The sequence below is a fragment of the Diabrotica undecimpunctata genome, chromosome 8 (genome assembly GCF_040954645.1).
Source record: "Diabrotica undecimpunctata isolate CICGRU chromosome 8, icDiaUnde3, whole genome shotgun sequence".
NCBI classification, from domain to species: Eukaryota; Metazoa; Arthropoda; class Insecta; order Coleoptera; family Chrysomelidae; genus Diabrotica; species Diabrotica undecimpunctata.
This window is the reverse complement of record NC_092810.1, coordinates 99,189,377-99,753,675: the sequence shown is the minus strand read 5'-3', so window position 1 is coordinate 99,753,675 and position 564,299 is coordinate 99,189,377. Positions and strand designations below refer to the sequence as shown.

General features: G+C 33.0%; 7 protein-coding genes, 14 non-coding genes and 1 pseudogene across 24 annotated transcripts; 13 read left to right on the top strand and 9 right to left on the bottom strand.

Annotated features, from left to right (window-relative positions):
- Positions 1-15,939: 15,939 nt before the first annotated feature.
- On the bottom strand, positions 15,940-16,758 carry LOC140449024 (uncharacterized). Its single transcript, XM_072542166.1, has one exon. The coding sequence runs from the start codon at positions 16,756-16,758 to the stop codon at positions 15,940-15,942; it is 819 nt and encodes a 272-aa protein (XP_072398267.1).
- A 68-nt stretch (positions 16,759-16,826) lies between these two features.
- LOC140449023 (uncharacterized) lies at positions 16,827-56,378 on the bottom strand. Its single transcript, XM_072542165.1, has 2 exons — positions 55,937-56,378; positions 16,827-18,547 (listed from the first exon to the last, which is right to left on the bottom strand). The coding sequence occupies exons 1-2, from the start codon at positions 56,376-56,378 to the stop codon at positions 16,827-16,829; spliced, it is 2,163 nt and encodes a 720-aa protein (XP_072398266.1).
- A 41,831-nt stretch (positions 56,379-98,209) lies between these two features.
- LOC140449022 (atrial natriuretic peptide receptor 1) lies at positions 98,210-368,532 on the top strand. Its single transcript, XM_072542164.1, has 20 exons — positions 98,210-98,463; positions 200,622-200,787; positions 211,562-211,639; positions 220,232-220,388; positions 239,305-239,424; positions 252,580-252,689; positions 256,872-257,060; positions 262,523-262,658; positions 263,293-263,529; positions 288,644-288,695; positions 300,455-300,566; positions 310,332-310,490; positions 310,563-310,739; positions 317,860-318,019; positions 329,470-329,628; positions 330,901-331,069; positions 331,135-331,405; positions 340,139-340,207; positions 353,738-354,011; positions 368,081-368,532. The coding sequence occupies exons 1-20, from the start codon at positions 98,210-98,212 to the stop codon at positions 368,302-368,304; spliced, it is 3,273 nt and encodes a 1,090-aa protein (XP_072398265.1). The 3' UTR covers positions 368,305-368,532.
- On the bottom strand, positions 107,852-107,923 carry TRNAC-GCA (transfer RNA cysteine (anticodon GCA)). Its single transcript has one exon. It is a non-coding gene; the product is annotated as a tRNA-Cys (tRNA).
- Positions 112,086-112,157, bottom strand: TRNAC-GCA (transfer RNA cysteine (anticodon GCA)). The gene has a single exon. It is a non-coding gene; the product is annotated as a tRNA-Cys (tRNA).
- On the top strand, positions 123,741-123,812 carry TRNAC-GCA (transfer RNA cysteine (anticodon GCA)). The gene has a single exon. It is a non-coding gene; the product is annotated as a tRNA-Cys (tRNA).
- On the bottom strand, positions 130,689-130,770 carry TRNAS-GCU (transfer RNA serine (anticodon GCU)). The gene has a single exon. It is a non-coding gene; the product is annotated as a tRNA-Ser (tRNA).
- TRNAC-GCA (transfer RNA cysteine (anticodon GCA)) lies at positions 130,931-131,002 on the top strand. Its single transcript has one exon. It is a non-coding gene; the product is annotated as a tRNA-Cys (tRNA).
- Positions 131,376-131,447, top strand: TRNAC-GCA (transfer RNA cysteine (anticodon GCA)). The gene has a single exon. It is a non-coding gene; the product is annotated as a tRNA-Cys (tRNA).
- TRNAC-GCA (transfer RNA cysteine (anticodon GCA)) lies at positions 141,593-141,664 on the bottom strand. The gene has a single exon. It is a non-coding gene; the product is annotated as a tRNA-Cys (tRNA).
- Positions 142,148-142,229, top strand: TRNAS-GCU (transfer RNA serine (anticodon GCU)). Its single transcript has one exon. It is a non-coding gene; the product is annotated as a tRNA-Ser (tRNA).
- On the bottom strand, positions 148,858-148,929 carry TRNAC-GCA (transfer RNA cysteine (anticodon GCA)). The gene has a single exon. It is a non-coding gene; the product is annotated as a tRNA-Cys (tRNA).
- TRNAS-GCU (transfer RNA serine (anticodon GCU)) lies at positions 149,166-149,247 on the top strand. The gene has a single exon. It is a non-coding gene; the product is annotated as a tRNA-Ser (tRNA).
- TRNAS-GCU (transfer RNA serine (anticodon GCU)) lies at positions 156,329-156,410 on the top strand. The gene has a single exon. It is a non-coding gene; the product is annotated as a tRNA-Ser (tRNA).
- On the top strand, positions 172,215-176,603 carry LOC140448236 (uncharacterized). Its single transcript, XM_072541341.1, has 5 exons — positions 172,215-172,440; positions 172,500-172,793; positions 174,484-174,747; positions 175,408-176,487; positions 176,544-176,603. Exons 1-5 carry the CDS (start codon positions 172,384-172,386, stop codon positions 176,601-176,603), a joined length of 1,755 nt encoding a protein of 584 aa, XP_072397442.1. The 5' UTR covers positions 172,215-172,383.
- Positions 176,557-177,608, top strand: LOC140448497 (uncharacterized). Its single transcript, XM_072541581.1, has 3 exons — positions 176,557-177,023; positions 177,079-177,308; positions 177,360-177,608. Exons 1-3 carry the CDS (start codon positions 176,749-176,751, stop codon positions 177,578-177,580), a joined length of 726 nt encoding a protein of 241 aa, XP_072397682.1. The 5' UTR covers positions 176,557-176,748; the 3' UTR covers positions 177,581-177,608.
- Positions 179,991-180,062, bottom strand: TRNAC-GCA (transfer RNA cysteine (anticodon GCA)). The gene has a single exon. It is a non-coding gene; the product is annotated as a tRNA-Cys (tRNA).
- TRNAS-GCU (transfer RNA serine (anticodon GCU)) lies at positions 232,731-232,812 on the top strand. Its single transcript has one exon. It is a non-coding gene; the product is annotated as a tRNA-Ser (tRNA).
- TRNAM-CAU (transfer RNA methionine (anticodon CAU)) lies at positions 233,325-233,397 on the bottom strand. Its single transcript has one exon. It is a non-coding gene; the product is annotated as a tRNA-Met (tRNA).
- LOC140448235 (uncharacterized) lies at positions 239,897-251,621 on the top strand (annotated as a pseudogene).
- A 32,125-nt stretch (positions 368,533-400,657) lies between the features above and the next one.
- Positions 400,658-513,761, top strand: LOC140447798 (uncharacterized). 4 transcript variants are annotated; one of them, XM_072540659.1, is made up of 4 exons: positions 400,660-401,037; positions 460,118-460,521; positions 491,332-491,409; positions 507,166-513,761. In XM_072540659.1, the coding sequence occupies exons 1-3, from the start codon at positions 400,833-400,835 to the stop codon at positions 491,404-491,406; spliced, it is 684 nt and encodes a 227-aa protein (XP_072396760.1). In that variant the 5' UTR covers positions 400,660-400,832; the 3' UTR covers positions 491,407-491,409; positions 507,166-513,761. The 4 variants fall into 4 exon arrangements, with proteins under 4 accessions (XP_072396758.1, XP_072396756.1, XP_072396760.1 ...); XM_072540657.1 differs by lacking the exons at positions 491,332-491,409; positions 507,166-513,761 and adding an exon at positions 483,449-483,775 and having other exon boundaries at positions 400,658-401,037; XM_072540655.1 differs by lacking the exons at positions 491,332-491,409; positions 507,166-513,761 and adding an exon at positions 468,156-469,715 and having other exon boundaries at positions 400,658-401,037.
- A 24,949-nt stretch (positions 513,762-538,710) lies between these two features.
- Positions 538,711-549,772, top strand: LOC140447797 (ejaculatory bulb-specific protein 3-like). Its single transcript, XM_072540654.1, has 2 exons — positions 538,711-538,945; positions 549,576-549,772. Exons 1-2 carry the CDS (start codon positions 538,759-538,761, stop codon positions 549,770-549,772), a joined length of 384 nt encoding a protein of 127 aa, XP_072396755.1. The 5' UTR covers positions 538,711-538,758.
- The last annotated feature ends 14,527 nt before the right edge of the window (positions 549,773-564,299 follow it).

Genomic DNA, 564,299 nt, shown 5'->3' with positions numbered 1-564,299 from the left:
GCGGATTGCATTACTCAAGTGCTGCATATAATTTTGTTTTATTAATTATTTTACTAACTCGATGCAATCTAAGGAAAATAATTACAATAATAATTTGAGTTATTTCTAAAAGATTTTCCAATAAATTAAAGATTTACTAAAATTTGTATGGACATATCACCTTTGTACTACATAGACTTTTACAACTCTGGACATGGAACAATTGTTTACTAACTTTTTTTAGTATTCTATAAAAAGTCTTCATCCCAAATAAATCCTGATTAGGATCTTTTACTTTGAATTCATCAAATATCACGCATTTATTTATATTATAATTATTTCCAGGTAGAGTGTTTAATTAATAATAATTAAAATAGTGAGACCTAGTAGGAATAAAATAAAAGGTAAAACATGTCAAAATAAGTCAAAACTTGCGTTATATATAATATATATATTTTAATTAAGTAGAAGTCTTATAACTTATAAATACATTAATTAAACACTAATAAACCAAATTAATCGTAGTCCGAATCCTCGTCTTCCTGGCAGTTCCACACTGCCAAATCTTTCTTTCCTCTAGCCGAGGGCAAGTTGTTATAAAAAAGTGAGTATTCTCGGGGTATCACGCTATGCTTCAGAAGGCTTAACAAGTCCCTTTTTTTTTGCAATTGAAATGTCTAAGCGTTTGTGATATTTCCGTTTTTTTTTTAAATAAAAATATTTTCCCATTGGATTTCTTCACGGTTAATTTTTATATAATTAAATTCCCCACGCACGTCATCGTATTTGAAGCCAACTTTGTCAACATCTTTTTCGAATCTGAACAATTTAACCTTTTAGCCAGTTTAATATTGTGCCATCAATTGCTTTTTTTCTATTTTGCACTAACTTGTTTGACAAATCCTCTGTCATAAATGTCGTCGTACGCTAGCTGCTGGACATTGTATGGAAATGGACGTTTCCTGCTAAGTTCGATTAATAATTATTCATTGGTGGTGTAAATATTTTTTGAATGTCGAGATCGTTCAATAGTGGCGTGAATGCTGTCGGCCTCAAGGTAGCTATGGCCACTTTCCATAAATTTAATATCAATCAATTCTAAATTAGATGTATTCACGGCGTAAAACATACTTGCAAGTACATTGCGATTTCGATTTTGCCCTCCGCAAGTATCTGCGTAGAGCACGAGATGTTGTATATCTGGATCTAATGATTCAATGTACTTTAATAAAGAGGTTGATATTTCGGCACTTTCCTTTTTTCCTTGTGTCTCATCCCATAAAAAACAGTGCCCTTGATTAAGCGAACCAAAGATAGTAAAATTAAGCAAAGAAAGCTTCCGCTTATAGTAAATTTGACAACCCCCAGCATACGGTATTGTCATAACTGCCTGAAGGTCAAAACTACCGTAAATAATGTTTTTATTGTCCTGTGCAGCTTTTTTATCCTCATCTTTCATAACCTTTATTGCATTTTTTCTTTGGACATGCTGTTGGTATTTTTCCGTGTTCGTTTCTTTGGTTCTCTCTGCCTCGTTGCACAGGGAACATTGGTCCTTTTTTGGTATGTAAATTGCTAAAGGAGGTTCATGTTCCCTGAATATCTTTCGGAAAACGTTGTTTTTCACTGCTTGTTCTCCAGCATCTTCCTTATACAGGCCGTACATTTTCTCAATAGTAAGATCATCGGGAACTGCGTTGGCGGCAGTAGTGTGATGAAACCTTCGGAAACTTCGAAAGAAATGCCGATACTTCTCGAATACGAGCTTGCGGAGTAGCGTTACTTGCCGATCTTCCTTTTCTCTTATAACAACCATGATAGTTGCCATTCGGGCTTTTAAATTTCAAAGCATCATTTGAAATTCTTTTTGATATTGAAAAAGTATTACAGAAGAACTTGAGGCAGACTCGTACTACATTTTCACCTTCGCCGTTGGGAAGGGTGTAAGCTCTGCTGACTTCTTTGTTAAAATTGGAGTCAACTTTTCTGTTTCGTTTCCTGGCAACAGTTGTTTCTTTTATTATGGAGCATAGGAAGTTCTTCTGTCTAGATGAATCCCTCAAATTCCAATATTCTCGAAATAATAGTTTCTGTTGTTCAATACTTATAGCAAGTCTACATTTAAACCGACATTTGCAATCATCTAGATTTACTTGCTTGGCATGAACTTCTTTACTTTTTCGACAGTTGCCGACAGTGATTAGGTCAAAGTAAGCAGCACAAATTTAATAATAACACAGCGACAGCTTATATTAATAATATGTTTGTCATTGTCTTGATAACACAAACGTTCTATGTCCGGACATAGCACAAGTGTTCACTTAAACGATCCAGCAGGTGGACATGGTACGTATGTGCACCCCTATATTATTAGAAGGTGGACATAACACTTTTTTATTTAACTTTATTAAATTAACTTTAGATTATTTTTGGACATAGATCAGTTGTGCAGTTGAAATATATTGTATCATTCTATCATAAATGAATGTCATCAATATTTAAGAAAAAAAAAAGTGGACATAGCACAATTGTGTTCTAAGGTATCGTATGTTGTAATCAGGAAAAAATAGAGAATTCATTTTTTTAAATTAAATACAGGGTGTTCTATTAGAGAACCACAACTTTGGTTTGACACCTTCTTAGAGAAGACTTGGTACCTCCATAATTTTAAAATGGGTAGGAGGTCTAAAACCTTTATTAACTTTTTTTTATATATACCTAGAAGGTATTTTATAATAACGTAACCAGTACTTTGACTATTTTAAATTAAATACTTTGTACTTATTTAGCCACTTTTTATAATTTTTTATTTTTCTTAGCCAGATTTTGGCCAAATAGTCATTTCGGTCACTTTTTAAAGTCAAAGGTTGCTCATCTTCAACACCCTTCCCTCCTTGAAGCGTTTGTACCACACAAAAATTCCTGGCATTGGTTAGATTGTAATTCCAGTACATCCTCTGCAAAGTTTTATACCTTTACTAGGCCAACTTAAAACCGAGTTTTAACAAAAACTTCACACTGTTCAATTTTTTTTATCTAACATTTTGTCGATGCGAACAATTTTTTCGCTGCCGTTATTTGCTACATGTACTGAAAAAGTTTCTTTTATTAATTTAACTTAATAAAAGAAACTATGAACCAAGCTACAGCTACATACTACCTAAATGAAAATGAACACACGAACCCTGTACCATTAAACAGGGGAGTCAAACAGGGAGATACTTTATCACCCAAACTGTTCACTTTAGTTTTGGAGGACGTTTTTAAAAACCTAAATTGGAAATATAAGGGAATAAACATCAATGGCCGCTACCTCAGTAATCTACGATTTGCAGATGACATAATCCTGATAGCTACTGACCTACAAGAAATGCAAACCATGCTTTTAGAACTACATACCGAATCTTCTAAAATAGGACTGAAAATGAATTTAAACAAAACAAAAGTCATGCACTCCGAAGACACCGTGACAATAATAAACGATAAAGTTATAGAAAAAGTTGAAGAATATATATACTTAGGACAAAAAATAATACTAAATAGGGAAATTCAAACTGAAGAAATAAAAAGAAGAAGAAAGTTAGCTTGGGCAGCATTCGGTAAACTGAACTATATACTCAGAAATCAACAAATTCAATTACATCTTAGATCTAAAGTTTTTGATGCATGCATTATTCGGATATTAACTTATGCGGCACAAACATGGACAATCACAAAAAAGAATATGAATATACTTAGAGTCACTCAACACGCGATGGAAAAATCACTTAAGGACAAGAAAACAAACACATGGATAAGACAGAAAACCAAAGTCACCGATGTGGTGCAAAAATCATTAAAGTTGAAATGGGAATACGCTGGGCATGTAGCTAGGAGCGATCTAAACAAATGGCACAGATCAATTTTAACCTGGAGACCATACCAACACAAAAGACCCAGAGGCAGACCTCCTATGAGATGGACAGATGATCTGAAAAGGACTGCCGGGAAAAATTGGCTACAAGTAGCGTACAATAAAAAACAATGGAAAGGAAGACTTGAAGAGGCTTATGTTCAGATGTGGACGTGAATGGCTAGACGAAGAGGAAGACTGAAAAAGTACTAAAGTCCATGTAAAACAACGCATCAGAACCTGAATGTATAGCGGCAGCACTATTAAAGAAGCATGAATTACGCCCATTGACAACAAAGATCCAAAAGACTGTTATGGAAACTAAAAATGTATCCTAAGTGACAATTACCTTTAGTTGACTATACGGAAAATTTTGTCGAAGAAGCCGTATGAAAGCAAGATTCCAAACTGGAAGATCGTGTCTCGATCATGTGTTTACTATAACTCATCTGACTGAAAAAAAATATCAAGGAAGCCAGAGATTCATCTTTTTATTGATCTCAAAAAAGTATACGATACTGACCAGTAACAAAATTATAAATTAAGAAGTTTGTTTTTACTATATTTTCAAAGATATAAAAGCAAAACGAGAATATCTACAATTACATACAAAAATAAAGGTTTCACCTAACGTCTAATTAGAATTAAGCACTTACTAATCTACTCAGAGTCGCTGTTATCACTAGTATCTTCTAAATTTATAGTTAGTTTGGTTAATGCTGGTAAATAGTTAACATAGTCATTTTCCACTCCAATTACATTTTTCCAGTTGGTTGCTGTGACCTTTGTGAGTTCTCTTCTAATTAACTGGAAAACAGTAGACGAAAATTTAGGAGCCATGTTTCATCTCCTGATATTTCCTTTAAGATGGGCCCATATTAACTCTATTGGGTTCAATGTACAATAATATGGAGGAAATCTAAGCATGGTATGACCATTATTGCGAACAGTTATCAACAAAATATTCCTTCTGATACTGTCTACTATGAGCAACCTCCAACAATTGCTTTTTACTATATATAATATGATGCCTCAAAATACAAATTTTCCTCAAATAAAAAATCCTGAATTTGTAATTTGTTCAAAGTTATATTTGGAATATTTCTCATTAATCTTGAATGGTATGATGCGTTGTCCATGACACACACACTATATTTAGGTAATTTCAGAAGAAGAGATTTTTCAAACCAAGATTCAAAAATTGAACTTTCCATATACTCACGGTAATCTAGAGACGCGTCTTTAATTTTTTTGCAGATATTAATAATGCATCGTCGATCCATCCATTTTCTCAACCGCAGTGTAAAATTATAATTCTTTGTCCTTTATTGGGCGGTAGTGAATTAGAACACTCTGTTATTAATCGTCCAACTTTTTTTCACGGTGTCATGTCGAATATCATACATATCATACAATATTTAGTTTCATTTTTCGATACTCAGTTATCTGCCTAATATAATTGTTTCTTAAAGAAATTATTCTAGTACTTTCCATTAGTGATTGGGTTGAAACGTGATTTTTTCTGATAAACTACTTTATGGTTTCAGTCGCTCAAGCAAATATTGTTGTATCCTGTATATCGGAAGCATACCGTCCTAAGTCCAATTTATTGATTTTACAGGAAAATGAATTAACGGTTTTCGATGAATATTTAGAGTTATTTCAGATATAAATAAATAATGAATAACCAGTTTTTTAAGGCAATTAATAGTACAGGTAGAGTATTATAATCCACCAATATTTTAATTTTACAAAAAAATGGACTTAGGACTGTATGCTTCTAAGTTTTTTTTTTCCCGAAAATATTTTTTATCTTAAGTCACCTGTCCTTATTAACAATAAGTAAAACGAAGATAGATATACTAATTTAAATTTATTAAGATTAAACAGAGTTACAACAGCAAGTAAAATAAACATTAAATTTTAGATTACGTATTAGCTTAAATAAACCAACAATAAGATCTCATTAGCATTTTCGATCTTACAATACCTATACGTTGTTCATGGAATAGTTTGTTTTGTCTGTGATTAGTAAACGTGATAGAGCATTAGCATTAGAGACCAGTTTGCCTTTTTTTGTACTCTATCTCATAATTATAACCACTAAGTAAAATAGTCCACCTTTGAATACGCATAGCAGCAGATATAGGCAAGCTCTTATTTCTTCCAAAGATAAACTTTAATGGTTCATACTCTAAAATAATGTAAAACTTTCTAGCAAATAAAAATTTATGAAACTTTTTGACACCATAAATCACAGCCAAGGCCTCACGCTCTAGGTTTGAGTATCTTTTTTCTGCAGGTGACAAAGTGCTGGAAGCAAATTATATTGGTCTATCCTCCTCAATTTATTTTATGGCTTAACACAGCACCAACCCCATGACCACTTGAGTCTACTGTTAATAATATAGGTAAAGATGGGTTATAATGTGTTAGTATCTGATCAGAAGTTACAAATAATTTACTATTTCGAAATAATTTTTCAATATCCGATGTCCATGATTTCTTAAAATCAGTGCCTGATTTACATAAATCATAAAGTGGTTTTAATTTAGACGACAACATGGATATGAAACGACCATAATAGTTAATCAAACCTAGATATGACTTTAATTCGGTTATGTTGTAGCGTTTTAAATTTGGTGTAATATTTTCGTTTTTCTGTTTGCAAATGAATTTTAAAACGATCAATATATTATGACATTTTAAGTTGAGATTCTAAATATCAAGTTTTGGTATTCAGCTGTTTTTTCTTTTGTCGTTAAAACGCAATAAACTGGAATATTTAAAAGTTGTTTCGAGTCCCCTAAAATAATATTGCAAGTCAGGTATACGGTTTTTCTAAGACGTATTAATATTTTTTTGTCTTTGTTTACATTAATATTCCCCTATTCTCTGTATGTATTGTGAGGTAAAAAATTTCCAGTTTAACCAATTTAAAAGTAAATACTCAAGAAGTTTTTTGTCGGTTCGTTGCTAAGAACGAGGTCAAAAAAGGGTGGATTGTTTGTTTTAAGTTTGTAGGCAAAAACTAGCTGTGAGACGTAAAGGGAAATTTATTTTGCGTTGAAATTTGTAAAATGTAAGGCATCGAGGAGTCGACATTTAAGCCCCAAGCAAAGCAGACAGAAGAGATTTTGAATCGCGAGTCGATTCAATTTTTTTTGTGTAATATCTTAAGACCGGTTAAGGTGATGATACTCTATGCAATGTGGCAATTTAGATCAGAGTAACCACCCATAAGATTTGTGCAGTACACCGGCACCGATGAAATTTGGAAAATGTTTATATAGAATGTCCCCGTCGACAGCTTGATTTCCTCCATCAAGTTTCTATTCCAATCGTTCCTGCCTACGTATGGAAATGGTTTATTTTTATTCAAGTTGAGAGTTATGTCCTTTGCAGCTCCAGTCCCATAGATGTTAACAAGTTTTTTTTGAAAGTTAAGTGCTAAACTGTGAATCCAGGTAACAATTAACATTTTAATTTTTAAAGTAAAGACAGACAATTTTTTTTGATAATTATTAATAATTGCTTTCATTAAAATTTAAAGGATTTGTAATAAACAATAAATTGTAAATTTTATGGTTTAACAGCTGTCATTTTAATTGTTTTTTTAATGTTATGTTAACATATGACAGCTAGCTTTGTTCTTTTCGATATTCATTTGTTTTGTTTGTTAAAAAAAAGGTTAATCTCTCTGTGCGATAACATTTGTAAGTTTTGTAGTATCTCCAACCCCTTTGTAAACGGACACATGTAAGTTTTTTATTCTGTATTTGGCAACTATTTATATAGTATATTTTTTGTGCCATTTTTATGTTTGATAACTGTTTGTATGAGACAAAAATAAACGTTTGATTTGTTTCTCTGATCCTTTGTTTATTTTAGTTTAGAAAATCTCCTAACCCTTGTATGTATTTTTGATTTTAGGGAAGAAGAAATTTTCTTTCTTTTTCCAGCAGGAAGTTTTCTTCGAAGCGGCGTCCAAATTTAAATAGCTAGAGGTAACCTTGTCTGCCATATCTTATTTCATTTTCTCCAGGAGATTTATGTAAGTACCCTTTCATTTTTTTTGTAGCTACCCCAATCCGACCCATTTATTTCACTTATCCACGACCCCAGCTCTCCAACAACCAACTGAGTGTCGTACGCACTAGTAGCGTTTATTTTGCTTGCCCTATCTTCGCCCCATAGTTTTTGTCCCCTATTTCTACCCCTATGTTCGTACCCTGAGGTAGGCAAAATATTTTCGTTACAATGTTTTGCGGCGAAGACACTTTATTAATACTATCTACTTTGTCAGACTTTGGATGAATACCAAACTCATCAATTCTATACCCTAAAAACTCAATACTAGTCTCATAAAAAATACACTTTTTCTCATTTACCGTAACATTAAACTCATACTCATACAAACATTTTTATGACATTCTTCCAAGGTTTCACCATACACAAGCATATCATCTATAGAGCGTTTCACGTTAAGAAAATAACATTAGGCTTATGGAGATCAGTGTTGGCAAAACTCTCAGGAATGCGGTTTACTAGATTGTCGATATATTTTTAGAATTTCCATTTTCAATTAACATTTAATTGTAAAGTCAGAATAACAACTGAAGAACCACAAAGCCTTATTATCATTATGTAGTCTCAGAGAACGACATAAAATCGCTGACATACGCCCACCATATTATTTTAAGTTGCAATTAGTAATTAGATATATGCATTCCAAGCGGTCCGTTTATTTGCTTTTAAATCTTTAATAGCCGGCAAAGTGCAGGATTTAATTAAGCAATATTTTCTACTGATTTCTATGATTCATGGTATATGATATTCTTACCGAAAAACAAATAAACTGTCGTTACTATAATTAAAATAAGATAAAATAAAATTATCTTTTGTAAATACTATTTATTTAATTAAAATCATTTTCCCTACTTTTCATCTCTTGTTTCGAATGGGCACTTTTGGTCAATTACGTTAATTTAATTCATGTCTGTGAAAAGAAAAATACAAATTATACAACCCTGAATCGTGCTTGCGTTCATCTTGGCATCGCTGCGCTTCTATCGTCCATAAGAAATACATGGCCCTATCTCCGCAATGTTATTTTCTTAACGTGGAACGCTGTATAGATAACATTTAGTTTTTTTCAACCCTACTAAAATACTATCCATAACAGTCTGAAAAAGACCGGATGCAGCAATAATTCCATACGTTAACCTGCTAAATGTAAAAAGACCCATATGAGTGTTTATAGTTAACAGTTCTTTAGACTGTTTCATCATCATCATCATCATCATCATCATCATCATCATCATCCAGCCTTAATTTATCACGTCCACTGCTGGACATAGGCCTCCCTTAAACTTCTCCATTCTTTGCGATTTTTTTCTCTCTGTTGCCAATTTTTCGTGATACGCCTGGTGTCGCCAGCCCAACGTGTAGGTGGTCTTCCTCTACTACGTTTGTCTGCTCTTGGCCTCCAATGTGTAATTTTACTCGTCCATCGTGAGTCATGCATTCTCGCTACATGGCCTACCCAATTCCATTTAAGTTCCGCTATGCGTTTCACAACATCAGGTCAAATACTTTTCTTTTGAGGCTAATTGGTATGTTGGCCTTAAGTGTGTCTTGCAGTTTTCCAAAGGCTGCCCACGCTAAAGTAATTCGTCTTTGGATTTCGCGTGCTTGGTTATCCCTGCTGATTTTTATTCTTAAGATAAGATAATAAGAATTAGACTGTTTACTTACTTTTAATTGTTGGTAAGCCCCTTTTAGATCAATTTACCTCAGCCTCATCAACGTGCCTCAGTAATAGTAAAATATTTACTATTACTGAGGCACGAAAAAATGTCCTCAGGAAGAGGAACACAATGATCCGCATCTAATACTTTATTAAGTGCCCTTTTGAAGTCTGCAGATATTCTAATATCATCACTATTCTTTTTAGGTACAATTACAATAGGACTAGCCGATTGACTATAAGAAACCTTTTCTAAAATACCTGATTTTACCATAGAGTAGACCGGGGTCGAAAGTAACATTTTTAATTCAAACACCAATTTCGGGAAAACTATAACAAATATAAACAAATTTTCTCGTTCAGGCCTTAATTGCATGTTTAAGCAATATTAAAATAGGTTATTAAGGTTTTTAAATAATTATAGTTTTTTATTATTTGTGAAAAATTGTCGTAGCGGCAAATGTTACAAATGCCCCCATAGTAATGCCCCGATAGAAATAGTAGTTTTAACAGTGATCAAAAGCTTAAACAAATGATGTTTATTCAATGTAAGTGCAAAAGTTATACAAAAGTACAAAAGAAGATATATTCTCGCGTAAAATAAAAACAAAAACTTATGCTATAGGTACCAGGAGGAACAGTAAATTTAACCTAACGAATTTTATGCTATACGGAGAGGAACAGTGAACTTAACCTAACAAATTATGGATCAATCTGATTCGCAATTATGGCAAACGTATAAACCTTCTTGGCTTGTGGCGTTGTGACCAACGTTTACATTCAATGCATTGAACCCAACCTTCCCCTGGCTTACTTGAACCATTTGGTTCACATCATACAAGGCAAAAACACTCTTCATCTTCTTCATCCCTCTCTTGTTGTTGTTGTTTTTTTAAATGATTTCTTTTTTTTTTTAAGATTTTTTGATTTAGTTTAGGGTCAGAAAAAATTTTCTTAATGCTTTTTTTCTTCTTCTCTTCATATTCTGCCCTAATCTTTTCCTTTTCAGGGGTATCTGTGTATATGGCCAATTTTCTTTTCTTTTTTCCTTTATTTCATTCTTTTCTAGGCGGGGCTTTGGGGAAAGGTCTGACTGCTTCAGGTGTAAACTCCTCAGCTGAAGAAAGGCGTGAAGTTGACGCTCTAGGAATATTATTTAGTTCATTGTTGGTTTCAGCTGTGACAGAAAAAGATGTCGCTGGTGCGGGTTCTTTATTTTGTTGATTTCTCTGGTTATCTGGTGTAGGTTCATCGTCTCTTTTTCCTGATTCTGTCGTGTTAATTTCAACATCGTTGGTCACTTTATTTGCTGGTGGAGGTCGATCTGTGATATAAGACGGTGCATAATCTAAAGGTGTAAATATATTCCTATTAAAAGGAAATATTCCTGTGCATCTAAAGCCTGCTTGGATGTTGCTGTAGCTACTATGGATGGGATATTATAAATGGTCATAGTTTTCCCTGGATTGCTTCGGATCCATGAATCGCAGCCCAAATTAATTGCTTTTTTTAATAGCTCATATACAGAGCGATCCAACGGTTCTAACTTATGAGAGCAGTGAGGCGGGAAGGATAACACAACAATGCCATTCTCAGAGCAATAGTCCAGTGCCTGAATAGAAATATGAGATGCGTGATTATCTAGTAGCAGCAGGATTTTGTGATCGGTAGTTGCTGACGTATATTTCAGAAAGTGTTGTAAGAATTTAAGAAATTCACTTTCTTGCATCCACCCGCTTGCGTTTCCCGCGCCTGTACTTCCAGTTGGACCATCTCAAATAAAATGTTCCTGGTACCGAATCCTCGGAAATATAAACATCGGAGGAACAAAATTTCCAACAGCATTTACCGCGCAGGCGTGACTAAGTTACCACGTTCGGCAGACATCAATGATCCAACTTGCCTTGTTCCCTTTTTAGTGACAATTCTATTGGGCCTTTGGACTGTTGTGATCCCAGTCTCATACTGTGATACCTTACTTTTTAAAAACTTTTTAATTTTTGACAATGAACAACGATAAATGTAGACAGTTACTTGTGTTTATATTATCTTCAAATATCTAAACTAACTATATATGCAAGATAAAGTACATACCTGAAACAATAAAGCTTATATTTCACTTAGATATCACACAAAAATTATTACTAAGGAGCACTAAAAACAATTGCGGTCTTGTACACAATCGAGACTGGCGCCGATATCGCTCACGTACGAATATATGGTAGTCGGCAGTTTTGTCAGTTTACAAAACTAGCGCAAGCGCTGTTATTCTTTTCGTGGTTTCAGATAATATTTGAGTTGTTACTTTCGCCGCCTGTTATTTTTGACCCCGGTCTGCCCTACTAGATATATCCGACTCAATTTTAGGTTTTAATGCATAAGGCATACTGTAGGCTCTATGAAAATTGGTTTGATATTTTCTTTAATTGGTAAATCTATTGTAAAATTCCTAATAAACAAATTTGGCTGATCTTTAAAAACTTCATTGAATTGACTCTTTATATCCGCAATAAAATTTTCTTTAAGTTTACTATTGACCATTGACTCACTAGACACATTATGACCAACTGACCTACACTTTGATTTTTGACTTACTTTTGTAGCCATGTGCTTACTTTTAGACTTTAAGTTTGACTCTCCAGACTCCTGGCGTATTTGAAGTATATTTTTCCAGTCTGGGTTCAGAATACTCAACCAGTTTCTTCCTAACAGTGGATTGAGCTTGTACTGGCAATCTAAAATAACAATAGGTAAACAAAATGTACAGTTTTTATAGACTACCACAACATCAATTTCTGCTACTATTCTGACATTATCCCCCGTTACTACTTTAAGACTATAAGTTACCGGAAAAAGTTCTAAAAAACCAAAACGTTTTTATAATCTGACAAATGCATTACAGATTTACAGGCACCTGAATTAATCTCAAATATTAGACTTATATTTTCAACACCGAGACTTACTCTATGGGGTTTTTCATTCTTACTATGAATCTGGCCAATGAAACTTAATTCGAATGAGTCATCACTAGATGTAGAACCTGCCGCTGAATTTTCTTGATTTTCTGGACCTTCTAAATAGTTGACTCTTTTACAGACACGGCTGGTGTTCCCTTTCTTGTGACAATGAAAACATTCCCAATTTTTCGCAGGACAATTTGCAGGATTTTGTCTCCTTGCACATTTGGGACAAGACTTCCAACGCTCCTCTCTATTATCAGTCTTGACGTTACTTTGATTTGGGTGCTTATCGAACTAACTGGACTTTTTACTTGAAAAATTTACTTTACAGACTTTGTTTACATCTCCTCCTACTAACTTAGCTTGACCTTCTGCTACTTCTGTTGCTAGAGCTATTTGCAGTGCTTTAGGGTATGTCAAATTGTCTTCGGCTAACAATCGTTTTCTGATATTTTCAGCTTTTAGCCCACAGACAAACTTATCGCGAAGAGCCTCATCCAGAAATTCGCCAAAACTACAGTCTTCAGATAAACTTTTTAATTTCTCAGCAAACTCTGTGAGATTCTCATGAGATTTTTTTTTATTTAAAGAAACAAAGTCGCATCCACCCAAAGGTTATTAGCGACATTCCTGTAACATTTGTAATAATATTAAATTTAACATTTGTAACAATCTATCATTGTAACAATTAATTACAATTTGTGAACAATTGAACATTTATATTAATTAAATAAAGTTAAATTTTGTGTAATATATTTATACATTTTAAGTAACCTAATACATTGTTCGGAACTAAACTTTTGTTGAGGAGTGCTTTCAGGTTATTTGGCAAATTGTAAGACTGTCTTTGATTTACATATTTAGGACAGTCTATCAAGAAGTGCTTTATACTGACTACTGTATTGCATGTTTCGCATTTTGGAGGTTCACTATTTGAGAAGAGATAGGCATGAGTATACCTGCAGTGTCCAAGTCGTAGACGTGTAATAATAGTTTGGCATCTTCTACTTCTGGCTGTGGACTTCCATGAAAAAATATCACTTTTGATGGTTCTGAGTTTCGAACTAGAGTCATTCCACTCCCGATTCCACGCACTTAACACCTTATTTTTGAAATAAACTTTTAGATCGCCTGCGATACTCCGACACTCTGTTTCTGATGCGTCACTGGTGATAGCGTTACGCGCACTAGTATCTGTTTCTCCCTTCTATGCCTATATGAGATGGTTATAGGGGATGTAAGATAAATCTTATTAGAATTTCACGTAATATAAAAACAAATCACTAAAACTAAACTGTATTGAAGATATAAAAAAAGGCAAATGTAAAATATTTCGTAAGTATAAATTAAAAACTAGCGTCCTTATTGTAAAGATGTTGTGATGAGACTGTTCTGTCCGCAACTACCTGCAGCCCCTCTCTCGGGGTGTAAGCCAGAGGTCGGGTAAAATTCCAACTAAAAGTATATTGTACAGGGTTGCTCGAAAGTTTTAACATTTAAGCCGTCTCCCTTGAACGCCTGTAGGGGTTCAACAAGTAATCGAGTTGAGTTAAAAGTTTGTTTCACCGTTTGTTTCACTGAAGCTTAAGTCACTGATCTGTGGGTAGGACGCACACCTTTGTCACTGGTCGCTTGAAACAACCTCTAATATTTTTAATTGTCACTGCACGAACTATTCCGTCACTACCCGCATGTAATTGAATCACTCTACCCAGGCACCATCTTAAGGGTTCAGTCCCATCTTACTTCACCGTCACTAGACTTCCAATTCTAAGAAGACTGGTGAAATGTTTTTTCACTTAACTCACTGCTGGAGGGATGAAATGTATTCCTTGGACCACCTAGTTCAATAACCTTGGATCATTTTTTGAAGCCTTTGGAATCTGCTAAGGCTGTTTTCGTTGACATCTAAGAAATTCCGTTCAGGTATTGCGGTAATTGTGGATCCAATTAAAAAGTGTGCAGGAGTAAGAGGAAGTAAGTCGGAAGGGTCATTAGACATTGGTGAGAGTGGTCGTGAGTTTAGGCAAGCTTTAATTTGACATAAAACAGTGGAAAATTCTTCATATGAAAGAATTGTATTGCCAATGACACGTTTTAGGTGAAATTTGACAGATTTTACTCCCGCCTCCCAAACTCCTCCAAAGTGAGGTGATCGTGGCGAAATAAACTGCCAATAAAATTGATACCTTCGGTAGTTAAATTGTCCCTAATAATTGAACTAGAGGTATCAAAAAATTTGAGGTCATTTTTTGCGCCAACGAAGGTACTACCATTGTCCGAAAGGATGGAAGCGCATTTTCCGCGTCGAGAAATAAAGCGTTTTAGCGTTGCTAGAAAACTTTCCGTAGTCAAGCTGCTCACGACTTCTAAATGTATGGCCTTAGTTGCTAAACAGATGAATAGAGCTATGTAACCCTTGATAGTTTTATAATTACGGGTGTGTCGATCCTTTAACAAAAACGGTCCTGCATAGTCAAGTCCACAGTTGTAGAATGGCCTAGAGGGAACAAGACGTGACGAGGGTAAATTACCTATAAGATAGGTTTCTAATTTAGGAGCCACCCTACAACAGATGATACAATCGCGAACGATTTTGCGAACCACTTGACGTCCATTAATGGGCCAAAATTTTTCACGAATGGAAGTTAATAGTAATTGAGGACCGCAATGATTTAAGGTGAGATGCTCATTTCGTACAAGAATAGTAGTAAAGTGGTGTTTAGAATCAAGGACAATGGGATGTTTTTTATCGTAACAAAAATCAGAATTATGCAATCTTCCACCAACGCGGAGTATGTTATCCTTATCGATAAACGGATTGAGGGTAAGTAGTTTACTTTTAGAGTCAACGTTACCATGTCTCTTAAGGTGTGTTAAGTCGTCATAAAATGTTTCATTTTGTACTAGTATATAATTATATATTTTAAAGCATTATCTATTTCATCACAAGAAAGGTTGTCGAAGTTCCTTCGTTTAGGAGAAAATTTACAATTATTTATAAAGCGTAATACATAAGCGATAATGCGCTGTAGTTTTACAAATGAGGATATTTTAGTGATGATGTCCAATTTCATGTGAACTCTTGCGATAAGGGCTGATGCTGGTCGAAGCTCAGGGAGTTGAGAAGGTTCGAATGTTCTATTAGGCCAATGAGTTTCTGGTTTAGTTAGCCATGATGGGCCATGAAACCACATTTCAGAAGTGATAAGTGATGTAGGAGAAATTCCCCTTGATAGAAGATCTGCGGGATTCTCAAGTGTATTCACGTAACGCCATGTGTGAGATTCGGTCAAAGTTTGAATTTGAGAAACTCTATTTGCCACAAACGTCTTTAACAAACCCGGAGAAGTCTTTATCTATCCTAGAACAATAGTGGAGTCGCACCAGTAAGTGATTTCTTCGAAATCTAATTGCATGTGTTGTTTTACTTTGTCTATCAACTCAGCTAGCAAGTAAGCTCCACAAAGTTCTAGGCGCGGTACCGTGAGGATGTGTTTTAAAGGAGCTACTCTGGTTTTGGAGCAAAGTAGATGACAACGAAAATTTTCGAAGTTTTCAGATGAACGAATATAAATGCAAGCACCATATGCAGCGGTGGATGCATCTGAAAAACCGTATAGTTGAATTGACCTGTAGTTTCTACAAATTACATGCCTAGGAATTTGTAACTGATTAAGTTTAACCAGTTGAGTCTGATATGTAACCCATTTCGTAAAGATATCCATGGGAACGACTTCGTCCCAGGAAATTTTTAATTTCCACAAATCTTGGAGAATAATTTCAGCTGTTATAGTTACAGCCGAAAGCAAACCTAGTGGATCAAATATTTTTGATATAGTGGAAAGAATAAGTCTCTTTGTAACTTTACACTTGTGCTCTATAGGTTGAACATTGAAATGAAAAGTGTCAGATTTTGGACTCCACAATAAGCCCAAAGTTTTGATAGTATCGTCAGCTCCAATTTCCAAGGAAACATTATTTTGATTGTCAAAGTTTAAAGTAGGAGCGTTTGACTTCCATTTTCTCAATTGGAAACCATGACGAGATAATAATTCGGAAGTAAGTGATTGAATGCGTTTGATATCTTCTATTGTAAAACCACCTGTGTGAAGATCGTCGACATAAAAGTCCCGTAAAATTATAGAAGATATGTCAGGAAAACCGGTTGCATACATATGTGCCACTTCTTGAAGACATCTCGTGGCAAGAAAACTAGCAGAAGCAGTACCGTAAATTACGGTGTTTAAAGTATAAGTTTCGAGAGAGTTTGTATGATCAGATCGCCATATGATTTTTTGTAAGGAGCGTTCTTCATCCTTTCCTGACCAATACAAATTAAATTCCAGAAGATGTCTGCACCGATAAGAAGATCAATAGGAGATGAAATATTGAAGTCTGGATCGGCCAGAGTAATATTAGAAGGGATATTAAGTGTTTTCTTATCGAATGTGATAGAAGGTAAATTTCCTGCAATTTCTGGAAGTACTAAGCAAGAAATTACTTGAGAAAAGTTTAAAGTTTTGGATTTAAATTTTACTGATGTTCTATAGCTTACAATATAATTTGTTTGGTTTATACCAGAAATAGAAAAATGTGTTTTGGTTGTAGGCAACCTTAGAAGATTTAATAGGCGCTGGGAAATGAAATTACTTTCCGAGCCGTTATCTAGTAGTGCACGAGCCTCGTATTCGTTACCTGAGATGTCAAAGACTTTTATTTTTACAGTTGACAGCAAAGTAGTAGAGTTGTGCTCAAACGAAATGTTACGTGCTGTCAGTGCATTAGAGCCTTCTGATGTACCTGGACTTGAGCAAGGTAAACTGCTGCTGGTTTGATTACTGGTTTCAATAAGCTTTTGTGAGTTACCTTGAAAGTGTAAAAGTGTGTGGTGTATTTTTCCACATTTACGACACCCGGAAGATTTGCATTCCTTAGTGAAATGATCACTACGCAGACAATTTATGCAAAGTCGTAAGCGTTTTGCTTCATTATGTCTTAATGACGTTTCTAATTTGAGAAATTCAGTGTAAATTAGATGTTTTTGTTTGCATAAAGAATAGTTAGAAGAATTATTAGTTGACAAGAAATTTTTGGACTTGGGATTGCCTGTAGATGGGAATTTGGGACGAGATTTTTCTTCTTGATGATTAATAGATTCTAAGACTCTACATTTGCTTTTTAGAAATTCAGTTAAGTTACTCAAAGTGGGTAATGTGATCTTATCGTCTTTAATTGACAGTTCCCATTCTTTGTGTGCAGCATTGTCTAGTTTTGTGGTGATTAGATATATGATAAGGGCATCCCAAGATGTTGTGTCTAAGTCTAAGGACTCAAGAGAGCGTAAATGTCTTTGGAAACCACCAAGTAAGGTGCGTAGATTATGATGTGAATTTTTTGAAACATTTGGTAAGTTAAATAATTTTTTAATATGATTATTAACAAGAAGAGATTTGTTTTCGAATCTGTCTGTTAGTAATTCCCATGCAGTTTCATATGTTGCTTCAGAAATGTCCAGGTTACGTATTGTTTCTGCGGCAATAACTTGTAAGGATAATCTTAGATAATGGAATTTCTGAATGTTGGAAAGTTCCGTGTTGGTATGTATGATAGAATTAAATGTATCTCTAAAGAACAACCAATTATCATAATCACCCTCAAAGGAGGGCAAGTTGATAGCGGGTAACCTAATGTTAATAGACCGGTTTTCGGACGAAATTGTCGAATTTGAAGCTTGAGCAGCCTGATCACGGGGTTTTGAAAGATTGGTGTCAATAAAGTCTCGCACAGCGCTAGTAATATGAAAAAACAGCGTTTCGAAAGACGACCTTTCTATACCATGGATAGTATCTGCGTTGGCAGTATAGTCCTCATCAGAGGCCTCAATAGATTGAGCGTTGTCAAAATCATCAAAAAGTTTCTCAATTCTATCAAGTCTAAGTTGTAAATCTCTAAAGTTAATTTGTTCTAAAGGTTTGTTTTGATAGAATTAAAATGCGTACTAAAACTAGTTACAGAACCTTTGATTGAGGAGCGTTTAATTTTTGCTGTAGCGATGTCAGCCATATTGACAATATAATTTTATATAATATATTCACAAAAATAAAAATTTGTGTATGTATAAGCAAAAAAAATTGAAAGCAAATTATGTAATGTTATGTGTATAAAAGTTTTGCGAGTGAATAAAAAACGTTAAAGATAATATTTCAACTTTGTAATAATTTATAAATGAAAATGAATAAATTGAAATAAATTTAAGGACGCTAAGTACTATATTCGTGTATTAATGTATAAATGAAAATATTGAAATCCCTAAATGTGTTATAAATAACAGTAAAATACGTGATTTTAAGGATAAATATTTTCCACTGAATTGAATCAAATACAAAATGTACCCTTTTACGACCATAGGAATAAAATGGGTAATAGGAAACTAATTATGCACTAACCTTGACTTTGACGATACCTGCCTTCTTCCGATGCAAGTTCGTCGAAAAAATACAGCTTCGAATGGAATGTATGTTGATAACTGATTAATCCGGCTCGAACAAAGGACCATTAGTGTAGGGGATGTAAGATAAATCTTATTAGAATTTCACATAATATAAAAACAAATCACTAAAACTAAACTGTATTGAAGATATAAAAAAAGGCACATGTAAAATATTTCGTAAGTATAAATTAAAAACTAGCGTCCTTATTGTAAAGATGTTGTGATGAGACTGTTCTGTCCGCAACTACCTGCAGCCCCTCTCTCGGGGTGTAAGCCAGAGGTCGGGTAAAATTCCAACTAAAAGTATATTGTACAGGGTTGCCCGAAAGTTTTAACAATGGTATCCATAGGAAGTGGACTATTCTGAAATTTTCTTGATCTTTCATTAATTCGGCCCTGATAATTTTCTTAATGGGGTGTTTAGGGTATACATTTTGCATAGCTTTGACTGCGCTGAGAGAGTCAGAAAGGACTAGCCAACGAAAACAGTCATATTGGTTGGAGTTATATTTTTTTTGGGGGATTCAGATTAGTTTCCTGTAGGCATATGACATTAGGAGATTGTTCACCAATTAGATGATGGAGCATAACAAGGCGATGGAAAAAACCATCAATATTCCACTGAAGTACAGACTTGAATTTAATGTTGGCTTAACTGAGATGTGTCACTTTCCCCTTCCGATGCCTCACTGTTAATATAATTATGGATTTTTTTCCTTATAGACGTGAATTTACGTTTTATGGATCTTTCCTTTAAATGGGAATAAACTTGACTGAGCTAATGGGACAAAGCTGGTAGGTCTGTGGTATATTCTTGAATTGTGGTTATAGGATCTGTTGACCCCGTGATATTCATTAGGAGCATGTTAAGTTGATCAACGTTTAGAGGGAAAGGTAGAGGGTGATTTTCTATGAAGTTTTTAGCAGGGTCAAGTGAGAGAGAAAATGAGCATTCAGAAGTGCTTGCTGAACTAATTTTAGCTTTTTTAAATTTTGCTTGGATTTTAGGTGGTGGAAAAATGTTACATTCTTTTGAAGATGGATCTGCTTCAGGTGAAATAATTTCATCAAAGTTTCTTTTTGGTTGATTAATTATGCGACTGTCCTTATTTGATGCATCTACTTTGTTCGGTAACTCCAGGGTATTAGAAATAGACATTTGTTCACACTGAGAAGGGTTTGCATCATTGGATGCTTGCAAGGATATATTTGTTGCGCCGGATACCGATGCTTCATTGTTTTGGCTGGGGTTTAGTTAAGCTAGTGGTTCGGAGCACTGTGAAGCGATGTGTCCTGGCTTCTTGCATCTAAAGCAAACTAAACTGTCTAGTGGCGTACCGAGGGGGGGGGGTTTTGGGGGGTTAAACCCCCCCCCCCCAGGACCCTATTCCGACACTGCTACTTACACATTTTAAGGACTTATAATGGAGCTAACCTCATAAAAAAAATTTTGGTGACCAACCAAACCCCCCCCCCCCCAGGGACAAATTCTAGGTGCGCTACTGAAAATGAATATTCTCTATGTCATGTTGTCAAAAACAAGAGTAAATGACTCTGGTAGTGTTAGATTGTGAGGACTGATATAGATTTGTCTTCGAAAACTAAGGATGTGATTGTACTCAGGCATAGAAGCACTTATTTTGAGGACATGGGGGAGACAGGAACTATGCCGATTTTTTGTAACTCATTGATTAGCAGGTCGTGCGGTATTGAAGGACATACGCCGGAGAGCACAAGTCGTTCCGCTGGTGTAACTAACCTTCTTGCTCTGACAATTTTACTTTGTATTTCTATTTGACCATGATTATTCATAAAATCTCCACTATTTGTTTATTGGATATATACATAAATACACCAGCCGCATTCATACAGGTAACCACAGTCATTAGTGATCCTCTTTCTGCAGAATTAACGGCTCCTACCTGCTTTTTACCTTTTATGGTGATTATTTTGGTATGTTTTGATTTTACAGACGTTATACCTGTCTCATCTACATTATAGATTCGACAGGGATTAAATTTCACCTTCTCCATCGCAGGTTCCAAAATTTCAAAAAAATTATTTACGTTTTCTTCTGTGAATCCTTTAGTTCTGGCAGTTGATAAACCCTGTGGTCTACTAAACGTTAGTTCAGGATGCCTCTTTAAAAATGAACGCAACCATTTGTAACCTCCTTTTTTCTGATTAGTTGAAAACGGTTATTTTAAATTGTTCCGAATGGCTAATTGAAAGGCTAATCTTCGAATATCAGAAAATCGCAGTCCGTAAAATCTTCTATCCATTTCTAGGCAATAATCGATCAAATCCGCTTCAATTTCTTTGGAAAACACTGGTGGACGTCCCATATTGGTTTGAATAAGTTCATCAGGTGACTTTTTTTTATTTTTTTGTAGTCTTCCAACGTGCTCTTGACTATTTTAAAAGTTTGTGAAGCTTGCAAGTACCCCATTTCTTTGATTTAACTGCAGTAACAGCTGCATGCATGGATTTACTATCCCATTTCTTTCGTTTTCGTTTGAATTTCGATGACATTTTATTTCTCAAATTAAAAAAAAGCGTAAGAAATGAGATAAAATAAGCAGACATAGTGCAAAAGTTATAGCATAATTCTTTCTCTTTGTCGACGAAAACATTAAAATGTAATTGTTAACACGACCTTAACTACGTAGAAATGATAGTAGATTTTCTATATAAAAACAATTAAGAAATATTTTATCCTAATATCGGATATCTGATATTGTGCGACCATCTGATATTAATTAGTCAAATTATCACCTGTTGTGAAGGTTATGTTTATGGATTAAAAAAACCTTAGTAATCCACTGTCCACATGCACTTAATTAGAGTAGACATATTATAGACTAACTTAAACTACATAGTCAAATTTAAAAACTTACCTGAATGTGTAAAAATTGCGTTTTCTAGCACGACTAGCACGTGTAAAAACTCGTAATGCAAAAATTCGGATAACTTACTCTAGTGTCCTCTATGTTTTACTAGAGACGCTATAATATTATTCGGCGACCTAGGTTTAGCTCCATGCTAAACTGGACATAGGTTTCTTGTTAATCAGATTACAGGTTTCTTTAAAACAGAACTATCCGTTAATAGCATCGAGCAAAAAGACAAAAGAGGGAATCTAAAGGCCGATTCACATTAGACGTTCAGGTCACGCTCCGCTCAAGTTCCGCTCACGATCAAGAATTGTGTACACTATTCACAGTAGGCGCTCAGGTGACGCTCCGCTCACGATCAAGAATTTCGGTATACTATTCAATTTGGCGGGACTCAGAGAATAGGCACAGTTTTTTCTAACAGTGATTTGGCTGACATTGCTTTATGTTTGGACGAATAAGAGCTTCAGTCAACCAATAAACAGCCAAGAATATGGGTGCACAATATTTTAAAAACAAGGAAAACAGAAGGGGAGTTTTTTACTCTGTATAAAGGTCTCTATGACGATGAAACTAAATTTTTTCAGTACTTTCGAATGACAAAACATAAATTTTATTGTACCGTATTGTATGTACCGTATCAAAATATAGTCTATCTCCCTGGTTGTACAATTCCTTACAGCAGCGCACCAATTCAATCAACTGTTCATCATACATCGAGCTGCGAAAATCGTACCTTCACCTGACTGTTACTAATTCACACTACCCTGCCGCTCCACTCCACTCAGATCAAGTCACGATCAAACTATTCTCCAGGAGAATCGCCCTGGTCAAAAGAGCGGGACGGAACGTGAGCGTTGTGTTTACTGTGAATAGCACCATTTAAGATGCGTGTAATAATACTTGACCGAACCTTGAGCTGAGCGTGAGCGGAGCGTCACCTGAGCTATAATGTGAATCGGCCTTAATCGTTATGAAAAGGCGACCAAAAAAGTGGCCTCTGATGGTGGACATATCCGGAAATGCGAATGCGCCAAATTTAAATTTACCGATACTTATTAACAGCAGCTATAAAATAGTTTTCAGAATGTGTCTTAGACGAGAAAATTTTAATTAAATATTAACGATAACAGTCTAAAATGTGAAACAATTGTTAAAAAACTTTAATATAAATAAGATTTCATGTGACAGTTGGGACAAATAATAACATAACCCAACTAAAATGTGATTTCTTAAACAAGGAAAGACTCTCTTTCCTTGTTTAATTTGGCCTCTCAAGATGGCACTTCCTGTCTAACAATATTTTTGCCCCCACTACCTTTACATTCCCTCTTTTGTCTTTTTGCTCGATGGTTAATAGGCAACTATCCGATATTATGACACTTTACTCTCTTATATGTAAAATGACCTTAAATTTATGTTATTTAATTTTTTAATGGTACATGTGATGCCACCATTACTCTGCATAAATCTTCATTGTACTGAAAAAGGCTACTTTTTAACGACTGCTGCGATGTCCTCGATTCTAACTTATTTGTATGTTTCGCACTTGGGGCACACTTCACTTTTGACATATTTAACAAACACAACTAAATACCTCAACTTTACTGCTGGAACTAAAGGTCCCACAGGTTTTAATATCTGAGGAAATTTTATAATTTATTAAAATATCAGTATAACATTAAAAATGCCTTTGAATATAAGAGTGCTAATCCCTTAAAGACATACAGATATTGGATTGTACCTATTTCGAAGACTTACTGAGAATAAAATTATAGACAAAGTCTATATATTGTTAATTGAAAAATCGTAACAGGGCAGCTCAGATAAATTTGATAATATATTTGATAATAATTTACAAAAAAAATTCAAAAAATACATTAAAATGCAAGTTGCATATTATCCTTAATTAAGTGATAAAATTCATTTATTTCTTTTTATTTCTCTGTCTAAAAACATAAGTAGCATAAGAATGTGATATAAACATTACCGTCTAAGATTGATTATACTACAATTTAATAGTAAGTTTTCAATTTTAAAACGCATTTCATTCATTCTACGACGACTAAAAACGAACTTCTCGTGAAAAACCCGCTGGCTATCGGATGTCGAACTTCCGCAAACTCTACGCCGGTCCTGAGAGGGCGGTCCGGCAACTTCATCAAAGGGGTTGCTCCCTGGAACACGCACCAAGGTGTATATCAGTGCGAGGCGCAGCAAGTGGTTTTCAATGTGCGTTTGATTAGGATAGAAAATAGTTGAAGTGAAGTTCCGGTCGAATGGGCTCAAAGAGAATCCGCAACTAACAGTTTTTTGAAAAAAAATTACGTGAGTTTTTATAAATTTTTCTTCATATACTTTTACATTATTTAGTTATCAAAAATTTATTTAGATTTAAGAGATTATAGAAAAAAATGTTTTCCTAGACATTAATAAAAGCTGTTTACTAAATCACGACACTTGTTTCGGTTACAGCACATATGTTTCAAGTGAACTTTTTAAACAAATTTCTATAGTTAAAATTTTTAAACATTCGTACAACTATTTATCTACTATCGGTTAACAGTATTTAAAGAAAACTGTTGAATTAAGTTAATAATTAATTTACTTAAATAACCAAGAATACTTTGTCAAATTATCTTACTAATGCACCTTTTCCAAGTTAAAATTTTAAATATGTCTAAGCGTCGGATACATGTTGGACGTTTCGGTTTTATTTATTAACAAATAGTCCATTGAAATGTTAAATTTTTATATGCCTTAGATCACTTCTTAGAGGACGCAATTTTATTTTTTTTTATGTGTTGGGAGGGTAAGTATAAAATTAAGTTTAAGTTTGTGGGATCACCACCGTTATCCTCCGGCCTCCAATTTGGAAAACGGGGGGAAAGGGTTTTCGCGATGTGTCTCGCAAACTAGCAATCCTACAGAAAATTGGATTAGACATTATTTGTAGCAAATTACTTTGTCTACAACTTTATTTCTATTACCTCCAGTTGTTAAGTTTAAAATAAAACAGTTATAAACAAAAATAACTAAAAATTTTGGACCAAATTTTCTTTTGGGCCTTATAAATTTTTTTTCTGGTCAGTTAACAATAAAATGACATTAAAACAATATCATAGAGGGTTTTTCATTAAATAATTTTTACTACAAATTTTTTTAATTTCATTAATTTCTCTAGTTTTTACAGCGCTCCAAAATTGGCCGGATTTTTGAATACTCTCTGTCTTAGAATAAGGAACGCAAAGGAGTTTCGCGCTGTATCTCGTAAACTAGCAACCCTACCGAAAATTTTCTAAAACATTATTTGTGGCAAATTAAATTTTACATATATTTATTCCTATTACTTTTTACGGTAAAATGGAAAATAAACAAATTTTTTTATACAATAAAATTTTCTTATACAAATAAACAAATGGAAAATTTATATTTTACAATAAAACTATGCCAAAGCAGTTATTATAGAAGAGTTTTGCAACTAATCATTTTCACTAAAAATTTGTATAATTTTATTAAATTGTCTGGATTTTCTGTTTCTTATGAGAATATGATAAAAACGAATCATTAGACTCAATTTTCTATTACATATTTTGTTATTCATATTATTTTAAAACAATTTATTATTTTCTTAACATTCCTATGTTATTAATTTATTATCGACCCATTCCGCCACCACAAAACTTACCCCACCTCGTGCAATTTCGTCTCACGAAAAAGCACCAATGGACAGAGATCAAGTTTAATAAGAGCACCGTACCAATATTATTCCAAGATAAATTTCTTGGTAATGAAAAAAACAAAACAAACTTAATAGATATTCTTAAAACTCCTCTGTTGGAAGTGGGTTTTAGTGTCGACCAGGCTGAATCTGATGCAGATCCAGTCATTATCCATTCTGCGCTTGCTGCATTCCAATCCTAGGGATCTTCTCCCTAAGCAGAGGACATTGACATTCTTGTCTTGCTCACGGTGTTAAGAAGAAAGCAGTCCGATGTTGTGTGTCCAAAGTATCATATTTTTTTAAACTTTCAAAAGGGTGTAAGTCGCATCAATTATACTGTCTTTGCGGAGAATTTGCCTTTTCTGGATGCTTTTACAGGATGTGACACAACATTAGAAGCTTACAAAATCGGCAAACTTAAATTCATCAAAATTTTATAGAACATCCTGAGTTGGCTTGCGAAACACTATTATTTCTCAGTGAGAAAGCCAAGCCATCTTTGCCTACTGTCGTTGGCGAACACTTTCTAGTCTCTTTATATGGTGGAAATAAAGATGATTCTCTAACAGCATGAAATACAAACGATTCGCCAAGACAGTTACAAAAATTACATTTAACTTATCGTCGCTTTCGCCAACACAAGATGTAGCTCGTTTCCACAGTGTTAGAGTTTATCATCAGGAAACACTGCGATCCTGAAGAATGGGGCTGGAAAAAGCATGGAAACGTTTGGATACCAATCAAAACTTTCAAATCTTCAGCACCCCCCGAACTTCTTCTTCTTCTTCTTCTTATATAGACATGACTGTCTGTTTTTCAATGTGCCTTCAGTAAGTTATCGTTCCATCGTCTCGTGGTCTTCCTACTGATCATCTTCCTATTGGGGAACCGTCTCTTGCCGTCCTAACTACTCTATTTGCTGTCATTCGGCTCATATGATTGTTCCATTCTACTCTTCTATTTCTTATCCAGTTCTTTATGTTCTCAACCTTGCATCTTCCTATTGGGGTACCGTCTCTTGCCGTCTTTACTACTCTATTTTTTGTCATTCTGCTTATATGATTGTTCCATTCTACTCTTCTACTTCTTATCCAGTTCTTTATGTTCTCCACCTTGCATCTACGTCGTATATCTGTACTTCTAGCTCTGTCCCATAGTGTCTTACCATAAATTTTTCTAAGTGTTTTCATCTCTGCTGTTTTTATCATCCTTTTGTCCTTTCTGTGTCAGGTCTTATTTCTGCCGCGTATGTCATTATTGATCTGATGACTGTTTTGTAAATTCTGCCTTTCGTTTCTTTCCCTATATTCTTATTTCTCCATATTGCTTCATTTAGGCAGCCTGCGGCTCTGTTTGCTCTATTCACTTGATCTTCCACTTCAGTTTCGAGCTTTCCGTAGCTAGATAATGTGATGCCTAAATATTTAAACTCCATCACTTGTTCTATTATCTGACCTTCCAGCTAAAATTTACATCTTAGTAAATTTGCTGTTATAACCATGCATTTTGTCATTTTTGGGGAAATTAACATGTTAAATTTTCTGGCGGTTATATTATGTTGGTATGGTTATAGTATGTATATAATATTAAATTGGTGCAGCATACGTTGTAAATCATCTTCACTTTGAGAGAGTAGTATTGCGTCATCTGCATAGCAGATTATTTTAAGTTGTTTCCTACTTTTTTATTATTTCATTCATAATCATGTTAAACAATAGAGGACTCGAGGAATCTCCCTGTCTTATCCCATTGCCTGCTTCAATAGGGTCGGTTAGTTCTTCTTCTGCTTTTATTTTTATTGTGTTGTTTTGGTAGATATTTTTGATTGTTTTGGTTATTCCTAGAGGTATCTCTCTTGAGGTAGAAGAGGTCTGAACAGAAAGAAGAAATTCTGGCTGAAAACTTGAGAGAACGGTTTCAAATACCAGAAGCTGCGAACATAATACATGCGGCACAAAACAGAGAAACCTATCGTTTGATGGTCGAAAACCTTCGGTAGAAGACCTCTCTTGCGTACAGTAAGTGGATAACATCTTTTAATTTCACCCGATCAAATGCCTTCTTAAGGTCCACGAAACATAGATATGCCGATTTGTGGTATTCTAATGATTTCTCTTGAACTTACCTCATTATAAAAATAGCGTCGGTGCATGATCTTCCCGACCTAAAGCCTTGTTATTCTTCTGCTAGTGTTATAATTTCATTCAGTTTATTTGTTATCACTTTGGTCGTTAATTTTATTGTTGATTCGTTTATAGTGGTTGTACGTTTGTTGGGTTTGCTGTATTCTGTAATGTAAAAAGTTTTTCTTCTTTTCTTTAATCTAATATTTTATTTACAGCGATCTTCTCTGATATTCTTTTCCTGTGTAAGTATTCCGTAGATTCCGTATTTAGTCTTTCGACTTTGATTTTTGTTTGTGTTGGCGCCGCTCTCTTGAGTGGGAAGTATTTCAATTCGAACTTCTGAAATTAATTTTCTACAGATGAAAGGAAAACTGTGCAAGTACGTGTGTTTGCCGAAAAACACGCCTCAAATGCTCTGCAGTATGCCTCAATTGTTCTGGTGAAAGCTGCAGTAACATCATGGAAATATCTAAATTAATCTTTTCTTTAGAAAACATTCACCTTCGATACTGAATTATATCCTGAACCGCAGTATGGACCATCACAGAATACGAAAAAGCAAGAGCTGAAAAACAACTTATTAAATATATAATTATACTCAATATTATCTCGCCTGGAAATTGTCAGTTGATTATGTGTAATTGGGATAACACTTAAAAACTCGCCTTAAGACTCTATCTCATTGGTGGTCAGGAAAAAGGTCGATACTAAAATAATAATAACAAGGAATGTTAATAAAATGACAAATTAAATGAATAAAAAATATATAATAGAAAACTAAGCCTAAGATTCGTTTTTATCGTATTCTTACCAGTATTCAAGAACCCAGTCCTCTTCGGAGTGCTGTAAAACCCAGTGAAATTAATGAAATTAAACAAATTGGTAGTGAAATTTATTTATTGAAAACTCTATATAATATTTCTTTGATGTATATTTATTGTAAAATGATCAAAAAAAAATTATAAGGTCCAAAAGAAAATTTTTTCAAAAATTTTTAGTTACTTTTGTTAATAACTTTTTATTTTCCACTTTACGATAAAAAGTAATACAGTGAAGTTGTAGAGAATTTAAATTTCAGCAAATTATATCCAATATAATTTTCTGTAGGGTCGCTAGTTTACAATATACAGCGCGAAAATTGTTTGCACTCTTGCTACAATTGAAGCGCTGTAAAATCCAGAAAAATAATAAAATTAAATAAATTTGTACTAACAATTATTCTATGAAAAACGCCCTTTAATATTTCTCTAATGTCATTTTATTGTAAAATGATCAGAAAAAAAGTTAAAAGGCCTAAAAAAATTTGTTCAGAAATTTTTAGTTATTTTTGTTTATAACTTTTTTATTTTCCAATTTACAATTAAAAGAAATACAAATAAAGTTGAAGACAATGTATTTTGCTACAAATAATATTGTCGATAAAATGTTATAGTTTGCGAGATACAGCGTAAAAGCTCTTTGCACCCCTTTTATCGAGATATCGGCTTTTAATACATAAAAAAAAAATAAAGTTGCGTCCTCTCAAAAATGCAATCCTAATGTAACTTTTCAATGGATTAAACTATTTGATGGACACATATATACGGGATATAGACTGCATCCTTGTAGTTACTCATAAACTTTTTAAAATTTACAAGTGTTTAAATACCTGACTGAGGATTTTTATAAATATACAGATAGTGAAAAATTTTCAATTTTAGATCAAAATATCAGAGGCCTAAATAAAAATCTAGATCAATTATAGTTGAAATCCGGAGATTTCTTCGGCGAAACTAAAATTCATATATTTGTCTACTGTGTTTTTTACAATATATAAAGCCGACATATTGATGAATTAGATGATAAGGAAATCAATAATTTGTATTCCACTATAATGAGTACATAAATAATCTATATCAGTTGAAGTTAAATTTACAGCAGATGACAATGAATTTTGATTGTATTCTTGATGTATAATTATTAAGAATAGAACATTTTAATATCTTATCATGAATGAGACATAAATTAAAATGACGGTGTCATTGTATATTTGAAAAATGATTTAAGATATACGAAAATGCGAAATATACCATTTTCGTATATTTATCGTCCTTACTCGACGCAATGAGTACAAGAAAGATGGTAATTTATATGGGTAAATTGTTGATGCATAGTGGAATATAAATATTCCCAGCATCGCTCTTAATGGCTTGATTAAGCGTGAGTATACAATTTACTTTAATTGCTATCGACACATTTAACTTCATCTTGATTTAAGATATACCTGCAGAATTGTAAGGCTTTCTACAGGCTGTCCAGAGACTCTCCTGACAAACGAAGAGTGAAGATTCCTTAGATAATTTTAAGACAATTTAACCCAATTCACCTAGTCCGAAAACGCTTCTTAAGAGAGTTAGAGCTATTTGAAGATGGCGCCTTGTAATTAGTTTTTTTAATACCTCCAGAACGATTCTAGTTGAAAAAAAAACGAAAACTGGTACGATTATTTATCATCTAGAGTTGAATCGATTACATCAATTGCGAATTTCTAGTACCGGTCATAGGCGTTCGTTTTGGAAAGGTCAACGGTTATTAAACAACTTTTTAGCATTCTTTATACTAGATTATTAAATTTTCAGGTATTCTAGTACTAAAAGGTACTCTTACTTTAAGTCGGTAGGATACACAATTTTCTAAAAAAATCGATTTGAAAATTTTTCGTTTTTCGTCACGAAAGTTAAATTAATAGGTACCTTGATTAATTTTATAAATTATCTTTTGTTTAAATCAGCACAAAATTCATAAAAAAAGTTTGGGAAAAGAAGCAAAAAATCAAATTGAAACAAAATTTTATTTAAATGTTTAAAAATCAAAGTATTAACTACGATGGAATGAAATTAACACAAAAGAACAAATATCAAAAGTAGATAGTTACAAAAGACGTTCGATATGATGAACATGAGTCTCTATGCATAAATTTGCCCTTCTGCTTAGGCTACGCCGAATTCTTGCAAAAATTCCAAAGTTATTTCTAAATTCATTGCAAGTATCTTGTATCCTTAGCCAGAGTTGTGCATGATTTTGTATCGGAACGGAATAAACAAATGCTTTTTGATAGAATAAACACATACTAATACAATAAAACTTCTGTTACCCGACACTACTCCAAAACGGAAACCTCTCTGAGGAACAAAGTTTTTAGGTCACCGAACATTTCATATGCGTGTAAATAGGAAAACACCTCCGAACAACGGACCCTCTTCACAACCACTCCAGACATTTGCCTTCAGTTTTTCTAAGAAATTATTGTAATGTAGTTTTACCTGCCAACAACGGACAGTCGGGTTAAGGCATTTTAATTAAAAGATTAAAATTGCGGCTCCGGAAATCCAAATATGTACATAACTTATTCTTGGATGCTTGGATGTTATTTCTCCATCGCATTCTGGGACGTCCGAGTGGTCTTTTGCCTATGGGAATCTCCTCGTCTGGTCGAATCTGCTTGTTCATTACCGGATTAATACCTCTATGGAAGGTTGTCACTCCATCTTTTGCGCGGTCGTCCGATCCTTCTTTTGCCGAATGGTGACTTATTTCTTGCTATTTTGACGACACGGGTCTCCTCCATTCTGTTTATATGTGGTTATTCCATTTTTTTTCTATTTTGTGTCCACTCATTTATACACTGTACGTTACATTTTCTTCTGTCTTCACTTTTCCTTTGATCTCACAGCGCATTTCCTATAATTTTTCTCAGTAGGTACTCTGATCTCTGCTGTTTCTAGTAGCCTTTACGTTGTGGCTGTGTTGGGTCTTGTTTCTGAGGCATATGTCATTATTGGTCTTACATTGGCTTTATAAATTCTTGACTTCATCTCAGTGTTAATGTGTCTGTTTCGCCATATAGTATTATTAAGGCATCCTACCAGTCTATTTGCTTTTTGTACTTGATCTCTCACTTCTTTTTCCAGGTCTCCATAGCTGGACAGTGTAATTTCCAGGTATTTTATTTTCATTACTTGTTCAATACTGATGCCATCAATTTCTATTTTACATCTGATTAGTTCTTTGCTGACTACTATTGTTTTAGTTTTCTTAAACTCCTCTTCCTTTGTTAAAGCTTTTGATTTCATCCATGATTAAATTAAAGAGCATGGGACTCAATAAGTCCCCTCGTCTTATTCCACTACCTATTTTTATAGGTTCTGTTGTCTATCTATTCTGACTTCCATTGTGTTGTTTTGGTAGATGTTCTCGATAGTTTTCATAATATTTAGGGAAACTTTTCTATTATACAGAAGATGGATTACATTTTTAAACATACTCTGTCAAACGCGTTCTTTAGGTCAATCAGACTCAGAAATGCTGCTCTATTATACTCTAGTAATTTCTCAGTAATTTGATTTATAACGAATATTGCATCTGTACACGATCTTCCACTACGAAAACTCTGTTGTTCATCTGCTAAAGTTATCCTCTGATTTATTAGTACTTGCAAAAATTTTAGTTGTAAGTTTTAGGGTAGTATTTAACAAGTTTACACCTCTGTAGTTTTCTGGCTGTTTTTTATCTACTTTTTTGAATAGTAGAATTAGTTCGCTCGTTCTCCATTATGCCGGTATTTTATCGTGTTTCAAAATTTTATTAATTAATGTTATTAATTGTTCTGTCATTGCTGTTCCACAATATTTCACTATTTCATTTGGTATCCTGTCTTTACCTGCTGCTTTTCTGTTCTTTAGCTTTTCAAATATTTTACAACTTCCTGTACATTTACGTTAAGTTCTTCATTTGTGGTAATTTTTGGTGTCTCCGGTTCTAGTGTCATTTGTTCGTCCTCCGCATAAAGCTTTTTAAGGTAGTCAATCTACTATCCTTTTCTATGTGTTTTGGTTCTATTAGTTCCTTTACCTCCGTTCTTTGACCTCTTATGAAGCGCCATATTTCCTTTTGCAGACCCTAAAAATCATGTTCCATTTCTTTCGCAGTGATCATTTTTCGTACAAGTGCATGTGTTTCGTCTCTAATTGTCTTTGTAATTGTAATTATGGTATGCCTCTTGTGTTTTGATTGACATGTATTTCAGATAAGCTGTTTTCTTTTCTTTACATTTTTTCTTCACTTCTGTACAAAACCATGGAGTTCTTTGCCTTGGGAACGATTTATTTTTATTTATATTTCTTTCACCAAGAACTTCCTTGGCCGAGACTATGATATTAGACTTTTTTGCTCTGCTTTGTTCGACTCCATTACTTTCTGTAATATATGTGTTTCTGCTTTTTTCAGTTATTTTTTTTGGAATAGGTATCTTGTTGTGTCATCCTGTAAGCTTTCGACTTTTATCTTTATGGTGTATTCTGGTGTTTTGTTACCACATTTTTTGTGTTTTTATTTGGATTTTGCACAATACCAATTTATGATCGCTTCCTATTTCTCCTGATGTTAGTGCTCTTATATCTAAGTACATAACTTATTGTAGCCATAAATTACTTATATAAGTACATATTTATGGTCATAAAACTAGGTACTTTAGGTACATCGAGTTTGATTTGGAAAAACCCATTTTAGAATTTATTCATCCTTTGTACACATTTCTAATTTAGTTACGATATTCTTATCTAAGTGTAACAATGTCTTAGATTAACAGAAAGGTTTTAAGTTTGGAAGAAAAAATATCGGTTATAGAAGCATCTGAAAAAAATAATTATAGTGTTCGAGTTTTAGCCGAAAAGTTTCAAATAGGAATAACTCAAGTTAGTGACATTAGTGACAAGAAAAAGGTCGATTTAAAAAAAGTGGTTCACTAAAAGTGGAAATGTTTAACAAGAGGATTAAAACTGAAGGTGTTGCAATCGACGCTATAGTGTACGATTGGTTTTGTAAAGTGAGAAGTACAAATATTCCACTATCTGGACCGATAATAAAAGAAAGAGCGTTAGAGGCAGAGAAAGAACTCAATTTGAATTTTAAGGCTTCCAATGGTTGGCTTGACAAACCATTAAAAGAGCAATTTCTGGAAAAGCTGCAAATGTTAACCTTGACGACGTTTCAGAGTGGCAGAGAAAACTGCCAGGTTTTCTATGAGTGCAAAATAAAACCTTTGGTAATTTTTTGTCAACCTATTGCGAAAGTCATGAAGTTGAAAATTTTTTGAACTAACTAGAGATTAATGCAGACCTATTGACGGAAAATCATGAAGTAAACTTAGCTAGATGTGTTAGTGATTTTAAAGAAAACGAACAGGTGTCCAATTTTTCTGACAATGGAGTGACGATAACCTAGAACTTACTACAACAGTAAGTAATTTAAATTATGCTCACCTAAAACTAAGGGACTTAAAATTATTTTTTATATATAAAAGTGATGCAAGAGTAAGTGAAAAAATATCTGATGTAATTCTAAATATTGAGTCAGAAATTGTGAAAAATAATGTTCAAGACAAAAAACAAACCAAAATTGATAATTTTTTTAAGAAGTAATACCTACCTTTTTTACATTAGTATTTTATTTGTTTTATTTGTGTATATGCTTATGCAAATATGTACAAAAATGTATAATTAAAGATCAAGCAAATCTAAACCTATTTTTGAAGTTATACTTCTATACGCGCGCTCCACGTTGGAAATTTGTATGGGAGTGAATCTGTGAAATCATTACATATGTAAGATAATGAGTAAGAGAGAGACAGAAGATATATTTTCTCTCTCTTCCTCTCTCGAATATAAAAATGTTCCTTTTGTATATATCATTTAATATTATATATATTATATAAAGATAATATATATACATATAATATTATATATAATAAAATATTTATTAATATTATTATTTATGTGATATGTTTTGTATTATTTATTAAATGTTCATAATTATATTAGTCTTTTGTATTTCAAAATAATAATCTGAATAAATCACTGTATGATCCAGAACTGTCAATTTTGAAATAGGTTTGTGTCATATCCTCGGTAGTATAGTAGTCAGTATTCCCGCCTGTCACGCGAGAGACCAGGGTTCGATTCCCATTCGGGGAGGACTTTTTTATTAATATTATTACATGATAAATTAAACATATGCGTAAGTAGAAAAGTTATGTATATTATTGTCATTTTTAAATACTTATGAATATTGCATTTTAATTTGTATTGTATTATTATATTAATAACAAAATAAACAATGAATTTTACTGCAGAGTATGTGTAAAAACATTTTTGCATTCAGCTCCTTTCATACATACATGAAAATAAAAATATACATTTTCATCAAAATATTGATTTAATCCTTCATTTACTATACTCCTATTACAGGTCAAAAGTTGTTTATTAATTGTTAGTAAGTTGTTATGTTATTAATTCCGTTTCTCTTTCTGCTATGTCTTACCTATAGCATTACATATGTAATGATTGTTCAGATTGACTCCCAAATAAACTTGTAACGGCGAATGCGTGTATAGAAGTGTAACTTCCACCGGCAGTCCCACTGGACTGCCACACCCGTTTTTTATTTCAATTTCAAACTTTACACAACGAACAGCTTTACACAACGGACAATTATTTCCCCCGTTGGTGTCCGTTATGGAGAAGTTTTACTGTAACTATAATCTATAGACCACCATCAACTAATGAAAATGACTCTTCTGTTGGTTTGGATGATTATTTGAAGAATACTAAAACTAGCTGTATTGGTATTTGTAACTGAAGTATTTTGTAGCTCATCCTCTTTTGGCAAGTTCATAAACTCTTTAATTTGGTGAGTATTTCCTTATGACCTGGAGCCCCTACCAATGTACACTGTTATGTTTCGCTAGTGTGTCCAGTTCTTCTCGATTTTATGACATTAGCCTAGAGGTCACCTTAGAGTTTCTAAGAGACCTCCTAGCCACTTGCCTATCTGTGAGTATATTGATTCGCTTCTATTTCAAAACCTTAAGTTAATTACTTTTGAATAATCCAACTTTGGTACAGAGTACAGAGGTATATGTTCCTAGTAGAATACAAATGTTAACATTTCCACCACTACTTTATATTCCTACACCCGACTCTCCGGTAGTTTTAAACCCATCTGTAAGCTTGTACTTGCAGCCAGGGTTATGTGTTTCTCTGCATCATCTATTTCGTGGTAAGAAGTCCACTTCGAAAGGTACTTTAGGAAATTTTACGCCTCTCATAGGAAGTCATAATCCATGAAATCCGTGATTTCATTTCATAATATTTCATTCTCACCTCTCCCGTTTTAACCATATGCAGGTGAAAGAGATCCAGCACAGTCTCCATAGCTGCTCTTGATGTAATCCTCAGAGCCGCTGTTATTTAAGAGAAGCAAGTCTTTGCACCTTGTTTAGTGCGAGGTTTACAATCAAAACAAGACAATATAACATGTCTGGTTTTAACCCTCCACGTTTTTTATAGGTGAGTCTGGGTACCATTAACGTAGTCACCGCTCTCTTGTCTCGAGTCTTATATTACCTTAAGGTACTTTACTCTACTAATACTAATAAAATATTAGTACTATTTTTACTTAGAGGACCTAATCCATCTAACTTGTTCCTGCTGGTAAATTTTATGATTTTGAACTTCAACGGGCTTATGTTAAGAATTACATCTCAAGTCCATTCTGTAACTACAGTCAGAACCTGTTGAATTTTCTCTCTGGATATGCAATTAATCTTTAATGTGCCTATCGAGCATTTTTTTTAGATTCTTCATTACAAATGATATGACTATCGGCCTCACGGACAAATGGCGAACTTATTGTCCTTTTCATTTTTTCCTGATCTACAACTGCTTTTCCAATACGCCAGCTTTCTCTAGAACCATAAGATATAGTATCCAGTCGAGTGTGCTGCTATGAGTCTAGTGGTACGTTTTGTTTCAGATTCAGGAAAGTACAAACTGCGAACTTCTTTAGGGTGGAATAGCTCTTAATTCTTTACCGTCAATCGACAGACTAGAATTTTTCCGTAGAATTTTGTGATTTTTCGTTAACATCAGTAGTCTAAAAGTAATTAAAAATTGACCTACCTCTTATGTTTATATCTCTATTGCTCCATATGGTGTGGTGTACCGATTCCCATAATTAATCACCTTTTTTCCTTATTAGCATATTCCACAAAGTTCTCTAGTTAATTCCTTATAGCGGTTCTGTTGAATCAATTAGGAGATAAAGAAATACTATTTAGACCGCTTTTAGTCTGGTGACTGGCAGGTTCACTTTGCAAAGTTCTATAACTTGCACAAATTTCAATTCAGACGTAAAACAAGAATAATGCATTAGGCTTTCACGGCCATCGTCTAACTTATTAAACTGTTTATTCGGGCTGTTGGGCCGTTGTCTTCTGTTGAGATTTGTTCTCGACGTTTCGCCAACACTAGGGGTTGGCATCTTCTGGAGATGTTGATGCTTCGCTTGTAAGCAGAAACTGACGACGCGTTGTACTACGGAGGCAATATTTATAATTCCCACTCGCCTCCCCTCCACTGGTTTCGGCTTGAGGGGGCGTGTCGTTGTTTATAGTAGCTTTTCTATCTCCGTGTTTGGCGGGAAGGGCGTTTGTGGATTTTAATACTGGTATCCATGTTTTGTTGATTTTTGGTCCTTCTTCTATCCTATTGAAATTGTTTGGGTGCTTGTATATTTCCACCGCTTCCCGATATAACCGTGGGTAGTACTGTGAAGTTTTGTCCAGCATCTGTGTTTCTTCAAATAGTATTCGATGTTCTCCGCTTCCCAAAGCGTGTTCGGCAACGGCAGATTTGTCGATATGTCCTAAACGACAATGGCTTTTATGTTCATTTATCCTGGTGTTGGTGTGTCTCTTTGTGGTTCCCACATATACCATTCCACATGTGCATGGTATTCGGTATACTCCGGCCGTTGCTAATGGGTCGCGTTTGTCTTTTACCGATCTTAAACAATCCTTGATCTTCTTTGTAGGTCTGAAGATGGTCTTTATGTTGGCTTTCTTGAGTATTCGCCCAATTCTGTCCGTTACCCCCGATATATAGGGCAAGAACGCTTTCCCTTTACATTCTGTTTCTTCGTCCCTTCTTCTAGATACGTTGTTCATCGCCTTGTGTATTTCTCTTCTGGTGTACCCATTAGAGGTGAGCGCTTTTTCAATATAAAGAAGTTCACTTTGGAGATGTTGTGGTTCACAAATTCTCTTCGCCCTCTCTGCCAAAGTTTTGATGATACCTTGTTTTTGGCTAGGATGATGATTTGAGTTCCTGTTTAGGTATCTGTCTGTGTGTGTAGGTTTTCGATACACTTTATGTCCTAAGTGACCTTCCTTTCGATTTACTAATACATCCAGGAACGCTAGTTATTGAGCTTTTTCTGTTTCCATCGTAAATTGAATATTTGGATGTAGTGTATTTATATAAGCCAGGAAATCGTTTAGTTTTTCTGCTCCGTGACCCCAAATCACAAAGGTGTCATCAACGTATCTGAACCATACCCTAGGCTTGTATGCTGAGTCCATTATCTTCTTCTCTAAATGCTCCATGAAAAGGTTGGCTACGACCGGGCTTAGTGGGCTTCCCATTGCTACTCCATCCATCTGTTCATAAATTTGGTCTTCCCATGAAAAGTATGTGGTAGTTAGGCAAATACGGTATAATTCCACCATATCCTTGGAAACTAGTCCCTCAATTAAATTCAGAACGTCTTCTAGGGGGACTCTTGTAAATAGGGAAACCACATCAAAACTAACAAGAATGTCAGATTCCTGCAAAGTTATTCCTTTGATCTTCTCAATAAAATGGGCGGAGTCTTTTACAAAGGCATCGTTTTTTCCTATATGTGGTTGTAAAATATCGGCCAGATGTTTTGCAAGGCTGTAAGACGGAGATCCTATGGAGCTCACAATAGGGCGGGGAGGTACATCGTCTTTGTGTATTTTCGGCAAACCATACAAGCGTGGTGGGACTGCTTCGCTGTTGCATATTCTTGGCTTTATCTCCTCTGGTATGGACGAAGATTTAATAAGTCTGTTGATTTTCCGTAGGGTGACTGCTGTGGGATCTTTTTTAAGTTTCTTATAAACCGTAGGATCTAGAAGATTTTGTATTTTCGTTTTGTAGTCGGCTGTCTTCATTACGATCGTGGCGTTTCCCTTGTCTGCTGGTAAAATTACAACATCTTTGTCTGCGTTTAACGATTTTATGGCACGTATTTCTTGGTGGCTCAAATTATTTTTCGGTGTCTTAGCTTTATGCAAAATTCTTGCTGATTCTGTCCTTATTTCTTCAGCTGCTTCGATTGGTAAGTTGCGGATCGCAGACTCTATATTAGCGATGATGTCTTCTTTGGGTATAACTTTAGGCACAATCGCAAAATTTCCCCCTTTGGCTAACAATGATGTTTCAGCTGAAGTTAAAACTTTATCTGAAAGATTGACCACTGTTCTTTCTGTGTTTTGTTTTGATTCTACCTCCTTATGTTTGGTTAAGCGTTCGTATTTGTTTTTCTGGCGTTCAGTGTTCCTTTCTAGTTCATTTTCCATTTTTCTGTAACAAACCCTCGTGTTGGCCTCCAACCCCTAGTGTTGGCGAAACGTCGAGAACAAATCTCAACAGAAGACAACGGCCCAACAGCCCGAATAAACAGTTTAATAAGTTAGACGATGGCCGTGAAAGCCTAACGCAATTTATCAGTCGCCTCTACGGGGAGGAGGTAACTACATACTACAGAAGACTAGATTGTCTACGGAAGAAGAAAGCTCAACTTCTTGCGTCGTTAGCTTTTCTATCACGATGTCGAGACAACGGGGTACTACCGAACTTCTTACGAACGAATCGATCCATCAGAACAAGTCAAGCCAACAGAATATATACACGCATGGAAAAAGCACTATTACGAGAACGAATACATGACACCAGACGAAATTTGGCGAAGGTTGACAAGGAGCTTCTAGATTTGTTTTACGTTTTGAGCAGCAGGTTGAAATATGAAGATTGGAATAAAATTGAATCCATTTGTTACAGAAAAATGGAAAATGAACTAGAAAGGAACACTGAACGCCAGAAAAACAAATACGAACGCTTAACCAAACATAAGGAGGTAGAATCAAAACAAAACACAGAAAGAACAGTGGTCAATCTTTCAGATAAAGTTTTAACTTCAGCTGAAACATCATTGTTAGCCAAAGGGGGAAATTTTGCGATTGTGCCTAAAGTTATACCCAAAGAAGACATCATCGCTAATATAGAGTCTGCGATCCGCAACTTACCAATCGAAGCAGCTGAAGAAATAAGGACAGAATCAGCAAGAATTTTGCATAAAGCTAAGACACCGAAAAATAATTTGAGCCACCAAGAAATACGTGCCATAAAATCGTTAAACGCAGACAAAGATGTTGTAATTTTACCAGCAGACAAGGGAAACGCCACGATCGTAATGAAGACAGCCGACTACAAAACGAAAATACAAAATCTTCTAGATCCTACGGTTTATAAGAAACTTAAAAAAGATCCCACAGCAGTCACCCTACGGAAAATCAACAGACTTATTAAATCTTCGTCCATACCAGAGGAGATAAAGCCAAGAATATGCAACAGCGAAGCAGTCCCACCACGCTTGTATGGTTTGCCGAAAATACACAAAGACGATGTACCTCCCCGCCCTATTGTGAGCTCCATAGGATCTCCGTCTTACAGCCTTGCAAAACATCTGGCCGATATTTTACAACCACATATAGGAAAAAACGATGCCTTTGTAAAAGACTCCGCCCATTTTATTGAGAAGATCAAAGGAATAACTTTGCAGGAATCTGACATTCTTGTTAGTTTTGATGTGGTTTCCCTATTTACAAGAGTCCCCCTAGAAGACGTTCTGAATTTAATTGAGGGACTAGTTTCCAAGGATATGGTGGAATTATACCGTATTTGCCTAACTACCACATACTTTTCATGGGAAGACCAAATTTATGAACAGATGGATGGAGTAGCAATGGGAAGCCCACTAAGCCCGGTCGTAGCCAACCTTTTCATGGAGCATTTAGAGAAGAAGATAATGGACTCAGCATACAAGCCTAGGGTATGGTTCAGATACGTTGATGACACCTTTGTGATTTGGGGTCACGGAGCAGAAAAACTAAACGATTTCCTGGCTTATATAAATACACTACATCCAAATATTCAATTTACGATGGAAACAGAAAAAGCTCAACAACTAGCGTTCCTGGATGTATTAGTAAATCGAAAGGAAGGTCACTTAGGACATAAAGTGTATCGAAAACCTACACACACAGACAGATACCTAAACAGGAACTCAAATCATCATCCTAGCCAACAACAAGGTATCATCAAAACTTTGGCAGAGAGGGCGAAGAGAATTTGTGAACCACAACATCTCCAAAGTGAACTTCTTTATATTGAAAAAGCGCTCACCTCTAATGGGTACACCAGAAGAGAAATACACAAGGCGATGAACAACGTATCTAGAAGAAGGGACGAAGAAACAGAATGTAAAGGGAAAGCGTTCTTGCCCTATATATCGGGGGTAACGGACAGAATTGGGCGAATACTCAAGAAAGCCAACATAAAGACCATCTTCAGACCTACAAAGAAGATCAAGGATTGTTTAAGATCGGTAAAAGACAAACGCGACCCATTAGCAACGGCCGGAGTATACCGAATACCATGCACATGTGGAATGGTATATGTGGGAACCACAAAGAGACACACCAACACCAGGATAAATAAACATAAAAGCCATTGTCGTTTAGGACATATCGACAAATCTGCCGTTGCCGAACACGCTTTGGGAAGCGGAGAACATCGAATACTATTTGAAGAAACACAGATGCTGGACAAAACTTCACAGTACTACCCACGGTTATATCGGGAAGCGGTGGAAATATACAAGCACCCAAACAATTTCAATAGGATAGAAGAAGGACTAAAAATCAACAAAACATGGATACCAGTATTAAAATCCACAAACGCCCTTCCCGCCAAACACGGAGATAGAAAAGCTACTATAAACAACGACACGCCCCCTCAAGCCGAAACCAGTGGAGGGGAGGCGAGTGGGAATTATAAATATTGCCTCCGTAGTACAACGCGTCGTCAGTTTCTGCTTACAAGCGAAGCATCAACATCTCCAGAAGATGCCAACCCCTAGTGTTGGCGAAACGTCGAGAACAAATCTCAACAGAAGACAACGGCCCAACAGCCCGAATAAACAGTTTAATAAGAATAATGCAGTTCTAATTTTAGTATCTCATATGATTCTTGAATAAATACCACGTTTATATGGATTAGTTCTTTTTCATGCTTACTGGGTTATTTGGCCACTTCATCGATAATGTCTGCATGTTTTAACTTAAGCTTTGGTCAATTGTGTCCCCAGCTTGGATTTTTTTTTCGTTTAACTGTATAAAACTGGTAAGTTGAAGTAGATAGTAAGGCTTGCAGTGCAGCCTATTTTATTCCATTCTGACGCGTTCTCGAGTCGGAGATTGACATATAGTAGACCTTTGACAGTGCGGACATAAAGCCCAGGATTGACGATTTTCCAACGCTGTATTCTTAATTCTTTATTTTGTTTCCCAAGACTGCCACTTTCAGGTCTAGACTATTGATATCTAGAACTACCTTTAACACAAAGGATTTAGAGGTTTAGTTAGGATTATTTTTTTGTCTCTACTTTATTTGCAATCTATTCTTATCATACGAGCAATCAGTAAAATTGTTTGACGAAGATTGTTTAGGATATGTAGGAATTTTCAGCGAGAAAATACCTTAAATATTAGCTTATAATAATAACTTACCAAATCTACTTACACTTACCTCTTATCTCTTACTCAAGTTCGTTGGTTTGAATCGTCTCAAGCGACGCACTTTACTTGTGGTTTCGTCTAGCTCATGCATTAGCACATTACCGTAAACAGTGGCTTTATGTTTGTGTTATTTATGTTTTTACTAATGATATTTTTAAGTCTCTCTCGATAAGATGATTTGGCACGTACCACGGGGCATCTGTTATTATGCGAAGGATCTTATTTTACAATATTTGGAGGATTTCAAGATTTGAGTTATCAGAGTTCTATTCCGTATGTCGATACCAACTTTAGGATTGATTTGTAGATTAAGAGTTTATTTTCTATTTTTAGTCTAGACTTTCTACCAATTAACCAGTACATTTGGTGCAGTTTCAATCCCAATTATTTACATTTTGTAAAGATATGTGTTCGATACAAATGCATACCAAGGTACTTTACGTCATTTGTTTGTTGAAGCTGTATACCATTATACCATTCATTGTGAGTGGTGGGCACGTATTCTTTTTCATTGTGAAGGTAACGTGTTTGGATTTGGCTTCATTTTCAATTTGTTCAGCCAAAGTTCGATCTTGTTGAGACAATGTTGTAGGGTTTTCGTAGCAGTGTCTGCATTTTCATGTGATGCTAATATTACAGTATTATTTGCTCATGTACCTACCACCATGAAATTCATGGTGTATAGTAGCTAAAGCACAGGTGCAAGAACACTGCCTTGTGGTACACCTGATTCAACTGGGTACAAGTTAGTGAATTCCTCTTGGTATCTACTAGGAAGTATCTGTTTATATAAGATTCTAGCATACCAAAGAATCTATGCCATAGATGCTTTTTAATTTTATAGAGTAGGCCAGTGTACTCAAACTTATCAAAAGCCTGACTTACATTTAGAAAGGCTGCAGAATAATATCGTCAATTTTCTAGATCCAATATTGACTAATAAAAAAAACTGACTGGGAGAGTTTCAAAATAAACCTTAAACACAAGATTAATCTTGCTGTGCCATTGAGGAACACTAGGCAACTTGATGACGAATTAGAAGTTTTTATAAAAAATATCCAACAGGTACCTTGAAAAAATACTCCCACAATAATTTGTAGAATAAAAGGGAACAAATATTAAAAAAAAATTAGAGAACTCATAGTAGAAAAAAGAAAGTTAAGAAAAAAATGGCAGCCATACAGAGCTCCACGAGACAAAACTAGTCTAAATAATGCTACACAAAATTACTAAGTAATTTAATAGCTGACCAAAACACAGATTATTCGTTATGGAAGGAAACAAAAAGAATGAAGAGATCAATTATTCATTCTTCTCCTATTAAGTTGGAAAACGGCAATTGGGCTAGAAGTAATGAACACAAAGCAGAACAATTTGCAGTTCATTTAGAAAGCACGTTCAAACCCAAAGACAATGATGGTAAAAAACTGAGATGGGAAAAATCATTCTAAACCGAAGAAAGAATAACTTTGAGATCATGTAGAGAAGTATTAACAGAGATAAAAGAGAACATAAATCCTAAGAAAGCTCCAGGATATAATCTCATTACAGGAGAACTATTAAAAAATTTACCAAGAAAACCACAGTTAAACTGACACACCTAATAAATGCTGCTTTTAGATTGAGATATATTCTCAGACTCTGGAAAATAGCCGAAGTCATTATGATCGCCAAACTATACCCTGGCCGCTTAAAACAGGGAATCCAAGGTCGCATGATCACTCAATGCAAGCATCGACAGGTGCTCGAAACTAGACCTTATGGGAAACTGTTTACACCGTCATTATTTGTGTCATGATACTATAACTTAAATGTTTTATGTATTATGATTTGTGTTTCACTTTCGCTGGCAGGTGAATTTTGTGAAAATGTTTAGTTCGTTTTTGTTGAGCGGTGTAAACGTGGGAAAAGTGGTAACATAGGAAAAGGAATATTTTAGAGTGCGTGCCATTCACATGATCATTCCATCTTTTCAGCGGCTCAACTATAGGCTATCCTATCGACCAATATCACTCTTTCCGGTGATGTCAAAACTATTTGAAAAACTTTTATTGAAAATATTACAACCAATAATAGAAACAAAAAGTCTGATACCAAATCACCAATTTCGTTTCAGAAATAAACATTCCACTATAGATCAAGTTCACAGAATAACGAATATAATAGGAAAAGCATTAGAAGAAAAGAAAGTCTGCTCTACAATATTCTTGGACGTAGCACAGTCTACGACGAATCTATGACGAATCATACATTGCAAATAGATATTACAGAGTAAAACAAGAAAAAGTGTATACCGATTTAAGGGAGATCAAAGCTGGTGTGCCACAAGGGAGTGTATTAGATCTGGTCCTGTACCTGTTGTATACGTGTGAGATTCTAGAGCTAGAACAAAATACTATTTCCACCTTCGCGGATGATACAGTCACACTAGCGATAGGAGACACTTGTGAAGAATCGACTGATAAGTTGCAACTATCAGTAAATATGATCCATACTTGGACCGGAAAATGGCGAATAAAATTAAATAAGACTAAATTTGCACACATTAACTTTAAAAAAATAGATATATATATAGTCTTTTTAATAACAATTCCCCAAATATTTTGGATATAATTGGCAATAGACTGATTGGCCATATGATGTAATTTTTTCAGGTTTTTCCCTGACGGTTCCGACGGCGTTTTGAGTTCCCCTACTTTCCACTGTTGCGGAAAATAACCAAATCTTAAAACACTGTTGAATATCTGCAGAATATAACTCGTACACTTACTGGGTAGCTTTTGTAAGACTAAACCCGTTATTAACAGTTAGAAACAATGAGTAGACTTCTTCTGTGTCGGGAGGCACATGTATTGTTATCAATAATCCATATTAGGGTGTTTTTTATAGACCATATTTAATTTTCGGACACTATTTTGTACCAACAATCACAGTTCTTGGCTCCACAAACCATGGTGGGTCTTGGCCTGCTCAAGGATAAGTCTCCATTCTCTCCTATTCTTCGCCTTGGCTTTCCAGTTTCGTACTCCCAACATTCTCAAGTCTTCCTCTACCTGATCCTTAATTCGTGCTCTGGGTCTGCCTCTCCTTCTCACTCCATCTATTCTTTAATTATAAATATGTTTTTGCGGCTCCATCCCATTCATTCTCTTCATGTGACCTAACCACCGCAGCCGGTTTATTTTGATGGACCTAATAATATCAGGTTTGTCATACAGGCGGTAAAGTTCGGAATTATAGCGTCTACGCCATAATTTGCCCTCCTGTACTCCTCCATAGATATGCCGGAGGATTTTACGCTCAAAGCATCTTAAACGTTCTTCATCGCTCTTTGTCATCGTCCACGTTTCCGACGCGTAGGTGAGGATGGGCTTGATAAGAGTTCTGTATATCACTAGTTTCGTTCTTTTTGTAACTAGGCTTGTTGTTAAAATTTTTTTTAATCCATAATAGGCTCCATTTGCCAGATATATCCGTCTGTTAATTTCTGCACTTAGTGCATTATTCTGATTAATTTGTGAGCCTAGATATATAAACTCTCTTACTCCTTCGAAAGTATACGTTCCGATCGTTAGATCTTCGGGTTATGCTGCTTGTATATAATTTGATACTTTCATATACTTCGTCTTACTAGTGTTAACCTCTAGTCCCATTCTTTTTGTTGCTGCTTCAAGCGCCTTGAATGATTCGACCACGTCCGCCTTTCTTCTTGCAATAATGTTGATGTCATCGGCGTACGCTAGTAATTGTACGCTGCGATTAATAATAGTTCCTCTGGTTGTTATTCGAGATTCTCTTATCGCTTTCTCTAGTGCAATATTAAGTAGAAGGCATGATAGGCTGTCTCCTTGTCTAAGTCCTATCTGAGACTGAAACTTTCTGGAAACTCCGTTCTGCACTCTAACTTTACAGTTCTTGGGGATCATTGCTGTTTTTATCTCCGTTATAGCAGTTCTATGACTTCCACTCCAACTTTTTCTCGAGAAATAGTTGAAGGTTTCTGTGGTATGATGGGCCTGCTAGTGTCCGATACCTTGTTAATCATTCCTTCGTTTATACAAATATTAATCCTTTTCATGGATATGTCTCAGTTAACTATCTCTTATCATCGTTTTTAACCTTGTCCTAACCACAGAAATAGTTAAACACTACCCGCCGTCCTTATTGACTTTCATTTCATTTTATTATTATATAATATAAAAGAACCAAATGATAATTCATAAAATAATATTACTTTGTCGTTTGTCACAACCACTGTGTTATCTCGAATCACGGTAATTTCAAAAACAGTTTTATTAAATTATGTTCAACTGAAACCAGTTAACCTAGATTCTTTACTGTCGAGTACTTTCTTGAGTAGAATGAAATTGATTATAACAACTGATCCATAACTCTCATATTTAATTTAAGCCCTCAAGAATAAAAACGGTAATAGGGTGTTGAGGATTTTTTATCATTATATTCCCTTGCTGTGTTTGTTCGTACGCTAAATAAGTATATAGAGAACAACCTAGAATATGAAAAATTTTGTATTATTAAATAAGTTTTAAGTAAATTTCGTATATATATATATATATATATATATATATATATATCTATATATAATATATATATATATATATATATATATATATATATATATATATATATATATATATATATATATATATATATATATATAACTAAGGAACACTCGAAGAGTGGTGGGTTTTTCAGTCAATGTGGAGAAATAAAAGACAAAGAAGGTGGCTACTTCATTTATTTATTGAAGACGTTTCGCTTTCTACTCTGAAAGCATCATCAGTTCATCTAAAAAGAACAATATGAAAAACCAGACATCCATAGAAAAGTTATAACATGTGTGTTACCTTAAAAAGACATGTTGCAGTCAATGATATTAAATGTGTGAAAAAGCTTACGACAATGTACATTTAGAGATAAAGTTGTATAAACAATTAATTGAGACTAGGTACAGTTTACAAATTTACAAACTTAGCACAGCAAAAGAACATGTGATAATCATACATGTATGTAAAAAATTATTCTAAAAAACTTAGTAAAAAACATTAAAATTGATATGTAGAGAACTAGAAAGATCATAAGATGCACTTCCAACAATATATTATCAGTTAAATTTAATTTTGACTTTAGGTAACATTATTGAATAGGTTAAGATTAAAATATAATATTTAAAAGTAAAATGAAGTTACCAGTCTTTAGCTTACTAAGTGCCGCAGGTAAATGAATTAACAGGTGTAACACCCACGCCAACAACGTGAAAAGACAGTGGCCTTGAGGTAAAAATATGACAGAACAGCAAGGCGAAATACCAACAGCTTTGTTCATTGGTTTTCTAAACCAATCACTGGGGGGAAAATGGTGATCTTAACCACCTTTTCCTTTCATTTTTTGGCTTTTTAATGACAAGATGTCACCCAAATTTATCATATTCTTTAAATGTACCGCCCTATTGCACTAGAGGTTGGTATTTTGCCTTGCTGTTCTGTCATATTTTGACCTCAAGGCCACTGTCTTTTCACGTTGTTGGCGTGGGTGTTACACCTGTTAATTCATTTACCTGCGGCACTTAGTAAGCTAAAGACTGGTAAGTTCATTTTACTTTTAAATATTATATTTTAATCTTAATCTATTCAATAATGTTACCTAAAGTCAAAATTAAATTTAACTGATAATGTATTGTTGGAAGTGCATCTTATAATCTTTCTAGTTCATTCAATCATTTTTTGTATGATCGGTACTGTCATTCAGCTGTAGTTGTCACGATGGTTTACAGTATACCTACCGTGCTTCGAAGGTCACGTAAAGCCGTCGGTTTCCCTGGGCTAGTGTGCATCGACACTAGCTACTTGAAACAGGGTTAAAGATGCAATTGGCACCGGAGCAATCCGAAAGGATCTTCCCGGCAAAAAAGCCATACGATATTATTATTACAGTATACCTGAACGCGTGGAGATCATTTTCATATTTCCCTTCCAGAACCAGTGTTATTTACGAACAGCTCAAACATTTCACGAAAGGAATCCGGACAAAACTGTAAGTCACGTGTACGTCCGCGATTTAGGTGAAAAGTTTAGAGAAACGGGCTCAGTGCAAAATAGAAAAAGGGATGTCCCAAGATTACTGAACGAAGCATCAACACATCAAGTATCTGCAATGATAGGACTTTCACATGAGTCGGTTAGAAAGGTGTTGAAATTACATAAGTTTTACCCTTACAAAACACAAATTCTTCAAGAACTAGGCGATGATGATCCAGACCGACTAATTGAGTTTTGTGAACTCATAACTGAAAGAATTCGCGTTGAACCAAGAATATTAAAAAATATTTGTTTCACTGATAAATATACTTTTATGCTGAATGTTAATGTAAATAAACAAAACTGTCGGTACTGGAGTGATGCAAACCCGCATCGATTCAAAGAAGGTCACACTAAATATTTTGAAAAACTGAATGTTTGAGCAGGAATCTTAGGCGGTGCTATAATTGGCCCCTTGTTCATACCAGTCAATTTAAGTGGCGACATTTATCTCAATATGCTGGGAAACACCATCGAACCTTTAATTGTGCTTGAACTACAGAACCAAAGGACGATCAAGGCAACCTAGCTCTAGGCGAAGATTTTCTGCACTTCCAACAATATGGAGCACCTCATCACTATGCAGCGCCAGTTAGGCACTGGTTGGATACTAATTATCCAAACAAATGGATTGGCAGGAGAAGTCCTATTGTGTGGCCACCGAGGTCACCAGATTTACCGCCACCTGACTTTTTTCTATGAGGTTACCTCAAGTCAGTTGTTTATATAACTCAACCTGCGCCACTTCGGGAATTGCGAGAAAGAATTACGCATACATGTCGCGCTATTACTAGAGCAACATTTGCCAAAGTTCGTGCAGAATTTGAAAATAGGCTGTATTTTTGTTTACAAAACAACGGAACCCACTTTGCACTTACGTAATTGCCAGTTTTAACAAATTTGTAGTTCAACAAAAATCTCATTAAATTTATCGTTTAAGCTAAAGTTTCATAATTATGCCTTCACCCTGTATAATTATTATTTATACCATTGGATAGCATTTTTTATAGTCTTTTCAATGATGTATCACAAGTGGGGGGTTATTACTATCCTAGAAAAGATTTCAAGCATTTTTCGCTATCAGATGTTGTTCGTGAGATATTTATAACCCATTGTAAGTTTTAAAAGTGACACACTGTGTACAATAATACTTTAACCCCATGAGAACTTCAAAATACTACTGTTATTCAAACTGTCAACCTGTCAAACCTCTTTTTATATCATCGATATAATATACTAAGGATGGAACTTATGAATAAATACTTGAGTCTAACTAGTAGAAATCCTCAATTTAGAAGCGTGATTTCATAGTTTAACGCCGAATATCCTCAAATTTAAATATACACAGCGGCCCTCGAGAACTACCCGTTTTCTCAATTACAATTTGCGTTTCCTCATAAGAAATTACAGAATATATAAAGTAGTATATTTATTTGTGCTTCTCTATAGTAGACTTGACCAGAAGTTGTCGTAGAGTGTAGCCAATTCTTGTTCACAAGTAGTAATTATGGTCATACAAAACCTGTATTCCTCCACGCAGCGATTATTACCGTCATAAAAATACCAAAAAACATAATTTTTTCAATAGTAAAAATTAAGCACAAAATTGTAATGAAATAAATTTTATTTATATGTTCCGTTTCGTTACGTATTTAAATTTATAAAATAAAAATCGATATTTTAAAACATTATTTTTCAATCGTTTGGCAACGTTGAAATTAGCGATGAAACTCCGACTTATGACCCAGATATAGCTGTAAAACTAGTTTTTATTATTTTTTCGCCGAAGAAATGCCCATTAAGACATAACCGATGGGTTCATTTACATTGGCGTTTCTATGAGTAGTGCATGTGTTGCATTTTGTGAGTATATTTTATGTGATAAGTTTGTAAACTTATTCTCGTCAATACTGTTTTATCAATACTGTCTGGTAGTATTGATAAAACGTGTTATTGATAACAAGAGTGTTACAGTTTGTCGTTTTATAGTAAATTTTTAGTTATATTCTGTGATTATTGAAATACAACGGACGAGAAACCGAGTTGTTCCAAGAGAAGAGAGCAAAATTCTGATGTTGATTCCAAAAATGAAAAGCCACAAAAGAGATGGAAAATGTTAACGTCTGGAGATAAGGTAATGATACGAAACGTTTATGAAGGAATTGTCGGCAGAAAAATGGCATTAAATGTTAGCCAAGTGGTCGACATTTGTAGCAGTTTAACAAAAGTATCCGTTAGCTGTATTTATCGTGTACTTAAAAATACATTGGAAAATAAAAAGCAAGAAAAAGGTAAAACTAGAGGTAGGAAAAGCATTGTTTTGGATGACAAGACAAGGAATATTATACGTCGAAAAATTAATTCATTTTATTTTCGGAGTGAAATTCCAACACTGAAAAAAATTTCTCAAGAGCTCGAAAACGACGGCTCCTTACCCAAGATATCTCGTAGAGTCTTAATCAGGACCATACGCGAAATGAACTTTCAATATGTAAAACGCAACATAAAAAGTATGCTGTTAGAAAAAAATGAAATTATTCTGCGGAGAAGAAAATATTTAGAAGAAATACGAAAAATTCGCTGCACTGGACGCAAAATATATTATTTGGATGAAACCTGAATTAACGAAGGTCATACAGTTGGAAAAGTTTGGCAAGATTTAAATGTCAAAAGTAAACGCGAAGCATTCATAGAAGGTTGGTCTACAGGATTAAAAGCTCCATCAGGAAAGGGACGGCGTTTAATCATCACCCATATAGGAAGTGATATAGGGTTCCTTGATGATGGTTTGCTTCAATTTGAGTCGAAAAAAATAGGTGATTATCATGAAGAAATGACTTCCAAAGTATTTGAGCGCTGGTTTAAGAGAATCTTACTAAAATTGGAATCTGGGTCTGTGGTTGTTATGGACAATGCGCCATATCATAGCCGCAGACTAGAACAATTACCGACGACGGCATGGCGGAAAGGGAGAATTCAAGAATGGCTTACAGAAAAGGGCATACGAAGAATCAATGCTCAAAATTCAGCTACTTGACATTGCATGGTTAAGGAAAAGTGAATATCTTAAATAAGCTGTGGATGAAACTGCAAAAGATTATGGTGTCAAAGTTTGCGTCTACCATCTTATCATTGCGAACTTAATCCCATTGAACTTATCTAGGCGCAAGTGAAAGAAGAAGTAGCACGCAATAACAAAACGTTCAAATTAAACGAAGTTAAGGAACTTTTAATTCAAGCAATCCTCCATGCAACTCCAGAGAAATGGGCTAAATGTATAGGCCACATAATTAAAGAAGAACATCGTATGTGGGAACTTGACACTCATGTCGAAGTTTTACTAGAGCCAATTATAATTACACCAGGTGAAGATAATGACAGCGATAGCAGCACTGCATCTTCAGATTTAGACAGCGAATAATATTTTCTAATAGTTTAGTAGGAACATCAGCATAAAAAAACCAAAAACAAAAAAAAAACGAGAAGAACATAGTAAGTGTGTATAGTGTTTCTGTTTAAATAGAATAGTACAATGTTTTGTTACATCAAAAATTATTTTTATTTTGTTTTTATAGAATTTTATTTTGTTTTATAGGATTTTATTTTGTTTTGTTTTATACTGTTTAAGTGTTTTGTTCATTTTATTTAATGGGACAATATGGCTCTTGGCGAACACCCATTAAAAAAAAAAGTAACGCGCCACAAGACATACCTTTGGGGTGGTGTGGAAACTGTCTTAAAATTTGTTTTAAAAAAATTTCATTGTGTAACTCTTTAAGGACGGGTCATGTCAAAAGACGTTTTAGCGTAACTTCCGCGACAGGCGGGTGGCATCAGTAAGCTTTCTGCAAAATTACTTGTTTTTTATAGCTTTTTGTTTGTGACATTCTGTATTTTTAGGAGAATGTAGGGAATAAGCCACAAAATATTTATTTATAGGTTTAATTTACTGATGTTTCATTCTCTATATAAAGAGATCATTTTCAAATATACAAGTGATAGTAATATTTATTTTTCTATGGCACTTGCTTGCCGTTCTGTATATTTAGAAATAATGTTAGGAATAAGTAACAATATATTTAATTGAAATGTTTAATTTACTGACATTTCGATCTCTATCTAAAGAGATCGTCTTCAAATATACAAATAATAGTAATATTTATTTTTCTGTGGCTTTTTGCTTGTGGCATTCCGTATTTTTAGGGAGAATGTTGGAAATAAGCCACAATACATCTATTTACATGTTTATTTTACTGACGTTTCGATCTCCATTCCAGAGACCGTTTTTGAAGTTAAAAAAAAGAAAATAAATAATATAAGATAATAATAAACAAATAAAATAAATATAACTATAATTTATCTCTTTGAAAACGGTCTTTGGATATAGAGATGGAAACTTCAGTAAAAACCTGCAGATAAATATATTGTGGAATATTTTGAACAATAACATTTAAACAATAAAATATAATTAACGTTGAAATAAAAGTGAGTGTACGCCACTGGATTTTCATACGTCTTTCCCCACTTCTCCGCCTTCAAACGATGAATCACTCTCACAAATAGTGAAATTAGAGTTCAGTAACAATGACCGGCTCTTCTTTCCGGAATGTCACTGGTGTACGAAAAAAATTCCTTTGGTACATATTTATATATAATAATTATTTACTTTCGTTGTTATTTACATTTGAATAAAATATATAATGATGTGTAACTTTGTAAAATAAAAAATTATTATTATTTAAAATAATTACTTTTGTACGTATGTACGTTCTTCTTGGCAGGGAGGTAAAATTATAAAAATAAGATCTTGGGAAAGCTTGAGGATTACAAATCTTTAAAACGTTTTCGGTCCAGTCGAACCATCATTAGTGAAATAGCTTAAAGTATTTGAAACTAGCTATGTAATAATTATTTGTTACTCTTGTAACTCTTGTATTACATAAAAATCATGATTAATTTTAAAATTATAATGACACTAGATCGATGTTATAAGATTTAACATGAAAGAAACATACACCCCTCCTGATCAAAGGGAGGAAAACTTTGTCTGACTATTAAAACCAGCTAACTGAGCAGTACGCTTTTATGGTTTCACTCTATTTAATTACGGAAGTTGGCAATCACAATGGCTATTCTGATCTTAGACGCTGCCTCTCTGAATAGTTCGATTTATGTGCATCCGTACCATTCCTTCAACCATGAGATTCATCTCGTTCCTACACATCTCTTGTCCTGGATTTTCCCTTGTATAATTAATTGAAGTATGTTGTATCTTTCATTAGGCATAACATGCCTCAGGTATTGTAGCTTTCGTGTCTTGATGGTTTCCAATATTTACATTCTTTTGTTGACTCTTCTCATGACTTCGTTGTTTGTTACATGCTCGGTCCATCATATCCCCAGAATTCTTCTATACACCCACAAATGCTTTTAACTTTTTAGTAGTCGACGTGTTAAGTGTCCATGCTTCTATCCTGTAAAGCAGACTCGAAAAAATATAACACCTTGCCAGCCTAACTCTCAAGTCTAATTTCAGTTCTCTTGCACAAACTACCTTTCTAATTTTATTGAAGTTTGTTCGTGCTTTCTCTATTCGAATTTTGATTTCTTTAGAGTAATCGTTTGGGTGATTATTTATTGTGCCAAAATAATTGTAGTTTTTACCTTGTTCTAAAGTTTTACCGTTAATTGTCAGGCTTTCATCAATATTTTGGGTTTTTGATATCCTCATAAATTTAGTTTTCTTGATGTTTATTGATAATCCATATTCTTCTCCATACTCAACTATCTTGTTTATTAGCTTTTGGAGGTCCTGGAGGTTGTTTGCAATTATGATAGTATCGTCCGCATATCTAATGTTAATTGGTGTTGCATTGACCTTTATTCCTGCTGTTTCTCTCTCAAGAGCTCTTTTTATAATTTCTTCAGAGTATGCATTGAATAGTAGTGGTGACAATACACACCTCTGTCGCACTCCTCTTTTAATTTCGAACTCTTCTGATGTGTGTTCATTAATGTGTATGTGTGCCTGCTGTTTATAATATAGATTTGTTATAATTCGAAGGTCATTCTCTTGTAATTGTTTTGTTTTGAGGACGTCCGTTAGCTCTATGTGGCGGACATATCCAAGCATCTCTGGATTAGTACGTTGAATGCAAAGAGAGCTTCACGGATAAATACGCCTCTACGGAATCCAAATTGAGTTTCTTCAATATCCGTATCAATTACTAGGTAAATGTGTTTATGGATGATCTTTAAAAACATTTTAAGTGTGTGAAACATCAGGCTTATGGTGCGTTGGTTGGTACATTCTCTAGCATTTTTCTTTTTTGGAAGACAAATAAGTGTTGAGGGCAACCATTCATTGGGTATGTCACCCGACTAATAAATTTCATTAAAGGGCTTTAACAGGAGATCCATGTACTCATTTTCTATTATTTTAAGGATATAAATAGCCAATTTATCTGGTCCCGGGGGTTTTTCGTTTCTGGTGTTCTTTAGCGCATACAATATTTCTTTCTTTATAATTTCCATACTTGTTTCTCTGTCCTTGAAAGATATGTCTTGTAGGTTTCCCCTTTCGTCGTCGAAGAGCTCTTCTATATATTCTTTCCATCGTTTTAGCTTTTCGTCACTCGTTATCATAGTATTTCCATTTTTAGTTAAAATAGTTGTGTTGTGATTTCTTTTTTGCAGCCCTGCCAATTCTTTAACCTTTTTCTGTAGGTTGAATAGGTCGTATTTGTTCGGAAGATCTTCTATCTCTTTATATTTTTCCTTATAGTAAGTTTGTTTTGCCTCTCTTATTATTTTTCCTATTTCATTGTTAATGATTTTGTAATTGTGACTGTCTTTGTTCTTAGCTTGTATTCTTTGGTCCATCCTGTCGAGTATTTCGTCGGTCATCCAGTTGTCTCTCTTTCTTAACGGTTCTTTTAATATCCCTTTGCATGGAACGAGGAGGCAGTTTTTTAATGTCTCTCATTGTTGGTTTATCTCGTAGGTGTTAGTATCTAATTTTTTAATTTTTTGGTATATTTTCTGTTGGAGTTTGTTTTTTATATTAGCTTCTTTCAGTTTCCTAACATTTAATTTTGGAATTCTTTGGGGTTTTCTAATACGTTTTAGCTTAAGCGAGACCTTAGCGATTAGTGGGTTATGGTCTGATGTGGCATCTGCTCCTGGATATGTTTTAACTGATTTGATGGGTTATTAGACTTTGTTCTTGGCAGAATTGTATTAGACGATCTCCTCTATCAGTACGTTGCCCTAGTCCTGAATCCCTCATTATTGTTCCAGCTCTTCCCTTGCCGACTTTTGCATTGAAATTTCCCCTAACTACCGTGATTTCCCTGTTCTTTGTCATTTTCAGTGCATCTTCAATTTGTTGGTAGAATGTTTCTACTTCTACTTCTGTAGCATCCATCGTTGGTGCATATACTTGGATTAAATTTAGTTTTGTATGTGATGTCCTTATCTGTAGTAGCATTACTCTTTCTGAGATTGGGACAAAACCTTCTATTGACTTGTTGACCTTTGTATCGATAATATTTGCTACTCCACGTCTATGCTGGTTGTCAATGTTTCCCGAGTAATATAAGTTACTGGCTTCTGTCGAAAGGTATCCTGAGTTAGGCCACCATGTTTCGCTTACATTTAAGATATTTATAATCATTCTTCTCATTTCTTGAAGGCTGGTATGCATTTTACCAGGTTAATACATGTGTTTGACGTTCCACGTACCTATTTTTGCTTTTGATAATTTTACTTTGTCTTGTTTCGATGTTTGACAAGGGTTTCGCCGGTTAACGACCTAGGAGTCCTTGTCTGTTACTCCCCTACCGGATCTAGGGCTCCGATTTCCATGATCATTTTCTTTTAGTATCCATTGCCATGATGATTGTACTAGAGATATCCAATTGGATCTTTAATGGAGTGGTTTCTCCTTGCCTTCTGCATCCTTATGCCGGTGACAATTTACTTGATTCATTCTTGTTATAGATTTTAATAAAATTGGAAAAGTTTACATGTTGTATAACGAATACCCCTCGTTGAGTAAATGGATTTTTTTAAGTATTTCGTGTTTCGAATTTCTTATCTTAACACATCTGACACAATCGAAGGCTTTAGTTAAATCTATAAAGCAAATAGGTATTATACGCAGGTTTATTATATTCCAATGCTTTCTCGACAATTCAATAGTAAAACTATTTTGTCGAAAGCCTTGTTGTTCTTCATTAATTATGTATTCTGTCTTTGTTTAGCCGAGCAAGTTAATGGTATGGTAATTGGTAGGATCTTTCTTGTTTCCTCTCTTGTGTATCCAATATTGTTATACTCGTCCTCCACTAGTCTGGTACAAACTGGCTGCATATTATTTCCTGAAAAAGCTGCTCTATGTATTCGATCAGCATTTCTCTCCCATATTTTAAGAGTTCATTCGATATTTTATCGCATCCTGGGGTTTTTCTGTTTTTTATGTTACATATATCATTCCTTCTTGCCCCTTTTGTGATTTCTATTTCCAGTTCTTTATTTGATTCATCTTTATTTTCTGTTTCTTCTTCTTCAGGTATAATAGTATCTCCCTTGTACTGTTCTTCTGTATATTCGGTCCATTGTTCTGTTTCTACTTTATTTAAATTTCTGTATTGGTTAATGCGTTTGTTCTACCTTTTAGTATTTTCCAAACTTTTTTTGTGTCCCATATAAGTTGTGTTCCATTTGGTAAATTGTGTCTAATATTCTCTTTTTATATTTCTTATTTTAGAATTGATCTAATTTCTTGCATCTCTGTATTATCGGTAGTTGTTTGGTGTTTTCTATTGGCATATTGTAGGTATGCTTTCCTCTTCTCATACGCTAGATCTTATATCTCAGAGTTAAACCCGGGCTTCAATATTTTTAGTGCCCCAAAGGTAATTTTCCTGGATCCTATTGTTCCTTTCCATTTTTTTGCCTTGTAATGGCAAAATTCAATCGACAAAAAAAGGAGATGGATGGGACATACGAATGAAAAACGGCAGGTGGACAAAAAATTGCTTAAGTGCAAGACAACGGGATATAAGCGAAGCCGGAGAAGACCTCTAACACAAAACAACCGACTACCTCAAAAGAATCGCGACCAATTGGATAGTAGAGGCGTAGAACATAAATAGATAAAAATGTCTGTAGGAGACCCATTTACTATTTCGCCTTTTGATACTGGATTTATTTGTTACTTGTTACTTTGTTCTAGACCTCTTTTATTGAGCCACTTTGTGGTCTGATTTATCCAATTATTTGGCATTTGTAATTATTGGTAATAATTACAAATGCCAAATAATTTAGCGAAAGGATGAATTTGACCTTTGATTAAAGCCAAAAATAAAGAAAGACAAATTGAAATTTAAATGAGCAAGAAAAACTCTTCCTCTGGACATCAGAAAGGAAATTTGGGGAAATAGCAAAACATTAAACAGCAGCATTTGCGAAGAACTTAATTTGAATCAAAATTACTTTGGTAAATCCATCTAGGCCGAATTTTAGAATATCACGATAATCTTCAGGAGGATTGTACGACGTTATAAAGATGCAGATATAGAATAGATAACCTGAAAGGATTTCGAATGAGTATGAGAAGCCCTGAGGAAGTAAAACAATTATTTTCTTTGCTAAATGGATACTGGTTAATAAAAGGCAATTGATTGCAGAAATTTGGGGTGAAAAGAAAGTCTAAAGTAGCAAGAGATTTCATAGCGAATAATTGGAGAGGACTATAGAAGATATTTAAAAAATTCTACTGAGATTTCTGTTCAAGACGAAAAAGTTTTAAAAGAAACAGTAAAACAAATACACTTGTGTGACGTTGCTGCTAGGATATATGAGAAGTAGTAAGATACTCTACGAATAACACAACGACCAAAAATATCGAAAAGAATAAAAGAATCACGTAATTTTTATAAATGATATAAATGAAAAAAAAAGGCCTAAACTTGCATGACGAGCTGCCTTTAGGGGGGGGGGGTCAATAGTAGTGTAAATTTAAAGTCGCGGCTAAACCCAACCTTTGCGTTAGCCGCCATCTTGAATTTAAAATAGAACTGTTTTTGCTCAATATCTTCGCCATTTTGAACTTTTCAACAAAAAAAAAATAGTAATGACACATTTTTTCGTGTGACGGATATTTTCCGAGTTGAGGGGGAAAATATTGGAAGAGGGAAGAAGCATTAATTATCTCGTTTATTATTAACTTCATGACATGACTGTACATAAACAAAAATGGTGGAAATTATATATTTTTGCTGAAATCAATATTTGAGGTCGTATGTAAGTATGCGGTAAAGATTGATTTTAGCATTTATTTTTATTCAATATCTCAGCCAGTTTCAACTTTTCGACAAAATCCTACGGACTTTTCTTTTACGATTTACTGCAATTACGAATTCCTACAATTTCTTCTTTGCAAATTTTATCGTGTGGTCGATATTTTCCGAGTTAATGGAGAAAATACTGATTAAGTATAATTATTATTGAATTATCTCGTTTAATATTAAATTTACGACATAAATCTACATTAACAAAAATGAGCCTTAAACTCTGAAAATATTGACCTCACGAAAAACATTGTAGAAAATTGCATTGGTAATAATTTCAGTCCTTACAATTTTTGTCTAAAAGTTGAAAATAATCGAAATATTGAGCAAAAACGGTTCTGCTTTAAAAATCAAGATGGCGTGTAACAACGTAACGAAGGAATTCAGCCGTGATTTTAATTTACAATACTGTTGCCCCCCCCCCCTAAAGGTTAGAATAGTAAAATTTGGGACAGCTTGCCATGCAAGAATAAATGCTATCCCGACTGGACTGTAGGTCCGTTCATATTTGGAAGTCAATTAGAGTTTAGTTTTGATATTAATAATGTTTTTTTTTTTATTTAATTAATGGCTTTGGATAACTTGATCCATTCAGCCACGATAATGTATTTGACTACCTACTTGAATATGTTAATGATGTATTGACCTATTGCATTTGTTAACAAAATAGTACTTCGCATAGAGGTAAATTAAAAATATAATGTAAACATCAGTATCACAAGAATCAGTAGATTGAAAAAAAAACCATACATTCATTCGTTCCATTCAATGCCCTAAGCAACTTTAAGTGAATATTTAGAACCAACAAGGGATTACATAATATAGGAATACTTTTCACGCTAAGGTGCCTTTCATAGCGACTTTATTACAACACAAGACAGGCAACGGCTAGGAGGTAAATATACAACATAAGGATAGATACAGGAAACAAAGCTAGATTTATACTATGAAATGAAAAAGACAGTCAAGATTTGATTTCACGTACAAAGCGTCTATGTATCTGTTTATACGTATTTCGCTTTAATAAAGGTCATCAGAACAGCTATTCATAGGCGTTCTCAACGTAAAAAATAAATCTTTCCTGTCTTTAAGAAGCAACAATAAAATGGCTTCGAAACGGACGCAATAGCGACATCTGATATTAAATCCGTAGAATAGTTTCGAAACACAATTCAGATTTCTGCCTTAATCTGAGCCTTCTAAAAATTGCAAGGCATAGCAGACGTTGATAAAGACGTTAATAGAGCGAGTTATTAAAGCGAAATACGTATAAACAGATACATAGACGCTTTGTACGTGAAATCAAATCTTGACTGTCTTTTTCATTTTATTCGGATCTACTCTGTATGAGTACAAGAAACCAATTCGCTAAAGATTTCTGCTTAGTTGAGGAGACATGTCGTGGAATGCAAATTTTAGACTCCCCATGTCTCTATTAACATCTTTATCAACGTCTGCTATGCCTTGCAATTTTTAGAAGGCTCAGATTAAGGCAGAAATCTGAATTGTGTTTCGAAACTATTTTACGGATCTAGATTTATACATTCACATTACACGTTCCATCCTAAATTTTTCTTTTATTCCTTTTTAAATATTCCCAAAAAAATTGGTTAAGCCTAATATTATGACGGAAGATATATAAAATAGAAGATTGACACTGTGGAAGAGGTATTTGTTCTTTTATCAGATTTTCCAATAGACACTTAATAGCAGCATCATTATATATGCACCCGAACATCCAATGATTGATATCGTCAGTGTTACCATTACAATCACAAAGTTCTGTTTCACTTAAATTAAATCTGTGAAGATAGGGTTTCAGAGTAGCATAATTAACAAGGCATCTAACAAACATTGAATATACTCTTCTATTGGGATGACTTCTTGCAGCAAAAGGCGCAGTAGGTAAAACAGGGTGAATTTTTGTATAAAGGTTGTTACTTCTGTTACAAAAAGCATAACATTCAATTTCCCAGTTTTCTTTTAATTCTTGTTTATGCAGCGAGACTAAATCACTTCTATTGAGCCAGCTAATTTCTAATCCTTTTCAAGCCGCTTTTTTAGCAAAAAATAATCTGCTTATAATTAATATGCATTAATTATGCATTAATAATGTTTTTAAATGTGATTTTTGGTAAAGCCCTATTGTAGAAAATTTATTAATTTTTGTATAAGCTAAAGTTATTTAAGCTAATTGACTTTTTGTATAAGTCAATCAAGTTTTGTGTGTTAAACAAAGACTTATTTATTTACGAAATAACTTGCCTAGAAGCAGTTTCTAGATAAACTGTGAAAATATTCACATTACATTTTCTTTGGTATCAAGTTCAAGGTATAGAGTTACGGTAAACTCATTTTCAGTGAACTCATTTTCTTTTCAATTTTTACCCGCAATGTACAATATTTCGTAAATTGTTTGAAAAATATCTTGTTTAGAATTTTATGATATCAAAGTCGCTATTGAATATTCAAATTTCAAGACCACTTTTATTTTATTTCTAACATTACTCCCAGGGATTTCTCTCTCTTTTTTTTGTACAATTCTGACTGAAAAGCAATATTTTCTTGTCGAAAAGATATAAGCGTTTGATGTTACAATTTCTCTATTTTATGACATATTCTCACCATCTTATTTATTCTCCATTAAGCCCATGGGATCCCTTTTTCAAAGAAGTCGTAACTGAATGGAGAAGTGAATAAGATAATTATACTTCGCAGTCTGTGGAGACTGTCGTATTGGCACAGGTCTTATGAATTATAGATTGGGAAAATAAAAATGTTAATAAAAAACAAAATGAGCGTGTGAGGTGTATCGATATGCCTAATGTATGGAACATTCGTTTCGAGAGAAAATGAAAAAAATCTCAATCAATAAAATAACAAAATTTTATTAGAATTCTAGTAACAGTGGCCTTCAATAACAAGGTAACTGCGAATAAACTCCAATATTTTTTTGCTGTTTCTAAAATTGTTTAACATTAAATGTATATTATAATTTTATATTTAATCGTCTAGTTTTAACAAAGTAGAACCAGAAACAACTCACCCGGAATAGATAATCTCCCAGCTTAACTATATAAAGAACGTGGCCACGATACAATAATGGCATTACAGCAGCTTATAAAAAAATATGGCTACCGAAAACCCTCCCCAATGATTGGAATCTTGGAATACTTTGCACCATACACAAAAAAGAAAATATCTTGTAATGCTCTAACCACAGAGGAATTACGCTTCTAAATGCAGCGTATAAAATATTTTCCACAGTACTATGTCACCGTATGGCACCATATGCAAAACGAATAGTGGGAAAATACCAGGCTAGTTTCAGAGTTGGTAAATCGACAATTCATCAGATTGCAACCCTGGAACAAATTTTAGAAAAAACACTGGAATATGGCATTAATACTCGTTACATATTTATTGACTACAAAGCAGACTACGACTCTATGAATAGAAGAGAAATGTTCAAAGCAATAAAAGAATTAGGAATACTAAATCAGTTGGTAAATTTAACAAAAATAACTCTTGAAAAAGTTGAAAGTAGAGTAGGAATTTATGGAGAACTGTCTGAATCTTTTACAACAAATAACGGGCTGCGCCAGGCAGACTCTTCCCCCTGTATACTGTTCAATCTAGCTCTGAAAAAAGTAATACGTATGTCACAAATCACAACCATTGGTTCAATATATAATGAACCAGTGCAAATCCTTGCCTATGCTGATGAGATCAATATTGTTGGGAGAACGGAAAATGCTGTACGAGAAACGTATGTAGCATTAAAAGAATCAGCTACAAAAATGGGTTTAACACTTTGACCGCCGTGTGTATCCAAAAGTATACACACGTGAGGGGCAAAATCGCTGCGTGTATACTTTTAGATACACATGTAAAGTTTTGACCGCCGTGTATATCCAAAAGTATACACACGTGGAGGTCAAAATCGCTGCGTGTATACTTAGATACACATGTAAAGTTTTGGTTGAAGCCATGTGTATATTCAAAGAGCGCAATGCCTATGTATTTCATATGGGTAAGTAACTAACGTGGCCGGAGGATGCATAAAAATATACTTAGCAGTAGGAAATTATAAAGTTTGCATTTTTTATTACGATTTTATTAGCTATACCGTTTTATACTATTGATCACATATAGTAATACGGCAAACTTTATTATTCAAATGGCCAATAATAAATAAAAATCAACTATTTATTATAAAAGTTTTATTTACGTACAAGGAAAAAAGTTAACAAAAAATTTTATACGATAAAAGAAAGAAAAAAATAAAAAAAACTTAAAAAATTATTTTCTATTATAAAAAACTTGATTGTCAAAATAGCATTTTAGACACAAAAAATGCTCCTCACAAGTTTCACATTTGGTTTTAATTTAAATTGAATTTTTTGTTGCGTATGCGCGCCCATTGGCATCCTTATATTTTTTGTAGCATATAACACAACGTCCTTTTTTTTCAGTTGGGATCAATCTGTGTTTTGGTGGACGTTGCAGTTGGAAGTCTAAAGGATTTTCTTTTTTTCCAAAAGCAATCATTTTTAAACATAGAACTTCTCGGAATTCTGTTAATTGTTTTTGATCTAATTTGTTATTGTTTTAATTGAATAAATAACAAGCATCTACGACACAAGTTCCAGTAAGAAATTCTACTGCAACTTTACGGTCCCATTTAAGACTTCGTCTTACAGAAATTGAATATGACGACATCTGGTCAGGTAAATCAATAAACACTTTTGCTTTATTATAATCAACAACTGCCTTGGGTTTATATTTATTTATTCTGCCTGGAACTTCAACTAGCGTTTTATCATGTTTTGTTGTGAGCATCAACACGTCCTTTTTATCTTTCCATTTGAATATAACTATGCCATCTTTCTCTCTGCCGATAATTTCGCCTTTTTTCAATTTTGTCGACAAAATTTCTCTTGGAATACCTTTTCTATTTTTTTTAAGTGTGCCGACAAGATGGGTTTTTAGACCAATAAATTTCAGAATGTTTCCAATAATCTGTGATTTTCGTTTTTTTGTCTAAACCCATCCATAGCAGAAAACCCAAAAAAACAATACATTTCTTCGCGAGTCACTTCGGTCCATTTACTTAGTCTAGAAGACGGCATGAGGGTCTTTCCGTAATGGCTTTATTATAGTTTATTCCGCATACAAATTGGTTTCGGTTACTATAGTATTTATTAACTTCTCATTAAGAAATAATTTATAGTAAGCAAATATATCTTCACCTTTCATATCTTGTACTTCTTTGGCCAAACCAATGTCCCCATGAAAATCGAAGTCTTTGGGATCTCCAACAACTACGCCCCAATCCGACACAACATCTTGTTCAATATTTGAAGAACCAGTTGTTTCGGAATCCTCTGATACTGAAACAAAAAAAAATGGTTAGGAAAGTTTAGGAAAAGGTTAGTTTAAATTCCTAGTGTTATTGTTAGTCCGAAAAAAATTGCGGAAATTTTTGACGGTTCATTCATACTAAAATTATTATAAGATTTTTTTACTTTTTGATACTAAATTTTTATTACCTATTGAAAAACAATCTTGAGTTTCGTTTTGGTGTACTAACTCTGGTAAATAATAAAATTCCCTGGGTGATGATTTTAAACATCTCAAATTGTATACAATATGCAAAAGAAACTACTAAAAGAAAAAAAATTACTAACCTTCAAGGTCCAGCTCCTCAATCCTACGTCTTTTTACCCTGGATTCACTGGCAGTCCTTTACTGCCAGCACTCGAGCTATCTTGTTTGTACACAGGATCATTATCAGAGTCATTGTGATATGGATCCTCGGTATCATCGCTCATATTTTCATCGCATAAACTCTGCAATCTCCGTTGTTCTTTCTCGTAAGACATTATGCACAATAATTAACGTAAAGCACGTTGCGAATATTTCTTTACAACTGACCTTCTCGAGCTTACTGATCATCAATGTTTTCGTCAAGTTTAGACGTGATAACTTCCCTCTTAAATATGTATATAAAATATACACGTGGCGCACAGATGCATTTTCCATTCTCTGGGCCGCGTGTATACTTTTGGCACACACACCAAACACACATGCGCACTAATATTTTTTGTCAAAAATGGTGTTTACTATTTTAATTACGTAATTTAGAAATAGTTTGAAGAAAAAAAAGTCGTGGACCAACAGAACTCTGCACTGATTTAGCGTGACTGCCAAAGTTTTAATAATAAACACCCACAAAACAAAGTATATGAAAATAAGCACGAAACAACAAATTCTACGACCACTTGTTATAGAAAACTACGTCGTCGAAGCAGTGAATGAAATTGTATACCTGGGAGCGCTCCTTAACACTGAAAATAATACTACCGCAGAGATAAACCAAAGAATTTGCACGGCCAACAGATGTTATTTTGGGCTCAATCTCCTCCTTAAATCCACAATTATATTGAGAAATACAAAAATTAAACTCTACAAAACAATAATTCGCCTAGTCCTAACATATGGTTTAGAGACCTGGACTCTAACAAAATGTAATAAAAACATGTTGATATATTCCGAAAGAAAAGCCAAATTTATGGAGCAGTGAATGACAATGAAGTGTAGAGAAAACGATACAACTTCGAACTTTATAGAATATACCAGGAACCACCGTAAAACATATTAAGATAGGACGAAAATGACTCAGCTAGAAAAGCGCTTTTGATAGACCCATTAGTCAGAGAAGAAGTGGAAGACCCAGAACAAGGTTCCTTGATAACATCGATGAACACATGAGAAATATGGGAACATATGCTTGGCGGAGAAAGGAGATGGATAGGGATGACTGGAGAGAAATTGTTGAGGAGGCTAGGACCCAGGCAGGGTTGTAAAGCCAAAATGATGATGATGATAGTCTAGTTTTAAGTTGCTTCTTCCTCGTCTTCTTTTTAGCCCTTATTCATCCAATCAAGATATTTATTGTATTCTCTTTTTCATTTTGGCTCGATTTCTCTTTTGTTTTTGATTCTATAATGCAGTGATATCCCTAAAATTGCTCTCTCGCATAGCTCTATAATGTTATATAAGTGTTTTCAGATTCTCATCATATAGTATACACTTTTCAGTTCAATATGTGTTTAAATTTTTCAAAATCTACCCATGATAGTCAGGTATATTTTTATTCTTTTTATTTTTTTTTAATTTAAACAAAAATAACCCTGCATCAACTACCGAGAGATATTAGCAGGGGACCAACATAAATTACAAGTTTTCAATTTCTTACAATATATACAATTTAAATACATTATTTTAAATATTGTAAAATTTAATGTCTTTTAAACATTGTCAGTACTTGCTTGAACTGGCAGCTTAGTAGATCCTGCATGTTGGTAGTAAGGTTATTTTTTCTTCTTTCCTGGATGTATGTTTGGTATTCTAGAAGGTTAGATTAACAGTGATTGGGATGTTGCAGTTGATGCAGAAAGGGATGTGTTCTTTATTTATTAAGTTTATATGGGTTGGTATAGTATCTGGAATTTCAGTAATTATGCCATAACTTTTTAATATGTTTTTTGATGGAGGCTTTATGGTCGTGTCTTGTTTGCACATTTCGCTAGTTGGTCCACTGCTTCGTTTTCCTTGATCGCCAGGTGTGATGGCACTCATAAAAAAGTTGTTTTTTAATTTTTTTTGTTGATTGTATTGAGTTCATTCTTTATTAACATTATAATTTCATTTGCTGGATATAGTTGCTATAAAGCTGTTAATGTACTTAAAGAGTCAGATATTATAATGTAATAGGGTGCAGATCTTCTACAAACTTTAAGTGCCTCCAAAATAGCCAGTACTCCTGCAGTAAATATGCTACAGTTCAGATCGAGGCGTATTTTAAATTTGTCTGCTCCATGTATGTAAGCCGCTGCTAACCTTAATTGAGTTTTTGATGCATCAGTGTAAATATCTTCAGACATTGCATATAATAATATTATCTTATGATATAATTGATGTTTTATTGTTGGGTTAATGGATGTTTCGGGATAGCAAGTAAGGGATGTATTTACAATTAATGGATTAGTTAGTTGAGCAAAGGGGGAAGTTTTGGAATATTTTTATGATAATACTAAACTACTCAAAGCCGTAACCCCTGTGTTTTAATCTTTCATGAGAAAGAAGTGTATTCATAGGTCTATTTTAGTAGTTTAAGATAAATTTAGATTTCAAAATATTTGAGTGCACAGGATTTTAATGTTTTGATGATAATCGAGCCGCATAATGTAGTGAAAATTTTGGCGTCTTAAGTGTAAATGTAATTTACACTTAGGACTTTATTTAAATAGTTTTTTTTGCAGTATCATAACATATTGCACCCTAGTAGGCTAGCGGTTTACCCCTCAAAAGACGCTTAGAAACAGAATATACCGACTAAAATTCTTTTTGCATTTCTAATGCATTAAACCTTTTTTATTCGATTCTATATATTTTTCCAAAATGAAATGTATTTTTTTTTAATTTTTACAAGTGGGCCGGCAATTGTTATTAACAAATAACTTATACAAAAAAGCAATTTCACCGAATTGCTTCGGAATTAATTTTTTTAGGTGTAACTCATCAAAATAAACACTTTTTCTCTCTTGATAATTTTTCGAAAAATGCTTTCTTTTTGAGTTATTTGCATTTTTTTTGTTGAAAAAATGCCTTAATTAGAGATTTTTGGGATTTTTTTTCTAAAAAACTACTAAATGAATTGCAATTCTACAAATAGCTTTATAATCTTTAAACCGTCGAGTACAAGTTAGAATATTTTGACAAGGATAATTTTTTTCAATCTTGCTAAAAACGTGGACCCAAATATTTCGAATATGCCTTTCGAGCAGTCTACCTCTAAGTGTGTACAGCGGTTGCGGCGATACAGGCGTGCGGCGCGTAGAAATATTTGTTTAAATTTAAAAAATTAATTCAATACAAATATTACGTACAATTTATTAAAAAAAAGATATTTCTAATTATTTTTATATAGACATATTATAATTAAAACAATTAAAATTAATTTTTTACAATGCTATAATAATGTAATTTTTCTTTTAATATACGTGGTGACTATATTATTGAATGTTTTATTACAGTGAAATACATTAAGCAATATATAATTAATTTTCATTGAAAAATATAATAAAATTAAAATATAATATTAATTATACATCGTTTTCATTGTCAATAATTTGAAAATTTTCGTCAACAGCAACAGGATTTCCATCTAATAAGCTGATTTCATTGTCTTCAATAGAGTCGTCTTTAACATTTTTACAATTCTCTGGTGTACATGCACATACTGCGCAGCATTCTAAATTATAGGAAATACAATTACAATTTTTCGTAGAACATTTTCCGGTACATGAGCAGAAATACTTTTGTAACATATCTAAACTAGTTTCGCCTTCAAAATAATTAAAATCGAAACAATTATTTTCCATTGTCCAACCATGGGTTAATGGATCAAGAGATGAAATAATATTGTTTTTTGCTTGAATCCATTCATTTATTTGCCACTTTGCTCTTAAGTAATGTTGTAATAATGCTGGTTTCGAAGGTGGTAATTTTTCATTAGATGCATTTTTTTTAATGCAATATTATATCTTAATTCATTTATGGATTCATGATATTTTTTAAACTTATTTTGAGGGTCATACAGTTTAGATAAAAATAGAGTCAAAACTGTAAGTCCTTCATCTAAAAGTAAAGTAGGCAAATTTCTTAATTTTTCCAATTGACTATCAGTTAATTTCTGCAAAGCTTTATAAGCCTTCTTTTTTCCCATATCATAAAATGAACTTGTGGTATCACAACCTGTTATAGAATGCATTATTATATACCTACGTAATATTAAATAGAATTAAAATTTCATTTAATCAATTATCAGATATTTGTCATATATATATTACATTATTAAAAAAGTCGAAAAGATTCGAGCGCCTACAGCACCTCAACCGCTGTACACGCTTAGCGGGATACTCTCGAAAGGCATATTCGAAATATTTGGGTCCAAGTTTTTAGCGAGATAGAAACCATTTATCCTTGTCAAAATATTCTAACTTATACTAGACGGTTTAAAGATTATAAAGCTATTTGTAAAATTGCCATTCATTTAGTAGTTTTTAAAAGAAAAAATCCCAAAAATCACTAATTAAGGCATTTTTTCAACAAAAAAATGCAAATAACTCGAAAAGGAAGCATTTTACGAAAAATTATCAAGAGAGAAAAATTGTTTATTTTGAAAAGATACACCTAAACAAATTAATTCCGAAACAATTCGTGAAATTGCTTTTTTGTATAAGTTATTTGTTAATAACAATTGCCGGCCCACTTGTAAAAATTAAAAAAAAATACATTTTATCTTAGTGAATAGTATAAGTTTACTGGTATTCTCTAAGAAACTCAAATCTAATATAAATATATGTATAATTTTTTTTTAAATCAATGTATACATATATATATATATATATATATATATATATATATATATATATATATATATAAATATATATATATATATATATATATATATAATATAGATTATAGATTTATCATATATTATCATATATCATATATTATACATTTTTACAATTTACTACAAAACGGAATCATGGTATAAGCAACCTTTTTATTTACACTTTAATCCTACTTTTTCTTTAAGTTTTGTACTTATCCCTGTTGGAAAGTTTGTGAAGTTGCAACATTGTTGTTTTTATAAGTTTTCTTTGCCGTGTTCCAAGAACTTCAAGTTTGTGGTTAAAGTTCAAAAGAAATATTATGTAGGAAAATAAAAAAGAATATAAAATATTGTGTATTGTAACTTTTTCGAATAAACTTGATTATGGTGAATGAATTTATACTGCCAAATATAATATTAAATATAACTTGAATTTATTAGTTATGTGAATAGTAGATTTAAAAAACTGCCAAGTATTATAATGAATTTTTTTTAGGATAGTCAAATACCGGTTAATTTAAGAATGTATGAATAAAAATTTTTATAATCTGACAAAAATGTTTATTTGCAAATTTAAAACATATAAAAAGCAAGAAAATCACATAAAATTAAAAATATGTTTAATACAAATAAGGAAAACGAAAAAAAAAGACTAAATGAGTTGTAAATACCATTAGCATGTTTAAGGTCACATGCGTGACATTTTTTTTAAAAAGACACCAACCAGGAGAATTCTTCGTGTTACATCAAGGTTATGATTCTATTAAATTTCTAAATTATTATCGCATGAGCAAGCCCAAATTTTGTAAGTTAATTACAAATTTTGAAATGTCAATGTTCCATATTTATCGACCAAACGATCAAAAATTTCAACAAGTCCGAACTTCAAAACTGTTGGTCGATCGTGGACGGTCGGTCTGGTCGAGCAGTCTGATTCCTTCTTTATACTCCGTTAAACTTTTACTCTAGTGTAAAATTATAACGTTAAATTATTACTCTAGAGTCAAATTTTAACGTTAACTTCTTACTCTGTGAGTTAAAATCTTGATCATTGATTTTGAGTAAGTACCACATTGGAAAAAATTATCTATCCGATGTTAAAGAAAGATATTTAGGTGTCTGTTTAGTTTCTCTCCTGATTTGTGGAAATGACCAATAGTGGAACAAATAGAGAACAATTTTTTGGAGCTTGTCAGTACCTTTCCATTTGATGGATATTTACTTATCTGCTCTCATTTATAATGTCTCTTTATAATAAATAAAGATTACTGTGGGAAAAACAATAATTAGTATTTAACCTAAGTGCACGTTGTTTATTTGTTTTTGTGTGCAAATGCGAGGGGGGCGCTACTCTACAATAATTTAGTACTTTACTATAGAACCTGTATATCACGGTGTTTATCATATCTCGCGTTAGCGTGGTGGTTATGTAAATAACCCCTCAGTTATCTTTTTTATGCGGCTTTTTACATAATGCGGCTAAATCCTTTTTTTATGCCCCTTATGAGCAGTCTTAAAGTATAAATATTTTTTACCAATTTGTAAGGATTACGCCTGCCTTGCTAGACATTACTATTCTAGGAGTTCCAGGAGTCATTTTAGAAGCTAGGAGATACTGTACAATTTTGCTGTATGGCCTTGCCAAAGACACCCACATGAACAAAATGAATAAGGTCGAAGATTATTCATCATTACTTGAACAAATGCGATACGAATCCTTTATTAAAGACACAACTAAAAATAGTGCAGTTAAATTATCATCTCTTGTACCAACTGTAAGTGCCCCGGATGAGCATATCAAAAGCGTTTATTTACAAACTCAGATATGGCTTGGAAACAAAGAGATTGATATAACGGATTGGGGATGGTTCAAGAGTGATGATATTTTACAACCAATAAAAATGAAAAGTTCACCTGCACCAAAAGAACTATTGAAAATGATTTTTTGCAATTGCAAAAAGGGTTGCGGCTCAGCGTGTGGCTGTCGTAGACTAGGTCTATTTTGCAATGCTATGCGTGGAACATGCTCTGGCGACAATTGTCAAAACTGTCCTGCAATAGACGAAGAGGTGTTTTTACAATAAAAACATCATGAGTATACTTAATTTTTTTATTTAGACATTTACCAAAGGGGAATTTGTTTCGTGAGCATAGAGGTGGTTTTTAAGGGTTGAAAATAAGCAACCAATTAAAAAATATTTTATTGATAAGAAAGGAATTTTTGAATATAAATGTACATTAAAAACTTTTGAAGTTGTTTAAAAATATTTTTTTATATATTTTGACATAGGGGGTAGTTTTTAAGGGTTGAAGTGTTGCAATCAACCAAAATTATTTTATATAAGCAGAGAATTACATTGTAGATAATATAAATGCACCACAAAAGCGTTTGAACCTGTTAAACGATTTTTTACAATTATTTTTATTAAAAGGGGTGGTTTTTAAGATTATTTAAGGGTTAAGAATATACACAATATCCATTATTATAATTGACAATATTTCAATTACCTAATTTAACACGATTTAAATCCATAAAATGCTCACCTAGCGCATATATAACTTTTGAAGAGGGAGGTAAGATAAGCCTAATTCCAAATTTGTAGCAAAATCGATTCAGTTATAAAAAATTTAGAGGTATTGACCTCTTTTCATCCACAGTGACTGGAGTAATGAGGAGTATTCAAATTTGGTAGCCAATGCAACAATTCTCTCTCTCCTTGATTTCCAAATCATCGTTTATAACCACTTTAAATATTAAAATAATAATTAATAAAAGTTAAAAATAGAAATAAAAACAGTTTTAGCAAATTATTAAACACGCACAAGCAACAGAATGTAAACAAATAAAATTTTTGTAACCTGCACAACCTCATACAGATGATACGCACGTCATACTGACTCGACTGATGTTGTATTGTACTTATAACCTTTTACTTGTCATAGTCTACAACTCATGCGCCTTGCAACAAATAAAAACGTTAAATTAATAATTATTACAGCCATATTTGGGTTACAATATTTTCCAGGTAAAAGAAGAACGAATAACAAGTTTATTTGATGTTTTATACCGTTTAAGACAAATTGTGGGTTACAATTTTTAATCTTTCAAACCGTCGATATAATATAATATTTACAGTACATAAACCTTTGGTGGCCAAGCAAAACTAGTAAGATACAATATCGTGGCAACTAAATTTTATTTGTTGAAAAAATTTAAAACTGGGGTGTGTTTCTTTGAGATGCCGTGAAATTTGTTAGTTTGAAAATTACAATAAATATTATGAAGAGCGTTATATTTTTACGTCTGATTAATATATAATAAGTGGAAACCTCGAGAAAAATGTAGACGGACAACAATATATATTTCCAAACTAATTTTAAGTTATTAACAACACTCTAATTTTCACAGGAATGTTTCATTAAAACATGATGAACGTGTTGGAAGGACAAAATACAGGCTGCATTTTTGCAGTTGGACGCTGCAAAATTAAAGATGTTGTTAATCTAAATAGTTTTATTAAAAAAATAATTTAAAATAAGCGCAAAATTATATTCTAAGGGTCTAAACCACTAATACTTTTGTACGTGAAAATTCTTATCGCAACATTTTATATAATCTTTAGGCTTGTTTCGACTCCTTAGGTTAATAAATTTTAAACTAATATTCACTGATCCCAATCCTATGCAATAGAGGGATAGCATGCATAATTTGATAGACATCAATATATATAATAACTTGCTTATTATGTCTGTTTGTCTATATGTCCGTAACGAAAACCCCAGCGCCGGAATTACATCATATCTCCGTTGCTATTGGTCCAATTGGAGCGTGTGATACGGTAAATAAAAGAAGAAGGGGTAGCAATTATATTCTATCTATCTATCTATCTATACAACCCTTGCTCATCTTTGGACATAGACCTCCTCTTCCTTCTTCCACGTCTCTCTATTGTAGGCAGTTTGTATCCACTTCGGGGCTGCTTGTTTCTTCAAGTCATTTGACCTTCTTTCTCTTTGACCATCTCATTTGTGGCCTTGCTCTTTTTCGTTTGTAACTATATGGTCTCCAGAGTATTATCATCTTATTCCATCTGTCGTCTTTCTGTCTTATGGTATGTCTAGCGAACTTCCACTTAAGTTTTGCTATCTGCGTTAATACATCGGTCACTTTTGTTTTGTTGCGGATCCAAGTATTTCTTTTCTTGTCTGATAGCCTGATGTTCAGCATTTGCCTTTCCATGGCTCTCTGGGTCTTTGCTATTTTTTCCATGTTTTCCTTTGTAAACGTACAAGTTTGAGAACCGTATGTGAGAACAGGAAGTATACATTGGTTGAAGACACTGGTTTTTAAATATTGGGGGTATTTTCTATTTTTTAGTGCATAGGAAAGTTTTCCGAAGGATACCCAAGCCAACCGTATCCTTCTCTTTATTTCTCCGGTCTGATTTTCTTTATTTAATATAACTAGTTGTCCCAAATATACATATTCTTTTACTTGTTCTATAGTTGTATGTGCAAATGTAATTATTAATTCTTCTGGTTGGTTAGTCATAATTTTCGTTTTATTATAATTCATTTGTAGACCTATTTTTGTTAATTCGCTATTTAATTCATCTATCATATTTTGTAATTCTTCCCTTTTATCTGTTATTAGTACAATGTCGTCTGCATATCTCAAGTGATTCAAGTATTGGCCATTTATGTTAATACCCCGTTTTTCCCATTGTAATTTCCTTATAACGTCTTCCAAAGCTTGATTGAATAGTTTGGGTGATATAGGGTCACCCTGTCTGACTCCTCGCCGTATCTTAATGGGCTCCGTTTGTTCAACTATTTTAATGGATGTTGTTGCTTGATCATATATATTGGAAATTAAGTCCGTGTATCTATAGTCTATTCTCCCATTTTGTAAAGACTTATTTACTGCCCAATGTTCCACCTTATCGAATGCTTTTTCAAAGTCTACAAATACCATATACATTGGGATTCGTTGGCCTTTTCAATTAATATTTTTATCGTACGTAGATAGTCGCTTGTACTGAATCCTTTTCTAAAACCGACTTGCTCTCTTGACTGGTAATTATCTAACTTAGTTGTTAATCTGTTTGTTAGTAGTTTAGTTAACAGTTTGTACATTACATTCAGTAGCGTTATGGGCCTATAGTTTTTCAGATCCTTTCTATCGCCTTTCTTAAATAGTAATAGTGTTATTGCCTCGTTCCATGAGGTGGGTATTTGTTTTGTGTTCAATTGAATAATTAAATTAAGATAGAAAAAACAAACAAGGTAACTGCTAAAAAGGGCCCTATACAGTATCTTCATTATTAATGATCTTGTATTAACGAGATATCATAGGCACTATGGATGAAAATACATTTTCTGTAAGACAAATTTTAATTTATTGACTTAAAGAATACCTCTGGCTAAGTACAAAATAAACAATTGATCGAATCCTAACATATTACATATCAAACAAAAGGGGAAGATATAAAGAATATATTAAGAAGGCGAGAAACAAACAAGGCGAGTACCAAAGCACGCTACATCTTATTTTCGGTAATAATGAACGTATAGCGATATACGAGATATCAGAGGGCACTATGGATAAAAATAGATTTACAATAAGACAACTTTTGATTTATTGACTTAAATAAGAACTCTGCTCAAGTAAAAAATAAATAACTGATCGAATCCTAACATGCGATATAGCAAATGAAAGGGAAGGAAATAAAAAATACATTAAGATAAAAAAATTAATTAATCAATGTATATATATATATATATATATATATATATATATATATATATATGTATATATATATATATATATATATATATATATATAATTTGCTATGACCCAGACAAATATAAAACCATAAATATATTAATAAGAACGAAAATCAGAGAATCGAAAGAAAAAGGAGCAAGGGAAACTTAAGGAAGAAATTAAGACTTTGCAGTCAAAGTACGATAGCCACAATGTACATAGGAAAACTAAAGAACTCACAGGGGTACTAAAACGAAGGCAGAAAGGAAATATAACTGATTCTGATTGATTCTGATGGAAACATCATCTTGGACAAACGGAGTAAAATAAGAACGTGGAAAGAATATCTAGAAAAACTATTTGGAGACCAAAGAGATAAGAACTTTGAGCAAGAACGAGAGGTAAATGATGGTCTAAGAATATTACAGCAGGAAGTTTATTCCGCAATAACACAGTTAAAGGATGGCAAAGCGACAGGCCCTGATAATATACAAGCAGAACTACTCAAACTAATGGACAACGAATCAATAGCAATAATCGCAAAGATATTCAACAACATATACAACTCTGGAGAAGTACTACCAGAATGGCTGAAATCTGAGTTTATTGCACTTCCAAAAAAACCAGGACCCAAAAATGCGAAGATTACCGTACTATAAGCCTCATGAGTCATTTCCTAAAATTGTTCTTAAAGATAATTCATAAGAGAATCTACAAGCTGTCTGAAAGTCAAATTTCTCCCAACCAGTTCGGGTTCACAAATGCTGTTGGTACTAGAGATGCTTTGTTCTCAGTACAAGTCTTATTCCAGAGATGCAGAGACGTCAACTGCGACGTATACGCATGTCTGGTCGATTACGAAAAAGCGTTTGATCGAGTACAGCACGCCAAGATGATGCAAATACTAAAATAAGCAGGAATTCACAACCAAGATCTGAAAATAATTAGAAACCTTTACTGGAATCAGGCAGTAAATCTCAGAGTTGAAGGTGAACACACTGAGTATGTGAAAATCATGTGTGGAGTGAGACAAGGCTGTATTTTGTCTCTAATCTTCAATCTGTACTCTGAAAGAATATTTATCGAAGCTTTGCACGAAACTGAAAAAGTTATTCTACGATCTATCAGATATGCAGATGACACCATAGTATTTGCGGACAACTTAAAAGACATACAAGTTCTTATGAACAAAATCACGTATTACAGTCAATAATATGGACTCAATATAAACGTTAAGAAGACAAAGCTTATGATAATTAGCAAGAAAAGGATAACAGAAGGTCAACTCTACGTCAACCAATCCCCTGTAAAAAGAGTGTCGCACTACAACTACCTCGGAGCAAGCATCGGAAAAGCTAGATCCCCCTTCAATCGGATGGGGGTCTTCTTCAAGAGTCACAACCTATCTCTTGATACAAAAATAAAAATGCTGCGATGCCTCGTCTTCCCTGTCCTTTTTTATGGTGTTGAATCATGGACCTTGAACGAAGATATGTGCAGAAAACTGAAAGCATTTGAGATGTGGCTATATCGGAGAATACTTAAGATCACGTGGACTGACCGAGTCATAAATGAGGAGGTCCTCAGAAGAATAAATAAGAACGGAGAGGTACTGACCACCATCAAATCTCGAAAGTTACAATTCTTCGGACATATTATGCGAAATTAATCCAGATATACTCTCCTTCAAGCCATCCTGCAAAGAAAAATATTTGGAAAACGAGGTCCAGGAAGAAGAATATCTTGGTTAAAGAACCTCAGAATCTGGTTCAATACAACACCTGTGCAGCTTTTCCGCGCTACATAAGATAAAGATTGCCATGATGATCGCCAATATTCGTAACCGATGGGCATATCAAGAAGTAGAAGAAGAACTCTGTAGAAGGTGACGATTTGTTTTTAGTTGTTACCACCCGTGGATGATGTTAGTCTCTTTGTTACTAAGTGGCAAACACGAGACTAGCTTATTTGTAGTTTACCGTTTTGTGTGTCTTAAAATGTTTATTTTTCATATGCACTCATAATATCAAAATAAATCTGCATACAATAGCTTTTGTGTGACCAAACAATGGAATTTAATAGAACATCATACGTTCTAGAACCATGATGCGTTCTAGTAAAAACAAAAACCTTTTGTCTATTGTAATAGGATATGAAAGGGTATATTTTAATACCTCTACCTCTTAATTTGTAACACCTTGTCAAAAGTCATCAACGATTCAAGCCGTATAAACGAATATTAAACAAAACAAATACCTTTTACACAAAACGTTACAAAACCTAATAAACTTAGTATTATCTTCTGATACTCATCGTGTACATAATGATTATAAGCTTTTATATTTCCCAACGTTTTGGATCGTATGCTCCAACAATTCCAATGTTATAGCCCTTTAATAACACGCTGTTTTTATTACGCAATATATTGTGTTTATTTTAACAACAAAACGGTAGAAATATTATGCGCGCATAAAGTTAATATAACAGGTGTGGATCTGCTTCGTTTTTTATCAAGTTTACAATTAAATTGGTCAACAAGTTTACTGTAACTTCATGGTTTTCGTAATTAAATTATTTCTGTCTGTGTGGAATTGGTCTGCTTACTGAGGAAACTTGTTAATTAACGTTTTTTTTAATTTTCACTTATTTTAATTCCGATGAATTAGGTACACTTTTGGACATGTACATCGCAGTTATATATTTGGGGAATATAACAATTTATGACAAAAAATAAGAATAATAAATAAAATGGAGAATATTGAATTGGAAACTTTTGAAGAACCATAAGAATTTATTTCACATCAAATAGTCCTCAAATTATTTTAATGGTAAGTAGTGACAATGGGCAATTACTAGTTCGCTCCGGTGGTCAGATTTTAATATATTACAGAAAAAGGTCACAGGTAAATTCGCTCCGGCCGTAAATTTCTTAGAAAAGATAGTTTAAAATGCCTTTAGTAGGTACTCAATAAATAATAATGAATAGCCAGGGTCAGCGTAAATAGAGAATGTTGTCTTCATAAAACAGGTACTTTGATACATTTTATTAATACATTTTTTAATAATTATTTTTCAAACTTTGTAGTTAGCTAAATACAAAACCAATTCTTACTTAAAATTTTATAACGAGATTATCACTAAAGTATTATGATGTTAGAGCTTGTATTCCCTTGTTCAATTGTAACGATGTTCTGATCGTTTAACAGTTCGAACCGTGGGAGTGTCAATATTTGCGCATCCACTTCTACAACTTGACGGCGTAGTGGGAATCAGAACGGCTATTTAAGGCGTGTGAATAGCGGAATTAGACAGTCTTGTAGCTAGCGCTCTAGGCTCCCTGACTCGCCGGTGTAGTGAACCAGCGAGCCATTCTGGACAGAGATAGTTCCGTATTGAGGATCATACTCTGTCCCTAACCAAGCGGAACCCATCGGTATTGCGTATTGAGCATTACCGTGGATCTGCACAGAACCAACCGGGACAGAGATTTCCGTATTGAGGATCATACTCTGTCCTTAGCCAAGCGGAACCCGTCGGCGTTGTGTATTGAACATTGCCGTGGGTCTGCACAGCTAAATATTTTGTTTGCGAGCATATTCGGAGCTTTCGCTGAATTGAAGCGAAAGCGAGTATATTAGTAGTACTAATTAGTTTCTTTTCTTTTATAGACGTTTGCCGGGGAATTCATTTAGCGCGGGACCCAGACGGAAACGTAGAATTCATTTTATTTTTGTTTTATAAGTATACAACGTAGAATTCCTTTTTTTTTAGTTTTTATTTATTGTATATATATACTTAATAGATTTATTTTTATTTCAAACCTGTGTTTTACTGAGTCTGTCGCCCCAAAAGAGCTACCCATCACAAACTGGCGCCCGAGCAAAAATTAATAACATGCCGACAGATAAAGACACAGACTCAGTAACAGGTACGTCGTGGATAAACCGACTTTGCAAAGAGGAATTGCAGAGCGAGGCCGAAAAATACGGCTTAGATCCCAAGGGAACCGTCGACGAATTGAGAACACGACTCAGAACCTATTTTAAAAATCGCGAGGAAGCTACAGGAACAATCCCAAAAGAAAAAACTTCCAAGGGAACAGAATCCGACACACTGGCCCAGGAAATTTCGGGCATCCGAAGACAATTACAGGAATTAACAATAACGAAACAAATGGGGCAACCGGAATTGCTAAATCAAGTACGAAAGTGGAACACACACTTCGACAAGAAACATTCGGATGCAATAGAATTCTTAGAGAGGATAGACGAATTAAGCTTGGTTTACGAGATCGATAAAGAAGATCTACTAAGAGCATTACCTGAATTATTAGGAGACCACGCTTTGTTATGGTACAGAAACAATAACAAAAATTGGAAGTCATGGACAGATTTCAGCGAAGATTTTAAAAAAGCTTTCTATCCCAGGGGATATTTGCTACACCTAGAAGAGGAAATCCGAAACAGAAGACAGAGACAGAACGAACCAGTAGATAGATATATCACGGAGATTCAAACATTAATCAGACGAGAAGGCTCTTTTTCCAAAAACCAAGAACTCGAAAGGATATACAAAAATTTGTTACCAGAATATAAGCTTTATGCTCGCCGCCGGGATTTCGGAAACTTAGCCGAATTACAGGATTTAGCCCAAGAATACGAAGCTCTAGAAGACGAAAAGACCCGAGCGGGGTCTGAGCGGGGGGTTTGATTAGGTTTTTCCGTATTAGAAATTGCAAGTGATATATTTCTTAGAAAAGATTAGTACTTAGTATTCTACCTGAAATTTTATGATAAGAAATAAGGGTGGTGCATGTCTCAATAATGTTACTTTATTTACGGTTAGAACGTCTTTAGGCCATCATGGAGAAATTTGAAATAAGTAAAATGTTAAGCGAAATGTAGAAATCTATGGTAGTTATTGATAATTATAAGTATAACTTATGCTTGCTAATAATAATATAGAAAGAAGTTACAAAGCATTTGTTAAAACACTAAATATTTGTAACAGTGTAGTTGGATGTAGTAATAACCACAACCATGAAAGTTTATCAAAACATTGTTAAACCGGCAAAAATTAAGTAATGGTGTTAAGCGGAAGGCAATGGATAATTTGTCTGAAAAACCAACCTTAAAGTTGATACAGAGCTGGCACTAAAATTCTTCTTCTTATAGTGCCTATCCGTTTCTTAATTTTTATCTGTGATGATGTTCCCCAGTTGATCTTGCAGATTGCTAGCTGTGTTGGATTTTTGAAGATCAGCTGCTTGTCTTACCTTTTTACACATATTAAATGTATCGTGTTTTTGTTCCAACTACTCTATGTCTTCACACTTTATTTTTAACCAATTTTCTTTGACCTTTCGTATTTTGCTTCTTATTTGTCTCTGAATATTTTTGTACATTCTTTTGTTATTCTTTGGTATTGTTCGTTCTTTCATGATTTGAAGTATATTGTCATTCATCCAACTTTTCCTCTTCTCTTTATTTTCTATTAGCTTTTCTTCTCTGATCTTGTTAAAGGTTTCACATATATTCTGAAATGATTCTTTTAGATCATAATTATGTTTGCTCTATGAAAGTACAAAACTCTTACTGTAGAATATTTCCATTTAATTAAAAAAAATATATAATGGCAGAAAACAAGTTATTCCCAAAATTCCGAAGTACGTGCAGGAAATACACGACTCATTGAACTTCATGGCAATGACAACCAAACAAAAAGAACAACCTTTATTAAAAAATAATCCGGTACAAAAATTTGTTGCTTTTTCTTGTGTGTCCAACTTAACATTTTTAAGTAAATTAGAAGCAATTTATATTGATAGAACTTTTAAATTCTGCATTAATTTTTTTACTCAACTATTTACAGTTCACGGACTCAAAAATGGACACTGAGTGCCATTAGGTTTTTTCTTGCTTTTAAATGAGTTAGTAAATTCATATGTAACTGCCTTGACTTATTTAAAGACGAATTGTCAAACATTGAATTTTAGTCCCAAGATTGTGTATGCCGTGTAAAACTTACTGAGGTCACTGATTTAATCATTAGAATCATAACGCAAAAAATGCAGTATTTTGATTGTAAATAAATTAGCAATTAATTAAAAAATAAGAAAAATACCTGGCGTAACTCATTAATGTTATCTGTACAATAAAAAGCACTTATCATTTGAGTTTGGTGTATTAATTGCAGTTAGGGTAGAGAAAAAGTGGCTGAGCGCCTTGGTGGGTAGAAACTCGACGCAGACGAGCCGCGGCGCAAAAGGACGGTCCTGATAAATTGGAGATTTTTACAGTCCGATGTCTCGTTTCGATCTGTGTTTGTCAGTATTTGTAGAGATAGAAATCTGTACCTAAAAATTCTCAAGGGTGACCGTACTCTGGTACATCTACACAGGAAGCGACCCTAATAAATCAGAGTTTTAAAACGGTCGCCCAGCCTTGATACCGCAGAAATTGCATATTCCGCAGAAATCTTATATTGTTAAGATTTTTCTTTGCTTTTGAGGCAGTTAACAAATAACTTGAACACGAGTGATTTTTTTTAACTTGAAAACAGATTACCACGTGTTAGCCAGGTTGACAAGAAGAATTTACTGAATAGAAAAAAAAAATTACTTGTAATCGTTTAAAGCAAATAAGTAATTAAAATATATAATTAAATAAGATCATATTATAATGCAGTAATAAAAGATATTAAAGCACAATATGTAAATAAATACTAAATACTTTCCCAAATACAAACATTGAACCAAAATTTTAGTCCAAAACCAGATTTTAGTTAAACCAGACCAAAATTTCCAATGAAATTTCTAAATCAATTACTAAAATTTTTCAAAATAGGGACAAAAATGAAGTGAATATACTTTAAATAATTTAATTCCACGGCCTTATATCTAAATACGTAAAAACCTAGAGTTTATATAATTTTTATATAAACTACAAAGCTCCTAGTAACAATCAATCAAGTTATCAATCGAACGAAAATAAACTTTGTTGCGAATTGTCTACTTTCTACAACACAAGAAACGAGCCAGAAGTGTTACCTGGCTAAGTATGTCATCATCATCATCAGTGGTGCTACAGCTCTAGTTGAGCCTTGACCTTCCCCAGTCTATTTCTCCAGTCGTTTCCGTTCATCGCCAACCGTTGCCAATTTGCCGCGCCGATTTTCCTTGCGTCCTCGTCCACACCGTCCCTCTAAGCCATCGGCTAAGTATGTAGACAGGATTAAATCTTTCGTCGAAACAATTTTCTGAGTCGAGATGGTAAATATAATGCTTGATGAATTTAAGGTCACTTTATATTTTATGTTGCAAGTTACAAAAGATTGTTGTTTACAAAAGTATTTAACTAACACTAAACTATTTATGTTTCTGCCATGTGAACGAAAGTTTACATAGAGCGCATGTATTTTTACATCAATTTTGAGAGTCTGGTGCACGTGAGAAACGAGAGAGAAGTCTTGAGTGTAACTACTGTTTGGCACGAGGACGGTGGTAAAGTCTGGTGCGAGTGAGAACTAACCCACTTGAGGTTCGAGGACGAAGTCTGTGAATGCCGCTTTGATACAACCTTTTATACGGAAAAGAACATCCAACTTTTAATGGTTTTAACGAACTTTAAATGTCCCAAACGGTGGGTTCGAAAAAGCCACTTTTTTTATACATTTATGAAAAAACTGCATAATGATAAAAAACGTTAACATAACGTAAACGTTATCGATCCAGTTCTAGGTAGACAAAAAACTTGTTTTTACGAGCCAAAAAAATTCATGGCCAGTTGTGGTCGTAAAAATGATAACTTTTTATATTGAGAAAAGGAGAATTGGTGGTAAAATAATATCAAAGTGTGTTTGGATACCAAAAGAAGCAACCTGTTTTAGAGTGAGTCTCAACGAAAACGGGATAGACAAAAACTCGTTTTATTTGAGCTGAGATATATCAAAAATAAATAGAATAAATTTTCGTCTTTTATTAATAATTGTAACAAAATAATAAGGGATTATTGGTGATATGTTAAGACTTTAATAAACATCACAATAATTTTGGTAATAAATGACGGTATTAGATTTTTGTTTCGATACAGGGCAGCGGCAAGCCGCTTATACGTATTTCGACCTATTTAGGTCTTATCAGAGCGTTATATGTCACTACTCTGAATCGAAACAAAATCTTTCCCGTCGTGGGCCAGTAATTATCGAAATAACCATTTCCAGACGTAACAACGCCATCTAATAACAACAAAAGAAATCATACGATTTCCTACCTGGCGAAACCGAATTCAAATTTTTACCACTGTGCTTTCTACAACTTGCAAAGCAAACTGCTTGATAAATTACTCGGCAAGGGAATCTAAAATATGCATTCCACCTGCCGTTCATCATGGTCAAAATTCGTAGTGAATTCAGTTTCTGGTACTCCAAAAAGAGTAAAAGAATAAAACATAATGACGGTATTAGATTATGTAATTCATCAAGCTGTTTGCTTTGCAAGTTGTAAAAAGTACAGTGGTAAAAATTTGAATTTGTATTGTTCTGAAGCTATTTTCTTGTGGCATTTTAAATTAATTAATATTTAAATGGGAATAAGCCACAATTAAAGGTAATACATTTATTGACGTTTCAATTTCCACTTCGGAAATCGTTCAAAAAAATTTTCAAATTTTCAAAAGAACGATTTCCGAAGTGGAAATTGAAACGTCAATAAATGTATTTTAACCTTTAATTGTGGCTTATTCCCATTTAAATATTAATTAATTTGAATTTGGTTTCGCTAAGTAGGAAATCGTATGATTTCTTTTGTTGTCAATCAATAACCTTTTTCAAAATAGGGATAAATGAAGTGAATATAATCTAAATAATCTAATTCCACTGTCTCGTATTGGTCTCGGGTGAAATTTTATTATCTTAAAAGGATAGACCGAAAATGATTTTTCCTTTTTTTGGATCATGATGCTCCACCTATAAAAATCTAAAAAAAATTATGGAGATAATTTGATACTGACCCAATAATACATATATTTTGGGGAGGTTTTCCAGATAGTTTTTAAGAATTTTAAAAATTTCTAATTTCATGTAGACAATAATAAATATCCTTTAAACTAAAAAAAGTTACTACGATGATTAAAACCGAAGGTATCGTTAAAAAATGGAAAAACATGTTTTTATTTTTTTTGTTATATTTGGGTCTAGAGGTCTAAAAATTTTTTTTGGTATTTTTTGATGTAGAACAACATGGTATTTTTATTTTTAGAATATTTTGGCGGGTATTTTACTACCAACCGGCTAGACCGAAAATTATTTTTCGTTATTTTGACTATGATGCCCGACCTATAAAAATCTGAATAAAATCATGAAGATAATTTGATACTCAGCCAATAACATATATTTTTTGGGAGTGGCATAATTTGAATCTCTCTTCAAAAATTTTGTAAACAATTTCATAATGTAGACAATAAAATATCATACAAAGTGAAAAAAGAATAAGTTTCTTTCATGATTAAAACTGAAGATATCGTCAAAAAACAAGAAAACACGTTTTAATTTTTTTTTGAGGTTATCTTTGGGTCTAGGAGTCTAAAAATTTTTGGTCTGTTACTTTTTGATTTAGAGCAAAATAGTATTTTTATTTTTGAAATGTCGCTGGGAGCAATTTTCTTTGTCTTAACCGGCTAGATCCTTTAGATGATAATTAAATACATTTAGAATAATTTTTTTTGCAAGGATGTTGAAGATATTCCCTTGGCTTAATTTTTGAATTTCTATTTTTAACAATCATTAAACTGTGAAGTCATGATAACTACTAAATCACCACAAATCCTTGTTATCATTATAGGTAAAGATAGTGCAAACACTCCTGACCATGGAGCTGCGCGAAGGCGGAGTCAAAATTCACGTAAAGGCAGAAAGGTTCTATTGTAAACCAAATTTCGTCAACTGCGCCGTGGTCAGGAGTGTTTTTACTATCTCTACGAGGTACGAAGATAATTAAAATAATAATTAAAATAATATTAAATAAAATTATCTTTTGTAAATAAAATGAATTTAATTAAAATCATTTTCCCCCCTTTTATCTCTTGTGTGCGCTGAGCACTTCTGGTCAGTCACATTGGAAAACATTCATTTTAATTCATTTATGTGATAAATAAAATACAAATATATAACCCAGCAGTTTTAATTTAAATATTGTATAAGTATTTATTTTCATTTTAGGTTGTTTTTATGTAATCTTAGTGTTTCATTTTCAATTTTTAAGTTTTCGGTGGTATTAAAGGAAGCTGTTATGTATCTAATATTTACTTTTATAATTACTACTGATAAAATTGCAGAAGAAACTCAAGTCATCATCTTCCATTATCTTTGCCTTTATTAATATGTGTAGTTGGATTTCCTAAATTATGAAGCTTTCATGAAAAACTTCCTTATTTAGTATCTTTCATTTATATTTTAAAAGTACTTCTTCCAGCTTATTTTGCGTCCTACTTGAGACTGTAGAAAACAGTAACTAATATAAATTTGCTTTTTACTGGACTAACCAGTAAAGAAGGCAATATAAGTAATGTCTGGTTTTAAGGAGTCTTTAAAAGTCCTTAAGAGCTCAGCGTAAAGAAAATCAATCTAGATAATTATTCCAATTACCCAAATTAAATACTGTCTTCCAATTACACAAATAAGAAAATGGAACGTTTGGCGCAATATCGTCAAGCGTTTATGTCTAAGGGAGAGAAACCGCCAGTGAATACATTTACATTAACATTTAACGATTAAGAATTATATTTAATTTAAGCTTCAATTAGATTTAAGGTATGGTAAAGTTGAAGTTAATTTTATATCAGATATCATAATTTTTATCATATATTAATAAATAATAAACTTAATATTGTGTTTATATGGGACTAAAACACAATTGATTGTAATAAAAATTACATTTGACGTTTGTTATTAACATTTCGATTTTCACTCCGAAAGCCGTTTTTATAAAATATTATTAAGTATTATTAAATGGGAGTTATTTTAACCTTTCGATGTTTATCAATTGGCACTTTGTTTTACCAATTTGACAAATGACTTACTTGACCTCGATCTTGTAGGCAAATAGCCATATTGTAAAAATTCTGGGGTTGGTGTTGTACCCCTGAGTTGACGTCCCATTCTGATTTTTGTGTTAATGTATTATGTGTTTATCTATTATGTGTTTATGTCTTATATAAAGTTGTATATGAATGTTGGTATGTTCTTGTTGCTGACTACTTCTTTTAGTATTGTTAACCAGAGCGTATTACATTGCGTTGATGAATTTATTACAGATTTTCTTCATTAAGTAAGAAGAGTGCTACTTCTTTGATTTTTCTATTTTTGCTATCTGTTTCTTTCATGACTATTGATGCATATTTCCATTGTACTCTGGGTTCATTGTATATTTGCGTATCTGGAATCTGCAAAGTCTTTGCTTTTGATGTATGACTCATGTTCGTTAATCCTGACATTCAGTGATCTTGCGGTTTCTTTCACATAAAAATTGTTACATTCATAAGGTGTTTGTGTTGATCTCTCTTGTGTGTTGTTTTTTTTTTGGTTTTGGAAACAATAGATTTCAGTGTATTGTTTGTTTTGAATATTGTTGTAATATTGTATTTATTTCTCATCCTTTTTAAATTTTCCGATAAGCCCCTTACATATGTTATTGTTGTCATCTTAAAATCCCTTCTTGTGAGCATTTCTGGATTGATTGTGATATTATGTTGTTTTCTTTTCAATCTTGTGAAATTTCTGATTTATAAATGAATAATCATTTTTTGTTAAAACCGTTGTTAGCAAGTCCACATTTTTTTGACCATACAGTATCATTTATTTTTCTAAATGTCCATACAACATCATTTTGAAAATCTTTTCTATTGTTTCTATTATATTACCACCTACATTTATAATTCCTTTTAATGTTATTTTATGTCTCCAGAGAATTTAACTTAATTGGCAAGTAGCACGTCTTCTTTGTTCAATGTTGTTTTTAATGTCTTGCTGGCTCTTTCCGTTATATTTAATGTTAAACCCAAGTATTTGAAGAATAATCAATGCTTAATATTAAATTTTTCTGGTTCTTAATTACCATATATTTGGTCTTGTGTACATTTATTTTTAATTCCCATTTATCATATTCTACAAACAGTTTCATTCTTAGCATATAGCTTGAGTCGTCAGTATCAGCAGCTATCAGTTCTTGATTGTCCGAGAACAGAAGAGAGTAGACTCCGACAAATTTTAGTTTCGATATGTGACGTAGTGTTTCGCGCAGACGGGCGGATCGTTTTTACCAGTTGCGGACGGAAACCGGTAGCTTTAAAATAAATTTTTATAAGTATATTCAATTAAAGTGAAGAATGAATTTGTCAATTTTTATCTTCATAGATTTTAATATTTATGAAGTTTATAGTCAGTTGCATTCGATAAAATAATCAGTAAAATATTAGGAGTATTTTAATAAATAACAAATTACTCAATACTTACCATTTATTAATATTGCCAGGAAGGAAGGAAGGGTTTCAACAACACAAAAAAATAAGTAGTTTATTTTAACACTCTCTGCGATAGATAACTACGACACTACGACACTGGCAAATAGCAAACTGGCCGTTTCCATGGTAACACTAGTAAACAAGAATCACTGCGCATCGTCGAGTTATGAGTCATATTCCCAAACTAAAGTTTGTCGGAGTCTACATTGTGCCATTACCCATCATTATTTTTATTTGGCCACATTTCCGTCGCCATTTTTAAGTGCTATTCGAGATATATTTTAAACAATAGCGGCATTAAGGAACATTCCTGTCATAAGCCTTTTCTAATCCGAAACTACTTTCGGTTTAGGTCCATTTCCTAAGATTGTCCAGCAAGAATATACGTCTACGTCCAGTACTACAGAACACATATTACACTAAATTCCCTTCCATTCTTATAAATGGAAGATATGATAGCTCTATTTCGTTCTTTGGATGGCGGCTTGTCTTGATTGCAAGGATCTCCATTAATGTATCTGGGACTGCTTTTAATAATTAGTTACGTATATTTCCTGTACCAGGAACTTTCCTGTTCTTTAGCCGACATGACATTTTTTTTTGTTTTTCCTACTTTTGCTGCAGCTATTATTGCTTCTTGTTGAACATTCTCTTAATAGATTTCTTTTAAAAAATCTCCCTGAAATTCGATTCTTTTTACCGTTAGGATCGTATGATACTATTTTTTCACTCTTGAATACTAATAAGAATCGCTCTTGTGTTTCCGGCAACCTTATTTACTTCTTCGTATGTTCTTTTCCAGTAATTGCTTTTAGCATTCTTTACTTCACTTGTTATTAATCTTTGCTCTTTATATTTCTATCCTCTGGAGTTCTAGTAGCTATCCATTTGTCGTAAGCTTTCCTCTTCTCTTTCAACAGAGTTTCTAATTCATGGATTCTTCAACGGTATTGCTTTCTTTTATGATTCTCAGTCTTTTTCTCCCAGACCACCTAAGTGGTCTTAGTAGGTAGTCTTTAAGTAACTGTCTCAACAAAAAAACACCCATTTCTTTGATTAATCTGTGTTCTCCGACAACACGACGTAATGACATTATGGTTGTAACTAGTGGCTAGCATGAGGTGGCTAAGAAAGCAAAATAATTATTTTAGTGCAGTAGTACTTAGATGTTGACTAATCATCAGAAGAGAAAAATCATCAAGTCTTCTGATGCAGACCATAATGTAGCTTCGCCTATTTAAAAAAAATTTAAAGTGTTCGTCCTTGTGTAGTGTAGTGTGATGTACAATTTTATGTTTATGACATTCTATAATTGTTGGATAGGCCAAAATTGACAAAATGCCCCTGAAGATGATCTAAGAAGCGAAAGTACTTGGACAAGATTTAGTTGATAAAACTGTGCTCGATATCTGCCTTTTATTTGATCAAAGTTCATGTATTCGAGCATTCAACCTTATATCAATTTCTTATTTAGTTGCAATATTCTGATCTAAGGGTAACAATGTCTTCGACTAAAAGACAGTTTTTAAGTTTGGAAAAAAAATATCGGTTATAGAAGCATCTGAAAAAAATAATTATAATGTTTTGTATGTATAATTATAATAATAATTATAATAATAGAGTTTTGCTTGGAAAGTTTCAAATAGGAAAAACTCAAGTTAGTGACATTTTAAAGAAAAAGGCCGATTGAACAAAAAAAGAGGATTAAAACTAAAGGTGTTGCCATCGATACTATACTGTACGATTGGTTTTGAAAAGTGAGAAGTAAAAACATTCCATTATCTGGGCCGATAATAAAAAAAAGGGCTTTGGAGGCGGCAAAAGAACTCAATTTGAATTTTAAAGCTTCCGATGGTTGGCTTGGCAAGTTTTGCTTAAGACATAATATTAAATTAAGAGCAATTTCTGGAGAAGCTGCAAATATTGCAAATGTTGCCTTGCCGACGTTTCAGAGTGCCAAAGAAAACTGCCAAATTTATTAAGTGGCTATTTACCTGAAGATATTTATAACGCTGCTGAGACTGGTCTGAATTATCGAGCTTTACCAAGTAAAACTTTTAAATTTCGTAATGAAAAGTGCACTGAGGGTAACTCTGCTCAGGAAAGGCTGACCATATTATTGTGTGTAAATTTAAATGGAGTGGTGTTAACCACTCCTTGAAAAACCAATGAGTTTTAAAATTTCTGTATAAATATTATCTGAGCCTGGAGTTTTACCATGTTTTATTCATGTTTTGTATTAAATATTTTATTTCTGATTTTAGTATAGGGAAATCATTTTTGTGAGGTACCTATATGCATGTTTTGTATTATGTTATCTCCAATTAAGTTCTGTATGTACTTCATACATAACTTAATTGAAGACCACATATACACACTAGAACAACTGTTGGAAAAGAAAATAGCAAAAAATAGAGATATACATTTGGCATTAGTGGACTTGAGAAAGGCGTATCTGTACCAAGATCAGAACTATAGGAGGCAATGTACAAATTAGAAATACAGACGGAACTCATAGAAGCTACAAATCCTCTGTATAAAGAAAATAAAATGTCCATTAAAATGGGAACAAGAATCATAGGAGACTTCACCACAACAAAAGGGCTCCTGCAGGGTTGTTCCACATCTCCAACCCTATTCAAAATATACTTAGAGAAAGCCATGGCTACATGGAAAAGAAAACGCGAAGGCATGGGAGTATCGGTACGGAACGAATACCTATATACGTTAAGCTTTGCAGACGATCAAGTAGTGATTGCACAAGACCAAGATGACCTCAGCTACATGACGAAGAAACTACAAGAAGAATATACCAAGGCTGGCCTAGATATTAACCTCGCGAAAACAGAGTACAACTGTAAAATATATGATGACTAATATTCTGTTTTGTTGTAGAAATTTCGCCGGAGGTTCTAGATTCAAATTATGGTGAATTCTCCAACTAGATGCTTCTCGATTTTTCGATGCAAGACAATGCGATCTTTCGATGCTGTTCTAGTATATCAGGATTTCGTATATAAATACAACATTTTTATATGGAGGGCCAGTTAATTCTCAACACCCGCGCTCGCGAATTTGTTACGTACGGATATAATAAATTATTGTCAGATAAGTTAATATAAATAAAGAAATAAATTAAATCCGTAAGTGTTATAAATATTGAACCTTTTAATAAATTCACAACAAATGGTGTCAGAGTGAGATCGAACATAAATTAGACTTATAATAATAATACAAGTGAATATAAAATAAATTGTGAAAATGGCTACGATTTATGAGCTGACAGTGACTAATTTAAGAAGACATCTTGAAGACAGAGAATTATCTTCCACCGGAAAAAAGGCTGAGTTAGTCCAACGACTAAAGAACGCTTTGCTAGAAGAAGGACTAGATCCAAAGACTTATATATTTGAAGACAAACATGATGCTGTCATCTCGTCGATTTCGAAATTGGAGAACAAAGTTTCTGACGATATTTCGAAAGTTTCTTCTGATGTAGCCAAAGTTTCTGGTGATGTAGCCAAAGTTTCTGGTGATGTAGCCAAAGTTTCCGGCGACATCGCATCATTGGAGAACAAAGTATCCGGCGACATCGCTTCTTTAGAAAGCAAAGTTTCTAACGAGATTTCTTCTCTGGAAAGCAAAGTCTCTGCTAACATCTCTTCGGAAATCTCTAAAGTCACTTCTGAGATGTCTGCCCTGGACGATAGAATATCTTCGTTAAAAAACCAAGTTGCTGCCGATATGTTGGCCTTCGAAGAAAAGATATGGAAAGAGATGGAAAAGAAGATGGTGGAAACCGGGACAGCAGAGAGAGAAAACAATCCAATTACAGTGGAGATAAAAGAAGACGAGACGAAATGTAAGTTGGAGACACGGCCGAAATTTGAAGGAAGTGGAGGTTCTATTCATGTTAAAGTCCCAACTTTCGACGGAAAATCATCATGGAACAACTACATGAAACAGTTCGAATCAGCCGCAAGAGCAAATGGATGGTCTGAAAAAGAAAAGGCGGTAAACCTGACTATCGCTCTTCGAGGAGATGCCTTAGATGTGCTTCAGACCATAGCAGTAGAGGAGACCGATGATTTCGAACAACTGAAGAAGAGGTTAAATATGCGATATGGCCACGAACATTTGGAGCATGTATATCAGTCGCAGCTTAAAAATCGTAGACAGAAGAAAGATGAGGCTCTTCAAGAATATGAGGTAGATATTGCCAGATTAGTACGATATGCTTATCCAACAGCTCCCGAAGACATGATGGAAAAATTGGCCGTTCAAACGTTTATTGATGGTCTTCGTGATCATGAAATGCAGAGAACACTACGATTAGCTCGTCACAAGACGCTGGTTGATGTCTTATCCGCCGCCCTCGAATACGAGTCAGCTACGCAGGCCTCTGGCGGGTACAGTAAAGTTAGGACTGTAAAAGAGGAAGGAGATGAAGATAAACTTGACCAGCTCGTTAATATGATGAAAAGTATTACATGCAAGAAAACGAAGACCATAAAATCAAGAAACTCACCATCAGGAAAACCAGAACGAGTCGGCTTTAGGGGAGCAGCTTCGACCCGGAACTTTTCCAAAGACCCTCTTATACTAATAGCTTCTTTGAAATGTCGTGAAGATAGTGTATATGTAGATGGAGAAATAAATGGTAAAAGACATACGTTGTTGGTGGATACCGGAGCGACCAGAACCATTATACGCCCAACAGTTATAAACAGCCGAAAGAAACTGTTACCAACGAGGTTACGACTTCGGACCGCTACAGGTGAAAATGCCAACATTCATGGAGAAATCCAGGTACAATTGGGAATTGGGGCAGAAAAGTTTGTCCATACTGTTATAGTTGCTGACATCGAAGAGGATGTTATATTAGGAATGGACGTAATGAATATGCATGGATTCCAATTGGATTTTAAGAATAAGGTAATCAAAGTTGGCAACGAGGAGGTATTTCTCCATCCACATAATGACAACACTGTGCAAGCAGCCATTAAAGAAGATACAGTCGTGCCTGCGAGAAGCGAAACGATCATAGTAGCGCGGCTACAGGGAATTGTGGACGAAGGGAGACCTGTTATGATGGAGCCTTGGAACCACGACCATGAGGTTGGCCGTGGAATCATAATTGGAAAGGAATTGGTGACTTCGGCTAAAGAAATTCCTGTGAGACTTATCAATGTCAACGACTACCCAGTGACCATAAAAAAAGAGACAAAAGTAGGAACTTGTGTACCTGTGACATCCATAATCCGTCAGGCGACAACATCTGATAATTCCAACGACAAATTCGACCAAATGGTTGCAGTTGCAGGACAGTCTCTAAATCAGATGGAGAAAAGGAAATTAAGGGAATTTCTTCGGCAGTATCGTGATATTTTCGTACCGAAAGGAGGAAAGACGGGAAGAACTACCGTTGTTAAGCATAAAATTGATACTGGTAATGCTAAGCCAATTCGTCAAACAGCTCGACGATTACCACAGGCGAAGAGAGAGGAAGCTGAAACGATTGTTCAGGAAATGAAGAAAGACGGGGTGATAGAACCTTCTACGAGTCCATGGGTCTCTCCGGTGGTCCTGGTTAAGAAGAAAGACGGAACGACGAGGTTCTGTGTGGATTACCGTTTGCTGAACAACGTTACCAAGAAAGATAGTTATCCTCTGCCTCGGATCGATGACACATTGGACACATTGGCTGGAAGTAAATTGTTTTCTACTTTAGATTTGAAGTCTGGATACTGGCAGGTAGAAATGGACCCAGTCGATAAAGAAAAGACAGCCTTCACCACAGGATCTGGATTGTGGCAATTCAACGTTATGCCATTTGGACTTTGTAATGCTCCTGCGACATTTGAGAGGCTTATGGAAAATGTGTTGAGAAGGTTATCTTGGAAAACATGCCTGGTTTATTTAGATGACATAATCGTCTTGGGGGAGACATTCGAAGATCATTTAAGGAATTTAGAAAACGTTTTTAATCGACTTAAAGCTGCCCAATTGATGCTAAACCCCAAGAAGTGCCAGCTATTTCAAGGTAAAGTCAATTATCTGGGTCATATAGTCAGTAAAGAAGGAGTGGCCGTGGATAAGGGAAAAATCGATTCCATTAAGGAATGGCCAAAACCAACTGACAAACATCAAGTGAGAAGTTTTCTTGGACTATGTACTTACTACCGGAGGTTTATTAAGAAGTTTGCAGATATCGCTAAGCCATTAACGCGACTTACAGAGGAAGCAAGAGAATACCGCTGGGATATAGACTGCCAAAATGCCTTTGAAACGTTGAAAAAGCATTTAATAACAGCACCAATTTTGGGGTATCCACTGCCAGAAGGAGAGTTCATCTTAGATACGGATGCAAGTAACGTGGGAATTGGAGGAGTGCTGTCTCAGATTCAAGGAGGACAGGAACGAGTCCTCGGATATTTTAGTAAAGTCCTTTCAAAACCTGAGCGGAATTATTGCGTCACGAGAAGAGAACTTCTGGCAGTAGTGAAATCAGTAGAGCACTTCTATCAATACCTCTATGGAAGGAAGTTTTAATCCGAACCGACCATGCCGCCCTTAAGTGGTTGATGCAGTTTAAGAATCCAGAGGGTCAGATAGCCAGGTGGATCGAACGACTCCAAGAATACGATTTTAAGATTGAGCACCGAGCCGGAGTTAGCCACAGAAACGCTGATTCTCTTTCCAGAAGGCCATGCCCAGCAGAGTGTCCCCACTGCAACAAAACGGAATCCAAGGAAGCAGCAGTGCTAAGAACGACGATTGTCAACGACGACTGGACGCCTACTAAGATAAGGGAAGAACAAGAGAGAGATCCAGTTATACAGAAAATCCGAAAATGGAAAGAGGAAAACCGTCGACCACCTTGGCAGGAAATATCAAACCTATGCTCAGTAGTTAAGACGTATTGGGCCCAGTGGGACTCATTTATCATCGAAGATGGCTTGCTTAAACGAGTCCTGGAAAATGATGACGGTTCAGAGAAGAGAAGACAGTTGGTGATCCCAAAGAGCAGGATAGCCGAAGTACTTCGTCAGTTACACGACAGTCCATCGGGAGGGCATTTTGGTGTAAGGAAAACCCTTCAGCGAATTCGGGAACGGTTTTATTGGATGAACAGTTCCGACGATGTAAAAGACTGGTGTAAGAAATGTACTATTTGTGCCACGAGTAACGGGCCTTACCGAAAAAGGAGAGCTCCTATGAGACAATATAATGTTGGAAGCCCGTTTGAAAGAATAGCTTTGGACATCGCTGGGCCATTTCCAGAAAGTGAAAATGGAGGCAAGTACATGCTGGTAGTAATGGATTACTTCACTAAGTGGGTCGAGATTTACGCACTTCCAGACCAGAAGGCCGCCACCGTTGCAGATAAGTTGATCCAAGAATATATCAGCCGATTTGGAGTGCCTTTGGAGATCCATAGTGACCAAGGCAGGAACTTCGAAAGCGATCTATTCCAAGGAATATGTGATAGACTAGGCATGAAGAAAACAAGAACTACAGCATATCATCCGCAATCTGATGGTATGGTAGAACGGATGAATAGGACAGTTGGCAAATATTTGACAAAGATGGTGTCCGATCATCAGCGAGACTGGGACCAATACCTTCCGTTCTTCACAATGGCCTACAGATCTGCTGTTAACGAATCAACAGGCCAGACACCAGCGAAAGTCCTATTCGGACGCGAAATGCGACTACCTTGTGATCTAGAGTTTGGGTGTCGACCTGGAGAAGATGTAGCAGGTGAAGATTATGTGATCGAATTACGAAGAAGAATGGACGATGTACATGAGTTGGTCCGTTCCCACCTTCAGATCGCTAGCGACCGAATGAAGAAACGGTACGATACACAAGCCGAAAAGGGTTGCTTTAAGAAGAACGACAAAGTATGGCTGTATAATCCCAAGAAGCGAAAAGGTTGTTCTCCCAAATTGCAGCAGTTTTGGGAAGGTCCATACCTCATTATGGAGAAGATCAACGATGTCATCTACCGAATAAGCAAGATTCCGAAGGGAAAGCCGATGATAGTACACCATAACCGGCTGGCGTCTTTCGAAGGTGACCACGACGTAGATGAAGAAGTGGAAGTAAACCAAGTCCACGATGTGTCTGACCTCACGTTTGAGGAATTCATGGGTGCCTATGGAGGTACCGGTAAAGCGAGACATGGTGTTACCACTGAAGAAAAGCAAGATCTACTAGCGCTCCCCGATGACTACTCGCTGGCCCTCACCATCCCGGCCAGTATCAAAGACGCACCAGGGTTGGCATCCGTCTTTCGAAGGAAGTTTGGTCGAGTTGCAGAACTTCAATGCCAGGTGCCAGCTCCCGGTAAAACCTTGAAACTCCAAGATGCATCACGTTACCTTTTCTACCTGGTAACAAAAGACACTGCCCGTGACCAACCTACCTACCGAGATGTATGGGAAGCCTTACTTCAATTGAGAGAGCACGTACTAGAGTCCGACGTGCAAAAGTTAGCCATGCCAAAGTTGGAGTGCCGCCAATTAGATTGGAGGGTTATCCGAAATATGGTGGAGGAGATCTTCAAAGACACCGAAGTCCAGGTGTTAGTCTGTTGCAATCCGCATAGTTACTGGTGCGGAGAGAAAACCGTCCCTTGTCATTTTTATACAACTGGAAGTTGTAAAAGAGGGTCCAGTTGCCGATACCAGCATACAGTTCCGGTTCCAGTCCCGACAAGGTTCCAGGAGGAACCATCTTTTAAGAGGGGGGCAATGTTACGATAAAAATCCTGGCCTAAAAAATAACTGTAAAATATATGATGACTAATATTCTGTTTTGTTGTAGAAATTTCGCCGGAGGTTCTAGATTCAAATTATGGTGAATTCTCCAACTAGATGCTTCTCGATTTTTCGATGCAAGACAATGCGATCTTTCGATGCTGTTCTAGTATATCAGGATTTCGTATATAAATACAACATTTTTATATGGAGGGCCAGTTAATTCTCAACACCCGCGCTCGCGAATTTGTTACGTACGGATATAATAAATTATTGTCAGATAAGTTAATATAAATAAAGAAATAAATTAAATCCGTAAGTGTTATAAATATTGAACCTTTTAATAAATTCACAACAGTAGCAACAGAGATAAAATGCCTGCGTAGATGCTGCAGAGTAACAAGAATGGATAGAAGAAGTAATGACGAAATAAAGCAAAGAACTTCAATAGAAACAGACATACTAACATCCATAGAACAAAAAAGACTAAAGTGGTATGGACCTGTAAGAAGAACTAGTGACAGCAGATGGATAAAGAGAATAAGCGAATGGAGCCCCATAGAAAGGAGGAAAAGAGGACGACGCCGAAAATCCTGGAGGAAGGAAGTAGATGACGCCAAGAGTACGAGAGGCCTAAACGATGGAGAATGGGACAACAGAGAGAGATGGAAACGGTTGAGCGAGGGAAGGCAGTGAATACTGTAGAATCCCTGAATATATATATGTACTTCACCCATTCTCCTTTTATTTGTTTTTGTTAATGTTCTGTTGTCGTCACTTATTAGTATATTGTTAGTTCTCTGGTTTCGTATTCCTACTATTTATTTTTTTTTGTAGATTATTTTTTCGATATGCCTTTTCCGCAAAAACTTTAATGTTGTACGTATCACTCTCATCCAATTTTCTTATGCTGTAATTATTTTCGTTTTTATGTATCTCTTTGTATTTCTCGTTGTTTTTGTATTTTCTTTTTTCATTAATTAGATCGAATATCTCTCTGTTGCTACAAGTGATTTCTGCCGTTTTTTCTGTTTTTTTAAGTTTTGTTTTATAGATTTCTGCAATATTATTTTTAGGTCGTTTCATACTTTTACCAGATCTTCTGTTCCTATACCTTTAGCAATTCTTTTTATTCTTTTATAATTTTCATTCAGTTCTTTTTGTATCTTCTTTTGTGTATCGTTTTCTTTAAGTAATTTCATGTCTATTCATTGCTTTTGTTTTCTTTTGAACTTTTTTCAAAGCTTGCTTAAACTTGACTACTAGTAAGTTATGATCAGAGGGAACATAGGCGGGTTAAGTTTTGTCACACTCTATACTGTTTTTAAATCTGTGGTTTATTATGACGTAATCAATATGATTTCTTATACAGTTTTCAGAATTGTCTTTGGGGATTTCCAAGTAGCCTATGGGCTGGTTATTTGAACCATGTGGTCATAATAGCTAGAACTGCAGAAGTTAGTCGCCTGTCTCATTTCGTTTTCCTAGCCCATATTCACCAATAATATCCTCGATTCTTCTTTGCCCACTTTCGCATTATAATCTCCCATTATTATTCTTGCATATAAAAATGAAGAGTAGATACTTCATTTATTTAACAGACATATATTTATACATTTTAAAGCACTCTAATTATAGTTTTTATTTTAATAATACTCTTTATTGCAGAATGCAACTGGTGAAAATATCAATAAGTACCTTCACCGTATATTTTTGTATATACTTCCATGGCGCTAATTTGGCACCTGTCCGTGTAGATGGCAACAACTTCCGATATTACAACATAGGAGTCCTTATGGCATCTCAATTAAATTATCCTTTTGATTTGGAAAGGTGCGGTCCGGCTATTGATATGGCTTTGGAGGAAATAAATGAAAAATTCTTAGTCCAGCACAGAATCAAACTCACGAAGGTTCAAAGCAGGTAAGAAAATTATATGCCAGTGACTGAAATTATCAGATATTGTTACATTATTGTTAGCTAAACTGCTTTGTAACATTTACAGAACGTAGCAGATTATATTAGTATAGTAGAACTACTGTAGCATAATCTAAGCCACAGATTTTTTGGGAGGAATTTTTCCAATATTTTCCTCAAGATTAGTTAGATTTATTTAGATGTCCATTCCATTCTCTTTGGAATATAATTTTCCTACTCCGAAATGATCTAATTATCATTCTACCAAGCAGTCCAACTAAGACCATTTTAATAAATAGTCTAGCTTATCTTCTCATTGTAAAACCATTTTTATGGGTGTCATAATACTAGGGAGGTCCGATAAGTACTTAGCCTATAGAAGAAAAACGAAAATTTTGGAGAAGTGAAGATTTATTCCTTAACATAGTCTCCTTTTAGCTCGATACACTTAGGTAACCTAGCGATGCTCCAACCTCTTTAACCCGTTTGAAAAATAGGCTTGTGGCGACGATGATCTCCTCATTCGACTTAAATTTCTGCCTGAACAGTACCCTTTTCAAGTTTGAAAACAAAGAGTGATTGTTCGCCCTGTATTTCGACTTTGCAAACAACTTTACGCATTGTAGCCTTAACCAATCTTATCAGTTTATCGGGGATGTGGAATTCATCCATGGCTTCATACAATTTATTTCTTAGGACACTATCATAGGCAGATTTAAAATCTACGAAAAGATGATATGTGTCGATATTGAATTCATTGGTTTTTTCCAGTATTTGCCTTAGCACAAAGATCTGGCCTGTTGTTGATGGACCGGACCTAAAACTACTTTGCTATTCGCCAAGAAGCTCCTCGAATATGCACTCAGGCGACCATATAAAATACTCGAAAATATTTTGTGGAGGGTTATTCCCCTATAGTTTCTACATTCCAATTGATCACCCTTTTTGTGTAACGGGCAAACGATCCCATTACACCACTCTTCCGGAATTTGTTCCTCATTCCAGGCTCTCAGTATGATTATATATATATATATATATATATATATATATATATATATATATATATATATATACATATATATTTGTCAAAGTAGCACCTCCACATTTAATAAGTTCCACGGGTATACTTCCTAATTTTTTAAAAATTATCGTTTATATAAACCTAATTTAAACAAACATCACAAAAAAACATCTAATTTTTGCTGCACAAACTGCAATCGTTCTGAAATATAGATTTTATAGATATGCATGAAATACAAGAATTGTGTTGGTGTACTCTCCTCCAATTCTTTTTTTTATTTTATATATACTTTCGAGACAAATTATCTGGCCCGAAGTATGTCTACCAATAACAATAACTCTATACTGTATTTCTCAAATTTGCGATGTATTGGATTATCGCTAGACACTCGATATCCAATAATCCACTCAATATAAAACAAGTAATTTCTAAATTAAATTAAAAATCTTTAAGAATCTTTTTTACAGTATTGATAAGAAGCTATTTACAGTAAATCATTTTGATTATAGTTCATATACCATGCACATTTTACGCGGAAATGTTTGTTTGCCTAAAATATTTACCTTTTTTGCTCAATAATAAAGACAGTTCCATGTTAACAAGGTTATGAAAACATTTAGATTTTTAAAACATATTTTTATTTTATATTTACCTGCCAAATATTTGTTGTACCCAGATGGTACCATAATAAGTTTGTCATAGTAGTACTTGTGATTAGATAGAGTTTATGTTTGTATAAAAATGTTTCGTCTTGTAATACATATAATGATTGGACAGGATCACCATATAATATAGGTTACGTCTCTTATTACTTCCATCTATATTTATGGTTAACACTTTTACATACTAATCGTTAATTTAAAATAGTACATAAATGAAGTCGAAGAGAACTATATCTCGACATTGATGTTATCGGCCCTACTTATTACACCCATTTAATATTCCAACTCTACGACCCAATTCTAAAACTTAACTCAACTTAAATTAACTCAAATGTTCTCAGTTCATTGTTTTCCGTTTTTATATTCGTCCTTACATTTCGGCGTGATCAATCAATATTGTATGTGTGTAAGCAAGGCTACGATTGGAGTACTTGCAACTATGCAAAACTGCGGTGTTTGTTAAAGTTATGTATTAACTAAATTAGATCCAGTTAGGGCGTCCCCGATTCTTGATTAAAAAGAATTTAAATTACACAATAAGAGATGTAAAAATATGACTATCATTATTTAAGAATTTTAATATAATCACATTTGTGTATTGACAGCGAAAAATGCGAAAGATATTTTAGATCTAAATTAAGTAATATTTAATTTGTATACTTATTTTAACGCTGAACAAGCCAAGCCAATGGAGGCCCTTTGCGACCAGTTCACTCAGTACATAAAGGTTTGTGTAAAGCACTATGTATAAGTGAAACAAAACCCAAGTCAGTTTTGAAAAACTGAAAAAGTGTAAATAGTGAAGTAGTTAGCGGTCGCACAATATAAACCTAGACCACATCCTAAGACTAAAGATCTTCCTGAGGGTTATAAGTTTGAAATTCGAGACATTATATATAATATGCGTAAACCGAAAGAACATGTTTCTATAGAGACGTTGTTAAAAAAATTAAAAGACAGAAATACATTTCCAAGATAAGTCTCTGAAGAGTTTTCAAACAGATTGGCTTTAGGTTCAAAGTGAAAGACAACAGAAAAGCCTTGTCTGAAAAAGTTTTAATAGTGTCATTTACAAAAGAATCGTGTTTTTAAGAAAATATAGTAATTTAAAAAAAATACGCTTTATTTGTTTATTTAGACGAAACGTGAATTTTTGCTTAAGGTGAAATAATTCGGATTTGGCAGGACGAGAGTATAAAATACATAAAACATACCGGTACTGAGGGAAGGACACAATATAGTGCACACGATTGGAAACATGTTTTTATTGATACCCAGAGCGGATCTTGAGTTCTCGTTAAAATCAAAATTGGCTGATTATCACAATAACATGAATACGGAGATGTTTATAAAATTGCTACAAAATAAACTGCTTTCAAGTTTACATGAACCATTTGTTATAATTTTGGATAATGCCCCATACCATTCGGAAATTTTAAATAAGAGCCAATAAATTCTTGGACAGTAAATAAAATAAAAGAATGGTTGATCAATGAAAATATTTTATTTCCTCAGGATTAGTTTCAGTCGGAATTACTAAAGTTAGCCAAAGGAATGAAAAATAAAAAATTTATAGTAGACAAGATTATATACAGTTTTACTCCTCTCCATACTCCCTTACTATTGTAAATTAAAACCCATTGAACATATTTGGGAAACATGCAAAACTTATTACAATAACTATATTGGGCCTAACGGTTATAGTGACGCAGGAGTTTTGGAAACATGGCAAGAAGCATTAAATACTACTACTTCTGTAATTTGGGAAAAAAGTGTCTGAAAGTGTAAAAAGTTAATAGAAGACTATTGGACACGTAAAAATCGCATCGACTCGATTAATTCTTATTCTTTTGGTGCATATCCTCTGTGGATGTTGGCAATAACTTTGGTCCATACAACTTTGTTGACAGCTGCTCTAAATAGATGAATGGTAGTCATTCCTGCCCACTGTCTGATGTTCTTCAACCACGATGTCCTTCTGCGCCCTTGAGATCTTTTGCCTTCTATTTTGCCTTGTAAGATTAGTTGAAATAGTTAATACTTCTCATTGCACATCACATGCCCTAAGTATTTCATCTTTCTGATTTTCAAGACACGCATAATTTCCAGATCTTTATTCATACGTTGGATCACGGTGTTTTTTGTAACATGATGGATATAGGAAATTCTGAGCAAGCGGCGGTAGCCCCAACATTTCGAAGGCTTCTAATCGTTTGGATGTTGCCTCCGTCAAGGTCCAGGCTTTGACTCCATATATAAGGGTAGAAAATACATATCATCTCAAGACTCGTATTCTTCAGGTGCATATTACATAAAATCTTACTGAGACGATTGAAGACAGCTCTCGCCTTTTCTATACGACATCTTATTTCCTGTGAGTGGTTCCAGTCCTTATTTAGGCTGCATCCAAGGTATGTAATATTGTCGATTACTTTCAAGAGTTCATTATTAGCTGTGAATTGGTGCTGTTTTACGTCGTTTTTACTTACTACAAGAATTTTGGTCTTCTTACAGTTTAATTTCCGCATTATCAGCAATCAAAACCGTGACGTCCGCATATCTTAAATTGTTTATGATTTCACCATTGATTTTTATACCTTCTCTTAAACTATCAATAGCTTCCCGGTACAGCATTTCCAAGTAAGTATTGAAGTCGGTGATAAAATGCGGCCCTGACATACTCCCCGTTTTATCGTGAATTCTTGTGAAGTTTCGTTGTCTACTCGTACAGTTGCCCGTTGCTGTAAGTATAAATTTTTAATTAGGCGTAAATCTTTGTCATCAATGTTAGATTCTTTCAGTATCTGAAATAATTTTTGATGTTTTACCTTGTCAAATGCTTTTTCAAAGTCTATAAAGCATGCGTAGACTTCGCAATTTACATCTCGAGCTCTTTGTTTCAATCCTTGTATGGAAAATAGGGCCTCTGGCGTTCCCAGTCTGTTTTAAACCCAAACTGAACACTGCTAATGTTTTCTTAAAGTTTTCTATATAGGCGAGCGTGAATAACAGAAAGAAGGATTTTGTGTGCATAGCTCATAAAGCTTATAATTCTGTAATTAGAGCATCTGGTGGCATTTGCCTTTTTGGAGAAAGGGGTGAAAGTGGAAACTAGCCAATCTGTAGGAAATTCTGCAGTTTCATAGATTTTGTTCAGTAGACTCGTTAGGAGTTTGAGTTGGTTGTTTTCAAATAGTTTAAATATTTCAGCTTGTATGTTATCAGGTCCAGGTGCTTTATTGGTTTTTAGTCTTTTTATTGCATATGTTACTTAACTGAGCATTATTTCTGGCCCTGAACATCCAGAAACACTGACTTCTGTCTCTTGCTCTTCTTTGAATAATTCTTCCATGTATTGCCTCCATCTCTCAAGTATTCTCTTATTTTCGTAGAGCAGATTGTTGTGCTTGTCTAGTATTATGTTATGACTTCGTGATCCGTTTCCTCCCGTTAGGTTTTTGTTCTTTTTATGTAGGTTAAAAGTTTTATGCTTGTGTTCTAGGCATTCTACTATTATAGCCACCTTGTTTTTGTTTCTTGTTGTAGTATCTCCACAGTAGTATATTGTGTGGTTTTCTATTTCGCACTGGCCTAAATTGGGCCATCTAACTTCACTGCATCCAAGTATGTCAATGTTGAGTCTTCGCATTTCTTTAATTACGTTATTCACTTTTCCGGCCTGGAATAAACTTCGTACATTCCATGTACCAATCTTCTTATCATGCTTAAATCTAAATATTTGTGCAACCGGGGGATCCTTAGCACCCTCTTCCCACTTAAAGGGTGCCCGGGACTAAGGGCCGTTTCTATATTGACTTGATCCATTGTGATTATACTAGGGAAAGTTAATTGGAGTGGTTTTCCGTTGCCTTCTTTCGTGTGAGGTTTACTTCTTGGGAATGGATATGTGAGAGGATTTATTTGTTTTTGGTAGGGATCTTGGGACATGACTTCCCCCAGCACGGGTTAGGGGATAGCCATGGTTCGCGTGGGCAGGGTTGCATACCTGAAGTAGATCTATCTCATACCGGAATAGTACAATAGTATTTACCCGCTATCACTTCGATTAATCGATTAATCCAGCCATCATTTAAAATCCAAATGGAGCTACACACGACAGCGATTATGAGTATGGGTCTAATTCTTGATTACATTGTATGGTAATATGTTTTTATTTTCCCATTAAGAAAAATTTTGAGTGTTGTTATTATTTTATTAGTAAATACTTACCACTACAATTTAGAAACAATGAAATTTTAATTTTATTCTATTTTTGCACTATCAGTTGTATATTTCTCTAAATGAATGTACATTTGTCATTGTAAATGTAATTTGCTATTAAATTTCTCAGAACAGCGAACCGTATAAGTCAATGGATATCAACCATAATCTAAAAGCCGCGAATTCGTGAAATATACTCTAAGAAACGAGAGGATTAATTAAAAAAGCTTGGATGGAATAATAATGTAAAAGTTTATAGAAATGTCTAAAATATTTCATCCACTTTGTAGACTTTGTCCATATTAAATAGAATCTACAAACATCGTTACAACAGTAGGCTGTCTGATGAAAATTAATATATGTAATTACTTTAACGCGACCCTAAACGTTATTTTCTGGTGAGGAATATATTAGTCACCCTTAAGGCCGATCTATACATATCCGTGCCGTGTCCGTTCCGTGTCAGTGCCGATTCCGGGTATTTTTAATGTCATATTTACATAAAACCGCGTTGTAGCAGTGTACATACCGGCCCAATAGAGAAAAAAACGTTATTACAAATTTCTATTTAAAAGAGAGTTAAAAATATGGCGGCTTAGATAGAAGATCTCGTCCGGTTGGCATTATTACTTGATGAAGAGGAAGAGCAAGAGCAGAAATGGCGGAAACAAAGAAGATGGAGTGTGCATTATATGTGAAAGCAGACAAACCAAAGGAGAATTCAAAATATACAGAGAATTATTGGATGACGAAACAAAATTTCAGGAATATTTTAGAATTTCGCAGTACTCTCTTTTCTTTTCCTTTTTTCTTTAATACATTTAAAAAACCAAAACATACTAACCGCACAACATGTCCTGTTTGTCTGTTTACGAGTACTCGCGTTCACAAAACAATCAAATCGTGTTTATACACGTCCGTGCGTGACATTTCCATGCATTACCAGTTCCGAAAACAAAAATATCGTTTGCGATTACTTTCAGGCCGGGCATGGACGGGTTCCGTCCGGAAAACGCCAATGTATAAATATACTCATAAGAGTACATTATTGTTTTATTTTGCCGGGCACTGTCATAACACGGAACGGACACGGCACGGATATGTATAATGGTCGATTTAGAAATATCCGTACCATTCCGTTCCGTGTCAGTGGCGAATCCGGTTATTTCTAATGTTATATTTACATACAACCACGTTGTAGCTGTGTATTTAGCAGGCCGAATAGAGAGGAAAACGTTATTCCATATTTCTGTGTAAAAGAGAGTTGAAAATATGACAGCTTGGATAGAAGATCTCACCGTGTTGGCATTATTACTCGATAAAGAAAAAGAGCAAGAGCAGAAAAGGCGGAAACAAAGAAGACGGAGTGTGCATCATATGTGAAAAACAGACAAACCGAAGCTACAAAAATAAGCTAATTGCACACAAATCGATTTTGGACGGTCGATTTTATACCGGCCGTCCAAATTCCACTAGTGAACCATATGTGAGAACGGGACATTGCACACAGGCCGCCCGCTGATCGGCGTCGGTAAAATGCCGGTGAGCGGCCGTCCACTGCCAGTGTATCGCCGGATGACCGAGACGTATTGGTCTACGTGACTAAATACAGTATTGCACACACATCGATTTTTTATCGGCCAATTCCAGTCGACTGATCGGTGAAATTTAAGGTACTACATTTTAATTTTAGTTTTGGTAGTGCTTGGTATATAATTACGATTCCAATGGGTGATTAAGGGTGACGCCCTTAAAAACGATTTTGAGATTATGGAGGATAAAGAAAAAAATACATTTGGTAAGCAGTTTCTTGTATGTCATGTTTTATTCGTCCTAATCTCTTGTTTACAATGCATGGCTTATTAAATGTAATAAATAATAATAGAATATTAAACAAGAAGCTGAAAGTATACCTTACTATCTCAACAAAATGAAATTTATCACACCTTTTCATTATTCATATCTTACTCATTACATTAATATTAATACATAATATTTACGAACAAGCCGAAATGATAGTGACGTTGGGTAATGGAATCGAAACAAGACCAGTAAAAATCAACCGAGGCATAGGACAAGGAGACACAATATCACCAAAATTATTTACAGCTGTCCTAGAAGATATCTTTAAGTCAATAGACTCGGAAAATAGGGGAATCCCTATTAACGGTACTTGAACCATCTTACATGGTTGAGGAATATATTAGTCACCCTTAAGGTCGATTTATACATATCCGTGCCATGTCCGTTCCGTGTCAGTACCGATTCCGGGTATTTTTATTGTTATATTTACATACAACCGAGCTGTAGCAGTGTACGTACCGGGTCGAATAGAGAGAAAAATTACAAATTTCTTTTTAAAAGAGAGTTAAAAATATGGCGGCTTAGATAGAAGATCTCACCGGGTTGGCATTATTACTTGATGAAGAGGAGAAGCAAGAGCAGAAATGGCGAAAACAAAGAAGATGGAGTGTGCATCATATGTGAAAGCAGACAAACCAAAGGAGAATTCAAAATATACAGAGAATTATTGGATGATGAAACAAAATTTCAGGAATATTTTAGAATTTGTATCATTTCCATGCATCACCATTGCCGAAAACAAAAATATCGTTTGCGATTACTTTCAGGCCGGGCATGGACGGGTTCCTTCCGGAAAACGCCAATGTATAAATATACTCATAAGAGTACATTATTGTTTTTTTTTTGTGTATAAATATATGTATAAAGATATGTATAAATCGACCCTAAATCGACCTTTAGTGATTAAACTCCATTAATTATTCTGTTATCTGACTTCTTCTAACTTGTCCAAATGGTTGTTTTAAATAAAACTCATCTTAAAATCTCTGTAGGTTATTCCCAGCAATGTCAAAAATCAGAACTCCTATTATACGATATACTCTCTTTCTTGTCGCTATAATTTAATAACGTGTAGTAAGTGAATTGCGAACTCATCCGTGACAGTCAAGGATTACACTGGGAAATTCAGGACGTTTCACCCCATTTATCTTCTTGATGTTTTGCTAAAATCATTTCTGTTGTCAGGACAGGCGCTAGTTCAAATATTCACAATAAAAATTGCATTTTAATGAATGAGTTCCCGAGTCTTTTCTTCTTTAATTATGTTTCTTTATTGCTTCATAAAATTTAAAATTTATTTAATACAGGAAAATATATTTAACAAAGAAACATGGTAAATAGTTTTATTCGTACTTTTTCTGGACTGGTTATCTTTCAATTTAGATTCTCCAGTTTGTCTTATTTATTATTATCATATAAAGGCAGATCCATTAAAAAGTAATATATATTTGTATTTGTAAAGTTTGTCTTATATTAAAAACATAATTTACAATAATATTATTCAGAAATAAGTCGTACGGGAAAATGCCCACTCTCTCTAGGAGAAAAATGCACTCATTCCAGGTAATTTATTGTATCGATTGTATATTTATGTGTATTTATTTATTCAATATTATTGCAAAATAATAGGGGACACCCGGGTTTGAACCGGGGACCTCTCGATCTGCAGTCGAATGCTCTACCACTGAGCTATATCCCCAACATTTATTTATTATAAAAATTATTTTGTCAAAAAAATTTAGGTTAGTATAAACAAGAAAATAAAAACTAATACTCGTGCGCCATCATAATATTATAAAGCATACGAAATAAGTTGGAAATTTACTCCCACAACAGCAAATGACAGAAAGTGGCTACTGCTCCGATCACGGATTATATTTTCAAATTTGAGGTTATGAAATAAATAGAATGTAAAATGTTAGTTTTGTTTTAAAATTTTTGTACAGAATTACAGCTACAGTCGAAGTAGTTTAATGAATTCTTTTAATATCATTAGTGATTAATAAATAAATAAATAACTTTACAACAAAAAAAGATAATTTAATATAATTTAAGAGTATTCACGCAAAAGTTGATAAGTCCAATTTAACCAATTTTGAGAAACTAGTTTTAGTTTCTAATGAGAAACTAGTTGTTATTGTCTCTTTGAAGCAACTGAATTTTTTATGCGGATAAATAACTTTACAATGTTCATTACTTTAGGTACTTAGTTCATATAATAATTAGCGGTAAATTAACAGCCCTAAAAAACTATGTTACCTTTTGCAATTGACAACTTTTGCTTAAATCTTATGGACTTATTAAGTTTTGTTTGAATAGGTAACATAAATATTGAGTTTTGATTGATTTTATTTTAATTTTCGTGACTATGATCGTTAACAACATATATGTCTTAAAGAATTAGAAAAAAACAAAAAGTATTACAAACAATCAGGATCTTCGTCAAGACATGAACAATGTTATTCAAGTTTCCACTTACAGTTTTCATAACACTTTGTATCATGGGATTTTCTGAACAAATTTTTGTACCATGCTAAATCAGTATCTGCATCCCAATTTTCGCCATATTCTGCCTCCAATAAGGATAACAATTTTTTTAGAGGTTAATAGGCGAGCAATTTTTAATTCTGGAAGAATAATAACGTTAAATATCTTTGTTTCTTTCTTGCACAAATTATAGACATATAGATTCTCCTCTATGTCAAGATCTATTCTATAATTCTAATGTCCTCGTACCGGGATCTTTATTTTCTAGTCTGGAGTACTCTTCTCTATTGTTATTCTTTTCATGTCACTTATTCCTGTCACTTTTTTAAAGGATTTTTCTAGACTTTTAATATCCATAAGTTTCCAATCTTTCCCCAAAACATAGACTTTTCCCACTTCTTTATAAATTTTATGGTATTGTTCTTTTGTCTTGATAAATGGCTCCTTCCTTAATAACTTCTAGACCCTTACAAATGACCTGTCGGCTGGAATCAAGGTATGTCATCTTAGAGGAAATACTATATTAACCATAGTTATAGATGTGGTAGTATTGGCTATCCAATATATTAGCATATGGATAACGTGTTTTTTTTATTTTGTCTACCACGTCCATCACAAAATAAAGTAATTGGATTTATCTCCTGTAAGATTTCCAGATAGTTTAGAAAATGTAACAGTGCAAATGCTACTTCTACGCAGCCTCTTCCGGCTTGATCTTCTGTCCATGAAAAAAATTTTGCGACACCTTGGTGTACTGGTATAATCCCCAAAGTTATAATAACTTATTTGCTATAAGTAGAAAGCCTCCAAAACAGCTGTTTTGGGCAAGGGTTGTTGTAGATCGAAGCAGTAAGCCAAACAATTTTCGGGTTTTTCCTTCATTAACTTGTAGAACTGGCTAGCTCGCAGTTTATGAATTCTTTTCTCAGTCTGCAGTGCAATTTTTAGCAGGATTTGTTTCTCTTTATAAGAGTATTCTTACGTCTTTCACATAAGCTGCATATATTAGCTGACGGAGATTTAAACCCAGTTGAACTCTTTTACAAAAATTCTTTGAAATGTTGAAAATGAGACAATTTTAATTTTGGCAGCTGAGCGGTATAGACAAAAAAAATAATGACTTTCGGTACCTTTCAATCCTTTTAAAAAATTCCGTCCTTTTCCTCTGCTTGAAGTTAACTTATGTGATATATTATCTCCCCCTTCTTTCCTGAGGTACATCGCCTCCTTCTAAGATTTTAGAAATTCTAATACCTTCAGCTCTTGAAAGCTTATATGCCAAAAGAAAAAATCGGGAACATACTGTTTTGTGAGTGTTTTTATAAGGTATCTAAAAATAAAATCCCTTACTTTTAGTTGCTAAAAAAATTATTATTTTCCAACTTACTATGTAACTAATAGAGATTTGCCTAGACTTTTCCCACCTCGTTTTCTAGACGGTTCTCCAACCTACAAATCAGCCTTGTTCTATTTTAGTATTTCCATAATACAATTTTTTCCTCCATTGATGTATATCTTCAAGTGTCAACTCATTACACTGATAAATTTTCTCCTTACTATGGTTGTATTTAATTAGGTCATCGAATATTGGAATCCGATATGTAAAACAACAATATAAAGCTTCATCTAGGTCTCTGGTATTAAATTAGTATTCAGCTATGATTTTTATTGAATGATTCGGTCCCATTGGGATTGTAAGATAAGAGCGCTTGCGCCATAACTGACGTAATAAAATTAATTTATAACTTCAACGGGAAAACGTTTAATAAGAATAAAGTACATTAATAATTACCTTGTTCCCGTTTGCGCTTAGTAATTTTTTTCCCTTTTTTTCGGGAACCAGCACTGCTTTCCCCCACTAAAACGAAGTCTTCATCATAACCATTCATAACTACACAACACACATATATAATTTTGAACCTCAAAACTTCGTGCACCATCTCTATCTTACACCAAATACTACCAAAAACCAAAACGAATATACCGAATATAATATAATAAAATCAAAAACTAATAACGAAATACTGTAGTGATGTATTTCTTCTTAATGACATAGGTTCAGCTACTTGATAACAGGGGGCAAACATTGCCAAAACAATAAAAATATATTACAGTGATCCCCGAAGTGTACTATCAACTTTATAACTGAATCATGATAGCACCCATAAGATATTACTAGGAATTATCGCGTTTTGTTTGAACTTACCTATATAATTATTGAAATATTTACTTTTGCTTGATCATGACCACTTTCGTATTTACTTTGCACTGGATTTATGAACTTTGATAAAAAGCTGACTAAGCTTTTGTTACGATAAATATCATGGCCTAAAATAACTGTAAATATTATGACTAATTCTGTTTTGTTGTAGAAATTTCGGCGAAGGATCTAGATGAATCATCCGATTCAGGTAGGCCGAAATAAGACCGGCCTGAGCTTCTAGGGAGATCGCCGCCGTTCTCGAATAACAGGAATTCATATATAATAACGGAACTTTAATTGAAGGGGATCAGTTGATTTTGAAGACGCGCTCGCGATTTAAATGTTACGTTCGCCTATATAAATTATGTATAATTCGTTAAATAAGTTAATATAAATTATTGTGCTTTTTAATGAATTAAGATAAGAACAATATAATAAATTATTAAAGACATTATAAATTGAATAAAGACATAAATAAATTTCATTTCACTTTGATGAAAATATCGATAGATATTTGCTTTTAGAATCTGAATCCATACCTAACCCAAAAATTGCAAAGTTGGACTCATCCACTTTTGCGTGAATGCTTTTCAATTACAATGTTGATGTAGAAGAAGTAACAGTAAAATTATTTAAAGAATGAAACATTATTTAGCTCAAATAATATTGTTGCAAGATAATATTGATTCAATAGTGAGGTTGGTTGCCATCTAAGTTTACATCTAAATTCTCTTTCGAAAACCACCTAGTTGCACTTCTGGTTTTAACAACTTTTGTAGTTATCCCACATATCGTTAACATCCATTAGATTTTACATACATTTCCATACCCCTTTAAAGATCACAATTACTGATTGTATCGCCGAATAGTTTCGATGTCGACTGATAGTAGGTACGACAATATTGACACATGTCACAAATTCTGGCCCCATCCTCTCTCTCCAAAATGATACCCAGAAGAGAGCAATTGAACTTCTGGAGTCCTTTTTAATAAGCATCCCCTATGACGTTGACAACCTAGTCAATTATTTTAATTAAACTCCGTAAGTTGCAAATTTTTTACATTAAATAATTATCTGTATAAGTTTTTTCTTGACCCTTGTGATTAATTTTGTAAGTTTAATAATTATTTATGTATGTCACGGTATAAGTCAAAATTGTTGCAAAAGTAAAGGGGACACCCGGGTTTGAACCGGGGACCTCTCGATCTGCAGTCGAATGCTCTACCACTGAGCTATATCCCCAATGTTTCTTAATTATAAAAATTATTTTGTCATAAGATTATGGCATTATAAGCAAACAATAAGAGCCAGTGATAATGTAAGTAGGAATATTATTACTGAATATACACTGTGTGTCAGCCAAATGGAATAAATTAGCTCATAAATAAATGAGGGAGTATTTGAAAAAACGGTCGAACACCTCGATTATTATTTATAGTTGCGCTTTGTTTTTCACGAAAACTTTTTATACGGGGTGTATCAGATAACGGTGGCCAATACCAACTTGCTTATTTTAAATAGAACACCCTGTATATTAATTAATTTTTAGATTCCTTAGATCATTTTAGACATTTTTTGAATACAATGTTCTATACCTATCTTTGACTGTTTCGGAAATATTAAGTAAAATGCAAAAATTCACATTTAGAAAAGAAAGTTATCTATTTGCCGAAAGTCGCTATAACGTATTCAAAAACTTCTGCATAATACAAATCTAAACAATAATGTCAATGTAGGAGATGTTCAAAATGCTCCCTACGAACGTCTTGGCAACACCCTAACTGTGAATAGAAATTTCTTCTAACGTTACTCAACATCTCAGACGTGATCGATCTAATCGCAAGCGTTATTCGTCTTCGTAAATCAGCTAAGTCAGTGGGTTTAGTTTTGTATACAATACTTTTCACATATCCTCATAAGAAAAAGTCTAATGGCGTCAAATCGGGGGATCGTGGTGGCCATTCCATCGCTCCTCGCCTCCCTATCCACCGATTTGGAAATATTTGGTTGAGGTACTGCCGGACATGGATTTGGTAGTGGGGTGGTGTTTATTGAAACCATATCGTATTCGTTGGAACTTGTGGGTTTCCTGGATCAGGAATAATTGTCGCCATTCAAATTGCCATCTATGAAAAAGGGACCTCTGATTTGATCTTCAATAATTCCTGAACATACGTTAACCTTCTCAGGGTACTGAATATTGCCCTCTCTCATCCGGTGAGGATTTTCCCTGGACCAATGGTGGCAGTTTTGTCGATTAGCATGACCGTGAAGAGTAAAGATGCACTCATCAGAAAACAAAACTTGTTCTAATTGGATCACATTGCTGTCTAACATTGACATCATTTGTTCACAAAATACGTTCTCCTGTCAAAATCATCTTCCATGAGCTTCTGAGTGTGTATAATTTTATAGGGATGCATTTTGTTTTCTTGTAATATTCGAATAACAGATGAGTAGCTAATATCGAGTACTGGGGCTGCATTTCGAACAGATGTATGTGGGTGTTCCACAAACTCAGGCATATGCCAATTTGGTATACCTTACTGATTGCATTGGCAGCTTCTTTTTTTTAACCTTCCTACCATGGCCCAGCTCGTGAAATTGCTTCTCTATTTTACTAATTGTCCTTTGAGATATGGGCGGCATATCAGAAAATGCTTCGTGAAATAAACGAGCTACTTCCATTTACGTCCGTGTCTTATCTCCATAGCCAATAATCTGCATAATTGTATGTTTTTTTAACATATCAAAAAAAGAAATGCTTAAATAGTTTTTTCTTACTTTATCATTACCAAGACCTAAATGGGCAAGAAGTATTAAGACAGTGGTAGCGACTTTCGACAAATAAATAATTTTCTTTTCTAAATGTGAATTTTTGCATTTTACTTAATATTTCCAAAACAGTCAAAGATACGTATAGGACAATTTATTTAAAAAATGTCTAAAATGATATAATTAATCTAAAAATTAATTAATATACAGGGTGTTCTATTTAAAATAAGCAAGTTGCTATTGGCTACCGTTATCTGATACACCCCGTATTCATCATCCAGCCTCAAGAGTCCACTGCTGAACATAGGCCTCTTCCTCATGTTTCCAACCCCGTCTATCTTGCGCCGCTCTTATCCAGTTTTTATTGAGTCTTCTTAAATCGTCAGTCCATCTTGTAGGTGGTCGAGCGACGCTTCTCTTGTCTTCCCTTGGCCTCCATTCCAATAACCTCTTTGTCCATCGGCCATCTGTCATTCTGGCTATGTGTCCTGCCCATCTCCATTTTAGTCTATCTTCTCGATGATGTCAGTCACTCCGGTTCTTCTCCTGATGTCTTCGTTGGTTATTCTGTCTCGCAGAGTTATTCCTAACATGGACCGCTCCATTCTTCTCTGCGTGACTCTCAGTTTGGTAGCTGCTGCTTTTGTTAAGGTAAGTGTTTCTGCTCAGTACGTCAAGACTGGGAGGACGCACTGGTCAAATACCTTTCTCTTTAGGCATGTGGGCAGCTCACTTTTAAAAGTTTATCTCAGTTTTCCAAATGCTGCCCACCCAAGGCCGATTCTTCTCTTTATACACCCCGTATAAAGAGTTTTTATGGAAAGAGATGTGCAACTATATATTAATTGATATGTTCGACCGTTTTTTAGAATACTCCCTCATTTATTTATTAGCTAATTTATTCCATTTGGCTGACACCAGTATATATCAAAGTTGATTATCTACAACAATGGTTAACGAGGAACGACATACACAAAGTGACTGGTTGTAGATAATTAACTGATTTTTAAATCCATGAATAAATACATATATGTATCATGGTGTAAATAATGCCTAAAACGGCATTATAATGAAATCTACAGAAGACAGCATAATGGCGGCACCACACTTCGCTATGTGTTATTTGATTTGTTATGCGGCTTCGCTATGTGTTAAGATATGATAAACAGCAAGACAACCACCGGTGCGAGCGAAGTGTGGGTAGTCGACACATACATTCGGCGTGCATTCGGCTTAAGGTCGTGGCATATTATCGTGCACGTTACGTTTCCAGCACATAGAGTTTAGTTTCCGAAAAATATAATTTAAATGGTTTTAAATATGAACAACGCACACTGTCGGGAACATAGCGTTTCAGACACTTAACGTTTCCGCTCAGTATATTTGAAAACAATATTTTACTGATGCCGACGGCTAGTTAACGAGTCGTAACCGGTTTGTAAGAATAACGTTAATTAGATGTCCGTCGTTTTCCCCTAGTTGTTTATTTAGGTCTTTGTTTGATTCTGATACAGAGTGTTTAAAAAATTAATTTTCGAGACTATTTTGTCATTTATGCATGTGTTTTTATTGCTTTGTGACAATTAACCACGGAAGTGATAAACAATTAGGACTTTTGTACGGAAGTGATACCTCTTCCTTTTAAAAATACTTTTTGGTTTGATATGTATGGCTTCGTTAAATGTAATATTTTGTTTTTTAACTGAAGGTGAAATTAAATTTAAAACATATTTAAACTGAATCCTATTCATTCTAAAATAATTGTTAAACCTATTAATTATTATTAAATTCCTAATTGTTTATCACTTCCGTGATTAATTGTCGCAATAAAAACACATGCATAAATGACAAAATAGCCTCGAAAATTATTTTTTTAAATACTCTGTATCAAAATCAAACAAAGACCTTGTTGTGTATTTGGTATTTCTTACTTAAATAAGGTAATAATTAATAATACAACGTGGTTTTATATCATTAACCTTTATTGCCCAATAACTGACTAACTTCATTCCCTTGTGTCCGTGAGCGGTGTTGCCTACCTGTGTTGCCAAGTATATAACACCTCCTCTCTTGACCAAAATTCATAAATACAGATTGAAATAAAGATGTACTTACAAATTCATCCTCTGAACAGGTTTACATACTCTACTTGAACGTCTTAACACTGGTTCAGCTTCAGTGTGAGCCTCAGGTACTGTTGGCTCTATTGTATCATTTAGAAGTTCTTGTACATTTGTAGGTGGTGAAACGGAATTGGGTTCAGGGACAGATACCTCCCTTGGAACTATACTATGTGTAACTGTATCAGGAATGAAACAAGTTGGGTTATATTCTATAGGTGTATCCTGCCCAATTACTCTCATTTGGTCAATATGACGTCTCCACGTCCTACCATCATCTAACTCAACTAAATAATGTAATAATCCTAACCTTAGTATAACCTTGCCAAATTGCCATTTGGCATTAAAGTAATCTCGCACTGAGACTCTGGTATTTATAGCAACATTTCTAAGACTCTGGTCTGTGTAAGCATTTTTGTCATGAGTAAAAGGTTTAAGTAAATCTAATCTATTTCTAATCTGCCTTCCTAGCATACGTTCAGACGGGCTTTTGCCAGTTACTGTGTGAGGTGTTCTACGATACTGCATTAGTAACTTGCACAATTCAAGTTTTCTGTCTTTCTCTTCACTGTGCATGGCTCGCAGACAATTTTTTTAGTGTTTGGACATATCTCTCCCCCTGGCCATTCGTGGCTGGGTGATAGGGTGCAGTAAATTTATGTGTGATACCATTATTCTTCATAAATTCTCTAAATTCATGAGAATCAAATTGTCTACCATTATCAGTAACAAATACTGTGGGTATTCCGAAAGTAGTGAAGATTTTTCTACAAATTTCGATTGTAGTTTTTGTAGTAGTGTCTTTCGTGAAATGTATTTCAGGCCACTTACTAAAAGAATCGACTAAAATGAAGTAATAGCCTCCGTTTAAAGGTCCAGCATAGTCAGCATGTACTCTTTCAAAGCAAAATTTAGGTATTTCCCAGATGTGGGAATTGTCCTTAACAGGATTGTTTTTGTGCTTGTTGCAATGAAAACAATTTTTACATAAAGATTAAATATCCTTGTCTATGAAAGGCCACCAGCAGTAACTCCGGGCTAAAGACTTCATTCTCACCATACCAAAATGCGCAGTGTGTAATTCCTGCAGAATTTTATTTCTTAATTTCATAGGTATTAAAACTCGTTGTCCTCTCATTATGACTCCAGACTGTAGTGAAAACTCTGATTGATCTACGTTAAATCTGAATTGTTTTTCAACAACCTCACCAGTTTGTAAACCTAATAGTAACTTTTGTAAAGTAGCATCATTTTTGGTATGAAAAGATAAACTGTTAACATCTGTAGGTAAATTTTCAATCTGATTAAGTTCGAATATGTCTGGTTCATCATGAGTATAATTTTGTTCATTTTTAATAGGTAAACGTGAAAGAGCATCTGCATTAAAATGAGAATCTGTATTTTTGTATCGAATATCATACTTTAGACCTTGTAAGAAAATTGCATAATGCTGCATTCTTGTAGCACTTAAAACTGGTAGACTTTTATCTGGTGCAAAAATCTGAACTAAAGGTTTATGATCAGTGTATAAAATAAAATTTCTAGCATATAGGTAATTGAAGAACTTTGTCACACCAAAAATAATGCTGTATGCCTCTTTATCTATTTGAGAGTACTTTTGCTGTGTAAGGGTTAACATTTCAGAAGCAAATTGTATCGGTCTTTCTGTACCGTCTGGAAAAATATGGGACAGTACTGCACCAACACCATAAGGGGATGCATCAGTTGCAAGGACTAATGGCAAATTTGGGTCGTAGTGACACAAAACATTTTTAGAAGAAATAAGCCTTTTGGCTTTATCAAATGCCATTTGACACTCTCGGGACCATTCAAATTCAACATGATTTTTAAGTAGATTTGTTAAAGGTTTTAATATTGTAGAGGTATGTTGTAAAAAACGTCTGTAATAATTAACTAACCCACAAAAACTTCGGACTTGAGTTTTATTTTCTGGTATTGGAGCATTTACAATTGCATCTACTTTATCTGAGCTACTAGTAATACCAAATTTATTTATTTTGTATCCGCAGTATTCAATTTCGTCTTTTAAAAATTCACTTTTGTCTAAGTTTATATGTAAATTATGTTCAGATAATTTTTGTAACACTTGTTCAAGTCTTTGTAAATGTATATCAGTATTTCGGGCAGTAATTCTTATATCATCTAGGAACACAGAAACACCATCGATTCCTTGTAACATTTGTTCCATTAAACGTTGCCATTTGGCAGGAGCACTTGCAATACCGAACATTAAACGGTTTGGGCGGTACAGACCTTTGTGAGTATTAAGTGTAAGTAAATGTTTCATTTCACTTTTTATAGGTAAATGCAAATAAGCTTTTTTTAATGTCTATTTTTGAATACTTATCGCCCCCTGCTAACTGAGATAGAAGATCATCAGGGGTAGGTAAAGGATATTCGTCCACTTCAATACAGGGATTTAAAGTAATTTTAAAATCCCCATAAATGCGTATGTCCCCATTGTGTTTGACAACTGGGACAATTGGGGTTGCCCAATCTGAAAACTCTACTTTTTGTAAAACACCCTGACCAACTAACGACTCTAACTCAGCTTCCACTTTAGGACGTAATGCAAAAGCAACTAGGCGAGCCTTATGAAACCTTGCTATACTACCAGGTTTTAAATGAATTTCAGCTTCTAAACCTATAATTTCACCAATTGACTTTTCAAACAAATGTTTGTATTTATCTAATAAACTTGAGACTTTAGAGTTCTCATGTGATATTGTATTTACCTCATGTAGTTTAATTCCAAGGGCACGTATCCATTCTCTTCCAACTAGTGATTGACCCTCACCATCCACCACGTACAACTTTAACATTTGCCTTATTCCCTGGTGCTCAACCTCCACTGGAGTTAACCCTAAAACATTTAAATGATTTTTACAGTATGTAGTTAATTTTACATCAGATTTCTGTAATTGTAGTGTAGAAAAATATGTGTCAAATACATTTTTGTTTACAATGGTAACAGCAGCACCTGAATCAATTTCATATTTTAAAATATTGTTGTTTACTCTTAAGTTTATAAAAAATTTGTCTTTTGAATTTACAGTACTAATCTTAAAAATTTCTTGAACTGAGCAAACTGAAGTTACTTGGTTAGACCTAACATTTTTTGATTTTAAACAAACTTTTTGAATGTGTCCAACTTTTTTACAAAAATTACAAGTTAAATGTTTTTTTGAACAAGAATTTGCTAAATGTGAAGGATCTCCACATCTATAACATACATTACTATTTGTGTTTGAAGAATTTGCAGCAGAGTTATTCTGAAATTGCATGCTATTATTATTTGCACTCCTTGCTTTTGTATTTAATATATTGACACTAGAATTATTATAATTTTGATTATGAAAAAATTGGTTACTGTCCTTTTCTGTTGCCTCCATGCTTGTGGCAATCTCAACGGCTCTATCTAGGTCCAGTCCTTTTGATTCTAGAAGTCTAGCTTGTATTCTTTTCGATCGTAGGCCAAAAACAAATTGGTTTCTTATAGCACTTTTAAGATATGTAGAGAAATTGCAGTTAATTGACAACTTTTGTAGTGAATGAAGGTATTCTTGTATTGTTTCTCCTTCGGCTTGCCTTTTTGATTGGAATCTGAAGATTTCTGCAATTTCCAGGGGTGCAGGGTTGTAAAAATTATCCATTAAATTGACAATGTCGTCGTATGACTTGTCTTCCGGGGCTTCTGGGGCTAACTTGTCGCATAGGGTGTCGTAGGCCTCAGAAACCATGTAGTGTAGTAGATAAGGTAATCTCATTTCGTCTGGAATTTTAAATACCTTGTAAGCACCTTCCAGCCTCTTTACCCAGCTGGACCATTTGGTGGCAGACTGGTTGAAAGATTCAACGGAAAATTGAAATGTAGATACTTGTGTAGACATAATTGGGGATGTAGTATAATAATAATGTAAATAACTGTACTTGAAGTTGAAGTAGCAATGGTAGTAGTCGTAATAATCTCTGTAGTAGTTGTTATTACCATCATATGTATCCCATCCTCGTCGCCAATTGTTGTGTATTTGGTATTTCTTACTTAAATAAGGTAATAATTAATAATACAACGTGGTTTTATATCATTAACCTTCATTGCCCAATAACTGACTAACTTCATTCCCTTGTGTCCGTGAGCGGTGTTGCCTACCTGTGTTGCCAAGTATATAACAGACCTAAATAAACAACTAGGGGAAAACGACGGACATCTAATTAACGTTATCCTTACAAACCGGTTACGACTCGTTACCTAGCCGTCGGCATCAGTAAAATATTGTTTTCGAATATACTGAACGGAAACGTTAAGTGTCTGAAACGCTATGTTCCCGACAGTGTGCGTTGTTCATATTTAAAACCATTTAAATTATATTTTTCGGAAATGCTATGTGCTGGAAACGCAACATGCACGATAATATGCCACGACCTTTATTCGTGTCCTTTGAAGTGAGTCAAAAAACCGACAAGTAGACAGAGAGGCGTATTTGCTATTGGGCTATTTGCTTTATTGGGCTATTAGCTTTAAAAAAAATTCAGTTACTAAAAAGTATTAAAAGTTAAAAATATAATATTTTATTTTTTGAGCAGTAGTAATTTGAAGGTGTGGTGTTGAAGTTGTGCGAGAACATTAAAAAAGTAACACAATCCCACAATTCAATCCTGTATGTCCAGATGGCCCGTATGATTGGATTATATGGGCTTTATAATAATAATATTATATTATTATATATAATACTAACATTTTGTTAGATAATGATAAGGTAGATTTACGGTCGAGTACGCAGTAGAGTTTTTTGAATTTTATTCCCAATTGCTTATCTTCATCCAGATCTTTTAATAATGTAGTATCCAGTAATGTTTTTAATTTTAACTGTTTTTGCCTCGTTAATCTTTATCTTCTATTTCTTAGCCTATATTTCAATTAAATGTATGGTTTGTTGTAATATTTCAGCTGCTTCTATGGGATCTGGGTTTCTGATCAGAATTGCAGTGTCATCTGCGAATGTTGTGATTGTGGATTCTTCTCCAGTTGGAAAATCAGCTGTAAAGATTGTGTAGAGAATTGGTCCCAGGACACTGTCTTGCGGGACATCTGCATTTATGTTATGGATGTTAGACACAATTTCTTCGTATCTTGCATAAAATAGTCTTTCTTCGAGGTATGATTTAAGTATCGTGTATAGCGACTGAGATATTGCTTTCTTCAGTTGGAATAGTAATCCTGGATACTAGATCTTGTAAAATGCTTGACTAATATCCAGGAAAATGACATTGCAAATGATATTTTCCTCTAAGGCTGATTATATCTATTCTACCACTCTATGCACTTGTCCAGTTGTGCCCTGTTTTTGGCAAACCTAACTGATTAGGTATAATATTGTTGTTCTGTTATAAAATAGCCAAACATAGAGCAAATAAAGCAAAATATTTCAATCAGATTAGATGTATCCGAGAAGAAAATAGTAAATTATTAATTCACAAAACTGATGTCAAAAAGAGATGGAAAAAGTACTTTGACAGGTTATTAAATGAAGAATTTAACAGACAACCAGTTTAGTTAACGGAGCCAGTAACAACAATGTTGAACGAAATAACAAACGACGAGGCGGCACAAGCAATTCAAAAAATAAATAAAAGGAAAGCAGTTGGACAAGATACCTAATATTCTGGGGAAGTGTGAAAAGAATAAGGAGAGACAGGGACAAATAGATTAACAGGTCTATTTAATAGAATTATGGAAGTTGAACAAATGTCAGACGAATGCAGAAGCAGTGTTTTATTACCTGTCTACAAAAACAAGGAAGATGTACAACAACGTATAAACTTCTTCTTCTTCCTATGCCGTCCCCATTAACGGAGGTTGGCGACCACATTTTTAAAGGCTTCTCTATCTTTTGCAACGTGGAATAATTCGTCTACAGTCACGTTTGTCCAGTCTCGAATATTTCGCAGCCATGACTTCCTCTTTCTACCTATTCCCTTTTTGCCATCGACTCTACCCTGCATGATGACCTGCAGAAGACTATATTTATTATTTCTTAGTATGTGTCCAAGGTATGCAGTCTTGAGTACTTTTATCGTTCTCAACAATTTTTTGTCTCGACCCATTCTTCTCAGCACTTCCTCATTGGTGACCCTGGCAGTCCATGGGATTCTCAACATTCTCCGGTATATCCAAAGTTCAAAGGCTTCAATCTTTTTAACTATTTGCGCTTTTAGTGGCCATGTTTCTACCCCGTACAATAGTTGCGACCAGACGTAACATTCAACAAACCTCAGTCTCAGCGCAATATTCAGATTTTTGTCACAGAACAATTGTTTGAATTTTAAGAACGCTGCCCTTGCCATTTCTATTCGTACCCGGATCTCTTGGTCTGGATCTAATTCTGTGTTGATGTAAGCTCCCAGATATTTATATTTTGTCACTCTCTCTATTTGCTGTCCACCAAGAGTTAGTTGTTCATTATTTATTGGACTCCTTGATACTATCATAAATTTGGTCTTATCTGTGTTGATGTCAAGTCCCATTTGAATGTATTCACTATTTATTGCATCTAGTAAAGTTTGTAGATCTTCTATACTCTCAGCCATAATTACCGTGTCATCTGCAAATCTCATGGTGTTTATGATTTCTCCACCAATTCTTATTCCCTCTTTTCTTTCCCATAAGGCTTTTCTGAATATGACCTGTGAGTACACGTTGAAAAGCGTCGGAGACAAGACGCATCCTTGCCTAACCCCTCTCGCAATCGGTATATTATTTGTTTCTATATCGTATAAACTACAGGGCCATAAAACTACTTACACACACCACGAAAATATGAGAGAGAGTATTTGCCAGACGGATACGTGAAGAAATCGAAGTATCCGATAATCAGTTTAGCTTTATGCAAGGCAGATCAACAACAGACCCAATTTTCATTATAAGGCAGTTGATGAAAAAATACAGGAGAAAAGTAACAAACGCTCATATAGTATTCATTGATTTTGAGAAAGCATATGATAGAGTTTCTAGGGAGATTCTGTAATGGGCACTCAATAAGAAAGGAATCTCCGGTGAATATGTAAAGATTGTGAGAGACATGTATGAGGGAGTAACAACTAGTATTGGGACAGGTGTGGGAGAGACTGATAAATTTCATTTAAAAGTAGGACTGCACCAATGCTTGGTGCTTAGTCCTTATTTATTCTTAGACTTAAAAGTTAGTTCTTCTAGACTTAAAATAAAAACTGGAACAGTGGAGACAAGCTCTTGAGGAAAAAGGTTTAAAACTTAGTAGGACAAAAACAGAGTATTTGGAATGTCCATTTACATATAGAGTTAGTACAAATAGAATGATATATTTGGATGGTGAAATAATTGTAAAAAGTAATAGTATTAAGTACCGAGGATTGATGTTACAGAGTAATGGGGGAATAGATGGAGATGCATGCAGTAGAATTAGGGTTGGATGAATGAAATGGAACGAAGCGAGTAGTGTGCTGTGTGACAGAAAAATTTCAATGAAGCTGAAGGGAAAATCCTATAAAACAGCCATAAGATCAACTATGATGTACGGAACTGAATGTTGGGCAGTTAAAGGAAAAAAAAAACAACGAATGCATATGGCGAAAATGAGAATGCTTAGATGGATGAGTGGAGTGACAAAAAAGGATAAAATTTGGAAATAAAATTGGTAAAGGATCAAATTTTCTGTAGCAATTTTCCTACTATATGTAAAAAATTTATAAGAAGATAGATTTTTAAATTAATCTTTTAACACACATAATAAATAAAGATAAATACATTACACCGATGGTGGTTGATACTTTAATTAAAAATAAAATTATATATTATGAACTCCATCCGCAAAAATAATGAAATATTTTTCTCTGTGTACCAATTCCTTACGTTGGAAGGTCATAGCAACAAGGGGATATAGCTCAGTGGTAGAGCATTCGACTGCAGATCGAGAGGTCCCCGGTTCAAACCCGGGTGTCCCCTATTTTTTGTTTTATAAATAATTTATAATTGTGTCGATGGATAAGGAAAATTGCGATGAACTCACAACTAAGAATATTTTGATGAAATGAATAGTATTTTGTAAACTAAAAACTTTGAAAACCACTTCGAAAACAAAAAAATATATAAAAGAGATCAAAAATTTGTATAACATTTGTTGGTAAAAAATCACGTGGCAAGAATTCTAATAGTAAGTAATCCGTAATAAACAACTAGAACAACAATATATACGCAGAAGTAGAAAGATATACAGAAGAAAAAACGTGGAAATACATAATTTAGTGGACGACAAAAAATTGTACTTAGTGGATAAATTAGTACCATATTGCACTGCTTGAAGCGCTGCTTCAAAAAAAAAATTAAAACAAGTAGGCGCTTTATTTTCTACAACGACCGATAGGATAAAAACTCAAAGAAGCCAACAATCCAAATTTCAATCTGCAATTTGAAACTATGGTCGAAGTTTGTAGACTTATGCGTCCAGTAGGAGACATTGTCATCCATCCTATTTTGGCTTCAATGACACACGATATCACCTTAAAGGAAGCTACGATAACCAGGCCTCAATAGGATACAACAAGGTTTGCCTGAAAAAACTTTAACAAAATATTTTTTTAACTATTACAAATTCATTCAATACTATTTCCAATTTTTGCTATTTTACTACCTCTTCATCAATCAATTAATTTTAAAAATCGATCGGCATTCCTAAATACCCAAAAAGCTTTTAATCAGTTGCGTGATACTGGTCCGATACTAAAACCAAATCAACAGCAAAAACGATTGATAAAACCACTTATAACAATAATTAATTAGAATTAAAATTGCTACTATTGGTTCCCATTTTGTTCCACAGTCTATGAGCATAAAAGTTACTTTCTTAATACCACCTATACTGCAAATACAGCTTTCTTCTGATAACACTACACTCTCGCAGACGGGGCCCTGACTAGCAGAAGCCATTGAGGATCATATTTAAAATGAAGGGTTGCCTTAACACAATCTATAATCTTCATAGTAGTGAGAAAGTATTTCAGATAGTTCCCACGCAACCCACTATGGACTTTATTTCCAATCGACGGTCACCTATCTGGGAGTCCAACAGAAAAGGTCCTGATTTCAAAAAACTGAATTCAATGTAAAAGCACAAATAAAACACTATTCATAAGCATAAATTCATAACTGAGCAAATATCTCTCCTATAACTCATAGGATAAAACCCTAAGGTAAGAGATACGTCTTGAAAACGATTCGGGGAACTAATACTAGAACTCAAAACGCATTTTCGAGGACACATACTTGTCAAAATTTTTAAAATTACAACCTTGTTGAACACTATCGGCAACCAATTACTTGACAAGTACTTTGATTACCTAAAATCTATTCTTTATAAGTGGCGAATAACTCATTAATTTCCAAAGAACACGGGGCAATTGATCCTTTGTTGTTTTCCAAATTTATAAGGACATATGACCAAGATGAGTGATAGTGACATCTACCCCCCACGCCTGTCTATATAAAGAAACTGTTCGAAACAATCTGAGAAGACTTTCCAAACAATATGAATTGGCCACTACAGCCATATATCAAACATCCCCATCCTTAATTGTGTTAAACCATTCAATCCTATCAGTCCAGACAAATAAAACCATCTATGTCCACTACGGAAAAAACCAAAACCATTGCTTAATATCTTCCAACATTACTTGAACAACTATCATACAAAAGCGAAAGCACCTCATTCTTCATGAGAAGCCATATGCCATATAAGAAAAAGTATCTACTTTATATATTAATATATATATATATATATATATATATATATATATATATATATATATATATATATATATATATATATATACGTATATAATTTGAATAATAATATTCTAATATCCAAACCATAATCCCACTTTTAGTTCACGTTTCACAAACGAAGTTGAATTTTATGAAATGAAAGAAAGATTTTTTATTGGATTATTGTGTTGACTAGATTAAGACTGCAATGAAGTTCTTACTAATATTATTGTTTTATTTATATATTTTACTAATGGTAACGTTAACGTTAAACTTTAAGTTACATAAAATTATGTTAATTTTGAAACAAATTTTTTTAATTCATTTAAATTCCTGCTCTTTGTTTTTTTATTACCTTGATCGTAAAATTGTCATTAGCCTTAAATCCGATTGATCATGTTTGAAACATGATAGGGAGACGACTAAGTCTCGGCATATACTAAGGCCAAGAATGTCGGCTGTTCAAAATACTGATATGGTGAAAACATCACTAGATGCGTCAAAACATCAGTAGACGCAATCATAAGGGCACGTGGGGTACGCATACGTTTTGGAGAAATAATCATTTTAATGGTGGTTCATTTTTCAATGTTTAAAACATTAGAAAATATATAACTTTTACAAATACCCCATTTTTGTCTTCAAATACAGCTTCAAAATGTGAGAACAAAAATTTAATTTTAAATATGAAAACGAAATGGAATTAGTTACATAGTAGTTTTAGTATTTTCCTGTAATTTTTCTTAAATGAGTTACAAAAAAATATAAAATATACCTGTGTAAACTTGCCGGTGTGATTGGATTTTGATCCAGATAATTAATGATTTTCTTTTCAATAAAATTTTGATGTTTGTGACTTAAAAAAGCCAATGAGTATTTTGTCAGTAATTGGATAAATTAATTACTATTTAAATGGGAATAAGCCACAATTAAAGGTTAAAATACGTTTATTGACGTTTCAATTTCCACTTAGGAAATCGTTCTCAAAATACAAACATTAGTAAAAAACAAATTTTGTTTTTTGTTACTTAGTGAAAAATTCTTCAAATAATTTAATTTTATCTAACTCATCTATATTGACAATTCAGACATACCTTATATATTTTAAAGTAGACGACTTTAAAATGATATTGCCAATATTGTTGAGTTGCGTTCCTGGGACGACTTTACTTATAAGATAGTTCATTCGATTACATGAAATCAACTTTAACTTGAGAATATCCGTCAGAAAAGATCATAACATGTAATTCGTCTTTAAAAAGACAAATACATGCCATGATGACAGTAAAATTCTCCTGTTAGTGATTCCATAGTAAATTATGAGGGAAAAACCAGGAAAAAACCTCATAATACTATCCCGACACGGTAAGTATTTGATCGTGCATTTAGTTTACCTTCAATAAACACCAAATTCTGATTTTATATGTTTGTTATTTAAAAAACATAAATGATGTATTCTCTATATGTTACTGACTTACCAATACTGGTATTTTCCTTTTAATAACTTCCTCTTTCAATATGCGTAACCAGATCCTACTACATTCTGCCGAGGAATTCGCGACACAATTGGTCTCATTTAGCATAATTAGAGCCGCTTCTTTGATTTTTCTCTTTTTACCATCCGTTTCTTTTAGGACTATATTTGAATCATTCCATTGAACCCTATGTTCATTATCCCATGCGTGTTTATATATTTGAGATCTATCAAATTCTCTATTTTTAATATAGGATTGATGTTCACTTATTCTAACCTTTAATGGTCTTGATGTTTCACCTAAATAAAACTGATCGCATTCACAAGGTATTTTATCAATGCAATTCTTTGTCCTTTCTTGTTCATTGTTAGGTTTGGTTTTGGACAAAATAGATCTCAACGTGTTTGTTGTTTTGAATGTTGTTGAAATGTTGAATTTATTTCCTATCCTTTTAAGCTTTTCCGATAATCCTTTTATGTATGGTATTGTTATTTTCCTCGTATTATTCCTTGCATATGCTATAGGATCTCGTTCTAAGTTGTTTAGTTCTATTCGATCGATTGTTGAAAATTCCTTATTTATAAACGATAAAGGATAATCATTTTTTAATAAAACAGATGTTAACAAATGTTTTTCCTCCAAGAAGGAATTTTCGTTAGAACAATCCTATCGTATAAGGATTTAATAATTCCCTTTTTAATATTAATATTGTGATTTAATTTGAAATTTAAATATCTGTTGGTGTGTGTTGGTTTTTTATACACCTGAGTTTCGTATCCAGTATCGTTCTTAGAGATTAAAACATCCAGAAAAGGTAATGTGTTATTATATTCCTTTTCCATGGTAAATGTTATTGTCTCTTCTTTATTTTTTATATCATTTAGGAAAGTGTCCAACAACTCTGATCCATGAGGCCATATTGAGAATACATCATCTACATATCTCCACCCTACTGAGGGTTTTAAATTTTGTTTAGAAATAATATTTGTTTAAAAATCTTCCATAAATATATCGGCTAATAATGGAGATAAACTAGAGCCCATTGTCAGTCCAAAACTTTGTTTATAGATTCATTATTTAGTTGAAAGTAGGTATGTATTATCAGTACATATTGTTATTAGCTCCATTATAGCTGATATATTTACTCTTGTTCTAGTTGCCAATGTATCATCACTTTCTAATTTTGTCTTGACTATATTTAAAGTCTTATCTAATGGCACATTCGTAAATAAACTATTTATGTCAAAACTTACTAAAGTATTATTTGAATTAAATTCAATATTTGATAATTTATTTAAAAAATGTTGTGTAGTTTTTATAAATGTGTCATTTTTATTTGCAATTGGTTTTAAAATATTTAATAAAAATTTTGATAGTTCACTACAAGGAGAATTCATGGTACTACAAATGGGTCTAAGTGGTATATTCAAAACCCCTCATTTTTATGGAGTACCGAAAATTCATAAAACGAATATACCACTTAGACCCATTTGTAGTACCATGAATTCTCCTTGTAGTGAACTATCAAAATTTTTATTAAATATTTTAAAACCAATTGCAAATAAAAATGACACATTTATAAAAAATACACAACATTTTTTAAATAAATTATCAAATATTGAATTTAATTCAAATAATACTTTAGTAAGTTTTGACATAAATAGTTTATTTACGAATGTGCCATTAGATAAGACTTTAAATATAGTCAAGACAAAATTAGAAAGTGATGATACATTGGCAACTAGAACAAGACTAAATATATCAGCTATAATGGAGTTAATAACAATATGTACTGATAATACATACCTACTTTCAACTAAATAATGAATTCTATAAACAAAGTTTTGGACTGACAATGGGCTCTAGTTTATCTCCATTATTAGCCGATATATTTATGGAAGATTTTGAAACAAATATTATTTCTAAACAAAATTTAAAACCCTCAGTATGGTGGAGATATGTAGATGATGTATTCTCAATATGGCCTCATGGATCAGAGTTGTTGGACACATTCCTAAATGATATAAACAATAAAGAAGAGACAATAACATTTACCATGGAAAAGGAATATAATAACACATTACCTTTTCTGGATGTTTTAATCTCTAAGAACGATACTGGATACGAAACTCAGGTGTATAAAAAACCAACACACACCAACAGATATTTAAATTTCAAATCAAATCACAATATTAATATTAAAAAGGGAATTATTAAATCCTTATACGATAGAGCCAAAATTACTTGTTCTAACGAAAATTCCTTCTTGGAGGAAAAACATTTGTTAACATCTGTTTTATTAAAAAATGATTATTCTTATCGTTTATAAATAAGGAATTTTCAACAATCGATCGAATAGAACAAAACAACTTAGAACGAGATCCTACAGCATATGCAAGGAATAATACGAGGAAAATAACAATACCATACATAAAAGGATTATCGGAAAAGCTTAAAAGGATAGGAAATAAATTCAACATTTCAACAACATTCAAAACAACAAACACGTTGAATCTATTTTGTCCAAAACCAAACCTAACAATGAACAAGAAAGGACAAAGAATTGCATTTATAAAATACCTTGTGAATGAGATCAGTTTTATTTAAGTGAAACATCAAGACCAAATAAATGTTAGAATAAGTGAACATCAATCCTATATTAAAAATAGAGAATTTGATAGATAAACACGCATGGGATAATGAACATAGGGTTCAATGGAATGATTCAAATATAGTCCTAAAAGAAACGGATGGTAAAAAGAGAAAAATCAAAGAAGCGGCTCTAATTATGCTAAATGAGACCAATTGTATCGCGAATTCCTCGGCAGAATGTAGTAGGATCTGGTTACCCATATTGAAAGAGGAAGTTATTAAACGGAAAATACCAGTATTGGTAAGTCAGTAACATATAGAGAATACATCATTTATGTTTTTTAAATAACAAACATATAAAATCGGAATTTGGTGTTTATTGAATGTAAACTAAATGCACGATCAAATACTTACCGTGTCGGGATAGTATTATGAGGTTTTTTCCTGGTTTTTCCCTCATAATTTACTATGGAATCACTAACATGAGAATTTTACTGTCATCATGGCATGTATTTGTTGTTTTAAAGACGAATTACATGTTATGATCTTTTCTGACGGATATTCTCAAGTTAAAGTTGATTTCATGTAATCGAATGAACTATCTTATAAGTAAAGTCGTCCCAGGAACGAAACTCAACAATATTGCCAATATCATTTTAAAGTCGTCTACTTTAAAATGTATAAGGTATGTCTGAATTGTCAATATAGATGAGTCAGATAAAATTAAATTATTAGAAGAATTTTTTACTAAGTAACAAAAAACAAAATTTGTTTTTTACTAATGTTTGTATTTTGAGAACGATTTCCGAAGTGGAAATTGAAACGTCAATAAACGTATTTTAGCCTTTAATTGTGGCTTATTCCCATTTAAATAGTAATTATTTTAAAATGCCACAAGAAAATAGCTTCAGAACAGTAATTGGATAGTTTTTCTTATATCCTTTGATAACAATTATTACTTACTTGGATGCTTTAAAATATTTTAAAATGGATTCGACGAGGATGGGATTCGAACCCACGCGGGCAGAGCCCATTGGATTAGCAGTCCAACGCCTTAACCACTCGGCCACCTCGTCTGTTTTATCTGTTCTTACTCTTATCACTTTTGGTAAATTTCTATATCGTCATGAATATTATAATTATAATATCATTATAAATAAACAATTTATCAAATAAGATAAAGATATAGGGATTTTTTCTTTGAAGGTCAAGGTATATCTGAATAATGACTATCATGGGGATATAGCTCAGTGGTAGAGCATTCGACTGCAGATCGAGAGGTCCCCGGTTCAAACCCGGGTGTCCCCTCTTTTTTGTTTGTTTTGTTGTCAAACCCTCTTATTTGTTTGTTGAGTTAAATGTTAGATGTTGTTAAATGAAGACATAATGTTTTATAATATTTTTATTGTAAATTAGTCAAGAAAGTTGTTTATTATAAAATACCAATAGAAATAATTTAAAATCTTTCTACAACAGAAAACAGAAATCTTAATTATCTCTTATGTGTATGTATGTTATGCATATATAGCAGTTTTGGGAATATTCTTTTCTAAACTTATGTAAATGAATTAGGATATAATATTTTGTGATATATCATAAAATCGCAAATTTTGTTTTCCTATTGAATTCCATCAATTCCCCCTCTCTAATTATATGTACTGAATAAAACATCGCATTTATTGGGGATATAGCTCAGTGGTAGAGCATTCGACTGCAGATCGAGAGGTCCCCGGTTCAAACCCGGGTGTCCCCTATTTTTTAGCCCTAATTAAACCATGGCTTTCCTGGAAATTAATCCAAATAATCACAAATTAAACTCCAACAATTTATTGATCATCTATCCCTGTAATTCCTAACTGAAAGAGAAGCATTGATTATTAGAAGACTTCGAATTATTCACACCAAACTTACCCATGGTTTCTTTAGGACCTTAGGAACTCGTCCAACTTGCCGCCATTGCAATATTTACCTGACCGTGAACCACATCCTCACCGACTCCAAACCATTCACCAACCTGTATAAAGCATTGAACTTAAAACCTACCTATTTTTCAAGAAAATGCCAAACAGGCCTACATCCCACAACAAGGGATATCTTTGCTAGGGTAACTATTTAGTTACGGCAATGCTAGTGGAGATTGTTGTACAAAAAACATGTGCATATGTGAAATTATTATTATAATTTCAGAGTATAGGACTGGTTCAAAACAATTAGAAGAGGTTATAAAGTCAAATCAGGTTTATAAAAAAGTATTAAAAATATTGTGCCACTGTTGGTTAAAGGGTAACCTAGCTATTTTCTTTAATTACCTAGAATCTACTAAAAAAGATGAGAGTTTTCCTAAGGAGTCATTCATCCGTGAAACATATGTAAACACTTTTCTTTTTTTTAGGGGAGGCGCCACTTTCACAGACAGAAAGTGTCTTAATCAAGTGACTAGTTATGTTAAGGTATATGTCGGAAACCTGGTAGTGTATAATTGTTATGTTTCACCAAACATGTTCAACAAAGCTTCGAGTATATGAAGAGTACATTGACTCGATTATGCAAGATGCTAGGGTGGAGCCTGTACCGGTCGTCATAGCTGGTGACCTGAATGCGAAGGATGTGTGCAAGATGGGAGAGAGAAATACCTATCAGAATGGATCCACGCCATGGGGCTTACTGTGTTAAATGACGGTTAGTCACCTACATTCGTGAGAGGTAATAGTGAATCCTTTCTGGACATCACACTGGTTTCAACGACATTTATAAACAGGGTCGTAACCTGGACTGTTTTGGAAGAAGAATAGCTTAGCTTACACAAGTATATCAGTTTTGAAATAGCTAGCAACAGACAGAAACGTAAAAATGGTGATATCAATCTAAAGAGATGTTTAGATGGGGAGGTTTTTGTAGATGCTTTTGGCTTGATTGGTCCGGGATGTGAAAATGTGCGTGAGTTAATTGAGGGTCTAAGTCAGTGGTCGCCAACCTCTTCAATGTGTTGAGCTACATTGTTAATTTTGGAATAAACAGCGAGCTACCCACACGGAAGCCACGTAACGCAACGTAAATGAAATAATCCACAGTTAATCTATCATTATATGTATTTATTTTACTGTTTAACTGGTAATACATAATACATAGGTACTAATAATAAACTAGTAACAAAATAACTAATATTACTAGTACGTACTTGTTCATAGCTACATTCCTACCTATCAAAGGAAGGTATTTGAAAAATAAACACAAACTTTTATCCAGCCACAATGGCATATCACGTATGATTTAAAAATAGTTAATAATAACAACAAAAAAGTAACGCACTATCATAAACATAAACATTGAAAAATAAAAAAGCACGTTCAATGAGAAGGCTGACACTCAGACTCATCGATAATTTTTTTAATGTTTGCAGTATAATTTGATGCAGCCATTCGAATAAAATTATCCAAATGTTCATCTGTAAGTCGATTGCGATATTTGTTCTTAATAAACTTCATATTGGAAAAAGAAGATTCACACAAATAGGTTGAACTGAATAATGCTTTCACTTTCAAGGCAACACGGCATAGAACTGAATATTTGTCTTTACTTACAATAGGCCAGATACATTCAGTACTTGAGACTAACGATTTTAAGGCTAAATCATTTTGAAACTCAATGACTTCCATTTCTGTTGCAGCGAAGTCTTCGCCAAAGTTCTGCATAACACAAGCTGCAAACTGCTGGATATCAATTTCCATAAAGGGTGAAACAACAAACTGCGCTACTAAAGTCATTTCATTGAAATCCTTAAAACGATTTTTGAAGTTACTCTTCAGGGTAGAAATTATTTCTACATGATATTTGTTGTCATAGGGTTCTAATGGATTTTGAGATATTTTTTCTGAAAGAATAGGAAAATGCTTGGAATCGCTGTTAATTAGGTTTTGTTCCCAAAACTCCAGCTTTTTGATAAATGCTTTTATATCAGAAATCATTTCCGCTAGTTCTTTGTCTCTCCCCTGAAGCTGCAAATTAAGTTCGTTTAATTTCTCTGTAATGTCCACGAGAAAACCAAAATCTCTAAGCCAGATTGAATTTTCTAGTTCCGGAGTCGGTTCATCGCGTTGTTTGAAAAATTGAACTATGCCAGATAGGACATCATTAAAACGTTTCAGCACCCGTCCTCTACTTAACCATCGGACTTCAGAGTGAAGGAGTAGGTCCCCGTATTGACAGTCAACTTCATCGGCCAAGGTTCTGAATAATCTTCTTTGTAACGCTTGAGCTCTAATCTTGTTCACAATTTTTACCACCAGTTTCATAACGTTGTTTAGTTTCAGGAAATTTCCACATAATGGTTGCTGATGGATAATGCAGTGGTAACAGAGAAATTGCGGAAAAGTTTCATCTTTACGACATAACGCCACCAGACCCTTATCACAACCCACCAACCGTAGCTGGAGCGCCATCGGTTGTCAAGCCTACCATTTTCGATATTGGAATCTTCTCGGAAGAAATATTTTTTAAATGAGAAAACAACTCCTGTCCAGTAGTGTGTCCTTTCAGTGGAATGAACTTCAAAAGATCTTCTTTAATCGTAAAATCACTAAAAACCATCCTGACGAACACGGCCATCTGGGCAGTGTCAACGACATCTGTTGATTCATCCAGTTGAAGTGAAAAATAAACACAGTTATCTAAGTCAGTTCTTAACTGTAAAAAAATATCATTGCTCATTACTTCTACACGTCTCATCACTGTATTAGCAGAAAGTTGCATAGATTTGCATATTGCGTATTTGTCCCCTTCAAAGCAATCCAGATCGTTCTCGAACACTAACGCGCTTCTCCGGCTGGTCTGTTCTATAGGAATGAGATAAGAAGATCTAAGAAAGAAAGGGGGAGTAACCTGCTTGGGATCTCGAAAGGGATATCTGGGGGCAGGGCTTCAAGATTGTCTGTACCGAATTGAAGGGGAAAAAGATACCCTAGCCACTGCCTGAAACTCCTAGAAACTCCGTTTAATACGGGAACTCTTTCCTCAGGTGGAGGATAGGCGTGAAAGGATTATTGGTTTCGTAGATGCGGAACCTTTTACTTGGAACTCGGCGAGGCTGTTGGACGGATGAAGATCCGAAAGGCACCTGGCATAGATGGAGTCATGCCGAAGATAGTAAGACTCGCCGTACTAAGCATCGCAGGTTTTCCTGAGATTGCTAAACAAACTGCTTGAACAACAATAGTTTCCAACAATGTTGAAAGAAGCTAAGGTTATCCTTATCCCGAAAGGTAGAGGTGAAGAGAAAGAGGTACGATTTCGGCCAATTTGCCTTCTTAGTTCGATAGCTAAATTGTACGGACAGCTTGTAAAAGGCCGCCTTGAGTGAGAGCTAGAAGAAAAACATGCGCTGAGCGACCGCCAATATGGTTTTAGGGCGAAAAGATCTACCATAGATCCGGTCACAGGAGTAACCTCTTTAGTTACGCAGGATACAAAGAGATGGGTGGCTCTTATCCTGCTTGACATCAAGAATGCCTTTAATACGGTATCATGGAAAAAAATCATGTCCAGGCTGAGAGAATTGGCTTCTAGTGAGTACCTGGTCAATGTAATTGACAGATACTTTACTGACAGGCCCATAAGAGAAAAAGATACCAGCATTCCATCCTCTGGAATGTCCTGTACGACGGGGTGTTGAGGCTACAGATGCCAAGGGGATGCACTCTTGTAGCTTATGCCGATGATCTCGCACTGGTTGCGAAGGCGATTCAGAAAACGGGCATGGCTAATGCGGCTAACACAGCCCTGCGTCGCATTAGTAGGTGAATCAGAGAGAACGATCTACAGCTAGCGCCTCAGGAAACTGAGGTGTTAGTTCCCAAAGGGAGCCGGGAAAAATCCTCTCTTCGCTAATATTGGAAGGTGTGGAGGTTGCAGCGGTTAAATCGATTAAGTATCTGGGAGTCTGGTTGTCGGAAGGACTAAGGTTCAGAACAAATCCGAAAGACGGTAGAGAAGGCGAACCGAAATCTGGAGGCGTTGATACGGCTGATACTGAACATTGGAGGCCCAGGTAGCGCCAAAAGAAAGGTGTTAAATGGAGTTTTGCAGTCGGTGGTAACGTACGCTGCCCCCGTGTTGCGTAGCGTACTAAACACTGCGAAATACGCTAAGGTGATGAAGACTTTGCAAACTCGAATGCTTCTCAGGGTATCTATCGCTTATAAGACAGTTTCAAATGAGGCTCTATAGGTCATTGGAGTGGTGATACCGATCGTTTTGTTGTGAAAAGAGCGAGCGAGGGTGTATGCGAGGAGTATGAATGTAAATATAAATGAAAATAAGAAAGAAAGGACAATAGTAGAGTGGCAGAAATAATGGGCGAATGATAGCGGAAAGGCAAGGTGGATGAAGAAGCTTATTCCCGATCTGAGGCCGTAGTGGGAATGTAAGTTCAGGAAACTAGACTACTTACTGATGCAGTTTCTGACCGGACATGGTAGTTTTGGCACCTTCACAAATAGAATAGGCAAATCTGCTTCGGCAGACTGTACTGTTTGTGGGGTACCGGACGCTCCCGCCCACATTTTTAACTGCCAGAGATGGGCAAATGAGAGGGGAGATTTCGAGAGGCGAATGGGTTTCGGGCTGAATGAAAGTATTTTACTCGGACGAAAGATGCCAGGGTGTATTGTTTCGTAACGTAGATGTCTAAAAAATATTTTCCCCACCGTTCCCTGTCTGAATTCAATGGATACCTTCTTAGGCTCTTACTGGAATCTGGCAATACGGCAATTAAAAAAAAAGTTAATACCTAGGATTTTAGTCGAATCATTAAATAAGTCAAGATTGTCTTTTGAAGTGGAGACCATATTACATTCATGTGAAAATGCACGAGAATTTGAATATATTTTATAGAGTTGGAAACCATGAGTATTCATAATCATGCATAGTTGATAATAGAGTATTTAGAGGAGTAAGTAGAGCAACCCTTCCAAGTTATTGGCGCTTGAAAAGATATCGTCAATATTTGAAGAATTTTTTAGAGTATAATATACCACTGGGCACGTGGTTTGATTAGTAAAAGTTTAAATCTAAGGAACAGTAAACAACGGAGAAGGGTACGTTATATTGACGTTAACCATATAAGGAGGCGGCAAGACAGACTGAGCCATCAAAGCCGAAATATTTTTAAATAGTACTTAGGCTATTGTTACTTGGCCCACTACAAATGGTAGGGCAACAGTAACAGAAGAAAAGCCAGGTTCAAATGAATCTAATGAATTATATTGTGGGATTGGGTAAGTACGAACAGTTTGTCTTGAGAGGACTGTGATCGTAGCCGTGACAATACGAGGCTGTGTGAGGAGTATTTGATTTTCGTGTATTAGTTAAGGAGGTATCGACTTATTTGGAGGTGGGATAATTTTCAAAAACTCGACAGAGATACCATCTTTTTCACAAGATGTTGCAATAATAAGTTTAAAGGTTTTGATGTTGGAATTTTATTCAAATATTAGAATGTAGGAGTGGATATTTTCTGAGCTTGAATAGAGAGTTTATTAACCTTGTGTATATTTAGAGCATTTGAAGGTTCATGTAGAGAAAAACCTTAAACTTATATAAGAATTGGGGAAGGTATATTTACCAATTCTACTGGCACACCGCAAGGAGGCAGTACTAGAGTTAAATTTGCAAAAACTAATAGAGGCAAATTGACAGTTGTCAGAATTGGAGCAGAGACTAAAACGTTTTGTGTAGGCAGAGCTTGACTTAAAAAAAGTATTGGATCCTTGCAATATTTAAGGGGGAGAAATGTTAAGAAACACGGGCAAGGCAGATATTACAGTTTCAGTATAATCGTATTTTGTTTTGGAGTAGTTTGAAAAGTGACTGTTTGTGCTGATAGCACATTCCTTAAGAGAGACTGGGCTGTTACATCTTAAGTACTAATGTTATTGGAAGTGATTTCATAAGTCGTCTTTTAAAGCCATTGCGTCTCAGCTTTAACAATAATTGTAGAACTAAACGAAGTACTGATTTATTTCATCTTTTTGAACTGATTAAGAATAGTCATTATTAAAAAATGTATTTTAACTTCTTTTTGTCTATGTATATTCAAATCAGTACTTTCAACAATGTGTTTACTGTAAGTATTCGCCTTAAATTTTGAATCTATTTAGCTTCCAGGTTTTTTTCTAAAAAACATAAAGCATCCATATATTTTTTCTATTATTATAAAAGTAATATTTACTTTTTCATTTTCGAGAAAGTTTCGTCGTCAGCTAGGTTTTCCAAAGCATCCGAATACGATTTAAAAGCAGCCCAAACCTGAGCAATATATTATCTAACTCTACAATTAGAGAGGTCTTGTTCATTAGAACTAACAACGTGAGCAATTCCTGTGATATTTGTCTGTGTAACGTGCATTGCACAAAAATATTTTGAAATTTCTGCAATTGTTTATTACAGTTAAATACAGTGATGAATGCAGTCGCAGCCGCAATATAGTGTTTTATTTTGTGCGTTTCTAATTTTATGCGATTGCGATTTGGATTAGATTAAAAGATTTTCTTGTATGATGTGCATGGTTTAGGTCGTTTAGTTGACTGATACCGACAAAATGAATAACAGTGATCTTTTAAGTATAATTCTTTAAGAAGAAGAGGAAGAAAAGGAATGGCTACAACTGGAATTATTAGAAAATGAAACGATGGGAGAAACACGAAATATTTATTTTCCAACTGAACATGCTTTTTTTTCCACGCATTCTCTTATTAACTAATTCAACTAATTATAATATTTTTATAGTTTTCATGTTTGTAATTAAAAATCGAATGATATTTCTGAACTTCTTCCACCAATATCTTATCTTCATTTGCATTGAATTTCGCCATTTTTACTGAACAACTACGATTTGACTGGTACACCTAGCAGTCGAGTCGCAACTGCTGCGGCTGGATCGTTCTTCTTCTTACGATGCCTATCTTTGCTTGCTGCTATTCTGAATAGACCACTTTCTCAGGTTTTGAAGCCAAGATATTCTTCTTCTCCCTGGTCCTCTCTTTCCAAATACCTTGCCCTGAAGAATTGATTGCAAATTTGATTAACCAGTTCCGCGACTGTAGTCGCAGTCGCTATTGCGATTCAATTGCTGTCGCGAGCCAGACCAACGAGACCGTAGCTTAAGTGTATATTGATATTATAAGTTTTTTTCTTTGTGTGTGAAAATTATTTGGTATCTTTAATTTAAATTAACACCGAGATAATTTTGGTTGATTAAATAACAATTTCTAAGGAGAGAGGTTATTGTAAAAATTTAGTTTGTGTCATCAAGCGATGTCACTGAAACAATTATTATGCTAGAGATTAAAGCCTACTGATAATAAGAGCGGGGAATTCTTGTAAAAATTTATTATTCAAAAGGATTTTCAAACAAACGATAAAAGAACAAATTATGTACCTAAAAGCTTTAAAATTATGTACCTTTTAGATAAGTAAACGTGCGAGAAAACAATACAAGGATTTGAATAATGGGTATTTTGATTTATAAAAGCCTTGAATTTTTACCCTCGTTACGAGTATAGAAAATTGGCTAATTACCTGACTTTTTAAAGTTCTGGAACAATAGAAGTCCCAAAATTGGAATTTAAAGAGGTAGGAAGAATTAAAATACACATGTATAACTAGTTTATTTAAAACGCTATCAGTATAAGTGTACACATATGTATTAAGGAATAATATATATATATATAGAAATAAATATATTCGAAGAACCAAGCGCGTTGGCGCTAAAAAGACATACAGAAGGGAAAAAGATCTGGCTGAACCGAATTGGATCAAAATATGTTCAAGTTAGATGAGATAGAAAAAAGAGAATAAGGATTTAAATTATGGCTCAAAATTGGGCCACACCATGTAGAATCAATATGTGAGAAAGAGAGAGAGAGATAGAGAGAGAGAGAAAGAGATAGAGAGAGAAAGAGAATGGGAGAGAGAGAAAGAAATAATGATTTACATCCGGCTTGAAATTAGACCACAATATGTACAAAAAAGGTGTACATACGTGAAATTATTATTATAATTTCATAGTATAAGAATTGTATTAAATAGGGCTGGTTCAAAATAATTAGGAGAGGTAATAGAGGGTTATACAGATAATAGCCAAATTAGGTTTATAAAAAAATCATACCAATATTGCTGGTACACACACTCACGGTATTTATATACGCAGGCTTCCATTCGCGGTTGTTTCTCCTACGAAGAGAGTCTTCAGCGGTTTTTACACACGTCTCTTGGTAATATCGAAGAGATAGATTTGCGTCTGATGTCTATAAGATTTAAAAGTCAAGAATATTCGCGGTATTTTTCGGAGCTACCATCAAAAATTGAGCTGTAAAACGTCAGTTCACGTTGGACCCAGCCAGGAGAGAGAGAGAGAGAGAGAGAGAGAGAGAGAGAGAGAGAGAGAGAGAGAGAAAGAGAAAATCTGCTGCTACCGGGAGTCAACTGTCGAGAGTGAGTTTATTTTTCATTGTCCAAGTTTTGTCTTGAGGGTGGGATTAGAGTGGGAGTAGGAATTATTATTTTACTAATAGTTATAATATAATTATAACTGAGAATTATAAGAAATAATCCATCAAAAAATATGACATTATTTTTCGCATTTGAAACATTGAACAATTGCAAACAAAACCTTTATTAATCTATTTCAACGAAAATAAAAAGGTATTAAAAAAACAACAAACAGTACAGAAGTGTCATCTGTTTGTCATATAAATATTAAATATCAAGCTATAAGTAATGGAAGAATACTTACTGAATGATTCGATGTTGAGCTTAAACCAAGTATACAAAGTATTTAAAAGAGCTCAAGCTACCTTTGCGTTCCCTTCTCCCAATTGGTAATGGTAATTTACTTCATTATTACTTGGTGTTAGGTCCTTATGAGTTTTTATCCGCTCATTCCGAGTATGGATCAGAAGGACTTAAAAATAGTTCCAGAATACTGAATACTTAAGAGTTACTTTATAAATGGTGTCTAAAATCGTACAATCTATATCTCTCTTAGACTACGGTCGGCAGGTTTCCAACAGAACAATGAGCTCGACTAGAAGGGATGTGTGGCCACAATAGATAACCAAAAAGAATATCGAAGCTTGAGTTTCTATAGAGGAAGTAATTGATTTTTTGGCCGAAGTCACGGAACTGGGTGTATGTGATAAGGATGTGAAAGAATTAGCGGAATAACGCTTTTAAACACCGTCTCATTCGAGTTTAAGGAATTGGAGTACGAGACAAAGAAATCGCACAAGCTTTCCTCGGAAATATTGAACTATGTCACGATTTAAAGAAATCTTGAGCTGATCTAACAATGTTTTTTGGACAGATTTTTAATCGAACTTGCTTAATCTTATAAAAAAGCATCAGAAAGTGGAATATTAAAAAGAATTCGACTTTTCTTATGTAGAATAGAACATTCTTTGTAAATATTATTATATTTTAATATTAAGGGGAGTTAGATATGACTTAAATGAATCGATTTTCTACCGATGATTGAACTATTTAAAGAAAAATCATTTTTAGCGTTTTTAGTGTATACTGAATTTTCAAAGATATTTACTAAAATTGTATACACATTTTATTACAATATCGTATAATCTGACTCCTATTGCTTGCATTCATAATGATATTTTTATTTTAGCAAATTTATTTCTGTACAGTTTGTTTCTTTCTAAATTCATAAACAATATTTTCCGTTTGTTTTTCTCTTTCTTATATTGTCACATTGATTAATTTCTTATTAGTGTAATTCCATGGTTTAATTTGTATTTTAAGAAATATTTTATTAATCTATTTATTTATTTTGGTTTTATCTTATCTGATTACGTATATCAACTAATTTATAAATTCTTCAAAACAAAAGATAGGGGACACCCGGGTTTGAACCGGGGACCTCTCGATCTGCAGTCGAATGCTCTACCACTGAGCTATATCCCCTTGTTGTTATGACCTTCCAACGTAAGGAATTGGTACACAGAGAAAAATATTTCATTAATTTGCTACAATATATTGAATTCATATATAATTTATTTTTAATTAGAGTTTTAACTGTCATCGGTGTCATTGTTGATTTTAATTCTAATTAAATGAGTAATTTTAGTATGTAGTATATTTCGTCGTATATTATATCTTCAGACATATTACAAAATATTGTTCTGAAGCTATTTTCTTGTGGCATTTTAAATTAATTACTATTTAACTGGGAATAAGCCACAATTAAAGGTTAAAATACGTTTATTGACGTTTCAATTTCCACTTCGGAAATCGTTCTCAAAATACAAACATTTTCCGAAGTGGAAATTGAAACGTCAATAAACGTATTTTAACCTTTAATTGTGGCTTATTCCCAGTTAAATAGTAATTAATATTACAAAATATATCGCTTAAAAAAGCATGCCATATTAGGTATCGCTCTAACATGACGAGGTGGCCGAGTGGTTAAGGCGTTGGACTGCTAATCCAATGGGCTCTGCCCGCGTGGGTTCGAATCCCATCCTCGTCGGAATTTTTGAAAAATTTTTTTATATAATTTAAAAACTACTGTGCCCGTACAGTACATTAAAGAAATTAGCCATAAAACAAACTGGGCGAAATGGTGATAATTCGTTAATTTAATTTGATTTTGGTGTAAAATACTAAATTTTGGTTTTGGTATTAGAATAACTTATTTTCCATTGAAGCATACAGATAACTTTGATATTAACATTACCCCTTGTAACATTAAGATTCTTAATCATATCGTCCATTGACATTATTTTGACCTCGATGACTTAGACATGAAGTTTTTGAGAATTAATTTTATTCAATTCTATAAATCTGGAGTTAAGTTTAAAAATTTGGCTAAGATGGTTTGCGAATGTTTGAACTTTAACTTCGTCACTCTTGCCCCAATCGCTACCTGTCTTGTTTTCTAATGGGACCATTATCATTATCACTATCATTATCACATGAGACCAGGGTCAGTCTGATGTTTCAGATGTTATTCTTGAACCTTGTGTTCTCTATTCTTGTAGTTCTTTTTTTCAGCAAGCCATTGACTATTCAATTGAGTTTTGTCATCACGATATATGGAAGCTTGTCCCTTTTTTCTTCAAACAGTTCTTATTATGACAATTATTAACAATCGGTTGACTTACAAAATGAATAATTAAAAACCGGTTGAACAGGCTGTCTTTCGCAAAGGATACATTACATCAGACCATCTGCTGACGATATGAACACTAATATAGAAAACAAATGAGTACTAACTACCCATATTTCTAGACTTCATAGACTATGAAAAAGCATTTGATAGTATCGAGATAAGCAAAAACTTCATGAACAGAAGAGAGCATAAAGTAACATGGTTGATACCTGGCACAACAGATGGCAATCAGATAGATCACATACTAATATCCAAATAAAGCAGTAATGCACGATGTCAGATCATATAGAGGAGCAAACGCGGAGACAGACCGTTTTCTAGTAATAGGAGAAAACAAAATGAAGATAATTAACGCAGAGAGAACAAGACAAAAAAAAGAAGATGGAATCTGGAGAAGTTAAAAGTACAGGAACTAAGAGAACAATATGAGACAACCCTAAAGGAAAATCTAACAGAAGCAAATAACACAGAGAACATATGAAAAAATATAAAAGAATCCATTTTGAATTCAGCTGAAGAGGTGCTAGGACAGAGGGAAATAAAAAGAAGGAAAGAGTGGTTTAATGCAGAATGCGAAATCAAAATCAAACAGAAAAACCAAGCAAGAGATAAATGAATAACAACTAAAGAAGAACATCATCGAAACGAATATAAAGAAAAAAAGAAAGCAGCGGATAATTGTTGCAAGAACAAAAAAAAACTGTGGATGAAAGAGCTGTTAAAGGACCTAGAAAAAAATAGTAAAGACAGCGCCAAACTATTTGGATACCTAAAAGCTCAACAAAGAAAAGGCAGACTAGTAGTTAAAATTGGCAATAGATCATGGGAACCACACTTCACAGAACTATATAGATGCAAAGAAAGCCCGGAAGAGGAAGTAAGCGCAATGGAAGACCTTAGAGATAATGAAATAGGGATGCCAACATACGATCAATATTTAGACATCATTCAAAAAACGAAACAGAAAAGAACACCCGGCCTAGATAAAATTCCCAATGAGCTGATTAAAAACGGAGGGGAAAAGTTATTAACAAGCATCTATAACCTAATAGTTAGAATATGGGAAGCAGAAGATATGCCCGAGGATTGGCAAGAAGGCAGAATTATACCAATATTTAAGAAAGGGAAAGTAACAAACTGTAACAACTATAGAGCAATATCTCTACTGAGCACAACATATAAAATTCTAGCAGCTCTCATCAAGTAAAAACTCACTTAATTCACAGAGAAAAAAATTGGGGACTATCAGCAAGGATTCAGAGAAAGCAGATCCACTACAAATACGATCCACATAGTTACACAAACAATCGAAAAATGCCACGAATACAACATAGAACTCCACATCCTCTTCGTAAAATTCAGACAAGCCTTTGACTGTATTGGAAGAAATAAATTATTTATTGAAATGAAAACTCAAGATATACCAGCAAAATTAATCAGATTAACAAAAATAACCATGGATGGAGCTCGAGCTAAAGTAACAACAGAAGAAGGTAGCACAAAATCAATTGCAATAGAAACAGGAGTGTGGCAAGGCGATTCCCTGTCAACCACATTAAAATTAAAGGAACTATAGCCCACTCCTCAACACAAATAGTTGCATATGCAGATGATTTAGTTCTTATGGGAAGAGACAAGGAAAGTTTAAAAAAAGCAGTAACAATCCTGGCAAAAGAAGCACGGAAAAGAGGACTAGAAATTAACGAAAGAAAAATAAAATATTTACTCTGCCCTAGAAGAGAAGATAACAGGACGAGAGACATCAAAATGGAAAACTACACTTTTGAAAGAGTCCAACAATTGAAATATTTGGGAGTAATAGTGAATGCCCAAAACAAGAGAAGTGAAGAAGTAATGGAACGAATACTAGCAGGTAACAAAATATACTGGAGATATCATAGGCTCATGAAGGACAAGAACTTATCCAGAAATACAAAAGTGAAAATATACAATGTTGCAATCAGACCAGTAGTTACGTACGCAACTGACACGATGTGCCTCACGAAAAAAGATGAAGAAACATTGAGAATTTTCGAAAGGAAAATCCTCAGACGGATTATGGGCCCGATAAGAATGGACAAAGGAGAAATGAAAAGTAGAATGAACCATGAACTAAGAGACATAATGAAGAGAGAAGATATAGTTAGATTTATTAAAGCACAGAGGCTGAGATAGCTGGGACACATGGAGAGAAGGAAAAACGACCTACTGATCAAGAAGATCACCAGATAAAAACCAGCAACTGAAAGACCAAGGGGAAGACCCAGAGAGAGATGGGAGGATCAGGTGATGAGAGATATAAAAATTCTGAAAGTGAGAAACTGGAAGGAACTATGCACATATCGAAATGAGTGGAAGAAAATTGTAACGAAAGCCAAGTCATACAACAAACTTTGACAACATACAAGTGGAATGCGGAGTGATTCACCGCAATAAGCGAATCAGAGAGCTCTAAGTAAGAGCGGCAAACATTCCACCCGGAATGAAAAGCCCTGATGATGATAAGTATCGAGATGTGGACTATAAAACAAGCTTTTAATAATTGTAGAATAGATTCGAGATCCATAAACGACCTCAGATTCGCTGACGACAAGGAACTCGCGGATAGCTTCTAATACGTCGACCTTAAAATGAATATGACAAAAACAAAAAACAATGACCAACAGAGACAATCCCAGGCGTATAACTATAAATGGCAGGGAGATAGAACAAGTCCGGGAATATGTTTACCTAGCCCAAATTCTGAAACTTTACAAAGAAATACAAAGTACGGAAATCACTAGAAGAGCAAGACTTTCATGGGCAGGATTTGGAAAACTCAGTTGGATACTGAAGAACCGCAAAATACCTCAATACTTGAGGAGCAAAGTGTGAACAAATGTATCCTTCCTATCATGACATATGGACATCAAAACTGGACCCCAACCAAGGCAAATATGAATAAACTAGCCACAACAGAAAGTGCAATGGAAAGAGCAATGTTAGGTATTCTACTGTCAGATAAAAAGAGGAACGACTGGAGAAGATCAAAAACAAAAAGTTGACGATATCACAACAAAAATTGCCAAACTCAAATGGAGCTTCGCAGATCACACTGCTAGACAAAAAGACCAACATTGGAACGTCACAATACAACATTGGAGACCTTACAATGGTAGACGACCAAGACGAAGACCATAGATGAGATGTGTAAACGACATCAAAAGAATAGCCGGAACAAACTGGAAGTATGTTGCTCATGATAGAGACCGATGGAAGAAGTTGAGAGAGGCCTATGTCCAAAAATGGACGAGAGAAGGCTAAGAAGCAGAAAAAGAAGTTCACTCGTCGTGTATATTTGACGGCCTGAATTAATATAGGTGGGGTATTTGTGGATTCGGTAACCTTTTTTTTCTTCTTGTATCTGTTCAGTTGCTAGGGAGCCATATTTATTAATGGTTGGCGTAGGTCTCAGCAATCAATAATTCTGACTAATAGGTTGCTTTTTAATTCTCTCCGAAGAACTATCTTCGAATTACAGACGCTCCTTATTGGAAATTAATATCCAAGCTGTATTATTATTATGCTGACGAGATTTTTGAGTTGCTTGGGTGTGTTGTGCTTGTTGGTTTTTTGGTAGATATGTTGACGTGTTTAGGAACCTGCGGATAAGGTTTTGTTTATGTTTATATGGATGATATTAAAGAACATGTTGTTTTTTTTCTAAATTTCAGCGATGATAGAGGACGTTGAGTGAATTTTCTTATAGATTTTATTGGATAGATTCATCAAAGATTTTAAACCATAATATTCTTATCATAATATCTAACCATAATATTTTCAGCATAAAACCCCCAGTATGCTGAAGATATATCGATAATATTTTCTTCATATTGCCTGTTGGATTAGAATCATTGGACAATTTTTCGAGGTATTAACGAAAAACAAAAACAGATAAAATTCACTCTTGAAAAAAATATCATTCTCATTACCCATTACTCTTCTTGTGTGGCTAACAGGCGATACTGGATATGAAACTAAACTAAATTTAACCTAAAAAGTTTTACACAACCAAAAATTAAGCAAATTTTAAGTTGATTTTCTCGTGAACGGATTCTACAATTTTATTTATTATTTTAGCTTTTTTCTTTGGTATTAACACTGTTGGGTAAAGATTTATTCAAACTTCTCTTTTAGGCTTATACTGGGTGGAAGAAAGGAAATGTTTTTCTTATGTTAAGTTTGAGACACTCTATAGAGAAAACAAGAAATAAGAGAGAATAAGAGATTTGTTTTTTAATTTCCCTGATATCTTTAAAAACAAAGTGTTGCGTATTGTACATACGATGACCTCTATGTAACAATTGGGCCCAACACGCTCTCTAACAACAAGAAATAAAAATAACAGATAGGGAAATGAGAACGGCCATTAAAGTAATCAAAAATAAGAAAGCACCGGGACCTGGAGGCATCTCACCTGACCTTATAAAATACGGACCAAAAAAATTACACCGGATGATACAATGGATATTTCAGAAAGCCATATATATATATATATATATATATATATATATATATATATATATATATATATATATATATATATATATATATATATATATATATATATATGTGTGTAAATGCCTATGTTCAATCTAGAACTCCCTGGTTTTTCCCTTTCGGCTTGGGTATGTGCACTACCATAAAAAATAAAAGCAAGAGGACTATATGAAACTCTATTTTAAAAAGTACAATCAAAACACAAGTATACATAAACAGACAGACATACAATTATATTGAAACAAGAATATCTACAATCTTAAATAGTATTTGTAACAATAAAACACTGAAAACTTTGTTTTCAAAACTTCCACAAAATTTACTCTAAACTCTTATCACTACAGCTGTTTCGGCTGATTGCCTTTCTCAAGTTATCTATTTTTGGCCTGCGTTTACACTTTATAGTTCCTAATGAAATAGGTTGAGGAGGGGAGAACTGTTTGTCTCAAGTTGGTCATTCAGAATTATATCTTTGTTTTTTTTTTCCTCAATTCTCCTCTCAATAGATCTGCGAAGAGGGACGAGTATTGCTGATGTTGTGGAACGTATAGCGAATCTAAAATGGACTTGGGCAGGCCATGTAGCGAGAATGCATGACTTACCATGCACGAGCAAAATTGCACATTGGAGGCCAAGAGCAGACAAACATAGTAGAGAAAGACCACCTATACGTTGGGCTGACGACATAAGGCGTATCACCAAAAATTAGCAAACAAAGCGCACAATATCGCAAAGAATGGAGGAGTTTAAGGGAGGACTATGTCCAGCAGTGAACGTGATGACGATAATAATGATGATGAAATTGGAGCTGGACGGTCAGATAATAGAACAAGTGACGGATTTTAAATATCTAGGCATCACATTATCTAGATATGGAAAGCACGAAACAGAAGTGAAAGATCAAGTGAATAGTACAAACAGAGCTGCAGATTGTATAAATGAAACAATATGGAGAGATAAAAATATTGGGAAATAAATGAAAGGCAGAATTTACCAAACAGTCATCAGACCAGTACTGACATACGCCGCAGAAACACGACCTGACACAGAGAGAACAAAAAGGATGTTAGAAATAGCAGACATGAAAACACTTAGTAACATTGATGGTATAACACTATGAAACAGAGATAGAAATACAGATATACGACGTAGATGCAAGGTGGAGAACATCAAGTACTGGGTAAGAAATAGAAGAGTAGAATGGAACGATCATATAAGTCGAATGACAACAAACAGAGTAGTAAAGACGACAAGAGACGACTCAGCAATAGAATGACCACAAGAACGATGAAACGACAACTTAGGTACTGGAGGCACATTGAAAAACAGTCATGTGTACACACAAAGAAAAAAAAAGAATAACTACATAAATAGATTTTTATCCGCTCTGTGAATTTTGGATTTATCTAATACATTATAAAGAATGAAATTCGTTGAAATAAAAAGTAGGGGACACCCGGGTTTGAACCGGGGACCTCTCGATCTGCAGTCGAATGCTCTACCACTGAGCTATATCCCCTTTTTCTAGCGAAGTTCCAACATACAAAATTTGTACACAGAGAAAAATATTTCAGTGTTTCTTCTTATTAGGCATCCATATAAAATTTTACTTTGAATTACAGTTTTAACCGTCATCGGTGTAATTATTAATCTTAATCCCGTATATTAATTAAATGATATTACACTGTAAATCTTTAGATATACTTAGAATATATCGCTTAAAAAAGCATGCCATATTAGGTATTACTTTAACATGACGAGGTGGCCGAGTGGTTAAGGCGTTGGACTGCTAATCCAATGGGCTCTGCCCGCGTGGGTTCGAATCCCATCCTCGTCGGAGTTTTTGAAATATTTTTTATATAATTTAAAAACTACGATCACCTTGAAAAGTTTAAACTGTAGGTATAGCTAGATTAAATTGTGTTAATGAGAGAGAATTATTTGATAATTTTTGGTGAATTTCAAGAGGTGATTTTGGATATTGCTCAATTGTTTGTATTTTTTATATATTGTAGAAAATAAACTTGTCAGAAGCGAACAAGATGATTCCCATTTGTTTATAATAACAAAGAAGAAAATAGTAACTAGTAGAATATATGGGAAACTCAGAAATCTAACACTTAAAATTAAATATAATTATTTCAACAGAAAAGTCAATATTCAATAAGAGTTAAAAATTATAAGTATACAATACTTTGTAAAATGGAATTGAAAAACCGTACAAAAAATATTTCAAAATACCAAGATTAATCTAATAGCAGAAACTGGCAAAATTAGCGTTATATGGAATGAAATTCGATAGCAAGATAAAATTCAAGACCTCGTACAGAAAGATCTTCCTATTTAAAATTCCCCATTACTTCAGTCGTCAGACACGAAAATGCCATTGAACCTCTAAAAATTATACGAACAAGCTGAATTTTGCTGAATTTTGGGACCCCAAAAAGATGCAAAGAAGTTTGCGACATTTACCCCAAATCTTTCCCCTAAAAAAATGGAAAAAAATCGATTTATCAAGAATCTGTACACCGTAGAAAAAAATGTAGCTGAGATAATTTTAAAATAAAAAGGTTTACAAGCACTTTTGGTGTAGAATAAATCGTTCTCTCAGAAACAACGCTTGAAGCGACCGGTGATTTTCAGTAAACTGGAATATTTATTTGAAACGCAGAATATCCCAAAAGCGGTTTCGATCAAAGAAAAGACCAAGGAAAAACGCATCTGTAAAATATAAACAAACTCTAAAAATGTGTTTATATCTACTCGGCGACGCTAAGAGGAATTGAAAATACTTTTTACGTATTTTAACTTGTACGATAGGAACAGAGAATCATGGAAAACATTCTTCGTTATTTTAATAGATATATGAGGGGATTTCAATTTATTACATATACGAGGGGATTTCAAAATATATATTAAGGAAAATGCAAATGCTACATTGTCTACATTTAAATCGGTGTCACTATCATCGCTATCGTTTAAATTATCTGCTTTAATATTATTACACTCGGTTTTAATTAAATCTACAACAGTCGAAGAAAATGATTTAGCAGAATTTTTATTTTTCATTACATTACTTTTAAATTGAGACCACAACAATTCTATTGGGTTCAGTAGGTACACAATAGTAAGGAAGTAATCTTAATACTTTATGGCCATAATTCTCAGCTAGCCTGTCGATAACATATTTTTTTCACATTTAACCAATTTTAATAGTTCTACAAGTTGTTTTTTTTTTGTGTAAGAATCCATAAAATATATTTCATGTTTTGATAAAAATTCTTGAATATTAGCTTTGTTTGAATTAGTGTTTGGAAATTTACTCTTTAGTCTACAATGATACGGAGCATTATCCAATATAATAACGCTATTTCTCTTTAATTTAGGTAGTAATTACTGCAAACCACTTTTCAAACAACGTGCTGTCCATATATTGAAGATAATCTATGCGTCAATCACTTATACTCTCAGCAGAGAGTAATAAAGCATCTGCTACCCATACTGATTCTCCCCCACAATGTAAAATACAAATTCTCTTCCCTCTAGAGGGAGGAACGCAATTTTTACTAGCATCGGTCCAACATTTTTTAACCTTATCGTGTGTGTCGAACCAAGTTCTTCCCTTCACTCCTAAAAGACCTTAGACTCTCCAAATAATCGAACCCCCACTTTATTAAACGGCTGGATTCCATAATTGCTTGGCATTTTTTCACTGTTTTAAACATAAAACCATTAGATTTTAAAAACCTCTAAAAAGTAGTTTTATGACACTCGGGGATTATTTCTTTGTTTCGTAGTTCACTCAAAAGTTTATTTAAAGTTGGTAAGTTATTCACTGAATACATATGATATATTGTTTCCTGTATAGCTGATAAATGAAAATTAGGTAATACTCGATGGGCACCAGAATCCTTTCTTTTTTTTCTCGTAACACTGGACCGTTTTTTATAAGTTCGTACAGAGTGAATCGTGGCACTTGTGTCAAAAAACCGTCTTTTTGATCGCTTCTGATTAAACCATAGTCGAAAGAAGACCTAAGAAAAAATAAGTAATTTTACTTTTTAAGGAATTCTGCTCGGAATTCTGTGTTTTTTATAAATTAATTAATCGGTAAATATGATTAAACTTCCTAATACCGGGTGGGGCGAATTTTGCCCAAGGTCTAACGTTTTTATTAATATATGTAATTAAGTTTAATCAATCGCTTCGACGGTTTAGGACATTGGTAGTTCATGTATTAAGAGCACAAAGAAGTAGTAAAACCCAAATACTGCGAACAGAAAATTAAATATTCTCGTCGGATTTCGCGGAAATGTATGTGGGGCGAGAATTCGCCCCACGTGGTATCGAGTGTTTCCACGTTCTACAAATCTGATTTTATCTGTCTGATATCTGATAACTGCTAAAATAACTTGTTTATTTGGTGAGTTTCTGAATGTGACTGTCTTCTGTTTTTGATTTTTACATCGAATACATAGAATCCTTGCGCTTAAAAGTGAACCAAACTAATGGGGCGAGAAGTCGCCCCACCTGGTACTGGTCGTTTTAAAATTCACCCAGGTTTAGAAAGGTTAACTAAAGAGTGTTTTTAACGAGTACTTACCGTTGTAAACGTTTAAGCACGATTTGTTTTGCATCGTGTGTGAGATGAATATAACCAGAACATTTTTCAGTTTCAGACTCGTCTTATCTTCCTGAAATAGTGGCAGAAATGTACAGGACATCGTCAATAATCATTTCTATGTCACTCATATTTATTGTTCACTGACACTGACTTCTGTTCTAAATGAACGACAAAAGAAAAATGAAGTTCTTTTCAAATAAACTTTCTTCTTAAATACAGAAGCCCATTTAGTGATAATTTGATATTAAGTAAACATTATCCTTTTACCTGAATAAAATTCCAAGAAATTTTCTAATCTCTTATAAACACTGGCTTTACATACCTAGAAATTTCTAATACTGAATTCTAAGTACAAATGCAATTAACTGATTCAATTTAAATAAGTACATAAAATTATGCTTAAAATTTTATTTACCAATTATTGTTAACAACTCAAAATTGAAATACGTACCTGGCTACACCTACTTTGTATCATTTAGTAAAGTACCTATAAACTTTGGATAGAATTTAAAATTGAACCTAATGTAACGAAAGACTAAGGTTGACTATTCGGTACAGCATTAAGGGAGTACAGTCATTTACTTGATATCGGCCCAGTCTCTTAATCCGGGGATATCATCCGAATTATCTTGCAACTGATAGTAGATAGATATATTAATGTCGGCATTTGTTTTACATTTTTTATAGAATCAAATCTAAAACAAATTTTTCAGCAGATAATGACTTGATTTCAAATTAATGTTACATATTGCCCCACATCACTCTTTGTGTTATTTTAACACGGAAAATCCATCTACTGTTTCGATATTTGATTTGTTAGAATCAAATCTGAAACCAATTTTGCAAAAAACAACTGCTTTATTTCAAATTAATTTAACATATTGCCTCACATCAAGTTTTGTGTGTTTTGAACACTGTAAATCCGTATATTGTCTATAATATGTTAATTGTGATCAATAGTTTTGTTATTAGAATTATTTATTTAATCAGTGTATATTCTGTAATTGGAAAATACTTGGATACATACGTGTTTGAACAAAGGACCTTTAGATTTGCAGTCAAATGCTACCACAGAACTATTTCCACCTATTACTTGGTTCTCCAGTGAAATATACTCATACACGTAGAAATCAGGTTTCGAAACTATTTTCTTGTGGCATATCCAAGTTAAATATTATATCTTTATGGAATTATGCCACAATTGATTGTAATTAAATAACCACTCAATCCACAACGTAAACATTAAAAAAGAAATTATCGAATCATTATACGATAGAGCCCGAAACATTTGCTCCAATGAAAATGCATTTCAGGAAGAAAAAACCTGCTAACAAAGGTTTTGCCAAAAAACGACATTATCATTTATAAACAAGGAATTTCACAAGACTGAAGAAAGGAAACATCACAAGCAATCCAGAAACGCTGATAAGTAGGGATTTAAAGATGACCACAATACCGCATTAAAGGGCTTATCAGGAAAATTGAAAAGGATAGGAAATAAGTATAACAACAAAATTTAAAATAACCAACACACTGAGATCTATCCTGTCCAAAACCAAATCCAACAACAAACAAGAAAGATCAAAAACTGCATCTATAAAATACCCTCTGAATGCAACAATTTTTATGTGGGAGGAACCGCAAGATCACTCAATGTCAGGATAAACGAGCACGAAACATACTACATCAAAACAAAATCTTCGACAAATCTTAGAACATACTTATGAAAACCAGCACAGAGTACAATCGAAAGATAAATCAAAAATCATGAAAGCAAGAGACATGAAAAAAAGTAAAAGAAGCAGCTCTGATCTTACTTCTTCTTCTTCTTCTTCTTCCTCTTTATAAGCAATTCTGCTTGTACATTGGCGGATTAATACCTCTATGGAAGGTTGTCACTCCATCTTTTGCGCGGTCGTCCGATATTTCTTCTACCGATTGGTGACTTATCTCTTGCTATTTTGACGGCACGGGTCTCCTCCATTCTGTTTATGTGGGTATTCCATTCTTTTTTTCTATTTTGTGTCCATTCATTTATACACTGTACGTTCCATTTTCTTCTAATGTCTTCCATTCTCTTTTGATCTCTCAGCGTATTTCCTGTAATTCTTCTCAGTACTCTCATCTCTGAAGTTTCCAGTAGCCTTTGCGTTGTGGCTGTCTCGGGTCTTATTTCTGAGGCATATGTCATTATTGGTCTGACAGTGGCTTTATAAATTCTTGACTTCATCTCAGCGTCAATGTGTCTGTTTCGCCATAAAGTGTTATTAAGGCATCCTGCCTGATTTTACTTAATTAGGAAAAATGTGTAGCAAACCTATTAGAAGAATGCAGCAAGCTTTGATTGCCAATACTAAAGAAGTAGTTAACAACAAGAACATACGAACAATAGCGAATTAATAGGAAGTCGGAGACACATCATTTACAATTTATACACAATATATTTGCAACACACAATACACAAACATACATTAATCAAACCAAGGTCAAGTAAGTCAACCTTCAACAAGAAAAATATAACCTACTAACAACTTGTTGGTTATACATTATGCATTAAGACAACATAACGAACTGAGATAAAATATTATATAGACTTGTATGTCCGAGAGAATAATATATAATCACCTGTCTGTGATAGACCCGTAAGCACTATGGGCAGTCTTGTCTGTATATTGTTGACGAAAGAAAGTTTATTTTTTAGTTGGTCTGGGGAAATATTTCAACGATGTGATTACAAGATTTAAAAGCAGGTTCATATCTTAGATTAAATCAAGAGTTTCTTTAATCTTAATTCATAAAAAATAGCATACTAAATTTTTAACGGAAAAAATTAAAACAATTTATTCTAAAAAATAACAATTTTATAATTTTAATTAAAACTATTTTATTGCCTTCGGATGTTCTACAACATTCCGAGTGTTATGCTTTGAAAGGCCTGAATGATTTTTTGATGTAATTTGTCTTAATTTCCGGCACGTTTATGTCGGTAAATTTGTTGCTTCACATAACCCCATACGAAAAAGTCCAAAGGTGCAAGATCAGGAGAGCGAGGTAGCATTTTTATGGTACCTTTTGTTTTAATAACCCTATCTGGAAACGTAATGTTTAAAAAATCTAACACCTCCCGTGCATTGTGAGTTGGACAGCCATCTTGCTTCAACCAAATTTCATCCATATTAACAGCTTATGCTCGAACTACTGGAATTATGTATTTTTTAAGGAGATGTAGGTATTTACGACGACACAAAGTGCCCTCAATGAAAAAAAGTCCAATTGCGTTGTCATCTAAATTACCAACCCAGACGATGACTTTTTGACGGTATTGTGTTTTGTAAGGAACACTTATGCGCCTATTTTCTGTAGAGTACACTACGGTAATAGATGTATTGTGACGGCCAGTTAAAGAAAAAGAAGTCTTTTCTTTAACTGGCTTTTCTTCTTAAAAAGAGTTTTTTGCAATTTGTAGCAATGGTACTTGCTTCTTTTTAAAATATTTCGTACAGTTATAGCACTAATACCAGTTTCTTTTAACATTAGGGTGGTGTTATAATGAAAATTGATTTCAGCTGGACTACATGCGGCAGTTTCACGCTGTTTCCGTTCTTCATTAATTGCAAGAGCTGGTTGATTTTCACCTTCATCACTATCCGTGCATTTTCTACAATTCTTGACACAAACAGTTTTTTCAAATTTAAAAATATTGTTAATTCTAGATTTTGTTAAATTTCATTCTTCGAATGAAAACGAAAACCTACCGATATATCGTCTGCAATACTTCCAGAATAATGCCATATAATAATTTGAATTTGATGTTCAGTTGTAAAGGTTAACATATTCCTAACTTGAAACATCAATTTCTTTATTCTGTTTTTTTGCGAATAAAGCTAGAATTATTACTAATGAAAAAATAAACGTATATTTGACGTTTTTGTTATCAAAAGTGAATGTCACTTTGATAAAACTAGAATTCCTAATGGGTGTTAAATACAAGCTTGTATGTCGGTAATAATTCCATCCTATATTCGGTCTCTGTTAGCAGAACAACTTCATACTGTTTTTTTTTTCGCACTAATTATGCGTACTATATGCAATTTTCATATATATATACAAGGATTTCCACAGTTTTCACTGTATTCCTTCACTCAACCGTTTTCTCCAATTTTTCCTGTTTAGCCAGTCCCCTTCCTGTAGGAATTTTCAGCAATTTCCTGCAATTTTCAGCTTCATAATTGTATAAAAAATGATACAAAAGTCTTTTTAAAAATTATCACCTTTTTGATTATTTATTTTACATGACGAGGTGGCCGAGTGGTTAAGGCGTTGGACTGCTAATCCAATGGGCTCTGCCCGCGTGGGTTCGAATCCCATCCTCGTCGGTATTTTTAAATTAAAGATAATTGAAAAGCAGATAAAAAATTGTTCATAAATGATAATATTATGATATATAATTTAAAATAATATGAGTACATATGAGTGTCATTAACCTTGTTTTAAGGTTAATATAATATATAGGTTATCTTAACGTTAATACGTTAATGTTATTAGGTTATTAGTTTTAAATTGTTTTTCATATTTTTTAAAAGCAGTTATAGCAATTTTCTTTTAGTTGATCGTTATCTATCGTTAGATATCATATCTATCATATTCACTGACAAGGCTTTATTAACAGCAGGTCTAAATAATAATGTAGCCGATTTTTAAGTTTGATTTTTTTTTCTGCCAGAGTGCCAGGAGTACATTTACCTTGGATCTTTCCCTGTAGGATGAGAGGCAAAAGTTCATATTTTTTGGTGTCCATGACAATGTGACCGAAGTATTTAAGCTTATGTCTTTTTATGTTATTAGCCGCTTGAGTTGTTTGGTTCGGATGTCTAAGAACCTCCTCATTTCGGAATCTGTCTATTCGGATTTTAATCTATATCCAGTAATCCAGTACTGGATCTCCGACTCTCCATCGTGTATATAATTTTGTTTGCTATACTATAACAATTTTCAATTGAATGTGATTCATTGGCAACATCACACTTAAATCTAAGACCGATAGAATTGTTAAATTATCATGTGAGTTTTAAGAGGTATCTTATAGTTGTCTAACAAAATAAAGTAAAATTTTATTGTTATTATTGAGTGCCTAATACAGTAGGTACTTTGAAAAACAGAAAACTTAGAAGGTGAAGAGAAAATAATTGAAGGAAACTTCATTTATATAGAAGGTGAACTACAAAGTAAATAAATAATTATCTAGTTATGCTTCTTAAGTTTCGGAATCCAGCGACTCGTCCGAAGAGGAATCCTCAGTCACATTTAGGTTTATTATTATTTTGTCGAAAACAGTGTCTACCATACCGTTAAATCTCCGCATTTTCTCTTCTTCTTTGTGTTCTAAAAAACGTTGCACATCGAAATTTTATACGTCACGTTTTCACTTTAGCACGAACCATTGCATTTACAACATGCTGGTGATATCTGTCATGATGTTGTCTAATGACGAATTAGCCGTGATATAGTGAAATCGTTTTACCCTGTCGTATTTCGAATTAACGCCCGAAAAATAATTTATGACTCTAGTTACAGCCACTCTGTTATGCTTTCCCTTTTCTAACTGCTTTGTATTACCGAACCTCCTACTGGTCGGCTGTAGTACTTGAGGATAAATCAGCGCTACCAAAACAATTTTTTTATAAATCGCGAAAAAACGCAAATTGAATGCTTTATCTCCGAGTGAGCGTTGAATTGTGTTGAAAGTGGAAAATTATTTTACTTTAGAAAAAATCAACATGGGACCAATTACATCAGTACTGGCAGTTCAAAAAAAGACAAGTGCAGCTTGTGGAATTTCAGAACGGACCTTGCAAAGAGTTCGCAAAATGGGTGAGGAGGAATTAAGTAAGAAAAATAAAAGGATTTGTTTGCATCCGAAAACCCTCGACTTGCCACAAGGTATTAAAATCTCAATCAGAAATATCATTTATGACATGTACAAAGCAAAAGAACATGTTACAAGAAAGACACTTATTCAAAAAATAAAGGACAGAGAACTTTGTGATATGGGTTTGACCAGTTTATCAAAAGTATTAAAAGCTATGGGTTTTAGATACAAAAAAACCAATAATCGTAAAGTGTTGTGCGAGCTGTCCAATGTTGTTGGAAAAAGGTGGAAATTTATAAGAAACTATTTAAAAAACAAGAATTCCGAATTTGCCAGACAATTTGTGTTTCTTGACGAAACATGGATTTTTGCGAAAGGAAATAATACCAAATCATCCTGGCAAGATGATTCTAACAAATGCTATTCGAGTACTAGTGCGAGTAATGGCAAAAAATATATTATATTGCATGCAGGAAATACGGAAGGTTTTATACCCAATGCTAGTCTTTTATTTTCTTCGACAAAAAAAACTGATGATTACCACGGACATATGGACGCCGATATTTTTGAACATTGGTTTGAGGAAAAATTATTAAAAAATCTGGAAAATCCGTCATTAATAGTCTTAGACAATGCTTCGTATCACACCAGAGAGGAGGAAAAGTTTCCCACAAGCAGCTGGAAAAAAGAAGACTTAAGAAAGTGGCTGTCAAAGAAAAATATAGAACACGAACATCTAGTTTTAAAAGCTGAATTGACTGGACGAATGACTGGGTATTAGACGACGGATGAAAGGATTCGATGCTTGCTCGCTCTCGACTGCACCTGGTGCAGAAAAAGGAAAGCAAGTATCGGCACACACAACCATCATTAGATGGCCGAACAATATTGCTTTGACCGGTAGTGATAAAGCCAAATGGGCTAACCTACCCATGTATCATGTACCCTTAAATGTAAATACACGGAAATCTTCCATTGCCTGACGGGGGATACCGCGAAATAGTCGAGACCTGGCTCCAAAGACCAGGGGGCGGAGGAAAGCCGGGGCTGGTTGTACCGCAGGAGGACAACCTACCTCGGTGGGTTTGGGTAGGTGTGTGTGGGAAGTAGAAATAAGTCTTTGTTTTATATAGATATATATTTTTATAGATATATTTATAAAATATATAAAAATAAAAATATACAAAATTTTGAACACCTAGTATTAACATTAGCAAATTTTTTTATGCTTAAGTAAAAATAGAGTTTAGTACACGCTGAAAAAGAATTTTTGTATTTTCAGCATAAATATTAACCACAATATTAATTTTTGAAGTTGCATGTGAATATGAAAAATTTTTCAAAAATTTAAATATCTCAAAAACGGCTATTTTTTCGAGAATGGTATCCCAATAAAAATCGATCCAGAATTTTACGTAGATTCTAAAAAAAATAATAAAAAGCACAGTTTCTATTTAAAATAAGAAACTTAATGGCGACTTCCGATACAACCGGAAGTGCTAGAAGAATGCAAATATTAATGAAGAATGCTTTACATAACCCATTATTCCAAGTTTGCAGAAACCAGTGACTACCAGAACTTTGAAAACTTTTAACCAACATGTTGCGTGAATGACCCTGTATATTTCATACTCAATGTTTATCAATTTACGTTATGATATTCAATTATTATAAAACATAATACAAAGTTATTTTATTAAAAAAATCCCTAATGTCGTATTATCAAATTAAGAAAACCGTACATTTTTATTTTGTTAACCGCTGACTACCTGAGGCAAATCTGAACAGACACTTTTATTACTTATGCGACAGGCTAAAATGATCCTACTATAAGAACCATTATCCATTACATATCTTCGTGATAATTCCCCGTTTTTTTGATAAAAAAATTAGTGCACTATCGTCTAAAAAGCCACTCTCACTACCTATATGGGCGACAGTCAGTTGTTGCCCTTTACTGGTTGGTCCCTATAACCCTGTTGATATACCGTCCACAAATGCTTGACGATAACTCGTTACAGAAGTATCTTGCCAGACCTTAGGTGCTCAGCATTCACACACGTTTCGTCCAGATAATAAATTTTTTTGTGGGCAGAACAAACCTCTCTAATAGAGCGAAGATATCTTCACCGCCATGAAAGTAAATCTTCTCTTTCTGTTAAGATAGATTTACGGAATCGTTTGGCATATATAAATTTTAATTCTTCTAATGGATTCCAGTGTTGACGTTTGATTCTCAAAAAAAAGAAAGAGTGTCTAGTAGTGCGTATAAAATTTTTCTGGTACTCGTCCAATTCAATTTTTTTTCTACCACGACAATGTACTTTTGGAGCTTGCACAATCTTAGTCAGCTTCGTACACAATCTTCATATACAATATGTTTAATTGTCGATACGGATACTTCCGTTAAAAATGAACACTGAGCTACAGCTTCCACTGTACGAAATGTATTTTTTAAATTTTCATAAACTTCTACAGACAATCTGATTTTTTCTACCGACATAAACTTCCATTTTCTTTGTAGATTACTTGGACCGGCTACGGCATCCATCGTAATGCTATAAAAAAAATAAACATCAATCATATTATTTCGCTATTTGTCTATTGTTTACTTACCTCAAAAACTATTTTAACCCTTTAACGGCAGAATTTTTTTTGCAAAAAAAAGTAAACGAAACATCAGAGTTATTGGTCAAAGCACTTTATTAAACATATTACTACAAGTATTTTTCTCAAAATATATGCACTTTTTTGAAAAAATGCCGTTACGTTTTGGTAACGGTACCGGCTATGGTATAAAAAAAATTATTGAACAAGGAAAGTATAACTCTGGGCTCTGAAACATAAGGTTACACTCTAAACATGATCCTTCATCACATTTGACATACATGGTGCGAATACTTGAACTACAACCTTCTCCGGCACATCGACGCCTCTTATTATTGGGAATGTTTTTCCAAAAATTTTCTGTTCTGTCATATCTTCAGTTATCTGAAGCACCTTTTAAAGCCATGTCATATTTTATTAGATAGGCTTGAGCAATCTCTCGTCTGAATTCTAGTTGGATAAGTTGTATTTGATGTTTGCACTTCATGGATATACACCAATCATTGAGTATAGCATCATCTAGTAGCCAAGTAAAAATTGACCACCACCACTTTTTTCTAGAAATTGAAATTCTGTATCTGCATATCTGCTGGTCCATGAAGTCAGTGCCTTCCATAAAACATATATTCAGATATATTCAGAAATAAGAAAAGTTTGTGGTCTTCTTCTTCTTATGCCGTCCCCATTAACGGAGGTTGGCGACCACATTTTTAAAAGCTTCTCTGTCTTTTGCAACGTGGAATAACTCGTTTACAGTCATGTTTGTCCAGTCTCGAATATTTCGCAGCCATGACTTCCTCTTTCTACCTATTCCCTTTTTGCCATCGACTCTACCCTGCATGATCACCTGCAGAAGACTATATTTATCATTTCTCAGTATGTGTCCAAGGTATGCAGTCTTGCGTACTTTTATTGTTCAAAGTTTGTAGTACTTGAAAAATTTTTTTTCGGTTCGAGAATAGCGTTTAACTTAAGTTAACTGGATTGACGCCATGACATGTAGATGCTATTGTCACTATGTTATTATCCATTCACTTTCGTTTACCAAATTCCCATCAGTAAACATGAGCACGTGTTGATATTCACCGTTTCATTCGTCAAGAGGCTATTAAATATAATTTATTACCTTAAGCGAGACAGATTCTCATGTTACAGATCCCAACTTGACATCATTTTAAATTCAAATTGTATCGTGTTGATTTTTACGTTAATATATTGTGTTATATTTATGTTATAGTTATTGTTAAGTTATTTACTGGTCGTGTTATTTTTTAGAGTTTAGTTTAATTGTGATATAATGTTTAAATTTCAAGAAATTCTTACACTAACAGTTTCAAAAGTAAATATTTTTAAAAATCATATGATACATAGGTCGTACATCAGTACGACCCTGTTTGGCTTACACGTGGTTCTATTGACGATTGGGAATTTGTTAAATGAATACGGTTTAGTATTATTCCATCTTCTTTGTAGATGACAAACATCACGTCTCCTTTTTTGGGTCTCGAAATCATGTTTGCTTAGGTAACTCGTAACTTGTAGGAAGTCTATTTTTCCTTACAGTTTCCGTACCTTCATAACGCCTTTGTTTCAGGGAAAATAGCAAATTAAAGCTTGTGGGAAGATTATCGAAGTAAAATGTGAACGGGAGCTTTTTTACATCATCCGAAAAGTTCTCTATCATGCAAAGTAATGAAGCAGCACATTTTCCAAGATCCGGTTTAGTGCAGAAAAGTCTCCATAAATAGTTCAATTATTTCTCTATCAACAAACATCTCGAATATATTTAAGTAGTCCATATTACTATATTTGCTATAATCTGGTTTAGGAAAATCTCTGCTCACACTTTCAAAGTCACCTTTAGTCCAGGATATTTTTTCTGCCCAAGGCGGATGATATTTGAAACTGTCTCTGATTCAGGTACGTCGATAAAAGCTCTGACAGCACGAGGAGAGACTAATTCAGCTGCTGATGTCAACTGTAAACTGCATAAATTATCCAGAAATCCGCCACCATCTTCATCAGTAGAATCCTCGTTGGTCAGGACGTTAGTATCAGGTGACTCGATGAATATTTCGTGAACGTGCAAGTTTTCTTTATAACCCATTTACAGTGCTTCCTCCAGCGTAAACCCATGACTGAAAGTATCAAATGTAATTTCTACAACAAAACAGAATATTAGTCATCATATATTTTACAGTTATTTTTAGGCCAGGACTTTTATCGTAACAGTATATACTAGACAATATTATCAACACACAAACAAGACTCCTAGATTTTCTGATCGCATATATACCTTATATGTAACACGCAAGACGTTTATACACATACAATATTTTTTGTCTCCCTGGACCAGCTAGTGTTACCATAGAGTAACACCAATATTTTTAATGATATGACAAAACTTGAAATACTTTCATAACAAAATTTGGTCTAGAACTAAATAATAAGTATCTATTACTTAATACCCTTTTGTAAGTATTTTTCATAACAATTTAAAAACCAAGTTTTTGTAAATACTTAGTTTAGACGTAAGTCCATGTTCGAGATGTGCTTGTAACGGTTATCACAATTTTTAAAATTTAAATAAAACTGTCAAACATATTGCACGTTGACGATGTAACTAACAACGAGTTCTTTTAGTTACTAAAAGCGTGTTCACAAATAACCAACGCATTCCGATCGAATCAAAAGCCGTGTTGCCACTTCTAAAATAGGGTTGTCTACCGTTACTATATGGTAACGCTAGCCATTGAAGGGTTAAAGTTAATAAATTGATATAATAAAGTCTATTTAATACATATAAAACAAGGTAACATTCACAAGAAACGGAACACACCTCGCCTAAGCCGATATCGACGCTTAATGATGAAGAAATCGAACTAAAACTATTTCTCTCATTCCCACTCTTTCCAAGGACATAAATATATAGACCAGGCGAATAGTTTATAAGTTTACCAACGTTTTAAAGTATTCAACGAACTTGTTTAACTATTGCTCGTAAATCGCACCTTTATGCAAATGGTATATTGTTATGGGGGCAAATTTTATGGAACAATCCTTTTTAACTTATACACATTTGGGAAACGTACTCAATAAAAATGACCCCGGTAAGTGACATGTAACATTATTGCCGTCAGCTCTCAGTACAATTTGTAGACGAGTCACCTTCAATTGAAAATTGTTGTAGTATAACTACCATTATATTAAATTTTCTTTACGTTGAGTTTTAATCCATGCGGATTACAGGTCTGCTTATTTGTTCACTAAGTTTTGACTGTTTAATTTCACTGAAATTAAACAATACTAAGGTATTGTCGGCATATTTAACGTTGTTCATGATTCCGCCATTAACTACAATGCCTTCTGCTGCCTCCATTAAGACTTCTTTTAAATATAAGTTGAAGAGTAGAAGTGAGAGAATACGAGCTTCGCTCACCCATCTTTTTATATTTTTTTAAGTCATAGTTCTTTTTCTTATTCTTGTCAGTTGATGTTAATAAAGAGTTGTAATATTCATATGTGTTTATCGTCCAATCCAGCTGTTTTCTCTATTTTTAGCATTTTGTTATGTTGGACCTTGTTAAAAGCCTTTTCAAAATCGTTTGGACAGATGTAAATATTTTGATTTAAATATCTGTATCTCTGCTAGTACTGTGCAAATTCTATTATGTATTACTCTCACCAATATCTTTAAACGTGATTGATCAGATTTATTGTTCAGTAATCACTGCATGCCCTTGAAGGTGTTTCTTTAATATTGTGACAAAAGTCGACGTAAGATAATCATTTGGTAATATCTCTGTGTCATAAATTAGGTCAGTGTGGTCCAAACTTTTAGTCTTTGCGGGCCGTATTAAATTTGAAATTATTATGAAGGGCCAGAGAACTCCACTCGTTCAAAAAAAGTTTATTTTAAAAAATAATATACAAACGAAATATTATTTACAAGTATTTTATTATGGTTTACAATTTACATGTTATGTTAAAAATTTAACATAAAATAAAAAATTAATGGGATATTTGAGGCAAGGGTTTATCCTCTACTAACTTTTGCACATCTATATCTATGCTAGTCGTAGTGAGTCTAATACACGTTTCCAGAGAATCGTTTTCGATGCGATTACGTGTTTTAGATTTAATACGCTTTAAAGCAGAAAATGTACTTTCACATATATACGTACTACCAAACATTGAATATAGTTTCAACGCAAAGTTACGAAGTTTAGGAAAACGATCCTTGGAGACTAACTTCCAAAAGATACTAATGTCTTAATTTTTCTTTGTTTGAAAAAACCAATCGGACTCTAGTTCTCATAGCTCTAATTGGTATTCTGCTGATTACTTCTGGGTGTTTACTCTCATTGGATTGTTAAAAAGTTCAAGATCGGATTTTAGTGCATCAAATTCCGAAAACCTTTCATCGAATTCTCTTTTTATTTCTTTAAGAACTTTCGCAAACCACAAGAAATCGACCATGGTTTCTTCTTGATTTACTTCGAAAGACGCAGAAAAATGTGTGAGGTCGTTTATTTTCATGCCGTTCTAGAAAAGATCAAGGTTTTTGTGAAATGTCTCAATTTGACCAACCAAATGTGATACTGTCTTATTTTTCCCCTGGAGTTGTAGGTTTAATGTGTTCAAGTGAGAGGTAATGTCTATTAGAAATGCCAGTTCATGAAGAAATGATTTGTTCTTAAGCTTTATTATAAATACGTCCGTGTTAATAACAATTTCCGTTTCAAAAAACAGTAAGATATCTTTTCTTAAAGAAAAAAAAAAATTCTAAGGCATTTACCTGCACTCAACCAGCGTATCTCTAAATGTAGGGGGACGTCCTTATATTTAGTATTTAATTCCTCCAAGAAAGAGATGAATTTTCGGTGTCGCTGTGCTCTGTTTCCTCCTCTTAAGCTGTTTACTATCTGCACTACAGTTTTCATAGTATCGTTGATTTTAATTATCTTTCCGCAGAGAGCCCCTTGATGGATGATGCAATGAAACATAATACAGTTAACACCATTTTCCCGCAAAAGTCCAGCCAATCCCGTTATGCGTCCACTCATTGCTTTTGCTCCGTCGGTGCAAACGCAAGAGCACTTTTGAAAACCGCCTATACACACTTGACGCCTTTCACAGCGTCACTTACTGCTTCAAATATATTTATACCTTTGGTCCCGTCTTTCATGTGGTGCAGTTTTAGAAGTTCATCAGTTACACAAAAATCTTCACTGATGCATCTAACAAAAATTAATAGCTGATTTTTGTCAGTAATATCAACAGATTAGTCCAGAAACACATGGGAAACTAAAACACATTCAAAATTTTTGGCCATCTTTTCATCTCCAAAGGATCGCGCTATTTTAACGGCACACAGCTTGGTCATTTCTCCATCTCTAAATGCTTTTTTACTGTTGACAAGCTCTAAACATACTTCATATGATGCTGCTAAGCCTGATGATTGAACAACTGTCTTTAAGTTCTTTTACAAGAGTATTGCGAGCTTCACCTTGATGTTCGTCGTATTTTGTTTTGTGCTGGGTTTCATAATGCCTACTAATATTGTATTCTTTTGATACCGCGAGTACTTGACAACAAATAATGCACTGAGGTTTGCCTTTTAATTCGATGAAGAAATATTGATTTTCCCATTTTCCTTGAAACGTACGATTCTCTTCGAAAGTTTTGCGTTTGTTGGCACTACCCATTCTGAATTTAACATTCAATTTATTCGACACTGTTAATTCAACATGACACGTGCAGCTGACTGAAGCTAACTGCCCGCTTATCGGGAGTGGGTGTTCAAGGTTAACTACTTTCTTAAGATTACGGAAAGTTAGACAGGGTTAGAACAGGTAAAAGTTATCAATGAAAAGACCACACTGAATTAGGTTAGAGATCACACAGAGCTTTAATTTCGTTTACTAGAATAAAATCACTTTATTTATGACACCTATATTACAAATTTTTACTCGTAAACAATATCCCTATTCTTCTTCTTCTTCTTCAGTGCCTTATCCGGTCCGGATGTTGGCGATCATCAAGGCTATCATGGTTTTGTTGACTGCTCTGCGAAACAGCTCCGCTGAGGTCATCTCAAACCATTGTCGGAGATTTTTCAACCACGAGATACGACGGCGTCCCGGTCCACTTCTGCCAAATACTTTACCCTGCATAACAAGTTGAAGAATTCGAAATTTTTCTTCGTTCCGCATCACGTGGCCGAGGTACTCAAGCTTGCGTTGTTTAATTAAATTAAGCACTTCTTTTTCTTTTGTCATGCGCTGTAGGACCTCAACGTTGGTGACATGGTCCACATAAGATATTTTTAGTATCCTTCTGTATATCCACATCTCGAAGACTTCGATTCGTTTTTCAGTGGCTTGCGTCAGTGTCCAGGCTTCAACTCCATATAGTAACACTGGAAGAACAGAGCACCTCACTATTCGCATCTTGGTTCCCAAACTGAGATCACTGCAGCACAGCAAGGATCTCAACTTAATAAATGTAGACCGTGCCATTTCAATTCTGGATCTAATCTCTTGAGCGTAGTTCCATTGTACGTTGAGGGTAGTTCCGAGGTAAGTGAATCTGTCGACTCTCTGGATCTCTTCGCTACCTGCCATTAGTGCCCCGGGATCTAAATTTGTACGGCTGACAACCATGAATTTAGTTTTCTTAATATTAAGGTTCAGACCGTATGATACGCTCACAGTTCGCACTCGGTCTAGTAAGGCCTGCAGATCGTTTAGGCTGGTTGCTAGTAACACAGTGTCATCGGCGTAGCGGATATTATTGATGTATTCACCGTTCACTCGGATTCCCATGTCTAGGTTTGTGAGGGCTTCATTAAAAATCTCCTCAGAGTATATATTGAAAAGATATCCCTATTAAACTTAGTCAATTATAATTGGTTAATTAACTTGTCTGTGTCCAGAGGATCGGCTAAAATACAAACCAGAGAAGGCAACGGGAAACCACTCTGGTATATATTTCCCAAGAAAACTACAATGACAGCACAAACAGAAATGGCCCCTAGTCCCCGGCAGATCTTAGATGATCAAGGGGTGCGAAGAATCCCCGGGAGGAATAGCCTAAATATTTTAAATACAAACTTTAAGATTGCAACATGGAACGTTAGAAGTCTGTTCGAAACAGGAAAACTAGCAAATGCATGCCACGAAATGAAACGTTTAGGGTTGCAGATATTGGGTTTGAAAGAAGTTAGATGGCCAGGTTCAGGTAAAGTTAAAACCATGAACAAAACTTTCTATTACTCGGGTAATAATGATCCGGTTCATCGTAACGGGGTTGGAGTAATTTTAGAAGACAAATATAACAATGCCGTCACAAACTTTGTGCCATTTTCGGACCGATGTCTTCTTATTCAACTATCCGAAAAGCCAGTAAATATTAACGTCATTCAAACTTATGCCCCTACGGCCGATAAACCCATAGAAGAGCTAGAAGCGTGGTATGCTGACGTAGAAAAACTTATAAAGATAACCAAAAAACGAGACCTAACATTTATCTTAGGTGACTTTAATGCTAAGTTAGGTAGAGGAAAAGTTTCTGGATTGATCGGAGACTTCGGACTTGGAGCAAGGAACGACAGGGGAGAGAGAATGACCGAATTCTGCCAACAACATAACATGGTAGCGACAAATACATGGTTTAAATTACACCCTCGCAGATTGTACACTTGGACTTCACCACAACACAATGAAAACAGAGTAATCCGTAACCAAATAGATTACATATTGGTCAACAAAAGATATCACAATGCAATCATCAGTGCAAAAACATATCCTGGAACTGACATCAATTCCGATCATAATCCTGTTGTTGCAAAAGATCGCGCAAGATGGAAACTAATAAAGAAACAAAAACCTCAACACCAACTATTAGACATCCAATTATTGAAAAACGACACCATACATCAGACAGCAAATAAAGAATTAAACAAAAATTTAGGAAATATCGACCACAATAGAATTAGCGAGTACGATGACATAAACGTTCTGTGGAAAACTATTAAAGAACAAATGAACAAATAACGGAAAAACATCTAAAAGTAACACCTAGAAATAACAGACAGGAATAAATGACAGAAGAGATTTTACAATTAATGAACAAACGAAAAGAATCTAAAGGAAAAAATGACAAGGACGGAGAATACAAAAGACTAAATAGAATAATTCGAAAAAAAATAACCGAAGCAAAAGAGAAACGGCTGGAAACAAAATGCGTGGAAATAGAAGAACTACAACAAAGGCACGATTTTTTTAATTTACATAAAAAGGTAAAAGAGTTTACATCGACTACCAAGAGAACGACTTTTCACACCATGCTGAACACGGATGGCAAACTGCTAGAATCAACGGAAGATAAACTGAAAGAATGGGAAAACTATATTAAAATTCTTTTTCACGACATACGAGAAGAACCAAGATTAGAAAAAAAACAACAACGAAGGGCCAACAATTCTGAAATCTGAAATCATAAATGCAATTAATCATCTTAAAACAAATAAAAGCCTAGGTCCAGACGGAATATACCCAGAAACGTTAAAATTAATCAGCGAAGAAAATATCGAAATATTTGTCCTTTTATTCAATCGCATTTATGATACAGGTAAAATACCCCAAGATTGGCTGGAGTCAATATTCATCCCACTACCAAAAAGCCAAACCCAAAACACTGCAAAGAGTTCCGTCTGATAGGCCTTATGAGTCATGCAGTAAAAGTCCTACTAAAAATCGTACATAATCGTATCTATAGAAAGTGCGAAACAATCATCGGAGACGATCAGTTTGGATTCAGAGCCGGCATGGGAACGAGAGCAGCCCTGTTCAGTTTACTAGTTCTCGACCAAAAATGCTACGACCAACAGAAAGATATATTTATATGCTTTATAGACTTCGAAAAAGCATTTGATAGAGTAAGACACGACCTACTATTAGAACGTTTGCAAGAAGTCAGTTTAGATGGAAAAGACATCAAATTCTTAAAAAACTTGTACTGGAACCAAAACGCCAGAGTTAGGATCGAAGGTTCCACATCCGCAGAAGTAGAAATTAGGAGGGGAGTTAGACAGGGATGTGTTTTGTCGCCTCTGCTGTTTAATCTTTACTCCGAGTTTCTATTTAAAGAAGCATTGGAGGATTCCAAGGATGGAGTCAATGTGAATGGCGTAAATATCAACAGTATCAGATACGCCAATGATACAGTGTTAATTGCGGATTGCGACTTAGGTCTACAACGACTCATCGACAAGACCAACTCGACCTGTGAGCAATTTGATATTAAAATAAACATTAAAAAAACCAAAGTGATGTCAATAGATTTAAGTACCTGGGATGTTGGATCGATAGCAGCCTAAATCCTGATCTAGAAATAAGATCGAGAATAGAACAGGCCAGAAAATCTTTCGAAAAAAATAAAAAAACTGCTTTGTGATTCTCGAATAAAACTCGAAATTCGACTACGTTTATCAAAATACTACGTCTGGTCGACTCTTCTATATGCAGTTGAAACGTGGACCCTTAAAACATCAACCGTAAATAAATTGAAGGCCTTTGAAATGTGGATATACCGGAGAATACTCAAAATTTCATGGACATCGCATACCTCAAACGAAGAAGTGCTGCATAGAATAGGCAAGGAAAGAGAACTTTTTAACACAGTAAAAGTTAGAAAAACATCATACCTAGGCCACATACTGAGAAACAATAAGTACCAATATGCCCAACTTATAGTGAAAGGAAAAATCGAGGGAAAGAGAGGCCTAGGAATGAAAAGACTATAGTGGCTCAGAAACATCCGACAATGGACAGGGCTAAATTTGGAACAGCTAATAAGAACAGCTGAAGATAGAGAAGAGTTTAAAATTGTAGTAGACAACCTCCATTGAGGAGAGGGCACTTTAAGAAGAAGAAGAATTAACTTGTGTTTGAAATAAAATGCTATTTTGTTACTTTTTGAAACGGTTTAAAAATTATCACAGTGAAAATACTTCAAAAACTAAAATTTTTTAATCATTTACTTAAAAAATTTGACTAATATTTTTCGTTATCTTTCACTTATAAATAATATATATACATTTATATATATATATATATATATATATATATATATATATATATATATATATATATATATATATATATATACGGCTATTCCAGATGATACCCACCCCGGTATATTATACAGATTAGTGGTGGCCCGGCATCGCAACGTAAGAAGGGAGGTATTTTTCGCATATACTAAATAATATAACATACATATTAAAGGAATCCTCAAATATATGATGGATTTTTCGAATCCCGTCTATATACTAATCGTTGTGCTCTTATGCTTGTTCGCAGCCCGGCGATGTTGCCAATTATTAAATAGGGTTATTATTGTTATTTGCTTAGTAAGACATTTTTTGTTGAACACATTGATCTTTACTTTCGACAACTTTTAAATAAATGTGTAGTGTGTAGTTTTAAGTTAGTCAAGTGTTTTAAAAATGAAACGTTCTCGTTTCTTATTAGAATTGGCGGCTCGAGATCAAACGGGTAAGTAATCTTATTTACATTTTATGTATAGAAATTTACGCTCCAAAACGTCCAAATTAAATAATAAAAGTCCGAGTACATTATTATTCATATTGTCAGTATTTAACGTTTTTGCATGGGACCTTTGGTATGATTTAAACTTTTATTACAGGGCGTCGTCGAAAAGTAACTAAAATTAAGGTGTGGATTTTTAATATTATATTTTAAAATATTTCAATTTGGACATTGAAGAGATTATCTTACAATTAATTAAGAATTAGTTAGTTATTCTCACCTCTACGTATCCAAAATTTGTTTTCAATTACTACTAATTTAAAAAAGTTGGTGTCAACCGTTACAATTTGTAATATTATATATATTATTCTGTTCTTATATTGTTTACACATGCCCACAAGTGCCTCTAATTATTAACTCTCTTTCCAGACTCGATATTTGGCATATTTTCTGAAGATAAGTGTTCCAACCAATTTCATATATTTTTCCTATTTTGTTTTTTATCGGTGCCACTGCTAAATGCACCTGTCTCTTCATTCCTGTTCTTTCCATTTTAGTGTTGCAAATACCCACCATAACATCTTCATTTCTACAACAATAAATATTCTTTTGCATATGATTCATTTCCATATATCCTCTTTGGTTTTACTCATTACAGTTTTTTATTTATTTTACAGAAAGTCTGCCGTCAGTTAGTACTTTGTCAGCTTTTCTCTACTTCACTCACATCACTCTAATTTTCGTTGATACACCGCACTTATTTTCCTCTTGAATACCGATCACAGGCAGCTAAACTTTTCCCTTTCCTCTAATTTCTTATTTTGTAGCTTTTCCCGAATTACCTGACTTTATATTATATGTATTCTCTGTACATTCTATTTAACGTAAGTCCTTTTCTTCTATGGCCCTTCATTATTTTTCCAATAAGTCATCTATCTTCTTCACTTTTTGATATTTAAAAAATACCAACAACTGTTACGTCATTAATGCCATTTTTGTAACAACTAATAATATCTCTTAATATTTCCACCGTTAATAAACAACCTTCTTTTATATTAAAGGATATGTGAGTGAAGGAATTGAAGTAATTCGAAATGATTCAGTATGGAAAAATAATGATCAAGACTCATTAGTATTAGCTTCCGAAAGTGAACTTTACGAAGACTCCGGTTCAGAATATATTCCACCAGAATCAGAGGATTACAAATTTCCAAAAAGGCCTAATATACTTAAAGTATTATGATAATAAATTCTTGTATTTAAATACTCACATAAGATTTGTTTTAGTATAATGTTGAACGGAGTGTATCGCCAGGAATGAGACCAAATCAATCCAAAATTAATGTGATTGAAAACGTTTTATTAACTACTGTAGTAAGAGTAAAATTTAAAAAGTTGTATGTACATTCTTTCTCAAGTGTAAATGCTTCTAGGATAACAAGTGCCTACCATCAGAAACAAAAGTTCTAAATTACTTGAAAAGTATGAGAGGATCAGAAGTTACAGAATCGGAAATTTTAAGTAGAGAAGTAAACATTCTTAATAAACTAGATTCAAACCTTATTCAAAATCTAGAAAACTGTGCTGAGACAACCGAAACTCTTTTTTTGGGTGAAGATATAGAATTTGAAACGAAAAGTGAAAAATCTAAAAATATTTCTAAAATAGAATTAAATATCAACAATTCAGAAAATAAAGAAAACTTTGAGATGCCATTTTATGAGGACGTAAGTTCCTTTTTTCCCAAACTAAATTTTCTACAATATTTAGACTAATAAATTATGTTACATTAGTGTTTTTCGCTTTTTTCCTCATACAGTTTTGAAACTTTCATTTCGTTCTGTTCTGTGTACCACAAATATTTCTCGTTTTTGCGTCAACAATCCTACCTTTGTTCTTTGGTTTATTTGTTTGACCTTAAGTAATTAGCTGATCTCGTCGTCTTTTTACTATTATTTTGTCTCACTTTTTACTATTTATTAATATTATTCAAGCAAAATGAAATTACTCGAATCAGTGAAAATTAATACGTTTTGATGGTACAACAAAATCTCGATATGTTTTTCTAGAAGAGTAATTTTTGCTGACGGTAGAAGTTGGTGTTGCTAAAGGGTACTAGTTTTGTAATTAATAATTAAAGAGGCAAAATAATAATGGTTGTAGAAAAGGGAAGTTTTTTGTATTCTTATAGTCATATGTTTTATCAAATATCTTGCCTAGTACTTTTGATTGTTTTCTATCATCAATGCAGACCTTTAGAAGTGGAAACTACCCACAGTAGAAGAAACAAATGGCTTCATTATAACCATTATTTTACACCCTACTTAATTACGAATGGCACAATTCAGAGCTTTAAAAAGCATTTTAAGTCTTATCTCCTTGCGGATAGACACTTTCAGTAGAATTAGAATACTTTTAGTAGAATTAGGACACAAGATATGTAGGTAAGACAGCGCCATAGTTCTAACGGTTTATTTCTTATTTAAACAATTGAAAATGCAATGTATGATATGTATGTTAGCGACTCCTTTAGGGCTAAGTGGAAGAGCAAGCCATTGATTCCTATGCATCAAATAGTTTGAACTTCGCCTTTTGTTTCTATTGTAATATTTGTTTTTTTTCTTTGGAAATAATAAAGACATTTATTTTTAGTATTAAATATAATAAAAATATTACATAAGAGAAAAATTATGCTAACAAACAAGCACGTTAAAAATTTATAGACATATGTTAAACGGAAATACCTAAGAAGTGTATTTCAGATTGTCATTTGTCTATCAATGTTTAACATTTGTCTTTATTGGCATTTTTTCTTTGTTTGTAATATTTTATAAAAATTTTAAACTTTTCGCAATGTATTTTTGACTATGTGACTCACTCTTAAGTAGGATGTCTGATAAACGATATGATGAAATCATTTGTGTCTTCTTCCACTTCTAGATGACTGCCCTGATGATGATTGAAAACAATCGAATGTACTAGGCAAGATAATTCATATAAACATATAAACCTATAAGTTCAAAAATTTCTTTTTTCTGATAATAATAATTTTGATTAAGAACTTTCTTATCGCACGCTACTACTTTAAGTGATTATATTTTCTCCCCTAAAAATATTTCGTGATCTGTCACCTCGTCAACTAATCAAACAATAGATAATATGTATTTCCTCCTTTTTTTTATAACTTTTATACCGTTTTTAGATAATTATGGCCTATGTTTCTACATACAACCTTAGTTATGTTATACAAAAAATCCAGAAATTTCTCCTTGCAATTTGCACATATTTTTTCAACTTCCTGGTAATAAAAAATAACAATTAAAATTAGATTAAGTAGAAATGAGATTGCAAATATTTTAATATCTATTGTATAAGTGTAAAAATTTTCCTAGTTACTTCAATATTAAACAATTTTAGGAAGACCTTACTCCGCCAAAATCAGAAAATTTATGCCTATTGCAAAATGCAGATTTATCTGAAAGTCCAAGTGGACAAATGATTCTAGAAAAACTTGTTTCAAAGGATACTTATAATCCAGAAGAAATTGTTGACAAAGCCGGACCTTCTCTTTGGAACCATTCAACAGATAAAACAATTAAAAGTAAATGTTATGAACCAGAACATATTAATATCCAGAATCAAGAAAACAATGCAGTGCCTGGGACTTCATTTAATATAACCGTAATTTATTTTTATTACATACTTAATTTTCGACCAATAAATTAATTATAAAATATTTAAAATTCAGTCCAAAAATTTATTTTGCTGACCACAGTTATTCCAAAAAGAAAAATTTTTATCATTTATGTAATCCTAATAAAGTGTGTCAAATCTCTTGTTACCTCTACGTATTTATGTCATTTATTATCTATTATCAGTGCCGTAGTCCAGAACTATTTGTTTATTTCTATCACTGCCTCATTTATTTGGCAATAAACTGCATCATCCTGCAATGCCTCAGTCAATTTCACGCTAATTTTTGACACTTTGAATTACGAATTATCATATTTTTAACCAAACTAGTAAACATTTACCGTCAATCCAACAACAATTTTCCATCATTATCTTTCTCCCTTGCGTATGCTTCATTACCAAGCAAATACCTATGGATCCAAACTATTTTCTGATACTATAGATAAAAAGAAAGTAAAATAATTTGTCTTGTTAATATTTGTTAACTGAAAATATTAATATTGGTTCGCCCTTGCACAAACTTAAAAATTAGAAATAAGTCAGTAATAATTGTTAAAACTTAATAGTTGTTAGCTATTAAACGTACTTAATATAGTCATCTGACTACCTACAGCCAAACAGAATAACTTAACTCTAACCTATTTTCAGAATGACATTCATAATTACGAGTACAAGAGAAAGTCATCTGCCCGAGAAAGACCAACAATTTGTCCCATTTGTTTTGGTGATGTAATTACACATTTTACCAGACATTTGTTCAGACATCACTCTAATAATCAACAAGTGATTCAAATTAAAAATCTGCCACCGAGAAGCATAGAACGATTGTCGATGGTGTCTGCTTTGAGAAAACAAGGGTACTTTCATTTGAAAACTGAAAAAAATTTAACAAATCCTGTAAGAACTTCCAGTAACCCCGAAACGGAATATTTTGCATGCATATATTGCCTAGGGCATTACTCAAAAACGCTTTTATATAAACATGTAAAAGTTTGCAAACAAAAACCAATCGGTGAAACAAATCCTGGGAAAAGATGTTTAACTAAAAGCCAAGATTTTTTGGTGTCGATGATTTCTAAAAATCGAGATTTTTTGAAAGCAGCACGGCTAAAAGAAGAAGTATTTACCATTATGAGAGCAGATAATATAAGTTTAGTTGCAAAAAGCGACACACTTATTTGTTTATATGGTGAACACCTTTTGAACAAACACAAAAGACAACAAATCTCTACACACATATCTAATAAAATGAGGGAAATGGGAAGACTTTTAATAGCTCTTAAAACTATCGATAAATCAATTGTGGGACTTTTTAGTGCAATGAAACCAGAATGTTTCCAAAATCTTATAACTGCAACTAAGGAAATAAGTTCCTATGATCCTGTGGAGAAGTGCTACAAAGCTCCGTCATTAGCATTACATATGGGTACCAATTTAAAAATAATGTGTAATATTGCCCTAAAACTAGTAATTGAGAAGAAACAATTACCTAATATTACATGGGAAGATAGGAATAGAAAAAAAGAAGAAATAAAAGATCTTAGAAAATTAATTCAGGGTCATTGGTGTAGTGAAGTTTCAAGTATAGCTTTAAAGGTGTTAAATGAACGCCAATGGGAAAAACCTACAACTCTTCCATTAAGTGAAGACATACAAGCATTTCAAACTTACGTACATAGTTTGGCAAATGCTGCATATAATGAACTGTTAGATAACATCAACATTAACGTAAATTATAAGATATTAACAGAGTGCGTTTTAGCATTAACTGTTGCATTTAATAGAAAACGTATTGGCGATGTACAATATCTCAAAATATCCACTTACAACAGAATTCTCGATAATACAAATGAAAATGCTTTTCTTGAATCACTAACAACTGTTGAAAAAGTATTAAGTCAACGATTCAAAAGGGTAGTTACTGGAGGCAAGGGTTCTAAATGTATAGCAATTTTATTTTCTCCCCAAATACAAAAATTCATAAAATTAATGTTGAAAATTAGAGAGCAAGCAAATGTTGTACCCACTTCTAATCCATACATGTTTGCGAATCCTGGTTCGGCAAATAGATGGATGGCAGGATACCACGTAATTAGAAAATTAGCTGCAGCATGTGGTGCAAAACGCCCTACTCTCTTAACATCAACCAGATTTAGAAAACATATAGCGACAACTTTGCAGCTTATGACAATGGATGATAGCGAAATGGAACAAATTGCTACATTTATGGGGCATACTAAGAAAACTCACTCTGAATTTTACAGGTATTTTTATTTATATTTTCTATGTCATAAAATTTTCATAATTTTTTTAATACAGGCTACCACAAAATATATTTCAAACAGCCAAAGTTGCAAAGGTATTGATGTTACTGGAAAAAGGTAAAGGAAAAGAGTTTAAAGGAAAATCATTATCAGAACTTAAATTTGAAAACGATGTTTACATTAGTTCTGAATCAAATGACGAAGATGTTTCTAAAATTGGCTTGACAGATATTGCAGCAGAACCTTCAAAATTAGATGAAACTGACGATAAACAAGAGGAAAATGGTAAGTATTATTATATGCTTTAGTTGAATATTTTACTTCCCTTTCTTGCAGATGAATATCAGGAACCCTGTATTAAAAATGGTCGAATCCGATGGAGTGCGCAAGAAAAAAATATTGTAAAGCTTTACTTCAAACATCATATTGAGGAAAAAATAACCCCTAAAAAAGAAGAATGCGAGTCATTCATTTCAAAAAATAACAAGATTTTAAAAAATAAGGACTGGGTTCGAATAAAAACATTTGTTTATAACACTTTTAGATTGAACACATAATAATGTATGTTTACCGATAGTTTAGAGATTTGCGTTATTACTAATTTTTTCTTTTTTTATTAATAGAAAAATACTTTATTTGTAATTTTATAAGTTTTTGAAATTTAGTTTATAATAAAATATTTTAAAAAATATCCTGGCTCATTAATTACCACCTATCAATATTAGAATTCTAATGATAATGTATGATTTGGATCCACGTTGATTGTTGCCTCACAAATTGTAATATCAGTTGTAATTGCCAATTATACATAATAAAAATATTCTTATAGAAGTATAAAAAATGAGTTTTGTATAATTGTAATTTATTTAATTTTTATTTGTATAAAGAACACATTAAATAAAATTTAAATTTTTTTTTTTGATAATATAATAGCTCTATTCTTAACTAGACATACAATTTTAACGGCACATAAGTACCGTAATAATCTCAAATTTAAATAAACACAGATACAGAATTAATTATATTAAAAATGTTAAATTGTAACTATAGAAATTCACTGCTGTTGAACCAGCAATGCATTCTACCTGACAATTATTCCCTTTTTTAATAGTGAATGAGCTCCTCACAAGGACCAGCGAAACGTTACTTCTCAACTCTAGTTTAACACGATCAATACTTTTAAGCGGTTTATTATTTTGTGCAGAGATTGTTTTTAATATGAGTAACGAAGTAATTAAAGTCTGACAGCGTCTAAGTGGGGCATTAAATCAAGGTAAAGTGTTAAAGTTAAATTAAAGTGAGTGGGCCATACGGTCATAGGAAAAACGAAAAAACTGGTAGTAATAGTAGCTGTTGTTGTTGTTCTTATTAGAAATTCGCATTTATTAAAAATAATTATACCTGACCCACAGGGTAGGGTTTTCACCTCGCCAGAAATCCCTAAACGCCTAAACGCAATTGTTTTAAGTAATATTTGAAGTCGTCTGACGGGGTGAAAGCCCCACCCTGTGTGCCTGGCATAATTTTTTTATTAATTGTAAATGCCAAAAAACAACTCCGATTAATTTTTATCTAGTTTCCTATGGTCCTATGGCCCCCTTACTTAAGTTAACTTTAACATTTCACCCACTTAGATCATAATTTAATTACTTGATTACTTATACTATAGAAAAGCTATGTTCAGATTTTTAACTTGATTCACTTAACCCGCATTTTTGTCCTCGCCTCACGGGCTAGAAGTAACAGCTTACTGCCCAAGTATTACAGGTTTGTGCTTATAGAATACAATGTGTTTTTGAAAAATTCCAATTTTTTTTCTTACACATAACAAATATTGTGCCCAATATAATAATATGTTGGTATTTCATATAATTTTGCACAAATTAAATTATAAATACCATATTATAAAAGATAGGGGCAAAGTTTTGATCTACATAATTGCGTTTAAAAATTCTCACTGTTTATTTTATGACAGAAATAAATTACGAGTTCACGAAATTACATTTTCCCATTGTTGCCAAATGAGCGGGCTTCACTTAACAGGCCAAATACTTTGGCTCGCATCATTCGGAATTTATGTACACCTCTTATATATATATAAAACAGCAGTGCCGCCTTACAGTTTTATCGTGAACTAAATCTGTATAACTTGAGATGTGTATAAGCCCATGAGAAGCCCTCAAAAAATTTGAAATATCGATATATTTAAAAAAACTGAAGATGTAGTGTGACATGTCATAATGACGTATATTTAAGAGGGGTAGGGGAATCCACTGCTATCAATTATGAACTCATCAAGAGTACGGCTAAGCAGATATACACAGAAATCTTACGAAGCCCGACTTCGGGCTTCGTATGCACACTATGGGCTGCCTATATGCGGTGAAGTCTAGCGCAAATGGCTTCCTTATGGTGGTTTACACGTCTATATATATATATAAATATATATATATATACATATATATATATATATATATATATATATATATATATATATATATATATATATATATGTATATATATATATTTATATATATATATATATATATATATATATATATTATATAAATGTATATATATTATTTATAAGTGAAAGATAACGAAAAATATTAGTCAAATTTTTATATATATATATATATATATATATATATATATATATATATATATATATATATATATATATATATATATATATATATATATATATATATATATATATATATATATATATATATATATATATATATATATATATATATATATATATATATATATATATATATATATATATATATATATATATATATATATATATATATATATATATATATATATATATATATATATATATATATATATATGTATATATATATATATATATATATATATATATATATATATATATATATATATATATATATATATTTACATTTTAACTAAATTTTATTTCGTAAAAATAAAAAAAGTAGGGGACACCCGGGTTTGAACCGGGGACCTCTCGATCTGCAGTCGAATGCTCTACCACTGAGCTATATCCCCATTTATAAATTTTTGAAATTATATACAATAGTCAAAAAAGTTGAGTTATTATAACTAAAGGTGTACCATATTAAACACAAGAATAAATTTGTTAACATACTAAAATCCACTTCTCATTGATTAATTTATTATTTTCCTCTCTATCCTTTTCCTCTAAATGTTAATCTTTTCGCGTATTTATATATATATATATATATATATATATATATATATATATATATATATATATATATATATATATATAATATATTAATCTATTAATTAATTATATATATATATAATATATAATTATAATTATATATAATATAATTTATATTATTATATAATCTATTAATGTTGTTATATTCTTGTTGCTGACTTGTTCATTTAGTGTTGATAATCAGAGCATGCTATATTATGTTATGGGTTTGCTACAGATTCTTCATTAAGTAAGATGAGCGCTGATTTTTTGAATCGATCTTTTTGCTGTCTATTTGTTTCATTACTATTGATGTATATTTCCATTGTACTCTGTACCAATTGTCCCATGAATGTTTACATATCTGGGATTTGCCGAAGTTTCTGTTTTTGATATATACATATAACCACATAAAAATTGTTGCATTCACAAGGTATTTCGTATATGCAATTCTTTGATCTCTTCTGTGTGCTGTTTGGTTTGGTTTGACAGAAAATATCTCAGTCTGTTGGTTGTTTTGAATCTTGTATTTATTTCCTATCCTTTTTAATTTTTCTAATAAGTCCTTTGCATATCTTATTGTTGTCTTCAAATCCCTTCTTGTAAGCCATTCTGGATTGGTTATGGTATTATGTTGTTTCCTTTCTTCCATCTTCTAAAATTCCTTGTTTATAGAAGACAATGAATATTCATTTTTTATTCAAAACCTTTGTTAGCAGATGTTTTTCTTACTGAAATGCATTTTAATTGGAGCAGATATTTTGGACTCTTGTCATAAATTCTGTTAAAGATTAATTCTATTTATAAGATAATTAATTCTATTTTCTTAAAATAAAAGCACTGTGTGATCCCTCTAACAGAATTTATTCTATTATGCGGAATAAAAGCATTGTGTGATCTCTTTACGGTAGATTCAGCACAACCTTCTGACTACGTACTATTAGTGGCCGTCATAAAGATCGCTCTTTCATGCAAGAACAAGCCTGAAACTCAACAACAGATAGCACTGGACAAACTGAAAGACCCAATGATACAAGCAGAAATAAGCTATAAAATAAACGCACAAATTCAAATATTGACGACAAACATTGCCGAAGATCTAACACCAACATGGAATACGATTACAAGTGCTGTAACAGACATCATGAAAAACAACTTAGGGTACAAACAAAATAACAAGAGGCAAAAATGGATGACAGAAGAAATACTATTACTAATGGAAGAACGACGAAGACACAAGAATAACCAAGATGGCTGCAATATGTATGAAAACATTAACAGGTAAATAAAAGCAAAAACAAGAATAGCAATAAATGAATGGCTTAAGCAACAATGTATCAATCTAGAACATTTACAACGACAGCACGACGACCGTAATTTACATAAAAAGCTTAAGGAGACTGCTGGAATATAAAGAAAACGAAGACTAACTACCATAGTTAATCAGGATAACCAGATAGTGCTGGGTGAAAAGGAGAAAATTGATATATGGGAAAATTATATCCAGGAGCTCTTCCATGACGAAAGACCCATGAGGGAAGTTTATACAGACGACCAGCTGACTGGCCCTCCAATCACCAAAGAGGAGATAGAAAAGAAAATATTAAATTCAAAAAACAATAAGGCACCTGGACCAGATGAAATCCCGTCAGGAATACTCAAATTACTGGATGAAAGGGGAATTTCAGCACTACACAAAATATTTAACTTAATTTATGAAACTGGCTGCTATCCTCAACAGTGGTTACGCTCTACCTTTATTCCCCTGCCCAAGAAAGTCAATGCAAAAAGATGTGAGGATCACAGACTCATTAGCCTGATGAGTCACACTTTAAAGATATTCTTAAAAATACTACATCAAAGATTATACAAAAAATGTGAATGGGACATCAGTGACTCCCAGGTCGGGTTTAGGCAAGGTTTAAAAACACGAGAAGCAATAGTAGCAACACAGGAGCTGGTCCAAAATTGTTACGATCAGAAGAAGGATGTGTTCCTATGCTTTTTAGATTACCAAAAAGCGTTTGATCGTGTCCAACACCACAAGTTAATGCAGATCCTCAAGAAAGTTGATATAGACCAAAAAGACATAAGATGCATTGAAAACTTGTACTGGCATCAAACGGCACAGTTAAAAATAGACAATTCTATATCCAAACCCATACATATAAGAAGGGGCGTTCGACAGGGATGTGTGCTTTCCCCTCTTTTATTTAACATTTATTCGGAAGCCATATTTCAAGAGTCTTTGGAGGATGCAAAGATGGGAATCAAAGTGAATGGAGTATTGATCAACAACATACGATATGCTGATGATGGTGTCTTAATTTGTGACATAGTCGATCTTCAACAACTTGTCACTATAATCGGAGAATACAGTAAGCGAATGGGATTAGAGATTAATACCAAAAAAACCAAATTTATGATCATCTCCAGAAACTTGGATGCACTTGAAAACTCCACCATAACACTGAATACTAAGTCCATTGAAAGAGTGAGTAAATTTAAATACCTGGGATCGTGACTTTTTAAAGACTGGGCATCGAACAGGGGAGTAAAATGTCGCATTGAGCAAGCTCGACAAGCTTTCGTAAAATTCAAGAAGATACTGACTTGTTTAGAGTTCGATCTTCAGCTGAGACTAAGGTTTACTAAGTGCTACGTGTGGTCAGTGCTGCTATATGGCGTAGAGGGCTGGACACTCAAAACGAGGGATATAAACAGATTAGAAGCTTTCGAAATGTGGCTCTATCGCCGTATCCTAAAAATACCATGGACAGCGAAAATCACAAATATAGATGTCCTTAAAAGAATAAACCAAGAACGCAAACTTTTCGAAACCACCAAGAAAAGGAAAACGGCGTATCTAGATCACATCATGCAAAATGAAAAATACCAGTTCCTCCAACTTATAATCGAGGGTAAAATTGAAGGCAAGAGAGGAATGGGACGCAAGAAAATGTCCTGGCTCCGAAACATAAGGCAATGGACAGGGATTGACGACATTTAATCTCTGATACATATTGCAAAAAATAGAGAATTAATGGAAAATGTGATCGCTAACATCCATTAGTGGATTTGCATCTGAAGAAAAGATCTCTTTAACAGAATTTATGACACATTAAGTTGATGTTTTTAAAATAAAATAATGTTTTTGTTCCTTTAACGGTTTAAAAATATTTTATATTCACAGTGAAAACGCTTCAAAAATTAAAATTTTTGACCTATTTAGATGATGATTTGATTTGTTTGTCGTTGTCTTTCAATCATAATAAATGTTTGAACCGTGGACCTCTCGACCTGCAGTCGAATGTTCTGCCACTGACATTGACACTGATCATGTTGAACATTTAAGCCAGGTTTACACAGTGACTGACACGCCAGTGCTTGACTAGGACAGGCTGGACAGGCACGTTTACACGTATCCAGTAGCTAACGCCAGTCTCACCAATACGCCAGTTTATACGTAATGAAGTTAACCGTTTGTTGTACGCGTGACAGGGGCATTGGTATAAAAAAAACAACAGGTCTCTATTCGAGAGAGCGCTGGCAGACAGCGCTGAAGTGGCCTAAAAAAGTGTTTACATGATGCTACTATTATGCCAGTGCTGTCGTGTCAGTGCAACTGGCGCCTGTTATTGGATATGTGTAAACCTGCCTTTACGCAGTTTCGTAGGAAGAACATTCTGTGGCAAAGTGCCATCTTGAACATGCGTAGATGTGAGCAAATATTCTCTTATAGTGAAAAGGAGAATTTTCAGTTTCCATTGAAGCCAGTCTAATTCGAATCGATCTTTCTATCGCTATCTACAGTAAAGTACTTACCACAATTGTAGCAAGTGACTCATGTTTTAATGATTTTTTACAGGCCAGTAAATTTGGATGTTTATCTTTTAGAAAAAAATAATTTTGTTCCGACAAATGGAGAAAATTCGATCATTTAATAAATAAATTAGTGGATTATTGCAGAATCTGTTGGATCTCTTTAAAATTGACAAAAACCTTTTTCTTCTGACTACTCAAAGAATATACGCTCAGATAGAAGAGATCTTATTTTATATGAAATACATTTCAATAATTTGACTGGTCTATTTTTAAACTGTTCAAATGTTTTGGCAAATATTTGCGTTTTAGGGAAAATGTAACATTGTCAGCGTGTACGATTGAACTTGAAGTTATCTGCAATGTTGTAGTTTATATCTTTCTCTAACGGTAGATAATGTCTGAGATCTCAACAACATAGTCGCAAATTAAGGCGATATAATAGACAACAACGCCATTGTTCGGGTAGCTATTTTATTGTCTGTTTTCTGTAAGTCGGTTTCATAAGCGCACTAACAGAGGTTTCATAAACCAGAGAACAGAATTGTTTGTAGTAATATTATAATATTATATTTGTTATATTATTGTAGTGGAAGAAGCTTTTACGTTTACTTTTTGTGAATTGTAAGTAACTTAGTTTAATTCAATTTGGTGACAAATAATAAATGTGACAGACAGTAGTAATAGTAATTCGTATATCAAAATAATACGACACAATTTAACACCCGAAGAAAAAACTGTGATCGGAAATGTGTTTGAGAGACTTCGAGCCAGAGAACAAAATATAAATATAAGCGATGTAGTTACATTATGTAGTATTTTGACAAAAGTTTTCTAAGCTAGTCTGTACAAAGTAATTAAAACAGACGATGAAACCAACGATAATAACAATAACATTTGAAAGTTGAGACAAGAGGAAGGAAACAAATAAAATTGGATAATACAATCAAACCAGAAGGTCATTCCTCGTGCAGTACATGAATTTTATTTTAAAAAGGAATTACCAACTATAAAAAATTTGCTTCGTCTCTTCAATCTAATTAAAATATTTCAAAAATGTCAATACATGTTTTGATACGTACTTCACGTGAAATGAACTTTAGATATTTAAACAGAACGAGAAATAGTACACTTATTGAAAAAGAATAAATCATTTTATGAAATGGTTACAAATTATATAAAAGAAATAGCAGAATTTCGCAGAGATGAAAGCATACAAATGAAACATGATTCACTGAAGAACATACTGTGACAAAAATTTGGCAGGATTTAAATGTGGAAGTAAACTTGATCCTTGAATCAGCTATAAGTTTTTTAATTTAAACGGATGAAGGGTTTTTCCCAAAAAAATATATTTAATAAGCATTGGTTTTCTTCACCTACAGCATCTATCCTCCTCCTCCTAAGTGCCTTCTCTGTTGAGGTTGGCGATCAATATGGCAAATTTCTCTATGTTCTGTGCTTGATGAATTAATTAATTTCCTCTTTTGTGGGTCCAATCTCTGATGTTTTGTAGCCAAGATTTTTTCTTTCGTCCTATGCCCCTTTTACCTTCAATCTTGCCTTTTAATATTACCTGGAGCTGCTCAAATTCCCTATGGCGCATTATGTGTCCTAGATATGACGTCTTTCTAGTTTGGATAGTATTGACCAGATGAGGGCGTGTGTTCATTGCTCTCAGTACTTCTTCATTCGTAGTTCTGCTGGTCCAGCTTATTCTTAGCATTCGGCGGTACATTCACATTTCAAATGAATTTAATTTGTTGACGTCATACTGTTTTAATGTCCAGGTCTCACAGCCATATAGTAATAGAGACCACACATAACACTTTAGTGTTCTAAATCTTATTGAGACTGATAGCTTGGGGTTACAGAGCATTTTACGCATATTTATGAAACCAGATGGACCACTATTTCAATGCGTCTTCTAATTTCTTTTGAGTGGTCTAGTTGACTATTTAGTTCTCTGCCCAGGTATATGAAGCTTTGGGAACTCTGAAGGGTGATACCATTTATTTTTATGTTAGGTGTAACTTGTTCATGGGTTTTTTTGTGGAATACCATAATTTTGGTTTTGGAAAAGTTAATGTCCAAGCCCAGCCTGTGACTTTCTTCTGATAATATATTCATCAATATTTTTAGTTGGTCTTCTGTTTCTGCTAGTACTACGGTGGCATCATGATATCTTATATTGGTAATGATGATTCCATTGGCTCTGGTACCTTCAGGGCGATCTTCAAGAGAAGCTCTAATTATATGTTCGGCATATACATTAAATAATAGGGGGGATAAAATGCACCCTTGACGCACTCCTCGTTCTATGTTGATGTACTTTGTGTTTCCGTTCTCTGTTCAAACGCATCCTGTGTGGTTCCAGTATGTGTAACTTATGATAGCTATGTCGTGTCCGTCCAACCCTACTTCTTTTAGCACCTCAATCAATTTTCCGTGTATAATGCGGTCGAAGGCCTTTCTATAAACGACAAAGCACACATACAGCCATTTTTGAATCTCAAGATACCTTTCTGCCATCAGTGCCAATCCCATAATTTATTGCTTTTCTAGTCCTGTACCCTTCCTAAAACCATACTGAGAACGACTCAGGTATTCTTCACAGTTATTGTGAATTCAGTTATAAATTATTCGCATAAAAATCTTAGCGGCATGACTCATTGGGGATACAGTTCGATGGTCTTCACATTTTCTTGCTTTTTGTTTTTTAGGAAGAGGTATATATGTAGATGTTAGCCAGTCATGCGGTATTATGCCATGTTCATATATAATGTTGCAGCGGTATTTTAATTTCCTGACAGCATTATCACTTAGGTGTTTAAAATGTTAGGCTGTTATTAGGTCTTCGCCGGGTGCCTTGTTGTTCTTTGCGTCTTTTATTGCCTGCAAAACTTCTTTGGTGAGAATGTTTAATTTTTCATCTGTTTTCATCCAAGACAGTATTTATAATTTTCCCTCACATGTCTTAAATGTTTTCTTTTATTGTCTTCTCCTTAGTGGGAGCTATTGTCTTAGACTCTAACTGCGTGTCTACTATGTCTTCATACTTCTGTTGCTGTCCTTGGTCTGCACTACTCCATGCTATTCTCTGACTGGATTTAGCCTTGTCTATTCTTTTAAGTTTTAATCGGATAGTTGCGACTACAGGATTGTGGTCTGAATTTATGTCACAACTTGGGTACGTTTTTACATTTAGAATACCATTACGGAACCTTTTGTTAATTGTAATGTAGTCGATTTGGTTCCTCACAATATTAGCATCTATAAGCACACATACAGCATCTATAAAAAAATAAAATAATTTTTATGACAATCAATTGGTTCTAAAATCCTGATTATTTTTTTTAATAATAACTTCATGCCTATGATTTGTCGATTTTCTTTCCCATTAAACCCGCAAAGGTCTACATTGAAAATATGAGTCACTTGTTACCATTTTGGTACTGTCGTGTAATCAATCATAAATGCGTGTGACAAATATATTTTCGTTTTAATTTTATTTCACCGTATTGAATATTTACGGCAGCAGATTTATTTAAAATCATCGATAAATTTTTAAGCGAGTTTACCAGTACTGCGATAAATGAAGTAGAAAGGTCTCTGTGTATAATTTGCCTAAAAATGTTGGCTGCAGATAGTATGAAACGACATTTGGCTTCATAGTGAGTATGTTAACATTCCCAGAGAATTGTTCTAGTTTGAATTAAAATCTTGTTATAAGAAAAGCAAAAATCACTTTTTAAAAAATCTTTGTGCATGAAAAAGCTTTATTTGTCTCTTGATAAAGTTTTATATAAAATAGATAGATGTAAAAAGCCTCACATCGTTGGTGAAGAGCTTATTTTGTCAGCAGGAATTGAGGTTGTTGACACTATGTTTCCAGATAATTTTGCAAAACAATTGCAGTCCATAACCAATAAAATTGTACTGTTACCTTTTAAATTAATGATATAGCTGAAATTGTACAGTGTCAGCTTAATGTATACGTAATCTTGGGTTGGGTAATTTAAGGAAGGACTTAGTAACAGCAAAATTTTCGTTTTGACTAAAATCAAATATTCTATCTCTTCTCTGAGTTCTAAAGCCCAATACAAATCCTTTAATGTGTCGGTCCTGGACAAATGTTTTCCTGAACAATATTGGTATTGCCTTCTTAACGATTTTAGTATCTATCAACAGATCTTGTTGCATCTGGGATGTGTACTACCCTTTTTTCATTTCATAAATAAGAGTCTTTCTTTTTCTTCTTTTTGTGTAGACATGAATCTCTCTTTTTTTTAATGGTCTCCAGTAAGTTATCGTTCCATCGTTTTTGCGGTCTTGCCATTGATCGTCTTCCTCAACTAATATATTTGTTGCCATTTGGCTTATTATGGTCGTTTCATTTTATTTGTCTATTTCTCAGTCCTTGATGTTCTCTACCTTGCATCTCTGTCGTATATCTGTACTTTTAGCTCCGTCTCATAGAGTCTTACCCCTGATTTTTCGAAGGGTCTTTATATCTGCTGTTTCTAGCATTATTTTTGTCCTCTCTGTGGACATTTCGTGTTTCTGCCGCGTATGTCAGATATACTGTCACTTTATAACATGTTCTAAATGAACTCCTCCTCCCTCAAGGCAGAATTCATACCGATATTTCAGATTTCTCGTAATGTTATGGAATAAAGGTTGTCTCAAGTCCGCGAAGAAGGTTCTAACGGCATCCCTTAACTCGTTGATGGTTTGTGATGCCCGTTTAAAAATGGTAGTTTTAACCATGCCCCAAATGTATGCGTCTGGAGATGTTAAGTCTGGAAAATGTACAGGATAGGGGAAGCCAGTAAATCGTGAAATAAATTTGTTTGGAAAATGTCCCTGAAGAAATTGACAAACTGTGAAAGCAGTATGGCAAGTTGCCTCATCCTGCTGGAAAAATTGGTCTCGAAATGCCAAATTAAGTGCACGACAAAATTGACGTAGATCAGGGATAAAGTGTGTTAAAATTTGAATGTACCTCTGTTGATTGAAGTGTGACTTGTCTACCATTTTCTTCGATAAAGTATGGACCAATGATTCCGTGTCCCGAAACTTCACACCAGACACTCACTTTTGCGCTATGTAAAGGAACTTCTTGAACTTCATCTGGTCTGGCAAAGCCCAGAAATCGATTTGTGCTACGATTTACATGGCCTGACAAATGAAAATGTGCTTCGTCTGAAAACCATACATTTTTCAAAAATTCAGAATTTTTATACTGTAGTGCAAGAATTCTCGCACAATATTCCACGCTACTGTGATAATCCCTGGGATGTAATTGTTGATGTACCTAAATCACATACAAAAATGCACCCAACTCCTTTAGGATTCTTTGCAAGGAAGTTCGTTTTAAGCCAAGATGCAACACTGTTCTTGTCTGGCTAGCTTTCGGATTTTCCAAAATTCGCTCACACGTTCATAGTTGTCGTTGTTGTTAACTATCCTGGGACGTTCTGAGTTTCCTTTTCGTTGGCACAATATATTACCCGTATTTCTAAACTTTTCAACAACCTTCAAAATTACAGCATTACTTGGAGAACGTTTATTAAACCGTTATGTGAATTGATCACACACGTATTGCAGACTTGCACTATTACGTAGGCCCATTATGTATGAGCGAAAATAATGCTCCACAACAAACACTTTCTCCTTTGTATTTAACACCATAGGCCTTAATAATTAATTGTTTAAGGAATACTTGACAGATCTATACTAGTTAATTTGAATATGACAGCGCGCACAAAGAGACATCTATGTTTCAGTTTTAGTACTGTTTATTTTGGGCAATACTGTATAATCATCTAACAATTTTAACTGTACTAATGCCCAAGTATCAATTTTCAAGTTTTAAACTGATTGATCTACGATGAGTAATACGGTTGTAACTATACCGGCATGTGCCTTATCTAAGGGACTGGGCTTGCAAATTTTTAGTTTAGCTGTATCTTTGCAACTAGCTTGTTTAAAGATAGGTGTGCAAATGTGCATTGTGTTTTGCCTTAATTTTGAGTTGTGTTGAATTTTTTTTGTGAGTAGTTATAATAATTGTAGTATTTTTTTGTTCTCTGTTATTTCGAAACTGTCTATTTGTGTATAAAGAAAATGTTTAGACCATGGGAAAAATCGTATACAGTTTTTCGTGCATGGGAGCAAAAGAGCAAGTAGTAGTAGAGAAAGTGTAGTAGTCAACAATCTTTTAAGTGTAAGTGATACAAAAAACAACGCCACTGAGACTGTAACTGTAGAAGTGTGTAAGACTTCCAAAGAAAAGGAACGTTTACAAAAATCTTCAAAATGATCCTGAAAATAGTTGTAAAGGCAATATTATAAGAAAAGCGGCCTTTCTAATAGGAATTCCGAATTCTACCATGCGCGACATCGTGAAAAGTGGTGTTAAAAATAGAAAAACAAGATCGGATGCTGGAAAACCTAAACAAAAATAATATCGTGACTGCTAAATGTTTAAGGAATTTGGTTTACGCGAAATACAAAAAAATGTGATACCAACAATTGATATTATATACACCAAGCTTGTTGCGATGGGAAGAAGCTGCCCTAAAACTACTTTACTTAGACGGCTGAAAAAACTTGGGTTCAAATACAAAATCGTTGATAAACAAGTGGCTATTATGAAAAATACGTGGATAGTACACTGGCGTTTAGATTATTAAAAAAAAATTCCAGAATATCGAGACCAACAGCGGACTATATATTATTTAGACGAGACATGGTATGACACGCATGGTACTGCTAGCAAGATTTGGACTGATGGTTCACTTAGGTGCCAGTTGAAAGGAGTACCTCCGAATAAAGGTTCTCGGATGATTATTGTGCACTGTGGATGTGCAAATAGTTGGGTGCCAAATGGGTTAATGCGTTGCGGAAAAAAAATAGAAAAATGTAGTGTAGATTATCATCAGAATTTCAATTCTACTATATTCGAAGAGTGGTTTAAAAATATACTACTTCCCAATATAACACCGGGCAGTGTGACAGTTATGGGCAATGCTAGCTACCACTCAAGGTTTCTAAAAAAAATTCCAAACAGTTCGTCTTCAAAACAGGAACTAAAAGATTTCCTCTCAGATAATGATTTGTATTTTGAAGACAACTATAATAAGCAACAGTTACTTGAAGTGTTTCGTACGAAAGCTTATAAGAAACAATATATACTGGACACTACTGCAATACAACATGGCCATACTGTTTTGAGGTTATCACCTTATATTTGCATATTCAATCCTATCGAAATTATTTGGGGACTAGTAAAAAAACGATTCGGAGGAAAAATAGTTTTCCAAAATTTGACGCGAAAGTGGTCGATTTAATTCGATATAAACTATCAGAGATTACAAGTGTCGACTGGAAAAAAGCAGTAAACCATGTAGTAAAAGTAGAAAATGAGTACAGAAGACTAGGACAATTATTTTCAAACAGTGGACAACTTATTATTAATCTGGTGGATAGTGACGATGATGAGAGCTCGTCTGCAAGAAAAATATTTTACACAAGGAACGCTAATATGATGATTATTTCAGTTAAAACAACTCAGTTTTTCATTATAAATTGCTAACTTTGTTTAAAATTTTCTTAAATGTAAAATACTTTTCCACAGTTTTGTCTATGTACGTCATCGGTAAATGCTAATAGGGCTTTTTAACTCATATGTTTCAGGCGCTTGTCATAATATGTCGTATAATTTTAATATATCTACGTCATACGTTATTAGTATATAGTATATACCAATAACTATACATACCAAAGATGTATGACGTAGATATATGAAAATTGTATGGCAAAGTAAGTACCTGAAACAAATGAGAAGAGTCGAAAAGCCCTATAGAAGATGCCGTTGTATCTTCTTCTTCTTAGTCGTTGTCCTGATGCAGGTATCGTGATATCATGAAGCCGTTGTATCACCTAGTATTTTTTCCGACAGGATGGTAGAGTAATAATTTTTTTACATTTAACTTTTAACCATTTAAAAAACAAAGAAATATAACGTTTTGTTTGTTTTTCCAAAATCAGATTTTCTTCTCATTGACTATATTATACACATTACACATTGTTATTTTATGATTTAATACTTGTATAAAAAAACTTGTGTCGGTGAAACAACCAATATCGCGGTCTCTGGACATCGGTTACTCAAATTTCATAACATACATACAAATATTACCTGTTTGAATTTGCCGACGGACGAAATATCCATGGACCCGACTTTACCTACATGCAGCTTCTATCATCAAGACATCTTTACATACACGAGGAAAGAAAAATACGATCTTTTCTTTCCTTTTTCTATTTCAAAGTGCTTCCACAAATTAAGTGTACATTGTCGATAGTGTTGTTCACTCATTACACGTCCAGACATTTTTGTAACTGATATTGTGCAGTAAAATATTTTGTATTTTTACATGTCTTGTAATTTATACTGTTTGAATTTAATTTACATTTACAGAAAATTAACCTCTATGCCCGTTCGCATTAAAATTTTATTAAAGTTCGTTAAAAATGGGTTGGGATTAAACAATAAATGGGAATCCAGGGATTTATTCTCGCGTCAACGCTTTTCATAGCCGACGCTTTTTTTATCGAATTGTGTCTGTTTTAAACACTGAGAATTGATTGTTATACAATATATCAAACAATATTTTTGTTTTTGTTTAGACGAGAGATGAAATTTTGAATATATACAGATTTATTCTCGACGTCTCCTATAACTAATATACAATAAACAATATTACAACAATTAAACAATTGTATAAGTCAATTAAGTTACTTATCTACTTCAACAATGAACACTAGCTTTTTGTTTTTTTTTATTCAAATAAATAAATAATTAAATTACGCTTAAAGTACGCTTCGTCGCATTCCCCACATGTAATCTCGTATACTCCTTGATTTTCTAACGGTATTTTTGTTTTGGCGTATGGTAAAATAGTTGAGATTTTTCTGTCGGTATTAAATATCATTTCTATTTTGTGTTTGCTTAACACCCTCCCTATTTTTTCGGTTTTACCCTTTACATATCGTAGACTAGCTTTTTCAGTCGGTTTTGTGTCTTCTGTTGGGTCCTTTATTGTTTCTTAAGCATTATGAGCCTTTTCAATTTTATATGTTGAGAAGCTGTTTTTTCTTAATAGTAGAATATCAAAATATTCTTGGATAATGAAATGATCTGTCTTTTTTTTTCTTGAGTATTCCACAGCTTGCGGTTTTTTTCTAAGCTAAGTTGGTAACGTCTTTTAAAACTCTCGAACTACTCATCACCAGGAGTGTTATCCTTAAATGGAGTTTTTATGTCATTTTTGGTAACAAATTCGCGAACAATCTCTAGTAGTTCCAATCTGGATATTCCAAATCCCCACTGCTACATAGTTTTTAGTCCTTGCCAATCTAGTCTCATCTTGGAGTGGAATCGCTGGAGCCCTCCCTTGCGATTTTCTTTTAACTCCTCGAGCACCGGTCACATGGTAGAATAATGTTGTTTTAGGAATATTATACAATTTATGTGCTCGGTATATCGAACAAACCCCTCTTTTTATCTCTGACACTGCGTGATTTAAATTATGTTGGGTATATTTGGTTGCTCGATCCGACTTCCGTTTATAGTTTCTCACCATGTTCAATCTAGAATTAAAAATTAAAAGATAGTTTTGCAAGTTCACAGTTGCCCCAGTACACGAGGTCACATTTACCCCAGTAGGCAATATAAACGAAGTAAGTGTGACGTAAGTCATAATTCAGTTAAAAATTAAAATTGGCAATTTTTTTAATACATACAACGTAATATAGTTATTAAACAATCCTGCATACCATAAAATATTTACTTACCACCTAATACTCGCTTCCCACAAAATTTGTAAACAAAGTCTGCACAGATCGCTGTTTCAAGAACTTAAGTTTCTACTCACAAATGTTTCTACTTTCTACTACGCATGGCAAATGCGACATTTATAAATAATTTCCGATACACTTATGATACTGTTTATCTTGCCGATAGTGCAAAAGGCCTTCATAGACTAATTAATTGAATCGAAATGACTAGCCGACATTTCGGAATAAGTCTTAATATCGATAATAATTTATGTTAATTAAATGTTAATGTTAATCAGTAAAAACCTTAATGTAAACTTCATATATCTACGGTGCAACTTAAATAAGGATTGAGATCACACTAGAGGAATTGGTGTTAGAATTGAGAAAGCCAGAAGTATGTTTTATCCCTTTGTGGCCGGAGTTAATTTTTTTTAATACTGATTTTTTTGGTTGATTTATGAACCGGTACACATAATAAGAGATATTTTTATAGAAAAAAAATTTATGTTTATTTAGTTTTTTCAAAAACATGTGGTTCCATAAAGTGACCACTAGGAAACTAGACCAAAATCAGAATTAATTCTTTTGGTGAAATTTATAAAAACAATTGTTTTTTTCACTTAAACAGAGTCCAACACGACATGTAGAACAATGCCACCTAGAACGATGTGGTTGCGCACGCGTACTGCAATGGGCACAACGAACCTTATTTCCGTGGATTGGAAGATGGGCACATTTATCATATTTTATTTCAGGGGGAACTATAGTCTTAAATTTATTTGGTATACCTTGAGAACTCCTTTTGCCCTTTTTTTCTGGATCTGGTTGTGCTCCTTTTAATCCCAACGATACAGCCAATCTAAAGTCTTTCAGAGAAAAACTTGTTACGTTTTCTGCCCGGTCTCTATATAAAATATAACTATTTACTACAGATAGATCCAGAAAATGCCAAAACAACCTATGCCACCAATTCTTAGACTTGCGATTTATTTTGTATAAAGAAATATACATATCTGACTGGTCGACATACCCCATATGCTTGTTATAGTCTTTGACTATTTGAAGACAAGCATCTTGAGAGGTACCATCTTTGTTTTTTCTGGAAACAGTTTGGATATCATTTGGGTTGTGGAAGTTACTGAGAAATAGAACTGGCTTGCTGTCCATCCACTTTAGATATACTAGACCTTCTTCAGTGATCCTCCATTCTAAAGTTCCTCTTGCCATTTTTGTTTTATCGTTGACTAAATTTGTTGGCAGATTCTTATGTTTCTTTCTCATAGTTCCACATGAGTAAATGCCATTTTTCAAAAGGTCACTGGCTAACTGGATAGAATTAAAAGAATTATCAAAATATATTTTATGATGCTTGCCTACAAGTAGACGGGTTAAATCTTTTACTACTCTGGAACCTAAACCTTCTTCGCCAGAGCCAACTTTTCCAGTATAAATCTGGAACTGCGATACAAACCCAAAACTATCTGCTCGTATCCAAATTTTATACCACCTTTTTATTGACTTGAGAGGCATATATTGACGAAAACCTATTCTCCCTTTATATTTGACCATCGATTCATCGATACTTTGATTTTCACCAGATTTATAGCAGTTTGCAAAAGTATGTGTTAGCCTGTCAATCATTGGTCGTAACTTGTATAGCTTATCATAGCCCTCGTCACCTTTCTGGGGTTGTACTGTATTATCGTTCATATGCAAATTTCCCAACATTCATGAAAATCGATCCCTGGACATGACCGATGATAGAAAGTGATCCCTTACTTGAAATTTAGATGACCAATAGTCTTTATAACTAGGCTTCTTCGTAAGTCCCATCATCAAATTTATTCCAAGGAAACACTTCATTTCGGCAACTTTCGTGGGAATAATACGTTCACCAAATTGCTGCGTTGCATACAGATTTGTTTGAAAAACCATGGTTTCAATTATTTCATTCGGAAATAGACATAAAAACGTATCTATAGGACTTTCAATTTGCTCAGGTATGCTGGGTCCAAAACTTTCGGTTAAGGGTGCAGTTGTAGTAAAAAAATTTGCATTACTCGTCCATTTGAATTTTTCATTTGGAGCTGCCTCAATGTCAACATCCTCGTCATTCTCACTGTCGGTATTATTTGATGTGACTTGAAACTCGTCATCCTCAAACTCATCTAATTCATCCTCAGATGGAGCCCCTGAAGTGACAGATTCTAAATCTGATGGTATTTCGTCAATCAAAGCATATGCCTCGTCTGAGGCCAACTTCCTAATGTCCATGACCAACACCTGAAGTAAAACAAAAACAGAGATGTAGGCATATCCCACTGACCTGGTGGTTCCATAGGTGAACCACACATTTTATTTGCAAATAGTAAATTTATGCTAAGTTTTACAAACACCAAATTATCAAATATCATAAAAGAACCGCATAACAAACAGAAATAACAAAAAACTTAACGAATAAATTGCTGATTTCAAATAAAATATATTGTTTGTCGTTCTTCACTTCACAACACTCGTGACTTATACAAAACAACTGCCGATTAGTGTGTCTGAACAATAAAATATTACGGCGGCAAGAGTTGTATGAAGTGGAGATATACACAGAAATGCACTCCGAGAGTGTGGTTCCAAGCAATTACTTCTAGGCCGTTAACAACAATGATTTTAGTTGTGGTATCTTCATGGAACCACTAGGCCCCAAAGGGATAATGAAAGCTGTTCTTTGCAATCTAGGCCTTGGTACAAACAACAATTAAGATCCCAACTTACTTTTACATCCCAGAGTATAACCACAAATTGTCTGAAGATTAAAGAGATTAGTTACCCAGCATACATGCAGATAAACTAGGACTGCAGACAAATCAGGAGATAAGCTATCAATTCAAAAATTTGAGTTGAAGAATGTAAAATTTTCTCATTTTTAAATAAATTAATACAATAAAAACGTATTTTATCTTATAGGAGCGATTTACTTCCACACTTCGTATATTACTACCATAACGAAAATTACTATATATACATACTCTATAATAGCAATCATCGCTATTATTGTTATATGTTAATATGGTATTTTAATATTCTGTAATTTCTTTATAATTTTCTTTCTGCTCCAACTTAAACTAAGCAAAATATTATTTATTTTTATCGACTTCCCTAATTATTTACTCTGTGTTTAACTGTACCCGGATGCAAACACTGATGTTAGTTAATACAAACTAACTCACATTTGTATACTCGTATGTCTTTCAAATGACACGTTTCAAAGTGACCAACAGCGGTGAATGCTGCTAAATTAGATGGGGTATAATTATCCAGAGAAGAGAGGCATGTCAAATTCGCGCTTAATATAGAGTAGGTAGTTTACTTTTTATTCGTTGCTGAATTTCACTGGGTTTAAACAAAGATAAATGCAAACAACATAATATAGGGTGGTTTATGAAGAACCGATATTCTTTTACCTTGTATAAGATGAAGCCTATATCTTTTTATGAAGAATTGCTTATCGATTCATTTGGTATTGTTAAGGGGACTATAACGGATATAAAAAATCTTTAGTAAAAAGTGCGAACACACCTCACAAAAGCACAAAAACATCATCGTATGAGGATGTAACAAAAATTTGGAAAACTGGACTTATGCCCATTACAAACAATACCCTAAACATACATACCGAATTAAAATATTCATTAAAACAACATTTGATACATGCTCAGAGGTCATAATTACAATGTAAAAAGAAAATATTTTATACATTATTTCCCAGCAGACGACTTCTTTGCTCTGAAATTAATTGTCCAGATTTTGAGAATGCCACTCTCTAATCATAAAATGATCTTCTTGCATTGCGACGCCAACAGTAATATCGTATCGAAAACCTTTTAAAAATATGTCACCTTATAATAGTAACTTTTTCGACATCGCTAAATTTCATTCCCAATTGAGCTTTCCTTCGAGTCTAATGTAATAATTGTTTTTCATCTAATTCTTGTTGTTCCCGGAGTGATAAGTTTACAATTATTTGAGATGAGGGACGAAGATTCAAATAGTTCTAGTCGGAGTAATGAAAGTTGGAGTTATTGATCTAAAAGGCCTAAAGGAAATTTGATGAGTTTTTCGAAATAATTCATGCATCTCAAATTGCTTTGTGTAAATTGTGCCAATATAGAAAGGTTGAAATAAAAATAAAAAAACAGAAACACGTCAGGTTTAAGGAAGCATTGAATATTTTTACACAAAATGGAATCATAAATATTTCTTCCTGAAAAACCAAAATTCGGTGGTGATATCACAAGCTTTAACCGCTGGAAAAAAGTGGACATGTAAGAAAAAATATACTTATTACACAATTACATATATTATGTACCTACTACTTTATTTTGGCAAATTACTGCAAATACTACTTTATTTGTAAGTAGGTATCTCCTTAATTTAAAATAAATTCTTTTGATTATCATTGCTTTTTTTACCTATTCTTTATTTTTTTTAAGTTATTTTTTTATATAAAAGTAGAGCTACAACATTTATTTTGCTTTAATAAGTGGATTATAGTTTGTTCATATCACCTAAAGAATCTGTGCCTTTGATATATTCTTCTTCTTCTTCCTTCTTGTATGTAGGCTTTAAAGCCCGTTTCTTCTTCAATATTAGCCTCCTAGATTATGGCACCATATTTTTCTTGGTCTGCAAATACATGGTCCATTTGGCGACTTATCTCGTGCTATTCCTAGTCTGCCTGTTGGTTATGAGCGCGAGGACTGGGTGGATTAAGTAGCTCAGAAGCCGCGTTCATGCCCACAACCGGTCCCAAGCCCGGATAAAAGAGGAGGGTTGATGGGCCAGGTTAGCATCCTACCCATTGTAAAAGAAAATAAGGCTCACAGAACCGATATAAGGCCCTTGATACATGTATGTGTTTTTTACCACATACTGATCTTTTTTTCCAAAAGATTTCCATTTCATATATGATGGCGGTACATCAATCCCTTTCTAGACAGATAAGGTTTTTTAAAATACAGTCAAGTTTATGTCATTAATTTGGTTTTTTTGTGTTTTAACCATGTTTTAGCACATGTAAGCTTATTAAATGCAAACGTTTTTAGAAACAGATTATTAAATTAAGAAACAGATTGATTCCCGTGGGGCATGGTATATAGCTGAGTTAGTTAGAGCATAGGCACGGATCGCTTAAGATCATGGGTTCAAACCCCAGCCGGTGTTAGTCGTTTAGATATTTATTTATTTACCCTGTTACGTTGTTCTAAAATCTAAAGTAACGTTTAATAAATAGCAATAGGTTAATGGGTAACAGCGAGCCTTGCAAGAGTCTTGCTGCAAGACCAAGACCAAGACCGGAAGCGCAATACCAAGACCAAGACCAAGACCAGGTGTACTGGCGCAAGACCAAGACCAAGACTGTCTAAGTCTCGTCTTGTTTTTGCATTTGGGCAACACTAGTCAAAACTTACCTCCACAAGATAATACTTCTATCTACAGACAAGAGTATCGTAACTATTCCAAGAACAAGTCAATAATAATCCCTGAGTTAGGTAACATGTCAACAATCAACCAAGTTGCCACAGGGATTTCTAAAATTGAAAGTTTTCTTCAAGAAGTTTCATCTCTCCAGTAGTACATACTTCATACTAGAATGCTTCCCCAAAGAATCAAAATAAAATGCAGACTAATCAGAGAGCAGAAAAGATTTTGACACCTTCTCATCAAAATATTGACCTCTTGGCGTCAATAAGGCTAGAAGTCAACAAACTGAAGCAAGAACAGTGGATACAAGTTATAGCCAGCCTGGACTACCGAGACGGTTCTGCATAATTCTGGAACAACACACACACACACACACACACACACACACACACACACACACACACACACACACACACACACACACACACACACAGGCGTACAATCCAGCCCCGAGGGACATGTGTGTCTTCCATTGGAATAGTGGGACCCATATATGGCCGGTCACACACTCCGTCATGGAGTGCTATCTGTTTGACCTCCAAGCTACGCCACCACCCCTTTCCATCGCAACTAACTTTTACAATAGAACGAAATCGACATAATAAGAGATATGCAGTTCCTAAGATGTTAGTTTAATAAAATAAGGCAATCTTAGTGAGAAAAATAAAGCACTAACCGAAAATAATTAAGAAGTAATTAGGTAATTTCAAGAGAAAAATACAATGAATAACTGGAAAGAATTGAGAAGTAATTAGGTAATTTCGAGTTATGGGTATTTCCAATAAGTACAATTTTATTATTTATAAGTAATTACAGTGCATTCTTGTTATAATTTGTTAAGATTTCATTTAAATATATTGCAATATAATAGTTAAATATAGAGAAATAAGTATTTAATGAGTATGTTATATCTTGAACACTAGAGCTGATACAAAAAAAAAATATATTTTTGGAATTAGCATAGTTAAATTAATCAAAATCAGTTAAGTACTTTTTTTTCTGCAACAAGACAAATTTTATTTTGTTCTGTTATAGGTCGTATACGTCTCAAATTTATATTTTTGAATAGTCAGTCAAAATAATTACCATTACATTTTACAAAAGGTCATATTGTGATATTGTGTAATACGTTCTGTTAATTAAACAAAGTAGAGTACACGATAATATTTAATTTGCTATACAGTCACAAATATTGTTTCTTGATAATTATGATTTAATTTCATAATTTTAAGCTATCCAACGTGCAGCGGCTCACTAGCACCAGGTTTGGCAGGAGACATGCATTTTCTCTCCGATGTTATTGCATTTATTGGACCTGCATGCTTATTTGCCTTAGAACCGGTCGCCAGATTAGCTTCTTACTGGAATATTCCTATTATAACTGGAATGGGAGATCAGGTAAATCAGTTCACTTTTTTAAATTACCTTTACAATATAATATATCGATGGCGTAGAGTGAAACCCTCGTATGTCAAAAAGTGCAAATTTTACAGGAAACCGCTAAAACTGTTTTTTGGTTTAGAATATTGAAAAATTTAAATATATTATTGGATAGTATGTTTAAAGGGCAATACTTTTTTAGGTTACACATTACTTTTTTAAGAAATCATTACTATGGAGTAGTATCGTGACTTACGTGATTTTCACGCAACGTGAGTTAGTATTTATACGAGTATTTCATGCATTATAAAATAACCAATACAATATTAAGCGTAAACTTTTATTAACAGTTTTTAAAAAAATAAGTTCATAATGCATTATAACTAAAACTGATTAGGGTAAGTCCGGGAGAGATGGGCCATCGATATAGACGGGCCATTCTTCATATTGCATATCCTCTGTTTATTGTGCAGTGCGACAATTTGGTGAATTTTCAAGTTGTGTAAGTTTTGACAAAAGGTAAGTTTTTTTTTATTATTTATATATTCAACTGTTGTATCGAGATTAAACAACTGAACCTAACCTAAAATATCCTTATGAAATTTAAACTGTGTGTTCGATGGCGTGGCCCGTCTCTACCGAACCTTTGGGATAGACGAGCCACAGTGTATCGGTATAGATGGGTTAATAATAAGTATTGGGTTTGTATTATTCAACAATTTTTTTTAATAATAAGTATTATCAATTAATTTCTATATTGTTACAGGTTACAATATGCCTTCATATTATAAGCGGAAATCTACTGTTGAAAGAGGTAAATGGAGCGAAGAAGCACTACAAAATGCGGTTGCAGCTATCAGAGAAAATCGCATGGGACTAAATCGAGCTGCATTAGCTTATGGCATACCTCGAAGTATCATACAGAGAAGAATGAAAAATAATGATCTAAAAAAAGTATGGTTTTGCACCCACTGGTGACCATGTACGAACTGTGGCATTTGAGTTATCAGAAAAATTTAATGTAAGCCACAAATTCAATAGAAACAACAATAAAGCTGGTTTTGACTGGTTGCAGTCTTTTTTACGGCGCCATCCAGACATATCAGTGGGAAAAGGTGAAGGAGTTTCTTTGGACAGGGCAAAAGGATTAAACCACGAGGTAGTTAAACAGTACTTCGATCTGCTGCTAAGTATTTTAACCAATAGTCAACTAATAAATAAGCCGGGGCATATTTTCAACGTAGACGAGACAGATTTGCAGTTAAATAACAGGCCTGGACATGTACTCGCGTCTAAAGGAATAATGTCCCTGTTATTACATCAGGAGAGAAAGGAGAAACGATTTCTGTGATAAGCTGCTGCAATGCTGAGGGCGTATTTTTACCTCCGTATTCTATTTTTAAAGAAAAAAATAGAAAAGAAGAATACGCGGATGGAATTCCACCTACAGCAATATTTGTAATGTCCGAAAAATCGGCCTACGTAAATGCAGATATTTTTTTACATTTCCTAAAAAATCTATTTATTCCTCGAAAGCCTCAAGGCAAAGTTTTGCTGATATTAGATGGACATACGTCCCATACAGTAGCAGTGGAAGTATTAGAATGCGCCGAAAACAACGAAATTATATTGTTGTGCTTACCCAGTCATACCAAGCATTTTCTGCAGCCGTTGGACCGAGCTTTTTTCAAATCTTTAAAGGCTAATTTTTACTCGAAATGTCAAAACTATATCAGAAATAACCCAACAAGAATAATTACACGTTACCAGTTTGGTGAGTTGTTAGGAAATGCGTGGAAAATCTCAGCAACGGTGAAAAATGGAACATCTGGATTTGTTGCCACAGGAATTGTACCGTTTGATCCTGATAAAATTCCAGAGCACGCTTTTTTGTCCACAAATGAGAGCTCCTCAGCTATAGTAGAAGAACAAAGTAATACAGAAATAGATCTAAATATTTTAGATAAACCAGGCCCTTCACTTGCAGGCATTACTCTAGTCATTGATGAAGAAACTGCAGCTGGTACGTCTAATGTTGAAGACTCAAGTGTAACACCTGGAAAAGTATTGGACACGTTATCGCCTGTACCCAAAATTAATGCTGCAAAAAAGAATGTAAGGAGCCGAGCAAGAAGAGTGGCGGAAATTCTTAATTCTGCAGACAAAATTCAAGAAAAGAAGATAAAGAAACAAGAATCAAAAAAGAAGACAGTGCCAAAGCAGCAAAACAAAAGGCGTCAATATAAAAAGTATGAGTTAGATTCGTCTGATGATGATAAGAATGCAGATGTGCCAGTTTTAGATGACAGCGAAGACGAAGACGAATTTAATGAAAATAAGTGCATTGGTTGTGGTAAAGATTAGAGCAAAACATCCAGAAAAGATGACTGGGTTCAATGTTTGATTTGCAAACACTGGTGCCATGACAACTGTACAAAAGTTGAAAATGTTTGTGATTCATGTGGAAAAGTTGCTAGTAAAAAGAAATAGGTTAACATCATTATTTTATGTGTTTCAAATTAGCCCAACTCTACCAATAGGAATGGCCCATCTGTACCTACGTATTGGTATAGATGGGCCAATAAGAAGTATTTATGTTAATTTCTATAACTTTTATATTCCTCAAGTTACAGGTTTTTTATTTTGCATAATAAATATATAAACTATAATAAGTATTCTTTTCCAAAAATCGTATCATACACTAGTCAATTTTTCAAGTAATCAAAGTGAGAAAAAAAGTGGCCCGTCTTTCCCGGACTTACCCTACCTTTTATGATAAAACAAACAAATGATTAATTCTTAAACCAAACAAAATTAGGAAAAAGTTTATTGTTAGTGTGGTAGCTCATCATAAAATGAATGAATATATTTTGGAATGACCATCTTTAATTCTTGAAGATGACTGAATTTCTGTATTTTAATAGAATTTCTTTTGGTGTATAATTTCATAAAGTTGTCAGAGACTTCCGGTTTTTTAATGCGCCTGGGTAAATTCTCGTAAGGATCTGAGAATTTTTTCTTCACTTGCATTGTACCTTCAGGATGTTATTGTATTGCACACAAATCCACTACAACAGAATCTCTAACAGGGTTACCAGGACGTATTGAGTTTACATAAGGGATATCTTTAAATTTTAAGAAAAAGTCGTATTCCAAGTACCTTACTTGGTATGATCTTGGATGCGTACGAGCTGTCTTGCACACTTCTACGTATCCTGCTGGTGAATAGATCTCCCTATTTCTTAGATGTCGTTCAATCGTGGAGTGCATCGAATCACACCCCACTTGGGTGTGACACTTTTCTAAAAACTTTTGAGTAATAATTAATCCTGTTTTTACTGACGCCAGAAGCAATCCATTAGATAAAATTACATTGCGGTTTTGGTATGTGCAACCATCGCTGAAGAAAATTACCTCTTTTACTACAGTTCTGCCAATATTATGGATAATGAAATCATACAAAATACTGCAAAATTCGTCAGCATTAAGGCCTCCATGTGTCTCGTCCCACAAAAATCAAAATCCGTCATGATTTTCTAGATTATAAATAGTTAGGATGTGTACCAGAAGTTTCGTTTTGTAATACAGTGCCAACGCTTTTAAAAAGGACTAAGTAGTACGGCTTGTAGGTCAATCGTAAACACCACTACAGATGGATCTTGATTTTTTTTGTCCTTGTCTTTCTCCTTTCTCGCCTCATCTTTACGCTCAATGTGTCTATTATAAAAAATATCAGTAATATTTTTTGTTCTGTAGCCACAGCACTGGTCTTTTTTTGATCGGAATAAAGATAAATTCATTTCATCAAAAATTTGCCAGAATACAAATTTAAATACTGAATGCTGTTGTTCATTATTTACACCAAGGAAGTTTACGTATTCTGTATACAATTTATATTTTGATTGCCACATAGGTTCTAAATATAATTTGGCGGTATCTTCCACAGTAATGTGCTTCCAGTTTTAGTAAACTATCAAGAAAATAATAAACTTTTTGTCTATTGGTGTTCTCATTAGTTTTGATGACAGGATATATTGTTGTGCTAATTTTATCTTTAATACCGACCCAAGCATGTACGGTCCATTCTCCAACGTCTAATGTATGTAAATACATTTTTTTACAAACGTGAAAGGTGGTGCCTACATCTTTTAAATGGTACTGAAAGGAACTGCCTCTACGAGAATTTGGATTATCAGTTCGCCTTTGTTTAACCTCCTTCTTCAAAACTAGCACTTTTATAAAACACTTTTTTTCCGGACGACTCCTTTTCCAGTAAGTAGTAAAAATATTCTGCCTTAAATTATCACTTACAGAACTGCACTTAAAGAATGCAGAAATTGTGTGGTTACATCGAAGTTACAGTTGTCTTGAAGCCCTAGGTACATCAAAAATAATTTTTCCTTGTTCTGTTTTCATTCTACCAAAATATTCTTCTTACTTATTTCTTTGTTTTTCCGAAGAACAGTTGTCTTTACTTGCTTGTCCTCGTTTTGCTCGTTTTACCTTCGTATTAGTCATTATTGGTAAAGGTGCTTCATTTGATAAATTTTGTCTTTCTGCATCAGGTTCAGACTCCGATTCTGTCTCTTCTTCTGGGTTGAATAGTGGATTAGCATTAGAGTCGTCATTATCTTCCAACAATTCCATTGGGGAAGCCCTACAAACACCTGTAGACGTAGAGGATATGATATTATCTCTTTCACTATGTACATCTTCTGACGATTCATTTTGTGCTAAAGCTAGCTGCACTATAGATTGTCCCCTAGATGACCTGAAATTAAATAATGTAACGTTGTATTTATAATACGGAACATCGTCGAAGTGGATTGGATGCATAAAATACTCGTATGTCAAACACTAAACATTCGTGGGATGTAACATTTATTATGGTTTATACGTGGTTTTCAGAGAGTTTAACCAAAAACATTTTTTATACCAAAACTATTTTATCAAGAGACTAAATAATATAAAATTATGAAACAAGTGTCATGCATTTACTAGTTTTTAATTAGATAAACAAAAAACTTACATTATATAAACCAATGTTCAAAGATTTACACAAAACAATTACCACGTCGTTACATACAAGGTTTTCGTTTTATTTAAATTTTACAAAATGGTTACGTGGATTACATTCACGTCACTAGATGTCACCGCTCTTAAGATAGAAAAACCATCTTTATTCCACTAAGTTACGAGGTATTCATTGAAATAACATATTAAGTTTTTTTATACAAAAATTGAGATACGAGGGTTTCACTCTACGCCATCGATATGTATATCTGTTGTTGAGTCGCCAGATTTGTTGTTGTGTTGAGGATTGTAAAGCATGGAATAAGTCAAGCAATACTTAAAGTCAAAATAAATAATAATATTAAAAAATAGCATATAAATAGCTAGAAATATGCTTAATGACACAGCATTTCAGGATAGAACGACTTCAGACTTCCTATAAACTTACGAATGCAGATATGTAGACGCCAGCCTATACACACTATCCAGACTACACACAGTAGATCCGCTGGATCTTTGCACATTGTCATAAGAATTAGAAAATGATTAACATGAAGGTTTCTATACTTCTCTTTTACTTCACTTATTCCATTCTGAAAACTGGGTATTTCTAAATGTAATTTTCCATTTTTTAGAAACCTACAGGTTGGCAAATAACATCTACAGTAAATAAATATTTAAACCATAGTAATCAGAAATAAAAGAGTTTTCATTGCATGTAATCAAATACATAGGCTATGATTTAAAAAATTGAATAGAAATCTACCTCGAGGCTCCATCATCTTAATAATTTATGTATTCAATGTTCAGTGTGATTTCCAGAATTAATTAATGACTTTGTTTTTAATACTGTTGAGAAGATTATTGGTTTCAAGATCGAAAATCTTAAAGCCTAGGATATTATTCATACAAAATGACTAAAACTGTAATAATACTAGATGCAGGTTACACACTTTATCAAACTAAATTAAAAAAAAATCTACATACAAAAATTAAAACAAAATTCAAACAAAGAGACCTATAGGTTTGTTCCAACCCGTCAAATTACCGTTCTCGGAATAGTTACGCATATGCGCTGTAAAGAAAATGCGTTTCAACCGTTTAGTGTTGATAAACGATATGTATTTTGATAAACGAACATACATTTCAATATGTTACCTGTTGAACAGATAAAAATTGCTCCAAAGGCCCTAAATTCATTTTTTCTAATTCAAAATTTTCCAACCAATTTAACACAAGTTGTTGTTCTTAAGAATTAAAAGGTTTACCGGGCATACTCAATATAAAAACTTTTAAAAAATATTTCATATTACTCCGTTGATTTGGTTTTAGCCATATTTGCATAATTAAATGTCAGTTTAGATGTTCGACTAAATATGATACTATTCGTCATTAACTAATAAATAAACTGTTACCCTAATAAATCAAACACGAAGGTACGGTTAGTCGTTATAACAACTGTTTGTTAAAACATATATACAATGAAAATTTAGTGATGTAGTCAAAAATGCTGGACCAGCTAAACAAGAAAATGCAACAGATGTTACACTTAGATTAATATTAGAAAAATTAGATAAGATGGAAGAGAATTTTAATACCAGGATTTCTCGTCTGGAACACAGCACCAAAAGAGCTATTCCAAAATCAAGTTATGGTCCAAGAAATTAGAATAATTGAATGGAATGCCAATGGACTGCTGAAGCATCATAGCGAGCTTCAAGCAATCCTAGATATTGAAAAGATAGATGTGTGTTTAATTTCTGAGACACACTTCACCAATCAATCATACATTAGAATTCATGGATATAAGGTATATCACACAGTACATCCGGACAATGTAGCGTAAGGAGGTAGTGCAGTGATAGTCAAAGACAACATCAAACACCATGAAGAGATGAAGTATGTCACCGAACACATACAAGCTACTACAGTATGTATTAGGATTAAAGACTCAGAAATAAACATAAGTGCAATTTATAGTCCTCCTAGACATAATATTAAAAAAGATCAATATATTGATTTTATGAAAAGTTTAGGCAATAGATATATCATTGGGGGTGATTTCAATGCGAAACACATTCAATGGGGGTCTAGGCTTACAACTACTAAAGAAAAAGAACTATTAGCAGCTGTCAAAGATCAGAAAGGACATGTAATATCTACAGGGAAGGCAACTTATTGGCCAACTGATAGAAATAAAATACCAGATTTAATAGATTTCTTTATAATTAAAAATATCTCATCCAATTACTTGGACATTTGTGAAGGATGGGATATGAACTCCGATCATTTACCCACAATTCTAACCATGAGTGATATGATTATTAGAAAAGAGAACAACCCAACCTTAACTAATAAGCTTACAGACTGGGAAAGATTTAAAGTAACTCTTGAAGAAAAGATCATTTTAGCCGTGTCACTAAAGACAATTGAACAGATAGATCAAGAATTAGATTTATTTGTCAAAGATATTCAAGATTCAGTATGGGATTGCACTCCCATACTGAAAACAAAAGTTAAAGGGAATAACTACCCTAAAGAAATTCGTGAATTAATAGAATAAAAAAGAAAACTAAGAAGAAAATGGCAGCAAACGAGAGCCCCTCGAGACAAAACTGACCTAAATAATGCCAGCCAGCAACTTAAAAAAAAAATTCAGAAAATTAAGAATGAATCTATTAAATCTTATCTGGAAGAGTTACCAAACGACAGCAGCACAGAGTATTCGCTTTGGAAAGCTACAAAAAGAATTAAAAGGCCAATATTACATTTTCCTCCAATAAAACTGGAAGACGGTAGTTGGGCCAGAAATAATCAACAGAAGGCAGAGAGATTTACCACTCATCTAAAGAACACATTTAAGTGGCAAGATGACCAAGGCGATGACCAGGATTGGCCTGAACCAAAGCAAATAGATGAGAATATCAAGCCAACTTCCCCAAAAGAAGTAGCGCTGATTTAATTAAAGAACAAATCGACCCAAATAAAGCACCAGGTTATGACCTCATTACCGGAAGACTGCTAAAAAATCTACCAAAAAAAGCTATCGTAAAATTAACAAATTTAATAAATGCTGCCTTTAGACTACAATATGTTCCAGATTTATGGAAGATAGCTGAGGTGATCATGATACCAAAGCCTGGGAAACCCCCAATGAGGTGACATCATATAGACCAATATCACTCCTACCTGTGATGTCCAAGGTGTTTGAAAAACTCCTCCTGCGAAGAATCCTACCAATAATTGAAGAAAAGAAAATAATTCCAGATCATCAATTAGAGAAAAGAAAAGTCTGTTCTGCAACCTTCCTAGATGTGGCACAGGCGTTTGATAAAGTCTGGCATAAGGGTTTGATACATAAACTTAAATCATTCATGCCTAAACAATATTTAAATATATTACAATCATATCTAGCGAACAGACATTTTAGAGTTAAACCAGAAGATGCATACACTGTTCTCAAGGATATTAAAGCAGGTGTTCCACAAGGGAGTGTATTGGGTCCAGTCCTATACCTAATATACACGTGTGATATACCTGAACTAGAAGACGACACCATAGCTACCTTCGCAGATGACACTGCTGTCTTAGCGGTAAGTGACACCGTCGAAGAAGCTACAGAAAAACTACAAAATTCAAAAAAATAAAATCCATGAATGGACCAAAAAATGGAAAATTAAGCTGAATGAGAATAAATCAGTCCATATAAATTTTACCAATAAGAGAATTAATAATATTCCTATTAGAATAAATGATGTCCAAGTGCCTATTGCAACATCAGCAAAGTACTTGGGGATCACTCTTGATGCGAAACTTCGCTGGAAAGCTCACGCGAAGAAGAAAAGAGAGGAACTAGGCATCCGCTACAAGAAAATGTATTGGTTAATGGGAAGACATTCCTCTCTATCCATAAATAATAAACTCCTAATCTATAAACAAATACTGAGACCAGTATGGACCTATGGCTGCCAACTCTGGGGCTGTGCCAAGCCTAGTAACATCAAAGTAATCCAGATATTCCAGAATAAAGTACTGAGGAACATTGTAGATGCGCCTTGGTACGTTAGGAACAACGACCTTCACCGGGACCTCAAGATGGAAGACGTCAATCAGATAATCAAGAAATTTTCAGGGAAACATGAACAACGACTCCATCATCATGTAAACGTCGAGGCTATCCAGCTCCTCGACAATACGAACCTAGAGAGAAGGCTCAAAAGAACAAAGCCTTTTGAACTGGTATAATGAGTGAGTGAAAAGCAGAGTAAAGTGTTGTGCGAGTATGCATGCTAAATTTAATGCTGCTAGTTATTAGAAATAATAGGAAAGATACTAGTGAGTAGACACCTAATTTTAAGATTTCATTAGTAATTTAAGTTAGAAACAAATTGATAATTGGTCTTACTGACCAGATTTTAATGTAAGTACACTTCTGTGTCTTTAGTAAAAAACAAAAAAAAATTCGTCATTAGCTAATAAATAAACTGTTACACTAATAAATCAAACACGAAGGTACGGTTAGTCGTTATAACAACTGTTTGTTAAAACATATTATATACAATTAAAGTACGAAAAAGGATTGTATATTTAAATGTCACGAAAATAATTTATAAACACACTGCAAACGCTGTCAAAACAAAACTTACAATTCCCAGTAGTGGAATCAAATACAGCCATCGTCCTATGGCTGTTTGTTCGATGTATGCTGTTGTATACGAACAGGCGGCTTAAGTTCATTTATTTAATTTCTCAGCAAAGACACGTAACATAAAAAATAATTCGTGAATAATGTCATAATTATGCAAAAATCTAGCGGAAGGACTGTACCTATCTTGATAACATTATTTTTAGATTTATAAATAAACTAGGTAATATAAGGATACAAGTCGAAGAATAAGCTATTAATTTCGGATTCAATAACCTAGGACAACCAATGGGCCAAGTTTTAGCACTTTAGTATATTCCTTAAAAAAAAGAACAGGCATAAAAATATAAGAAGAAAAGGAAAATACGTATTAATTCTAAATTAAATGGATTTTTTTTCTTAAACCACAGGAAAACTATGTACAAGCTATGTATAACTATGTACTGCAAGAATTTGGAAAATTTTTTTCAAGAAACAGAAAAAGCGTAAGAACATGAGGAAAAAGAAGAAGATATATAAATACCAAATTTAATAATGTCTTGAACCAAGGAATTTCGACCTTAATTTCTATGTACCTACCGAGTCTCGATAAGTATCGAAATTATTAATACTTAAGATTCTAGGACTCTTTCTTTAGGAAAAATTAAAGGCATAAGAAGAAGAGTTGTTAATTACAAATTTGGTAAATAATTTTACACTTCACGACCCTTCTTAAAAATAAATAAATAGGATAAGAAACCAAAAGATGCAGAATTACCAATAAAAAAATATTGTACATACTAGAAAACTCTTGGCAGAAACTATAGAAACGTAATCAAAATCTTAATTCAAGAAGTGTTCCAAAACTGAACTAAAACATCTTATGTCCTGTTTCACAGAACATCCTCCTGACTTCAACTTACTATGCCAAACCTGTTGCACATTAAATCGCATCTGCATTAAAAATGGTCTCTACTACACGAATATGACTGCAAAGTATTTGAAATCACTAAACAAATAATATAGGAATATCTTCAAATATCACACAAATGCGGATACCAAGATACTCTTATTTTTTGTATATTATATTTTCTCGGTTTTAAGAAACTAAGTATACAGATCTTTTTATATTTTAAATTGTATTTTTACTTTCAGCCGCAGTCGGAAGGACAGATATCAGTTACCTCTAGATTGCTAAGAAGGTATAACGCAAAAAATAAAAGTAATACTGCGGTAAGTAGATACATTTACCGATTTTCATCATTATTTTTTTCGATTTTTTAACCAATTTGACTGATTTTTTTATAAAAATATCTAATTCCCAACTGTATAATGTTCTGTTTTTTTTCTACATGTTTTATACATTTTTGTTACTTTGCTGATTGACTGATTGATTGATTTCTTTAAATGCTTGTTCAAAATATTTCTGAATATCTGCCATTTTATATTTAGGGCTTCTACCCAGTCGCTCTGATGAGTCCTGCTGAGACGAAATATGTATAGACGAATTGTACAGGCATTATACATGAAATCTAATCTTAACTGAATATTCTGTATCTTTATTTACTCGTATCTTTATTAGAAACTAGTTCGCGAAAGGTTCTTGTTTAGACGAATCGATCTGTTGTGGAATGCAATTTTAGATTCTCCATGTCGATCCATTCATCGTCTGCTTGCTTTGAAAATTATTGAAGGCGCAGATTTATGGAAAAATCTGAATTTTTGTTTTGAACACCTAGAAATCTTAGTATTTCTACTTTTTGTCGTATGTTTCGCACGGATGCGCAACAGATAAGTAGAGGTATGAGACAAGGTAGTGTTCTTTTACCATTACTGTTTAATTTATACTCCAAAGAGTGATTTACACAAGCACTTGAAATCTTTACAGAAGGGATCAAGATGGGTGTTTAGAATATAAATAACATTCGTTATGCCGTCGATACAGTCAAAATCGCTTGTCGCTGAAAGTGAGAAAGACCGGCAGAAGCTACTAAACACAACTGATACAGGGAAACAGTTTGGTTTAATAATAAACTCAAATATATTTAAAAAAGAGAATAACAATAAACATAAAGAAGAGAATAAAAACCATGGTTATCAGTAAGAGGGGTTAAAGTCATAACAAGGATCCAGATAGAAAAATGAAGATAGGAGAGAAGTACTTGTGAAAATGAATAAAAAATTATATAAGAAAAATTGGAGGACACTTAATAATTCCTAAAGTGAAGGTGTGTTAGTATTATGTATGAATGTGAAATGTGAAATTAAATTATTAAATCCTTTATGGTCCAAGAGATTATGAATCAAAAAGAAATTTCAATAAAGAATTGAACATTATTAAACAAATTGCATTTAACAATGATTATGATCCATCTATTTTAGATAAACTTCAACACAAAAGAGAGCTCAGACTCCTTCAACAACCTGCCTTTCCCTCAATTTTCAATAATTCTCCCATTTATGTTTTTTTACCGTTCCATTGTTTCAAATTATCCAAAAGAATAAAAAAAATCATCACTTCTTTTTCTAACAACAACAAAATTTCATTTAAAGTTAACAACACCCTTAATAGAGTTTAACCAATATCAAAGATCCCATACATTATATGAACCCAGTGGTGTATGTAAAGTCTCTTGTTGAGATTGTAATGCTATCTATATTAGTATAACTTACAGATCTTTATCTATCAGATCCTCCGAACACTCCAAGAGAAAGTCCGTATTACGTATTCTTCTATCACTATCACTACCATATTTGATCTTATGACCCTTTCAACTATTTTCCATCTCTTAGCATCAATAATCCTAGAACACCCTCACTTTTTTAATTAAATTCAAATATTCTTTATTTTACAACAATTACAATTTAAATTCCCCTTACACATATATATACAACCTACGCTACAGTTGACCATCAAATTTTTAATACAATTCTTTTTACTTATTTATTATTAACATTACCTTATTCACACACAATGAGTTATAATACAGTAGACTCCCTCTATAACGAGAACTGAAATGGCAGACTAATTACCTCGTTATAAGCGGATCTCGTTATATCCAACAACAATAATATTGTGCATACATATGAATATGTAGTTTTCTAAAACATTAACTTTCTATAGTGAAGCCATTCGGAGCAATATAAGATGCTAATAAATATTGTTTGAATGGCGTTTTTAAAACAAAGTTGTTTACTTTTATTATCAATGAAATGCATTAAAACAAAAAAGAGTTGTTTACTTTTACTGTCAATGATATATGTTAAAACAAAAAATCTGTATTCTGTAAATATGTATAAAGCGTATAAAGTTATTTTGTCATTTTTGACCGCTTTAAATTGTCCAGTATTCTATCTATCATATTTTCTAAAGATGTGAAACAGTTTTATGCTTCTTCATTTGCATTTTGTCCTTGGATAAAGTTTCTGACAACCTTTAAAACACTTTCCACATCTTGTCTATTAGGACCCATATTATTAGGTGTGAATGGTCAACCCAATACAATGACACTTGTGAATCATAAATTTTACATTTCCGACTAAGAATCATAAATTGTAAGAAGTTTATTGCGGGCGGCCCGCAGTTAAAAAGGGTATTTATTTATAGCTACGGCCGGGTCAAAACGTAAAAAACACGTTTTGCAATCTTATTTTCTCTCGTTATAAGCAAATTTACCTCGCTATAAAGGGTTATAGTTCAATAGAAATTTCACGGGACGTCTAATGTACCTCGTTATAAGCGAAACCTCGTAATAACCGTGTTCGTTATAAAGGGAGTATACTGTACTTACACTACAGGATATTATAACCTCTCGCAGTGGTCTCTAGAGGATAAATTTCTTTTCTTTCACATTTAGTTACTCAATCCTCAAAACTCATTTTTTGTCTCATCATCACATTTTAATTTTTATCTTTTTTTAAAACCAGCTTCCAATTTTACTGATCAATTTAATTTTATAATCAATTCATAAGATACAAACAAAAAGGTATAAATGGTAATAAAAAGAATAGCTAATGTCTCAATTTTAATAAACTAATTTAATTTAAATTTATAGAGAGTTCAACATATGGGCCCTAACTAAAAAATGTACCATCAATCTTGTTCTAAATGTAATTGTCACTGTAAATAGTAAATTATCACTTCTGACATATCAAATTAATTTGCAATTAAGATTTCTACAGTTCGAATGTAGAAAGCTCTTTCGAGTAGTGATTTATGTTCCCTGTAGTCAATCTAAGTCCATCGGCATATTGCCATATAATATAATAATTTGAATGATTTAAATTTAAGGTTATTTTGCAAGTACATACCACAAAGTGAGTAGTTAAGTTAGACTGATTAGTCCGAAAAAGTTTTGAACTTGATCCTTATGGATTTTTTTAAATGAAATTTTTAATTAAATATACCAATTACAACAGAAGTACTTCGATATTTTAGTTTGTTAACTACGTGGTAAACAGACAACTCCTGGGAATTATCCATTTTTAAGTTTATAATGAAACTTCGAGTTTGACTGAAAATAGGATTCATAGAGACTTCTCACATTTCAGTTATGAACGTGACTTAAACATTCGTATCAATTGTTAGTTCTATGTAAATTTGTGTAATTTCTGCAATATGTATTCGTTGTTCTTTTCCTTTTTATCTCAGCAAATTATATCTGAATTCATGACCTAAATATTTATATAATTAATCTTTCGTCTTTCAGTTAGCAAATCTCTTTTCAAACTCAAAGACCGAAATGCGGTAGAAATATATTACAGTCGCATTTGTGGTGTGCATTGATAAAGTTCAAGCATTTAAGCTAATGACATTTGAAATAGAATTAACTGGGATGATTATTAGATTCTGTGTTCGAGGATCTCATTTGAGAATTGCCCTGGGGACCGTTTCTACTAATACAAAAGACGATTTGTTTAACTTCTAAGATAAATAAAAAGTAATGGAAGGTAGAACGTTCATTACAAGTGCAATTAAGTCGAGTCAAATGTAGTTTGTCTCTATTTTTTCGAATTTTTTTTTCTCTTTTAGTGCAATATTTTACTTTTATTTTTCCGTTAGTGTTATAATCAAAATTGCACTTGGTGTAGGAAATTAAAATTAATTTTCAGATATTTGGGATTCCTCACATTTATCCTTTGCTTTCTTATTTTCATGGTTGTTACTTTAATTAGATTTCTGGCTGTGTAGCATGATATTTCTATTATTTATTGATAAGCCATTACCATTGAGCGACCCTTCAGAAACGGTGGATGCCAATGGGAAAAAATATAACTATCTCCTAAAGTTGAGAGCCAATGTAGAACAATAAAACTCACAACTTTCTTTGGTAGCCAATTGTTAAGCCTCGTTTAGCTCAGTCTCTTATTCTTCTTCTTCTTTTTATATAGACATTACTCTGCCTGTTTTTCAATATGCCTCCAGTAAGTTGTCGTTCCATCGTTTTCGTGGTCTTCCTACTGATCTTCCTATTGGGGAAGCGACTCTTGCCATCTTTACTACTCTATTTGTTGTCATTCGGCTTATATGATCGTTCCATTCTACTCTTTTCTATTTGTTACTCAGTTCTTGGTGTTCTCCACCTTGCATCTACGTCGTATATCTGTACTTCTAGCTCTGTCCCATAGTGTCTTATCATCAATTTCTCTAAGTGTTTTCCTCTCTGCTGTTTCTAACATCCTTTTTGTCCTCTCTATGTCAGGTCTTGTTTCTGCAGCGTATGTCATTATTGGTCTGATGACTGTTTTGTCAATTCTGCCTTTCGTTTCTTTCCCGATATTTCTATTTCTTCATATTGTTTCATTTAGGCAGCCTGCGACTCTGTTTGCTCTATTCGCTGGATCTTCCACTTCGATTTCGAGCTTTCCGTAGCTAGATAATGTGATGCCTAGATATTTAAACTCCATCACTTGTTCTATTATGTGACCTTCCAGGTCCAATTTACATCTTAGTAAATTTGCTGTTGTAACCATGCATTTTGTCTTTTTTGGGGAAATTAACATGTTAAATTTTCTGGCGGTTATATTAAATTGGTGCAGCATACGTTGTAAATCATCTTCACTTTGAGAGAGTAGTATTGCGTCGTCTGCATAGCAGATTATTTTAAGTTGTTTACTCCCATTTGATATTCTTTTTTAGTTCTTACTTTTTTTATTATTTCGCCCATAATCAGGTTGAACAATAGAGGACTCAGGGAATCTCCCTGTCTTATCCCATTGCCAGCTTCAATATGGTCGGTTAGTTCTTCTTCTACTTTTACTTTTATTGTGTTGTTTTGGTAAATATTTTTGATCGTTTTGATTAATCCTAGAGGTATCTCTCTTGCATACGGTAAGTGGATAAGTTCTTTTATTTAACCCCGTCAAATGCCTTTGTAAAGTCCACGAAACATAGATATGCCTCTTAGCTCAGTTTTTTAGGTTAGGTTAGGTTAGATTTGAGGTGTGAGAATGTCTTATCTTAGAAGTAAAAATGAAAAATGAGTTTGGCTGGAACAAATAAACGAAGATATTACTAATCTAATCTAACTAATCATATTTATTGTACTTAGATAACTATAAAAATTAAAAATTTTAATATTAAATTATTATTAAAAAAAAAAATCACAAAATAAATTTTGCCCATAAGCTTTACAAATATAAAATGATACTTATGGCATCACTGGTTAATTTGTTGTTGGCTTTAAAGGATTGCAGGATGTAGTGGTTAGTAGCTGATGATGTAGTTTAATTTAGATACATTCATCTTCAGGTGGCCATTGAGTTCTACTTAGCTCCTGCAGTTATTGCTGCATGGTCGACCATGTGCTCCAGAATTATTCAGCCAAAAAGGTCGATAAAAATTAGTAAGGCCAAAAAAAATCCAGGAAAAGATTTATTAAATAAAATGAATTTTCAATGGGAGCACCAGCTTATATAAGCAAAAGATATTATAAAAACTAATCTCTTATAAAACATAAAATATGTTGCTAAAAAATGCTTGACTGAAGGGGAAATCTCCATGACCCCTAATTATGGCTGCAGATTGGTGTTTAACGAGGGACAAGAACAAAATTTTAAAGGGTATTTGGAAACCTGTAGCAAAATGGCGCATGGAATAACGACTTCACAGATGTTCGTAAACTGGTGTATGAAGTTTTTGTTGTAAATAAACTGAAAACGCCAGAATCATGATATTCAACAAAAATGGCAGGTGAAGTTTGGCTACGAGGTTTTATTCAACGCTGCAAATCTTAAGCATAAGCCAACCAAAGGCTTGTAGCTTATCAAGACTGACTTCTTTTAATAGACACAATGTAGGAATTTTCTTCGAAAATCTCCGCAATATATGAATAAAAACCCTTCACTTTCCCAAGGATCGAGAACTTTTAATTTAGATGAAACCGGGCTCACCACTGTTCAAAGCCCTAAAAACATTATTGCATCAAAGGGTGTCAAGCAAGTAAACCATTGTACGAGTGGTGAACGAGGTGAGCTGGTTACAATGTGTGCCATTGTTTCTGCTGCTGGAACTTCCTAGTACCAGTCCTTATATTTTCTAGAAAATTTTTCAAGCCGCATATGTTACAAGGTGCTTCCTCCGATACATTCGGGATGGTAGCACAAAGCGGCTGGATGAATTTTAAATTATTTGTCGAGGTATTGGAACATCTTATCAAACAAACAAATAGTTCAATAAAAATTCCTTCTCTATTGATTTGTGATAATGCAGAGTGTCACATGTCTCCAAAACTAGTTAACAGGGCTAGAGAGGCTGTAATTTTTATATTAACTTTGCCTCCACATTGTAGCAATAAAATGCAGCACCTTGATCTAACAGTTTTTTGGTCCATTTAAATCATATTGTAAAAGAGAATGTGAAAAATGGATGCTAAACAATCCGGGTATTCCTTTAACAATTTGCAATATAGCTGAGTGTATTCGCCTTGCGTTTTTGGATGCTTTTACCCCCAGCAATACAGTTAAAGGATTTGAGAGATCAGGGGTTCATCCATTTAACCCTGATATATTTGGGGAAGCTGATTTTCTTCCAGCAAGCGTAACTGACAGACTGTTAGACACCGATAAGAGCACAGATCTATCTAATGCACCAGGTCCAAGTCATGTAAATGCTGCTGTAATAAATTCTGTTAGCGGAGATAATGATGTTGAGACACCAAGTCGACAAGCTGAAGTAACTAAAGTTGCTCAAGTAACCGCCAGAAGAAGGCATTAAGTTTTAAGCCCTGAAATTATACGAGTGTTTCCTAAAGCAAGACCAAATGCCAGACCAAGAAGAAATAAAAAGCGCAGTGTTAACAAATACGCCTGAGAAATTACTTACTGAAAAAAAAGATCATAAGAAGGCAATGAATGAATTAAAATCGTTTAAAATGGGAAAAAACGTGAAGGTACTATCGAAAAGCAGAAATATTTCAGAAGAAAGTAATACAAGTGAAAGTGAAGAGGAAGTCGAATATAAAGAGGATTCCTCAGACATGGAAATGAATGAAGAAATTTTTATGCTGGACCAAGATTCGAAAATTTTAATAACAAAAGGAAAATTTGTGCTCATACGGTTCCCTGGTAGAATACATAGTTTATATACTATGTTTATATATATTTTTTTTAAATTACAGAAGTAAAAAAGCAGGATGAAGAGTTCAAAGTGTCGTTTTTGAGGAAAAGCAATAAAATAGACAATGTTTTGTCTTTCCTAACGTAGAAGATGTCGCTTTTATAAGAAAACCAGATGTGGTATTTGTGCTTCTAGATCCATTGCCAGCCGCCACCAAGTGACAATGCAACATTTTTAAATTTGGTATAAAATTTTCGATAAGGTCTCAATAACGATGTTCGATAAGAAACCTGAGATACCCATGTCTCACTGTGTACTGTATACTATCTCACTGTGCCTCGCATGAGGTACACAGTGAGATAGTTTTCATGAAAAAAATAAACGCTCGTTTACAATTTCTGTTAGGTGTTTTTTTTTCAGTTTTAATCTATCGTGTTTTTGGCGTATCTAAGCCGTAGTTAAGGAATTAAATTTAATTTTTGAAATTTTCGAGTTCTATTTGAAGAAATATGATTTTTGTCTCACTGTGGACTACCCTCCCCTACTACTACGTTTATGTTGTCGCGACTTTTTGGTGAAACACATTTGTACTGCATTTATAACTTAGGTAGGTAATACAAAAATAATCTTGTACAAAAATATTGGTACCAGGATCAGGGAAAATTTTTTATTTTCGGAAAACTTTTTTTACATTTTCGGCAATTTAGCACAGTACGGCATTCATATACAAAGTTTCGGCCGGAACAAAGGTGAGAAATCTAAGGAGCAACCCCTAATTTAAACCCCCATGTTTTGATTACCGATAAGTACTCGAGCATACAGAAGAAAACGCATGAGAAAATAGAGATCAGAGAGTTAATGTAGTTTGTCTGTCTATTTTGAATTCCGAAAATTATATGACTAATAAGGATATTGGGCTTCACCAGATCGAAACAAGCGAGATAGATAAGACAATCTTGAAACAGGGTAGTCAACTATGAAAAACCTTGACACATGGTAGATAGGTTTGGAGAAGGGGATTGAAAAGACAGTTCCCAGTTGTAGATTGACAAATACAATTGACAAAGTACAAAATTACCCAGAACTAACCCCGTATTTGAATTTTTCGATAAATTCAAATGTTAATTACATCTGCAGCTTAATGATCTTTTATTTGCTTTTTTTATTACTTTTATCTTACTCTATTTTGTCTTCTCTTCTTTATTTGTATAGCCCTTTTTTAATATTACTAATTATTATACCTAGTAAAACTGTTCTTACTATTACAGGGCATTTTAAATGATAAAAGCAAATACTCTACTTTGACAAGAATGTCATACTGTCAATGCAGGCTAAAGAAAGTATTCGAAAGCATATTTAAACAATTTGAATGGAGACATATAGCACTTATTCTTGATAGATCAGATTTATTTTCGCTGACTGTGGGTAAGTACTTGTGCCTTCTTTATAATAAGTTGTAAAATATTAAATATTTATCTAATATAATTATTTTTTTCACTTATTAATTTTTAATACTTTACATGTTCTTTAGAAGACATTATATTTATAAAATGGGATATGTAAATTATAAAATACGATTTACCCAGAATCTGTACACAGTAGAAAAAATTGTTTCAAATAAAAACTGTACCTGTGATAATTTAAAGCAAAAATGTTATTTCGCACTTTTTATGTAAAATGGATCGTTCTCTCATAAACAACGCTTGAATCAACCGGCGATTTTGAATGTCAGTTACGCGCACGAATTAACTCGGTACAACAGTAAAAATTCGATATCTTTTGATCAGAATGTCCCATCGACAAAAATCAAAATGCATTTTAGAGGTGAAGAGAGCAGCTTTCACATACATTTTTTGTATTTTGAGTAGAATATTAAAATTTAAAATCGACGAATTTCAGATTCTTTTACAAAGGCTTTTCATTTAGGATCTATTAAATTTATTCTAAACTTGAAGGACACGTTGTATAGAATCCTTTTTAATAATTAATATTATCTCTCTGTTAACATTTCGATTATCCCTCATCACGTCACGGAATATTTTAAATAGGATTTATAAAATGTAGTTAATTCTCATTTTGACTATAGCGTTATTCGGAAAAGGTTGCTCATTTTAATGTAGGAAGAATCATGATCCCAGTTGTACAGCTTATTTCAAGTCGAGTGGCGAGCCCTTCCACGAAATAGTTAATCGCGCAGACAATAGAATATCTATGATCAGACCCATGCAGTGGCGTTGCAATATTAAACAAATTAAATTATTTGAAATCGCACTAATTACAAAATTATTACAAAAAATATAATATTAATTCAACGAAAGAAAAAATAAACAGAACTAGGCTTGTTGAACTTAACTAAAGCTAAAAACATTAATATTATCTGTTAAATGAATCAATAACATTGTAAAATTCTTAAGATAAAAAGTAAGTCATGTTTGTTTAGCTGATTAAAATACATTCTTCCCTTTTCTGAACAAAATTTTTTTTAAACTTGGAGATCTTTGTATTTTGCCATTGGAATGTGCAGTGACTCAGTATAGGATCGAGAAGAAAAAACGAATTCTTTTTCAGTATACGGTGGTGGTTCCCTACCAGTCACTTTTTTGTTAATGACAGCAGAAACCATTGTTCCATTGTAGGTGTCTCTAAAATAAATTAGTCTGGGATGTTGCTTTGAAATGCTTAATTCTCTTATTGCTCTAGTTTTAAAAGGTGCTTTTGTAGCATACATAGGTGTAATAAAAGTGTCCCAGCTATGCACCAAGTAGTTATCAACCACTTCTACTTTATAAGGCGAAAGTTTTTGAAGAGCCAATTGTAACACTGCTTTTATTATCCGTCTCCATGTAGGAGTGACCTCTTACAGGAAAGGTCACTAAAATAGAGTCAAATCTGTTTATTTTATGGACTAAATAATGTAGAAACCGAAATACCGTCCAATTTTTATTTTGGCCTCCACACGAATCACAGAAATTCACTAAGTTACGAACTTCAGGAGGAACCTGGATTGTCACATAGTCATACAGAAATGAGCAAACTTCATTAGCACCCTTTCGAGATACTGTCTCAGGGTACGAGTACATAACAACATCATTATCACTAAGTCGATGTACATTAAAGGAGTAGAGCCTTTTATAATACACGTCGTTACTCGTAATATTAGGCATTGGAAGGTTTTTATTATAGTCCATGGCTATGACTTCATATCCTTTTGAGGTCCTTGTTCATAGTTTAGCTTTTTAAGTAGTTTAATTTTTCATCTTTACATTCCCGTATTTTTATTTTGGAAGCATCACACATGCTGCAAGTGTCGGTTCTGGGATACCCAAAGAAGCGTGTGTTGAATGTTTTTCTATATATTTCATAGCACACTGCTCTGTTGAGATGTTTCTCAAGGAACATTTTGTATATCTTTTTAAAGTTAAGTTTCTCTGGAAGGTACTTCCTGCTAGATTTTTTTTAGGCTGTAGTGACTCATGCGCCCTTTGAATGATTTTATGTGATTTAAAATTAACTGCATAGTTTCTTCAGACATTTTATTGGGTCTTGAGCCATGTTTACCTGTATTGTCCTTGGCAATTGTATCATGTTTTAGGGCTTTTTGCACAGTTTGTAATCTTCTCGTGGATATGCCATGAAGGGCAACAAAAGCTTTTTGACAAAGCTGAACGTTTTTTGCAGGTGATGTACGCCCCTTATCATTAGTTACCGCAAGGCGAATTCTGTAATAAAAAGAGCTATCTCTTACGTTGCAATTCTCTTCGTCTTTTCTTAGCCTTCTTTGAGTTACAGGAAGTATGGATATTAGACCACCCAAATATACACTTTACTTGTCCCAATTCAGCATATAATTAAAATTACGAATAATTGTATTTCTTTGTGCAACCGTTATATTTTCAAAACACTGATAACGTTTGCAACAGCCGCAGCAGTCCTCGCCTGTTTCGTGAGTTTGCACTTTTAGCGCTTTAACTACATCACGTATTCACCTAAAACTTTTTCGTTTTCTTCTAGTTTTTGACTGTAAAGGCTCTTCAATTCCACTGTCCCCACTTTCCATATTAATAAACAATAGTTCAAACTTACTAAACGTTAAAAAACAAACTGGGATTATGATAATAATGATACTAAAATAAACAACTTGTATGAATGCTGAACACTGACTGTGATTTTCTGTTGTAAATTGTCCCTACGGACAGGCGCATTGAGCACCTAAATCTGACTTATAGCATTGTTGCCCAGTTTAACATTGACTTGCAGCGCTCTTCTATCGTACAGCGTTATTTTATTCGTTTGTAACGTTTGACTTATTCACTTTTATTTTGTTTGGTATTTGTGGATTGTACTACGTGTATCCAAGTATCGAAAAATGTATTCATTAAAAAATCGATAAAAATTGACTTACAGCGTTCTTCCCCTGTAGTCTTCAATTTGATTTAAATCATAAGTATTTTTTGGAACGCCACTGCTTTCTTTGGTGAGGCTCTACTGTTCCTAGAAATTTCCGCCACTACAGTTGAAACATACTCTATAATCCTCACTAAACTTAAACCGACTCTCGTAAAAAACTTATTGCTAAGAATTAGTTTATGACCTACCAAAAAGACTATACTTCTAGGAATGCGCAATATTTACATTTTACCATAACAAAAAATTATCCTCTAAGGGTAACTATAATCTATATTATGGTTTCAAAGAATTGTAAGAACAAAGAGGAGTAATCCAAAAATTTAAATTTAAGTGAAAATTTACTATTAATCTCTACACTTAAATGTTTTTATTGTAGCTTATTTCTCAGTGTAAACTTTGTTAAATCCTACATTAAGAACTACTAAGATCTACTATCTGGTCATAATAATGCAAAGTTGGCATCTCATTTGAAATTTATATTAAACTATCGTAATATGTACATCTATATAGTTTCTAAGCAATACAAATATTTTTTTTTGGCTTTCTTTAAGTAAGGTTATTTTAAAAAGACACATCATTTCAGGACGAACACTAAAACATTATGGTAGTTTTTAAACAAAAATTAAAATAAACTGTGAATGAAACATTTTTAATTTCACCTACTTATTCAGACGTTTCCTCACGGTACTATGACAGAATTTCTATACCTGTGTGAAAAGAATTGGGTCTATTTCCTATTATTTTCTATATTTTACTATTCTCTTGCTTGATTCGTGTTTTCGATCTCGGCCCGGCTCGGCTCAAACTATTATCTGCAAAAGTAGCAACTTTTGTGTTATTGCTGGATTGGAGGGCTGCAGTGAACATTAGGAACAAAATAGGTTCTAGTACGCTTCCTTGTGGAACACCTGTTATGATATGGTGAAGCTCAGTGTATTCATCGTGATGCTTTACCAAGAAGTGTCTCTCTGATAGGTAGGATTTTAGGAGTGGGAAGAAAGAATAAGACAACTAAGATAGAGCAAGCAAGCAAGCAAGCAATAGTTCAACCCGGCCTGAGAGACTTGCACAGCGTTTAATTATGACAATAGTAATTCATCAGAAATGTGTAATCAGAAATCACCCTCACCGCCCCAATGCTCCAGACTATCCACTCACCCTACCCCGATAGCGCATAGCGCTCTGATGGGGTATAAAGGCTCTCTTATCAGCAAAGTGCTTGTCATGTAAGAGTTCTGGATACAAGACCTCTCACACGACCTGCTACCCCGAACAATGCAGGACAGCGTAAGGCGCTATCATCGATCTGTATTACTTGCTCGGGCCTCAAGTCTTCGCTCTGGATTACGCCCAGTTCGGTGACACTGCACTCGAGTGCTTGCACCTTTTGTCGGTGTTTAATTAATTTTTTTTGTGGCGAAACCGTTTTTTGTGTTTTTTATAGATTTTTTTTTGAGAGATGTCTAAAACATATAAAATCAACATTACTAAATACACTGTCGCGTAAAGGTAAACGCGTTGTCTTGTCTTCTTTTGATAGAGCTACGATTATCTAGATTTTATTACATGTTTTCTGTTTAAATGGTTTTCCATCTATGGTACACAACATACCTTAATATCTCTCACAGGATCCGGTTTGGGTGGTCTTCTAACTCAGCGAATTTTGTTCTGGTTTTTTCCTCCATCATATCTAGTACCCTTATTTGTTTTAGATCTCTGAATAGGAACCGTTCAGCAATGTATCTGGGCACGTTTGCAGCTTCTTGGTAATTGTTGTATGCTGCTTGAATCTTCTTTTTGCTGCCGGGACTTGTATGCCCCATGCAAAAGATGCATATGTAATTATTGGTAGTATGATATTGTTTATCAGTCTTAATTTTGTTTGAATAGCTAATTTGCCTTTTCTTCCTGTGAGTCCTCGTATTGCGGCTCTGGCCGTTGCTGTTTTTTGGACTGTCGCGTTAGACAGTCTATTAGACATTGCGACTCCTAGATATTTACTTTTGTTTTCTCATTAGATGAGTCTGTCTTGCACTGTTAGCTGTTCTTCTGGTTTATCTCTTCTCCTTCTGAAGACCGCTTAGATTAGATATTCTATTTTCCATCGTATCCAGTGCTGTCTGTAGATTTCTTATATATATATATATATATATATATATATATATATATATATATATATATATATAACAAGTTTATTACAGCTGCCGCCGATTCTCGCAACCTAGCTTCCAACGCTAGCGATCTTTCCAGTCATCTACTTGTAGTAGACCCCTATCTTCCATTGCACCTTTTACTTCTTGTCTACACGATCTTCTTGGTCTTCCCTTTTTCCTGCGGTTGGTGGGGATCCACTGTAACATTCTCTTTGGCCATCATTGATCATTCATCCTTTCTACATGGCCATACCATTTCAGCCTTTTGCATTCTATAGTTTCCAGGACGTCAATGTCTATGCCCATACGCTCTCTGTAGATTTCTTTCTCTGTAGTCTCTTAAACTGAATGAAATTATAACACTAACAAAAGAACAACAAGGTTTCAGGTCGGGAAGATCATGCACCGACGCTATATTTATAATTAGGTAAGTGCAAGTATATCTATATTTCGTGGACCTTAAGAAGGCATTTAATCGGGTCAAATTAAAGGACGTAATCCACTTATTAACGTAAGAGAGATACCTCTAGGAATAATCAAAATGTTCGAAAATATTTGCCAAAACAACACAATAAAAGTAAAAGTGAAAGAAGAACTAACCGAACCTACTGAAGCTGGCAATGGGATAAGACAAGGAGATTCCCTGAGTCCTTTATTATTAGACGATTTACAACGTATGCTGCACCAATTTAATATAACCGCCAGAAAATCAACAAATGTTAATTTCCTCAAAAAAGACAAAATGAATGGTTATATCAGCAAATTTACTAATATGTAAATTGGAGCTGAGATAATAGAACAAATGATGGAGTTTAAATATCTAAGCATCACATTATCTAGTTACAAATAGACTGAAAGCTCGAAACTGAAGTGGAAGATCAACTGAATATAGCAAACATGAATGAAATAGAAAATAAAAATATCGAGAGGGAAATGAACGGCAGAATTTACAAAACAGTCATCAGACCAATAATGACATACGCGGCAAGAACACGACTTGACACAGCGACGACAAAAAGGATGATAGAAACAGCAGAGATGAAAACACAGAAAAATTGATGGCAAGTTACTATGAGACAGAGCTAGAAGTACAGATGTACGACATAAATGCAAGGTGGAGAACATCAAGAACTGTGTAAGAAATAGAAGAGTAGAATGGATCGATCATATAAGACAACAAATAAAGTAGTAAAAACGGCAAGAGACGGTTCCCCAATAGGAAGAGGATCAGTAGGAAGACCACGAAAACGATGGGACAACTTAATGGAGGCACATTGAAAAACAAATTGATATAAGGTTGAATGCTCGAATAAATGAACTTTAATCAAATAAAAGGCAGATATCGAGCACAGTTTAATAATTAAATCTTGCCCAAGTGCTTTCGCTTCCTAGAGCATCTTTAGGGACATTTTGTCAATTTTGGCCTATCCAACAATTAAAGAATGTCATAAACATAAATGTTTAAATTTTAAAATGATAGAAGTATAACATATATATGTAAAATAAAGTTAAGGAAAGGAAATGATGTAACCAAGTTCACATAAAACAGTTATAAGGCAAGGGGATTCCCTGAGACATATTCTACTCAATTTGGTTACGGATATAGTTTATGAATAAGATTGGAAATAGAAACGCCAAAAATAAAAAAATTTAATTTGAATACATAAAATATTAATTGACCCTGGATAAAATTGTAATGAAAGGAAGATTATAGAATGGGATGAAAAGAAGTCAAAAATATTCGCTATGCACATAATTGATTAACTTTAATAGAAAATGATACCACCACTTTACAATATAACATGACAATTTCTTTATAAAAAAAAAACAACAATTATCGCAATTTCAGAAGGCCCCATACTTATCAATTTGGAAATTGAAGACACAATAATTACACAGGTGCTGGAATTTGAGTATCTAACAAAAAAATTATACAACGACGACAAAATAGAGAAAGAGGAATACAATAAATAACTAAAACAAAGAGAATATCTGGATGGCTTCCTAAAAGAAGACTCTATTTGAAAAAATCAGTTCTTATTAATGTAAGTAAAGGCCAGCACCTGTAAAATATAAGAAGATTTTTCGTAGAATATATAAAACATTAACATAAAGAGTACGAAATGAAGATATTGCACATATTTAATTATCATCATCATCATCATCATCATCATCATCATCATCCAGCCTTCATTTATCACGTCCACTGCTGGACATAGGCCTTCCATAGCCCCCTCGATTCTTTGCGATTGTGTGCTCTTTGTTGCCAATTTTTGGTGATACGCCTGATGTCGTCAGCCCAACGTGTAGGTGGTCTTCCTCTACTACGTTTGTCAGCTCTTGGCCTCCAATGTGTAATTTTGCTCCTCCATCGTGAATCATGCATTCTCGCTACATGGCCTTCCCAATTCCATTTTCGTTCTGCTATGCGTTCCACAACATCAGCAATACTCGTCCTTCTTGGCAGATCTTCGTTTATTATTCGGTACCTCAACGTCACTCCCAACATAGACCGTTCCATTCGTCTCTGTGCCACTGTCACATTTTGAAGCCGTAGTCTTGGTTAGAGTCATAGTTTCCGCCCCATAGGTCATGACCGGTGTTTGACATTAATGTAAGATAGGCTTAACGTAAACCTGGTAACTATGTCAAATATGTCAATGTCAAGTCAACACCACTTCCCAACGGGGACAATGGGCGACATGATCATGTTGTAATGTATGAATATTATTAATATATGTTCAGCCAATACAGTAGTTTAATTGAGACCTTATTAACATACTTTAAACATGGCGCAGTCAGTAGGATAAAGTTAAGTGCTAAGTTTATTAAAAAGAAAAATTTAAGTGTTCCCAAAATGGCAAGTATGGTCAATGGAATAGGTTATGTTAAGTTACCCCAAGATTTCGACCTCCAGGGTCAGAGTGCCGCTTCTGAATGGAAATTTTGGAAAATTTCATTCGAAGATTATTTAGTAGCAACAGGACAACACGACGCTGTAGATCAGGTGAAATTATCCATCCTGCGAAATATTATTGGCCATGAATCAGCACGGATTATGGCTACTTTTGTTATCCCTGATGAAGAGCTAAATAAGTATGAATTCACAATGCAGCTGTTAGATAAGTATGTGAACCCAAGAGTTAACGAATGCTTTGAGAGGTACAACTTTATAAAACGAGTACAAGAAGATGGGGAGACATTTGAACATTTTTTGACAGAGTGCAGACATTTGGTTAGAAGTTGCAATTACAATGCCCTAGATCCCGATGAGTCATGTGAAGACAAGGCATTAAGAGACAAAATTGTTATGGGAATTAGGGATCCGACCACACGAGAAGCCCTCCTGCGAATAGACAAATTAAGTTTAAATAAAGCTATAGAATTCTGCAGAACAAGTGAGCAAAGTAGATCTCAAAATTTACAGTTTCAATATAACACAGGAAATATTAATCATACACAGAAGATAGAGAAAAAGAAATATGATATAAAGAAGAAACCTTGGAATGAAGAGAAAGAAGTTGAAGAAGAAGTTTTTTATGCAGAAGGTGTGCAAAAAAGCATGGTCCGAGGGAATGCCCAGCTTATGGGAAGAAGTGTAACAAGTGTGGACTAAAAAACCATTATGCAGTTGCCTGCAAGGTCAAAAATATTAAAAGTACTGAAAAAGATGATTGTGAGTCAACCTCTTCTAATGAATTGTTTGTAAGAAATGTTAACAGCAGGAAAAAGGTATGTAATGTTGATTTGATAGACACTTGGGAAGAGTATATAGAGGTTGAAAATTATAAATTGAAAGCTAAGTTAGACACAGGGGCAGATGTAAATGTTATTCCTTTAAATGTTTATAAAAAATTTAATTGTCAATTTAAAACCAGGCCTACTGAATATGTGTTAAAGGCATTTGATGGAAATGTGTCTCATCCTATAGGTGTAGTAAATTTAAATATAAAATGTAAGGGTAAGAATATTTTTGAAGATTTTGTCATTGTGGATGGTGCAAGTCAGGTTCTGATATGTGGACAAACATGTTTAAATTTAAGTTTGGTAAAACGAATTGATTCTATAAAAATAAATAAGATAGGCTGGTCTGATTTAACAGATAAATTTATCAATGAAAATTTTGAAGTTTTCACAGGGTCAGGCAAATTTCCTGGCACATATGAAATTACAACAAATGATAAATTTGAACCAGTTTGCTATCCACCTACCAAGTGTCCAATAAAAATTAGAAATTCACTTAAAACTGAGCTAGATAGATTAGTCCAAAGAAAAGCAATTGTTAAGGTAGAAAACATAGACCCCAGGGCAAGTATTAATAGAATGGTGATAGTCGAAAAGAGTAATGGTAAATTAAAAATATGTTTAGATCCCTCAGATCTGAATAAACATATAGTACGCAAACCTAGAGTTTTGCAATGTGATGCATCCAAAAATGGAATTGGGTGTTGTATGTTTCAAAACTATGATGATATGTTGAAATTAGTTGCATGTTCATCTAGGTCTATGAATGAACATGAAATAAATTACAGCCAGACAAAGAAAGAGTTATTAGCCATTTTTTATGGTACACAAAAATTTCATAACTTTATTTACCAGTGTGATGTTGGTGTCCAAACAGATCATAAACCAATAATTTCAATTATGCAGAAACCAATATGCAAAATATGCAATATGCAGGTCAGTAAGGTTGCAGCGTTTAAGGCTAAAATTATTAAAGTACATATTAAATATTTATTATGTTCCAGGAAAGCATATTCAATTTGCAGATATGCTTTCTAGAGCTAGTTTAAAGGCACAAACCCTTGATTTAGAGATGTTTGATATGGTTCATTCAGTCTCACTATACTTACCAATGACAGATAAAAAAATATATCAGTTCAGAGAAGAAACCTCTAAAGATAAAGTTTTGGCTACAATTGTTGATTTTTATTATAAAGGCTGGCCTAAAGAAAACAAGATTCCAGAGTATATAAAGCCATATTACAGTATTAAAAATGATATATATGTTGAAGCAGGAATTGTTTTTGTTGAAAATAAAATAATTGTACCAAAATCTCTAAAACAGGAAATGATTACTCTGTTACATAAAGGTCATATAGGAACTAGTAAAACTATTAATAAAGCAAGATCTTTATTTTTTTGGCCAAACCTTAGGGATGATATTGTCCAGTTTATAAAAAAATGTAGAATTTGTGAAAAATTCATGCCAAATAATTATAGAGAGCCAATGTTAGCACATTCAATACCAAAATTGAGGTTTAATAAAATTGCGGCTGATATTTTGGAATTTGGTGGTAAATCTTACTTAATTCTAATAGATTATTTTTCCCATTGGATAGAGATGCTATCATTAAATAATAAAACATCTGAAGCCATAATAGATGCAATGCAAGATGTTTTTTCCAGATTTGGCTATCCTCAATTTTTAATTGCAGATAATTTACCATTTATATCATTTAAGTGTAAAAAATATTACGATGATAAACAAATTACAGTTCTGACATGTTCACCTCATTACCACCAAAGTAATGGCCTTGCTGAAAAGGCTGTAGGAATTTGTAAACAAATTTAAAAAAAAAGTTTTACAGAAAACTCTGATTATCGTGAGTTAGTTTTAGAATATAATAATACTGCTATTATTTCATTAAGTGCATCTCCATCACAAATATTAAATAGTAGATCTTTGAGAACAGAAATACCAGTAAATAGTGAACAATTACAACCTAAAATTCAGATTGAGATTTATAAACTGTTATCGGACCAACAACAAAAAACAAAAGTTCAGTATGATAAACATAGTAAACGTACACCAACAACTTATAAAAGGGGGGATAATGTAGTTGTTAAGAGTAGTGTTGATAAAGTATGGTATAAAGCTGTTATTGTAGAAAAAGCTAAAGAACCCAGATCGTACTGGATAAGAAAGGAATGCAATAATAGGATAGTTAGAAGAAACACAAGACACATAAGACCATCACATACAAAATCAGATGTAGCAGACATGTATCTTGAACCTGAGTTGTATCCACACACAAACCCAAATAGTTATAAGGATAATGATAATAATGATTTAAATAATGTATGTATTCAGGATAATGATTTAACAAATTTGTTTAATGAACATAGGAATACCGATATTGTAAGTCCTCATTATAGCTGCTCAAAAAATAATGATAGTAAGAAATGTAATGTTTCAAAATTCGGACGTACAATTAAACCTAGGGTACGCCTTAATCTTTAAAGGGAAGGTGTTTGACATTAATGTAAGATATGCTTAACGTAAACCTGGTAACTATGTCAAATATGTCAATGTCAAGTCAACACCACTTCCCAACGGGGACAATGGGCGACATGATCATGTTGTAATGTATGAATATTATTAATATATGTTCAGCCAATACAGTAGTTTAATTGAGACCTTATTAACATACTTTAAACAACCGGTAATACGCATTGTTCGGTCAAATATTTTTCTTTTGGGGCTAATTCATGGGCTAATTGGTATGTTGGACCTAAGTGTGTCCCGCAGTTTTCCAAAGGCTGCCCACGCTAAAGTAATAATTCGTCCTTGGATTTCGCATGTTTGGTTATCCCTGCTAATTCTTATTTCATGGCCTAAATACGTATATTTCTCTTACAGTTCTACCACTTTCTTTGGATAGTTAAAGGGTTATTGAGGACTATATTTGTCATAAACTTAGTTTTGGTCAAGTTTATTCTGAGGCCCACCTACGAACATGCAAAGTCCAATTCATTTAACATATCTGTGGCTTCTCCTAAATTATCTGTGGTAAGGACAATGTCATCTGCGAAACGGAGATTAAACATATTTAATATCGAAGGTATAAACAGACAATTTCTGATACCGGGGAAGAACTTGAAGGACAAACATATATGTATCTATCTGTAGAGAACAGGCATCATCATTAGATGTTTTGAGTCTACTGCTAAACATAGACCTCCCGTAAATATTTTCATTGCAGCAATTGCGTTGTACAGACCAGTAAGAATAAGAAGAAGAAAAGGACCAGGATCAGATGAAGATGGATGACACGTTAAGTTTTATTTGCTCCAACTTTCTTGGTGAAAATTATATTAAAATACATAGGTATCGTAATGTTTAATATTAGTGTGAAATATAACAATATTCTTTTATTTGAATAGTATCTATACTGATACACCAACATGTTCCACTTTCGTACGTGACGAGGTGGCCGAGTGGTTAAGGCGTTGGACTGCTAATCCAATGGGCTCTGCCCGCGTGGGTTCGAATCCCATCCTCGTCGAATTTTTTGTTAATTAAGTAAATATCCGTTTTCGAAATGGTGGTAATTTGTACCATTTTTATTGGGAATTAATCAAAATTTCATTTTAGAATACGTTCATTTTGACGTTTCGATTTCCACTTCGGAAATTAGCATTTTGAGAACGACTCCCGAAGTGAAATCGAAACATCAAAATATAATATACGTATTTTAAACTGAGTTTGTCGTTAATTCCCAATAAAAATAGTAAATAATACTGAAATGCCACAAGAAAATAGCTTCAGATTAAGGTTATTATTGGTGTTATAGGATAATAATTAAAAATTAAATACACCTCAACATTTTTGTCTAGAAATTTAATGAAAATTTCCTTCAAGAATTTCATCAAATTTTAATTGTTTAAAGACTCAGGTGGATTAACTGTAAAAAATCCTTCTAATTGGTTTGAAATTATATTCCGAATAGATTATCAGAGTACAAGTTAACATTAATTCTGCAATGAATTCTTTTTATACGGAAAAATACAAAAAAGTTGCCCCGGGTGAGGATCGAACTCACGACCTTAAGATTATGAGACTTACGCGCTACCTACTGCGCTACCGAGGCTTCAAAATATGCATTTTATACAGACTACATACTCATATCCATCTAGGGAAAAGGAGAACAGAAAAAATGTGAGCAGATCTATTAACGGAGTAAGTAACAACAAATATTCAAGAGATTTTAGTTTATGAATAAAATATTTGTCAAATAGTATAGTTGCAAATTTAAAACATAACGGTAAAGGAATAAACGCCTCTAAAATTTTCATGGTAAGTGCTAGGAACCAGGATCGGAACTAGGAAATTTTTTAGGGAGGACAAAGTTTTTTTTGCCGCCCATTTGCCGATTTTTCTTCCTCACCAAATCACACCTCCAACATATAATAACTCTGTAAGCTATTTTTTAGATTCGGTAGTTGAAATTACACACCACATGTATGCTATTAAGAAGTTTTATTTATGAAAACCATTTAGGTATATGAAAGCACTTAGGTATAGGTACATATTAATTTATGCATTAGGTACACTTATATTGAAACACACTTATATTACAGAATATTTGTCGTCGACCAGAAGACGATTTTCTTGGAGTTGTTTTTTTTATTTCGAAAATATGTGTCTCGACAGCTAATGGCCATTGACACAGGTACAATTTCCTTTCATGTTTACATGGTTAATACTTTACATTGGGTACAAATTGGTTATAATACATTTTTATAATAAATTTTGTTTTAAATTAAATTGTACAACTTTGTGTTTTTTAAAAAGTTTAATACATTTTCATAGTTGCTGCTGTTTGAGATAACTATGTCTTATAGGTTGTTACCAAGATTGTATTTTCTTCTGGCCGCTAGGTAGTGTTGGCAATCAAGAAGTACATGTGTTACGGAAGTCGTGGTGTTGCAGTACTGGCACAAAATCTGATTACTGGAATTCGTTAGGTGTCCATGTATAAGGCGTCTGTGCCCTATTCTCAATCTTCGAATCCCAGATTTGTCCTTTCTTTTTATTGGTGGAAGCTGGTGGCAGAAAATGTTTGGTTGTAGAACGCTTAACTTGGTATTGCTTCTTTTCTAATGATCATTCCAAAGGACCATTATTTTATGTTTGAGTGTTCTTTTTGCATCTGATGATGTTTGAATGTCTGTTGTTACGTTAAGAGAACATGCTTGTTTTGCTGCTTGATCGACTTTTTCGTTACCTGGAATACCAACGTGTGATGGGACCCACAATATTATTACTGTAATTCCATTAGTTTGAAGGCGATTACGTATACTCTGGACTTCTTGAACTATTGGGTGGATAGAATGTACGTTTCTTATGGACTGCATGGAGGACAGAGAGTCCGTACAGATTGCTTGTAGTATTTCATAGAATCTTTGTTTACGGAAGGTGATATTTCATTCTTATTATATTTGGATAATTCGATATCGAAATTTGGAAGTTTACATATCCATGGAGAAGTTTGAGGGACCGTAAAAGGGCTGGTCGACAACAGATTGATATCTAAATAAGAAATTAACATTTGTATAGTGGACGGTACCATTCTAGGATTATTAGTAACTGGTAATTGTCTATTACAGATGAGGTTTCTTGTGGGATTTGCTGAAACTCTAGCGAAATAGAGCAGTAGAAGTTGTTGTCGTCTTAGATGAAGCGAAGGTTCGAAACATTCTACATGAATGCTTTCCACCGGACTGGATCGGAATGCTCCTAAACAGAGTCGAAGGGAAGTATTTTGGACTACATTTAGTGAACGTAGTAGTGATTTACTTGATGACATGTAGAGAACACTACCATAGTCAAGCTTGGAGCGAATAAAATCTCGATATATTTTCAGTAGTGTTTCCTCATCGGCTTCTCAACTATAATGAGCTAGAAATTTAAGAAGATTCATTCTTTGAAGGCAGCTACCCTTAAGTTCTCGAATGTGTGGTCTCCAGGAACGTTTTTTATCGAAAATAATGCCAAGAAACTTTATTTGATCTACTACTTGGAGAAAATTTCCATTCAGAGTAATGGTTGGAGATTGCGTGTTTTGTCTTCTGGTAAAATGAATAACTTTGGATTTGGATGGGGAGAAGTTAAGGCCGGATTGACTGGCCCAGTTGTTTATTTTACTTAGCGTGTTTTGTAATAAAGTATTTGTACTGGATGTGACCTTTCCATGACAGAATAATATTATATCGTCAGCATATATTCCGTATTGTACAGGGTCGTTTATGAATGAACTAAAATCGTTAATACTAAGGAGAAATAGTGTGCTGCTTAGGACAGACCCTTGTGGGACACCGTTTGTGATTTTGTGTTGTGAGGAAGTTTTGCCATTAGTAATTACTTTAAAGGATCGCTCTCTGAGAAAATTTTTTATAAACGAATATATATTGCCGGATAGCTTGTTCTGGTTTAGTTTGTTTAGTATCACAGAAATCGGTATAGAGTCAAAAGCGCTTTAGATGTCAAGGGAGATTGCAATGACTTCATTTTTGTTAGAAAGCGCAGTCGCAGTTGTTGATTACAGAAGTATAAGATTGTCCATGGTGGATCGATTTGGTCTGAAGCCTGATTGAAATTGGTCGAGGATACTATTTTGTTCAAGGTACCAAAGCAATCTTTTATTAACCATTTTTTCTAGAAGTTTACATAATTTACAAGTGAAAGAGATTGGCCGTATGGCTGTATGAGTTTAGCGTATCTAGGGATTGATCGCCTTTTTTGATAGGAATCGTTATGGATTGTTTCCATAGTGATGGGTATTTTTGGGAAGACCAAATGTTGTTGAACAGTTGGAGTATTTTCTCGTGTGTATTTTGGTGAAGGTTTTTTAAAAAGATCGAGGGTATATCGTCAGGGCCTGCAGCTGAGCTTTTAGGTATATTAATGGGATGATTAGTATTGCAAGTAATGTAAGTACCATCAATTTCGTTATGTGGATTAGTAGGATAATTTGATTTATTGAGAAAGTGTTGAGAAAGCATATCACTGATTTGTTGGTCATCTGTAATTATTTTGTCTTGAATGGTGAGAGCTGGAATTTTGTATGATATGTAATGTCCTTTCATTCTCTTTATTTTTGACCATACTTGAGTCGGTTGGGTATGTTTTGTAATAGAGCTGGTAAAATGATTCCATGAATTTTGTTTACTGTTTTTTATTATGCGTTTTGTTTTTGCTCTGAGCCTTTTGAAATCTATTAAGTCAGCTAGAGTGCGCGATGTTCGGAATCTGTTTAAAGCTTTTTGCTTTCTTGAATTGCTGTTTTGCATGAGTCATTTCACCAGGGAACCTGTTTTTTTTATTGGGTTAATTTTGTATTTGCCGATACACTCCTCTGCGGACGAAACTATGCAATGGTTTAGTTGTTTTATGTCTTCGTCTCTGTTATTTTGATATTTGAGTACATCTGTGCGTCCTTTTACAGTTAGTTTGAAGAGTTTCCAATTAGCGTCTGAGATTTTCCATCTCGTTTTTGTATATTCCGATTTGACTGCATTGTTAGTAATGATAATGGGAAAATGATTGCTATCGAATAAGCTGTCTAGAGTATGCTAAGTTAGTAACGGATGTATTTTGGGATCACATAAGCTTAAGTCTATTGATGAGAAGCTTCCTGAATGAATATGAAAGTATATACTATTTCCTGTATTTAATAAAATAATATCAGTATTGTTAATGAGATTTTCGATTATTTTACCTCTACCATATGTATTTTTGGAGCTCCATATAATGTTGTGTGCATTAAAATCTCCAACCCTAATAAATGGGCCAGAAATTTGAGATATTAGGTTTTCTAATGCAGTGCTTGTCAATGTATAATTAGGAGGAATATATAAGCTACATATTGTGATTTTTTCTGGACACCCTGCTGTTATAGCAACAGCTTCTAATGCAGTGTTTAGGTGAAGTTTACGGTGAAAAATTTCAGTTGATATTCTTGGAGTTTACCCTTCATAATCAGCTGCAACATTCGTACTTCGTAAAATCGTACTTATCATTTTTAAGTATGTGCCCCAAATATGCTGTCTGTCTCCTTTTAATTGTTGTCAAAAGTTCTCTGTTTCTTTTCATTCTTTGCAACACCATTTTGTTCATAATATGATCGGTCCATGGTATTTTTAAAATTCTCCTATAAAGCCACATATCGAAAGCTTCCAGCATTTTCAGTTATACATACGTAATAGACATAATTTGTATTGCTACTCAATTACGCAAAAATTTGTTATGTATTATACCTCAAAAATAGAATTCTTTGAGCTTTCTTAGCTGCAAATGTACTGGTAATGTCGTCAAGGAATGCTCGTTTGTGTTCAATTGATATTATACTTTTCATATTTTTTGATGATTCTGAGTTTGCTAAAACTTCGTTCTCCAGATGACACTGTGACTGGCAGTGTGAGAAACATTCTCAATGTAGTAGTATTATTAGGCGAGGCTTCCTCTAGTTAATTTTTATATTTGCTACACGTGGGAAAGGCTTCATTTAAATTGTCGTCAACTGTTAAAGACACGTGGTGCCTGACAACTTCTGTTTCAAATTTAAATTCTTAAATCAGATCAACAGACTAGACGTTTGTAAATTCTTCTGCTTTCATTTTTAAACCGTTTATTTGCATTTCTTTAATTCAAACTCCACTAAAAAAACAAACTTGCTGTTTATATTATCCAAAGCCTTAAACTTATCAGTGAGTTCCATAATCATCCGGTCAATAACCTCTACTGGAATACTTGGAACACATTCTCAGCACTTATCAGAGCTTCATCGCTACACAGCTGAATAGATTTTATTCTTTTGACTTTGACTTTTTTCTGACAACTCATATGGTCGTCCTCAGATATGGATTATATAATTTCCTCGGATAAAGCAACTCTCTTCAAGACCTTAAATGTTTCAGGTAGACAAATTTACTGTTAAATTAGTCAGACCATATTGTCTTGTATTCTTCTTCTTCTTTTTCTTTTCTTCTTCTTTTTATGTATACATGACTGTCTGTTTTTTAATGTTCCTCCAGTAAGTTGTCGTTCCATCGTTTCCGTGGTCTTCCTACTGATTGTCTTCCTATTGGGGATCTGTCTCTTTTCGTCTTTACTACTCTGTTGTCATTCGTCTTATATGACCGTTTCATTCTACTCTTCTATTTCGTACCCAGTTCTTGACGTTCTCCACCTTGCATTTACGTCGTATATCTGATTGGCAGGATTAGCAACCTACAATCGTAAAAACAAATACTGCTCAAAGAAACAATGTACAATCTTGTTTTCAGGTTACAATGTTAGTGTTACATATTTTCAGACAACTTTACAGCGTGAAGTTAAAGCAGCCAAGAAAGAATAGATAATGGGATAAATAACGGGATAAATGGTATTAATGACATTAATGACTTTGCTAAACGTCATTTTATAATTTTTTATATTTAGTTATAAAATATCATAAACTGACGTTTAAAAAACGGATCAAATCATAGATAAATAATATAGTATGGATCAAATGAACTAAAACTGTAGAGGTGAAGTCATATAAAACATTTTAAATTTACAATTAAAAAAATAAGGACCATTCATCGTGATAAAAAATATCCTATCTCCTACGTTGGACCAACAAATACACTTTCACAAAATTTTATTGCAATCGGTTCAGTTTACATATATATATATATATATATATATATATATATATATATATATATATATATATATATATATATATATATATACATATACATGAATAATTCTTTTTTAGCTCTACTGTTATTGTGCAAGTTTCACTTCCTGTGTACTGAGAGGAACCGAGGGGGGAACTAAACTAAATATATATAAAAGTGAACAAAATCAGTCCCAAATAGATCACTTATCTAGATATTTAGATAGAATAACAAGAAAACATTTATTTGTTATTCTCTATTTGTTATTATCACCTGTTTGATTCTTTTCATTATTCTTTTTAGCAAGGTTTTCACATGTTCAAGTTTTTTAGGGAAAATTTTGTCGCACGGCCTAAAGAAGGACGGAATGTTGGCATATGAAAAAGAATTGGATGGTAGCGAAGATGATCCGCTAGAGAGTTACCTGAAAGATGCTAGTATGTATTCCAGAGGTATGACGTATAAATCTTAAAACCAATATTTAATGACATTTTTGTTATTGTCTCTTATCTGTGAATATCACTAATTTTTATTATTTTTATTAATATTTTATTTTATTTATCATCATCGTAATCATCACCATAATCGTTGGTGCTATAACGCAAGTTGACTCCACCTTAATAATCTTGTGCTTCCATTCGGTTTTATTCCTTGAAGTTTAAGGGCCCTATTCAGATGCGTATTTGTCCGGAGGATATGTCCGGCGGACAGATCCTCCGGACAGATCCGCGTGTGTATATCCATGCGTACGACGTACGTGTCCTGCTCGCCGTCCTTGGTTCAAGACGACGAGAACGGACAGCGAGCCGGACATATACGCATGTTTGTGAATAGTTTCAATGATTTGTATGCCGGACGAGGAGTAGGTACCTGTTAAAATTGTATCAAGTTGCTATGGTAGGTAGTAAATGTGTATTTTCTAAAATGGCATTCGCGGATAGTAAAGCATTTTGAAAAAGTTTTATTTCGTTATATAAGTTGAAGCCATGCTTGTGGAATATAAAAAGTAAATACTATTCTAACAGGCAACTGCGAAAAAACGCATATGATGAATTGGTTAAAAAATGCCAAGAAATTTGTCCAGATGCAGATGTAAAGTATGTAAGAATGAAAATAGATTCCTTGCGTGCTGGATTTCGACGTGAATTAAGAGAAATGAGGAAGAGTAAGAGAACTGGGTCATCTACGGACAGTGTTATGAACTCATCTTGTGGTATTTTAACTTACTGTTATTTACACAAGATCAAGAATAGGTTCACCATGGAACATCTTCAATGGAATCCCAGGAATCCGAAGGGGATAGTCAAAGTGAAATAATGGTAAGTCATATATTTATTATTCTTTATTTTTGATCCGGTTTAACAAAGAAAGAGACACAGACAGCTTAAAAAAAGATAAATATGGTGGACCTTTTCGATTAAATTATTAATTTCCGTTGATCATGTCTTCTTGAAATGATATTCGCCCTTCATTACTATAGTATTGGGTAAATTCTTTTCTGATATTTTTGGCAATATCATTGTATTAGGTCCTTCTGTTTTGTAAACCTTGTAATTATTAACGAAGTTCTTTACGCCAGTCACCATCTCGAATGCTCTGATTCTGATTACTGTCGTAGAGATCAATAGAGCGACTGTGTATGTAGGTAGAGCTCTTCCTTCTTAAAAAATTATGTAGAACACAACATGCCATTACTACTTTATCAACTTTTTCGACATTAATAAATTAAATTGTACTCAGTAATACTCTGAACCGAGAAGCCAATATACCAAACACATTTTCAACCACACTTCTTGCTCGACATAGGCGATAATTAAAAATTTGTTCATCGTGACTAATACCAGTTCATGAATAGGGTTTCATTATATTTTCTGTGATGCTGAAGGCCCCGTCTCCAATAAAAATGTATGAAAGTTTAATTGGTGATTTGGCGAGATTATTAGGAGGCGGTATATTTAAAGCATGGTTTTCAAGTTTGTCGTAAAAGTCGGTCTCTTGTAGGACACTTCCATCAGAAATTCTACTATTTATTCCGGAATATACGTATATCAATTCATAATTAGAATTTACAATGGCAAATAAGACGATGCTACAAAAACCTTATATAATTATAGAAAAAAGACCCACTATTGGCGGTTTTTTAATCGCAACATGCTTACCATCCATAGCTCCCAAGCAATATTCAAAGTCACATGAAATCCATATGCTATTTCCAACCAATCATTTGTGCTTGATTAAAACTGTAAAAAAATTATAACAAGAGTAGGTATATAATAATATAAAATCTTTTTTTTTTTCAGGATGAACAATCACAATCATTAAGCGAGCCATCAACGCCCTTAAGTAGTTGCCGTTTACTGAGTAGTGAAAAGAAGAGCAGGTTCACAAATAAAAATACTAGTTTAGCTAAAAAAAAAAGCAAAGTTTTTAGAAACAGCTAATATTTTTCTTGCAGCTCCACAAACACCAGCATCTCCATATGATCCGTTTGGAAAAAGTGTAGCACTGGATCTCGAATCCATGGACATACGACAACGAATTTTTGCACAGAAAATGATTTCCGACGTTTTGTTTTATGGAAAATTAGGAAGGCTTACGGACAACTGTGACTTTCACTTACCAACTTATGTATCACCAGTGCCTGCTTATTCAACCCTTGCTGTTCAAGACACCTATGATTACAGGCAAAATCAAATGAATTATTATGGCAACCAGTTTGCAACACGACCGATCACATCAGTTTTTCAGCCAAATTCTTTCTCAGAGCAATCCACATCAACTACACCACACTTATTAGCAGCTAATCAGCCACAACGTGTTCCTCTCTCTCTCACTCTCAAGGTACATCATCAACAAGTAATACAATAAGGGAAGATACTACGGTTAACCTTTTTGAGTTTGTAATTATAAAAAATAATACTCCTAGTACTAACTAAGCACTTAAATTATTGTACTTACACAATAAAGCTTTTAAGTAGGTAAGTCTTTTAATTTACCAAATAATAGCTAATATCTGTACTTAAGAGAATAAAGCACTTACAAACCTTTAAGTATTCGTCTTTTAATGCCATAAATATTTCCCAACAAGTTTCGGGTATTATTTGTCCAAGAAGCTGTGGGGAGATTGCACAACTGAACTTTAAATCTTCACCACTTCGACCAGTCGCTAAGTATCGTAGCGTGGCGATTAATCGCTCTCTGCTACTTACCGAATCTCTTATGTGTGTGTTCTTTCTTTCGATTCTAGGGCCAACATACCCTAATAATGTTTCAAATGCTTCATTATTCATTCACAGAAAATTGTGTAAATCATGCGGTTCTCTTGTTTCGAGTTCTCTAATTAAATTCATATGTGAGTACTTTCTTCGTTCTAATAACCATTGTTTTGACCACAGTCTTTTCTTTTTTCTATCATCAAATAAAACTATATATCCTCTAATTATTGCTAGTTGCTTTTTATTATTCATAGCACAGTGGAAAACAGGTAAACGCACAACGCAGAAACCAGTAGAACTGAGAGATTTGTCCGTGAATGTGTAGCGCCAACAAATTTGTCTGTAGACACATCTGCCTGTATGTATAGCTAACAATGGATATGTCCTCCGGATAAATACGCATGTGAATAGGGCCCTTTGATTTGGAAACATTCAACGAAGAAACGATTGCGTGTGAAAAACAGTTCTAATAAAAATAGTCATTTAATCACGGTAAACAAAGTAAATAGATATCTTGGCTCGAATAAATATGACACACATACAGTTCGTCAAAGTTAGCTCTGTCTTTCAGTTTAAACTCTAGCGATGCGAAAAATAAACAGAGAACTAATTCGGAGTAAAGAAGATAGCAAATGCGTTCGGATTTTAAAATTATTTTATTATGGAACTACGACTGGGGGAGGGTCAATTGAACTCAATAGTTATTGAAATTTAAATAATTAGGAGTAATTATTCCACGTAATATTATGCAATAATGGAAATTATCGATTTTTATTGTTTTTAAAAATGAAATATATTATAAAAGATTGATATTTAGAAATTTTTATTAATAAAATCATTTCAAATTTTGTTTGTTTGTACAGAAGAATAGATTTAAATTTATTTTATTTCATTACGTTACACACATATAAAATACACGTTTGTAGCAAGTCAAAATAATATATATATATATATATATATATATATATATATATATATATATATATATAAACATAATTTAACAACTTGAAAACTAAAGTTCATCTGACTATGGTAATCACCAGTTTTTAAATTTGATTTAAATTTTAAGTAGGAATTTTTTATGAACCCCATTTCTCCTCTTGCATGAACTATTATTAACCTCTGTCCTTTAGAGATAGGCTTACGCAAACGATCGTGAATGTGTGACAATAGTGGATGTATGTTTCGTCCATGTATACTATAGGACGATTTTCGTTTCTGTACCTCTTAATACTACTTACTCTTAATACGCAAAAAAGCTATCCTTTTTTGTTGGATGTCAGGTTTTTCCATAAGCAATTTTTCTTTGTCTGAGTTTTTCGCCAACGGAAACCAATTTTATGTAATACTCTTCGTAAACTTTCATACGATCCTGTGTAATTAATTTTATTGACAAATTTCCTGTGTATGCCTCTCAACGTAGGAACTTTTTTTTCGTGGACATGAAAATTTATTACAAATCTCCGAAGAATTTCCTTATCCATATTATCCAACTTAGTTTTGGTCGCACTTTTTTGTCTTTTAATATTAGGTGTATGAAACGAATCACTTTCACCATCTTCAACTGATCTCGTTTCCTTTGAAATTTGCTTTACAGAACCAACACTAACACCCGTTGCGCGCGAAACACGTTCTTGAATTTTCGTTAGTTCTATTATCTGATGTTTAGCCTCCGCTTCCCGTTTCATAAAATATATCACATTTGCTATAATTTCACGAGATTGACCACTCAAAACTTTACGATGAACTTTTGATTTAAATTCCATTGTAACGGAACCGGATTAATAAGTCCTACACCAGTGTAATTGATATGCGTCTGATCTGTTTGCTTCTGCTAACAAAATGGAACTGAGTATATTCGGGCTACTGACGGATCCTCCCCTCCAAATTTATATTCTTGTCAAAACTCAGAGACATTGCAATTCTTGACGAGCTGTACACACATATACACATACACCAGTAGGATAGTCTGAAACTTCATCAAAACGCTCAGCTACGACTTCACTGACATACACAAACATACACTCACATCAGTAAGATTGCATAAAAACTAATTAAAAAGCTCAGCTGCGCGTTTACTGAGACAAGGTAATCACAAAATAACACCAGACCAAGCAACTTGCCAGCTACCACAAATCAGACGGCTCAGCTCAAAACCAACACAAACCAAAAATAATTAAAAGCCCCAATGTGAAATAAAATGCTACGTGATACTATTGATAAATTAAGGACTAAACCGAATCATCCACTCCAATAAAGGATGGTAAGGCAGGTCTGGACGATATCTATGTAGAAGAAATAAAAGACTTGGGCGCAGTCTCCAAGAGCTAGAACCTGGAGCCTTTTAGTAATTAACAGGATAGCTGCAAGATTCTAAAAATTTAGAGGAAAGTTGAAGCTAGCATTTTTGAAGGCATGTTATGACCCAGACATACCCTAAAACTATCCACCGTTCTCTTTTTTATGGGATCTTCCCAAGATACAGGAAGGACTTTTCCTTAATCGCGTGGAAAATTAGTCGACTAGAATCCGATATCGCATAAGTTGGTTTTAGACCAGGTAAATCACGCATCAAATTTTCAATCTCACAAAATACTTAGAGGAGAGATGCGAAAATAAACAAATAATAGGGCTTGCACTAGTCTACCTGAGTTCTGTCTACGATATGATGAATCAAAGATAAACACCCAGTAATATTGTTCGGCTCCTTGCTACAAAACAGGCAATTTTATGTCATTCTGGAGGGAAAGAGAAGCCGGTGGAGACAATCAAATTATTTTCTCCTGGCCCTTATATCTTTAATATATACATAAATGACCAAACAACAACCATTTATAAAAAACACTTTCTATATGCCGAATACCTGGCCATCGCTGTACAATAAGAAACCTTTAAAGAAATGAAAAATACATTAAAACAATACCGTATTGAACTACTACCGAATTAACTCATTTATACTGAATCCAGCCAAGATACAAGTATGCTCTATAAATCTCTGCACTCGTCTACATCATCCTTATTCATGTCTTTCTCGTTAAAAACAACATTTTATCATAAAATCAGTTCGGCTTTTCATCTAATAAATGTACCAGTGATGCTATATTTTCTATACATAAGGTTTACCAAGCACTAACCAATAATTTACACTGTCATTGTTTTTGTGACTATGCCAAAGCTCTTGATTGTGTAAATCACGATATTTTTATAAAAAACTAAATTTTTACGGAATTCGACGTATTTCTTTATGACACTAGTCAGAAAAGCATTATACGTGGAGTACCACAAGGTTCAGTATTGGGTCCTCTACTGTTCCCTATCTTTATAAATGACATCACTAATTTAAAAATCAGTGGAAAAATTTTTGCTGATAGTACCAGTATCACCTGAAGAAACTTTAAAACATTGCAAGTCTTCGTGCAACTATAACTTCGGATTCCCTAAAAATAAAAACCTGGTCCGACTTTAATTTATTCTCTTTTAAGGTAAATAAGACAGTAGCAATATCGTATAAAGGAGTGGTCCCTTTCTATTGATTTCTTAAGTAAGAAACTAGCCTCAGCTTCATAATCTTCGATATGGTCTTCCTTTTTGGGGCTTTAGTAGAGCTCACCAATCTGATATTATTTTTAAATTACAAAAAAAGCAATACGGTATCTGCTTGGCCTTAAAAAAACAACCCATTGCAGAAGCTACTTCAAAAATTACGAGATTTTAACGCTTCCCTCTTTATGTATTTTAAACATAAATTTTAAGCAAAAAACTGTTTGCTAAATTCGTATAATTCGTAAACACGTCCATGTTTTTCCAGCAATCATAACTTCTCCACCAGACATTCAACCTTTGATGCTTATTTACCGATCCCGTCCACTAAGTTACTAAAGACATCTATATTATATTCTGCAAAAAACTATACATATCTCTCTTTATAACTTAAATCTGCAACATCTTTCCCTAAGTTCCGTAAAATGACAAAAGACTATAGATCTGAAAGATATATTATTCGGTAGAAGAGTTTCTAAGAGTTTCTAGACATAACTAAAAAAAAATTACAGTACCTTTATATACAAGTAGTTAAAGTATTTTTATCTATATTTGGGTATCATATGCAGCAACCTCAACTTCTTAGTTTGTAAAGTTTTATTATGTAATTTGCAATTTATTTAAATTTTGCAATTGATAATTTATTTTATTATACAGAGTGGCCCACAAGTCTGGAAACGGCCAATTATCTCGTAAATTGCTAGTCATAATTGTACAAAATTTGAGGTACACCAATTTTGGGATACGGAGATTCCATATTTGATATTTGCAATATTGCCAGATTTGCCGTTTCTTTTATATTATTTGCAACTTTGGTTTTTGAAATTTATTTTATTTTATTTTATTTTAGTCATTATTGGAATCTCCTATTGAATACGAGTTTAATCATATGTAACACTTATAATTTTAGTTAGTTTGGAAGGTCTTAAATACATAAAAGAGAAGTCTGGCAATGCCTAATTGTCTCAATAATACATTAAAACGCAACAATTGATAGATTACAACATTTTTTAACATAATGATTACTTTATCAAGTGTTCAAAATGTGCTCCATTTGTGAGTTGACAATACCCTAACCGATGGTAGAATGCTTCTTTTCTCCATGATTGTCTAGAAATTATTCGAGATTCATCGATAATTCGTTGCCTTAGCTCTGCAAGACTTGCTGGTTTAGTTTTGTAAACTGAATTGTTCAAGTATCCCCAATAAAAATGATCTTTAGGATTGAAATCAGGTGAACGTGAATGCCTTTCAATCCTACTTCGTCTTCCAATCCATCGTCCGGGAAATATCTCATCTAAATAATGCCAAACATTTACAACAAAATGAGCTGGAGCTCCTTCTTGCCGAAACCATATCTGATTAAAATTGGCCCCAAACAAGTTTCTCAGTGTAGGAACAATTTTATTTCTATCTGACGTTAAATTTCCTTCGATAAAATTGGCTCAATTAACTAAGTACCTACTATACCTGACCATACATTTCATTTTTGTGGTCTTTGAGTATGGTTTTCACGCATCCAGTGTGGATTTACGTCACTCCAGTACCTTAAATTGCGTCGATTTACACTTCGACACAGTGTAAAGGTTGCTTCATCGGAAAAACATATTCTATTAACGAAATTTTCATCATTTTCAATTTTATCCATCATTACCACAGTAAACTCATTTTGTATGAAATCCGTAAAATAGTTTCGAAACACAATTCAGATAACTGCCTTAATCTGAACCTTCTATAAATGCAAGGTATAACAGACGCTAATAAAGATGTTAATAGAGACATGGGGAATCTAAAATTTGCATTCCACGACATGTCTCCTCAGCTAAGCAGAAATCGTTAGCGAATTGGTTTCTTGTACTCATACAGAGTAGATCCGAATAAAAATAAAATTAAAGACAGTCAAGATTTCCTTTCACGCAAAAATAGTCTATGTATCTGTTGATACGTATTTCGCTTTAATAAAGCTCATCAGAACAGTTATTCATAGCCTTTCTCAACGTGAAAATTAATCTTTTCCTGTCTTTGTGAAGCAGATTAAGGCAGTTATCTGAATTGTGTTTCGAAACTATTTTACGGATTTAATATCAGATGTCGCTATTGCGTCCGTTTCGAAGCCATTTTATCGTTGCTTCACAAAGACAGGAAAAGATTAATTTTCACGTTGAGAAAGCCTATGAATAACTGTTCTGATGAGCTTTATTAAAGCGACATACGTATCAACAGATACATAGACTATTTTTGCGTGAAAGGAAATCTTGACTGTCTTTAATTTTATTTTTATTCGGATCTACTCTGTATGAGTACAAGAAACCAATTCGCTAACGATTTCTGCTTAGCTGAGGAGACATGTCGTGGAATGCAAATTTTAGATTCCCCATGTCTCTATTAACATCTTTATCAGCGTCTGTTATACCTTGCATTTATAGAAGGTTCAGATTAAGGCAGTTATCTGAATTGTGTTTCGAAACTATTTTACGGATTTAATATCAGATGTCGCTATTGCGTCCGTTTCGAAGCCATTTTATCGTTGCTTCACAAAGACAGGAAAAGATTAATTTTCACGTTGAGAAAGCCTATGAATAACTGTTCTGATGAGCTTTATTAAAGCGAAATACGTATCAACAGATACATAGACTATTTTTGCGTGAAAGGAAATCTTGACTATCTTTAATTTTATTTTTATTCGGATCTACTCTGTATGAGTACAAGAAACCAATTCGCTAACGATTTCTGCTTAGCTGAGGAGACATGTCGTGGAATGCAAATTTTAGATTCCCCATGTCTCTATTAACATCTTTATCAGCGTCTGTTATACCTTGCATTTATAGAAGGTTCAGATTAAGGCAGTTATCTGAATTGTGTTTCGAAACTATTTTACGGATTTAATATCAGATGTCGCTATTGCGTCCGTTTCGAAGCCATTTTATCGTTGCTTCACAAAGACAGGAAAAGATTAATTTTCACGTTGAGAAAGCCTATGAATAACTGTTCTGATGAGCTTTATTAAAGCGAAATACGTATCAACAGATACATAGACTATTTTTGCGTGAAAGGAAATCTTGACTGTCTTTAATTTTATTTTCATTTTGTATGGTTTAAATTTATTCTTACCTAATACACGTAGGAGTGAAGAACGACCTACATCATGTACTTGTGCAACCCTGCGTGAGGATGTATGTGGATCTTCAACAAAACTTTGCATTATATCTAACGTTTTGTTGTCATTCATAACTCTTTTCGGTCTACCTGATCGGTATCTATCTTTTACTTCTCCAGATTCCTCAAATCGCTTTACAGTTTTCTGTACCGTCGCCTTGACGGATCGCCTTGATGAATAGAACGGTTTGGGAAAGTATCATTGAACAAGTTGGCTACTTCACAATAAGATCTTTTTTTGTCACCGTACCCTCTCATCATTAGAATAGTAATTCGTTCTTTGTCGTTAACAGCCATTTTAGAGCAGCAATTTATCTTTCAGAACGTTTCGAAACACAACCACTGTTAGTTTTAGTTAATAATGTAAATGGTGAACAAATTTCAAAAATGACAGCTTTCTACATTTAAATATTTAAATTTATCAAAATCTACATATTTTGCACTGTTTTATGTATTTAAAACCTTTCAGACTACATAAAATTATAAGTGTTACATATGGTTGAACGCATATTGAATAGGAGATTCCACTAATTACTGAATATACAGGGTGATGAATTTGAAAAACCAAAGTTACTAATAATATAAGAAAAACGGCAAATCTGGCAACATTGCATTTTATTTTGTGGTATTCACGATTTATGTACTTTCAGTAAATTGTAATTGTTTCTATTATTTTCTCACTTTTTGTAAGCTTTGTCCATAAAATTGTACAATTTTCAGTGACAATAAAGCATATTTCTATTCTATTCTCTCCAGTGCGCACCTAAAATTTTCCTGTGGGAGGGGGGTTGGTTGGGCACCGAAATTTTATTTATGCTACCTTCATTTTGAGTCCTAAAAAAATTTGTGAGTAACAGTGTCGGAATAGTGCTTTGGGGGGGGGGGGGGGTTTAACCGCCAAACCCCCCCCTGTGTGCGGCACTGATTCTCTTTCCTCAACACAACATTGGTTATTCGCTTTGTCTAGTTTCCCCGTGTTTCGTCAATTTAGCGGTTAACTTTCACTTGCTCTGTTATAAAATAAAATAAAATATTAATTATTTTTGCTTTAAATATATCATCAGATTTCTCACTGATCCTTGATTTGCTTTGTTACGTTAGGTACTTGCAGTCGTTTCAGGGGTTACTCTCTTAGACCATTAAAACTTATAGACACGCCTTGTACCGAATTGTTGAAGCCAACACCTTCTGCGCAAGTGACGTGGCACTGTGGCAAGAACTCTTAACATTAGATTGGATTTTTAGAAATGCCCTAATAAAATTATCTAATTTTAGATGAGTTTTAATAAAACTGCAATATTTTGTAAAATATATAGAACATAAATCATTTAGCAAAGGAATTAATGAATATTTTTAAATTAAAGTAATTTTGTAAAAATAAATGTTTTATTTGAAAGTGTACCTACCTCTTCTTGTTTGACAATAAAAAATAAATTTAAAGGATAGAAATTTTACTTGTGGGTGAAAGTTTCATTTTAGGGGAAAATTGTGTATATAAATTTATTTATTGACCACAAAATAACATAGTTTTTGTTAACTTACTTTTAAGTCTATTTACATTATTATTTAGTTTCTCACCTTCATGGTACAACCCTATATTGCAATAATGAAAACAAATTTTATTTATTAGATTAAATAAATGGTTAGTTTCAAAATCATGATCACACATATTATGTTCTTTGTATTCATTAAAGACTGAATTATCCGCATTACTCATGACATTTAAGATTGATTTTGTCATTAATTTTGAATCCTTTAATTTATTTGAATCATACCTAATTCTAATTTCACTTTCGGCAATTTTGCAAATATGAGTAACATCTTTGGAAGATTGAATTAAAAATTTATTATTATATACTATAATTTTTGTGTGTTATGAATGGTGATTGTAAATTATCACTTTCAATTGCATACAAGCATATGCCACAATCTAATGTTTTCTTAATAACTACAAACCCAGCGAATAGTGTATCTAACATCACAAATAAAGGCGACAATGTTTTTGAAAAACTTAAATTATTTAAAGTGCAATTATGGTCACTAGTTATTTCTCTTTTATTCTCATCAGTCCAAAAGTTTTCAATAAGTTGGTAATCAATAGTTTCACGGTACGTGTTGTACTCATTGCTAAAATTATCGAAGGTTCTATAGCCTGTTCTATACAACTAGACTGGGAAGATCCAGTAACATTTGTGTGCATTAAGAGCATTTTAAACGTAGCTTTAAATTGTTTAACCGTTGGGTTGTTGTTGTAACCTCCTAACCTAATTTTAATTTGTTTGTTTTTTTTTAAATAAGTTGTTTACTACCACTTTATATTCCTGATCTCTGTTAGATGATCCTTGTTCAACAAAATCACCAAGATGATATCTTCGCTTTTTCAAGGGAAGTTCTAAGGTAGTGTTACGATAAATATTATGGCGCGTAAAACTGTAAATATATTATTTCTAATTCTTTTCTATTCTAGTATTTTCTCCGAGCCGCTATAAAAACCAGTCTGAGTTCCCGTTCATTCGAGGCAATTTAGGTCAACACCGCTGCGACCGGTCTTCCCCCATGTTCGAGCCAATTCATGTCTGCTTCGAGGGAATTCCGGAACTAACGGCATTTTATATTTAAAGAAGGAACTTTGCTGAGAACAATTACTCGAAAATAAATTGTTGTATCGAATAAATTGTATAATAAAGTAATATAAATTATTGTGTTTTTAGGGAATTAGAAAGTGTAGAAGACTGTAATAAAGTAGAATAAGTGAAAATAAAGATTAAATAAACTTGTGTTTAGAAAGTGTTAGAACATTTTAATAATAAATAAAGACAATAAATTAGATTTAATAAAAATACCACAGTAGTTTCCTCTGGAATTTCTACTCGAGTCTTAATGGTAGAAGATTTACTCGTTGTTATATTTATATTTTCCCTTTTAGAGCCTGTTGTTTTGTCTGAGACAGTTTCTCTTTTTACTGAAAATTTTCTAGTTTTAACTTGCTTAATTAAACGATTTGGAAAATCGAAAATGCTGGGTACAGCATCTTTTTTCAGTGGTTTTTTTGAACTCCATCAGCTAGTAATAAACGAATCCGCCGGGAAATACTTGGAGAAAATTTTAGAACTATTTGATGGTTTAAAATTTTCACGGCGCATCGCTATAATCCATTTTTTTGTAAACAAACAATGTATTTGCTTTATCCTTCAGTTTTCAACGTAATTAAAAAATGAAAATTATATAAGACTCTCATATATGTATCTGTTTGAAACACTTTGAAAGAGAGGAGTAAATTAATATATGCTAAATTTCTGGTAGGATTTCCAAGTTTAATTTATGAATTTATTTACCCATGAAATGATATATCTGTCCCCTTTTTGTGTGCTGCGTACAATTAAATGCACTGCAAGATTATACCATAATTAAAAAAAAAAAAAAAATAGTGTATTGGAAAAATATTAAATTTGAACTGAACACTTATAAAAAGTTTGCAAATACCTGTAAACATTTCTAGTTTCTAACGTTTTCTGCCATATACTGACGTCACGCATAGCTGCGCAAAGCAATTTATGTTGGCTTCACTCTTCGAAATGGGGGTATAGCATACGGCGTGTCTTATAAGCTTTAAGTCTAAGGTTACTCTAATACTATATCAAGACTGTATGTGATTTTTTGTTACAGTGAATTTAATTATTTTTCCTAAATTTTCAGTTGTCATTTTATGTGTCAGAGGACCTTTGGTACGAGAATTTATGTTGACAGCCCACACTCTTGGCATGACTAGTGGAGAATATATATTTCTGGATGTAGAAATTTTTCAGGTAAATACTTATATTTTTTATTTAGCATATAAAAGTGTACATTACAGTCTTTTCTTCATTTTTAGACATATCGTTATAGTGGGTTTAAACACTGTACAGGTGAACTAGAATAGAAATAAACGTGAGCTGCGTACAAGCCAGAGGAGGGATGCGGAATTCATTTGGGGCTTAAATTACTGGGTTGCCAAGGGTTTGAAAATTTTGTTTACATGAATTACTGTAAATAACAAATTGCATTTAATTATTTAAAATTTACACTTACCTGAGTATGATAATCTCCATCGTCTAGTGGACACAATAATATGAACTATAAAAAGCACGGACTCATAATAAAAAATATAATTGGAAATCAAATCAAATGCACATCGCTGTTGCCAGTGTCTATGTCTACGAATATATCTCCGCTATCAGAATCTGCACCTAAATTAATATTCCACGATTCTATGGCAGAATCAATTAATGGTTCCATTGAAATCAACTCATCCTCAATAATTTTTAATTTGTCTACAATTTTTTCTACTCTTGTATGGACAATATTTCAAAGAATTAGTTAGAATTAGAAGTGTAGAATTAGAAATCTACATTTCGTGTTCAATCAAAATTTTTTAGTGCTGCCCAACAAGCTCAATTGGGTTTAAATTTGGATGATAAGATGGGAGCCTTAATATGTCATGTCCGTTATTTCTAATGATAGAATCAACAGGAAAGGCTATAGCGGGAGAAGATGGTCAAAAGTGCCCCCGCATCGATCAGCAACGCGACTTGTGCTTTCAATAAAGTATATAAAAACAAGACTTCATACAAATGTTTAGCTTCTCAGAGCCCACAGAACTTCTTAAATCTAAAAAGAAGCTTGTTTGGATTTTCTGGGCGCAATTTTGCTTTAAAATATCTGAAAAAATTCATGAAGATGTATCTTTCGAATACAAAAAATTTTGTGCAAATAAATGAGTAAAAAACAGTTTCTTTGATTTTTCGATGCTTTCGGCTCAGAAATTGAAAATTCTACCTTGGCCATTTAAAAGAACATAAAAAATATATAATAAATTACAATTCAAAAGTTAGCCAAAAATTATTAACATAACCTAAGAAATTATTGAAAATTTCAAAGATTTTTCCTGAGCTCAATTTTCAATATAAAAATTTGAAAGAAATCAGTCTATTTTGTATTCGAAAGATACATCTTCATGAATTTTTTCAGATTTTTTAAAGCAAAATTGCGTCCCGAAATAAAAAAAGTCAAAAAAAGCTTCTTTTTTTAGATTTAAGAGGTTCTGGGAAGCTAAAAATTTGTATGAAGTCATATTTTTATATGCTTTATTGAAAGCACAAGTCGCGGTGCTGATCGGTGCGGGGCACTTTTGACCATCTTATCCCGCTATAGCCTTTAACATATTTCGGTTTATATAATTTTATAATGGCATACAGATCTAGTCTGAGCATGTTACCAGAAAAGAAATATTTCTAGCTTTTAGCCAATCTATCATTTTACTCTTTGTTGATGCGGATGTTGGTGCTTGATGCTCTTGAGTATAATGATAAGATGCAGTGTCCAATACGATGACAGTGTTGGGAGGTAGATTACTTAACAATTTTTCTTCTAAGCCCTTTTTGCATTTGACAAAATTTATGTCATCATAGTAATCACCCGATTTTGTTTGAAACTTTCATCTCACATAAGATCCACCGACAAAACCTGCTTCGTTCCCTGCATCCACAATAATTAAACGTTGTCCCCTAAAAACTGTTTTTCAAGCCCAGTATTCGTTTCATCAGTCCAACTATTACTGCGACTATGTATTTACTGTATAGTAAATACATTTATATCAGTAAACATAATAAATCTATGTTTTATGTTTTTAATTACTTATTTTTTTTTAATAACTGTAAAGAGGTAGAGGTCTTAAATGGATTTTTTCCATTAAAACTTCTCGATTATTCTCTGTTTTTTTTTTCCAAAGAAATTTGAGATTCTGAATTTTAAAACCCATACGTTTTTTGCCTCCTTTATAATAAATTCTTTAACAAATCTCCCATGAATTTTATTCACAGTGCGTACTTGTTTTTTAGATATATGAAAAGTAATACTTTGGTGACGTAACAGACCTTGTTCAACTTTGTATTGTAATTTGTAATTTTATTTTCTAAGATTTTTGCCGCATCTCATTAGGAGTGACAAAACCGGATACAAGAAACTCCTGAAAATGTAACGCAAAATCGTCAGATTATTTCCTATTCTTTATACTAGATTTTTATCAAATTACCTGTCACATTAGCCACATGCTTGTGCATTTTTTAAATTCAATAATAGGTTTATTAGCAGCTTTTTCTAGTTGAGCGAATTTTAACACAGAGTGCATTATTTCACGAGCTTGGGTAATCAAAACCTTTCACAGCACTTTAAACTGTTGATCTATTTTTAGATTAAATGAAAAATTAGAAGATTCAAAATCTCTGCTATTAAAAATTATTAAAAATTGAGATCTTACACAAAACTTGTCAACGTCGCGAATCGCTTCTTTAATAAAGCTATGCACATAAACAGCTAAGCGGTTATCGATTAACTAAGCTTTTAGTGCCGTAATTTAAAATCTGCGAGCGGGCATAGTATGTTCACGTCTATTCCTATTCTGGTTCAACTGTACTTCTGAGTCTGTCGAAAATCATCTACGGTAATTTGATTCGTCTATTAATTTCGCAGCTTTGCTATTTGAATAGCAGCACGATATCGCCAAGAAAGCGTAAGAGATTTATTCTTTTACCATCGATGTTTCGTATGTTCTCCTACTTAAATTTGTTGTGGCGAGAGGTATCCTCGTTCCATTTGAAATTTTATTGTATTTATTCGTGTAAAATTTTGCTGTTGGACTTCTGTATATATTTTTAATTATTGTTTTATGTCTGTGGTCTTTTTTATAATCACTAGTACAGAAAATATTTTGTTTTGTGATGACACTGAGTCAAACGCTTTCTTTTGGTCCAGAAATACAAAGAACAGTGTTTTGTTGTATCCCACTGTTTTTCTATAAGTGTTTTTATAGCTAGTAGGTGGTCGTTTATAATATAAGCAAATCTGAAATCTGCTTGCTTTTTAAGGGTAATAGTAATATAATTTGGCAGTTAATCGTCTTAAAAAGAGAAGACTGATCGTCGATAGTTTTTAAGATCTGTAATTTATTCTTAAGCATGATTATTACGATGTCATTGTTTTATAACAGTGAGATTCTTCCAGTTTCTAAAAATCTATTAAATGGGACTTTGAGAACACAGATTAATTTTTTTCTTGGTCTTTATTTTCCATCACAATGACATAATCTGCTAGCATGGTTATTTTTTATTTCTCTATATGCCATTTCATTTTCTGATGATGTAATTTATGGCATATCTTCTGAGCTCTTATTTCGAACTGTTGGTATATTTATTATGTCATTGTAAGTGTTGACATTTTTTGTGTAGAACACGCTGTAGAAATCTTTCGATTATTTTTTCTTTGTCCGATATCACGGACTTTAGTTATATCTTTTATTCCTTCTATTAGATTTCTTCTAAATACTTTTTTTCATTCTGTTCTATTACTTTCGAAATAGTCTCTGTATTGTATTTTTGTACATCTTCAATACTTGTTTTTTATTATTTCTTGCACATTTGTGTATATTCTGGTCTGTGTTTCCATTAGATTCGTCTTCGTTTTTCAATAAGCTCTGTTATGTGTTAACTTCAGAACACTTAATATTTGGTTATTTATTTCTTTTACATGCTTTTCAGGTTTTGAAGACTATCGTCAACATATTCTATGTGTTTAGAAAGGTTTCCTGAAAAAATGTATTCACTATGTAGAGTTTTCATATATGCAGCAGTGATGTGCCTCTTTCGTTCTTTGTAATTATTTATTTTGCACCTTATACTTTTTCACTACTCTTTTTGCATTGGAATTACCAATAATAATTGTGTAGTTAACTTGTGAATTATTATGAAGAAAATATTATACCAGCAATATTCATATATCTACATAGAATATATCACCATTTTCATCGCTATGTGAACCTGTTGGAGCGCAGTTACTCCGGTGTTTTTGTTTTTTATCTTCTCAATGCTTTTCATAATTTGTTTATGTATAAAAAAGCGGAAACACAGCAAATACAGCAAATATAATTTTTTAAAACAGAGATTATTTACTTTTAGGGTACTTTTTGGGGTGACCATGATTGGAAAGTAGGGGATATTAACGATACTGTTGCTCGAATAGCTTACGAAGCTCTTCTTCGAGTTTCATTACTTCAACCAACCAGTGACAAGTTTCAGGAATTTGCCGACAAAGTTAAACAGAGGTCCATGGAAGATTACAACTATACTATAAGTGAAAATGAAGAAGTAAGTTGATTCAGTATATATATATATATATATATATATATATATATATATATATATATATATATATATATATATATATATATATATATATATATATATATATATATATATATACAAAGTGTAAGTAAATAAGTGCGATAAACTTCAGGGGATAATTCTGCATAAAAAATTGTGACAGGTTGCTGTGTCTAGTTAAGAGGTAGTAATTGTGCATTTTATGATATACAATTAAAAATTTTTATATTCATCATTGGCGCGCATACGGTTAATGGACTTAATTTTTAAAGAAAAAAATAATACGCGAGAGAGTTATTTCAAAGTAAAAATTTAAATCATTTTTGAATTTCTCGTTTAGTTTGTAATAGAAAATTTTTTTCTGCCTTATTTTCATACAAGGCGCCGTTTATATGCAAAAAAATGAAACACCTTAATGCGTATTTTTCCTTTATTTAATAGATTATCAGGAATTTGTAACAAATATGTGAATGGGCGTTGGACGACAATGTAACAAAAAGGTAACAAAAATATATTTAATGTAACGAAAATGTGTTTTGGGCCAATGGCACAAATTACAATAGAGCGCCAATGTAACAAAAAACAAATGAATTAAGGCTGGCTAGCGGACTGTGCCGGATAGTGACTACTTGACACTCAAACGAGGATTCGGACAATTAGCATTCCCTACAGAGACCGTTAAATGAGAAAATAGATGACAAGGTAATCAAATATATATATATATATATATATATATATATATATATATATATATATATATATATATATATAACTGTTTTGGATGGGTTGGAGTCAATAATAGGGCTATTGGTTAACTATTTTTTTATTCTCGAGCTTTCAATTGTGTTTACAATTATTATCAAGAGCTAAAAAAGACAAAATACTTACAAGGTTGAACTAAAAAGAAAAAACAATTTTTGTTAACTTACCAAATAAAAATTAGTTTGGTAAGTAAAAATCACTGCTTACATGTTCAAAATATTTAATACAAAAATGTTTTTATCTAATAAATGTTTCTCTGAAAAATTTTTATAATTTTGAAAACATTTTTTTAATATAAGAATAATTGAATTTATAAATAAGTTCAAATAGCAACCAATTACAAATAGCCTCAATGTCATAAATGCCAACATAAAATTTTTATTTTTGACAATTATATTGCCAAAAGTAAAACTTCGTTTAAACATTCTTTTTTGTTTAGTAACAAAAAGAAGAAGATTTATTCACCCTTGACAGATGTCTGAAAGAATGTGACAGATATATGGAGAATTAAATATGACATTTTACAAGTTTTATATATAAATCATAAAGAAAGAATATAATTATAAATTTTGCTTAAATTTTGAATTTCAGATCTTTTGTTTAAACTCTTATCATTTTTGCTAATACAAACCATTTCCAAAAAAGTCCTTTTAAATTTATTACTTTCACTACATAAAATTTTAATGTTATCAAAATCCATAATATGGTCTTTATCGATTACATGTTCTGCCAAAGCACAAGATGGTTTTTTAATTCTGCAATCACTTTTGTGAGAAATAATACGATTTGAAAGATTTCTTCCGGTCTCACCAACATATTCAGCCTCACACTGAGTACAACTAATGCTGTATACTAAATTCGTTTTTTCAAATTTGTCTATAGGATATTTAGTTTTAGAATATAAAGATGAAATAGTTTTGATGTTCTTTGTTGCTATTTTTATATTGTCAATAACCTTTAGTGTTTGTATTAATTTAGGTGTTAATGATGGTATAAAAGGTAGTGAATGATAATAGATGTTCTGATTGTTAGATACAATGTTTTGAGATTGAGCAAAAAATGGTGTTAAATTATTTATATTACCAATATTAGAAAAAAGCATCCTATGTAGCATATCTGGAGGATAAGAGTTTTCAATTAGAATATTTTTTAATAACTGAAGATCTTCCTGTAGATAATCTGGATGAGATAGATAATCTCTATACTTAGGGGATAAATGCCAAAGGTTTAAATATATGATAATGAAAATACCAATAATGAACTCTCTGATTAAATGTGTACACATAAAACTGTACAATCTAGTTAATAGGGGAATTTAAAACCTCTTCCTGTAGTTGACAATTAGTCTTTAAATGTTATTCAGTATTATTAAAAAAAATGACGGGTCTGTTATTATTATATGCTATAGTATGATTTTAAAATAGGAAAAAATATTATAAAAAAATTAATAAAAATTGTCTGAAGTTGTCCAGGAATAGTCGGATAGAGATCTGGACCTCTGAAGGAACAGCTAAGGATGGACTATAATCAACACTGGGGAGCAGGTCTAAATCCAATAGGAATAACTTAATCCTTTTGCTTTAAATAAATCCCCCCAAAAAAATAAGAACTTCCTCCATTGACTCTTGCTTAACTCCTCGAGTAGGCTAAAAAGAACATTTGTATTAGCGTTCCTTCTTACTATTGAGAAAAGGTAGGAAAAAACACAAGGTTTAATAACATTAACCTTGAAAAGTAATACAAAAAATTACTAAAGAACCTTGTATGAAGGCAAAAAAAACTTAATGGTTTTGTAAAACTGTGACTTTCTAATGTTTTGACAATACTTTATGTGAATAATGATTGGGTAAATAGATAATTTTAACGAAAAGCATGCTCGAGATATATTTTAGAATATAATAGAACGGTATAAGACAGAATATTTTTATAGATATTCTTAATAGATAGTAGAGAGCTTTAAAGGTAGATAATTATGTTTTTAAGGCTGGGAAATAAAATAGAAAATTGACATATGATTTTATATAGTTAATAAATTTCGATTTAGAATGGTTCTAAATGAAATGATATGAAAAATGACAATATTTTAAAAAGTCAAATGGGCTAATGGTTTTTATACTTCTGTATTGATAATTGGGTTTACTTACCGGCTCAGAGTGGCTATAAACCAAACGGGATATCAAAAAAAAACAAACCAAAATTTTCTTTAACTTCTCTTCCTTCCAAAAAAATTTAATATTCTTAAAAAAAAATTCTAGCGCATCTCTGGCCGCCTACTAACTTAAATCCAACTTTTCTTCCCTGGGGTCAAAACAAGAGTGACCCGATTCGGAAGAAGCGTATATATAGTTTTCCAAAACTGCCGCTTGGAGTCGCTGCTTAATACCAACTTAGAAATTACAAATTACTAAGAGATATCGACTAAATATTGATTTCAGATTTTATTTAAAGTCATGCAAGGATTATTGAAGTGACGGACTCGTTACAAAATATCTAACATAATATTAAACCGGAACAATAACAGAAAGTAACAAAAACATAATTTTAGATTAGCGCAAACCTACAACAAATGTTCAAAATGACCTTCCTCAGACGTGACACAAGAATCAACTCTTGGCCTCATTGATAGTCGTATTCGCGCAAATATTCCTGCTGTATTATGATGACCTTTTTTAATGACCTGTTTTTAATTTTAAAAATACTTGCCCTCAGAATATATTAGACTGGCGTACAATAAACTCAAGGATAACAAAGCACCAGGTTCAAATATGAGCACATCAGAAATGCTGAAGCCACAGAAGAAACCGGAATAAAGAAAACTGAACTTGCTCTGTAACAAAATATGGTATTCCAAGCAATGGCTTGACGACCGAACAAAATCTACAATAACGACAATATATAAAAAAGGCAGCTTCCATAAATGCGACAATTATTTCTGTTATCTCAAATGCCACCAGAATAATGTTACACATAACCAATAAGAGACTGAAAACTTTCCTACAAAGGGAAATATCTCAAGAGTAAATTGGATTTACCAAAGGTAGAGGTATTCGAGAATACCTTCTCAAGACAATTAATAGAAAAATCTAGGAAATTTAATACCCCACTATACATTTGTTTCATAAATTATAGGAAAACATTTGACAAGGTCAAATTGCAACACTTATGACGAATACTAAAAGAAAAATGCGTACCAGAACACTTAATTTTTGCTTATTACTGAACTATATAAATATACTATTGGAACAGTTAACGTTTTTGACACAGTTTTAAAAGAATTCCATCGAGAGCAGAGTATCAGACAATGATGTACACAGTTTCCACAGTTATTTAATATATATGGGGAGCATAATATAAAAAGAGCGCTTGAAGAATGAGAAAAAAACATCTCAATAAATTGCTGACAAATACACAACCTATAATAGATGTGAATCTTGAATCCTAAGACAAATAAAAAGAAGAGACATAGATGCCACTGAAATGTTTTGTTGCAGAAGAATGTCACGATTTCTGTGGACCAACCACAGCACGAATAGTTTTATTTTAATTTTAGTTTAGCTAACAGCTCTCTAGCCAAGCCATCTTCAATGATTAAAATATTTTATAAGAGCAGACCCAAAAAACATGAAAAGACTTATCTAAAAAGGTTTGAACGTCGAAGATCACGTAGAAGATATTAAACAATATGGATCGACCAAATTACAGGAATATGCAAAAGACCTATGCAAGAGTTAAGAAATGTTTTCGGAATAATAATTCGGAAAACGTTGTGTGATGTAGCCCAATAAGGTGTTTTAATATATACCTTTTATTAAGGAATTTTTAAATAAATTTTTTGTGGTACATGGTATACAGCCAGCTACAGGAACTTAGTTACCTTGTGGATTTTAATGTTAAATGTTTAAATAATATTTTTATTAGTGGCAACCATGGTTAACCAGTGTATCAGTGACGATCACCGGATAAGAACAGTAGCACTACTACAACGAAAGTGAAAGGAACCAATTGTATGGTTGACAACACATGGATTGTTCCGTAGTTGCCACTTCTATCCAAAACAGATTCACTGCAATGTCGAATTTTGCAGTTAAGTAAAATCCATCAAATCTGCAAATATGTAACAAAATGTAGCAATATGGCTGTTTTTGGCGTTCAAAATCCCGATACCAACGACGAAATCACGCACTATCAAGTTGGTCGATATGTGAGTTACAATAAGAAAATTTGTTCTTCATCATAGAACATAGCGAGTATATGTTGTATCATGAGGCTGTTGTACATTTGGCGATCAAGCTGGAGGAAGTAAACAAGTTCATTTATCTCCATCGTTGCCAAACGATCCATTTTCACGAACGCTACTCTACTCTGAGATCCCACTTAGAATTGGTTATTACTCTTAAAACGCTTTATCGATGAAATTTCAAGGTAGGAAGAAAAGCGAAGCGGTTCTATATCATTCAGATATGCGTTTAACTAATACTCTTGGTTACATTTAAACAGTTGATCCGATAAGTAACGAATGCTGCTTCCGGTTATTACTGGTAAATATCCGTGGACCGATTACTTAAAACTACCAACGGTGATTTCTTTTTATTAGATATAAAAATTTATAGACATAAGATAACTCGACATGTTAAGTAATCGGTAAAAATTCAATTATATCAAATTTATTTTTTATTATATTTTAGATCAATTTTGTGATTGGAGCTTTTTACGATGGCGTTTATTTACTAGGCATGGCACTAAATGAAACATTATGGGAAGATGGAGATATAAGGGACGGACGAAGTATCACTGCTAGAATGTGGAATAGAACATTCTCTGGTACGTAAAATACACATAGTCCTTTTGCTTTTTTAGTACCTACGGCTGTAGTTTTCATTTTTGGAGCATATGGCTGTTCAATTATTTAAGTATTTCCCTTAAAGTTGCTCTTGCTTGAATACTGCACTTACGTTGCCTTATATTATTTATTTGGAATATTCTCGCGTTATCTTCAGTTTGCATATATTTATTTCCCCAGATCATACCATTTAGGGTTTCTGATATCGCTACAGGTTTTTTGACAGTTTGTTTTAATTTAATACGTATGTTTGCTTCTAAAGGTATAGTATATCTTGTAATATAATATTTAGATCAATAATTAAAACTACAACTATTGATCAGCAATATAGAACTACTTGTTCTATCTATCGTTTTTCTCTTTAGGGATATGCCAGGCAAATTTTTTTTGACCAAAGGATGTAGCTGAATATTTTAGAGAGGGCAGTTACTTCGGTTTGCATGTATTCTTTGCGGAGATTTTTAGTATTTTCTATATTATTCTGTATATTTTGTTTTGTATTTAGAAATATTACGGTCAATTCGCTAACATTCAGTATTCACAGCTTCTAAAAAATATTCTTACGCTATTTTCTATAGTGTGTAACTATTTTATAACAAAAAATTTACCTTTTAGGGATTACTGGGCAAGTTAGAATAGATAGTAATGGCGACAGAGATGCTGACTATTCTATTTTAGACTTAAATCCCATTACTGGAAAATTTGAAGTAGTAGGACACTACAATGGCTTAACCAATGAATATTCCCCAGTTCCTGAAAAAAAGATTCACTGGCCAGGAGGAAGAACAGATTCTCCCCCGGATATTCCGTTGTGCGGGTTTATGGGAAACAGCCCTGAGTGTCGTAATTACGGTAAGATATTGTGACTCTGAATTGATAAATTTTAATACCAAATTATATTTGTTATTTGTTCATTCATTTAATTCAATCTCTTTATTTTTGATATTTTGACTCATAAATTAGTTCTTATAGTAAAATAAAAAAAAACTGATTTCTTGTGGGACATTCAATGTAAGCGAAGCTTTTCACGATGTATATAATCTATATAATGTGTATTGAAATCCAATTACGATCGTCCAGGAAGTAAAGATCGATTGAGCATCACGCGCTATTCCGATCCTCCACTACTGCGACGTTGTGCATGCCTGTTACCATTGTCTGTAGCATTAGCACAGTATATTGCTTTATAAAGAATATACTGTAGCATCAGTGTCAGCCAGGTCTCATTATTGGATGGCAATGCGTTTTTGTTCTACAATAACTTGAAATAGCGGTGCCCGTTGAAAATCCCACCAAATGTGAAGTACGCAGTGTGGTTCGGTTTTTGAATTCGGAAAATGGTCTGCCTATCGACATCTATAGGCTAATAGTGGTTTATGATGAGAATGTAATCAATCTTCATTAAGGAAATGGTGCATTATGTTCAACCAAGGAAGTACCAGTGTACACGATGGAGAACCAAGTGGGAGGCCATTTTTTGTTACTGAGGAGTTGAAGTTGTTGAAGAAAAAAGTTAATGACAAAATTCAGAGAAACCGGCGATTCATTTTAACCACATTGTATGATTCTTTTCCAAAAACTTCTCGATCCCTCTCGACATAAAATATGACTGAGTACCTTGGCTATAAAAAATGTGTTCTCGGTGTGTACCAAAGGTTCTGCATTAGTCAAAACGAATGGAAGCAGCCGTTGATTTTTTACCCGATATGGCAGTGAGGGCGACAAATTTCTCGACCGCATTGTAACAGGTGAAATTTGGGTTTCTTATAAAACTCCTAAAACAAAGCGACAATCCATGAAGTGGTATCAGGCAGACTCATTCTCTAAACTCAAAAAATAAAAACTGAATCTAAACATAAGAAGAAAACTGATAGCAACTATTTTTTGGAACCATAAGGGTTTAATCCACGTAGAGTTTATGCCTAGGAGTAAAAGAAAAGGTGCAATCTACAATAAACGACGTGGCACGTTGTCGACGAAGGTGTTTCTGATTCACTACAATACTTGGCTTTGCAGGCAGCAACTTTAACGTCTATAATGGGAAATTTTCAAGCACCCTCCCCATAGCCCAGACCTTTTGCCTTCCGCTCATCATATGTTTGAAAAACTCAAGGAATTCTTGGATGGAAAACCGTTTGGAAACAATGAAGAGCTCAATGATAAAGTAGTATCATGGCTTGGATGTTTGGCGGTGGAAGACTACAACACCGACATCGAAAAACTGATTCCACAATATAATAAATGTCTTGACAATCGAGGCAACTACATCGAAAATAGCCTAAGATATTTTGACTTTGTAAATACAGTTTTGTGTTAATAAGTTTTGTTTTTAATTTCTTATACCAAATCTTTCTTTACTTTCTGGACGACCAATTTATTACCGTATATTTTCGACGTATAGGTAAATTGTGATTTGGATATTTTTTTAAATACAAACAATACTAGCATTTATGTATTTTATTTCACTATAGTCTAGCAATTAAAAAATGAAATGAGTCATAATCGTGATCACTTGCTTTTACCGTATCGTTCAGTTCTAGCTATTACTATTATCAAAAAGCATGTCAGTAGCGAAGAAAGTTGCGTAAATGGTCAGTATATATTTAGTTTTCTCAACGTATAACTAATTGCTTTGGTTAAATATTGTTTAATTTAATAAAAATGAAAGGAGCTAGTTCTAGCAGGGAGAGTATAAATGTGAAAAGTTCTCGAAACTAAAAGAATAGTATCTAATGTGTATGAGTATTTGAGAAAAACATTCTCTCAGGCGAAGGCAATAAGTCGTTGCGAAAGAATAATAGAAGTATCGTCATCCGCTGTTTACAGAATTTTCTGTTAAAACAAACTCCCGGTAAAGATCATGTCCGACAGACACATCTACGAGGTCGAAAACCAATTGAATTTACTGAACATAATAATTTAGAAATAAGTCGTACCGTTTATTCTTTTTATTTTAATAGGGATATTTCTACTCTAGACAAAATCTTTTCTGAATTAAAAACTAATAAAGCCATTTCGTAAAAAGTCTTAAAACTTTACGTAAGCACTTACACAAATTTGAACTTACTTATACCAAATACAAGAAGAAAAGCATCTATATGCAATGAACTTCTTTTACAAAAAGAAGCCCCAACGAAAATGGACTCGAATCAGCCCTAATGGATCCATAAAAAATGAGATCGACTACATACTGTCCACGGAACGATATATCATTAAATATGTTACAGTTCTTAACAGATTCACAACAGGTAGCGATCAAACGACGATCAGAGCAAAAATTAGTGTTGATGGTAACTATGAAATGAAAAGAAAAATAATTAGAAACTGGGATCTAGTAGATAGAAACAAACTAGGGCAATATAAAGAGATATACAAAGACCTATTAAAAGAACAACTTACCCAAAAATTAGACAGTGATGATAAAGATATAGACGAAATAGACAACATACTTACAGCAACGATGATTACATTAGGAAAAGAAATAGCAAAAAAGGATCTAAAAAAGAACAACTATATATCAACAGAAACAAAGAAGCTTATGGATAAAAGAAGAAAGCTAAACGAAGAAGGCAAAAGAAAATCTACAGAAGATGTAGAAATCAATAAAACAATAAGCAGAATGATAAAAGAATAAGAAATAAAAATAGAAGAAGTAATACAGAACAACAAAAATATGAAATGCTTAAGACCGAAATTAGGTAAGTGTGAAATAAACAAAATACAAGATGTAAACGGAGTAGAAACAAACATTAAAGATAACACATCATAAATATTATCCACTATTTCTACTCAGAATTATATAAAACAAAAGAGGAACCACCAGAAGACATTAAAAACCAACTTAAGGCTAAAATAAAAAATGTCAACTCAGAGCTACATCCAGAAATAAGCAAATCAGAAATAAAGAAGGATTTGAAAGAAATGAAAAACAACAAATCTCCTGGAAAAAAAGGAATAACTGCAGAGATGTTGAAGTATGGTGGAAAAGTGGTAATTAACACTCTACATTCCCTTTTTAACAAGATATTAAAAGAAAAAAGAATCCCAAACAACTGGAAGGAATCCGTAACCATTATCCTACACAAGAAAGGGGATAAAACAGATATAAAAAACTACCGTCCTTTAACACTCCTCAATGTAATGTATAAACTCCTAACAAAAATTTTAACCAATAGATTGACGACAAAATTCGACTGATACCAGTCGAAAGAACAAGTGACCGTTTACTAAGTATACCACATTCCTCTATATATAGCGTTTATAGATTTCGAAAAGGCTTTCGACAGTGTCGAACATTGGGCAGTGAAAAGTTCTTTGATTAACAGCAGAACTGACCACAGATATACGATATTAATAGCCAATATATATAAGGAAGCCAAAACAACAATTAAACTATATGAAGTAACAAAATCAATACAAATAAATAGAGGCGTCAGACAGGGTGACACAATATCACCGAAACTTTTCAATCAGGCTCTGGAAGATATTTTTAAAAGATTAGAATGGGAAGAAAAATGTATAAAAACTTGTGGACAATGCTTGAACCATCTAAGGTACGCTGATGACATCGCATTGATAACCAATAAAAAAGAAGAATTATTTGAAATGATGAAAGAACTGGACGTAGAAGCTGGAAAGAGGCCTTAATATGAATTACAGCAAGACCAAAATCATAACAAATACAGATGAAGACATCACAATGAGGATCGGATAAGATGAAATAGAATAAGTTCAGGATTATATATATCTGGGTCAAATTATAAAACTTAACAAAGAACACCAAACAGCACAGATAAAAAGACGAGTTAGACTGGCATGGGCGACATTTGGCAAAATAAGCTACATTCTTATAAACAAAAGATATCCACAGCATCTTAAGATCAAAGTATACAATCAATGCGTACTCCTTGTTCTCACTTATGGTTCCCAAATGTGGACATTTACAAAAGCAAACACGGACAAAATCATAAAAACCCAATGAGCAATGGAAAGACAAATGTTGCACATAAGACTAATGGATAAAAAGAGAAACGAGTGGATAAGAGAGAAAACAAAAGTGAAGGATGTTAGACAAGAAGTTGCAAAATTGAAATGGAGATTTGCAGGACACACTATAAGACAAAAAGAAGACCGATGGAACAAAATTCTTATAAGGAGACCGTGGGAATATAAACGAAGCAGAGGAAGGCCTCAAATGAGATGGGCAGATGATATCAAGAAGCACGTGGGCTCTAGGTGGATGACTACAGCGGCAGACAGAGAAGAATAGAAAAAGATTGGGAAGGCCTATGTCCAAAGATGGACCTAAGAAGGCTAATTAGATAGATTAGATAGATAGATATACCAAATACAACAGGAACTCAGCGTTAATAGAAAAACCTGAAATTATTATATGGCTTCTCAACTTCCTCTTCTTCTTTACATGCCATATCAGTTATAAGAAGTTAGCGATAGCCACTGCGAAGGCTTCTCGATTTTCTGCCATATGGAATAATTCTATCGACGCAAATAGTTGCGTCGCAACTATCTGCGTAAAATGTCTGAGTTCCGTGAACAAAATAAAAAAAATCTATTATTTAAACGAAACATGACGCTTGCAAAATGTAAGTGCTTCATTGCATATTTGCAGCAGTCGTTGATTTAACTGCTGATTCAGCTGTTGATTTATCTATTGTGTCTTTATTTTGCTTTGTGAACACATTTCGACTATAATGTCAGGACATTAATTAATTACATTATTAAATAGGCTAACTCGGTTATTTTGACCCTCAAGAGAATTGAATTGTTCTCAGAAAAAATCTTGATAATTACCTTTCATTTTGTTTACTGTTGAATATGTAAGATCAATTGTGGGGAGGATTGTATTTGTAACAATATGATTCGTGTAATGAATGACTCGATGGATAACATTTTTCAAATAAACTCGTTTTGGCATGTTTATAAAGTCATTATATACATACAGACCAAACAAGTATCTACGGTTGCTAAAACTCTTTCTATTGTTAGACTAAATAATTGAATATTCTTTTGAAATAAAAATAATATACTAATTTGAGTATTTTACATCTTTAGGTCGGCTCTCGCCCATCCGTGAGCAGATAATTCGCGACTCTATGGAAGACATTTTTAATGTAAATGAAAACTTATTTTATAAACTAAATCTTATGTAATATTTTTATTCTTATTAGCAGAACTACAATATTTTTAATATTGTTACAATGTAAAGTGGAAATTCAAAATTTCCGAGAATTCATGATTGACACGTGATTCCGGTTACTTTTGATCAGTTACGATGCGTAAGTTTGGATGACTTATTTCATTTTTTGTTTGTTAAAATATAATATTATTTAATATTAATTTATTTGTTTATTATTTGTCATATTCTTTCTTGCCTTTATAAAAACGAGCCGATATAACTAGTACAAGATCGCACTGCACAATCACTACGTTCATAACGTAGTTCAAGATCGCACTGCACAATCACTACGTTCATAACGTAGTTAATAAAACTCACATTTTGATATACAGTAAGAATTATAACAAGTTGCCAGTCAAAAAGTAGCCGCAAATAGTTTTAATTCAATTAAAGGTAATTCATTTTTGAACAAAAATTTCGTTCTGTTATTTTTTAAATAAAATACGCTACTCATGACGTATCTGCATCTCTTTATAAATGGTCGCATATTAGGGTTGCCGGCTGTTAAAAACGTGAATTATCAAAGATAAAGTAAAAGAGAGCTAGTGTCAGTTGTGTGAGTTTTAAAGCATGTCTCGATAAATAGTGTTAATAATATACATATTACCACTTGTCAAACCGATGTCGTTGAGCGATAACTCTATTTTACCTTTATCTTTAATACCTCGCGTTTTTAACAGCTGGCAACCTTAATTTACGACCTATTTTTCTCTGGCAGCCTTATGTTACAATAAAACAAATATATTTTATATAAAAAAACATGTATATACGTTATGAGCAGTGTATTTTATTAAAAAAAAAAATAAATTAACAAAATAAAATGTTTGTTCAAAATTAATAACCATTAATTAAATTAAAATTATTTTGCGGTCCCTTTTTGAGTGACAACCTGTTATTAATGTATTCTTATATTTATAAATGTATTTTTACATTTTTACACTTCGTTATAAATATAATGTATATTACAGTGGGATCTTAGACTAACACAAATCATAAACAATAAACACGCTCAATATACACGTGATTCTTGTATGTTTGGCATTATATCCAAATTTTCAACTGGTAAAGGTCGTCGTTTGATTATTACTTGGAGTTACGATGTAGCCATTATGATCTTATTATTGCGAAATTAACCCTATTGAACTAATGTGGGCTTAAATGATGGGATATGTCCCGAGAAAAAAATACCATATGTTAACTTCAAGTTACACGTAAACTACTAAATTTCTTCAAATTAACAATTTCATCTGACAATTAGCAATATGCCATAAAAGAGATATGGGAACAGAGGAAAACAATTTTGGAAACTTCACATATTTAACTAAGTGAAAACTGAGAAAAGTCTCGTGATATTACTCTGACATAGTAATTGGTTCAAAATTAAGCATATTTTTATTGTTTCACGCTGCTAAAGATTATTTTGTCTTTTTGCACGGGTCTCTGGTATTTGGAGCAATTTTTGGATTTATGGCTATAATATACTGTATTTATAGGTAAGTTATATATTTTTGTTTAAATAAAATTGATATAAAATAACACTGCGTTAAAGTTTAAAAAAAACTTGACCTATGACAATAGTGAACTCCAATTAAGTTATCTCGTTAATAAGGCTGTTGGTTTAGGTTGGACGTTTGGTAAGAACGTTTTTATGACTTTTAAAAATCGCTTTGATGCTACCTTATAATTGAAGACACAAGTGGATAAAGGTGTCATGTACTAAAATCATTATTTCCAGACAAATGAGTTTAAAGTTTATTAACTGGAACTTTCTTGCGCTGTTTTTGATTTAAAATTATATCAAGGTGTTTTTGTATGTATGGTTGTAGTTTTTTGAATTAACTATAAAATTTTAAAAAGGCATTATAATTTTGATGAAAATAGACTTTGAATGTACAAAACACCTTTATCCAGCAAAAATCAAACGCTGGTAGTATAGGTGGGAAATGAAAAAAGAGGCTATGTACCAAAAAATATTGTATTTTCAAAAATAGAACATTGTAAAAGAAAATTATATGCTACATTTACTAATTACTATTTAGGTTTTCTCATTTTCTTTGTGTTTTCTTGACTATCTCCTATAATATTTTCGTAAAACCACTTATATTTCATCCTTAACAAATGCAAGCTGCTCGCGCAAGTTGTTTCTTTTTTCGGAAGTAATACTGCCCCTTTTTTCTTCAATTCGTCTCAGTGTGACGTGATCTTCGTTTGTTAGTACCCTGCTTCCTTTTTTAATAGGTCTACCTTTTGAAAAGGTGAAAATTCATCTACAGAAGTTTTGTACAGGTAGCTACCAATTTCGTCTACTTTTATCACTTAATGTCGTCCCTAAAATTGACTTTGTCTCCTGTCAGGTTTGTTTTCCTGTTAAACAGATGTAACTTTGCTGGTAACTCTTCAAAATCATAAAAATAATTTTCCATATTGACAACAACACTATTTTTAGTGCTCGAGGACTTGATAAGATCACTATATTGTTCAGGCACATAGATGTTTTTAACTTTCCGTATTTTTTTTTCTATTCGCCCGAAATTTCGGTCTGAATCGAGGTATGAATGACCCACCTCAGGGAATTTATGGTCGATAACCCTAAACATACCCTTTAATACCAAAAACTGATAGAGACTGATAAGCGTAAAGTTTTTGTTTTGTCCTGCGCACGAGTCTGACTAGATAATAAGGTGATCAATATTTTTTTGGCTTTATTTGAGCAATTGACAAAACCTAAGCAAGCAACTAGCCACTTCAAGACTGCCTCGATTGGCCATATTTTCCGTCCAATTAAAGAAAAATGGTTGTGCTTGCTCAGAAGTTATGCAGTGAATCCCAAAATTATAATACCACATTTGACGCAAATAAAACGCCTTATTTGTTGTCAGTTTTGGAAGAGGCATTGTTTGCTGAAGATCCATAGTAATATAGCAGGTGTTAGGTTGGATAGCTGGTTTTTCTCTATCCAGTTTTTGAGAATCAAATGCCGATTTGTACTTCTCTCTGTAAATTACTGTATTTTGTCCCGAGTCACAGACACTACAAGTGTCACTTCTGGGTTGCCCAAAGGACAAGTTAAATTTAGTTAAAAATATTTTTACGTAAGATGAAAGGGTTACTCTATATGCCTTATCCAGTTGATTTTGCTCACACTCTTTTAAGTACATCTTGTACATCTGTGTAACATTCAAGAGAGGCGAGAGATATTTTTTGTGTCCATTTTTGTTACGCGAGTAATGGGACTGTTCTGCTGGAAATTTTTTAATGTGTTCTACAATAAACGTCACTACTTCTTCCTTTAACTTATGAGGCCGATTTGCATGACGACCAATGCTATCAGGCGATGGAGCATTTAGTCCCCTTTTTAACGTTTGTTGAAGAAGTTCAATCTTTTTTCTGCCATTTTGGTAAAGGGAACACAATGCATCTCGACAAATTACTTCAGTTTTCTTATTGAAAGTTACTTGTCATATGTCGCGCAACTGGTTTTATAACAACTCTTTTAAATAACAAAGCATTTTTTGCATTGCAATCCAGTGAATAATATTTTTGTAAAATAGCCTTCCTCGCTTCTGTGTCAAATTTAACATGACAGTTGAGTCCACATTTCTCTTTACATAATAGTCCTGTATTAGCTTCCTTCTTTGCCACAATCTTTCCCGTTTGAGAGCTATATTCTTCGCCCCTCTCTCTAGCAATTGCCGCTTTTCTTTTTTTCCATCCGTCAGGATTTCTCGGACGAATTTTTGACGTTTTTTCTTTTAATTCAAATACTTTCCTTTGATCTGCAGTCCTTTGTTGAAACGAACTATCTACAGTAATGTGAGTGAAAGTTTCGTTATCTGATTCGTTTGATGATGAGGTTCCACTGCTTTCAGGGTTATACTCACTACCAGAGTTTATGTCTCTATCATATAGAGAGTCGTCAAATACTGCATGCACGTCATCTAAAACAAAATGCAAACGTTTTATCTATGAGAAGAAACCCTATTCCTTATGAACTAGTTTGCAATATTAGTATAGTTTACTTACTGTTTTCGCCAGACGTAACCCTGCCAGTACCGTTTAGATTAGATGTATTTGACCTTTTTTCTACAGTTTCGTTGCTTGTTCCAGACTGATCAGCAGTATCTACAAATGTATTTTTAACATTAATAAAATATAGCAACAGTATCGCGCAGCGCAATAGTAGCCTAACTGCATTCATTTTAAAAGCTATTAAAGAAAATGTTTGTTTTAGCAACAACGTCACAATGTTTTGTTTAATTAGAATCTGCAATATTAAACACAAGTTAACTAGTTACTAGACTATTAATAGAGAAATTTAACTTGCTTTAAAACTTAACACTTAAATGTACACTTGTTACTAGTTTTATTGATTTGATTTAATATTATTTCCTTTTTAGTATTGTTGCATAACCTCAACATTCTGCATTTAACTAAAAAACTAATAAGTTTACCTACCTTTTTGTTGCAAACACGTTTCTGTTTGCAGTTTTACTAACAAACATAGAAATGATCCTCTGGGCCATTTTGACATCATTTTAAACTATAAACACTACACAAAGCAAGACAACCTCCTATCACTTTCGTGAAATAAAAATGTAACATAACCTCAAATTAAGGTGTCAAGTTGGGTGGCACCTAAATCAAAAGTAAATTTTTTCTCGTGGATGAAAGTGTCATGTTACCTTGTCACCTTTATTCACTACAGAAGGCACCCTAGTATGACACATGACACCTTTATCTTTTAGAAATTTAATAAATTGTTTAAAATACATGCACAAAACCCTTACGGAATGAAAATACAGTATATTTAGGGAACATTTTGGACAAAAAACAATTTTTTCAAAAATTGTTACTTGCCACCTTTATCCAATTGTGTCTTCAATTATTTTTATATAATTTTTTTAGTATTTTTCACTCGACTTTATTAAGTAACGTTTTCATATAGTTTTTCCTAGCTAATTGTTTATGTATGATTATCAGTTCATTTTCAGTCGTTCTCTTATATTTCCATGGCAGCCAATATGTTATCTGTTGCTATCCTTATTGCAATTCTCGTCATTGTACAGTATTTATGTAACTTGCCAAATGTATATATTATATATGTATATATTATAGCTAAAACCGATCAATTTTATTCAAATAATATTCTACCCGCAAATTTATAATTTAATAAAATCTTGTGTTCTCACCAATTATTTTGTCCAATGGTATAATCTGCAAATTTTCATTTGTTTTTCTGTATTGTATGTTCCGTAATGTTTCCCATTTTTGTCACTTATTTAACTTTATTTCTTTTGAGACCATTTTTATTGTATGGTTTTTTAAGAGGCCTTCAATAGCTAATTGAAGAATTTTTTCTCTCTTTTTAACTTTACATTTTAATTTAACAGATTTTCTTCCAAGAATACATTATTAAAATGGTCGGTTGATTTCGTGCATTGATTTTTAAAATTTCAAAAAGGGATTTGACATTTCTGGTAATAATTTTATTAATCGTTTTGCTCCTCCGCCTCATATTTCTCGCTGTGTTTAAGACAGTAAAATTATAATTGTTTTTTTGGCCTTTAAGTGCTTACCCCAAATCACCTGCTTATTTGAGATTTATGAAAATTTAAATAAAGCTTAAAATATTTAAATATAATTTGGTACTACATACTAAACAAATTCGTGAAATCAACGGTCATAGCTCTCCACCCAATAAGTCCCAGGATATGTAAAATCAAAATAAGGATAGGTTCTTTAACTACAGTATCATTAATATCCACGCTCCTACTAAAGATAACGATGACGAACACAAGCACCCATTTTAAGAGAAACTTGAAAGCTATTACAGGAAATGTCAGAACAACAACATAAAAATTATTATTGGCGATCTTGGCAAAAAACCATGACCGTGTGACCAAATTGACCATTTACGTGTTGATAGTCGACATTTCTTCGAAGTATTCGACGTAAGAGCATGTAGAGGTGCTAATATTGACTCTGACCACTATCTTGTTAAAGAAAATCAGCACGTATATTTAACTCTAAAAAAGGTCACAACACAACATCTATGAAATATAATACTGAGGTGCTAAAATGAGAAGCCGCTAGGAGTAGTTACTTGTTAATTTTAAACGAAGTATCATTATCAAACATCGAATAAAATTTAAGTATAGAAGAGCACTGGACTAAATGTAAAGAAGATATGCACACAGCGGCAAAAAGCGTTTTAAAATCTAAGTCTGAAGAAACGAAGATTGGTTCAATAAATAATGTATATCCATTATCCAACAAAAAATAAAGCATATAATAAACTCTGAAAGATTATGAAAATCTTCGACGAGAAGACAATTAAGTGTTTAGAAAGAAAAAGAAAGAACAATTCGAAAACGTTCTAATCAAGATTTAACCGCCATAATAGAAAGGACTCACGGAGACTCTACCATCTGATAACCAGTTGTAGAAAGGAATTAAAATCCAGAATAATAGCATGTGAAGATATTGATGGTTTTGCAATTACTGACGAGGATCTAAACTTCTTTTTCTTCTTCTTAGCCTTCTGTCGTCCATGTTTGGACATAGACCTCTCCCAACTCCTTCCATCGGTCTCTATCCTGAGCAACATATTTCCAATTTGTTCCGGCTATTCTTTTAACGTCATCAACCCATCTTATCTGTGGTCTTCCTCTTGGTCGTTTACTTTCGTAAGGTCTCCAATGTTGTATTGTAGTATTCCAACGTTGGTCTTTTTGTCTAGCAGTGTGGTCCGCGAAGCTCCATTATAGTTTAGCAATTTTTGTTGCTATGTCCTCGACTTTTGTTTTGGATCTTACCCAGTCGTTCCTCTTTTTATCTGACAGTCGTATACCTAACATTGCTCTTTCCATTGTTCTTTCTGTTGTGGTTAGTTTATTCATGTTTGCCTTGGTTAGAGTCCAGGTTTGACATCCATATGTCATTATAGGGAGGATGCATTGGTTGAACACTTTGCTCATTAAGTATTGGACTACTTTGCGATTCTTAAGAATGCAACTAAGTTTTCCAAATCCTGCCTATGCTAGTCTTGCTCTTCTAGTAATTTGCGCACTTTGGTTCTTCTTGGTAAGTCTCAGAATTTGGCCTAGGTAGATATATTCTTGGATTTGTTTTATCTCACTGCCATTTATAGTTATACGTCTGGGGTCATCTGTGTTTGTCAGGATCTAAACAGATGGGGCAAATTATTTTGAAGAATGCGATCGTGGCAATTATGAAGATGAGATGGAGGCTTCCATGATTCAAGTCATTTTTAAACCGAGAAATAACAAAGCCTCCGGTTTGAATAGTCTAATAATTTCATAATATGCATAAATTAATAACTGAAATATGGTAATAAAAAGAAATACCCGCAAACTGGACATTAGGTATACTGTATCTAATTAATACAAAAAAAGACATAATGGTGAACGATAATTATAGAGGCGTCACTCTTCCAAACATACCTTATGAAGTACTGTCCAACTTATTGCACAAAATAATGCTACCCTATTCCGAACCAATAGTGGGAGGATATTACTTCCGGATATGGCTTCCGACCCAATAAATTAAGAATGGACCAAATCTTTACAGTGAGGCAGAAACCAAAACGATATTTCAAGATCCTTTCATTGCAATAATTTAATGAGACAGGGAGAGTGATGGGTTATAGGGCCTTTTATTTAATCTTACTTTAGAAAAGGTAATTCAAAACCCTCAGAATAGCACAAATAGCACCATCTTTAACAAATATGCAAAAGTTGTCGATTATGCAGATGACATCAATGACACACTCAATGTCTCACGAGTGTCTGACCAAATGATTGCGGTCGTTAAAGCAAATGTAAATGTTGTACTAGGTCAAGTAGCCAGAAACGGCCAGCAATATTAGCGATAATTAACGATCTAGAACTGGAAGGTATGGCGACCTTTATATACCTAGACTCGCTCTTAATTAAAGATAACATCCACAAAGAAATTAAAAGAAGAATAGTGCTTGCCAATAAGTGTTACTAGGGCTTGAGAAGAGTAATGGATTTAAAACCACCTAGAAAAATTAAAATGACCATGTATAAGACACTAATAAGACCAGTGCTAACTGCAGCAGAGATGAGGTCACTTACACAGAAGGACCAAGAACTGCTTAAACGTTTCGAGTGAAAAATCCTAAGAAGAATATATGAAGAAATTAAAAAGCAAGGTTTGTGGCATAGGCGTTGCAACTTTGAGTAAATAGGAGTTTTGGAGACTCAGGTTGTAAAATTAATAAAGATAGCACGCCGTAGATGGATAGGGCATGGAATCAGGCGAGAGAAAAGTACAGCAGTCCAAAGACCGGAGAGGGCCAATGAGACAACGAGTCAGGAGAAGACCGAGACCTAGGTACTAAGACTACTTAGAGGATGATTTAAAATCTATCGGACTTATAGTATGGAGAAGAGTTGCCAGAGGCAGGGATAAATCGATGATTATTCTGAAGAAGACTTTGGCTTATAACAAGCTGCAATGCAACTGATGCATTTTCCTTATTTATCTGCTTTCTTTGTCAATTTTATCTGCAATTTCATTAGTTTGTTATCTCTGCATGGATTTTGATCCAGAGGAATTAAATTCTTGTATAGTATTCTTGTAATTTTTTTAAAAATTGTTTGTATGCTAAAAATAATATAATTAAATACGTATATTATACTCTAGTCCTCAGAGACGAAAATGCCAATGAAACTCTAAAAATCATACGAATAAGTTGAATTTTGCCGAAAATGTCAATTTTAGGACGCTAAAAAAGATACAAAAAAATTAACGACTTTTATTCCCGGCCTTTCCTCTACAACCTCCCACATAGAGGAAAATGGAAAAAAATCGTTTTATCAAAAATCCGTACCCTGTAGAAAAAATGTTTCAAATAAAAAATGTAGCTAAGATAATTTTGAACATAAACGTCTATTAGCATTTTTTTGTGTAGAATGAACCGTTTTCTCAGAAACAACGATTGAAGCGTTCGTCGATTTTGAATGTCAGTTACGCGCACGAAATCATCAGCTCGACGGAAATTTGTATCAACTCGAAGGTAAAAATTTAATATCTTTTGATCCGAGTGTCCTATCGACAAAAATCCAGATGGGTTTTAAAAGTCAAGAGTGCAGCTTTAGTACGCAATTTTTGTATACTTAGTTTTTATAAAGATGTTAAATAAATAAACTTGGCACGATTTTTGCCATTTTTTATGATTTTCATGAGATTAACACAATATATTCCTTTCATTGATAGGCCACTAAGAAGTTTCCATAAATAAAACCCAATATTCATAACCTATAGGATACAATTATTTTTGTTTTGAGTTTTGGCAACAAATGTGAGGCATTTAAAATATGCTTGAGAATCGCTGAAGTTAAACTTACACATTACAAACGACCTAAAACATTTAAAACTACTCTTTATAAATTACACTAGTACGTTTTTCAAAAGTACTTAACTTCTGCTACAAACTACATCCAAAACTGTCTTCTTAAAGGCATTTCCAGTGGCGTGCGATCATTTGTAATGTAAAAGTTAAAATTCTGCATTTTTAGTCATATTTAAAATGCCTCATATTTGTTGCCTCATATTTGTTGCCAAATATCAAAATCGAATTTTAATCTCATAGGTTTTGAAGACTGGTCTCGAACAATGTAAATTTCGCTACGACCAGTCAATGAAACTAATAAATTTGATTGATCTCACGATAATAGTAAAAAATGGCAAAAATCGCGTCACGTCTATTTATTTAACACCTTTATAAAAAATAAGTTCATTTCCGGCAAAACAAAAAAATTTAATACAAAAGTTGCACTTTTCACCTTTAAAACGCATTTTGATTTTTGTTGATAGAACACTCTGATAAAAAGATATCGATTTTTTACCGTAAAGTTGATACAAATTTTATTTAACATTGATTTCGCGTGCGGAACTGACATTCAAAATCGCCGGTCGCTTTCAGCGTTGTTTCTGAGAGAATGGTCATTTTTGTACAAAATATGGATGATTTTCGTTCCCCTATTACGAGGAGGATTAAAGGGGAAGCACGGTGGTAAGAGGGGCAAACTTCCTTTTGAGGTCCCAAAATTGGCATTCTTGGCAAAATTCAATTATTCGTAGCATTTATAGAGGTTCATTGGCATTTTCGTCTCTGACGACTGGAATATCTAGTGTTTTCTTTTTAATTTGTATTACCGCAGCTATGAACCTAGACAAATCTTTATAAAGCTTATATTTTTTGTATATGCTTTGGTATAATGAGGTAACAACCAACCTGCAATTTCAATGTTTTTTTATCCATCGGTATAAATTGTAGGGTAGTTTTAGAGTTGTTTTAAAATTTGGTTTGTAACTATATTATTACATACCTATGATGTTTAATTAAAAAATGAGGAATATTCACATCACAGAAGGTTAAGTGAGCAAAATAATCGATTTCTTCTTTTGTTAGTAGTTCTAGGATCAAGTTTCTTAACTCTTCACAAATAGGAAAATAAGTTTTTTTGCACCTAAAAGGAGGGATTTAACTCGTATTTGTTAAGCTTGGTATATTATTATACATTTTGTTCGCAATTACTATTATAACTGCCTGTGCTTCTAGTCACGAAAATCTCCTTTTAATTTAGCACCCAAAAGCCACTGACCACAAATTTGTAGCCAGCACCTCCATTTTCTCTAATTCCTTTAAGATTAAACTGTTGAAATATTAACTAAACACTGCCTAGAGTAATTTCGAGGTGAATTGAGTAACCCTGTGGTTACCACAGCCGTTATCAAGCCCGGATAAAATGTGGTGGGTGATTGACAAGAGTAGCAACCTACCAATTAAAACGAATATTGCTCAAAGAAACAATGTACAGCCTTGGAACAGGATAAATACTATAAAGATGATCACGGCAATAAATAAGGACTAGCGAAAAATATCCAAAACTCAGATGAGAATTACTATATGGAATATCAGGGACCAAGAAATAATCCAAGTGCTGAAACAGAAACAAATGGACATTTGCACTCTACAGAAAACAAAAAAGAAAGGAAAAGAACAATCAAAATAAGGTAAATACATACTACTCTACAGTGGTGTAGTAAAACAAAACATGGTCAAAGAAGGTGTAGCCTTACTAATACACCAAAGGTACCAAAATCACATCAAAGGGTGTCAATACATATCAGAAAGGATTGTAACAGCAAATATAAGAATGGAGAAGACCTGAACATCATTGCAGTATACGGCCCAGAAAATAATAAGCTCATCAAATAACAAGGAAAACGTTTTATGACGAATTGCAATCAGTAGTAGATCAATTCAAAGGGAAGATGATACAATTGGGTAATTTTAACGCTCCAATAGGCAAGTAATACCCGGAATTAAGCAAAAATGTTACGAGAATGTTATAAACGAAAATGGAGAACTGATGATCCTTCTGCACAAATAACGAACTAAGAATAAACAACAAATTTTTTGATCACAAACCAACATAAATATACATTTACTAACACACGTTAGTGTTAAAAATAATCGACGTAAGATGCCTCAACTCAGCAGATATAGGCAGCGACCATAGCCTAGTATTATGAAAAATAAGAATCGTCATGAAATACTTTATACCTAAGAGAACGTCGCTAACACAAACAAAAATCAGAGTCGAAGGACTAAATAAGGAATCCACGGTCCACGGAATACTTATACAGAAAAAGAATATCAGAGAAAATCGCTGGGAATGAAATATTAGAAAACGATAAGATCGAGAAAATCTGGAAAAAACTCAAAAATAACTCAAGAAAGGACCTTTTTACAATACAGAACACAATAAACACACCAGGCACTCAACCACTATAAACAGAAAGAAATATGGAGAATAATCAGAGGTCAAAGAAAAGAGATGAACGAACTAATAAAAACAAAACACATTTAAATGGACACAAGAGCAGACTACTTTCGATCCCTATTTGCTAAAGGTAACAATAATGAACTACCAACACTAGACAGCAAACGAAGAAATAAATATTGAGGAGGAACACGTAATGAAGCATTAAGGAAACTAAAAACTGCAAATCACCAGGAGTGGTCAGAATATCGAACGAACTCATCAAGTACGGAGGACCAGATCCGACTAAACAACTACTAAAACTAATCCAAAAAATAAGAGAAAAAAACCGAATTCCTCAAGAATGGAGATCAAGCATCCTAATACCTCTCTTTAAAAAAGGAGAAAAATCGAACCCGAAAAATTACAGAGGAATTAATTTATTAAACACAACACTAAAATTCACAACCAAAGTGATAACAGATAAACTGAATGAAATTATAATACGAGCAGAACAACAAGATTTTAAGTCAAAAAAATCATACTCCGACGCTATATTTATAATGAGGCAAATGAATGAAGTGCAAGAGAAACAATTAGAATACAACAAACAGAATTTATACAACAATGATCAGAGAATAAAAAGGATGTTAGAAACAGCAGAGATGAAACACTATGGCTCAGAGCTAGAAGTACAGGTAAACGACATAGATGCAAGGTGAAGAACATGAAGGACTAAGTAAACAATAGAAGAGTAGGATGTAACAGTCATATAAGCTGAATGACAACAAATAGAGTAGTAAATACGGCAAGACATGGTTTTTAATAAGAAGACGATTAGTAGGAAGACCACGAAGAAGATTGAACGATAACTTACTGGAGGCACATTAAAAAACAGACAGCCATGTCTACATAAAAAGAAGAAGAGTGAAGTAGATATTAATGACAAACTAACTTTAAACGATAAATACGTTTGCCCTATATATTTCTACTAACACGCTTATATTTTTTACTGATGTTAATGAGTTGTATTTTCGTCTGAAATATAGTCGGGCCGAATATAAGTGATTTTGAGACCCCTTGAAATTCAGCCGCGTCACTGCTTATTGGAGGTTAAAGTAATCATAGCCTTATTAACCTATAAACCATTTCTAAATAATTCCAATGAGCAGAAACCCAACTATTCTTTTAGATTACTCATTCTGTACATTATGTGCCTGCACGGGTTTCTCCTTCCTTATATCTTCCCCTGAATAATCAATTCAAGGAAAGCAAATTTCTTCAGTCATACTTTTTGACCCAAATATAGTCGGCAATCATACTGGCTATAATAACTTTGTTTGCGACAGCTCGAGGTAGATCCTTCTCCTACTCCCAGCGATATTCTTTATATTGTGAGGTTTGGAATCTTATATTACTTTAGAAGCCTTTTCCGCAATTTTCAGCTCCTGAACCTTTATTCTTGTAGTTATTTATTGCTTTAATGATTTTTGTTTTTTTTTATTCGACGTAAACGTAGGGGAAAGGCTGGTACAACAGTGGCCACCTTTCGAGTAAATTCAAGATAACTTTGACATAAATCATAATATATTAATGAGTATCAACTCAAACAAAGTCAAAGCACTTGGTAAATTAAAAATGTACTCTGTAATCCCAAAAAAATACAGATTATGAAGGAGTAACTAATTTTGTTTTTTTCAAAAAATGTGGCCACTGTACCAAACTAGATGGTACAGTGGCCACAAAGGTAAGGTACAGTGGTCATTACTTGCAATTCTTATATTTTTATTTATAATGTTCATAAAAAAGAAAAGTAATATTAATCTTTAACAAATATTATAAATCCGCTTTAAAAGTAAACAAGTTTGCTGTTCGTTGTGTTGCTGCAGCACTTTTTGGTTGGGTTAAAATAAGTTCATTGTAATTGTGGCAGAATCTGTAACTGTAGGAAATGAAAACTGTATTCCGTGACGCCTTAGAAAATTTACATTGTATTCTTGACCAGAAGAAAAAACTTCTGTAACTTGTGCAACATAAAATTTTGAAGTTTGCTTTGTTTGAAACCTCACGAGAACAAATGAATTCACTTCCACTATTCGCGAGGATATGTCTTCGTCCGAAATTTCATCTACTTCTGAAAATAGACTAATATCGTCGGAATCCACAACATCAGACAATTCAATGTCACTGTTACTGTCATCACTTGTTTGAACTATCAATTTTTCGTTTTACTGTTGTCTTAGCTCTCTTCACTCTACTTTGCATTGATATTCTTTCTGCCGTTTCCGCTTCTATTCTTTTATAAATTGGTGTATCAGTTAAAATTTCAGTAGTCTTTATTTTCCTTTGTTTTTTAATGGCAATACGGTAGCTTTAAGGTATGGTTGCAGTAATACAGGGGAAATAAACCGATTTTCGGGTGTGTCCTTGGAAGTTGCCATCGCTTCATAAGCAACAGTTTTTTTTTTCAGGTGTTTTTTCCAATGAAAGTTTCTGATTTGTTTCTGCTATTTTATGTGGACAAGTTGATGTTGAAGGGAACTCAATGTCCATTTGTGGTATATCACTAACATTTGAATTATTTGGTTGTTGTTCTTCTTGATGTATGTTTGGCATGTATGTTACGGTTGAAGTCATAAAATCATCGTCAATAAAAATGTTATCATTGAATGGAAATACCCCAGTAGCTTTAAAAGCTGATACCATATTTTTGGGACAGAAATTAAGTGGATAAGCGTCGCTCGAAATCTCTGCTATGTCGTAAATTGTTATCCTCTTTCCATTTTTTTTTCCTCTTACAACCATGTGAGTAATATTTCTTCAAAGGACCAAATACAGCTTTATCTAGTGGCTGAAGGAGATGACTAGTATGTGGCGGCAAAGTCAACAAGATTATATTATTATCTTTTGCAAATTTAATAGATGCTAAAGAAAGATGGCTCTCATGGTTGTCCATGACTAGTAAAATGGGAGATTCCTTTGTATGACTAGTATGTTTGAGAAAAGTATCATCCACTGTTCAAATAATTCTGCTTTCAAATAAACTGTGATTATTATTGTTTAAATAACTATTTAGCTTATAACCAGAAATTTGGTATTGGACGCGTTTTAGCCCATATTCATTGCATGCTTCGATCACCTTGCTTATGAGTAGTAGCAACTCTAGTTATCTTAGAATATTGACAATAATTCCATTGATCTACTGCCTTCTTTAATTTGACCCAAAACTTATTTGAACATAAACTTGGAGTATATGTTAACAAGTAAACGCCATATAATATACTATAGCCCCACTAAACTTTGTAACACCAACATTTCTGTTGTATGTTGACTAATTTGGATATTTCTATATTCGTGGCAATAAAAGTTTTTAATAATATAATCCTTTTACCCTATGACGGCCGACATGTAATGAAGATATGATCAGTGGGCCTCAGAGTGGATCAACAGTGGGGCGTTAATATTTTATTCCGATCGCTTGAAAAGTAAAAATATTTAATTTCCTGTATTTTATGTTCAGTAATAATATTGGATTTTACTATATCAAAGGCAAATAAAATGAATATAATATGTATATACAGCACATCTTAAAAGAAGTGGGACGGAATATTTCGAATACTCAAAATTATTTGTTGACGTGAACTGTTCATCAAGGTCTCTATAAGTCTATATTTTACGTAGCGTGAAAGTTATACAAATGGTTTTGCATGCAGTTAAATTGGAAAATACTTGCCAAGTTGCTGGTATGTCCAAATTTGAATAAAATGCATCCAAGTCTTTACTTTCTACAGACACTGTATTAAATATAACCTTGAAACAAATTGGCACTAAATCACTTCCGAGTTTTCAGCAAACCAAAATGTTTAACACGTGTAGTCCAGTAATTAATATCAAAGCTATTGTGAGTATGCAGTCCAGTAATTAGACCGAAGGTACTTTATCGTTTAACTAAAACACACCACAAAGTCCGAATTAAATTCCCGAAACACTTTTTTGTTACTTCTTTTTAGCAAACGATTTGTCTTATTTACTGTCTGATATTTCACTATCAGAGTCGTCACTATCTGAATTGTCTATCCGAATAATTAGAGGCCGGACCTCATCTATAACTCGCTCAGTTTGAAAAGACTGAACGATTATGTCTTCCGTAGGTCTAATTTAATTTTGTCATTGTTCTGCCTTCATTTTTTCTAGCGATTCTTTCCATAAACTAAGAACGGTAGCGTCATCTGTTGTTTTGGATGCATGTTTATCATAAAAATTTTTGGCTATACCCCAAACTAACTCAATTGCATTATAATGACAATGGTAGGGCGGAAGTCGAAGAACTTCATGGCCATATTTAAGAACCATTTGGTCAGTAACAAATTTCTTTTGAATTTTGTGCTCTCCACAACTTTGAAGTAAATCGAATTTTAAAAATATGTCACTGTCATAAATTTTCTTTTCTGCCAACCACAACTTTATTTCTTCTTTTGTGCAGCTGCTTGAAAGAAATCTTTCTTCTACTCTTGAGTGGTAGGATGCATTATCCAACACTATTATGGTTGGCCGCTCAAATTTTTTTTAACAAATTTTCTTCAAACCATTTTTCAAAAATATTTGCATCCATATTTCCATGGTATTCACCTGTATTCTTTGTGGACGAAAAAATTAAATTAGCGTCTGGAATAAAACCCTCATCATTTCCAGCATGAAGTATAATGTAGCGTTTACCATTACCGGAACGACTATAAGAGTAACATTTCATTTTGCCATGATGATTTTGACATATTTCCTTTAGCGAAAAACCAAGTTTCAACTAAAAATCGGACTATCAGACGTTTTATTGTTCATGTATTTTCTTAAAAAATGCCACCGTTTTGAAACAACATTAGATAGTTTACACAATACTTGTCTATTAACTGTCTTTTTATATCAAAAACCTAAATGTGTCAGCACTCTCTACAAACTTGTTAAACTAATATCACACAGTTCCTTGTCTTTTATTTTTTATAACACAGCACTAACTGTTACATGTTATTTGGATTTATACATATTACATATAATATTTTTTAACTGCAAGTTTAATTGACTGGTGCAAATCTAAAGTTTTTAGATGTCGACGATTTCTCTTGCTTACTTTATTTGTTTCATTCTCACTCATGTTATTAATTCATCGGAATGTCCTCTCTGAGATACCGCAAGCATCGCATGTGCGTTTCTGAACTGCCATAACAGATGTTGATGGACCTACATTATTTTTTTTCCAAATTGATATAAATTTCGACTTTTAGAACTAAACGCCGTTCTTCTGGAGATAAAACTCTACGTTTCGACTGTGTTTTATTTTCTTCCAAATTACTCATTTTGCTTTAAAGAACCGCTTCACTACACTACTCTAAAAATAGGTACTTATATACAACTACTACACCCTAAAAAGGACGAGGGTTGTACAACAGACAAAACAATCGAACACAAATTATTTAACAGCCAATGCTAAACAAGCATAAACACTGCATTGATTGTGATTTTAAAAACCGTTCGCATGTTTTAAATAAGATTTTTGCTGATTATGTATTTTGTTAAATTATTAAATAACACCAATACAACCCAAGACCATCAATTAATTTTTAACGATAAACAGAAGAGAAATATGATGTGGAACCTAACCAAATTGCAAACGCAAAAGCGCCAATTGAAACCTAAATAAAATTTAGGGGGTGGTATATGGAGAAGGAGATGATAAATTAGAGAAGAAGTAGCAAAGAAGTTATAATAAAAAGAATGGCTTAGCTCAAAAAGACACAGAGACACAAAACCTCAAGCACGAATTCGGGCTAGCCTCACTACACTAGAATTTGGCTTTGAGATAAGGGGAAAAGAGGTCTTTTAACCAAAAGAATACAATATAATAATGCATCGGAAAACCTGGAACTATAAAAGGGGTAAGATAAGAGAATATACGGAGATGCCTAGGAAAATACTAAAATGGGCGCCAGCTAATTTCTGAAGGAAATTAACAAAAAAAATAAATGAAGTTATGAACAACAAGGAATAAAGTACTATTGATTTAATACCCTGTAATAATGTTTAAAAACCGAAAAGACACTATTGACCTTGTTCTGCTATATTATAACTGTAAGCAGGAACTGAAATAAAAGCAAAACTATTTGTAACAAATATATTTATAATATTAACAACTAACAAAACTCACCTATATATATATATATATATATATATATATATATATATATATATATATATATATATATATATATATAGAAAATATAATTACAGTAGTGGGGCTACGGTATGCGAGGACCAAAAAGCCACGACAAAATTAAATATCCCCACTACTGGGCCAAACGAAAAAGTGTATTAGTAAATCTATAATCTAAGTCCATGGGAGAAGCGAAATCTTAACACTAAGGTTAGTTACGAAAGTTAAATCCTAGATAGGTAAGGTAGGGAATATAAATACTAAAAAAAACCGTGACGGTTATACAAAAGAAACTACCTTACCTAACAAATATACGACTAATATGTGTCGAAGCAGCTAAACACCAGATCTATGTGTAAGTGTTATGCTTACACATAGATGCTGGGAGATATCTAAAGTGATCAAGTGTGATGAGTATGGCCAACAGACTCGGAAAGATATATATATATATATATATATATATATATATATATATATATATATATATATATATATATATATATATATAATTTTTAAAAACCCTGATACATAAATTTCTTCCCTTCCCTTTTAAAAACCGCTATACAAAAATCATGAACCCCTTCCCTAACAATGAATCTAATTTAATTAATTAATAACTATTTACCTAACTTTTTATAGATGTTACAAAAACTGTAATAAGTACTAACCTTGGTATATGCATATACAAAGTTGTAAATTACAAGAAAAACCTTAACCCTGAGAAACTAGTTGTTACTGTCTGTCACAACACTACAGCGGTCCTGGATAAGTCCCCTTAAGACTCTGACGATCCTTGAGGCTCCGAAAAAACGAATGAAGAAGAACGCTGTGGTTCTGGAGACAATCGGTTCCTGGTTACCAATGGGTTGAATTAGGTGTTTGGTTAAACTAATTCTAGTATTAAACGTTATCCTAATCGGGTGAAATCTACAAAAAATAACATTTAGAGAAACATCAAGGCACCCAAAGATGACTGTCAACACATACTCTTACATCGAATTACCACAATAAACAAACATTTTATTTCATCAGCTGACTGTCATCCTGTCTATTTATTGCGTCTGCGCATTTAAAGAATATCTAGTAAATTAGGCATGACAGTTTTTATACCGAGTAGGTATACAAAAAAAAAACAGAAAAACTAATTAGGTGTCCGATAAATTTATGATCTAGGCTCAAGGCCACATGATACATATGAGAAAACTCGGATTTTACACTTTTAATATTTCAAAAGACAATGAAAATATCAATAAAATGATAGGCCTATAAAACTAAATAATTTAATTGCTCACCTGGGTTTTAAATAATTATTTCAGTAGATTTGGAAGCCGGGTCTTAAATATTCACTTCTATAGATTTGGAAGTCGGTTTTTCAATCAAGATTCTTTATTATCTGTTCTAATTTCTCCCTTGATGTTCGGGGAAAATATTAAATCCAATCCCAGATTTTCTACCCGATTTAAAGACAAAAAAATGCCGGTTAAGGCTTGGAGAAATACACCTCTCTGCGTGAGTTGTTGGCCAAAACTCTTTAGCGAGCGCCTCTTGACCTGTAGTTTGCGCATCGTACCGTCTATTGCCCATGAACGTTTCATAAACGGGATTCTGAGGGGTTTTAGGATTTCAATAATAAATTATATTAATTAATTATATGTTAGCAGTTGTGACTGCTACATCCTCCCTCAACTCCAGAAAAAAAAAGGAAAACTTTCCACTTACCAGAAGTTTTCTTTTTTTTTTATTGTCTAGGACAATCTAGCCTTAAAGACAAACCAGACGATGAATATGATGAAGCCGAAACGTTGTGGTATCAACCACAAGAATTTTGAGCTTATCAGCCACACTGTTTACTCATTAGATGGGATAAAAGTAATGACACTGACAGACGTACAGTAGACAGACAGCATGTGATCTATTTAATAATGTGTAATTTACCAAAAAGAATTAAAATAATTTAATTTATTTAGACAAAGTATTAAGAAAAGTAAAAAAAACATATAACCCAATCACTTAGGTACTTTCTAAATATAATTCAATAACTTTATAGCAATATCAATCTCAATACCAATATATTCAATATAATTCAATTCAACCTTATATAGAGTAAATTAACCTTCGACAATACTTAAATTCTATATTTCCAAGTATTAGTAAAACTATTAATAAACTACACTACTGAGGTGTGTTAACAACCTCTAAAAGATAGGACCAAGAACCATTCACAACACAAACTCAAACAAAGTCCTATCAAGTTTACCCAACGTTGACACTAGAGCGAACAGATTCTATTAATCACCCAAGAGTTCAATGAGGGCTTAATTTATTAGGACTAGTTGAAACTATATTACTACAAACCTAAACATCTATATGATATGGTTCTGGATATCAGCAACATATTCGAAAATTCAAGGTAAAAGATAATTCAATACATCTACTTGCTTTAGCAGCGGTAGGAAAAACACACAATCGGTAAAGGCACTAGCAAGCCTAGATACTAGCAAGCCCACTATACTCATGGTATAGGGTATGCTAAAAAAAAAATAAGTAAGTTAACTGCAATCCCAACTCGTAGTAAAGAATATGCACAAAAGGTAAAAGATAATTGCAAGTCCAGATCTACTCATGGTAGAGGATATGCACAAAACTCACTTCTACCAGCTATACACTTGGTAGAAGGAAAGGTAAAAGAGATCCTAACTGTAATACCCAAACTGTACTATTGACGTGGTCCAATTCTTTACTCACGACAAGAACAGTAAAGGACAGATTTTTAGGACTCCATAATCAAGATAAAGATAAGATATATATTCATAAGATATAGATAAGAAATAAACTTATCAAGGTAAAGGTAAAGATAACTAACTTAAGGTAAAGGTATGAGATAAACCAATTAAGGTAAAGGTACGAGATAAACTCAATTAAGGTAAAGATAAAGGTACACTCAAGGTAAAGATAAACTCACATCTACCAATCCGTACGAATGGTAGGTAGACAGGTACAAACTCAAGATACTAAGATATGTTAAACTCAAATTCTTGAGAAGATAACAACATAGGAGATAACAAACCAAGTTAAACAGACTTACTTATTGCTGAATATCAGAACGATCCAATTCTAAATGACACATTCTAATTTCAACCTAAGAGACATTCAAGAAACAACTAATATGTATTGATATATTTCTGAGCCAAGTGAGGGCACACATCCAGGGTGATCAATCCTGAACCCACGCTAAAACACCGACACAGTAAGTGAATATGAATGCATAAGCTTTATGGCCATGGTCCACAAAACCATACAACACTATTAAAGAAAATATTTGGAATGTTTTCCGCATTATCCCTGTAGATATCTATTCAACTCAGAACTCAAGATGGGGAAATTCCCATATATCCATCCTGTACTCCTATGATATGCAGTTGGACTTTTTAGAGAAAACAAACAACAAAATTAACAAGTCCATAAACTAAGATAATAACCAACATTAAGATAAGATAAAAAAAATAGAAGGCAAAATAGCACAACTCTTATTGTTTTGCCAGGTAAACAAAAATAGATAAACCGATCTTAAACAACCAAACTGGTACAGCATTGATAAGGGACCAGTTAATCTTCATCTGAAGATGAAGAATCCAAATTATCTGACAAGTTATGTGGACCTACTGTCTTGTCCTCCAGTAAGTCTTTGACATGAAACCTTCCTAGTTTCCTGCCAGTGGAAGTTTCCTTCAACTCATAAATTAAAGGAGAAATGACCTTAATAACTGTGCAAGGTATGTACTTCTGACATAACTTGGCCGATTGAAAGTTCACTTTATCAGATTTGACAAAGTTTCTTTTCAACACAGAATCTCCAATTCTGAAGGATAACTCTCGCTTTCTCAAGTCATAATGGCATTTATTTCTAGCATAAGATGCTTTCAAACGTTTGCGAACATCCACATAAATATCAGGAAGATGCTGGATATCTTCTAAACGGTGTAATTTATCTGATATAGTGGGAAAGTTATTGGCATTTTCTGAAATTGTACCAAAATAATCACCAGAAAGAGGAACATGACGACCAAACATCAAATAAGATGGAGGACATTTGGTTATTTCGTGAGAAGAAGTCCTGATAGCCTGTACTATAGAGTGGATATGAGTATCCCAAGCTCTTTGATCAGGAAAGGAATATGACCTTAAAGCAGTCACGATTGATTTATTAACTCTTTCGGTATGATTGACTTGTGGATGATAGTTCGCATTGTACCAGATCTTTTGGACATTATATTTAGACATGAGGTCGCGAAAAGCCTTAGCTGTGAACTGTGGTCCATTATCGCAAGACACGATCTGTGGAACACCATAAATTAAGAAAACCTCATTCTCAAGATACTTGATAATGGATGGAGTAGTTGCCTTAGACATAGTATGAACCAAAGGAAATTTTGTAAAATAATCAACAACTACCAAGGCATACTGAGAACCTTTATAAGACCTAGGATAAGGACCAATGAGATCTAAAGATATAAGTTGAAATGGAAAATCAATCCGTCGATAACTACCCATTAAACCTGGTTGGGGAAGATTTGTCGGTTTGCATGTAGCACAGATTTTGCATTTAGCGATATAGCTACGTACAGTTTGACGCATCTTCGGCCAGTAATAGAGTTCCGATATACGACGGAAAGTTTTGTAAAAACCAAAATGAGCTGCAGTAGGATGGTCATGAAAAGTGGCCAAAACCTCTGCTCTATTAGGAGTTGGAACGACTATCTTCCAATCCGACATTCCAGTGAGGGCATCCATGGAACTTAAGACATGTTTATACAAAACACCATGTTCAACTTTAAAATCAGGAAATTTACCTGGTACATTCTGTACATCATACAACATTTTTCGATACCAGTCATCTGGTTGCAAGGAAGATAAATCTAACAAATTAATATCGAACGTTCTAGAGAGTGCATCAGCGACTACTACACCTGCAGCTTTACGATGAATAATCTTATAATCATATTGTGCCAATTTTAAAATTCACCTAGCCAAACGAGGAGATGGGTTCTTCATATTCTGTAATCACACCAAACTACTATGGTCAGTTATGACCGTGAAAGAACGACCCTCAAGAAAATATCTGAAATGTTCAATACCAGTAATTATAGCTAGCAACTCTTTTTCAGTTGTAGTATAATTTTTCTGGGCTTTATTTAATTTCTTGCTTGTATAAGCTATAGGGTGTTCTTCTCCATCTACCATTGGATAGAGTACACCTCCAGATGCAGTGTTAGAACAATCTGTCATCAGATAAAAAGGCTTAGTCAAATCTGGGGCTACCATAACAGGAGAATTTGTGAGAGCCTCCTTGATTTTAATGAAAGCTTCATTAGCCTCAGGAGTCCACACAATATTTTGTCCCTTTTTCCGATTTTGAAGTAAATCTGTGATAGGAGACAACAAGGTCGAATAAGACTTAACAAACTTCTTATAATAACCAACCATTCCTAACAATCGACGGACCTGAGTGGTATTTTTAGGCACAGGAAAATCCCGAATCGCTGACATCTTATCAGGATCAGTACGAAGACCCTGAGAATCTACAACATATCCTAAAAACTTAATAGAGTCACGACAAAAGCTGCTTTTATCCAAATTAATAGTCAAATTTGCGTCTTTTAAACGCTGAAACAACTGCTGCAATACAGAGATATGAGTTTCGAAATCAGGAGTAATGACAAGAATGTCATCAAGATAGTATTGACAAAATGGGTCTAAAGCAGGACCTATTACCAAATCCATTAATCGACACATAGTCCGAGGAGCAGACACAAGACCAAAAGGCATTGTAGTGAACTGATACAATCCTTTGCCATTTACTGCAAAGGCAGTAAGCTTTTTACTCTCCTCGCTGAGAGGAATCTGTAAAAACGCCTTCTTTAAGTCGATAGATGAAATAAATTTTGCATTCTGTAATTTACTTAGGATGATATCTATACGAGGTATAGGATAAGCATCTCTGTTCATAGTTATACCGTTAAGTTTACGTCCGTCAAAACAGACACGAAAAGTCCCATCTTTCTTTTTTGTCAGCCACAGAGGGCTACAAAAAGAAGAAGTACTGGGCTCAATAATACCTAACTTAAGCATTTCATCTACCTCCTTTACTAAACTTTCATGCCAGGCTTGAGGCAAGGGATATTGATATTGCCTGAAGGGCTTAGACGAACCAACATCAATGTGATGTTCGATGAGATGAGTTCGACCTAACTGATTTTTCGATGAGATAGAAGAGAATGATGTGATGACACTATTTAACTGCTCTAATTCCTGAGCATTAAGTCGACCCATATCTTTAACAGCATTGACACAAGAGATATTGAAAGAAGACACAGATAAGGAAAATTCAGTAAAATTTAATTCACTATTAAAAGTTTTCAGAAAATCCATACCTAGGATGACCGAATTCTTAACTGAAGGAATAACAAAGAATGTAATCATTCTTTTACAAAAACTAACAGAAATCTCAGTAGTGAATTGACCTAAAATTGGTTGAATTTGACCATCAGCTGTAGTCACTTGCAAACTTTGATCTATTCCTATATTAACATTTGAATTCTGGAGAAATTCCAGACCTAGAGAACCTAAAATAGAGATATTAGACCCTGTGTCTAGTAAAGCTAAACAAGAATGTCCTAAGATAGATATCTCAAGATATGGACGATTATCCTTGTTTTTTCAAACTAACAATGAGTTTATATCTAAATCAACAAACGACGACAAGAGATTACTTGAAGAAACTACAGAAGAATCACGGTGTTCATGCTCAATTAACGTTGTCCTCTCTTCGGTTGGTATTTGCCGTTCTGTGGTCTTTTGTCTTTCGGTAGAGCGTGAGATGTTTGGCTTGTGGAAGCTTGGGCATCCAGACTCGAGAAACTGGTTCCTTGGTTTTGAGGAGTTTGGACAGTGTTTATATTCCCTGTATTTTGACGAGGAGTAGGAGCCAGGGCCAACCCACCCCTTCTGTCGTTTCCCGAACAGGATTCACACTCAAATTTACGGACACCTTGACGTCCACAACCATAACAGAACCGAATTCTAGGCTCAGAACATTCGTAATACCCATGTCCTGACTGACAACAATTCCAACAGGTAAGCTTCGAATTAAAAGAAGAGACATTACCAGACCGAGAATAGTTAGGCCTACCAGAATAGGATGAGTCATTATTTCTGAAATTTCTACTATTACTAGACCGTGAATAATTGGGTCTATCAGAATAAGATGAGTCATTATTTCTGAAATTCTGATGAATAGGGACTCTAGACACGTTGTCAGAAGACCATGACAAAACTTCCTCTAACTTCTTACACTTTTCCGTTAAGTCAGCAATTGAAGAAATATCTGTAAGTGCCAGACTAGAATGATACGATGGCAACAAATTTTTTCTAATGATCCTTATGATATGTGACTCAGACAAAGGAGTCTCCAACCGTTTACACAAACTAACAATCTCATTTACAAATATAGTTACCTTCTCCTGCGGAGCTTGTTTTCGAGACTTAATTTCATCAAGAAGATTGTCCTCATAGTTATATGGAAGAAAATCTGACCGAAGTTTGGCAACTAACTCTTGCCATGAAGCAAAACTACCTCGGTTATTGAGATACCAAGTGAAGGCTGAATCCTTAAATAAATCGGCAGCAGAAGAGTAACACTCTTCCTCGCTGTTACCACGCGCTATACGCAGACATTCTACCTTCTCTAAGAAACTAACAACATTTTCATTATCTTGACCTGAAAAATGGACACCCCATTTATGAATAGGAGCAGACTTAACGAAGGGAAATGGATTTACTGAAACACTAGCATTATGAGGAGTTGACTGTGCCTGTGGAATCACTTTACAATCAAGTTCACCTTCCAGAATCAGAACCCTGAAATTAAGAGACCTCTTCACTTCCTCCTCTTCCTCTGTTGTAGCTTCTAACAGATGAACTCTAGCTGCAACATGACCTAAGCGAGAAGTATAGCGAGCATAGGCAGTATCACTAGGAGAACCAACAAAAGAACCAATTTTGACCACCAGATCTGCAAGAGTAACCTTTATTTCCGCAATCATGTCCTTAAAATTAAGATGGGAAGCAGACAGAACAGCATAACTCCGATTTGCTGCAGCTTGCTTTAATGCACCACGCAACACTACCCTTTTCCTTTCCACTGTTGTCAAAGATGGATCGTTTAAGTGCCGGACTCTCAACTCGTACTCTAATTCTGGACCTAACAGATGCTCTACCTTGAAAGCAGACATTTTATACAACTTGGAAATATACCAGAAAATATATGAGAAAAACTATGATAAAATAGGTAAAGTCTAACTTACTCTATGTTTCCAGGTTATTATTATAATTGAATTATTTTACCAGTAATGTTTGCTTGTTTATCCAGTCGTGAACTCAGATGCAAGGTACGGCTACAATCCCTGAGAAACCTAGAAATTTCAAAAAATGTTACTTCCAGACAGTGGTGAATTACTTTGGTGCTACTCCGGACTTTTATAGTGTTAAGATAGTTAAATTTAAAATATTTAAATAATTTTCCTTTTTAATATATACTTATGTTATTTATTATTAATCCAATATGGATATTTAGTTAATCAAAAGAAGCAATTTATTCAGTCTACCCACAATATAGCAAAACAAGGGTACTACGGGTATATTTAATAGAGAATGTAGATAAACTAAATATTGAAATACAAAAACCAATGTTGCAGTTAAGAAACCAAGAGTTAAAGAACACAGCTGAAAATTAAAATACAACACCAAAGGTACACAACCAGAAATTAAAGTGGGAGAAAAAAAACCAAAGATATAAAGCCAAAAGTACGTGCAAAAAAAAAGAGGCCCCACGTTTGGGTCTAGCCAATTGAAACCTAACCAAATTGCAAACGCAAAAGCGCCAATTGAAACCTAAATAAAATTTAGGGGGTGGTATATGGAGAAGGAGATGATAAATTAGAGAAGAACCAGCAAAGAAGCTATAATAAAAAGAATGGCTTAGCTCAAAAGAACACAGAGACACAAAACCTCAAGCACGAATTCGGGCTAGCCTCACTACACTAGAATTTGGCTTTGAGATAAGGGGAAAAGAGGTCTTTTAACCAAAAGAATACAATATAATAATGCACCGGAAAACCTGGAACTATAAAAGGGGTAAGATAAGAGAATATACGGAGATGCCTAGGAAAATACTAAAATGGGCGCCAGCTAATTTCTGAAGGAAATTAACAAAAAAAAATAAATGAAGTTATGAACAACAAGGAATAAAGTACTATTGATTTAATACCCTGTAATAATGTTTAAAAACCGAAAAGACACTATTGACCTTGTTGTGCTATATTATAACTGTAAGCAGGAACTGAAATAAAAGCAAAACTATTTGTAACAAATATATTTATAATATTAACAACTAACAAAACTCACCTATATATATATATATATATATATATATATATATATATATATATATATATATATATATATATATATAGAAAATATAATTACAGTAGTGGGGCTACGGTATGCGAGGACCAAAAAGCCACGACAAAATTAAATATCCCCACTACTGGGCCAAACGAAAAAGTGTATTAGTAAATCTATAATCTAAGTCCATGGGAGAAGCGAAATCTTAACACTAAGGTTAGTTACGAAAGTTAAATCCTAGATAGGTAAGGTAGGGAATATAAATACTAAAAAAAAACCGTGACGGTTATACAAAAGAAACTACCTTACCTAACAAATATACGACTAATATGTGTCGAAGCAGCTAAACACCAGATCTATGTGTAAGTGTTATGCTTACACATAGATGCTGGGAGATATCTAAAGTGATCAAGTGTGATGAGTATGGCCAACAGACTCGGAAAGATATATATATATATATATATATATATATATATATATATATATATATATATATATAATTTTTAAAAACCCTGATACATAAATTTCTTCCCTTCCCTTTTAAAAACCGCTATACAAAAATCATGAACCCCTTCCCTAACAATGAATCTAATTTAATTAATTAATAACTATTTACCTAACTTTTTATAGATGTTACAAAAACTGTAATAAGTACTAACCTTGGTATATGCATATACAAAGTTGTAAATTACAAGAAAAACCTTAACCCTGAGAAACTAGTTGTTACTGTCTGTCACAACACTACAGCGGTCCTGGATAAGTCCCCTTAAGACTCTGACGATCCTTGAGGCTCCGAAAAAACGAATGAAGAAGAACGCTGTGGTTCTGGAGACAATCGGTTCCTGGTTACCAATGGGTTGAATTAGGTGTTTGGTTAAACTAATTCTAGTATTAAACGTTATCCTAATCGGGTGAAATCTACAAAAAATAACATTTAGAGAAACATCAAGGCACCCAAAGATGACTGTCAACACATACTCTTACATCGAATTACCACAATAAACAAACATTTTATTTCATCAGCTGACTGTCATCCTGTCTATTTATTGCGTCTGCGCATTTAAAGAATATCTAGTAAATTAGGCATGACAGTTTTTATACCGAGTAGGTATACAAAAAAAAAAAACAGAAAAACTAATTAGGTGTCCGATAAATTTATGATCTAGGCTCAAGGCCACATGATACATATGAGAAAACTCGGATTTTACACTTTTAATATTTCAAAAGACAATGAAAATATCAATAAAATGATAGGCCTATAAAACTAAATGATTTAATTGCTCACCTGGGTTTTAAATAATTATTTCAGTAGATTTGGAAGCCGGGTCTTAAATATTCACTTCTATAGATTTGGAAGTCTGTTTTTCAATCAAGATTCTTTATCATCTGTTCTAATTTCTCCCTTGATGTTCGGGGAAAACATTAAATCCAATCCCAGATTTTCTACCCGATTTAAAGACAAAAAAATGCCGGTTAAGGCTTGGAGAAATACACATTTCTGCGTGAGTTGTTGGCCAAAACTCTTTAGCGAGCGCCTCTTGACCTGTAGTTTGCGCATCGTACCGTCTATTGCCCATGAACGTTTCATAAACGGAATTCTGAGGGGTTTTAGGATTTCAATAATAAATTATATTAATTAATTATATGTTAGCAGTTGTGACTGCTACAGATGACGTTTGAATTTGATCTACTTTGTCGATGACAGTGTCGTTAACAGAAAGATATTTTTAAACAGCATGAATCATTTTTCAATGATTGTGTGGATTTAAGAAATACATAACTAAACAAATTTTTAAAGTGTGTATCAAGGAGATTAAAATTATTATGACATTGTTCTGAAGCTATTTTCTTGTGGCATGTTAACCCATTAACGCCGAGAAAATTTTTTTTTTGAATTTACGATTTTTTTATTTGAACTTTCATAAAGAAAGGTGATAAATTAACCTACGTTTGGAAAAAAATAAATTTTTATTTCAAAATATACAAAAAACATGCTGTCACCATATGGGCCCTGTAGGCGTTCCAGGGTATACACAAAATATTATCTGAATTAAGTGTTTGTGTGAAATTTCATAAAACATTCTAAACATAAATCAACATCGCACTTGATACACATTGTACGCCCTTTGCTTATACAATTGAACCCGGCACATCTTCTTCTTTTTCCTTCTGGCACTACTACTACGTAATGGTTTAACCCATCAAATCTGACATCGTCTCCAACACGGCTGTTACTTCCAGCAGCTTTAGGCATTCGACCTGGACCTTTAGCTGTCGTTTTGTAATTTGCCAAATATGTCTAAAAATCACAGTAACATGTAAGACTACGTAAATATGTAGTAAATTATAACATTACCTGAGCAATACTTCGCTTAAACTCCAACTGGCTGATATTTCTGCCACTTTTGCGGTAGAGAATCCAAGCATTTTGTATAGATACATCAATAAGATATGTGAATATCGACCAGTACCACTTTTTTGATCTTACACCAATACGATAACTGAAACAATGTATGTTATTATATTATTATAATCAATATACTTTACATACCAAGATACATTTGCATCCATCAGATCGGTGCCTCCCATGTTTTTATTGTATTTGGAAATTATATCCGGACGTGGTATAGGTACGTTTCTTTTATCTTTCCTTGAAAATCTCTCTACAGATTTCACTGGAGTAACCCCAAAACACGTACTGGCCTCTGTTACCACATTATTGTCCATCCACCTCACATAAAGAATACCATGGAATACCATCAGTACTGAATTTGCTTTAGCGTCACTTTGTACCACAGTATGTAATTGCTCATTTGCTAAATCTTCAGATGTGTCTTCCACTCTCGTACCATTTGAAAATACAACTTCAGCTGGAGCTAACAGTTGACGACTACTCAAATTTTCAACAGTTCCACCCTCATCTTCATCCCCTGAATCCTCATCGGTCAGATCCTGACAGTCAGGTGGCTGTATGTATATATCAGTGACTTCGTTATCAGATTAGTAGGCGATATCTAACGCTTCTTGAAGAGTTATTCCTCTGAAACTAAAATTATCGTATAAAACTATAGGTTAATACATATTGTCCGTAGTACGCCTACTGGTCCCATATGGTGACAGTGACGTTTACGAGGAAATTATGAAAAACTAGAACCATATATTAAGAAAATCAACAAACAATATTGCGAAAATACGTTTTTTAAATAAAATCGATCGCCTAGATATACAATAAAATAAATAAGATCCACATAATTTAACTTACCGTAACGGGATGTCCATATTTTCGGCGTCGAAAATAATCTGTCCAATAAAAAATAGCACAACCTCTCACTCGCGAGTACAACAAGCAACTGATCTTGTCAGGCGCATCCGATGAGCATTTTGAACGATTAGTTCTCAGTCAGTGGCTTTCAAATTAAATTTGTCAGTTAGTACACGCACATAAATAGAGGGCGGTTTTGTGTCCCCATATGGGACCCGTAGGCGTTAATGGGTTAAAGTAATTACTATTTAAATGGGAATAAGCCATAATTAAAGGTTAAATTAATTTTATTGTTGTTTCAATTTCTACTTCGGAAATTGTTGTCAAAATTCAAATATTAGTAAATTAAACAAATTTTGTTTATTGTTACTTGGTGAAAAATTCTTCTAATAATTTAATTTTATCTGAATCATTTATATTGACAATTCAGGCATATATCTTTTCGTGATTGACTCTGCTAAAAGCCTTCTGTACACTCCTATGCATTCTTAATATGTATCTCTAAATTCGTTATTCTACTCTCGTTCATGATATTTTGTGTAATATCTCATACCGGCACATCTTAAAGGAGTTTACTTTGTGATTTACGATCGTGTTATTTTTCAGCATTCTGGTGCTAATCCTTTTATTATGGTGCATCTCAAGGTTACGGTGGCAAATTAAAATCTTCAGTTGTATGTACATATTTATTTCTTAGAGTAGGATACAACAGATTTGTAGGATTTTGTAGAGTTTGTTGGGCACTTTTTATATCAAACATATATTTTATCAGACACAATATTATTTGTAACATACTTATTTGTAAGTTTTTTATATTTGTGTACTTATGTAATTAGATCTGCTTTCAGTAGGAAGATATCTCGAAATAATTTACATAATATGTCTTGGAGAATACGTTTAGAAGAACTTTATTTTCCTCCTAACTCAATAACTCAGCCTTCATCAGAGGTAAGTTATAGTAACAAAGTTGTATTTTCTGCTTCATCTTGTGCATTGGTTTTCCACTACTACTTTTTTTATTTTTATTTTTTTATTGGTTTTCCGGTTAGTTTTAGCGTTTTTTCATTTCATGACTTGTATTCTTGTATTTTTTCTTTTTATTACTTTAGTTCTAAGTTTACACACGTTACAAGATGGTAAAATAGGGAGAAAACGCAAGAGGAATCCAATAAAGAAGTAAATAGATTATTAAAAGGATCAAATGGAAGTTAGAGATAGGGAACAATGACAATGAAATCACATCAATAAAGATAAATTACCAATAAACTGAAAGCCAAGACATAAAAGATCGCTAGAGCTGTTTTGTATATACAACATTGATAAAACACTGTCTAACAGTAAAGTAAAGTATGATGTAGAATACGACGAATAGAAAGTACAATATACTGTAATCTAGAGGAATTTAGATTTATCTACATTTTTTATTCCAGAACTTTAATATTTGTACCAAATATATTTTATAATAAGGCTAATACTCCCGTAAATGACCGTTTTGGAGTATAATTTTCCTCGTCACGACGGATTTGCTTGAAAATTTGGAATTAGGTTCCTCTTGCCCTCTACTTCACTTTTGGACTTTAGCCCAGGGTTAGCGAAAACTTAAATACTTGAAGTGTATAATGAGAGGTAGCGGATACTTGATACTGCAGTTGCTCAACGCGAGGATAGACGGAAAGAGAAAATAGTAGGAAGGAATACTCATGACTTCGAAACCTTCTTCAATGGACGGGCTTATCAGCATATCAATTGTTACGTACTACAAAAGATCGAGCTATATATACCGAAATTGTTATAGAGCTTCTAACGCGTAAATCTAGCCCTGTACTGAAATAAGATGTTCAAAAGAAAAGAATGCCTTAAGAAACCTATTTTCTACATATAATGAAAACTAAAACTAAATTGTAAATCTTCTTTTTGGGTGTTTAAGATTATTGAAGTAATATTTTATATTAAAAAAAAACAAAGAAGTTAAAACTCTTCACACTTGTATTGTGGTATAGAAAACATAGTTGAAACTTTATAAAAAGTGTCGTCAAAATTTAAGTACTAGCATAACGTTTTCGATCTGAACAGATCATTCTCAGCGCCTTGTGTAATTGTAGCTAACAATAAAGTTATATGTGAGACCTCCTAAATGGGTTTACATCATTCCAAATGTTACATTTTGATTATGTTGTGACTCTAGGTCGATGACAATGGATACATTTTAATTACTTTAGGGACTTCATGTCTCCCTGCTCGATTTTTTACACGTGGTACTTGTCAGTTAAAACGACACAGACCAACTGGCTGAGGGCTGAGGTGAGAGGAATACAATATAAGAAGACAGCTGAACGTGACTAGGTGAAGGTGTGTTCCGAAACTAATATAATTTTTTAATTGTGAAATTATAAAATTTATTTTGTTGTGATAATACTAATATCTTATAATGATCCTATAGTTCAAATTAAATTTATTTGAATGATAAAATGTATTGTCTTAAATCAGCAGATCTCTATTATTGAAAAAGAAATGAACTATTAAATTAATGGGATTAATGTTTAAGGTTGAATTTATGACATCATAAGTGGTGAGAAAGTGATAAAGGTAAAAAAGGTGTTGTGGTACTATCCACATAAAAGTGTAGAAAGTGTATGAAAAAATTGCTATATACTAAAAGATTAAGTTGAAATCCAATGAAATTGAGGTAAAAAATTATTTTTGATTGGGTAATGGTGGGGGGTAATGGTAGTTGCCTAGCAACGGCAAAAGAACTGTGTAAATCTCTAGGAGTTAAAAATTTTTTTAATTAGTAAAATGAATAGTCTATTAAAAGTTTTATGGGAAATGATAACAGAATATGATATTCTAACTAATATTATATTGTAGTTTATTTTTGTTATCATTTCTCATAAAACTTTTAATAGACTATTCATCTTACTAATTAAAAAAAATTTTAACTCCTAGAGATTTACACAGTTCTTTTACCGTTGCTAGGCAACCACCATTACCCACCACCATTACCCAATCAAAAAGAATTTTTTAGTTCCATTTCATTGGATTTCAACTTAATCTTTTAGTATATAGCAATTTTTTCATACACTTTCTACACTTTTATGTGGATAGTACCACATCACTTCCTTTTTTACCTTTATCACTTTCTCACCACTTATGATGTCATAAATTCAACCTTAAACATTAATCCCATTAATTTAATAGTTCATTTCTTTTTCAATAATAGAGATTTGCTGATTTAAGACAATAAATTTTATCATTCAAATAAATTTAATTTTAACTACAGGATCATTAATAAGATATTAGTATTATCACAACAAAATAAATTTTATAATTTCACAATTAAAAAATTACAGAAGTTTCGGAACACACCTTCCCCTAGTCACGTTCAGCTGTCTTTTTATATTATATTCCTGTCACCTCAGCCAGTTGGTCTGTGTCGTTTTAACTGACAAGTACCACGTGTAAAAAATCGAGCAGGGAGACATGAAGTCCCTAAAGTAATTAAAATTTATCCATTGTCATCGACCTAGAGTCACAACATAATCAAAATGTAACATTTGGAATGATGTAAACTCATATAGGAGGTCTCACATATAACTCTATTGTTAGCTACAATTACACAAGGCACTGAGGATGATCTGTTCAGATGGAAAACGTTATGCTAGTACTTAAATTTTGACGACACTTTTTATAAAGTTTTAACTATGGTTTTTATACCACAATACAAGTGTGAAGTGTTTTAACTTCTGTGTTTTTTTAAACGATGGTATACAGCCAACTACGGGGTTTTTCCCATTAATTTTATTTTTTTTATATTTTAAAATATTAATCAAGTATAATTAACAACACGCGAAGAATTAAAGCTTATTGCATATGAAGCCTTCTTTGATCCAAATACGTTTTGTACTGATTAATACCTTTATATTTATATAGTCCAGTCGTCAGAGAGTTGACCACTAAAAATCATACGAACAAGCTGAACTTTGCAGAATATTAATTTTGGGACCCCAAAAAAGATGCAAAAAGTTTACCACTTTTAACCCCGGGCTTCCCCCTAAAACCTACCATGCAACAGGCTAAAAAGTGAAAAAATCAATTTACCAAGAATCTGTACACCGGAGAAAAAATGTTTTTCAATTTGTTTTTCAATTTTAATGAATCATTTTTCGTGTAGAATGAACCGTTCTTTTAGAAACAACGCTTGAAGCGACCGTCGATTTTGAATATCAGTTATGCGCGCGAAATCAATGTTCAATAAAATTTGTATTAGCTGGACGGTAAAAATTCGATATCTTTTAATCACACAGAGTGTTGCAACATGGCGGAATACAGCACACACGTTGAAAATGCTGCATTAAATAAAATGTGTCTAAAGTGTTCAAAAAAAGTTTCAAAGTGCTTTAACTTGTATAAAATGCAAGTTAAATCTGGTTGTGCAAAATCTTTAAATCATGTAAAATACAGAAATAAAAGTGACATTGTTTGCTGTGAACTAGAGGATATGTCTAACCTTAAATTGGACGATGATTTCCTAAATGCTATTCAGCAGGTTTCGATTGACAATAAGGCAGATATAAAAATATTTAATTATATTATTAAACAAAAAGACCTTATTATTAATGGTCTGCATCAACAAATATAGGTATTAAGCGACCAAATCAACTTTTTATATCCCAATAAAAAAGGAAATCCCATGTTTATCAATGAAGATAAAAAACCTGAGGATAAACAAGTATTTGCCCAAAACAACAAATTACAAAATATTCATACAGAAAACCATAACAGCGTTGCCAAAGGTTCTCAAAAATCTCAAATTACTATAAAACAAACTTTCAGTGCTATTTTACAAGCTGAAATTGCTGCAAAATGTAACAAGTATATTAGTTTAAACCAAGATATACTACCTAACTCGGAAGAAAGTCATTGGCAAACTGTTTCTCGGAAAAAGTCCAAAAGAAAAGTCACGATTGGAAATAATGAAGATATAAAAATAAATGGTGTACAATTTAAAGGTGTTCCTAAATATACGGACTTGCACAATACAGAACCATTTTCCCGAGGCTTGGAGTAGCCCTCTGAAGTCAAAGTTTCCAGACCAGTATTCATCCTTTAAAGTGAGTATTTATAACCAACATTTTGAGAAAGATATGGACCCTAGCATATGGCCCGAAGGTGCATATGTGCGGCGTTTTTTTTGTGAAGAACATGCCTTTACTTCAAATAGTATAAATCAACTCAAAAGTTGACAGTTTGTCACTTAAACTTTAGAAGTTTGAGGTACAAAATTCAATATTTGGAGGAATTGACGGTGTCTCTAAATTACCCAGAAGTATTTTGTGTTAGTGAAGTGTGGTGTGATAAACATGAAATTTTAAATTTGTTCTTGGACTGTTCGCTTGCTGAGATTGATAAAATATTTAATTATACCTTGATTAATTTGGAATATCATGATAACATTATAACTGTTGGCTGTTTTTACAGATCATCAAAAGATATAAAAACTTTCATAAATAAAATGGACGAAATGTTATCAGAAATATTAAATAAAAATAATATTATTTTCATCTGTGGTTACTTCAATATAAATTTTGATCCAAAGGTGCACAATATAGATGCATTAAGATTAAAAAAAGTTTTTACCTCTTATGGTTTAAATTAATATATTTTTGAATATACTAGAATACATAATGACTCTAAAACTGTGATAGATAATATTTTCTGCAATGTAAATATTAAGTTTTTATCTTGTTCTGTTGTATATACCGATGTGAGTGATCATTTTTTACAGAAAGTTGAATACAACTTGAATGCTTCTTTTTCGGAGAATAATATTGTTTATAAACGTGATTTTAATAGCACTCTTAATATTATTTATTTTAATCAATTGCTCTCTAGGGAATCTTGGTGCTTTCTAAACTCACATCTTCGGATAACAAGTTTTGCATATTTTATGAAAAAATTATGGAACTATTCGATAAAGCATTTCCTTTGCAAGCGGTGGATACTAGAAGATTTTCTAAACAGTCTAAAAATAAGGGCTGGTTGACTTCTAATTTAATAAATGAGGGAGATTTTATTAGAGATCTTTTCAGATCTATAAAATATTCAGAAAGTCATGAGCTCAGAATACGGTAAGTATAACATGCGAAAAAAAAAAATCATGAATACAAAATTAAGTTAGCCAAGCAAACTTATTTTAATAATAAAATGATAAATGCGCAGAATACTACGGCTGAGGCTTGGCGCATCATAAATCGAAACACTGTCGGAGGTAAAAGTCGAAACTCCTCTAAATACTCAAGTAAATTTAAAAATAATTTGGGAATTTCTGTGGATAACCCTCATGACATAGCAGAATCTTTCAGTCAACATTTTTTGAATTCCGTGAAAAATTTAATTAGTCAAACTTCACCTGACTATAATCCTAAGAATCTTTATTCGCCTATACACTCTCTTTTCCTTTATCCTGTTAGTGATAAAGAAATAAAAAGCATAATTTAAGATATCTCAAAAAATCCTTGGCTGGACTGGATGAGATCCCGTATTCTATGTTAACACATGTATCTCATAACATATATAAACAATTAACATTTCTAGAAAACCTTTCATTTCAGGAAGTGATTTTTTCTCAAATTCTAAATACTGCTTTAGTTGTGCCTATACATAAAAAAGGTGACAAATCAAAATTTGATAACTATCGAGGCCTATCACTTTTATCTGTGTTTTCAAAAATATATGAGAAGGCAATTCGTACACGTCTCCTCTCGTATATTAATATGAACAACATTATAGAAAAGTCTCAATTTGGTTTCCGTGAAGGTATAAGTGTGCAAGATGCACTACTAGCGCTGTGCAATCATATTTTATCGAACTTTGATTAGGGTAATAAAGTTATCTGTTTGTTTTTTGAAGCACGAGCTTTTGAAACTGTAAATCATCCAATACTGCTGGAAAAACTTTATCATAGTGGTGTTATTAAGGTCAATGTGAATGGGAATATAATATTTTCTTCAGAAAAAAGTGTCTCCTCCCGAATTCCACAGGGAAGTATCATTGGCCCTCTTTTATTTTTGATTCTCGTCAATGATTTTAATCAACTGATAAACGATAGCTCAACATGTTTGGTTCGGAATCCATTAGATAATTTTTCTGATGCAATAAGCGTTGGAGTAGAAAACGTGGAACAGCAATCAGGCTGTTATGTCACTCAATTTGCTGACGATACCACAGTTGCACTAAATTCCAATATTTTTTTTCATGTAGTACAAAAAGCAAACTGTCTTGTAAAAAGTATGACTTATTACTGTTTAAATACTGCCCTAATCTTAAATGGATCAAAGATCAATATGTTAACCTTTTCACCTTCTACTATGCAGATGAGTCCATTAGTAAAACTTGACAATGGTTCAGTGGTAAATAGCCACTCCACTAAGTTGTTATTTGTTTACCTGGATTCTAATTTTCTTGGACCTCTCACGTTGATTATGTAGTGGGAAGATTGTCTGTGCACTGTTATGTTCTATGGCAACATAGGAATTTTGTCTCCCTAGATATCTTAAAACTTTACTATTTTGCTCATGTACAGTCAATTTTGCAATATTGCTTAGTTTGTTGGGGAAATAGCTCGCGAATTATTGTGGTGCTTGTTCTTAAAAAAACAATTATTCGTACCATGACGTTTAGAAGGTGCTTGGATTCCTGTAGACCAGTTTTTAAACAATTAAATATTTTAACTGTAATTTCGCTGTATACTTTCAGCTGTGTTGTTTATGTAAAGTCACATAGATGCAATTTTATTTGCAGAAATGATGTTTCCTTAATGAGTGGCTACAATTTTCGTTACAGAAATGATTTGGTGACCCCTGTTCGTCACTTGACCGTTGTGAGCAAGGGTTCTTACCCAACATGCATTCGTTTGTATAATAAATTACCTAATTATGTTAAAGAGTCAAATATTTATGTATTTAAGAGAACAGTTAAGGACTTACTTCTGGTAAACACTTTCCATTCGTTAGAGGAATAATACTTGCAGGCATCTTTTTAAAAATTTGTATGTTTTTGTGTATATTTTATATGTTTTTATGTTAACTGTTTTTATGTACTTATAGTTTTTACTGATCATAGATTGTATTTGACGCATTTCAATACTTGTAAAAGTCAAATGAAATAAAGAATATTGATTGATTGATTGATTGATAATCCAAATAACTTATCGACAAGATGCGTTTTAAAGGCAAATAGTGCAGTTTTCGGATGCAGTAGGTTTTGTATTTTGCCGAGAATAAACTCAATTATTATCAATAAACAGATTCTCATGAGATCAATAAAATTGATCACTTTCATTGACCTGCTGTAGAAAACTTTTAATTTTTAGAGACCAATCTTTAAAATCTATGATATGAAAGTTTAATTTTAAGTTGTGGTAAAAAACATGAGGCATTTGAAATATGAATAAAAAACGCAGAATTATATATTTTACATTACAAACGATCACACGTCACGGAAAATGCGTTTAAGAAGACTGTTTTGGGTGCAAATTATTACAGTAGTTTTGTTATTTTGAAAAACGTACTAGTGTCATTAAAAAAATTAAAAGTTTTAGATCATTTATTTTGTGAAAAAGTTTAAATCCAACGTTTTTTTAAATATATTTCAAATGCCTCACATTTGTTGTTAAAATGCAAAACTAAAATTTCATGCTATAGCTTTTAAAGGTTAGGCTCTAGTAATTAAAACTTTATAGTGGTCAGTCAATGAAAGGGATAGATTGTATTGATCTCGTGAGAATCATAAAAAATGGCAAAAATCACGCCACGTTTTTTATGTATCACTTGTATAAAATCTGAGTTTATTTGCGGCAAAGTACAAAAACTGCATAAAAAAGCTAAACTCTTTACCTTTAAAATGCATCTTGATACTTATCGATAGGTCAGGTGAATCAGAACATATCAAATTTTTACCGTCGAGCTGATACACATTTAATTAAACATTAATTTCGCACGCGTAACTGAATGCAAAATCGACGGTCGCTTCAAGCGTTGTTTCTAAGAGAATTCTACACAAAAAATGCCGATAAACATTTTTCTTTAGCTACATTTTTTATTTGAAACATTTTTTTCTACGGTGTACAGATTTTGTGTAAATAGATTTTTTATTAGAGAGATTAGAGCTTTTACCCCCCTGCGAGGAGGGTTTTTGGGGGAAGACCGGGAGTAAAAGTGGTGCATCTTTTATGTGTCTTTTTTGGGGTCCTAAAATTAATATTCTCGGCAAAATTCAGCTTGTTCGTATGCTTTTTAGAGGTTCAGTGGCATTTTTGTCCTTGACGACTGAAGTAATATCTAAGCTATGTTAATAATAAAAAAAACATATAATTTATATATTTTTAAGGCGATTGAAATAATGTTGCATAGTGCAGCAGAGGCAATTATTTTACGTTACGAATATTGATAAATGAGCAGGACAGTTATCAATCTTAGGCGAGTTAGGGATAAGGAGTTAAATTGGGGTATTTTTTATTGAATAACTCTGGAATAGTCTGGATTACTTAAAGTCGGGAAAAAATTAAGTCCAAACTTTTCTTGCTTAGTTTATGTTTTAAATTTGGAACGAAATTATGACTTAATTAAAAATCCAGTCATTTTTATTTGGTTTAAAGCTGGCGATTAACATCTTTACTATATTTTGTTTATTGGGTGCGATATACTCCATATTAGATTTGCTCTGATAGTGTAACCATCTTTCCAAGCTGATGTTCAACGGTGTATTTTACTGAATATTTCTCAATTTTTAATTTGGTCCTCGACTTCTATCTGGTAACATGATCAAAATATTTGCTTGGTATGTATTGCCTTATTGGTAAGTAAATAATCTATCATCAGTCTTTGTTCTTTTACGTCTACAAATATCTACATAATGTATTATATATATATATATATATATATATATATATATATATATATATATATATATATATATATATATATATATATATATACAAATACATATTATGTATTTATTTACGTTTAGTTTGTTGATCAGAAAATTATTTGGCCTCTTTCTATCGCTTACACTTTAGTTTAATTGTTTAATTTTGGTTTAATATTACTGAGTCTTGGATTTTGACACTGAATTAACCCAGGAATATTACCATCCCAATGTTATTTATTTATTCCTTCACATTCTGCAGTTCATCATCCTCTGGAGTGTATTAAATTAAATCGTTATATTTACCCTTGTTTATTTATTCCTGTTTTGATTGTAACTATTCTATAATAAATGGACACTCTTAGATCGGCATAATTCTTTTTGACCATGGAGACCATTTCGTATTTTGCTCTTTAATCTCATATTGCTCCATTGTATATCAATATATTATCCCAATTTGCAGCTTGTTATTTTTCTTTCTTCGTTCTTCTATTCACTTGTTTTGATCTAACAGTCTCTAATTATTTTTCTATATCCATCTATATCCATATTTCTTTTGTTTGATGACCTAAAACTCAGTCTTGCTAGTCTTACTATGTTTTTCGTTTTCAATGTCATTGATCCTATTCTCGCGTAGATCTTTTCCGTACTTTCCATTTTATTACAAGACGTTTTATTGTTCTCTAAGCATTATAGTTTTTATAAATTAAAACTCCGTTTTTAATTTTATAGTTCTCTAATAATAATAATTTGATAATGTTTAAAATAATAATGATTCTCTATATATAGGCCTATCGTCTTTCAAGCTGCAGATCATCCCTATCATCGAATTCCTCCAAGCAGCAGTTTACTTCAATAGGAATGTTTAGGGGAAATAAAGTAGCAATAAAAAAAATTGTCAAAAAGAAAGTTGACGTTAATAAAAAGCTACTTTTAGAAATCAAACAGGTAAAACTCCAATTAATACTTTATTTTTTCTTCACCTCATCATTTTGGAACTTATGCTTTCTTTCTTTTCAGATAAAGGAAATTGGTCATGAAAATACAGTACGGTTTATCGGAGCCTGCTTAGAACATCCAAATCCCTTAATTATTACCGAGTATTGCTCCAGGGGTAGTTTAAAAGATGTTCTTGATAATAAAGATATTAAGCTGGATTGGAACTTTAGAATGTCTCTAATAAACGATATAGTAAAAGTATGAACATTTTTAAAATATTATACCTATAGTATATTTCAGCGTTTTTGAGATCATGTGAAATAAAAAAATACAATTTTTTTGAAAGAAAATAAATTCCTAAAAAAAAACAACCCCATTACTCGTTAGTTATCGTTACTCAGTTATTGTTACATTAGCAAACTTTGTCATAAAAAAGGAATATAACATGGAAGAAATGTCTATAGTCCTTTTCCATCATATTGATAGCACATTATGTATGCAAATCCTCAACAGGTCAAAAAACCATAGGCGTCACCCTATACTTGTTTTGAAATAAATAAAAAAAATTAATATTTTAAGATGCCGTCAACAATTCATTATCTTTTAAAAAATCTTCTGTAAAATAAGTGTCCACTAATCTCACTATGCCTTTTTTGTGCGTAAAAAACGTCGGTATATATGCCACACGATTATTGTTAATTGTACACGGGTGATTAACGAGAGAATTCAATGTTTCACGAAATAAATTAATGTAAACAGTAATTTAAAGGTGATTATTGTTTTCTATAAAAAGTTATCGCCTGACACAAAAAGAATACCTTCTTTGAACGATTACGTGGAATTACTGATAAGGCTTCACTAATGGTAGTTTAAGTAGTTTTTATGCCACATTACAGCTTATGCCAATAATATAAATTAGAAATTGTTTGCATCTTCCATTTAGTTTGTAGATGTACATTGTTCATGTCTTACCTACCTACGTTTTTGGTGTCGATATTTTGCTATTTGCATTTAAAAATGACGTCGACAACAGGTTTTATCCCGGTTAAGTGTAGTTTTAAAGGTACCTTCAGTCTAAGAGAGAAAAATATAATATTAAATGTACACGATGCACTTGTATATCAACGCCCTTTAAGTAATGTTCGTGAAATCGTTAACATGTGTTCAAATATGACAGGGGTTAGAGAAGCAACAATTTGTAGATTCCTAAAAGAAAGAAAAGGAGGAACTGTTTCATCTCCCAAGGAGAGTGGAGGGAGTAAACCCTTGGAAATTGAAGAAATACATAAAAACATGATAAGACGCAGCGTCCACTCATTTTTTTTTAACAAAGAATTATTATAAACATTAATTAGAGAAAACGAAGAGTTACCAATCATAAGCAACAAAAAATTATGGGGACTATTGAGAGAGATGGGATTTCGTTGGCAAAAGAATAGAAGAAAATCCGTTTTAATTGAAAAAGATTACATTGTATGTTGGAGACAAAATTATCTAAGAACTATTAAAAAGTACCGAGAAGAAGGGAAAACAATTTTTTATTTGGACGAGACTTGGCTAAATGAAGGTCATACTGTACCATATCTATGGGTTAATACAAATGTGAAAAGTTCCCGTCAGACATTCATCGAAGGTGTATCTACTGGAATAAACAATATTCCCGTTGGAAATGGACGCAGATTCATAATAACCCATATTGGAAACGAATACGGTTTTGTCAATGGTGGATTATTAAGTTTTGCCTCAAAATCAACCAAAGATTACCACGAGGAAATGACTGCTGACGTTTTTGAAGAATATTTTGGGCAAATGTTGGATTTAATTCCAAAAAATTCTGTCATAGTCATGGATAATGCTAGTTACCATTCAAGACTAGCAGAAAAATTGCCAACAACGGCATGGAAAAAAGGAGAGATAATCGAATGGTTGGATAAACACGCAATTGAGTACAAGGAGAATTCGACAAAAAAAGAATAATTACTTATTGTAAGGCAACATAAAGCAGCTTATAAAAAATATATAATTGATGAAATGGCATTAAACCGTGATGTAATTATTTTACGTTTACCCCCATACCACTGTGATCTGAATCCAATAGAAAATATATGGTCTCAAGTAAAGGGTGAAGTCCGACGCAACAACAAAACTTTTAAATTAGAAGACTTACAACAATTATTAGAACATTCCTTATCAAAAGTAACTCCAGAAAATTGGAAAAATGCTATTAGTCATGCTCACAAGGAAGAAAATAAAATGTGGAATTTGGATAATATGACTGATGCAATGCTGGAACCGGTAATAATTAACATTGGAGTTGAAGATTCCGTAGATTCTGAAGAAAGCAGTGAATCTGAAATGGAATTTGATTAAAATAATATTCATTTTTTTACAAATCGGCCCCTGTTACGGCCACAAATTATTTTATATATAACCAATAAAATAAACATCTTACATTTCTTGCAAATTCATTAGTACCTGTTAATCTCCATCACTCCGACACTGGCAATTTTATTTAGGGATTAGTAACCCTCAAAACTATTGTATTCTATTCTGCTTCAAGCTTTATACCTGGTGGTCATACTCAATTTAAAATTGTTTTCCTATATACTTCTGTAAACTTGTTGACAAATATCTATTTTTCGTTAAGTCACCCGTATCAACAGTTTAGGGATTTGCATACATAATGTGCTATCAATATGATGGAAATGGACTTTAGCAGCTTGATAAACAAATGTGTGTGCACAAAAGTAGAAAATCCCTGTGTATAAGGGACAGGTTAGTCACGAAAAGAGAAAATTTACCATATATTTACTACTTACTAGATTTTTTTAATATGTTATAGCCTTATTTTTTAACAGTATCGCTGTAGTAATATTGTTGTTAGACAGATAAATTGTTATTGTATAGCGGGTGTACCAATCAGACTGTGTTTTTTTTTCTCAAAGTTCGCAACAACCTGTAAAATATTCTAGTATTTATAAAATACTGAAATTAAAACTTAACTCAGGATTTCTTATTGTGTTTTGATTCACTCATTTAGGTTGGATAATAAAAAAGTTAGGTATAACGAATCCTCATTTTCTGCTTAGTTTAATAAACAAGCCTAAAGTGGGCTCTGAGAAATTAACAATTTTATAGATGTCAAAAAGTGTCTGGTTTGTTGTTAAAATTGTTAAAATAGCATTGGAAATAAATCTCTCCCGTCATAATAGAATAATAATAAAAATAATTAAATAAAGACGTTACAACGCCACCTAATAACAATCACAGTAGAAATCCGAAGATTCCTTACTTGGCGAAACTAAAATCCAGATATTTGTCTACTGCTTTTTTTACAGTATACAAAGCAGGCGAATTGATAAATTAGTCGAAAAGGAGAATCTACAATTTGCATTCCACGACATTTTAATCCACCACGGCAAAAATCTTGCCGTGATATACCCAGATTTCAAATATCTCAAGTCTATTCAAAGTGCTATATTTTAATGTCCACGCTTTAATCCCATATAAAATTCTATTTGACTATTCCAATCTGATTTCCAATTCGAAATTAAGATTCTCATCGATCCAGCTGCCCGGGTACTTGAAATTGGAAACCTTAGTTACTTTTTTTCCGTATACATTGGCGTGTACTGGTTGATTAAAATTTTGATTTACCACCAATATCTTATAGGTTTTGCAACAGAAAGACAAATGGTAATAAAAAGCATACACCAACGCCGCCAAGATATACATAAAGGAACGTGTATTTCCCCGGATAAAAGGACAATAAATCAAATAGACCACATATTAATAGAGAAGAAGCACGCCCATAATATAATAAATATAAAAAGCATAAGAGCAGAGGAATGTGACTCAGATCACTTTTTGATAAAAGCAAGTTATAAAATGAATGTTAATAATAAGAAAGACAATCAAAGGGACAAAGAAATCAAAAACAATTTAACACTACAATACTAAAAGATAATACGACACAGAAGAAATACGAACAACGAATAACCGGCAGACTAAACGAAGAACCAGAAACACTAGACCCGGAAGAAAAGTGGGAAAGAGACTAGATTTATCTCTTCAGCTGATATTTTGTTACTTAAACGTTGTAAGCCCTCCAAACGGTCTGCAATTATAACTGTGTCATCAGCATACCCTAAATTATTTATCAATATCAATTCATTTTTATGCCATCTTCCATGTCTTCGAGTGTATTTTGGAATACTATTTCAGAGTACATGTTAAAAAGCATTTGGCTCAGTACACAATCTTTTCTTCCAAAATATTCAACAATCCCAATAGTTCCCAATTCTTGAAAACACATCTGTAGTTCACTCAGATTTTGGTTAGCATTTTTTAAGGCATCTATTTTACGATTTTATGGTATTAACTAATTTAGTAATAGTTTATAATAATATTATTATAATTAATGTTTTAAATACATATATACAAAATAGAAATACAAAGGATAATGGATTTATTATTATTTTCACTATATGAGGAAAAATAATAAAAAATAGGAAGAATAGAAACAATTGTAAAAAATACAAATAGGGAGAGAAAAAAAGGCAGAGATAGAGATAGACATAGGGAAACATGGAAATTGTTTCGCTACTCTTAAGATAGAATTCCGCAACAATCGACTGAGACAGGTAACAGATAGGCGACACCAAAATACTAAGTGAACTGTCGCTACTTAAAATGAGTACGCGATTACGACAAGTGACATACGCAAAATGTGCGTCTATACTTCGGTATACCTGATTTAGAAAAAGAGCATATAACGGTTTCGAAACTGTTCTTAAAATGGCTACTGGAAGAATATCATTTTAATATATTTCTCGTATTACATATTTTAAATAATGAAAAACGGAGGTGTATAAATTCTATATTAAAATGAGGTGCGAAAAAGGATTTTATATTTTCTAAGACGATAACATCTTTGCAGGATTCTACTTTAAGATCAAAAATAGTGGTGAGTTCTTAGCCACTAACTCACTACTGCTCTTGGAGGAGACTGACGAGACACATATAGGTCATGATGCTATAACACTATAACAAACAAGGTATGTTCACTTGCCGTTCTAATTTTAATCGACTTTACGCATGACGTCATAGTGAGACAAAGCCAGGGGACTTGTGTGGATCTTATTTTAACGATGCATCATATGGCAACGTTGTTCCATTACTGTAATAAACAACTTCGAAACTTAAACTGTTAACGATAAGTATACCTCGATGCCATATCTTGCACTAAGAAGTCATAACTAGTTACTTTCTGTGAAAACGTGGTTTGAAAATTAATTAGTAATTTGTAAAATTAATTTAAAAAATATATGAATCTTCGATTTGATTGTGCGCATTATAAACAAAATAGATATTGCTACAAAACATAAATTAAATATAAAAGACCGGTAAAATGTAAAAAATTTGAATCATAAGGAAAAGCAGGTCCTACTTCAGACTTTATGAATATCATTTAGACATTTATTTTACAATCTTCGTGATTTTTCTCTTGAGGATATTGTAATTATCTTTAATATTTTTATTTATAATTAGTATTTTAAAATACATTTTACATATAAAAAAGTAATTTTACATTTTCGCTAACATTTACATATTTTGCAGCTTCTATTAGGTTTTTTAACTAATTTTTAGTTATTTTTAATTTGTTGCCATTATAAATACGAAAAATATGTTCCAGTTCACGATATTTAGTTATAAATTCCAGTGTTAGTTTGAGTAAAGCACCCTCAGAAACGTGGTTTACCCAAGTGAACGATTTATCGTTAGCGTCCGGAATATATCCAAGTATATCTTTTTTTTTATAACTTAAATGCAATCCTAACCGGTTAAATTTTCCAATCCATCAAATTCCAGGTCTTTTATATTCGAATTAATAAAATCTTGATGACTGTCAATTAAATCTTCAGAGTTAATTTCTGTATCACCACTAGGAAGGTTTAGCAAGAAAAAGATCTCTTCAGTGACAATTTCATAATTAATTATACTATTAGTAGTAATATTCCACTATAGTTTTTCTTTTAAACAATAGTCAGCTTCTGTAAAATGTTTTGATCATATTCTCGCGGTTTCTACATTAAATTTGTCTCGCTGAAAACACTTGAAGACCCATAAAGACCCATACCTTACGCATTTGTTTGTCTCTAGGAAACACAAAAAAACGACACTTCGAAAAAGATTTACTTTTTTTATTATAATTGTTTAAACAACCCACCACCACTGCACGCTACATTGCAACCAAATAATTAGTCTTCTTCATAAAGTAGCTACAGGTAGTCGAGAGGAAGTTGCGTACGATATATAAATTAGGTGATATTAACACAGTAAATTTAATGTTTTCACCACAAAATTTATTTAACAATATAATATACAAAGTCTTTACTACATCAATGAATAAATAAAAATCTCATTCACTACGTTTTGAAGCACACAGGATAGCAACAGATAGAGCAATGAACTTAACATCATTAAAGTTGTCTCGGGCTTACGTCACAGGTGTGCGAGAGAGATGCAAGAACATGCGCGTTGACTTATCTTGTTAGTTATCTTCTTCTTCAAGTGCCATCTCCGCGGCGGAGGTCGGCAATCATCATAGCTACTCGAACTTTTGAGACGGCTGCTCTGAAAAGTTCATTTGATGTACATCCGTACCACTCTCTCAGGTTGCGCAGCCATGACATTCTACGCCTCCCTATGCTTCTTTTTCCGTGGATCTTTCCCTGCATGATCAGTTGGAGCAAGGTGTATTTCTCTCCACGTGTAATATGTCCGAGATATTCCAATTTTTTTGTTTTTATTGAATTTAAAATTTCCATTTCTTTGTTCATCCTTCTCAGAACCTCTTTGTTTGTGACGTGTTCTGTCCATGATATTTTCAGAATTCTAAGTTGTATCCTTGTTAGTTATAGTATCATGCATATAGGTGACAGTCTTTTTTGCTTGTCTCTGTCTTGGGCTGCAGAACTAACTTAATATAATAGAATTGAGAGCAAACAGAAAGAGACCACAATCGTTCTCGCCTATTTGTCGCTTGTCTCGGTCTCCTGTCTCGGTCACTTGTTACGGAATGGTACATTAAAGGTACTTACTTAATAGTATCTTCAAGTTACATTACGAGTACTTTAATATTCGGTATTGGGTAAATATCCACGATATATTACTGCAAGTTTCCATTGTTAAAGTAAAAATTGTAAGAAATAACTTTATTTTAAAAAGTTTTTTGGCGTTGCATTATAAAAATTCTTTTTTGTTTTACCCAGATCTGATTAGCATTAGTTTCTTCTTCTTTTTACGATAACCATCTTTTATCTTTTCCATTTAATATTTTCTTAAAATATATGGTATTATGTCATTTTATTTTTAGGGCATGAGTTATTTACATCAATCGGAAGTTGCAGTTCACGGTAAGCTACGCTCGTGTAACTGTTTGATCGATGGGAGATTTGTTTTAAAAATATCCGATTTTGGACTTTCAACCCTAACAACCCCAAATCAGATAATACGAGATAGTGAATTCTTTCGAAGTAAGTATTACAATGGAGTTATTTAAAACAATAATTTATGTTTTAAGATCTATACAACTATTAGTAAAACAAACATTACATGATATCAAGATTATATATATCAACTCAGCATTTATTCTTTTTTTATATACCTCTCCCTTCTCAATGTTTTCCTTTCCCATATATATGGGAAATTCCGTTTTCTTCTCTGAGAAAAGAGGACATAGAACCAATTCCATCCATACGCTGAGAGACAATCGAGGCCGTATAATAATCGACGGTAAAGAAGTAACTGAAGAATAGAAAGAGTATTATACTGCCGTCCTAACATGAAAAGTCCTATCTGCAAAATTTGGTAAAATGACTTTATTGGCTCACGGCATTCGTAAACATATTATCTATGTATGTACAAAATGAAATTGTCCTATAAGCGTCTTAAGTGCCTTATTATATACCTAAATGGTTTGTCCTAACTGACTAAAAAGCCATGTTTACTAATATAAATTGTCCTATCTCACATATACTAAGAAAAATTGTCCGTTTTGACTTTAAAAATGCAGTTAGGACTATTTAAGCTAGTATTTTATACTGAGCGGCATCATTTAGGACAATTTTTGCCTAGTATGATATAAGCATGTGTGTAACATAACTTCAAATAATTAATTAAAAAGGGGATTTTAAGGAAAGGGGAAACAAAAATTTTTTATTGTCAGACATTGGGAATACTCTCATGCTTTTTGGTATTTTAAGTAAAGATATTGTGAGAAATGGATGAAGGGTAAGTTTAATAATGTTACCTTAGGTATAAGCAATAACTGATCGTAATTATTGTTTGTAGTAGTAGCAAAAGATATAGACGCACATGCGTCAATATTTTCTGGTTGTAGCAATGCAGCATGTAGTAGCCAGAACAGCGATAGGTGTAAACGTATGGTATTTAGCCAAAAGCGAGAATGATCCAGATTATGCACCTGGGACGTCCAATAAATTCGATAATAATATAAATGGAAATGAGTCGGATTCTAGTTTCGAATCTAACTATTATCATTTATGTTACATATATTAGGATGTAAATTGTGTACTAAGTTTTAAAACTTCTTCTTCTTTTTATATAGACATGACTCTGTCTGTTTTTCAATGTACCTCCAGTAAGTTACCGTTTCATTGTTTTCGTGGTCTTCCTACTGATCTCATCGATTTCGTGGTCTTCCAACTGATTGTCTTCTTATTGGGGAACCGTCTCTTGCCGTATTTACTACTCTATTTGTTGTCATTCGGCTTGTATGATCGTTCCATTCTACTCTTCTATTTCTTACACAGTTCTTACTTTGTCTGATGTACCTCACCTTGCATATACATTGTATCTCTGTACTCTGTATCTTATCTTAGCTCTATCACATAGTGTTTTGCCATCAATGTTTCTAAGTGTTTTCATCTCTTCTGTTTCTAACATCCCCTTTGTCCTCTCTGTGTCATGTCTTGTTTCTGCTGCGTATGCCATTATTGGTCTGATGACTGTTTTGTAAATTTTGTCGTTCATTTCTTTTCCGATGTTTTTATTTCTTCATATTGTTTCATTCAGGCAGCATGCGGCACTGTTTGCTCTATTCACTTGAACTTCCTTTTCAGTTTCGAGCTTTCCGTAGCTAGATAATGTGATGCCTAGATATTTAAACTCCATCACTTCTCCTATTATCTTACCTTCCAGCTCCAATTTACATCTTAGTAAATTTGCTGTTGTAAGCATGCATTTTGTCTTTTTTGGGTAAATTAACATTTTTCTGGCGATTATATTAAATTGGTGCAGCTTAAGTTGTAAATCATCTTCACTTTGAGAGATCAGTATTGCGTCGTCTACATAGTAGATTATTTTAAGTTGTTTTTCTACCATTTGGTATCCTTTTTTAGTTATTTCATCCATAATCAGGTTAAATAATAAAGGACTCATAGAATATCCCTGCCTTATCCCATTGCCAGTTACAATAGGGTCGGTTAGTTCTTCTACTTTTATTGTGTTTTTTTGGTAGATATTTTTGATCGTTTTGATTATTCCTGGAGGTATTTCTCTTGCGTACAGTAAGTGGATAACGTCTTTTAGTTTAACCCAGTCAAATGCCTTCTTAAGGTTCACGAAACATAGATATGCCGGTTTGTTGTATTCTAATGATTTCTCTTGCATTTGCCTCATTATAAATATAGCGTCGATGCATAATCTTCCCGACCTAAATCCTTGTGGTTCTTCTGGCTGTGTTATAATTTCATTCAGTTTATTTGTTATCACTTTGGTTGTTAATTTTAGTGTTGTGTTTCATAAATTAATTCCCATTCCCTTGATCTCCATTCTTGAGGAATACTATTTTTTGTTCTATTATTTTATAAAACTTAGTATAATAAAATTAAAAGTGTTCAGTTAATTTGAATTTTAGTTTTATTTAGGACAATTTTAGTAAGTAATACAAAAAAACGTACTTCAGATACACTAAGCTAAATTGTCCTAAGTGGCAATTTAATCAAAAATCGACTAATCTGGAAAGAATAAAACAAAATTCTGACTAGCAATTAAATTCTATTCTCTGACATAATATATAAAATAAAACATAAAGACTTCTTTAAATTACCAAGCGTTATACAATGAAAAGAAACAAAAACTTGATTTTCTCAAAACCTAAATTTTGCAGATAGGACCTTTCATGTTAGGACGGCAGTATAGGGACCTTCTAAACATAATACAGGAAGAACAGCACAAAGAAGAGATCTATATCACAGCGGACATGCCCGTCAAAAATCCCTCCATTGAAGAAACCCAAAAGGCCTTAAATAAGCTGAAAAATCACAAAGCGCCGGGTACGGACGATATACCAGCAGAACTTCTGAAATATGTTTCAGATTTTCAGAATTTCACTCCTAAAGACGGCATATAAAACCCTCTCAAACATCATTCTTAGTAGACTAATCCCTTATGCTGAAAATGTCCTAGGCGAATATCAAGCCAGTTTTAGGGAAAACAGATCAACAATAGATCAACTATTTACGCTGAGACAACTTCTAGAAAAGGGTTGGGAGTATAACAGGCCCATACATAATCTTTTCATAGATTTTCGACAGGCATATGATAGCGTAGAAAGAAGCCAAGTATGGAATGCCATGGCGGAGCTCTCAATACCAAAGAAACTTATTCGGATGACCAAAGTCTATATGGAGGGTGAAATATCTAAAGTACCTGTAAATAATAAACTGTCTGACAGCTTTAAAATCAACAGTGGACTCAAACAGGGTGATGCGTTATCTCCACTACTTTTTAACCTTGTATTAGAGAAAGCCAGGCCGAAATAAAAACAGAATTGCTATCGGTTCAAGGTCCCAAGCTATTACTCGCATATGCAGATGAAATAGATCTCGTTGGAGACTCCATCCTATCCACGAAAGATATCTTCAACAAGGTGGAAGGAGCAACAAGTGAAGTAGGGCTGAAGATTAATGAAGAGAAGACGAAATATATGTGTATAAATAAAACGACACAAAAAGACAGAATAGGACAAAATGTGACGATCAACACCTTTAATTTTAAAAAAGTACAACGTTTTAAGTATATGGGGGCCGTAATCACAGCTGATAACGATGTTACTGAAGAAATAAAAGACAGAATCCAATCTGCAAACCGCTGTCTATTCGCACTGGATAAGCTCATAAAATCAAAAAATCTTACAAGAAGTTCAAAGATCAAAATCTATAAATCCATCGTCAGACCTGTAATAACATGGATGCGAAACGTGGACCATGACCAAAGCAAACGAAGAAAAGCTCAGACGCTTTGAACGAAAAATATTTAAAAAAATTTTCGGACCTCGCCATGACATCACCACAAACCAGTATAAGATCAGAACCAATATCGAATTAAAAGCACTCTACAATGACGCCGATATTAACCAAGAAATTAAATCACAGCGACTAAGATGGACAGGCCACGTGCACAGACCTCATAACGATAGACTTGTAAAACTGGTATGGGAAGAGATTCTCACAGGCAAAAGACCACTCGGACGTCCCAGAATGCGATGAAGAGATAACATCCAAGCAGATCTCCGGAAAATGAACATTCCATTTGACCCTAGGTTGATGGAAGACCGAACAAATTGGAAAAAAGTTGTACAGTCAGCCAAGACCCACTTAGGGTTGTAGCGCTACGTGATGATGACGATGATATATTTATATATAGATATAATATATATATATATATATATATATATATATATATATATATATATATATATATATATATATATATATATATATATATATATAAAATAAAGTTTTATATTGAGGTTGCAGTCATTAATAGGGCAGGAAAGTAAAACTCTTTGTTCTTTAATCAAGCTTTCGCAAAATTTATTTGCTTCTTCAGGATATGCTAAAATATGGTATCAGTAAATACAACGAAATTAGAACTAAATAGCATTGTATAAAACTAGTAAAAAAAAAAAACTTACAACATGAGGTTAATCCATTAAATTTTCAAATTTGCAAAACATTAAAACTTAACTTATTTTAAAAATTATACAGTTATGTAAGTACAATATTCCAATTTAATTTAATTTTGTAAAAATTCATTTTGACATTGATTAATTTATGTCAGAAAGACACTCGTTTCTGTTTATTATATTTTTTGTTGTTGATAACTAGCTCTTGATTGTTATTATGGTTACGTACAAAGTGGCGCCAAATATGAATATTTAAATTTTTTGAAATTCTAATATTTATAGTCAGAAAATCTAATATTGGAAAATTATAGTATTAATTTTCATAAGACAGAATGTAATTATAGATATTGCTTAGTTTATCAATATCAGTTTTTTTATTAACGCATTGATATTTATTTATGCATACCATTTCTAAGAATTCTCTTTTATTTAATTGGTTTTCGCATTAATAGATCATGCAATTAATAAAAATCATTCATTTAATTTCAATGAAACTAATATATTAAGACGCGAAAACCAATTAAATAAAAGAGAATTCTTAGAAATGGTATGCATAAATAAATATCAATGCGTTAATAAAAAAACTGATATTGATAAACTAAGCAATATCTATAATTACATTCTGTCTTATGAAAATTAATACTATAATTTTCCAATATTAGATTTTCTGACTATAAATATTAGAATTTCAAAAAATTTAAATATTCATATTTGGCGCCACTTTGTACGTAACCATAATAACAATCAAGAGCTAGTTATCAACAATAAAAAATATAATAAACAGAAACGAGTGTCTTTCTGACATAAATTAATCAATGTCAAAATGAATTTTTACAAAATTAAATTAAATTGGAATATTGTACTTACATAACTGTATAATTTTTAAAATAAGTTAAGTTTTAATGTTTTGCAAATTTGAAAATTTAATGGATTAACCTCATGTTGTAAGTTTTTTTTTTTTTACTAGTTTTATACAATGCTATTTAGTTCTAATTTCGTTGTATTTACTGATACCATATTTTAGCATATCCTGAAGAAGCAAATAAATTTTGCGAAAGCTTGATTAAAGAACAAAGAGTTTTACTTTCCTGCCCTATTAATGACTGCAACCTCAATATAAAACTTTATTTTACATAACGTGTCAGTCAATAATACCTAACTACTTTATATATATATATATATATATATATATATATATATATATATATATATATATATATATATATATATATTTGCTTCTTGTGTTTCGTTTAGCACCCATGTTTTGCTTGCATAGAGGACTGAAGGACTTAAAACTGTTTTGTATATTCGTATTTTGGCTAGTCTCGATACATGTTTAGATGTAAGTATTTTGTGTAAACCTCCTGCCTTAACATTTCATTTTTGTATTCTTGCATCCAGCTCACAGTTATCTTTTCCGCTCTCGTGTATATTAGTTCCCAGATAAGTTAAATTCTCCACTTGTTCTAATTCTAATGTGTTATCTGCATTCTCGTTGATTTTAAAGATTACCGGATCTCTTAATCCTGTTTAAGGTACTGTAAATTTCATGTACTTTGATCTATTTTTATTAATGACTAAGTTGAGTTTTTCTGCTGAGGTTTGTAACACACTGCATACGTCTCTTAATACATCTGCAGATCAAGCCAGAATCGCTAGATCATCCGCATAAGCCAATATCTGATAGCGCTTTGTTCTTAAAGTCCCTTTTCTGTCTAAATTGCTATCCCTTAGCAACCATTCTAGACACAGATTAAACAGGGTTGTAGACAAAGAGTCTTCTTGCTTTAAACCTTGTTGAGTTTACAAATTCCTGACAGCGTTTCGTTTTATTAGTTTAATTAATTTAGTTTAATTAATTTGTTTTGTATTTATAAACCTTTTAATAAATTTAGTAACGTTTGTCGATTCACTGAATCATATGCTTTTTTGAAATCTATGAAGCCACAGTGGGTAGGAATTTTATACTCATAGAACATTCTGTTAGTTTACCTCAATGTAAAAACATAATCTCTGACTGATCAGTTTTTCGGAAACCACATTGATACTCCCCTATTATCTGTTGTGTGTACGCTTTCAATTTCACTTAAATACTTTTCGCTAATATTTTGTATAACGTACCAGCAAGGCTATTCCCCTTTTTTGCATACCGGTATTGAGAGTAATTTGTTTCAGTATGTAGGCATTTTTTCCCTCTTCCTCTCATTTTTATAAGCTCATGCAATTATTCTAACTTTCTAAGTTCATGCAATTATTCTAACTAATTAACTATTTGGGCACATACTGAGGAATAATAAATATAGTCTTCTGCAGGTCATCATGCAGGGTAGAGTCGATGGCAAAAAGGGAATAGGTAGAAAGAGGAAGTCATGGCTGCGAAATATTCGAGCCTGGACTAACATGACTGTATACGAATTATTTCACGTTGCAAAAGACAGAGAAACTTTTAGAAATGTGGTCGCCAACCTCCGTTAATGGGGACGACATAGAAAGAAGAAGTGTTTTGCAATTTTGTCTGCAAATTTTTGTCTGCATTTTTTTCTTTTAGCTCTTGTATATTTAAGGTTGCTTCTAGAGTTAAATTGCATCTGCTCCTCTGTAAGATCTTGTATTTGTTAGTCTCTTCTCAGCACATGGTCTATTTGATTAGTTTATGGATATATTTATGGGCAAACTTTGTGCTTATAGCAGAGTCCTTCTGTTGTTGCTAAGTTTATTAGTCTTCGTCCATTATAATTGGTAATTTCTTGTTTGCTAAAAATGCCTATTACTGGTTTATAAATTTCTTCCTTAACAATCTTTTCATAAAAAACTGTTTTTTCTTCGTCCTCCTTTTCCTCGCTTAGCGCATGCTTTTATTCTAAAACTGCACATTCTCTGTAAAATTGGACTAAAACTGTTTATGTTTTTATTTATTTTGTGCACCATAAAAACCTACTTCCAACATTCTGTTATCCCCTCCACTATTGAAAAAAATGTATTATTTTATATCTATTGTGAAATTTTCCTTTTGTTTAGTTTCTTGGAGAGCTAACACATTTAATGTATATCTATTTACTTCTTCTGTCAGTATTAAAGGAATAAGCTGATAAAAAATGCGAACTACTATCAAAAATACTGATTTCTAACAATATTGACCTGGTTCGATAGCCGAAGCAGTGGCAGAATTCTAGGCTCTGATGTATTAGGAGTAACCTATCATCATGGCTCTGGCATCGTCACCTACTTAAAAACTCCAAACAAAACTCCACTATATTTTCTCCACCATAAGAATCGACGTCTTCAAGGTGACCTAATTATGTCTTTCTGTATTTTAAAATATAATTTTGGGAACCTAAACACCATATTTACTTTAAATCAAGACGAAAGATTAAGACACCAACGTTACAAATTAAAGAGAGAACAGACTACTGCAAGGTCCAGGGTGAACTTCTTGCCACACAGAATATTTTAATATCTGGAATAACTTAGATCAACACACCATATCGGCAACTAGTGCTAACATTTTTAAAAATAAACTTGAGAGCATTTTATTTTATTTATAAGACTGCGTTATTTAAGGATCGCATGATTTATTTATTGTTTTACTATTTTTTTATGATGTACTTAATTGTAACTTTGTAATTGGTAATTAGTATTAGTTTTATAATAATATTTTTTTTGTTTTTGGGCATAATAGGGGCTGGCTCCTCTGTTCTCATTTGTTATATAATAATAATGATAATATTTGATTTGAAATTAATGGCTTTCACTCGAAACCACTTAGATCAGATGCTAAAAACTGTAGAAAATTTCTCAAATGATATCAATATGCATTTTGGACTAGACAAGTGCCGTATACTAAATATAGACAGAGGAAAGGTTCAGCCCGGAGGTTTCGATATGCAAGATGGCCAAAACATCAAGGTAATGGGTGAAAATGATATGTACAAATATCTCGGAGTAAAGCAAGCGCGGAAAATTGACCATAAACAAATGTAAACCGAACTAATTTTGGAGTTCGTACGAAGAGTAAGACAACTAAATCGGTCATATCTTAACAGTAAAATTTTGCTTAAAGCATTAAATACGTCGCCTGTTAATTCTTAAATAACATGCTGGGCAGTAGAAACTTTTGTATACCTGCGGGAAATACAGCAAGCAAACATATAGCTTAAGCTTTGGATAAATATATGCTTTACTTAGAGAGTTTCAAAAAATCCTTAACAATCTGCAATTACCAATACACAAAGACATTGCTGACGCCAAATCACATCGCTTACGCTCCAAAAAACCACCAACTAGAGATACAATAAACTTGAGTTTAAACAATATCTAAATGATCCCCTACTGAAAGAAGATGAAGATCGACAGAATGAACCCAATACTGAAAAATTTATACATCCATCACAAAAGCTCCACCAGGATTTAACCTCCTCTCTTCACAAATTGAACAAGAGAATCTTTGCTAAAAGCGGTTGTGGTGCCGAGAGGCAGACCATCGATCATTTAGATAATAAATTATAATATGTTGTGTAATAAATTGTCATACGCTAAATATATTAATATTTATATATACAAAATCTCTTCTATCTTGGAAAGACAATCTGTTTACTAGTTGTAGTTTAAAAAAGAGCAAAATTGCTTATTGATTATTGTTTAAGATTGTAATGTTTCTTCTTCTTCAAGTGCCATCTTCGTTCCGAAGGTTGGCGATCATCAGGGCTATACGTATTTTCGAAACTGCTGACCGAAACAATTCGTTGCTGCTACAGCTATACCATTCCCGTAGATTCTTTAGCCAGGAGTTTCGTCTTCTTCCTATGGACCTTTTTCCTGCTATTTTCCCTTGCATAATTATTCGAAGCAGTTCATATCTTTCGCCTCTTGTAATGTGTCCCAAGTATTGCAGTTTTCGTTTTTTGATCGTAAATATGACTTCCTTTTCTTTATTCATTCTTCTCAAGACCTCGACATTTGTGACTCTCTCGGTCCATGATATTCTCAGGATTCTGCGATACATCCACAGTTCAAATGCCTCTAATTTTTTGGTATCAATCTTTTTCAACGTCCATGACTCCATTCCGTAGAACAGCACAGAAAGTACGTAACATCTCATCAGGCGAAGTTTCATTTCAAGGCTCAAATCTCTTCCGCAGAACACTCTCTTCATTTTAGTGAATATGGATCTGGCTTTTTCTATTCTTATTTTGATTTCTGCTGAGCTATCGTTGTCTTCATTTATAAAAGTGCCTAAATATTTGTATTTGCTAACTCGATCGATAATTTCATTGTGTAAATATAAATTTTGAACATTTCGTGTTGATTTCGATATTACCATAAATTTAGTTTTCTTTATGTTCAAAGATAGTCCATATTCTTCGCTGCAGTCTGCTATCTTATTCACCAATGTCTGTAGCTCTTCAAGTGTTTCTGCGATCAGAACGGTGTCGTCGGCAAATCTCAGATTGTTTAATCTAACACCATTTATTTTAATACCTACGGATTGCTCAGAGAGTGTTCTATTCATTACGTCTTCGGAATAGAGATTAAACAGGGTTGGTGACAGTATACACCCTTGTCTCACACCTCGCTTTATTTCAATTTCTTCAGTGGTATTATTCTCTACTCTCACTACTGCTTTCTGATTGTAGTACATATTTGCTATTAGTCGGATGTCTCGTTTATCTAAATTCTTTTCTGTCAGGAGTCTAATTAGGTGATCATGCCGCACTTTATCAAAGGCCTTGTTGTAATCTATGAAACACATGAATACATCTTGATTTATGTCAAGACATCTTTGAGACATAACGTTCAGTGCAAACAACGCCTCTCTTGTTCCAAGTCCATTTCGGAATCCAAACTGGGTATTATTGATGTCCATTTCCAGTTTTCTGTGTACTCTAGAGTGTATAATTTTCAGAAATATTTTCAGTACATGGCTCATCAGACTGATTGTACGGTAATCACTGCATTGTTTGGCATTTATCTTTTTTGGTATAGTAACAAAGGTGGATAAAAGCCATTCTTGTGGTATTTTTCCTGATGTATAAATGCTATTGAAAAGTTTAACTAAAATGTGAATCGAGTCTTTTTCTATTAGTTTAAGGATTTCCGTTGGTATTTCATCTGGACCTGGGGCTTTACCATTTTTCATTCTTTTTAGTGCGTACATTACTTCTTCTTCCGTTATTTCTGGACCTTCGTCTCCTTGTATGTTACTTAGCTCAGATTGTTGTCTATCATCTGCAAAGAGTTCTTCAATATAGTTTTTCCATGTCTTCAACTGTTCTTTTAGTTCTGTTATTATGTTTCCGTTGACATTATACAGGGTATTTGGCTGCTTACGTTTTTGTGTACCTGCAAGTTCTTTCACTTTTTTATGTACATTAAAAATATCATGTTTTGCCTGCAATTGCTCTATTTCTTCACATTTTCTTTTATAAAAATCTTCTTTTGCTATTCTGATTTCTATTTTGATTTCTTTCTGTATTTGTTTATACCTTTGTTCGTTTTTTCCTTTCATTATTCTCCGATTGTCCATGAGAAGAAGGATCTTATCAGTCATCCACCTTTGCTTTATTTTTGGTTTTTCTTTAGTCAGAATTTTCTTCACAGGACCTGTTATCGCCATTTTTACGTTTTGCCATTTTTTATCTATGTTGTTCGTTGGCTGTTCGTTGTAATGTTTATAAACATTAAATAAACTTTTTTTTATCCTTTTTAAAAACCATTTTGATTGCTGTTGCTTGATATTTGTGCAATTGCAGATATGTTCGACATGTACTTTTTAAAATATCTTTAGAATAGTTTATTATATAAAAATATATGAATAGGATAAATAAGTCTAAATGAGTTCGTTTTCAATTAGTTTTAGATTAGTTTTAGACAGAAAAACATCTAAAGATAAATCATATCGCTTTCGTTTATATTAAGTTAAAAGGTATACACATCTTTACTTTAATTCTAAATGAATATATAATAGGTATTTAAAAACATTATATTTTACTTTAGAAATGCTTTGGGTGGCCCCAGAACTTATTCCATTGGATACAAATCCCGTTTTGCTGCCAACACAGAAAGGAGACGTTTACAGCTTTGGAATAATCCTTGAGGAAATTATACTTAGAGCCGGACCATTTCAGTCTGCTCGTGAAGAATTAGGTGTCAATGGTAAGGATATTTTATAACCGCCGCAGACGTATTATATTTATATACATGGTGAGCCAAAGAAAAACACTAAAACTCTACACTTCAAACACCCGGTCTATTTTTATATCAATTTTTATGCAAAAATAATTCTTGCAATTTTAAAACTATGCTAAGGGTTGCAACCCTTACAAATTATTAAATTGAACCTTACAATATTAAATTGAATTGAGGTAAATCATCAATAATTTTTGAAAGAAGTGTTTATTATTTTTATAACCGTTTTGTTTTAACCAACCCGTTAGTTGCTGTGAAATCACGTTTTAAAGTTTCAAAGTTTGAAAAATAATAAAAGCCCACAAAGAGGTAAACTAACGAATACATTGCTCAAGATTAACTTCCATATAATCTAGATTTAAACCCAGATCTTACATTTGTCAATAGTTCAGGAGTTATTCTTCGACATCATAAGGTCAATGGTATTTTTTTCCTGAAAAGTGACTTTGACAGAGCCAATTAGCCAGACTTGAGCTGACAAAGAGTACATGATTTTTTTGTTCTCTTAGAAAAAACAATCAATAATCTATAGATTTCGAGACAAAAATAAGATAATGAAATTCGACATAAAAATACTTAGTTTATTATTATTCTCACGAGATGATGTAGCAGTAATATAAACATATATGCTAAAGGGGAAATTGAAGATAAAACGCTGTTAGTATGTAAGCACCATTATTCACTGACAATATAATCCTAATAGCTGAATCGGAAGACATTTAAATAATTACAAAAAGTTATATTACAAAGAGTACATGATAATGGTAAAGCAAATCAAAAAATTAGAACAGGTCAGTAATTATAAGTATCTGTATGTAACAATAGAAGACAAAGGGATGATAAATGAATCAATAACTATTAAATATATTAAGAACAACGTTATTTGGAAAGAAAGATATACCTAAGAACGTCAAAACTCAAGTATATCAGAAAATAGTAAGAAAACGTGAAAGTTAGTCTTGGGTATTAATAAACAACAATAAAAAAAAATTATCGCTACCAAAATAAGATTTTTACAAAATATTAAAGAGTTATTGAACAGAATTTCTAATTTTACATTTTTCTACTTACAAACTTATTTGGCTCTTGTAAAAATATATGTGTTACGTTGTTCGACGTGTAATTTTTAACTTTATTTCTTTTTCATATCATTCAACTTAAACTGTAGAGACTAATTTAAATTATGCTTAGAACGATTTAATGTAAAATATTGAATTAAAACTATTTTGTTCCTGATAGAAATAGTTTCCCGAGTTGCAGCCCATGAGAATCCACCGTTTAGACCCCTAGTGCATAGTGACGAATGTCCTGAAAAGCTTTCGGAACTTATGGTATCATCGTGGTGCGAAAATCCTGATAATAGACCAACGTTTCAACAAATTCGACTCCTTTTACGAAATTTAATGAAGTAAGTACCGACTATTGGTTCATATTGAAAATAAAATAGTCGTTAATCATCTTCTTTTCTTAAAGGCAGTTTGGTGAAAATATTATAGACGATCTTCTCAGAAGAATGGAGCAATACGCTAATAATCTCGAGGTGTTAGTCAATGAAAAAACAGAAGAATTGAGTCAGGAGAAGCGAAGATCTGAAGAACTACTTTATCAGGTTATACCTAGACCAGTAGCTATGCAACTGATGATGGGGCAGTTCGTTGAGCCAGAGCAATTCGAATGCGTTACTATATATTTCAGCGATATAGTGGGATTTACTGCGTTCTGTGCTATTAGTACACCTATGGAAGTAAGCATATTACTGGCTGGGGATGTCAGTATTTTTTATAAAATACAACCTATCTCGTTGCATTTTATCTTTTACATGTTGTCATATTTTGAAGTTGGTAGTACCTATAATTCGAAATTCATTTTTCACTTTTAATTTTATCTATTGAGGGATGAGAAGTGGTTATTTTATATGTATTTTCATCAAAGGTACTTTTTTTTGTTTCTAACTGCGTAGTGAATTATCAAACGATATCGACCACGTGGGCTATGGGGGTAGGGAAGCGGAATGAAGATTGTTGTTTTTAAGTATCAATAACGTACTGCAGTCATCTGAGATAAATAATAGTACATCAGTGTAGTGAGAGTGAACATCGGCAGCCGTGTTGTCTAATTCTTTTGCCGTCAACAACGTGAAACTATCGTTGCGTCGTTTTTCGCTTATAATTTCTAACTGGTGATGATTTTATGACCAAGGTAAGTTGCACACATTTGTTTTTTTACAATGTTAGTTGGTAATACTTGTAGGATGTTTATTTATCTTTCATTTAGTCAACGCAAATGTGTTCATACCCGTCATTTTGAAGTGACCATAACTTGTTAAAATCGATCGTGTGCTTGGGACGGAATAGAGAAGTACCCCGTACCGCCCCTCACTATTTTTAATAAACAGGAAGTGAATATTAGGTTCGTAACCATTTTTCTTCTATTTCAGATGGTTCGAGTATATAACAGAAAGACGAATAGATAGTCATGGTCTACTGGGACTATGAAAAATGTCAAAGCGGTTATTTTTGGTCAATTAGGTTATTTAAAGGCATCAAATCAGTTTAAGGTTCCCTAGAGAGATACGTTAAGAAAATAGGGGAAAATCTACAGTACCATTCTGACAAAACAGCAGCAGTAGCAGAATAGCAAATGAGCTATTTGAAAATTGTGGAGTGTCGATTATTTGGTCTAACGATTTGCGTATCTAAAGATTTGCGTACCTTATCGTTTGCGCATCAGTTCTTCTAAATGTGCCTATTTTCTAGAGATGTTGGCGACCACATTGATCATCTTATTCTATTCCCAGCTCGAATAGCTAGATAAGTTGACGTTATACCAGTCTACTTCTCAAGATTGGCCAGCCAGGATATACGTCTACGTCCAAGGCCTCTCTTACCCTCAATCTTGCCTTGTAGAATCAATTGTAGAAGTCGGTATTTATCATTACGCATGATGTGGCTGAAGTAAGCCAATTTTCTGTTTTTTATGGTGTTGATAATTTCTTTGTCTTTTCTTAGCCCCTGAAGAATAGTTATATTACTTATGTGGTGTATATATGAGACCCATACGTCGTTAGCACCACATTTCAAATGATTCTAATCGTTTTATGCCATCTTCTGTAGGGCTCCAGATTTCTATTTCATAGAGGAGGACACTAAAGACGTAACATCTAAGAATTCTTATGCGTATGTTGATACTTAAAGATAAGTTGCAGAGAATTTTCTTAGGCTGTTGAAAGAGATTCTGGCTTTTTCAATACGAGTTTTTATTTTGTAGCTGTTATCCCAAGTATCCTTAATATTGCAGCTCAAATAGCATATTTTTTCCACCCTTTCTAACGGGGTATCGCCTATTGTAATTTGGGCGTTTATGTTGGTGTTCTTACTAATGATCATTATTTTTGTCTTTTTGCAATTAAGTTTTAGGCGGTATTTGTTAAATGCTTCTACAACGTTATCAATCATCCCTTGAAGCCCCTGCGCACTATCTGCCAGCAACACTGTATCATCTGCATATCTAATATTGTTTATAAGTTGGCCATTTACAGCAATCCCATCTTCTGATTCGTCCAAGGCCGCTCTAAAGATGTTTTCAGAGTATATGTTAAATAATGTCGGTGACAATATGCAACCCTGTCTAACTCCTTTTTCGACTATGAAGATCTCGGACAGTTCATTTTCTAGTCGTACTGTTGTTTTTGTTGGAGATATAAGTTTGAGATCAGTCTTATATCCTTACCATCGAGTCCTGATGTTTTTAGAATATCGATTAGTTTCCCATGTGGGACTTTATTAAATGCCTTTTCGAAATCAATGAAACATGCATACACATCGCAGTTGACATCCCTGGCTCTCTGTATTAGAACTTGGAAACTAAAAAGTGCTTCCCTCGTTCCGAGTCCTGCTCTGAATCCAAATTGAACTTCACTCAAGTGTTCTTCTAATTTGGTGTATATGCGCGAGTGAATGATAGTAAGGAGTACTTTAAGTACATGGTTTATCAAACTAATTAATCTATATTCTTCACAATTTTCAAGTGGAATGAATAATGATAGTAGCCAGTCTTTTGGTAAGTAACCAGTCTCGTAGATGTTGTTGAATAGTTTCCTAAGGGCTGTAATTTGGTGTGCCTCTAAAAGTTTTAAAATTTCACCATGCACTTCATCAGGTCCTGGTAATTTCTCATCTTTAATCCGCTGAATGGCCATAGTTACTTCTTCGTCTGTTATTTCTGGGCCGTAGGGATTGTTTATTTCAGTCGGAATTCGTGCTGCATCTTCGAATAATTCTTGCATATATTCTTTCCATCTTCGTAATTTATCTTCAATGGTAATCAAAATATGGCCTTTAATGTCTACAACTATGCCTGTACTGCGTTGTTTTCTGGTATTCTGGTATTCCTAATTTTTTTGTGCATATGGAGATCGTCATGTTTGCGTTGTAGTGTTTCAACTTCCGTACATTTCTCCGTCAGCCATGCTTCTTTGGCTCCTTTTATCTCCTCTAGTATAGTCTTATGCAACTTTTTGTATTCGTTGTCATTTATATCTTTTAATTTTCTTCGCTCTTCCATTATCTGCAATATTCTATCTGTCATCCATTCTGCTTATTTTCTCTTTTTGATTTTGGATATTTATGCTCAATTGTGGTAATAGATGTCTTCATTTCGTTCCACTGTTCTTCCATGCCTCTAATACTGTCTTCAACTATTTTCGCAAAATTCTTATTAATCTCTGTTTTTAATTTTTTTCTGGGTGTCATTTTCTTTTAGTAGTCTTATATCTATCTTGGGCCTCATTTTCTTATGAATTATTTTGAGTCGTATGTTGATATTTGCAACCAATAGATTATGATCTGAGAAGACATCTGCGCCTGGATATGTTTTTTTTGGGGTGATAGAATTTCTAAACCTTTTGTTTATGATGATAAAATCAATTTGGTTTCTTATGATTTTTCCTGGGGCATCACCGGGTGCTTTCCATGTATAACGTCTTCTTGGATGTAATTGGATTAGTCTTTCTCCTCTTTCGTTTTTTATGCCAAGACCATATGACCCCACGACATTCTCGACTGTACCTTGTCCTATTTTGGAATGCTGTTTATACTAGAGGGACTTGAGTTGATTTTCAATACCACAACTCTGTCTGATATGGGCGTAAATCCTATTACTGCTTTAGCTATTTCTCTTTTTACTATTATCGCTACTACGAGTTACTGTATCTTGTTGTGTCGTCTCCAGAATAATAGATATGGTGTTCATTTACAATTCTTATAACAGAATTTGGCCATCGAACTTCACTGCATCCTAAAATATCTATGTTCAGGCGACTTATTTCTTGAATAGTATTTGCTGCTTTGCCTGCGTGGTACATGCTTTGAATGTTGCACGTACCGAACCTTTTAACTTTTGAGACATTATTAGCTGACAGGAGGATTCTTAGCACCCCCTCCCCACTTAAGGGGTGCCAGGGACTGAGGGCCGATTGTTTTGGATTTTTAGCCATTGTGGTGTCCTGGGGATATCCTTACGGATCTTTAATGTGGTAGTCATCCTGTGGCTTTTCACATCTCAATGCCGTTGGCTAATTTAATTCTTCCGCCTTTGAAATCAATTTCTCATCTCCAGGGCAATGAAGTGCCCTACTACATGTCAGTTCTTTCACCCGTAGCTGTTGACCAACAAATGGGGAATTACTTTTACCAGTAATCGTTCGGTCACTTCGCAATATCACAACTGGTTTAATCATAATTACCGCCTTTGATTATTCAGTATCAGACCGGGAAGCAGATTTTTCTCTACCGCTCCGATCTTGTAATGACATAGCTGCTGCCCTATGCCATGCTCTTAGTATGCCGCGGTTGTTTATTTTACAAAGCCTTATTCATACCTGTCCCACATATCTGTAGGGCGTTCCCTATCAGCCATTGGAACGCGCCGTGTTGAGGTTGAGATGTACCCCCCTCCGAGTGTGTTTTCCACGAAGTACTGAAGAGTCCCTACTCAATTCAGAACATCCCCTTCTTGGAAACTACACCGGCACGAAGTATCAGTTAGCTATAAGAAATGGCCTACCCTACAGATTTAAGAATGAAATCGCTGGCCAAGATTGGGTCAATGGATTTTTAAAGAGAAATCTTACTTTATCATTTAACTAACCTGAGTTAACACCTGGCGCCAGAGCTATGGGTTTCAATAAAGTGGCAGTTAATAGCTTTTTCCGTTGCTTACAAACTTGGTAGACAAGTACAAGTGACAGTAGCGCAAATATTTAGTTGTGACGAAGCTGGTGTAACAGTAAACCCTAAGAACAATTCCAAAATCATAGCTTATAAGGGCACATGAGAAGTCGGCTCACTAGGTCGGCACTAGTCAGCCAAAAGGGATGAAACCGTAACTAGTCTTATATGCTCCCGAGTGACGCATATATGCCACCATGTTAATTTTTGTTAGGAAAAAAATGTAGAAAGAGTTTGAGCTGGGATTACCTCCAGGAAGTTGGCCTGAGGTGTACAGCACTGGACGGATAACTGCACAGTTGTTTTTGGCATGGTTTAAAAAGTTTGTGGTATTTTCTAATGCTTCTAATGACTTTCCGGTTCTTCTATTATTTGACGGACACTCAACTTACATAAAGAGCCTTCAGCTTATAGACTATGCGAGAGTGAAGGGTGTTATGTTGTTGCTTTGTTTACCACCGCATTGTTCGCATAAACTTCAGCCACTGGATGTGTTCTATATAATGCGTTTATGGCTTTATAAACCCAGGGAAAGTCGTAATGTCGTTTTAAACGCTTTTTGGATCAGCCTTTATCAAATGGAGACTGCGATGAGTGGTTTTAGATCTACAGGGTTTTATTCAACCAACCCATCTATTTTCAAGGAAAGTGACTTTTTCTTGGCAGACACAACTGACAATAAACAAGTTGCTGTACCTACATCAAAGGAGACGGTCTCATTGGAAAAAGGACAATTGGAATCATCTTCAACAATCACGCCTATTAAAAAGCACAATCCTTCAACTGTGAGTGATAATTGTGAATTGAGTGAAGTTTCGAACCATAATAGCAGTCTGGCTAAAAAAGTATCATTTGATGATGTCGTTTATACCACTCCTGGTCGCCCCTGTGTGATGACCGACCAGACTAACTCTACATTTATCGTCGTTTTACCTGAAATATTAATGTCCCTTCCAAAAGTCCTAAGAAGTAAAAAAGAACGACTCGAAGAAGAGGGAAGACTGCGGTCCTAACAGATTCGCCATACAAACGACAGTTGGAGGCTACAATAAAAGAGAAAGAAGAAAAGATATTGCCAAATAACAATACGGTAAGACAGAGACTATTTAAGATTGAAATTGAAAACAAGACTGAAAAAACTAAGGTAACGAGTCAAAAGAAACATGAGAAAACCAAGCAGCCAACGAAACAAGAAAACAAAACTAAAGATAGCGATTCAGGTGAATGTCTGGATTTCGAATGTTTGTATTGCAGTGATTTCTACTCTAAATCTTTAGAGGGCACAGTTGTTTATTTTTTGTGTAGGGTATGGGCCCACAATTTCTGCGCAGAAGTGGACTGCAAAGACGATGAGGATATACTAGTGTGTAAACATTGCCAACAGGATTAATTTTATCAACTTTAATTATCAACATCTAATGACTTCACGGTACTTAATAAGTAGACTTAATAATTACAATTGAGATGATGTTTTTTTAATAATTTTATTAATCTTATCATGACTACCTCGTTGTGCCCTAGTTCAGGGGCAGAACGAAGCAATTGATATTGTTTAGTATTTTAATGACAAACTTCGGTTTTTGTTCTTATAAATAATAATATTGTAATTTAATGTTAACAACATTACAATTTATTTCAAATATGCAGCTTAAATTATTGATCCTAACTTATTTTTAAAAGTCATTTTCGACTTAATACCCCATTCCGCCCTGCCTTCCCCTAATAATTTTGTTTGCGGCATTCACTTTGCGGTGATTCACTACCCATGTCAACGCGGTTTAAGATTATTTAATTCTTGACAACAACGTAAATATTTTTGCTAATCTTTCAAATGAAATTGAAGTTTGAAATATAAGAAAAACGGAGTATGCGATTTTCTAATATTGTCTAATTAAAGTGATTTTGGTTTGTTTCATAAAATTTAGATTATCAATAATAAGAAATGTTTTTGGCTGTTTAACTTGTACCATTCTAAAATTCTTAATGTAATCATAATTACCTTTTTCTTTTTAAAACAACATGTTGGTGCCTATGGAAAATTGAGTATGTCAGGTTAAAGTCGGCTCACTAGGTCGGCACTAGTCAGCCAAAAGGGATGAAACCGTAACTAGTCTTATATGCTCCCGAGTGACGCATATATGCCACCATGTTAATTTTTGCTAGGAAAAAAATGTAGAAAGAGTTTGAGCTGGGATTACCTCCAGGAAGTTGGCCTGAGGTGTACAGCACTGGACGGATAACTGCACAGTTGTTTTTGGCATGGTTTAAAAAGTTTGTGGTATTTTCTAATGCTTCTAATGACTTTCCGGTTCTTCTATTATTTGACGGACACTCAACTTACATAAAGAGCCTTCAGCTTATAGACTATGCGAGAGTGAAGGGTGTTATGTTGTTGCTTTGTTTACCACCGCATTGTTCGCATAAACTTCAGCCACTGGATGTGTTCTATATAATGCGTTTATGGCTTTATAAACCCAGGGAAAGTCGTAATGTCGTTTTAAACGCTTTTTGGATCAGCCTTTATCAAATGGAGACTGCGATGAGTGGTTTTAGATCTACAGGGTTTTATTCAACCAACCCATCTATTTTCAAGGAAAGTGACTTTTTCTTGGCAGACACAACTGACAATAAACAAGTTGCTGTACCTACATCAAAGGAGACGGTCTCATTGGAAAAAGGACAATTGGAATCATCTTCAACAATCACGCCTATTAAAAAGCACAATCCTTCAACTGTGAGTGATAATTGTGAATTGAGTGAAGTTTCGAACCATAATAGCAGTCTGGCTAAAAAAGTATCATTTGATGATGTCGTTTATACCACTCCTGGTCGCCCCTGTGTGATGACCGACCAGACTAACTCTACATTTATCGTCGTTTTACCTGAAATATTAATGTCCCTTCCAAAAGTCCTAAGAAGTAAAAAAGAACGACTCGAAGAAGAGGGAAGACTGCGGTCCTAACAGATTCGCCATACAAACGACAGTTGGAGGCTACAATAAAAGAGAAAGAAGAAAAGATATTGCCAAATAACAATACGGTAAGACAGAGACTATTTAAGATTGAAATTGAAAACAAGACTGAAAAAACTAAGGTAACGAGTCAAAAGAAACATGAGAAAACCAAGCAGCCAACGAAACAAGAAAACAAAACTAAAGATAGCGATTCAGGTGAATGTCTGGATTTCGAATGTTTGTATTGCAGTGATTTCTACTCTAAATCTTTAGAGGGCACAGTTGTTTATTTTTTGTGTAGGGTATGGGCCCACAATTTCTGCGCAGAAGTGGACTGCAAAGACGATGAGGATATACTAGTGTGTAAACATTGCCAACAGGATTAATTTTATCAACTTTAATTATCAACATCTAATGACTTCACGGTACTTAATAAGTAGACTTAATAATTACAATTGAGATGATGTTTTTTTAATAATTTTATTAATCTTATCATGACTACCTCGTTGTGCCCTAGTTCAGGGGCAGAACGAAGCAATTGATATTGTTTAGTATTTTAATGACAAACTTCGGTTTTTGTTCTTATAAATAATAATATTGTAATTTAATGTTAACAACATTACAATTTATTTCAAATATGCAGCTTAAATTATTGATCCTAACTTATTTTTAAAAGTCATTTTCGACTTAATACCCCATTCCGCCCTGCCTTCCCCTAATAATTTTGTTTGCGGCATTCACTTTGCGGTGATTCACTACCCATGTCAACGCGGTTTAAGATTATTTAATTCTTGACAACAACGTAAATATTTTTGCTAATCTTTCAAATGAAATTGAAGTTTGAAATATAAGAAAAACGGAGTATGCGATTTTCTAATATTGTCTAATTAAAGTGATTTTGGTTTGTTTCATAAAATTTAGATTATCAATAATAAGAAATGTTTTTGGCTGTTTAACTTGTACCATTCTAAAATTCTTAATGTAATCATAATTACCTTTTTCTTTTTAAAACAACATGTTGGTGCCTATGGAAAATTGAGTATGTCAGGTTAAAGTCAGGGAAATTTTAACTAAAAGTGACGTCAGCTTGTATAAACCATGACATAACTTTAAAGTAGCACAAAAAAATTATACACAGAATTTTATGTTAAATTCGGCTTAGCTACTTACTTAAGTGAAAATGAATACCATTTATTTATGACATCATGAAACATGTGACGTGCAACGACAATGGCTTTATTTTATTTAAGTATATTTAAGTAATATATTTTATTAACCAAAGTCGTAACTTTTTCAGGTAGTGGATTTGCTAAACGAACTTTACAGTACTTTTGACAGAATAATTAAATCCTACGATGTTTATAAGGTAAAGTTGTTGTTTTATGTTAAGTTATATTTATTAGCAATCGAGAGAGTTCGGTCCTGACAGGTATACTAATTAGTGCGAATTTGTCACCTACAAACAAAAACAGTTATTTAGATAGTAGTTATTGATTAAAATGTTTTTATTTTTTTAATATTAGTGCATAAGAATGCGTTCTCTTCCATCCTGTAAGTAGTCTTAAAATTATATAAAACGGTCATTTCACAGGAATTTATCATAAGTCTGCTTGATATAAAAACTCTAAACAAGTTTATTCGTTATCTATAGCGACATGATAAAATTGCCTGTTCTAAAAATATTCCGTATTTCAGGTCTAAATTAATTTTAAATTATAAAGAAAAGATGTTAAATCCAACTGACAGGATTTCTGACTATAGAAGTTCCCAAAAGGAAAACAATAATAAAACTTATTCTTCTGCTGTGATTTAACAACAATTCTCTACCAAAGATCAAGCTATTGTATTCCCAGCCATTGAAAACCCAAAACTTTAAGATTACCTGATTCCACTAGGAATGTTGATGGAGCCCAAACATATTCTATTTTCCTCACGGCTTTCTAACAACAGAGTATGTATATAACTTGCAAACAAAAACGTTGTTGAACATTTTATGAATAATTATGGAGGGTTTATAGAAATTAATAACCAACAAATCCAAGCACGCAAACTAGTCACTCCAGCAGAAAGAGTAATTCTGTCAAACGTTTGTACTACCATTCCGCATACTTTACTAACTCAAGAAATTGAAAAATTGGGCCTTAAAACCATGTTTCCATTTCATTTCTCAAGATAAGTGCCGGTTTACTGGAATTCAGCCACTTGTATAGTTTTAGACGACAAATTTTTATCACACCACCGCTTACCTCAATACCTGAATCCATATTAATTAATTATGATAACACCAGCTATAGGATTTTTTTGTCAAAAGATTTTTTGGTATGTTTTTCATATAAAAGGCAAGGCCATACTGCAGCAAATTGCAAAACAATCCAAGAATCAGTTTCTGACCGCAGAACCAATCGGCAATATAGATTCAACCCAGTTTGCACAAAATAGCTACAAACGAAGTTTGGAAGAAATAGGCACACTTCCTTCAGCGCAAGACGCTGATTCGGGAAACCTAAGTCTAAATCCGTTTGTTAAACCAAATGATGCTCCATCTAAAAAACCCAAAAAAGTAAGAAAAAGACGTCAACTCACATACTAATGGAACCGGCCAAGGCATTCATCTCAGAGCAAAACCCTCCATTTAGTCTTGATTTTAATTAAATATCCGATCTATTTGAAAATGTTTATGGTGCACAGGATTCAGTCAGCGTCATAAAAAACTACACTAACGATTTAGAAGCTTTGGTGAAAATGCTAACAGCAATATACCCATATTTTAAACAAAGATCCATTAAATCTGGATGTACAAAAATAAGAAAGAAACTACTGATACATTTACAGATGACCTACTCGAATATTGAGATATCAGAGACTGAAAGTGAGTTATCTCAGGGGTCGAGTCATTAACTTCTGTAACAATCCCAAGTTTCAGTTTTTATTTATTATACACGGGCTTCTCTTCAATTTTGCAGTGGAACATTAACTATTTTTACAATAACCTTCTGATGCTCCAAATAATTCTGGCCAGATACAATCCAGATATAATTTGTCTTCAGGAAACTAATTTCAAAAATGAAAAATAGAAGCTTTAAAACAATTTAAAAGTTACTACAAAAATCGAACTAGCCAAGAAAAACCCAGTGGCGGAATAGCTATCTTCGTAAAAAAGTCAACTGAAACCACTGTAATTTCTCTCCAAACTAATCTAGAATCAATTTGCATCAAACTTAACTCAAGTCCAAATATTTCCGTTTGTAACTTAGACCTACCGTCATCAACGCCAGTAGACTCAGAAGCATTAACTGAACTGTTACAACAAATTCCTCAAACTCAGACTTATTTTGGGCGATTTTAATGCCCACAACTTTTTATGGGGCTCTTCTACTAAAAATGCTAGGGGAAGAATGCTAGAAGAGATATTTGAACAGTCCAACCTTTCAGTCTTAAACGACGGCAGGCCCACTAGATTTAATATACAGAACGGTAAATCTTCATGTATAGACCTTACGATATGCGAACCAGGTCTGACCCTACAGCTCAATTGGGATAGGCTCGACTTCTTATACAACAGTGATCACTATCCACTTTTTATTCATAATAACAAAAACCAATGTGGACAGACATTTACTCCAAAATAGAATTTAAAAAACACTAACTGGAATCTTTTTTCAAATTTAACCGAAAGCAGTATGACCACATTTAAAAGTACCTCAAATATAGACGAGATACTGAAGAACCTTGTTACTATTATCACAAAAGCAACAGAAAAAGTAATAGGAAAGACTACATGCATAAAACAACACAACCCTGTCCCATGGTGGAATCAAGAATGCAAAACAGCAGATGAATCTAGCACAAAAGCTTTTAACCAATACAAGGGCTACAAAACTGTTGAGAATAAAATTGAATACAGAAAACGTGCTATAGCCAAAAAGACAACTAGAAATGCCAAATGCCAGTCATGGACTCAATATGTATCAACGTTAAATGCAAATACTTCCATGACTTAAGTATGGAACGAAGTCCGAATAATATCCGGATTAAATAGCAATCAGAATATCAAAAGCCTCGAAATTAATGGAAAACCAGTTACTAGTAATATTGAGATTGCCAAAATCCTTGCTAACACATACAAAAACCGATACAGTAATATTATAAAAAATATTTCATTAATTAAAAACAGCAAGAAGAAAATAAGAAAATTAGCATTATACCTAACACAGATGAACTGTTAAATTTACCCATTTCTCAATTAGAGTATACAGAAGCATTATCAAATCTCAAAGAAACTAGCACTGGCCCGAACGATGTTCCTAGTATTTTTATCAAACACCTTCCAGATAGCGCTCACAAACAACTTCTAAATCTGTTTAATATTATTTGGCTACAGCACAAATTTCCTGAAAAATGGCATGAATCCACAGTTATACATATACGCAAACCTAATAGTATTAAAACAAATTCCGAGTTATACCTACCGATATCTTTAACATGCGTCTAAGTTACTAGAAAAAAATATTATTAATAGACTAAGATGGCACCTGGAGAGACAACATTTAATTATTCTAGAACAAAGTGGTTTTAGAAAGCAAAGGTCAACCATAGATAATATCATAGATTTGGAAAGTGACATTTCTGAAGCATTCGCACTAAAAAGTAAATGTCTAGCGTGTTTTCCAACGAAAAAGAACCAAGATGTGACAACTGTGATGAAAAATTAACAACCAAACATATATTAGAGAAATGTCCAGCATTAACGCCAAAGCGCATATTGTACAATATACCAAACAAACTTAGCGATATTTTAGGTCTACAGTACAATATTTCAAACATAAGAAGTTTCTTAACCTCAAGTAACGTTTTAAAAAATACTATCTAAACTAACATTATAAATGTAATACAAATTATTGTTCGCTATCATTGTTTCGCTAATAGTCAATTTGGCTGCTGCGATTTTGTTATTAAAAAAAAAATTAGCAATCGGAATCACAAGCTGTTGTAACTAATTGTGAATCCTGCAATGATTCTGATATGAAATAGTATTTTTTTACTTTATAATTAATACGAGGGGCGTATTAAGTGAAACATATTAGCAACCAAATTTTTAATATATATAAAACTAAGTAAAATTAAAAATAATGAAGTATGATCTTAAAAACAAAAAAAAAGTTTTTTTACCGTAGATCCTTTTAGGATAATTGTTGCGTAGCGCAACCTAAAATTATGATCCAAATGACGAACACCCTTTTTTAAAAAATACTACTTTTAGTTTTAAGTCGAGTTGTACCCGAGAATGCACGATAGATGTTGCATATACTCTTTGCACATAATTGCGAGATTATCACGTATTCTCTTCTCAATTTTATTAGAAAAAAAACATCAGTCATTGTGTCACTGTCACATTTGATTAATTAAAATTAATTCGCTCATTTTTCAACACACAATGTTTAATTAACGCAAAATAAAGTTTCTCAAGTAGTAAGATGTTTTTTAAAGTGTAATACGGGAAGTGTGATCGCCAAATGTAAGGTTACACATTTTAATTAATTAATAGATATAATTAGAACCAGATCGAAGGTACTGCCCCAACAGGCAGTGAGCAACACGTCAGGAGGAGAAGATAAAATCCCCCGGTGTTCTACATGTTCCTAACGAGCCGGATACAGCAACTGTTCCCGTTTATGTAAAGCTGGAAGCTGAATTTTCATTAATTATAGCACGAGGGCGATCATCTCTCGTTTCTGCAAAGGCGTTTTCACGCAGTACTCAAGATTTTCTCACACTATTCGTAAAAAACATCACTCGCTTCCTCATTTCTTCGCAAAGAAAAGACATAGTTTTTATTCTCTCATATACACACATTGGAGTTTTGGCGGTTCCAGGATCCAAGGTTGTTCTATTAGCGCCGGGAGGCCGGTATATCGACATCGACACTTGCAAGGGATAAGGAGTTTATGTGAGGTCGCGGTTGGACTTAATGTGCGGTTTGATCATTTATTGTAACTTTTACGAATTGTTTTTTGCATTGTCGCATGTCATTTTATTTTTAGATTTTAGATTCGCAGTGATTATAAGTAGATTTTTATGGTAATATTATTTAGTTCATGATACTAAGTATCTCTTGTTGTATTTAAAATTTGTATTATTTTTTCTCACGTTCAAAATGACTGATGTTGCAAAAATTATAAAATTGAGAGGGCATACTAAAGCTTGTATTACTAGAATTCAAACATTTGTCTCAAAAAACCAAAATGTAGTTTTAGATTGCGGTCAATATATTGCACGCAAAAATGTATTAAATGAAACTTATCGCGAGTATCTCAACCTAGAAAAGGAACTTGAATTAGAAGATTTTGATAAATATTGTTCAGATAGAGACATAGTTGAAGAACAGTATTATAATTTAGATTCATATTTGTACGAGAAAATCACACAATTATCTGCAAAACCAGTTCAAACTCAACCTATTGTAACAAATGTAATACCATCTGTTAGCACAATTCAAAATGTAAAGTTGCCAGAATTAAAAATACCTTTTTTCTCGGGCGAAATCTCAGAATGGCCCAGCTTTTTTGATGTTTTCACCAAATTAATAACAAATGATAAACAGTTATCTAATGCTCAAAAACTTATTTATCTCAAATCAGTGTTAAGGAATGAACCGTTAAAGTTAATTGACAATCTAGAAATAATTGATTCCAATTTTGAAATTGCAATACAAAATTTATGCAATAGATTTGAAAATAAATATTTAATAGTAAACAGTCATTTGAACAGTTTATTAAATGCTCCACTCATTACAAAACCCAATGCACATGCTCTAAGGGATTTCTTAACTCAAATTAAAAGCCATCTCGCTGCCTTAGAAAACCTCAACATCTCGAATCAACTCACTGATTTAATTCTCATCAATCTCTTTACTCAAAAATTAGACTATAATACTAAAAAAATCATTTGAAACCGAGCGTAATATAAACAAACTCCCAAGTTTAATGGAGTTCCTTGAATTTATTGAAAGAAAATGCAAAATTCTCGAAAATCTTGTTCCTGAGTACTCTCATTCTCCGAAACAAAAACAACCTTCTCGTTTTATTTCTCTTAACACAGTTAGCAATAATTTGCAGTATAGTAGTAATAATCAGTATTTTAAATGTTTCTTATGTCAAAATAACTCCCATAAAATATACACTTGCTGGGAATTCTTAAATATGTCTGAAGATGAGCGTTTTCAAACGGTCAAGGCAAAGAAAGCGTGTCTCAACTGCTTGGCTAGTGGTCATTCAGCAAGCTCATGTACCTCTGCGTCAAATTGCGCTAAATGTAACAGGAGACATCACACATTGCTCCACTTCTCTAACGCTTCTACTCATAACTCAAATAGTTCTCGTTTCAGAACAAATCAAGATTCTCGTAGTCTACCCACTAGAAACACTCACTTCCAAAACACTCGTCACTCTCAAGACTCACAAGAAAATCATAATTCTCAAAATACTCGCCAGTCTCACAATATGCATGATACTCCAAATTCTCGTACTCACTCTAATGTATCTCGTGATCCCAATACTCAAAGCGAAACTTCAAGTTCTCCTGCAATCCCACGAATAGCAAATCAATCTCAGTCTAATAATGTCTACCGAGCATCATCTCTCTCTACATTCTCAGGCAAAAAGGAGGTTCTACTCCAAACAGCATGTGTTACAATTTATGATTCTCATAATAATCCCGTTAAGGTTCGCTGCCTTACAGACTCAGCTAGTCAGCTTTCGTTTATCACTGAGGAATTAGCAAGTCGCTTGAAATGTATTCCTTACACAAAAAGTCTTCAAATTTCTGGGATATCCGAAATCTGTTCGACGTCGAATAAAATGGTGGATTTAAATATTTTCTCAAATGTTAATCCCACAAAACATTTTACACTCTCTTGTGCGATTCTCCCAATCATCACTTGTAAGCACCCTCAAATTACATTGGATTTTAATGCTCTCAAAATTCCACCAAACATTCACCTAGCTGATCCAGAATTTTGTACTCCTGCCGAAGTTCAAATGCTGCTTGGAGCAGATGTTTATTTCGACTTACTTACTTACGGGTTAATAAAATTAGGCCCTAATCTTCCTACCTTAACAAATACTCATCTCGGATATCTTGTAGGTGGAAATGTACCTCAATCCTCTCGGTCAATTGACTCATATTCCATACTTAACATTCAAGAAAATACTCAACCTCGAAATGAAGTATCCTTGTTCGTTCAAACTCAAAATACCGATTCACTCGTACGGTCTTTTTGGGAAATAGAAGAAATTTCGTCTTCTACTTGTACTCCAAAAATCCTAACTCCTTCGGAGCAACAGGCCGAAGACATTTTTAAATCGTCACTTAAAATATTATCATCTGGTAGATTCCAAGTAGATCTCCCTTTCAAATCTCCCAACGAATATAAAAAATTGGGCGAATCGTTTTTCCTCGCAAAGAAGCGATTCCTAAACCTCGAACAGAAACTGATCAAGTCAGATCAATTATACGCACAGTATAAACAATTTATTCATGAATATATTGCACTTGGACATTGCAGATATGTGCCTCTCTCCACTCGAAATATTCACTCGGATTTAAAATACTTTATTCCTCACCATTGCGTTTTAAAGGATAGCGTAACAAATAAGTTGCGTGTTGTCTTTGATGGCAGTATGAAAACTACCTCAAATCTAAGTCTTAATGACATAATGCTTCCTGGTTATACGGTACAACGCGAATTATTCGATATTTTGATAAATTTTAGATTATTTAAATACTGTATTGTAGCAGATCTACGTCATATGTACAGACAAATTCGAGTAAATCCCGAACAGGTATTTCTGTTGAACATCTTATGGCGTGATTCACCTCAAGAGGATTTGAAATGTCTTCAACTCGAAACTGTCACTTATGGATTAAATAACTCCGGTTTTCTCAGCACTAGATGTCTTAAGGAATTAGCTCAAAAACATTCCGACAAATTTCCCTTGGCTAGTGATGCTCTTTTAAATTGCTGTTATATCGATGATGTGCTGTATGGCTGTAACGATTTTGAAACACTCTTCGAAATTCATCGTCAATTAACCGAATGTTTGAACCTCGCTTGTTTCTCGCTTCATAAATGGTGTGCAAACTCACCTGAATTTCTCGCAGGTATTTCTCATATCTCTAATGAAGCTAGTTATGTAATCAATCCTGAAAATAACACGAACAAAATTCTCGGCCTATGTTGGAATTCTCACTCCGATCATTTTTCAGTTCTTGTGCCAAAGGTTACCGTTAAGGATACCTATACAAAAAGAGAAGTTCTTTCTTTAATTGCTTCCATTTATGACCCTATCGGATTGATTAACCCTGTAGTGGTATCTGCTAAATTAATTATGAGAAAGATTTGGTTAGAAAGGTCGAATTGGGATGACCACCTCAGTCCAAATTTGCTTACACAATGGAATCTATTTTTACAAACACTTCCTCACCTCTCCAATCTCAAGATTCCTAGGTTGCTGCAAAATTCTAGCAATGTAACAAGTACTCAAATACATGGGTTTTCGGATGCAAGTCTTAGCGCGTATGGTGCTTGCGTTTATTTAAGAACATCACATGAAAATGGCTTTATCTCTTGCAATCTAATCTCCTCAAAGAGTCGTGTTAGTCCTGTAAAAGTTGTGACTCTTCCTCGATTAGAACTTCTAGGAGTATTATTACTCTCTAATCTTGTTACGAAGATTCTTTCTGTCTTGATTCCATCCCAATCTCAGATAAATTCTGTCAATTTATGGACAGATTCCGAAGTCGTCCTCGCATGGATTAATTCACACCCTTCTCGTTGGTCTACCTTTGTAGCCAATAGAGTAACTCAAATTCAAGAACTCACCTCCAACCATACATGGAGACATGTACGATCGAAAGACAACCCTGCGGATATATTATCTCGTGGTGCTACACCCTTGCAGTTGCTTGATTGTGATCTTTGGTTTAATGGTCCTCAATTTTTGTCAGATCCACACTTTGATTTCAACCTCTTTGTATATAATGGTCCTTCGAGTATTAATGTTGATGAACTGCCTGAACTCAAAAGGGTTACTCATCTGATCAGAAAACCAGATTCACAAGTGTATGATGCCCTCTGCAAATTTTCATGTTTCACTCGACTTCAGAGAGCTTTTGCATACTGCATTCGTTTTATTCACAATGTAAGAGCTAAGTCTCATAGACGTACAGGTCCTCTCACTCCAAATGAACTCTCTAGTTCTGAGTTAATGATTATCAAATTGACCCAGTCTCATTTCTTCAGTTCGGAGATCCAATTTTTAATGGATAATCGTCTGCTTAACGATAAGTCTATTCGTAAATTGAATCCCTTTCTAGATTCGTCTCAAATGATACGAGTAGGCGGTCGTCTTCTCTTTTCAGATGTTTCTTATGATCAGAAATTCCCTCTACTGTTGCCCTCAAAATCACATATTGTCAATTTATTACTTACCCGAGAACATCGAAGACTTCTACATTCTGGCCCTCAAAATACACTGTCCAATGTTAGATTGAAATTCTGGCCTCTTGATGGTCTTCGACAAATCAAACGTATAATACAAAATTGTCTCACTTGTTACCGTTTTAACGCACAAGTCGCTTCCCAAATCATGGCTAATCTCCCGAGGGAAAGAGTTCAAATTGCACGTCCATTTATAAACGTTGGAGTTGATTTTGGTGGTCCATTTCCAATCAAGACCTCTAAACTCAAGAGAGCTCCCCTTACTAAGGCCTATATGGCAGTGTTTGTATGTTTAGCTACTCGCGCCGTGCATGTGGAATTAATTTCCAGTCTTTCTACTGAAGCGTTCTTATTGACTCTGAAAAGATTTATCGCCCGAAGGAGTAATCCGAATATCATTTTCAGCGATAATGGCACCAACTTTCTAGGTGCGAAAAATCAATTGAAAGAACTTTATGAGTTGCTTCTCAAAGGTGATACCTTTGAATCTATTCGCTCTTTCGCTACTTCATGTCAAATTCAATGGAAGTTTATCCCTCCACGCTCACCACACCACGGTGGTATTTGGGAAGCTGCCATAAAGAGCTTCAAATATCATCTCGTAAGAATAATGGGTAACTCCAATTTTACTTTCGAAGAACTATCCACTGTACTTTCGCAGATTGAAGCAGTGCTCAATTCACGCCCTATCTGTGCGCTCTCAGACGACCCGTCCGATTTTTCCTTTCTTACTCCCGGACACTTCCTTATTGGATCTAACTTAATGTCTTATCCTGAATTAGATCTCTCTGATATTCAAGAAAATAAATTGTCTTTGTGGAATAAATGCACAAGAATTCAGCAGCATATGTGGAAGGTTTGGACTCGCGATTATCTTAATAGGCTTCAAAATAGACCTAAATGGTTCACTCCTCAGGTAGGCATAAAGCCTGATGATCTCGTCTTGCTTAAGGACGAAAACTCGCCTCCTCTCAAATGGCCTATAGCACGGGTAGTTGAGACATATCCGGGAAAGGACAACAAGGTAAGAGTTGTTAAGGTCAGAACTCCTGAAGGGTTATACGTTCGCTCTATTGCTAAACTGTGTCCTCTTCCTATGACTCACCTTCAAGAATTTTAATAGTTTTTTTAGATTAGTTATACCTTTCTTCAAATTGTACATAAATATTTTTTTTTTTGATGCGTTCACATCAAGAGGGGGACTATGTTGCGTAGCGCAACCTAAAATTATGATCCAAATGACGAACACCCTTTTTTAAAAAATACTACTTTTAGTTTTAAGTCGAGTTGTACCCGAGAATGCACGATAGATGTTGCATATACTCTTTGCACATAATTGCGAGATTATCACGTATTCTCTTCTCAATTTTATTAGAAAAAAAACATCACTCATTGTGTCACTGTCACATTTGATTAATTAAAATTAATTCGCTCATTTTTCAACACACAATGTTCAATTAACGCAAAATAAAGTTTCTCAAGTAGTAAGATGTTTTTTAAAGTGTAATACGGGAAGTGTGATCGCCAAATGTAAGGTAACACATTTTAATTAATTAATAGATATAATTAGAACCAGATCGAAGGTACTGCCCCAACAGGCAGTGAGCAACACGTCAGGAGGAGAAGATAAAATCCCCCGGTGTTCTACAATAATTTTCGCAATCAAATCAGATCAAAAATCAGTAATCAGTTTGTATGGACAGTGAATTTTCTCTAAAGCAGGTAGGAATTTTATAAACTTCGTGTTGTTGATTTGGAATGTTGTCTTTGATTGATCGGACAAGAGATGAAAGTTTTTGTTGGGGGGTAAATATTGTTTTTATTTCTCTTGATTTAATAATTTTGTTAATTTTGTCAGTAATACCTTATATAGTGTCAGGACACTTTACATATACTATATCCTTATTTACTTTATCTTATAAGCATTTATAGGTTATTTTTATACTATTTATTTGTCAAAATAAAAGATTTCTTTAACATGTTAAGAATAACTCTCTTTTATACATGAAGTATTTTGTACTTTATAAAAGGATCCTGTAATAAAAGCGGCTGTCATCTTACGGTTTCAATAACTCTCTAATTTTAGTATTACATTGCTGTAAGTATTTGGTAATGCAGCTTCAAATATTAGCGATGAATTTTAACATACTAGTATCAGATGGGAATATATTTTAATGAGGCGGTTGGGAGAATCTCTTTATTTTTTTTATACTCAAACGGCATCTCACTGTAGTTAATTTAGCTGTTTAACTGGTGAATTGACAACGACTTTATTTCACGAAAGAAAACGCAACGCAAAGATCTGAACGATCATTAAGGAAAACCTTTGAATGTAACCTTTTCTTAAAGGCAAACTTGGCAGCATATGTATATATTGTTTGGTAGATTTTAAGTTCGGTGATAAGTCAGAACTTGTGTATTAACATAAAATAGAATAAAATAGAGTAACATAGAATAAAATATAATAGAGTAGAATAAAACACAGTAAAATAAAACAAAATAAAATAAATAAAAAAGCAATATAATAAAATAGAGTAAAATAGAGTAAAAGTAAAATTAACGAAAATAAATTAGAATAAAATGGAATAAGGTAGAATAAAGCAGAAAAAAAATCAATTAGTTGTGTTTGTTAAAAAATATCTCTCTATTTTTTTTATTTATACATAAATACCTATATTTTGGAATAAGAAACATATAAACTCCTGGACAAAATTAACGCACCACTTTAAATAATCTAAATATTTACAATATGAACACAAAATAGAACTAAGTTACATTGAAATAATAATAAACACCTACAAATAAGCCCAACATGGCTTAAATAAGTCCATCATGACCTTAGTTTGCCTTATTGTTTCTTTAAAAATTTGTTTTTGCCGGAAATGCGTAAATAAGCTAGCATAACTCCAAATTACAAAAAGAAAAAAAATAATAAAGTAACACCATAAAATGCATCTGGATCTACACTAATACCGTGTAGGCCCTCCTCTACTTCTTATGACGTCGTTTATGAGTCGTTTATGCGTCGAGGCATGCTTGATATCAAATGTTCAACAAAAGCTTGCGGAATATTCTCCCATTCTTCAATAACGGCCTCAACGAGTTGGTTGTGATTGGCAATAGGAAGTCTACGACTTCGAATCTTTTTTTTTTGAGATAGTCCCATAGATGCTCTACAGGATTCATGTCCGGACTGTTAGGTGGCCACTCTAATAATGGAATATCAACATCATTTAGGTAGCCAATAACCTGTCGAGCCACATGAGGACGAGCGTTGTCTTGCATGAATAAAAAATTAGGTCCAAGAAACGGAGCAAAAGGCATTACATGTTCGATAATATTGTTGTCTAAGTAATAATGGGCATTCATAGACCTCGTACGTATGGGGACCTACTCCGTACGAGCTTCAAAGCAAATTCCCCCCCAGAACATTTTAGAGCCACCAACAAAAGGTACTTTAGGAGAGATATTGCAGCTGGCAAACCTTTCTCCTCGCCTTCGCCAGACACGCTCACGACCATCTGGAGCTTTTAGGCTTACTCTAGTCTCATCGGAGAAAAGAACTCGTTTCCAATCATCGATGGTCCAATTTTGATGCAATCTTGCAAAATTCAATCTCTGAACCCTGTGTTCTCTGGTAAGCAAGGGTTTTTTAGCCGGTTTCCTGTTATTCAATTCTGCTTCATGTAAACGTCTTCTAACTGTTCGAGATGATATCGCGACATTTCGAACATCTGCTAGTTCATTTTTTAGCAAATTGTTGGTGACTCTCCTATCTCTGAGAGCACGTTGTCTCAAAAACGATCATCAATTTGATTAGTGCAACGTTTTCGCCCTTGCCCTGGTCTTCGATGGTACGACCCTGTTTCATTATATCGCCTCCCCTTTCGACTGATGCTGGAATGATGTCTTCCTAATAAACCAGAAACGTATCGTATTGAATATCCTTCATCTAGGAGAGTCGATGCTCGCACTGCCTCCTCCATTGACAAATTTCTTTGGCGGTTCATTTTTTTATTTGATTTTTATGCAAATGAACTTCCAAACATGCATATGATGAAAAATATCACAATGAAAAGCTTGTTTGTCACAAGCACTTTGCTTTAATCGACACTTTTAATGAAAAATTTAACTCACTTTTAGTCTAAAACGAAGTTTAATACAAATTATTGTTAAAACAAGACTATTATTAGCTTACATAACAACTGTCACTGTCAAACAAGGTCCATAGGCAACTTGTCGTACAGTAAATTATCAATAAATAAAAATTATTGAGAAAAATATGAGTGGTGCGTTAATTTTGTCCAGGAGTTTATTTATATTATATGTATTGAACTAATTATTATCCAAAATAATGTATTCTTACATGCTTTTTTATTTAACTTTTCTTGGTTTTAGGTAGAAACAATTGGAGATGCCTACATGGTTGTCTCCGGTTTACCTCAAAGAAACGGCAATAACCATGCTAAGGAGATTGGTTTGATGGCTTTAGCGATCTTGACTCAAGTAAAAATTTTCACATTCAAACATAATCCGGATTTTCAGCTGCAAGTAAGGATTGGAATACATTCTGGTCCAGTTTGTGCTGGTGTTGTGGGTCATATAATGCCGCATTATTGTTTATTCGGTGACACTGTCAACACAGCGAATAGAATGGAAAGTACAGGAATGCGTAAGTTTATAAAAGTGATATAAAATAAAATATGGATTTTTATGGATTAATACCGAGATCGACTTCTTTCTTTTAGAAAAATGTTTCAGTCCACATTTTCTCTTGTTAGGCTTGTGTTGACTCAGAAACACACAGGAATACTCACATCGCAGTAGTTTTGCTAGCACGTTTATCTATCGTTCCAAGGATGTTATCTGTTTCTTTTATTCCCGTGTACTAAATATCGATGATTCATACTTTTTTTTTATTTGAATTCCTCTCCCTGACTTCGTTGTAGTTCATATCTGATATTTGTTTAATATTTTTTTGCAAAGTTGTAAAAATATTATGGAGAATGACAGGTGAAGCCATCGTATTTAAGTAAATGCTTACAGAAATCGCCTTAGTCGTAGTATGCTTTACAATACATATATCTTCTTCGACGTCGATATATTTTTTAGTTATTTGATTTTTCTCCCCCTCAACCAGGCTTGAGACCGACTAAGGAGTGCGTAAAAAACGCGTATCATCAATTTGTTGAATTTGGTATGTTGCCAACTATTTCTTCGTCAACTCTTCTTTTTGAAAGACAACTATTTTTTTAAATTTTTGTCGTTCATTTCAGTACTTTAATTTGTTATTATTCACGTGCAATGGCTCATATAAGTAGCCCTGTAATGTACCAGTTTTTTCTTTGTTATTTCTTAACTTATCATATATATATATATATATATATATATATATATATATATATATATATATATATATATATATATAATTATATATTATAACTTATATGACTTAATAGTGTCAAGGAATTAAAAAGCAGTATGAACTATGAAACCACATTAATATGCCAAAGAAATTTTATCGAATTCCACAAAGAGATTGAAAATTGAACAGATTATTGAATTTTTGTCGGGGCACAATTCTGATTTTGATTTCTTTTTTTGTTTATTATTATATAATATATTTTCTGATTTTCTGACACTTCTTTTATATGTTGACATATTTTTTCTTTCTCTTTGCTTTAATAATTTTTTTTGGGTCTTCCGCTATATATATATATATATATATATATATATATATATATATATATATATATATATATATATATATATATATATATATTGCAAATTTCAATTGCAAATACATTCTTTAAGAAAAAAATCTAACAGAAAATGGACTTGGATAGCACCAAATGGAATCACAAAGAAGAACAAAGCTAACTTTATTCCAACCAACAGGATTGCTATAATAAAAGTGTAATAAATAAATTTCAAACTGGCAGCGACCATAGACTAATCAGAGCAAAAATTGTTCTAGATCTGAAACTCGAAAGAATAAAATTAATCACAAAATCCAGAGTTACCGGTATAAATATTAACAATCTAAAAGAAAACTTAGATCACTACCAAAGGACAATTGATGAAATATTCTTCTTCTTCTTCAGTGCCTTATCCGGTTCGAATGTTGGCGATCATCAAGGCTATAATGGTTTTGTTGACTTCTCTGCGAAACAGCTCCGCGGAGGTCATCCCAAACCATTGTCGGAGGTTTTTAATCCCGAGATACGACGGCGTCCCGGTCCTCTCCTGCCAAATACTTTACACTACATAACGAGTTGAAGAATTCGATATTTTTCTTCGTTCCGCATCACGTGCCCGAGGTACTCAAGCCTACGTTGTTTTACTAAATTAAGCACTTCTTTTTCTTTTGTCATGAGCTGTAGGACCTCAACGTTGGTGACATGATATACATACGATATTTTTAGTATCCTCCTGTAGATCCACATCTCGAAGGCTTCAATCCGCTTTTCTGTGGCTTGCGTCAGTGTCCAGGCTTCAACTCCATATAGTAACACTGGAAGAATGTAGCACCTCACTATCCGCATCTTGGTTCCCAAACTGAGATCACTACAGCACAGCAAGGATCTCAACTTGATAAATGTAGACCGTGCCATTTCAATTCTGTATCTAATCTCTTGAGCGTAGTTCCATTGTGAGTTGAGGGTAGATCTGAGGTAATTGAATCTGTCGACTCTCTGGATCTCTTCGCTACCTGCCATTAGTGCCCCGGGATCTAAATTTGCACAGCTGACAACCATGAACTTAGTTTTCTTAATAATAAGGTCTAGTCCGTGTGTTACGCTCACAGTTCTCACTCGGACTAGTAAGGCTTGTAAATCATTTAGGCTGGTTGCTAGTAACACAGTGTCATCGGCGTAGCGGATATTATCGATGTATTAACTGTTCAATCGGATTTCCATCTCTAGGTTTGTAAGTGCTTCAGTAAAAATTTCCTCTATATATTGAAAATAGAGAGTATATATTGAAAAGAATCGGCGAGAGCACACAGCCTTGCTTTACTCCTCGCATGATCTTCACTTGGTCGGTCAGCTGGTCTTCGACTTTGACTTGAGCACGCTGGTTCCAATATAAATTCATGATGATCTGAATGTCCTTCTCATCCAATCCCACGCTTTGTAGGGCTGAAAGATTGCCTGATCAAATCGACAGCTCTCAATAAATGGGAATCATCTTTGATAGTGCCGACAAGAAATCGGAGGCCGGCAACAACAAAATGAACATAGTAAACTGTCTGATAAAACTAAAATAATGCTAAACCAAAGACGGGAAATAAGAGTAAGTAGCAACATACAGAGACAGAGGAAAAGTATTCAGGAAGACATAAAAAAATTACAATGAAAGTCTGGTAGAAAATGCAATCGAAAACAGAAAAAACTATAAAAAAACAAGAAAAGCATTAATCATTATGAAGAAGCAAATCGTTAATTACGATACATTAACCCCGATTGTCAGCAGTATTGCAGTTCAATAGTCCAGCCGATCAGCAGTTTCGACACATATTGCAGACAAGTTGTCATCAATTAATTTCATATAAATACTGTAAATTTTCATTTTAAAGCCAGTTGTAATTATATTAAATAAAGTGCTGTTACTCTGTCAGTTGTACCTTTAAAAGGGCCTTTTTAAAAAGTACCTTCGGGAGTGACAACCCTTAAGTGGCGCATTCAGTAGATTAGTGGGAGAGTCTCCAGAAGATCCTCGTCGTTCTCAAACGTTTACCCGCTACCGAACCCAAATCCAGGGAAAACTGCAGCTATTTAACCCACGGATTCCAGGCAAATTGGCACATAAACATATTTATGAAGAAAGCTGAAAAGAAACTTAAAGAAGAAAAGAAACTTGTACCTAAAAGGAATGCATCCAAGCATCATCCTATTACTGTAAGCAAATTTCATCTTATTTCTAATTCTAATATCAATTCACAAGTATCATCCTTTAGAATAAGCGATTCTCTTTCAACAATTTTTGAATCTAATATAGAATCTAGTGAAAATATTAAACCTGATTTACATTTAGTTGATAATAATCATATTTTTAAAACCACAAATTTGTTTGAAATACCTTCTATAATTATTACACCAGCATCCATTTCAAATAATTCTAATATGGCACCCATTTTTGATGTTAATAAAGACCTTTCTATCGTACCAGAGTACGACGGCAATCCAAATGAACTCCACAATTTTATTGATGTTATTTCCATGCTTCTAAACCATTTCTGGGATCATACAAATCCCGAAAATTTTCAAAATCATATGCTTACCCGGGGAATTATGAACAAAATTAAAGGAAGAGCTAGAGAAATTATTTCTGTATACGGCTGTAAAGACTGGCCGTCAATAAAATCAATTCTTGTCCAAAATTTTGCAGACCAACGAAACGAAAACTCATTAACTAGAGATTTAGTTAACCTTCGGCAAGCTCCAAACGAAAACTCCCATCAATTTCATGAAAAAGTTATGAGTCTTTTAAATACCATTTCAAATCATATTGAATTACACACGGAAAACGAGGAAGTTAAAAGAAGTAAAAAAGAATTTTTCCAACAACAAGCTCTAACCACATTTTTGGCAGGCCTAAGAGAACCCCTAGGATCAACGATTCGATCCATGAGACCACCCAATCTCGCTCTTGCTATCCAATATATTCAGGAAGAAAATAACATTAGATATCTCCAAAAAACTCATAATTATTCCTTGCCATCTTCTAATAAACCATCTGCGACTTCACAAACACAGAGATCCAATTTAACTCATACACCTGCTCATACACGATGGCAGCCTGAGGTGCCTAAGCCCCAATGGCCACAGCCATTCTTTAGACCAAATCAAATTCCTGTGCAACAACAATCATTCAATAATAGTCCAAGAGGGACATTTCAACCCCCTAGATTCCAACAAAATCATCAACTCACTCCATATGCACAAAATTCTAGGGCTAATCAACCCAATTTTCATAAACCAGTTCCATCTCAATCATATAAGCCAACACCTATGAGCGTATCTACACGCCAAACCGGCTTTAATAGACCCCAATCTCAAAGAAACTTCCGCTTTCAACAAACTGCCAGCCCCCGATTCACCGTAGAAAAACTCTTTAATATCGAGCAAGAGGAAAATAATTACGATGAAGGTATAGACAATGACACATACCCAGATTACACTTATTATGAGCAAGAAAGCCAAGAATATGAGGAAGATGTAAATTTTCAAACGTTTCAAGACGAAAAAGAAGAAACGTAGTAGAATTGCATTCCTATGCCGACAAAAGAGAGCTTCCTTACATTAAAATTCAAAATCCCCCTCTTAAACTTCTTATTGATACAGGAGCCACTAAATCTTTCCTTAATCCTGATATAGCCAATAAATTCTACAAGAATAATATTAAATATGAACCATTTATCGTTACATCAATTTTTCAAAATCATTCACAGGATTATTGTGTAGAAATCCCAATTTTTCCCGAATTTAACTCCGATATTAACCTAAAATTTTATCTTTTCAAATTTCACAAGACATTTGACGGTCTTATCGGCCTCGATAATCTTAAACTTCTAAAAGCAAATCTCGATTTTACCCAAGCTACTCTTACTACAGAGCATTCTATTCTTCCTATTAATTACTACGTCACAAACAAAGCCCAATTCTATACAGTCCAGCTAGAGCCCCAATCAATTACCCAAGTCCGCTTACCAGTAAAGGAAACATCAGGTACAATCGTCATCCCAAGACAAGAAGTCGAAAGTGCCATCCTAAGAGAAACTCTCACCATTGCCTGTAATCAACTCGCCTGGACCGAGCTAGTCAATAACACCGATGAATACATCCAAGTAGCATTAACTGATCCCATCAAAAGTCAACCCATAAATCTCGAGGAATATCATATATATACGTCAGATATCATACCTACCGAAGACAGTAATCTAAAAGATGTCGATCCTCTCCTTAGAACCGATCATCTTAATACCGAAGAAGAATCTCACCTAAGACGACTGTGCAGGAAGTTTGCAGAGATATTTCATCATCCAGATGATCCTTTAACATTTACTAACCAAATAAAGCACCATATACGAACCAAAGACGAAGTTCCAGTTTATACCAAGTCATATCGGTATCCACACATCCATAAAGAAGAAGTACGTAAGCAGATCACTTCGATGCTTGATCAAGGAATTATCAGACCGAGTCAATCACCCTGGTCATCTCCAATCTGGGTCGTTCCAAAGAAACCAGATGCCTCAGGAAAAATTAAATGGAGAATAGTTGTCGACTACCGGAAGGTGAACGAGAAAACCATCGATGACCGATATCCAATTCCAAATATAACAGACATTCTGGACAAACTAGGACGCTGCCAATACTTCTCAACCCTAGATCTAGCCAGCGGATTCCATCAAATTGAAATGGCCGAAGAAGATATCCAGAAGACTGCATTTAACGTTGAAAATGGCCACTATGAATACATGAGAATGCCGTTCGGACTCAAAAATGCACCCTCAACATTCCAGAGAGTAATGGAGAACGTACTAAAAGGACTAATAGGAGAAATATGTCTGGTCTACATGGACGACATTATTGTATTTTCAACCTCTCTTCAAGAACATATGGTAAATCTTAAGAAAATTTTTGAAAGATTAAGAGAAACAAGATTTAAGATACAAGTTGACAAATGTGAATTCCTTAAGAAAGAAGTCGATTTTCTAGGTCACGTCGTAACCTGCGAGGGAATTAAACCAAACCCGACTAAGATTAAAGCCATCATAGACTATCCTGTACCAAAAACAACAAAAGAAATTCGAGGATTTTTAGGATTACTTGGTAACTATAGAAAATTCATAAAGGACTTTGCCAAAATTACAAAACCACTTACCATATGTCTTAAAAAGGATGCAAAAATTGAACACACCGAAGAATTCTTAAACTGTATCAAAACCTGTAAAAGCTTATTGATTAATGAACCACTTCTGCAATATCCAGACTTCACTAAACCCTTTAACCTCACGACTGATGCAAGCAACTTCGCTATAGGAGCCATACTATCACAAGGTCCAATAGGAAATGATAAACCTATCGCCTATGCATCCAGAACTTTAAATGAAACAGAACTGAAATATTCGACTATCGAAAAGGAGATGTTAGCAATTGTGTGGGCTACTAAATACTTCCGCCCATACCTTTTCGGACGAAAGTTCAAAATTTTATCTGACCATCGACCTCTACAATGGCTATTTTCACTTAAAGATCCAAACTCAAAGCTTGTCAGATGGAGATTAAAGCTGGAGGAATTTGATTACGAAGTAATATATAAAAAAGGCAAATCCAACACCAATGCAGATGCTTTATCCCGTGTCGAAATTCACACGAAAGAATTAAACAGTGTAGACGAGAATATGGAAGAAATAATGAAACTCCTCTCAAAAGATGACGATGATATCTCCATGATTAATCACCCCAGTTCCTTATCCGATCTGGAAGAATTTCTAACCGACCCAGCCGAAGAGTCTCAAAAAACTTTGAATCCGTCAACCCCTTTAGGTGACTTAGATAAAATCATCCAAAAAAATCAAACTGCAACGTTAACTCCCGAAGAAATAAAGATAATAGACGAAATCCTACATGAAGACAGCAAACAGCAAAAATCTAAAGCTCAGCCATCAAACTCCCAATACTTACAAGAAGATAACGATACAGATGTAACCAAACATTCCACGGCAGAAAATCCAATAATGGGCATTCCAATTAGCGAGAAACCACTAAATTGTTACAATAATCAAATAATTCTCAAGATAGTAAACTATAGCCCGGCGAAACCAATCATAGAGCAGTGTTTTGTTACAAAGAAGAGAATGTATGTCCAATTGGGAAAAAATGATCTTCACAACGACATTTTCCAGTTTTTCAAGAACTATATAGATCCGAAAAAGAAGTACGCCATTCTGTTCGAAAATGATGAACTCTACAAATCCCTATGCAATATTCTACGAGAAACTTTTAAAAATTCCGCATTCGATCTTGTCAAATGCAACAGCCTCCTAGAAGATATAAACAGCACAGAGAGACAGAAAGAAATTATAGAGAAATACCATCAAGGGAAGACTAACCACAGAGGAATTAACGAAACCGAAGCTCAAATAAGAAAACGCTACTACTGGCCTACGCTAAAGAAAGACATCGAAGAAGTTATCAACCTTTGTGATACGTGCCAAGCTAACAAGTATGACAGAAATCCAATTAAGCCGAAATTTATGGTAACACCAACTCCAACAAAACCGTTAGAAATCATTCATATGGACACATTCCAAGCTAACGGACAAAAATTCCTTACAATAATTGATGCATTCTCGAAATATGGCCAAGCATATCCCATAGAAGGATCCAACGCAATAAATGTCCTTAATGCCTTCATGCTATTTATAACCCACCATGGACTCCCACACATGATAATCGCAGATAGTGGAACCGAATTCAAAAACGGCCTTGTTCAGGAATTTGTCGATACACACAAAATTTCGATTCACTACACAACACCAGATAATCCACAATCGAACGGAATGATAGAACGTTTTCACTCTACAATTTTGGAACACCTAAGAATACTTAGAGAAAAAAGGAAGACTCTGGGTATTAAAGAACATATGTTGTATGCTATTTTAGGATACAACAATTCCATTCATTCATCAACTAAACAAAAGCCAATCGAAATTCTAAATGGCCATATCGATCCCCAGGATCCATTTGACATCGATATTAACAGAACTCTAATAAATAACTATACACAGAGCCACAGATTAAAGACAAAAGAAATCTACAGTGAAATAAACAAAAAGCTACAAGAAACCAAACAGAAAAATATTGAAAAAATAAATCAAAAAAGACAAACACCAATAACTTATAAACCCAGCACAAAAGTTTACACTAGAAAAACAGTAAAAAGAAATAAACTTCTTCCGAGATTTTCTTCCCGCATTGTGAAAAATAATAATCCCGTAACAATAGACACTCAAGATACGTCAATACACAAAAAGAACATCAAACACCAGCCAAAGACTAATGCTAAAACTGCTTTACAGATGTACCTTAGTAGCAGCCCAACAAGTTCAAATTCAAAACCTGAAGGACAATCCAGGAATCCTCCCAGTTAAACTTGGACAAGCGAGGATACAGACCAGCACTCATGACTTCATCCACCATTTCCATCTAGAACCCATCGCAGAAGAGATTGAATCCATAGAATCTCAGTATATCACCACCAACAGAGCAATAGAAAATGGACTTAGTCAACCATATTTTGACAGCCTACAAAACTTTGATAAAACTGTACAGTACCTCCTCCAAACAGCAAAAGAGAAACTAGACACAATATATCCAAAATCCAGAAGCAAAAGAGGACTTATAAACGGATTGGGAAGTGTAATAAAATCTATTTCTGGTAATCTAGATCAAGAAGATGCTGAAAGATACAACGCTGCCATTAAATCACTTGAAAATAACCAACAGAACATTATTACTAACATCAATAGCCAACTCAGTCTCAATAAAAGAATAATGACAAATTTTAACCAAACAATTTCATTACTTACACACAACCAAGAAATCATAGCTGAAGAGACAAGCAAAATTAGCTTAGAGATGAACCAATTCGTTTTCGATTTTAATGATTATATGCAAGTTCGAAATATCCTTGACCAGATAAATCTAAATTTACAAACAATTATACAAATACTGGATGATCTACAAACAGCAATTACATTTGCAAGAATCAAAACTTTACACAACGGTCTCATTAAACCTGAAGAAATAAAATGGACCGTGCAAAAGATGCTTGAACACCACCCTGCATCACAGATTCCCTATATTCAGGAAGAAGACTTAACCAAATACTATGAAATCATAGACATTGATGGTTACTACACGAATCACACCCTTGTTTTTATTTTACATTTTCCTATTCTTCATTCCAAGTCGTTCACATACTTCCATTTATACTCCCTTCCAACTAATAATCACACAATAATCATTCCACCTGGTCCATACCTAGTCCACAACTCAGACCTTTTTCAATATATGGATGTACCATGCAAAAGAAGCGAATCCAAATCATTCATCTGTCCTGAGAAATTTCCACAAGAGCAGAGAAACGACCAGAGAACAAGAAATGACCAGACTAATGACTGCATCATCCAAATTCTCCAGTTAATCAATGATGCTGCCCAATGCCAAAGTGTTCCCGTCACTGTCACTACAACGATCATTCAAAAAGTATCCGATGCACACTACATTGCCGTTTTTCTAAAGGCTACGAAAGTATCTACCCATTGCACCACCACTGAAATAGAAGTACTCGAAGGGACCTATCTAATTGAGTTACCGCCAGGATGTGAACTACGAACCAATAATGAAGTTTACATAAATTCCAAAACAACAATTAAAGAAGAACCACTAACATTACCAAAAGTCAAGACCACCAGTATTCTGAAGAACCACCCAATAGTCAAACCCCTAAAATTGGACAGAATTTCTTTAGACGAACTACACAAGTTATCACAGGAAGAAGAAAGGTTCCAATCCATCCTTCCAACACAAATGGACCACAGCTACATATGGACACCACCGATATATATACTGGTAGCAATCCTTTTAATTTTTGGTTTTCTCAAGCTACGCAAACTGAAAAAAGAAAAAGATGAGCAGAATCCAACCACAGCAGAAGACATCCCTGACCAAAGCCCAGAGTCCTCAGAAACAGTTCACAGAGTTTTGTTCATCCCTCACAAAACTTCCCCAGGGGATGGAGAAATTACGATACATTAACCCCGATTGTCAGCAGTATTGCAGTTCAATAGTCCAGCCGATCAGCAGTTTCGACACATATTGCAGACAAGTTGTCATCAATTAATTTCATATAAATACTGTAAATTTTCATTTTAAAGCCAGTTGTAATTATATTAAATAAAGTGCTGTTACTCTGTCAGTTGTACCTTTAAAAGGGCCTTTTTAAAAAGTACCTTCGGGAGTGACAACCCTTAAGTCGTTGCTCTAGAAAACGAAAACACCAGAATTACAGACAAAAATGAAATAATACAACTCGTGACTAAATTCTGCAGCGAACTATACAAAGCCCCTGACATACTTGAAGAAGTAATCAGTAACCAAGAATATGCACCAGAAGTCCTTCCGGAAGAAGTAGCATCGACAATTACAAAAATGAAAAGTGGTAAAGCTGCTGAAATAGATGGTATAACAGTGGAACTACTTAAATACACTTGCAATAAAAACTGGAAAATCTTAGCGGGGATATTTACGAACTGCCTAAGATCGAGATGCATACCAGACCACTGGAATATAGCAACTATCAGAATGCAGGTACCAAAACTTAAATAGCCAGTGTACCTGATTTATAAGAGGTTTAAAAATTTTCAAATGCGTTTTTCTCAAAACTTTTAGTTAGTGAGTTAGTGGATTTTCTTTGTGGTTTGTTTTACCAAACCTTACATCAGGTATGGTATAGTACTACCATCTTTCTAAGAGACTCATTAATATTCATTTCAGCGAGGTGCTATTGTTCTAGGTGTGAAATTCCATAAAGGATTTATTCCATAACCAGGTAGATCCCTTGTTTGTCATATTTCACACCCCGAACAATGGAACCTCGCTGAGTTGAATATTAATAAGTATCTTAAGAAATATGGTAGTAGTATACAAAAGTGCCAATATTATTTATATTAGTTAAAATTAGGGGTTAGGGTGGTTTATTTAATGTAAAGGTGACATTAGTATAAAGATAATATAAACAGTACTTACATTCCGGTACAATGTCTATTGTTAAGATGGCGTGTTTTAAATGCTCATTTTTGCTAACGTATCGTCTGTAAGTTTTCATACATCTACCTGAAAAGGGGGATATTTCTTGAGGACCTTGTATAGAAGCTACTTTGTTTTGATTAACTGTAAACAGAAAAGACTTTATTGTTTGTAACTGTGCCAGTGATATTATAATATAGTTATTTATGTACCAAGGGTATTAAATAGATTTTTATGCCCAGAGGGCGACGATGTTACAAACCCGAGAGCCTCTGGCCCGGGGGTTGTACGTCGCCCGAGGGCATATACATCTATTAATTAATACCTGCGGTGCATACAAACTTTTCTGTCATACTAGTTTGTTATTGCATCTACAAATAAATATAAGTTCTAAAAAATCCGAAAATTCGATTTCATTTTGACAATATATTTACTAGTAGACATTCTATCGTCCGTGTTATGTTGCTACGCTATGGAAATGCTGTCAAACGTGTCAAACTAAAACCGTGAAAATGCAAGATATTTTTGAGATCCTAATGTAATCTAAATATTACCGGGTCCTTTCAGAATTGCCAGTTTTATGTGAATTCTAAATAATGTTTTGAAATATTGTTAAATAAAGATGTTTCGAATAAGTTATTTCTTTGTTTGTATCATGGACGTATAAACATAGATGGACCCAGCAATAAGATACCTTAAACACACACTGTTTTGAAGCTTCGATATTCCTAGACAAGAGGGTAAAGGGGAGTAAAACGGGTATCGATAGACTGTGATACTTCCTCAATGAGCATAAGCGTGCTTGAATTTTTACTCGCGGGGATAATTATTCAGACGTTAATAATTGGAAGTAGTAATAATGTATAAAAACACGTTTTTATAGAAAAAATAAAATACAATTTTATTTGCCTTAAAATTAATACAATAAAATATAGTTGAGCTCAAGTTAATTTTTTAATAGGTATCAAATAATCCTACGATAAAAAAAAACAATTAAAAAATATACATTTGTCAAATTTAAGTACATACCTATATTTATTGATAATGTGTAAAAACATATTTTTTCAAATTTTGACAAATTTGTTTTAATACAATATCAATAGATTCCACGTAGTAAGGGTTTCTGCTACAAAATTATTTATTGATCATTCCAAAGCTCTTGCTGGCACTTGACATAAAATTATTTGCAAATATACCTACTTATTAAAAAGTAGGCGTGAAAATGTATAAATTATTGGAAAGCTATTTATCGAACAGAAATATTAAAGTAAAAATGGTAAATAGACATAATAGAAGACGTTGGCATAGAAATAAATTTTTATTGATGGCGAAATAAAACAGTCTTAGTAAGAACGCTTCTTATGCGCACTGTGTTAGCATCTAAAGTAGTCCTCGTTTCATGATGAATTCCAATTTTAAAATATTTCTCAAGAACCAATTTTAAAAGTTGCATAGAGTGACCATCGACTGCATCTTCATCATAGATATGGTCTCCAAAATGCTCATAGATTGATTTTGGGACATTTTGTATGGTTTTATTAATCAAAATATTCATAAGGTTTTTAACTAGTCTGTTGTAGTTATTTATAGTTTTATTAAAAAATCTGAAATATTTTTCAGCCTCCTTACAAGTTTAAATAACCAAAAAGGATGCTTTTGAAAGGTTTTTTTATACTGTTTTCTCTGTTGAAGTTTAGAGTAAGTTTCATCATTAATCAATATTATTTGGAAACCTACATAGAAAAATAAATGAGTTTTATTCATTTCACTAATTTATTGTTAATTCATGAGAAATATTAAATTAAAAAGCTACTAAACAGATCTTTTTAATCAGATGATGTCTACTTACAATTTAAAAATGTCTATACTAATTTCATGAACTAATATCTTGTTCAATACATTAATTAATATGAATAAACCCAATGGTACGCCTATGAAAGAAAGCCCATATTTTAAAATGTAAACACACAGGCTTCCTCAGTTCCTCATCTTAAATAATGTAAACAAACAGTACTTACAAATTAAATGAGACATTGGGATGTAAATATTTCGTTTTTTTGCAAATGCAAAACTGTAGCAGCATTATTATATTTGTTTATTTCACTATTTACAAATATCACTTAAAATACAGCCAAAATATCGAAAAACAACTTTTCCTCATCTTGGGTAAAAAGTAAACAAACATGGACACTACATGGAACAGCATTTGAAGTTTGACGTAGAGCCATAAGACAGAGAAATGTAAACACCGTTGCCATTAATAAATAGGTTTCAGTGCTTCTACATATAAAATAATTGGTTGATATCTGTTATACGCTATTATTAAATGATATGCACACTATGTGCACATTTGATGTTTTAATTACAATTAAATATATTAATATAAGTAATTAATTATTATTTTGGTTTGATAGCACCTGTAGAGTATAAAATAAATTTGTAATATTTTCAGCGATATGTGAATAAAATATTTTAATAAAAAAATGTGACAACATTTGAAGGTGCTGAGAATGTGACCTAGTCAAATAATTTTGGCTTCACATTTTTATGTAAATAACTGAGTCCATCTGTGTTTATACGTCCATGGTTTGTATCATGGACGTATAAACATTTGTATCTTTACACTATTACGTAATTGGTAACTAAGTAATAAAATCACAATAATAAACTAGTATGACATAAAATAAGTTATTTTATTTACCGTTATTCTACAGATATACGAGTATTTATGAAGATGTGTGTTATTTATTTATTTAATTTTAAGATTAGTTAATAATCTATTTCTAAATGATATATGTAATATGGATCTTAATCAGGATATATAAACATTTTACATATATCATTTTGTTGCCAAAGGGATTAAGCTTTTATCATCTCACTGTATATAACTTATAATATAACTTCAGTTGATTTATTACAGCATTGAAAATACACGTTAGTAAAGCGACTCAAGAAATCCTAGATACATTTGGTACGTTTGTGCTGGATCAAAGAGGCGAAGTAGAATTAAAAGGAAAGGGTTGGGTGACTACCTATTGGCTGACTAGGAGCACAGAACCATCGCCAGAATTACCAAGTCACAGGCATTCTTCACCTGTTAATGAACAAGAAGCTACTCCATATCCCTTGGTGTTTATGGGTTAATGTGTTTTACTAGTAAATATATTTTTAAAAATCAGTATTAGGATATTTTAAGGATAACTTTTAATGTTTGTACTTAAATTTCTATTCCAATTTGATATCTGATCAGGTTCAAAAGTAGTAGATAAAATAACCGTATATGGTTTTTATTTATTTTGCTAGGTTCAGAGGCGTAGCGTGAAAAAGCAGTAAGGAACGCAATGAAATCTGATTGAAATGTCTGCTATGAATAAATACAATAAGAGATTTTGTACACGTCACAAAAAAGTATAAAAATAATATAATCATCATCATCATCAATCAGCCATGAGTTGTCCATTGTTGAACATAGGCCTCCTCTAAACTTTTCCATCTGCTTCTGTTCTGCGCCTCTGCTATCCAATTGGTCACGATTCTTTTGGGGTGGTCGGTCCATCGCGTTGGGGGTCTTCCTCGGCTTCGCTTGTCAGCCCGTGGTCTCCACTCAAGCAATTTTTTTTTCCAACTTTCGTCTTTCATTCTTGCAACATGTCCTGCCCATCTCCATTTTTGCCTTGTAATATGTTTGATAATGTCTTTCACTCCGGTTCGTCTACGAACTTGCTCGTTTCTTATTCTATTTCTTAAGCTTATTCCAAGCATTGATCTCTCCATCTTTCGTTGTGTCCTTTTCAATTTTTCGGCTGATGTTTTTGTGAGAGTTAAGGTTTCTGCTCCGTATGTGAGGACTGGTAGAAGGCACTGGTTAAAAGCTTTTCTTTTTAAATGGATCGGTATATTTGTTTTAAATACGTCTCTCATTTTTCCGAATGCAGCCCAACCCAGACTTATTCTTCTGAGTAGCTCGCATGTTTGGTTATCTCGCGTTAACCTTATTTCGTGACCCAAATACACATATTTTTCCACAAGTTCTATGGGCGACATTTCGATTTCTATTAGCTCATTGGGGACGAGATTGGTCATTATTTTTGTATTTCCATAGTTTATTTTTAAACCGACTTTCTGGGTTACTTGCTGTATTTGTTGTAGCATAACTCTGGCTTCAAGTTGTCTGTTATGAGAACAATATCATCGGCATATCTGAGATGATTGAATATCTTTCCATCAATGCTAATACCCTTTGATTCCCACTCTAGCCATTTAAATGCGTACTCCATAACTGTTATAAATAAAAAATTAATTAAAATTCTTTGTAAAAAGTATATATTTAAATATAAGTATATATATACCTTTTACAAAGGATTTTAATTAATTTTTTAATATATGGTATACAGCCAAATACAGGAACGTAGATTCCTTGTGGATGTTATAAATAGTTTTGGCGACAAGGTATCTTCCTGCCGCACCCCTCTGCCAATTTTTATCTTCTCAGTCATGCAATGGAGGTTAACGGTTGTTGTCGCATTTTCGTATATATTTCGAATAATATTTGCATACCTGTGATCTATTCTGCATTCTGATAGTGCTTTTAAGATAGCAACTGTTTGGACTGTGTCAAATGCTTTGTGGAAGTCGACAAAGATAAGAGCAAGGGGTCTGTTATATTCGATAGACTTTTCAACTAGAGTTTTAAGGCATTGCAAATGGTCGTTTGTTCCGTGTCCCGGTCGAAATCCTGCCTGTTCTTCTGATTTATAGAAATCGAGTTTTGCTTCTAATCTGTTTGTCAGTATTCGAGTAAAGAACTTGTATAGGTGGTTAAGCAAACTAATTGGCCTATAGTTTTCGAGATCTGATGTATCCCCTTTTTTGTGGAGGAGGATTGTAACCGAATTCTTACATTTACTTGGAATGTTTTCACTATGCAGACATAGATTAAAAAGTGTTTGCATTCGGGACATCAAAAGTGGACCTCCTAGTTTAATTGTCTCAATGACTACACCATCTTCCCCCGGAGCTCTATTATTTTTCATATTTTTGAGGGCATGTTGAATTTCCTCTCGTGATATATCTGGTATATCCTCCGATCCTACATTATGTACCTTTTGTATTGGTTGTTCGATGAGCTCTGGAATAACTTAACTTTTATATAATGTTTCATAAAAACTTTCCACTATATGTAATATGCTTGGTCTATCTGAGATAATATTTCCATTTTTGTCTTTAAGTTGGAAGATTTCTTGTTTGCCATTTTCCATTTTTCTCCTCAATGCTTTCATGCTTTTGTTGTCTTCTATAGTTTTTATAACTTTCTCGTTGTTGTATTTTCTAATATCCCGTCTGATGGCTTTAGAGATTTCTTTATTGATGCTGTTTATATCTTGTGAGTCAACATTCCACCACAAATATTTGCCGTTACTGATAAAAAACAAGTTGGTACTGTCGTGAGGGCTGAACGCGGAATACATGTCACAGTTGTTTGTTGTACAAAACCAATTGAAAATTACATTCCCCCAACATTTATATTGCCGAGAAAAAATTAGAAACCAGATTTATTAGAAGGAGCGTCTACAGCTTCAGTGAGATTTCCTCAAAAATCTGGGTAGGTATATTACAGGTGAGGTTTTTATCAAATAGTTGAAGCATTTCCAGAAATTTAATTATGCAACCAAAGGATCATCTGTTTTGCGCCACAAGAACTGGTGCGTGTTGCAGAATGCAAAAGAGAATGGCTTAATACTCATTTGCTTACCTGCAAATTGCAGTCATCGCATCCAACCATTCGACGTTTCATTCTTTGTACGTTTAAAAGCATATTTGAAACAGGAGACGAGAAACAAGTCAGGAACAATGAAGGGAGGTAAATTTCTCAGATGCAAGTCACCGCGTGGCATACGAAAAGGCAGCTAGTATATAAGATCTAGTGAGTGGCTTTAAAAATACAGGTCTCTGGCCTATTGATATTAATATTTTCCCTGACCATCTGTTTTCCCCCTCGAATACAACAGACAAGCCTAATCCAATAGCATTGTCAGTCAAGACTGAATTTCATGAAGAATCAACTATACCGCAGATTGAAAAGGATAAATCATACAATGAAGCAAAGAACACGGAAACTGTTGAGTACGTTATTGCACTCTAACTGTACTCACCAACAGTCTGTGCGAAAGACAAACAAAAAGAAACAGAAAATTCAAACGGAAAATACAAGACAGATTAGGAAAATAATTGAAGTAGTACCAGGAGAAGCATATGAAAGTAAACCTAATGATGACGCCTTTTAATTATTTTGTTAAGAAGCCCTCTCAAAATCTAAACCAGAGGAACCATAGATCATCATCATCGTCGATCTGTATGCGTCCGCTGCTGGACATAGGTCTACCTCAGCTCTTTCCATCCGTCTCTTCAGGACGCTTCAGGTCGTCAGTCCATCTAGTTGGTGGACGTCCTCTGCTCCGTATTGCTTCTTGCCTTGGTCTCCACTCTAAAATACGTTTTGTCCATCGGTTGTCTGATAATCTGGTGACGTGCCCTGCCCAATTCCATTTTATCGCCGCGATTTTTTCGATAGCGTCTGTTGTTTTTATTCTACGTTAGTTATTTTCTATGAAAGATAAACCATGGATACGATGCTGCAAATGTAAGCAGTGAGCGCATGTTTTTTGTACAAGAAATGCACCAAAAACAAAAACATACATTTGCGATGCTTACATTTGAATGTATGTTGTTTTGCCCTGAACTATTAAAGACTGAAAATACTTAAGTTTTTATATTTTTGTTAAAATTTGGTCTACTGTTGATTACAAATTGTGATATGAGTGACAATAGTATAATCTCAGATCTCAGAGGAGTTTCCTTTCATGATATTTCTTGTATTAATTTACCATTTTAGACATACTTCTTGGGGTAAAATGGTTAATGAATTTAAACGCATGTTTATTTTTTTCTGTAATGGATGATTGGTGTAGTTTCTTTATAACATACAGGGTGAATATTAAATAAATATTACATCTGGCGTAGTTTATACTTTTTGTTTAAGTTGACTTATGTTAAAAGTGTGTAACGGGTAGCTCTTTCGAAGCGACAGACTCAGTAAAACACAGGTTGAAATAAAAATAAATCTATTAGTTTCAACATATATACAAAAATAAAAAATAAAAATAAAATGTATTCTATGTCCCCGTCTGGATCTCGCGAGAGTGAATTCTCCGGTGAACGCCTGTAAAAGAAAAATTATTATTATGTACTAACATAACTAAAAATGGAATATGCGAACTCAATCGCACGCAAACTTGTACTCGCTTCCACTTCAATCTAGCGGAAGTGCCAAACGCACTCGCAATCGAAATAGTCGGTTGTGCAGATTCACGCTATACGGTAACATTCAATGCACGATACCCACGGGTTCTGCTTGATTGAGGACAGAGTATAATCCTCAGTACGGAAGTCCCTCTGTCCGGGTCGGCTCGCAGATTCAATACACCAGCGAGCCAGGGAGCCTAGAGCGTTAGCCTCGTCCAGCACATCGTTACACCCCCTTCTCTTTGGGAAAAAAAAGTAACATACCTTTTTTTTGTGTGTGACGTCTACAGCCTTGTGATGCCATCTATCCCTCGCGGTATCTTTACCGCAATCTTCCTCCCGTTGTTACACCATATCCGGTATCTTTTGGTCCCCGCTCTCGATTAGGTGCTTTGGGACGATCTCTATGAGATCGGAGTTTTTCCCGCTTTCAGGTTCTCCTGGAGTGGACGCGGATTGGGCTTCTGGTCCTGTTGGAGTATCAGGTACGCTCTTCTTCCTTGGTGGGATTGGTGGTGTACCGAATAGTTCATGGAACCTCTTCAGGATCCTCTCCGCGTCTTTCCCTGGTGTCACGATCAGTCCAGGTCTCTCTGGCGTTCCCAGAGGGATCATCACTTCCGGTATCTCTAGTACGTCTTCCATGTTTGATGTGGATGAACTGAATTCTGCTTGCTAGCATTGCCACTTAAATACCGTTTGATTGTGGTGGGGATTGGATTTCTGTAGTAACATCTCCCCCCTCTTATGGTTTTAAATCTTTTACATGTGCCGTTATCTGTTTGCGGCTACTACTATCGGCCAATTTCAGTTTTACTATTACTGGTGATATCACTGATGTTACTATGTATGGTCCTGAGTACTTTGGTGCTAGTTTGCTGGTAAAAGCTGCACTAGCCGATGATAGATGGTGTTCCTTTTTCATGACTCGATCTCCTGGATGTGGCCGCCAGTCTCTTCGTCTTAGATCGTAATGTTTTTTTTTTGGTCCTCAAAAGCGTGTTCCATGTGCACTTTCGCCAATTCTCTTAACTCTTCTAACTTGTTTAACTTCTTTGTATACCCCTGTATACCTTGGCCGTTTGTCGCCTCTGTTGTGTCCAATTCTCTTCCGAAATTAAGAAGCGCTAGTGAAAATCCTGTTGAATCGTGTTTTGACGAATTTATGGCGTAGCAGAATTCTGGTATGAATTTGTCCTAGTCTTTATGGTTATCCTCCACGTAAGTAGCTATCATCGTTTTCAGTACTTTGTTCATTCGTTCTACTGGATTGCATTGAGGTGAGTACGGCGGTGTTAGAATGTGATTTATGTTATAGGACTTTAGGAACACCTGAAAATTGCCGCTTGTGGATGCGGCACTGCGCGCCGTTGTCCGAGATGATTGCATGACTACCTTTGATCGTAGAGTGTCGATGATGGAATTCGTAGATGCTGCTCTTATCGGCTGGGCGACGACCCATTTGGTAAACCGGTCTTGCATGACTATTAAGAAAATGTTCCCTTTTGCAGATCTTGGGAATGATCCCATTAAATCAACTGAGACAGTATGCCAAGGCTTTTCTACAGTGAACGGTTGCATTTTCCCGGCTGGTTGCATTTGAGACGGTTTATATTGGAGGCACTTCGTACAGGCTCTAACGTAGTCTGCAATTTGTTTCGAACGGTTCGAACTGTTGAACGTCCAGCACATCGTTACAAGTGTGATGCTTTCAAAAAATAGTATGCCGTTTTAGGCCAGCCTACAATATTCTCGAATATCAACAGGACCGTATTATGCTTTAAAATTTTAAATTACGTCAATTATTTTTTTACAATGTTGTATGAATGTTACTCTAATTAAAATGAAAAAGTTGTGATTTTAAAGAAAAAAGCATGTATATGTACATTTCCACAGTTTAGCCCCATTTTTTTATTTCTTCTTAATTGCACCCATATTAATTCTATTGGATTTATTCGATTTAATATATAAAAATAAGGAGGTAGTCTAAGCACGGTATGTCCATTATTGAGAGCACAGTCATCAACAACCTATTTCTTAGGAAATTGCTTACTTTAAATGACCTCTAATAATTACTTTTTCATATACGTATCTTCAAAATACAAATCTTCTTTATTTCACACAATTTTTGGATTTAAGATTTGTTCCAAGTAGAATTCGGTATTTTTTTAAATTAATCCGTAATGATATGAAGTTGTTTATCCATCCTTTTTTTACGGTATCATGCGTATCGTACAATGTTAAATCCGAATAAACAATGTCTTGTTTTATTTTTCTATACTCTATTATATTTTGAATTTATCCGTTTTGCACAGAAATTATTCTGCTACTTTCCATGAGTGTCTGACGTTTATCTATAGTCGAATTAGTTCTTGTCGAAGAGTTTCAATCATGGAAAAAATGTTGGCTGCATACATTTTGTATATTGTTGTACATATGTATTGAACCAAGTGGCTTTTTATTTTTCGGAACTTGCCACTATCTTTGCACTTTTTTCTGGATATAGATGTCCCTTCTATATTGGCATATACGATTTATTTTGCCACTTTCGTTAAAAAAAAAACAGTTTTTGTATTGGCCTCAAATTTAGTAAGTTCAGAGCACAGTCCTTCATGCACATTTTTCACTATACTTTTGGCATCGTTAGAGAGATATTCAATATTTCGCTTGCGTTCCACATAGTCGCCCTGTAAATTTTGTAATTGATAAAAATTTTCTTCTATTGGTCCTTCAACCATCTGCTCGAAATTATTGTCCTCCCAAGGACGCCCCATTTTAAAAGTTTCTACCTACGTAACGTCTTTAACTAAAAATTTTCACTACAACAAGCACACGCATTTCAATATACTTACACCGACTAAGTTGAACATATCTAAATATATCTAAATAATATTATTTCTTGTTCCCAACCGTTTGTAGTGATAAGTGATAATATAAAAACGTGGTATATCTATTACTTACAAACTTTCCGATTCGAGTAAAGTGATTAGCAGACTCAACATTATTCTTTCTTAGAAAATCGTCGTCTATACAAACCATTACGTTTGTTACAGTTATTTGAGTGTAAGACCGGACCCTTATATTTCCATTCATCGCTGTTATCGGTAATATGGTTCAGGGATGAAAGAAAAAGTTTGAACGACGTCTTTATTTGTAAATTACTTACGTTTTTAAATGGTTTGTGTTGAAGTAGAGAAAGGGAAAATGTGTCTCGCATTAGGAACTGCTTCTTCTTTCTTTAGTAATATATAATTTTTCACACTTCTCCTTGTTATTAATTGTTGTGGGCCACAATACTGTTGTTTTGATTCCAAACTACCTTTCAGTAAGCTACCAACAATTATTTCACAAAACTTACTTACTGTAGTCTTCATATTGAAGAAATCTTTAAAAACTATAAAAAGGTTTACACTTGTTGTGATCAGTAGAAGTTCAACTGCTATCTTGCGATACAATTTCGATGAACTACGCAAAGCAAAATTATAACTAGATATCTAGTTCAGTCCATAATCTACTTTAATCCTTTTTATTCCCAGAATCTTTTTTGCTCACATCCACCCTGACACTCATCATCCCTCTTACTTCGCTTTGTCTTTCGGTCAAGGTTTTCTCAACGTTACAAGCCCACTCTTCACTTGCTACTTCGTCTGTAGCTTTCTGGATCTCTTCCTCCATTGTATTAGGTAGAATTTCCTACACCAAGATTAATTTCTTTACGATGCCCCCCTTTTATCACGTCTTTTTCATGGTTCACCTCCAGTGATATTTAATGATCCTTGGTGTGTCTGATCCTTTTTATATCAATATCCTTTCTTGCTGCCAATTTTTTTGTTACTTTTTTAATTAGGTCCACCAATGATTTTTCTTTGGTTTTGTTGATGATTACCACTCCTTTATATTCCATAACTTCACCGCCTCGGTTTCTTTCTTCTTGTTTGGGAAAAATAAGAATTCATAGTTCTTCCTGTGGATCCACGTTCCATCTTTATAAGCAAAAATCGTAACTCTCATAGTTTCCAGGCTGCCTTCCTGGTCCTTCTTCACATGGCAGTTTGGGAAATATGGCTCTCGTTTCTTTCATATCTTTGATGTCTTCATCGTTTAGGGTGATGAAGATGGCACGTCCCCAGTTGTTTGGGAGATGTCTTTATTTAGGAACTCTATTATCTCCTTCTCCTACTTGCAGATTGTCATCTTGTCTTCGATAATATCTATTTTTCTTTTTATGGCTTTCGGGTTCTCTAGATCTACTTCAACCATCATTGTCTCCGACTGCTCGCTTTGCAATGGTTTCATGTTGGTCTATACTCCTTTGGATATCGTGCCTACAGACTTCCCTGGAACCTTCTCTTTCTTCTTGTCTTCCTCTACTTCTTGGGTAGTAAAGCATCGGTCGAGCACTCGATATCTCTAGTTGTCGACCTCCTTCTTTATGCAAAGTTTCGTATTTGGCACGGCTCTAATGAATTTCCCGAGTGCCGATACGCTGTCCTGAAGGCTCTTCAAGTTTTATGGTGCTTTGTTGTTGGGTGGTGTTTGTGAATAGAATAGGATGGGTCAATATGGTAGCCAACATCTCTAGAAGATATGCACAATTAGAAGAAGAAGTTGTTGGGTGACTGTTCACCTTCCTGATATTTCCTTTTGTACACCTTTAAGTTGGGGAGGCGGTTTTCCTTCTAGCGGTGGTTTTCTTCACTAGATCTTTGTTTTTGCAGAAGGTTTTCTTCTCCGATATAGCGTTTTAATTGTTAAGGAACGCAATATACAATACGCTAACGTAAAATGCTACCTTATGCTGACATCTCGGCGCTAATGGCTTCTAACGACCACAGGGGTCAAACTAGTCTCGTTTGATTTTTTAACTGTATCTTGTGTGTTTTTTGAGATACGAATTCCGGTTTAATTTAGTATTTTTTATGGTATATTTATTCCAACATTCACTATGACTCAAGAACAAAAATTACAAAATTCAATTCGGAAGTGAACTTGCTAAATTAGTTCGATATTTAAATCAGGGTAATTCTAAAGGGATGCGGTGCCTTATACTTGCATCCATGCGCGCTACGCTCTGACTACAGCAACAAATTAAAAAAAAAATGATTGGTGAAGCAAATCAACGCTTGAATTTTTATTTTTGGATTAAAATTATAAGTTATTTGTTAGATGTATAGATGATCTAAAAAATGTTAAACGAATTAGAATAATTAGGTATGTATTTATACATTTTAAGAGAGGGAAGTAAGAAATATTTATAATTAAAATTGATTTATTGCTTTTTAGAATACTTACAATACTTTTTGTAAATATCAGTACGTCTTTTTATACGTTTGGGCTGGTTTGAAAATAAATTTTTCCTATTCCTGTTCATGATCCTATTAAGCATGATTTGGTACCAAATCATGCTTAATAGGATCATTTCGATATTTTTACTACTCGACACATCACTTTTTTTCACTTAAACTTTAAAATCGATATCGACATAAAATATCTTCAAATTTAAACAGTAGTTTCAACTATTACAGTTGCTTAGGAAAGTCTACATATTTACCAATTATCAGTGCTGTGAATTTCTGTGGGCTGTTAATAAATATTATAAAATATCTATTTTTTTTGTCAGATAAATATATATTTTAAAAAATGATTACTAAATAATAAATGTTTATAAATGTTTCAAATGATTTTTTTTTATTTACCTTTTTTTAGTAAGCGCGACGACCAAGCTGAATTAATAAATGTTCACAACAACATTCTGATATCACATTTGCGTTTTGAAATAAGCAACGCAAAACTTTTACAAACTAAATATCTCTAATTTTTGTTGAAGGAGCTAATGTAGGATACGAAAATTTAAATTTACGTTTCGAAAATTTCGATAATTTTTAAATATTTGGTACCGATACATACATATTTTGACCCATATTGGAAGATTTATCAACGGAAACGATTGGAAGACAAAAGCGTAAAAAAACAAGGTTGAACTGGTATGATAAAGAATCTTCTTTGTCAACCATTTTCCATCCACTCCTGAATGTAGGTCTCTCCTAATTGCGTCCATCTTTCTCTATCTTGCGCCAATCTAATCCACTGTTTGCCTGCCACTGTTCTTATGTCATCTAGCAATCTCTTTTGAGGTCTTCCCATGCTTCTTGTTGTCGTCCTTGGTCTCCATTCTAAAATTCTCCGTGTCCACCTGTTGTCATTATATCGGGCTACGTGACCTGCCCAGCGCCATTTCATTTTTGCAATTTCTTCCACCATATCCCTAATCTTCGTTCTACGTCTTATCTCGGTGTTTCTAATCTTGTCTCGTAGTGATATTTTAAGCATGATTCGTTCCATTGCTCTTTGCGTTGTTTCTGATTTTTAGCAGATTTTTTGGTAAGGGCTACTGTCTCCAAGCCGTAAGTACAAACTGGTAGTATGCCTGTCTTATACACCTTTTTCTTTAAGTTTACAGGAATGGAGGTGTTTTTCAAGATATACGCTAATTTGCCGAAAGCGCCCCATGCCAGTTGTGTTCTTCTTTTAATTTCAGCATCTTGATTTGGTTTTCCTAGTTTGATAACATGACTTAGATATACATAATGTTCAACATTTTCTATGGTATGATTTTGTATTGTTATAGTTGTCTGTCTATGCTTTTGTATTGGCTCAGTATTTTTGTTTTGCTGTAGTTCATTTTTAAGCCTACCGCTCCTGAAACTGCATTTAATTGTTGTAACATATCATTTAGTTCTTGGATATTATCCGCTATTAAAACTATGTCGTCTGCGAATCGCAAGTGGTTTAAGTATGATCCGTCGACGTTGATACCTTTATTGTTCCATTCTAGTTTCTTAAAAATGTCTTCTAGAGCAAGGGTAAATAGTTTGGGAGAGATGGTGTCTCCTTGTCTTACTCTCCGTTGTAGTCTTATGGTATTAGTTTTTGTGCTTTTGTCCAGCTTTATCTGCATGGTGGCATTTTCATATATGTTTTTAATTATGTTAGTGTATCTTGAATCTATACGTGCATTTTCTAGAGATTCAAGCACTGCCCATAATTCGATGGAATCGAATGCTTTATGGAAATCGACGAACGCCATATGAATTGGAACATTATACTCGGTGCATTTTTCTATCAGTGTTCTTACGGTGTGCAAGTGGTCTATGGTACTAAAATGTTTATTACCAGCCTGAATCCAGCCTGCTCGATAGGTTGATAAAGAATAAAGTTGAATAAAAGTTGATAAAGAATGTGGACAAGCAACTCAAAAAAAGAAGCATATAAAAAGGCTCCAAGGTCGAAGAACAAGACAAGTAGAGAAAGAGTATAGGCACCTGAGACGAGACGAAAAACAAATACTGACGTAAAAGGAGAAGGAGCATATAGAAAATTAACTGAAAAAACTAGAGAAGAATACATAAATAAAAACACGAAAATTCTATAAGAAGGTTAACCAGATCAGAAAAAAATTAAAACCTAGATTATCAAGAATTAGAAATAGAACAGGAGAGATCATTACTGATAAGGACCAGATACTAAAAAAATGGGCAGAAAACTTTAAAGAGAGACTCATTATAAGAAATGAGATGAGCATAGGAAAAATCATCAAAGCAATACAAAAATTAAACGAAAACAAAGCTCTCAAAGCTCAGAAGGCATTCCGTCTGGGCTTTGGGAACATGATTCAAAATATCTGACCTGTTGTATAAGTGGGCTGGTAGAACTGATTTCGAAGCAGATAAAACTACCAGAAGAATGAAACGTAGGTATAATTGTACTTATTTGCAAAAAATGAGATTAAACAATTTGTAATTATTCCACAGGAATTACCCTCCTAAACGTGAACTACAAACTATTGGCCTACGTTCTTTACGATCGACTATCGGGATGTTGTGAAAACATAACAGGTAAATGTTAGTGTAACCACCTACAAGATGGACTGACGATTTAAGAAGACTCAATAAAAACTGGATAAGAGCGGCGCAAGATAGACGGGGTGGAAACATGAGGAAGAGGCCTATGTTCAGCAGTGGACTCTTGATGCTGGATGATGAAATGTTAGTGTCGATTTCGTAAAGAAAAATCATATATCCATCAAATATTTTGTCTAAGACAAGCTTTGACAAAAACTTATGAGTATGGAATTGAGACTCACCATTTATTAGTGTATTTTAGATGTGCCTATTACAGTGTAGATAGAATCGCACTATATAAAGCCATGGTAGAATTCAATATCCCATTACATTCAGTGAAATTGGTGAAAGCAACCCTCCAACAGTCGAGTGCAGAATAGAGTATCAAGAATTTTCCAGACACAGATAGAACTTTGACAGGAAGGGTGCCTTCTATTTAACATTGCCCTCGAGAAAACTATCAGAGAATCTGGAATACGAATAAGGGAAATCATTATTAATAGGAGTGTACAAATACTAGCGTATGCGGATAACATTGATATAGCAAGAAGAAAGGCGGAGCTGGTCCAATCGTTCACGATACTGGAAGCAGTAGCAAAAAGAATGGAGTTACACGTTAATACTAGTAAAACTAAGTATATAAAAGCTACAAAGAATAAGCAAGTAGCTAAACCCGAAGATCTAACGGTTAGAACATATACTTTCAAAGGATTAAAAGGGTTAAGAGATCTAGGTTCACGAATCAACTAAAGTAATACAGTAACTGCAGAAATTAACAGGTGTATGTATCTAGCAAATAAAACATATTATGGATAAAAAATACTTTCAACGTCAAACAAAATCACAAAAATAACGAAGATATTGATATACAGAACTCTTATCCACAAGCGCCATTACGCGCCAACATAAACAAAAATCAGAGTAGAAGGTGTAAATACAAATTCCATGGAATACTAATACAGAAAAAGAATATATCTGGAAATGAAATATTAGAAAACGATAACATCCAGGAATGCTGGGAAAAACTCAAAAATAACATTATTAACGTAGCAACAGAATGACATGATTGACTATTTGAGGTTTTATGTCATAGAGTCACGGCCGGAGTCACCTTTCTGCTCGTCGCCGTTATATTTTTATTTCTGGCCAGAAAGGTCACCTATTTTTTATCAGTCCTCTTCTGGGTCATATAATTTTTTTTTGTCCGATTGTTGATTTTTTCTGTGGTGGGCAATATCAGGCGCTTTAACGCGCCATTATTGTGCCAAGGGTATAATCTTTTCAGATTTACCAGAATAGAGGCACTTACAATGTAGGCACACTCACAAGAAGGGACTTAAGGATGACAACAAAACCATACGTATATAAAGGGCGTATCAGAAAAATAATTAAAAAGGATAGAAAATAAGTAAAACATCTCAACAACCTTTAAAACAGCTATATCAGATATATTCTCTACAAAACCAAACCTAACAATTCTTCTTCTTACGGTGCCTATCCATTCCGGATGTTGGCGATCAGCATAGCTATCCTAACTTTTCTTGCAGTTATTCGGAATAGTCCGGTTGTAGACGTATTGAACCACTTCCTTCGGTTTTGAAGCCAAGATATTCTTCTTCTCCCTGGTCCTCTCTTTACAAATACCTTGCCCTGAAAAATGAGTTGAAATAAGCCATGTCCGTGTTCATTTCGCATAACATGGCCAAGATATTATAATTTTCGCTCTTTGATTGTGTTAGCGATCTCACATTCGACATTCGTAAGATGGGCCTGTAACAACACATCTCGGAGGCCTCGAACTTTTCTAAAGAAGCTGCAGAGAGCGTCCATGCCTCTACTCCGTATAATAATGTAGAAAATACATAGCATCTGATGATAGAGATTTTGGTACTAAATGGTTAATCGTGACTTCTGAAAAGAGACTTTATCTTTACGAACGCTGATCTTGCTTTCCCTATGCGTTGTTTTATTTCAGTAGAGTGGTCCTATTGATTGTTTATGTTAGTACCAAGATATGTGTAACTCTTTACTCTTTCAACTGGCTGTTGGTTTACCTAACAATACACAAGAGAAATCAAGGAATTGCATCTATATACTACCCTGTGAATGCAACAATTTCTATGTGGGAAAAATTGCAAGACCACTAAGTGTCAGGATAAACAAGCATAAAACGTACATTAAAAACAGGGACTTTAATAAGTCACAGATATGCAAATATGCCTGGTACAATAAACACAGAGTACAATGGAAAGATGCATCAGTAAACATGAATGAAACAAACTTGAAATAAGAAAAATTAAAGGGGCAGCCTTCATTCTACTGAATGAAGAAAAATGTGTAACAAACTCATTAGCAAAATGTAGAAAATTCCAGTTGCCAACCCTAAAAGAAGAAGTCCCAAAGAATATACCAACAATAGCATATTAAGAAAGTTTGCGATACATCGTCTATAATCAGACACAACACATATGCAACACACAATACACAAACACAATACACGAACAACCACACACAAAAAAAACGCACATAGCACATATAAATAAAGCAGAAACATACCTAATAATCAAAATATGAAATTGCATAGGGCAAAAAATCCCTCTTAAGTACATCAACTTTCAGTTTTACAAAGACATAACTCCCTCAAAAACTTTGGTGGTTATACACATTATTCACACAATTCTTAAATAATTTTACGAGATACAATAAGGAACGATAAAAGGTAGATTAACATGTGAAAAAAAAAAATAATATACTAAAGAGGAGACTTACACATAATTGGAAGTTGTATTATAATTATTATCAAGATTTACATCACGCACAAATATGTATTTGTATCATAATTATATAGAAGTTAATCTTACATTATGTTTATATTATATGAATTAACAAAAAGAACGATCATTATTAAATTCTTTAAAACAGTTAACTGTGTTTTAATCACAAGAGCTATGCCTACAAAAACATTTAATTACTAATTTAACACGGTTAACAAAATGACCGCTAGATTGGACTACTTTTAGAAGTATAAATTTTACCAGAAGATATTTAAAGTGTTCTCATAAAGGAATGCAAAAAATATGTTAATTTACACAGATATCTGCTTTTGTACAGAGTAGCACAACTTGTGGTGTGAGTAAATTGTGTAATTACAGGTAATGTTACACGGTTTTAAGATATTAATTAAATATCTATAGAATCGTTAGCAAAAAAAAGACAGAACAAAACTAAACCAACTCGCCTCACAATTAAAGAAAGAGATTGGGAAACTTAAGAATAAATCCAGTAGAGAATTCCTCATAAATTTGACAAATGATTCTAGTGCTGACTACTTGCTACGGAAAACCAATAAGAATTCAAAGACCCTAATAAAATTGTACACCCGACTTCTATAAGAAATAAACAAGGGGGTTGGGTGAAAAACAAGTAACAAATAGCATTAGTATCTGTAAACTTCCTAAAAAGTGTTTTTTAACCATATATAGTAGATATAAATAAATATCTCCCAGAAGTTGTTTATTCCTTTACCCACACCAAAAGAGGTTAAAAATGCAATCGACACGAACGTTAATTCCAAAAAGGTTCCCGGCTACAGTGTGATATCTTTACAGGTCCTTAAGGAGCTACCTATAAAGGACCTGGTTAAACTTACCAATCTAATTAACGCATCTCTTTATTTAACTTATGTTCCACAACTATGGAAGGAAGCTACGATCATGATGATCCCAAAACCAAGCAAATCGCCACACGAAATGATGTCGTATCGGCCAATATCCTTGCTACCCGATTATGTCAAAACTCTTCGAAAAGCTCTTGCTCAAGAAGCAGAAAGCTAGTATCGAAGAAAGACGCCTCACTCGTGATCACCAATTCGGATTCCAAAATCAGCACTCTACAATTAAACAAGTCCATTGGATCACGGACGTGATCGAAAGATCACTTTGAAAGAAAAAAGAAAAAATATTTGCTCAGCATTATTTTTGAATGTAGCACAGGCCTTAGACAAGGTCTGGCTCGAAGGATTGGAGCCTAAGATAAAAATGACCCTTTTTGTCCAATATTTTTCTTCGTCTTCTTCTTCTTCTTCCTCTTCTTCTTTTTCTTCTTCTTTTTATGTAGACATGACTCTGTTCGTAGTCTTCCTACTGATGGTCTTCCTATTGAAGAACCGTTTTTTGTCGTCTTTATTATTTGTTGTCATTTGGTTTATATGATCGTTCCATTCGACTCTTTTATATCTTAGCCAGTCGTTGAAGTTCAGCACCTTGCATATACATCGTATATCTGTACTTATAGCTCTGTCCCATAGTGCTTTCCCATCAGCCCATCTCTGGTGTTTCTAACATTCTTTTTCTCCTCTATGTGTCAGGTCGTGTTTCTGCCGCGTATATCACTATTGGTCTGATGACTGTTTTGTAAATTCTGCATTTCATTTTTTTCCCGATATTTTTATTTCTCTATATTGTTTCATTCAGGTAACCTGCAGCTCTGTTTGCTCTATTTACTTGATATTCCACTTCTGTTTCGAGCTTTCCGTAGCTAGATAATATGATGCCTAGATAGTCAAACTTCATCAATTCTTCCATTATCTGACCTTCCAGCTCTAATTTACATCTTAGTAAATTTGCTGTTATAACATTGCATTTTAAATTAGATCTTAATTTTATATTTATTACAGAGATATTTCAGGATTAAGCAGGAAGATGCTTGTTCTGAACTAAGAAAAAGTAGTGCAAGAGTATCATAGGGTAGTGTACTGGAACCTGTCGTATATATCCTGTCAGTTTCAGAGCAAAATGTTGTAGCTACGTTTAACAGATAATACAGAAATTATGGCTTTTTAACGATAATACAGAAATTATGGCTGTTAATGAAACGTTATTGAATCTCCAGATAAGTTACAGAATGAAATTGCCGAAGTGGAGAAGTGGACAAACAAATAGTGTATTATTTTAACTGAAATTATTACATATAGAGTTTACCGACCTATATATATATATATATATATATATATATATATATATATATATATATATATATATATATATATATGTATATATATATTATAAATCATTATATGTGTGCACTTACGGTATCCAATTATGGGAATGTATCAGTGCAATCAGTGCAAGGACTGTAAGTGTCATACAACGGTTCCAAAACAAAGTACTTCTATAATAGGTATAGTCGATACACTTTGGTATGTTTGTAGCGATAACCTCCATAAATCCATAAAGACTTAAATGTAGAAATCGTCACTAAGGTAATAAGTCAGATCCATGAAAAAAGGGTTAATCAGCACGTAAATATAAAGGTTTGTCAACTCTTACTCTGCGAAAAGGTGCGGTGTAAAGTGTACAAGTTAAAGTGGTGTACTAAACTAAGATAGTTAAACTAATAACGCTAAAGAGTGTAACTTGGTATTAATAGATTCTGTTAATTAATTTATATTTATTAAGAGTCTGCGATCGTCTGCGATCGTCTGCGAAATGAAGTGTATAAAGCGTTATTTCGTCGTTTAATGCTATACAAATTGCAGAATATGATCTCCTCCATTTCTTCGGTGCCTTACTTAGGTAGATTTTAAAGAGAGTTGGAACTAGACTGCTGCCTTGCCTTAGCCTCTTATTTACCCTAGAATTTTCAGAGAACTGGTTTTAATCTTGATTTTTAATCGCAGATCTTTGTAGAACCGTTGTTTTGCTTTCACAAATGTAATATTAATAGAAAAGCTTTCCAGTATAGTCTATATAGGGGTATTGTATCATAAGTTTTCGCCAAGTTCACAAATAATATATTGGTTGGTCTATCCCTAGCTTTTCCTTTAGTTGGATTAAAGTGTAGATGTGATCGATGCAAGATCGTCCAACTTGAAATCCTGCTTGCTATTGTAGCTCAAGTGGTTCATATTTGTTTTCGGCTAGAGTTTCTATAAATTTTTCGTACAATCTACAAAAAGTGCTGATAACTGAGATGCTGCGGTAGTTTTTGAGGTTTGCCTCATCTTATTTTTTATGAATATGTGTAATCCACCTTTCTTTTCAGCTGTTAGGTCTAGTATCTCCGTTTAGGTATCTACTAATAAGCTCTGTCAGCTTATTAACAAGCGTTGATGTTGTATTTTTTAAAAGTTCAGCAGTGATTTCTTTTGGTCCATAGGCTCTATTATGTTTCATGGTTTTTATGAGTTTGTCGGTTATATCGTCTTCGATGTTTACTTCTGGTCCATGGATCGAATATCTTCTATGTTTGTTGGAGATATTATTCAGGTCTGGACTCTTGTAATTCTTTTGTGTAGTGCCTTTTAAATATATTGTTGTTAATGGTTTGTAGGTTTGTTGTATCCCTACTTAGATTTCGTATGAATCTACAAGTCTCCGACTACATGCTTCCGTCTAGACATGACTACACCTCTTCGCATTTTCGTTTGGTCTTTATGTTTTTAAACAATTTTTTTTTTAAATCTTTGTTTATTGCTGTATTAGTTTTTGTCGTTGTCTTCTTAAAAGGTAATCCATATATGATATTCTCGTTGATTTATCTCTGTGGTTCTATTTCATCACTCAATTCACCCTTTTCCCAATTGTTCAATGCAGCTCTGTTTAGCGATTCTACTGTGTGGGCAAGTATATTTATGTGGTCGTTTACGTATGCCTTTTTAATTTTTTATTGCTTTTATGTTTATAGAAAATTTTATCTTGAGACTTCAGTAAGTAATGATCCGATTCACATTCTATACCCCTGTATAGTCGTGTGTCTTGTATTTTCACTTCGGATGCCAGCCTAAGAGAGTATTTTTGAGAGAACGTCTTCCAGTTGTTGTTAAAACGTATCATTTTCTTGTACTAATCTATCTTCATTGGGGGCATACACGCATAACTTAGTAATTTTGTGTCCGTAGATATTTAGATTCCCAATTTATTTTTTTAAAAAAGTATAGATACTTCCTTTGGCGCTCTCTTGTCTTTTGGTACACCGCTTAAAATGTGGATAAATTTTCTAGATACTGTGATCCCCTTGCTTTTTTTCTTTGTTTCTGCAATTATTTTTTGTTGTTCTAGTTCTTTAGTAAGACAGCCCTGTACATTTTATGTTGCAAAATTTATTTCATCGTCGTGTTCGTATTTATTATCTTTATTCTGGGATTGTTTGCCATAATTTCTTTTTAAAGTACTGGGGGCAGACCCAATGTCTATTTAGGACTTCAAGGATCGGTCGTCCCTTTAATATTTCTCCGCCTTTAAGACCATTGTTTAGAACCTCATCTGCTCCATCCGCCGTTGATCGTCGTCTGTAGCCCTAGACAAGGGAACACTGTCAGCCGGGCCAACTGAACTCTGTTTTTTTATACAGGTGTTACTCCTCTAGTTCTCCTCTTCTTTCGGACTTGGAACCGGCGTAACATGTTCTTGTCATATTTTATATGGAAAGGGGTATATATGTGGAAGTAAGCCAGTCCGTGAAAGCATTCCTGTTTCATATAGCATTCCTGTTTCAGTACGATCATTTGTTTTTAATTCTTTTATAGTGCGTGCAACTTTTGCGGTCGATATAGGGTGATTTTTTCTTTTTCCTATTAGTTAACTGACTGTCATATGGCCTCTTGTATGCAAATATTTCTAAGAGGTGTATTTCCCAAACTTGTTTTTTTAGAGTCTATTACCATATTTTGTGATTTTAGACTTGCTTTTTATAGAGAAATTTTTCATTTTCGAGAGACCTGTAATCTCTTTTACTCCTTTAAATATAAATCTTTTGATCTAAAAGATCTAGATATCATGAAAGGCGCTTTTGTAGCTTCTGAGTTTATTTGACTTGCTTCTAAAATATATACTTTAGGTATTTATGAGCTAAGTAAAAAAATATACTGTAGTTATAGATAATATTTATATTCGGCTGGCCATTTCTTTTGAATTTTTGTTGAATCTACATTTTGTTTTGTTGCTCTGTCCATTTTACCATTTTTTAGAGATAATATTTAAATGAGTACATTTCAGAAAGAAAAACTATCATTACACTGAGTTCAGTTAACAGAATGTCTATAGGTATTTTTGCATAGCGAGAAGAAGGTTATAATAACCTTTTTGTCGACATTCAGCTTAAAATATTGTCCCCTTGAGTACACCAAAGAAGGTGGCCACGATATCATAATAGCGCTACAGCAGCTTATAAAAGAAATATGGATACAGAAGTCCCTTCCCAATGATTGGAATATTGGAATACTTTGCACCATACACAAAAAGGGAGATATCTTTGAATGCTCTAACCATCGAGGAATTACGCTCCTATATGCAGCGTATAAAATATTCTCCAATATACTATGCCATCGTATGGCACCATATGCAGAGCGAATAATAGGACAATACCAGGCTGGTTTCAGAGGTGGTAAATCAACAATTCATCAGATTTCAACCCTGAGACAAATTCTAAAGAAAACACTGGAATACGGTGTAGACACGCACCACATATTTATAGACTACAAGGCAGCCTACGACTCTGTAAATAGAACAGAATTGTTTAGAGCAATGATAGACCTAGGAGTACCAAATCAGTTGGTAAGTTTAACCAAACTAACCCTTGAAAAATTTGAATGCAAAGTACGAATCCAGGGGGAACTCTCTGAACCTTTTAAAACAAATAACGGTTCAATATATAACAAATCTGTGCAGATCTTAGCATATGCTTGTCATCCAGGTACCACCAATCACGCACCTCGATGTGCATCGCCCTTCCTTCTGGAACTTATAATTAAATTTAATTGGTTGAGAAATGAAAAAGTTTCATATAAAAGTTAATTTATCTTTAAATATGGAACATTTTCGGATCTCAAGTCAGTACAGTAGAGTAGTGTCTAGTGCATAGTTTTACCCGTGTAGGGTAGCTCCCTAGAGCACTTTGCTCGAAGGGCTCTGCAAACTTTCTAAGACTCTGAAGCTGAGTTTTTTCTTCTTAGAAAGACTGTGTTTTATTTCCACCACCAATAAAACAATAAATGCATTGGCTCTTCAAGACAATGCCACAATAAGAGCGTACCGGCTAACTACGCAATATTACACCATATTGCGCAATAGTTAGAACAATTAATAAACATGGAAACTTGCACCAAGTTGCTAACACATTTTCATACGTTTATTAATTACACCGGAAACGACATGGCGCCCAACCTTTTAACGAACTCTACCACGACTCCGAGATGTCAGAGTTCTCATGCTCCGCGATCGAAAATCGCAAAAGTTCCAACACGACGCCTGCATCAAAACCACTTAAGAAAACAGCGGGGAGAAGCATCGGATGTTAGTATATCAAACTAACACGCCGATATCCACCTTCTGCAGCCCTGAAACCGTCGATGTGCCATATCTCCGACGAGCCAGCCTACTTCATGCTAAGTACCTGATGCGATGGATGTCTCCGCAGTAGCCAGTCACTGCCTGCCTACCATTATGTGGTCCAGAGTCACCACGGAGGTTCAGGCAAACTCACCGGCGACATGCAGATGGAAAACGTAAGCTAGAGAGGACGAAGCCGCCGTAGAACGAGCACATCGCCGAGGATGGACCTGCAGATACTGTCAACAACACCGACCACCGCCTGTGAGTGTTTTTGTGCAGTGCAAGTGCGTGCTACGCGAGTGTGCGCGAGTGTAGTGTGTGTTAGAGAACTGTAAGTTAATTTGACAATATGGACATATACATTTTTAATATATTTGATGCATTTTTTTCTTTCCTATATGTGTATTGTAAAAAAATTGTTTTCTTAAGTTTTTTAATAAAATAAGCTTTTTTTATCAGCCTCAGAGTCTCCAAAGCAGGGGGATGTCATCCAGGTGCCACCAATCACACACCTCGATGTGCATCGCCCTTCCTTCTGGAACTTATAATTAAATTTAATTAGTTGAGAAACGAAAAAGTTTTATATAAAAGTTAATTTATCTTTAAATATGGGACATTTTCGGATCTCAGGTCAGTACAGTATAGTAGTGTCTAGTGCATAGTTTTACCCGTGTAGGGTAGCTCCCTAGAGCACTTTGCTCGAAGAGCTCTGCAAACTTTCTAAGACTCTGAAGCTGAGTTTTTTTCTTCTTAGAAAGACTGTGTTTTATTTTCACCACCAATAAAATCATAAAGGCATTGTCTCTTCAAGACAATGCCACAATAAGAGCGTACCGGCTAACTATGCAATATTACACCATATTGCGCAATAGTTAGAACAATTAATAAACATGGAAACACATTTTCATACGTTTATTAATTACACCGTAGACGACATGCTGATGATATCAATATTGTTGGGAGAATGGAAAACGCAGCACGAGAGGCGTACGTAGTATTAAAGGATGCGGCTACAAAAATGGGTTTAATAATAAACACCGATAAAACAAAATACATGAAAATAGGTACGCAACCACAAACACTACGGTCACCTGTTATAGAAAATGACGTCATCGAAGCAGTTAACGAATTGGTATACCTGGGAACGCTCGTCAATACTGAAAATGACACTACCGCAGTTATATCAAGAAATACAAAAGTAAAACTCTACAAAACAATAATACGCCCAGTCCTAACATATGGTTCAGAAACCTGGACTTTAACAAAAAGCAATGAAAACATGTTAGGATGTTTCGAAAGAAAAATACTAAGGTGCATCTATGGAGCGGTAAATGAAAATGGTGTCTGGAGAAGACGATACAACTTCGAACTCTATAAGTAAAACCAGATATCGTAAAACACATAAAGATAGGACGTCTGAGGTGGGTAGGCCATGTAATGCGGATGGAGCAAACCGACCCAGCTAGAAAAACGCTCCTTGATAGATCTATTCGTCAAAGAAGAAGAGGAAGACCCAGAACAAGATTCCTAGATAACATCGATGAAGACATGAGAAATATAGAAATACTTGCTTGGCGGAGGAAGGCGATGGATAGGGACGACTGGAGAAAAATTCTTGGGAAGGCTAGGACCCACACAGGATTGTTAAGCCAAAATGATGATGATGATGAGTACACTAAAAATCGAAAGTTGTGATGGTACATAAAATGAACTGAGGAGTATGAATCCGAAACTAATATTTGGCTTGAATCAAAGATTGGGCAATTTCGCATTTAAAAATGCTGAAATTTAAGCCAGTAATCTCAAGCACAATAAAAATGTAAATGTAAATAAGACTAGACCAATATCTGCACTATGTAGAAATGTCAGTAAAACACTGGATATTCTTAAACTAGTTAGGAACATTTTTTGACCACTATGTATTAATAATCAGCAGAGAAAACAATAATTCACATTCACAAAAATACTGATAATTACCTCTTTAGTATCATCCGATTATTTTTAAATAAAACTTGATACCTCATTGATCAGGGTGACGTTTTACAATTTGTTTTTACCTGGTGTTATATATTTAGGCTTGTAGTTTATTATCTTTTAATCCAAGTAATATATTGTTTTTTGGCATTTTTGAAAGACCTTCATTTATTTTGGGCTTTACTACTTATCGAATCTGACACGGAATTGGCCAAGCGCGATTTCTTTTTGTTTGAAGGTGTCCGAAATTTTAAAGATTTTTGGCATATTGAATAATTTATCGTAAATTAGTTATTGTGTTAGGTTTTAAGATACTTTACTACAGCTTATTTAATCTATATTATTCTAAGAATAAGAAATAATATAACCTTCTTATACCCTGCAATAAAAAATCAAGAAATTTAGAAATGTAACACAAAAAAAGAACAGGAAAGTATAACTTTTTTGTAGGAGAATGGAAAAAAGGAACAAAAAACATAGTTTGTGTTATTGTAAAAAACTCATTCTTTTTATAGTAGCTTTTTGTACCACTTGCTATTTATGAAATTGATATGAGATAGCAAGTTTAGTAAATTTTAAGTTATACATGTCAACAGATTCCGACAGTGTCGACCATAGAGTGAAATCAACGCAATGGTTTTTTGAGTATGCCGTGTTAAAATTTTGAATAAAAATTTGCTATTACTGGCTTTAAAGAACTTTAATAAGCAACGTTATGGTTCTTTTTGTACAGGGTGTCCAGAAACTCTCCTGACAAACAAAAACCGGAGATTCCTCAGATAATTGTAAGACGATTTAACCCAATTCACGTAGTGCGAAAATGCTTTCTAAGGAAGCTAGAGCTCTTTAAAAATGGCGCCTTGAAAGTAGTTCTTTTTAACACCTCTAGAACACTTCTATTTATAAAAACGAAAACTGTTAAAGTTACATCGATTCTATTAATTGCAAATTTCTAGTACCGTTCAAAGCCGTCCGTTTTGGGTAGGTCAACGGTTATTTTAACGCATAACTTTTTTGTCTTTAACTTTTAAGCATTTGTGATACTGTAAGTATTCTAGTACTAAACGGTACTCTTACTTTAAGTCTCTAGGATACACCGTTTTCATCATAAAAGTTAAATTATTAGGTAAATTGGTTAATTTTAAAAATAACCTTTTGTTTTAATACATGCAGCACACAATTCGTAAAGTAAGTTTAAGAAAAAAAGCAAAAAAACAATTTCAAACAAAATTTTGATTTTTAACAAAAGGTTTTTAAAAACAAAGTTTTTACTACGATGAAACGAAACTACGAGTAACACAAGAATACAAGAATACAAGAATATGTATCAAAGGTAAATGTAAATATTCAGCACCATTTAAATGGACAGGCAATTCCAAGGGTCCAAGTAGATAATCGCCAACTACTACTATCCAAATGTTCACGATAATCCTATGCTGATGCTTAAATTCTTGAACAGAACGTGGGAATTGTCACTAACGTACAAATAATAATGTGAATTATGGACAAAAAATTTATTAAAATCCTTTATAAAAGGTATATAATTAAAAAACCCAATCGGGCTATGGCATAAAGACAGAACCTTTTCGGAATCCATATTCCATCATCAGTGTCCTAAAAAGTATATAACCACTTTAGCTAAAAAGAACGTGAAATTTAAATTTTGACCAAGATTAATACAAAATGTGGTTAATACTTACTAGGTATACATTTTTAAAGCCACTAAATATCTGGGTAAAAACCTATTAAAAGTTGTAGGTTAAAATTAGGTTTACATTATTTGATCTATGTATTAAGATTATTTAAAGTTACCAGTGGATTTGATAACATGGCAATGTACGACTCTACATGAAGTTACTGGTCCTGAGACAAAGTGTCTACGAGGACTTGATGATAGCAATTGATTGAAATGACAATATTGACATTTTAAGACGGAAGTCCGAACAAAGCAATTAGTGTAACTTAATGTATTTCTCTAAATATGACAGAAGCCAACAATATTTAAAAATTTAAAAATTTAATAAGTTAAAATTACAATTAAAATAATATAACAGTAGCAACCATTAATGTTGTAGTTTTGAATTGTAGATTTGTCCTGAATTTATGTTAAGAACATGGAGAAAATTGTTTTATTGATTAATGTATGTGGAATGAATTGTGGTGAAAAATTGTGTGGGTGCTGATAGGCAGCCAACTATACATAAGTCTGAAGAAAGTGGTGTAAAATAAAGATTCTAATAAAAGGCCCTTTATGTTTTGGAACATTTGGTACTTGGAAAATGCAAAATAGACTTATGTGGGAAGTTGGATTTTTGAAACTTTATTGTTGATGGGTGAAATAGGAAATAATATATTTTAAAGTGATATTAAGTAAATAAAATAAAATAAAATACTTTTGTAATGTGATGTTCATGCAGTATTTAACTTATAACTTAAGCATAGAAGGCCCTGTGTTGCGTTCTGCACATACGATGACCTCAATATAACAATTTTGGTCATCCTGAAGGGGGAGAGAAGATATTCTGTTCAATCTAGAACTCGCTGGTTTCCCCCTTTCAGATTGGGTATGTATATTAAAATAAAAGAAATGAAAGCAAGTGGACTGTATAAAACTCTATTTTAAAAAGAGGTGAAATAAACCATAAATATACATAACCCAATATACCTACAATTATAAATAAAGAAGAATATAAACTTAAAAGAAGAAGAATATATGTAGTACAAACTTACACACAAAAAGAGAACCATAAACAAAACAAAACTGTCGATTGTATATATACCACGTTATAGATAGAAATAATATACAAAAAATAAAAAATATGAATATATATGTCATATAAAAACAAATTATTAAACTCAATGCAAAAGTATACTCATAATACACATTATGAGTTAATATTAGGTAATAAAATACACAACACTGTGATATATATACAAAAAGAATAGTGAAATTATTATAATATGAAAAATATACAAATCTACATAAAGGTAATGAAATGTTCTCAATCAAGTTCAATCGCGATCGCGGCACAACTGATAAAAAGTTCGAAGCAAATATGACATCTATATATCAAGTAAACGTACTTGATATATGCAGCAACATAGATTAATGGTGTATTGTTCCTTACCCAATGAGAAGATGGCACTCCGGCCACCGCAAAAAATATGTCTTCACCGACGAATAACAGGAACCACAAAATTTCTAATTTCAACTTTTCTGCATCAAACCGACTTCCTCGGTCAAAGGACCGCTGGCAAGTGTGTTAAGGTACTCTTAACCCAAACGCACACACATGTGTGTGGTTTGAGAGATAAAACTCGACTCTGATTGTGTAGATGCATCGCTTATCTCCAATACACATCTGTGTCATTTTGCAGATTGCCCGTCTCGTAGCATGTAGTTTTTAACCCAGATGCACCCTTATACATGAAATCTTGATATACGGGGAGAATCAAAACTACCATAAAGTCTTAATATTTAATAAATGTTTATTAACAGTTGCGAAACTGCAACACCCTGTATGTTAAAAAACAACATTTGGTACCTGATAAATATAAAATTATAAGTTACAAGTTCATGAACATAAATAACTGATTATTTGTTAATGGATAAAGTTGGTTATGTGTTCTTATGTGTTAACAACTATACGAAACGAACAGAAAATGGATGGTTCGAACGTGGTTTTGTAATATGTTGATTATACATTACTCGACTTATAACTTAAGAAGAAAACGCCCTATTTGTTATAAAGCAACACTAGGTACATAGGAAATATAAAAAGGGGTGGTGATGTGCTTCAGTTGATCTGTTATATCCTATCGTGTTGTCTATGTCTCTGCACATTCTTTCCCAGTATTCGTTTTTCTCGAGCTTTATTCTTTGTTTAACTTGTTTTCTGAGGCTAACATATTCTCCCCGTGTTCATGGGGTTCTGTCGTTTAGCCATTTATAAAATGCACTTTTTTTCTTTTAATAATCTCTTCTAAGTCGTCGCTGTATTTCTCCAAATATGTATTCTTATGTTGTTCAATACCCAGCACTTCGTTTGCCGCTTTGTTTATTTTTTCCTTTAGGTGTTGATACATTTCTGTTGGGGTCCATTCTTCGTTCATTTGTAGCATATTCTGTAGCCTATTCTGATATAGTGTTCGAGTACTAAATTGTTGTAGAAGTTCTACTTTATACCTCGTATTTGCGATTTTTTGCATCTCCTCATCTTTCTGGATATTGTCTTTTTGTCGTATTCCCGTGTATATGAATTTTCCTAGCACTAATCGGTGGTTACTTGCACATTCTGCTTGTCTGTGGTAGCGGGTAGATACTCATCTATGATCCCGATAGGTGACAGATCTTTTTCAGGGATGCGCCCCTGCCCACGCGAGCCTTGGTTTATCTCCTAATACCATACAGGGGAAACCATTGTCCTACCCTCAGTCCATATCCAAACCTACCTTTTCTCTCCCAGTACCCTTAATGGATTTACCGATAACGACCCTAGATTGAATATGGAAATGATTTTTGATTAACGAATAGGAGGATGGTCCTCCGAAGAATAGGGGGTTGAGGCGCCGGGCATGCTACCCAACACTCGGAAAAAGTCATTATGCAAAAACCAATCCAACACAGCCTCGGATTTTGGACGGAAACAAGGATATACGACTCAGGCGTAGAAAAAGGACTATAAGAATGGGAACGTGGAATATACAAGGAATCGCATCTAAACAAAATGAAATAATCCCTGAAATCGAAAGACTAGGCACAGATATAATAGTCTTAAGCGAAACAAAAAAAAGGTCAAGGAGAGGAAATTATAGGGAAATATACACACATATGGAGTGGAGTTTTCAAACATGAAAGAGCCGCAAAAGGAGTATCAATATTATTAAAAAATAAATGGAGAAAATACATACAAGATTACCAGCAAATAAATAACCGAATAATGGAAATTAGGATGAACATATTTGGACAACCAACAATAATTGTTGGAGTATATGTAATGAATGACAATGCGACCATAAGGGAAAAGGAAGATTTTTTCAACGCACTAAAAGATGTATTAGACAAGACAAAGGAAAAAGAAGATATTCTACTAATTGGAGATTTTAACAGCCACATAGGAAAGGATAATGAAGATATAGTGGGACGATTCGGAGAAGGCGAAGTTAGAAACGACAATGGAAGTCGGCTAATCGAAATATGTCGAGAATACGATTTAGCCATAACCAACACAAGATTTCAGCATAAAAACATACATAGATAGATATACATGGGAAGAACCTAGTAGACACCAAAGATCAATTATTGATTTGATATTAGTAAGAAAAGCCAGCAAAACAATAATACAAGATATTAGAGTATACAGATTTTTAGTGTTTGGAAGAGAAAATGTTTGAGCTGTGTTAGTTTTATTTCGATGACCGTTTATTATGGACCAAGTTTCCCTTGCAACATTTTTAGAGCTTCCCAGACAATTCTCATAATACATTTTTTAGCTGTTTTAGATAGGTTCCTCTATGTATTTGGAAATATATTCAGTGACAAAGACATTGGTAGTAAATTTATTGATGTACAGTAGTGAACGCATATTCTTGGCTGATATGCGGATACCAGGGTTTTTGATGTTTTGACCTTATTGTAATTAAAGAAAATTAAAAAAAAAAAAAAAATTTTAAAATCCTTTGTAAAAGGTATATATTTTTAAAAACCCAAACGGGCTGTGTTAGACAAAACGTTTTCGGAATCCATTATTCCATCATCGGTGTCCTAGAAAATATATAACCACTTAATTAAAAAGAACGTGAAGTTAAAATTTTGACCAAGGTTAATGTAAAGTGTGGTTAATACTTACTAGGAGTACATGAATGTAGCCACTAAATACATGGGTAAGAACCCGTTAACAAATAATTAGTTACATTTGTTTTACATTATATTTTATAAATTATTAGGATGTTAAAGTTACCGTTGGATTAGGTAACATGGTGACATATGACTCCACGTTGAAGTTGCAAGTCCTGAGACGGTGTGTCTACGAGGACTTTATGGAAGCAACTGATTGAAATGACAATGTTGACAAGTTAGGACGGAACAAGTAACAGAGTAGTCAATATAACTGTATGTGTCTACTTAAGACAAAAGCCAACGTTAATTAAATTTGTTAAAGAAATAGATTTTTTAATATTAAATTAATATAACAGTATCAACCATCAATGTTGTTGTTTTTTTTTTTAAATTGATTTTTATGTGTATGAGATGAAATGTGAAGAGAAGATAATGTGATTATAGTTAGGCAACCAACTATGCATGTGTGTGGTAGTGTAATGAAAAAAGATTTTTATATTTAGGCCCTTTATGTTTCTTCAACATTTGGTACCTGGAAAATAGAAAATAGACACAAGTAGAAGGTTGAGTTGTAGAAATTTTGTTTGATATTGGTGGAAAATGAATGAATATATTTAAAATATGAAAGTGTTCTTACATGAATGAAATAAAACTTTTGTAGTATAATGGTCATGTGAAATTTAATATTAAAAAATCTATTTCTTTAACAAATTTAATTAACGTTGGCTTTTGTCTTAAGTAGACACATACAGTTATATTGACTACTCTGTTACTTGTTCCGTCCTAACTTGTCAACATTGTCATTTCAATCAGTTGCTTCCATAAAGTCCTCGTAGACACACCGTCTCAGGACTTGCAACTTCAACGTGGAGCCATATGTCACCATGTTACCTAATCCAACGGTAACTTTAACATCCTAATAATTTATAAAATATAATGTAAAACAAATGTAACTAATTATTTGTTAACGGGTTCTTACCCATGTATTTAGTGGCTACATTCATGTACTCCTAGTAAGTATTAACCACACTTTACATTAACCTTGGTCAAAATTTTAACTTCACGTTCTTTTTAATTAAGTGGTTATATATTTTCTAGGACACCGATGATGGAATAATGGATTCCGAAAACGTTTTGTCTAACACAGCCCGTTTGGGTTTTTAAAAATATATACCTTTTACAAAGGATTTTAAAAATTTTTTTTTAATATATGGTATACAGCCAAATACAGGAACGTAGATTCCTTGTGGATTTTAAAGAAAATTACCTTATCAAAAATACAGACAAGCTTATCTAAAAAATCACTGAAATTATAGTCCACGTCCACAGAGGAAAAGTTCCACCCAGAAATCAAGCACACATTTTGGAATTTACGGAAGTTTTGAGCGGAAAAATTCCTACCTAAACGTTTTGTTTTCGAGGATTGTTTGTTAAGAGTGTTAAACTTGGTATATACTGCTTCATGGTCAGAGAGACCTGCATTAATAATTATTGTAGAATTTACATTAAGTGGTGAGAAATCTGAAACAAACTAATCAATTATGGTAGATGTTGTTTTAGTAGTTCTTGTAGGAGATTTACATTTTGAAACCATATGAATCGAATATATTGACCAAGGATAATTGGGTAGCACAAGCAACAGCGTAATTAATATACAAGTCACCGCATAGAATCTTTCTGCTTTTATTGGGTTCTAACAAATTTAACAGGTTCTAAAAAAATAGTTTCGTTAAAGAATCAGGTGATCTTTAAATGCAAAGAATTTATAGATTAAGATTCTTGTTATAAACCAATGAAAACTCCTAAAAGGATTCATTCAACAGAAAGTCATATTTTGTTATAGGAGGGAAATCATTATTTGTAGAAAGAATACGGGTACCACCATAAACTGAACTTGGAAGATCATACCTAGCAATTGCGGTATATTTTTCTACAAAAAAGGCTCGTTAACTTCAAGCCCGTGCTCGGTAACCGTAAATGTCGGGGGAAATCCTAATTCCTCTAGAAACAAAAATAATTCATCTGTTTTATATCTTATAGAACGAATATTAATCGAAACCATGCTAGAGTTGTCATCACTGCAATAATTTAAGGTTTCTAGTCCCACAGATATCCCACAGTCCCATGTCATATTATTAAAAAATTTCGTTTTGGAGATACAACGGAGTAGTGGTTTCGGTAACTTTTCCTTGATTTTTGTAGGTGAATAATTCTTTTCAAAGTGAGAAAAGACCTAAGAGCAGCAAGATTAGCTTTCACCTCAGTTGGACAAATACCATAGGCATCGTTAAATTCTAGAAGGATTTTTCGTAGATCTTCAGTTTAAGTGCCCTTCGGAAGCCATAAAGAGTTTAACGCTTGTATTGGTGAATCCATAAAATCCTGAAAATATTATTTACTGAAAAAATATATTTCAGAAGATAAATAAAGACAGTTGAAAAAGATCGTAACAAAAGCTGCTGAGAAAATCGTGGGAAAAATTAGGAGAAAAACGAACGTATAGTAGGTAAGCTGTAGAAAAGGGCACAGAAATTGATCAAATTAATTAACCAACTAACAAAATTAAAGAAGCGCATATTCCTAGTAAAATGATAAAGAACGAGGAGGGTACGCTATTCTACAATATGTAAAAAGTCATAGGCGGTCATAAGTGAAGCATATTTACGACCAGACCACCCAAAAAATGGAAGCCATGGAACATGAAATAGAGGAAGGCGTCTATCTCGGGTGTCTATTGGAAGTCATCTCTCGTTAGAGATAAAGAAGATAAAAGAAAATAGTGAGAGAGGAAGCTAATAGCTAGACATTCAAAGATTCTCTCAGGGTTACAAGACTAGCAAAATGAGAAAATAATTAAATTTTAGAATACATGCTTCAATATTTCGCAGTCGAGTTTTTTTACAAATACGGAAATGCATAGGAAATATTAAAAAAAATTGGAATTTTATATGATATTCCAAAAAAATAGATAGTAAAACCCAGCTAATTGATGAAGCTAAATATAAATTATTTTTTCCAAAGGCGATAATGTTTGAGTGTAACAAGAAAACTAATAACTGTTAGAAAATATTACTCATCAGTCTACATTCCGTGCGTAAAAAAACCACTCATCAATAACATAAATATAACTCGGCTGGGGCCAACATCCACTTCTTCCACTTCAATAACCTTGCTCTTTAATGCATCAAAGGAACAACAGTTAACCAAGAAAGCAGTTGGTTCAGTTGTAAACATTCTCCAACGCAACAACCACTCGTTCAGTCGCACTGCAAGTGGCACCGCTAAAATACGAAATCGGCGAAGACGTAGCAGTCAATACGGAAAAGAATGGTACCGTTATTTTGTGTTGTAATTGCAGGATTATGTGGGTTAGTGGTATCGGCCCCTGCACCCGAAGAAACTGAGTTTTATACGACGAAATATGACCATGTAGACGTAGAGATGATACTTAACAATAGGAGGTTGGTTAATTATTATACTGCTTGCATGTTGAGCCAAGGACCGTGTCCTCCGGAAGGATTGGAACTTAAAAGTAAGTGTGTTTAAGTCTCATATATAATATATGGCATTTGTCTACAATTTAATTTAGACATATACTAAAAAGCATTGAAAAATTATAATATTTAGTTCCTTATAGCGGAAAAGTACATATGACTGGTTTAAAAAATTTCCATTATTTCCATATTTAATTTGTTGGCCATCTAAGTAATACTATATTTTTTATTTTTTAAGTAAAATTAAGATAATCTTAATCTATCTATCTCAAATATCTTTTTATATTTCCTTCATCTATTTATTTATTCTAACAATTATTTTAATAGTGAGTATATACTAAATTATTTTTTCGCAAATTCTAGACACAAAATAAAACTGCAAAGGGTAGGCACCGTTTTTGCCAGTTTGACGTAGACATTATCTTAATGAGCTATATCGCTTTAAAATGGTTTCTATCCGTTTAAGTTAAAATACTTTCTAAAAGCCATTTTTGTAAGTAATAACATTTTGTTCATTTGTTTTAGAATCTAACTTATCACACTACGTGAATACTTTTTTAATTCCGTTCATAAGCGGCTCATTTCTTAATTAGGCCATCCGTCAGAGAGTTGACTCCTAAAAATCATACGAACAAGCTGATTTTTGCCAAAAATATTAATTTTGAGACCCCAAAAAAGGTGCAAAAAGGTTTATCACTTTTATTCCCGGGCTTACCCTTAAAAAGCCCCTCGTACCCTCGTAGGGGAGTGAAAACGCAAAAAAAAATCAATTTACCAAGAATCTGTACGCCGTAAAAAAAAAGGTTTCAGATACAAAATTCTATGTAGAATGAACTGTTCTCTTAGAAACAACGCTTGAAGCGACCGTTGATTTTAAATGTCAGTTACGCGCGCGAAATCAATGTTCAATAAAATTTGTATCAGCTCGACAGTAAAAATTCGACATGTTTTAATTCAAGTGTTCTATCGACAAAAATCAAGATGTGTTTTAAAGATAAAGAATGCAGATATCGTGTGTAGTTTTTGTATTTTGCCGAAAATAAAATCTGTTTTTATAAAGGTGTCAAATAAATAAACGTGGCGCGATTTTTGCAATTTTTTATGATTCTCGTGAGATTAATAAAATTGATCACTTTCATTGACCAGTCGCAGTAAAATAAACGTTTTTAGAGATCAATCTTTAAAACCTATCACATGAAATTTCAATTTTAAGTTATAGCAACAAATATGCGGCATTTAAAATATGAATAAAAAAAGCCGGTGTGGCAGTCCAGTGGGACTGCCGGTGGAAGTTACACTTCTATACACGCATTCGCCGTTAAAAATTTATTTGGGAGTCAATCTGCACAATCATTACATATGTAATTCTATTGGTAAGACATAGCAGAAAAAGAAACATAATTAATAACAACTTACTAACAATGAAGGATTGAATAAATATTTTGATGAAAATGTATATTTTTATTTTCATATATGTATGAAAGGAGTTGACAGCAAAACTTTTTTTACACATACACTGCAGTAAAATACATTGTTTATTTTGTTATTATTAACATAATTATTTTTTATTAATATTAATTTTTGTTTATTATTAATATAATAATACAATACAAATTAAACTGCAATATTCATAAGTATTTAAAAATGACAATAATATACATAAAAAAAATACACTACAATACAGTGCAACATAATTCCATATAATAATACAATACAAATTAAAATGCAATATCCATAAGTATTTAAAAATGACAATAATGTAATAATATTAATAAAAAAGTCCTCCCCGACTGGAAATCGAACCCAGGTCTCCCGCGTGACAGGCGGGGATACTGACTACTATATTATCGAGGACATGACAAACTCATTTCAAAATTGACAGTTCTGGATCATACAGTGATTTATTGAGATTATTATTTTGAAATACAAAAGACTAATTTATTATGAACATTTAATAAATAATACAAAACATATCACATAAATAATAATATTAATAAATATTTTATTATATGTATAATATTATATGTATATATATATCTTTATATAATATATATCTATATATATATATATATATATATATATATATATATATATATACTATTAAATTATATATATAAAAGGAACATTTTTATATTCGAGAGAGAAAGAGAGAGAAAATATATCTTCTGTCTCTCTCTTACTCATTATCTTACATATGTAATGATTTCACAGATTCACTCCCATATAAATTTCCAACATGGAGCGCGCGTATAGAAGTATAACTTCAAAAACTCAGAATTTATTGTTTTACATTACAAACTATCGCATGTCACGGGAAATACATCCAAGAACACGGTTTTGAATATAGTTTATAGCAAAAAGTTTGGTTCTTTTGAAAAACCTACTAGTGTAGTTGAAAAAAATTTTTTTTAATGTTTTAGATCATTTGATATGTGAAAGTTTAAATCCAGCGTTTTTTAAGCCTATTTCAAATGTCTCACATTTGCTGCCACTACTCAAAACTAAAATTTCATGCTATAGGTTTTGAACGGTAGGCTCTAGTTATCGAAAATTCATAGTGGCCAGTGAATGAAGGAGATAAATTGTATTGATCTCATGGGAATCATAAAAAATGACAAAAATCTTCTTTTTTCGTCTTCTTCTTCTTCTTTAAGTACCGTGCCCAAGTTTTAGGCATGGGTAGATTCCATGACGATTTGCCGATATCGTTCTTGATCTTGCGCGGCATGTAATAATTCATCTGCTTATAAGCCAGTCCATTGACGAAGATTTCGGAACCATGAGTTTTTCTTTCTACCAATTCCTCTTTTTCCGTCGATCTTTCCGTTGAGTATCAACTGCATTATCCTGTATCTGCTTCCTCTCATTATATGTCCCAGATATTCGAGTTTTCTCTTTTTTGTCATCTTTATTAAGTCGCCTTCACCTTGACCTTCTCTGTTTAAAATGTGTTGAACCCATAATATTCTGAGCATTCTACGATATAACCAAATCGCACCACTTTTATTTACTTAACATCTTTATAAAATCTAAGTTTATTTGCATCCAAATACAAAAATTGTATACAAACGCCAAACTCTTTACCTTTAAAAGACATCTTTAGTTTGTCGATAGGACACTTAAGTCAAAAGATATCGAATTATTATCGTGAAGAAAATTTTATTGAACATTAATTTCGTGCGTGTAACTGAAATTCAAAGTCGACGGTCAAAAGTGGTAAACTTTTTTGTATCTCTTTTGGGGTCCCAAAATTAAAATTCTCACTAAAATTCAGCTTGTTTCTATGACTTTTAGAGGATCAGTGACATTTTGGTCTCTGACGACTGGAGGAAATAGAGAAGTATAAAGTAAGATGCTAAAAGAAGTCAGATACCTCGGTATTAATTTAGATAAATGATAGATCTGAAAAAACTATATATATTTGCTAAGTAAAAGTAATTAGTGCATGAGATACGATAGTCATATTTAGTTCAGGTTGTACAGCTACTCTTGTTGGAAAAATATTTCTGATTCGGTTTCTTTGCAGGTTTTAGTTCAAAAATATCCCTTTTAAAACGAACGCGAAGGGCGCCGGGCGAAATTTTTGCTCAGAAATTGTTTAAATTATCCGATACATCAATAAAAATGGTATCTACTCGTATATTAAGAGACACAAATTTATATGCGGGGTCGGCTTTTTTAATTACATTTCTCTCCAAGTTTCTATATTAGAATATCGCAATATCAATCTCCTTCACCGGCAGGTCCTGACTAAGCATATTTTCATTCATGTGTTCATTCTTAATTTTGTCGTACGACGCATCTCTCAAAGCATTCTCATTTTCGCCACATGCATTCGTTATTCCTTATTCTTTCTAACTGCCCAACATTCAGTTCCGTATATCATAGCTAGTTTTACGACTGTTTTATAGAACTTTCCCTTCAGCTTTATTAAAACTTTTTTGTTATATCCAACCCTACTTCTATTACGTGCATCTCCACTGACCTCTTCATTACTCTGTAATACTGATCCAAGGTATTTAAAATTATTACTTTTTACAATCATTTCACGATTCAAATTTATAAACCTACATAAGGTTTATAACTATAAACCTATATAAGGTTTAAGTTTTAAACCTTCTTTCTCAAGAGCCTGTCTTCACTCTTCAAGTTTTTGTTCTAAATCGCTTTTACTGTTTCCTACTAAAACTACATTATCAGCATATATTAAGCACCAGCACATATTAACCTGTCGTTTTGCAATACTAAATAGACTAATGTGTAGAAAAGACAGAATATCTCATAAAAGTAAGAAGAGCAACACTAGCAGATCTGTCACTATCACCAAAGGACAGCCTCCCCAGATAAATCGTAGAATCTCATATTGTCCAATGAAGAATACGATTATGTAGCCCCAGAATTGGAGGTAATGATAGCTTTTTTTAATCTCCATAAAAATAATTTTTCAAATAGCATAGGTTCAGATGATCGGTCTGCTCATCATGGCTATGCGGACTCTGTTGACTACCGCTCTAAATAGTTCTGCACTACTGCATTCAAACCATTTTCTCAAGTTCTTCTTTTTCTTCTTCAGTCTTAAGTTATCCAACTTTGGGCATAGTCCTCCCCCAAATCAAGCCAGTGCTTTCTATTTTGCGCCACTTGCTTCCAGTTGTGTCCTCCGATCTTCTCTCCTCCTTCTATTCTCCGTTCTTCCCACATTTTGTTTACCTCGAATTTTGCCTTGCATAATAAGCTGCAAGGGGAGCACCGAGGAACTGCACCGTGGAGCTGTCGGACATAAATTACGTAACGTGGTAACGTAGCATCTTATTAAAATTTAAAATTGTTAGTTTTCTGGATCAAGACATACATTTTCCAGAAGTTGGCATGGTATTATTTTATGGAATTATTAAATAGTTATTTCTATTCAACATGCTATCAAAGAAAAATGTACCAATGATATCGTGTACTGTCCAATATTCAAACATTTACATTTTCGGGGTGTTGTATTACATTCTTTTTGCATCCAGTTAGGATGCCAGAAGAACGTACATCAGAAGTGGAATTTTATCAATTAATATACCCTCGAAATAACAAAGTACACTCATCTGAAAATAAAACATGTTCTAAATGGATTTGATTGTTATTTATTGTCTTAATAATTTAAACAGAAGTAAACCCTTTAATCAAAATCCTCTTTTATGAGTTTCTAGATAGGTATCATTTTGAAGAAAGGCATTCTATTTCATTTTAATATTTGAAAAATTGATAAATGACTAACATAAAATGTTGTGAACTGATTTCTGACTCAAATGTGCAGTTTTTTATCATACTGAAATATGATGTTCACTTTGGCATTAATATTTACAACATTCAAGGATCGTCTTTCTGAGCTGTTCGAAAATAAATTCTGCTTGTTCGATTTTTGAACTCAATTTTGTCTGTAACATTTGATATTCTGATGATCATGTTTTATATCTTTTTTTACCAATGAATAAGTTAATTAAGTGTGTTAGCTACAACCATACATTGCATCAACAAACTGAATAGTTAATGGGTAAAAAATGAATTTCCAAGTAATAAACTTTTTTTTTAATTAATCCAATATTCTTTAAGCATATAAAATTAATTGTTTCTTTGTTAATCATCCTTCATTTTAAGATGTTATTTACATAATTTTTTTACACAATTTAGTTTATGACATTATTTATATAAAATAACACTGATATCTACCTTTTTTTTGGAGACGTAAAACAATCCAATCCAACAAAGGACTGAAGGATGAGAATAGACTTCCTTATTAAACCTAGAAATATACCTTAAGAACTTTGGAATCTTAATAAGAAAGCAAAATTAAAAGGATTAACGAAATCTGAAAAAAAAAAGTTAAATAGGAAATATGTAGGATTAATAAATGTTCCCAAATTCCTGTTTAACAGTACCTGGTTTTCTGCCTCTTTCCACATTGGTACTATAGTTATTGTAATGTGACTTACAGTTAGTGCAAATTAATTTAATTTGCAACGTTTTAATTTAATTAATAGCGTTAAATTCCCAGAGATAAGGAGGTAGTCTCACCACCTTATGACCGTGTTCTCTTAGTAGTTCATCAATCATATACAGATTCTTTTTTCTGTTCCTTTTTGCAATTTGTATTTATTCGACTCGATAAAAATTCGATTCAATAATCGATTCGGTTTCATAATTAATTCGATTGGATTCGATATTTAATTCGACTTTAATTCGATTTTATAATCGATTCTATTTAATAGTCAATTCGTTTGGATAATCGATTCAATTCAATCATCATAATGATAAGGTAATCAGTTAGATTTGACAATTGCTTCGATTCGGTTCGATTTATTAATCGATTCGATTTGATTTAATTCGATTACTGCCTCAATGCGATTCGATAATCGATTTAATTCGATGATCGATTTGATTCGATAATCGACTCTATTCGATAATCGATTCGATTCGATTAAATAATCCATTCGACTCGATAATCGATTCGATTCGATATTCGATTTGATTCAATAATCGATTTTTTTCGATTTGATGATTGATTTGGATTATCGAATCAAATCGAATAAAATTTTAGATTATTTCATTTTATTAATAACACGAATGACACTGCCTTTACTACTCCATGTAGTGTTTTATGGCGTGATGTGTCATTACTGTCGTTACAGTCATTACTGTCAGTACAGTCGTTACATTTTTCTTTTTTTTATACATCAGTGCGATTCACCGCTCTGTGCCTAACCTGCGATAAGAAAGCTATGCTTCCAATAACACGAAAATAATTTATAGAAATACAAACGTCAAAAACATCATCATCATCAATGGCGCTACAACTCTTCGTGAGTCTTTGCCGCGTTTACTATTGCCTTCCATGTTTGTCGGTCCTGTGCCAGTAATTCCCATTGTCGCACTCCCATTTTCTCTAGATCTTCTTTGACTGCATCTTTCCACCTTTTTCTAGGCCGCCCTACAGACCTTCTTCCCTCTGGCCTTTTCCAGAACACGTTGTTAATAAGGCGATTGTCGTTACTGCGTATCACATGCCCTGCCCATCTGAGTCTATTGGCCTTTATATATCTGACTAGATTTTCTTTTCCGAATAGACACTCTAGCTCGTTATTGTATCTGCCCCTCCATTCGTTTGTCACGCTATCTCTGCAAGGGCCATATATCATTCAAAGAATTTTACGTTCCCACACCAGCAATTTATTTATTTCTCTTTTTGTTAGCGTCCATGTTTCGCTTCTATATGCGACTGCTGGTCGTATTATGGTCTTATATATCCGGATTTTTGTGTCTAGTGAAAGAAGTTTTGACTTTATTAGATGTTGCATTGCAAAGAAAGATCTGTTTCCTGCCATTATTCTCGTTTCAACTTCTCGTTCTAATTTGTTGTCATTTGTGATTGTTGCTCAAAAAACGTCAAAAACGCCGAAACAAAATTTACAAAGTAAATAGCCAGTACCTAAAGCAATCATGAACCATTTTAATATGGTCTTTGTTCGATATATGCTGTTGTGTATAATCATGTGTGACTCAGATTCATCGTTGTTTTTGTGTGAGTAGAAGACATAATATAAAAATAGTTTGTGAATAATGTCATACTTGTGCAAAGATCCAGCTGATGAACTGTAGATATATAATATCATGTATGTGACATTATGTAACACCATCCTCCGTGGATGTGTGTTAGTTGTTGCTCCGAGGTCTTAGAGTATTCTAAAATTAATTACACGAATTACTCGTAGGTGCTGTTTTACTAACTTCATGTTACCTCTTCTACCTTGACGCAGCATACTGATAAATTATTGATAACATCATTATCATCATTTTTACACTAGTTTTTTTAATCTATTCTAATAGTTGTCGTTGTTTTATATTTTACTGCCTAGATTTTGGATATGTAGGTCATATTACGAAGAAGAGAAGGCATTGTACGAATATATTTGATATTTGTTGTTGAATAAAAGGGTCTTTAAGTAATAAATGATTTTAATTTGTCAAAGGTCAATATTAGAATATCTGATGTTTTCTATAGAATTTTCAACAATTATTGATTTGGAAATAATTTAGTAATAATCTATTTATAATATACATAATTACCGAAGTGTCTTGTTTCTAAAATTCCTAAATCAGGTTTATTTACTGTAAACTAATTATAGTTTCTAACAAAGAAAAACCTGTGAAAATATTAAATGTTGTACTGACATTAAAGTAAAAGTCAATTCATTTGAACACAGCTTAATTCATTTGAATACTAATATAATTAAATCAATTAACACGGGGTTAGTAATAAGCTATGATTTGAACCAATGTTTTCACACAAACAGATATTATATCGAATAAAATAAACAAAGTGAATATGGATATAAACCAGACTAAATTTTAATAAAATTGTGTTTTTGTGTTTTGGACGTATCGATTTCCAATCGAATAAATTAAGCCTGAGAAAGAACAAACGTCGTGTTATAAACATTGTTTAAAAAAGCTTTCTGCTTATTTTTTGGACTCATGTCACTATCTGTCTCAATCAATTTGAAAATGAATTTTTTTCTGAAAGTTACATATAATTAGAACATTTTTTTTATAGAATTAAAAAAATTCCTAGACTCTCCTGGTTACCCGATTTAAATTCGTAAAGTAGGTGAGACTGCTTGAGATTTTTTTTGTGTTAAAGAGTTTTTTAGTGTTTAGTTTGGGTGGAGCACAATTTTGCTCTATTTTCATCTAATTGTGTTAATGATATTTCATCACAATATATAATTGAATTTTTGTTATTATCTTCTCATCCAAGGTTTTTTCTGTAAGAACTTTATTATAATTTTCTGCCAAATTATATCGAAAGCGTATTTATAGTCAATAAAGAATGAATACATATCTCGATTTATATCCAGAAATCTCTGGGACATAATATTCAGTGCGACTAACGCACTTGTAAACGCGACTTATCTGGACCTAGACCATTTCGAAATCGAAATTAGGTTTTTTTGATATTCTGTTCAAGCTTTCTTCATTATATAGCAAGTATTGCTTGCGCATATTTCATTAAGTTTACAGAGCTTTAATCTGGAGAGTGTTTATTACTTTTTTTTTGCACACACACAAACACGTGTGCGCGGACAAATCGGCTCCGAAAGACATGTATGTTGTAATGGAACAGTAGGGCCCACATGTCCAAAGATCAAACCGGTCACACTCCGTAATGGAGTGGTACATATCTGACCCCCAAGCTATGCCACCAGCCCTCCCCATCGCAAGACATAACAAAAGCAGTGGCTTTGTACGTTACTTTGGATGCCCTGGGTAATGAGACATTTTCTGTTTTACTTTATCTGGTTAAGCCACCTAATTTTAAGAATAGCCAGAAGAGCTTTTTTTTCTATGAATAACTGAAGTGACTTGATACATGACTTGAGACTGGTGTCCCAAGGCTGTGTTTTTTCTCCTCGCCGTCTGAGCAGTCTAAGGGACTAGACATGGAGCCCACGTTTGTCTTACGTGATCTCGATGCCCAGATTTAGTGATTTGATCTTTTGACATACCTGAAAGGTATTAAGCCTGAAGGCCAATTTGCCTGAAGGGCATTATGCCTGAAAGGCCATTTGCCTTAAGGGCAGCTTGTATGTGAATGTGAACGAAACCAGAATTTACTTGACATGTTTGTGATTGTTAAATGGTTGCTGTAACAGAAGGTGGTTATTACGAGATCAAGACGAATTAATAATAGAAAGAAAGTAGTAATATGTGAGGTGTGCATTCCTAGGTTTATACGGCCATCACATACACATGTATATATTTTTTGGTTTTGTTTGTTTATTGTGTAAATGTTTATTAAAATAAAAAATAAATAACAGAAATAAAATATAATATAAATAGGGTAAATAAGTAATTATTTTCTTTGTGAGCTAAGCTCATATTTTGATATTATGGCCTTATATATTTTTTTAGGCCTTTACTTTAACTACTCTGTGGCCATCTCATTTGTTGATTCTTCTTCTACGGTTCCCCTATATCCAGATAGTTGCTTTCTGCGCCGTCTACGTACCGTTCTTTGGTTTTCGTCATAGCCTGCCAATCCTATTAGTAGTCTGCTAGGATGGTTTCTGAGATTGTTGAATATCTCGTGTTCTCTTTCTTTCATTTTTCTCAGCATTCTCTTTTATTGTAAATCCCTAAACGCGTATCTTAATGAGATGTGTTTAAATATATTCAGAGCTTCTCTGATCATGTAATTTTGGATGATCTGTATATTTTTTCTGTTGGTTTTACACGTGTGCCCCCATGTAGCTGTATTTTCTTTAATTTGGTAGAGTTATAAAAGTTAATATCAGCCATGCTTGTAGTATGATTCTTGATTTATAGGTCCTATCGTACAAATAAAGCTAGATATGAATCAGTTCTTCAATACATTTAAGAACTCTAGCCGGTAGCTGGTCTGGGACTGGCTTTATTTAATCTTTTAATATTTTTCGACACAATATTTTTCCATACGCTTAGTTCTTATTCTGTATCTGTTATGATATAATTATTTATTCTTTTTATGTATATAAAAGCTGTCGTATATTTGTAGTAGCTCTTCAATTGATTCACATTTTTCGTTAAAATTTTGTTGCCACTTCGAATTTACTTTGTGATTGCTTTGTTTTTTTTTAAACGAACTTTTAATTGGTTTGAACCATATCCATGAATCAGAATAATTTATTGCAAATATCCTAAGACGTTATTAAACGCTTGTTATTAATTTCGATTGATTAACTAAAACTCTAGTTTACTTATAGAATGGACTACGTACATCTTATATGTTCTCAGTATATATGAATACAGAATTTTTTATCTACAATTCACACGTAAATGCCAGGTTTGCACATAATTGAATCAAAAAATTAATCAACTCTTTGTGAGACTCTTTATCAACAGTTACACTAGGTCGCTTTTATGCACGTGTTTTTCGTCGCGTGGCTATAGAAAACGCTGGTTTTGTGTATGGAACAAAATGGAATTTTAGTTTAGCATTTTCTGCCGCTTGTCGCTTTCAGATAAAATTTGATAAATTGATCAGTGACCATCGCACCATACTATAAGGAATTGTGTATTGATCAAAAAATGGATTCGTGTGTTATATACTTGGTATTCAAATATATAATTGTTCACTCAAAAAGTAATGTAAGAAACCTCAGGCGCATATATACACAATATAATAAATTAAGACAATGTGTTTTGTCATCATCTGATTATGAATCCCAAAAAGATAGCTATTTTTCAATTTCGTCAATAAATAGTTCACCATCGAGGTGTTTCGTACCAAAGACACACGTCTTTACATATTGATACATGTCTTCAGGTTAGCAAAAGTTTCTATCGAAGCATGAGCGACAATAAACGCGTTGAATAAAAGAACTAATTTAATTCAATATACTTATAAAACGCCTGTCGCGACGCGTTCTCTAATTGCAGACATAATTTGAGACCGCTGCGACACAGGCATCGAGTGTCTCACTGACGTTAACAATGCATTCTTCTTCTTCTTGTGCCACTCCTATCGGAGATTGGACATCGTCAAGCCTATCGTCACCTTGTTTACAGCTGACCTTAAGAGTTCATTAGTGGTACAGCCAAACCACTCTCTTAAATTACGCAGTCATGACATTCTTCTACGGCCTGGATTCCGTTTTCCTTCTATTTTTCCTTGCATTATATTTTGAAGTAATGCGTATTTATGTCCTCTCATCAGGTGACCCAGATATTCGAGTTTTCTTCGTTTGATCGTTGACAAAATTTCTGGGTCTTTTCCTATCCTTCGCATTACTTCAAAATTTGTAACTCTTTAAACCTAACTTATCTTTAGCATTTGCAGGTAGCACCACATCTCGAAACTTTCAATATTTTTTATACTGTTCTGCTTGAGAGTCCAGGCCTCTACACCATATAATAGCGTATTAAATACGTAGCCCCTTAGCATTCTTAATCGGAGAGGGATGCTTATATCTCTGTTGCAGAAGAATTTCCTCATCTTTATGAAAGTGGCCCTGGCAATTTCGATACGTCTTTTTATTTCATTGTTTTGGTCTCCAGTTTCGTTTATTGAAGTATTCAAGTATTTGTAACTTATACTTTTTCAATTTGAATGCCGTTTATACTAATATGTGCTGGTTGTGTCATGTTCTTACTGAAGACCATATACTTAGTTTTTTTGATATTGATACTTATGCCATAATTGTTGCAGGCAATATTTATCTTTGTAAGTAATCGTTGTAATTCTTCTACTGTTCTTGCAACTAGTACAGTATCGTCTGCGTATCGAGTATTATTTACAACCTCTCCATTGATTACGATTCCTTCGTAAGTGTTTTCTGGCAGATGCTTTCACTATAAACATTAAATAGCAGCGGTGACAAAATGCATCCCTGTCGTACTCCTCTACGTATTTCTATTGTTTGTGATATCTCATTTTCTATTTTGTTGTTAGCTTTCTGATTCCAATATAGATTGAGGATTATTCGCAGATCTTTATTATCCATGTACTTTCTCTCAAGAATGTCTTTTAGCTAATCATGGCGTACTCTGTCGAACGCTTTTTCAAAATCGATAAAACATGCATGTATTTCCTGATTAACGTCTAGGCATCTTTGTGTAGGAACATTCAAACCGAAGAGAGCTTCTCGAGTACCTAATCCCTTTCTGACTCCCATCTGTGTATCACTAATATTTGAATCCAACTTTTGATAAACTCGGTTGTGGATGACTTTTAGAAATATCTTTAGTATATGGCTCATTAAAGATATTGTTCGATGTTCTGAACATTATTTTGCATTGTATTTCTTTGGCAGTGTAACGAATGTAGACAACAGCAAGTCTTGAGGTATAATACCAGTTTTGTATATTGTGTTAAATAAGTGCAATATTATACATATTGAGTCATCATTCAAGAGCTTTAACAATTCAGTAGGAACCTCATTAGGTCCATTTGCCTTTCAACCCTATCAACCTTTCTCTATTTTTGTGCATTATTCTTCATTTTACGTCTTTCATCCATTAGTTCTAGTATGTCTGGTGTCATCCATACCTTATGTTTCTTTGCAGATCTGGTTAGGTGTTTCTTTCCCGTAGTTCTTATTGTAGTGTTTATATACTTAAGTTTTTCATCTATGTTGTCTGTTCTGGGGATTTGACTTTCTGCTATTCTGAGGATGGTGTTTATTTCTTCTTGCACTGTTTCACGATCTGCAAAACCCAGATCGGCAAAATTAGTGAAAACGAGTGGCAAGAATACTACGTAGAACTACTTACAGAAAACCGTCCCCAATTTCAGGAAGAGAATATAGAACATGCAGGAAATGGGGCATACGACCAGATAGAAATAAGCCTGGCAGAAGTTAATAGAGCAATCAAGACATTGAAGAACAAAAAAGCCAAAGGACCCGGAGGAATACCAAACGAACTAATTAAAAACGGAACGGAAAAGTTATTCCGCATGCTACATAGAATGTTCGAAAGAGGACTAAATGGAGAAGAAATACCTGCGGAATGGACACAAGCATACATCACATCCATACATAAGAAAGGAAACAGGAAAAAATGTGAAAACTATAGAGGAATTAGTATAATATCGTCGGTAGGTAGACTTTACGGGAAAATTATTAAAGAAAAACTAGAAACTGAAATAATAGGAAAAATTGGAGAAGACCAAGCAGGGTTCACAGTAGGAAAATCATGCCTAGATCATACGTACACATTAGAACAACTGATAGAGAAGAAAATGGCAAAAGGTAGACCGGTCCATCTGGCCTTTGTTGATCTAAAGAAAGCATATGACTCAATACCTAGAGTCAAATTATGGGAAGCAATGAATGATCTCGGAATCCGACAAACACTAATAAAAGCAGTTAAAGCACTATACAAAGAAAACAAAGTAGCTATTAAATATGGAAATAAAGCCTACAATCCATTTAAGACGACAAAAGGACTTCTACAAGGCTGTGCTACGTCCCCTACTCTGTTTAAAATATTCTTGGAAAAGACACTCAAACCATGGAGGAGAAAGTGCGAAGGAATGGGCATACCAGTAAGAGACGAATACCTATACACCTTAAGTTTTGCCGACGATCAAGTAGTCATCGCACAAGATGAAGAAGATCTCAGCTTTATGCTCAGAAAACTAGAAGAAGAATATAAAAACAACGGAATGGAAATAAACTTAGAGAAAACCGAATACGTAACAACAGAAAACAAGGATATGAGAAACCTAGAGATAGACGAGGGAAGACAAATAAATAGAACAGATAAATTCAAGTATTTAGGAACCATAATATCGAACCAGGGAACAACAGAAGAAGATATAAACAACAGACTGAGACAAACAAGAAACTGTATAAGACAACTAAACTCAGTGTTGTGGGATAAGAACATTACGATAAAGACAAAAAAGAGAATATATAACACCCTGACAAGAAGTATCCTGACATATGGGTCCGAAAACTGGACAATAAATAAGAGAAATAGAGGTAGAATAAGAGCAGTAGAAATGGAGTTCCTGAGGAGAAGCTGTAGACTTACAAAAAGAGACAGAATTGAAAACGCAGAGATTAAGCGGAGAATGGGAGTGCAATCAGACATAATCGACTATATAGAGGAGAAGAGACTATCCTAGTACGGCCACGTCAGAAGAGCGGACAGAGGACGCTGGATAAACAAAATCACAGAATGGAGCCCGATTGGAAGAAGAAAGAGAGGAAGACCCCGAAGGTCATTCAGAGATGAAATCGACGAGGCTATGTAGAAAAGAACCCTGCGAGATGGAGACTGGAATGACAGGGAAAATTGGAGAAAACGGTTGAGTGAAGGAAGACAGTGAAAACTGTGGAAATCCTTAGTAGTAGTAGCACTGTTTGTCGTAGGTGTTCACTTTTTAGCTGGCTTAAGTCTAACGCTGGGATGACGACTTTTCTTATTTTCTTTGGTCTAGCTTCTATCACAGATACTACTGGATTATGATCCGAACCGATATCAGCTACAGGATAAGTTTTAGTAGATTTCACGGCATTACGGTATCTTTTTGTCACCATTATGTAATCTATTTGGTTTCTGATTACTTTTTCTTGAGTATGTTGAGGTGACGTCTACGTATACAGTCTCCTTGGAGGTAATTTAAAAATGTATTAGTTATTATTAAACGTTCACTTTAACAAAACTGAACTAGCTCCTGAAGCTGTAGGAGCATACACTTGTATGATGTTTATAATGTTCTTCTTAGCTTTCAATTGTATTAACATTACACGCTCTGAGAATGGAGTAAAGTTTACTACGGCATCGTTCCATTTTTTTGAGATGATGACTCCAACTCCGTATCGATGGGTTGTGGTGTCACTTCCGGCATAATAAAACATTCCATGATTATTTGTGGGACATTTTCCATTTTCTGGCAATTGTGTATCACTCATGCCTAATATGTCTATACCCAAACGAAACGATTCATTTCCAATACGGCCTTATCTAATTTTCCCGAAGAGAATAAGCTCCTTACATTCCATGTAGCAATTTTTATAGTTGTCTTTTTCTTATTAAAAGGGTTTCGCAGGTTTACGACCGAGGAAGCCTTGTATTTATCTATTTGTCTTCCCCTGCCGGATCTTGTTATCCGATGTCCATGATCAGTACTTCTCCTTTGTATATCTGCCATGATGATTGTTACTAGGGGTACTCTATGAGTCTTTAATGCAGTGGTTCCCCGTTGCCTTCTGCATCCTTATGCCGTTGACCATTCTGTAGGGTTCATCCGCCTTCGAGACCGATTTCTCAGTCTCAGGACAAAAGAGTGCCCTAAACACCTACTTACTCATCCGCCCGAAGCCGATGGTCAGTAAGTGGGGGGACTGCTTATACCGGCAATCACTCGGTGAAATTTTCGCCATATCTGGCTACCCTCACTTAGTTTCATCTAAAAAACCGCTTTTTTGTCACCATGCGAGAGGGGACGAAAAACGCGTGCATGAAAGCGGCCTTATGGTACTTAATTATTCTTAATGGTGTACAGTACGTAGAGATTAAACCAAGATACTTTCTTTACTGGATTACTGTCATTCTATAATAATTGTAAGTCAGAAGTCAAGCTGCGTAACATATTTATCCGTGCCAATCGCGCTCATACATATTTCGTTTAACATTTTTCTTGGTTTTCAACTATTGCTTTGCTGTTTTTATACCAACTATTTACGATTTGTTTCAACAAAAGTATATATTACCTTCTCCCGTATATAATATAAATATTAGGAGTAAAAGTATTTTGCGAAACCCGTGTGCATATAAAAAAGAACATTATCTACGGTGTCATATAATATAACAGCACTATATAATTACCAATATTTTAGAAATATTATTTCAAATACGTTTTCTGGCGAAACTGTCGTTTTCACTATCTGTTTCATCAACCGCATTGTTCTTAAAATCATTAAATAAAATTTTGTTGCACATCTTGCTAAATAATTACTATTTAAAAACTATTCCGAAGTTTGGAGCATTGTTATTTGACCTTTTACACTCTAGAGCTCTTTATGAGTTCAGGAACTTTTTTAATTAGGCAGTTGAAGTATTTGAATTGTTTTCTTATATATAGAAACTTGATATTTTTTGTATTGAAACAAGAAATTTAGCTGTTATTATTAATTAATTAATTATATTAAATAACAAGAATTAATTAAATGAAGTTTATAAGGCGTGGGAAGGTATTTTTATCGTTGATTCTTTTGTTAAAAAATATCAAGAATTCCTTGTCGATGTTTTTTCATAATAATTCCAATAATAATCATACATTCTAATCTACTTACATTGGAAACACCTCTATAAAATTTGAAGTTGGCAACCGATTTTAACCAATTTCTTTTCAAATATCATCTAATAGAGGGTATAATTTTTTCATTAAAAAAATTCTACACCACTGGATTTAGCGTGACTTAAGCTGACAAATAGCTAAGTCAAAAATTTCAATAAAATATATTTATTAAATACGAACTTATTATTATGTAATATATAAAATTCGTAAGAACTATCTCACGAGCCATTTCCTTGAGGTATTTTTAAAAATCAAACGCAGGAGACTAAATAAACTAATGGGAACACAATTGAGCCAATCGCAGTGGTGTTAGGGAAGCACTAGGTATCAGGAATAAATTATTTGCTATCCAAGTATTATTCCAAAGCTGGAAAGTAGTCCAGTCGTCAGAGAGTTGACCCCTAAAAATCATACGAACAAGCTGAATTTTGCCGAAAATATTAATTTTGTGACCCGAAAAAAGATGCAAAAAAGTTTACTACGTTTATCCCCAGGCTTCTCTCTAAAACGCCCCTCGTAGGAGAGTAAAAAGACAAAAAAATTGATTTATCAAGAATCTGTACACCGTAAAACAAACGTTTTAAATAAAAGATGTAGCTGAAATAATTTTAAACAAAACTCTTTTGTATCATTTTTTATATATAATGAACTGTTCTCTTAGAAACAACGCTGGAAGCGACCTTCGATTTTAAATGTCAGTTACGTGCGCGAAATCAATGTTCAATAAAATTTGTATCAGCTCGACGGTAAAAATTTAATATCTGTTGATTCAAGTGCCCTTTCAACAAAAATCAAGATGCATTTTAAAGATTATGAATGTAGCTTTCGTATGCAGTTTTTGTATTTTGCCGCGATTTAACTTTGTTTTTGTAAAGGTTGTTAATGAAATAATCGTGGCGCGATTTTGGCCATTTTTTAAGATTTTTGTGAGATCAATAAAATTCATCACTTTCATTGACCAGTCGTTGTAAAATTGTATGAATTAATGTTGTTAATTGTTCTGTCATTGCTGCTCCATAATATTTCAGTAATTCGTTTGGTATCATGTCTCTATCTACTGCTTTTGTTTTTTTTTCAGATTTTCAAGTATTTTTCGAACTCCCTGTATATTTATATTAAGTTCTTCATTTGTAGTTTTTTCTGTTGTTTTCTGTTCTAGCGTTGTTTGTTTTTGCTTTCCGTAGAGCTTTTTTAGGAAGTCAATCCATGTATCCTTTTCTATGTGTTTTGGTTCTATTATTTCCTTTACCTCCGTTCTTTAACTTATTATATAGGCCATAAACCATATAGGCCATTTATAGGCCATTTGCAGGCCATAAAAATTATACCATTTCTTTCAAAACGCGTTTTCAGTGATCATTTTTAATTTTTCTTACAAGTGCATGTGTTTCGTTTCTAATTGTCTTGTAATTATGGTATGCCTCTTGTGTTTTGGTTGACATATATTTTAGATAAGCTTTTTTCTTTTCCAAGTTTCTGTAGCTGGCTGTATAATATGTATCACAAAAAATTTATTGAAAAATCCTTTATAAAAGGTATATAATTAAAACACCCTATCGGGTTACATTACCCAATGTTTTCGGAATTAATGTTCCCTTATCAGTGTTACCTGGATATACATATTTTGAGCCACTAACTACTTGGGTAAAAACCCGTTAAATGTTGTTAAATTGAATTAAGGTTACATTATTTGTGTGTCTGTCAAATGATAAATGCTGAGATGTGTATATTTGCAGACGCCATAGTATTAATTGCGGAAACTGCAGAAAAACTGAAATACAACTTAGAGAAATGGAACCTAGAAGCAAGCAAATACAACTTAAACGTAAACAAAGAGAAGACTCAAATAATGAAAATATCAAGGAAACAAGGGACGGAAGATCAAATAGAAGTAATGATAGACCAACAAAAAATAATACAGACAAATTCATACAAATACTTAGAAACAGTAATCAACAACAAAGGAGACATCGAGGATGATCTTAACAACAGAATGGAAAACACAGGAAAACTATTCCAAGCACTAAATAGAGGATTCCTTAATAACAAAGAAATATCAACAAAGACCAAGATGATAATATACAAAACAATATATAGACCTACAGTGACATATGGAGCAGAAAATTGGATATTAAACAAAAGACATCAGAGCAGAATTCAGGCAGCAGAGATGAAATACCTGATAAGAACGATAGGAGTAAAAAGAACTGATAGAATCAAAAATGAAGAAATAAGAGAAAGACTCAAAATCAAACCGATACTCGAGTCAATCAAAGAGAAAAAATTGGCATGGTTCGGACATCTAACCCGGATGGACAATAATATGTAAAAAGAGTGTGGGACGCCAAACCAATAGGGAAGAACAGAAGAGGAAGATCCATTAAAGAATGGACCAGTGACATCTCGCAGATACTGCAGAGTAAGGGTAAGACTTGGCAGGAAGCAACACAGATGGCATCCAATAGGAAGGAATGGAGAAAGTTCGTTAAGAGCTAGGACACCTCAGAAGACTGTCAGATATTGTAATTTAATGAATTGTATTGTAAACGGCCCAACACCAAAAGGTACAAATGGGTTCTACTGATTAAGTTAAGTTAAGTATTTGTGTGTCTACGAGGACCTGTTGATAGCAACTCAACATCAACAAGTCCTCGTAGACACATTGTATCAGGACTAGCAACCTCCAGTGGAGTCCTACGTTGCCATGTTATTAATTCCTGTTGTAACTTAAACACCCTAGTATATAAGATCATATAATGTAACTCAAATTCAATTTAATCAACATTTAACGGGTTTTTACCCAAGTATTTATTGGCTCAAAACATGTACATCCAGATAACAGTGATGATGAAATATTAATTCCGAAAACGTTCTGTGATGTAGCCCGATAGGGTGTTGTAATTATATACCTTTTATTAAGACGTTTTAAATAAATTTTTTCTTTTTTCTTTTTTTGACAATTTTTATTCACTTCTGTATGAAATTCTTGGCCTTTGGAATGATTTATTTCTATTTATATTTCTTTTACCAAGAACTTCCTTGGCCGAGGCCAAGATATTGGACTTAATTTTTGGCCAGCTTTCTTCTACCCCAACACTGATTGTGATATATGTGCTTCTGCTTTTTTCGGTTATTCTTTTTCGGAATATGTATCTTGTGGACTCTTCCTGTAAGCTTTCGACTTTTTAACATTTTAAATTTCAGCTGTAATAATTCTGGATTGTGCACTTTAATAGTCCTTTATTCTTGATTCTAGTATTTCATTGTACCAACTCCTATTTTGATATTTTTGGTATGGTACTACTGAATAGTAAAGGATGCATTTTCATTGAGATTGACGTGCCCAGTCCCTACTTTTTTTATTATTCCCATTATTTCACCACCAATTTTTTTTATTTTCTCTGTTTTTTTTCTATTTTATTTCACTTCAGTTTAATGAGGTAGGTTAATATACACGTAGCTATACTTGGCAATTATATACTAATTCAATATGTTTCTTCTCCTTATTATTTTCTTGTTGAGCATTTTCATTTTTTATTACGGTTATTGTTACTTTTAATATTTCTTGTTTTAAACTTACCTTTATGTTTGATATAATGCATTATTAGTTCGATTATTTACAATTAAACTATTTATTAATATATATATATATATATATATATATATATATATATATATATACATATATACCTATACATGCACGGAGAAATGGAGGTCACATAGTAAAGTTGTCCACTTTCCTTTCAGTAACTTTTAATGATGTAGTACAGCTAATACAGCTAATCTTAAAGAATACTACATTTAACAGTATTGTCTAAACATTTTTACTTACGACCAATTAGTGCTCTATGAATTTATAATTTAAACAGTATGTCGAAAATACTTATTACTCACAGTCGAGGGAATGAAGCCCTGCACTGTCTTTTTTTCGTAAAATAAGATGGATTTGAATCTGGTTTTGAGTATTCAATTCGTAATAATCTCTACAAACTTTATGACCGAATCTAATAATAAAGATATAAAAACTGCATTTGTATATTAAAAAACGGTATTTTAAAATACATTTTTAAGTATTCAAACTAAAAAAAAAGTATAACTCGATAAATATTGATAAAAAAGAGTCCAATTTTATTACTCGGGGACATTCCAGGTCGTTGAACACGTGTGCGGTAAGGGTACTATCAACGCTTTCCTCTGGATTTTTATGAGAATTCATTATATAATTAGCCAAAACTCGTTATCAAAGGGGTATTTTGATGTCGTTGAACATGATTATGACACCGACAAGAGCCTTTGGAGTACCTTTTGTCCGCTAAGGATATTATCAATGTCTTCTACTGGTGTTTTGTGCAAATTCGTCATATATTTTTATTAAATTATATATTATTTATGTATTATCTTTGATAACTCGCGTTTTGAACATCTGACAACTTTAATTTGCGACCATTTTTCATTAGACAACCTTACATATCCTCATATTAATGCAAAAATTGCTTTAATTTGATATAAAAAACAAGCATATAGGGCATGAGCTAAAAGTATGATGAACGTAGTGATCCTGCAATGGGATCTTAGACTATGAATTAAAATCGACAGAAAAATGAAAATATACATCTGCAGTATTTGATAGGTAAATTAGTTAGCGTAACTGTCACTGCAGATTGCCAGTCTGAATAAAGGAGGGAAATTGGGTTAAGATCTAAGTATCGCTGCTGATAAAAATCTGTGTTTTATGCAATGTCAAGTAAGAATGGCTGAACTGAATTCAAGATATCGAGGTAGGTATTAGAGTAAGCACAATGATTTACAACTTAATTTTATTATTGATAAATTAAAATAATGGGAACTTGTACACACATGGCGTCACGTTGTTTCGTATCTCGGTAACCTGCCTTGACGCTCGGCTGCAATACTTCCATCTCGTTGTGTCATTTACTATAAGATACAGAAATATTAAAAAAAAGTGGTACAGTAGGCGAGACGGTTCATACTATATTTTCTGTAATTATATAGTATTATGTAAAATAAGAACATCCTCCAAGAGAGCGGTGCCAACACAAAGAAAAATCAAAGTCGAAGGACCAAATACGGAATCCAGGGAATACTTATACAGGAAAAGAATATTAGAAAAAAACGCTAAGAATGAAATGTTAGAAAACGATAACATCGAGGAAAGCTGGGAAAAAAAAATCAAAAATAACATAATTAAAGCAGCAACAAAATCACTTGGAGAGAAAAGTAACGAACACTAACATATTTAAAAAGAAAACATTATAGTTTAGAGAGGAAGTGAAGACACAATGTGAAGAAAAGAATAAAGCCTTTTTAAAATACAGAACACAATAAACACAACAGGCATACAAACACTATAAACGAATCAGAAATTAAACAAATACTTTAGTTAGACGAATAAAAAAGGAACACTGGCAGAGTTTCTCAAAACAAATGGAATACGACTTCCACGGAACACAAAAAGAAAGATGAAGAATGATCAGAGGACAAAGAAAAGAAATGAACGAACTAATAAAAATGAAACACATTCAGAAGGAAACATAGGTAGACTACTATCGATCCCTATTTGCTAAAGGTGACGATAATGAACCACCAACACCAGCGGTGACGACAAAGGAAGAAATAAATATTGAGGAGAAAGAGGTAAAGGAAGCAATAAGAAAATTAACAAATAAAAAATCACCAGGATAGAACATAATACCGAACGAACTCCTAAAGTAGAGAGGACCAGATCTGACCAAACAACCAGTAAAACTAACCCAAAATAATAGAACAAAACAGAATTCCTCAAGAATGGGGATCAAGCATCCTTATACATCTCTTCAAATAGGGAGACAAATCGGACCTGAAAAATTACAGACAAATTAATTTATTAAACACAACACTGAAATTAACATCCAAAGTGATAACAAATAAACTTATAACACTAAAACTTATAAACTAAAATTATAACACTAGCAGAAGAACAACAAGGTTTTAAGTCAAGAAGATCATGCACCGACGCTATGTTTATAATAAGGGAAGAGAAATCATTTGAATACAACAAACCGGCATATCTATGTTTCGTGGACCTTACGAAGGCATTTGACCGGGTCAAATTAAAAGACGTTATCCACTTACTGTATACAAGGGAGATACCTCTAGAAATAATCAAAAACGATCGAAAATATCTACCAAAACAACACAATAAAAATAAAAGTAGAGAAAGAACTAACCGACCCTATTAAAGCTGGCGATGGGATAAGAGAGGGAGATTCTCTGAGTTCTCTATTGTTCAACCTGATTATAGATGAAATAATAAAACAGTAAGAATTAAAAAAGGAAATCAAATGGGAGAAAAACAACTTAAAATTATCTGCTATGCAGACGAAGCAATACTGTGTACCTCGGAGGTAAAGGACACTATGTCCATTTTTATCGAAATTTAGATTATTGCACTTTTAAATATAACTTTTCTGGATCTACACATAGGTAAACCATACTATGTCCCGAGACAATTTTACGACAAGTTACCGACTTTTTAATAAACACCAAGTCCACTTCCAGTCAGAGGCAAACAACACCATGTGGACTTGGTGTTGTTTACCTCTACTATATGTGTGCACCTTCATTTACCATCCGGACATAGTGTTATGCACCCTTCTACACTTTGAAGAATTTTTTAATAATGGAGATATGACAAAATACTATTATTTCAGCAGTTTCGAATTATAATACATATATTTAAATTCCAGACTTATAACAGCTCTCGATTTGAAATTAAACATAATAATTTAAAGTCATGTCTAATTTTTTTATTTTTTAACATTATTTTTGAATTAAAAGATTTTCATAAATTATAATAAAACACGATTCAAGTCCTTCTTTTAGCTAGTTTTTTAGCTGCATATTGATAAAATCTATGAGCTTCTAAGTGGTGAAAGCTCAGAATCAGACGACAATGATATGAGACGTATAAGTAAACCAGCGAAAACAAAGGTAAAAGAGAAAGCTATTATTACTCCTACGATTAGCGATTAGTGGGACAATAAAAAAAATCTTCTTTACGACGATTTATCCCTAAGCAGTGATGCAGGCAATTTCAATGAACATAATGAAGTTATTTTAGAAGAAGAGAAAAGTGTTAAAAGAAATGTACAAAATATAACTAAGTGCAAACAAAAAGGTAAAAAACGTGTAGTAAATGAACAAAATTGGGCCTGTAATATTCGCAAACGAAAAATAGCTGGTGGAAAAGAGTATCTTAGTAAAAGAGGCAAAGACATGCCTGCAAAAATGTTAAAGCCTCCTTGTATGTATCGCATTAAATGCTCTGAAAGATGGCCAGAATACGAAAGACAAAAAATTTTCAACTCATACTGGACTGAGACAAACGTTTCAGATCTTAAAAAGCAATTGATCTTCTTATGTATCGACATCCAACCTACTCTTCGATCAAGAAAAAAAGATCTTAATTCTACCAAATCTAAAAATAATAAACTACACTACCATTTTACAGTGAACAGTCAGCTATTGAAGGTGTGAAAGGTTATGTTTGCAAACACACTTTGTATATCTAATTTAGTAGTAGTAAATATGTTGAAAAAATTGAGCCAGGAGGTTTAATAAAAGCTGATCAAAGAGGTAGACACACGCCAACCAATAAAACTCCTACCGAAACCATAAATAGTATACATCAACATATTAAATCATTCCCAAAATACAAGAGTCAATATTCCAGAGAAAGCAGTAAGAGATATTATCTGGGCACACAACTTACAATAGAAAAGATGTATCAACTGTACATTGATGAATGCAATGAAAGACATGTAGATCCAAAGCTCAGAGCAAAAAAGTGGTTGTACGCAGATATTTTTAATAAAGACTTGAAGTTGTCGTTTAAACCGCCCGAAAGAGACATTTGCGATACATGCAGTACGTTCACCGCTCAATTAAAATATAATCTTACTGCAGATGAACTAACCAGTGTACAGGCTGATCATGATGCTCACCCAATTGTATCTAAAACTCGGTATAACTTAAAACAATTGGACTTTATAATAGCTAAAGAGTCACCAAAATACAAAGTACTATCTGGTGATTTGCAAAAATGTTTGCCTTCACCACTAACAAACAATTGTATTAGTTTCTACAAAAGGAAGCTTTGGATATTAAATTTTACATTACATGATGCCAGTGATTCTTCTGTACAATGTATAATGTGGGACACATCGAAAGGGGCCCGAGGTCTAAATGAAATTGCCTCGTCAATTTTGAAATGGGCTGACAATACAATTCCAGGTAGTCAAGTAGAGGACATCACTCTTTGGACAAATAGCTGCTTTGGACAAAATAAAAATATAAGTATTATAATGTGCTATTTTTGGATACTGCAAATAAAGACGATCACTCAAAAGTTTTTACTGAAAGGGCACACACATATGGAAGCGGACACTGTTCATGCTTTAATCGAAAGAAACTCTCCAATTTGGCCATTTTAATACCATGGGACTTCCAACAACTAGTTAGGCAAACATCAGGTAAGTACACAGTGCACAATATATAACTTGCAGATTTCAAAAACTTCAAAACGCTGTTCGATAATAAATTGTCATCTAATCCTCCTTTTGTAAGTGGAAAAAAAAATGTTAATAAAGACCTTGTTCTACTGTCAACATATATTTTCCTACAAGTCCAACAAGAACACATTGGAAAGTTCTTTTATAAGACCGATTTTAATAATCAAAATATGTATGAAGTGGACTTCATGAGGTATCGAAGACATTAAGTAACGTTTCCAGACCAATTAAATCAAGTCTCAGTAATCTCATTACCAATCACAAAACAAAAGTACAATGACTTAATTGCATTACTGCCTTTTGTTCCGTCAGATTGTAATGCGTTTTATCAAAATTTAACACATAGCGATGTAGCCAGAAACGATTACCCACAAGAAGATGAAGATGATATGGAGCATCTTTAACAATTTTGAAACTTGTCGTCTATAATGTTACTTAATTATTATAACATTATATATATAACATAATATTTACCTCTAATAAAATAATAGTATAGGCTGTTTAACGTGTTTGTATTGTTTATTTCGTAAAGACCTTAACATGCAGTGCCACATTATTTAAAAAAGTTGTTAGAGGTAAACAACACTATCTCCAACTACACATTTTAAAAAAAAATTTAAATAATGAACGGTAAACCTCAGATATATAACACTTCATGGAATGAAAAACGATTATACACACCACAGTAATAATATATTAATCTTGGTAAAATATAAGAAACATTGGAGTATTTACTGATTACAAATTTAAAAAATTTTAAAACTGCTCTCCTGAAAAAGTAAGAAAATGGACATAGTGTCCTTTACCTCCGAGGTACCGTACTACTCTCTCAAAATAAAGATGATTTACAACGTATGCTGCACCAATTTAATATAACCACCAGAAAATTTACCATGTTAATTTCCTCAACAAAGACAAAATGCATGGTTACAACAGCAAATTTACTAAGATGTGAATTGGAGCTGAAAGGTCAGATAATAGAAAAAGTGATGGAGTTTAAATATCTAGATATCACATTATCTAGCTACGGAAAGCTCGAAACTGAAGTGGAAGATCAAGTGCATAAAGCAAACAGAGCCGCAGGCTGCCTAAATGAAACAATATGGAGAAATAAAAATATCGGGAAAGAAACCAAAGGCAGAATTTACAAAACAGTCATCAGACCAATAATGACCTACGCGGCAGAAACAAGATCTGACACAGAGAAGACAAAAAGGATGTTAGAAACAGCAGAGATGAAAACATTTAGAAAAATTGATGGTATTTTAAATGTGGTGAATCTATATAGATGATTGAAAGAAACAGATGATTCAAATGTTGGTTCCATAACGTATAAAAATTTACATGTTCTATAAAGAACTCTACTCGTTGCGTAAATTGACACTTCCAATCCAACTGTTTACAGTGCCTTGATTAGTAGAAGTAGCGCCACGAAATACACTATTTCGTGACGCTACTACCGTAATGCTCGCTATAGCATTTTACTATAGTGAAAAAGTAATACAAAAAAAAAGAGAAATACTACGTATAAATTATGTATTTATTCTAAACCCGCTTAGAATTCGAGATAATATTTTTGTTTCCTCTTTAATAACTAAAAGATATTTTAAAACAGACATCACAAATAATAAAAACTTTTACACTATCCAATGTTTATTTAAGTGTGTCTTCCTTAAATTAAAAACATGTTACTTTTAGTGGAATGAGGTTTGGATTGTTCAAATATCAAGTTTCACTTTCACTCGATTGAATTTAAACGTCTTCGAATTGATAATTTGCATAGTTTGTATTATTCGAATATAAATAAGTTTGCTAGGATTGTGGCCAGTTTCTTTTTTTTTTGTTTACGTTGAAGTGCAAAATTATATAAGAAACACATAATTGCATACGTTTGAAGGTGTAGCCAAATATTAAAAGGTAGGACACCTACATATTTACATCATTAATATATACATGTACCTTTAATAATAAAGCACTGTAGGGATATATTATAGTGTAAGGATACTTACCAAAGATAAAGACGAAAGAAACACAAACAGCTAGGGCTCAAATGTCAAGTGTTTGCCAACGATAATAATCTGTTGTTCGCTTTTTTAACACATATCGTGCATTTTATTTACTTAGATTTTGGTTTAGTATTAAATTTGGAAGTCATCTTGGTCTCTTGATGGTTCTTCAAAATTAAAGTGTAATTCTATTGATCCACCTATTATCAGAGTTGCCATTTTGTGTATTTAATTCTGTGGATTGTATTCATTACTGGGTTTTCTGTCCAATTGATTTTATTCTATTGTGATTATTTTTACTCATTGCTAGTATGCAATTTGAGTAACTTCTTCTTCCTTATTTAAGTGCCCTGCCACCAAGAGCATTACCAGTCGCACGATCGTAACTTAGTCCTCAGCGGATCTAAATAGTATCGTGGTGCTAACTGCACTACTGGAGAACGATCTGGAGACCAGATGTTCTTTCTCGCCCAGGACCACATTTCGCTTCCACTTTTATCTGAATAATTACTTGTAGTATTTCCGGTTTTTCATCACGTAGGCAAATTACTCCAATTTTTCATTGTTTGTGGTATCGAGCACTTATCTTTCTTTGTTTAGATGTTGTAAAACTGCTTGATTCATTAGTCTGTCCATCCACGATATACTTATTATACCGCGGTAAGCAGACATATTAAAAGCCTACATTCCATAAAATAAAATACTGAAGATTTAATAGCGTAATAAACATATTTTTACTCTAATGGTTATTATATTTTGCTTCTTCTTAAACGATGTTCTGGCTTGCTCTGTTCTGTTCTATTTTCCCAAGTATTTGCTTATAGACCTTTAGTTTAGTGATTTCCCGTTGCCTTCTGCATTTCCATGCTGTTGAACTTGTATGCAGTTTCATTAGTTTTCATAAAGAATGTCATGTTCCAAGAGAACAAGAAGGTGTCTTTACTCTTGTCGGCCTCTCTACCCTAAGTATTGGCCAACGAGAGAGGAATTACTTAAAAGGGTAATTGTTCGGTACATTCTTCCGTACAACGCATAAAAGCCAGGCGGCCACTATTTCTACTCTTTAAAGTGGACTTGGGACTGTCTGCTCCCGACTCCTACCATCCAGCAGTTCTACTGGTTTCATCCAGTCAGTTCACACCACAACCAATACAGGCAGAGTTGAGTAATTTTGAGTTTATTTATTTCTTTCTTGGAAATTTGGGGTCAAGTTTTGTAGTAACATGTTATGCTAATTTGTGAAGTTTAATGTTATTTATTTTAACATATTGGTCATCTATTCGCTGATTGTATATGGTTTTTGTTTTTTTTTTTTTAATTTTATTTTTAGACCATATTCATTTGCGATTAGAGCCATAAATATCGTCTGCGAATCTGTGTAGTTAGATAAGTTCCCTGTTAATGGAGAATTTTAAAGTTTTGAAGTGGTAGAGCTTCTTTTAATGACCTAGAAAATGTAGAAAAAAAGTCTTTCTCAATTCTGTGAAAGTAAGAGCCAGCGATCCTTTATATTATTTGCACTTTGTTTCGTGAAGCGTTTAAAGCTTTATTGATAATCTGCTATTGATATTGATAATCATGTGAATATTTTGTTATTGATTTGTAGTTGACTTATATTCTGTAGTTTTTGATATCCACTTTGCTACCTTTTTCATGAATGAGTATTATGTTGTGGGTATTCTATAGGTCTGGTATAAATTTCTATTTTAAGCATAAGTAAGTATACCTAATAAACATTTTCAAGTTTGGAAATTTTAGAAATTCAATTTTTCACATCTATTATAGTTGTTTCAAATAAGTGTATTTTAAAGGACTTCTTGAGGTGTACATTTATGTTTACTGCTTCTAAAGTTTTTCACAAACTTTGTAAAGTTATCTGTAGAATTTTGTTACTAGTTGTATTATTATATTTGTACTTATGATTCTAGCTTCTATTTTGTTTGTTAGAATACCTTTCCATTATCTAACCCATATCTTCCTAAAGTTCTTAATTGTCTGACTAGTCTCCATTTGGTATTTTCTTGGGAATTGCCACAAATTGCTCGCATTGCTTCTGTAGTGATCATTTCTCAAGTTAACATGTTCTTTTTCTAACTTGGCTGCACCGTACTGAAGACGACCACTAGTACGAAATCCATATATACAGTTGCCTTTCACCTTATACACACGATTTATTATATATTTTTTTCTTTTTTGCGAATTATCCCGATTAACTCGCATTAACCTTTTCTTGTTGTTTGAGTCCTAAACGTTTGACATTCGTTTCCTCAGGTAGCCTAGCTTTCTCCGTGGATGTATTAGTTGTTGCTCTGGAATCTTCAGTCTTTTAACATTATTGCCATAAATTGGCTGCATTGGTCCTGTAGTGATCCCTGCTCAAGTTAACATACTCCTTTTGTAACTTGGCTGCACCGTACTGAAGAAAAAAAATTATTTTTAAAATTTGAGGGCACCATTTTGGGACCATTTTTTGGTTTTAAGTACTTAGAACTGAAGAAAAATATAGTGCTGTCATCCGGAGCAAAGGTGATCCTGTCTGTTTTGCAAAATTTTAAAACTTGAATGAACGAAGTATTAGTGATTTTCCTCTTCTTCTTCTTCCTCTTTATAAGCAATTCTGTTTGTTCATTGGCGGATTAATACCTCTATGGAAGGTTGTCACAGCATCTTTTGCTCGGTCTTTCGATACTTCTTCTGCCGATTGTTGACTTACTATTCTTACTCTATCTCTTACTATTTTGAAGACATAGGCCTACTCCATTCTGCTTATGTGGTTATTTCATTCTTTTTTTCTATTTTGTGTGTATTCATTTATACAATGTACGTTACATTTTCTTCTAATATCTTTACTTCTCTTTCGATCGCTCAGCATATTTCCTGTAATTCTTCTCAGTACTCTCATCTCTGCTATTTCCAGTAGCTTTTGCATTGTGGCTGTGTCGGGTCTTGTTTCTGAGGCGTATGTCATTATTGGTCTTACACTGGCTTTATAAATTCTTGACTTCATATCAGTGTCAAATTGTCTGTTTCGCCATATAGTGTTATTAAAGCATCCTGTCAGTCTATTTGCTTTTTCTACTTGATCTCTCACTTCTTTGTCAGGTCTTCATAGCTAGACAGTGTAATTACCAGTTATTTTATTTCCATTACTTGTTCAATACTGATGCCATCAATTTCTATTTTACATCTTGTTGGTTCTTTGCTGACTACTATTGTTTTAGTTTTCTGAGATGAGATTCTGAACTCCGCCTGCAGTTTTGTTGGGTGGATCGAGTAGCTCGACAGAATTGTTGCCGGTCCCAAGCTCAGATAAAGTTTTACAGGTCTACAGCCAGGTTAGCACCCTACTGATAGATTTTAAAACCATAGAGCTCATAGAAACAGAATTATGTCTTGGAACAAGAATTATTAGTGATTTTGGAGTGTTAAAATGTCGCGAATTAAAATCGCTGTAGAATATTTTTAAAAGCACCAACAAATCTTTAAAAAAAAAAAAACAGGAATAAAAGCCTTTTTCGTACTTTTAAAATAATACTTATTTTTTTATCTTGATAATAAATCTACAGGCATGTCTTTTCAGACATTTAGTTTCACTTAAACTTTTCAATACGGATGTTTGCAGAATATTAAGTTCCCTGAATATTTGTCTAGTACTTAAGTTCAGATCATCGTTTAACAGAACACAAACATCTAACGATTTATTTTCAGTTGATGCAGTTTTTCTGCGCCCTTATTCCGATAAATATTTTACTGAACCAGTTTCATTTTTTTTATTAATTTACTGACAACAGACCTTTTTATGAAATTTCGGTTAAGGTATAAATTATTAACAATATTACACGTTTCATGTTAACTTACGCAGTACGCAGAACGCATATCATCATATCCTAATATCAATAAAATCCTAATTCGTTCTTTTTCATTTATACAACACATTGTGACTTTAAATAAACCAAAATAATGTATAGACTGATCAATTTGAAATAAGAAGATTCATTAGATTTCCAAAAAAACTGAAGATCTGACAACAATGTAAATACCATACTAATATCGACCTCATCACAAGACCCTTACGTACTCAAATCTATAAAAATCGTGCAAGCCGTTTCCGAAATAATTAAGGCGTTCCATACTTAAAATTAACCCTGTAGATTGAGAGTAAAGAAAAAAAACAAAAACATATTTTTAAAAATTTAAAAACTACATTAATTTTTGTTTTTAAAAGGGTTGTCGGTGCTTTTAAACAGATTCTGTAGAGATTTATGTCGCGAAATTTTTTCACTCCAAATCACAATTATTTTGCTCATTCATATTTTGAAATTTCGAACAAGAAACATAATTACCCGCGTTCCGGGTAGCCGTAATATTTTTTTCTTTAGTTCTCTAAGTACTTTCTAAGTAATAAAAAAAATAAAAATTCAAAATCAAAAAAGTAGATATTATCTGTGTAATTCGTCAAATCCGTAAAGTGCCTTTTTTGACTCGTGATATTATACTATGTTTAAGCATTAAAATATGTTTAAAATTAATTAAGATTCACGCATTTTAAAATCGGTAAGGAGATCAAAATATAATTGGCAATTTAATTTTATGAATGAGTAAATCTTGTTAATCATCTTGTGATTAACTAAGATCATAACATCATAACATTTAATCAACATAAAATAAAAAAACAAGTTCCTATATAAAAAATGGATAACCCTAATAAAATTAAACTAATATTGTACAAGCTATTGTTTTATAGGAAGTACATTCTTATTCTTTCGGCGTGTACATTTACATTTTGTCAAGGAAATTTTTAAATACTATGGACTATTTTTTTCCTGTTTGATTATCATGTAATGTAATAGTTTTAATAATGAGGAATGCTATGAATTTATTATAATGTTACAAAAACCATATAGTTTGACTATAAACAAGAATAAACATATAAATCTTTTAAATCTATGTGAATATCTATAAAATTCAAGAGATTCCTTTGGTATATGGCTCTGGTTTATCTTAGGAAAATCAGTTATTATTTCATATTTTGCTTTATTTTGAGCCAACCTTTCCTGGTTTTAACAATGAATAAACTAACATAGAAGTAAAAACTTCTTCCATTTAAAAATGAAAAAAATTTTATCCAAAAGGATTACAAATCCTCCAAAACGTTTTTTGTCCACTCGATCCATCATTAGTGAAAAAACCTAAAAGTATATTTCAACTTTAAAATTACAAAAAACATAAGGTAAAATTTTGACTGATAAGTTACAAAATATGTGGAAACTACTTACATTAAAAGTAGTTGAAACTAGCTACGTAAAAACATGTAGAAACCATTTTCTTACATGAAAATCATTGTGAATTTTAATATAATTTTAATTAATTTAATTAATTTATTATATTTATTAAATTAATTTAAAATTAATTGTTGTAAGATTTAAAATGAAGAACATACGTCTTCCTGCTCGAAAGGGTGGACAATTTTTTCCAACTAATGGTAACAATTGATTGATTAGGTTGAGGAGAAAGTAAACATTTTTGTTGGAATTGACAGGTCCTCAAGACAGCGAAAAGTGGATTTTTGGGGACCACTCAAACATTGTTTTTTTTTTTAATCTGTATACCATCTTAGTAGCAACAGATTCTTGTTTCCGATAAATCTGTTTACTATACTATTTTATCACATAGAGATTATTTATTTAATCCAATTTACGGTATCCTCTTTAAACTAACAAATCGCCACCCACATAGGCAACCAACCTCACGAGAAATATCACTAATGAATTTCATTTTTTAAATCCAATTTCTCTTTTATTCATTAGCATACAAACACAACGATTATCAATAGGTATTAGTTTGTTAGTTTGCCTTACCATATCTTCTATTACATTGCACATTATTACCCAAGTTAATAACCTCATGTCTCAAATGTAGTATCACACATTGACTTCATTCATGTAATTAACTGAGTTTTGTTAACAACCAATTTAACTTCATAATTAAATTTATTAAACTCTTTTTTTTAACTTAATCTTTCTTTAAAAAAAAATTTTGCTTAAAAAAACACTATGTTGCTTTAAAATCAATTTTTACACAAAACATCTTTATCGGCTTATTGTTTGAGTGGTCGCCAAAAATCCACTCTCGCTATCTTGAGGATCTGTCAACTTCAACAAACATTTTTACTTCCTCCCTGGCTAATCAGTCGGCTGTTACCATTAATTGGACAAGGTTCTTCACACTTTCGAGTAGGGAAGATGTATGTTCCCTTCATGTTAAATCTTATAACAACAACCTAGTGTCATTAGTATATAATAATTCAAAGTGATTTTCGAGTTTTCATTCCCACAATAGGAAAGCATAACCTACACAAACAACATCAGTAGCCATAATGGATTACGACAAATAAACTTAGCAGCAGCACTAAATATGACAATCACTAGCACCTATTTTGAACACAACAACTTACACAAGGTAACCTGAACCTCTCCTGATGAAAGAACAATGAGTCATGGACAGGCGTAATAAACTGCAGAAGTTATAGGGGCGCAAACATAAACTCAGATCATTGTCTAGTGATCTCAATATTGGGGGCTAGAATTTCAAACACTAGTAAAGGCTAAGAGATGAGACAATTATACAATCACAAATCATATGACCACTTGTTATACAAAACGAAGTCTTCGAAGCAGTGAACGAATCTGTATACCTGTGAACACTCCTTAACACTGAAAATAATTCTACCGCAGAGATAAACCGCAGAGTTTGCACGGTCAGCAGATACTATTTTGGTCTTAATCTCCTCCTTAAATATCCAATTATGTCGTACAAAAATACAAAAATAAAACCTTTCAAAACAATAATACGCCCAGTCCTAACATATCGTTCAGAGACCTGCACTCTAACAAAAAATAATGAGAACATGTTGGGTTGTTATGAAAGAAAAGTACTAAGGCGAATCTATGGAGCAGTGAATATCAATGGAGCGTGGATAAGACAATACATCTAAGAACTGTATAGAATATAAAAGTAACCAGATATCGTAAAACATATTAAGATAGGACGTCTGAGGTGAATAGGGCATGTAATGGGGATGAAACAAAATGACCCAGCTAGAAAAACGCTCCCTAATAGACCCATTGGTTAGAGAAGAAAAGGAAGACCCAAAATAAGGTTCCTTGATAACATCGATGAAGACATGAGCAATATGGGAATACGTGCTTGGCGGAGAAAGGTGATGAATAGAACCGACTGAAGAACAATTCTTAAGGGGGCCTGGGTCCCACGCAGGGTTGGAAAGCCAGAATGATGATAATGAGTTTCCACATGTTTTGTAACTTATCAGTCAAAATTTTACCTTACCTTTTTTATCATTTTAAAATGGACATATACTTTCAGGTTTTTGCACTGAAGATGGTGCGACTGGACCGAAAACGTTTTGAATATTTGTAATCCTTCTGAATAAAATTTTTAAATTATTCTTAATAAATAATACTATTTTATACAAAAAGTTCTTACTTTTATGTAAGTTTTTTTAAACAATGGTATACAGCCAACCACTGGGATTTTCCCCTTTTACTTAACAAATAAACTATGTACCTACAAGCAAATCGATCCTCAATCATCCTGAGAGTTGAAATAATTCAGGATATCGACATTTATTTTACTCTAAATGATTTTTTTGTGTGTGTAAGATATTGACACCTAACATATTAACTATGAACAGCTTATCACAATTGAAGTAGAATGTTTAGCTATGTGATGTAACATTTAAGACAAAATAAGTTGTTTTATTGTCATGCAGAATAATTTCTGGGTGGTACATAGAATTACGTCAGGGTAATACAGCAGGAAATTACAAGAATACCATTTAGTATGAAGCATTGCTTCCTGAACTTGTTAAATTATTAACCATTTCTGTTATTTTTATTCAGCGGTATTATATATTTCCTCAATTTTAAAAAATGTATATACAAACAGTATAAAAGAAATTATTTAATACAATCTTATATTTAAATTTTCTTAAAATTTTTATAATTTAATTTAGATATTACCTACTTTGCTTTAGTTATCGGTTAGTTAGTTTTAAAATATTATTCGGTAATAATGTTGTCTAACAAACACCCATGTTCGCGGTTAAGTTTTGATCAGACTGTTTCTTTGCATTAAATTTCTAAACTATTTCCCTCTAGTCGAAATTTATCGTCCACATGAGAGCATAATATACAGTGTGTCCGTAAAGTATTGAATAAATTCGATATTTCCTAAATGAAAAGCCTTTTTACATTTAATGTTCTACATTTTACAATAAAATTTCATTGTACAAGGTGATACACATTACAGTGATGACGTTATCGGCTCTTTTTTTAAATGTAACACCCTGTATTTTAGAAAATTTTTAGATCGATAAAAATGAGCGAATTCCAAAAAAGTATAATACTGGGGGTCTAACGAATATAATTTAAAAGATATACGCTTAGAAAATTAAGTTTTATTGATTTATAATATTAAAAAATTATAAATCATCATCATCATCATTGGTGCGACAGCCCTATAAAAGAGCCTCGACCTTACCAAGTCTATTACGCCAGTAAGTTCTATCCTTTGCCAACTGTTGCCAGTTTGCTGCGCCTATTTGTCTACCATCCTCATCTACACCATCCCTCCATCTGAGTTTTGGTCTACCCCTATTTCTACTTCCCACAGGTTGTGACATAAGGATTCTTCTAGGAGGGTTGTTCTGCTGTGATCTTGCCAGATGTCCTGCCCATCTTAGTCTTCCTATTTTTATAAAGGATACTACGTCTTTACCACCAAATATATGTTTATATCTGTTATATATCTCGTAGTTGTACCTCCTTCTCCAAACACCATTTTCACCTTCACCAAAAAATTATAAATAAATTATAATAAATAACTTGAAAGTAATCCTTAATACATGACTTAATCTTAAATGTTCGAAATGTAGCCCTTGTTGTATTTGACAGTAACCCAAACTTTGTACAAATTCTTGTAGAGCCTTGTTTGTGATTTCTTGAGAAATATTGTTTATTTCTTTACAAGTTCTTGTTTTTAAGTCTCCAATATTTGCAAGTTTTATTTTATAAACAACATTCTTTAAATGGACCTACATAAAATAATCCAAAGGATTGAGATTTGGCGACCTCGCTGGTCATTCAATATGTCCATGTCTTCCAATCCACTTGTTCGGAAATATTTCGTTTAGGTACCTCTAAAGCATAATGCAATGGCGCACCATCCTATTGAAACCATAAACTTTTATCAAAACCTCCAAGAATAATTGTACTGGGGAATAAATTACCTACAGTAGGTATGAGATACCCACTTAAAAACTTGACGCTCAATTAAGTTTTTAACTAATTTTTGTGACATTCAAAATCTCTTCGCAAATAGCGAGCCTTTATGGGCTACCTTCAATATAAGAATAAACCAATTGTGTTACACCAAAAATGAATCAAAAATCTTTGAATCTTTAAAACTATATGCGCAAGCAACTACCAATGCTGAACTAAGGCATTAAGCATAGCAATAGATATACTTAATTTTATTATTTTGCTTTTTTACATCGTTTCTGTACACCAGTAAAGTTTCCTGACATTGCTGAAGCTTTGTCAAAGCATACAACTTCAACATCCTACGACGAAACATTCAGATTATGCAAAGTAGAATTTATTGTTTCAAAAATAATTTCTGCATCAGTTCAAATTTAAACGTATCAATGCCACTAGTCTTTTAACTGGACACGTACTGTCTTTAGGGATATATCTAAAAACAATAGCAGTCTGCTCGTGTCAAGTGACATCAGAGGTCTGGTCTGCTCTTTCACTTCCTTCTAAATATCTCTTACATTTTTGACAGAATATAAAATATCATTTTGAATGTAGTTGCTAAGATAAGTGCAGTTTTTGAGACCGATTTCAAGTAAGTCTTTAATGTAAGCCTCATATTTTTTAAGAAGTTGTAAAATTTCAAGAACACGTCCATTTTCATTGCTTTCTTCCATTTTATCATGACCACGAAGACGTTTTCTACCTTTTACTAGAACTATAATTATATCCATTAGTTTTTTTGTATAATCTTATATATAATATAATATTTTTAATATAATTTTTTGTCGCTGCTTCTCTCTGGATCTCAGTTCAGCCTCTTTTTTCTTATGGATTTGAAGATCTACTGACTTAGATAGTTATTTTATTAACTATTTATTCTTAATTTTATTACAGCTTGTATTTTAATGCATTTAAATCGTTCTGTAACTCTATTCAATGATGAAAATCCACTAGAAATAAATACAGTCTCTATCAAACCAGGTGTAGTATTGTCCTTCAGGCAAAACATCTACATAAAAAACAGAAAGTTAACAAAAGATGCAGTATATTCTAACCATTTGAATTTGGAATATCAAGAGCTAAAAACGACCGACCTCTCATGTTTTTCTTTTCCCCCTATTTTGGCTGGAAACTTTTCTAGGTTTGGTTGGCAAGGACCTCTTATTATTATCTCTATATTAAGATCTTTCTAATTTATTTATAAAAGCACGTAACAGATCAGAGAGGCGTAGTCAGTAAAAATCAAGCCAGAAGTCCTAACGCTTCAAGTCATTACAAACTGGGTTGGTGTCAATAAAATGATTATTTAAGGTTTGGAGGTTTTTATTTACGACCAGAACTTCATTTGATTCCTCTATAACCAGAACTTCAATTTGTTCCTGATCAACGATTCTATACATGGACCTTATTTATAATTTTTAACTTATTTATAAGACAAGTTTTACTTTTTAGTTGAATATCTGGTTTATTTAATATCACTCAAAATTTTTACAGATTAGTTGTTTCTAGAAGTGGACGATCCCAATTTTTGCGCGAAAGTTAGTGTGAGTTCCACGGCACCCGTGGCACCCGCTGTGGCCTTGCCTCTGTTTATATCTGCGATGTTATATTTTTCGTTTATAATTTGATTCCCGTCGAATATAATTATGGATTCTTGGTAATCGAGTACAGCCAGTCTATTTTCGTCTTTTCCTTAATTCCTGTTTTTACCTAATAGTTATCCTGTTATATCCTAAATATTATGCTGCTACTCGGTTGACATTTAAGCCAAATACGTTTCCCATTCCATATTCCCTAAAAAAGTAATAACTAAAAAAATTATTATTTGCAAAAAGCAAATTTTCATTAATTTTTTTTTGTTTTTTTTATTTATTTATTTTTTATTTAAATTAATGTGTCTCGGCTGCAATATCCATTGACACAAACAATATTGTGTACAATAATTACAATAAGCACAAGTAACTAATTACTACAGTTAATCTATTAGCTTAGAACCTATAATAGAGACTAAATAATATAATAGAAGTAAAGTACATGGAAAACAAGTATATACAGGGTGAGTCATGAGGAACTTTACATACTTCTACCATATGTAGAGTCCCTCAGGGAGCATATCATGTGGCCACTAAAAAATGTCAACTCCTCTTCTTTATTAATTAACAGGGTGAATTGTGTAATTTACCATTAATTTCATTTTACTGTAGTGTTTATACGGCTCATTTGATTTTTTTAATTTTCTCATGATACAGTACACTATTATCAAGCATTCGACTGGTATTAGCTAAACTAAAAAATTCCAGGACTGGCTTTGGAAAAATTAATTTAGGGATTCGTATTAAATATTACACCCTGTATAAATTTTTTTTAAAATGCAATAAGTAATTTTCAAACTACATAAATAGCCAATGAAAACGACATATGCGACAATGTTGTCGCACTTTTATTAAATTTTTAGTGAACGATCAAATCTTACCAAAAATAGAACAACCATAATGAAGTATCAAATAATAAGGTATTAATTTAAACAAATGTTATAAATTTCAAACATTTTAATTAAAATGAGTTCCTACAACATAATCTAATACGTAGAAAATTAACATCTTTACTGTCACTTTGTATTATCTCTACGATAGAATCAATTGTTTTTCAATTTTAAATTTTTACTCATAGATCGTATTGGGGCATTATTTTCGATAAATAATAAATTAAATTGATTAAAAAGTCAAACCTCTTGTATCTGTTAGTTTTTGTTGATTGTAAATGAAAAAAATTTTATGTCAAATAATAATACATTGCATCAACTGTACTAAATAAAAATAAATCTAAAAAAGTTTAAAATGAAGGTTGGCGTTGACCGTTTGACGTTTCTTGATATTTTATACCCATTGTCATTATTGTCATTATCAATTGTTATTTATGTGTACAAGAATACATATTTCTTCTGTCATATCTACGTTAAGTACATTGTGTTAGTTTTGGTAGAGCTTTTGCTACTTTCGTACAAAATGCCACATCAGTTTTCGACCACAGAATATGCAGACATAATATTTGTTTATGGATTCTGTAATGGGAATGGTAGGGCTGCTAGTAGAGAATATCGCAGGAGATTTCCTAATCGTCGAACTCCCAGTCATCCAACATTTGGGACAGTTTTTAATTATTTGCGAGAAAATGGCACTTTTCCTAGTGGACCAACAGAGCGACATGTAGATGAAGCGCAGGAAGATGACATTATGGACGCCGTTACTATGAACCCTACAATAAGCACTAGACAAGTAAGTCGAGAACTCAATGTTACTCAATCAAAAGTAAGTAGAGTCTTACAAAAAAATAATCTATACCCATATCACATTCAAAGGTTCAGCGACTACATGCTGGAGATGAGATCGATAGGTTGGAATTTTGTAGATGGATTAACAATAATCGACCAACGCTATACAGGACACTATTTACAGATGAAGCCCAATTTACCAGAGACGGGATAAATAATTCACGAAATTCACATGTGTGGGCAGAAGAAAATCCCCATGCTATTCGAGAACGTCGTTCTCAGTTAAGGTTTTCGGTTAACGTGTGGATTGGTGTCATAAATAACCAATTAGTAGGTCCTCACTTTTTTGATGGTCCTTTAACAGGGCAGGTCTATTTGAACTTTCTACAAAATATTTTGCCGAATTTGCTTGCCAACGCAAACGTTGCTATCCGATGGATGTATTTTCAGCATGATGGGGCACCCCCACACTTTTTACTGGCAGTGAGACATCTCAATAATGTTTATGGCAACAGGTGGATAGGACGTGCAGGTCCTATTTCGTGGCCTTCAAGATCCTATGATTTCAATCCCGTTGATTACCATATTTGGGGACGATTGAAGCAACTAGTTTACGCAGTGAATATTAATAACCGACAACAATTAATTGATAGAATTATACATTGTTGTAATACTATTAGAAACGATCCCCAGAGTATCCGTAATTCAATACGTCAATTAACAATTCGGCAACAAAAATGTGTACAGGCTGCAGGGTTCCATTTCGAAAATCTATTTTGAATTATTTTTATTTTGTTACCATTATTGTATCTTTTCCAGTTCTAATTTATGGGTTTATCATAACTATGTACATATTTTTAGTTTTTTTTTTAAATTGTTCTTCGTTATTGTTAGTAGTTAGGTACTGTTTTTTGTTGTGCAGTGACCCAGTTTATCATTTCAATTAAAATGTTTGAAATTTATAACATTTGTTTAAATTAATTACCTTATAATTTGATACTTCATTATGGTTGTTCTATTTTTGGTAAGATTTGATCGTTCACTAAAAATTTAATAAAAGTGCGACAACATTGTCGCATATGTCGTTTTCATTGGCTATTTATGTAGTTTGAAAATCACTTATTGCATTTTAAAAAAAATATATACAGGGTGTAATATTTAATACGAATCCCTAAATTAATTTTTCCAAAGCCAGTCCTGGAATTTTTTAGTTTAGCTAATACCAGTCGAATGCTTGATAGTAGTGTACTGTATCATGCAAAAATTAAAAAAATCAAATGAGCCGTATAAACACTACAGTAAAATGAAATAAATGGTCAATTACACAAATCACCCTGTTAATTAATAAAGAAGAGGAGTTGACATTTTTTAGTGGCCACATGATATGCTCCCTGAGGGACTCTACATATGGTAGAAGTATGTAAAGTTCCTCATGACTCACCCTGTATAATATAATATAAACAATTTATATTTAAATGTCAAAAACTTAATATACTATAATATAATATTTATTTATTGCAACAAAGGTAGTGTATTTTTACAGATAAATATCTTCCGAACAATATTTTTTATACAAAAGTTTCTCACAGTGGTACATGTTACTTTTAAGATAAAATATTCTTAACCTTCCACCAAGAAATCAAGGTAATTCAGGTCTGTTTATTTTTATTTATTTGCCGACAAACATATGGAATTTTCTTATAACTCTGTTAATGACCTCTCGCATTTATTGTCTCAGTGTCTCAGAGTAGTTTTTTATCTCAATATCTGAAATTGTAAATAAAATAATTTATTAAACAAATAAGAAAATGTATGTAGTTAAAGATACCTTTCCGACGATTTTTTCATAATTGAGTGAAGGTAGTTTACGAGCAGATATCTTTCCACGTATTAACAGTTTAGATGCGATATAGAGCTTCCGTAGTTCCAAGACCATATCTAAATTCAAATTAAAATTTATGTAGCTTTTGTTCGATAATGTAAAATGTATCGAAATATTTTGAATACGTGGCACAATAAACTTAAGTTTTGTAATTTATCACATTTTCGGAGATACTTCGGTAATGGTGTCAATAAAAGCTAAACGACGAAAACTTTTCTGTTTGGGAAAATTATGATTAGACATTATTTGTAGCAAATTACATTGTCTACAAATTTACTTTTATCATTTTTTATGGTAAAATGGAAATTAAAACAGTTATTAACAAAAATAACTAAAAAATTTTTGAACAAATTTTTTTTTCGGCCAACTTTTTTCTAATAATTTTACAATAAAATGATGTCAGAAGGGTTTTGCAACGAACCATTTTTACTACAAATTTGTATAATTTCATTATTTGTTCTGTGTTTTACAGCGCTCCGGAATTGACCGGGTTCTTGATTACTCGTAAAAATACGATAAAGAGGAATTAGATTTAAATACATTTATTATTTTCATAACATTTTTATGTTATAATTTATTTATTATCGACCCATTCCGCCTCCATAAAACTTAACCGACCTTGTGCGCTTGTGTCGCACGAAAAAGCACCAATAGACATAGTTAAAGTTTAATAAGAGCAATATTATTCCAAGATAAATTTCTTGGTAATGAAAAGAACAAAACAAACTTAACAGATCTTCTTAAAACTGCTCTATCAGAAGTGGGTTTTAGTGTCGACCAGGCTGAATCTGATGCAGATACGAATCATCTTGCTCACGGAATTAGCAAGGGAGCAGTCGAGTGTTTTATGTCCAAAGTATTCAATGCGGTTAAACCTTAAAAATGGTATAATTCGCATTAATTATACTGTCCTTTAAGTTTTATATACGGCTACGTTATTGCAGAGAATTTGCTGTTTTTCCATGCTTTTTCAGGATGCGACACAATATTAGTAGCTTAACAGATTGGCACACGTAAATTCATTAACATTTTACAGAAATATCCTGAGTTAGCCAGATTTGATGCCTTTTTTTTGTAAAATGATCACAAAAAAGGTACCTGATCATAAAAAGACCTATAAGACTTAAGTACAAGAAAGAAAATTTGTTTAAAACTTTTTAGTTATTTTTGTTAATAACTTTTTTATTTTCCATTTAACGATAAAAAGTAATGAAAATAAAGTTGTAGACAATTTAATTTCCGAGATACAGCGCGAACTCAGATAGCGAGTATTCAAGAACCCTGTGAACTTCGGAGCGCTGTAAAATCCAGAGAAATTAATAAAATTAAACAAATTTGTAGCGAAAATTATTATTTAAAAAATCCCCTATAATATTGACTTAATGTCTTTAATTGTAAAATTACTAAAACAACAGTTATAAGGGGAGTTCGGCCCTGACAAAAGTTGTAAACAAGACATTTGTCTCGGCTCTTGGTATTTTTGTGTTAAACTGTGAATATTAAACGTTATAAATTACAGTTAAAGTTTACCAACATTATTTAAAACTGTAATATTTCTTATTAGTTATACTTAAAAACGCACTCCAAACTGGATTTATTAGTTTTTTGGATAATTTATCGATCGCAAATAATTATAATTTTATCAATTATAAACAACAACCAGGGTTGTTTTTTGCTGGGGCAGAGAGGTACTATATTTTTGCTACTGTGAAGAATAACAAATTGGTATGTTGTTGGATGTAACTATACAGAACGTCTCTTCAAACAGCAAATCTTATTTCTGGGCAGCATCACAGCAGAAATTTCCTACTAAAGTTCAAGCAATTATTTTTAGTGCTATAAATAACGCCTGTCTTCAGGATTTTTTAATCCCGCTAAATATTTTATTCTCTTCTCGGTTATCTTATAATAGAATATGTATGTATCTAAATAGTAAATTCAGCGTAGATGAATTTATGGAGAAATATGGTTTTATTAAAGTGCAAAGAGAAATCTTACGAGCTAAAAGACTTATAACGCCTGCTGAAAGGCTAGTGTTATCTAACGTCAGTCCAACAATTCCCCATGATGTACTTATCCACGAATTAAAAGAAATGGGCTTAAACCTCGTTTTTCTTATAACGTTTTTAAAAATCGGTGCTACACTACCAGAGTATAACCACATATTAAGCTTTAGAAGACATGTATTTGTCAGTCCACATAATATCACTATCCCAAATTATATTGAAATAAATTATGAAAACACCTCTTACACAAACACCTCTTTCATATCATAAGACAATCTGACTTGTTATACGTGTAAGCAATTAGGCCATATTTCAAACAATTGTCCACAGCTTACTATAACGCAAGCTAAAAAGAATTCATGGCAGAAATTTGTATTCGAAATAAATAACACAACTAGCTCCAAGGAAGTCTGGTAAAAAATTAGAAAAATTTGTGGTACTCCCCAGCGGACTTTTATTAAATACTTGAAAATACAAAATAAAATAGTATCCAAAGATGAAGATATTGCAAACGTTCTAGCGGATTTTTACGAAAGTTTCACAAACGAAAAAAATCCACGTGCAGATTCTTCAAATTTATCATCTGATACCTATACTCTTCCTAATAATGAAAATCCTAACGTAGCAATTAATAATCGCAGTTAATTTTAAGAACTTAATTCAGTACTTTCAAGCTATCCCAACCATATCTCTAAAACATCTTCCAGACTCAGCCAAATATCATTTACTTTACATATTTAATTTCATATGGACGCAACATCATTTTCCTTCAATATGGACTAATTTCTACGTCCTACCTCTTTTAAAAGACAAAAAATTACGATATAGTGTGGAATCATATAGGCCAATTTCAATTACTTGTTCCATGTGCAAACTTATAGAAAAAATCGTTAACAGTAGATTAATGTGGACATTTGAACAAAATCGATTACTAATTACTGAAAAAAATGGATTAAGGCAGAATCGATCAACGGCTGACGATAACATTCTGAAACTCAAAAGCGATATTATGGAATTTTTTGCAACTAATAAAAAATGTACCGCGATATTTTTTGACTTAAAAAATGCCTTTAATACTGCCAGGAAACACAAGATTTTAAAAACGTGGTATAAGTGGAATATCCGGGGACACTGTTTCTCGTTCATCAACAATTTTTTAACCAATCGGACTTTTCGGGTAAGAGTTTCCAATTCGCGCTCAAAAACTCGCTGCTTAACAAATGGAGTACCACAAGGGTACATTAATCCTAATAGCGATTAATGATATTTTGAAAAACATAGAAAAACCTTTAAAAGCACGGATTTATGCTGACAATTTAGTGGTATTCACAAAACGAAAAAATATAGATAGTATGACAAAGTGTTTACAAAGATTAATCAATAAACAGGAAACATGGTCTTTAAATAGTGGCTTTGAATTTTCTACTACAAAACAAGAGTCATGGTTTTTGCAAAAACAACAAATGTAAGTACTGCGTCAAATCTTACGTTATACGGGAAACTAATAATAGTAGATCCTTATATTAAATTTTTAGGAATGCATTTAGACAACAAACTGACATGGCGAGAACATATAAAGTAATTACAATTAACTTGCCATAAGAGAATAAATATTTCAAAAACATTATCAAACAGGAAATAGGGTTCCGACCAAAATACAATATTATCAGTATACAAATCGTTAATCAGGTCTAAACTCGATTACGGATGCATCGCTTATTCTTCTGCCAGAAAGTCTATTTTAAAATCTCTAGATACAATTCATAATAACGGTCTAAGAATCGCACTACGAGCATTTAAAAGTACACCTATTGAGAGCACATACGCTGAACTTGGTGAGCCATCCCTTTACCACAGGCGAATACAACTAACATTTTCACATTCATTCTCGGTATACTGTAATCCAGAAAAATCTATTTACCATAACACCTTCACAGATAAATATAACGAACTTTTTAATTTTAATGATAAACTAAGAAAACCATACTATGAAAGAATTAGAACATATTGCAAAAAATTAAACTTTGATTTTCCTGACATATTCAATCCAAACATCACCGATTTTCACATCCCTTGGTCAATCAATATTCCACAGTGTAATGTATATCTGAGCAAATATAATAAGTCGGAAATACGTCCCTCAGAAATCAAAAAACTATTTTGTCAAATATATTCGAAACTTGTGAAAATTTCTCCAAAATATTTACAGATGCTTCAAAATCTAGCAATGGAGTTGGTGTCGCTTTTCTGATCAATTCAAGTAAATATCTATTTCAACTATCTCCTCACTGTAGCATATACACAGACGAATTATTCGAACTTTATCAAGCAATTAAGTTTATTAATGATACCAATATCGTCAAAGCGGTGTTACTTTCTGATTCTCTGAGCTCGATTACTTCAATTCAACGAGTATATGCTAAACACCCAATTGAAAAAATGATCAAATCAGAACTTTACACGTATCAAGAAAAAGGAAGAACAGTTGACTTCATATGGATTAATTCTCTTGAGGGTATCCCCGGAAATAAACAAGCAGACTTAAGTGCGCGTAATGCAATGTCTAGTGCGGCCTCAGAAATAATATTAAAGTGCGGTCCAGAAGACTTAAATCTTTCTATTAAGGCAAAAATCTTAGAAGTCTGGCATAACAAATGGCAAATATCAACGTCTAAACTACGACAAATTAAAGACACAGTTAAAAGGAACTAAACTTATCTTTTTTCAGAATGTAACCCACCAATTGTGAGCGCTGCAATTCAACCTTAACAGTAAAACATATCTTTGAATGTGACAAACTCAAACATCAACAAGCTCTTTAAAATATAGATTCAAATTTATCAGTTATGTAAGGTCAAAATAGTTATTCAAAGAACTGAATAGATTATTTAAAAGCTATCGATGTGTTCCATAAGATTCAACTTTTTTTGTATAAAATTGCTTACTTTTTTTAGTACCATTTTGTGAAAAATCTTTTTTGTACCTATTCTTGTAAAATTGTACAGATCCGTCGCTAATAATCATTGGGTGGAAGCGACTTTGTCTTTAAATAAAAAAAAAGTTATAGGGCCCAAAAGAATTTGTTCAAAAATTTTTAGTTATTTTTGTTTTCAACTTTTTTATTTTTAATTTTACGATAAAAAATAAGAAAAATAGAATTATAAAAAATCTAATTTGCTACAAATAATGTTGTATAAAATTTTTTGTGGGGTGGCTAATTTATGAGATATAGCTCGAGAACGTTTTGCCTCCTTTTTCAATGATGGTGGCTGGAGGACAACGGTGGTAACCCGATAAACTTGAACGTAAGCTTAAAAGCTGGGTCATTTTAAAAATATAAACTCAATGTAACTTTTTAATGGACTATAAGTAATTTTAGAAATTGTTTATGTATTTTATAAAAATCTGGAGCTTTATTCTTAATTTAGATGGCCTCTTCTCCTTCTTGTGTTAATATATGAGGGATCTGTTCTTCCTGGATATTCTGTTGGTATTGTACAGTTTCTACATTCTTCATACTCGTTAGTATTTGAACGTACTCCCCTAATTCTTAAACAGTGTTTATTTCTTTATCTGTTATTATTAAGAACAATGTTTTGAATACCCTGGTTATTTTTTTCATTTTCTTATGCCTGTTAAAAGTATTGCGGTTTTCTTCAAGAGCTTATATTTTCACGCATTTGTCAAGAAACTATATTTCCTTGTGTTCTTTGCTTGTTTTGATTATGTACTTTGTATTTTGATTCGTTTTCTTTGTTTTGTTTCATAAAAATCTAAATAAAACCAAATTCATGCCGACTAACATAAACACAAGAGCTGGAAATGTTGACAATGTTGACAAATGTTGTCAATGACTAAAATTTCGAAGCGGTCACATAGTTCATCACGAGAAATAAAAAGGCGAATCATAATTGCCAATAGTTGTTCTCTATCTCTTAAATATCTCTCAAAGTACTTAGCTAACAAACGTCTCAAATGTTCTCAAAAAACTATTATAGGCTGTATAGAACACTGATAGTCCCCGTGCTCACATATGGATCAGAGGCAGTGACCCTAAAAAAAAAGAACAGACGAATGCTCTATATCGATTTTTGAGAAAGAACCATTCAAAACGTGTTTTCTTGGAAATGTGTTCCATAAAATCAAGTACATCTTGCATCAATAAAAAGTCAGACATAGATAAACTGAGCAACATTTATTGTTACTTACTGGAAAAACATCCAAAATAAAATTAATATCTACCTGCACCCGTACCTACACAAATTACAGTTATATGCATACCATTGGTATGCAACATGTTGCATACCATTAAGACAGGTTTAAAAATTAAAATCACCTAAAATGGGCCTCTAGTATTTCTTAAAAAAAAATATGATATTAAGTACACCTAATTACTTTTTAATCATAGGATTTTTTCTTTTTGTTCTCTATGTACCAGAGTTAAAACACACCAGTAAAAGATGACAACAAAATTTTTACTATTTTTACCTAAATTTTAAAGAATTTTAAAATGTATTTTGTCCACTATTTTATATTTTATGTGTATGTTATTAATGTTGAGTGTCTATGCTTTTATAAATAATCTCAACGACTAGTAAGTTGCACTGAAGATTTGTGATATTTTATAAATATTTACACTTTTTCTTATTACAGTGTCTTGAAAAAGGAATAAAACCATTCCGAAAGCTAGACAAAAAGTCATAAGAGTGTTTCATTAACATCCCGGCCAATTTTCTGACTGCAACCCTAATAAACTGTGTTGTTTGTATATATATATATATATATATATATATATATATATATATATATATTGATTTATAGTATCAGCAATCGGTCAGGAAATAAAACTCTATTTGTTCAGTCTCAATATTTCGTCACATAAGAAGTCACAAAATCGTGACGAAATATTGAGACTGACCAAATAGAGTTTTATTTCCTGACCGATTGCTGATACTATAAATCAATATTTAAAACAGTACGGTCAAAAAATAATTTGAATTATATATATATATATATATATATATATATATATATATATATATATATATATATATATATATATAAATATATATATATTTATTTATTTATATATCTATATATTAGTACCTTTACATAACAAGTGAGATATGCAAAATGGGAGAGAGTAATTGATCGATGGATACGTGAAGAAACCGAAATATCCGATAATCATTTTGGCTTTATGCAAGGCAGATCAACAACAGATGCAAATTTCATTATTGGGCAGTTGATGGAAAAATACGTGGAAAAGTACGGAATAAAGAAACAAATGCTCATATAGTATCCATTGATCTTGAGAAAGCATATGATATAAGTTCCTCGAGAGATTTTGTGGTGGACACTCAATAAGAAAGGAGTCCCTGGTGAATATATAAAGATTGTGGGAGACATGTATGAGGGAGAGTTAGCAGATGTGTGGGAGAGACATAAATTTCATGTGAAAGTATGGTTACATCAAAGCATAGATAATTAGGTAATAGGCCCTCTCTTCTGTAACGAAACAGTAAACGCAGAGGTTTATTTAGACTTTTTAATGATAAATCATTTACAAATTGTACTTAAAAACATGCGTACGTATTTACATCCTTTTTATCATGACGCATTTATCCCAGGTGAATTGAATGAACAATTTTTTAAGGAAAGGAACAGAAGGACCAATTAATTGGCCAGCTAGATCGACTAAATTAAGTAAAACTTTTTCTTCTGTATTAAATATCTAGTGTACTTTGAATCTCCAAAATTAATGACATGAAGATCAAAATTAGGAACGTATTACATGAGGTGCTTACAAATGCTTGCAAACCTAAGAAGATCATATGAAAACTATCTTCAAGCCTCTGTTGACATTATAGGAGCTCATTTTGAACACCGTCTACAATGAAAATAACAATTTCTTTATTTAAATTTCTTATTTTTTTTAAGCGAAGCTTCCATACTGGCGTTCTATTACTTTTTTTTATAGTAACATACTGAGGCGAGAGTACACACAGTCACAGTCACAGTAAACAGTTGGCAAAGTTCATTTATGCAACGAGGAAAGTCCGTTATACATCATGTAAAGTTTATTAAAATCTATCTTAGAAAGATAAAAAAATTACTTTACTCAATTTTCTACATGTTAGTTAAATTTTAAACATACAGAAAACATAGTATGAATCTTCGCGCTAGTCTATAAGACCATCTACTGTACCACTTCTTTTGCCACTAAAAGGAAAATATCCCTTTTACCACTATAATTTAAAATATCTCCAAAAAATTAGGGACATTTATTTAAAGATACTGGGCAAATAATAAATTTGTGCTTGGACTTATCCTGTACTAGTTTTAAAGAATTCCGACAATCATTTTAAATATATGGCTACATCAAGTCGTTGCCTCTGTAATGCTTTTCTGGTATATATTGCGTTGAGCTTGTTACGAATTTCTGGCTTTTGTTTAATGATTGATATATGATAATATACCTCTGGACCCAGAGACGGTAACAAACTGCCGCAGGTGGCGGGTGAATTATTCACGTACAATAACTCAAATAATTAACATATCCAAATTTAAAACGTAAATCTCATTTTATGTGATCGGCTGGGTCGATTTCTTTGAAAATAAATGTTTGAAGGAAGAGATTATAAATGATTTAGTATGATTGGGATTCCTTTTCGTAGCTTTTTTTAATTAGATTTTAAATAATTAAATATATTAGTTTTTATGGCAGTGTAATGTTTTTAATAAAAAAATATAGTTTGTTCAATATTTTTCATAGAAAGGGGTTGAATTGAAATGGTTGGTAATAGAGAGTTATTGCAGAGGTGTTTCATCTCGTCCTGTAAAAAAAACGGGTGTGGCAGTCCAGTGGGACTGCCGGTAGAAGTTATATTTCTATACACGCGTTCGCCGTTAGAAATTTATATAGGAGTCAATCTGCACAATCATTACATATGTAATGCTATAGGTAAGAGAGAGCACAAAGAGAAAAATAATTAGTTATATAAGTATATATGGTGCATCGTTTGTTGTATATAAACATTTGACCTGTAATAGGAGTATAGTAAATGAAGGATTGTATCAATATTTTAATCAAAATATATATTTTTATTTTTGTATATGTATAAAAGGAGTTAAATGCAAAAAAAAATTTACACATACTCTGCAGTAAAATTCATTGTTTATTTTGTTATTAGTATAAAAATTACAATACAATGAATACACTGCAATATAATATAATTCAATATAATAATACTACAATAAGTTAAAATGTAATATTCATAAGTATTTAAAACTGCCAATATACATAAAACTTACTTTACGAAGATAAAAATAAAAAAACCAACAATTCGGAATATGTTGTAAATTTTCATTTTATTTTAAAATTTATGTTATTTACATATATTACATATCTTTAATAGGATTAACTTAAGGTTTTTAAATATTTCAAAAATAAAAAAGGAAATTTATAATTGGGATTCGAACTCACAACCACCAGCGTATGAACCAAACACGTAAAGGATTTACCAATTAGACATGACACTAACGGATTTAAAAATTGACAGTTCTCGGTAAAACAGTGATTATTTTGAAATACAAAAGCTTAAAATAATTATAAACGTTTAATTTTAAATAATACAAAACATATCACATAAATAATAATATTAATACATATTATATTATATATAATATTATATATGCATATATATAATATATATATGTATATATATATATATATATATATATATATATATATATATATATATATATATATATATATATATATATATAATATTAAATATATATACAAAAGGAACATTTTTATTCTCGAGAGAGGAAGAGAGAGAAAATATATATTCTGTCTCTCTCTTACTCATTATCTTACATATGTAATGGTTTCACAGATTCACTCTCATGCAAATTTCCAACGCCGACCGTGCGTATAGAAGTATAACTTCAAAAGCACATTTATTTTGACATATACGCATGTGCATTTTTGTGTCCCTTATTTTTGTCCTTTCAGTCGCTTGTATTTTAGTTCTTTGATCTGTAGTTACAGACCTGAGATTTTTTATTTAGAGTTCCCTTTTTATGACATAACCTGTCAAATTAAGAGTAGAAACACAGTATATTGCCTTATGAAGAATATAGGAATCTACTGTGGTAGAAGGGAGAAATACATGTAAATCTAGTTATATGTATATTATGGATATTTGATCAAATTTTTTGTATGATGTTCTTTATTTAATGAATATTGGTTTTAGTATTATTATTTTTCTCAATTAGTTAATCTTCATAAGTATTTTTTTTCGTTAAACCGATAACATTCATAAGTAACAACTCTATTTCTTGACTAGATATATGTAATGGTTCTTCCACATTGTAAGATGAGTATTATGGATTATAATAATTCTTTAAATAACAATTTAATTAAATTGAACGTTTTAATTTTATCTTATTTAAATTTTTAATCTAGGAAGCTATACATATATGTAAGTAACCTATAGGAACTCATAGGCATTTATTGGTTATTTACATTATACAACAATATTTAATGTCATTTGTTAAAATAAAAGATTTCTTTAACATGTTAGCAGTAACTCTCTTGTAGACGTGAAGTATTTTGTACTTTATGAAAGAATCCTGTAATAAAGGCAGCTGTCATCTTATGGTTTCAATAATTCTCTAATATCTTTACGTTTATTGTTTTTACTTGTGGAATAGTGTAACCTGTAAAATTTAGACCTGAGTTTTTTTTTACTGTTTATTTTAAAGTAGAAATGTATCATGATTTTTTTTTGTCAAATAACAAGAAGAGAACAATATTAACAAATTGTAACAAGTTGTTGTTAAAATGTTCAATTCAAAATATGTTTGACGTAAATTGAAAAACGTTTTTAACCAAGAACTCATTAACTTAATGATTATCTAAAATAAATTATCACGTAGGAATAACCCAATACGTATTTTCGTGCCAAAGAGTCTAACTTTTGTATAGTTATTTTAATATGAACTAATACTTCTTACTAACAACAGAATTATAATTTTTTTAACCCTGTAACCGTCATATCTTAAACTCATTGAAAAAAAATTCTAAAAATTCGTTTAGGTGTTTTTTAAGCGACAATGAACGTATCAGTGGGGTTGGTATATGCAATTTTTGTATAAAAAGGCGAGTTTCAGCATGTTGTCCTCAAGTTACATTGTCCATTAGTGGTATAATGAGATCAGTGCTCCAAAGCAACAGTCACAATATGGGATAAAATTTTTGTATTGTGCAAACTAAACTAACAACTTTATCAGATGAACAACAAGGATTCAGATCTAGAAGATCGTAGCGTAGATGCCGTATTTGTACTAAGACAAATCACAGAAAAGGTTATCGAGTACAATAAACCAGCATATCTGTCTTTTATAGACCTGAAAAAGGCTTTCGATGGCATCCAAGTCGAAGACGTCTTACATCTATTGTATAAAAGAAACATACCAATCAATATTACACAAACCATCAAAAACATCTACTTTTATAATCGAATACAGGCAATTATAAATGGAACACTAACACAGTGTAAACCAGTACAAAGCGGAGTCAGATAGGGTGACTCGTAAGCCCACTTCTCTTTAATATAATATTGGACGAAATAATACAGGCAGTACGTAAACGTCATGATTACAGAATATGGAACAAAGAAATCCAAATATTATGTTATCTAGACGATGCCACATTAATTGCCGAGACATAAGACGAGCTCCAACGATTAACACACATATTCAATACAACATCTAAAAAATACAATATGATAATATCAGCAAAAAAAAACGATGTAAAATCGAAATTGATGGGGGAAAATAATAAAGCAGAAAGCAAGGTTTAGATATCTGGGAATAGACATAACTATTTACGGAGATGTTGAAGAAGACGACAACAAAGCTTAAAAGCAAGTAAAGCGGCGGGATCTCTTATTGACACAATCTGGAAAAACAAACACCTAAGACAAGACACAAAAACAAGAATCTATAAAGCAGCAATTTGATCTATATTAACATAAATGGCGCAGACAAGACCTGACACATCAAAAACGAGAAGACTACTAGAAACAACATAGATGAAAATACTTTGACGAATGTCAGTGAAAAGTCTTTTGGATAGGGAGAGAATCGATATTTTATCACCTATCCATAAATGGATCGGTGACAAAAGGAAAGGAAACAGGAGTGAAATTAACACATTAGTAGAATGACAGAGGATAGGATAGTACGAGTAGCACGAGATAAGTCACCAAATGGACAATTTAGGAGGCTAATATTGAAGAAGAAACAGGCTTTAAAGCCTGCATACAAGAAGAAAAAAGAAGAAAAAGAATTATTGTGCAAACAAGGGATTTCCAGTAGCAACAGTAATTTTTAAGGACTACAAAAATAAGCAAACATGAACTTTAATACAAATTGTATGAAATACAAAATGTATGATATCTCTAAGAAGGAACAGCAAATTTTTCATAGTAAATAAAACTAGTCAACATACATTTCTATAATATTTTAGGTACAGATGCATCAAAAACTAAGTTAGGAGTCGGATGTTCTATAACCACCATAAATAAAATTCTCAAGATGTATCGCCAAGTGTATATACCATCCTCCAAGTGTTAATCTCCTTACTTAACATGCAATAATTCATCATCAATTCAGTATATCGTTGGAGGCCTTCGAAATGTGGACCTTGCCAAGAATATTTCACATACGCCCAAGAATTATTGGACTTCATTAAGCCACAAAAAGTTAGTTATCTGGACCATATTCTGAGAGTAAAAAAATACGCAAATCCTCAACTAATTATTTAAGGAAATATTGAGGGCAAGAGTATGTCACAAATAAATGTGGCTAATGAATATAAAGAATTGGACAGGCATAAATAACACTGGCCACCTGGCTAGCTTTGGTATGCCAGATGACAAATGACAGAAGTCTGGCCTTAAAATAATCCACCAACGCAGTATATGTGCACAGCACTATGAGAAGAAGAAGATTAATTATATAACTAATCGCCTTGCCTCAGTTATAGTGCATAACACTCATTTAAATGCATTGTCATATCTGGATTTTAGGTAGTGCGGTAATAAGAATGCTAACGATGCTGAAAAGAAAGAAATTATTATCAGGTTAAACTATAAAACAGTACACATTGCGAAATAATTGTTTTTTTAGGTCTAAAGTTAAAGAATCCTGTCATGATAAAAGTGATAGAAACTCTTTAAAACTACAGTCCAAAGGCATTCGATCAAAACTATTACAGCGTCTGATCGAAAAACTACATCAAGCCTATTTCCTTTCCTAATACTTCTCTCCTACTTTTCTGCTCGGACTATTCGCGTAAAAGTCGTTGACAAACTATCCACTCCATTCACTCCTCTAGCAAAAGTCCCACAGGGCTCAATACTTGCGCTTATTCTATATACAGTTTACAACACTAACCTCCCATTTCCCAACACAGCATCAGAAAGTATCCTACTATATGCTAACGACACTGCCCTACTCTCTGCAAGACCTCGACGGAACAACTGCAGAGAATACTTTTTATTCGAAAAGGCACAACTGGCTCCATAGTTAAGTAGTACAACAAATAGAGAGTAACGTTAAACCCAATTTAAACATAGCAAATTCTGTCCTGTCTTCGAATAAGACTCGAATTTAGACCGACTGTGTCCTACTTGGGTGTCGAATTTTCAAAGACGCTCAACTGTAACACAGATCATAAAAATACTCTAAACGGGGTAGGAAACAGAGCCAACCTTCTACAAGCATTAAGTGGTAAATTTGACAACAATAATTATTTTACTCTTCTACACACATACATATGACCAATTATCGAGTCAGACCCTACGTTGCCCTCAACACACGCCAAATGAACCAAATTATAGCAACAGAAAGAAAAATTCTGAAGAGAATTATGTGTTAAAATCTCAATAATATAACATCCGATACAAAGCCTTGGCAAGATATACGTTTTTGAACTATCAAAAGCTCGAACAACAAAGCAAAGAAGGTCCTTAAAAAGACATGCCACCGCCGAGGACAAGTAGTCATCAGACTTTCAAAAACTAAAATTCCTTTTCTGCTAAACTTCTAAACGCAGCAGGTAATAAACTTTCTGATGAGTACTGCTTTTTTTACAACACTACAGCGCAAATTGAGCCTTGGCCTCCTTTATTTTTTACCTCCACCCTTGCTTGTCTGCGGCTGATCTTCTCCATACACGGACTCCTAAAATGGCTTGTGAGTCGCTGTTAACTGTGTCTTCCCAGCGCTTTATTGGCTTTCCAACCGATCTCTTTCATTGCATTCTAGCACTTAGTGCTCTTTTTGGTAGCCTATCTCTCCCAAATCTGACAGTAGTGCTTCCTTATAAAGTTGATAAAGCTCGTTGTTGTATCGACTTCTGAATATTCCGTTTTCCCTCACAGGTCCTAGTATTCTCCCCAGTACTTTCCCTTCGAATGTATCGAGTTTGCTTTTGGATGTCTCTTTCAGGACCTATGCTTTACTACCATAACATGCTATTAGTCGAATTAAGGCTTTATAGATTCTCATCTTTGTATTTCGGGGGACATTTTAGACCGAAATATATGGGAGAGGGCAAAATAAGCTCTGTTTGCCTGCGTTATTCTCTTCCGTATTTTACCATCTTTTGATCCGTCAGCATATATTTCTACTCCCAGGTATGTAAACATTCCAACCGTTTCAATTTCATTCCACGGTAGTTTTTGCACTGGAGTTTGTCTCCTTTTTTCTAGATCGGGCATACTATACTTTTCTTCCAATCGTCGGGTATTTTCTCTTCTTGCCATATGTCTTTGATAAGCGCGTGGATGTCACTTGCTAGGTGGTCGCCGCATACCTTATACAATTCTGGTGTTATTTTGTCAACTCCTGGGGATTTATTGTTTTTCTGGGCCACAATAGCTTCGAGAAGTTCCTTTATAATTGGAGCTTCTACTCCATTCTCTACTTCATTCTCTTCTACGTAGTTCGTACCCATTTCATCTTCCATGTCTACTTGTATACCAAGTAGAGTCTGAAAATAATGCTTCCATGTTTCTATAATTTCCTGTTGGTCACTGATTATTTGCCCACTTTCAACTTTGCAGACTTGTTTGAGGTTTATACTCACTTTTTATCTTTTTTATGTATTCGTAAGACCCTCTTATTTCGTTGTTTTTAAAATTTTCTTTCATTTTTTACAGTTTTCCATTTTCATAGGATCTTTTTTTATTTCTACATATCTTGTCTGCTTTCCGTCTTGCGACTTCAAATGATGTTCATCTTTCCCGTGTTATTCTTGTTATATACATTTTGTGTGCTTCATTTCTTTCCTCTATTGCTTGTTTGGACTTGTCATCGAACCATGCTCCTCTTTTCGCTTTTTTCTTGTTTCCCAGGGTGAATATTATTCCATTTTCTCTTTATGGAGTGCAGTTCTAGTGTCCTTGACTCATTTGCGACTTCTTCTTTGAACTTACATTTACACTCCTTAATCTTCAGTTTTTCCAGGTCCAGTTTGTTTGTTCTTTGTTGTCTTTATTTTCTTTCTTTGTCAACTCTTCTAAAGTTGGTTTGGAGTAAAAGATGGTCTGATCCACAGCATGCTCCTCGTCGTGGTCTCAAATCTGAGATACTACTGGCTGCCCTTTTGTCTAATAGCACATGGTTGATTTGATTGGTTGTGGTTCCATCTGGTGACATCCATGTCATTTTGTGTATGTCCTTATGTGGGAAGCATATGGAACTTATAACCATGTTTTTACTGGTGGCAAAATTTATCAAAAACTCCCCATTCTCGCTTGTTTAATTTTGTAGTGGGTATTTTTCTACTGTGCGATAGAATTGCGGCTCCTTGCCTATTGTAGCATTCATATCACCAATTAAAATCTTGATGTCATTTTTGGGCGGATTTTCATATACTATCTCCAGCTGTTGGTAGAAGCTTTTCTTTGTATGTTGTTCTTGTTCTTCTGTTGCGCAGTGAATGTTTGTCATTGTTAGGTTAAAGAAGTGGGTGCAAATTCTTAATTTGCATATCCTTTCGCTGACTGCCTGGAAGTCTATGATTTTTGACTTAAATCATTATCCACCACAAATGCAACTCCACACTCTTTGCTTCCTTTTTCCTTCCCACTATATAGAAGTGTGTGCGTTTTAATGTTCCTGATACCTTTCCCCGTCCATCTTGTCTCCTGAAGAGCGGTAATCATCAGCTTATATCTTTTAAGTTCTTGCAGAAGTGCGGTTTGTGCTCCTAGTTTATTTAGTATCCTCACATTTCAGTTTCCAAATATATAGTCCATGTTTCGTAGTTTGAGTCGTTTCCGAAAGTTCCGTTCTGTATTCCGAGGTAAATGTTCAGGTTTCTTAATAGTGTGTTTTTTCCGGGAGTGGGTTGTCAGTCCACTGCCCAACCTTTCTCCTTTACCCAGGATTAGGACCGGCAGTGGTGACTCCTGAGCTACTCGATCCACCCATTTATCACCACAGGCGGAGTTGACGAGTACTGGGATATCCTTAAATTAATCTTCCTAAAATATGACAGGCAATATCCTGCAATTGCCAAAAACGCCGATCTAAAAGTCGTAAAAATTCTACTTGTAGTTAATAGTTTAATAGCAAACCTAGTAGTAATATACGTGCTGCGGCTTTAAACTACGCGCAATTCAGCGTACCGTGTCGAGACATTACAATGATCCAACACGAGCACAAGAGAGTTATTCGTAGACTGAGAATTAGCCATACTAGATTAATTCATGGACACTTAAAACCTTCAGAAGAACTACCTATGTTATAACTGCAATAATAAACGAACACAGTTTTGAACAAACTGAAAGTGAGCATCTAACAAGAGAAATTTCAAAACGTATTAGATTTTTACGAAAAGTAAATCTATATAATAACATAAAAAAAGTCTATTATTACGATAAAATGCTGTATTAATTCATGATTATCATTTTTATTATAATATTTGTTGGAATTTAATTAAAGTTGTAATATTTATTGTAATAACATTTTTCCAGTGTCAATAACGTGTGTATTTGAGACACAATAAATAAACAAAGTGTTTCACGGCTTCCTCTCATTCTCATTATCTACTGAGCTGTTGATTTGTTTACACTGGTTCAAACTCTGTATTATTTAATAAACTTTCAAAATATTAATATTTATTTTATTTTAGGGATACTGCCAGATGCTCTAAAAACAAATTGCAAAAGATGTACGGATAAACAGAAAGCTACCACACTGCGCACGATCAAACGATTAATGAAGGAATATCCAAAAACTTGGGCCCTACTCAAGGCGGAATGGGATCCAGAGGACAAATATGTAAAACTCTTCATCACTACTTACAGCAACTGGACAAGAATTCCGGAACCTGTAACTCCCATGATAATCTTCGACAGGTTTGGAGATGAAGACACTTCAGAATCACCGAAACCAGACAATGACACGAGTCAGGAACCGTCACAAACAACGTCTTCTACTACTCCCCGTGTCTGGTTGCCACCTATTCCTCCATTAAATCCAAATCCTGGATATAACCCACTTGCTAATAGTATAGGACAGGGTCTTAGAGCTACGGTAAGTTTAGGAACTAACATTTTTGGACAGGTAATAAAAGGGATTGAAACTATAGGGACTAGGGTGGTTAGAACGGGTGCTGAAATTGCGGGTGCTATAAGAAAAAACATCGTACGGCCTTTGCGAAATCTCTAGTGATTACATATTTAAGTGCTTTATAACTAATTAATAGAAACGCTTTATATAAAAGGGATATAATTCCTTGCTAATAATATAGGACAGGGGCTTACAGCTACGATGAATTTAGGAACTAACATTGTTGGGCAAGTAAACAAAAGTATTGAAAATGTAGGGCGGGTGATATGTAGAGTGGTGATATTGCTGGGACGCTAAGGAAAATTATCGTACGACCTGTGGAAAAGCTTTAGTGATTAGATATTTAAGTGCTTTACAATTAATTATTAAAAGAGATATGACCTGTCGCTAATACTATAGGGCCGGTTCTTAGAGCTACGGTAATTTTAGGAACTAACACTGTTGGGAAGGTAATCCAAAGGATGGAAAATATAGGGAATAATGTTGTTAGAACGGATGCTGAACGAAAGCTATAGGGAGCAATATCATACGAACTTTGCGAATGTCATTAGTTATTTAAGCACTTTACAATTAATGATTGAAAATACTTAATGGTTACATAATTTTTCTAATCCTTGAGTAAAGGATAGAAGAGTTAATTAAAATATATTATTGGCTAAAGTTATTACCGTATAGAACATCATCTTGTCTTTATGATCATTTTTATATTAAATATAATTCTTTTGATCATGTTCTCTCTCATGTTGTCTTAGTGAGAAATAATCTTTAAATTTAACGGAAAAGTGTACTTTTAAATTTAGTTTTTTAATAGCAAAGCTTTATACAGTAATATACTCATTATTTAAAGTAACATAAGGATTACTTGGACGACAAACTCAGATACTGGCTTGTTACTGACTTGACTGTTTGGTAGCTTGAAAAATGTGTTTGTAATAATTAAGTTCGGTTCTCGGCAAAATTGTAATAGAGGGTCCCCTCTCTCTTTGCGACTTCCCAGACCATAATTTACTAGACACATTCCACTTCACCCTTTTACAATCTTTGCATTAAAACCATCTAGGATTATCGTGATTTCTCTAGTTTTTTATAGCTATTTTCCATGCCTTTTTGATATCACGTAAAATAATTTCACTTCTTCGTAGACATTCGCCGTAGGAGCATACACTTGTATCATGATTAGTTTGGAATGAGATATTACTAACTTTATTATTTTTGTTTTTTCTAAAATGGAAAAGAAGCCTTCCACTGATCTATTAGATATTTTATTAACTATTACTGCCACTCCGTGTCTGTATTGGTTATTCTTGCTACCAAAATAATCTATTGTGGCTTCATCTGCTAAAAAACAAATTGAGGTAGGCTACCTGGTTTCACTGAAACCCAGTTCATCAATATTTAACTTATTTATTTCTAAGATAATAAATATGGACAGCCTTTGACAGTCTTATTCTCTCGCTTTTGTTCTTCTGTTAGAGAATTCGCTAAGTAACGACCTAAGAAGCCTTTTTTTCCTCTCCTGTTGGTTCTTGGCTTCTGAGAGCAATGATAAGTAGCGCCGTTGTTGGTTTCTAACACCAAGATAATTGTAGTAGGGATATCCACAGGAATCTTGAATGTAGTGGTTTTCCCTTTCCTTCATTTTTACACCATTGATCAAGATTTTCTTTCATCCACCTTCGGGGCCGATTTCTCGACACCAACACAAAAGGGTGCCCTACCGCTTTCCCACTCATCCACCCAAAGCCGTTGGTCAGTTAGTGAGAGATTGCTTATATTGGCAATCATTCGGTGGACTACCTGTTGGTCCACGGTGGTATTTAATTTCTTTCTTATCCACCGGTAAATTGGGACATTTCCCTCGTTCCCAAAAGAGGAATAGATGAATGACAAGATACTAAATATGATGGCACAACGAAGATAATGTAAGAACAAATCGTTGCCCCTGAAATATAATGACACAATTGTAAAATTTTGAAAAATGACTTCATTGTATTGGAGGGATCAAAACTGCATTTTTCCTATATTTATAAAAAGCCGTAATTGTACTCATAAAATTTTTTGTCACGGTCAAATTCGTAAGTACAATTATGACGATTTACAAATATGTAGAAAATGCGGTTTTGATCCCTCCAATACAATAAAGTCTTTTTTTTAAAATTTGACAGTTGTGTCAATATACATCCGGAACAGCGAAATATAACAATAAATATAGGAAGATAGATTAACCGTGAGAAAATGGCAAAAGAAAAATACTTATGTACTCATAAAATTATTTGTCATGGTCAAATTCGTAAGTACAATTATGACGATTTACAAATATGTAGAAAATGCGGTTTTGATCCCTCCAATACAATAAAGTCTTTTTTTCAAAATTTGACAGTTGTGTCAATATACATCCGGAACAGCGAAATATAACAATAAATATAGGAAGATAGATTAACCGTGAGAAAATGGCAAAAGAAAAATACTTTGAAGGGAAATCCAAAAATTAAACGATCTATTTAATCTACACAAGAAAATTAAAGAAATGGTAGGACTTAAAAAACAAAATCTCACTGGTGCACTTCTGGATAGACACGTAGTATAAAACACATACGCATGAAAAAGTACAACGCTTGGCCGAATATATCGACGAACTGTTAGATGATGAAAAAGGGGATCTGGAACACATAGAACTGAATTTAGAAGAAATAGGTCTAGATATTACAAAAGAAGAAATATACCCGAACCTGACATGCTTTCTATTGAAATACTTCAAATTATAGATAAGAAGCACATTTACGTTTTAGTGAGACGCTTGAACTAAATTTATAGTTCAGGCGTATTACCCAAAGATTGGTTAACGTTGATCTTTATTTGTCTCTCCATCTTTATTTGTCTTCCCACAAACAAAATGCGGTGATCACCGCACCATTAGCTTAATATCCCATGTGCTAAAGTTACTATTAAAAGTCGTCCAGAACCGAATATATCATAAACTGGACATAGACATTATTTATACATAATTTGGGTTTTGCAAAAGCCAAGGAGAACGCGAAGATCTTTTTCCACTTAATATACAGATACAAAGGTACTTGGATGTCAATAATGATATACATGAGTGTTTTATTGACTAAAATAAAGGATTCGTTAAAGTACGACATGAATCATTAATGAATGTTCTAAAATCGAAGAAGGTAAACTACAGATGTTAAAAGGAAATTAAAATTATACGTGGGGCGAGACAGGGATGGATATTGTCGCCAATTATTTTTATGGACTACTCTGAAGAGATTCTCAAAAAAGTCAGATGACACTGCCACCTTAGCCGAAAATATTAAAGATCTTTGGAGACTGGTGACCAGAATAGCTGCGTATGGTAAAGAATACAGTCTAATAATAAACATCAATAAGGGAAAATTTATGAGAATATCAAAAACTTTAAGAAATAACAAGAAATCTTTTAATAAACGGAGTGAATGTGGAACGAGTAGAAAAATATGCATATCATGGAACAATAATTACTTCCATAAATGATTACTTCCAGGAAATTAAAATCGGAATACAAAAGGCTAGAGCAAATTTCAACAAAATTCGAAGAGTACTCTGCCCAAGAGGTTTAAAGTTGGAACTGAGTTCAGTTGGAGAGGTGCAACGTTTTCTCTACTTTGTTTTATGGAATGGAAGCTTATATCTTAAATACGACATCGATAAAACAACCGGAATAAGAAAACCAGAAAATTTGAATATCTCGGACATATTACACGTAGGGTGAGACACAGCTTGCCCCAACTTAGTATGCAGGAAAAAATACAAGAAAAGGGAAGCATAGCGCGATGCAGAATATGATGGCCACGAGAAAATCGTACGGGTGTACATCAAATGAATTTTACAGAGCAGCCTTCTCTAAACTACAAATAGCCATGATGATTGCCGACCTCTGTCGCAGAGATGGCACTTGAAGAAAAAGATTCACTTATTTTACGCAAGAAAGCTACTTGAGGAATAATCAAAACGATCGTAAAAGTAAAAAAAGAACTAACTCACATAATTAAAGATAATCCAGTTACTGACCCGTCTATTGTTCAACGTTATCATTAATGGAATATTAAAAAACAAGGACGAAAAAAGAATACCAAATAGGAGAAAAGCAACTTGAAATAATCTCTTATGCAGACGATGCAATACTAATCTTTCAAAGAGAAGATAATTTAAAACGCTGCACCAATTTAATATAAACGTCACAAAATTTAATATATTATGTGTACAAGATAAGAAACCATCAATTTAAGAAGATAACAAAAAAGAAAATATAACGAGATATGGGAAATATATATTATTTGGAGAAATGATAAATAAAGAAGGCACGTATAGGTAAGAAATCAAAGAGAAACTATTACTAAATAGGAGAAGAGTAAGCAGATTAACCATTATTAGATTACGCAAAGACTTGGGTAGAGGTAAAGCAAAGGTAAGGCAAAGAGTTAGGTAAAATGATGCTAAAATAAAACTATTATCAGAAAACTGGATATGAACAGCTGTATAATTACCAGATCCACTCAAATATGCATATATATGGATAATGTTGCTATAATGAGCCGCAATAAAATGGGCAAAAATATTAGGTGAAAATGCTATAATTTTAAATCGAAAAGCCGCTGAATTTGGTCTAAATATAAATGGAAGAAAAACAAAATATATGGAGTACACAAAGTTGAATCAACATAAGAATCTGAAGGTAGAATATAGCTATGAATATGCCGCTACCTTTCCCTACCTAGACGCAGTAATAAATGACAGCAACAACGTTATTTTAGAAATACAAGCACGGATTCTTAGCGGTACTAAGTGCTTTTATGCATACAAAGACTAAATGAAATGAGTCAAATATAAATTACTTGAACTTATAGTGCAACTTAAAAAAATGGAAGAAAAATAAGAGAAATGAGAAGGCATTTGTAGTTAAAAAATATATACTATTGGTATAACATCACTCATATCAGTCATCGATTTAGAATACTATATTTAAAATTGGCAAAACTGGCAAAATTGGCAGAAAAATGTAGTAAGGTTAACAAAATACCAGCTTCCATTATAATTTATGGAAATATTCTAGGAAAACGTTAAGCTGAGCAATATTAAAGAGTTTTTGCCGATGCAATTCGCCTTTTAGGCAGCACTAAATAGAATACAAATATGATGATCTCCAATCCTCGTAAGAAGGCGACACCTTAAGAATTCATATGATTTCATAGGGTAATATTCACTATTTGTATTTCCTGGATTTTTGTACCGCTCCTACAATCCTATTTAATTATCTTTTTTCCTGAGTTTCGCATAACTTTACAAAATGAATTAATTAGGAGAAATAAGCAAAATTAGGAGTAACAAGCAGCATTCTAGCTAGTGGATAGAAAAATTTTAAAACTGCAAGATGTGAACATATTAAACAAAAGCATTTTTTTACTGGCCTTTAAAATAAAACTATGAAGAATAGAAAATTATCTTGCTGAGTTATCTCCCGATTAAAAAAATATTTGTTTATAGTAATAACCAAAAAGACTGTTTTCCTTAAGAAAAAATAATTTTTTAACTTGTATCATGTTAATTTCCCAAATATTTTTTTAGTTTACTTTTTGCATGTCTAATTTACTAATCTTATTAACAATACACATAAAAGTGGTATTCCGGTAATGTTCGAACTAAAAATATTTTTTTTTTGTATTTGTTATGTTTTCATGTACTATGTTAAAGTATTTACTAGATCTAACCTTTTTTTATGCTACAACGAAACCTGCGTAACCTGGATCGTCTTTAACAACAAAAATTAACATGAATTTTACAGAAAATTAGTTCACAACCACACGATTCTGCTTTACACAGGTTTCACTATATAATATTGTGTTTAATTTGTGACTCTTTTTACAAAACATTACAAACTTATTATTTTTTAATAAAATAAATAACAAATGGTCAAAGTTAGATAGCTACAAAACCAAGAAAATTATAAAACTGTATGGAATTAGGTGCGTGTGTTTTGTTATTAATTTCAAAGAATTTAGATCAGGTTTTAGCGTATACCTTAAATATATTTTATAGCAGAAGTATTGAAAAAGGGACTTAACTTTTTTAAAACTTTAGTATTTTTACTTACATAACTTTCTCGAATTATATGAAATATACTATGGATCGCGTTCCATACTATATAATATGGTCGCGAATTTATACTATGGTCGCCAATATACCTACGTACTAGGATGCAAACGCTATTAAAAATATACCTAAATGTTTCTAAGCATCTATTTAAACATGCCTGAAACATTTTACTCATATCATGTGCTTTTAAATATTTGATTTCATAATGATTAATGATGTACAATTTTACAAACTTTTCAAAATTTATAATTTGAAACATTTTTCGTTTCATTTTGTAACACATCAAACTATGGAGAGAGTTGGAAGCTCACAAAATGAACGAGAACGCGTTGCTCAGAGTCGGAGAGATGTGAGGGTGTAAGATCACGAAATATGATTCACTCTGTGGTCAGAGATAAAATTACGCTATTTTTTGAGAAATATGTTTCTTGCCAATCTGAATTGAGCCAAATGCCGGAAAGTTTTTTAAGATGTAGTTTAAAAAACAACGATTAGTGCTTATAAACGCATAAGATTTAATGAGAAAGCTTTTTACTTAAGTAAATTTGAAAATAATTACGAAAGTCTTTCTCTTCGAGGAGTTGTAATACGTAGATTAAATCTTATACAGAATAAAATATGAAAAAAATACGTGAATTAAAATTTTACAGATTTTTGGATCGTCATAATTGATAAGAATCTTTATTTGGATGTTGAATTTGGAAATTTGGTAATTAGGGGAAACTAGAATTTCATCTGTTGAATACATTTTTAATATTTTGGCGACTAAATACTACATTTCCTTTTGTTTGTTATTATTTGCATACATATTTCTGTTTCTCATAATCAATTGATTTGGTTTTTTCATATTAAAAATGATGGTTTCTCAGATAGAAAGCTTTTAAATTGTTTCAACTGTTAACACAACAACAAAATTTAATTTTTGGGTGATCTCTTCACACAAAAATGTCTGACGTGTTTAAAAATATGAAACAAACGTTACACATAGAAATAAAACAGGAATATCTTAACAGTGGATCTGGTGTTAACTCAAAATTAAAAATAAATACGATACAATAGCCACGTAGAGGATTCACCTCTAAAACTTTTATGTAATGAAAAGCTGGATGGCATGAGGAGAGGTAGATCAAGAGTAAGATTTAAGGACCAACTGAAGAAAAATCAAAGAACATTAGGAGTAACAAATGGGGAAATCTAGGAGAAGAACAAAAAAGTAAAACATTATTAATCAGCAACAAAAGATTGTGAAACCAAGATTGTTAATGACTTTATATAAATATCTTGCTAGAGAGTATGGGTTTTGTAGTATGTTATTGAGACTCTGAAGTTGCAATCCGAGCTTGAATTGAACACTCAAGATCTGGATTCCTTAAACTGAAACATCTTTTGACTAAAACAACTCTTTAACTGGATACTAGGTATCGATTCGTGAAAACATACATACATATTCTATTCTCTTATAGGGGGCAGAGGCATGGACAATGAACCTAAGTGCTATGAGAAGATTGGAAGCCATCGAGAAGTGGGTGTTTAGAAGACTTCAAAAAATACAATGGACAGACCATGAACTTTTTAACATTATCAAACGCAAAGTCAGTTATCTAGGACATACGTACCGGGGAAGACATTATGAGCCCTTGAGGTTGTTTATGGAGGGAAAAATTAAAGAAAGCAGAGATCTACGTAGAAGAAGACTTTCATTGTTAAAACAATTAATATAATATATTATAAGTCTAAAGAGGATTTAATATCAAAGCTCTTCTTTACATGTAATAAGTTTGCAAGTAATGTATATTTTTAGTGCCTCCATGTATTTAATTTTGTTTGCAGACATTCTTATGTAAAACGACCTTGACTTTTTATATGCTGCAAAATGGATGATTTATCAACAACAGCATAAAAGTTCTTGAAATCGTATGATTTTATGTTCATCATCATCATCATCATCATCATCCAGCCCCGTTTTCACATCCATTGTTGGATATAGGCCTCCTCCAAACGTCTCCAGTTCTCTCTATCTCTAGCTGCTGCAATCCAGTTTGTTTCTATTCTCCTTAGGTCGTCGGTCCATCGGGTGGGTGGTCTGCCTCGACTTCGCTTGTCGGCTCTTGGTCTCCACTCCAATAATCTCTTCGTCCATCTTCCGTCTTCCATTCTAGCAACATGTCCAGCCCACCTCCACTTTTGTTTATTGATTTGCAGTATAATATCGTCAACGCCAGTTCGTCGGCGTATCTCCTCATTTCTCACGCGATCTTTCAAGGTCAGACCCAGCATTGATCTCTCCATTCGCCTTTGTGTTACCCTCAGTTTTTCGGCAGTAGCTTTCGTTAAAGTTAGGGTCTCTGCTCCGTAGGTCAAGACTGGTAGGATGCATTGGTTAAATGCCTTCCTTTTCAGGTGAATTGGAGTATTTGTTTTAAAAATGTCTCTCTGATTTTATGTTCGTTTACCTATAAATATGATAACTCTTAAAAGAATAGTCATATGATTGATCCTATTGAATGTAGTCTCAATGGGTCAAAGGTCACCAAATAACTTCGGATAAAGAGGACGCCTGTTGAATAAAGAGGACTCCTTAAACTTGAAGACTGTTTTATAGTTCCTTTAGTACATATATAAACGGTGTGTTAAATTTGAGGCCATACGGTACAGAATTTGGAAAACAACAAATGTCCGAGATCGTTGACTCGCACATGTCGAGTTTGGTAAGGTCCTTCGATACTCTATTTTATAGTTTTTTATATATTAATTTTTACTTTAATTTTTGGTACTTTTAAAAAATAATTATAAACATATTTATTTATTTATTTACTTAATAGAAGGCACAGACCTAATTATTCATACATTTTTAAAACTATTTAAATGGATCATGATTTTGTAAAAAGGAGCACAAAAATCTTTTTTTATGTAAATATATCTGTTAGTTTTAACATTAATTGTATTTATAGAAAATATATGTAATTAACAAAAATAAAAATACTGTATAACTGAAAACAGTGTATTTAAATTCATCGTATAAAATTTTGTAGAGGGAATAGAACAATTTGTATAGATCTTCGTTATATATCTTTTATTACTTCCTGTATCCAAGTGATTTTGCGAAAATCAATGGCCTAACGTATATTGATACCATTGGTCCATCGCAATCCCTCAAAGTTTTATTTAAAAATAAAAGTGATTAGTATTTTTAAGTAAATTATACTTTTGTTGAGATTATAATTCACCAACAACTTTATATTAATTATATTTATGTGACCGCTAACTACTCTCTAGCCGATATACTGATGATAATTCCATCTAACGCACCAACAAGTTTATTGAATGTAGCATTAGGTTTGGCAAGAATAAACTTCAAAAAATAAGTGACTGATGTAGATTCATAAACTCATCAACATGACTAGAGATGGATTTATTTTAAATTTTCGCTTACTTAATCATTTAAATGTATTATTCTTTATTTAGTTCAATCTGACAAGTTAAGAATGAACTTAATTCCTAATATTAAAATTATAAAGAAGAGTTGAAACAGAACAGACATATTTTAAAATTCAATTTAAAAGTAATTGCCTGATTCCTTTTAGTGCTTAAAATTTATTTAGATAATTCTTCCATATTTCGCAGTTTCATCCTTAAATAATATACAAAATGATATAATATATTCGGTTGATAAAATAACCAAAAAATTAAACCGCGGTTTTTGGTCTCCCTACTTTCTGACGAGGTATCTGTGATTGCAACTAAATCATACCTGCGATTTGTTTGATTAAATTACCAGCTTACAACAGTGAAACAATCATTTACAGGCCAGAGCTCATGAACATTACCAAAGGGCAACATTTATTCACTGTTTTTTTTTATTAAACTGTTTATTCTGCCCACTGTCTCTTTAGTATTCTAGTTCTTGCTGGAGTCATAAAAAAACGTTTTTATCATCGTTTATGTTTCTGTTTTTTTTTTGTATTAAGTTACATATTATGGACGGTCTTAAGTCTTCATGAAGATTATGACTGGATGCATATAAGGCGCATCTGTCATCATCTTCAGCGTTTTGGACAGACACGTTTGTAAGATTTTTATATTTGTAGGTTTTGAACATCTCCACAATTCAATAACCTATAGTCCAGTCGTCAGAGAATTGACCACTAAAAATCATACGAAAAAGCTGAATTTTGTAGGGAATATTAACTTTGTGGCTCAAAAAAAATGCAAAAAAGTTTACCACTTTTACCGCCGGGCTTCCCCCTAAAACCCCCCTCGCAGGAGGGTAAAAACAAAAAACAATCGATTTACCAAGAATCTGTACACCGTAGAAAAAATGTTTTAAATAAAAAGTATACCTGAGATAATTTTAAACCAAACTGTATATAAGCATTTTTTGTTTAGAATGAACTCTTAGAAACAACGCTTGAAGCAGCCGTCGATTTTGCATATCAGTTACGCGCGCGAAAAATTAATATTCAATAAAATTTGTATCATCTCGACGGTAAAAATTCGATATATTTTGATCCAAATGTCCTATCGACAAAAATCAACGTTTTAAAGGCAAAGAGTGCAGCTTTCGTATGCAGTTTTTGTATGTTGCCAAGAATAAACTCAGTTTTTATAAAGGTGTTAAATAAATTAACGTGGCGCGATTTTTGCCATTTTTCACATTTCTCCTGAGATCAATAAAATTGATCACTTTCATTGTCCAGTTGTAGTAAAATTTCCATTTTTAGAGATCAATCTTTAAAACCTATGACATGAAATTTCAATTTTGAGTTGTCGTAACAAATATGAGGCATTAGAAATATGAATAAAAAACGCAGAATTTAATGTTTTACATTACAAACGATCACCCGTCACGGGAAATGCATTTAGGAAGACAGTTTTGGATATAGTTTATTGCAGAAGTTTTGTTCTTTTGGAAAACGTACTAGTGTAATTAAAAAAAAGTTTTGGATCGTTTGTTGTGTGAAAGTTTAAATGCAGTATTTTTAAAGCATATTTCAAATGCCTCAGATTTGTTGCCAAAACTCAAAACAAAATTTCATGCTAAAGGTTTTATACTTTAGTGGCCAGTCAACTATGACTAGAAAATTTTACAAGGAAACCAAGCAATGCACCCAAGGATACATGACAAGATCAACAGTTTGCAAGGACAAAAATGGGGCATTTATCAGCGAGAAAGAGGAAATAATGAAAAGGTGGAAGGAGCATTTTCAACAGCTGTTAAATCCAGAAAAAGAACAAAACGAAGATGGAGAAATAATTCACCACACAGCAGAACAACTAGTTGAGCTACCAACATTGGAAGAAACGATAAACGTCATAAAACATCTAAAAAAATAACAAAGCACCTGGCACAGATGGAATAACTGCAGAACTGATAAAGAATGGTGGACATGCGCTATGGAGGCGTATCCATAAACTAATCGATTGCATATGGACACTACTGGAAAGTAGGAATCATACTTCCTATGTACAAAGGGGGAGACAAACGACTCTGCAAAAATTATAGGGACATAACAGTTTTAAATGTAATCTACAAGATATTATCAGGAATTATATACAGCCGCCTGGAATCGTTTTCGGAGGAAATTATTGGTGAATATCAATGTGGCTTTAGACCAAAGAGGTCAACTATAGACCAAATACATATGTTTAGAGGTATACATGAAAAATGTGTGGAATATAACATACCTATTTACAACTTGTATATCGATTTCAAACAGGCGTTTGATGGAGTAGATCGACAAAATATGTTAAAGCAACTATCTAGGTTATGGATATCCAATAAGTTGGTTAAACTTATACGAATCACTCTGGAGGTTTCCAAAGCTATGGCGAGAATAGATGGAGATATGACGCAGGCCTTTGATATTGAAAATGGAGTTAGACAAGGTGATGACTTATCAACAACACTTTTTAATCTAACTTTAGAAGCTGTTGTTAGAAAACTGGATATAAATGGCTGTATTAATACAAAATCAATGTAAATATGCGCATATGCGGATGATGTTGCCATAATAAGCCGCAACAAAAGGGTATTAAGCGTAAAAGTTATAGAACTAAAACGAGAAGCTGCTACGTTTGGTCTATATATAAATTAAAGCAAAACAAAATATATGGAGTCCACAAAATCGAATGAACATGAGAATCTGAAGGTAGACAACCACACCTACAAATATGCCTCCACTTTTCCCTACCTAGGCTCAATAATAAATGACAACAACAACATAAGTCAAGAAATACAAGCACGGATTCTTAGCGGTAATAAGTGCTTTTATGCATACAAAGACTTAATGAAAAGTAAGTTACTGAATCGTGAGTCTAAGCTGAGAATCTACAAAACAGTGGTCGCATATGGATGTGAAACGTGGACCCTCTCAACCACTGATGAAAATCAACTGAGAATATTTGAGCGCAAAATACTACTAAGGAAAATATTTGGACCAACCCAATGCAGCGATGGTTCGTGGAGAATTAAAATGAACCACGAGCTGGATGAACTAATGCAGAGCGCAGATATTGCACGGATTTGTAAAGTCACAAAGACTAAACTGGCTTGGTCACCTAGAAAGAATGCCAGACGAGCTGTAAAAGTAGTCCAGAGATGGAAGCCCCAAGGAAACAGAACAAGAGGAAGGCCCCGTAAAAGATGGATAGACGACGTAGAGAGGGATCTTAAAACCATGAACATCAGGCAGTGGCGAAGGAAAGTATCCGACAGGGCAGAATGGAAGAACATTGTTAAGCAGGCCAAGACTCACAAAGGGTTGTAGCGCTATTAGAAGAAGAAGAAGTGGCCAGTCAATAAAAGGGATATATTGTATTGATCTCGTGAGAATCATAAAAACTGGCAAAAATCGCGCCACGTTAATTTATTTAACACCTTTATAAAAACTGAGTTTATTCTTGACAACATACAAAAACTGCATACGAAAGCTGCACTCTTTGCCTATAAAATGTTGATTTTTGTCGATAGGACATTTGGATCAAAATATATCGAATTTTTACCGTTGAGCTGATACAAATTTTATTGAACATTGATTTCGCGCGCGTAACTGACATGCAAAATCGACGGTCGCTTCAAGCGCTATTTCTAAGAGAAAGGTTCATTCTACACAACAAAATGCTTATAAACATTTAGATTATCTCACTACATTTTTTATTTAAAACATTTTTTTCTACGATGTACAGATTATTGGTAAATCTATTTTTTTGCATTTTTACCTCCCTGTGATAGGGGGTTTTAAGGGGAAGCCTGATGGTAAAATTGGTAAACTTTTTTGGGGTCCCAAAGTTAATATAGTCGGCAAAATTCAGCTTGTTGGTATGATTTTTAGAGGTTAATTGACATTTTTATCTCTGAAGACTGGAGTATGTCCAGATAGATTTCAGTATAGTTTTAAATATTATTAGTTTGTTCTCTAGTGCAAACTGTGATTTTTTGTTAATGGGCTAGTTAATTTGTTGGGGTTTGATATTTAGTTGTTGCTTTTTTACCCGGATATGTACCCTCTACGTTTAATTTCATTCTTCACTGGAATGGGATGATTATTAATTTATTGTGCCTTGTGGACACAAGGTATGTCTGGTCATAAAAGTTATTTGTGCAGATTCTTTCAATGTTTACTATAATTTTCCATTAATAATGCGAAACGTGAAGAAAATTAAGGTGGTTCTAGGATTTTCCTGACGCTTTTAGTGGATGTTCTTCCAACGCTATTATCTCAGTGTCATCAGCGAAACTAGTCAGATCAGTTTAGTTGGTTCTTAGATATCTTCTCTTGTTGTTCTTCGATTAGGTTTTTTAATCTGTGGCATAGCAGAATGGAAGAGTGGTTTTCTTTAAAACCAATTTGATAATCAGGTATTGGATTATCTGGTCGAGTTTTTTCTTTAATTCTTTTTTGGAGTAATATGTCAAATGTTTTAGACAATAGAGGTCGGAGGCTTATAGGTCGGTACAAAATTGTAATGGTGAAATGGTTCTTAGGCTTACGAATCAATATTATTTCAGCGTACTTCCACTGGGAAAAAGGAAAGATGGAGCATTCGGTTAAAGAGTACGGTTAGAAGTACTATTATTTTCCTTGGTAGAATAAATAATATTCTGGAATCTGGTACGAGAGAGTGATTTTATTATTTCCATAACTACAGATAGGGATGTTAAGCCTATTGGAGGTGACAATTGGCAAGAAGCATCGAGAAAGATGTTTATTCCTTTGTCGTCCATATTGACTAATAATATGAAAGCATTGTATTTAGAGAATATTTTAGCTTTTTAATATTTTGTTTTGACATAGTTTCCCTCAATTTATCTGATTGGAGAGTAAGAGATATTGTAATAGTAAGTTTCTTAGATTTCTTGGTTGCTTTCCATTGAAAGTGGTATCGGGTGAAATATATTTTATGTAATATTTGAAAAAATTAATATTTTTGAAGTCTTTGATAGCAACATGAAATGTGTGTGTAAGTTTGTTAAAAGTTCTTTTGTCGTGGGGGTTTGTTGCATTTTGCCGTACCCTTCGAACTCTCCGTTTTTATAAAACTAGTTCTATGATGTTAAGTGGTATATTTTTGATTGTTGACTTTTAGCTATTTGTATATAGAGGTGGTCTTCTATGCAGATTTTTTTCTTCCCATTTCGTTCGCAATATGAACGGTCCATGGTATTTTTAACATTCTTCTAAAAACCACATCTTAAAAACTTTCAGCTTTCTCATTAAATCAATAATAACAGTCCAAGATTCGGCACCATAAAAAAGAATAGAGTGGATATAACATTTTACCATTTGGTACCGGATTTGCAGGTTAAAATTTTGGTTACTTATAAATTTCCTTATCTTCAAAAAGGCTGCTCTCGATTACTCTATTCTTGATCGAGGTTATAAGTCTTCTTTTTATAGTGCCATGCATCTATAGTGCGTTGGCGAATTATCTTAAGGCCAGACGTCTGTCTTTTGCGGCATGCAAAAGATCGCCAGTGTTATTTATGCCTATCCAGTTCTTTATGTTTCGTAGCCACGACATTTGTTTGCGACCTACTCCTCTCTTGCCTGCAGTCTTTCCCTGAATGATTAGTTAAGTGATTGCGTATTTTTTTCCTCTCAGAATATGGCCGAGGTATCCAATTTTTCATACCTTGATCAAATTGAGTAGTTCTCTCTCAGTATTTGCCTTTCTTAAGACTTCCTTGTTTATAAAGAGGTTGGAAGTAGGTACTTAATTTTTTCCACTTGGATAATATCTTAATTTTTTATCTGAATCCTTGTCATGATCCCATCTGAATCCTTTACACCTCTTACTAATAACTATAGATTTTGTTTTTTTTTTGTATTTATTGTTAAACCAAACTGTTTCCCAGTATCACAAATTGTGTTTAGTAGCATCTTCAGGACTTTCAGCGATAATGCCGTCGTAATATATAAAAATAATAACAGATAATACCACTGTATCGTCGGCATGACGAATGTTATTTATATTTTCACCATTTATTTTGATTCCTTCTCTACAGTTTTTAAGTGCTAATGTAAATAACTCTTCTGAGTATATATTAAATAGTAATGGTAAAAATACACAGCCTTGTCTTACACCTATACTTATCTGTTGCGCATCCGTGCTATTTTTATACAATGTTATCACGGCCCGTTGGTTCCAATAGAAAAAGTTTCAATATGATTTATTTTACTTACTTATTAATTATTGAAAAGGGACTCATTTTCGACATTGGTTTATGGCCCAATAGTCAGATGAAAAGTGATTAGTTTACTGTTATGTTTATAAACTTTAGTTTGTTGGTAGTTTCATTCAATAAGTTACAACTGTCATCAAAATCCCTCAATTTTTTTCGTTTTTATTTTGCCATTAACCAAATATACGTATTCATTGGATTTAAATGTGAAAAAGATGATTTCGTCTGTTGCTTCCAGAGAGGATGGAATTTACAAAGTAGGTTCATAAAAAATTTAATAAACATAAAGAAAATTTAGCATTTTCTGAAAATTGTTTAATATCAAAATTAGGAATTTGCTCAAGAAGCTATTATTTATACCCTTTAATTTTTATTGAATAACTATAATTTGATTTTTTCTTGAGAATATATTTTCATATATTTTCTGCAGTGTTTTTTCAAATATTTACAGCTTCACGGAATCTGCTCAATATCATTTAAACAAAAATTTCATACTTATTAACTGATAAAAACACGCCAATTTTAAAATATAAAATCGCAAATTAAAATTAATTATATAAAATGATTAACATAAACTAATATTTTTTATTACAATAATTGATAAGTTCTTACGGATATATTTCTATTAAAAATATGATAGTTATTTTTGTCTATCGAAGAAGCGCTAAAAAAAAATGGAAAATACCAACCATAAAAAATCATTAAAGTATACTAACAAGTTTTTGTGCTATTCCAGGTACACGTTTTTTTATTAATTATTTTTATAGTTTTTTAACTACTAAGGTTTTTAATACGTCGTTAAATTATATTTAATAATCGCTGTCATTAACAGCCAAATAAAATAAATTCAACAATAAATAAATGGCGAATACCAACTTTCTTATTTCCAAAATAACACCCACTACATTATTCAATTTTTTGATTTCTCAGAATATTCTAGATATATAATAATATACGACGTTCTGTACCATACTTAACTGTTTTGGACATATTAAGTGTTTTCAGATTTATTGCAAAGAGTAACATTAGAAGAAAGAAAATTATTTGAGTACAGAAATTTTCCACAATACACTGAAATAGTACAAAATAGTCCTACATTACTTTATGAGGCGGAGAAGCATGACTTTTCTTGACGCGCCCGATATTACGCGCCGAACGTCGCGCCGAAGTGAAGAAAAGTCGCTTCTTTGCCAAATAAAGTATACTATTTTTTCTTCAAACGTAGCAATTTTCAACCATAAATAGTACAATTCATACGCTATTTTTACTCGAAATTAACTGTGACAACTGTCAAAGTCGTCTAGATGTTAGAAATTAAAATAATTAAGTCGTCGGTGGGATTTGCGTCTCCCTGGTTACAGTCATGATACTATGATTAAGAAGATAAGATATTGCGAGACTTGCACGTTCGTAATGTCAATTTTTTGTATGTGTCAATAAATAATCTTTAATAAATAGTTTGGAGATATCCTTTTGTGTACGATTACTGTAATTATTAAACCTTTATTTAATATTATTATTTTGCTAATTGAATAATTTTATCACAGAATGCTTAAAAATCCCATTTAACTTTAACAAGAATTCAAATTCTGCTCTCCAATGACGGCATGCGCGAACACGACTGATTTTGTGCTACGGGAAGATCCTATCTTGTTAGTCATAGTATCATGGTTACAGTTGTTTGACAGTTGTTTGCAATTATTAAAGACAGCTTATTGTTGTTGCAACCGCAAGCGCAAATTTAGTGCGAAAATGGAACACCTAAACGAAATTGAGTCCGCGGCTAATGATGCAGTAGCACGTTTGGGGCCCTCCAAGTCCGGAATAAAGTATCGGTTAGCGTACAAGCACTTCCAAGAGTGGTGCGATACAAGAGGAGTACGGCAAGTTACCGAAGACGTTTTACTGGCATATTTTAATATAATGGAAAATGAAAATAAATGGAAATCTTCTACAATGTGGTCACGATACTCTATGATAAAATCCGAGTTAGTTATTAGAAAAAATATGGATATAAGCAAATTTTTAAAGTTACGTACCTTTCTGAAAAAAACAAGCGTAGGATATACTGCAAAGAAGTCTAAAGTTTTCACTAAAGACGAGTTTGATAAATTTTTGTTTGAAGCGTCAGATAAGTTGTATTTATGATTAAAGGTAAAAAAATTATATTGCAAAGCATTCTACTAAATTATAAAAATATTTCAGATTGTTTTGTTAATTGGGGTTACCAGCGCCTGTCGATGCGACGAAATGGTAAAAATGAAGACTGTGGTCATTGAGGATAAAGAAAATGTAATAATTATCAAAATCCCAGACAGTAAAACACGACAAATTAGATCTTTTACGATAATTGGTCAAAACTACATTAAACTGTATAAAAAGTATGTATCACTGCGGCCTGAAAATTTCACAGAAAACCGATTTTTTATCAAGTACTAAAATGGAAAGTGTTACCGGGCATGGGAATAATAATAATAAGCGTCATGGGAATACATTCGCTCAGCGCAGTAGCCCAAAAAGTAGCTAGTTATTTAAATTTAAACGATGCAAGCGCATACACGGGTCACTCTTTACGACGAACTTCAGCAACACTTTTAATTGATGGAGGCGGAAATCTAGAATGCCTCAAACGACATGGGGGCTGGAAATCAAGCACGGTTGCCGAAGGATATATAGAGGATTCAATAAGAAATAAGAACGATAATGCTCAAAAAATTTTAAACCCTCATGATTCGCCAACATCGGGAATGATTGCTGAAAGTTGTTCTCGGCCATCAGTATCATCAACAATTACCAATGAGTATCAAGAGTCGGGCAATATTTTTCCCTCCGCCGTAAAGAAATGGGAAAAAAACACTGCTGCCGGCGGAGAGATCAAACTTTGACAGGATCAAGTTAGATAAGTAATGTCATCATTATTTGACGTTTGAAGAAAAAATATATTAGTGTGACTGTATATGTTTACTCGCCGGGGACGTCTCGACATCTTAATATTAAATAGAAATTTCTTCTAATGTTACAATGTTTCTTCTAATGTTATGTTCTAGTAGTTAACCCTCTAACTGGCAAGATTCTAGAAATTATTCTATTTAGTTGGGAATTTTTTTCAAGTTTCATATTGTATTAAGAAACCAAGGAAAGTTATTAAAATGTAATTATCAATGTTTGTTTGGCTTCGAGGTAAAAACAGGTAAAAGGGTCCCTTGGTACAAAATGTTCTAGAAAGTGGTAGACCTGTCGCACAAAACTGAGGCAAAATTCTAACGATAAGGTTTAATGAATTTAGAATGCATTTGAAACTTCTCTAGACGAACTAGTGAGGCGAAGTATAGTGGGGTAGTAGCGAAGGGGCTCTCAGGGACCTCTTACCTGTTCTTCTTCTTCTTCAGTGCCTTATCCGGTCCGGATGTTGGCGATCATCAAGGCTATCATGGTTTTGTTGACTGCTCTGCGAAACAGCTCCGCTGAGGTCATCCCAAACCATTGTCGGAGATTTTTCAACCACGAGATACGACGGCGTCCCGGTCCTCTTCTGCCAAATACTTTACCCTGCATAACAAGTTGAAGAATTCGATATTTTTCTTCGTTCCGCATCACGTGGCCGAGGTACTCAAGCTTGCGTTGTTTAATTAAATTAAGCACTTCTTTTTCTTTTGACATGCGCTGTAGGACCTCAACGTTGGTGACATGGTCCACATAAGATATTTTTAGTATCCTTCTGTATATCCACATCTCGAAGGCTTCGATTCGTTTTTCAGTGGCTTGCGTCAGTGTCCAGGCTTCAACTCCATACAGTAACACTGGAAGAACGTAGCACCTCACTATTCGCATCTTGGTTCCCAAACTGAGATCACCGCAGCACAGCAAGGATCTCAACTTAATAAATGTAGACCGTGCCATTTCAATTCTGGATCTAATCTCTTGAGCGTAGTTCCATTGTACGTTGAGGGTAGTTCCGAGGTAAGTGAATCTGTCGACTCTCTGGATCTCTTCGCTACCTGCCATTAGTGCCCCGGGATCTAAATTTGTACGGCTGACAACCATGAATTTAGTTTTCTTAATATTAAGGTTCAGTCCGTATGTTACGCTCACAGTTACCTGTTAGAGGGTTAATATCTTAGGCGTGACCGATTTAATCGCAAGCGTTATTTGTCTTCTTAAGTTAGCTATCTCGAGGGGTTTAGTTTTGTATATAATATTTTTGACATATTCCCATAAACAGAAGTCTTAAATCGGTTAATTTACTGCCAAACATTGATTTGGTTATCAGGTGGTGCTCCATCTTCTCCGAGAATTTCCGATTCCAGACAGGTCTCTATAATCAATTTTTCTTTATTCGGACTACGTGTCTATGTCCAATTTCACCTGTTGTTTTTTACATCCTTTATACTTGTCTTATATGTTTTTCTTTTAGCTCCTGATAACTTCTATTATTTGTTTGATTTTTAATATTTCTCATCTAAATATTCTTTGGAACCTGTCCATTTCCATAGCGCTTAATTTTTTTGTCCTATTTAGTATATCTCCAAGTTTCATCATTACAGATCACGATACTCGTTACAATTTTGTTTGAGATGCTTATTTTTCGTTATAAGTCGTTTAACTAACACAAAGTGCTGTTTAATCTCTGTAATAGTGCCCTTAATCTTCCTAAACCTTTTGCGTCGGAAATTGATTAACTTATCTGTTTAAGATAAGCCTTATCGGTTTCCATACCTGTCTCTTGTTTGTTTTACCTGCCACGTTTAGCCTGCATCTTTTTTAGATCATCGTAACATCGCGGTGTGGATTCTCCCCTCCTTCTTTTTTTATAAAAAAAACTCCATTTTATAATTTTTTTATTCCATCTTTCACCCCACTATTGCCTTGCCTAGTAATATTCCGTCCTTGAATTCCCGTTAACATCCCTGTTTTCTTTATTTAATATTTCTTCAAGATTTCATCTAAAATTTCTAAAATTAGATCCGTTGTTTGTTCTCATATGCCCAAATATTTGGCTTTATTTAGGTTTACTGTCAGTCATGAATTTTATTGTCTTCTTGTAGTTTTTTCGTCATGTATTTTAGGAACTTGTGTTCCCGACCAGTATAATGTTTGTTAAAGGAATGGGATTTTTTGCTTACTTACTTTAATACTTATGTATAGGTAAATCATAAAATTAACTATGTGCTATTTTTATATAAACCATATTGTAATTTAAGATAATTTCTGTAATGTTTATACCTCCAATGGTGAATACGATCCCATACTAATTTTATATTGGGAAATGTATGAGAAAAAAAAAATTAATGAAAATTTTAATTCGGTTACTGAATATGGTCATATGTTTTCACTGACTAGAGCTGAGGTTCAACGATATATCCATAAATATCTACTTTCTTTTGTATAGTTTCTTTGTTTCTTTTCTTCTAGCTCTTCTAGTTCTTCCTGTCGTTAAATAGTTCTTATATCTGTTGATATGTTTTCTGTTCTTATATTTTTTTCTTAGAAAGTAGTTTGTTATAAAAAAAACATACTGCTGCCAATTGGCTCATTTTGAATCCTCCATTCATTCATAATACACATTCTAGTATTCTGGAACCGTGTACCAGATTTTACAAGTGTAGTTAATGTCTACCATATGTTTTCCGAAGCACTTGGTGGTTTCTAAAAAATGTTTTGTAGTCTGCAGATTAAGTATCCATAAACCAGCCCCATTCTATATAAATGTACTTTTACTATCGCATCTTCAGTAGAGAAGCTTGATGTGACTCTGAGCTGAATATTTCTGGATACAATTTTGTTTTCGTTATTATTTTTCTCAATTAATTTACCTGAATCGCGTTTAGTATGTTGGTTGTTGTTATGTTGTTTCAATTTTACTTAGACGTTTTTCACACAGACAGTTTCAATTAATATCTGAATTAATATCTGAAATTTAGAGTGTAATTGTACCAAACATTTTGTTTGGTACAGTTTTTTAACAGCACAGACTGTTAGCAAGACTGCGTCCTGTCTATTTTCCCTTTGTGTCCTTTTTTTGGTACCAAAAACTGGTGTTTGGTTTTTAATTGCCCCTAGTAAGGCATCAATTCCAGCCGGGCATTTCTCCAATATCATCCATCATCTTCCCCACAGTCTGACCCACACAGTATAACTCACACAGTCTACCCCATCAACACAAAGATTGGAAATAGCAGAGATAAGAGTACTGAGAAGAATTAAAGGAAATATTCTGAGAGATCAAAAAAAGAATAAGAGAAAAAGAAAAGTATAGTACAGTGTATAAACGAATGGACAATAAACAAAAAAAAGAATAAAATAACCACATAAGAAGAATAGGGAAGACTAGCTTGGTCAAAATAGCAAGAGATAAATCATCAATAGGTAGATGAAGTATCGGACGACCGCGCAAAAGGTGAAGTGACAACCTTCCATAGAGGTATCAATCCAACAATGAATAAGCAAGATTGCTTATAAAGGGGAAGAAGAAAAAAAAGCAAAAGAAATAAGTAGAAGAGCAAGAACGAGATGGGCAATGTGAGTATTTTGGATTACTCCCTTTTGTACTTTAAAACAACAAAATACAATAGCCAATTTAAAGAAGATAATAAGGATTCAAAGAGCCTTGAAACGACAAATGATTAGGGACCTTATTTCTTGAACATAGACTCATTTAACAATAACGAATATAAAATAGAAACAATAAGAACAAAAATATAGAAATAAGACACTTTCAATAATACGAAGCCAGAAGACCTGGATAAAGATTTCAAATTTGATGGAGTGACGATTTTGAAAATACCACAGGACGAATCTGGAAGACAGAAGCATTATAAACTTTAGCTATTGCTGAATATTTGATATAGTTCCGTCCTACCTCCTTAAAAATAAATCACGCATTTCACCGAGTGCTCTAGTTGGGAGATCTCTCATGGGTTAAGTAATTTAATTTTATTATGCATCTTATAACAAAAACCTACCACACTTTTTACTAATATAACTTTTACTTTTTTTTCTAAGCTAACCTTGCACTATCTTTCTATTGTTTACTCTCTTATTTAACTTTCTGCTATACTAACTTTCCTTTTTCAGATCGATCGATTGTCTTCAGTATCTTATAATATGGCAGTCAGAGCTATTGTATTTGTAAATGATTTTGGTATGGGTATGACAGAAAGTGCTATAAAATACTTTCTAAGTCCAAAATAATAACAAATGCTGCATTTGTTATACAGAAGCAGACTTAAATATAATACAGAAGTAAAGTGGGAATGTTATGACTGAAATATATGAAGAGTCCAGTCCCATATATTTATTTGTTAGGGAAAAGCAGTTTATATCAACAAAGTTAAAATATTTTAATGTTTGAGTGTAATTGTTTAAGTGATATTTTTTATAAATATTTATGTATAGCAATAACATAAATAGTTGTAACCTAAAATCAAATAAATTATGTTTAATTAATAGCTTTTCTTAAATGACATAATTATTACAATCATAATTATCTTTCGTAATTTAATCATCATTATCTTTGCTCTTTTTATATTTTGGAACAGGGTTTTATTTCAACAAGATATTTCGTAATTATACTAATACATGAAATCAGGAAATATTTTTCTTGTCAAAGAACCATTTTCAAGCAAATATTTCTTTTCAAGTGAAAATTTTTGACGGGGAGCCTGGATTTTCCCTGGCTTTACTTAATGAGATTCCCGGTTTATATTCTTATTAGCTAACCATATTGCATTTATTGTTTGAGATATTTATAGCTCTACTAAGAGTAAGAGAAGTACATCTAGGTGAGTTCTCATTTTATTTGACCTTTGGGTGTGTATTTAATTACCTTATCCTTTATTACCTAAAACTTACACGCCCTTTATCGATAAGAGGCGTGTAACTTTTAATCCTGACCACTTAGACTGTATTACACACACCAATGAGTATATATAAGTCGGTTCGCTATATTTACGCGGGTTTCGGATTAAAAATTTTATTGTAAGTATCCAGTTTTAATTACCTGCTCTTTGGGGAAATATCAACTGGTCAAATGAAATGAAAAATAATCCATAACTTTTTTTAATTAAATAATAATGGAAAATCTTTTATATAATTGACAGTATAATAAGGAGAATTACTTCATTAATGGAGTCTAATGTGGCTAATATTAACCTAATAATAATTTTATATTACACTTCACACAGAAAATATGGTCTATGTATATTTGTTCCATGGAGAGAATTTCTAATGAAAAATAAAAAAATTTAACTTGCTAACAAAAATGAAAATCAGTCATTATCATCAAAAATATCATAATCGTCATCATCATCACTGTCATCACCATTAATTGTTATTATGATTGGACTTATTTCGTTTATTTTATTTTCACGAGTCCACCAATCTTCTATTAGTTTCTCGCACTTGAATAATACAGTTGCACCACACTTCTGGAGTTACAATTAAAAGTGCCTTTCGCCAAGTTTCCCGAACTGCGTCGTCGCTATAACCGTTAGGCCCAATATGGTTGTCATAATATTGTTTTGCTATTCCCCATATATATTCGATGGGATTAAACTGGCAATGATACGGTGGCAGACGTAAAACTTGACGATCGTAACTTTCAATAATCTGATCCACAACAAAGGTTTTTGGTTTTGTGGATATTTGCCAAGCGTAATAATTCTGATTTTAAAATATGTTGTGTAAATGGTATATGTTCCTTTGTCAACCATTCTTTGATTTTATTAACAGTCCAAGAATTAGTTGGAATTTTGTTTATTACTTCAGAATGGTAAGGTGCATTGTCTAAAATAATTACGCTGGGCTCACTTAAACCTGGGAGAAGTTTTTCATGTAACCATTTTACAAACATTTCTGTGTTCATATTATCGTGATAGTCACTTGATTTTGATTTAGATGAAAATATTAAATTAGCACCTTCTATAAAACCCGATTTCCCTCCTGCATGTAAAATTATGTGTCGCTTCCCTTCTCCATCAGTATATTTGATAGACTTTACGTTATCATCTTGCCATATTCTCTTGGTTGCACCCCTAGAAAATATCCATGTTTCGTCTAACTATATAAAATTTGCCCTTTCTTCTTTTAATTTAGAATATTTTCTTAAAAAGTTCTTTTATGCACAACAGAACTTCTTTCCCAAAGGGCTTTTCTGTTATCCTCCTTTTGAAATTAGAAACCCAAATTATGTACCACTTGCCATAGACTTGTTCTGCCAATTTCGTCAAATTTTCTATCTTTTAATTCCGAGAGAATTGTATTTAAGGTCACATGTTCCTTGTTGGCTCGCATTCGATAAATGGTATCACGAATTTCAAATTTTTTTCCATCTGGAATATCTTTCGTTTTCAATGATAGGCGAGTTTTTCGGTGATCTTCTTTCGGCCGTTTATTATTGCGATTTTGTAATACTCCTCTTAGTTTGGTTTCACTAATTCCTAGAGCATCACATACGCGTTGTTGAACAGACATTACCGATTTTAAGGGACTGCCATTTTCTTTTTCATCCGTAAAATACTTATGTACACTACAAATTAGACTATCTACATCTAACACACGTCTAGGCATTTTTAAATATTTCCACCAAACATACAATCTCAACAATGGCAAAGAATCAATTCAACTGCAATATTGTAACAAATTTATACCTACCCTAATGTTATTTTAATGTATTTTAAAATATGACCATTAATGCAGTTTTTACCTAATTTTCTGGGAAGTCGTTTACTGCAACTGGTTATCAATGAGTCATTAGCATAATTTTGTTAATCCGAAATCCGCGTAAATATAGCGAACCGACTTATAACACATTCGTTTTAGTTTAAATGCAATGTATTGATTTGAAGATAGTTCCATTTAGCCACAAGTTCTTCTTCTCGTGGTGCCTATCATATCTTTTTAGACTATCATGACAATTTTAACTTTGCTTACAGCTGGTTGTACCAGGTTGCCATGTTGAATATGACTGCCTTTCCATTTAATAACCAACTAAAGTAAAAGATATCTACTATTAATTTTTTATAAATAATTTTCATTCAGAATTTTCATTTTGTGAAGAAACTTTAGAATTCGTCATTCAATCAATCCATGAGATCCGTAGCATTAGTATCTATTACCATATCTTTAAAGCGTTCAGCATCTTCATAGATGCATCCGACAAAGTCTTTTAAGTCTGCTTTTAATTAGTTGTTAAACGTAGGTATTAGCTTGTAAAAATCAAGTTCTTAATAAATGCGGATTTATTCTTTGCTATCCGTTGTTATGTCCAATTTTTTAGTTGAATGTTGTTACGTGTTTCTCGAATGATCATTTATTCGGTCTTTTTTATATTCAGATCTAGCCCATGTATTTGAATCACTTCTACATTCTGCGATTCATTAATGTGTGTAGCTCTTCCATACCCCATCTGCAAAAACTACCATATCGTACATATCTGTTTTTTTTTACTGAAATTCATTCTTTCACATGTTCTACGGCATGTTTAATTAAATTATTTGGAGCATATATCAAGAGAAGGGGTGTAAATATGCATCCTTGTCGCACTCCTCATTGTATTGGTATAAGATTTGATAACTGGTTATCTATTTTTATATTCTGAGTTTAATTAAAGTATATGTTTTAATAGTTCCAAGGATTTTATCACCTATACCAACTTATTTTTTACTATCGACATAGGTTTAGTATGCTTTATTCTATGGAATGCATTTTGGCAGTCTAAAAAACATATGAAGACATCACAATTAACGTCTCTGCATCTTTAAAATAGAACTTTAGTGTTAAAGAGGGCTTCCCGCGTACTCAAAGTGTGATGAATCACTATGTTCGTGATAAATGTTGATCACATATTTGTCTATTTACTGTGAATTACTTTGAGAGAGGTCTTTAGTGGATAGCTCATAGGACATATAATTCTATAGTTGCTACATTTGTTCTCGTTGGATGTTTACTGGGAAAGTTAAAAATGTTGATTTAAACCAGCCTTACGAAATGTAAACTGTGTTATAGATATCTTTAAATATCAATGAATAATTTGACGAATGACAAAAAAAGAGAATAAAAATAAGTTTATTTATTTTTATTTTGTTCTATTTTTCTTCTTGATTTGCGTTATTTCCAAGTCACATTTATATTGTTGAGTTGCTTATAAAAATTATTTTGTTGTTGGTGTTCCTTTTTTTTTTCCTTCATGTTCTATTGAGATTAATTCTTCTTAAAGTGCCCTCTCCTCAATAGAGGTTGGCTACTACAATTTTAAAATCTTCTCTATCTTCAGCTGTTCTTATTAGCTGTTCAAAATTTAGCCCTGTCCATTGTCGGATGTTTCTGAGCCACGATAGTCTTTTCCTTCCTAGGCCTCTCTTTCCCTCGATTTTTCCTTTCACTATAAGTTGGGCATATTGGTACTTATTATTTCTCAGTATGTGGCCTAGGTATGATGTTTTTCTAACTTTTACTGTGTTAAAAAGTTCTCTTTCCTTGCCTATTCTATGCAGCATGAGATTAATTATCACCATGTTAATTTTCACTCTTGTATCTATTGTGGAACAGTTGACTCAAAGTTTTCCGAGGTTTCTTACCAATATATTATTATGCTTTCTCTCATACCGCGTTTGTCGTAAAAATTTTCCTTCATAACCAATTATAGCAACTGATATTCATTTCTACGTTTAAAATCACTCGAATACTGCTGTTTTTTCATTTTACTTCTTAGTGATTTGTCGTTTTGGTTGTTCGTCTTTTTGAGTACTTTGTATTCAATGCTATAGTGATTTACAGGCGTCAAATCTGTTATTTCATACATTTGTTATTACGTTGTGAGACTGAATGTGGAAAAATTAGATAAGGCGAATGGGAAAGTTTTTGATTAGAAAATTTTCTACAACATTCCATGGAACATTCAACATACACATTTACATATTGTACATTAATGTACATACGAGCGAACGTTGGAATATTTGAGTAGATTTTATCATTATTTATTTAAAGACAAATAAATTCTACTAGGTTTCCTGATTGCCTTTTTTTGTATTTGGACAGTATATATATATATATATATATATATATATATATATATATATATATATATATATATAGAGAGAGAGAGAGAGAGAGAGAGAGAGAGAGAGAGAGAGAGTGGACCAAAAGTCAGAATACCCCTAATTATCTCTTGAGTGGATGGTTCAAATTATACAACAACACTTGGAACACAATACAGGAAACTTGAAATTTGATGTTGATGTTTACTTTGATAATTGGATGCAAATTATCAAAGGATTTTCTCCACGTTTCTCTAGAAATTAATGCGCATTCATCGATAATTCTTTGCCTTATCTCTACAACTTTTGCTGGTTTAATTTTATAAATTCTACTTTTCAAGTATCATCAATAAAAAATAATCATTAGGATTTAAATCGGGTAAACGAGGAAGCCGGTCAATACTACATGGAGTTTCGTCTTGATAAAACCATATCTGGTCAAAATTGGCTCCAATTTTGTTTTTAGGGCTTGTAAAATTTCCTTCTAGAAAAAATGGCCCAATTAACTGAGTGACCACTATACTCGGCCATACATTTGGTATTTGTGGTCTTTGTGTATGGTTTTTAGGTTTCCAGTATGGATTTACCTGACTCCAATAACTTAAATTTTGGCGATCTACATTTCCTCACAGTCATGCTTCGTCAAAATAATTTATCTTATTATTTTATTATCAGTTACAATTTTAGTCATCTTTTCTTCACTAAACTGTAATCTACGCTCATAGTCATATTCATTTAATTCTTGCAACAACTGGATTTTGTACGGTTTAAATGAATTTTTATGTAGTACACGCAACATTAGCATTACCTACATCAGTTATTTGTGCAGCTCTGCCTGAGGATGTATGTGAATCTTTAACGAAACTCTGGAATACAAACAAATTGTAATTTCTTCCTGTTTGAATGTCACCTTTTACTCTTAAAGTTTTCTCAAAGCGCTTTACAATTTTTTCGTCGCTTTATGTAGAGCGTCTTTATTGTAGAAGCTTTTAAAACACATAAAACATATGTCAGCTTTAGTTATTAAAACAATTTATTGTACAAAACTTTTCAATAAACATCAAGGTATTGTTAGTTTTATGAATTAAAATCAAAATCAGAGCATTCTATATTTACTGAATTACTTCGAAACTATTTGGCAAGATAAGTTTTATTTGTTTATGATCTTCATGACTAGGTAAACTACTACTAACTAGATAAGTGTTATTGTGGTTTAAGTCTTATTGAAGTGAGGATAAAAAAATGTACAGAGCGATGTATTTATTTAAAAAACTAAAGTGACATATTAGTGAAAGAAAAATGTATCGTAAAAGCAGGTGCGTCTTCTTTGATTTTTATCTCATATTCTACCGCTTCCTCTTATGTAATTCCTTATGAGTGTTAGAAAGCTTTGTCGGAAATTTGTAATTATTATGGCAATTTGTACAACTCAGCTTCCAAATCTATAAATTATGCACTAATTCTAGACGATCTTATCGTCTTACGATATATAAATTATAATTATTATCAAAAATTGCTCATAATGCTTTACCAATATCACGTTCGACATTGATCTAGTTTCAATTCGAATGCATGAAAAACAATTTACTTTGAGTTTATTAAGTTTTATTAAGATTTCTAAGATTTTCTTTCCTTACCTTACAATACGATGACTCTTTAAATAAAGAAAACGTTGAGGCATTTTATCGTTTATATGAATAAGCTTTTGTATGAGCAAATAGATTTCGAATATTATAAATATTATCTGCTTCTAAAAAAAAATAAAAGAAATGTCTCTGACAATGGCGATCACCGTAGCGATGGCTTCATGATCTTTCCTTATATAGATCGTTTACGATTTTGGTCTACCCTCGATTGTAGTTCAGGCAAAAAATTTGATTTCTACAGAAGTTTCTTCGGTGTTTTATTTTTCTTTTAATTATAAGTTGTCCTATTTCATTATGCTTTGCATTCAATAATTAGTCCAAATAGAGTTTTTTACTAGTTTTAACAGACTTTAATAGTTCGTTACTGTTCAGTGCTTCCAAGTACTTCCAGGTCCATAGATTTCCAAGATATTTTTAATATTTTTCGTTGTACCTACACTTTCACTATTAAGTTTCTATTTATTATTGATAAGTTTTGGATATTTATAAGCTTCTACTCCATGACAGTGCAGACCAAATATAGTACTTAATCATTTCTATTATGCCTCTAAGTTGAGATCGCTATCTCAAAAAAGTACAAAAAATAATTATTGCATTTCGTTATATTTCTTTATTTAATATTTACTAACACTTATTTAAATATTAAAAATATTTAAAAATATTGGAACATAAACAGTAACGCCAAGGAGACGGCAAGTTTTAGGAATGCAATTATTTGCAGAAACAGAAAGTTTTATTACAGCACAGTTAGTAGCGTTTCTTAAAAATTGTAACTAAATTTATGCTTTATTTGAAGGGGTATTATGTTCAACAAATTTTTGCTGTATTCGATAAGAATCGTCCTTTTTCACTTATATTACAACTCATCGGGAAGAATAGACCAATAGATTCTAGATGTTATGGGAAAATAAGGAAACACTGGTCAAACAACTTTACTATTCACTATTATAAGATACAAATTAAAATAATGCATATATATTGTTACAAAATATTTCTCTATAAAACTACAATAACTTATTTTGTACATATTTTTTCCAAACTTATTTGCCAGATATATTATTAAATTTTTTTGGTGAAACTGGACCTTCTGCTTAGTAAGTACCAGTTTTTGTATTACTCAATAAGTTTCTTTATTTTGATCCCAGTATCCATACATAAACTTTGTATATTTTGTAATATTCTGTACAAATACTTGTATATATATAACAAACTATTACCTAAAAATCTATAATTACGACGTAAAAAATTAAGTACTAAGATATTAAATTTTCTTTAGTTAAAAATTCCAAAGGATGAGGTAGCTGGATCACTGATTTGGCCCTTATTGCTGTTTTCTCCATATTGGCATTAGGTGGTAAGTTTCATTTTTGGTCCCTTTTACTGTGTAACATTTTGAAATGCAAAATTCAAACTAGATATTTTTAAAACTAGACTTCAAATTCGATATTTAATAGCATTGGATGGTGCAGTTAAAAAAATGATATTTGTTTCTTCTAAGATAGTTCTTTCTGGAGTATAATGAAAATATTTGAGTACCTAATCACCTAGTTAACGTAATAAAAAATTTGTGGGATAAAAACTCAGCCAAAGTTAAAATATATGGAATATATTTGGGTGCGTTCAAGAAAAAAAGAAAGAAATTTTACAACACATATTCTGAATATATAATGAGGCGAAAGATGAAAGAATTACTATAGGAGGCAGTATATCTGCGATACGCAGATGGTACACTTATACTAGCAGCATATCAAGTTTAAATGATTTAAATGCCAAACAATAACAAGAAATATTAAGTTCAGGTTTGTCAATGCCCTTATTTTTCCCATTGCTACATACGCAGATAAAACAAAGACTTTCAAAAGAATCAATAGGAGCAAGATTGAAGCCTTCAAAATGAGTATCTATAGAAGAATTCTACGCATGTCCTGGACAGAACACAGAACCAACCTGTCAGTTCTGGAAGAGCTATATATAAAAAGCAGGCTATTAAAAAAAGTAAACTGAGCATACCTAAACTACTTAGGCAACATAGCTAGAAGAACGAGGACCATGAAAATATTAGTAGTAGAAGGAAAAGTAGTAGGCCGAAGACCAAGGGAAGATCTCCAACACGATGGGCAGACCAAATAAAAACTCTAGTGGGAGAAAATCCCTACGTAAAGCCGTCCATATGACAAAGGATCACATACAATATAGACAGCAAGCTTACAGTATTTAGAGTGTTACCACAAGAAATGAGGATTAGGATTCAACTTAACGTTTTGTTGTACAATGTTAAAAAGCTAGACAAGGGTATTCCTTGAACTCAAGTTAAATTACATGGAGCAACTCTTTAATTGTCGTTATATAATTAACAAATATGACAAGCTTATGAATATTAACAAAGATTTTAACGCTCTTATATGCAAGAAAGTGCCAGAAATTAAAAACTTTACACCAAAATATAAAGATATTGCAGAAAATCGTAATTTGTTATTCATTTAAAATATGGACTATTTTTTCTCGTTTTAACGTGACATTTCTGATTTTATGAAAGTAAAGTTTGATTAGATCTTTATTTTAAACAAGAATTTTTGAAAACATTAGCAAAACAAAACAATTTTATAGGAAAACGATAGGAGAAAAAACAAAGGAAACGCGATAAAAGAGGATAATGAAATGGGTCTCAGCTAAAAACAATTAAAAACGCATAAAGGTAGGTGCATACGAAGAACCTGATACAAGAACTGCAAATTAAAGTCGCAGTTATATATGTTAAACTCATGGTTATGTTCAAATAATAAAAAAACAATGCAAGGGGAATAACGAGCACATTTTACATCATATAAGAATGTCATATTTATATAACGAATATGAAGAAATCAGAGCAAACTTGGATACTGGTTAGAGCGATTAAAGGTCAATATTAGGAAATCTCAAAGAATAATTAAAAAATTACTTTTTGAACTTTAAATAAATGTGATCAGTATTCAGATCTCAAATTAAAAGTGGTTTATGACGTTTCAAAAAAGACTATGAACAACTAACAATACATTAAATAGAACAAATAAAACAACAGAAATAAATAAACGCAGAGTGACTGTAAAAACACTCCTATCGATTAAAAGAAGCAAAACAATAACACAAATTTTAGAAGAATGAAGATATAAATAACTGGGAAATAAAAAGAAAAAAAGAAAAAAGAGTAACCGATCATAGCAAAAGGAAAAAAGAAAGGTCAATTATAATCTTTCAAAATAAATCACCAGTAGAACACCGTAGCATTGGCCGCCTGAAAACGTGAATTGATCACTTTGAAACATTAAATCACGAAGGGGGCAGGTGATGAAGATAAAACTGCCAATTTGCCTACAATCAGAAAGGATAAACAAAAAAAAAGATATATCTTATTATGTTAATTGTTATCCAAATAAATTATTTATAATATTCGATATAACAAAATTATAGACTTACTGTTTTGGTTTCACTGGATGAAAAACTAGATATAACTCACCAAGTTATATACTAAAATAATGGATCATTATTAATCTTAACGACATACTTTATATCTTCTTTGGCTTACGTTTAAACCAATTCCAAAAACTATTGTAATATACGAATTTTCCATAAGTGTGTGTCATTCATCATATATAAGACATCTATATGAGTTTTCGTAATAATCTGATATAAATGACTATTTTCAAATTAGAATTTAGAATACAAAATAATATCAACTTTTATTTCTACTAAACATTGAAAATTTTCCCAGTAAACACGGTCATTAAGATAAAGTATTTAGTTTTGTAAAACCCAAAAAATAAAAATTCAGTGTAAATTTTTAGAATCCACTGAGAATTTGATTTTCGTAATGAAACAATTAACGCGTATAACAGTACCAAAATTTTATCCATTAATAACGACGACGGTTTTTTACATGACGTAGAATTCTTAATTACAGGATCCGTTACTTTATACACTTTATAGATATGAAGGAATAGTTATACTGATGTTCAAGAAAATTTAAGGAATAATAATATATTTTAATATTATATGCAAACGAAAATAATGTTGAAGTGTTTAAGGTGGAAAAATAATAAATCACGAATGCAATAAACGTAAAAATGAACAAGTTTACAATGCTATTTATTTAAAAAAAAAAGAGGGCTATAAGACTACAAGGTTAAAGGAATTTTATTAATTTATATGGTTAATAGACCTCCAAATATGAAAAATAGATCGTTTTTGAGAAAGGGGTGAATTAGTCAATATGCACTAGGGTGCATTTGTGTGAATTCTATATGCACTTTTCGTACATATCGTGGGCATTCTGCAAAAACTGACCAAGTCAAATATCATAATTTCGAAATAACTGATGTTGAATATTCTGTAATTTTATTTGAATTTATTTTTAAATCCTTTTAAAAGGATAAGTATGTATTTTTTCTTTCCAGTTATTAAATGGTTGAAGTTGTAAAGTTAGAAGTGATTCCAAGTACCTCTAATATACGTATTAACCTTTTTGTAAAAAGTAAAAGGGCTAGGAGAGTTCTGGCTATTTTCCCATGTTAAATCCCATAAGAAATCGCTAAGGTCCATTCTGCTCATGTTTGGCTCTTTTTGTGGTGGAGGCGCGACGGCTCATCGGTTCGTGACGTGTGTGGTATCGTTGGAAAGGGGGGAAGTAACGAATACGTTGAAGCAAAAAACAAAGATGGCGGCGTTAACAAAAGGACACTAAGCTTGTAACGTCGAAACGGCTTCACGTACAACAACGTGTAAGGTATGGATGTAAAGAGAAGCGCTCAACAAATACGTAGACACAGAAAAAAAAACGTGGCGGCTTATTGCCAAAAAGACAGTAAGCTCATAACGTCTAAGCGGCTTAACGTTTAATATTGTGCAAGGTAACAACGGTAAGGGGAGGGTTTCTATTGGTCCGATCTTTGCGAATGAGGGCTCGTTGGAAAAAGGCGAAGATATCAAATATGTATCATAAAAACAAAGAGAAAGACATTGTCAAAACGGCATTATATTGGATCTTTGTTGCTATTGATCGAATTTTAACATAATAGACGTTGAAGAAAAGAAGAGTAGTCACTAAGGCTAACAGAGAAACATACATGACAACATTGAGAAAACGGCACTATATTATATATTGGACCTATTTTGAAGGGGATTCCATGCTATTACAGTTTATCATCTCGTCATGCAACCTGTCGGCTACAGCCTTTAACTATGTCCAAACCTTCTAGCACCTATATGTCATTCAGCCTATCGCTTCTCTCTCTCTCTCTCTCTCTCTCTCTCTCTCTCTCTCTCTCTCTCTCTCTCGAAACAATGTATGAAAGGCGAGGTGACGCTGAAAAGGATATAACGTAAAACAACGTGTGAGTTATTACTACAAATATAACATGATGAATCGAAGAACGTATACCATTTTTACAGTATGACCAAACCAACAAACATCACTACTACACATGTATCTCCCTCCAATCAAACATCTGCTCTTCACAAAGAGGTCTGGCCACATTATAAAACATATCTTACTTGATATATATATATATATATATATATATCATCTGATTAATCATTGCTCAACATGGATCTTATCACAACTATCACTACTATACATAGGTCTCAGCCTAATGTGCGATACATGTCTATTATTCCATATATACATATAATTTTTACTGTACTGAATGCAGATGGTATTGCGAGTTGCATACTATATTTTATCTGTAAAAAAAAAACAAAAATTTACTTGGTCACTTTTTGATGTAGAAATTTGTTCTTATTGAAATTATTGCCACAATAAGATAATTATTGATCAATAATAAAACGCAAAGAAAATATTTCTAATTTTATTTATTAACAGTGTAAGACTAAAGTTTCAAAAAAAACATTTACTTTATTTTTTAAATTAGAAAATGAAAAAAACATGTAAAAGTTTCTCTACTAGAATAAATCTAAATCTAATCAGACAGGTAGAACTAATCCGAATCCGAATCGAACAATACTGATGGCTCTGGAACAACATCATTTTTCCACTCTCTGATGGTATTAACTGATACCAAGCATGGAATTCAGAGAGAATTATTCCTGTCTTACATAATTTTAGAAGATCCTGCTTTTTAAGTTTAGAAATAGGAATTTCTTTGGAGTATAATAGTTAAATTTCTTTTATAGGATTTACAACTCGTTAAAAATAGTATATATTGCGGTTTATCTGCTTCAGGTTTATCAGTTTAAAAATATTTAAAAAATCATGCATAGTGTCTACTGAAACATTCTTGTTAGCATTTTTTATGGCACTATGCATGGAATCTACTTCCATATAAGAATGCCCAGATTCTAAAAAATTATGCTGTACAATATTTAAATTGCTGCTTTGTACGATAAATAGAAATAATGCTGCAATAAACTGATTTCTGTTTTTGTGGCTACAGATATAACTTATTTAGGTATTATTTTGTGGCAAAGATTTTATGAACTTAAGCAGGCATGTGCCTATTTTTGAACTGCCACTTTGACCATTAATTTCAGTCGATGCGTAGCAGTGGACTTTTTGACTAGCTGCTTCGTAAATTGTGAAATTGAACGCGCACAGCTTTTTACTGTAATACATTGGTGAGACTTCTGAAGAAGGTATTTGCAGAACGATTTGTAAATCAAACGTGACACTTAAGAAACTATTATCAGTAATTGCCCGCTCTTTGTCTAATTTTTTTGCTAAATTTGATTCTTCCCGTCTTTTAATGTGATCCTGATATTTTTCTTCTAAATTTGCAGCTTTTGTCTTCAAGTACACTAGGAAACTAAAGATTTTCCCATGACACTCATTGATACAGATATCTAACAACAGCTTTTGACAAATTTCGTGATAAAAATATGTAATAAACAGTAATATGTAAAAGAGTAAACGTAATTTTTTACTCACAAACAATATATAGGTAAACAAAGTAAGATCGTTAATTGACTTTAAATACATAAAGTGAAGACTAGTAAATTATATTGAAAAGTGACACAATTTTACTGAAAAACCATAAAAAATCCTTTAAAATGAAGGTTTTCAAGGTTATTTTTGTTAATTTTTTTGCTTATTAATTGCAAAAATAGCTTCAAAAGTCGATTTTTTGAAAATTATTAATACCTTTTCTAAAAATACACAAAAAACTTGTATTTAGCGTGAGAATAAGGACAATATCAAATACTCAGTCATCATTAATAGCACTTTAGCTATAAATATTTTCCATCTTTTCTTACTAACTGTAAGTGTATTAATACTACTTACATTTAAAAGAGCCAAGATTTGCCACTGCGCAGTTATAAATATCATGTTTTATGTGCTCTTAAATCGTCATAGTGATACTATACTCACTAAATGTTTCTACAAAGTAGCCTTGCAAACATTAATAATATTTCCTTATTATTCGTATATTAAATGCGAAAATTAAAAAGTAAATGCGACATCATACTCTTTTGTGTGGGAATATACCTAGTCCGCCACTGGTTATACCAGAGATTTATGTCATGGATTTTTTTATTTTTAAATGGCATGTAATGTTGGTGGCCTAGATTTGTTCATAATTTACTGGTGTCGTTTATTTTAAAGATAAAACATAATTAGTTGCCTACTTACTTGGTTGATATTGTCTCAGACACTATTTTGAACAATTATTATGCTTAAATTCAAGTGTAATTATTGTGAATACTCGATTATAAATAAGAAGAATCTATTGTGATTTTTCGTAAATTTTTTAGATGCAAATGTAAATGTAGTAATATTAAATAAGATGTAAAACTGAAAAAAAAATGAATATGTTTAGTGAACCGGTTTAGTGTGCGTGTTATCCGCTAGGTGAAACAAATAAGGGGTCAAAAAATGTAAACAATGTTTGAAATTTCACTTGTTTTCGTTATATTTACATTTAATTTTGTAAAATTGGTTTTTAAAAGTTTAAAATAAGATAATCTGATCTGATCTAATTTAAAATAAGAAGATCTGGTGGTCGAAAAATAATCATTTTTACTTATCAAAGTATATTTTTAAATCATAATTAGATAAAACATAGTTTTTGTAATTAAATCTTTGGGTTTATGATTTAGGATAATTGTATAAAAATGGTTCGATAGTGCTGTACATTAATTGTACTACAAGAAATTACATGGCACTGCATGTATTACATGTATACCGACATGTGTATGTCGGTAAGTGTCAAAGTCTATCAATTTAAACCTTGTTTTTGGAAAGTGGTGACTTCAGAAATGTTTTATGTGTGAATGCTATGACAGTCAATGGCATTGTTCTGTCTGTAGTAAATAACCTTTTTTCAGGCAATATTTTCTCTTTATGTACTGTAGTAGAAGACTTGAGAAATCGGAGAACTGAAAGTAAATACTACTTTTTAAAAGCATAAACTAACTTAAATATCTTATCCTGTCATTGTTGAACTTTGTATAGAAAACGTAAATTGTTTTGTTACTGTACGTACATTATTGCAATATGTAATACAAATAATAAATAAGTAGTCAAATGCTACAATCAACAATTGTCTTTTTTCTTTTTTTTTCTTAAAATTTATTTATTAAATGTTGTTGTTGAGTTTTAAAAAAGCTGCCAATGAAAGCTTAGAAGCTTGACACATAGTCGTAGGCTGTCTATCCACAAGATTTTTTTCTAAGCAATGACAAAGTTTTTGTCAGTTTTGAATTTAGGTTTCAATCATGTGTGTGAAAAATGAATGAATAGATGGATGGATGTACCAGCCATTGCTTGTTAATTTAATTATGCACATAAATATTTACGCAGTAACTAATTAAATAAAAACTTTCAGTTATGGATGAAAAAAAGGAAGATAAGTTCATAGATGGCATTCAACGCATCTTGTATCTTTTTTAAATTGTTTTGGCATAAAACAATCGCTTGTTTTGCTTTTAAAATCAAGTTAGTAAAGCAAGTTCCAACCTTTACTATCTGTGACAAAAATTATAATTAAACCTAACATAAGCGATATCAATTTTCTTATATTCAGTCAAATGTAAGTTTCAAATTCTTGCCCCCTTATTTTTTCTTTCGCTGAAAAACAGCTCCTTCTATCAGGCTTCAATTCTCTCTTAATAAGATCATAGAGTTCGAGCTCTAGTATATTTCACAGAACTCTGTGGGTGCACATAAACGTTTTAAAATTGATATTTCTTGGTTTTAAAGAAGTCTTAGAACATTTTCTATAAATAACTTTGGTTTTATTATCCTATATTGTTTAGTTTGTCATTGTTATACTATAACATCTTCTCTTAGTATTGATAATCACAACTTGTTTTATTCTATTATTGAGTTTTCTACAGTTTTTCCTTCATTTGGTAAGATAAAGTCTGCTTCTTTGATTTTCCTCTTTTGCTGTTTTTTTCTGTTATGACTATTGACGCATGTTTCCAATTATCGTAACACTTAATAATCTTGGGGTCTCTACCAGATAAAAATTGTTGAATTCACAAGGTATTTTGTAAATACAGTTTGAAAAGAAGAGCAGGAAGTAGCTCTAATTATTATTGAATTTAAAAAAGAAAATGTTTTTAAAATAGACTATTTTAAAGTACAGAAAATATGTTTATTTTTATTTAGTAATACATAGGTATACTTAAATGTACTAGAAAAAAGTCATAATAAGGAATTTAGTAAAAATTAGCACAAAAGTATAAAACTTTAAAGAACCGTATTTTGCTTAAAATTAGTCCTAAATTTATTTACAGTAGACCATTTTAAAAGGTAGTGATTTTTATTTCTATTAAATATACCACTGCATATACCTAAAACTGTGTAGAAGAAAGTTATAGAACAAGGTTTGTGAAAAAATAGAGAAAATATCCAAAAATGGTGTAAGTGACGAGCTTTGAAAAATCGTATATGGAATACTGTAAGTTCTTAAGACTTTTACCAAAGGTAATTTTCAAGAGAAAAGATAATTTTTTTTTCTGTTAAGCAATGCCTCTACCACCGTATAAAAAATTTATGGGCCAAAAAAGAAAAATCGCGAATGTTCCTGTTTGTTTTGCTTGATTTTATGAATATATTTTTGGCTTTAAAATATTTTAACAGAAAATTTAATTTTGAACAACTTTCCTGTTAATTTAAATGTACAAAAAGTGCATAAAATTCACAAAAATGCACACTAGTGCATAAGGACAAATTAAACCATTTCTCACAAACGCATCCCTTCAAATGGTAGCCCTCCGCGGTTTTATTTTATATTTGTGAGTCCATTGATCATATAAAATAATAAAACTGCTTTAACGTTGTATTTTCTTTTAGCCCTACTTTTTTAAACATAATCAATAGTCTATTAGGTGTGAATAGGAAAGACATTTTTACTACTGTATAAACACATAAAATTTTAAAATTCTATTTTAAGACTACAATAAACGTATACGTAAGTGAAAACAAAAAGTGACATTAGCTGTTACTATTTTTAGTTGTGAATAATATTTTAATAAGATCTTAAGAACAGCCTACTTTATCTATGAATTCGTACTATAAAATATGCTAGTTTTTGGTTAATTTGGACATGATGAATGTGCCATTAAATTAAAAATTTTGCGTATTTATTAACATTAATCCCACCATTGTAATACACAGTTGAATTAAGGTTAAAACAGCCTTTCATTTGACCTAACCTTCGCTCCATGTTTCATTTAATTATTTAAACTGTAATGACGTCACAGGGCCCGTGATGATCTCACAGACCTCTTGTATACATATCAACTGATAGTATTCTAGGTCTATTTGACATTTACCAATTTTCAAAAAATAATTCATTACTTCCTGAATTACAGACCTGTTAAAACATCTTGAAACACTCTGTATATTAATTAAATAATTCTAAACATACGATGTTAAACAGCATATTAAATTTGTATAAATTACAGCCAACAATAGCTGTGGACCCATTTACAAAGTTGTTGCACTAACTAGAAACACATTGTCGAGTATCACAAGATTAAAAGTAGATCATGGATGTTTTCCGAAGCATTTACATAAAATCGGTGTTCTCTCAATAGGCAGATGTGAGTATAAAACTAGCGCGGCTGATCTAAAGCACAACAACTGTCCCTTACCTCTCAATACAAGCATGAGGTTCCCACAAGAATTACTAAAAGCAGGTTTAAATACTCCCTTAAACTTAAATGTACTACTAAGAGAAGATAATACAAATTTTTTAAAACTAAGTATGATATTTCTGCAAAAAATTAAATTAAATGTTGCTCATTTGAATGCATGAATTTCCCTTGTATGTGTACCTACCTATTTATTGTTGCTCACCTATCTAACCGTGGTTTATATCTTGTGTGCAATAATAAAGTCGCTCCGATGATGCCCTGATCGCGAAATAAAATAATAAATGAATACAATATTTATAAGAAATTATATAACTGAAAGTTTCAAACCAAAGCCAAAAAACAAAAAAAAAACTAGTCTCAAAAAAAATATAAATTAACGTTATTAAATTAAGCATGCCATTAGGCTGTAAAAACTACAAAAATGCGTTTAAATGTGCATTTATAGAAAACAAAAACGGTAGTATAAAATGAAACATAGTCGTAAAAAGTCAATTAATAAAAAATGATTACATTTTCCGACGTAATATTGAACTATTTTATCAAATATAAATGTCCTTCGGTTGTCTGTTATTATATTTTTATACTCATATATACGTTCAATAATAATTGTCAGATTCCTTTAAAAGGAAATATAATATATAACGATATATCATTAAGTTGATATTTGTCAAAATAATTTTTCTTTACTATTTGATATTTAAAAATAGTCAGATCAATTTTTCGTTAATCCTTCATACTTTATACAACTCAATCAACTTACACATTTTAAACTACACACATCAAAAATATCTAAAGAACTCCATTATTATTTCACTTTTTTCAACAAAAACTTAACTTTTTTGTTAATACACACAATTTGATTTAAAAACTTACTCTCTATAAATTAAGATATGCCATAAATTAATTTGTCAATTGCACTCTTTTATTAAGACAAAAGCGCCACAAAGTTGTAGGATTAATTGCTTCAAATTGTAAAGAAATAGTGCTTTAAATTTTTAAGATCATCTGTATTTTATTTTACTAAAACAATACTATTAAACGTTAAGTCACGAAGCGTCTAAGGTAAGTGCTGTGAATATAATTCAGGCAACAATTTGGTAGGATCGCTGAAATACATGGGGTTGTCAACATGAAACTACTCCTCGAGGAATAGATTACATGAAACGACCTGCACGCCATACGTCCATTTAGGGTTCCTATATTACCTCATTTAAATAGTGGACTCAGATTAGGGTGGGCACAAGAACATGTGCAGTGGAGCTTACAAGTTCTGTGTTATTCACAGATGAAGCTAGGTCTTGTCTCTACCCTAAATAACGAAAAGTGAGAGTTTAAAGAGGAGCTGCTCAGACATGTACAGAATGTTCGTCCATATAGTGGTCTTCAAGTTACGATGTGGGCTGGAATAATTTTTCATTATCGGACTGTTTTCGTTTTTTAGAAGGCTTTAATCAATCTCAATATATTGATTTTATCTTAGAATCTGTTGTCCTTCTATTTACCACTGCTACAGGTCCTGATTTGTGTTATATGCAGGATAATACAAGGCCACATACTGCAGCAAATTAAGAGATTGGTTTCATAATGAGGATATAACACTTTTACCGTGGCCAGGACAATCGTCAAATCTTAATCCCATCAAGCATATATGGAATATGCTTTAAAGACATATTATTGACATTTATACTAGACAAGGTCTTCAAGGTCTTCTTAAACAGGAATGCCTATTGCCTCAAAACTAAATTGGTAATTTAATTTTAAGCATGTCACAGAGTTGTCAAACTGTAATTAATGTTGCTAATGTTGTAATCAGTGCACTTCTTAACTTTTCTTTGATTATTTCATCATAAAGAAATCATAGTACAATAAAATTAAGCTGAATTTATTGCTGACCTAGAAGGCATTCTAAAGGTATGTAAAGATATTTCACTTTTTAAAATCTTCTTCTTTTTTAGACATTTTTGATGTATTTGATTATATTATCATTTCAATTAAAACCATATGTTTTTTTAATTTTTTTAATCGATCGTATATGCATTCTGCATCAAATGGACCCTATTGAAGCAGTTTTTCAATACAGTTTATATTTTTCACATAAACTATTTCTGCTTGAATCCACGTGCTCTATCTTGTGACTAATAATAAAGCAAGGAGTAACATAGACATTTATAATTTGACAGAATTTCTTTTTAATTACTATCTTACAAATACTTTTTGAACTACACAAATTTCATTCTTTATGTTCAAAAAAATGTCTAGTATAAGTTTTGTAACACGATGTAAATTGTGTGCTAGACTATAAGTTACTTTACACTTTCTGGCTGCGTAGAAGGGCTGTTTCAAGTATCTTCATAGTAAGCACGTAGCGTTTTCCACTTCATATTACTGACATAATATACCAAAAAAAAAATTGAAACACATCGTTAATTTTGATCGATTGTTTATTTTATTTAAATGCCATATCTAGTACCACGTTTTGGTAATTTATTTTTAATATTCTTGTACCGAGCCATTAAGAATAAGACTTATTGGAGAAGTTTGTGAATTTTACATTAACATAACCCGAGGCCGTCGATGCAAGGCTATCTTCTGCTTGACTTTGTAATTTTTATAGTATCTCATCGATCCTTATCCACCAGTACTCCATGTGTAGTTATCTAATATCTTTATGCCTATAGAACATGTTTGTGATTTTCGATTTGTTCTCGGTAGCAAAAGGTCTCAATATATGTTAAATTTTTTTGTCATATCATTTTTTGTCTATATATCTCCGACTACTTTTGGAAAAGGTTCTCGCATATGAGTCACCTCCTATGACCTAGATCTATTCTATTGCATTTTCTGAGTATACTTTAAAGTGATTTATATAGATTAATTATGATATGACTCTCTTTTTCTCCAGGCAACCTTTTCTAGTAAATGTTAGCGATGACTACTGCAAATTCTTCTCGATCTTGGGGTTTTGTTATTAGTTATTGGAAGTCTAATCCAGTTCATTTTTTGATGTTTCTTACATTGCCTTTCGTTGTCAGTTGTTAGAAGTTATATCTATCGTGCCTAAGTATGTGCCCAAAATAAGTTGTTTTTTGCTTTTTCACCATGCCTAGCAATTCTCAGCAGTTCTCTATTGTAGAGACTTAGGAAAAAACTGCTCAGAATGGTATAAATACACTTCAATAGTGATGTTTTAAACATATTTTATACTCTAGAGAAGGCTCTCAATCAACACAAAAAGACCCAGGGATCAATGGCATACCGACGGAGACTTTAAAAGCAATAGGTGTGATTGGCGTAGATGTAATACTGGATATGTGCAAAATGGTATGGATCACAGGTAAATTCCCGATAAGTGGTGCGAATCAACTTTTATCCCTATCCGTTAAAAAGAATCCATTGCTTACAAGTTATCCTTAAACATTAAAACCTAGTTTCTTTTTAATATTTAAATAATTTATATATAATTTATATATTAATAATTTGGGGATAACGTGCCAATTGAACCTTCTTTGACATTCAGTCAATTTTCAACATATTATTTATTATGATACTATGGAAACCAAGATTTAAAAAACTTAATTAAAAATCTTAATTTTCTAATGACATATGTCAATTGTCGTCTTTGGGGAACCATTTAAAAGTCTGGCATTTGATTTTGCTCATTCATTTGCTGCTTCAACTCCAATAAATGGTTGGGTTATGACACCCGTATCATAACCAAATTTTTAATTTGTTTTTTTGTGGAGTCCAATGTACAGTCGGTTTTGTGTTTCTTAATAAAAAATAAAAAATAAATAGAACCAGCTTTTTCTGTAATTTTAGTTATTAAAAGATCTCTTCTAGTAGTGATACTTAAATATTTGATGTAAGTGAATCATTGTAAAAATTAAAATTGGTTGTTTACATTATTGTTCTATTATAGCATAGCTCTGAAGATGCCTTTTTTTAGACAAAAGCGCTCAGCTATAAATTAAAATTGTTTACACTCTTCAAACTATCCTTTTTCCATCTTTTGATTTAATATTTAGCGTGTCACCATGCCCTGACAAAGGCTTAAGGAAAGAGGAGGTAGGAGGAGGAGCAATTCTCAATCTTTTTTTATCTGTCTTAAAACCTCTTCATTTCTAAAGTGATCTCTCCAAGGAATCTTTAGTCTGTAGTGAAATATCCACATCTCAAAGCATTCCAATTTTCGCATTGTAATTGACTTTCAAAGTCCCTTCTTCCCTGCCATATGACAGGATGCTATTTACATAACATTTCACTATGCGTTTTAGCAGTGTAAGTTTTAAATCAATTAAAAAAAATGATCGTATTTTTAAAAAAGCGTTTCTGGCTATTTCTATCCTTTTTTATCTGTTAATTTCGATCAAGTATATTTTTGATTAGGCAGCCAAGGTATATGAATCTTTCTACCTGCTTTAAAAGATACTCGTTAATCGATATGTTTATTATAGGTGGGCTACTTTTGGAAATAATTAGTGTATTTGTTTTTCTTTTCGCTGACTTTGATACCATATCTTTCTACTTCCTGCACAATTCTATCAAGCAGAGTTTGTAGATACTGCTCGCTATCTGCGATTAGTACCGTATCATTGGCGTATCGGATATGGTTGATAATTTTCCAAATACTTGTATATCTTCATGTGCGCCATGTAAGGTATTTGTAAAGGTTTCATATGAATATAAGTTAAACAAGAGGGAATAAAACGCAAGCCTGTCTAATACCTCTTTGAATATGTATGATTTCGGTATTATTTGATCTGTAGCAACCGATAAAAAATTCTCGGACAATTTGATAAACCTCAATAAATGAGTAATAAAACCGAAATGGTGACTGGACATTGTATCTCTATAGAAACTAGGTAAGGTAAATGAAGCCTGGTGTAGAGAATGTAAATTGGAAGAAAAGGCTGCCATACACATCCTATGCAATTGCAATGTGATAAATAATATAAAGCAGGAATTTACTGGTTAACAAAGGATTAAACCAGAAGGGATCCTAAACTACCGATAAGGAAACTGATGATCGTTAGGTCTTAGGACTTATAAGAATTTAGTGAAAAAAATATTGTATGGTACATACGGCCTACAACCAAGTGCAAGGGATTAACGAGTTTAACTTAAAATAAGAAGAAGATACCTGTATCATATTATAATCGTGTTATTTTTTGGAAATTTATGTGTAAGTAGCTTTCAATTCTAGATGTTTAAATATTGTCTAGTTATATAGCTACACTACACTATATTATATAGATCTTTTGCTTTTATTACTTCACTGTTTATCTTTATAAAATCGTTCAAAACGTTTCTTTTTTGTTCAATTATGACGGCTATGTTTATTTTATAATTTTTTAGTTTGACGAATATTTTTTGTTCTTTTAATCCTAATCATATACAATAAAGGAATTGTTGGAATGCAGTAGTGCAGAACTATTTAGAGCGGCAGTCAACAGGGTTCGCATAGCCATGATGATTTCCACCCTTCGATTGGAGGTGGAACTTAAAGAAGAAGAATCCTTAACCTATTCATTATATCAGCTCGTTTTTTCTTCCCTGATTCGTCGTGATTTTCATTGGTTCAGCTAATTAGTTTGATGTTTATCAGTGTTTGTAATTTCTCCAGTATGGGGTACGAATTTATAGTTAAGTAGTAAGATGGTGAGTAAGAGATATAGGGCCATTCTTAGTCGAAATATGTCCTATTTATTTTATAGGCGCACAAAAACTCGTATTTCATTCTCTCTTTTCATTTACACAACGTAAATCCATTATACACAATTCATCCAGTGTTTACGAGGTACTGAGGAGAGAGTAGGATTTGGTGATAAACTGGATTCTACTGGGAATATTGTTCAGCGTTTTATTGCATAGTAACCATCGACAAATCATACTGTAGTAACAATAGTTTTGGCAGTATTTTACACATATGTTCATAAATATTTGTAAGTTTTATTAATAATTGCTTATTTTATTTGAATGTTTATTGTATTAATTTCTGTTTTTTCTTTGATTTTAGGTTAAAATGGTAAAATCCTTCAAAATAACAGTGCTCCATTTTGCAACTGAAAAATTGCAACTTCTTAACAAGCTATTAGTTGGTTGAAAATAGTATAAACGCTGTTTATTAAATCTTAAGCTTCGTGTACAAATAGAAAAAACATTTTTACTTTATGTTTCGTATGTGCTGTACCATGTACAGGTATTATTTTTTTTAATTGTACAGCAATAATTGCTTCAATTCAGAGGAGATTCATTCTATTTATTTTACCACATGATGTGACATTTATTTGATGTCAAAACTATTCAAATCTTTTGTTTTTATTTATTATGATTTGATATATGTATACTTTTGTGGAAGTGTGGTAGTTGGTTTGATAAATGATTTTGAATTTGATAATTAACTCAATCTCTTTCATGAATTTCTGCAGTGAATTTAAAGCGTCCGTATTTGTAAAGTAGAATATTGTAAGAGGGTTGATTTTTTGCCTGATATAGCAACTTACCGATGAAGACATTATGTTTTAATTTAAATGAGTTATTATGTGCATCTTATGTTTATTTTTTAGAAGCACTTTTTTTTCCTTTTTTCATCACTTTACATTAAGTTGTCTATATATTCGAGCTTGCATTTTTGGACTATTTGAAAAACTTCCATGTCTTTAGATACTTGCACGGCATACGTGCAAAATAAGTAAAATAAGGCACATATGTGTAAGCTGATTATGTTTCTCGGTCGGCAGCTAGATGAAACAATTTCTCGACCGTTCGACCTGTCCATTGTCTAATGTTACGCGACAAAGACAGTTGTTTCCTTCCGACTCAGCGTTTTGAATGATCAGTTAGACTAAGGGATATTTAGGTTCTCTTATTATATGGCCTAAGTACTGGACGTTTCTCATTTTGATGATGTTGATCAATTCTCGCTCTTTGTACATGGTCTCTAGCACATGTTCGTTAAATATGGGTGCTGTCCAGGGGATTCTGAGTATGCGATGATAACACCACAACTCATACACACTTTTAATTTATTAAGATTTTTTTATTTTTGTTGTCAAGGTTTCACATCTACAGAACATAGCGGATCAGACGTAACATTTCAATACTCTTAGACATGTGGTCAATGACAGACTTCTATTGAACATTGCCAGTTAATAAAGCTTTTTTGTGCAAGCTCTATTCTGATCGAAATTTCCTCGTCAATTTCAACCCTACATTTAATACAACTAACGAGATATCTAAAGTGTTCCACCCTTTCCAGGATTTTGTTATCTAATTTTAGTATTGAGTCTTCGATATTAATTTTTCCTTTGTTTCTCGAGTTTTCTTTGCGTTGATAGGTACTTGTCATAGTACTTCTTTATTGGACATATAATACTTCCAAAGAATTCTAATTGTCCGTCTATAAACCCACATTTACAACGCCTCAAAACATCATTGTACCTGCAGCTGTAAGTATCCATGTTTTAGCATGGTAGAGAAGTACTAAAAAATATGATTTTCAAGAAGCTAATTTTTTTTAACATGTTTTCGAAGAGTTTTAACTACGTCTTATTTTTTTGACTTTTTTATTTTTCGGTGTAATTGGGTGGATCGATATCCACAAAGAGGGAGCTTTAACCAATCCAATGATTATACTCAAACTGTTGTAGGAAATACGAGAGAAAATTAACAACCTAGCGGATCGCTACAGTAATAAACTTGTTTGGGTGCCAGGTCATTAATTAATTGACGGCAATAAAATATCCGATGAATTTACCAGAAAAGAACTGCCAGAATGATACACTTTGGTCAAGAATAAGTACTTAGTGTACCAAAAATCACAATCAGAAACCAAACCAGAGGTTGGATTCAGAGAAAAAGAAAAGAATGCTGGGAACACGTTGCCACACAAACTTACGAGAAGAGTTTCATAACTAAGACATGCAAAAGGAGAGCTGCAAAACTGATCAAAATCTGCTGCAGGACATCTAAATTTGATGGGACTATTCAACAAAGATGATCCAAGCTGCAGGTTATGCTACAACGAGGCCAAGACATTTTGACTTTTTTATTACGGCTACTAGGCACTGAATTGCAGAAGAAAAACAATATATGAAGACTGCAGTCTAAGTCAAATACAGGTCGTCCAGAAAGTAAAGAACGCTTTGGCATACGAAATTAAATACAAAATATATCATCACAAAACTTTATTTGCCTCGGTTGTTAAGGCATTTATTGTATTGTGGAATCAGTTTTTTGATGCCGGTGTTGTAGTCCTCTACCGTTAAACGTCTGAACCAAGATTATAACTTTATCTTGAGCTCTTCGTCGTTTCCAAACTTCTTTGCGCCCAACAATTTCTTCAGTTTTGGGAGCAGATGATAGAAGAGAGACTTCTAAGACACAAAATTTCCCATTGTAGACGTTCTTGCCGAGGTCTTGTCGATGCATGGTCATAAATCAGAACACCTTCGACGACAACACGGTAGGTCTTTTATTCTATATTGCGTGTTTTAGTATTTGAAGGGTTTTCCAACTAGCTTCTGTATTTATTATTCAACCCCTAAACTCTACGTGAATTAAACCCTTACATTTAAAAACCAAATTACATTGCGTACTTCACATTTGGCGGTATTTTCGGCGGTTATAGAACACCGGCTCCTGACTACGCAGTACCGAGGCTTGGCTCACACCAACGCGGCAGATAAAGGTAACTGGCGCGCACGAAATAGCGGCGGTGAGAGGTATGCGCCACGCACAATGCGCGATCGTGCTTTACTTTCTGAACGACCCAGATAGATATGTCACACACCTAAAATAACACTACAAATTTGTAAAGGATAAAAACGTTTTGGAATTGGTGTCATAAAATAATAGAAAAAGTAAGCACAATAAGCCTAGGGGTTGTAGAGTCACCGGAGAATGTGTTCAGATGGTATCCAAAGGAAAAAAAAACAAAAAGTTGTTTGTCTTTAATAAAATTTCCTTGTTTTCTTCTGTCAATCATTAAATTAAATTATACCATAATTATATACACGTCTTCATGTTTTAATTTTAATTTCTTGTTCGTTTGTATTTGTTGTCTGAGCGTATATACGAATGATTTGGAACGAACTTATATTTGATGGAACTAATTCAATTGTATTAGCATAAGTATTTCTGATCGATGGGAAATACGCTACATATTTAATAATTTTGTAGTTTTAACATTATATCAAATTCACCTCCATCTACTTCGTTGTTAGTTTTAGACTAAAATATATTATTTTCTTTTTGCAGTGATCCTGAACTAGGACTGAAACCAGAGGAACTATAATTCCTCTGGTTTGATCCACACATCATGTGGAAGATCTTTCTCGAGATCGTTTCCAATGATTGTACCCTCAATGATAAGTTTTGACATCATTCTTTGTTTCTAATAGCAATCCGAGGTAGTTAAATCTGATGACCAATTCAACCTTTGTGATGGACGGATTGTTGCTAGTATTATGATTTGGGGTTTAGCCTTGTTCAACATAACACTATATTTTTATTATCTATATATCCTGATTATTTTTTGTCTTAAATTATTAATAATTGATGTTTGGTAGAGAATTTTCACACTCCATATACTAATTTTTAATTGTTTGTTAAAAGCCATTTTGTTTTGTCGTCAAAGGATTTTGCATATTGATGACTGGAAAGACCTGTAATATATCTATGAATTTCCTTCCCTGCTATGATTTTGCTTGGTAACTGAAAATATCTTTAATACATTGATTTCCCGTTGCCTTCTCTATTCTTATGCAGCAGGCAATTTTATTGGGTTATCCGCGTTCGAGACCGATCTATTAGCCGATCTTTGGATAAAACGGTGCCCCAATACTTACAAGTTCGTCTATACAAAACTATTGGCCAATAACTGAGACAATACCTACACCGGTAATCATTTCGATAATTTTTCCCTACCCTCACTTAGCTAAACCAGCTGATCGATACAGTTGACGGGAGAGATGCAAAGCCATAAGAGAGAGTTTTAATGGACGTATGTCCATTAAGGAAGCCTGTTATGATTGTGAGTTGATTCCTATTTGTTTATGTCATATTTAGGCCCTATTAGGGCAAGTCCGTACAATATACATTTTGCCATTTATACGTCTTGGTATATTTTATCAGCATCTAGTGTTTTATTTGATGTAATAAATGTTGTACATTATGTTAAAATAGTTAAAAAACTAGCTTGTTTTGAATCCCAGGCAAGTTATTCTTCTTTATGGACTTTAGTCACAAGAGCATCTACTTTAAGTACACTGCCTCCTGATATTTTTAACTTTCCTGCTCTCAAGAGAATTCCAGTTACGTTTAGTCAAAATGACTTGAGACACTTTTGAAGGTTTTCTGAGATAACTGTCAAATTTAAGCGATCACATTTGCTTATATGCGATTCCCATTTAATACAGCATCTTCTTCTTCCTTGAATGTCTCCCCTTATCGAATGTCAGCAACAGTTTTTGCAAATTCTTCTGTTTTAGGTCTTTCTCAGCGAGTCGTTCGATGTTGATTGAATACGCCTGTCCAATCTCGTATGTTCTTAAGCCAGAAGCACTATCTTCGTCCTGGTCTAAGTTTGTCCTTAATTTTACCCTTGCTTACGAACTGTAAAAAATGGTTTCTGTTATTCCCCATTACATATCTGAGATGCAGTTTCCTGCTTTTTTATGATTCCAATGAGCTCAAGTTCTCTGTTTGTTCGGTGGAGAAATTCAAATTGATAATGTGGGAAGTCCAAGGCATTCGTAACATTCGCCTATACTTGTTTAGTTATGTTCTAAAACTACTTTCTTGTGGCAAGTTAAATATTACGTTTTTTATGGAGTTAAGCCACAATTATTGGTCTTGATTGCGATTGAAAATCACATTGTTAATTAACTAATATTTGACGTTTTTATTTGTACTCCGGAAATCATTCTCAAAGAAAGGTTTTTTTCTACAAATTATGTATAAATGTGTATAATCAAAAATTTTGTTATTGGTTATGTTATTTCAAAATTTACATGCCTAACCTAGATCTTATAGGCCAATAGCCCTTAGTGACTACAACACCTGGTTGCTTTTACCTGTTTTATGTTATATGTTTATGTGAAATTATCATAGTTGTAGTTGTGTAATGTAAATTGAGCCTTATTAATTTATTTATGTGTCTATTTTGTGTTACATATGTGTTGAGTGTTAGATTGTAGATGGTGTGTTTGACCTTCTATTACTCAGCTATTGTGGCTATATTCTTTTTGTTTACTTCTTCTTTTGGTATTGGCAACCAAAGAGGGCTACATTCTGCTAATGGGTTTGCTAAACAATTTTTCTTCGTTGAGTAGGATGAGGGTTGCTTCTTTCATTTTCCTCTTTTTCATGTCTGTTTCTTTCATGAATATTGATGCATCTTTTCATTGTGCTCTGTACTCATTGTCCCAGACATGTTTTCATATCTGAGATTTGTTGAAGTCTTTGGGATTTCTCGAAGATGTGAAGGGCTTTTCCGAAAAACTGAAGAAAATAGGAAACAAGTACAACATCACAACAAAATTTAAAACAACCGACACACTAAGGCTTATATTGGCCATAACCAAACGCAACAACACACAAGAATGATAAACAAACTGCATCTATAAAATACCCTGTGAATGCAACAATTTCTACGTGGGAGCAACAGCATCACCACCTAATGTCAGGATACACGAGCACGAAACATACATTAAGAACAGAGACTTCGAGAAATCCCAGATATGCAAACATGCCTGGACAACAAGCACAGACCGCAATGGAACGATACATTAATAATCATGAAAGGAAAAGACATGAAAACAAGGAAAATCAAAGAAGCAGCCTTTATCCTAGTCAATGAAATTGTGTAGCAAACCCATCAGCAGAATGTAGCCGTCTTTGGTTGCCAATACTAAAAGAAGAAGTCAACAATAAGAATATACCAACAATAGCTGAGTAGTAGAAGGTCAAACACACAATCTACAATTTAACATACAACACATATGCAACACACAATACACACATAAATAAATCGATTATATTCACCTAATCTTCTACTTCTGGTACGAGTTTTCCGTAGTTACCCAGATATTTAAACTCCATTACTGGTTATATTATCTGTCCCTCTATCTCCTATTTACATCTTAGATATTCTGTTATTATTACGAAAATTATTTTAAAAATGCAAATCATTTAAACAATAAATAATTGTCCTATAATATACGTAACCTAGAAATATACGTGACCTAATAAAGCTGTAAACTTTTTGTTACAAATACAAATTTCATTCATTTTAATACTGATACTCTTCTGTACTGTAGTTTTGTATTGTGGCTGGTCTGACTTATTGAGTTTTACCGTAATTTTTAAGATCCTTTTGATATATATGTAGATGGTCAGTGTATACGGATACAAGTGTGTGTACAGTGTATACAGATGAATAATACTTATATTTTTTATAACATAAATACGACGCAGAGCCATATAATTACCTTTTAGTTAAGTTAGTTTTATTAAACTTAAATTATTGTATATTATATTGTTATTTTAGTATCTTTTGTTTAAATTGAAAGAATACAAACAAGACTTATAAGATTAAGAAAAAAAGGGAAACAAAATAAAAATATACAAATTGTTGTATTGTTTTATTTTCCCAACTTATGTTCCTTATATACCAGGCGTTGATACGATATAAATTTTAAATTAATAATTTCTGTTATTAATGTAGTAGAAATTAATGAATTAATCGACTATCTGGTGGTTTGATAAGTAACCTCCTTCGCCGATTAGGGCACTGTGATCACAAACAAAAAACATTAATTTCAGAAAATCTAACCTAAGTCATAAATATCAAATTTTAGCGCACGCAATCTAGTATATTTTTGACATCTATATAAAATTGACGTCTTTACAACAAGTCCTTCAGACTACACTGTCAAGTTTTGGTTCCGTGAATTTCTTAGTAGCCGTAAATTAAAGATGCGTGAACTGGCACAGGCCATAAGAATTAGTAAAGAGCGCACTAGTCATATTTTATCATGTTACATCACATTAATATCATCAATAGGAAGATTATATGGGAAGATACTGCGAGAAAAGATAGAGCAAGCGATAAAGGGTAAAATCGGGGAGGATCAGGCAGGCTTCACGACAGGAAGATCATGCATAGACCACATATATACACACTGGAACAACTGTTGGAAAAGAAAAAAGAAAAAAATAGAGATATATATTTGGCATTTGTGGACCTGAGAAAGGCGAATGACTCTGTACCAAGTTCAAAACTATGGGAGGCAATGTACAAACTAGAAATACAGACGGAACTCATAGAAGCTACAAAAGCTCTGTATAAAGAAAATAAAGTGTCCATTAAACTGGGAACAAGAATCATAGGAGACTTCACCACAACAAAAGGGCTCCTGCAGGGTTATTTCACATCTCCAACCTTATTTAAAATATACTTAGAGAAAGCCTTGACTACATGGAAAAGAAATGCGAAGGCATGGGAGTACCGGTACGGAACGAATCCCTATATATGTTAAGCTTTGCAGACGATCAAGTAGTAATTGCACAAGACCAAGACGACCTCAGCTACATGATGAATAAACTACAAGAAGAATATAACAAGGCTGGCCTAGATATTAACCTCGCGAAAACAGAGTACCTATTTACAAGTGAAGAAGACATAGAAGATCTATAGATTGATGACAACGTAACAATTAAAGGAAACGATAAATTCAAATACTTGGGGTTTATAATCACGAAAAAGGCAACAACAGAGGAAGAAATTACACAAAGATTAGGACAAACAAATACAGCAATCCGACAACTTAACTCAGTATGGTGGGATAGACACCTAAATATGAAGACAAAAACACAGATTTATAAAACATTAGTGCGAAGTATGATGACATATGGGGCTAAAAATTGGATCATAAACAAGAAAAACAGCAGTAAGATAGTAGCAACAGAGATTAAATGCCTGCGAAGATGCTGTAAAGTAACAAGAATGGATACGAGAAGTAATGACGAAATGAAGCAATGAACAATCAATAGAAACAGACATACTAACATATATAGAACAAAAAAGACTAAAGTGGTATGGACCTGTAAAAAGAACTGGTGACAGCAGATGGATAAAGATAATAACCGAATGGAGCCCCATAGGAAGGAGGAAAGGAGGATGACCCCAAAAATTCTGGAGGAACGAAGTAGACGTCGCCATGAGTAAGAGAGACCTAAACGATGGAGAATGGGACAGCAGAGAGAGAGATGGAAACGGTTGAGCGAGGGAAGGCAGTAAAAACTGTAGAATCCCTGAATACATATACATAACATCAGTTTAAGCAGACGGTTTGGAACCACAGGGTCTTAACAATAAAAGAGGAATGGATGGGGAATGAATGGTAGGGATGCTTCTTGTCGCCTTTACTTTTCAACGTTTACTCCGAAAGAATTTTCAAAAATGCACTTTTTGATAAACGAGAAGGAAAAATTATCATATCAAGAAAGACTTTTTGTATCTTTCGTGATTGGTATAGTATTGAAACAACCATGCTATTTAGGGTGACAATGAATAAAATATTGATGGTAACTAACGATCTAAAAGGACATAGCACATGAAGAATTAGAAGTCATATTTGAAACAAAGTTTTGAATATGAAAAATATTCTGCCCATCGTGATGGATGCAGCGTTTACTGACCATTCACCAAAAACATGATCGTGTGACCAATTCTCACCAATATTGGGACCCTATGAAGCGCAGTCCATCGGGCTTTTTTCATTGATAACGCTTGATGAAATCTGGATTCTCTGCTATACACCAAGGAACAGAATGAACGCACGGCAGTGAAATAAAACTGAGAAAAGTGGTGCAAAGCAACCAAGAATGGTCTAAAAGGTTAAAAAGTTTATGGCGACTGTATTTTGGAAATAAAAAGGCATAATTTAAAGTAACTATTTTAAAAAACATATTTAAGCCAATATTCTTGTGAATTATTGGACAGATTTAAGTAGAAACTTAGTAAGGAATCCCATGCTCAGAAGAAAAAACTCCAACACATCAGACTCAGAAGAGGATCACAAAATCGTTTTCAGAACACCAAATACTTATTAGAGCTACACAAAAATTTAACGAAGAGAGCTCTATAAGAATAAAAGTAAAAAAGAATTTACCGTGTATCCAATAAATGGTTTAAGACAATGGTTCTGTTTATCACCCACATTATTTAAGATTTATTTACAGTGATGCCTAAAGGTGGTTACGGGAATACCGAATAATCAAAATAACGGTAGAAGAACCTACGTTATTTTACATTGTTTTCTACTGATAATCACTATTTGAATATAGTGAGGGAACCGTGGCTGCGAAGGACAAAGAAAGGGTTAACTTTATAAGAAAGAAGTTAATAGAAGATTGTACGGAGAGCTTAAAACTACCTGTAGACGGCAAAATGTGAATGTCTAATATGAAACAAAGAAGAAATAACTTAAAGTTAAAATGAAAAAGTGAAGATAGTAAGACTTGCAAATATTTATAAATAATCTCACTTAGTACATAAACAACTATTATAGCTCAAGTATATACCATTATTAAACAAAAAGGTGAATTTTATGGAGTGGTTCTAATAATTTGATCACCCTCTGTATGAAACAATTTTTTTTAAATAACCATATTACAGAGAACACACAAAAAACAGTCAGAATTTGATATTCCTAGGGTAAAAAACACCACCCTAAAAATGTGTTGTAGCCACTATGGGCTGTTGATCTACAAGATCAGGTCAAGCATGTCAACTTTGAAATGGCATAACCAATAACAAAATCTTTGGTTATACATTTTTTTTCAGAATTTGTACAAAAAACCTTTTTTGAGAAAATCCACAAGGAAAATAATTCCTGCAGCTGGCTGTATACCACGTATCACAAAAAGAGGTTAATCTTTGTAAATAAGTATATTTTATAAAAACCCTTAAAAGGGCTACATTAAAAACACGAACGTTTTCGAAACAACAGTTCCATCATCAGGTTAAAAATACAGGCCTGAGCCACCAAAATATTAGGGTAAAAACGCTTTATAATATATAATGTTACCAAAGATTGTACATGATGTTGTTAATATTATTTGATGTTTAATATTTTAATTAAATTTTACTTCAGGTAACATATATCCATGCTTTAAGTGAGTTCCAGTGTCCGGAGAGTAAACCTCTTCAAACGGACTTCAGCTGGTAACTACATTTCCGGAGTGAAAATCCAGACAATAAAAAACATAATATCTATATCAGTGACATTGGTTATAATCAGTATGATGGAAACTGTATGACACAGTCAGTCTAACTGATATAGGTTTTGTGAAATTTAAATTTAAATTAAAAGTTCAAAGTTAAACAGATTATATGAAAGAGCTACAACTTACATATCAGACACAAGGATGTATAATCCTGTAGCTCACTACTATCAGCTCACGTAATGGCAAGGCCATGTAATCACCACTCCCTTGAGAGAAGATCTGTTGCTCAATAATACATTAGTATGGTGGGAAAATGATCACATATCCTCCAAAAACAAGACATAGTAACATAAGAAAACCCTGAAAAAAAAATGACATTTTAAAAAATTGTGTTTTTGATTTCATTGTATTGTGATGTCCTTATATTTTAACAATTAAAAAGTTTTTACTACCAATAACTATACTAGACTAGCAGCTATACATATGTTACTTACAATCTATATATATATGATACAACCTATATATGTTATACATTTTCATACTTGAGTCACAGTTTAACCACAAACAGTTAGGACACTCGGAGTCGGCGCCTTTGAAGTATAAAAGTATCCAGACGCCATATTGAAAACAGTCTAGATCAGTTACGGAGTGGCACAAGTGGTTAGAACAGAGACGTGTTTATATTATTTTAAAGTTAGTAAAGAAGTTAATTTGAATTAATTACAATCGACAATATATTGTTTTAATTTTAATCCCCAGCTGGTATCGTTATTTTATAAACACTCAACTGGTATCGTGGGGTGCGTAAATACCCCAAAATTAGAGTGACCAGCATTTATTTCTGCATCGAAAAAAAGAACACACGTCTCATACAATATTTATTAATAACTAAAAAATACAAAAGGTAAATATTATTATTAAAAATGTTTTATTTATTTTATATAAAAATAAAACTTTTCTACTATAGCCAAATAAGAAACTGAAAAACTTCTATTCATACCAAAGTAAAAAACAACTCTTACATTATTTCGGGAGGCAATTTTGTGTGTAAACTAACTTAAATAGACTTACTGTTAACTTCTACAAGAATAATTTAACAAAAGTAAACTTACAAAAAATTTTAACAAGTAAAAATGATATCGGAAAAATTAAGAGAGAGTGAATAGGTATACATCTTAATTTCTAAAACAACCTTGACAAAAGTTTTGGGTGACACTACGTTCCTTACAACTTACTCTCTTACAGTCATCACATGATTTCACTTTTCTGTCTTTATGTTTCGGACAAAAATGACATCTTGTTTGCTTAGCAGGTTGTCGATTTGGAAGTTCCTCAGTTGGGTTTCTTGAACTCTTGTCTTGATCTGTTCCAAGAATTTTTATGATTGTGGTTTTTAAATCATAAGAGAGCTGTTTCATATCTTTTCTTTTTTCAGATGTTCATTTAAAAGACTTTTACCGAGTAATATCGCGAAATGTTTTAGAGACAAAGAACATTGACTATTTGCGCTTTTATAAAGAACATATGCATTTTTTCTTGTTATATCTGAAATTACATAAAAGACAGGTAAAGGCCATCTTTTTTATTATAAGTTTTTTACCTGCCTTTTTAAATTGCATTCACTACAGTTTCTAGTAGAATAGTTGTGAATTTAAGACTTTTTTAGTAGCAATGGTACTTTCTTTTTAAAGTATTTCGTACAGTTCTAGCAGTAACACCAGTTTCTTTTGAAATTAGGGTGCTGTGACAAGGAAATTTGATTTCAGTTAGACTACTTACGGCAGTTTCACGCTGTTCCTGTTCTTCATTAATTATTGCACGAGCTAGTTAATTTATCTCTATCACTATTCGTGCATTTTCTACAATTCTTGATACAATCAGTTTTTTCAAATTTAAAAATAATGTTGTAAGACGCAGATTTTGATGATACAGGGCCTTCGAATGAAAACGAAAACGTACCGATTATATCGTTGGCACTACTTCCAGAATAATATCATTTAATAATTTGAATTTTATGTTCAGTTGTAAAGGTTACCATTTTCCTAACTGTAAATATCAATTCCTTTATTTTTTTGCGAATAAAACCAGAATTATTATTTATTTATTTATAACGGGATGTCCCCATTAATTACAAAACAATTAACAACATAAAATATCCTAACCATAACACAAATACTAAAACTGAATATTAAATAATTATTAAATATTGTTAAACAATTATTAAATTACAAAAATTAAATTTTTCTGAAAATCATTTTAAAATGAAATGAATACCCCCAAGTTCTTATCAAAATGAAATGAAAACTCCCAAGTTAAAAGTCACTCATCTTCGATCCCTAATATACTCAGTCAAACAGTGCTTGAATCTTACACATTTTATATCCAGCAGATCATAAGATTGACTAAAGTCATTTCTCAGTATCTGAATTCTGATGGGAGTTTGCCATAGTTAGTGTGATAGTGTTTTGTAGAGAACAAAGGCATTTATCTAAGAATTCTAGTGCTACATCTAAAGTTGATAGGACCTAATAAATCAGAACAGTCAGTTGTATGGTTAAGTAGTTTATAGAGAAAAACTAGATCGCATTTAGTTCTATAGTTTTCTAAGGAACTGATATTTAGCCTTGACCATAGTTCAACCAAAGACATGTTCTTTAAGTTTAATCCATATGCACAAATCCAGAGAAACTTATTTTGAATTTTTTCGAGAGTGTAAATATTCAATTCCTTTACTTTTAATCTGAGAACTTCCTTCCTTGGAGTATGGAAAGATAGAAGTAAAGGTGTTTGAGTGCTCAATGTTGGAGACAATTCTGGCAGTGGTGAAGTTGTCTGATTGTTTACATTATCTGTAAACAGGAAAAAATGTATTATACATAAGTCGATATTCTTGTAATAATAGAAAAAATGTCCAATTTAGAAATGTTATAATGTATGGTATATTCTTTAGGAAAAAGAGTACTAATTCTATCACTTGATATGAATGCAGCCTCTATGCAGAATGTTTACTACTAGTATTAAAATTCATATAACTTTTAACAACTTTTATTTTTAACTGTTTTTTAAAAATAGGATTATACATAGAGTGGATCAAACAGACTAAATAACAAGGTATAACTTTGATATATAATAACATAAGGAACACTATTTAAAATTGGAACATAGGTTTCAATAGTTTAGAAAACTCTAAACAAATCAAAAGAAGAAATGATTATATACATATGTTTTATAAATAAAATATTAAAAGTTGCACTATTTACATAATTCATTATCAGGATGGAAATCTCTTGATACCTTTGGAAGTAAATATCTCATTTAGTGCTTACCATTGGATATAACAATATTCTGCAAAATATTAATTACTGGTCCTGAAACTTATTCTTGTACAGACTCTTCCCCCCCTTGCATTGAACACCCATTTCTAGAAACATTGATATCTGCAAGAAATAAAGTTAGATGTTACTTTTTCCCTCACTTTGTTAGTGTTAATTTTAATTTAGTTTTAATAACGTTTTGGACTTGATGCCTTATAATGAAACATTAATACCTGATACTAAAAATAAATATCTTTTTGGGATAACCAACATATTATAAAATTAACTGTCCAATGAATCACATATGATTCAAATAGCGTGGTTATATGCCTAATCCGTCCATGAATCAAATGTGATTCAAGAGTAGGTCATGATATTTAATATTAAAATAACATTGGACTTGGAGACTCATCATAGCTATTACCATTTGGAGAGTGAAGTTTTTAAAATAATAGATAATTATTTACCAAAAAACACTAATAGAAAATGACTTACCTAAAAGTGAATATGAATGATCACGGTGATTGGCTGAGGATCCCTGCATACTATTGAAAATTAACTAGATAAAATGGATAAAAAAAATTACTATGCGAAAACTTGATCATTATAGATTACAAAATTAAGCAAATTTTAAAATAAATAATGAATCAAACAATTAGTAGTCCTCGCAGATTAATATACAAGTAAAATCCACAAGGAAAATAATTCCTGCAGCTGGCTGTATACCACGTATAACAAAAAGAGGTTAGTCTTTGTATGTGGGTATATTTTATTTTATAAAAACCCTTAAAAGGGCAACATTAAAAGCACGAACGTTTTCGGAACAACTGTTCCATCATCAGGTTAAAATACAGGTTACCATGCCTGAGCCACCAAAATATTTGGGTAAAAACCCTTTAAAATGTAATGTGTTACCAAAGATTGTACATGATGTTAATAATATTATATAATGTTTAATATTTTAATTAAATTTTACTTCAGGTAACATACACCCATGCTTAAGTGAGTTCCAGTGTCCGGAGAGTAAACCTCTTGAAACGGACTCAGTTACCAGCCGTAGTCCGTTTGAAGAGGTTTACTCTCCGGACACTGGAACTCACTTAAGCATGGGTGTATGTTACCTGAAGTAAAATTTAATTAAAATATTAAACATTATATAATATTATTAACATCATGTACAATCTTTGGTAACACATTACATTTTAAAGGGTTTTTACCCAAATATTTTGGTGGCTCAGGCATGGTAACCTGTATTTTAACCTGATGATGGAACAGTTGTTCCGAAAACGTTCGTGCTTTTAATGATGCCCTTTTAAGGGTTTTTATAAAATAAAATATACCCACATACAAAGTCTAACCTCTTTTTTTTTAATATACATACATATACATATACATATATATATATATATATATATATATATATATATATATATATATATATATATATATATATATATATATATATATATATATATATATATATATATATATATATATATATATATTGTTATGATGTATTGTTTGTGAATGATGAGCAATGAGTATTTTTTAATAATATAGGGTTTTTATCGCGGTTCTCAAAGAATTAGTTTGTAAGTACTTTTTTAAATTATCTTTATTATATCTATTATGAAACACACATATATATCTAACCTAGCCAATGTAAATTTAAAATAAACTATCTTTAAATTGAAATTCTTATGAAAATAATTAAATTCTATAGACAATGTAAAATTTAAACAAACTGTCTTCAAAATTGAAATTGTTATGACACTAACTAAATTATATTAACAAATTTTTGTACCTTTCTGTCACTGAATGGCTAAATGAACTGTTTTCCACTGTATAGATTATAATCACCACTCAATGTCTTCTTCGCAGCTTCGGTTATCCTTGTTTTTGTGAAATTACTTTTTCCAATTATCAGCTTCCACCAATTTAAGATATTTTTCTTCACCAGCATTTATAAACCACCAAGCAAACCATCAAATAGCATTTATATTTATTCTTCTTTCTATATACCAATATCCAATCACCAAATATATTATTTAATTTTAATATTCAATTAATACTTCTTCCATTATCCAATCATTATTTATACATAACATAATTTTAAATCTTCAATAATATTTTCTTTATACTGTTTCTTAATCTTGATTTAACTCACTATATTGAACAATTATAACTGATTGACTGACTCTAACTAACTTCCATACTAAAAAACTGGCCATCATAGTAACTGTAACTCATAACTGATGCCTTGAATCCAAATCACCGGGTATTTATATCTTTTTCCATGTTCCAGAACCATCTGGTAAGAAATCATGTTCGATTTGTTCCATTAAACACATGTCTGAATTCTCTGGAAACAGTATATGTTCGATCCACAGACATAACCATTATTCCAGAATGTTCCACCGCAAACAAAGGTCAAATTCTGCATTCTGGAGAATTCGTTAATTTTCTATTGATAATTTTGTTGACATTTAGGCTTTTCAGATCAGAATATTCATTTAAATCAGTAACTATATATAAATTAAACATTTTAAACTAACATATTATTATAATCCCACTTTATATTCCTAATTATGAATTTCGATCTGTCACTTTCAAGAGTATTTTTGGTTGCCTAGTCACATGGCTCACTTAAATATATCTACAATATTATAATTATTAAAATACAACTTTTTACAATTATTATATGCTAATTTCTTAAAAATGCCCTCACATAAATATATTTTTATAAAATTCTCTAGTATATAACTTATTAAAATAACCAAATACTTTTTATATCTAATATTATCTAGTAGTGTAACTTATAAATTATTTTCTATAAACACCAATCATATCAATATATAAATATATATATATATATATATATATATATATATATATATATATATATATAAACATAGGTAAGTACACAAATATCATGTTAATAGTTGTAGAGGTAGAGCAAAAAATAGGGGTCTCCAAATATGAACCAGTCTTACTTAAATCATTTAAACTTGTAATTTACGTTTATTAGTTACGGATATTGACAAACAGAAATACATACCTTTGAGGATCCTTGGCAAACGTAAAAAACGTACCTACCGTCTTCGAACGCCAATTTTTGCAAGTGTTCACAGCACAACGGTCTCCAGGCATAATGAAGTTACAAATATATACGAATATCTCTTGGAAACCACAAAACTAATATAACTAATATATACGTATATCATATACTAAGTTGAAATTTGATAATACAATTTAGTTCTAAAAGGAACTATTTTTAGACTTAATTAAAAGAAAAATAAAACTCAAAGAAATAAACAAACAAATCACGACAGATGACTACACGTCACATTAATAATAGATTTCTTGGTGGTAGTGGTGAACTACAGAATTATACATCATAGAAAAGCCTTTTGGCGTTTGATATGGAAACCGTAACTTTTTCATATAATTTCAAAGTTTTTTTTTATTTTAAAAATATCAAGTTCGTTTGATTCAGATTATGAAAGTTTTTAATACTATAGCCATAATAGCCAATTAGGAATATAATTGTCTAAAGATTAATTTGTCACTTCTAGGGAAATCTGTATTATAATATTCTTTGTATACAGTGTGGTCCTTGAGTAATTGTACAAAAAGAATCAGTAGATTCGACTCTTTAACCTTCCAGCGGTCGCGCGTATGTGGTAGATATTATAGGGGTAATAGATTTAGTATAATATCTATTACCTACGCTGAGCTGCGATCGGGTGCTTTTCTCTATTCCTACTCCATTATATACTCCATTATATATGCGTATATCTCCAGATATACGCGCGACTTTTTAGGTAAGTTTTTATAACATCTGTTTTTTTTGTTATAGTTACATTAATTTTATTGTAATATTGATAACATATTACTATTTTATGCATTTTTGGTGTTGAAAACTTTCTACGTTGATATAAGAGGTCTGTATCTCTCATATACACGCGACCATTTGTGGCAATTAGTCCCATTTTGTTTATTTTATTTTAGAAATGGCGGATAAGAAGAATATTTTCTATCTCAATAGTCCCACTGATATAGAAGCTGTTACAAATTTGATGTTTGCTGAGTCGGATGACGATTGCCGAAGATGAAGCTGGCAGTTCCAACGAGGCTTATATAGCTCATCTAAAAAAAAATGGAAAAGTTTTCGACTTATGGATTTGGCAAAAAAATCAAAACAAAAAAAGTAAGCGACCATTGGACCAGCTAAGAATCTCACAGACATCGTTGATATTTGGAAGTGTCTCATAACTGATCCTATGATTAAGAGCATCGTGAATAAGTACGTAAGTTCTTCACAAATAAGTACATAAGTTCTGTAAGATCTAATTATTGTCGTCCAAGACATGCTAGGGATACAGACAAACTAGAAATAACACCCCTTTTGGGCTTGCTTTATTTGGCGGGCATTTACCATGGTAATCGAGTTAACCTTGAAGAACTATGGAGAATGGATGATTTCAAAACAGTAATGAGTTGGAAAAGATTTCTATTTTTAAGAGCATTACGTTTTGATGACATAGCTACGAGAGTAGAACGTAAAAGAATGGATCGCTTGGCCCCAATAAGCAATATTTTCGAGGAGTTTGTGTCTAATTGCCAAAAATGCTACTCGCTTGAAAATATTTTACAATTGACGAGAAACTAGAGATATTTCGTGGAAGATGCTCCTTTATTCAATACATCCCCAAAAAACCCAATAAATATGGGATCAAAATTTATGCCATGGTTGACGCTCGCATCTTTTACACTTATAACATGGAAATTTATGCAGGGACTCAACAAGATGGCCCATTCTCCATAAGTAAAAAACCACGAGACGTGGTAAAAAGGTTGGCAACCTATATTTAATTCGGGGAGAACACTGATCACTGACAATTGGTTTTCTGATTTTAATTTGATAAAAGATCTTGATGAGAAAAAAATTGCCTTTGTAGGAATGATGAAAAAAAAATAAGGCCCAAATTCCCAATGAATTCAAAGTTACAAAAAAGCATGAGCCCAATACCAGTATTTTTGGGTTTCAGAAGAACATGACTCTTGTTTCCTACGTGACTAAGCGCTGTATAAACGTAATATTAATTTTAAGCCTACATGATGAAGTAGCAATCGACGCAGAAACAGGTGACCAAAAGAAACCCGAGAGTATAACATTCTATAACAACGCATAGGGAGGTGTAGATACAGTAGACAAACTTAGTGCTTCATGCAATGTTGCCAGGAACACCAGAAGATGGCCGATGGTATTATTTTTTTTTCATAGTTGCCATCAATAGTTATATAATCTATTCCACCAATAATAACGAAGAAATACTTAGAAGAAAATACCTTCGACTACTTTCAAATGCTCTTGTGAAAGGACACGTCTAACACAATATTCCCTTCAAAAAGAGCTCAAAGAAAATTTCAAAAAGAAAAGCAGAATTAGGTATCGAGACTGTAGAGGAGGCCACAGCAAGTAAAAGAATATGTAAGCCTTGTCAAAATGATAAACGTTTAAGGATCACGCGCTTCAGCTGTAAAATTTGTCAGAAATTCATCTGTATGGAACAAAGCATATTTGGTAAGACTGCAAAAATTCGATACAATAATATGTGTAATGTGCAATATATAAGAGACATCTGGGATTTATGACACCGTTGTTGTTTTTAATGAAATTCAATAAAAAATTATAAGAAATAGAGTGTATCAATCTTCCACTGAATATATTTTGTATTAATATTACAATATTTCATTACCTAGATCTTAAAATAACTAATTAACATTTCGCGCGACCATTCTTGTTGGTACAAAGGCCACGACCGCTGGAAGGTTAAAATATTACGGTTAAAGCCAACTTACTTTAATATATTGTTGATATTAAGAAAGATTAGTGGAAAAAGTGGAAAATTAAAATTTTATTTTTCACTTCACTAGAACTTTCATGTTTGTGAACATTTATGTATAAAAATTTACAACCGGGTACTTTTAATTATGAGAAATTATAATATAATGCAAACAATAATGTAGTTCTTAGATGGCATGTGGCATAAATTTGGGCTTAACTTTTGGCTGTTTAAATTAGTTCTATTTTTGTTAAAAAATCTTAAAGATACATTATTTTAACAAAAAAAAGTACAGTTGTTATTAACTCTAAAACTTAACAGTTTCCGAGATAATCGCATTTTATAAATCAGCTGCATAATACTGATTTAACGCTATTACTATAGGTAACGAAGGAATAGACAAAAACATTAATACTTCTGAATTTTGATATAAAATACCTTTAACTAAAGTTATTGAAGATATATTAAAGAAAATAAATATATTAGTAGAATAATTAGTAATAGGATTTCACAAAATAATAGGATAATAATCAAACATTTTACGTTTTATATTAAACTAAAGCCATCATCAAAACGTTTTATTTACAAACATATTAAGAAATATTTAAACTAAATAACATTAAACTTTTTGTCAAGGTAAGTGTTCGATATGTCCACTATTTTCTTCAATGCAGTTATCAATACATTCCATAAAAGATCATCTCATATTAAATAGCATTGTTGGAATAAAAAGAAACTACTGCAATATTTATTTCTTTCCAAAGTTGGTTTCGAATGTTATGATTTCTTATAGACACGCTATTTCATTGTGTCCTATAACCAAAATCCAGAGGAATAATCTAGGTAGCCAAGGAAAATGACTACCACAACCAATCCAATGTTTAAGAAAGTTGGTATTTAAGTACGTTATCACCGCCCTCGAATAATGTGGTGGTGCACCATCTTGCATAAACTACATGTTTTGCCAAGTACAAGTTAAATGGCAATTTTTCCAACAAATCAATAAAATCATTTTGTAAAAATTATAAATAGTTCTCACCATTCAAATTACGAGGTAACTCACATCACCCTAAAAAATAATTACCAATGATTCCACACCATACGTTTATTTTAAATTCATGTTGAAAATGCCTTTCTCTCTTAATATAAGGATATTCAATATCCCAAAATGGTTTTTCCTTAAATTAAAAACACCATGGCGTCTAAATGTAACTTCGTCCGTAAGTAATATTCTATCGATGAAAAAATGGTCAAGATTTTACCTGTTTCATCATTTGCAAATCTGCATCTTAAAGGTAAATCTGCTGGTAATAGATTTTGCACAGGTATAAAATGGTAAGGATCAAAATGCTCAAGGTATAGGTTTTTTAAAACTGAAGTTTCGCTGATTCCTAACGCTGGAGATCTTGATCAGACATAATGCTTGAACGCTAAATTATCAGAAAACCGATAAATAAAATGTATTGTCGAGTGGGGATCAAGACAAGAAGCACTACGGAGCAGAGGACGCCCACCAACTAGATGTACTGATGACCTGAAGCGTGTTAGCAATAACTGGATGCAAGCCGCACGAGACAGAGATAGATAGATAGAGTTGAAGGAGACCTTTGTCCAGCAGTGGACGCATATACATAGCTTGATAATGATTATGATAATGAGGATGATGATGATGATGATGATGTATAATAATCTAACTATTCTTCTTTCACAAATTGTTGAGAGCACGAAATATGCCTCAAACTCATAAAACGGTCGTAAATCATAGGCGTTCCTAAGGTGTTTATTCATTAAACAATAATATAATGTTTTAATACTGTTATAATATATAATATTGATAATATTTTAATACTAATATATTTAGCAAAAAAACAATTAAAACTTTCAGGACTAATGTTATTATATTATATCAATAAAAATAAGAATTTAACCATTAACAATTTTGTAAATAAGAATACCTTATCTCTTTGGATATTTCAATACTAATCTTCGCGTTTAATCACTTTACTAGAAAACCTGAAATTCATATCCGAAGGTACTATTCGTTGCAAAATAACTAAGATGGAATTCCCCAGATTTTTAATAATATAATTATATTCGAAACTTAACTTGAAAGGGTGAAGGTATTACGAACGAAAACAATTTTTTTGTTTAGTACGTTTTTGATCGCATGTAATTTACGGCTCGTCGGTGTTTCCGTGTCTACGGCAGTAATTAGCGTCTCGAATATTTATTTTGCGAATTATATGCAGTGCGTGAGTGATTTTTTATTCCATATACCTTCGAACATATACGTACCTTTCGCTCGTGCTCGTTTTGTTGGATTGTTTGTGATGGCTTCATCATCAAGTTTTACACCGGTACTGTTGCGTACAGTCAGTAAGTCTGTCTTTTCACCAAGAGAGAAGACTATTGTCCTGAATGTTCACGATGCTCTGGTTTCTCAGAATCCCACAAACACTGTTCGCAACATAGTCGAAAGTTGTGCCAACATGACTGGCGTAGGAGAGTCAACTTTATATAGGTTCCTATCAGAAAGAAAAAAACACGGTATAGCTAACCTAAACACAAACGAACACTTAAAGAGAGGGAAAAAGCCTATTGAAATTGATGAATTTGCCAAAAATGGTATTCGAAGGAAAATTCATGGATTTTTTTTCAAATAGAGAAATACCAAACCTAAACAAAATTTTACAAGAAGTTAGAGACGACCCGGATTTGCCTCATATCGGACGAACTAAATTGTGGCAAGTTTTAAAAGAATTAAATTTCCGGTGGGAGAAATCAGACCGAAAATCACTTTTGATTGACCGGGAGGAGAAGATGATGTTGGAGAAGAAATTATCTAAGATTCATACGAAAATTCCGGGCTGAAGAAAGGCCCATCTTCTACCAGGATGAAACGTGATAAACTCAGGTCATACTCTAAAAAAAATTTGGTCAGATAAAAATATATTAAGCTCCAGGCAAGCCTTTATGGAAGGTTGGTCTACTGGTATCTCCCCACCTTTTGGTAAAGGCAGTAGATTAATAATTTCTCTCATTGGCAGTGAAAAAGGATTTGTTAAGCATGGTTTGTTGGAATTTCAATCCAAAAGCACAAAAGACTATCACGAGGAGATGACAGCTGATGTTTTCGTAGAGTATTTTGAGCAAATGATTGAACACATACCACCAAACTCAATTATAGTATTAGATAATCCACCTTATCATTCACGACTAGTAGAAAGACTTCTAACGAATGCGTGGAAGAAACAGGATATTCTTGACTGGCTGCGGAATAAGTATCTGCCTTACGAAGATGGAATGGTAAAAGCAGAACTTTTAAAAATTGTCCGGCAACACAAATCTAAGTTCAAGTTTTAAATGTATCCATTTTTTTTTAAATCCTGAGAAAACTAAAAAGCATTTTTGAAAAATTTAAAAGCAGAATGAAATATTTTTTAGAATAAATAAAAAGTTTCTTTTGCATGCAATATTTTCAATTAAAAATTATACTATATTTTCTCTTTTATTTTCACCCCTGTTACATAACATATTAAAATAAACACTGTAGAAGTTTTCAGAGAGTTTCTGCCCTGAGTAATACTGTAATCTTTCATTCTGCGTTTAAATTTTTCAAAAATATTTATTAGTTTTCTCCGGATTCGAAAATAATGGATACTTTTAAAACACATTGGAAATTTTGCCAGGCGACATTTGGCGCCTTTTTCCTTAATTAAATAAACGTATCTTTTACAAATGGCAAGAAAGTATTTATTTTTGAATAAAATAAATAAGTTTTATTAAAAAATACAATTTACATAAGTAAAATTTAAAAAATTTATTTATTTAGTTCAAATAAATGTTTCAATCATATACTCTACGACACTGGTCGTTCATATCTAACCATTCAAAATACCCCCGTAATAGGATTATAAGGTATTGTATTCCTTCAGATATAAGGTGGGTTAGTCGAAAACGTCTTAAACCGTCAGTTTTAGGTTGGTTTTTACTATTATATCGTATTACTTATCCTCTCTGTATTTCAGTTTTCTAATTAGGGTTAAACTTGTAGTGAGCTATCAACAAATTGTGAACCGGGTATAGCTGCAGTAATAATAGACAGCTTCCAAAAAAAAACAGATCTTTTGTATTTTTTAGCGCGAAAGTCTGGTCCACCTTCAATGTTATCCGACCATTACTTCTAAATATTGCTTGGTATTTTTCTATTTTTTTCTATGTGTATTTGCTTTGTATTTTCTTTATAGTATTATTTTATAGCATATATCCAATAATGCTCGGCCATGCACCCGTGCAAGACAATGCTAAATGCAATGCATTTAATTTTCTTTTTATGTATTGGTATTGCCGTTGGGAAATCTTCAGGCAGTTCCTCATTTTCTTATATTTTTTAATTAGAGGATACGTACAAGGTATCCTCTATATAGAAGTATAGAGTATAAAGTTATCAGCTTTTTGTGGTTTGACATATTTTCTATTTTATATTTTATCTCTCCTCGTGTTATCATTTATATATTTCTATTTCTTTTAGAAAATTTCGAAAAAAGTACTTCTATTTTTATTTTTGTTTCTTTAATCAATTATCTATTTTGAATTTTCATAAATACATATCTGTTCACATTAAAATATTCACTATTCAAATACCTATGTGTTATTTTTCTTTGGCCGCTTTAAAACTTTTCTCAGACAGCAAATATTTTTTTCCAAAGATGTCAATGTCTTTTTCAATTATTAATGTTATGTAATATCTGTAATTTCTCGTAAGTCGTTGCACGACTGTGAATTCCCAGCGACAACACCTTAAAATATATGTAAATTTTTTTATTTAACTGTATACAAGGTGCGTACCAAAATTACTCAGAATATTTTGAGATAACTAATTAAAATGTAAATAATATATTTTGGAAATACATACATGAAAATAACAAAAATCAAAATTACATTGATTGACATAACAATAAAAACAGCTCAGGTGAAAATAATACAATAATACAATAAAACAAGTCTATCTTCCTACTTCGGATAAAGATAAACAATAGACTATAAACTATAAGATAAACAATAAACAAACAACTGTAATAATAGTTTTACAATGAATTCGAAAAAACATTAGAGACAATTAGGCCTATAGATCTCACAATAGTGATGAGGACCTCAACGCAAAAATTGGGAAAATAAATGTAAAGAAATAAAACCAAGATAATATTAATATCACTAGACTTAGGCAAATATGCAAATTGCATATTTTGCATATGCATAAAAAATGCAAAAATGTCAAATTTTGCATATTTTTATAAAAGTGAGCATAAAGTGCATATAGTTTGAAAATTTGCTGTTAACTATATATTATTTTCATATTCAAACTTACAGATAGCATGAAAATGCCAATATTTAATTTTGTTTTATAATCACTTGGTATTCAAATTCTTGGTATAGTAGCTAATAAAAGACAGCGGCTTACAGTTTTGTTACGTTTTGTCCTGGAATTCAGGGCTTGTGTTTGCCAGTTTATGTCTCTAGGTAAAAATTTTTATTTGACGGTCAGTTTCACTTGGTTTCACGTTTGTTGTAAAATTGGAGGCGTAATCAACGTGCATTTCTAATTGTGAATAAATATTGTGCTTTGAAAATGCCGAAAATAAGCAATGTTTCAACTTGATAAAACCTTACAAAGAGCTATCTATAGATATGGATAAAATTTACTGCTCATGTTGTGGCAAAACCGTAAGTACATACGTATTATTTTTTATTTTATTTTAAAAATCTACACGGTGGTAGAAACAAAGATTTTAAAATTGGAGATCATGTTTAAGAAAGGTACCGACACAAGGCTAGTTCGCAATAAATTGATGTATTTTTTCTTTTTTCAAGCATTTTTTAAACTCCCTGCGATAAAAAATAGGATACCTATTTAAAATTCAAATTATTCAATAGTCTACTGAAAGGTCGCTAATATTTTTTTTCTAACAATAGCATAGTTTGCTTTAATTTTGCTAAAAACAAAAACATATCATATATTGAACTTAATTAGTTAAGTGATTTTAATTTATGCTCACAGTATTTTTCTTTAAATGTAAACAGAAAAGACTAAGTGCCTCTTGTAAATATTTGAGGGTTCTTCCTTCTTGCACAGTCATTTTTTGACATTTTCAAAATTACTACACCGATTTTTATTTGATTTAATTTAAATATTTTAATTGTTATGCAAAAACGGTTCATTTTTAGTTTATTTCTACAATCTTAGATATTAAAATGGATACAACTATAGAATATTTATATTCTTTTTTAGATTTCATCTGAAAAAAAAATTTCAAATAGATCAGCATGTCAGAATTGCGAAACATTAAGCTCAAAAAGTTAAAACCACATCTGTTGAAAAATATGAACCTTCAGTGTCCAAGTGCTTTCAGTCAAGTAACAAAAACAAACCGAACAAAAAACTTTTAACGAAGACTTGTGTCGTGCATTAGTATTTTCTAATTAACAGCTTTCAAAATTATCAAATGAAAACTTGAGTTCTTTTTTAAAAAAATATTGCAAACAAAACATTCCCAGTGAACGAACTTTAAAGAGAAATAATGTCAATTTGTTATACTCCTCAGTTATCCACAACATAAAAGCCGAAATAGGTACTTTTACATTATGTTTGGACGAGACCACTGACTCGTCAGGAAGATACATTGTGCACTTATTGATTGGTGTACTTAGCGATGAAACCTTACCAAAATCGTATTTAATTTCCTGTAAGCAAGTGGAAAAAACCAACGCTCTAACAATATCACGGTTTCTACAAGAAACATTAGCAAACTTTTTTCTTCCTACTGATATACTTTACCTAATGATACATTATTGTTTATTTTATCTGATGCCGCACCATATATGGTGAAAGCAGGACAAAATTTAAAAATATTTTATCCAAACTTAATACATGTCACTTGTTTAGCGCATGGAATAAACAGAGTTGCGAAGGAAGTAAGAAAAAAATTTCCACTAGTTAACAGTTTAATAGCGAGCGTCAAAAAGGTATTCCTGAAATCACCTGTAAGAATACAATGTTACAGAGATATGATTCCTCTTGTTCCACTGCCACCGTAACCCATTTTAACACGTTGGGAAACATGGTTGGAAGCAGCTAATTTCTATGCTGATCATTTTGTTGATTAAAAAACCTTTTAACGGATGATAGTTGCCAATCTTTATTGGAAGCTAAGCAAGCCTTCCAAACTAACATCCTCCAACAGCAACTGACATTTATAAAATCAAATAATAGTTTTGTCCAGAAAACTATAACTCAATTAGAATTCCCCAAATTATCACTGTTAGAGAGTACAGTTTGAATAAAAGAATTTGAGTCATCGTGTCAAAACGTTAAAGGTACTATTAATTGGAAAGGAAATTTTTCAAAAATTAAAAGTAACCATGGACAAAAATAGTGGTTACCAGGTTCTTTCTGAAGTGGTTCAAGTACTAGCTGAGACATTTTCCGAACCACTTAGTTTAGAACTATCTATTATAGTAAATTTGTACTGTATTACAAATATATGTATTCAGTTAGAAGCCATAAGTTTTTATTAGAAAATTTTGAACATCAATTCAAAATAATATTTATATGTTAAAATAATTGTATATGTTATATATTTATAATATTGTAAGTATTTTTGTAAATAAAAAAATATTGTAAATATTTTTTATTACATGCATATTTTCTAGATAAATATGCATATTTTGAATAAAATACTGCATACTTTTGCATAAAATACTGCATATTTATGCCGATATTTCATACTTTTTTATTTTCATATTTGCCTAAGTCTAATCATCACCATCATCGTCGTCGTCACCATATCTATTTTCGGGTGTCGGCCGATTTAAGAATTCTCATCTATTTCGCGCTTTGATTTTCGAATTTTGACTTTTAAAATTTGCGATATATTGTTTTATCTGTTTATTTTATCTCAGCTTTAGTCTTCCCCTTGTTTAACGACGACTCCAGTCTAGTCGTCCAGTTTGTATGAATGTTATGGTATCCGAGTGTTGTTGTAGGTACTGCCATGAGTTGCGGTCTTTCGGTCTTTAGCTTTGCAACTGGTTTGATAATACAAATATAATGCAATGGATAATGAATAATAATAAATATAAATGCAGTGGTTTCACAAAGTATTATATTTAGTTGTGAAAGTTATATAATGTTAAACGAACGTAAGCTAGGTCTAATAAATTACATAACGACTTGATCTGATTAAAATGATATATGATTTAACGACGTACATAGTAGCAACAACAACAATAATAATAAATCGACTTTTTCCTATTTCATATTTATGTAAATATTTATCAAAATAGCCCTGTCTTTTGCAATGTTATGGGGCCACTCAACGTGTGTGTTTATTTAACGTTTCTCAACGAGGGTGTTTATTTAATTGTGGTGGTAAATTTTTTGTCTTTTCTATTTGTTTCGATTTGTTTACCATAACTTGATGTGCACATTTATTTATAATATATACAAACCTAAATTTAAGTATACAATTGTCTTAAACCTATTATAACAGCCTTATTTTACTATATAAATCTTTATTGTTTACTAAATGTTTCAGTCTGTCTCTGTCTTTTTAATTACTAAAGTTACTACATTAAATTACTTAGCACTTTTTTTTGTAATGCTTCGCATCTTTGACTAAATAGTTCACTTTTGGTTATTACAAGTCTATTTTTATGTTCTTCATTTCTTTCCCCGGATCTAACGTGAACTTACAATTTATATTATTTATTTCAATGATTTTAAATGGACTACTCTTTGTTGATCTTCTCTTTTTTATTCAGGACTAAATCTACCACTGTGGACTTTTGAGGTGCCGCTAAGTGGGAAACTGTTCTATTGCCTACTCTTTTTTTGCTGTGTTAAAAATTTTTGTTATCTAATTTGCCCAAATTAAAGTGTCTATATTATAATATAGCACGGTTTAATTTCAGTGGTAAGGTTTTTAGGTACACTCGCCACTCGAAGGGTAAATACCCATGGTATGAATTAGGAGTGGTATTGTAACAGAAGTAATTTTAACACGATTCATCTCAATCATCTATGACAGCGAAATAAAAGAGGAGAACGGTTGGTGCAGTTCTGCCACGAGAAAAAGTTTTTAATTATGAATACATGGTTTTGTCTACCAAAACGTAGATTTTATACTTGGATGTCTCCAAATGATCGAGAAGACAATATTATAAGAAATCAAATTGATCATATCGCAGTCAATGAATGATTTAAAAACTGTATAAAATCGGTCAAGACTTACCCAGGTGCCGATATTCGATCAGATCATACTCTACTGAGCTCTTCAATCACAGTCAGGCTAAAGACAGTTTATAAAATTAGAAAACCTTCAAAATGTCACTATATGCACTCCAAGACCCAGGCACTCTAAATAAGAATTCTCAAAAAATTAACAAGTTCCACAAAATTAGACTAGAAGATAACAATAACATAGATAATTGTTGGGAACAAATGAAAACAATAAAAATCACAGGATCTTGAGAACATCTTTAAAGACAGCGAACTGTTAAAAATTACTGGATGACACAAGACATCTTAGATCTAGTGGACGTTCGGATGCAGTACAAATCCATAAATAGAGAAAATACAATAAAATATATAAAGAAATCCAAAAAAAATTATAAAGTATATGAAGCGTGCTATATGCAAAAGGTGGTTGTGCAATTTGTTTTGTTTTAGCTTACTAAGAAATACAAAATATTTGTAGCTATTTTTGATATCATTTTAGATATACTATAATGGAAACATTGGTAATAAATTTGTTATTTGCCATTAATTATCAAAACTTAGTATGTGCCAATAAAGTTGCACGTGTATAATGGATGGTAAAAATCGTATTTTAAACAAAAGATGAACATGTATTGATTTTCTGACGCCTTTACTATACAAAACAGTTAGTTAAATACAATGTTAATATTATAAGGCTAATACAAAACATTTTATTATAAACTTATAAGTTGTAACGTATATTTTTATTCATTTTGTAGGACATCCTGACTCTCCACCAGTTTTTCATATATATATATATAGAGTGAAAAGGAGATAATGCTGGGAGATGCCCTTTTATCCATGAGGAAGCAAAATAAAACTCGGGTGATTCGTTAGATGTGCTTTTTAATTAATAGTCTAAGCTTTCGTCAATGATTATTGATATCATCAGAGTAAACCAAATTATAGCAAAAAACTTAGTGACATATGAGTATTTTACATAATTGAATGCAACAAAGAAATATTTGAAAAAATATTACTTTACCGTTTTACAAATTGACAAATTTTATGTACCTACACAAATTATTATACAGTTAGATATTTAGATTTCCCTTCTTCCTTTTTATTTATATACAATATTATATATATATATATATATATATATATATATATATATATATATATATATATATATATATATATATATATATATATAAATTAATATTAATTTCATTATATATATATATATATATATATATATATATATATATATATATATATATATATATATATATATATATATTGATTTAGAGTATCAGCAATCGGTCAGGAAATAAAACTCTATTTGTTTAGTCTCAATATTTCGTCACGATTTTGTGACTTCTTCAGGAGAAAACTGTAAATTTATTAGAATAATTAATGATTATATGTAAACAAAATGAATATTTTAATACTTACAACTATAAGAATGAAAATTTAAATTTTTCTTGCATATCTAAATAAATGACATATTTTTGTTTGATTTTATTAAGGAGTTATGGTAACCGCAATATGTTATAGAGTGAATTCCCGTTGTACAATTTTCAGCGAGTAGGTTAAAATAAACAATTACTATGACAGTATTATTCATTTTATAAAGTGGAAAGATGGAATTAATAAAATTGAGAAAGAATCAGGAACACGATAAATTGATCTATAAAATGTAATTGATGGTATGTAGTCAGTTACTGCAATACTGATATTTAGGAATGTAATAAAATTATAGGTACAGTTACTAGAGAATTACTATAATAAGTATGTGTTTAAAGGTTAAGATCTATCATATTATATATTGTTTAGTATGTTGCAGTAGATATTACTTAAATGATTGGTGTCTGTCTTATAATTGATAGATTCAGGAGTTTTATTAATGTGTACCATTTCAAGGAAAAGCCGATTTTGAATGAAATGATAAAATCCTTGAAATGATACACATTAATAAAACTCCTGAATCTATCAATTATAAGACAGACACCAATCATTTAAGTAATATCTACTGCAACATACTAAACAATATATAATATGATAGATCTTAACCTTTAAACACATACTTATTATAGTAATTCTCTAGTAACTGTACCTATAATTTTATTACATTCCTAAATATCAGTATTGCAGTAACTGACTACATACCATCAATTACATTTTATAGATCAATTTATCGTGTTCCTGATTCTTTCTCAATTTTATTAATTCCATCTTTCCACTTTATAAAATGAATAATACTGTCATAGTAATTGTTTATTTTAACCTACTCGCTGAAAATTGTACAACGGGAATTCACTCTATAACATATTGCGGTTACCATAACTCCTTAATAAAATCAAACAAAAATATGTCATTTATTTAGATATGCAAGAAAAATTTAAATTTTCATTCTTATAGTTGTAAGTATTAAAATATTCATTTTGTTTACATATAATCATTAATTATTCTAATAAATTTACAGTTTTCTCCTGAAGAAGTCACAAAATCGTGACGAAATATTGAGACTAAACAAATAGAGTTTTATTTCCTGACCGATTGCTGATACTCTAAATCAATATTTAAAACAGTACGGTCGAAAAAATCATTTGAAAAATATATATATATATATATATATATATATATATATATATATATATATATATATATATATATATATAAATTAATATTAATTTCATTATATATATATATATATATATATATATATATATATATATATATATATATATATATATATTATATTTTGATGTCAATAACAATTTTTCTTTTTGACCTCGTATGCACTCGAATATGCTGCGGCAATGTAGGTCATGCAAACGTTAGTGTCTTGAACCATTCTTAGGAAATCACGTGACACTTTTACTTTCTTTCGGTTCTTTACCACTTATAAGATACACATCTCAACATCTTCCGAAAGAGTTAGCTTTATAGACATGAAAAGTGTAAGTGTTTTGGTGTTCGCTTTGGTTTTGGCCGTCGTATATGGCCAGAACAAATATACTAATAAATATGACAATGTGGATGTTGATACGATTTTAAAAAATGATAGAGTTTTAACAAATTACATAAAATGCATGATGGAGGAGGGACCCTGTACAGCAGAAGGAAGGGAGTTGAAAAGTAAGTTAACCAAGCTTTAATTTGTTTAAATAAATTGTATCGTAGTCATGATATATCGTGTATAGCTTCACATAAAGTAAAGGGTACGTTATGCTGATTAAATTGAAAAAGGTAATGAAGGGGCTAGTTTCACAAGTCCGTGATTTTGTTTACCGCCTTTTCCATTCTCTATTTCTTGTTATCGTTGCTTCATTACATGCGAAGTATTTTCTTTTTTATTGTTCTTTTCCGTATATTTGTTGGTCATAATTTTCTTCTTTTTCCTAGGACCCTGTAACCCAAAGCTTCTATGGGAATAGTTGAAGTTGGCTTTTTCAATGTAGGACCAATTTATCGCCATTTAAGTTCCTAATTATAATTTCTCTTTTTTAATATCTGTTCAATATATATTCTTTATTTGTGCTTATTTTTGGCCAAAACTTTCTACACAAAAATCTAATTTAAAAATATCAAATTCTTCATTTTATTGGAACTTCCCTTAACAAATAATGTTTTTAAAAAACTTTTGAAGTACCTCGTATAAATAACTTGGTTAAAAATAACAATGTTCTGTTTATATTCAAGTAGTTTATATTCAAGTAGGTGTAGTCAAGTAGGAATCGCTACCAGATTTTTGTAAATGGTATTTTGAAAGATATTTAAAGTAGTTTTTAATTTAAGGTTTACTTTTATTGTCTGTGTTATATACTAAAAGTGTGAAAAAAAAACCATTATATTATCGGAAATATCTGTTGCTGTCCTAATATTTTGATTTGTATCCTAGTTCTATTTACAACTTTATTAAATTAAAATTAATTATATAACTAATTTCAATTTATTGGCACATTTAGTGTTATCTTTTTGAAAGCATTTTTTTTTTGTTGAGTAGCAGAAATATTTTTAAGGCTGATTTTAAAAACAAGAAAGTAAGCTTTTCATTCATGTTCAACTTTTTATCATGATTAAAATAGCATGTGTTATTTGCTAATTTTTTTACTGTTCTATACTTTTGCCTAAAAGCAGAAAAATAGCAATACAACTTTTCCTGGGGATTAACAAAAAAATTGAAATTGAAAACCCAGATTGACGACCGAAGAATACGAGCATCTTAATGTTTTATATAAATAAGAGTAAAAGAAACTTAAGAAAAACAAAATTTAAAAATTACATAAATAGGTGGGAAATTTCGATACACATATCGAAGAGAAAATGAAAATTTTCTGAGAGAAATGAAGTAAGAATATTAAAGTGCAATACTATAATAAAATATAACGCAAAGGGAAAATAAAGGGAATACATAATAAATAATATATATTATGTATTCATATACGAGACAAACAACAGAGAAAAACATAAATTAAAAGGATTAAAATAACAGAAGAAGAAGAAGGAAAAATGGATGATAGAAACGTGCATTTAAATGGAGGAATTGCAGAAAAAATACGATCATTATAATCTACATAAAAAAGTTGGAGAATTATCTTGAAAATCACGAAAAAACACACCTAACCAATTAATTAATAAAAACAATAAAACAATTAGACCAATACAAATATACATTTTTTGTATTTTGAGAACGATTTCCGAAGTGGAAATTGAAACGTCAATAAACAAATATACATTTAATAACACCCGTAGACAAAAATCTATGATAAATTATGTTATAACCACAGAGATATACAACGATCGAAAATAGTCGACGTAAGATGTCTCAACTCAGCAGATATAGGTAGCGACCATAGCCTAGTATTATGTGAAAAAAGAATTATCCTGAAATATTTCACACCCAAGAGAGCGGCGCCAACACAAACAAAAATCAAACTTGAAGGACACAACATTGTATAGACCATAACACGGTAGCACTTATTAAAAAACTATATTTGGATCAAATGGCGTCGATCAAAACAGACAATCGTCTGACAGCAGAATTGCCAATAAAAAGAGGAGTTTGTCAGGGCTGTGTACTTTCTCCACTGTTATTCAATATATATTCCGGAAAGATCTTTCAAAATGCCCTCGAAAATATTGAAGAAGGAATAAAAATCAACGAAGAATACGAAAACAACTTAAGATACGCAGACGACACCGTCATTATTGCAGACATTGCTGAGAGTTTACTTTGACTTTTGAATGTCATAACCAGAGAGGGAGAAAGCTTTTGACTAAATATCTTCTTCTTCATCTAGTTCTATGACCGTTATCGATCGTTGGATATCATGTTGGCTACCATATTCGCTATCGTGACTTTATTGACAGCAGCTCTAAAGAACGATGTAGTTGATTTTCCATACCATTGCCTTAGATTTTTCAGCCATGATGTTCTTCTTCTACCAGGACCTCGGTTACCTTGGATCTTTCCCTGAATGATCAGAGGTAAAAGATCATATTTTTTAGGGTGTCTCATAATGGAATATCGAAGTATTCCAGCTTGCGTTTTTTTATTATATTGACCAGTTGTGTTGTTTAGTTCAGCCGTAAGGACCTCCTCATTTCTAACTCTGTCGACCCAGTATATTTTCAGTAGTCGTGTGTGTACCCACAATTCAAAGGCTCTCAAGCGTCTAAGAATAGGGACTAAATATAAACACAAATAAAACAAAAGTAATAGCTGTTACACGTGCACCAAATGTCGACATTAATATTTGTATCTATAACAAACATATAGAACCAATACAAAGATTCCAGTATCTTGGTTGCTGGATAACAAACGATCTTGACCACGAGGTCGAAATACGTGCTCGTAAAGAATATGCTAGGTGCGCATTTTAACTAATGAAAAAAATCCTAATAAACTCTACGTATCGTTGGATATCCGATACCAACATGTAAAAACGTTTATTTATTCCATATTGCTATACGGAGTATAAACATGGACTCTCGGAATTACAAGTTTGAGGCGTATAAAAGCCTTTGAGATGTGGGTTTTTCAAATCAATGCTGAATACTTTAGTTCGACAAATAAAAGGGAACACTGACAGAGCTTCTCAAAACAGATGGAACACGACTTCTACGCAACACAGAAAGAAATATGGAGAATGATCAGAGGACAAATAAAAGAGATAAATAAACTAATAAAGAAGAAACACATTCAAAAGGAAACATGGTTAGACTACTTTCAATAAAAGTGGGAAAGACTCATAATCTGCATCGCTACCTCATAAAATGATATAGAAAAACACATTTAAGATTTAGGTCTTTAACTTATCACTGTCATATATAAAAGCCGAAATCCCTAGTGATGCATTTACGCATATTATAAGCTTCAGAGAACAAATATACTTTACGCCATCCATAAATAGCTTCGAACTTCAAATTTCATTAATAATTCCATTAGACAAAAATTCGTACAGAATATTTTCCACCACAGGTAAAATGGCATAATCTATATGTAAAAAACATGGACATATAGGAAATAATTTTCAAAATCCCCCTAGAAATCCTCTCTTAAATGAATAAACACCTCCAGCTAAACGCATCCCTACTACCCCAATACCAAACAATAACCTATCACCAAAATCTGTAAGAAACATGGATCCCAGTCAACAGATAAAAACTATAGATATTTTCACCACTTTTATTGTCGTAATCAATGAATTTCTTCTTCCAACCACTGCTCACGAATTAATTTGTTTTGACATTAGTGATTTAAACTCCCGAGGAATACACACATCTACTAACATACCCATCAAAGACATAAAAATGTCTTTACCAGATACAATCCTTCCTAAAAAGTATAAAACTAAAATATCCAAGAAAGATCCGATCAGTCTAAATTAACTGCCCCCTCTGTTCTCACAATCAAAAATCTTTATTAAGAAAATCCAAACTTTTTCTATTTACCGGTAGAAAACGTTCTTGTCTTTTTGGAAAATTCCCTCGGCAGTAATAGCTCTCTACAAGAAGCACAGCAGTTCGCTCAAAATGTTCAGCAACTGCTCAACGACATGTTTAAAATATAACCCTCACAGCAATAGTGCAATCAAGAATATATTCACAAGTCTAAGAAAATCAAACAGCAACTAAATATAGACAAATAATCAACATTTCAGTCTACAAATAATGATGACGAATATCTTACCGACTCTTCTTTAACGTCCCAATGATCACAGAGTTAAAAATATTTTACTTTCACGATAGTGCAGTAAAACTGCGATTGGCTATACCCTCGCTTAGAACGCATACAATTGATCAACAGTACAAAAGCAGATGTCATCAGTCCTCAAAAAACCAGTTTCAAGAAAACACATAGACGTTAACTTAAAAAGTTTGGAGGCGACAATTGTATTTGTCTTTGTATTTGTTTACAAGAGTAACTGGACGAACGTGTATCTTTGTTTTTTCAAAGATTTATTTTCTTTACATTATATCCCAACTACTAATTTGGAGTCCATAGCAATAACTGTCTGGTGTCCTGATAAAATAAATGTATGCAGTGTATATTCCTTCTTCTTCTTCTCGTAGCACTACAACTCGGGGTGGGTTTTGGCTGACTGCACAACTTGCTTCCATCTTAAACGGTCCTCCATAATAATTGGCTCAGTGGGCAGCCCCATTGTTCTTAGATCTGACCATATATTGTCTCTCCATCGCATTCGTGGACGTCCTAAGAGGTCTTCTTCCTGTGGGGGCTTCCTCCCATATTAATTTGGCAAGGCGGTTTTTAGGGAGTATATGGACATGGACGTGGACATCTAAGACGTTGGGATTTAATCTCTAGGACTATATCGCTCGCTCTATACATCTGCTTGACTTCAGCATTTGTTCTCATTCGGTATTGGTTGCTATTAATGTCGTAATAAGGCCCAAAGATTCTTTTGAGAATTTTCCTCTCAAAACATCTAAGTTTTCTTTCAGTTTCTTTGGTCAGGGTCCACGTATCACACCCATACATGAGCACTGGTCTAATCACCGTTTTATATATTCTAATCTTTGATGTTCGTGTTAGGCTTTAGATTTAATAGTATTGTGGAGGCTGTACATACATCTGTTTGCTGCCTGAATTCTTCCTTTAATCTCTTCCGCGATATCGTTAACTCTCCATTCTTTCAAAGTTATATGGGTCTATTGTCACATTTTGCCCTATTCTATCTCGTCTCTTTTGTCTGTTAATGCACATGTATTTGGTTTTCTTTTCGTTTGCCCTTAAACCAGTTTTCTTTGCCTCTAACTCCAATTTATTAAAAGTCTCCTTCACATTGGCGACAGTGTTTCCCACAATGTCAATATCATCTGCGTATGCTAGTAGTAATTTTGGTCCATTTACTGTCAGTAATTCTGTTTTAAGGTGTGCTGCTCTTACTACTTTCTCCAGGATGATATTAAAGAGGAGAGGTGACAGCGCATCTCCTTGTTTCAGGCCATTGCTTATTTCGAAAGATTCTGAGAGTTTGTTACCTATCCGTACTCTGGATCTACAGCTATTCACACATAACTTAACAAGCTGGATACGTTTTTTTGAAACTGAAAGTTCTGCCATTGCATTCCACATCCGATCCCTTTTAATGCTGTCGTACGCTTGCCGGAAATCTATGAAGAGATTAAAGTGTTGATAGTTTGTGTATTTGTCTATGTAGAGTTTCTCCTACGTACTTAAGGAATTCAGCAAGTATATTGTCAGTGCTTGGAGCTTTTCCGTTCTTCAATTTGTTAATTGCTTGCAATGTTTCATCTATTTTGGGGTCCTCTACCGGTAGGTACACCCCAAAATATATATTTTCTCCATGTTCTTCCTCTTGATGTATATTTAGTAAAGTCTTGAAATATTCTTGTCATGTTTGGAGCAGTTCTTTTTCATTTATTATTAATTCATCATTTTTTCTGAGTACAGACAAGCATTTAGGTCTGAAGCCTTTCTTTTAGTTTGACACTGATTTGTAAAATGCTCGACTATTTGACTGTTGCCTATTCCTTTCCATTTCGTTATATTTCTGTTGTTTGTAGTTTCTTTTTTTCTCTCTAATTAATTTTCTTGTTTCTCGGCGTGAGGTTGCATAGTTTTCTTTACTTTCTGCTGTTCCTTGTTGAAGGAATGTTTCGCTTTATCTGTCTGTCGTGTAGTTTTTCTTGACATTCTCTATCAAACCATTTCCTAGTTCTCTTCCTGCTTTTTCCTATTATTAGTTCTGCTGACTCCGTAATTGATTTTTCCATTTGTTGCCACAGCCTTTCGACATCACTGATCCACTGTATCTAGATATTTTTAAATTTCTTGTTTATAATTTTCTCGGATTTCCTCATTTTGCATTTTCTCGATGTTCTACTGTCCCAATGCTTCGTTGGCCTTAGGTTTCTCTGAAGATATTCTCAACCTGATTTTTGCTCTTACTAGGTGATGGTCTGTATCTTTATCTACTCCCCTGAGGCTTCTTACATCAAGCACATTACTTCCATGTCTAGCATCGATAATTACATGGTCAATTTGGTTTCGCGTGGAGTGATCATTATAGATCCAAGTCTGTTTATGAACGTTTTTATGTTGGAACATAGTAGACTTTACAAGCATATTATTAGCCGATGCTAGCTCTACGAGTCTTTGTCCATTGTCATTTGAGATATCGTGGAGGCTGTGTTGTCCTATTGTCGGTCTTAGGTTAGGTTCTTTGCCAATTTTTGTTGAAGTCTCCACAGATTATCTGCATGTCTTTTTTGGGGATTTTCTCAAGCGTTCTTTCGAGTTGTTCATAGAAGTAATCATTAATATATTCGTCTTTATCTTCTGTTGGAGCATGTGCGGAGCAATGTACGTATATTCCACCTACTTATAACTTAACAGAAACCTAGTTAGATGATTTAATTTGCCAACTATTCAGCCCTTTCATACTAGTTGGAGACTTGAATGACTTCATAAAATTTTGCATCATTATAAAATGGATTATTGCTAAAGTGAACTGGCATCTCTTTCAGAATAGCACCGAAAATCTTCTTTTATTACTCCAACAATCTTAAGATATAGATGAAGCAATAACTCTCTTTAATAACTGCATTTTTATGACTGCTGAGAATCATGTGTATGGCTGCATGTAAAAATAATTAACAATATGCCCCTCTAAAAACGAAGGTGGAATTTAGAATGTATACTGACTGTACGACAATGCAAAATGGCGATCAAAAGATATCGAAAAAAAAACAGAAGTCAAAAAAATCAGATCTGTTTCAAAAAGATAAGAGCCAAAGCAAAGTATGTCCTTAAAAAGTAAAAAAGAGTCCTGGCAAAATTTTGTTTGTACACTTACTACTGATACTCCACCGTCTTAAGTATGGATAAAAATACTACAAATAGAAGGTCATACAACTTCCCCAAAAGTTCAAACGGTAACAGAGAATGGAAAAAATGTAACAGATAACCAAACAATAGCTCAAATTATGGCTAAAAGTTTTGCATGGGAATTCAGGTCTGAACTTGAACAGAATTAAAGTCCAAATATACAAATTCTTCTTGCTGCTCATATTGGTAGACACAACATTGACGCTATTAACCTTCCTTTTACACAAGAAAAATTAATACTAGCACTAGCTTATTGTACAAAATCAGCCGATGGACAAGACAATATCCCAATTTTACTCATTAAAAATTTATCTCATTCCAGCCTTGCAACACTGCTGAATCTTTATAACAGGAAATTACGCAGCCTGTGGTGTGAACCAATTATCATACCAATAAAAACTCGATCTACCTTCAAACTTAATAAAATCATACCGGCCCATCTTCTCAACCTGTTCATTAGGTAAACTGTTCCAGATAATAATTAGTTTAAGGATAACATGGTTTCTTAAAAAATATGCCATAATTGACGGAGCACAATACGGTTTTAGAAGTCACCGTTCAATTCTTGCAATTTATTTTTTTTTTCAACTTAAATAGCTTCGGCTCTTTTGAATAAACATCTGATCTCTACATTCTTTGACTCAAAAATGCAGTTAACATCAGAGTAAAGTTGGTCTATATAATCTTAATATCTAATTTAAATGTAAAAGACAGGTACATATTTCTATTCTATTTTATCTTATCTACTCGTCATGATTGACTGACTGTCGATTAAGTTGTCTGTACTATTCAAATAATTGTTTTTTTGTTTTGTCATTTACACATTTGTTTAGATACACTATGTATTTTAACCTTAGTTTCGTAAGCGGCCTGAAGATGCTGTAAAAGTTTGTAAACAGCGAAACCGGTAACCTATTCTCCTTTTTTTTTTTAATTTAATAAATCCTATTAGGGATTATGAGTAGAAGATGTATTTCCCTAACATCTATCCAATCCTGTCTATTGTCTAATTATCTTAACATCGCTTTTTTATATTTCACGAAGGATCCTAATAATCATAAGCATCCAAAAATTAACTCTAAGAAAATCTATCGATCTTACAAAGACATATCCCTTTCCAATTCCAGATACTTCTCCTTGGAATAGACCAATCTCACACGTATTCAGTTCTCTTCTGGCATACAGTTAACACAAAACTTTAAGCCCTATCACAAGGCAACGCTTCAAAGGAATCATTACGAGGAACCAATTTCAAAGAAATTTGTGCACAGATGCTTCCAAAAGTCATTTAATGTGCTGTTATTACATGTGATGAAGTAATAGAAATCTTTATTACCAAATTTACGCGGCGTATACACTGGAGAACTATATGCGATACTAGAAGCTTTTAAAAACCTTAAAGCAGATAATAAGAACAAAACAATATGCATTGACTTTCTATCGTCACTACTCTCGATAAAAAGTTTATACGCTCAGACTCGCGGTATACTTGCTTCTTAACGTGTACATGTCAAGAGCCCAACAAAATCATGACCAGCCCACTTACGTCATTACTCAAATCCACTATAATACAATTAAGAGTACATTACATGAGACTCGGCAGACTGTTCAAAATTTGAACTTCCAGCAATCTCTACAACAGAAAAAGCAATCATCCGAAGATTAAGAATTGGACATTCCCGACTCACACAATATGACTACTTAATGAAAGTCGAACCAAAGCCCAATTCGCGATTGAAAACAAAGTATCTGACCTCTGGCGGAATAACTTTAAACTACTAACAATGGTATAAACAAACTAGACAGCTGTTGATTTGAATAGAATTATTAAAGTTTTTTAGTAAATTTCAGCATTATGACCACGTTAAAGTATTTTAAATCAAATCGATATTGTTCTGTTCCTCAATGCAATTCAAGATCAACAGAAGATATTTCCCTATTTCTCTTTCCTAAACTGGAAAGCTTGAGGAAAAAGAGGAAATCAATAAAAAGAAAATACCAATATCATTAAGTCAATAACATATTGGGAATACATAATTTATTTTCAGATATAAATAAAGAAATAACAGTAATACAAATACTTACCATGTTGGGATAGTATCATGAGGTTTTTTCTCATGATTTATTGTGGAATCTTTTAAAGACAAATCATGTGTTATAATGTTTTCTGACAGGTGATCTCAAGTTAAGGTTAATTTCATGTAATCCAATGAACCATCTTACAATAAAGTTAAGTTCAAGTTATTTATTTATGTTAATATACAATAAAGTACCTACAATATGTCAAAAAATAGTATAAAATAAAAATTAACATATTAAAAACATTAGTAATAATATAAAATAATGCATATATTATTAAGACAAACATTACACAGAACATTATACTCTGGGTTCCCAGGTATACACAAAATAGGATTCATCAATACACAAGCCAGTTCCAAACATTACTTTCTGGTTAGGTAGGTGGGAAACATTAAGTTTTCCACCTACCTAACCGTGGTTTATGTCTTGTTTGTTACAGTAAAGCCGCTCTGATGAATCCCTGAGCGTGAAAAGTGTCCTCCTTGAACAATCCTGTATGAATAAATACTAATATTTATATGTAATTACGTGGCTAAAGGTTTCAAGCCAAAGCCAATAAAAGAAAAAAAAAACATTAAAGTTAAAATTTAAGAATTCATCACTTGAAAACTTCTTCCCCTTCAACCAATGGTCTCTTTGCTTCACTACAATACTCAAAAATATCATTAGGCCAATTTCCATTTTTAAATGATAAAAATAACTTATGTTTGTTTATACCATTTATATCGGCCATGACACTGCAATCGACCTGCCCTCTACATTCACTTTCAATCGCGAATTGCCCAATCTGCTTAAGTATAACCGTAAAATACACCCTTATCGAGTGTACTTGGTACGCGAAGTACAGAAAGTCAAATATTAAAGACATTTTAAACTCACCCTATCAAAACTTAATTGATTTCTTGTACGACATTCAGTTATTTGACAAAATATGTCACCTTGTTTCTGCTTTATTGTACCTATAATTCATTACTTAGTGAACTGTAGTATTTACTCATACAAAGGTTCTTCTTTAAGACATACAGATTATAAGAGGGTAGCAATTATTAGCAATGTGTCCTTACTGTAATGATTGTATACAATGTTGTTTGTGTCAAGGGCCATTGTAGCCGAGACAAATTAATTTAAACAAAAAAAAATATATAATGACAGTTCAAATGCCTTCAATTGATTTTTAACTAGCCTGTGGAAGACCTTTTTACGTTTTCTGAGCAGCCATATTCTGCATAGAAATGGATGAAGTGAAGGTTATTTTTAATATAGCTCGCAAGAAAGTTATTTTTCTAAACCTTACTTTTTTTTTAGAAACACTCCCAGACGCTCTTGCTTCAGGTTGCACGAAATGCAATATAAAACAAAAAGAAACAGCCGAGAAGGTGATGAAACATCTGATGTCAAGAAGGCCCAAGGACTGGGAACGACTTACCAAGAAGTATGATCCACAAGGAAACTTTAAAAAACGTTATGAGGAACATCTAGAGAAAGAAAAGAAAGCCGCTTAGAAAATTTTCTTTGAAGAAATTAAAAAGTTTTACTTGTTTTGTGTTTACTAATTTTATTGTTTTTTTTATTTAGACAATTTGCAAAAAATTAGATGTTATGGTTATTTAGTTTAATATAATTTGGTATCTATTGACGAACTAAATAATTATCTCGTGAAAGTGATTAAAAAAAGTTTGCAATAATTTTACGGTCACTTACAAGTGTTAACACTATTTAGAAAGTGTTTCAAATTAAGCAAGACTGATGTTTAATTAAAAGAAAGTTGATAAATAGAGTTTTTACAAAACTTATTCTTAATCTTCTGTTGACATTTACATGTTATCGATACATTATTTAATAAAATTTTGTAATTGTGTAATTGTGTTATTATGTAATTATGTTTTAGTTATTTTGTATAAATTTTCCCGATCGTAAAACATTCCTAACATTTATAAGTCAATTAAAAAAATGTATTCCTTTTAACGATTTTTTTTGAAAGCAACAAAAAATATCAACTTCAAATATATTTTTAGGGTTTCGGTGTCCTTATATTACGTTTTTCAATTTTTTATTATTTGTTATTAATTTTATTTCATTTACTAATTCTCGTTTATATTATCCTATACACAATATAATATGATTTATCTAATTCTTGGCCAGTCTACTTTTTTTATCATCGTGATATACCCATATTTAAAATTTGCTTTGAATGTCTCTCCGATTTTGTATCATTTCCCTTACTTGCATCTTATTTTTTTCTTTGTTGTCCTTTACTCTTCTCAGTATACTTTGAAGTTTTTTTATCCTTATTATTTTATTTCTATCGTGGTCGACCTTTACATCTTTGCTGGTACCTCATTTCTTTGCAGAATTAATTCTTTCCCTCTCCGTTCTTTCCATATATCTTAACTAAGACTTTTTGTGATTTTATAAAGTTTCTCTGGTTTGTATCTTCATACACAATTCGTACTTCTCCTCGTATTTTCTGTTTAAACCCATTTCACGTTTTTCCAACAAGTCTGTTTTATAAGCTTCTCTCATTGTCCAGGAAAGTTATTGTGTGGCAAATAAAGTCTTATATAATATACAACAAGTACTTTATTCTTCTAAATTTAACACTTTTTCAAATTTGTGAAAAAACTTAAATTTTTATTCAGAATTAGGCCACAGGGCCCACATTTTCTCTAAGGAGAAAATTCATTCATCTCTTATATCTACGATATCAAAATAATTAAGCTTTGATATCACTCTTTCCGTGTTAATTAGCCCTAGGTGGCTTGGTACGTCGGAGTATCTACCAAAAGTTTTCTTACGTATATTAGTAGTACGCTGTTAGACATAGTATCGCTTCCTGCATAGTCTTATATATATATATATATATATATATATATATATATATATATATATATATATATATATATATATATATATATTTAATAAAACTCAGATGTTTTATGCTCTCTAGGAGATTCCTTGGAATGCCTGTAGTAATAGGGGAATAATAGGTTATGGTTGGATACTCTTTAGTCTCCATTGTCTCCTTATTTGTATTTGTAGATTTCTGTACTTGGAGATATTTAATTGTATTTAACATGCAGAATATTATTGTTAGATATTGCTACATTTATTAGTGTTGTTTGCCTAGTAAGTTTATAAACTAGTATGAGATCCGGTCTATTACTGGTCGGTAAGCATAGCGTGGTCTCCGTATAGCTTGTAGTCATCGTTTTTAAGCATTCGGCCAGGGATGTATTGATAATAAGGAAAATGGTCGGTGATGGAGAAGTTCCAGTTCTTTAGCTAGCTCTTAATAAATAATGGGCTTTCCTACTGAGTCATCGCGTTCTTCATAATCAGTACCGATAAACGCTTGGCAGCATCCGGTAAGATGTTGTATGGTTTCTTGGCCTTGATATTTAATTCAGCACTTATTGTTTTGGACCCGAGGGTCTTTGAGAATATATTTTAGCTATTTTTTAGTTGGAACAACCTAACCTTGAATGGTAAGTAGAAAACGCTCTGTCTCAGGAAACGTGTTATCCCAGCAGAGGTTTATTCATCCAGATGCGCATTTTTCTTGCTTATGCAAGGAGTTTATGCACAGTTCTTGTTCTCTTAGTTTAAGCGGTGTTATCTCATCTACTGCTCAAATTGCGCAATGTATAGTAGATGTCTCACCCTTCTTTTGAAATTAGGTTCTTAAATTATCAAGCTGTTTATCCAGTTGCTCACCTATGTCCAAAAATCCTCTTTCTCCTGTATACCGTGGTAATGTTGTTCTCTTTACTCCAGTCTATGGATTATTTTTTTGTGGCTTTGTGAGGATTGTGCTTACTTTCTGTTAAAGACTATATCCATTTTTGACCACTTTATAATACCAAATAACTAGCTAAGCGCAGAATAGGCGTACGTATTTAATGCCTGGAACAAATTTTTACTATTAAGATATGACCAATTTAACTGTCTTACTATTTTTATGATCTCGGAAGTTCGGTTCTCGTTTATTTGTAGTCAACATTTCGCACTTGTTTTACTCCTAGATATATGTACATAATATTCACCCATCATCTCTTTGTTTGGGACATTTTGCATATAGAATCCTATATAATATATATAGAATAAAGCGGAACCTTTCCGCTGACGATATTTAGAACATAACACTTTTTAGTCTAAAGTGCAGACTGATATCATTTGATGATTAAGTTTTACCACAACAGTATTGCTATTTTTATTGCTTAAACCTGAGTTTGTGGAGTTCAGCAGCTGGGATAGTAGATTTATCGATAGACAGAACCAAAGTGGACTCTTGAAAAAGGCCCCAGTTAATTGGGATTTCTGCAATTTCGATGCTGTTTTCACCAGGTAGGTATTTGAAGGTTAATTTTAGTTTTCCACTCCATCATTATATGCTTTACAAGGGTAACTATATTATCTTTGACTTTAAATTTTCAGTATATCTATAAGCCGTCCATGCAGCATTGAATCAAAGCCAAATAAGGCAAATTATTTTTAATATTCTTATCATTGGCGAATTCTTCCTTAAAGGAAGGCTATAAATTAGTTCTTTTTGGTGATCTTTTTATGAGCCCAGTACTCACACATACGTTCTGTAAAACAATGTTTTCGTTTGGTGTTGATTTGTATTGCTTCTGCCTAGTTTGGTCTGGCGTTTGAAGGTGTTTTTGTCTGTGATGTCTGTTTTGTTTATACCTGCGCTTTTGAGGTCTTTTCTAATTTCAATTATCCAGGGCGTTGGTTATTTGAACAGAGTTATCTACTCCGCTGTTTATTTTGTTAGTCTATTTTCTAGTAGTCATTTTAGATGTCGTTTTCTGATGTCAATTTTAATGTTCAAGATTTTTTCAACTATTTTGTTCGATTGTATTCTATATCCATCATCCCTTACTCTAAACTCAATGATCTTTCTAATTATTTTTTTTTCCTTTTTTATATCTTTTAGTTTATATTTTTGATTAAGGATTCGTTTATCGCTTGCATAATATAACAAGGAGGGCTTGACAACATTGTTGTGGTGGCGGATTTCAGTGTTCTTTGACAGATTTCTTGTTATATATGCTTTGTGTTATCCTCAGTGTTTTTTGGTCCTTTGTAGTCTGTAAATTTTGCGATGTTTCTTCTTCATCTGTAGGTTTATTAAATTTTCCAATGTATTTAAAATGCGGCAGTCTGTCAATTTCTTCGTTAGTTAATTTTTGGGTATCGATCCTGTTGCCAATAAATTCAGTTTTTTTTTAACGGTATTTGCAAGCCCGTTGTTCTTAAGGATTCTTTTAGTGTCTCAATTTAGATGATTACTTTGTGTTCGTCTTCTGTTACTATTGCCTAGTCATCTGCAAATGCGAGGTAAGGTATGTGAATGTTAGTTTTAGTGGTTCCCGTGTAAATGGTTTCCACTAATTTTGTTTACGTAGTTTATTTTCACAATCTTTCATAACTTTGTTTAACACAATGGTGACTTCTTGTGTAGTGAATTTTCTTTTCTGACTCCAGTATTTCTGCCGAACGGTTCTGGGAGTTGGCCCATAAATTTAACTTAGAGTTGGTGTTAGCGTTTGCTTTATAAATGTTCTTGTTTTATGATCGCCAATTTTTATATAGATTTTCTTTATAAAAATTGGCCTTGCCAAATAAACAAAGAGCTTATAAAGAGCTATCTACGTATTTTGTACAACCATTAAACTATCCAGAATCAATATAACGGTTTCAGAAAGTTCAGAAGAAAAATCCCCGTATCATCAAAAAAAAATACAATCACACATACACATTTATTTATTTATTTATCGTATGGCAATTACAACACAATTACAAACAAACATCAAGTGTATAGATATATTCAATTGACTCTGAAGTTGCAAACTGGATTTCTTCAGAGCTACCATTGTAGGATCTTGAGGGACACTCTTCAATAATGTGGTCGATGGTTTGGTTCTCCCCACAGTCACATTGAGGAGACGGGTTCTTTCCCCATTTATATAGCATGTATGCACATCTGCCATGTCTGGTTCGGATCCTATTTAGAGTGGACCATGTTTTGCGTGGAAGATCAAAACCTGGTGGCTTGTGGGTAATGCAGGGTATGTTATTTTGCCATTCGTTCCATTCTTAGGACCATGCATTCGTAATGTTGAACTCATCATGTATCATTCTTGCCGTTTACATTGGTGGTTTTCTAGAACGGGGACGGGTATGTCGTGCATCCTCGGAATCTTGGTGGATCGGCAGGTTTATATTGCTCATGATCTTTTTGTATTCACGTGTAAGTGCGTCGACTCGTCGTAAATGTGGAGGTAGTGACTTAATACTGGAAGCCATTGGGTGGGAGTTGATTTAATTGTACCAGCTATCATCCTAATAGTGCTGTGCAGCTGATTGTCGACCTTTTTTACGTGTGGACTGTGTAGCCAGACTGGAGCACAATATTCAGCAGTCGAGAAAACAAGGGCTAAGGCAGTAGAGTGGAGAGTGGAAGCCGATTCTCCCCAGGTGGTACCGCAGAGCTTCTGTATAATGTTATTTCTTGTACTCAACTTTTGGGCAGTTTTTGTTAAATGCTCTTTAAATGATAGCGTTATGTCTAGTGTTACGGTCATTACATACAAAAACTCAAAAATAACAAAAAATTAAGAGAAAACAAGATGGTGGCCGAAATATTAAAACATTTAGTACAAAAATCACTAGAAGCAATAAGAAAGATTATACAACAAATATGGAGAAAAAAAAATATCCCAGAAGATTGGAAAACTGCCTTGGTGTCTCTCATAAAAGAGTAACAAAACAGACGTGAATACATAGGTATAAATAAATTTCTCTTTTAGGAGTAACATGCAAAATTGTCTCTGCCTCTCTGCCAAGAAAAAATAGAACCAAAATTAGCCTGTCGAATTTATTAAGTCGAATTTAGATTGAACAGATGGGGTCTTAAACAAATTTTACACACAAAAACAGTATTTAGAATGAGATCATTAAGATGCAAATCTATAATAGGCACATTCTTCGATTATAACCCTAGAATACTAACCTTATGTTTACCTTTATTTACACTAACTGAATAAAGTTTTTATTTCTGAGCCTTCAGAAGTATTGTGGACTGTATTCCTTGTATAAAAAATATTTATTCTGACTTTAACACTTTTATTATAATAATTTTATAACAACTTAAAATTAACAAAACCAAAAAAAAATGTCTTCCTATTGCTTGACAGCTAAGCGTGGCGTCGTTGTCGCTAGTGTTCGATGCATGCGCCCTGTGGTCCGTGCAGGGACGGCTCTTGCACTGTTGACTGCTGAACACTAACCATTAGTAAAATTTGGTCTTTGAAAAAGTAGTTTACGTAACTCAATTTTACAAAACCTAAAAATTACAAAAAAAATCATAAGTTATACATTTTAGAACTGCACAGCTAACAACAAAGAGCGTTGGACCATTGTAAATTGTCGATAGAAGAAGCACATACTTATTTATTTTTGTCTTACAGGATACCATTGTTTGTTCGCTATCGAAGCAAAATAAGAAATGACCAATTTTACGATTTTTGAGATTGATCATTTTGGAAGGCATTTCTCTTTTATTTTTGCCGTAAAGTTTAGGAGCTCTGTTGCTAACGGTACTGACGTAAACCAATTATCCATGATTATGTTACGGTTACTTCTGCACAGATCGTAAGTTAATTGGTCTACATAATATTCTCCCAGAGGCTGTCCATTAGTTGTAATTCCGTTTCCCAAATACTATTCTGCACTAAACATATATTTGGTACCTACGTCACATACCATTACTATTTTCAGTCCATATTTGGCTGGCTTATTTGGGATATATATCCGGAAAAGACATCTTTCCCTAAAACCCAGTACCTAGCTGCTCATGGATTGTTAGATCATACCATATTTTATGAATGGCTGTTAATAGGGTTCTTTTCTGCCTAGTATAGACACTTTATCATCAAAAAGTAAATATTCTATAAGAAATTCAAATCTTTCATGGCCCATAATTTCTTTATATATATCGTATCAGAAATTTTGTCATCAAACATTTATGTTATGACTAAATGATTGTGTTTTTAGGCAGTAGCACAATCAAAGTCCTAGGCGTGCACGCAATTCGAAATATTTACTTAAGAGTTTGTAAGTTTTTCATAAAGCAATGAAAAGCATACAAGGGAATTTGTGCTTCCTTGGTGTTAAGTTACGTTTTGGAGTTTTAGTAGTGGCTTTTGGTTGAGAGGATCATTTGTGTCCATTTTTATCTTTTAGATTCGACGACAACCAAGTTTGCTTCTGTTTAGCTACAATTTCTGATTTTTCTTCGCTTGATGGAGTTTACTGAGCATGATATTTCTTTTCCTTGTCGAGTTTACGAGTCGTTACTTTATTTCTTTATAATTTTCCAGTTTTTCTAACTTATTACTCTTTTTAGATTTTTTTATGTTCATACTACTGGATAGTTAGTCATGGTCGGAATCTGAGTCATTTTCGATTGATGGTTCGAACTCTGATTCAGATGGACTAAATGCTTCTAAAACGGCATCTTCCGTTTCAGATCCACTTTCTGATTTATCAGAATTGTAATCCGATTCATCTGGTCATAAATTATACAGGCCAAATTGGTACTCAGCTTTGAACACCCGCTGCGTGAGAGATCTGTGCTTGTCTCTCATTTTCGTATTCATATTTCACACTCTAAAATAATAAAAAAAAACTAAAGGGGGTTATTCTTTGTATGTGGGTATATTTTATTTTATAAAAACCCTTAAAAGGGCAACATTACAAGCACGAACGTTTTCGGAACAACTGTTCCATCATCAGGTTTAAAATGCAGGTTAACATGCCTGAGCCACCAAAATATTTGGGTAAAAACCCTTTAAATTGAAAAATGTTACCAAAGATTGTACATGATGTTTATAATATTATGTGATGTTTAATTTATATATATTTATAAACATCATGTACAATCTTTGGTAACATTTTTCAATTTAAAGGGTTTTTACCCAAATATTTTGGTGGCTCAGGCATGTTAACCTGCATTTTAAACCTGATGATGGAACAGTTGTTCCGAAAACGTTCGTGCTTGTAATGTTGCCCTTTTAAGGGTTTTTATAAAATAAAATATACCCACATACAAAGAATAACCTCTTTTGTTATACGTGGTATACAGCCAGCTACAGGAATTATTTTCCTTGTGGATTTTAAAAAAAAACTGATAATATCGTTATTTCTAAAACTATATTATTTTACTTTATTATTTACCTTCGTAATATTTACGAAGCTGTGCTCTCTTGCAGGCACTTCATTTACTTAACATATAGGCGTAACTGTACTTGTAAAACGTTCAATATACACTATTGTGGGAATAAATGAGAGGTACCCCTAACAAAAACTTTTATCTCTTGTCCGATGAATCAAAGACAATGTTCCAAATAAACAACACAGAGTTTATCAAATTACTTGTGCAGAATGCCCCCGATCCTATATAGGCCAAACAAATCGTAGAATCCAAAATAGGATTTATGAACATTCCATTTCTGTTTGCAATTCCAATTCAATTTCCACTCTAGGTCAATACCATCTTCAAACAGGTCACAAAATTGATTTTGAAAACTTAAAACCATAGCTCCCATCCGCTTTTATAAACCAACAATTATCCGAGAAGCCATAGAAAATTAAAAAAAGGCCAAATTGTCTTTAATAAAAGAGATGAAGGCATACGGTTACCTTTGACATAGATACCCCTCAGGAAGAAAATATCGTCCACTCCACTCATGAATCAAAATCATACTGTTAGAAATGTTTGCGCCAATCCCCGCGCCAATCTTACGCTAACCCTCAAACCAACTTCCGCCCAAACCACGTCACCATCGACAGTATAAATGAACCGTCCTCTGTTCCCAGTTGCAGTAATGCATTGGTTGGTGATCAGTGACTCTCGGAATCCGTGAAGAAGACATCAAAGATGATATATATATATATATATATATATATATATATATATATATATATATATAAATATATATATATATATATATATATATATATATATATATATATATATATATCATCATCATCATCATCATTAAATCTTCGCTTATCCACTGCTGGACATAGATCTCCCTCATAATTTTCCATCTATTTCGATCTTGTGCCTCTTGCATCCAATTCCTATGACAACGTTTTAGATCGTCAGTCCAACGTGTTGGCGGACGACCTCTGCTTCGGTAGGCATCATCTCTTGGTCTCCATTCCAGTATCCGCTTTGTCCATCTGCCATTCGAGCCACGTGACCTGCCCAGTTCCATTTTAGTGTTGCTACTCTCTCTACTGCATCAGCCACTCCTGTTCTTTGTCGTAGCTGGCGATTTGGGATTTTGTCTCGTAGTGAAACGCCCAACATAGCACGCTCCATCGCCCTTTGACACAGACGGATCTTTTGAACTGGTCTCCTTGTCATGGTCAACGTTTTCGCACCGTAAGTTAACACTGGCAAAACACACTGATTAAACGTTTTTCTTTTAAGGCATATTGGTATATCAGACGATTTGAAAATATGGTTCAGCTTGCCGAAGGCTGCCCAAGTCAGTCTTATACGACGGAGAAGCTCAACGGTTTGGTTATCTTTTATATCTTCGCTGACTACAAGATTTGTCATCATCTGGGTTTTAGATATATTTATTTTCAATCCCCCTTCTAGCGAGGAAAGGTAGAGCTGATTTAAAAGTTCTTTGGCTTCATCTATCCTATCAGCTATTAGTACAATATCATCTGCAAACCTTAGATGGCTAAGCTTTTCTCCGTTTATGTTTATGCCCTTGTCGGTCAGTTTTGCCCTTTTACATATATATTCCAAAAGCGTAGTGAACAGTTTCGGCGATATGGTGTCCCCCTGGCGTACTCCACGTTGTATCGGGAATTTCTGGGTTTGACGATCACCCACTCTAACACTGGCTGTTGCGTTTTGGTATATGTGTTTAATTATATTTATATACCGATAGTCAATTCGGCATTCTGTCAAGGCTTCCAACATTTTTTGTTGATTAACGGTGTCGAATGCCTTTTCATAGTCGACAAATATTAAAGCTAGTGGTTTATTATATTCAGTGCATTTTTCTATAAGATTTTTTATTACCAGTAGGTGATCGTTTGTTCCATAGCCTTTTCTAAAACCCGCCTGTTCTATGGGCTGATAAAATTCCAATTTATTTTCTAGTCGTTTCGTAATTATTTTTGTAAATAGTTTATAAATATGTGAAAGTAGACTTATGGGCCTGTAATTCCTGAGGTCGGTAGCATCCCCTTTTTTATGAAGTATGATGAAGGTTTTCACTCCAACTTTTGCGCGTTCGTCCGATACTTCTGCCAATTGGTGACTTATCTTTTGCTATTTTGACGACACGGGTCTCATCCATTCTGCTTATGTGGTTATTCCATTCTTTTTTTTCTATATATGTATATACATTTTTAAGGAACAATATATACATATATGTACTATACGTGTCGCGTAATTTAATTTGATGTGTCATATTCTAGGATTCTACTAGTTGTTTATTTTGTTCTTACTCAGAGGCCTTCTTTAGGTCAATAAATTAAAATAGATCTTATAGTATATCTACTTTTATCCATAATGCCCTACGATATCTCGTATGTCACTATACGTTTATTATTAACGAAGATGCTATATAGTGCACTTTTAATACTCACCTTGTTTGCTTTTTTTATCTAAATATCTTTGTTATATCTTCTCCCTTCGTTTGCTATATCAATTTTTAGGATTCGATCAGTTGTTTATTTTGTACTCAACCAGAGGCCTTTTTTAAGTCAATATTTTAAAACTTGTCTTACAGTAAATTTATTTTATCCATATTGCACTATGATATCTAGTATGTCGCTATATGTTCATTAATAATGAAGATACTGTATAGTGCCCATTTGGTAGTCGCTTTGTTTGTTTTTTCTGTCTAAATATGACTAATATGACTAATATAACTTATACAAGGAGAACTAATGAAGAATTCTGGACGAAAAACCGTAGAGGGAAGTGGTCTACCAATTTGTGTAGCAGTGACAGTCGCAAAAATTTGTCGCGTATTCAATATTTTTCCCCATCTTAAGAGTGCACAAAATCGCTAAAGAAGTTTGCACCTAAAAAATCATTGATTTATTTATAAAATGTGTTCCATATGGTATTCAAAGAGTAGCTGATCGTATTAGATGTTAATTTATAATTGTAAAGAATTTAATAAATAATAATAAAAATGAATTATTGCATAAAAAATGGTTAATATACCGTTGCCTCCTCCATCCATATTAATAAGATGGAAACGTGGCTACAAGGTGCTTTACTTCTCTACCAGAAAATTGTTTCACGTAACTTATAAGCTCAAACAATTCAAAAGAATGAAGGACAAAAAATAAAAGCGGAATTTTCAAAGAAAAAGGTCTCAATTAAGGAAGAACCAAAAATAGATGTGGATTCTGAAATATTGAAGTCAAATAGATCGGAGTCCGATCCAAATTTTACTAAAACTGCTTTATTTATTAAAAATATTTTCCCTTAATTCAACATTAAGTAACATAACTGCCCTACGCAGATGGCTGGAGCTGTATTTCGGTAACTAAAAAAATATTACAACTTAAAATAAACTAGAAAAACGAGGAAATGCTGTATGCAATTCTATGATTGTAATAAAAAAAAACTTCAATAAGATACATATTTAGTCAGAGGTTTACCAGGAAACAAGATTAGAGAACAAACTAAATAAAATTTTTGAAGAAAACACATATTTTCAAATCATAACGAATATGATGTATAAAAAGAGAACAAATAAACAACTTTGAAAGAAAAACAGTAAAGTGGCGTGGTCTGCGAAAAGTCTGTGGAGACTAAAATTATTCCAGAACAAGCAGGATTCAGACTAGGAAAGGGATGTTGTAGTTAAATCCTAGATCTCATCCAACATATTGAAGACGGTTTTTATGGAAAAGAAATAACAGAAGTGGCGGAGGAAATTGCTGATGGACACAATTCGCCGTATCCGACATGGAAAGCGGTAAACAGGCCAAGAACCGGCGTTTCACGTTGTGCTTGTAACCTGAAAAAAATTGGGATACCAGGAAAACGATACCTGCAACTGTGACACGGTTAGGAATAGTCAGCATCTACTATCATACACATAAATTAGAGTGACCTGCACAGAAGAGGACCCAAATTTTGGCAAATGGCAGGGCCATCTATATGACCAACTACTGAATGTATAGAATTGAAAGTTATTGGTGTTCCATACACGCAAAGTACAGTAAGGATAGCAAGTAATATTGATAATATTGGATAAATTTCTTACCAAAATTAATTTAGTAAAAGTATTGTTACGCCTCTTGTACTTAAATAAATTTTTAGCTTTAGCAGATATTTTTACTCACCAAAAATTTGTACCCAGGAAATCCCGGGTAGCAAACAAAACAGGTGCTTTTACCTAACTAATAGAATCCACTAAGGGTCGACTCGTATCAACTAAACTTATTAGTATCAACTAAAATTCAGCAAGGTCTGGACTCTCTTAGTTTAAATTAAAAACTCTGGCGTATTTTGTATAGTTATTGTATTTCTGGCTTATAGTTTAAAAGTTACATCTTTCGCAAACGGGTATTGGTAATTAAGTTTATTAAACTAAAGAAAACATCCTAAGTGTATGTTCTAGTTAGTGACCTTAAAACTGTATTAGAATTATAGTGTTTTGTGTGTCGCCAGAAGTGACTAATCACGACGCAGATTGTCACTCTAGCCGACTAATCGCAAACAGTTTTATTAACTGCTTTGTCATTGGCCTCCCGGCGGAAGGTCGCTGCTAAATTGCAAACACAAAGTGTATAACAAGGCAGCACATCTTCCGATTGGAATCTAGTTTTCTACATCACTAACCCTTACTAGATCTTGTTGGCCAAGTGCCTCAACTACAATTCTGTGTTTTATTATTACCTGAGTAAACGTTTCATCGATCTAAGAAGACATCGAAGTGAAGATGATGCCAAAGCTCTTTAGTGTTAAAATGAATACGAAGCCGTGTGGCTACGCTACGACATCATTCGAACAACAAGAAGTACAGGAACCAGCGATTGTTGACTGACGGCCTGCCCTTTTGTCGAGGTAACGAAAAGACTGGTAATGGACTTATAATTACTTCGCAGAAGCCGGCTAGCAGCTCGGAGAGAACGTTCCCTGGCCAGATAGACATGATCTTTAAGATAGGGGAAGACAGAGTGTCTTATAGCTATTTCGGATCGTGTCAAACTGACACAGCGTTTCACTGGTCCACTGATGGCCTGAAGTAAATAAAAGCCCCAAGTGGGCTTGAAATTACTTTTAACTCGATGGCCGAGTTGCGGTAACACTTCGCCTCCAGAAACCTTTGCAGAAATAATAACCATCCTAATAAAACAACAAATTATTTCGGGGTGAAGATTTCGAGAGGTACAACGCTCTGCCGACGTCCCTTTACCTCTCGAGAAGTGTAAACGTGGCCACACGGCGAGGTGTGAAGTGCCCGCATTTTTGTAAGACTCAAGGCATACACTGTGCCCAGAATACTAAACAAATATTCATGTAAGACAAATTAATCTAAGAAATAAACCTCAAACTGTTAAAGTATTATGGTTGCTGGTGGCACCTTGTCGACCACAGAGCCCCAGTAAACTCGCTAAGCGGAAGTCTAGATCACATAAACTCCATGAACATGAGGGTGGAGTCGAGAAAAATTCGATTCTCCTCCAGAGCGGCGGTCCTAAACCATCCAGAGACTCCGAATACCTCGGAGGGTGCTACGGCCGTACGACATGTGCTCCGCGGACTTGTGTGAATTTTACGGTGAATCGAATCGGATTAAACAATTTTTTTTTTAATTTTCTAGGCTCTTCTAATGAACAGATTTTAAGTTTTCAAAATAAGTTTAAAATTTTAAATACTCTTCTATATGCAAAAAAAAAATTTAAGTATCTAAAAGTTTTCATTTTTTGCCTGCATATTTTGAAAATTATTAATTAAAAAAAAATTAGATGACAAAATTATTTTGCAAAACTATTAAATGGATTTTAATGAAATTTTATGTGATGATTAAACATATATGATGTGATGATGATTTTATGTGATGATTAAAAACTTTTATGTCTAATAAAAATTATTCCAAGACTAATAGTTTTTGATATACAAATACGAAAAAAGGATAAAAAATATCGAATTTTTTTTTTTATTTTAATAAGTTAATCCCACACTTTACAACAACCTAGCATGGTGGAATTATCATTTATAGTAATATTTTGCAGGGACTTATGCAAAAAAATGTGATTATATGCTTCACATCCAACAGATACCGCCTGTACAATGTAGGTTATGCGTAGGTCTATGCATAAGGATAGAATATATAATTTAAAAATAAATTTTTTAAAATGCATATTTTATTATTTAAGTTGGAAAAAGTATAATAATTACATTTATTAAAAATGTCTGATACGGAGTCTGCGGAAAAAAATGGGCAATGGAAAAAATAATCCTGCTTTAGCGTTAACTTACATTTAACAAAAGATAGCAGATAAAGTTGGAGTTTGTTCGAAAAGTGTCTTCAATGTCATTAAAGAGTATAAAAGTACCCACATATTATTTGCACCTAAAACAAATCAAAATCGTTCAAAATCAATAGATGCTGTAGTTGATTTTGATAATTCAGCTATTAGAAGCAAGGTTTATCAGTATTTCTTACGTAATGAAGTTCCTACCATTGACAAACTCCTAAAAGATGTAAATTAAATGTTAAATTTCAAAAGCGTGGAAGAAACAGTTTGCTACTCGACAGAAATGAAATTGTGCTATGTCGAAAAGATTATCTGCAAAATATTAGACAATATAGAGCTGAAAATAGAACAATTTATTACTTGGACGAAACATGGATAAATGCTGGCTATACTAAATCAAAAGTTTGTTAATTCAAATTAAAATAAACTTTCAATTTTTTTATTATTATCTTTAATATCACTTTTAGGAAAAGGTAA

Excerpts from the sequence above, each read along its gene's own strand:
- LOC140447798 (XM_072540655.1), top strand. The coding sequence starts at position 400,833 with ATGGTACCGTTATTTTGTGTTGTAATTGCAGGATTATGTGGGTTAGTG. Across the intron at positions 401,038-460,117 it reads GGAAGGATTGGAACTTAAAA|GGATACTGCCAGATGCTCTA; the intron begins GTAAGTGTGTTT and ends ATTTTATTTTAG. Across the intron at positions 460,522-468,155 it reads GACAGGGTCTTAGAGCTACG|GGGGCAGAGGCATGGACAAT; the intron begins GTAAGTTTAGGA and ends ATTCTCTTATAG.
- LOC140449022 (XM_072542164.1), top strand. The coding sequence starts at position 98,210 with ATGCAACTGGTGAAAATATCAATAAGTACCTTCACCGTATATTTTTGT. Across the intron at positions 288,696-300,454 it reads GAATATGATGAAGCCGAAAC|ATCTGCTTTCAGTAGGAAGA; the intron begins GTTGTGGTATCA and ends TTATGTAATTAG. Across the intron at positions 340,208-353,737 it reads AATCCTACGATGTTTATAAG|GTAGAAACAATTGGAGATGC; the intron begins GTAAAGTTGTTG and ends TCTTGGTTTTAG.
- LOC140449023 (XM_072542165.1), bottom strand. The coding sequence starts at position 56,378 with ATGCATACCAGCCTTCAAGAAATGAGAAGAATGATTATAAATATCTTA. Across the intron at positions 18,548-55,936 it reads GGATTCAGGACTAGGGCAAC|AACAAATTAACTTTAGAGAT; the intron begins GTACTGATAGAG and ends ACAAACCTTTAG.
- LOC140448236 (XM_072541341.1), top strand. The coding sequence starts at position 172,384 with ATGAGACCAAATCAATCCAAAATTAATGTGATTGAAAACGTTTTATTA. Across the intron at positions 172,441-172,499 it reads ACGTTTTATTAACTACTGTA|GATAACAAGTGCCTACCATC; the intron begins GTAAGAGTAAAA and ends AAATGCTTCTAG. Across the intron at positions 174,748-175,407 it reads GGACTTCATTTAATATAACC|AATGACATTCATAATTACGA; the intron begins GTAATTTATTTT and ends ACCTATTTTCAG.
- LOC140449024 (XM_072542166.1), bottom strand. The coding sequence starts at position 16,758 with ATGTATGCAACCGGTTTTCCTGACATATCTTCTATAATTTTACGGGAC.
- LOC140447797 (XM_072540654.1), top strand. The coding sequence starts at position 538,759 with ATGAAAAGTGTAAGTGTTTTGGTGTTCGCTTTGGTTTTGGCCGTCGTA. Across the intron at positions 538,946-549,575 it reads AGAAGGAAGGGAGTTGAAAA|AAACACTCCCAGACGCTCTT; the intron begins GTAAGTTAACCA and ends CTTTTTTTTTAG.
- LOC140448497 (XM_072541581.1), top strand. The coding sequence starts at position 176,749 with ATGTTGAAAATTAGAGAGCAAGCAAATGTTGTACCCACTTCTAATCCA. Across the intron at positions 177,024-177,078 it reads ACTCACTCTGAATTTTACAG|GCTACCACAAAATATATTTC; the intron begins GTATTTTTATTT and ends TTTTTAATACAG. Across the intron at positions 177,309-177,359 it reads CGATAAACAAGAGGAAAATG|ATGAATATCAGGAACCCTGT; the intron begins GTAAGTATTATT and ends CCTTTCTTGCAG.